This window comes from Homo sapiens, chromosome 3, assembly GCF_000001405.40.
Source record: "Homo sapiens chromosome 3, GRCh38.p14 Primary Assembly".
Taxonomy (NCBI): Eukaryota; Metazoa; Chordata; class Mammalia; order Primates; family Hominidae; genus Homo; species Homo sapiens.
In genome coordinates, this window is record NC_000003.12 from 197599397 (window position 1) to 198167388 (window position 567992).

Below are 567992 nucleotides of genomic sequence, written 5' to 3' on the forward strand. Positions count from 1 at the left end.
GAGCTGGGCTGGAGGCAGGGACAGGCCCATCTTCAGAGTCCTTTCTCCTGCCCAGCCATCCCCGTGGAGAGAACGCTGTGCTCCAGGGGAAGCCAAGTGCCTTGGGATCTGAGGAGCTGCCTGGCGCTGGGCTGGGAAAGACCGAATCGTTTCCAGGAGCGATGAACATCTGGGAGCGACAGAAGCCTGTGCAGCCTGCAGAGTGACTAATGTGTGTGTAAACTGTGAGGGGCTATGCATGCAGAGGCAAGCACATTCATTCGTAATTGGCCGCTCATTCTCTGCAAATAGAGACCCTGTCTAAAGAAGGCTCAGGTGCCCGGTAAGAGCCATCGTAGCCGGGGCTGCCTGGCTTGTCTGTTGTTCTCGCTCCCTTGGGTTCCTGGGCAAGCTTTCCTCACCAAGCCCCGGCTGTCTGTGTAAAAAGGAAGGGAGGGTACTTCCAAAAGGCAATTCTACACTATTTTTTTTTGTTTTTTTTTGAGACGGAGTCTCGCTCTGTCTCCCAGGCTGGAGTGCGGTGGTGCGATCTCGGCTCACTGCAAGCTCCACCTCCCGTGTTCACGTCATTCTCCTGCCTCAGCCTCCTGAGTAACTGGGATCACAGGCGCCCGCCACCAGGCCCGGCTAATTTTTTGTATTTTTAGTAGAGACGGGGTTTCACCGTGTTAGCTAGGATGGTCTGGATCTTCTGACCTAAGGTGATCTGCCCGCCTTGGCCTCCCAAAGTGCTGGGATTACAGGCGTGAGCCACCGCGCCCGGCCCAATTCAACATTCTTTACTTTTCTAGTCATAACCTATTTTCAGCTGGAAACCAGAAAGGCTGGTTCTATGTGCAGATGGCAATGCTGAGGTTTAGAGGTAAAACACCCACCTGAAGTGAATAGAGGCTGGACTGGAACCCAGGATGGCTCACCTGGAGGCGGCGCTCCCATACGGCACCCGGCAGCCTGTTTTGTACAGGAACAATACTTGCCTTCCTCCGCAAAAAACAAACAAACAAACAAAAAATGCAGGGGTTGAAAAGAAAACTGCCTGAGCTGAAAAGTTTTGTTGTTGTTGTTCTGAGACAGGGTTTCCCTGTCGCCCAGGCTGGAGTACAGTGGTGTGATCTTGGCTTACTGCAGCCTCCGCCTCCCGGGAGTAGCTGGGACCACAGGAGTGTGCCACAGCTAATTTTTGTATTTTTGTAGGATATGGTTTTGCCATGTTGCCCAGGCTGGTCTCGAACTCCTGAGCTCAAGCAATCTGCCAGCCTTGTCCTCCCAAAGTGCTGGGGTTACAGGTATGAGCCAGCGTGCCCCACCTGAAAAGTTTTAAATGAGGCAAGGGTGTCAAAACAAACAAAAAACAACAACCAGGAGAAGTGAGCATTGCCTCTGAGCCCCATGTGCGATCCCTCAGATGCCGAGGCAGGTTGCACTATCACCCACCATGAGCCCTCCGACCCTGGCCTGTGGAGTGGAGAAAAGACGCCAACTGCTCCCCTGCAGCACCCTGCGCTTTTCTTCCTCCAGGCCCGATGGTGGGTCTCAGCCAGCTGGTTACACACGAGCGCGCGACATGTCCAAAGCGAAGCACAGCCCTTTGTGTCGTCAGCAGGGGAAGAGATAGCAGTTGCTCCCACATGAAGCCCAGGGTACCTGGCAGAGTGCAGCCCCTCCTCTTCCCACTGGGAGGAAATAGGGTAACTAACCCATTTCCCAGATGCAAAGTGATCTGGAGGTCCTCCCTCAACAGACCCTTCAAGCCGAGCGTCATCGGGAGCTGAGTCATCCAGACACTATGGTACTAGGTCTGTGCCATCACAGAACTAAAGTCACTCTCTCTTCAGCTAGAGGAGAGCCTCTCACGGACAGGCGCCATGGCTGATTCATCCTAGCATTGCCCACAAACCTGGACTCACGGGGTACGGTGGGTGCTTAGTAACTACTCATCCATCAAATTGTCCAAATTAACCTCACTGCTGAATGGAATTAAGCCAAGGCCACCTCTCTTGGGAGAAGCGTGTTTTTCTGGAACACAGGGAGGATCCTTAGCTCTAACAAGTTGACATTTTGAAACATAATAACCCTTAAAAGGCATCTGTTTGTTTTTTTTTTAAATAACTCCGGAAAAAAGGACCTTTCATAGCAGTACTGAGTATCTACCCAAAAGTACGCGTGATCGTATTTCTTCTTTGTTTCTTCTCAGGAAGGAATGGTTTTCCCAAGCCAGTGCCTTCCTGGGTGTTTCACTGCCCTTGAGAAGCTGGATGCTGCCAGAAGGGAGTGAAGCCATGAGAACAGTCTGTTATTCATGTTCGATTCCTCTTGACCTTGAAGATCTTTTTTTTTTTTTAATTATTTATTTTTTTTATTGATCATTCTTGGGTGTTTCTCGCAGAGGGGGATTTGGCAGGGTCACAGGACAATAGTGGAGGGAAGGTCAGCAGACAAACAAGTGAACAAAGGTCTCTGATTTTCCTAGGCAGAGGACCCTGCGGCCTTCCGCAGTGTTTGTGTCCCTGGGTACTTGAGATTAGGGATTGGTGATGACTCTTAACGAGCATGCTGCCTTCAAGCATCTGTTTAACAAAGCACATCTTGCCCCGCCCTTAATCCATTTAACCCTGAGTGGACACAGCACATGTTTCAGAGAGCACAGGGTTGGGGGTAAGGTCACAGATCAACAGGATCCCAAGGCAGAAGAATTTTTCTTAGTACAGAACAAAATGAAAAGTCTCCCATGTCTACCTCTTTCTACACAGACACGGCAACCATCCGATTTTTCAATCTTTTCCCCACCTTTCCCCCATTTCTATTCCACAAAACCGCCATTGTCATCATGGCCCGTTCTCAATGAGCTGTTGAGTACACCTCCCAGACGGGGTGGTGGCCGGGCAGAGGGGCTCCTCACTTCCCAGTAGGGGCAGCCAGGCAGAGGCGCCCCTCACCTTCCGGACGGGGCGGCTGGCCGGGCGGGGGGCTGACCCCCCACCTCCCTCCCGGACGGGGCGGCTGGCCGGGCAGGGGGCTGACCCCCACCTCCCTCCCGGACGGGGTGGCTGCCGGGCGGAGACGCTCCTCACTTGCCAGACGGGGTGGCTGCCGGGCGGAGGGTCTCCTCACTTCTCAGATGGGGTGGCTGGGCAGAGACGCTCCTCACCTCCCAGACGGGGTCGCGGCTGGGAAGAGGCGCTCCTCACATCCCAGACGGGGCGGCGGGGCAGAGGCGCTCCGCACATCTCAGACGATGGGCGGCCGGGCAGAGACGCTCCTCACTTCCTAGATGAGATGGTGGCCAGGCAGAGACGCTCCTCACTTTCCAGACTGGGCAGCCGGGCAGAGGGGCTCCTCACATCCCAGACGATGGGCGGCCAGGCAGAGACGCTCCTCACTTCCCAGACGGGGTGGCGGCCGGGCAGAGGCTGCAATCTCGGCACTTTGGGCGGCCAAGGTAGGCGGCTGGGAGGTGGAGGTTGTAGCGAGCCGAGATCACGCCACCGCACTCCAGCCTGGGCACCATTGAGCACTGAGTGAACGAGACTCCGTCTGCAATCCCGGCACCTCGGGAGGCCGAGGCTGGCAGATCACTCGCGGTTAGGAGCTGGAAACCAGCCCGGCCAACACAGCGAAACCCCGTCTCCACCAAAAAAAATACGAAAACCAGTCAGGCGTGGCGGCGCACGCCTGCAATCGCAGGCACTCGGCAGGCTGAGGCAGGAGAATCAGGCAGGGAGGTTGCAGTGAGCAGAGATGGCAGCAGTACAGTCCAGCTTCGGCTCGGCATCAGAGGGAGACCATGGAAAGAGAGGGAGAGGGAGACCGTGGGGAGAGGGAGCGGGAGAGGGAGAGGGACTCTCAGATAACTTTCTAAAACCTCCGAAGATCTTTTTTCATGTGTGAGATAATAATAGAAGATATTCCTGAGAGTTTTGTGTATTTTTGTGTATTTTCCTTGCTTGTGGATGGAAGCGCGATGTCTTCTATTACCAAATGTGCCTAAGCCCCAGCCTGTGGCTCTAAAGAAGGTTACATCAACATAAAAGTCACATTTTAATTTTCTGTCTCCCTGCACCTGCCTGCTGACTCAGGATCTCAGCCCAGCCACGTGGCATCTCCCACCACCTCCACTTGTTTCTGGGACTACCTGGAGCAGCTTGGATGCACTGTGGCTCAGCTCCCTCACAGTCTTCAGTCCAGCCGCTGTCAGGCTCCTTGTGGGGAGGCCTCTCGCTGCTGTCCCTTCAGCCGGGGGTCTCCAGGGGCGCTGCTGTGGCTGTCTCCAGAGCTCCCCAAGGGGCAAGTCTGTTGAAGGTGCCAGAGCGTTCTGCGTTCCCTGCCGGCCAACACATCATCAGAGGTGGGGCGATGCTCCTCCTCAAGCAGTTCACTCTCTGCCCCGCGCCAGCTGGGCCTGACCACACTGCCCTTGGCCTTTTCCTGTCTTTCTCTCCACCACGCTTGCTGCACCTCAATATGCATCCACCACCCCCCACCCAGAAAAAAAAAAAGCTTCTTCTTCAGGACCCTTTCCGGACCACTCAGTCACCAGCGCCAAGCAGAATGTGCTCAAAGGGCATCTCCACGCTGCTAAATCCATTCTACACCAAAATGAACACAACAAAAAAGTAACCCCTTTCTCAGGACTGCACCTGGAAAAGGGAGTTTAAACTTTACCTTTGCGACCTGGCTTCTTATGGGCAGCATTGTGCAAGAGCCGGGTCAGCACTCAAGAGTGATGCCACCTGAAAGGTCACACACTCAGTGCCCAGCTTGCCTTCCCCAGCCCTGGCCTGGCATCTCAGAGCCCTTTTCTTGCTGTGTGAAGCTTCCCCTTCTATCATCCCGGGCCCTCATTGCTTTCAAAACCTGCTCCCAGGAAAGGCACTGCGGAAGCCACGTGTACCGTGGCTAAGTACCTGCGTGCCCTCTCTCAGACGGGCAGTGACCGCATCGCCCGGACCACAGAACAGTGAGGTTCGATGTAAAAAATGCCACACCTACGGGCTGGTGGACTTTGGGAAAGTGAAAGTCTGAGGCTTTGCTTTCTCATCAGCTAAATGAGAGTTGTGAAAACGACGTTTGTCACAAGGTGATTGTGACAATGAGATGAGATGTTGCTGGAAAGCACTCAATAAAAATGATTTCTTATTTAAGATGTAGGTAGGTGGGAGATATTTTCAGGGAAAGTGGTGGGAGTGAGGATGGACATGACAGGCACAAAACGTTTTTGAAAGAAACTGCTGTATGTACTTTGTTTTTTGAGTTTTTTTGTTTGTTTGTTTTTGAGATAGAGTCTCCCTCTGTCACCCTGGCTGGAGCGCAGTGGCGCAATCTTAGCTCACTGCAACCTCTGCCTCCCAGATTCAAGCGATTCTCCTGCCTCAGTCTCCCAAGTAGCTGGGACTACAGGCGTGTGCCACCACACCTGGCTAATTTTTGTATTTTTAGTAGAGACGGGGTTTCACCTTGCTGACCAGGCTGGTCTGGAATTCCTGACCTCAGGTGATGCCTACCCCTGAGGAGGTAGGAATCCTCCTACCTGAGGGCCTACTGAGGAGGCCCACCTCGGCCTCCCAAAGTGCTGGGATTACAGACGTGAGCCACCATGCCTGGCCTATATTGCTAAATTTTAAAATTCTTCAATATCATGGCTCTCAATAGAGAATGTTAAATCATTTTTAGGTAAGCAAAAGTAGAATATAATAATATAGCTATATGCTATAAGCTTAATTGGGTAAAATGATATATGGGGAACCCAGAAAATGAGTTGAATTTGGGGGACACAGAATCTAGGGTGACTTTTTTTTCTTTCTTTCCTTCTGCTATTAAAGTTGACTGAATTTTTTATTTTCTTCCAAGATCTATTAGGATAGGAGGATTATTTGATGGTGAAGCGATTAATTCAAATACATGATCACATACATGAGGTCAGCATGGTAACCTGACATTGTTCCCAGAACTTATTTCCTTGGAACATTCTTCTCTTGAGAACAGGTCCTTGTTCCAGGCCACTTTCAGTATCCTTGAATCACACAACCTTCTGGTGCTACTTTTCAAAACTCTCATTCTGGTCACATTATTATTATTATTGAGACAGAGTCTCGCTCTGTCACCCAGGCTGGAGTGCAGTGGCGTGATATTGGCTCACTGCAAACTTCACCTCCCGGGTTCAAGTGATTCTCCTGCCTCAGCCTCCCAAGTAGTTAGGATTACAGGCACCTGCCACCATGACCAGCTAATTTTTGTATTTTTAGTAGAGACAGGGTTTTGCCATGTTGGCCAGGCTGGTCTCAAACTCCTGACCTCAGGTGATCCACTCGCCTTGGCCTCCAAAAGTGCTGGGATTACAGGCGTGAGCCACTGCGCCCGGCCTAGAGTTCACTCTTTATGTTGTACAGTTCTGTGGATACTCACAAGTGCGTAATGCCATGTATCCACCATACAGTGTCATACCAAATATTTTCATTGCCCTAAAAATCCCGTGTACTCCAATACACATTCCTTTCCTCAGCACGAGTCATTCTGAAGGATAGACCATATGTTAAGTCACAAAATAAGTCTTAAAACTAGAAATCAATAATGAGGAATTTTGCAAAAAATAAAAACACATGGAAATTAAACAAAATGCTTCTGAATGATCAGTGGGTCCGTGGTTTTAATGTCATAAACTTTTGTTGATAATATGTCTTTCAGCCTGATATAAGGGCAAACAGAGAGCCCCCATGGGGTTTTCCAGCTATGGGGAGTCAGTGGTATACTGGGAAGGCATTGATTTTGAGTCACAAGACCTGAGTTCTAATAATACCCTATCAAAATGCTGTCAGTAATAAACCAATTAAAAAATGATATAAACTTTCTCTAATTCCTTCAACATTTCTATAAAATACTTTAGGTGTCATGCTTAAATGTCCATGCTTACACCACTACAGGCCACCTGCACAAGTTAAGTGATCACTATGAACACCCTCTAGGGGTGAATTCTTCGGAGGCCATATGTATGGCTAGATATCCCTTGAAGAATTCCTAGTGTTCTTGTCACACAAAGTTCTAGAAACTGCTTTGCAAGTGTGCATTTCCATCCTGAATGTTTGCTGAGTTCCAGCTAGATTTTCACAGCAATATTGTCTCCTTTCCTTCTGATCTAGTTTGATCTTTGCACAGGTGTCCAGGTTTTGCTACAAAATGAACTACGTTTGGTAACTCACAGGGCACCTCCTGCTGTCCCTTCTTCTGGAAAGACCCATCTCCAGGTCAGGACACAGAGCTTGCATTTCAGGCCCATTCGCTGGCTCTGCAGGGCCTTTTTGTGCAGTGCCTGAACTGCCCCACTGCATACTGCGGCCCTGGACACAATCCTCCCTTCTGCCAATAAACAGTGGAGCTGCTACCAATGAGTTGTTCTTCCAAGATTGAGGGCAAGAACTGTTCTAGCTCATCTGTAGAGTCAGTTTCTAGCACACAGTTTGGCATATAGTAAGTCATTAATTTGGGATGAAGGGGTCAAACGGTGGCTTGAAGGATGGATGTCTCAAAGGACGGATGGATGGATGAATAATGAATGGATTTATGGAAGGACAGATGGAAGACAGAAAAGGAGAAAAACATGGTAGTAAAGCAAGGCTGAAGGCAAAAACACCTGGAATGAAGGACTGTGGCCCTCACCTGACAGGCGGCACCCGATGTGAAGAGAGAAGGTGTAAGCAAGAAGTTATAGCCTGCTCATAGTGCCAGCCCTTGTTTCTAAAGCTGCAACTTGGAGCCTTTCCATTAGGGCAGCCAAGAGACCAGGGCAGGCCATCTCCCATTCTCCCTTTCTCAGATCTTCTGTTTTCTCCTCAAGAAATGGGAGTGGAAAAAGTCATGAGGGATTTCTAAATAAGTGTTCAATGTATGAAGACACCAAGGAGATCCTGCAGCCTTTGTTTCTTGGGTAGATCTGGAGGTAATTTCCTAAGAAATAAGCTGAAGGAAGAAAGCATTCCTTTGTAATCTTCTCCAAAGCTCTGGGCAAAGCCTTCCGATAACAAATACTTTTTAAGGGCTTCATGCAATAAACATGGAGCTTTGAGCTAAGCCTGCTTGGGCTCCTGCTATGGTGCACACTGGTGAGTCCAGGTTGTTCCAGGCCGTGGACAGAGTCCAAGGTAGAAGCCACATCACAGGTACATCCTAGCGCTGGAGGCAGGACCTCAGGTTGTCATTTCTCCAGTGGGAAGGCTACACGGGGCTGACTTTATTGATGACTCTTAGCGTGTTTTCCATTCGGTAATGCTACACAGGAGTGAAGATTCTGACTTGCTTTCTGAGCAAGAGCTTTAGATGAGGTGACTTTGGAGTAAGCATTTACATATGCATACATTTTTCCTCCTTTTACTTGAATTTCCTTGACTTCTTTTGCTCAGATGATCCGTGACAGGCAATTTGCTTTATGTCAGGTGAAGGCCATTAACAACCAGGTGCGCGAACTGTGACAAAGTCACACTGGAGGCTGTTTAGGTCCTTGCTGACTTGGCCCTACTGTAAGGCCATGGAAGGCCATTGCATTGTTGTTGAAGGTGATAGTTGGGCCTTTTGCATGGGTCTGTGTTTGTAAAGACCTTTATAACGGAAATCTGTGAAATGTTTGGTACTAAGTCCTTCTGGGGTAAATGAACCACAAAAACTCTGGGCATGCTGACCCATGAAGGGAGTGTCAGGTTCCAGGACCAGTCACTAACTTGCAAATAACAATTGTAGCCTGGATTTCTCTTCCTGTGTTTTCTTCGTAACCTTTCAATCAGCATGCGGGCAGCTAGCTAAAGGAGCTTAAAGCAAACCTGGAGAAGTTGATGAACAACACTGGGATCTTATTTGCTGAAATTTCCCTGAGAGCAAAACAGTAAAAGGAGAACTTGGATTTCCAAAACACAGTGGTCATCCCTGTCTTGAAAACAATGTCCTCATTTGAGAAGCAAGTGGCTTTAATCTGTTCCTCACCCCACTGGCTTGTCTCCTAGCTTTTCGTTTGGGTTCTTCCTCTAAAGTGTAGAATTCCAAAAGTGAGGAGCGTGTCTCCTCTGGATCCCCGACCAATGACTGGGCCTGGAACCATCACGAGAGCCCTGAGAAGACCTGCTAGCACCTTGCTGGGGTCTGTGTCCTGAGTGGACATGTCAGTTGCCTACCTTTAAAAGCGCTAAGGGCCGACCTCGTGCAGCTGGAAGCTTTTGTGAAAAGGCACTCACAGGATTCCCTGCTGGATGCATGGTGCATGGCTCGGCACAATGAAGGGACACAAAAGCAATAAAGTGATGGTCCTTACAGTCTAATGACAAATGTGAATTATTCCACAGCCACTAGGAACCCCTGACTAAGGAATGGGCCCTATCTAGGGAGCAGTTTCAAATCACGTTCTCAGGTAATACCTGGTACTCACATCCAGTCGGAGTGGATTCATCCCAGGTTCCAGGGCAAAGCCAGAGAAAATGCAGAGCCATCACATCTCTCACTTCCCCCAGGATGGGCTAGACTAGTATGTAGGTCTTCTGGGCAGGAAAAAGACTATACCATATGCGTAAAAACCCTCGCATGCACACTCCCACACACATCTGAGTTGTTTGCCCTGAGCACCTCCAGCATATTATCCTCTCAGGGTCCATCCTGTATCCCATGCCTTTACCCTACTCCTATCTTTTTTTTTTTTTTTTAAGATGGAGTGTTGCCCTGTCACCCAGGCTGGAGTGCAGTGGCGCAAGCTCGGCTCACTGCAACTTCTGCCTCCCGAGTTCAAGTGATTCTCCTGCCTCAGACTCCCGAGTAGCTGAGATTGCAGGCGCCCACCACCACACCTGGCTAATTTTTTAATTTTTAGTAGAGAAGTGGTTTCACCATGTTGGCCAGGCTGTTCTTGAACTTCTGACCTCAGGTGATCCACCCGCCTCGGCCTCCCAAAGTGCTGGGATTACAGGCATGAGCACCATGCCCAGCTAAGGATGCCCATTTTCATCACTGTTATTCAACATAGTACTGGAAGTCCTACCCAGAGCAATCAAGACAAGAGAAGGAAGTAAACGGAATCCAAGTTAGAATGGAAGAAGTCAAATTATCTTTGTTTGCAGATGATATGATCTTATATTTGGAAAAAGCTGAAGACTCCACCAAAGAACTATTAGAACTGGTAAACAAATTTCAGCAAAGTTGCAGGATACAAAATCAACATACAAAAATCTCTAGCATTTGTATATGCCAACAGCAAACAATCTGAAAAAGAAATTTAAAAAGTCATCCCATTTACAATAGCTACTTAGGATTCTATTTAATCTTTTATTACTTTGGTTAAGTTCATTAACCATTTAATTAATTATTAGTTAACTAATTATAGAGATCTTGCATTTCTTTGGTTAAGTTTATTAACCAAAATGTGTATACCTTTATTATACATTTTATCAAAGAAATGAAAGATCTCTATAATTAAAACTATAAAACTTTGATGAAAAAATTTGAAGACCACACACACACACACACACACACACACACACACACACAAATGGCAAGATATTCCATGTTCATGAAGGCATCAATATTGTTAAAATGCCCATACTACCCAAAGAAATCTGATGATCCAATGCAATCCCTATCAAACACCAATGACATTCTTCACAGAAATAGAAAAAAAAACAACAACTAAAATTTATGTGGAACCACAAAAGACCAAGAATAGCCAAAGCTATCCTAAGCAAAAAGAATGAAACTGGAGGAACCACATTAGCTGACCTCAAACTATACTACAGAGCTATAGTAATCAAAACAGCTTGGTATTGGCATAAAAACAGACACATAGACCAATGGAACAGAATAGAGAACATAGAAATAAATCCATACATCTATAATGAACTCATTTTCTACAAAAGTGTCAAACACATACACCGGGGAAAGGACAGTCTCGTTAATAAATGGAGCTGGGACAACTGGATATCCATATGCAGAAGAATAAAGCTAGAACCCTACCTCTTGCCATAAAAAAAATGGATTAAAGACTTAGATCTCACTTTGGGAGGCTGAGGCAGGTGGATCACCTGAGGTCAAGAGTTTGAGACCAGCCTGGCCAACATGGTGAAACCCGTCTCTACCAAAAATACAAAAATTAGCTGTGCATGGTGGGGCACCCCATAATCCCAGCTATTTGGGAAGCTAAGGCAGAAGAATTGCTTGAATCTGGGAGGCAGAAGTTGCAGTGAGCTGAGATCATACCATCACACTCCAGCCTGGGCAACAGAGTGAGATTCCGTCTCAAAAAAAAAAAAAAAAAAAAAAAGACTTAAATCTAAGATCTCAAACTATGAAACCACTAAAAGAAAACATTGGAGGAACTCTCCAGGACATTGGACTGGGCAGTTATTTCTTGAGTAATACCCCATAAGCATAGGCAACCAAAGTAAAAATGGACAAATGGAATCACATCAAATTTAAAAAGCTTCAACAAAGTGAAGAGACAGCCCACAGAATGGGAGAAAATATTTGCAAACTGCCCATCTGACAAGGTATAAATAACCAGAATATATAAGGATCTCAAACAACTCGACAAGAAAAATTCTAATAATCCAATTTAAAAATGGGCAAAAGATCCAAATAGACATTTCTCAAAAGAAGATATAAAATGGCAAACATACATATGAAAAGGTGCGCAACATCATTGATCATCAGAGAAATGCAAACCAAAACTGCAAGAAGATACCATCTCACCCCGGTTAAAATGGCTTATATCCAAAAGATAGGCAATAATAAACACCGGCGAGGATGTGGAGAAAAGGAAATCCTCATACACTGTTGGTGGGAATATAAATTAGCACAACCACTATGCATAACAGTTTCCTCAAAAAAGCTAAACTACCATATGATCCAGAAATCCCACTGCTAGGTATATGCCCAGAAGAAAGGAAATTGTATGGCAAAGGTATATTTGCACTCCCATGTTTGTTGCAGCTCTGTTCACAATAGCCAGGATTTGGAAGCAACCTAAGTGTCCATCAACAGATGAATGGATACAGAAAATATGGTACATATACACAATGAAGTACTACTGAGCCATGAAAAAGAATGAATCATTTGCAACAACATGGATGGAACTGGAGGAAATTATGTTACATGAAATAAGCCAGGCACAGAAAGACAAGCTTCACATGTTCTCGTTTATTTGTGGGATCTAAAACTCAAAACAATTGAGCCCGTGGAGATAGAGTAGAATGATGGCTACCAGAGTCTGGAAAGGGTAGTTGGGGGTGGAGAAAATGAGCGATGGTTAATGGGTACAAAAATATAGTTAGATAGAATTAATAAAATCTAATATTTGATAGGACAATGGAGTGACTACAATTTATTATACATTTAAAAATAACTAAAAGAGTATAACTGGATTGTTTGAAACATGAAGAAAGCATCAGTGCTTGAGCTGACGGATACTCCATTTACCCTGACATGATTGTTACACATTGTATGTCTCTATCAAAATATCTTATGTACCCCATTAATATATACATCTAATAGGTACCCATAAAAATAAAAAATAGGCTGGGCACAGTGGCTCGCGCCTGTAATCCTAGCACTTTGGGAGGCCAAGGTGGGCAGATGACCTGAGGTCAGGACTTCAAGACCAGCCTGGCCAACATGGTGAAACGCCATCTCCACTAAAAATACAAGTTAGCCGGGCATAGTGGCACATGCCTGTAATCCCAGCTACTCGGGAAGCTGAGGCAAGAGAAATGCTTGAACCTGGGAGGCGGAGGTTGCAGTGAGCCGAGATTGTGCACCACTAAACTCTGGCCTAGGCGACAGAATGAGACTCTGTCTCAAAAATAAAAATAAAAATAAATTAAAAATAAAAATAAATTTAAAATTAAAAATTAAGACCAGGCTGTACCCTGAGGTAGTTTAGAAGGCTAAACTCCTATAACTTAGTCTTGGGAGGTCTCAAGGCTTAGCCAGCTCAAATTTTCCATTTCTCCAATAGAAGTTCTCTTATGAACTCTGAAGAAATTGCAGCATTTCTTTTGCTTTTAAATCTATCTACTTCTCCATGATTTTAGGAATACCCACTGGAGTTTCTTCTAATGTAGTGATTAATTCTGGTAAATTCAATATAATACAATTTAATTTAATAAAATCCAGGGAAGTGGGGTGGATGGGGAAAGCGGAGAAGTTCATCAAAGAGTACAAAGTTTCAGTTAGACAGGAAAAATAAGCTTTAGTGATTTATTGCATAGAATAATGACTGTATTAAATAATAATGCATTGTATATTTTATTTTGTTTTGTTATTTATTATTTTTGAGACAGAGTCTCACAATGTTGTCTAGGCTGGTGTCAAACACCTAGGCTCAAGCGATCCTCTGGCCCCATCCTCTTGAGTAGCTGGGACTACAGGCATGTACCACCATACCACACCATTTGTATATTTTAAAATTGCTTGTGTACGATGCTCACGATCTGGCTGACAGGATCATTCATACCCCAAACCTCAGCATCACACAATATACCCATATAGCAAGCCTGCACATATACCCCATTAATCTAAAGTAAAAGTTAAAAATACTTTTTCAAAATAACAAAATAAATAAATAAAATTGCTAAAAGAGTGGTGCATGCCTGTAATCCCAGCTACTCAGGAGGCTGAGGCAACAGAATCACTTGAACCCAGCAGGTTGTGGTGAGCCAAGATCATGCCATTGCACTCCAGCCTGGGCAACAGAGTGAGACGCCATTTCAAAAAAAAAAAAAAAAAAAAGAAAGAAAAGGGTAGATTTTAAATGTTCTCACAACAACAAAAAATGATAAGTATGTAAGATTCTTAACCACAGTTGATGTACCTCACAGGAAGAGCTTCTCTTTCAAGATGTGTAGCTGCCCGATGGGTTCTTCCTGCCCACTGCACAAAAAAATCAGTTCATGGAGACCATGGCACTGCAGTAAAGAAAGAGGTTAATTGACATGATGCCAGCCACACCATGTGGGAGGCAGAGTTATTACTCAAATCAAACTCATCTAAGGCTTGGAGGTTAGGGATTTTTCAAAGGTAATTTGGTAGGTAGCAGGCTAGGGTATGGGGAGTGCTGATTGGTTGGGTCAGAGATGAAATCATAGGGTGTCGAAGCTGTCCTCTTTCTCTGAGTCGCTTCTGGGTGGGGACACAGAAGCCGTTGGCTGGTCCCGGTGGAGCCATCGGTCATCAGACATGCAAAATCCTGAGAAGATATCTCAGAAGGCCAATCCTAGGTTCTACAAAAGTAACATTATCTGCAGGGGTAACTGAGGAAGTTGCATATCTTGTGGCTTCTGGAATAACGCCTCACAATTGTTTTTGTCTACACCTTAGCAGAATTTAGGCTCCTCTCCTCCTCCTAGCCTGGTGGTCTCTCAGTATTACAAGGGTGGTTGAGTTTCGGGGAAGGGTTATTATAATTTAAACTATCAACTAAATGACTCCCACATGTAGCTTGGCTTAAACCCAGGAATAAGTAAAAGCAGCTTGAAAGCTAAAGGCAAGAGGGAGGTTGGCTAGATCAGCTTTCTTTCACTGCCATTATTTTCTCACTGTGATAATTTTTGCAAAGGCGGTTTCAGATGTGATTGGATTTTTGGATACTGTGAACCCTGAATATCTGAGACTGGTCTCAGTCAATTTAGAAAGTTTATTTTGCCAAGGTTGAGGCTGCATGCCTGTGGCACAGCCTCAGGAGGTCCTGACGACATGTGCCCAAGGTGGTCAGGGCACAGCTTGGTTTTATACATTTTAGGGAGACATGAGACATCAATCAATATATGTAAGATGAACATTGGTTCCATCCAGAAAAGCAGGACAACTCAAGCAGAGAGGGATCTTCCAGGTCACAGGTAGGTGAGAGTCAAATGGTTGCATTATTTTGAGTTTCTGATGAGCCTCTCCAAAGGAGGCAATTAGATAAGCATTTATCTCAGTGCACGGAGGGATGACTTTGCATAGAATGGGAGGCAGGTTTGCCCTAAGCCATTCCCAGCTTGACTTTTCCTTTTAGCTTAGTGATTTTGGGGGCCTCAAGTTTTCTTTTCCTTTCACATTTCCCCCTTTTTCTGTTTAAAAATCTTTTGGAGAAAGCATTTTAGAAGAAAACGAGTCTCTGGTCTCAGGTTTCGTCTGGTCTCTCACAGCTGGGATGGTTTATTCCTAGGCAGATGGGTCTTGAGTTATTAGGAAAGCTCATTTTTATCAGGTTGAGAATCCTCATGTCCTATGAAGAGAAAATAGGTGGAGGAAGGGAGAAAAACAACAAACAAAATAATGATCCTAGAAAATCGATATAGGCCACACTACTCTGAAGTCCATACATCAGTAGGCAGGTATGAAAGTAGCTTATATATGTAAACAGGTTGCTGTTATTTTCTTCTGAAGTTTAAGTTGTCTAGCTTCAGTTCACAGGGCTTCACAAAGCACAGCTTAGCTTTCAGTGACTCCAAATTAGGAAAAATAGAAAAAAGAAAGGGAAAAAATTGAAAACGTTATATTGAAGACTTGTAGCCAAGAAAAACTAGAATTTGGTCCAAACTGTAGAAAATAATAAAAATTGAAAAACATTGGGCAAGACTAGAATCTAACAACAGGTGTACTATAGTTTTTAAAACATAGTTTTTCTCTCTCCAGTTTCTCATTTTTACTAAAGACAAATCATGGTACGACTGATTTCCTTTATTATACTTGGCCTGATTATTTGTATACAGTGCAGCAAGAATAATTATTTTTTTACACAGGCTTTTAAATTGACTTTGATGGAACTTTATTCCATAGAAGGAATCTCAGAAAAGACTTGTTTAAAGCTGAGCCCTGCCATGGATTTGTACCATCAAATACCTATGAGTTGCATGAATTCCTCTCCTTTTGAGGTCCCGAGGTAAAACTTGGGGCTCCTGGGCCTGTCAGAAAGTGACATTCTTTATTTACCACAGATCAGGAACCCTGTTCAGGGACTGTGTAGACAGGGTATTTGGCCAGCTTTCCCAAGGGGCTTTTACTGGCTTCATAAAACAAGTTTAATTCCTTAAAGGAAAGCACACCATTCCAGTCAAAGCCATGGTAGAATAACCAGTTTCTTCAATTGTGTCCTGTTACAAATAAAAACAGATTATTATTGCACTTATGCAAATAACTATATTACGATAAGTTAAGAATACTCACAAATAGTTTCCAAATTCAGGAGAAATCAGGCAGAGAGAAACAAATATGCTCCAAATTTTGTTCATAGGAGTATAATAACTTGTTAAAAGCTGTCAATAGCTCAAAAGAAAAGTTTCTTGACTCTGAAAAAAACAAAACAAAGGATCAACAACGTTTTAAGCAAAAAGTCAAAAAGATTACTTTAGTCTTCTATAAGTTCAGTCCATGTAGTTCATTCCTGTTCTGCTTGATATTCATGAACATTTCAGCTCTCCATGAGTCCCGAAAGTTTTTCCTCTATTCTGATGTCACAATCTCCAAAGTTACCAGAAACCTGCATTCAAGAGCACCTTTTAAAGTTTTATAGCTGATTATAAAACCACTTTCTTTCTTTTTATTTTTTTGAGATGGAGTCTCACTCTGTCACACAGGCTGGAGTGCAGTGGTATGATCTCAGTGCACTGCCACCTCTGCCACCCTGGTTCAAGTGATTCTCCTGCCTCAGCCTCCTGAGTACCTGGGATTACAGGCACCTGCCACCATGCCTTGCTAATTTTTGTAGTTTTAGTAGAGACAGGGTTTCACCATTTTGGCCAGGCTGGTCTTGAACTCTTGACCTCATGATCCACCCACCTCAGCCTCCCAAAGTGCTGAAATTACAGGCATGAGCCACCGCACCCAGCTATAAAACCACCTTCTAAAGAGGACCAAAACAAGACAATTGTCTGTGGATAACAAAAAGTTTAGGGCAGCCATAGTCAAAGATACAATTGACAAGGAAATTTGTTACCTCTGTGGCACAAAATAATGTAACATAACATTATTACTGATAATGTACAGTAAGTCATATCAGAATTATAGGAGTTTCCCATAATTTTAGAACACATACCAATAACATATTTATACAAATACAGTCCAAAGAAAACCAAACACAATTTCATACTTGACAATGCTTTCTGTATAATTTTTATACCAAATAAGCCAAATTATGTCATTTTTGGACTTTAGGGAACCTAGTATCTTAAATGATTAGGACAGAAAAATACATAATTTATAATTTGATTTTGGAAAGTTTGTCAGATATCAAAGGTTTAAAACACTTGATATCACAGGTCATTGTAAAATAAGTCACTCATTTGACCAAAGTGATAGCTGAAGGATTTCAAAAAACAGGCAAAAGCTTTCATTGTTTTGGAGAGGAGACTTAATTTTTCAAACAATAAACCCTCATTTAAAAAAACAGCAGGAAGCTAATTAAATTTGTTTTTCAAAATTTTATAAACAAGCTATAAAATTTTAATCTTAACCATAACGTATAACTTCCATAAGCCTTTTATAACCTTTATTAAGGAGTCAGTTAATGCTTCAAGAAAATGTTGTTAATCTGACACAGGGGCCCATGTGCTGGTCTTGTGTCAGTGTGCCTTTGACATTAGTGATTAATTTACAGAGAAACTCAACTTATTTTCTCTCTCAAAATTGGCCCTTAGAATCTCACATGCCCATGCTAGTCCCCGGGCCTTGAGGAGTTGAACAGCTTTAATTCTGTGTGTCAGGATGCAGTTCATTTTGATTGGCATCTTCTACTGGGCCTGAGGATGAGGCTTGAATCGCTGTCAGTGTTTAAGATTTTCTACTGGGCCTGAAGATGAGGCTTTAATTACTGTCAGTGTTTAATATTTAGCAGGACTTGGTGCCCTTTTTAGACCCAGGAGTCAAAGCCCTGTAACTCTATGTCGGAAGGACTTGAAAAGCGCATACAAAAAGATACATGGATGTACTAACCCTAATTTAAGAAAATTTTTTCAATCTCAGTTTTTTTCTTAAGTAAATCAAAATTTAATAATAATGGCAATTATTTCAGTAAACCATAAAATCTGTTAGGCCAGTTACCAAAAGGCAAAAGAAAAGACCTTCTGCACTGCACAGAATATGATGATGAAAGACGACATTTCCTTTAGGCCTTTAAGAGAATATTGTTAGCATCAGGTCACAAGAAACAGAACTGGAGGAAAAAGACTTTTAGGAGCTGACAATGAGTTGAGGGAGAGCATTACTATTGTGCACCCTTTCAAAGAGGAGAGAAAATAAAAAATGGTGAGATGCAATAAAAGTTGAACTTTGGATTAAAAAAATCAGAGTCTCTTATAATTTATTAAGAGTAAATAAGTCCCTCAAGAAAATTCATTGTTTTAACCAATTATTTAGTGTGTAAGTTTTTTTTACATCAAAGCCCAATCTCTAGAAAGATCTTCCGCCTCAGCCTCCCAAGTACCTGGGATTACAGGTGTGCACCACCACATCCAATTGATTTTTGTATTTTTAGTAGAGACTGGGTTTCGCCATGTTGGCCACGCTGCTCTTGAACTCCTGACCTCAGGTGATCCACCCACTTCGGCCTCCCAAAGTGCTGGGATTACAGGCATGAGCCACTATGCGTCTGGCCCTATTTGTATTTTAGATTTGTGCTGTTCAAAAGGTTTCCCCAGTAAGCATATACTACTTTTATAATGAAAATTTTAAAATTTTTATGGATTTTGTTTTTTTCCCCCAGATTTACTGAGGTATGATTGATGAATTAAACAAAAAACAATACTGTATATATTTAAGGTGTACAGCGTGATGATTTATTTTGTGAACTGATGACACAATCAACTTAATACACATCTATCACCTCATACAATTATCCTTTTTTTTTGGAGATACAGACACCTAAGGTCTACTCTCTTCGCAAATTTCAAGTTATATTAATGAGAGCCACCGTACTGTATGATTTTAACTGTAGCCACCATGCTGTATAATGTTAACTCTGGCCACCATGCTGTATAACATTAACTCTAGCCACCATGCTGTTTATCAGACCTTCAGAACTTCACCTTGTGACGGGAAGTTACACCTTTAATCAGCATCGCCACAGTCTGCATTCCCCCAGCCCCTGGCAACCACTGTCCTATTCTGTTTCTGTGAGTTGTGACAGTTTTAGATCCACATATGAGTGACATGCAGTATCTGTCTTTCTGTGCCTGGGACGTTTCACTTAACATAATGACTTTGGGTTCATCCACATTGTCACACATGACAGGATTTCCTTTGTTTTCATAGCTGAATAATATTCAGTTGTGTATACACACCACATTGTCATTAAACACCAAAAATTTTTAGGTTGTTTCCATATCTCGGGTATTGTGAATAACGCTGCAATGAACATGGGGGTCCAGGTGTCTCTTTGAGCTTCTGATTTCATGCCCTTTGGATATACACCCAGAAATGAGGTTGCTGGAGCACATGGTAGTCCTGTGACTTTTGAGGAACCTCCAGAGTTTTCCACAATAGTTGTACTAATTTACATTCCCACCAACAGCACACAGGGTTCCCTTTTCTCCACATCCTCACCAACACTCACTATCTTTTGTCCTCTTGGTAACAGCCATTCTAACTGGAGCGAGATGAGATGATACTCATTGGGGTTTTAATTTGCATTTCTCTGGTGCTTAGTGATGTTGAGCATTTTTTCATACATCAACTGGCCATTTGTATGTCTTCTCTGGAAAAATATCTATTCAAGTCCTTTGCCCATTTTTAGCAGGGTTGTTTTTTAGTAGGGTTTAGTAGGTTGGTTTTAGTAGGGCTTTTTTTTTTTTTTTTTTCTATTTTAGATACTAAGATATCATTAGATATATGGTTTGGAAAATATTTTTTCCCAACCTGTAGTTTTGCTGATTTTTTTTCTTGGCTGTACTGACACTTCTTAACTTTTAAAGTGACTAAAGTAACTGCCACTGTATAAAATTAAAGTTTTTCATTTTCATTATGCGGAGAAGACAGACTTATCTATCCCAGGAATCAGTATAAACACAGAACCCACTAAAACAAGAGAGATTTTGCCAGAAAACCCCATGTGACTCTTTGGGCCGCAGGTGCCTCATCTAAAATCGGGAGAGGTAAGCTGTGAAGCTGACGGCAGCCACTACCGACTACTGAGGGCCATGCTTTCTCACCCCGAGGCAGGTGCTGCTGTCCTCACTCTTTACAGGTGAGGAACCACGGCTGGGAAAGGCCATCACCCTCACATGGTTATATCAAGGCCTGTGTCTGAACTGCTATTCTACAATGCCTCTATTTTCCTTAAAATAAAGACACTCTAAAAGAAATTTATTCATTTTTACAAAGGAAATAAAGTAGAAATTAGATTCCTACCCTGTGGCAACAACAGTGTTCTTTGCTCTTATGTGATGGATGGACCCGTCCTCTATGCACAGTGCAATGACACCACGGCACTCCCTGTTCTCTATCAGGAGATCCAAGGCAAAATACTCCACAAAACAGCTGGTATCATATCTCAGAGACTAAAAGAAAGAAAAAAAAAGGGCAAGAAGTGTTAAGCCAACCTTTAAGGTTTTAAGGTGATATCTGCTCATGTGAATAGGTGAAAGAACTTGATCCAAATGGACCAGGTAAATCCAAGGAGATCAGCAACAGTGTCAATGACACTGTCAGAGCCCGAGAGGCATTCCACGCCCAGCAGTACAAACAAGGCAGGTGTGCTAGAGAACGCAGCAGCAACAGCTCCTATGTTGGTGACATACTTCCTACTTCTACACAACCCGAAGAGGCACTCCACACTGTCCGGTGGCCGCATGCAGCTCCACTCGGAGTCTGGTGCCAGAGTGAGGTCCGCAGACCATGGGGTCACAGCCCAGATGGGAGCTACTGGCAACACATAACCACTTAATTAATTAAAATAAATCAAAGCGTTCAGCTCTTCAGCTACACCTGCCACATTAGCAACAGCCCCATGTGGCTGGCAGCTACCAAAGTGGACGGTTGCAGACGAGCAGATTCCGGCACCGCAGAAAGGTAGGCGCCGGACAGCGCTGCCCGCCTGGACCTGCCGTTCCCTCAGCCAGCACAAGTCGCTCTCGTGAGCCTGGGCCAGCTCCCCACATGACAGCTCCTGCTCCGGACAGAGCCGCCATCTCCTCCCACCACACACTTGTCGATGCACTCAGCCACAGAGAAGTCACTGGTGTTCTAACAACCTGCACATTACTGATCCGTCCCCATGCATCAGAAAACAACAAAGCTCAGAACATGGATTACTCTGAATCAATACTGTTCAGAATATTATTTGGTCATGCCAAAGTTGACCCTGATTACCCAGTAACTATTGTCACCTCAAGTCTTTGTCCAATGGTAACAGTTAATATTAAAACAATCCATGGCCGGGTGTGGTGGCTCACGCCTGTAATCCCAGCACTTTGGGAGGCCGAGACGGGTGGACTGCCTGAGCTCAGGAGTTCGGGAGCAGCCTGGGCAACATGGGAAACCCTGTCTCTACTAAAATACAAAAAATCAGCAAGGCGTGGCGGCGTGCACCTGTAGTCCCAGCTACTCTGGAGGCTGAGGCAGGAGAATCGCTTGAACCCGGGAGGCAGAGGTTGCAGTGAGCAGAGATCGCGCCACTGCACTCCAGCCTGGGTGAGAGTGAGACTCCGTCTCAAAAACAAAGCAAAACAAAACAAACAAACCAAACCAATCCATTCAGGAACTCAGAGGTGGTAAAAGAGCCTTAAAATACTTGTTCTTTGTCTTTTTTTGAGACAGGTCTCCTGTTGCTCAGGCTGGAGTGCAGTGGTATGAACATGGCTCACTGTCTCAAGTGATCCTCCTGCCTCAGCCTCCTGAGTAACTGGGATTACAAGCATGTACCACCATGCTCAGCTACTTTTTAAACTTTCTGTAGAGACAGGGTCTCGCTATGTTCTCCAGACTGGTCTCAAACTTCTGGTCTCAAGTGATCCTCCTGCCTTGGCCTCCTAAAGTGCTGGGATTACAGACGTGGGCCACTGTGCCTGGCCTGCTTGCTCTGTTCTTACATGCTGAGTGTCACATATCCCAAGTGAAAACCTGGTATATAAGATTATCAATTCAACTTTCCAACATAGAGGCAATAACTCACACATTGCCTTAGGGGCAGCTTCTCAAGGCACACGTCTGCTCCTGTCACCTCCACAGTCACTGCATGTGCCCCACACCGCTGTTCTCTGTTGCTTTTTACGTAATCTCTGGCTGACTCACTGGGCACGCTAACCCATTCCCCGCTGTCACCATAAGCCCCAGCACTACGTGTCCTGTCTCAGGTGGACGGAGGGCGGCCTTACCCTCCCATATGAGGTGTGCAATATTGAGTGGCCGGTCCGATCAGCCACACAGCAGCACCGATGGGCCTGCCTGCCCTTTCCAAACTTGAGGCTCTGTCCACCAAATGCACGCTGATAAATCTTCCCATCTTCAGTTCTGCTAAACGGCATGCCATAATTTTCTAGCTGTGAAAGATAAAAACAAACAAAAGCCTTATTACCTTAAAGGAGTCAAGATATTCACAGCTAATCTACACTAAACAACCTTAGTAAAAATCTGCAAACCCAAAGTAACCTATTTTATGAAAATGTCAACACTTCATCAAAGAGAAGTTTTTCTTATTACATGTAATACATAGTTCATGACGGACAAAGACTTCTCTTGTGAGCTTTGCTAATCACCATTCTTTCGGCTGCCACATCTGCCTCAACTGCTTACATTTTTTCCAGGACTCTTGTACTAGAAACAGACCACGAGAGCACCCAGAGCCTCCCGCCCATCACCTCGACCATGGCAGTGGGGGCCTGCTCCGTCACGTAGTGGATGGCATCCTGGTCCCCCAGCCAGTCGGAGCCCTTCACGGTGTCATAGAAATGCCACCTCCAGTTGTCCTCCTCCATGTTCCCCAGAGCAGCATTGATTCCAACCTGGAAACACCAACCACTCCTTACAAGCCACAAACAGGAGCCCCAGCTTTGTCTTCCAGGCCCAAATCCACCCGCTGGGGGATTCAGAGAAAGCCAACTACTCACATGGTGACTCCCAGTGAGGGCTGACCTCAGCAGAGGAGCAGCCAGGCCTGACAGATTCCAGATCACAACCCCTCCCAGACTCACCCAGTGATTCCATCCCTTAGCCTCAGTCTCCTCATCTGTGTGGTGGAGACAGAGGGAACTCCAGGAAGGGCTGACTGGAGCAGTGAGTGAAAGGCTACCTGTAATATGCTTATTACCTAACGTATCTGGCACAGAAAAGGTACTCCATGAATCTCTCCACATAATTGTATTAACAAATCTTCCCAACGGCATTTACGGGCATGTGTTAAAGATCAGAAGTGCTTCCTGCCAAGTAATAGACTCCATACTCAGAGTCGCACTCCCCTGTACCCCTACTTCCTTTGGCTGTGTGTGCCCACCACCGTCTTACCCCTCAGAGAGTCCCAGAAGACAGCAGCACAGGGACAAATGAAACCCTTGCCCTTTTCTTCCCCAACCTAAATTCTGAATCCTCCTCTTTAGATGATCTCCTTTTCTTAAGGTGTTGGGGTGGCAGGGGTGGGTGGGGAGGGTAGATGGTCAGAGAAAACCCAAGTGTGACTGGAGTCTGAATTAAGAGTGACAACAAGGCTCCCGCCCTTCAAAGTCCCCAGGGAAGAGGCTCCAGGGAGAGACCCCTGAATGGGTGAGCTGAGTAAGGCACAGCAAGAGGCCGAGTGGCTGGAGCACGGGGAGGAGGCAGGAGGCTGCCCAGGTAGAAAGTGCGAGGCTGCGCGGGACCTGCACGGAGTGGGAGCACAGTGGGGCACCTTTCTCTTACCTGCGCTGCAACAGTGTGTGACCTGGTAGGAAACAGCTTGGTAACACATGCTGTATCAAACTCTGCCTCGGAAAGGCCAAATGCAGCTCGCAAAGCCTGCCCCTCCAGCGCCTACCACCACTGCATCAAATTCATGATCCACTACTGGATACTGAGCAGAAATCTGGAAAAGAAAAATTCACCTGTCAATCACAGGTTCCACTATGCCAAACATGAAGACTCTTGTGCCAGTGAAAGAGCTTGACAAAGATAAAAGGAGCAACTGCTGGGCACACAGGGCCTCCATCCTGTCCTGGGGCTGAGCCCTGAACAGTGCGGGGAGAAGTAGGCACATTCGCACCTGGAGAAGGGACTGATAATCAGATTCTATGAATGGTAGAGGGTCTATTCCATGGGATCAGACTGAGGACCACAACTCTACTTCAGGGCCGTGCCTATGCTTATGCCTGAGAAGGTGCCAAGGAGCATTCAGTCGCTATTGTGAGCTTATGAGAAAAGAACTTCTCAGCACGTTTCAGTTTTCCAACAGAGAGAGAACAGGCACACTCAATACCAAGGAACCCACACCGGAAGGGCCCCACGGTCCTCTTTTCAGTAGGATTTTATCATCTATCACAGCAGATACTGTTCATTTTAATTTATTGCTTTACTTGACCTAAATTTAAATCTAATTTATAGATACATAACAGATACAAGTAAAAATGTTAACATCTATGTTTATATTGGTACTTGCAATTAAGTATTATTACACTGAAAATAATTTCAGCATGCATTGGATACCTATGAGAAATTTTTCCCTTATGTCTATGACTCATATGAAAACAAACTGGTATAGATCCTTACCCCCAAGGCAAAAAATTCATTTATAATGGAACAAAAAGCATGAACTTACGGAATCTGAAACTTTAGCAGATGCCCTCTCGTTCCTTCAACAGTGAAGTGAACACCTCGGGTTCCTGTTTGCAACACTGTTGGCCACTGGAGACACAGAAGACACAGATCCAGAGGGTTAGTGTCCTGAAGGAACAAATGCTGCGGGGGATAGTAATTCAAACTTCCCCTTGCAAACTGTTCACCTTCTTATGTACCCAGGTGCTCCTGTGCATCCAGAGAGCTCAGCTGGGACCCTCTACTTAACCCTGAAGGGCAGCCCAAGGGGCAAGGAAGGACTGAGCCCCCAGGTCCTCCTTTCCACCCTGACTTGGCACTCTAGAAAACCAGGATGAAGCTTGTTTCCAAAAAGGATACTCACTGACTCAGATACGAGATGAAAAAGGCGCACTTCCTCTGGGAAGTCTTCACTTATGCTACTTAGTGGAGGAGGGGAAAGACATCCAGATCGTATTACTGTATGTGGTATTTTGCAAATAATGAAGCATTTTAACTGGCTCCATCAGAGCCCTTTCCACATTACAGTTCCAATCGTCCAGGAGGGCTTGCGTTCAGTTCAAAAGGCACTGGACACCTGAATCAGGAGATCTGTATCCTGGAACAGTAAAGGCTGACAGCCCAGAGGGAAGAGGTGTCATCCCTTCATCACACAGGAGGATGTCGGATGCACACTCTCCCCTGCCTGGTTGCTGCTGGCTTTTTCCCGGCCAACGTCTACAACTTGACATATCTCGCTGCTTAAATTTTCCATCTTAGAAACCTTTACTCAAGAAAACTGGTTTTAGTGTTTAGTTTTTAGTGGCTCTGTGTGAGAGAGGTCACACTGTCCCATATGCTAAGGTTGGCCAGCCATTTAGGGGATACGTTTTCCATTCTGCTGGCGGCATTTTAGAAGACCACTGAATAGTCTCAGAAATATCATCAAGAATAGTTTTAGGGGCTGGGCGCGGTGGCTCATGCCTGTAATCCCAGCATTTTGGGAGGCCAAGGTGGGCAGATCACCTGAAGTCAGGAGTTCGAGACCAGTCTGGCCAACATGGCAAAACCCCCTCTCTACTAAAAATTAGCTGGTCGTGGTGGCGGGCACCTGTAATCCCAGCTACTTGGGAAGCTGAGGCAGGAGAATCGCTTGAACCCAGGAGGCAGAGGTTGCAGTGAGCCGAGACTGTGCCACTGTACTCCGGCCTGGGTGACAGAGCGAGACAATGTCTCCAAAAAACAAAAGAAAAAAAAAGCTTTAGGAAATTATGCACTCAGCAATCAGAAGAGGGGATGTGAGGGATGTCTTCAAGTATTTAGAAATACTGGCAATTCACAAATTACTTATTATGTGGGATAAAAAATTATTCTTCATTTCTCCAATTTCTAGTCTGTTTTTATTGACATAAGCTAATTTAGTTTTTTCTTTTTTCAGAAAATGAGAAAACGAATATTCTTCTACCTTAGTATAATTTTTTACATGGTAAAATCATATTTTAAGAAAGAAGTCTTTGAAATAATTTTAATAAAAACGTTCTTGAAAATTTTGTAAAGTGCCCTATTAACATAGGTAATAGCACCAATAAAAACAGTACATTATACCAAATGTAAGTAGAAACAGTGAGATCACTAAATGTTTATTCGTTCTTTCTAGGATGTTGATGTGGAATACACACTGCCCACCCCCCACCACACACACACAGCTGGCTTAAAAGGGGCAGCTACTATAACACAATCTTGAACAAATCATCACGCCATCCCCCTGGGGAAAAGGACACTAACCCTCTGCATCTAAATCTCATCTGGGGCAGATTTTTGAATCTGGAAAGCCCAACTTCAAGCCAATGTCAGTCTTTAGATAAAACTCAAAACTACTTTTGACACAAAACTAGTCTTTTGTGCCAATTATTAATTTTTTAGGAGAAACTATCAAACATTTCCTCTAAGAAAAAAAATGGGGAACATATAACTAAAAGGAATACTTAGACCTTGCTTAACAATACAGAATTTCAGATGACTGAATCAGGAGGTGGAGGGGGAAAAGTAACAAGTGCAGAGACATTCATATCCGAAATCTAGCAAAGTAAGGGTCCCTCATCGAATAAAATGCACCTATAAATCATGAGCAAGAACGAATCTGCATGTACAACCTACACAATCACAAAAGCAGCCAACGAAGAACCCAAAAACGCACGACTTTCTGTAGGAAAAGCTACCTTCATCAAGATAAAAAGACTTTTACAAAACCCAAGACTAAATTTTGGTTCCATTTTGCTATCTTGCCATCTGGTCTGAGGTGCCTGGGGCCTTAGTCTGCAGAAGGAACACTGGGCACCATCTGGGTTGGGGACAAAGGCACTGGCTCTATCTAGCTTCTCTCCAACCACAAGCTACCACTGCCCCTAAAAAGTCCCACTGACCATGGGCTTCACCTCCTGCTTGTGGACGCCCTCCCAGCAGCTCCTAAGAGCCCAAGATGCGGCGGGGGTCTCTGCTCAGTCAGCACCAACCACAGCAACACGCTAGAACGGTTTACACGCTTTCCGATGTTGACAGGATGGCTGTATGACTAATCCTCACATTTAATTCAAAGAGATTTTCAATAACTATTTCAAAAAGGAGAGAATTGCACAATCACAGGCATAATTCAAATCAATATTGCTGAATGCCTTGGTTCCTATTGAGATTTTTACTCTGCAATTTAAAATTACTTTGTAATTAAGAGGTGGGTGGCTAAGTTCATTTAAAAGAACCAAACAACTAAACCTATCCAATTTCGCTTGATTAAATAAAATCCTAGAAGGCCGATTCTGAAGATGCAATCGTAGAGGGCACACTCAGACACTCAGAGAGCAAGGGCTCAGGGAAGTATAACCCTGACCATCATCCTGGACTAAGCCGAGCCCGGCCCTCGAGGTACTCAGCGCACAGGCAAGCACAGGTCCTGGAGTCCTCGCTCGGTCAGTGCCCTGAGCTCTCCGTCTGATTTTTAAAAACTGGCACAGCTGCTTTTAAACACCGGCACATTTTTGGTGGCACAAGGGCCACCAAACAGGACCCAAAGTACAGGTCCTTAACTTCCAAGATCCCGAAGTGGACATGCACAGATTTGCGCTCTCTGGAAAGGGGAACTGCAAGCCCAAGCTCGGGCGCGCCGCGCTTCCCACCGGACACCCACCCGGCCGAGCCCGGCCACTCCTCGCACCCACCCGGGCGGTTTCACCCGCCCCGCCAGCCCCACCCACGGGCTGCGGGCGGCCCCGCAGGACAACCCTCACAGAGGGCGGCAGAGGCCCGGCCCAGCCAGGACTCCACCCCGGTGACCTTGGGCAGACACGACTCCTCCCCGAGTCCACCCGCCAGGCAGAGGCGAGGGGCTACCTCAGCCCGCGAGGTCGCCGGACCCCAGGCCCGGACCAAAGCGGCGGAGGGGACGCCCAGCAAGCCCGCGGGGTCGCGACCTTCACCGGGACGCGGCCTACCTGCTAAGGACCGAGCTCCCCAGGCCCCCGAGTACACTCCGCGGCTCCCCCTCGCACCGGCCCAGGGCTCTCCCAGCCCCTTCCCGATCCCCGGGCAGGGGGCGCGGGGACCCGGCGCCCGCTCCGCTCGGACCCGCTGGGGACCGTCCCGCTCCTACCGCCGCCTCGTCCCCCGCCTGCCCTGCCCCGGTCCGCGGCAGGGACTCACAGCCTTGGCCAGCGCCAGCGCCAGGCGCCGAGCGCTTAGCAGCCGCGACAGGCTCCGGACCCCCGATACGTCTGCAGTCGCCTCCGCGCAGTCCCGCCAGTCCCTGCGCAGACTGCGCCTGCGCACCACGGCCGGGTCAAGGCGGGGCGCTAGTGGGGGACATTGCGCCTGCGCACCACGCCACGCCCGGGCCGGGGTCTAAGGGGCGGGGACGCCGCGCCTGCGCAAAGCGGACCCGCGGACGGTGGCGCTGGGTGGCCACGGAGGTCCCGCGCTCCCCGACCGAGATAGGGCGGGCCCTATTTCGGAGAGGTGTTTGGCACCAACATTTTTTAAAGCCCCGTGGGTGGTTCTCCGGGATCTCCCAGACCGAGAGGGCCTGAACGTCCAGACCTCAGGGAATGGGGTCGAAGGGGCGGCGCTCGTCCGCGGAGGTGGGCGGGAGCGGCCCGGGGCCTCGGGCCTCTAGAGAGCGGGAGTGACCCTCGGTTTCTGGCCTCCGAGGGGCGGGAGCGATCCTCAGCCATGTCCCTAGTCTCTGGCTTGCGGCTGATTTTTAAATTTTTTGTAGAGGCCGGATCTTGCTCTGTTGCCCAGGCTGGTCTCGAACTTGTGGCCTCAAGCGATCCTCCCTCCTGGGTCTCCCGAAGTGCGGGGATTACAGACAGAGCCACTGCGCACGGCCGTGGTCAGCTTTGAAAGCTGGGTAGATCCCTTTGGCTTATACGCCTTTCTGCTAGCTTACCCTGATTCTGCTTCTGGTTCAGATAGTATTTTAATATTTCTAGTGTGTCTTTTTGTAAGATACCTGAAATCTTTTTGTGGAATGAAGTGGCATGAAAAATAAACCAATAATCATTAGTAAGTATGTTTCCTGTCTTTTCACTTTATTAAAATCTTCGTCTTGTGCATCATGTTTAACAATTTTATTTTAATAAATTTGCAAGGGTTCAGTCCCATTTTATTGATATTTGGGTTGTTTCCCATTTTTGCTCTTAATAACACCGTACAGAACATATTTGTGACCATAACTTTCTCTTTAGGATTATTTTTTTAGATGTATGCCCCAGACGTGGCCTTTATTGGCTTGCAGGGAATGAACATCATACCTCCTAGACTTATTTTTTTAAAGTTACGCTGTTTTAGTCCTGGGTTAGTTACCTAATTTTGTTTGGTTTGAGACGGAGTTTCGCTCTTGTTGCCCAGGCTGGAGTGGAATGGCGGGATCTCGGCTCACCGCAACCTCTGCCTCCAGGGATCAAGACATTCTCCCGCCGAGCTTACAGTGAGCAGAGAGGGCACCACTTCACTCCAGCCTGGGCAACAGAGCAAGACTATATTGCTTTAATTTACTCTGCCGGCTATCTGGAGAGATGCAACCTCATCAGCAGAAATTATTTCCACTTGCTGCTTTTTAAATGTTATTTCCTATAGCCAGGTACTGAGCCCTTCAATTGAGGTCTAAACCCTCCACCCTCTCCCTCCGGGATTGCCAAGCCTGTGGTTTCAGTTCCATGCTCCCAGGTAGATTATGTCAACTCAAAGTCAATGCGCTTATGAAATACTTTTTGTGGTTTTTTTCTTAATTTTAAGAGGTTTTTTTTTTAAATATGTTTTTGTTTCATGGAGGCGACACCCTCTGTCTCTGAGTTGTGGGAGCCTTCCTCCTTCAGTCTGCATGTACTGAAGCCAGTGTTTGCCGTACAGCCCCTCAGCCGCAGCAGCCCACAGTGAGGTGCAGGTGCTCACGCCATCGCCCCAGAGAGCTCCTCCATTCGCCCCTCCACCCGTAGCCCCTCGAAACCACTGCCCTGCTCCCCGACACGGTACACTGTCTTCTCCAAGATGTCATGTGTTGGCATCCTTCGGCCTGTGGCCACCGAAACTAGCTTCCTTCACCGGGCATGTAGCCTGGGAGACCTGGCGCATTTGGGTGCATCTTTCCACCGCTGGTTGGTGTCCCCTATGTGGAAGCATCCGCGTTGGTTCACGCCTTCTCCTGCTCCTGCCGACGGACATTTTGTTTTCTTCCAGTTATTGGCAATGAGGAATGAGGCCTAAACACTTGTGTGCAGGTTTGTGTGTGCACGTTTAAGTTTTCCCTTGGGGGACATTTCAGCAGTGGGGTTGCTGGATGACATGGTAAGGATGTGCTTAACTTCGTAAGAAACTCCCGGACCACTTTCCAGCATGGCGGGACCCCTCCCATTCCCACTGCAGCTTATGAGGGTCCCAGTTCCTCTGCATCATCACTAGAACCTGGGTTGGCCCATGGGTTTTGTCTGTTTTTAGCCATTTTAATGGATTTGCAGAGGTACTGCTGACTGGCATTTCTCCAGCATCTCTATGATGTTGAGCCTCTTTCTCGGGCAATATGCCCTCCTTATACCTTCTTTGATGAGGCCTCCGTTCCAATATTGGCCCTCTCTTTAATACTGGGGTTTTTACTTTCTTATGGTTAAGTTTTGATGGTTCTTCATATATCCTGCGTGCCAGTAGGTTGTGAGATGTGTGATTCACAAATGTTTATTTCTAGACCATAGTTTGTGTTTCATTCTCTTTGGATTTTTATATTGCTTTATAGAATTATAATTTTAAATTTATGACTACATTTAATTTGTCAATCTTATGAATCATGCTTTTGGTGTCATGTCTAAGAACTTTTCGCCTAACCCCAGGCCATACGAATTTTCCCCTGTGTTTTTAGCTAAGGGTTTGATAGCGTTAGGTTCTCCATTTAGGCCTTTAATAAATGTTGAGTAACATTTTGTGACCGCCATGGCCATACCTTTCTCCATCTCTTACGGTATCGGGGGCATTTGCAGCTCCCAGTGCGCCGTGCTGTTCCCGTCTTCTTGGTCCGCTCCACCTGTCATACCTTTCTCCGTCTCTCACAGTATCGTGGGCGTTTGCAGCTCCCAGTGCCCCGTGCTGTTCCCGGCTTCTTGGTCCGCTCTTCCTGTGAGTTCCAGGGCACGTCTTAGTGCTGGCGCTGTCCTGGTCCATCAGGGGGTCCCATGAGCTTGTCCGTGTGGGAAGGTTGGGACTGTGATGTTGACGGGATGCCCTGTGAGTCAGGAGGAGGTGCTGACGGGGGTTTCCATGTAGGAGAGAGAGGTGTTTGGTTTTCCGGATGGGGCAGACTTGAGAGGGGACAAACTTGAGAAATGCCACCAATGAGAAGGGCAGGCACAGCAGGTCTCGGGGCCGCCCAGCCGTGTGGGAGCCAAACGTGGATGTGTCAGTGGCCACGCCAGGAGGTAAACCCTCAACCAAGGGCCTCTGGGTGTCCAAGACCAAGTCTTGCTCAAGAGGTGCGTTCAGCTGAGCCAACCATGGCAGAAATGCATAAGGGAGATCCCACGGTTCCTCTGTTTAAATCCCCTGCTAATCCCACCAGTCTCAGAGAAGCAGCCAAGTCCTCACAGCAGCCTGCAACCCCCGCCTGACTCAGCCTCCTCTTGGCTCTGATTCTCTGTACCCTTCTATCCCTGTCTCTTCTTCCATCAGAGAGGAGATCCGGCACGTTTATCCTGGTGGATTCAAACCCATCTTTGCCCCACATATAGTCACCGGAATGAATAGGTATAATCTAGAAACAGGCCTTTTGAAAAAGAAAAAAGCAGGCCGGGCATGGTGGCTCATGCCTATAACCCTGCAGGGACCAGCCCCACAGGGTCGGTGGGTCTCTCCCTGTGTGCGGCGACGAGAGAGTGTTGTAGAAATAAAGACACAAGACAAAGAGATAAGAGAAAGGGCAGCTGGGCCTGGGGGACCACTACCACCAATGCGCGGAGAACAGTAGTGCCCCGAATGTCTGGCTGCGCTGTTATTTATTGGATACAAGGCAGAAGGGGCAGGGTAAAGAATGTGAGTCACCTCCAATGATAGGTAAGGTCACGTGGGTCACGTGTCCACTGGACAGGGGGCCCTTCCCTGCCTGGCAGCCGAGGCAGAGAGGGAGAGGAGACAGAGAGAAAGACAGCTTATGCCATTATTTCCGCATATCAGGGACTATTAGTATTTTTACTAATTTACTACTGCTATCTAGAAGGCAGAGCCAGGTGTACAGGATGAAACATGAAGGCGGACTAGGAGCGTGACCACTGAAGCACAGCATCACAGGGAGACGGTTAGGCCTCCGGATAACTGCAGGCGAGCCTGACTGATGTCAGGCCCTCCACAAGAGGTGGAGGAGCAGAGTCTTCTCTAAACTCCCCCGGGGAAAGGGAGACCCCCCCCCCCCCCGCCCTTTCCTGGTCTGCTAAGTATCGGGTGTTGTTCCTTGACACCTTTTGCTACTGCTGGACCACGATCCGCCTGGTAACAGGCATCTTCCCAGACGCTGGCATCACCGCTAGACCAAGGAGCCCTCTGGTGGCCCGGTCCGGGCATAACAGAAGGCTCGCACTCTTGTCTTCTGGTCACACCTCACTATGTCCCCTCAGCTCCTATCTCTGTATGGCCTGGTTTTTCCTACACTATGATTATAGAGCGAGGATTATCATAATATTGGAATAAAAAGCAATTGCTACAAACTAATGATTAATGATATTCATATATAATCATATCTAAGATCTATATCTGGCATAACTATTCTTGTTTTATATTTTATTATACTGGAACAGCTCGTGTCCTCTGTCTCTTGCCTCGGTGCCTGGGTGGCTTGCCACCCACATAATCCCAGCACTTTGGGAGGCTGAGGTGGGAGAATCACCTGAGGTCAGGAGTTTCAGACCAGCCTGGACAACATAGTGAAAACCCATCTGTAGTAAACATATAAAAATTAGCTGGGCATGGTGGTGTGTGCCTGTAATCCCAGCCACTTGGGAGGCTGAGGCAGGAGAATCATTTGAACCCAGAAGATGGAGGTTGCAGTGAGCTGAGATCACATCCAGCCTGGGTGACAGAGTGATATTCTGTCTCAAAAACATAGTAATAGGAATAATAAAGGAAAAGTGCAAAAATTCAAACAACTTAACAGAAACTGGGCAAAAGAGCTGAACCGGCCCTCCACAGAAGAGGAAATGTGGAGGAATGGCTAATGAAAACATGAAGAGGGGCTCAGCCTAACAGGGGGAGATATCACGTGACAACCACCAGACGGGCAAAAATCCCACAACCCAATCCATGCCAGCGTTGGGGAGAATGGAGAGAAGCAGGAACAACAGGCACTGCTAACGCTTGTGAAGTATATTTCTGCTATGCTTGTATATGAAAGAGTGTGTGTTGTGGGTTATGAGGAAAATTACATTTTTACCTGGGATGAAATTTTAAAATTTGAAAGCTACTGACCAGAAGAAACTTGCGCTGTGTACAAAAGAAATGCCCAAGAACGTTCCCAACAAAACACAGTCCTAAGGGCCCCAACCTGGCCAAACACTCATCCACGGGAAGATGAAGACATTTCCCATGCTCCCCTCAGACGACGGGAGACCATGCAGCAATGAAAATGAGCCATGTCAGTGTGGGTGGGTCTCAGGGAGAGAATGGAGGACAAAAATAGACACAGAGCAGGTGCTCAGAGCCATGCAGTGCAGGAGCAGCCACGCAGGAGAATTCCCTCACGTCAAAGTTCAAAACTACAGCCGAGGCAACAGAGCAAGACCCTGCCTCAAAAAGAAAACAGAAAGTTCAAAAACTAAATGGCATATCTTTTAGGGATGTACACACACGGTGAAAGAAACATACTATGAAGGAAAGTGTGCAAATAATAAAGACTAAAGCAGGAAATGATTCCCTCCGTAGGAGAAGGGAAGGGACTGGGACTCAGGCAGGGCCTCCAGGGAGCATCCAAAGCTATGTCTCTTCAGATTCTACTCCCTAAACTTGGTGGAGGTCCTCTGTGTCCAATGTGTCAATATTCTTTATACCTTAACCATACTGTACAAATGCTTTATTTCTATTCAATATTTAGAAGACAGTTATAAACAAGATGCATTCAATAGCATGGTGGCAGATGAACATCAGGAAGGAACATCCATGAGCTTCCATCCACGGAACCTCACCATGGATACGCTTGTGATCAAGGGCCTGGTCTCCCCTCAAGACACGGTCACAGATCAGAGGCCACACCATCCTAGCAGTGGAGCAGGACCAGCTGGGACAGGGTCCTTCTGTGACACCTGCTGCATCACCAGGCTGGGTGAACGGACACAATTGCCAGAACTCACAGAATAGAAGTATCAGCACCGAAACCTCACAGGAAAAATGGTAAGTTCTAAGTTTCTCCATTAATAGTAACTCTCAGATTAATCTCTGTCATCCATCGCTTCTCCAAGAAATGACTTTTTAGGGTGATGTGCCAGGCGCCATGTTGGAGGGCTGGTGGTAGCGGCTTGGGGAGGTGCTCACTCTGTCGGTCTCACTCTCTCACACGCTTCCCCTGGCTCCCTTCGTTCCCCCCCACCCCACTTGGCCTGCGTGCTGGAGGGTGTGCGAGGGAGTGGGAGGATGTCGGGGGGTGGGGGGAGGCGTTCCGGTCCCCAAGAGACCCGCGGAGGGAGACGGAGGCTGTGAGGGACTCTGGGAAGCCATGGACGTCGACAGGCTCCAGGAGGCGCTGGAAGATTTTGAGAAGAGGCAAAAAAGAAAGTCTGTCCTGTCCTGGATCAGTTCCTTTGTCATGTAGCCAAGACTGGAGAAACAGATTCAGTGGTCCCAATTTAAAGGCTATTTTATTTTCAAACTGGAGAAAGTGATAGATGATTTCAGAACTTCAGCTCCTGCGCCAAGAGGTCCTCCCAACCCTAAAGTCGAATATATTCCCTTTGATGAAACAAAGGGAAGAATACTGAAAACTGTCACTGGATTTAACCGTATCCCTTTTACTATTCAGCGACTATGTGAATTGTTAACAGATCCAAGGAGAAACTATACAGGAACAGACAAATTTCTCAGAGGAGTAGAAAAGAACGTGATGGTTGTTAGCTGTGTTTATCCTTCTTCAGAGAAAAACAATTCCAATAGTTTAAATCGAATGAATGGTGTGATGTTTCCTGGAAATGCACCAAGCTATACTGAGAGGTCTAATATAAATGGGCCTGGGACACCCAGGCCACGTAATCGACCAAAGGTTTCTCTGTCAGCCCCCATGACAACAAATGGGTGGCCTGAGAGCACAGACAGCAAAGAGGCAAATTTGCAGCAAAATGAAGAGAAAACTCACAGTGACTCTTCGACATCTGAATCAGAAGTTTCCTCAGTGAGCCCTTTGAGAAATAAACATCCAGATGAAGATGCTGTGGAAGCTGAGGGGCATGAGGTAAAAAGACTCACGTTTGACAAAAAGGCGAAGTCGGAGAAACAGCCAGTCAAGAGACTTGCAGCGAAATTTCTTCAGTTATGGTAGAAGAAACAGAAGCATCACCTTCATCTCACGATAAAGACAAAGAAAGCCGTGGTACCCGGCAGCGCGTTCAGAAGAAGATGAAGATGAAGAGGAAGAAGAAGGGATTGAGAGACCATCTGTAAAAGGGAGGAGTAAGGAGATCCTCAAATTCTTGCATTCATTGTTTTCGTGAAAGAATTGTACATCATGGAACTCCTTGTAATGTCGACGCTGGGCTTTTCTCCCACCTGTATGCAGTTGCTGCTGAATTTCAGGGGATGTGATTTGAACTACAGAACATCAGAATTCACAAAACTTAACTGTGGAGGTATTTTGAATATAAAATTTAAGTACAACAACATTTGCTTATTTTTAGAGTCTTTTATGACATCAAGAGAAATGGTCCCAGAAAGAAAAAACCAAGAAAAAGAATCTGATGATGCCTCAACTGTGAATGAAGAGACTTCTGAGGAAAATAATGAAATGGAGGAATCTGATGTGTCTCAAGCTGAGAAAGATTTACTACATTCTGAAGGTAGTGAAAACGAAGGCCCTGAAAGTAGTGGTTCTTCTGACTGCCGTGAAACAGAAGAATTAGTAGGATCCAATTCCAGTAAAACTGGAGAGATTCTTTCAGAATCATCCATGGATAATGATGACGAAGCCACAGAAGTCACCGATGAACCACTGGAACAAGACTATTTAGAAACATTTACATGCAGTATTTTACACACAGTTCTGGTTTTAACACTGTATAAAACTTTTATGTAAAAAAGTGCACCTTTAGTTTTACAAGTAAAGCAGGTTGTAAAATAAAGTACTTTATGGATAATTCCTGAAAGAGTTGTACATGTAAGAACTGTGAATATCAGCTCCTCTGGGTCCTGCTTACCTTACCGCTGATTTCTCTTTCTTTCTTTCTTTCTTTCTTTCTTTCTTTCTTTGCTCTGGGCAAATCAGTGGTTTGTGTATAGATTTTTTTTTTTTAATTTAGGATTAAAGTTTTTAAACTGGAAAGTAATTATAATTTTGAACAGTTTTTTGAGATTATCACATTTAGTTTATACATATGCAAGAAGCTTTTTGTCTTGTGTCTTTCTGATAGCTCCAGCAGTTTTCATATTTTGGTCATAGTTTCAACATTTTAACATGTGAATAATAGAGTTTCATGCTGGTTTCCAGATTTTGTTGTTCGGATACATACAATAGAACCTTAAGTTTTATATATATATATATATTATTCTAAGGGGGAAAATGTTATATTTTTCTGTTTGTATAAGAGATAAATACAGTGGATACTTTTTCTATTGGTAATGACTGAGTTCACCTCTTTCAGAAGACATTTTCTTTCTCTTCTCAGTAACTGAAATAAAATCTGGCCTTTGTGAAACCCTGGAAATACCACAACCCTCAACTAGAAACACCAATACCAGCTCCTCCACGAGTTTCCAGCTCCACAACCTAAGACATCAGAGGCAGCATTGGTTCCTCACGTAGAGTCCAGCTCCGGGACCCTCATATTTGAACTGCAGGGCCATCTCATCCCTGGATCTCCAGCTGCACCACACTCAAATTAGAACAACATCAGCTCCTCCCCAGGTCTCCACCTGCACAGCCCTCGAATGGGAACGTCAGCTCCTCCCCGGGTCTCCAGCTGCAGGGCCCTAAAACTAGAACATCAGCTCCCGCCTGGGTCGCCAGCAGCACCACCCTCAAACTGGAACATCAGATCCCCATGGGTCTCCAGCTGCAGGGCCCTCAAACTGGAACATCAGCTCCCCACCAGATCTCCAGCTGCACGGACCTCAAACTGGAACATCAGCTCCCCGCCGGGTCTCCAGCTGCACTGCCTGCAAACTGGAACATGAGCTCCCTGCCGGGTCTCCAGCTGCATGGCCCTCAAACTGGAACATCAGCTCCCCACCAGATTGCCAGCTGCACGGCCCTCAAACTGGAATATCAGCTCCACCCCGGGGCTCCAGGTGCACAGCCCTCAACCTGCAACATCAGCTCCCCACTGGGTCTCCAGATGAACGGCCCTCAACCTGCAACATCAGCTCCCCACCGGGTCTCCAGATGCATGGCCCTCAAACTGGAACATCGGCTCCCCACCGGGTCTCCAGCTGCATGGCCTTAAACTGGAACATCAGCTCCGAAACCCTCAAACAGGAACATCAGCTCCCCACAGGGTCTCCAGCTGCACAGCCCTCAAATTGCAACATCACTTCCCCCCTGCATGTCCAGCTGCACCGCCTCAAACTGCAACATCAGCTCCCCGCTGGATCTCCAGCAGCATGGCCCTCAACCTGGAACATCAGCTCCCCCCAACCCGGGTCTCCAGCTCCACAGCCCTCAACCTGCAACACTGGCTACCCACTGGGTCTCCAGATGCATGGCCCTCAAACTGGAACATCAGCTCCACCCCCGGTATCCAGCTGCACAGCCCTCAAACTGGAACATCAGCTCCCTGCCGGGTCTCCAGGTGCACGGCCCTCAAACTGGAACATCAGCTCCCTGCCGGGTATCCAGCTGCACGGCCCTCAAACTGGAACATCAGCTCCCCACCAGGTCTCCAGCTGCACGGCCCTCATACTGGAACATCAGCTCCCCACCAGATCTCCAGCTGCACGGCTCTCAAACAGGAACATCAGCTCCCCACAGGATCTCCAGCTGCACGGCTCTCAAACAGGAACATCAGCTCCCCACCAGATCTCCAGCTGCACGGCTCTCAAACAGGAACATCAGCTCCCCACAGGATCTCCAGCTGCACGGCTCTCAAACAGGAACATCAGCTCCCCACAGGGTCTCCAGCTGCACGGCCCTCAACCTGCAACACTGGCTCCCCACCGGGTCTCCAGATGCATGGCCCTCAAACTGCAACATCAGTTCCCCCCGGGCATACAGCTGCATGGCCTTAAACTGGAACATCAGCTCCCCGCCCAGGTCTCCAGATGCATGGCCCTCAAACTGGAACATCAGTTCCCTGCCGGGTCTCCAGCTGCACGGCCCTCAAACTGGAACATCAGCTCCCTGCCAGGTCTCCAGCTGCATGGCCCTCAAATTGCAACATCAGCTCCCATCAGAGCCTCCAGCTGCATGGCCATCAAACTGGAACATCAGCTCCCCCGCGGGTCTCCAGCTGCACAGACCTCAAACTTGAACATCAGCTCCCCGCCGGGTCATCAACTGCATGGCCCTCAAACTGGAACATCAGCTCCACCCCTGGGTCTCCAGTAGCACGGCCCTACAACTGGAACATCAGCTTCCCCCTGGGTCTCCGGCTGCACAGCCCTACAACCGGAACATCAGCTCCCTGCCGGGTCTCCAGCTGCACGGCCCTCAAACTGGAACATCAGCTCCCCGCTGAGTTCAAACTATTCCAGTTTGAGGGTCGTGCAGCTGGAGACCCGGCGGGGAGCTGATGTTCCAGTCTGAGGGCCGTGCAGCTGGAGACCCGGTGGGGAGCTGAACTTCCAGTTTGAGGGCCATGCAGCTGGATACCCGGTGGGGAGCTGAAGTTCCAGTTTGAGGGCCGTGAAGCTGGAGACCCGGTGGGGAGCTGAAGTTCCAGTTTGAGGGCCGTGAAGCTGGAGACCCGGTGGGGAGCTGATGTTCCAGTTTGAGGGCCATGCAGCTGGAGACCCGGTGGGGAGCTGATGTTCCAGTCTGAGGGCCGTGCAGCTGGAGACCCGATGGGGAGCTGAACTTCCAGTTTGAGGGCCATGCAGCTGGATACCCGGTGGGGAGCTGAAGTTCCAGTTTGAGGGCCGTGAAGCTGGAGACCCGGTGGGGAGCTGATGTTCCAGTTTGAGGCCCGTGCAGCTGGAGACTCGGGGGTAGCCGATGTTGCAGTTTGAGGGCCGTGCAGCTGGAGACCCGGGTGGGAACCGATGTTCCAGTTTGGGAGCCATGCAGCTGGAGGCACTGCGGGGAGCAGATGTTCCAGTTTGATGTTCCTCCCTGGGTCTCCAGCTGCACGGCCATCAAACTGGAACATCAGCTCCCCGGCCCTCAAACCGGAACATCAGCTCCCCGCCGGATCTCCAGCTGCACAGCTGTCAACATCAGCTCCTCCCCGAGTCCTCAGCTGCACGACCCTCAAGTTAGAACATCAGCTTCTCCCCAAGTCTTCAGCTGCGTGACCCTCAATCTAGAACATCAGTTCCTCTACAGGTCTGCAGCTGCAAGACCCTCAATCTAGAACGTCAGCTCCTCCCTGAGTCTCCAGCTGAAACACCCTCAAAACGAACAACATCAGCTCCTCCCCAAGTCTTCAGCTGCACGACGCTCAATCTAGAACATCAGCTCCTGTCTGGTTCTCCAGCTGCATGACCCTCAAACTACAACCTCAGCTCTTCCCCGAGTCTTCTGCTGCATGACCCTCAATCTAGAACATAAGCTCCTCTCTCGGTGTCCACCTGTAGTGACCTCAAATTAGAACGTCAGCTCCTCCCAGAGTCTTCAGCTGCATGACCCTCAATCTTTAACATCAGCTCCTCTCCGGGTCTGCAGCTGCATGACCCTAAAAATACACGAACAGCTCCTCCCTGAATCTTCAGCTGTACGACCCTCAAACTACAACATCAGCTCCTGTCTGCATCTCTAGCTGCAGGGCCCTCAAACTAGAATATCAGCTCCTCCCCGATTCTTCGCCTGCATGACCCTCAAACTAGAACATCAGCTCCTGTACAGATTTCCAACTGTAGGGCCCTCAAACTAGAACATCAGCTCCTCCCCAAGTCAGCAGCTGCAAGACCCTCAAATTACCACCTCAGCTCCTCCCGGAGTCTTCAGCTGCACGACCCTCAATCTCGAAGATCAGATACTCTCCGGGTCTTCAGCTGTAGGGCCCTCAAACTATAACATCAGCTCCTCTCCAAGTATTCAGCTGCACGACCCTCAATCTCGAACATCAGCTCCTCTTCAGGTCTGCAGCTGTAGGGCCCTCAATCTAGAACATCAGCTCCTCCCTGAGTCTTCTGCTGCACGACCCTCAAACTAGAATCTCAGCTCCTCCCGAGTCTTCAGCTGCACGACCCTCAAACTAGAACCTCAGCTCCTCCCTGAGTCTTCAGCTGCATGACCCTTAATCTAGAACATCAGCTCCTCCCCGAGTCTTCAGCTGCACGACCCTCAATCTAGAACATCAGCTCCTCTCCAGGTTTGCAGCTGCAAGACCATCAAACTACAACATCAGCTCCTCTCCAGGTCTGCAGCTGCAAGACCCTCAAACTAGAACATCAGTTCCTCCCCGAGTCTTCATCTGCATGACCCTCAAACTAGAACATCAGCTCCTCTCCAGGTCTCCAGCTGCACGACCCTCAAAGTAGAACATCAGCTCCTCTCCGGGTCTGCAGCTGCAAGATCCTCAAACTAGAACATCAGCTCCTCTCCAGGTCTGCAGCTGCAAGACCATCAATCTAGAACATCAGCTCCTCTCCAAGTGTGCAGCTGCACGACCCTCAATCTAGAACATCAGCTCCTCTCCAGGTCTGCAGCTGCAAGAACCTCAAACTAGAACATTAGCTCCTCTCCAGGTCTCCAGCTGCACGACCCTCAAACTAGAACATCAGCTCCTCTCCAGGTCTGCAGCTCCACGACCCTCAATCTAGAACATCAGCTCCTCCCCGGGTCTTCAGCTGCATGACCCTCAATCTAGAACATCAGCTCCTCTCTGACTCTGCAGCTGGAAGATCCACTAACTAGAACATCAGCTCCTGTCTGGGTCTCCAGCTCCATGACCCTTAATCAAGATTATCAGCTCCTCCCTGAGTCCCCAGCTGAAAGACCCTCAACACGAACAACATCAGCTCCTCCCAAAGTCCTCAACTGCATGACCCTCGAACTACAACATCAGCTCCTCCCCGAGTCTTCAGCTGCATGACCCTCTATCTAGAACATCAGCTCCTCTCCAGGTCTGCAGCTGCAAGAACCTAAAATTAGAACATCAGCTCCTCTCTTGGTCTGCAGCTGGAAGATCCACTAGCTAGAACATCAGCTCCTGCCTGAGTCTCCAGCTCCATGAACCTCAGTCAAGATTGTCAGCTCCTCCCTGAGTCTCCAGCTGAAAGACCCTCAACACGAACAACATCAGCTCCTCCCGAAGTCCTCAACTGCATGACCCTCAAACTACAACATCAGCTCCACCCCGAGTCTTCAGCTGCAGGACTCTCAATCTAGAACATCAGCTCCTCTCCAGGTCTGCAGCTGCACGACCCTCAGTCTAGAACATCAGCTCCTCCCCAGGTCTGCAGCTGCACGACCCTCAATCTAGAACATCAGCTCCTCTACAGGTCTGCAGTTGCAAGACCCTCAAACTAGAACATCAGCTCCTCTCCGGATCTGCAGCTGCTAGACACTCAAACTAGAACATCAACTTCTGTCCAGGTCTCCAGTTCCGTGACCCTAAATCTAGAACATCAGCTCCTCCGAGTCTCCAACTGAAAGACCCTCAACGCGAACAACTAAAGCTCCTCCCCAAGTCTTCAGCTGCACGACCCTCAATCTAGAACATCAGCTCCTCTACAGGTCTGCAGCTGCACGACCCTCAAACTAGAACATCAGCTCCTCTCCAAGTGTGAAGCTGCACGACCCTCAATCTAGAACATCAGCTCCTCTCCAGGTCTGCAGCTGCAAGAACCTCAAACTAGAACATTAGCTCCTCTCCAGGTCTCCAGCTGCACGACCCTCAAACTAGAACATCAGCTCCTCCCCGGGTCTGCAGCTGCACGACACTCAAACTAGAACATCAGCTCCTCTCCAGGTCTGCAGCTGGGAGACCCTCAAACTAGAACATCAGCTCCTCCCCGGGTCTGCAGGTGCAAGACCCTCAATCTAGAACATCAGCTCCTCTCCAGGTCTGCAGCTGCAAGAACCTAAAACTAGAACATTACCTTCTCTCCAGGTCTCCAGTTCTATCACCCTAATTCTAGAACATCAGCTCCTCCCTGAGTCTCCAACTGAAAGACCCTCAATGCAACAACATCAGCTCCTCCCCAAGTCTTCAGCTGCAAGACCCTCAAACTAGAACATCAGCTCCTCCCCGGGTCTGCAGCTGCAAGACCCTCAATCTAGAACATCAGCTCCTCTCCAGGTCTGCAGCTGCAAGACCCTCAATCTAGAACATCAGCTCCTCTCCGGGTCTGCAGCTGCATGACCCTCAATCTAGAATATCAGCTCCTCTCCAGGTCTGCAGCTGCACGACCCTCAATCTAGAACATCAGCTCCTCCCCGGGTCTTCAGCTGCATGACCCTCAAACTAGAACATCAGCTCCTCTCCGGGTCTGCAGCTGCACGACCCTCAATCTAGAACATCAGCTCCTCTCCGGGTCTGCAGCTGCATGACCCTCAATCTAGAACATCAGCTCCTCTCCGGGTCTGCAGCTGCATGACCCTCAATCTAGAACATCAGCTCCTCTCCGGGTCTGCAGCTGCATGACCCTCAATCTAGAACATCAGCTCCTCCCCGGGTCTTCAGCTGCATGACCCTCAAACTAGAACATCAGCTCCTCTCCAGGTCTGCAGCTGCACGACCCTCAATCTAGAACATCAGCTCCTCCCCGGGTCTTCAGCTGCATGACCCTCAAACTAGAACATCAGCTCCTCTCCAGGTCTGCAGCTGCACGACCCTCAATCTAGAACATCAGCTCCTCTCCGGGTCTGCAGCTGCATGACACTCAAACTAGAACATCAGCTCCTCCCCGGGTCTTCAGCTGCATGACCCTCAAACTAGAATATCAGCTCCTCTCCAGGTCTGCAGCTGCACGACCCTCAAACTAGAACATCAGCTCCTCTCCGGGTCTGCAGCTGCATGACACTCAATCTAGAACATCAGCTCCTCCCCGGGTCTGCAGGTGCAAGACCCTCAATCTAGAACATCAGCTCCTCTCCAGGTCTGCAGCTGCAAGAACCTAAAACTAGAACATTACCTTCTCTCCATGTCTCCAGTTCTATCACCCTAATTCTAGAACATCAGCTCCTCCCTGAGTCTCCAACTGAAAGACCCTCAACGCAACAACATCAGCTCCTCCCCAAGTCTTCAGCTGCAAGACCCTCAAACTAGAACATCAGCTCCTCCCCGGGTCTGCAGCTGCAAGACCCTTAATCTAGAACATCAGCTCCTCTCCAGGTCTGCAGCTGCAAGACCCTCAATCTAGAACATCAGCTCCTCTCCGGGTCTGCAGCTGCATGACCCTCAATCTAGAACATCGCTCCTCTCCAGGTCTGCAGCTGCACGACCCTCAATCTAGAACATCAGCGCCTCCCCGGGTCTTCAGCTGCATGACCCTCAAACTAGAACATCAGCTCCTCTCCAGGTCTGCAGCTGCACGACCCTCAATCTAGAACATCAGCTCCTCCCCGGGTCTTCAGCTGCATGACCCTCAAACTAGAACATCAGCTCCTCTCCAGGTCTGCAGCTGCACGACCCTCAATCTAGAACATCAGCTCCTCTCCGGGTCTGCAGCTGCATGACACTCAAACTAGAACATCAGCTCCTCCCCGGGTCTTCAGCTGCACGACCCTCAAACTAGAACATCAGCTCCTCTCCAGGTCTGCAGCTGCACGACCCTCAATCTAGAACATCAGCTCCTCCCCGGGTCTTCAGCTGCATGACCCTCAAACTAGAACATCAGCTCCTCTCCAGGTCTGCAGCTGCACGACCCTCAATCTAGAACATCAGCTCCTCCCCGGGTCTTCAGCTGCATGACCCTCAAACTAGAACATCAGCTCCTCTCCAGGTCTGCAGCTGCACGACACTCAAACTAGAACATCAGCTCCTCTCCAGGTCTGCAGCTGGGAGACCCTCAAACTAGAACATCAGCTCCTCCCCGGGTCTGCAGGTGCACAACCCTCAATCTAGAACATCAGCTCCTCTCCAGGTCTGCAGCTGCAAGAACCTAAAACTAGAACATTACCTTCTCTCCAGGTCTCCAGTTCTATCACCCTAATTCTAGAACATCAGCTCCTCCCTGAGTCTCCAACTGAAAGACCCTCAATGCAACAACATCAGCTCCTCCCCAAGTCTTCAGCTGCAAGACCCTCAAACTAGAACATCAGCTCCTCCCCGGGTCTGCAGCTGCACGACCCTCAATCTAGAACATCAGCTCCTCTCCAGGTCTGCAGCTGCAAGACCCTCAATCTAGAACATCAGCTCCTCTCCGGGTCTGCAGCTGCACGACCCTCAATCTAGAACATCAGCTCCTCTCCGGGTCTGCAGCTGCACGACCCTCAATCTAGAACATCAGCTCCTCCCCGGGTCTTCAGCTGCATGACCCTCAAACTAGAACATCAGCTCCTCTCCAGGTCTGCAGCTGCACGACCCTCAATCTAGAACATCAGCTCCTCCCCGGGTCTTCAGCTGCACGACCCTCAAACTAGAACATCAGCTCCTCTCCAGGTCTGCAGCTGCACGACCCTCAATCTAGAACATCAGCTCCTCCCCGGGTCTTCAGCTGCATGACCCTCAAACTAGAACATCAGCTCCTCTCCAGGTCTGCAGCTGCACGACCCTCAATCTAGAACATCAGCTCCTCTCCGGGTCTGCAGCTGCATGACCCTCAAACTAGAACATCAGCTCCTCCCCGGGTCTTCAGCTGCATGACCCTCAATCTAGAACATCAGCTCCTCTCCAGGTCTGCAGCTGCACGACCCTCAATCTAGAACATCAGCTCCTCTCCGGGTCTGCAGCTGCATGACCCTCAAACTAGAACATCAGCTCCTCCCCGGGTCTTCAGCTGCATGACCCTCAATCTAGAACATCAGCTCCTCTCCAGGTCTGCAGCTGCACGACCCTCAATCTAGAACATCAGCTCCTCTCCGGGTCTGCAGCTGCATGACCCTCAAACTAGAACATCAGCTCCTCCCCGGGTCTTCAGCTGCATGACCCTCAAACTAGAACATCAGCTCCTCTCCAGGTCTGCAGCTGCACGACCCTCAATCTAGAACATCAGCTCCTCTCCGGGTCTGCATCTGCACGACCCTCAAATGAGAACATCAGCTCCTCCCCGGGTTTGCAGGTGCACGACACTCAATCTAGAACATCAGCTCCTCTCCGGGTCTGCAGGTGCACGACCCTCAATCTAGAACATCAGCTCCTCTCCAGGTCTGCAGCTGCACGACCCTCAATCTAGAACATCAGCTCCTCTCCGGGTCTGCAGCTGCATGACCCTCAAACTAGAACATCAGCTCCTCCCCGGGTCTTCAGCTGCATGACCCTCAAACTAGAACATCAGCTCCTCTCCAGGTCTGCAGCTGCACGACCCTCAATCTAGAACATCAGCTCCTCCCCGGGTCTGCAGCTGCACGACCCTCAATCTAGAACATCAGCTCCTCTCCAGGTCTGCAGCTGCACGACCCTCAATCTAGAACATCAGCTCCTCCCCGGGTCTGCAGCTGCACGACCCTCAATCTAGAACATCAGCTCCTCTCCAGGTCTGCAGCTGCATGACACTCAAACTAGAACATCAGCTCCTCCCCGGGTCTGCAGCTGCATGACACTCAAACTAGAACATTAGCTCCTCCCCAGGTCTGCAGCTGCAGGACCCTCAAGGTAGAACATCAGCTCTTCCCCGAGCTAAAACACCTCTCCCACCTGGATCTCCAGCTCCACGAGTCTCACAGAACAGCCACACTGGCTCCTTCGTTGTCTTCAGCTCCACAACCTAAGACATCAGTGGGAGCACCGGCTCCTCCCTGGACCTCCAGCTCAACGACTCTCATAGACTTAAAAGGCAGCACCTGCTCCTCCCCAAGGCTCCATCTCCACCACCCTCAGATTTGAACAGCGGTAGCACCACCTCCTCTCCAGGTCTTCAGCCCCACGTCCCTCCCTGAACAATCCCTTCTCATGAAATTCAGCAGTCAAGAAATCTGCAGCGGAAGTAAATGAATAAATGTTTTGTTTTCAAATTGATATCTCTTTTATGTTCATGAGTTAACTTTTCTACTTTCCATTAGCCTTGCAATCTACTTATGTCCAAGGTGAAACAGAAACACACCATTTGAAATCACGTTTAAAAACTTAGTAATGTTTTTCAATAAAATCATCACACAGCTGTAGACACGATCTTATTTCTCTCTGCCTGTGCAGAAGTCTTATGAAAATTCAAACTATGAATTTACTTTGTTGAGATTCCCAGAATACACATTAATCCCAACTGTTACTCCCCTCCTTAAAATCTTTTAACACATTCCCATCACCTGAGCATAAATGCCAGCTCCCATCCACAGCCCAAAGTGCCCAGCACGGCCCTGCCCTTTGCCCTGGTCTATGGTCTCCCCTCTTAAATGCCAGCACCATCCACAGCCCACACTGCCCAGCACGGCCCTGCCCTCTGCCCTGCCCTCTGCTGTGGCCTAAGGTCTCTCCCCTGTGCCGTTCCCTTCCTGACGGACAGGCCTCTGTCCGTTCCTCAAACCACACAGGCTCAGGCCTGACTCCAGGCCTTTGCGCTTCTGTGCCCTCTGCCTAGGGTGCCTTTCCCGGGTTCTGCATCCTCCTCTCAACCCGCTGAGCTCCAGCCTGCTGGTCGCCCGTCAGGTGGATGAACACACGGTGTCCTCTCGCCCCACCAGCTTTTGCACAGGCTCTTCTCTGTGCCAGACACAAACCCTCTATCGGGGTTTACTCTCTAAATACCATTCATCCTTGGAGTCTCCACTGAAATATCGCTCCCTGCCCACCCCCCTCACTTGGACTTAACCTTGGTTAGGTTGCCAACCCCCGTCTCCTGACTCCGGGAAGCTAGATGCTCTCCTAGCACTCGGAACTTGCCCATCGCCACATTTGCACACCCGTGGTTACTGGGTTAGGTTGGCGCACAAGTCATCGCGGGTTTTGCCATTACTATTAATGAACTGCAGCAACGGCTCCTCCCCGTTTCTTTTTTTTTTTTTTTTGCCATCACTTTTAATGACTGCTGCACCAACCTATTAGAATCATTTATATTTATCCATCCATCATCTGCCTTCCCCTCTAGAAAGGAAGCTCCATGAGAATAGAGGCCAAATCTACTCAAATCACTCCACCTTCCCAGCACATTGTTTGTCAATAATCATTTACCAACTGACTGATAGAGAAATGCCTTCCCTGTTGCTGGGATGAGGCACATGACACGCCCCTTTGAAAGTCAATTCCATGGACAGTTAGCATTTGCTCTTCACTCCTGCACCCATGGCGTGGCTGGGCTTAGGCTGATCTAGTCTGGCCTTGACTCCAGGCTAAGCATGGGAACCATGCCTGCTCCACATGCCTCTCATCCCACAGCCAGAGCGGCCGTTCCCTGGGGCACGTGCATCTCATGGGGAAAATCAAGAACCTTAGAGGGCAGGCCTGGCAGTGCCCACACATTCCAGGCTTCTGCTTGTGCCGTGTCTGTGAAAATCTCGTTGGCAGAAGCAAGTCACCCAGCCACGAGCAACACCTATGGGATGGATAAGTCCATCCACCCTCCCTCGGGCCCTGGAAAGGTTGTGGCTATGTCATACTCTTACGGGGGGAGTGAAAAATTGAGGCCCAACATTAAATCACCCAGGCAAGAAATGTCAGCCTCTGTCCCCACGCTGGAATCATTCTTCACCAGCAGGTTTGCCTGAATTCCCTTTGCAATGGTGTCTGCAGGTTTAGCCCAATGCTGGTCCCCGTGGAGGACACAGAAGCCTCAATGGGCCTCCGTCTGTTGGGAAGAACAAGATATTAGCTTGGCGCAAAACCACCGCAAGCCCCAGGGGGCCCTTGTGCCATGAGACAGGAGAGGGGCAGAGAACTGTGGGAACTCAGGAAAGCTCACATCCCCAGCCCCTCCCGTGCATCCCCAGCCCCTCCGCTGTGACCCCATCACCAGCCCTCTCCCCTGCTTGCCCCATCTCTGCTTTCTTTTTTTCATTTTCTTTCTTTCCTTGTTTTTGAGACAGGGTCTGGCTGTGTCACTCAGGCTGGAGTGCAATGGCACGATCTCAGCTTACTGCAACCTTCACCTCCTGGGCTGAAGCAATTCTCCCTCCTCAGCCTCCCCAGTGGCTGGGACTACAGGTGCACGCCACCATACCCAGCTAATTTTTTTTTTTTTTTTTTGTAGAGACAGGATTTGCCATGTTGCCCAGGCTGGTCTCAAATTCCTGAGCTCAAGTAATCCTCCCACCTCAGCCTCCCAAAGTGCTGGGATTACAGGCATGAGCCACCGAGTCCAACCTACTTTATTTTTCTCTACAGTACTTGGAACCTTCTAATGTACTAAGGACACGTGTATTTTCTTTCTTTTTTGTCTTCCCTAGAACAGGAGCTTAATGTGGGCAGGTATTTTTGTTGATCTCATTTATCACCCTCTCCCCAGTGCCTGGAACAGGGTCTGGCACATGAATGGTGTGTTCTAAATAAATATTTTTAATAGATAAATAAATGAAATATCCTACAAAAGAAAGCTATATCTGGAACTCACCCATCAACAGAACCTAAAAGCCAAAGACCTTGAGCCTGTCTCTGCCTCTGAACACACCCAACCCCGGAGGAGCCAGCAGAGGAAAAAGAGGAACAAAGGCGGGGAAGGGAGCAGGTGGTGCCCACCAAGTAAGGAACCCTGAGGCTTAGGCCGAGCCTGAGCTGGAGAAGGGACTCATCTAGGAACTGGGTATGAGATTAAAGTTTAGATTTGTCTGGCCTGGATTCTGTAACACCTAAACAAGAGTTATTCTATTCTTTTTTTTTGAGATGGAGTCTCACTGTCCCCCAGGCTGCAGTGCAGTGGCGCAATCTCAGCTCACTGCAACCTCTGCCTCCCAGGTTCAAGTGATTCTCATGCCTCAGCCTCCCGAGTAGCTGGGATTACAGGCACACACCACCATTCCCGGCTAATTTTGTATTTTTAGTAGAGATAGAGTTTCACCATGTTGGCCCCCTGGCTCACGCCTGTAATCCCAGCACTTTTGGAGGCTGAGGTGGGTGGATCACGAGGTCAGGAGATTGAGACCATCCTGGCTAACACGGTGAAACCCCGTCTCTACTAAAAATACAAAAAATTAGCTGGGCGTGGTGGCAGGTGCCTGTAGTCCCAGCTACTCAGGAGGCTGAGGCAGGAGAATTGCTTGAACTCCAGATGCAGAGGTTGCAGTGAGCCAAGATCAATGCCACTGCACTCCAGCCTGGGTGACAGGGCAAGCCTTCATCTCAAAAACAAACAAACAAACAAACAAAAAACCTTCAAACGAATGTAAGAATTATTATTTTTTAAAGTACAACTTTAAAAATGCCCCTTACAAATACATCAGTGTTATATTAAGGGAAACCCACTTCAGAAGCACAAAGTTAATTTCTTATAATTCCAAGAAATATGTGAATGTTAAAAAAAACCCAAACACCCGAAAAGGGATCAATCTCAAGATAGTTTGTAACATTTTATTGCAAAAAGAAGGGCAGAGAACAGTCTTCTTCATACCTGTTCACCGCAGTAATTTTTAGCAGCTCTCCTGTGCAAAGAAGTCTCATCAATCAATCAGCATACGGGCCACAAATACCTTCTCAGTGCGGTTTCACCTACAATACAAGCACTCAGAAGCACAAATTTAACTGAAGTGAGAAACCAGGCCATTTTGTAGCTTCAGTTTTTCTACCAGTAATATATTAATTTCTTGAAATAGCCTAATAATTTAGTTCTACTATCAAAACAGAAGGCCAATCTGGGAGAACAATTATTATACAAGTCAAACTAATTTCAATCATATTAGTATAGGAATTCATATTAGTATAGGCTAATAATTCATATTAGTAGAGGCGGGAGGATCGCTTGAGCCTAGGAGTTTGAGACCAGCCTGGGCAAGACAGTGAGACTCCATCTCTAATTTTTTTTTTTAAATAAAGAACTTCAGAGAGGAGAAGGAAGCGGATTGATATGTGTCTATCCAAGGACAAATTTTGTGTGCCTGTACATACAACACAACTATGAACCTTCCTTCACGCAGCTCACAATCTAGTAGCGAGAGGAAAGTACAAAAACATGAGCCCCCACGATGAGGAAAAAGGCGCATATCAGAGAAAAGAAAAATGCTGCGATGATCCAATGGCAGGAGCAGCGTGCATCCACTTTCTTTGTTTTTTTGAGATGGGGTTTCGCTCTGTCTCCCAGGCTGGAGTGCCGTGGCTTGATCTCAGCTCAATGCAGCCTCAACCTCCCAGGCTGAAGTGATCTTCCCATCTCAGCCTCCCAAGTAGCTAGAACTACAGGCGTGCACCACTACACGTTTACTTTTTGTAGAAACAGGGTCTCACAATGTTGCCAAGGCTGGCATCCTGAAGGGCGGGTGGGGCTTCATCCTACAGAGATGAAAGGCAGAAGAAGCTCAGAGCCCAAAGCAAAGGGGTGGAGGACAAGGGCGTCTTCAGAACAGAGTGGCTCGGCTGAGACATCCAGTAGGATGCCACCAGGCAGAGGTGTGGTGGAAAAACACAGGGCCACAGGGTGAATGCTCACATGTGAGGAGCAAACCACCACAGAACACAACAGAAACACGGTGTACTAAATCAGGCTTCAAATCGCAGCCCTGCAACTTCAGAGCTACCACAGGTAACCCAGAAAGGGAGCACGGACAGCACCGCCCACTGCCTGAGGCTATGAGATGGACCAGAAACCTGTGCTTACTAACAACCTGCCTTATTCCAGAAGGAATTCAGGAAACACAAAGACACTCACAGTACAGCAAAATAAAGTAAATGTGAATCATGTTGGCTGAGGAGAAAGTGAAGAGTCTAAGACTATGTCATAAAGTTTACCTCTACTCTAAACTCTCATTACTGGTGAGCCACCAATCTGACTTTAAGTTTTCTAGCAGCTAAATTGAAGAGGAAAATGTAATCAGGTAAAGGTTTATAAGATGCAAACAAAACAGGACAGCCACCACAGTTGCTGAGAACACGCGCAGCTCCAGCTCCAGGAGAAACAGGGTGGCCATCTCCTGGGGCTGCCCCGCAGCAGGCATGTGAGCCCCAAAGCCAGCGTCTCTCAGGGTGAACGGTGACTATGGGCTTCATGGGGCCACACACCTCCAGTACAAGCTGAGGAAATCTCCCAGGGCAATTCAAGGAACAGGGTCTCACAATGTTGTCCAGGCTGGTCTCAAACGATGCCCCTGCCTCGGCCTCCCAAAGTGTTGGGAGGTCAGACGTGAGCCACTGCATCTGGCCCCGCACGCACTTTATAGAGGAGGGCTTTGCATCCTGTACAGCGGGTGGGGCTTCATCCTGCAGAGATGAAAGGCAGAGGAAGCTCAGAGCCCAAGGTAAAGGGGGGCGCCTAACAAAAGCGACTCCATTGGGACCACGGTGAGAGGGTCCCCATACACAGCTTGGGTTAAGTCAGACACTGATTTCAAAGTGTCTCAGGAATGGTGGACTCAGCACCTGTCAGGCAATTCTCTCTCTCAAGCAGGCTCCTGGTAGATATTTAGTAGCAGCTGAAATCAAGATTATGTTCTGACTGACACTTGCTGATGGTTAAAGAGCTATATACACTTTGAGGACCAGCTGAACTTGGGCAGAACTAACACCCTCTGGTGAAAATACGGGAACCCAAACACACGAGTCAGAGCAGGAGGTGTCTCCCCCACCCCCAAACAATAACGCTGACCTTGGATTTGGGTTAAGTGCCTAGCCCAGGGGTGTGAGTGTTCAGGAAGTGGAAACCATCATCACCATCATCAGGTAATGGAAAACTATCAAAGCTTTGAGCTGGCTTGTTAGCCAAGAATAGTAGTAGTGTATTAGCTACTACTAATACTCACAGCTGACAATTACTGAGCACTTGCTCTGTGCCAGGAATCACGGAAGCACCTCGCATGCATTTCCTCAATACTCCCTCCCAGTAACGGCGAGGACACAAAACTGGTAGAGCCAGGACTGGAATCCAGGCAGGCCCCAAGGCACTCCAGTGGAGCCTGCCAAGGAGGGCAGGCTACCATGCTAATGAGGTCCAGTATTTGACCACCACTCCTAGTTGAGCAAGTTTAACAGAAAACCTAAAACTAAACTTAAAATCTAAAAATTTGAGCAAATGCATAAAAAGCAGCTGTTAAAATGGATCATAAATCTTGCATCACTCGCTGGAAAACCACTCAAAATAAACGTCTCTGAGACATGGCCTCTGAGGAGGGCACTCCGTGTGGCTCGTGTCACCCTGGTGACAAACCACGTGAACCTGGGTGGTCACCTGACCATATTGAACAGACGATGCACAGAGCCATTTGCATCCACTGTGGTCAACATTTAGGAAGTTTTAAGCTAAGATTTGCCAAATTGTAGCCTACTGGATTCCGGTTCTCTTGACATCTCTTTCTAGTAGCCATGTCTTGCACTTCCCGAGTATAAACGAACTGAGATGCAAATTAAAAAAGGGAGGATTTAAGAATAATGAAAAGAGAAAAATCAAGAAAGCACAATCACTAGTGTAGAGATAACAGAATTTCTGAATTCCCTGAAAACAATCTATATAAATGCATGTGAAATAATACACCAGCATCTGTGGCCCATACGTCACATATTAGGAACTGATAACATAAGGTAAACATGTTACTCTGAAAACACAAATCCTCACAAATCATTAGGCAGTAAGACTGAATCCAGCACCTCCCCCACCCACAGCGCAGTGAGGCAGTGTCTAGCAGCCGTAGTGCTCCCCGCGCCCCAGTTCAGTCTCTGGCAACATCAGATACTTCCCACTAATAACGAGGAGCCTTTCAACATTTTCACAACATCTCAAAACTGACCCCTTTTCTAGCTTAAATGGCACGGATCTGGAAAGGCAAACTACACACAGAATCAGAAAAGATGACTGCCCCTGAGGGATTACAGAAAAAGCAGCAGTCAGGTGTTCAATGAAGTAAAATGTATCCAATGATAGCTCAGGGGAGGGGGATCAATTGAGCTGAAACTGGCAAGAACGTAACTCCAGGGAGCTCACAACACGCAAGGACCCGGATTTCCCGCTGCCTGAACGCCCAATATTCGCACACTGATAAGAACGCCTCCCCATAACTCCCCTGCCAGCGCCTCCAACACCCCCAATCCTTTCCCCAGGAACCCAGTCCCAGTTTCTGCAGTTCCTGTAACAGCCACGTTCCCACACAAGTGCTGCCTGAGCTCCCCAAGCCCTCCAACAATCACCCCCCAGTGCCCTCGAAGGTCTATTCAGAGAAGTCACCAAGATGCAGTCACCCAGGAAATTCAAGGACCCCCAACTTACCAAAAGGCTTTCGGCTGGACAGAGCTAACCTTCCTATTCCCCTCCTAAACCTACAACCTAGTTTTCATTTCTCAAGAAGCCTTTCCCTGTGCTCACGCACGCCGTTGTTAGCTGGCTCGGTGAGGCACTCCAAGCAGTAACAGCGGTAGCCACAGAATAAACCAGAAGCATCTCCACCATGAAGCAGTAATAATAATTTGCCCTAATGATTCCTTTGTCCTTGGAAAATCAACTTCAGAAAGAAAGTTATCCACTGTGAGCAGGGCAGGCTCGCGGCTTCTTGGTCCGGAGACCCAGGTCCCACTGGCCCACTCACCCTTGGAGAGAGCTTGCCGAAGCTGGGTGTCCGATATCACTCCACTCCTCTCTATCAACCCTATAACATCAAGAAGACCAAACAAGCTGGCGATCGAAAGTTCAGGAAAAGCAAAACAAACGTCTCCTGTCAACCCTGCACCGACTCTGGAAGGCTCCCTCCTGGAACCTCCGCCTCTCCGGTCCCGCTGACGAGTACAGCGGAATCAAGGAAGTGCCCCAGGAGCCACGTCCAAGTGTGTTCTTCCCCTAAGAGGCCAATCATCTTTCTCTCTCTTTTCCCACCTCAATCCTTCCCTTCCTTCCCCTCCTGACCTGTCTGAATTCCCATTTGCACCAGTTTCCCTTTTTCACAGACAAGACAAGATTCCCTCAGATAACTAAGCCATTCCCTGGCCATGAGTTACTACAGTTTCGGTCATTCATTCAGTGGAAAAGCGACCAGGGACAGAAGGCGCCGCCATAAAGGTCACCTGGCCCGAGCAGACGCCAGGTCGCTGCTTCTTCCTTGGCTGCTGACATTTTAACAGCGGCCCAGACAGTCTGTTTCCGCTTTCCCCAAACAAGCACCCTGGAGACCCTCCCCCGACGGCTCGAGGCGAGAAACAGGGCCTGGCCCAGGAGCCGGTGGCCGCGACCTCGGGTCTGCAGTGGCGCCCTCTGCACCTTGGGAAGGGCCCGACGCACAGGACAGGGACCGGGCAGGAGGCAGGGGCGGCCCCAGGAGACCGGGCAGCGGACGGGGGAGACCGCGGGGGACCCGGAAGGGGATGGGGGCGGCCGCGGGGGTCGGGGCAGGGGATGGGGGCGGCCGCGTCGGTCGGGGTAGGGTTCGGGGGCGCCCGCGGGGGTCCGGGCAGGGGCGGGGGAGACGGCGGAGGTCGGGGCAGGGGACGGGGGAGGCCGCTGGGGACCCGGCAGGTGACGGGGGAGGCCGCGGGGCAACCGGCAGGGAACGGGGTTGGCCGCGGGGGTCGGGACACGGGTCCGGGGCAGCTGCGGGGGAGGCGGGAGGTGCCGGGGCGGTGCCAGGTGGCAGCTCTGGAAGACGTTCCACAGGAAGCTCTGGTCGGGCAGCGCCGCGCCCGCAGCAGGCCCAGGGCCGCCCAAGGCCGGGGCGGTAGGAGTAGGCGGCCAAGGGCCAAGGCGCGCGGCTGGGCTGAGGCACCTGCGGCCACGGGCGACCTCAGAGCGACTGTGCTTCCGCCTCTGCCGGGGGCAGGGCCAGGCGTTACCGCCGCTTCCGGGGGCGCAGGAAATGCGCGTTGTCCGGGATCCTCCGGCGCAGGCCACCTGCGCGCGGGGCCGGGAAGGCGCTTGGAGGAAATGTCCCGCGCCGCGACCCGGGACAGGCAGTGATGGAGCAGGGATTTCGTTTGCCTTTTAGTTCTTGTATAAAAAGAAGTTTTGACGTGAATGTGATTCACGCTAACAGTCGGAAACTCTGGGCGGGGCGCGGTAGCTCACACCTGGGATCCCTGCGCTTTGTGAGGCGGAGGCGGGCGGAGCTCTTGAGCCCAGCAGTGCGGACCAGCCTGGGCAGCGGGGCTAGACCCCATCCCTACAAAAATTACAGCAAGTAGTCGGGCGTGGTGGCCTCCTGTGGTCCCATGTACTCCGTGGGCTGAGGCGGGAGGATCGCCTGAGCCCGGGAGGTCGAGGCCGCAGGGAGCCGAGATCACTGCAGCTCCAGCCCGGTGGACAGCGAGACTCTGCAAAAAAAAAAAAAAAAGCAAGCAGGCCGGGTGCGGTGGCTGACGCGTGTAATCCCAGCACTTTGGGAGGCCGAGGCCGGTGGATCACCTGAAGTCAGGAGTTCGAGACCAACCTGGCCAATATGGAGAAACCCAGTATCTACTAAAAATACAAAATTAGCCGGGCGTGGTGGCGCACGCCTGTAATCCCAGCTACTCGGGACGCTGAGGCAGGAGAATTGCTTGAACCCGGGAGGCGGAGGTTGCAGTGAGCCGAGATCAGGCCATTGCACTCCAGGCCTGGGCAACAAGAGCAAAACTCCGTCTCAAAAAAAAAAAAAAAAAAAAAAAAAAAAAGGCAAAGCACAATTCGGGTGGGAAGGGCAGTGTGCAGCGTTCTCCGTTGTCTGTTCCGCCCCCAAAAGCTTCCCTCCTTTAGGTTTAACCTGCGCCCCCGCGCTCTGCATCAGCGCGGTCCCCGACCCCGTGCAGTTGGAAACACTGGGCGCCTCCCTGCCGGGCCCCTTCCCGCCCCTGTGGTGGTGCAGCCCTGCCTCCCGCAAGACAGCACTGCCTTCGTGCTGGACACAGTTCTATGGTGGAGCCTGGAGTGCCTGTAGCACAAATCCCGGAGTTGGGAAGTGCCCACCTTTGGGCCAGTGTGATCCCTGGGTCTTTCCCGGGGTGGTCTCATGCGGCCTTCCACTCCAGTCCTGTGTCCTGTGCCCCGGTTCAGAATACTACAATTATTCTCGTTATTTCATGGGGTTATTCCAGCTTTTCAGTTTCGTCAGTGCCTCATTCCATGAATGCTAACTTTTTTCATCCTCATAGTTCCTAGGGTTGTCTCTGAATTTTCACCCAGTTGCCTACCAAGATGTTGTCTGTGTCTAATGCAGGGGACGGTGCAGGTCTGAATATCTTACCCACAGCTCACCTTTTTGGTGCCTTTGATCCGTGTTAGGAATTATCCACATCTTCTCTCTGGGCAGTATTCTACTTTCTTTTTCTATTGACCCAATTATTTTACTTCTTTGGTGTGTCCTTTCTCCTAACACATACAGGTTCACTTTGAAACCTTGAAACCCACATTTACAAAAACATTTTCAATATGAAACATTGTTCCATGACTCATTACTGGAGTACCATCAACATTTACATTTCCAGACCACCCACTGCCCAGTGGTTTTCTTGGTCTCAGTACTCATGAAAACGGTCTGAAGGTTTGTTTTGGGTTCCTAAGTAGTAGACACACGCACAACACTGCCTGTCAGTTATTTCTTGGAAACTAAATCAGCCCTTCTGTTGCCATCCTATCATGCTTCAGGGGTGCCTGTGCTAGTTTTTAATTCTTTGTTCTAACACTTAAATGTTTGCTCAAACACCCATATTAATACTTCCTCTTAGTTTACAAAAGGATTTACTTTCTTACTGGTTGGGATGAAGCTGCTTGAGGTTGCCACCTGTTATTTTTCCTTCATTTATTGGACCATGTCATCCCATTACATGTCAGCCGTGGAGGTTTTCAAACTGTGGTCCCTGGACATGTTAAAAATGCAAATTCTCAGGCTGAACCAGGACTGAATTGGAAGATCTGGGGTAGGGTCCCCCTAGGACTGAATCAGAAGATCTGGGAGGGTCTGGTGCTGTGCACCCCGACATTCCCTCACTACCCCACTGCCTCTCCCTGCCCTGTGGTCACCACAGCAGCCGCCTCTGCAACCTTGACTATCAGCATGCAGGTCCCAGGGCTCGGGGGTCTCCTAACCCGTGCACCCCGACATCCCCCTCACTACCCCACCGCCTCTGCCTGGCTCTGCCTCTGCGTGGCTCCTCTCCTGCTGCCCCCAGAAGGTTTTTGTAAAGCCCGACTCAGGGCGTGCATGGCCTCTCCCTCTCCCACACATGGTTTCCCCATCCCCTCCACCTCAGCAAACACACAGCACATCCAGGAGCCACGTGGGACCACAGTGTCCCATGGCCGGTCCCCGAGATCCCTTGGATGTCTCACTCTGGTGAGCCCCTCGCTCCAGTGCCCTCCAGGAAGCCCCCGTCTCCCCATACAGAAGGGATCTCTTCCCTCCTGAGCCATCGGTGCCCGACCCTCCCTCTCCTCTGTCGCCCCATTTGTGGCAGGTCAGCCACACCCGTGAGCCCCGGAGCTCCGTGAAGGCCGTCACGGCTCCTTATGACGGCGCCCAAACAGTGCAGGCAGCCGGAAGCTGTTCCCTGATGAAAGAAAGGAAGAGGAAAGGAGGAGGGAGGGAAGAAGGCCTTTTCTTGTCCCGAGAGACTTCTGTAGGAATTTTTGGGTGATACTGAGCATGGTAGACCCAGGTCATCTTTCCATGAGAGGGGCCAGAGTACCGCAGGCTCAGCCGCGGTCAGGGGCTCAGGGCGCCGGGGAAGCATTCGCGTGGGCTCCCCCCACGGGCCGCCTTTGCCACCAAGACCCACTCTTCCAGCCAGGCCTTGGGCCGGCCCTGCTTTCCCTTCGGACAAGGTCTTCAGTCCACCGAGAGGATGGCCCACCTCCTGCCCCTGGGTCAGTGCGCAGCCCCAGGGAGGAGCTGTGTGAACCTGGGAGGTGCTGGGGAGCAAGGGTGCTCCACCAAGGGAGGCAGGAGGCCGGAGACCAGCCCGGCCCAGGAGGAGCCTGGCCAGGAGTCCCACCAAAGCCACTGGACCCGGGGAGCCTCCAGTGACCCAGCCTTGTAGGGTCAGCACTGTCCCTAGGACAGAGTCTGCTTCGCACACAGGTCTCGCTGTCTGTGGAGGCTGCAGGCCCCGATGCCTGGGCACACGGACTGACGGCAACCCTCGGGGTGGGAGGCCCCAGATGGGACTTCCTGGCCTGCCCGGGGTGGCGGGGGGGCGGGTGGGAGAGGACGGAGCGTCTGTGTGCATGTGTGAGAGCCTCAAGGACGGCATGTCTGTGAAGATGGCTTCACCCAGCCGCGGCTGCCTTCCGTGTGTGGGCAGCGGTGACGGAGCCGTGACCTCACGGGACAGCCTTTGCCGTGTGGTTTTCCCGCCTCTGGTCCCTTTCCTGGGCTGAGGATCCTGGCTCTGGGGCTCAAGGTGTGGGGTTCGCCAGCACCGGCTCCTGCCATAGACATCCTGGTGGCCCTGGCACAGGCCTGTCCTCCAGCATGGTTCCTAGACCCACCACGCAGGACTCCTAGGCCCCTGAGGGTTGGCAGGAGTGAGGCAGGCAGTCACCAACTGCCCTTGGGTGAGGCTGGTGGCCAGGGGGGGACCCAGCAGGTGCAAGCCAGGCGATCCCCAGCAGCCGCCGGAGCCCATGTCTTTCCCACCGCACAGCACAGCCAGGACATGGGGGTCAGGCCATTACTTACGCTTCTAGTCCTTACATCACCCACAACTTACCCCTGACCTGTGCCTGGCTGTGGTGCCCGCAGCCTGGGCTCCACATAAACACAGGCCAAGAAGTCCCATCTGCAGCCTCCCACCCCAAAGGTTTCCGGCAGTCCGGGCTCCCTGGGCACCGGCCCTGCAGCCCCCACAGACAGAGAGACCCGTGTGTGAAGTCCGGGATCCTCAGGCACCAGCCCTGCAGCCCCCACAGACAGAGAGACCCGTGTGTGAAGTCCGGGCTCCCCGGGCACCGGCCCTGCAGCCCCCACAGACAGAGAGACCCGTGTGTGAAGTCCGGGCTCCTCAGGCACTGGCCCTGCAGCCCCCACAGACAGAGAGACCTGTGTGTGAAGAATCCGTTTGAGGGACAGTGCTGACCCTCCAGGGCTGGGTCACGGAGGCTCCAGTGGCTTTGGTGGGACTCCTGGCCAGGCTCCTCCTGGACTGGGCCTGGGCTGGTCTCCGGCCTCCTGCCTCCCTTGGTGCAGGATCCTTGCTCCCCAGCTTCCCTGGGAAATCCGACGCCTTCTGATCCTGCATGCATCCGGCACCCCTGACGCTGGCGGAGTTGCCTTTCTGCGTGTATAGCTCCTAACAGGGCAGCACAGCCGTTCTGAAACCTCACACATCATCACTGGGGTGGCTGAGGCTGGGCCACCTGGTGTTCACCTCCTGACCCTGGAACTGTGCAGAGAACCTCTCTTCAAATAGGAGGCAGGTCTTTGTGGCTGTGTTTAAGTTAAAGATCTTGAGATAAGGAGGTCATTCTGGATTAACTCGTTGGCCCTACATGCACGGCAAGTGTCCTTACACAGAGGCAGAGGGAGGTTAGACGCAGACAGAGGAGGAGGCCTCCTGGAGACCGAGGCAGAGGTGCAGCATTGTGGCCGCGGCCCAGGGACGCCTGGAGCCACAGAAGCTGGTGGAGGTGGCAGGGTCCTCCCCTGGAGCCTCTGGAGGGAGCACGGCCCATGGACTCGATTTCAGACCCCTCCCTGCTGAGCGGGGAGAGAATGAGTCCCTGTTGTTTTGAGCTGCCCAGACTGTGGGGATCTGCCATGGCAGCTCCAGGACCCTCAGACCTTCGGCTCAGAGCCCCTCCAGCACTGAGCAAGACGACCACTCAGGGCCGCCCCTCCCCGCCCAGCCAGCATGTGCCTCGCTGCTCACCCGACCATGCAGCCCTCAGTTACAGATGCCTGCCCGGGATACGTGGGACGGGGGCTGCGGCTTCCCTGGGGACGGGGTGCGTGGAGCCTGCCTGCAGCCGTGTTCCTGTTTACGTGCTGAGTGAAGCTGGACCTGGGTGGGATGGGGCATTCTGCCCAAGGGTCTCTTGGGGGGTCCATGAGGACTGTGTTCTGACGATACTGCCCTCCTTCCTGAGGCTGCCGTGGGGCTCCATGGAGGCCATGGGGTGGTGAGGACGGAAGAACACCTAGGCTGGGCTCCTGGGACCCCAGCAGCAGCTGAAGGCACTTGGAGCACCACAATTCCCACCCACGGGCCAGGCAAGGCCAGAACCGTCCCCAAAGAAGGGAGCAAGGAGACACGGCCTTTTAGTGATAATATCATAACCAAAAAGTTCTTTAACATTTTTTCATTTTTTTCTGTCACTCAATATTTTTAAAATTATATGTCCATTTTTTAAATTATTTCACCCATCTAATCATTGCCATCTATACCAAACAAAAAAATCTATGCACCGGTGTTCACAAAGCATTTAAGATGCCTGTGAAATGTAATAAGAACTAACTGCAGCTGCACAATATTCCCTCGTATGTATGTTATCACCATGCTGACGCTGGGCACTCAGAGCATTTAAAGGTTTTTATTATAATGAATTCTGCAATGAACATCTTTCTATATAAATTTTTGTGAGTACTTTGCATTATTTCCTAAAATAAATTAGAAGAAGGAATGATGAATCGGAGAATGTAAACACTTGGAGCTTTTGAAACACACAGTTTTTATAAATTAGAGTCTGTAGTTTTAATTCAGGGAGATTGTTGTGTCTCAGAAGATATTTCACGGTGAAGTCTCACCTGACGGCACTTCCTCGTCCTCCACAGAGCCGTGTGTCTAGGGCCCGGGGTGCGGAACGGGCAGTTCTTCAACACAGTGAGCGGCAGCGGGCGTCCCGAAGGTTCTCAGGCCTTGTCTCCGTGGAGGGCATTTTGTGGCCTCTCCCAGGGCAGCCGGCAGGAGCCAGGCGAGAACAGATGCGTCTGTAGCAGGAGGGCGTTGATGCCTCTGAGGTTGTAGCGAGGTTGGTATTTACCTTTTCCTCCTGGTCCATTCTGAAGCTCCAAAGAACGGTCAGTTTAATACAGAGACACAATTACAGCAAGCATCTAGTGTGAGGCGAGTCACGCATTTTGGCTAGAATTACTCAGGGCGTTGGAAAATCACAAACCTTTTCAAGTAACTTGCAAATTGCTAGCATTCTCTCTGCAAGACAAGAGGTGCTGTCTGTGCCCTGACCCCTGACTCCACACCCCAGCTTGTTCTGCCCCTTTCTGATTGTTCTAAGTAACTGACATACTTAGAGCAGTTTAGAGCCACGTCGTGGCCTTTCGAGGCCGGCGTGCTGTGATATTTTCCTACAGAGCGCGGTCACTTCCAGAGGCGAGAGAGGCACAGAATTCTATTCTGAGAATCCCTGGGACGCACGCCGCGGTGGCTGTGAGTATGAAGGCAGATGCTGTGGAACAGCCTGGAAAGGAGGCGGGGTCCGTGGCCCCTGGCAGTGCCCGGAGCTGAGCAGCCACCTTCCTGGAGGAGAAGCCCTGGGCCAGATGCCTGAGAATGACACACGCAGGCCCAGCTGTTCTTCAGAGATACAGAGCGACCCACCGTCTGCTTTGCTGGGACTGTCCAGTGTTCGCAGGGAAAGTCCTGCATCCGGTACGCTGGGGCGGTGGCTGCACCAGCTGAGAACCAGTCTCTGATTTTCGGGGTGAGAAAAGTAGAGGTGGGTGCTCTACCTGAATGCTCACCAGCTCAGGGGTGCAGCTGAGCAGTGGACATCAGTCAGACATCTCTGTGAAGTGTTAGCTGGAAGAGTATCATGGAACCATTAGCAGCCACTTGAGGTTAGGCCCAAACCAGTGGGGCCCACCGCATCCAAACACTTGGGGCCACCTGCCGTCATCAGGGGTGGCCCACCTTTCTTCTGAGCGGGGATTCTCTTCCTGCCTGGAGGCAGCAGTTTGGCTACAGAGCTGCCTTTGAGAGCGAGACCCCGTCTCCCCTCCCTGCGTTCCCAGGACTTTGTGAAGAAGAGAAAGTGAGTGGCTCTTCCTTTCTCCTGAATCTCGGCTGTGGGGCTGCCCGCCGCCCTCCTCCTCCCACCCTAGGCTGCCTGACCCATGGAGGCCGGCCTGAGACAGACGCATCCCCGAACACCAAGTGCCCCGTCTTCTAGGCCATTCCAGGGACGGATGAGTCAACATGGGCTTCTTATCCTAATGTTTTAATCTGGAACTCCGCTATTGATCTGATGTTTACAAAGGAACCCACGCGTGACATTAAACTGTCAAAAGAGAAGCCTGCACCCTGCGAGAATTCCTGCCTGAGATACTTTTTGTGAGTGTAAGTGCAGAGAGAGCCCACGCAAACCACAGGACACCAGAGCCACCGCCCTGCCCCTCCAAGCTGCTGGCACTCAAGCTCACCCTCTCTGGAGGAGCCATCATTCTGGCCTCAGATTCTCCTTCCAAAACACTGCAAACAGAATGTCAGGCAAAGAAAGAAAGAGCCAGGCACACATGGAGAGATGGCAATGTGAGTATAAGCGGTGAGAAACCCAGCAAATGAAAACATCTACATGAGAATGCAGACGCAGCACCCTCAGACGCCGGCTGCAGAGAGCGCTGGAGACATTGTCCATGAGAAGAAAAAGAGAAGGTCAAGAACTTCAGTGGAGAAATAAAAATTACACAAAAAGGAAAGATTTGGGTTTTTTTTCTTTGCTGATTGTATTCTTCCTATTCTCCCTCCACTTTCTTTTTAGAACTCCAACTTTTCTCATTGCGTTCTCTATTTTCTTATTGCAGTCTCTATTTCTATGCCTATTTGTAAATGCAATACAAAGATGATTGCCTGGGAAAAATACAAGCAACATTTCAGAACTCAATAAGTGGGTTTAAAAATAGTTTAGATATCACTGAACAATAATGAATAACTAGAAAGTAGGTCAGAAGAAGATTCTCAGAATGAAGGACAGAAGCATAAGGAGGAAAATAGAGAGAGCAAGTGTGAGGGACTGAACCGCGTCCTCCCAGAATGCCCATGCGGAAGCCTGGCTTAGTTCTGGCTGCCATAACAAAATGCCATAGACTGGGGGCTCAGAAACAACAATGCATTTCTCACAGCTTTGAAGACTGGGGAGTCTCAGATCAAGGTACCGGCAGATTCCGTGTGTGGTGAGGACCGGCTTCCCTGGTGTGTCACTGCGTCCTCACATGGGGGATGGGGGAGGGGCGCTCTGGGGCCTCTTTTATGAGGACACCGATCCCATGATCAGCGGTCCACCTTCAGGACCCCGTCCCTACCACAGGCCCCATCTCCTAACACCATCGCCTTGGGGGTGAGGATTTCAACAGATGAATTTCGGGGAACACGGACATTCAAACCCTCACAAAGCCCCACCCACCAAGGAGAGTCTGTCTGGAGAGAAGACATTAGGGAGGTAATTAAGGTGAAGTGCAGCCAGCAGGGTGGGGCCCTGATCCGATAGGACTGGAGTCCTTATGAGAAGAGGAAGAGACACCAGATTGCGTGCGTGTGTGTGCATGTGTGCGTGTGTGTGCACGTGTGTGTGCATGTGTGTGCGTGTGTGTGCATGTGTGCGTGTGTGTGCACGTGTGTGTGCACGTGTGTGCGTGTGTGTGCACGTGTGTGCGCGTGCACATGCGTGTGCACAGAGAAAAGGCCTTGTGCACACAGGGAGCAGGTGGCCCTCCACAAGCCAGGAAGAGAGGCCTCACTAGACTAACCCTGTCCCTGTGTTGATCTTGAACTTGCAGCCACCAGGGTTGTGGAGCCCCTGGTCTGTGGTGCTGGCTTATGGCAGCCCTACTGCCCCAGTGAGATGGGAAGAGACAGCAGACACAATGAGAAGACACCACACGTGAGTAACTGGAGTTCTGGGAAGGAGAGAAAGAATAGGCAAAATCAGTATTTAAAGTGGTAATGGCTTAAAATGTTCCCAAACTGACGCAAGCCACCCCGGCCCCGGTGGGCTGCTTCTGACCCTGTGACCCGGGGCTGTCACCGCAGGAGCCTCCCTGGCCGCCTGGCTATTTGCTGTCACCACGGCAGGCCTGCTGTGGCTGCCTCCCCTCTGCAGATGCCACCGGGTGCCCTGGGGAGCGGCAGGCACTTCCTTTCCCGCACTCAAGATGCCCACATTTTGAAAACCCGAGGGGGCACATTGGATTCTCCAACTACACACTTTCAAAAGCCAAATGGAATCAACCTGGGTGCCTATCAATGGATGAATGGATACAGAACACGTGGTATCTTACGCAATGGAATACTCCGCAGCCATAAACAAGAATGAAATCATGTCGTTTGCAACAACATGGATGGAATTGAAGGCTGTCATGTTAAGGGAAGTAAGCCGGGGTAGAAAGACAAATGTACCATGTTCTCACTCATTTGTGGGCACTGAAAGAGTGGCTCTTACAGAGGCAGAGAGTTGGCTGGTGGTTCCCAGAGGCTAGGCAGGGTGTGTGGGTGAGAGGCAGACAGAAAGTGAGGCTGGTTATGGGGCACAAACATGCAGTCAGGTGAAGGAGTAAGTTCCAGTGTTCCATAGTACAGTTCACAGACCAAAGGCAACAATCAGTTACTGTATATTTCTGCCTCCTCCTCCCCGGGAAGCAGCTGGCCAGTGCATCAGGGAACACAGGTCTCTTTCCTCTGTCTTCCTCCATCAGGCTCCGGAAAGCTTTCCCCAGAGAAGACGCCAGACAGCAGGGGCTGCCTCCCGGGGCTTTTGTGACCCAGCCTGTTTCTCCATCCGAGCTGCAACCTCTGGGTGGGGGTGTCTGCACCTGGGGTGTGTGAGAGTGAGTGAGGGAGCGTGCCTGTGCCTGTGTGCGTGCATCTGTGTTCCTGCGGGCTGTGCCTCTCTGTGCACGTGTGTGCAGCCATGCGTGCGTGTTCACACGTGTGGAGTGTGTGCGTGCGTCCGTGCCTGGGTGTGGCGGGTGGTGAGGCTGGCAGAGCGTCCTGACCCCTCGGGCCCCAGGCCTTGTCCCTCTTCTCCGTGTCCCAATCTTCCTTCAACCGCCCGCCCCGCCCCTGCCTTTGGTGGCCTGGAGTCCCCACCGGCTCTGGGTACTAGGGCGCCGGGCAGCGCGGGAACTAACGGGCAGAGTCTGTGGGGTCGGGATGACTGAAAACAGGCCCTGTCTTCGGTTTAGGCTCAGGCGGAAACCCCCCGGGGGCCTCTGGGGGCTGCGGTCGGTGCCAGGGGTCCCGGGCAGCTGCCTGAACGCGCACAGCGGCTCCTGCCCCGCAGCCTCCGCCCCGCGCCCGCGTCCTCGGGCCGGCAGCGCCCCCTGGTGCCGCCTCGGGTCTGTGCAGGGCCGGGCGGGCTGCGCGGAGCACCTGCAGGCGCCTCCATGGGTGACGGAAGACAGAGGGGCTGACCAGGTCTTCTACAGGTCAGTGGGCGATCAACAGCTGGACGCGTAGCAGGGGGCAGCCAGGTGGCCTAAGAGAATTCAGCAAGGCCGACTGCAGGCCGAGAGTCACCGGGAACTCACCTGGAAGGAGTGGATGTGGCCGCCCCAGGACCACCCTGTTCCAGGTGCCCGGCCCCGGCCGTGGAGCCCTTGGACGTATCTGTTTCTTTAGCTGCAGCGAGCGGGGTCCCGGTGCTGAGCAGAAGACCCTGTGCTGCGGTCCCTGTGCTCCCTGGCAGCTGTGCGAGGAACTCTGACCTTTGGGGCCCCTGGGCACCTACCCTGTTGGTTCCTGCTCTGGGCTGCCGAGGGCTGGGTGCTGTGCTGTGTAAAAGGCCGTATGGACGGGGCTTCTGTGTCCCCTGAGTCAGGCACTGCACCCTTATGCTCCCCTCAGGGGCCACACCACCTGCAGTGGTCCCTGGAGAGCAGAGGAAAGGTCCCCCTGGGCCAGATGGGGGCAACTGGTGGGCATCCTGCCCACCGACTGGTTGGGGGGCCTGGCTCTGCAGGAACGGAGGGGGGGCGGGCCAGGGGCTTTCCCTCCAGGTGTGGTAACAGATCAAAGAACATCTACCCCAAACCAGACCGGACTCAGCACACACCTTACCCAGGGCTCCAAAGACACCAGAATGGGGAGTAGAGAGGGAAAGAGACCAACAGAGACAGAGAGAGGGAGAGATTCAGAGCAAGGCGGGGTGGGGTGCGGAGGAGAGGAGGAGAGACCCCGGCCCTTCTCACCTCACAGACCGCTCGGGCTAACTTGGCCCCACCCCCACCATCCACCCTCCAACCCCACCCCCACCGGCCCCCAGGGCTGAGCAGAGACCTCTGGGACATGGTCGCGCACACACAGAACCTGTCCCAGAAGGCAGGACCCCGTCCCTGCCCCAGCTTCCGGCTGGCAGGGCTGTGTCAATGACTTCTGGCCAAGCGACACCAGGAAATGGCATTCCGTGGGGTCAGGTGGCTCCTCAGTGCCTTTTCCCGGCTTTTCATGTAAAATCATGGCAGGCAGCATCGGGAAGTGTCCCACACCCCTACAAGCTCAGGGGGTGGCCACCTTTACCCACAGAGCCAAAACGTGGGCGCAGGCTCCCCTCTGCAGTGGACGCGCTGAGGGCACACCCAGGCCCCGGCCCCCTCAGCGGCATCAGAGCAGCACACAGGGCCCGGTGAGGGTGGCCTCCACCCCTCCACCACACCAGGCATGGCTCGGAGCCAGGCCGGAGGGAGGGCGTCAGCTCTGCAATGCATCCAGTAGTTTCCACCCTTGGCTGTGAAGAGCGGCGTTTCCTGACAGAAGTTTCTAGCACATGTGTGCTGGCGAGGATGCGGTCGTCTACTTGCTGGGCACACACTGTGCCAGGCTGAGTGGAGGCCCCCAAAGATGTGCAGCCCCGCAAACCTGTGAGTGCCGCCTCAGATGGCAACATGATGACAGGTCTGGAGCGGGGAGAGTCTCCCGGGTCACCCACCTGCACCCTGTGCTGGGCCAGGTAGTGCCCCCCACCCCACCAAGATTCACATCCCTTCTCCGGGGAAGATGTGCGCGATGTGACAGCCCGTGAGTCCGTCCATTCCGGGGACACTATGGGGGTCACTGCGGGGGGCGGGCAAACAGAGGTGCTTCAGCCCACACAAACAAGCTAATTGAGTTTTTCTGTTTGTTTGGTTTTGAGCGAAAACGTGAACATTTTGTCCAGCTGCTTTTTAGATTCGAGAGCAGGAGCAGCCAGCACTGCTGAGGCAGTCACACGTATACAGCTTCACGGAGCAAGCACCCAGCCAGGGCCTTGCTGACTGTGGCTGCTAATAAAACAGCAGCAATTTAGTTTCATAAAATTGCTAATAGTTTTCTTAAAATGCCATTGCACTTAAGCATACACAGGGACACCCCCATCGTCTCTGCTCTCCAGCGGGAGGATATGAAGCTGGAGACTGGAGACTGGCCAGGGACAGAGGCAACTACTCCCTGAAATGATGTCACCCTGTGCAAGCACCTTCCCCAGGCCAGGCCAGGCCTCAACACCCCCAAGCACCTTCCCCAGGCCAGGCCAGGCCTCAACACCCCCAAGCACCTTCCCCAGGCCAGGCCACACACCCAGGGTCCAGGAGGCGGGAGTGGCAGTCTCATCACCATGCTGGAACAAGCAAGTGCCAGCCCATCTTTTCACTCATTGTCTTATTTCCTCAAGGTCCAAATTCTAGGGAATGAATTCAGACAATCCAGCTTGATCCATATGCCCAACCCTTGGTGATAGGTTTTAACAAAACAATTGTTGGCCAGACAAGCGGCTCACACCTGTAATCCCAGCACTTTGGGAGGCTGAGGTGGGCAGATCACCTGAGGTCAGGAGTTCAAGACCATCCTGGCCAACATGGTGAAATCCCATCTCCATCACCTGAGGTCAGGAGTTCAAGACCATCCTGGCCAACATGGTGAAATCCCATCTCCACTAAAAATACAAAAATTAGCCGGGTGTGATGGCGTGCACCTGGGGTCCCAGCTACTCAGGAAGGTGAGGCACGAGAATCACTTGAACCCAGGAGGCGGAGGCTGCAGTGAGCCAAGATTGCTCCACTGTACTCCAGCCTGGGTGACAGAGCAAGACTGCGTTTCAAAAAAAAAAAGTTTCTGATAAAGTGTTTCTGGGGAAAAATGCTATCTAAGGAGTAAAGAGAGGGCTTACTCTGTTCTCTGAGACTCGTGAGTTGACTGGGCACATTGTGGAAAGAATGCAGGCTAGGTAAATATTTGTTTGGCTGGTCACCTCTGCCTTTTCGGTTGTAAGACTTTACTTGTACTTGGGTTTGAAGAAGGGTGGCCATGGCCAGTACATGCTACTGAAGGAGTGACTCTGCTTACAGGTGCTTATGGCGGGAGCTCCAGGCCAGTCCATTAGTGCTGTTTGTAGTGTTTGGAATAGTCTGGGAACCTTCTGCAAAAGTGTTCAGGTGGCCATTGGCTGAACCTTCCACTCTAAAACCTGACCTTCAAGAAGGCTTTTCCTGAGTCCTATGAGCCCTCTGCCTCCTACTCTTACTCCTGCCCCAGCCTTCCCGGAGACCCTGATGAGTATGAGCCTACCTTGGAAGCCACAGTTCCTCCAGGACTAAGGTAATGCTGAGAACCCTACAAATCAGGGACGAAAACCAAGGTCGCGAAGCCTGGATTTTCAGGTTTTATAGAAATTCTTAGGTGCCTTCTCCCTGTGTGCTGTCAGGGCATTGGGGCTGACAGAGGCACCCATTTGCAGCAGAACTGGGGTGAGGCTGAGGGGATCAGAAAGGGAGGAGCAAGGGGTATTTTCTGGGTCAACACAGGCCAGCTTATCTTGTGCAGAAGGATGTCTCAGGGGTATTTTAAAGCAGCCTTTATCTTGACTACCCTTCAATACAGATATACTTTTGTACATTCCCTCTGTATTTCAAGGAAAAGAATCTCTAAAATTAACTCTTTAATTTATGGAAAATGACTCATTTACAGCTAATTCAGTAAGCAGATAAGAGGAAAAAATACTCCACAATGCCACCATTCTAACAGAACCACACTAATTTTTACGTATGTTTTCCTTATGTATTTTTTCTAACCATATTTTTGCATAACTGTAATTATGATGTACATATGCTTTTTATATAGGTAAACTTCTTAATCTGGAATAATTTTAGATCCACAGTAAAGTTGCAAAGATAGTACAAATTCGTCACATAGCCCTCACCCGATTTCAGCTCTCCCTAATGTTACCATCTTACATTACTGTAGTACTGGACATTTCCCAAAACTAAGGAACCAACATTGGTATGTTACTTTTAACTAAACTCCAAATTGTATTCAGATTTTGCCAGTTTTTTCACTAATATCCTTTCTCCATTTCGGGATCCCACCCGGGATCCCACATGGCATTCAGTCATCGTATCTGCTTAGTCTCCTCTCGTCCGTGACGGCATCTCTTTCCTTGTTTTCGAGACCTTGGCAATTTTGAGTAGGGTCAAGTGTTTTGTAGAAAGTTCCTCGAATTTTGCTCCTGTGTTTATGTTGTTTGTTGTTTTTCTCATGATTAGACTGAGGTTATGGGTTTCTGAATGAATGTCAGGGAAGATGTACCCCTTTCATTGTATTAGTAGGTACATGACATCCAATGACATCTTTGGAGATGTTAACGTTGATTACTTGGTTAAGGTCGTGTTAGCTCTCTCTACTCTAAAGTTGCTATTTTCCTCTTTCTATATCCTTTTATTTAAAAAAGTGAATCACTAATTCCAGTCCACCCTCAATGGGAGAAGGAATTAAACTCCACCTCCTGGGAGAATTTACGTATTTTGTTTAGAATTCTTCTGTGAGAATTTATTTATTTGGTCATTTATTTATGTATGTATGGACTAATAAATATATATTTGACATACACTTTTTCTAACTTCTTCTCACATAACATTGTATTACAAGACTTTTTCCCCATGTTACTATCATAATTTATTTTTTTGTTTGAGACAGAGTCCCACTCTGTTGCCCAGGGTGGAGTGCAGTGGCGTGATCTCGGCTCACTGCAACCTCCGCCACCCGGGTTCAAGCAATTCTCCTGTCTCAACCTCGCGAGTAGCTGGGATTACAGGCGCCCGCCATCATGCCCAACTAGCTTTTGTATTTTTAGTAGAGACAAGGTTTCACCATGTTGGCCAGGATGGTCCCAATCTCTTGACCTCGTGATCCGCCCGCCTCGGCCTCCCAAAGTGCTGGGATTACAGGCGTGAGCCACTGTGTGCGGCTCACTATCATAATTTTTATAACTGTCATTTTGATGGTTGCATCAATTTTTTTATTTTCCATTAACTTTTTACTTTCATAAATTATGCTGCAGTAAACATCTTTAAACAATATTCTGTGATTCTTTGTACTCTCAGCTCTGGCATGGTGTCTGGAACACGGAGGCATCTATAGATGTTTGGGATTGACGGATGATTGAATGAATAAATAAATGCTGGGCTGCCATTGTGAATCAATGGTCCTTGTTTTCCTCTTCAACAGTCTTTCCAATTTTGGAATATGATCATCTAAAATCTAAGTTAAATGTTGAGAACAGAAGTTTGGGAACTTACTGGAAATCAAGCTTTGGCTTCCTGTGAACTACACCAGTTTGTAACAATGAACAAAAGGGCCTTAGAACAAAGTGAAGGTTTTGTACTGTAAGCTATTTTCCTATCTCTAGTTGAAAAACATTTGAACATTTTATCAACTTCAGCAGTCTTTCACATGGCTTTTTCATTCTCCTCTCAGTTTAATTTGTAAATATGAAGATTTTTAAATATGTAGGGTGTGTTTACAGCATATAAATATCATCTTATCTCCTGGTTTAGTCCCTGGCAAGGAAAGAGCTGGCAGTTTAATAATAAAGTGACTGAAGGACATTTGGGATGTGTGTCCTCTGATGATGACTGCTGGACAAACACAACAGGAGCAGTTGCAGACAAAGTAGCTGAGGGAGAAGACAGGAGATGAGGACACGCTCACTACTGCAGAGACTTGGTGAGCACTAAGAGGGGAGGTAGAGGTGGTCACAATCCCGCCCCTCATGCCACAGTGTGCTGGTGCTTTTTTTGTTTTGTTTTGTTTTTTTGAGACAGGGTCTCGCTCTTCATCCAGGATGGAGTGCAATGGAGCAAGCTTGGCTCACTGCAGCCCTCGCCTTCCAGGTTCAAGTGATTCTCATGATTCAGCCTCCCGAGTAGCTGGGATTACAAGCACATGCCACCATGCCTGGCTAATTTTTATATTTTTGTAGAGATGAGGTTTTGTGATGTTAGCCAGGCTGGTCTTGAATTCCTGACCTCAGGTGATCCCCCTGCCTTGGTCTCTCAAAGTACTGGATGACACTCGTGAGCCACCGCGCCCGGCTCCTCATCCCACAAGGTGCTTCTAATCATTGTTCCACTGAGGCGCAGGGAGGAAAATAATGTATGATCAAGAACACCTGAATTTGTGTGCTAGTGGCAGAAAAGTAATGAGAGATTTATTTTAGAGGAAAACATCCACAGAACTTGATGACAGGGAGTAGGAATGAGACGATGCGTGATGAGCTCAGTGTGCCACTTACAGAGGAAGTTGAAGACAATTAATTTTCAAACCTGGGTGACTAATGGTTAGGTTTTTGGAAATACGGAATTTATGCTGGTTTTAGACACACTGGTTGGAGATGACAAGGGGACATTTAAGGGGAAATGTTGAGAGAGTTGCAGCGTAGAGCTGGAGCTCCAGTGGGCCAGGAGCAGAAGAGAAAGATGCTAGCTGCTCACAGAAGTGGGAACTGAAGCATCTAAGGCAAGTCAGATGTTGCGGAGAGGAAGACACCTCATTTTAAGTGACAGTTACACCATGCACCAGAAACCCAGAGAAGTGAAGTGGTTCGCTCGAGGTCTCATGGCAAGTTAGAGACACAGCCACTCCACCTCACTTTCCTTGATGTGTGTGGTCCAGTTTGCTTTACATTATAACACAGAAACCTTCTCAATGTTCAGATATACCTGCTTTACAGTGGACACATGCCATTTCTTGACAGTCAAGGCAGGCTGACGAAAGACAGAATTTTATTTCCTTAGTTTATTAAAGATGACAATGAACTGCCAGGCTGCACAAGCACCACAGCAGGTGGAAACGCAGTTCAGAGCACGGGCGGCACACACGGAACATCTCTACTAAGACTCGCACTCCTTTTATGTTAGTTCAACGAAAGCTCTAAATCCTTGGCAGAGAACGTCAAAAACAGCCTCATTTAAGTGGAAAATATTTGTCTTCCACTCTTCTGCTATGTCTTGAATCTTGTCTCCACCTGGTAAGCAAACTATGTTTTTTTTCTTTCCCTTTACTTACAGAAAGAACACTATCACCTGCCTTCATTTAGAAGGAATTCTCTTCAGTGCATTCAAAGCTTCTCCCCGCAACAGCAGGGGATTTTCAGATAGTGGTAACTTGCAAAGTGCTTCCAAAACATCCCATCCTCTACCCACTTCCCCCCTCTTGAATAAATAACTGGGTATTTGGAAGGTGAGGACGGCATCGTGTCAGAGTCACTAAAACAGACGCACGATCTAAAGGGATGGGGTGCGGTTGAGGGAGCTAGGGAAAAATAAGTGACAAGTGAGGAGCCTATGAGACTGTTGAGTTCGGCTTCAGAAGCTGTCAGCATTGTCATCCTTTGATCCTATGCTGATGTGAAACAGGCAGGACAAGACGGCACATCTGTCCTCCAGCGCAGTGACCTGGAGAAAGAGCTGGATGTGTCACCTTTTTGTTTTTTGAGACGGAGTCTCACTCTGTCACCCAGGCTGGAGTGCGGTGGCGCAATCTCGGCTCACTGCAACCTCTGCCTCCCAGGTTCAAGCGATTCTCCTGCCTCAGCCTCCCAAGTAGCTGGGATTACAGGCGTGTGCCACCACGCCCAGCTAATTTTTGTATTTTTGGAAGAGACAGGGTTTCACCACATTGGCCAGGCTGGTCTCAAACTCCTGACCTCATGATCCGCCCGCACTGGCCTCCCAAAGTGCTGGGATTACAGGTGTGAGCCACTGTGCCTGGCCTGGATGTGTAATTTAAACCAAAACTGGAAGTAGAGCTCATTTTTATAAACTCCTGGGTCTGAATCTGGGACCTAACCCCTAGTTAAACTTGAGTTCTGTGGGGTCATTCTTAAAGCTCCCTGAAGGACCTGGGCACTTCTAGTCACAGCCCTTCAGAACTTCTGGGACTTGGCTTTTTGAGTCTCACTATGAACAGAAGGGAGAACAGCCTCAGGGTCTTCTAGCCCTACATGGCTTTCAGATCCCAACTTTGAGGCAGAGGAATCAAGGGCAGGGGCCAGTTCCCACATGTTCCCTCTCACGCTGGTGGAGCCTCAGCCCTGGCCATCACCTTAATGCCTCTCCCACTTCCCTGGGAGACTCCTTCTTACCGCCAGCTCAAGCTCTCATCAGCTTCCACCAACCACAGGCAACTTTCCGCTCAGCTTCCAGGGCAGCACCCACGCCCATTTCTTTCCTACCAGCAAGCAACTATGAGAAGACATGCCCATGGGCAGAATTCAATCCCAGAACAAAAATGATGCAGGCTTTAGTTCACAGAGCTGCCAGCTCTTGGAGAAGCCACTCTGACCAGTGTTTTCACAGAGGTTAGAAGCTGCATCAACTTAAGGAACATCACAAACACACACATGGCCCCACCCAAGGACTTCACTGTCAACACACACATTAACGGGGGGGAAGGGGGAGGCAGCACACCAAAATCAGCATTATCAAAAGGACTTCACCATCAACACACATTAACGGGGGGAGGGGGGCAGCACACTAAAATCAGCATTATCAAATGAACAGATAAACATTACCAGGCTACACAGAGTTAAGTGCATAATTGGCATAAAGGCTCTTGTTATCCCAAGAACACAGGGACATTCACACTCACATCCACAAACCGTCAAGTTCTGTAACAGCACTAATAGCAGGAAGCTTTTCTCCAACTTTGACCAAAGAAGCTAAGGCAAGAGAGACTCGGCCACCAGGGAAGGACCCAGCTCTGCTGCAGGAAGGGGAGAGAACGGAGTCGGGTTGTACTTTTACTCAGAAGCACAACGACCATCTAACAGAGGACAGAGTCATCAGGGACACGCTAAGAAGATGGTGGGTGAGGTTCCTGTCCTCACCTTAGGATGGCATCAGGGACCTGCCTGAGCTTCAAAGATCACACCTGCACCAAAAAGCCAGGTTAACTAAGAGACCTTAACACCAAGAGGGGGCCGACCGCTCCTCTGAGTAAGCGCTCCTTCAGCGACAGAGCTGGCGCCTCACGTATGCTTGCGGCGTAAGGCTACAGGTGAGCCTGGCCTGAGCATCAGTTCTGTTCTTTGCTTCAAGATCACCAAGGTAGATGAAGAAAGTCAGCTTGTGGCATCCTCTATGCTTCAAATATTTCAAACAGGAACTCCCGGCAACATAGGGACATTCACAGCTGCCTCTGAGGTCTCTGAGGAGTCTAGGATAGTCAGGATTGTTCTGTGGCCCCCAAAATACCCAAATAAGTGGACGAAATGCCCATGACGTAGTCCTATTCTCTGCTGCTTCTCCTCGGGGCACAGTCTGACCCCAGTCCAGGACAGGGAGAGGGAAAACGCCATCCCCGTTTCAGCAGCAGGAGAGGTGGTTGAGAAAGGCCTGGCTCAGAAGCTCCAGAACTGAAACAAAGGAAAATTGGAAATGATACCTGACATGCAGGTGAAACCTAGAGGAGAAGGCCACAGACGCTGGAAGAACTTGGTCTTGCTGTCTCTTCCACTGACAGAGGCACTAGAAGCTTCACTGAAGGACCCGCATGTCAGTTCTGATGGAAACACCTGGTGTTTACAAATTATCTGTCACCACAGACTCTGGACCCATCAACCTGCCGACGGCTGACTGCACACAGACGTCAGACAAGTCAGTAAAAAAAAAAAAAAAGATGATGATAATTAAAAAAAAAAAAAAAAAAAGAAGCCCCAGGTGGGGCGAGTCCTTCAAAGAGTGGCTCAGTTCTGCAACAGGTGTGACCCGGCCCGGAGGGAGGGCTGCACGTGCTTTCTTCAGGTGGCCTCCAGGACGGCGGCTTCCAGGGCCAGCGCTTCCGCGGGCTCCTCCTCGTAGTCTGACAGGTAAGACTCCAGGCTCTGCCTGGCCAGTGCCTCCCGCCGGGCCTGCAGCCGCTCGCAGCGCGGACAGCTTCCAGACTTGAAGCAGGCTTTATGGTAACACGCTTTACACTCTACTCAGGTTGGGAAGGTGGGGGAGAGAAGAAAACAATTTGTATTATCTCCAGCTAGAGGTCAGTTGCTGCCACAGCCCCTTCTCGCCACCAAGGCGTGGTGTCCCCTGGGGAGGCCCCGCGAGGTGCTGAGTGGCACCGAACTCTTGCTAACAGGGGTGGCTCTGGGGAATCAAGGAGCCCTGTGTTCAGGCTCACTTGCCCGATGCCTGCACCTGCCCTCACCTTCACAGGTCCGGCACTTATGGAGCTCAAAGGGAAAGATGATGTCATCCTCATTCTGACAGAACTCACAGATGAAGCCTTTGGCTTGGCAGAGCTGGGGAGGAAAAACACAGATGGCAAAATGAGGAGCGGCACATCAGGAACTGGCACGGGAGGGTGAACACCGAGGAGGGGAGTGGTCTACAGGGTTCTGCTGCCCACAGGGAGGAGGCCTGGGCTGGACTCAGAAGCATGAAAGCTAAACTAGGACCAGGGCCGGGCAGCGTTAGACAAAGCTTTAGGCAGAAGATCAGACAGGCACCAGCCGGAGAAGCTCCGACCCCCAGCGCGGCTCTCCATGAAGAGAGGAGAAGGAGGAAATGGCACCACAAAGGGCTTCCTAAGCCGACAGTCCCATCTGGGTCATGATTTTATTTCAGAATAGGAACCACAAGCAATTAAGATAAAATGTGGAGACGAGGCTGTTCCTCAAACACAGCTCCAAGCCTGGAGTCAGGTTGTAGTGAAGGATTTCCAGTTCCTCCCAGACACACAGGGTTTCCTACCTGTGCCCAGCTCGAATTATGGGACGGTCACAGGAACATAAACTGGGCATAGGCTAAGACAGGAAGTTCTAAAAGTGTAATTTCTGCATTTTCAACATGTTGAGTAGATGACGACAATAACGACGTGCGTTTGAGGAATACATAAAGTATACAAAACGCTGTCATACAAATTACCCCATCAACCCTCAAAAATACTGAGAAGAAAGTAAATTATTCTCTTCATCTTAGAGCCAAGAAAATCGAGGCCTCAGAGGGGACAAAGTATTTATTTTGGTCATAATGACTGAGAACAACAAATGACGGCCGAGGGTAGACTCCCTCTCGATTCCAATCCAGAGCTCTCCTCTCACATCATGACAACTGCCTTTTTTTTTTCCACTCTTGTCGCTCAGGCTGGAGTGCAGTGGCATGATCTCGGCTCACTGCAACCTCCGCCTCCTGGATTCAAGCAATTCTCCTGCCTCAGCCTCCCGAGTAGCTGGGATTACAGGCACCCGCCATCATGCCCGGCTAATTTCTGTATTTTAGTAGAGATGGGGTTTCATCATGTTCGTCAGGCTGGTCTTGAACTCCTGACCTCAGGTGACCCGCCCACCTCGGCCTCCCAAATTGCTGGGATGAGAGGCCTAAGCCACCGTGCCTGGCCAACACTTCTTGAGTGAAAGTCTACTCGGTCTTGCCCGGAGCTACCCAGGACCACAGCCAGCACCAGCTCCTCCCCTCACTCGAGGTTCTTTAGATCAGGATGATTTGGCTGCTCTCCAGGCTAAGGAACAGCAGCCCTTTCCAGTTCCTCTCCCAGTGCTGACTGGCCATTTCAACTTCCTCAAGCTAAGTGGCAAGAACCCCAGGTCCACCCCCCTCCCTGTATCCCTAAAAGCAAGGGCTCAGCTGCATGCTACAGTGAGACTTTCTCACCATGCATCTCTCCACATGGGTAGCCCCTGCCCTGGTGAGCTCAGCAAGCCGGGGCCCCAGCTCCCCCTTCCTGGTCGCAGTCAGGTCATTCAGTGAGTACAGGTGGAGGTCCTCTGTCAGGTGGCCTGGGACTGTGTCAAAGGAATCCAGAAGCCTACAGGGAGTGACAGGAGGCAGGTGAGGGAATGAACAGTGCATGTGCCACATCGTAGTAGAAGGATCCCTATCCAGAAACTGCAGAAAGTAATGAGGGTGGGCACCCATCAGCCAGCCCAAGGTTCCAGGCCGCCGCAGCCGTTCCACGCTATTAGGTGTCTGGATGGCAGGAGTGACTGATTTATAGGCTCCTGCAGAGTGGCCCATGTGAGACCCAGCCTGGGAAGAGAGGTGGCCTGTCCTGGATGGAATGACCACAGATCCCCTTCCAGAGAGAAGGACACAGATACAGTTACTGCTGTGGCCTCCTGTTTACCACTTTACAGTTCTGCAAAATCTCTCTACTCTCCTTCGTTACATAACAAGAGCCAAGCGCGGGGATGTGTCCCTTTCGGAGACAGCAACGTGGCCAGAGGGCTCTAGCTCCAAAAGGACTTACTCCTTGGCCAGTCGGCAAGTCTTGAACATGTTCTTCATGTGACACAGCTGGACCCGCAGCAGCTGAAAAGAAAGAGAGGGGGGCAGGAGTGGGAGGGAGATGTGAGAAGAGGAATCCAGTGTGGGAAGCCCAGGGCCTTTAAACCCTGGGGTTCTAGAAGCCTTGCATGCTGCACCCAGAGCAGACTGTCCTACGCTCTGACAACTGGCTCCAGACTGTCCTATGCTCTGACTCGACACCTGGCTTCAGATTGTCCCACACTCTGACTGACAACTGGCTTCAGACTGTCCTACGCTCTAACTCGACACCTGGCTTCAGACTGTCCCACACTCTGACTGACAGCTGGCTTCAGACTGTCCCACGCTCTAACTCGACAACTGGTTCCAGACTGTCCTATGCTCTAACTCGACACCTGGCTTCAGACTGTCCCACACTCTGACTGACAACTGGCTTCAGACTGTCCTACGCTCTAACTCGACACCTGGCTTCAGACTGTCCCACACTCTGACTGACAGCTGGCTTCAGACTGTCCCACGCTCTAACTCGACAACTGGTTCCAGACTGTCCTATGCTCTAACTCGACACCTGGCTTCTGACTGTCCCACACTCTGACTGACAACTGGCTTCAGACTGTCCTACGCTCTAACTCGACACCTGGCTTCAGACTGTCCCACACTCTGACAGCTGGCTTCAGACTGTCCCACGCTCTAACTCGACAACTGGCTTCAGACTGTTGTATGCTCTAACTCGATACCTGGCTTCAGACTGTCCCACACTCTGACTGACAACTGGCTCCAGACTGTCCTATGCTCTGACAACTGGCTTCAGACTGTCCTATGCTCTAACTCGACAACTGGCTTCAGACTGTCCTATGCTCTAACAACTGGCTTCAGACTGTCCTACACTCTGACAACTGGCTTCAGACTGTCCTACGCTCTAACTCGTCAACTGGCTTCAGACTGTCCTATGCTCTAACTGACAACTGGCTTCAGACTGTCCTACGCTCTAACTGACAACTGGCTCCAGACTGTCCTACGCTCTAACAACTGGCTTCAGACTGTCCTACGCTCTGACTGACAACTGGCTTCAGACTGTCCTACACTCTGACAACTGGCTCCAGACTGTCCTACGCTCTGACAACTGGCTCCAGACTGTCCTACGCTCTAACTGACAACTGGCTTCAGATTGTCCTACGCTCTGACAACTGGCTCCAGACTGTCGTATGCTCTAACTGACAACTGGCTTCAGACTGTCCTACGCTCTAACTGACAACTGGCTCCAGACTGTCCTACGCTCTAACAACTGGCTTCAGACTGTCCTACGCTCTGACAACTGGCTCCAGACTGTCGTACGCTCTAACTGACAACTGGCTTCAGACTGTCCTACGCTCTAACTGACAACTGGCTCCAGACTGTCCTACGCTCTAACAACTGGCTTCAGACTGTCCTACGCTCTGACAACTGGCTCCAGACTGTCGTATGCTCTAACTGACAACTGGCTTCAGACTGTCCTACGCTCTAACTCGTCAACTGGCTTCAGACTGTCCTACGCTCTGACAACTGGCTCCAGACTGTCCTACGCTCTGACAACTGGCTTCAGACTGTCCTGTGCTCTAACTGACAACTGGCTTCAGACTGTCCTATGCTCTGACAACTGGCTTCAGACTGTCCTATGCTCTAACTCGACAAGTGGCTTCAGACTGTCCTACGCTCTGACAACTGGCTTCAGACTGTCCTACGCTCTAACTCGACAAGTGGCTTCAGACTGTCCTACGCTCTGACAACTGGCTCCAGACTGTCCTATGCTCTGACAACTGGCTTCAGACTGTCCTACGCTCTGACTGACAACTGGCTTCAGCCTGTCCTACGCTCTGACTGACAACTGGCTTTAGACTGTCCTACGCTCTAACTTGTCAACTGGCTTCAGACTGTCCTACGCTCTAACTGACAACTGGCTTCAGACTGTCCTACGCTCTGACAACTGGCTCCAGACTGTCCTACGCTCTGACAACTGGCTCCAGACTGTCCTACGCTCTAACTGACAACTGGCTCCAGACTGTCCTACGCTCTGACAACTGGCTCCAGACTGTCCTATGCTCTGACCACTGGCTCCAGACTGTCCTACGCTCTGACAACTGGCTTCAGACTGTCCTACGCTCTAACTGACAACTGGCTTCAGACTGTCCTACGCTCTGACAACTGGCTCCAGACTGTCCTATGCTCTAACTGACAACTGGCTCCAGACTGTCCTACGCTCTGACAACTGGCTCCAGACTGTCCTACGCTCTGACAACTGGCTTCAGACTGTCCTACGCTCTAACTGACAACTGGCTCCAGACTGTCCTACGCTCTGACAACTGGCTCCAGACTGTCCTACGCTCTGACAACTGGCTCCAGACTGTCCTGTGCTCTGACAACTGGCTTCAGACTGTCCTACGCTCTGACAACTGGCTCCAGACTGTCCTACGCTCTGACAACTGGCTCCAGACTGTCCTACGCTCTAACTGACAACTGGCTTCAGATTGTCCTGTGCTCTGACAACTGGCTTCAGACTGTCCTACGCTCTGACAACTGGCTTCAGACTGTCCTACGCTCTAACTGACAACTGGCTTCAGACTGTCCTGTGCTCTGACAACTGGCTTCAGACTGTCCTACGCTCTGACAACTGGCTCCAGACTGTCCTACGCTCTGACAACTGGCTCCAGACTGTCCTACGCTCTAACTGACAACTGGCTCCAGACTGTCCTGTGCTCTAACTGACAACTGGCTTCAGACTGTCCTGTGCTCTGACAACTGGCTTCAGACTGTCCTACGCTCTGACAACTGGCTCCAGACTGTCCTACGCTCTGACAACTGGCTCCAGACTGTCCTACGCTCTAACTGACAACTGGCTCCAGACTGTCCTGTGCTCTAACTGACAACTGGCTTCAGACTGTCCTACGCTCTAACTCGACAAGTGGCTTCAGACTGTCCTACGCTCTAACTGACAACTGGCTCCAGACTGTCCTACGCTCTAACTCGACAAGTGGCTTCAGACTGTCCTACGCTCTAACTGACAACTGGCTTCAGACTGTCTTACGCTCTAACTGACAACTGGCTTCAGACTGTCCTATGCTCTAACTTGCTCTAACTCACTCTGACAACTGGCTTCAGAGTGCCCTCTAGTCAGGGAAGGCCCCTCCGCCAGGTCTGTCTGCCCGAGTCACATAAGCAGTCTGGGCAGAGGAGTGCTCCGAAATTCCAATTTCTTACTCGATACCCGATTCCTCATTCATTCACTAATGTTTTTAGTGAAGGAAGAAATTCTGCTTTTGCCCTCAAGTGCTATCTACAGCTTCCTAGCTGCCATTGCCACGTTTGAGGCTCCAACTAGACAGATAACCTGGGAAATGGGAAGAGATTAAGAAAGTACATAGTGAGGGCATGAACGGAGAGACGGTTATAGCTTTGACACTGCGATAACAAGAAGTGTGGTAATTGTGGGAAGCCCTATATAACCAGGGGAGGGGACAAGGAGAGGAGACGAGGGGAGGGGATGGGGGGAGGGGACAAGAGGAGGGGATGGGGGGAGGGGACGGGGGAGGGACGAGGGGAGGGGATGAGGGGAGGAGAAGGGCAAGACTCTAAGGTGGCCTTTTCCAAGGTCTTACCCGGACTTGATTGAGCAGCTTGACCTTCCTATAGAGGGCACTGTTTATGTCCTGCACGTTGAAGAGAGGATCATTCCAGATCTTAATGAGCAGGTCCTTGGAGAAGTTGCTGACGTAGTACTTGCTGAAGTCCCACTTGCGCAGAACCCGGCTGGGGATGGCCATCTGGGCATTCTCGTGGCAGCACTGGCAGAAGTACTTGCCCAGGTACTCACAGTACCGCAGTCGCTTGATGTAATCTGGAAAAACCGGAAAGCCAGAAAGCCAGATGTAACTTTCCCATCTACAAGCTGGGAAGGCAGCTCTGCTTTTCCCTTGAAAGGGCAGAGAGGGACAGCCAATGGCCTCCAGCAACCTCTGTCTGAGTTCCCCAAAGCTTGCAGAAATCCACATAGTGGATCCTGGGGTGATAATGTCCTACCTTGGAGGCCCTGAGGAAATAAAACCAGCTGGAGATAGTAAGATCCCGCCTTACCAGCTAGCTGGAACTACCCAACTTTCCACAGGATACAATCCTGGCCATGTGCTCCCAGAAATCATTTCCCTCCGATTGCCAGCACTCTTGCCTACTACGAACCTTTCTTTCTCCTTCCCTACTTCTGCCACGCCACCTCCTGCTACCGCCTTTGACACGCCACCTCTCCCTACGTGTCGGGGAGGGTACAGAGCCTCTGGAGGCAGCATGGTGGGAAGGGAAGGCACTCACCAGGGTCAGTCCGGATGCCACATCCTGCACAGCGGTAATTCTGCTTGGCCACGGCAATTTTCCTCCTGAGGAAGGGTAAGGACAGGGCATTGGCACAGAGCAGCTGCGTGAGACCTTGGAGGTGTGAAGGAGTGAGCACACATACATACAGCTCCAGTTAAGTATGGGAAGAGAGGGGAATTCACCTACATTTTAGTTGGACAAAAATGAACCTATTGGGAGAGCTAACTCCATATAAGATTTAGGTCTAGGCAGTCACTCTGCCCAGTAAGGAACCACACATTCTGTACAAATATAAGGAATGAGATGTGGTAAAGGAGAGAGAATGACAGGAGAGAAGAGCATCCATCTATCTTAGAAAGAGAAGAAAAACCAGCAAGCCCACACAACTACTGGGAGGAAAGCTACAGGTTGGGAATGCCAGCAAAACAAAACCCGCCTCGTTTCCAATTAGCTCCAGGAATTAAGAGTAAGAAACGAAGGACCAAATGGACGACGCCCCCCCTCTGCCTTTAAATGAAGAGAACGGTGTGGGAAGGACAGCTGGAGGCAGGGACAAGTGGGTGAGACGAAAACCCTGACAATCCAAAGAGGACGGATCTGTGCTCCAAAGGGCACAGACACTGGCCACTCACGTTGGGGCTGGATGAACATTAAAAATTATCTGAGGCCGGGGCGGGGCCCACTCCAAGTTGCCACGAACACGAATCCGCAGCTTGTAGATGTCAGCGTGCTGCCCGTCATCCGGTGAGATGGGCAGTGAGTCAGGAATGGGCAGGAGCTGCAGGAGGAAAGCACAGTTGGGGTAAGCTCGTGTCAGTGTGCTGCCCGTCATCTGGTGAGATGGGCAGTGAGTCAGGGATGGGCAGGAGAAAAACACAGTTGGGGTAAGTTCACACGGACGGGCTTGAGAAACAGAAATGCGGGACCCTTTTGGCCATGACAGAGCATAATGAGTGAAAGACATTTCAGGAACACCACAGGATAAGGGCTTCAGGGAACCTCAGAAACAACCAGGAGGCGCCAAGGTACTACAAGTGAGGGCCGTGGGTTCCAAGAAGCAAACAGAAACAGCCTACCAGGGCAGTGGCCCCACGGCTCATGCTGTCCCTGCACCCATCCCAGGACCCTTGCTGTGCCAGTGTGTTTCATGCCTTAAAGACAACTGCAGAGCAAAGAATCCAAGCGATTTACTTTTGCGTAGTGTCTCCGAGGTGGTCACAAACCAAACATGACTGAGTCTGGCGAGCAGTCACGTGAATAAGGACCGCGAACGCGCCGTCATCTCTGCTCTGACAAGGTGAGCAAGCATTCACTCGTTCATTTATCACTTGACACATTGTAATGAATGGCTTCCACGAGTAAGGGGGGAACACCCAGGCTCATTCCAGACTAGGGACATGTGACGAAGGAAAACAAGGTCACAGAGGCTCACGATGGCCCCTGGGTAGGAAGAAGAGCTAAGGACCTACCTTCTGAGGGGCATCATGCTCCGGGACAAGCCACTCCAGCTCCGAGGCGGCTGGAAGCTGCATCCCCTCAAACTGCTTCAGGAGCCCCATGGCCACCGCCTCAGCAGACGTGGAGTGCAGGAAGCAGTGGGAGCTGGAAAGGGGAGAATCAAGGACGGCTGAACACAGGGAAAGGATGGGCGATGCGAGGCTTCCCTTCATGATCTCATCCCCCACGCAGCAACTTCTGGGCTGGAAGAACACCCGCAGCACCCTGGCCTGCTCATCACCCTCACACATGGGACAGTCAAAGTCCACTAGTCTCACGGTCCTAAGACTTCGGTTCAAGCCCCACTTCCTGCCACTGCACGGCACTGCTAATGAAGGACTCTGTCACTTCCTTTCTCTGAACTTCAGCTCCTCTAACAGCAAAATGGAGATTATAATGCCTGCTTACAAAACAAAGTGAGTAAAATTGCTTTGTGGACTACAAAGCGATTTTTCCTCCCAAATGAGCTACTGTGTCCCCTGGTTGGGTCTATGATGTGGAATCTGTTCAATTTGATTTCATAACCAAAAACCATCATCACTGCTCTCTTTTGAGACCTTCTGGGGCCTCTGGTTATGATGAGAGTCAGCAGAGAAGGAATAACTCACTTCCAGCTTTGCCTCCACGAGAGCCCATCCCACTGGGACCAAAGAGCTTCTGCTTTCTTCCCGTGGGCTCGGCACCATCAGCAAGCCCCTCCCTTTAACCTCGCCTCCTCTTACATCTGGATGGCTTTGCCCAGCCATACACCAAGAACTGGGTTTGTTTCTCTACATATCCTAAGGTTTTCTTTTCTTTTTTTTGGTAAAAAAAAGTACTCACAAGGACTGGGAGGAAACGAAGGATTTGCTGCTTGAGGCTGTGTTCCTTCTGATGTCAGCATCTACATGGAAACCAGAGATAAGGGGAGCGCAATGGAAACGGGGTGGGTAAGGGAACCTGGAATCTATTACAAGGTGCTCCCAGCTAAGCTCTCAGGGTAACAGCCAGGTGCCACACTCTATGCAGGAGAAAGGAGCAGGTGAAGCTCTAAACACAGGTTATAATTTGCCTCTATCCAAATCAAAACCAGGCTGAATTAGTAACATTATGCATAGCACTGAAAAGGTCAAAGTGTTACAAACTCAGGCAGAAAGACAAACTCAGCTTTGGTGTAAAACAGTGAATGAGAAGACGAGCATCCTAAGGCACACAGGGACACAACCCCTCATATGCACAAACACAAAACAAAGGACTCAAATCTCTCCCTCACTCTCCACATCTTAACCTTTCTCAAATGGTAAGCTCCCTTAGGCAGTAACTCTGTCTGGCTTATATATATATACATATATATATACACACACACATATATACACATATATATACATATATACGCACACACATATATGTGTGTGTATATATATACACACACGTATATATATACATATATAAAAAACATTTAGTGCCTAACACATAACTGGGATCATAGAGGTTCTCATGAAATATATGTGAAATTGGAACTTTGCTTCTAATATTTCACCACTGTTGCCATTACCCCGAATGTTAGAAGTGTCTGCAGTTTTGCCTCTAACATGTCATCACTGTTGCCATTTTACCCCTGAATGTTAGAAGTCTTCTATATCCTTAGAAAAGCTTCATGGAGGAAAAGGAACTTCTCTACAGCTTTGCAGCTCTCTGGAGATGCCTGGTTACCAACACGTTTTGACAAAGATGGTCAACATGACCTCTGAGGCTAGCTATACAGGAAACTGTGGCAGACTTTCCATAGCCTATTTCTGACAAAGGATTTAGAAGACGATTTCTAATAATGATATGCTGAACCTCCAGAGACCTCAGAGACCTCATCTACCCAAATACTTTTGATGGGGGGGATGTGAAATACAGCAGTTATGTTCAAGCCAGGCAGACACAGCCTATCCAGGTCATGAAAACAAGACTGTTCTGATAAATACTCTCTCTCATGTCCTTCACTGCCCAGTGAAAAGACCTTTCTTTCCTAATGAAGCCGACACAATGACCAATCTACCATGAGCACTCAGAAGGACACCAATCTTGTATGGCATCTCTGTGCACTGGGCTGTGAGCAGCTCTACTGTTCCTCACGTTTCCTCTGTATGCAGATTTTTGTCTGGACAACTAGATTATAAAATCACCCTAACAAGAAATAAGATTGTGTCTTATTCTTCCCTTGGCTCTAAAATACTTAACACAGGGCTCATATACAAACATATACTCAAATAACATTGTTGACAAACTAATGTCTTCAAAGCTACATGTATGAGTAAGGTAACAGAAGTCAAATCTGTTGGTTTTCCTATGTTCTCTGAGCACAGGACAAGACATCGACACATTTTTGCTCGTAATTAGCATAGCCTATTTCACAACAAAGATGTTCAAGTATATCATGTTTTCTGGCGGAATCTGTGCCACAAAACCCAGATCCCAGTGCACTGCTAGCTGTCTTATTTCTGGCTAGTTAGTGCTGGTAGAGAAAAGAAAAACAGTAGAGGCAACAGTAGGCCAGACTTTCACAGACTGTTTGGTTTGCAACATTTATTTGGGTAACACTTACACTGCCTTGGGCTGTACCTAAGTCTTGCCTTGAGCTAGGAGCCCTCAGAGTGCTTTGTACATAAAGGTTTTCAGAAAACATTTTCTGAATAAATGATTAATTGGCTAAAAGCAATTAACAGCTATTTCAAATTCCATCCTGTTTGGGAGTAACACAAAAGAAAAAAAAAAATCTTAGCTATCCCTGAATAAGGAGCTAACCAATTTTCTTATTTTCGTGCCAGGCTATTAAAGAAAATACTACATGCCAGAAAGAACAGACAGGTGGTAATTCATGGTTTCTAAGGAAACCATTGCCTTCATAAAACTATTTAGCAGTTCTGTATCCTCACAGAGAAGAAACCTTTTTTTTTTCCTTTGAGAGAAAAAATCATTCTCTCTTCAGAAAATACAATTGAGTCACACTGTAACGTGTTTCTTCCTTTTACTAGAGGTAAAGTGAGGTCGGAGGTACATGCAGGGGCTTCCTAGGCAATCATGAATACGTCCAAGAGTGGGGAGGGGCCACCCAGCTTCGGAGGCAAGGCTCTGACCCCGGACTGGAGGGAGAGAAGCACACTCGTCAAAGGGGCCATGACCCCTGACCCCGGCCAAGGACCACGCAGCTCTGCGGGTCCTGGGCCTGCGCTGCAGCCCTCATCACTCTCTGGTCGGTTCAAGCAGACAACTAAGTTGACACGGGTGAAACCCTACTGAAGATCTGGATAAAAGCAGACCAAGGTCTAAGCCAGAGAACTGAGGAGTGAAGAGAGGGGGAGCTGCCCATCTGGATGGATTCAACGTGTCCCAAGTGAGAGCACTTAAGAAGGAGGTCCGAGACACTCAGCATCCAAGTGGAATTTAACACAATTCTGAAACTTTTTATTGATTTTTTTGTACAAAAACAAGTATTGTTTTGCAAAAGAACTGATTTCAGGTGCTTCTGATGCATCAGATATTAGGTTGAGTCATCGCAGTTTTTGCCATTACTTTTGCACCAACTTCATAGAATAAGGCCATTATTACTGACTGAAAAAAGTTTAAAAATATAAAAACAAGTAACAACAAAAACAATGACAAGTTATAAGGAGAAGAATTTGCTGCGTGTCCAGACACTGGTATTGAACGATCAGAGAAGAGCTGGTTAAAACCTTGGTACCTTAGCAAACTATGCAAATTTTTAAACAAAGTAAGTGAGTCACAAGAAGAGTCAACTTCAGAATGTACTGGCCAGTTTGATGCCGGTTTCCATCCTGCTTTCTTTCTAGAAGATAAGGTGATACCCAACGTATCTGGGAATCCAACTTCAACACATTTTCTGTAATTGCTGACTCAAAAGGAAACACTTCAAAATGGAGAACCCAAAGTATTCTTGTTTTATAAAGAGGAAAAAAAGTAATTAAAAAAGGGATGGGGGAGAAGGAACTGATTACCTTGACCTTGAATTGGATATAATTTTGAAACTTGTCAGAAAGTATAGCTCATCAACGTTCCTTTTTATCTGTTATGCCAGCTATCAATTTATTGTCTTTCAACTCCAAATCTGCCCTTGTTTTTGCCTGCTCTGCAATAACGGAGCTGGACACAGAAACATTTCTCCTTTGCCAGCTGGCATGATGTGAGGTTTTGTGGTAGGGGGCACTGGAGGGGTGCTGGAGGCAGAAGGGGTTTCTCCGGCTGGCTCTGGTTGCTCCTCTAAGCTGACTCCGGGGGAAGCACACCTTGGGCAGCTTTGCAGCAGAGTGCCATGAGTGACGCCCTCATAAACAGCTCCCTCGGCACCTGCCGGAAGAGCTTCCCTGGAGAGCTTTACAGTGAGTGCCACTGGCCTACCACCTTCCCACAGAGGGCTTTCACCAGTACCCTTGGGTTCTGAGATAGCACCTCCCATGGACACCCTCCCTCAGCACCCCAGAGAACAGTTTCCTGGTGACAGCTGCTGGCATGCCACCTCCCTGTGGAGAGCGTCCCCTGGCACCATCTCAGGGCAGCTCTGTGTTTCAGGGAACCCCACCATCCAGCAAGCCAGGACGTCTGGATCTCAGCCTTGGGGATGTATCACTCCTTCACATTTATTCCTACCCCAGATGCTCCATCTCAGCCCCAGGGATAGTGACTGCTCCTCTATCTGCTCCTCCTGTGCACCCCCTTTTTCTTTTGAGGTGAAGTTTCACTCTTGTCACCCAGGCTGGAGTGCAGTGGCATGATCTCGGCTCACTGCAACCTCCACCTCCCAGGTTCAAGCAATTCTCCTGCCTCAGCCTCCAGAGTGGCTGGGATTACAGGTGCACACCACCACACCCGACTAATTTTTATATTTTTAGCAGAGACAGGGTTTCACCATGTTGGCCATGTCGGTCTCAAACTCCTGACCTCAGGTGATCTGCCCGCCTCGGCCTCCCAAAGTTCTGGGATGACAGGTGTGAGCCACCGCTGGTCTCAAACTCCTGACCTCAGGTGAGCTGCCCGCCTCGGCCTCCCAAAGTTCCGGGATGACAGGCTGAGCCACCACGTGAGGCTTCTCCTGTGTACTCTTGAGAGTCTTCTTTACTCCTCATGAGCCAGTTTCCCATTCCATGATTCCCACATTATAGTAGAAATAATTCTTTATATTAAACTTTCCCTATTCAAATTACTGTGTAGTTTCTGTCTCCTGATCGGACCCTGACTAGATACATCTATGCACAAGATGAAAATTCAAGAAGAATCTACAAAGGAAGATAAAGAAAAATTGATGCAGCTATAATAGAAGAAGATGGAGATGGGGAAAAAAATAGCAACAACAAAACTCTAAATCCAAAGAAGCTGAAAAGACTGTCTGAGATTGGGAGCCTATGAAAGATATCAAACCAACTTGGCAGACACCATCAGCAGAAGTAGATGACGTGAAAGACACAAAAGATGACGCATCACACATTGGATAATTCCATTTATACGAAGTGTCCAGAAAAGGCAAATCTACAGAGACAGAAAGACGAGCAGCTGAGTGGGGCTGCGAGTGGAGACAGGAATTCACTGTAAACTGACACAAGGGATACTACTGGGGCGATGACAATGTTTTCAGGCTGGATTATGGTGATGGCTGCACAACTTGGTAAATTTACCAAAAATCGTTGAGTTGTACACTTGAAGTGGGTGAATTCTTTTTTTTTTTTTTTTGAGACAGGGTCTTGCTCTGTCACCCAGGATGAAGTGCAGTGGCATGATCATGGCTCACTGTAGCCTCAACCTCCCCAGATCAAGCAATCCTCCCACCTCAGCCTCCAGAGTGCTGGGATTACAGGCACGCACCACCACACACAGCTAATTCTAAAATATGTTTTTGTAGAGATGGGGTCTCACTATGTTTCCCAGGCTGGTCTCCAACTCTTGGCCTCAAGAAATCCTCCTACCTCAAGCCTCCCAGAGTGCTGGGATTACTGACATAAACAGTCAGTATGCCCAGCCTAAAAAGCAGCTTTTTAATTGAAAAACATTTCACATTCTTAGTGTAAAACCTGTCATGTGTATAAAAATTTTAAAGCCCCCAAAATGGGGAAAGGAAGCATGCTAGAAAGACCAAATCAAGGCCTGCCTGGTGGTGAGTGCAGATTGGACATGCTCTGAGGGAGAAGTGGCTGACACTCAACACATGCCCCCACAGAGGACTGGGACTAAACACACCGGAAACCAGTTAGAAAGGGAGTCAGGATAACTCCTCCTCAGGCAGGGAAGACTCATGTTAGAATCAATGACAGTCGTTCAGGAGTAGGAAAAAAAGGAACCTAATTACTTTTATTTCTCTAATCTTAAAAAAATTAAGTTGATACCATAATATTTGTACATATTGACAGGGCACAAGTGATATTTTGATACATGCATACAATGTGTAATGGTCAAAGCAGGGTATTTAGAATATCCATTGATTGAACATTTATCATTTCTCTGTGTTGGGAATACTTCGAATCTCTTCTAGCTATTTTGAAATACAGAATATGTCAACTACAGCCACGCTACTGTGCTACTGAACACTAGAACTCATCCCTTCTAACTGTATGGTTGAACCCACTAACCAACCTCTCTTTACGCCCCAACCCACCTCCTCCCCAGCCTCTGTAACTATCACTCTCTTCTCTACCTCCATGAGATCAACTTTTTTAGCTCCCACATATGAGTGAGAACACGGGAGCTCCTGTAATATTTGTCTTTATTTCTCTAAATCTTGATCTAATCTTACACAATTATTTCAAATTCTAATGCCCAACAATATTAAAAGTTTTAATAAAAAGTTCTGGGCCTGGCGTGGTGGCTCACTCCTGTAATTCCAACACGTTGGGAGGCCGAGGCAGGCAGATGACGAGGTCACGAGTTTGAGACCAGCCTGGCCAACATGGTGAAACCCTGTCTTTACTAAAAATACAAAAATTAGCCAGGTGTGGTGGCAGCTGCCTGTAGTCCCAGCTACTTGGGAGGCTGAGGCAGGAGAATTGCTTGAAACCGGAAGGCAGAGGTTGCAGTGAGCCGAGATTGCGCCATTGCACTCCAGCATGGGCAACAAGAGCGAAACTCCGTCTCAAAAAAAATACAAAAGTTCTGAGTTTTGTTGTTGTTTTTGTGTTTTAAAGCCATTCTGAGTAGAAAACTGCTACTTTCTTTCAATTAACCTCACCTACAGGAAACCTACTTATTTGGATCACAAAGCAAGAACAAACATCTACAGCAGTAAATCCTACTTGTACACAAAGTACCCAGAAGAGATGGCTTTCTAAAAGTTGGCTCTGCAAATTCAAAGTTCTAAAGAGACAGTAAGCTTCATACCATTCTATCCTACTTTTGCTGTCTGAATGTGTGGCAGGAGCTTAGGTATAGGTTTGAACTAAAATTCTTCATCTAACTATTCCTTTCTAAACTGTCCACTACCTCCATCAGTCACAATGGCCACTAAATCTAAATTTATCACCATAGGGAAGGATCACCAAGGACAAACTTGTGAGGAAGATTGTTGGGGTCACATGAGGAAGAATCAGTGAGTATCTGAATTGTTCCTGGCTTGTTGTTCTGGCTTAGCTCCAGTTTCTTCCAACTAGTTCTCCAGCCCCTACAGTCCTCGTAACCTTGACAGTTATCACATGATTAAGTATATACGAAAGCTGGTGCAACATTCTCACACATGCATCTACAAGCACATCCACGCTTGCAAAGTAGGCTACCTGAGAACATCGAGGCCAGTGACACTGACAGTCCGTTCTTTGATATGTGAGTCAGGTTAGATCCTTCGCTACCATCTGTGTAATAATGATGATAAAAGGGGGCCCTTAGTATTCCAGCAGGAAATAAACTAATATTCTATACCATATGTTCCTGGAATCAAAACTTGCCATTTGCTCCCAAACATGAAATGGCGTTTAGGAACTTGCATCCTTGGGTAGGTGCTCACTCTAGCTTGGAGGAGAGTTACTGCTACTTCCTACGCCAAGCCCAGCCTCAAGGACCTCCTACGACAGTGGTTCTCAGCCACGGGTGATTATGGCAATGACGGAGGCATTTCTGATTGTCTTGATACTGGGGAGGGGTTACCACTGGCATCTAGTAGGTAGAGGCTAGGAATGACACTAAACATCTTACAGTCCACAGCCCAATCCGTCACAGCAAAGAATGATCTGGCCCACGTGTTGGGAAACCCCGGCCTAAGGTCTTTTCCTTTAAGGATTTCTGTTCTGAAACGACTAGAGAATTACTGATTGAACATCTCCTCAGGGCCTACAACCGCAGCAACAGTTTCTAACAGGAGTGTGCTTTGGGCCTCTCTCTCGGCAGGCTCCTTACAGACTGCACAGCTTCCCGGATCCCTGCTTTGCTGCAGGAAACAGATGTGGTAGTCAAGTGGACGGATCTGAATTTACCTCACTATTCTCCTCCTGAAATTCTGACTGCTGATCCTGGGAGTGAGGTCAGACCCTCTTTCTTTTTTTTTAATTAGGAGATGAAGTCAATCACAGACTATGGTATAACAGTAAATAGATATTTTGTCTTTGTCTCCAGTTCCTGGTGAGAATTCCTAAAATTCTTGGAATTTCTTGAATCATTCAAGAAATTATTCAAAATACGCCCCTTTCAATCATACCTGAGTTTATGCTAATGAGGAGACTCCTGGCAGGCCCCTAGATAGACAGCTTCACAATTGGGGCAATTGGGGGCTATCGAAAGAACCAACCACGTCATTAGAGGGTTAGAGCTTTTACTCCCCCATCGCCTCCAGGGAGGGGAGAGGGATCGAAGACTCAGCCCAGTCACCAGTGGCCGATGACTTAATCGATGGTGCCTATATAATGAAACTTCAATAAAAACTTGAACAATGATGTCCAGGCTTCCTGGTTGGCGAACACATCAATGCACCTGGGAGGGTGGTGCCCCAGACACCACGGGGGCAGGACGAGTTCCTGTGCTCGTGATCTCTTCCTTAGTCCCTGTGTACTTCTTCATGTGGCTGCTCATTTGGATCCTTTACAACAGACTATAAGCATAAGCTTTCCCAAGTTCTGGGCATCATTCAAGCAAATTATCCTGCCTTGGGGAAGGGGGTCGTGGGAATCTCTGAATTTGTAGTCAGCCTACAAGCAGAAGGGCAGGTAGCTTGGTGACCTGTGTCTGGCATCTGAAGCGGAATTAATTTCACAGGACTGTAGCTGCAGGATCCGTGCTAACTCCAGGTAGTTAGTGTCAGAGCTAAATTGTAAGTCACCCAGCTGATGGTAGAGAATTGGAGAGGAGTTGGAAAATCACATACAAACAACCAAACAAACAAAAGGAGTTTTAAATGACTACCTATTGTTGTCATACATAGAAATCAGAGACATTAAGGAGAACATAGAAGGAAGACTTCCTGAATACCTCGAAAATGTGTGAAAAAACGGAGTTTCTGAATGGGAAGAAACATGTGGTTCCTCCATCTGGAGGCCTGTGCAGGCGAATGGGCTCTCTAGATTGTGTAAACAGGAAATCAAAGCCTCTTGCAACACAAGACCTATCTGTCATCACATTATGTTATAATGGAGAATTATAGATACAGTTCACCTCTGTCTACATACACAATGTTGTAACAGAGAATTATAGATACCATTCACTTCAGTAAGGAAACTACTCTTAGTTTCACCCATGAAGGAAGAGCGTTTGTCCCTGAACTGTTTTTTTGTTTGTGTGTTTGTTTTGCTGATGGGAACTTGAAGAGATCTATGATTTGCAGGAGTGGGACATTAACCTGATTTAACATAACTGCCTTCCCAGACTGGAACCCCACTGTTCCTCTATGCTGATACTCCTACCACCACCACCACCACCAATAAAAACAGAGTCTGTGACTGTGCTGAGCAGTGAGCACCGACCGCAAGGGCAGAAATTCAAGCTCTACTTTGTAAACCTGATGTTTTTCCTCTTTTGTCCCCCTGCCCCCAATGATTCTTTTTGTCCTTTTCTCTTTTGAACACTCTGAAACAATTTCAGTTGTGTTATGGAACCCAAGAGAATAGGATTCTAATTTCAAGTGGTATGGACCAGCCCTACAAGCTGAAAGGAGGAGTCAGAGTGGGAACCCAGGAGAAAGACACCACTGAGGAGGACGCGTCAGGGTGACATCAACGAGCAGCCACTCCATCCACCTGGAACACCTGCTTCCAGTGTTCTTCCCTACTGAAACTGTGAAGGGGTTTTGTTTTTAGCAGAAGGCTGTCCCTTACAATAGCTAACAACAATCCATAATGAAGATCTTCTACTTAGGAAACACTTCGCAGCTTATCATTCTAAATGGAAAGAAACAGAATAAAAGTTCCCTTGTAACAAAGTGTCACTTCTTACCTTGGATTTCAAATTCATCAACCTCATCAGCAGAGCCAGAGTCAGAGAGCTGTGCCGAATCACGTGAGCTGAACTGGGAGCTGCTGGAGGTGACCCGAAAGCCTGTTATGTTTAAAAACAAAAAGGAATAAACAGGGCAGAAAGAGGTCTTCTTGTCCTTCCAGTGTCACAATATAAGGGATCTGATATGACCTCAACAGAGAGAAATGGAAACTTTCCCTTTAGAAAGTTTCAAGTAAATAGAAGGTACTACTATCTGGGAAGCAAATCTGGGAGCAGTGTTCTTAGGTCTCCTCATATCAGGAAGCTATTTGGGAAGGGAGCTATTCCTTTATTTATATATATACATATATATATTTAGAGCTGGGGTTTCACCATGTTGGCCAGGCAGGTCTCAAACTCCTGGCCTCAAGTGATCCACCCGCCTCGGCCTCCCAAAGTGCTGGGATTCCAGGCGTGAGCCACTCTGCCTGGCCTGGAAGGCAGGTATTTCTGATGCAGGAAACGGAGCGACTCTAGGATGAGTATTCCTAGCATGATAGAAAAAAAGTAGGACTACATAGAAACATCTGACAGCAGAGGAACCACTGGTTTGGGCACCAGGCCTTATGCTGAAGTTGGGAAAATGTGGGAACAGAAGCATCCACAGGCTCCACTGACTTCCGTGCTCAGCCTCCTGGTACATGGGGAGCAGGTTCTTGGTGCGGATTTGCTGGCGCCGAAGGCGGATCTTCTGCTTCAGCTCCTGGATCTCTCTATCACTGTCTTCCTCTTCCACTTCCTCCTCCTCTAGGCACTGGCTCATCATGTTGCACTTCATTAGCTCGATGGCAGCAATTAAGGACTCTGAGATGCTGAAGTGGGCATTCTCCTGGCGGAAGGAGAGCACCAAACAGGCAAAGGGTTAGAAGTATTGAATGACATACTCATTATAATGTGGAAAAGGGAGTTTCCAAGATAGGAACTGTTCCTGCCAAAAACACCCTGGAGAAATGGACATTTCTACTACGAGGAAAGCTGATGGCTGGAAAACCTATTCTAGGTTTTCTTCACTCTCTTACTTTGCCAAGCCTGTCCCTTCCTGTCTCATTTCTACATAAAAATATGATAGAGAAGAGGCCCAGGATTTCAATCAGGTTCTTTCCCAAAATCATACACCTGTACACAAAATATTAAGATAAATGCTATGTCTCAAGATAAAAGTGCTTTGTAGTCTATAAAATGCTACACAGATGTCATTTATTGCTTATCTGAGCCTTAGAACAAAAGATAGAATTTGATTCTGGAAACAGTATTTACCTAAGGTGCCAGAGTCAAGGGAACCGCAATCATGCAGCAAAAACAATGCTGCCAGACGCAGCGGCTCACACCTGTGAATCCCAGCACTCTGGGAGGCCAAGCCCAGGAGTTCAAGACCCCAGACGCAGCGGCTCACACCTGTGAATCCCAGCACTCTGGGAGGCCAAGCCCAGGAGTTCAAGACCCCAGACGCAGCGGCTCACACCTGTGAATCCCAGCACTCTGGGAGGCCAAGCCCAGGAGTTCAAGACCCCAGACGCAGTGGCTCACACCTGTGAATCCCAGCACTCTGGGAGGCCAAGCCAAGGAGTTCAAGACCCCAGACACATGGGCTCACACCTGTTAATCCCAGCACTTAGGGAGGCCAAGCCCAGGAGTTCAAGACCAGCTTGGGCAACACAGGGAGACCTCCCCCATCTCTACAAAAAAATAAAAAAAATAGCCAGGTGTGGTGGTGCATGTTTGTAGTCCCAGCTACTCGGGAGGCTGAGGCGGGAGGATTGCTCGAGCCCAGGAATTTGAGGCTGTAGTGAGCCATGACCGTGACACTGCACTCCAGCTTAGGTGACAGAGCAAGACTCTTGTCTCAAAAAAACAAAAACACACACACAAACTTGATGCTTCTCTGCCCAGGTTGGCTTCTAAGATAAAATCGCTAATAATTTGGACTCAGTGAGGGGCACATGCTCCCTGCAGAGTTCCTCAGAAACAGAACTTGCTGAGCTTCCCTTTACCGTGAACTTATCTTTACTGTAATCTATACCCAAAACCTCATCAGAACAAATGGCACCACAGACCTTCAGACCCAATCTCCCAACTCATGAGCTCTTCATGAGGCCCTCGATTTCCCACCTTTTCCAGGTCGGCACAGCTGCCGAAGTCTTGCTCAGAGAGGTAGCTGATGAGGGACTGTCCTTCTGATGGTCTTCGGAACATGCCTTCCCCTGAGCACAGGTACCGACCACCTTCTGTGGGAAATGGAATGTGGATGAAACAGCCAGGCTTCTTCAGGAAGTCTTAAGCTTTTGTCATTAAAGATGCTCCCAAGTCTTCCCAGGTAACTGGGAATTAGAGGTTGGAAGAAGATGTCCACCTTCTAAAAGAATTTCTTGCACTTTGGGAGGGCAAGGCAGGCGGATCACAAGGTCAGGAGTTTGAGACCAGCCTGGCCAACATGGTGAAACCCCATCTCTACTAAAAATACAAAAATTAGCTGGGCATGGTGGCACATGCCTGTAATCCCAGCTACTCAGGAGGCTGAGGCAGGAGAATCATCTGAACCTGGGAGGCGGAGGTTGCAGTGAGCCAAGATCGCACCACTGCACTCCAGCCTGGGCAACAAGAGCAAAACTCTGTCTCAAAAAAAAAAAAACAAAACAAAAAAGAATTTCTTGGACTCTTAGAATCCCAGAGCACTAAGCCTCTTGGTTGGAAAACGGTAGAATAAACAGAGAGAATCCTTCTGCCATCTAAAATTAAAGAGAACATGCTCTCCCTCGTACCATACAGTAAAGAAAAAACAAAATAAAAATGTAGAACTTTGGGCTGGGAGGCAGAAAAGGACACAAATGGCTTCCTCCTCTGCATGATTTCCACATAGAGTCTGTCTGCTGGTTACTAAGCCCAGATACTCCAAGGCCTCTTTTCAAGGTCCATCTCATCCACTCAGAGAGCCATCCCATCTGGACCAGCCGACGTACCCGGTGCGAACACCCAGCACGTAAGAGAGGGTGGGACCCCCAAGTCAGAGAGAAGCAAGAGAAATGGCAGAGCAGTGTGATTTCTAGCACGGGGGTTAAAAATGACAAAAGAGTGACTGAGACTGTAACAGTGTGTACCCTCCAGAGAGCTGAGATGAACCCCAAAACTCAGAACTTAGCAGGCACAAGGGGTGAGCAGAGAAAATATACAATTTTAGCCCTGGCCTTCCTAGTACTCACCATATTCCATGTACAGAGAGCTGGGTGTGCTGACTTCACTGCTTTGACCAGAGTAGGGCAAAGGGCCTCTCAACTTCGCCTTATCATTGCAGGATTCTAATGACGATGACCACCAGCGAGTAAAAACACATACGAAATGAGCAACAGGTACATTCCCAACTCTGGAGTTTCAACACTTAACTGCACCCCTTCCCAAAGCCCTCCCAAGCAGGAGAGAGGCGGCACACCAACGGAACAGCCCAAGGGTACAGAAACACAGGGAGGGAAGGAGATGGCAGGTCAGTACATTCTAAGTGGAAAAGAAGAAACGTGATCCAGAATGGGGCAACATAAAGGAAAGAATCAAATCAAAATGGATTCATGGAATTTGCTTCTCTTTCCTTACATCTTTTAACCAAACATTACAGGAATATCAGCTGATTCCTATCCTCTTGACAAACCAATTTAGAAAAGTCTTTAGATGGTAAAACAAAGACAAGTGCATTGAAACTTTTCTGACATCTTGACATTAGGTTTTAAAGTAACATCAGAAGATTTACATTCACTAAGGAAATAAAATTCAGCAGCATCCTAAAAAGAAGCATCAAGGCAGTGCTGGAGAAGCCCAGGGAGAGGGCCCTGTAAGCAAAGGGCTCCGTTACGGGGCTCGGCCCGGCCTTACTGAAGAAGGGAGGGAGGGAAGGCTGGCGAGACAGACAATGCCTGGGACAGGAAGAGCGAGAGCTGGGAGGGAGAACAGTAGCAGGCAGGGTTTGCAGGAATGAGAAACTGATATTCTTCACAAGGAAACACAACATTTCCAGGACCACAGAAGGAAGAACAGGTGGAAAAGCAGGTGGGTGCTTGAAAATGAGCAGGATGCTGTGGGAGAGTGAATGACTGAGCTGCATCTAACCCATTTCCCTGACAGATGTTACCAACTTGCTCCTCTCACAAAAAATGCTACTCTGTGCAAGAGACAATTTTGTGTTCTTCTTGGGCCTCAAAGACTTCTGGTAGCCCTGGCTGTGGGCTCTGTTCCTTCCTACTGAACTGAGGACAAACTAGTAGTCGCCACGATGCCTTGGTAAAAAACCATGATATGACTTGGAAGGGACCTTCAAGATTCCCAAACAGCACACAACACAAACTCCAACACGACCTTAACCTCTTTACAACATGTGGCCATTCAGCCTTTACTTACTGAGTTCACTACCTCCTAATGCCACCATTTAACTAATTCTTAGAATTCCCTTACACTCGTTATCTGCCTTCTTCCAATTTCTTATCTCCTTAAGAAGAACGCTATTCTAAATGATGGTCCTACAGACTTTATTCCTCTTTAACCATCTGTTTTCCAAGCTAACATACCCAATGGCCTCACCCACTTCCAGGAGGCCACGGCTTTCAGCCCTCTCTCAATACTCTGCCTTGCAGACACATTCCAGTGTTCATGTCCATGAATTATGGTACCCAGGATGGAACACAAATCTCAGTTTGAACACCACCATGAACACCAAGGAAACAGACTGAAATAACTAGAAGAATCCTATGCAATAGCTGGAATGGGGTGCAGGGATTTATAGGGAAATGAAAACAGGTGAAAGAAAAAGGAAACGGAACTGCAGGAGAGGGAAAAAAAACAAAAAAACAAAAAACAAAAAAACCAAACATGCAAGTATATCTAAGACCACAGAAAGGGGATAAAATACATTCTGGTGTTAATTCAAGGAAAATAAAGTAATCCATAGGAAGTATTCAGTTATAAGAAAAATTCTGGGCCAGGTGTGGTGGATCACGCCTGTAATCCCAGCACTCGGGAGGCCAAGACAGGAGGATCACTTGAAGCCAGGAGTTCAAGACCAACCTGGGCAATGCGGTGAAACCCTGTCTCTACAAAAAAAAAAAAAAAAAAAAAGTAAAAAAAATTTAAAAAAAGAAAAAAAAGTCTGCTACTGATTCATCATGATGCCTCAGACAAATAGCAGGCCTCAGTTTCACCTTTGGGCAAAACTGAATTGATAAGTCTTGACTCTGCCTCCCAGAAGCTGTTGAGAGACTGAACGAGGCATTTGGAATTGTGTATAGAAAACACATCATATGAAATACTGGTATCATTTTATAGACAGTTCCAAGCATCACAACAAGACCAGGCTAGCCAGACTTGATTTGACACCAGACTGAAGGAGGTTCTGAACTAAGAAAGGTGGTCACAAAACAGAACAAAGAGGAGGTGGAGGACCGATTCCCAAACCTGCAATGGGATCTTCAACTATAATGGTGATATTCCTGGGGCCTCCTGCCGGTAGACAGACAGGTGCAGAGGAGAGTCCAGATAGAGCAATGAGAATACAGAGAGAGAAAAAAAGTGTCCTAAATTTTACCCAGCAGAAGTGGGGATGGAACTCCCAAGAGGAAACCCCAGTTGTGAAGGACGGATGGCTTGTCCAAGAAGCTGTGCGTGACCCATATTTCCTCAGATCCTTCCGCACACATTTTCGCGGGCTCCCTTTTTCCAAGGCAGGATTCCACTGGAATCCATATGGATTCAAGAATGGGGCGGGAAAGTTTTACATGCTCAAAGGCCAGTGGCTTGGAGTATGGCAGACATCAGGCCTGCAGCAGGAGATGTGAAGTGAGGGTCCAGCCCAGTCATCTTCACATCTAAGAAAGCTCATGGGAAGACAGGCTTTGATTTGGAGATTCTTCTCCTCAAGATTTCCAACAAGTTAAATCACATTCTTGAGGGAAAACAAAGACAAAAGTTTGTAATTCTGAAGGTTTCAGATGAGGGCCTTAGCTCTCACCTTTCCAGAAATTACAAAGAGAAAGCAACGCTATCTCCAGTTGCTAAAGAAACCGCCCCCTCTTTTTTTTAGGTCCTTGAATTTTTCACATTTTATTTTTATATTTTATTTCTGGGGCTTTCCTGACCCAGAATGGCTTTGAGCACAAAGCTCCATGCTATACTTCCTCTTATGGAGATCCTACTACAAACAAAACCCAACCAAAGCCTGCCGGATACCACAAGCCGGGAAGGATGATGGCAGGGAGATGGCAAAAGCAAGGAGCCCCACCTTCCCCACGAGTAGGCTGCCCCTGCTATCAGCTGGTGTTTGGTGAGGGAGGTCCCAGCTGCCAGGGCCTCCTTATCTGACGGCCTCTCACCCTGAATCAGTGATGCGGCCGTCAGCCCCACCGACTCAGTTGCTGGATCGCATCACCCTGCACTCACTATAGCCTTCGTTTTAATTAGAAACCCCAGTATCTCTCTGCCTCTCTCACATTGGTATTATTACACCCTGGGCAAACTTCTAAGACGTCACAGGAAATGACAGAACTTAATGGGATTATTTTTAAAGCTCAATAATACTTTCCCCAATCCAAGAGATACTTTGAAAACTCGCACTATGAGTCACGCTATCCTCTGATGTTACCAAACTAGTAAAGAATCCAGGAAAACATTTAATATTAGCAATGTATAAAGAAACAAACATAAATAGACTTAGAGATTTTGAGTCTCAGTATTTCGTTATAAACTTCTTTCATTACAAAATAAGATGTTGTATCACCAGAAACAGAACATCTCTTTCTGCCACCTGAAAAGTCCCCATAACAAGCCCTCTCTTACTCTCAATTCAGGGTCATCTTGCTAACTAGCAGCCGGTGTTCCTCATTACCTGGAGCTCCCCTGGAGGCAATGCTGGTATCCGAATGGGAGCGAATGTGGCTTTTCTTTGCCCCACTGGTGACAGTGAGTGTCTGCCCCTCTGAGAAGCTGGACCTGCGGAGGACACTGGACAGCTGGCTCTCCCCACCTCCTTCCTGGTCCCCTAAGGAAGAGGCAGCAGAATCTGGCTTCTGGGAGCTGCTGGAGGAGAACAAATTGGAACTGCTGCTCTCGGCATTGCTGCTGTGACTCTGACAGCTGGCAGTCCGGCCTCGGGGGTCCAAGTTGCCAATGGCCAGGTACTCAGGCCCCTCACTGGCATCACCTGGGGAATCATTCTGGCTGCTGACCCAGGATGCCTCTATGGGGCTGGTCAGAGTACTGGAGCTCATTTCATTTGGGGTCAAAGGGGAATCCCTGGCTAGTGCAGAGACTGAAACTGGGGGGGCTTGGATGGTTTGATCCTCTGCTGGTGAGACGTGCCCTCTGCTTTCTTGAGGTTTCCGGGGAGGGCCAGAGAGTGGAAAGGAAGTAGATCTTCTCTCTAGAATATAAAAGGAAATGGTAAGGGGAGCAAGGGTGAGGTGGAATCCTGCAGTATGTATGAAGGACTGGGTGACCAGGACATACGATGTCACCTCAGAAACGGCAAGCCAAATAAAGTACAAAATTATTTAGAAGCAGCTAAGTCAAGAGTATGGGCTCCTGAGACAGTGCTTTATTGCTTATTAGTATGCATTCCTCATCTGAAAAATGAGCAGTAAGAGGACTGTTTGAAGGCTCAAATGGGATAACACATACAAACTGAACACAACAGAGCCTAGTACATGATTGGCAATCATTCGGTGTTAGCTAGTATTGAAATGCCTTCTTGGCAATGTGGATTAGAAACCCAGGGGAATCTACAAACATCTCTCTCTTCTGTTACTTCATGATTCTACTGAATTATTTCAAGCTAGTCACTATATAACTTGTAAAGATGTCCCTTATTAAGAAAAACTACCAACCCAAGTCTCAATTTTCCAAGCCTATGAGCAACCACAAAGTCTTCTTACTTTCCAGGGCTGGGGATAAATGTAATGACCACTTTTTCCTGTCCCCATACCTGAGCCATTGTTGGGCACGGATTGGTGGAGGCTAGAGAAGGACCCAAAGTAGGAATGCTGAGCATAGCTGTTTGGAGGGGTGTATGTGGAACTGGGCAGGGCTGTCAGGCTCTGGCTCTTTGTCACCAGGAGCGGGCTCTCGTGCTTTCTGGCAAACTAAAAAGCAAAACAAAACCAAAAAATGTGTCAGAGTTAAGGACAAAGGGCCTCAGAGTGGGGGCAACGCAGTACTGCAGAAATGCCATAGAAGCTACCTTTGCAGTAGGCCTGGACTTTAGCCAGAGCCTGTAGATACAGCAAGGCTACCTTCTACTACAGTATGTAATTTACAACTGTGAAACCACAGCATCTGCACTGGAATCCTTCCAGGTGTTAAACCAGGAGTACTTTATTACAGAGGCAGCACAACAAAGTGCTGATGTATGTGGAATCAGAAGTCAGACAGACTAGGGTTCAAATCCAGGCCCTGACACTTATCAGCTATTTGATCCAAACTTTGGACCACGTATCTACTCTGTGCCTCAGCAGCCTCCTTTATAAAATGAGATCAATGCCCACTTCACAGGGTTATGAAGAGTCAATGACATGATACATTTATCATACATAGCACCGTGCCTGGCACATACAAAGTATTAAATGGATAGTAACCAACAATCAAAATTAAACGAATCAGGCCGGGCACAGTGCCTCACACCTGTAATCCCAGCACTTTGGGAGGCCAAGGCGGGCAAATCACTTGAGGTCAGGAGATCGAGACCAGCCTGGCCAACATGGTGAAACCCCGTCTCTACTAAAAATACAAAAATTAGCTGGGCGTGGTGGCGTGCACCTGTAATCCCAGCTACTCGGGAGGCTGAGACAGGAGAATCACTTGAACCCGGGAGGCGGAGGCTGCAGTGAGCCAAGATCATGCCACTGCATTCCAGCCCAGCCTGGACAACAAAGTAAAGACTCTGTCTCAAAATAATAATAATGATAATAATTAATTAAAAGAATCTGGAGAGATAGGGGATCTGCTTCTCTAAGAAGTGGGGACTCTGATTCCATTCTAGCTAAGGCACTGACTGGAGTATTAGTGATGGGATAAGTTAATTTTAGGCAACAAATTTTCTTTGTACTATAAAATTTTCTTTACATCAAAGAAAAAAACATGAAAAAACTGACCCCGTGTAACATTAAGCTATGCCAGGTCTGACACTAAACTCTATCCGATTCAAAACCATCCCTCTTTTCCCCAGATCTTTGTCAAGGCTTGGTATCCTTTGTCAAAAGATACCACAGGTTTAACAAAATCTACCTCCCCACTCCCCAGCTTAGGTCTACTAAGCACACGACCTAAGCCTAGACTTTCTACTTCAATAGGTACTTAACAGTACCTCCCCTCCTCCAAGCATTTTAAATGAAAGCTGGCCGGGCGCGGTGGCTCAGGCCTCTAATCCCAGCACTTTGGGAGGCCGAGGCGGGAGGATCACGAGGTCAGGAGATCGAGACCGTCCTGGCCAACATGGTGAAACTCTGTCTCTGCTAAAAATACAAAAAAATAGCTGGGTGTGGTGGCGGGCGCCTGTAATCCCAGCTACTCGGGAGGCTGAGGCACAAGAATCGCCTGAACCCAGGAGATAGAGGTTGCAGTGAGCTGAGATTGCACCACTGCACTCCAGCCTGGGAAACAGAGCGAGACTCTGTCTCAAAAAAAAAAAAAAAAAAAAAAAAAAAAAAAAAAATGCAAGCCTTTCAGCTCACAAAAATGGCTAAGTGAAAAAGTTTGCTGTAGAGGGCTACATCCTGCTGAGCTCCAGGGACCCAGCATAGACGTGGATAATTCCTTGTCCCCTGTACCATGGACGCATCGATCTGAGCCAGGAGGCGGGGGTTGTTCTGTTCCACTGCTTCCAGGCACTGCAGCATGGCCGTGACATGAGCGTCACTTAGCAGGAAGGCAGCATCTGGGGAGAGAAAAGCTGCCACAGTGATAGAGCCCATCAGGGAGGCCTTGAGAGAAGCTTGAGGAAGCAGAAAGGGAGAGGTAAGGATGAATGAGGAGGAGGGTGAAGGCAGATCAGAAACAAAGTAGAGGAGAAGCTGAAGAACGCGAGGTGCAGCAAAATGGCCAGGGCAAGAGGCTTCAACGTCAGAAAAATCCAGATTTGAATCCTGGCTCTGAGTGACTTTGGCCAAGTCGCCTAACCTCCTGGAGCCCTGTGGATTGGAAACAGTAGCACCAATGCCCAACTCTCGGGGCTGCTGTGAAGATACTGGACAGCAGTGACGGGCACACAGGAAACTCGTGGTAAATGGTGGCTATTCTTACGGTTTGTGTGTGTGGCCGTAGGGGACGACCTTAACATAAAGCTGGATTGTGTCTTACTTGGGAGGTGAGAGGTAAGTCTGGATATATGTTTCTGAGTAGAATCCCTATGGCATCAAGTGAAAAACAGGAGGCCCTGCCGGGCACGGTAGTCACGCCTGTAATCCCAGCACTTTGGGAGGCCAAAGCGGGCAGATCACCTGAGGTTGGGAGTTCGAGACCTGCCTGACCAACATGGAGAAACCCCATTTCTACTAAAATTACAAAATTAGCTGGGCATGGTGGCACATGCCTGTAATCCCAGCTACTCAGGAGGCTGAGCCGGGAGAATTGCTTGAACCCAGGAGGCGGAGGTTGCAGTGAGCCGAGATCACGCCATTGCACTCCAGCCTGGGTGACAAGAGCGTAAGTCCATCTCAAAGAAAAAAAGAAAAATAGGAGGCCCTGGTACCAGAGGGGTAGAGGATAGTGAGGTGGGTGACAACGAGGAAGCACAGATGACAGTCCTAAGTGGCCTCTACCTACCTGTGTAGAATTTTCTGATATACTGTCTATCCCCGAGCAGGGGCCGGAGCTGGGCTGAGAGGCAGTGGTACTGCAGGCTGTGCTGCAGCCACAGCTCGGCAACAGCACGTTCACTGGCACCATCAGCACTGCTCTGGTCGTTCTCGTGCACGCTGATGAACTGGGAAGCAAAGGGGCATGAGTCAAAACACACATCCTGGTAGATACGGCAAGATTGAGGCCTAATGACCTGAGAACTAAATTGAGACAGGTAAGGGAAATGCTTTGAAAGGCTTCACCCTGGGTCCCATGTAGGCAGGCTTTTTTGAAAATAGCAAAACTTTTTTTCCCTTCCCCAGAGGAGAAAAAGTGGCCTGGACCAATGGGTTTGCATGTTTTTTTTTTTTAAGCAAATAAAGTCAGTCCCTACAGGGATAATTAATTTCCTTTCCTCAGCTGATAGGCAACTGGACATATTCCCTCCTTGGAGCCTAGAAGATTCTTCTGACAGAGCCTCAAACAGTGAAGACCCACAGCTCTGCCAGCACAGCCGCTCTGCTCTCACTCTTACCTTCTCCACGTGAAGGGCTGAGTGGGGACTGAGCCACCGGATGTCTTTCACGAACTGCCAGTAATCCGTCTGGCGGCGGCACGCCTGCAAAGGGAACACATACAATGAGCAAATCACGACCATTCTGGACCAGATCTAGTTCTAGGGTTGGCATTCAAAGATAGGAAAAGGACCACAACCTTCCCTTGCCTCATCAAAGGTTCTTAGCAGCAATCAAAGGATACACACAGAGGCCAGGGGTGGTGGCTCACACCTGTAAACCCAGCACTTCAGGAGGACTGCTTGAGTCCAGGTAGACTGGCCCATCTCTACAAACAATTTAAAGCTTACCCCGAGTGGTGGGACATGCCTTAGTCCCAGCTACTCAGGAGGCTGAGGTGGGAGAATCACTTGAACCTGGGAGGTCAAAGCTGCAGTGAGCCATGATTGTGCCACTGCACTCCTGCCCAGGCAACAGAGTGAGACCCTAACTCAGAAAAAAAAAAAAAAAAAAGAAAAGGAATTAAAAAAAAAAAAGGAATACTACACTTGACATATGTTTACCCTTTTAAAGAATAATTGTTAAAGATTATTTTAACCATTCTTTTGAACAGGTAACATATGCATATGACATACAAGGTATACAGTAAAAATAATGTTTTCTTTTTCTTTTTGTTTGAGACAGAGTCACTCTGTCACCCAGGCTGGAGTGCAGTGGCGTGATCCAGCTCACTGCAACCTCCACCTCCCATGCTGAGGCGATTCTCATGCCTCAGCCTCCCGAACAGCTAGAACTACAGGCACATGACATCACGCCTGGCTAATTTTTGTATTTTTAGTAGAGATGGGGTTTTACCATGTTGGCCAGGCTGGTCTCAAACTCCGAGCCTCAAGTGATCTGCCCGCCTTGGGTCACTTGTGTTGGGATTACAGGCATGAGCCACCGTACCCGGCTGAAAATAATGGTTTCTACTCCTTTCTCTCTACCGTTCTGTTTTCTAAAAAATAATTCTTAAAACTGGTAAAGAGCTATTGTTAAAAGCCAGAGCTGGATGTCTTTAGCCCCTACTGCAAAAGCAAAATCAAATAAGGAAACATCTACTTTTCCACGCCACCCAGGTCAGGGAAGAGCTGTGGAGGCAAAGAAATGCCCAGACCAGATGAAATGGTCTCACGCTGGGACAGGCCTCAACATGCAAAATGTTTGTACCATAACAACCCAATTGTTGTTTTTCGATAACCTTTTCTGAGACTACTGGGTAGGGATTAAAACTAAAATCTAAATAATTAAAAATATATAGAGCTAGCACAAGTATCAAGAGACAGACCAGGCCAGGCACGATGGTTCATGCCTGTAATCTCAGCACTTTGGGGGGCTGAGGTGAGCGGATCACTTGAGCCCAGAGTTTGAGACCAGCCTGGGCAACATAGCGAGACCCCATCTCTACTAAAAAATCCAAAAAGTTAGCCAGGTGTGGTGGCACATGCCTGTAGTCCCAGCTGCTTGGGAGGCTGAGGTGGGAGGATCACAAGAGCCCAGGAGGCAGAGGTTGCAGTAAGCCGAGATCGTGCTACTACACTCCAGCCTGGATGACAGAGAGAGATCCTGTCTTAAAAAAACAAACAAAAAAAGAGACAAAGACCAATCAATGGTACAAAATAAATAGCCTGAAAGAGACCTTAAGATATATCAGAACTTAATACACGATCTAAAACCACCTCAACAGTCAGAGGTGCTTCTTTGTAAAAAGTCTTTCTTCTCGCCTCTATACTGCGAGGGTAGAAGTGAGAACCGGAAATGTCAGATGTGCAGGCTCTTTTGACAATAAACATCATGAAGACCTTCAGTATTCTGGTGGTAGTGCGGCAGGGACTCTGGTATCTGGTTGAGTGGATTTTAAGTGGCCAGCCAGGGCTGGGCAGCCGTGGGACATCAACTCCAGCATGTCTCTTGGTTACATCATTTTTAAGTGAAAAGCGTGTAAAATTGTGGCCGGGCGCGGTGGCTCACGCCTGTAATCCCAGCACTTTGGGAGGCCGAGGCAGGCAGATCACGAGGTCAGGAGGTCAAGACCACAGTGAAACCCCGTCTCTACTAAAAATACAAAAAAATTAGCTGGGCGTGGTGGTGGGCGCCTGTAGTCCCAGCTACTCGGGGGGCTGAGGCAGGAGAATGGCATGAACCCGGGAGGCAGAGCTTGCAATGAGCCGAGATGGCGCCACTGCACTCCAGCCTGGGTGACAGAGCGAGACTCCGGTCTCAAAAAAAAAGAAAAGCATGTAAAATTGGTTTCTTTTCTTCAGACAAAATTTTAAACTAACTTAAACCCTTAAATAAACTACTTTTTTGTTTGGGAAAAAAAATGGAAAAAATTGATTATTCAAGAAATATTGTTGAGAAAATTGGCTGGCTAGAAGTAGACCAATTTAGGCATTCTCCTCAAATCATAGAAAATAAATATGATTTATTTTATAAATTCCAGAATAAATTCCACCTGTATTGAAGAGTTAAAAAGGAAAAAGGAAACTACAAATCCACTAAGAAAAGTAAGGATATTGGATTTCTATGCAGATAAAAGTTACAATGTTTAAAAGCAGAAGTGCAAATCAAGCCGGGTACAGGGGCTCACGCCTGTAATCCCAACAATTTGGGAGGCTGAGGTGGGAGGGTCACCTGAGTCAGGAGAAGTTCGAGACCAGCCTGGTCAACATGGTGAAACCCTGTCTCTACTAAAGATACAAAAATTAGCCGGGCATGGGGCACATGCCTGTAGTCCCAGCTACTCGGGAGGCTGAGGCAGGAGAATCACTTGAGCCTGGGAAGTGAAGGTTGCAGTGAGCTGAGATCAAGCCACTGCCCTCCAGCTTGGGCAATAGTGCAATACTCTGTCTCAAAAAAAAAAAAATAATAATAATGCAAGTTCTGATTCAGCAGGTCTTTCCTTGCTACAAAAGTGCAAATCATAAAGGAACAGAGAGAGGGATAAATTTTATGAATAAATTTCTTTACATAAAAAAAGAATGTTTAGCATTTTTTATGATAGCAAATAAAGAAAAATATGTAAACAATTTTTTTTTTTTCCAAGACGGAGTCTTGCTCTGTCACCCAGGCTGGAGTGCAATGGTGCAATCTCGGCTCACTGAAACCTCTGCCTCCCAGGTTCAAGCGATTCTCCTGCCTCAGCCTCCCGAGTCGCGGGGATTACAGGTGTCTGCCACCACGCCTGGCTAATTTTTGTATTTTTAGTAGAGATGGGGTTTCACCATGTTGGCCAAGCTGGTCTCGAACTCCTGAACTCAGGTGATCCACCCACCTCAGCCTCCCAAGGTGCTGGGATTACAGGCGTAAGCCACCACACCCGGCCTATATGTAAACAACTTGAACATTTATCAGTAGAGTACTGGTTAAATTAGGGTACACTTGTAATATATACACATTAAAAGCAATGCTACGAAGAAAAAAAAAGACTACAGTGGTAGACTCAAAAAAAAAAAAAAAAAAAAAGAGCAATGCTATATTCTTTGCTGAAAGAATGGCTTTCCAATTCTCCCAACGTTGCCAAAGAAGCACTCAAGTTGGGTATAGATAATTCTCTAGAATAAACATGCACTTTTACTCCCACCAATTGAGTTGTGGCTTACCAAGAATCAGTTATTTTTGTTCCCAAACCTATTCCTGTCAGTTGTACTTGTTATAATTTCACATTTAAAGTAATGATTATGCACTTTGAGGAAATGACTGTATTTATAAACACTAGTATGCTCTGAAAAGCCTTTTCAGTAAAGGTAAGTCACTATAAAGAGTTGATACTGAATTAGGTGGAGGCAAGACAATTTTCAGAAGTTAGGGGAAAAATGAAAAATGAAAATTTTATATTCATACTACAGGATTTTTTAAATTGCTGGCTCAGTATAAAAGAAATTGAAACTGGAAATTCTATCGCATAGTTTATATAAGAAAGATGATACAGACTCCATCAGTGGGCCCATACTCACAGAATAGGCTTTGACCCAATATCCTAAGATTGTTGAATAGATATAAATTTATGTTTTAAATTAAAATAAAATGTTTGAGTTACATATATTATCACTACTTGATTTCCCTCACTTCGTCAATCAGTTAATGATCCAGGTCATGTTGCATAAGCAGTTTTTTCCTGTTCTTATCGAAAAATGGTGTGGAGTTCACAGAGTAAATAAAAGAACAAATGTTTGCATGTTGAGGGAAAAACCACCACCATCACCACCACCACCACCAACAGATGCTGTAAGAATGAGGAACTACCCGCTACCATAATGAAAAGCTACTATGGGTTTTTTTTTTCTTTGAGACGGAGTTTCTCTCTGTTGCCCAAGCTGGAGTGCAATGGCGCGATCTCGGCTCACCGCAACCTCCACCTACCAGATTCAAGCAATTCTCCTGCCTCAGCCTCCTGAGTAGCTGGGATTACAGGCTTGCGCCACCATGCCCGGCTAGTTTTGTATTTTTAGTAGAGACGGGGTTTCTCCATGTTGGTCAGGCTGGTCTCAAACTCCCCACCTCAGGTGATCCGCCTGCCTCGGCCTCCCAAAGTGCTGGGATTACAGGGGTGAGCCACCGCGCCCGGCCTGAAAAGCTACTATATTAAAACTGAGTGGTGATGGCAAATAAACAGAGAACAACACACCAGAATAGAAATTGAGAAGTTGATACAAATGCATAGGAAATTAAATACATTCCAAATAAATTACAGATGGAACAATTTGAATGTAAAAAACTAAGCCATAAAAGTAATAGACAAAACCATGGGAAAACACTCTTAATAACTGCAGAGTAGGCTGGGTGTGGTGGCGCACACCCGTTTAATCCCAGCATTTTGGGAGGCAGAGGCAGGCGGATCACTTGAAGTCAGGAGTTCGAGGCCAGCCTGGCCAATATGTGAAACCCTGTCTCTACTAAAAATACAAAAATTAGCCAGGCGTGGTGGCATGCACCTGTAATCCCAGCTCCTCGAGAAGCTGAGACGGGAGAATTGCTTGAACCCAGGAGGCGGAGGTTGCAGTGAGCTGAGATCGTGCCACTGCACTCCAGCCTGGGCAACAGAGTGAGACTCTGTCTCAAAAAAAAAAAAAAATCACACAGTAGAAAAGCCCTTTCTAAGCACCACACAAAGCCCTAAGAGAAGTCATAAAAGAACTGATTAATTTGACTTACTAAAAGTCAGATATTTTGGCACAGTAAAAGCCACCATAAGAAATGTCAAAAGACGGCCGGGCGCGGTGGCTCATGCCTATAATCCCAGCACTTTGGGAGGCTGAGGCGGGTGGATCACCTGAGGTCAGGAGTTCAAGACCAGCCTGACCAACATGGTGAAACCCCATCTCTACTAAAAATACAAAATTAGCTGGGCATGGTGGCACATGCCTGTAATCCCAGCTATTTGGGAGGCTGAGGCAGGAGAATCGCTTGAACCCCAGAGTCAGAGGCTGCGGTGAGCTGGGATTGTGCCATTGCACTCCAGCCTGGGTAACGAGTGAAACTCCATCTCAAAAAAAAAAAAAAAGAAAGAAATGTCAACAGACAAACTAGGAAAAAATATTTGCAACTCCCATTACAAAGGACTAATTTCCTCAATAAATAAAGAATATCTATAAATCAGTAGGAAAAGACTAAATCTACTGAAAATAGGAATAAAATAGGAAAAAGTTCACAGGGAAAAAAATTCAATGACACTTATAATATCTTTTCATGCTAAGAGAAGTGTAATCTTTTACTTTTTTTTTTTTGAGATGGAGTCTTGCTCTGTCGCCCAGGCTGGAATGCAGTTGTGTGATCTTGGCTCACTGCAAACTCTGCCTCCTGCCTCCTGGGTTCAAGTGATTCTCCTGCCTCAGCCTCCCAAGCAGCTGGGACTACAGGCACATGCCACTAAGCCCAGCTAATTTTTGTATTGTTAGTAGAGACAGGGTTTCACCATATTGGCCAGGCTGGTCTCAAACTCCTGACCTCGTGATCCACCTGCCTTGGCCTCCCAAAGTACTGGGATTACAGGCGTGAGCCACCACGCCTGGCCTCTGGTGAGGATATTTATATACATAACTTCCTGGAGAGTAATTTAGCAATAGCTATCAAAATATCAAATGCACATGCCCTTTAAGAATTCTAGGAATTTATCCTACGGTAAAGGGCAAAATTATTTATACACAAGCACTGTTACTAATAGCAAATGATTGGAAACAATCTAAATATCCATTCACCAGGGGACTGGCTAAATAAGTGATGGTACATACGTACAATGGAATATTATAAAATGACAGCTGTAAGAAAGAATGAAGAAGCTCTCTATGTAATGATTTCGGATGAATTACAAAACATATTAAGTGAAAAAGGCAAGATACAGAATAGTTACTACAGTATGCTATTATTTATATTTAAAAACTTGCAGGTATAGCAAAGAAAATCATTGGTAATTGCTTTTATAAGCATAAAAATTCTCTGGAAGGGCTGGGCATGGTGGCTCATGCCTGTAATCCCAGCACCTTGGGAGCCAAGCTGGGAGGCTGCCTGAGGCCAGGAGCTTGAGACCAGCCTGGGCAACATAGTGAGACCCTGTCTTTAAAAAAAATTTTTAATTAAAAAAAAAAATTCTCTGTAAGGAAACTAGTAAATGGTAGTTTTTTATGTGATCAGAAGGGAGCAAGACTTTTCACTGTATAGTTTTATACTTTTTTGATTATCTAGCTACGTAAAATACAGTGTTCAAAAATTAAATATTTTTCAAGTTATAGAGTGATATATATAGTACAACCTTAATGTTTTTTTTAAAACACATAAATACATAGAAAAAAGCAGAAAATATACCTCAATGTTAGAGTGGTGACTATCGCTTGGTGTTGGGATTATGGGTGATATTTACTTTCTTCTAAAGTCTTTTAGGTATTTTCTGAATTTTCAACAAAGAAAATATATTACCTACATTACATATTCAGAAAAAAACCACAGAGGTCTTTTTTTCATTATTGATTTTTTTTTAATTGGACCATCTATGCTGCCAAGAACTAGTTTCTTCTTGATTGTGGCAAAAGGAGGAATCCTTTCACTTCTCCTATTCAGCTGAGCAATCTCAGGGGCTAAATGTCTCCACATTTCTAAGCAACAGAAAAGAGGCTATCAAATATGCCTTGCCTTCTGGAAGGACTAAAAAGGTAGCCCAGATGCAGCTGTCAAGAAAAATGAGATCCCTCTAAGAATACGATCATGATGTTACAGCTTTCCTAAGGCCCTGAGTGAATTTTTAAAAATACAATTCACATTCCATAACGCATCCTCCTGAGAGCCCAGAGGGGACATGAGCAGCATGAATCACTGTATCAGCCCCTCCTCCTGACGAGGGCACAACACCCAGAATAGCTCGGTGATGACGCAGCAGCCTGAAACCTTTGAAAGCCCTCATCTTTCAGAGGGAGGAAATGAAAGCGAAAAACAAGTTCTTGACGCAGACTTTAATTCTCAGATCTTTACCAGGCAGAACAGAGCAGCAAGGAAACCGGCACGGATCTTTTGATTCTTCCCACTAGAGCCTGCAGTTGCTAAATGTGTGTGTGTCCATATGACAAATCTGCCTGATTAGCTCTGCTTCTGATTACTAACACTACTGGGGTTCTCAGGATAGGAGGCATGTAAAAAAGGAGAGAGAAAAGATAAAATAAAAACAAATAAAAAAATTAAAAATACTACTGCTATTTTGCAGATGATCATATGCTTTGATATTTTTCATTCTGATGACCAGATACTTTCACAGATATTATCACTTTTTTTTTTTTTCTGAGATGGAGTTTCGCTCTTGTCACCCAGGCTGGAGTGCAATGGTGCAATCTCAGCTCACTGCAACCTCCACCTCCCAGGTTCAAGCGATTCTCCTGCCTCAGCCTCCCGAGTAGCTGGGATTACAGGCATGCACCACCACGCCCGGCTAATTTTGTATTTTCAGTAGAGATGGGGTTTCACCATGTTGGTCAGGCTGGTCGTAAACTTCTGACCTCAGGTGATCTGCCCGCCTCAGTCTCCCAAAGCGCTGGGATTACAGGCATGAGCCACTGTGCCTAGCCAGATATTATCACTCTTAATAACTATAACAAGATATGTGAATAGTGTTTTGCATTTATCAAGCAGCTTTCATTTGAGATTCTCATTGATTTGACTTCCATTTCTCTTTCAGGCACAGATAGTGAAACTGTCTTGTAATATGGTTAAGTGATTACTCTAGATGACAGTTTAATATTAGTAACAGGGCCAAGAGAAGAACCCATTTGCTATTAGGACACAAGTACCTGACCCATTGAGTGGCAGTGCCACTCATCTGGTAGCTATTTTGGTCAGCAGCCTGGGAAACTTGCACTGAGTTTCTGTAAAACACACTGGCAGGATTCCCAAGTTTCTGACTTGGGAGACTGAGCAGGTCAATGCCACAAATAGGAAGAAGGGCAATCTCATGAGAGAACATAAGTTTAGTTTTGGTAATGTTGTGCTCGGGCCTGAAAGACAGCCAGACAGTAAGGTACAGGAGACAGCTAATCTTCTGGATTTAGAGTTCAGCAGAGAGGTGAACCTGCTGAACCCTGAGGTGGGGGTCATCAATGGGTGAGTGATCGTGCAATGTGAGCAGATGAAACTGCTTCAGGAAAATACACAGAGTAAGAAGAGAGAAGGGCATACGGCAGAACTGCATTAAAAAAAATTCCAGGCCAGGCACGGTGGCTCATGCCTGTAATCCCAGCACTTTGGGAGGCTGAGGTGGGCGAATCATGAGCTCAGGAGTTCAAGACCATCCTGGCTAACACGGTGAAACCCTGTCTCTACTAAAAATACAAAAAAAAATTAGCCGGGCGTGGTGGCGGGCGCTGTAGTCCCAGCTACTCGGGAGGCTGAGGCAGGAGAATGGCGTAAACCCGGGAGGCAGAGCTTGCAGTGAGCTGAGATCACGCCACTGCACTCCAGCCTGGGCGACAGAGCGAGACTCTGTATCAAAAAAAAAAGAGAATACAAAGACAAAAGAGTTATATAATTTGCCCAGCACCACTCAGTTAATGGTGAAGCTGAGATTAAAATGTGAGCAGTCTGATTCAAAAGTCCGTAATTTTAACTGCTACGTCACTTTATTTCCCATGGATGTGAGCAATGAGTCTAGATTCTGATCTAGGTTCTAACTGACTCCAAAGACTTTTGTCAGTCTATGATACAATGTTGCCTCCTCAGTCCTAGGATGGTGCTTTTTGCTGTTTTGGGTTTGCTTTTTTTGTTGAGACAGGGTCTCCCTCTAGGCTGCAGTGGCACAATCATAGCTCACTGGAGCCTCAACCTCCCAGGCTTAAGCAATCTTCCCAGCTCAGCCTCCGGAGTAGCTGAGTCTACAGGCATGCACCACCATGGCTGGCTAAGTTTTTAAATTTTTTACAGAGATAGGGATCTTGCTGTGTTGCCCAGGCTGGTCTTGTATTCCTGGCCTCAAATTTCTAGTGATCTTCCTGCCTCAACTTCCCGAAGTGCTAGAATTATAGGCATGAACCACCACGCGCAGCCAAGTATACACACTTTAATACCAATTAGTTGATTAGCTCTTTTCCAATGTGATTACTGGCTGAGAATAAATTCTGATAAAAAAGCAAGATGAGCTTAGAGTTCCAGGTAGTTATACGAGGCCCTGACAGGGGATGACATGAGCGAGAACACACAATTATGCCTGTATTTGTGAGGTCTGATTTTTTTTTTAAATAGGAGGATACTAAACCCCAGTGACTCACTTGACAACTTTATCCAGAACCAAAATGTATTTAAAACACTGCAAATGGAGTAACTGCCAAAGAGAAAGCAGAAACCTTTAAGAATTATTGGATTCTACTCATTTCAAAACTCAAAGCTGATTATAGAGTTTTTGAGGATATAAAGAAAAAGAAACTCGGCTAGGCGCAGTGGCTCACGCCTGTCATCCCAGCACTTTGGGAGGTCGAGGCAGGCGGATCATCTGAGGTCAGGAGTTCGAGACCAGCCTGACCAACATGGAGAAACCCTATCTCTACTAAAAACACAAAACTGGCTGGGCGTGGTGGTGCATGACTGTAATCCCAGCTACTCGGGAGGCTGAGGCAGGAGAATCGCTTGAACCCGGGAGGCAGAGGCTGTGGTGAGCCGAGATCGTGCCACTGCAACACAGCCTGGGCAACAAGAGCGAAACTCTATCTTGAAAAAAAAAAAAAAAGAAAAAGAAAAAGAAACTCAACATTAATAAAGTTTATATTTTAAAAATTTAAGCTACAATCAAACTACCATTCATAAGCGTCAACAAGGTATCTATAAAGTAAAACTCAAAGGGTATTCTAAATATGACAATATTTTATAAATAGTTCTCGGATTGTCCTAGGATGCTAGGAGGAAAATTTAATGAGTCATTGTGTCCTCCTCCTCTTCCTCCTCATCATAGCACATACTAGGAGAGCTCTTCCTATTCTCTTAATGCTTTACATACCACACCAACCCTAGAGGTAGACAGATGCTACCTCATTTCACTGGTGAGGAAACTAAGGCACAAAGAGGTTAAGTATTTTGCCCAAGGTTACACAGCTAACACATGAAGGAGCTGAAAACTGAATCCAGGCAGTCTGGCTCTACCCTGAGCCACAGTACCTATTAACTACTCGTGTCGTAGCTAACATGAGTTAACTACTAACTCTTCTTTTCCCTAGTCACTTTTATGCCTGCTAGTTTTCACAGATACTTTGAGGATAAAGTCTCACTATCCTTACAAAGAAAGCACATTAATTCTTTCTTCCCATTATTAATTTGAAGTAAAGATAGTAATAACAAAAGTCTAAATTTAGGGAACAAGATGAAAATTCTAATTCAAAAAGAATCACAGGAAGAGCTGATTATTTTGTCTCAGGAAAGAGACGTTGATTCTAATTACACGAATCTTATCAAGCCTAAGCAATTAATTATCACTAGAACACACTGGCTTCTAGACAAAAGGATTTCCCACAGGGAAGTACTTTTAATGTCACTGAGCACATGGAGTTTCATCTTTTCATTCTTTTGTTGTTGTGAGATACAGTCTCACCCTGTCGCTCAGGCTGGAGCGCGGTGGCACGGTCTCAGCTCACTGCAGCCTCCGCCTCCCAGGTTCAAGTGATTCTCCTGCCTCAGCCACCTGAGTAGCTGGGATTACAGGTGCGCGCCACCACGCCCGGCTAATTTTTGTAATTTTAGTAGATACAGAGTTTCACCATGTTGGCCAGGCTGGTCTTAAACTGATCTCAAGTGATCTGCCCCACTTGGTCTACCAAAGTGCTGGGATTACAGGCGTGAGCCACTGTGCCTGGCCACCTTCTCATTCTGTAGAAACATTTCATGCATGAAAGTCAGAAATAAGTGAACATATTTTTGCCTTGGCTGTTTTTCTTCCTTTATCCTACCTACTTCTGAAAAAAACCAGCATGGTTTTAAAACCAAAACTAAGATTCAGAAGGAAAAGCTTCCTGGCTGTGGTTGGCTAAGACTGGTCCTCCAAGATGTCTACATTCTAATTCCTAGAACCTGGGAATGTTGCCTTTTATGACAAAAGTGACTTTGCAGGTGTGATTAAATTAAGGATTTTGAGATGGGGCGATTATACTGGATTGTCCATGTGGGCCCAGTATAATTGTAAGAGTCCTTAAGAGGGAGGTAGGAATGGTCATAAGGAGGGGGGTAGGCAGGAATGGTCCATAAGGAGAGAAAGGGATGTGAAAGCAGAGAGGGCTGGGCACGGTGGCTCATGTCTATAATCTCAGCACTTTGGGAGGCTAAGGCAGGAGGGTCACTTGAGACCAAGAATTCAATACCAGCCTGGGCAACATGGTGAAATCCTGTCTCTACAAAAAACACAAAAATTAGCCAGGTGTGGTTGCATGTGCCCGTAGCCCTAGCTACTTGGGAGGCTGAGGTGGAAGGATTGCTTGAACCCGGGAGGTCGAGGCTGCAGCGAGCCATGATTTTGTCATTGCATTCCAGCCTGGGTGACAGAGCGAGACCCCGTCTCAAAACACAAACAAACAAACAAAGGGGGCAGAGAGCTGGGTGCGGTGGCTCACGCCTGTAATCCCAGCACTTTGGGAGGCCAAGGTGGGCAGATCACAAGGTCAGGAGATTGAGACCACTGAGACCATCCTGGCTAACACGGTGAAACCCCGTCTCTACTAAAAAATAGAAAAAATTAGCCGGGCCTGGTGGCGGGCGCCTGTAGTCCCAGCTACTCGGGAGGCTGAGCCAGGAGAATGCTGTGAACCCGGGAGGCGGAGCTTGCAGTGAGCCAAGATCGCACCACCGCACTCCAGCCTGGGTGACAGAGCGAGACTCCGTCTCAAAAAAAAAAAGGGGGGGGCAGAGAGAGATTTGAAGGTGCTATGCTGTTGGCTCTCAAGATGGAGGAAGTGGCCAAGAGCCAAAGAATGCAGGAAACCTAGAGAAGCTGGAAAAGGCAAGGAAGTAGATTCTCTGTGGAGCGTCCAGAGGGTGTGTGGCCCTGCAGACACCTTGGTTTCAGCCCCGTGAAACTCATTTTGGACTTCGATCTCAAGAACTGTAAGATGATAAATCTGTGTTGTTTTAAGCCATTTAGTTTGTAGTTACTTGTTACAGCAACAATAGGAAAGTTTTAAGTTGACCTAATCTTTTGTTGCTGATTTGCTGTCCTACCCAGTGATTTATTCATTCCATTAACATCTATGGTCCATCAGACACGATGTGAAACGTTCTGTATATTAAAAAAATGAATTAAGTCACAGCTGCTCTCAGGAGTCCACAGACCAGTGGCCTTCATCTCCTCCCTGCCAATGCGACTGTTTCTTTTCAACAAGCGAGTCAGCCAATCTGGCAAAAAAAGGAGTTCTGCATACCTGGTCACGGATAAGCCCGTGATAGAGGATGCTCTGCATGTCCCTGCAAAGCCGCTCCAAGCCACCATACTTAGACCAGACGTTGGGGCTGTTGGTTGATACCAAACCCTCCACCGTCGTCTTCAAATTACCCAGCAACTGCCAGTGCTCCCTCCTGCAAGGGCATCAGTTACACCAATCGTTAGTTACCTTTGCTGTACTTGATCCTGATCATATCAAAGAAAGTCTAAGCCGAGGAGCCTCCTGCCCCACATCCTAACATTCTCTCCCCTCTTAATTTTTACTTGGGCACAAAACTCAACTCTGAGAGAATTAAAGTTGTGAACAATACTAATTTAAAGACAAAAAACAAACAGCAAAAACCCTCACATTCAAATGGTAGATTATGCTTTGTAAAGGGATTTTCATCTACTATCTCACTCAATCCTCACATAAGCAGCTTATAACCCTAACTTTATAGGGGTATAACCCATTCAGATCCATTTTTATTTTTTGAGACACTTAACTCTGTCACCCAGGCTGAAGTGTGGTGGCATGATCACAGCTCACTGTAGCCTCAACCTCCCAGGTAGAGGTGATCCTCCCACCTCAACCTCCCGAGTAGCTGGGAACTACAGATGTGCACCAACACACCCAGATAATTTTTAAATTTTTTGTAGAGATGGGGTCTCACTATGCTGCCCAACTCCTGGCCTCAAGTGATCCTCCCACCTCGGCCTCCCAGAGAGCTGGGATTACAGATGTAATCCACTGCACTCAGCCTAAGATCCATTTCTTAACAATGACAGTACCTGCACAATATACAAAAAGATGAAGGCATCCACACAGAACCAGACATCTTTTGCCAAACAAAAAAGGCCAAAAACAACTTCTTATTTCCTATATTTCCAAGCGCTAACTACAGCATCGTGAAGGACAGAAACTGTAGGACTAAGGCGGTCACTAAAATGTCATTTATGATTATACCGTAAGAAACGGCCATCGCAGAGGCCAATGGACTGCCAACTTTTGCCCAGTGACTCTGCATATCCTATGCCTCTTCCTCAGAGCAAACTAGCCTCTGATTTCTTAGTGACACAGTTTTCCCATGTGCCAACAGGTTACAATCCGGTCTCATAGGCCTGAGAATCAGTCTGACTCATGACGTGACTCTGCATACCTGTGTTCTGATTCATTCTGTACTGATCTTACAAGGTTAACTGTTAAAGAACATCATGAGGCTGGACGCAGTGGCTCACACCTGTAATCCCAGCAATTTGGGAGGCTGAGGCGGGTGGATCACCTGAGGTCAGGAGCTAGAAACCAGCCTGGCCAACATGGTGAAAACCCATCTCTACCAAAAAATACAAAAATTAGCCAGGCGTGGTGGCACATGCCTGTAATCCCAGCTACTCGGGAGACTGAGACAGGAGAATCGCTTGAACCTGGGAAGTGGAGGTTGCAGTGAGCTGAGATCATGCCATTGCACTCCAGCCTGGGCAACAAGTGTGAGATTGTCTCAAAAAAAAAAAAAAAAAAAAAAGAACATGATAAATCCCAAAAGCAAACATTAAGTACTCTATCATCCTAGGGCTTTGATTCCAAAATTACACAAAGAGCATTGACATCTTAGAAACTTTGAGCATTCAGATCTACCTATAATTTCCTCTGGACAAAGCTGAAGAATTTCCCTTCCTCACAATGAAGTGTCCCTAAGGTGCCAAAGCTACAAAAGAATGTGGCTTTTATTCTAAGATACACCAAACAATCTATATTTGGTATCTGCTCATGTAGAAGAAAACTTCTGTAAAAAATTGATTTACATAGCTACCGTATTTAGTGTCACCTTTTTAAAAAATTTTGATTGATACATAATTGTACATATTGATAGTATACAATGGATATATTGTGCATTGATCGCAACAAAGTAATTAGCATATCCATCACCTTAAATATTTATCATTTCCCTGTGATGAGAACATTCAAAAACCTCTCTTCCAGCTATTCTGAACTACACCATACACTGCTGTTAACCCTCGTCATCTTACTGTGCACCAGAATGTACTCCTTCTGTCTAACTGTCTGTCCCCTTGGCCCTGTTGACCGATCTCTCTCCATGCCCTTCTCCCGCCTTACTGTGCAACAGAGCACCAGAACGTACTCCTCCTGCCTAACTACAACCATGTACCTGTTGACCAATCTCTCTCCATGCCCTTCTCCCTCCTACCCTCCTCATCCTCTGGCAACCACTATTCCACTCTCTACCTCCATGAGAACAACTTTTTAGATTACCGAGTAATAGCATGTGACAGCTGTCTTTCTGTGCCTGGCTTATTGCCCTTAAGGTAACATCCTCCAGGTTCACCCATGTTGCCAAAACTGAAAGAATTAAGGTTGAAGTGTATTCCATAGTGTATACACACCCCATTATCTTTAGCCATTAATCTGTTGACGGACATTTTTTTTTTTTAAGACAGACTCTCACTCTGTCGCCCAGGCTGGAGTGCAGTGGCATAATCTTGGCTCACTGCAACCTCTGCCTCCCAGGTTCAAGCGATTCTCCTGCCTCAGCCTCCCGTGTAGCTGGGACTACAGGCGCAGGCTACCATGTCTGGCTAATTTTTGTATTTTTAGTTAGATGGGGTTTCTCCATGATGGCCAGACTGGTCTCAAACTCCTGGGCTCACATGATCTGTGCACCTCGGCCTCCCAAAGTGCTGGGATTACAGGAGTGAGCCACCGCGCCTGGCTGTTGATGGACATTTAAGTTGATTTCATACCTTGGCTATCATGAATAGCACTGCAATAAATAGAGGAGTGCAGGTATCGCTTTGATACACCGATTGTGTTTCCCCTGGATATATACTCAGTATTGGGATTGCTTGATCACACAGTAGTTCTATTTTTAACTTTTTGAGGAACCTCCAGACTGTGTCGCATAATGGCTGTACTAACTTACATTCCCACCAGCAGCGTGTAAGGGTTCCCTTTTCTCCCCATCCTCACCGACACCGGCTATCTTCTGATTTTTTTTTAATGTGCAGCGATTAGATTTGGTTTGCTAGTATTTTGTGAAGGATTTCTGTAGCTATACTCATCGGGGGTACTAGCCTGTAGTTTTTCCTCTTGTGCCCCTCTGTAGCTTTGGTATCATGATAATGTTGGCCTTGTAGAATGAGTTTGGAGGAATTCTCTCTCCTTCGATTTTGTGGAATAATTTGGGAAGAATTGGTATTAGTTCTTCCTTGAAGTTGTGGTAGAATTCGGCAGTGACAACATCGGGCCCTGGGCTTCTCTTTGATAGGAGACTCATTACCGATTCCATCTCATTACTCATTATTGGTGTGTCCAGGTTTTCTGTTTTGTCATGATTCAGTGTCGGTAAGCTGTATGTGTCCACAAATTTCTTCACTTCTTCTAGGTTTTCCAATTTGTTGGCACAGTTACCCATAACAGCCTCTAGTGATTCTTCATAGTTCTGTGCTGTCAGTTGCAATGTCTCCTTTTTCTCTCTGATTTTATTTATTTGAGTCTTTTTTCCCCCTTGGTCTAGCTAAAGGTTTGTTAATTTTATCTTCTGAAACAAACAACTCTTTTGTTAATCTTTTATATATATATTTTTTCATTCTCTATTTCATTTATTTCTGCTCTGATCTTTATTATTTCTTTCCTTCTACTAATTCTGGGTTTGGTTTGTCCTGGTTTTCTAGTTTCTTGAGGTGCAACATTAGGTTGAGCTCTTTCTACTTTTTGATATAGATGTTAATTGCTATTTTCTTCCCTCTTAGTACTACTTTTGCAGTATCCCACTGTTTTTGGTATGTTGTGTTTCCACTGTCATTTGTCTCAATAAATTTTCTAATTCCTTCTTAATTCTTCATTGACCAACTGGTTGTTCAGGAGCATGTTGTTTAATTTCCACATATTTGTATAGTTTCCTAAGTTGTTCTTGTTATTGATTTCTAGTTGTATTGCACTGTAGTCACAAAAGATACTTGAATGGCCGGGTGCGGTGGCTCATGCCTGTAATCCCAGCACTTTGGGAGTCCGAGGTGGGCGGATCACTTGAGGTCAGGAGGTCAAGACCAGCCTGGTCAACATGGCGAAACCCCATCTCTACTAAAAATACAAAAAAAAATTAGCCAGGTGTGGTGGTGCGTGCATGTAATCCCAGCTACACAGGAGGCTGAGGCAGGAGAATTGCTTGAACCCAGGAGGCAAAGGTGGAGCTGGGATTGCACCACTGCACTCCAGCCTGGGTGACAGAGTGAGACCCCATTTCAAAAAAAAAAAGAAAGAAAAAAGAAAAAATACTTGGTATGATTTCAGTTTTTAAAAGTTTGTTGAGACCTGTTTTGTGGCCTACCATATGATATCATATATCCTGGAGATGGTTCCATGTGCTGCTGAGAAGAATGTGTATCCTGCAGCTATTGAGTAGAATGTTCTGTAGATGTCTGTTAGGTCCATTTAGTCTAGGATATAGTTTAACACTGCTGTTTCTTTGTTGATTTTCTGTCTGCATGATCTGTCCATTGCTGAAAGTGGGGTATCAGAGTTTTCGACTGTTACTGTATCAGACTTTCTCTCCCCATCTAGGTCTACTAATATTCACTTTACATATTTAAGGTGCTCCCATGTTGGATGCATGCATGCATATATACAGGCATCCAACATGGGAGCACCTTAATATATAAACACACACACACACACAACTGTTATATCCTTTTGCTGAATTGACTCTTTATCATTACATAATGATATTGACTCTTTTCACAACTTTGGATTTGAAGTCTATTTTCTCTGATATAAGTATAGCTACTCCTGCTGTCTTTTGGTTTCCATTTGCATAGAGCATCTTTTTCCATCCCTTTAAGTCTATGTATGTCCTCACATGTGAAGTGAGATTCTTGGAAGCAGCATACGGTTGGGGCTTATTTGGAAGGTTTTTAAAAATTCATTGAGTCACTGTCTTTTATTTGGAGAATTTAACCCATTTACATTTAAGGTAATTATCGATAAGTAAGGTCTGTTACTTGTTTTCTAGTTTTTTTACAGTTCCTTTCTTTCTGTTACTGTCTTCTGTTGTGGCACTTGATTTTCTCTAGTAGTGTGCTTTGATTCCTTGCTTTTCAATTTTGGTGTGTCATAGGTTTTTGCTTTGTAGTCAGCATGAGGCTTACAAAACACATTTTGTAGTTATAAAAAGTTATTTTATTTATTTTTAATTTTCTTTTTTTTCTTGAGACATAGTCTCACTCTCACCCAGGCAGGACTGCAGTAGCATGATCTCAGCTCACTGCAACCACCATCTCCTGGGTTCACCCGATTCTCGTGCCTCAGCCTCCTGAGTAGTTGGAATTAGAGTTACAGGCACCTGCCACCACACCCAGCTAATATTTGTATTTTTAGTAGAGACGGGGTTTCACTATGTTGGCCAGGCCAGTCTCAAACTCTTGACCTCAAGTGACCTGCCCACCTCAGCCTCCCAAAGTGCTGGGATTACAGGTGTGAGCCACCATGCCAGGCCCATAAAAAGTTATTTTAAACTGACAGTGACTTAAGTTTGATCATAAAGATAGGAAAAGGAAGAAACAAACAAAACCTATACTTTAACTCCATTCCTCCCCAAATCTGGAATTTTTGAAGTCCCATTTTACATATTTTTATATTGCCTATCTCTTTAGTGTCTTCATCTTTTTAGGATCGTTTATCCTAATGATATAATTATCAATATCAGAGAGTTGAAATACTAAATTCAACTGAAGCTCATACACACTGGTTTGATTAAACCATTATGCCTGAATCTTAGATGCAAGTAAACAGATCACAATGGAGAAATAAAATATCCTTTCCCAGCCAGGCGCAGTGGCTCACGCCTGTAATCCCAGCACTTTGAGGGGCTGAGGCAGGCAGATCACCTGAGGTCAGGAGTTCGAGACCAACCTGACCAACATGGAAAAACCCCGTTCTCTACTAAAAAAATATAAAAATTAGCCAGGCGTGGTGGCACATGCCTGTAATCCCAGCTACTCGAGAGGCTGAGGCAGGAGAATTGCTTGAACCTGGGGGGCGGCCTAAGTGGCAAGGGAGAGTATAACCCATCCCTACATAAATCATTTTCATCAACTCACAACGAAGCCAATCTCAGAATAAAATACCAACTACCTTCTTCTGGGAGGATCTTGACCACATCCCTCCTTTAAAGAGGAACAGAAATTGCTTAAGTGACCCAAATAAGTATATCTGGGGAAAACCAGTTTTCCTAGATGCCAACTCAGTCTTAAGCTCACCATGTTATAATAAGTATGTTATAATAAGTAACACTCAAGATTAAAGTAAAAAGCTACAAAACTCTGTAAAGTATTACACTATATAACTAATACATAACTAAAACATAATCACTAAAAACATGACATGTGAGTATCTTATATGTGATATATATGAAATATATAATAAATAGTAAATAAGTGAAAGTACTATGCAATTGCAAAGTGTGATTCAAGGTAAGAAATAGATACTGGTCTATCTTCAATCCCCAAATACTCTTTTTAGTGGTAAAGGAAACAGCTTCAGCTTACTGGCATGTCCCTTCCACAGTGAGCTCTTTATCTGGGACAGGCCCATGGATCACAGCTGAAAGTCAGGTTGTCCCAAGTCAGGTAATGATTTGATCCCCAAAGTGGAGGAAGAAAGATGTGACATCCACATGATGGAATACCATGAAGAATGAAAACTTTTGACCAAAAAGTTTCTAAAGCTAATTATAGCATATTAAAGTATAAAAAGCAGAATGTAAAATTAGATTTACGATCTCAACATAAAAATATGAAAAGAAATAATACGTTAATAGTGGTTACCTTTAGTAATATGGGGGAACTGTAGAGAAGAGCAGAATTGTTTAGGGCTTTCCTGAGACTAGCGATTAATAGAGGATCAGTAGACTGGGTGTGGTGGCTCACGCCTGTAACCCCAGCACTTTGGGAGGCTGAGGCAGGTGCATTGCTTGAGCTCAGGAGTTCAAGACCAGCCTGGCCAACATGCAAAATCTCGTCTCTACAAAAAAACTAAAAAAATCCCTCCCCACAAAGAAAGGATCAATAATCTGAACAAACCAGAAGCTGGAAAGTACCATAAAGGATTTTTAAAATACTCAGTATCAAGGGCTTCGAAGTTGGAAGACTGTGGTCAGGCAAGTGTCCCTGGGACTTTTAATGCCAGAAAGTACTTCCTGGAAAGAGGTAATGGGTTCCTCCTTCAGGTAGAAAAAATATAATTAAGTGAAATAATTATTGGTAACACTGAGGTAGCGAGAGACTATCACATGTGTGTTTAATGTTTCTTCTTATCTGGCCATATATTTGCTGTTTTTAATTATCTAGTATTTAACTTGCAGGCTGTGTAGTTGAATGTGCTCCTTTTTACATAAATAATATGCTTTAAATAAATAACATGCTTATAGGAAAAACATACTTGACTCTCTTATATAGTCTCTCAGCTCTGGGGCACCTGGGAGAATGTAACCATCGGCCAGTCCCATACATTTCATGGCTGACAGGAGAATCTTTTTTTTTTTTTTTTTTTTTTTGTAGAGACCAGAGTCTTACTATGTTGCTGAGATTGGTCTCAAACTCTTGGGCTCAAGCAACCATCTGCCTCGGCCTCCTAAAGTGCTAGGATTACAGACGTGAGCCACTGCACGCAGCCAAAGGAGAATCTTAATGTACAGGAGGGAATAAGCAGTACCTGTAGGTATGCTTTGTAATTCGACACCTATTTAACACCTGAGTAACATCAAATGCATTGAATTTCAACAATCAGTGGATTTAACATACGGATGAAAAATCCCTTATGTCAGAAACCTAACCACCAACAAACTCCTTAGCATGGAGGTGAAAAATTCTCCATCATTGGCCCCAATCTAAATACCAACTTTGCTGCCCAGTACTCCTCAGGTTAGGTACGGGGACCTCATCACACACTATTACAAACATGCCAACCTCACTCTACTGCCATGATCTTATTCATGCAGAGCTCTCCACCTGGAATGCCTGTTCTCACCCCATTCAGGGATTCAGGTCCAGCTCTAATTCAACTTTCTCTAAAAAGGTTCTAAATAATCTGACCCACTATAGCTCCTTTATTAGAACTCCAAAAGCGTATGATGTCGCTATACCATTCCTTCTAAAAATACTTTAAGACTGTTGTTTAATATTACATAGCTTGTTTCCTGAAGGAAAGGGACTATGTATCTTCTATTTCTTTTGTATTTTATTTTATTTTATTTTTTATTTTTATTTTTATTTTTTGAGACGGAGTCTCGCTCTGTCGCCCAGGCTGGAGTGCAGTGGCGTGATCTCGGTTCACTGCAAGCTCTGCCTCCTGGGTTCACACCATTCTCCTGCCTCAGCCTCCCAGGTAGCTGGGACTACAGGTGCCCGCCACCATGCCTGGCTAATTTTTTGTATTTTTAGTAGAGACGGGGTTTCACTGTGTTAGCCAGGATGGTCTCGATCTCCTGACCTCGTGATCCACCCGCCTCGACCTCCCAAAGTGCTGGGATTACAGGCGTGAGCCACCGCGTCCAGCCTATTTTATTTCTGAGACAGAGTCTCGCTCTGTCACCCAGGCTGGAGGGCAGTGGTGCGATCTTGGCTCACTGCAACCTCTGCCTCCTGGGTTCAAGCGATTCTCCTGCCTCAGCCTCCTGAGTAGCTGGGGATTACAGGCACCCACCACCAAACCCAGCTAATTTTTGTATTTTTTAGTAGAGACGGGGTTTCACCATGTTGGTCAGGCTGGTCTCAAACTCCTGACCTCATGATCCGCCCGCCTCAGCCTCCCAAAGTGCTGGGATTACAGATCTTTTGTATTTTAATAAGCAGGAAGAAAATGTCACCCAGTAGAAAGAAAATAGACATCATAGTCATTTAAACTGAATTTGAATTTGAATCTTAGCTGCTCACAAACTAGATGCACATTCTATTTTTTTTTTTTTTTTTGAGACTGAGTTTTGCTCTGTCGCCCAGGCTGGAGGGCAGTGGTGCGATCTCAGCTCACTGCAACCTCCGCCTCCCGGGTTCAAATGATTCTCCTGCCTCAGCCTCCCAAGTAGCTGAGATTACAGGTGCCTGACACCATGCCCAGCTAATTTTTGTATTTTTAGTAGAAATGGGGTTTCACCATGTTGGCCAGGCTGGTCTCGAACTCTTGACTTCAAGTGATCTGCCTGCCTCAGCCTCCCAAAGTGCTGGGATTACAGGCGTGAGCCACCTCACCTGGCCTAGATCCACATTCTTGACCAAGCCATTTAAACTCTTGAAGCTTCAATTCCCTCACTGTAAAATGGAGACAACAATTGCTTCACAGAGGAGGGTGTAACTGACAATCTAGGGGAAGCATTATCATAGAGCAGAGAATAATATTCTCTTTTCTCTGCCATTTTCCCCCTGTGAACTTCCATTGCATAAATCTAATAAATCCAACAAAATCAGGAAGGGTACCTAGAATAAAGCCTTCTTACCCATTCTGCTTAAAAAGAAAATTCTGCCAAAAATTGTAAAGGATTGGACAGTCTGCAGCATAATGAAGTTTGGTTACAGTGTTCCACATCCAAACAGTATCTCCACTGCGTTTAAACCAAGGTCAGGTCTGCAGGTAAGCATGGATTGCAAGGCCCTGTTGATGCTGTTGGTCCTCTCACTGAAGTAGGAAAGCTAGGAAGGACTTCCTCAAATACTGGATATGACTTTTATATGGTAAAGACTTAAATCTGCTTGACGGAATGGAAGAAACTGTCAAGGTGTTACTGCGGCACAATAAGGCTGATTTCATGAGACATATAAGAAAGACAATCTTATTACTTCACCAGGCTCATGTTATACTGTCTAGGTAGCAGAATGCTTTACAAACAAGGTAAAGCAGGCACACAACACCACTTTAATAGCAATGGCACGGGAGGAAAGACAAAGTGTTTCAGTCTTTTCAGTTTCAGGTAGATGATTTAAAGGTAAAAGGCACGCTGGGCACAGCGGTACATGCCTGTAGTCCCAGCTCCTCAGGAGGCTGAAGCAGGAGGACTGCCTGACCTATGCTGGGCACAGTGGCACATGCCTGTAGTCCCAGCTCCTCAGGAGGCTGAAGCAGGAGGACTGCCTGACCTATGCTGGGCACAGTGGCACATGCCTGTAGTCCCAGCTCCTCAGGAGGCTGAGGCAGGAGGATTGCCTGACTTCAAAAGTTCAAGTCTAGCCTGGGCAACAATGTGAGAACCCTTCAAAAAACAAAAACAGCTGTGGGGAGAGGAAAAGCTTCAGGCTTAGAGTCCTTGCAGTCCCCTCCTGGGTTCTGACAACAGCAGCTTCCCCAAAAGCTTCAAGGGTATGTTTCTGTAATTTTTGTACTAAAAATCGAACTAGCAATTGCTAGTTTCCTTTAAAATCATGTGATCATCCTGCTTTGCTACTAGCTCTATGTAAACTGTTAACTCCTAGAATAATCAAACAGGGACGGGAAAGAAAGAAAACAGGAAATATAAAAACGTGAAAAAGTGAAAATGAATAGGAGAAATGCGAAGAAAGTGGCACTTCCAATGACAACAGTTCCACTAGCATCTGCCCATCTGTAAGAGGGATGACCACAACGTTAATGTCTTCATTCCTCAAACAAATATTCACTGAACACCAACTATATGTCAGGCACTGGGCTAGGCACTGGTGCTTAAAGAAGCGTTATAGCGGTTAAAGAGGAAGAGTCCCATCTGTCAGAGAATTCAGAACGTAATGGGGGAAATGGACACTTACATAACCATGCTATGAAGGGAGATGTCAGATGTGCTCTAACAGAGAGGGGTGCCTTCTAAAGGAGCGTCATTTAAGGGACGACTAAGAGCTCTCCAGGCAAAGAGGGAGGTATTGCAGTGAGTGTAGAAAAGCAAGAATGAGAATGGCAAGAAAGATGTGAGAGTGGGTGAGTGTGCCATGGTTTTGTAATTGGAAACTTCATTAAGTACTAACAGAAAGATTCAGGCCGGGCGCGGTGGCTCACGCCTGTAATCCCAGCACTTTGGGAGGCCGAGGCGGGCGGATCACGAGGTCAGGAGAATGGCGTGAACCCGGGAGGCGGAGCTTGCAGTGAGCCGAGATTGTGCTACTGCTTTCTGGCCTGGGCAACAGAGCGAGACTCCGTCTCAAAAAAAAAAAAAAAAGATTCAATACCAGGGTGAGGAGTTTTGACATGGAAAATATTCTGTTTTCAATGGGAAAACCACTGAACATTGCTTTTGTTTTTTTTGTTTTGTTTTGTTTGTTGTTTTTGAGACGGAGTCTCGCTCTGTCGCCCAGCCTGGAGTGCAGCGGCGCGATCTCGGCTCACTACAAGTTCTGCCTCCCGGGCTCACGCCATTCTCCTGCCTCAGCCTCCCAAGTAGCTGGGACTACAGGCGCCCGCCACCACGCCCGGCTAATTTTTTTGTATTTTTAGTAGAGACGGGGTTTCACCATGTTGGCCAGGATGGTCTCGATCTCCTGACCTTGTGATCCGCCTGCCTCGGCCTCCCAAAGTGCTGGGATTACAGGCGTGAGCCACCGCGTCCGGCCCCTGCTTTTGTTTTGTTCTGTTTTTTGAGACAGTCTCGATCTGTTGCCCAGGGTGGAGTGCAGTGGCATCACCTGGGCTCACTGCAACCTCCGCCTACCAGGTTCAAGCAATTCTCCTGCCTAGCCTCCTGAGTAGCTGGGATTACAGGGGTGCACAACCACATCTGGCTAATTTTTTGTATTTTTAGTAGAGACAGCATTTTGCCATGTTGACCAGGCTGGTCTTGAGCTCCTGACCTCAGGTGACCCACCCACCTCAGCCTCCCAAAGTGCTGGGATGACAGGCATGAGCCACCAAATCCAGCCAATCACTGAACATCCCTGAGTAAAATATTATAGTAGCTTTGTTTCTGAAAAATTAAACTAGTAGCAGGGTGAGCTGGGATGACAGGCATGAGCCACCAAATCCAGCCAATCACTGAACATCCCTGAGTAAAATATTATAGTAGCTTTGTTTCTGAAAAATTAAACTAGTAGCAGGGTGAGGCTATCTGGAATTGGGACTAAATTCAGGTTGGAAGATTAGTTAAGAAGCTACTGAGGTAATCCCCAAGAAGAGATTATATGGGTCTACAGTGAATAAACTTTATATCTGCCCAGAATTTGTCCCTTTATTTTGGTAAGAGAACCCTGATTTTCCACTGAGGAACCACCTCTCTACTACTTACTCTGGTCCATGAGGTTCCAAGATCTCACCCTCCCTTAGGATCCAGGGTTGGGCACATAACTTAGGCCTGACTAAGCAGAATAGCCCATACCCCGACCACAAGAACAGAAACATAACTCAAGTCAGTCCAAAAAGAGTCAGCCCCGGGATTTTTGCTTTTGCTGGAGCTGCTGGGACTGCATCTTTCTTGTTGCTGGTATTGCTAAGCTTGGAGTTGCTATGGTAACCTGTAGAATAGTCTACCTGAGAATGAAAACAACACATCTGGAAGCAGAGCCCAGAGACAGAGACAAATTCTTAATTTGAACACCCATATTTGGGCATTTCTGAAGCAACAGTACACCCTAGATTTTTTTTTTTTTTTTTTGAGAGAGAAAGTGGGACCAGGGGGCCATCACGAGTGTGGATGCTGTGCCAAGGCCCGGAGCTCTGGGAGCCCACACCATTTATTGATGATCAAACAAAGAAACAGGTGGTGAGGATGTGGGGGTTGAAAGGAAACAGTGTATCAAGTGAATGAGAAACATATGGCTGCTTGAGATAATGGGAGTGCTAGAAGCAAGGAGCCAGCAAGTCTAGCAGACATGCAAGCCCTGCATCAGCTTCTCTCCCAACACTCAGCTTTTCTCATTAAAATATCTTTTTTTTTCATATTTTAAAAGCATCTTTTTTTTTTTTTTTTTTTTTTTTTTTTTTACAGTTTCAACTATTTATTCAACACCTTAGTGAACATCTGCTCAGTGCGGGCATTATTATGTGTTAACTAGAGGTTTTTTGTTTTTGTTTTTGTTTTTATTGATCATTCTTGGGTGTTTCTCGCAGAGGGGGATTTGGCAGGGTCACAGGACAATAGTGGAGGGAAGGTCAGCAGATAAACAAGTGAACAAAGGTCTCCGGTTTTCCTAGGCAGAGGACCCTGCGGCCTTCCGCAGTGTTTGTGTCCCTGGGTACTTGAGATTAGGGAGTGGTGATGACTCTTAAGGAGCATGCTGCCTTCAAGCATCTGTTTAACAAAGCACATCTTGCACCACCCTCAATCCATTCAACCCTGAGTGGATACAGCACATGTTTCAGAGAGCACAGGGTTGGGGGTAACGTCACCGATCAACAGGATCCCAAGGCAGAAGAATTTTTCTTAGTACAGAACAAAATGAAAAGTCTCCCATGTCTACCTCTTTCCACACAGACACGGCAACCATCCGATTTCTCAATCTTTTCCCCACCTTTCCCCCGTTTCTATTCTACAAAACCGCCATTGTCATCATGGCCCGTTCTCAATGAGCTGTTGGGTACACCTCCCAGACGGGGTGGTGGCTGGGCAGAGGGGCTCCTCACTTCCCAGTAGGCGCGACCGGGCAGAGGCGCCCCTCACCTCCCGGATGGGGCGGCTGGCCGGGCGGGGCCTGACCCCCCCACCTCCCTCCCGGACGGGGCGGCTGGCCGGGCAGAGGGGCTCCTCACTTCCCAGTAGGGGCAGCCGGGCAGAGGCGCCCCTCACTTCCCGGATGGGGCGACTGGCCGGGCGGGGGGCTGACCCCCCCACCTCCCTCCCGGATGGGGCGGCTGGCCGGGCGGGGGGCTGACCCCCCCACCTCCCTCCGGGACAGGGCGGCTGGCCGGGCAGAGTGGCTCCTCACTTCCCAGTCACCCTAGATTTTTTAGTACTATAAGCCATTATATTTGGAAATGGAGAGAAAAAGAAGGCTTCAAAAGAAAAATTAGGAACAGAATTTTAGACCCTGGTGACTGCTTACATATGGGAAATAGAGAAGAGCGAAATGTCAAATGTCACTCTGACGCTCTGGCATGTTGAGTGAGTGGAAAATGCTATTAACAGAGATCAGAGGAGGGGCAGGTTTTGGTCAGTGGAATAAGCTTAGTTTGGAGATGCTAAAACGGATCTTACTCCTTGAATTCTGACTGTACCTGGATCACGGTGCCAGGAGCACTGAGCAGTACATGTACCTGAGCTGCAAGCTCAGCAGTAGACTGCATGGCCAAGGCAGTCTAGGGAGACAGTACACTGCATGGCCAAGGCGGTCTAGGGAGACAGAGCAATGCCAGAAAGACCATTCCTTTAGCAGTTTACCAGTCTAGTAGTTTGGGTATTTTTGAGACGAGTCTCACTCTGTCTCCCAGGCTGGAGTGCAGTGGCGTGATCTCGGCTCACTGCAAGCTCCGCCTCCCGGGTTCACGCCATTCTCCTGCCTCAACCTCCCCAGTAGCTGGGACTACAGGCGCCTGCCACCACGCCTGGCTAATTTTTTGTATTTTTAGTAGAGACGGGGTTTCACTGTGTTAGCCAGGATGGTCTCGATCTCCTGACCTCGTGATCCACCCACCTTGGCCTCCCAAAGTGTTGGGATTACAGGCGTGAGCCACCGTGCCCAGTGTAGTGTAGTAGTTTTACCAGGCAACCTCAAAATAACTGGCATTTAGGAAACGGAGGGAAAGTGAAGTATCATCCCTAAGCCCCAGAGCATCTGGCTGGAGTGATAGCTAGACGGAAAACAATAGGGAAGCCCATCACCTAAGCACACTACCGGGGAAGTGGGAAGCTAAGCCAACACTCTAGGTCCCAATGTGTTCAACTCGGATGAAGGAGCCACTGAAAGAGGAAGAACAAGTGATACCCTTGCAAACAGTCACTTGTGGGGGAGACCCTCGCCTTATTTCAAAAAAACTAGCAAGGGGTGGATTCGACATTTTTCCTACTTCCTACGTATCAGGCTCTCAGGAGCTTTATGCACATTGTTTTATTGAATCCTCAGAACTTCTCAGGCAGGAAAGCATTATTCTTCCTACTCAGGCAGGTTACGTAAAGTAACTTGATCAAGTTAAGCCAAATTAATCCGTGAACTAGGATTCAAATGCAGGTCTGACTTTAAAGCTTATTCACGTTTCATTATATCAACTACTTAAGGAAAATACACTGAAAAGTTTCATCCTTCATTTTTAAAATGACACTACCGGCTGGGCACAGTGGCTCATGCTTGTAATCCCAGTGCTCTGGGAGGCCAAGGCAGCAAGATCCCTTGAGGCCAGGAGTTTGAGACTGGCCTAGGCAACATGGTGAGACTCTGTCACTACAAAAAATCTGAAAAAATTAAAAATTAGCTGGGAGTGGTGGCACACACCTGTAGTCCTAGCTACTGAGGAGGCTGAGGTGGGAAGATCACCTGAGCCCAGGAGTTTGAGGCTGCAGTGAGCTACGATTGCACTATTGTACTCCAGCCTGAGTGACACAGTGAGACCCTATCTTTAAAATATATAAATAAATAAATAAAAATGATGCTATCTCATCAAGAAGACTGTTTCTGAACTGGGTATTTCATTGGCCATAGAAAGGTTATGTTTGCAGTAACCCAGTCACAAAGCCTCAATTAATAGGCACAAGGAATGTGTATTTACCAGTTGTGTATCTGGAGCTAAGGAGGCCATCAGTACCATGAAGCCTCATTAAACAACGCATTCTGAATTAATCAGCCGCCAACACAGTATGCCTATAACAATGACGGGAGTGACTTTGTGAGGATAACCCCACTACTAAAATTAAGTTTTGATTAAAGTTTTTTGGTTAAGAGGCAATCATAAAAAGAATAAAAGACGGGAAAAGATTCTGCAAAGGAGCTATCCTACTGGCCTGAATGACAGGCACAGAATGCTGTGAAATTTATTCACTATCTTATACTTCCGTTGTTACTATTAGCATAGTGAGAGGCAGCATAGGGTGAGTATTAAAAGTACAGACTCGGGCCGGGCACGGTGGTTCACGCTTGTAATCCCAGCACTTTGGGAGGCGGAGGCTGGTAGATCCTCTGAGGTCAGGAGTTTGAGACCAGCCTGGCCAACATGGCGAAACCCCGTCTCTACTAAAAATACAAAAAATTAGCTGGGCGTGGTGGCGGGCACCTGTAATCCCAGCTACTTGGGAGGCTGAGGCAGGAGAATTGTTTGAACCTGGGAGGCAGAGGTTGTAGTGAAGCAAGACGGTGCCACTGCACTCCAGCCTTGGCGACAGAGCAAGACTCTATCTCAAAAAAAAAAAAAAAAAAGTGCAGTCTCTTGGGCCGGCATGGTCGCTCATGCCTGTAACCTCAGCACTTTTGAGAGGCCGAGGCTGGAGAATATCTTGAGCCCAGGAGTTTGAGACCAGCCTAGGCAACATAGTGAGACCCTGTCTAAAAAAAGAAAAAAAAAAAAAAGCGCAGACTCTGGTGCCGAACTGCCTGGGTTTGAATCCAGTTCTGCCAGGGATTCGCTGTACAACCTTGGCAAGTTACTTACCCTGTCCATTTCTCAGCTTTCTCATCTGTGACACAGCAATAACAGTAGTACCGACCACATACAATAGTTATAGGGATTAAAGAAGTTAACGCAGTATTCATATCTTAATACCTTAAAACAATTCCTGGCATGTGGTAAATAGCATTTGTTACATACATTAAAAAAATAACTAACCCAGCCTCCCTCACATGAAGTGGTAGAGGGAAATCAAAACAATCCTAAAACGTGTTTAGAATTTACATGGGACCTTTCACACGAAGCACGTCACAGACATCTGCAGGAAGAATAAATAGTCAAATAGGCAAAGCAGAAACTGAAACATGGAAAAGGGAAGTAAGATGTTCAGTTTCACTTAGCACAAATCATTCTCAGATCTCAGGCAGGAGCCCCAAAGTCCTGTCAGTCCAGGTTTTGTTCAACAGGCCACTTTGCACATAAAAGTAGAGTCACCCTTAAAAATAGCAAGTCTTCACCCAGGAACATCTCATAAATCTTCCCTTGTTGATATTTTCTCAGAGGTAAATATTCTGCTTCTAGTTTTTGGATCCCAGCTGCTCCTGAGACCATCATTATATCTGAAACTGTTTCTAAATGTCAAGTGAGGTCAGGCCTGGTGGCTCACACCTGTTAATTCCAGCACTTTGGGAGGCCGACGTGGCGGGGGAGAATTGCTTGAGCCCAGGAGTTAGAGACCAGCCTGGGCAATATGGTGAGACCCTGTCTCTACAAAAAAGTTTTTTAAAGTAGCCAGATGTGGTAGCTGGCACCTATATCCCCAGCTACTTGGGAAGCTGAGCTAGTATAATCGCTTGAGCCCAAGAGTTGGAGGCTGCAGTGAGCCGTGTTCACGGCACTGCGCTCAGCCTGGGGGACAGGGTGAGGCTGTGTCTCAAAAAATAAAATAAAAATAAAATAATAAATGTCAAGTATGACTCCCTTAAGCCACATTCCTGCTCTCGCCTGTCAGCATTCCAGCCTCTTTAAAAAAGATTAAGACCAGAGTTATTAATGAAGCAAACCCTAAATATGGAAGGCATCTCTACAGACTCCGATTCATCATTTAGTCAAAGTAGTTCGGGGTTTCTTTGGCTTTTTGTTTTTTGAAGACAGGGTCTTCCTCTGTCACCCAGGCTGGAGTGTAGTGGTGCGATCTCGGCTCAATGCAGCCTCGACTTATTGGACTCAAGTGATCCTCTCGCCTCAGCCTCCCGAGTAGCTGGCACCACAGGTGAGCACCACCACGCCGAGCTAATTTTTGTATTTTTGTAGAGACGGGGATCTCCCTAGGTTACCCAGGCTGGTCTCAAACTCCTGGACTCAAGCGACCCGCCTCAGCCTCCCCCAAGGTGCTGGAATTACAGGTGTGAGGCACCGCACCCGGTCCAAAGTAGTTTTTATATTTTAAATCCCCCAATTTCTAGAAGATATGAGCTTTCTGACATGGTTCCATATAAATAAATGTGAACTTGCTTAGTTTGCATTGTGAGGAAAAAGGGACAGGTTTGAAGACGAAAAGGAAATGGCACAGAGGTCCTGCCACTCTCTGACAGGGATTCGGCAATGACAAAGTGCAGAGTTTCTGGTCTCATTAGCAGTCCCCGCCCCACCGCACTGCCATGACACTCGCTCACTTTCTCCCCAGGCTCTCCTCGCCTTCATCCCCATGCTCATCTCTGCCTAAGCTTCTTCCGAGGCCACTCATAACGCTTCACCTCTGCTCCCAGGAATTCTCACATCCTCTTCGCGTTGGCCCCACTTGCTGTCACGGCAAGTTTCAGTCCGGGTGGTGCCCTGCCCCTGTCTATAGACTCTGGCCTGTAAAACCTCACTGCACCCCTCTGGCCTCTTCGCCCAGTCTCTCAGCTGCCACCTCCTCTCCAGCAGTCTTGGATCTGAGCTTCACCCTCCTCTGCTGCCCTTGCCCTCCGCAAATCCCACCCACCCTCCTCACCCTAAGCCGGTTCCTTCGTCCCATCCCCGCCCCGCCCGTCCTTCCTCTGCGAAATGCTTCCCAAACAAGTCCTCCGCAGCCGTCGTCCTCAAGACTCGTCGCGCCCGGCCCTTCTCTCCGTGACCCCGCGCCCTCCCAAGCCTCCCGGGGCTCCGGCGCCTGTCGCTGCCCCGACTCCGCGGCGGCTCCCAGCCCACCTGCTCTCCTCAGGCAGGCGCTCCTCGCCGCCTCCGAGCTCCATTCCCGCGCCCTCCGGCCGCATCCGGGGCGGTGAGGCCGCCTCTTCGCCCAAGAGAGGCGTCCCTGCCGCTTCGCCCTTCAGGGCTCCCGGGGCCCCCTGGGGCCGGAGGAGGCACCTGCGGCCGGTGGGCTCCGGGTGATGCGCTACACCCGGGCGGCGACAGCGGGAGGGACCGCCGCCTGGGCTGCGGCTTCTATCCCGGCCACCCCCACTTCCGGCTCCGGGGACTACAGCCCCCGGCGAGCACTCCGAGGCTAGGCCGCTCCCGCAGGACGCGTCCTCCAATCCCAGGCCGCGCTCGCAGACCGCGCCCCTCCAACGGCAGGCCGCTCCCGCAAGCCGCGCCCTCCAATCCCAGGCCGCTCCCGCAGGCCGCGCCCTCCAATCCCAGGCCGCGCTCGTGGATTACTACGCACCCGGTGGTTGGCTGGGCCGGCTTGCAAGCGGCGGGGGACCTTGGTCTCAGGAATCCGTGCCGGGGCGTATCCTTATTCACCCCCGTGACATTACACGCTGGGGACCGAACTCAGTCCGAGATGTAGACTAGGCAATAACGCTAATCTAATCCCGGTACGATTAACCCCACTCAGCCCGCCCTGGCTTAATGTCCGCTGGTGGTGTTTGGAGACCTCGAGCATTTAAATGAAGCGCTCACAAACAAGAGCACAGGTTGCTTTGGGATCATAAAAGAGCAGGAGAGAAAGGCTTCTGGGGGCTCTCGGAAGATGGATGTCAACGCAGAGTTTTCAAGGCTGAGTACGGGTTAGCCAGGAGAAAGAAGAGAAGGTGGAGAGAGCAACACGGCAGATACAAGGAAGGAAGTGCTGGCTTGGGAACTGCAGGTGCTGGGTAGCCAGAGCTGGGAAGGAGTGAGCAGCAGCATGGTGTGGGCATTCTGGTGTGGGGAAACCAGATCATGAAATGCCATTTTAAGGAGTTTGGATTTTATCCTGAAAACAATCAGCAAATCAAGCATATGCAAATCAAGAAGTGATTTGATCGAATCTGATGAGAAAGCCACTTTTGACAATGTGGACAGGAGATGGGGCAGATATAATACTATATTGAGGTAACGGTGGAAGGCTAGATAGGAGACTGGTCATCCTTATGGGGGATAACCAAGTAATGCTAAGAAGTGAAGCGAACCAGTTGAAAGAAACGTGGGCCTAGGGTTGCCAGATACTCTGGTTTCTCTTTTTTCTTTTTCAAAGACGGGGTCTCTCTCTGTCGCCCAGGCTGGGGTGCAGTGGCGCAATCATAGCTCCCTGCAGCCTGGAACTCCTGGGCTCAAGCAGTCCTCCTTCCTCAGCCTCCTGAATAGCTGGGACTACAGGTGCGAGCCACCACACCTAGCTATGATATTTTGATTTTTTAAAAGAAGCTAGGATCTGCATTTTTAAGCACTACTTCCAAATTTTTAAACGTTGGCAACAAATTTTTTAAACTTTCAACTTTGCACAGGCCAAACACAGCTTGTCTGTAGGCTGAAGGTGGCCCTTGAGTTGCTAGTTTGCAAACCCAGGCTTAAACTACAGCAGCGGTTGAAGAGAACAAGGAGGCTCAGATTACAGCAATGTGAAGGCAACAGAATCAGCACTACTCTATAAAGGACTGACTGTGGCAAGTGAGGGAGAAAGAGCGATCAAGAATAACTCCGTGAAAAACTAATGACTCTATATTAAAATAATATATGGCTTTTAGGTATTTTCAAACTTGACAAAAGTGTTTTGGCAATTAAAAATGAAATGAAAGAGCCTCTTGAAGCCATTTATGATTTCATTTAGGTTAAAAAAATACTCTCTTTCAAACTTTCTCATTTTCCTACTAAACGATTATACTTCTTTAAGAAAGGGGCAATATTACTCATTGGGATTTCTCTTCCTTCTGTGACTTTCTTCTCTTTTGGAGACGCAGTCTTGCTCTGTCACCCAGGCTGGGGTGCAGTAGCGCTGCCACAGTTCACTGCAGCCTCAACCTCCTCAAGCGGATCCTCTCACCTCAGCTTCCCAAGTAGCTGGGACCACAGGCAGTGCCACTATGCCCAGCTAATTTGTTTTTTTTTTTTTAATTTTTGGTAGAGACAGGGTCTCACTGTGCTGCCTAAGCTGGTCTCAAATTCCTGGGCTCAAGCAGTCCTCCTGCCTCAGTCACCCAAAAAGTATTGGGATTACAGGCATGAGGCACCATACCTGGCCTTACTTCTAGTTCTATAAATGTATGAACTTTATTTTTTGGCATACAGTATAATCCCAAATTAACACTATATTATTTATTTATTTATTTTTGAGACAGAGTTTCACTCTTGTTGGCTAGACTGGAGTGCAATGGCGCGATCGGGTTCAAGCGATTCTCCTGCCTCAGCCTCCTGAGCAGCTGGGATTACAGGCATCCGCCACCACGCCCGGCTAATTTTGTATTTTTTAGTAGGGACAAGGTTTCTCCATGTTGGTCAGGCCGGTCTTGAACTCCCGACCTCAGGTGATCCGCCGGCTTCGGCCTCCCAAAGTGCTGGGATTACAGGCGTACTAAAAAATACAAAAAAATTAGCCGGGCATGGTGGCAGACGCCTGTAATCCCAGCTACTCAGGAGGCTGAGGCAGGAGAATGGCTTGAACCCAGGAGGCAGGGCTTGCAGTGAGCCGAGATCGTGCTACTGCACTCCAGCCTGGGCGATAAGAGCAAGACTTCGTCTGAAAAAAGAAAAAAAAAAAAAGGCCGGGCGTGGTGGCTCATGCCTGTAATCCCAGCACTTTGGGAGGTCAAGGCGGGCAGATCACGAGGTCAGGAGATGGAGACTATCCTGGCTGACACGGTGAAACCCCGTCTCTACTAAAAATACAACAAAAAATTAGCCGGGCGTGGTGGCGGGCGCCTGTAGTCCCAGCTACTCCGGAGGCTGAGGCAGGAGAATGGCGTGATGAACCCGGGAGGCGGAGCTTGCAGTGAGCAGAGATCACGCCACTGCACTCCAGCCTGGAAGACAGAGCTAGACCTGGGCGACAGAGGGAGACTCCGTTTCAAAAAAAAAGGCAATCAGCTTTATCAGGAAATCCTAGGGGCCAGAAGCGGTGGCTCACGCCTGTAATCTCAACACTGGGAGGCCCAGGCAGGCGGGTCACTTGACACCAGGAGTTCGAAACCAGCCTGGCCAACATAGTGAAACTCTGTCTCTACTAAAAATACAAAGAAAAAATAGTCGGGTGTAGTGGCACACGCCTGTAATCCCAGCTACTTGGGTGGCTGAGGCATGAGAATCGTTTGAACCCGTGAGGTAGAGGTTGCAGTGAGCTGAGATTGTACCACTGCACTCCACCCTGGGTGACAGAGTGAGACTGTCTTGGGGAGAAAAAAAAGAAATCCAAAAACTAAAATTGTAGCAAAAAGGCTGGAAAACAGGCTTTTTCTCATATGTCCAAGTTCAAGTTACATGTACTGGATTTTCTTTAAAGCCATTAATAAACATGACAATAATCTGCACTAGCCATGCGTTACCTATCCCATCCCTCTACTTTCCCTCATAATCCTGAACCCCTTCTTTTGTTTTTTTTTCTTTTGAGATGGAGTCTCGCTCTGTCACTCAGGCTGGATCATGGATCCACTGAAAATACAAAATACAAAAAATTAGCTGGGAATGGTGGCAGACGCCTGTAATCCCAGCTACTCGGGAGGCTGAGCCAGGAGAATCTCTTTAACCTGGGAGGCGGAGGTTGCAGTGAGCTGAGGTCATGCCATTGCACTCCATCCTGGGCAACAAGGCAAGACTCCATCTTAAAAAAAAAGAAAAAGAAAAAGAAATTTTGTAGTATAATTGGCAAAATTTGAACATGAACCATAATTGGATAATAGTACAGCATCAATGTTAAATTTTCTAAACTTGGTAATTTTAGCATGGTTATGTTAAGGAATATCCCTAGAAATATATTCTCTTTCTTTTTTTTTTGAGACAGAGTCTTGCTGTGTTGCCCAGGCTGGAGTGCAGTGGCACAATCTCAGCTCACTGCAACCTGTGCCTCCTGGGTTCAAGCAATTCTCCTGCCTCAGCCTCCCGAGTAGCTGGGATTACAGGTGCCCAACACCACGCCCAGTTAGTTTTTATATTTTTAGTAGAGACGGGGTTTCATCATGTTGGCCAGGCTGGTCTCGAACTTCTGACCTCAAGTGACCTGCCCACCTCAGCCTCCCAAAGTGCTGGGATTACACGTGTGAGCCACTGCACACAGCCCTTAGAAATAGATTCTAAAGAGTCATAATTCCTGCAACTTTCTCTCAAATTGTCTAACAACAACTAATACCTCTATACAGAGAGAAAGCAAATGTGGCAAAACATTAATTGGCGAAGTAGAGGATATATGGGTATTCATTGCACTATTTTTGCAACTTTTCTCTACATTTGCAAGTTTAAAAAATAGTCAAGGTTCTGCTTTCATGGGGACCTAAAAAAATAGTCAATGATCTTAGTATGGTTTTGTTTTCTTATGACTGTATCCTGCTAAATATAACAAAAATTTTAGTGTTTCACATGGAAATTTTTAATCTTGTAATGATTAACTTTAAAGACAGTTTAAAATTAATTTATGTTTTCCCCATAGGTAGCATTTCTAAAAGTCTTTTAAGCCAATTTTGCCAAATGACCAATTCACTGACTTTACCAAATTTACTGATTTACCAAAATTCTTTTTCTGTTAGGCATATATAAAGCTTATAGTAGTTCATCTGATGAGATGATTTTAAAAGCTTTTGAAGAATTTTGCCAAGTTTTAATTACTTAGCTTTTATTCTGTCTTTATAGCAACATTTCCATCCCCTCTAAGCACTTAGTAGTGGTTCATTTATTCAATTATATAGGAACTGGCTGGGCACAGTGGCTCATGCCTGTAATCCCAGCACCTTGGGAGGCCGAGGTGGGAGGATCACTTGAGGTCAGGAGTTCAAGAACAGCCTGGCTAACATGGTGAAATCCTGTCTCTACTAAAAATTCGCCAGGCATGGTGGTGGGCGCCTGTAATCCCAGCTACCTGGGAGGCTGAGGCAGGAGAATCCCTTGAACCCAGGAGGTGGACATTGCAGTGAGCTGAGATCGCACCACTGCACTCCAGAGATTGCACCACTGCAACAGAGCAAGACTCCATCTCAAAAAAAAAAAACCCCAAAAAACTATATAGGAACACTTGCCAGCCACGAACGGTGGATAAAAATGTGTGCTTTTTCTTTTTTTTTGAGACGGAGTCTCGCTTTGTCACCCAGGCTGGAGTGCAGTGGCGCAATCTTGGCTCACTGCAACCTCTGCCTCCCAGGTTCAAGCGATTCTCCTGCCTCAGCCTCCTGAGTAGCTAAAATTACGGGCGCCCGCTGCCGCCTGGCTAATTTTTTGTATTTTTAGTAGAGACGGGGTTTCACTGTGTTAGCCAGGATGGTTTCGATCTCCTGACCTCATGATCTGCCCACCTCGGCCTCCCAAAGAAAATGTGCAATTTTTAATGTTAAAATGAAAATTTTAAAAATCTTATTTCTAAGCTGAGTGCAGTGGCTCACGCCTGTAATAGCAGCACTTTAGGAGGCCGAGGTGGGCGGATCGCTTGAGGTCAGAAGTTCGAGGCCAGCCTGGCCAGCATGGTGAAACCCCATCTCTACTAAAAATACAAAAATCAGCTGGGCTTGGTGGCGGACGCCTGTAATCCCAGCCACTTGGGAGGCTGAGGCAGGAGAATCACCTGAACCTGGGAAGCGGAGGTTTCAGTGAGCCGAGATCCCACCACTGCACTCCAGCCTGGGTGACAAAGTGAGACTGTCTCAAAAAAAAAAAATCTTATTTCTAGACTGAGCAAATCCTTAACATAGTTGACGAATGTTCGTTTTGTCCCTGCCCCAGCTTCCTGCAACTCTCGCTGAGTAAAGCTGCACAGAAGGGACCCTCCACTGCATGAAGAGGGTCAGAGCTTGAGTGGCTGCTATGTGCAAGACGCTGTGCTTTAGTTAGTCTCCCCCAGCCTGGGCTCCTCATCCCAGAGCAGGGAACCTGCGGGGCACAGAGAGAAGAAGCCTGGGAGAAGGAGGAATGCCTGAAGACCCGCGACCCAAGAATCCTGGCTCCCTGAGCCTTCCTGGACTACAAATCCATCCAGTACAAATTGAGGATATCTTCGAAAAACAAACAGTTTTATGTAAATGGGTGGAATTTTGCACTTTATGTAAATTTGTTTAGCTTTGGAAAATGCCACAGTTGGTCATTCAGTGAGTCAATCTAGAACCCCTGGTGGTCAAGACTCCTGCCTTCCCTAGGGAGGGCAAGGCCTAATAAGCTGAGAGGTCCCACCCCTGAGTCCAGGAAGAATTCCCCTTCAAGTTCCCTTGTCCACCCAGAGCAGATTCCCTAGTCACACAGAACTGATGCTCAGGGACTTAGTGGCCAGTAGTGCTCCTTTAAACTTGCTAGCTGAGGCGGGCAGGCTCCTCCGGAGCTCTTGAGTTTCTTAAGGGCAGCAGCTATGCCTGCAACCCCGTCTGTCATGTTCTCTGCAGTATCCCCAGCCTCTAGCACAGTGTCTTGAGTTTCTTAAGGGCAGCAGCTATGCCTGCCACCCCGTCTGTCATGTTCTCTGCGGTATCCCCAGCCTCTAGCACAGTGTCTTGAGTTTCTTAAGGGCAGCAGCTATGCCTGCAACCCCGTCTGTCATGTTCTCTGCGGTATCCCCAGCCTCTAGCACAGTGTCTTGCACATAGGAGGACCTCGAACTCTGTTGAATGAACGAATAAATGAACAAACAAATTTTGAGATTAAAAGGCAGAAGACTAGAACAGGAAAAGTTTACAACAAAGGAAAAGGGCAACACAGAAGAGGGACAGAAAGCTACAGCAAAGTGGCAAAGAAAAGCTACTGCAGCAGAAGACAGCAGCAGACAGGTAGAATGGAAAAAATTGAACAGAAAAGAGAAGAAAACCTGTAGTGTATATATAAGTAGTTTAAGGGTGCTACGAATTAGCTATTGTTTATTAATAACTAATATTGGCCAGGCGCGGTGGCTCACGCCTGTAATCCCAAAACTTTGGGAGGCCGAGGTGGGTGGATCACGAGGTCAGGAGTTCAAGACCAGCCTGACCAACATGGTGAAACCCCGTCTCTACTAAAAATACAAAAATTAGCCGGGCGTGGTGGCGAGCGCCTGTAATCCCAGCTACTTGGGAGGCTGAGGCAGGAGAATTGCTTGAACCCGGGAGGCGGAGGTTGCAGTGAGTCAAGATTGCGCCACTGGACTCCAGCCTGGGTGACAGAGTGAGACTCTGTCTAAAAAATAAATAAATAAAAAATAACTAATATTAGCTAATAATTAGTTATTATACCTAATACATATTATCTATATATCATATAATATAAATTATACCATACTTCTTTAATATACCAGTATAATACATATTACATCAATATGATTTCTAGATATCCTCTTTTGAAAAGCAAAAGAGTTAACATAAGAAACAGACAAATGAATTACAAGAAAAGGAAATTACATACCAGTGTCACTCATGAAAAGACAAAATTCTTGGCAAAATATTAGCAAGTCAAATCCAACAACATGTAAAAAGGATAATATACCATGACCAAGTAGGTTTATCCCAAAAATGCAATATTTGGAACATCAACATTCAAAAACAAAATCAACATTCAAAATTTGATAGCCAATGTAATTCGCCATATTAATACATTTTGCAAGAAAAACCTTTTGATAATCTCTAGATACAGAAAAAGCATCAGATAAAACTCAGCATTTATTCATGATTAACTCTCAGCAAATCAGGAGTAGAAGGGAACTTCCTCAACCTAAAAAAAGGCATTTTTAAAAATTAGCATCATACTTAATGTTGAAAGACTGAACGCTTTCCCTCTGGGGTTGGGAACAAGGCAAAGATGTTCACTTTCACTACTCCAATTAAACATGATACTAGAGTCCCTAGTCAGTGCAATAAGGCAAGAAAAAGAAAAGGCATACAAATAAAAAACAGTTATGCTATGTGAAATAATCCAGTTAAAAAGTATATACTGTATGATTCCATTTATTAAAAATACTAGAAAATGCAAATTAATCTACAGCAACAGAAAACAGATCAGTAGTTGCCTAGATAGTAGGTGGGGGGTAAGGATTACAAAGGTGAGCAAGAAAACTTTAGAAAATAATGAATATATAATAATATTTATTCAGATTATCGTAGTGTTTTCACAGGTATATATCCTGTACACCTGTATAAACTGCATACTTTCAGTATGTGTCTTTTATTATCAAATATATCTCAAAACTAAGAAAAGGGGGATTTAGGCTGGGCACGGTGGCTTCACACCTGTAATCCCAGCACTTTGGGAGGCCGAGGTGGGCAGATCACAAAGTCAAGAGATCGAGACCATCCTGGCCAACATGGTGAAACCCCATCTCTATTAAAAATATAAAATTTAGCCAGGCGTGGTGGCACGCACCTGTAGTCCCAGCTACTCAGGAGGCTGAGGCAGGAGAATTGCTTGAACCCGGGAGGCGGAGGTTGCAGTGAGCCGAGATCACGCCATTGCACTCCAGCCTGGGCAACAGAGAGAGATGCTGTCTCAAAAAAAAAAAAAGAAAGAAAAGAAAAGGGGGATTTAAAAGGCAAATCAAGCCAGGTGCAGTGGCTCACACCTGTAATCCCAGCACTTTGGGAGGCTGAGGCGGGCGGATTACCTGAGGTCGGGAGTTCGAGACCAGCCTGACCAACATGGTGAAACACTGTCTCTACTAAAAATACAAAATTAGCTCAGCATGGTGGCGCATGCCTGAAATCCCAGCTACTTGGGAGGCTAAGGCAGGAGAATTTCTTGAATCCGGGAGGCAGAGGTTGTGGTGAGGTGAGATCATGCCACTGCACTCCAGCCTGGGCAAAAAGAGTGAAAATCCATCTCAAAAAAAAAAAGGCAAATCAAACTGATAAAAAGTTAAGGGGTGAAGTGTGTAAGAGTTTACTACCTTTGAAGAAACATAGATTTCTGTGCACATTATGAAAAAGGAGCCAGAAAGTGTTAACAGAAAACTATGAGGTTGAGCTGGGCGCGGTGGCTCACACCTGTAATGCCAGCACTTTGGGAGTCTGAGTCGGGTGGATCACCTGAGGTCAGGAGTTCGAGACCAGCCTGGCCAACATAGTGAAATGCTGTCTCCACTAAAAATACAAAAATTAGCTGGGCGTGGTGCCATGCACCTGTAATCTCAGCTATAGGGGAGGTTGAGGAAAAGAATAGCTTAAACCCGGGAGGCGGAGGTTGCAGTGAGATCATGCCACTGCACTCCAGCCTGGGCAACAGAGTGAGACTCTGTCTCAAAAAAGGAAAGAAAGAAAGAAAAGTATGAGGTTGAGAAGGTTGCCAGATTTAGCAAATAAAATAAAAGACTCCCAGTTAAACCTGAATTTCAGTTAAACAAATGTCAACCTTCAATAATGAGATTCAGAAAATATGACTAAGTATAAAGTTTACTGCAGCACAAAGCTTGAGGATAGCCATCGCGAAACATGATTCCAAAGGAATGGGGTCAGTGCTCCAAAGTGAGGAGGCCAAGATTTCACTTATATAGGCAGAAACAGTTGTAACAATTTGATTAGTTTAACTTGCTACATTCCAAGGAAGATTCCTTTAATATTCTGTGAGGAGGTGTAATGTTCTCAGGGGTCTTATCTCTGGCACGCCTCAATCATTCCAGATCACTTACAGGAAAAAGCAGAAGTTACAACTACATGCTGCTTGACTCATGCCATATAGCCATGTCCCTCTCAAAGCTCAGAATAATTTAAAGTTTCAACAGCTTTAAGTTTGAATTATTTTATTTCACACAATGAAATGATTCTCTGTTGTAAATATATCCTAAATATTACATGAAACTTACTGTAGTTAAAAAAAAATCACTGTTTATCTGAAACGTGGGACATATTTGTACTAAACAATTGTCCGTTGTTTATCTGAAATTCAAATTTAGCTGGCCCTGCATTTTATCTGGCAATCCTGGAGGTTGTTTTATCTACATTGTGTGAAACGAAGTCTTTTAAAAGGGCAACTGCTTGGATCCCATGTTTATTTTGACTTAGGCGAAGCTGTGGAACTGCTGTACACCAACAAAGGCTGAATGCCCACGTCCAGTCCAGGGCCTTGTTCACAGCAGGTGCTGAGATATTCTTTGCTCTTCAAGCTGTGTGAAGATAGGGTGTGCATCCGTCTTGCTCACTTTTTTTTTTTTTAATCCCCAGGGCCTATTACAGTGCCTGATGCTCAATGAATATATGATTAAATGAATAGCTACCTCTCCTGCCCCAGAAAATTGCAGGGTTGACCTTTTAACCCTGGCCCTTGTGGTTGGCTGATGGACTTCTTGGACAGGACCCAGTTCCGATTTCTTGGCTTGTCTTCCTCTTTATTTTTACTGTGTGTGTCTCGGGTTGCTATTTTCTGTTTTGTGTATGAAAAGACCTGCCATTACCCACAATGCTTCACTCTTGCTTTCTTGCCTTTCCCTCTGGAATCTGGGGATGGCTCCTAGGCCCCAAGACTCTCAGCCCTTGGGGAAACCTGAAAGTCTGAAACACAACAGCTAGGACTGTTTAATCAAATACTGCAGCATGGCCTTTTGCACTATAGAGACTGGGGATAAGGCTTTGGTTTGGGGGAGAAGATCAGGATAAAAGAGAATCTTTTTTTTTTTTTTAAGACAGGGTCTCACGATGTCGCCCAGGCTGGTCTCGTACTCCTGGGCTCAAGTGATCCACCTGCCTCGGCCTCCCAAAGTGCTGGGATTACAAGCGTGAGCCACTGCACCAGGTCGAGAATCTTTATTATATTAGTGGTAGGGAGGATTTTATACATTTGGGATTTTTATCTGTCCTATAAATACCTGAAGTACAAAATGCCTCCAAACTCTAATTGCATTAATTTTCTTCCATAAAATTAAGAACTTAACCTAAGGATCCTCTCTGTAGTTTACTCTCACAAATGAGCAGAGATGGTAGAAGTTATTTCTAGTGACAGAAGGTGAATGTGGAGAAAAATGACTTGTGCTTAGAGGATTTTAAATATACTTTTCATACTCACTATTCTTACTCCTTTTTCTGGTTTTGAAGATGGGTATGAGGTCCAGAGACTCTCCCAAAATCATACAGTGAATAACTAAAGTCAGTGAAAAAGTTATCACTCAATAAAACTCAGGTCTGGGCCCACAACCCAGTTTCTGTAGTTTTTTTTTTTTTTTTATTTGAGATGGAGTCTTGCTGTGTCACCCAGGCTGGAGTGCAATGGCACGATCTCAGCTCACTGCAACCTCCGCCTCCCGGGTTCAAGCGATTCTCCTGCCTCAGCCTCCCAAGTAGCTGAGATTACAGGTGCCCACCATCATGCCCGGCTAATTTTTTTATTTTTTTATTTATTTTTATTTTTTAGTAGGGGTTTCACCATGTTGGTCAGGCTGGTCTCAAACTCCTGACCTCAGGTGATCCGCCTGCCTCGGCCTCCCAAAGTGCTGGGATGACAGGCGTGAGCCAGTTTCTCTAGTTTTTAGCAGTCCAGACAAATGAAGGGGCTTCAGGGTGAGAGAGTAGTAAAATCAAGCACATTATGCTAAGGACATACATGATATTCTCCTTGACATGCCAAATATTGTTCTTGAGTTTCCGAGTCCAAACTTTCCTCCACTATTAAAGTTTCTTGTGCCCCTTGATAGGTGTGTGGTTCACTCTTCCTATATTGTTATGTCCTTGTCATGATAAAAAAAAAGAGACATCTTAACCTTTGAGAATAAGAAGTTATTTAGAATATTCCCAAAAGCCTAACAAAAATCATACATTTCCCCAAGATAAGACTACTAGGCTTACAAAAAAGTCATGGTTCTTTGAGTTCAGCTGGAAACATAATCTGTGTGAAGACTCCTGGTTTTATCCATGCTACATATACAGGAAACGTTCACATTTACTTTTATTGTTAAGGTGACCGCAAAATTGTCACTGCAAGCTTTGCTTTAAATTCAGGCCTGGAAAGGGGAGCTGGAACAGCTGGCTTTAATTTTTAAGTGTGACATGCATAAGAAATATTTTAAAACATGGGATCCCCAAGCAAAAAATAGTAAATGTGTCATTGGTGTTGAAGTTGGAAGCCACATGACATTGTGACATGACTAAATTAAGCAAAGGCTACTGTGGTTTTGAGATGGCTGGTTTCCATGCTAAAGGAATTTTTGCATTTTATGAATTGGAGAGGAGAAAGGCGACAGAGATTTCTAGGTGGACAGAATGCATCTGGTATTGTCCTTAGATGTAAATATCCGAGATAGTTTTAAGCTGTATGAGGGTGATATAACCTAAACGCTTCCACATAAACGCAGTTACTTCAGGGAAGGAGAATGAGGTAAGAAGAGAGGTAAATACCGTATGTTGTAAACGGAAAAAAGTTATCATGCAGGAATTCATCAAATATTAAACTGTTTTCCCGTAGGGATGATTAAAAAGTAAACGAACCCTTCTATCCATTCCCAATGCAAATGAATTAGAAGAAAATGCAGCTACATCAACAGAGGTACTTACCCCTCCCGAGGGAAGCTGAGGTCTTATTAGGGTAGTGAACACCGTGCCAGATGTTTTGAGAGTGCCGATTGAGAGAAGGTACAGACACGGGAAACGTTAGCATTTACTTTGGAGTTAAGGTGACGCAGGAACCGTCACTGCAGCGTTTGCTTTGCGTTCAGATGCGGCAGCTCAGCGCAGCTGTAGGTGGAGGAGCGTGCCAGGGAGGGGGGAGCTGGGATGCAGCTGCAATCTACACTCGCAGGGGTCTGTCCTGCCTCCCGAGGCTGCGTTGCGGTGGGCGCGAAAGGCTCGTGTGTACCGAAGTATAGGGGACCTGTCTGCAGCAGGAGGGACTCGAAGGACACGGAGGATTATATCACTGAAGGCATAAGATTCAGAGGTGCCCGCGGTCTAGCATCCCCCAGTTTGGGCGGAAAGTCGAACTGCTCACAACGGCGGTCCTCGCGAGCGCCTAGCACAGCGGCTGCAATGCCTCGTCCGATCCTGCGAGGGCCGCTAGGAGCGAGTCACGGCGCGGGGCCGCTCTGGTCGCCCGCGAGTGTCGGTGGCCCCGCCCCGCCCGCAGCCGCGGGTGGAGACCGAGGACGGCGCCGGCGCGTGCGCGCTCCCTCGGTGCGGCGGGCTGCGTGCGCGAGTGGGAGGTGGCAGGCCTGCGACTCCGGCCTTGTCCGCGCCCGCTCTCGGCGCGACGTCTCCAGCCATGAACCGGTTTGGTACCCGGTTGGTGGGAGCCACGGCGACTTCTTCGCCGCCGCCGAAGGCCCGCAGCAATGAAAACCTCGACAAAATAGATATGTCTTTGGGTGAGGGGCCGAGTTGGACCGAGTTGGAGTGCGGGGGAGGGCGCGGGTGGAAGCCGGCGGCGCGGTTTGTGGGGGCAGGGGCGGTCGGCAGCAGTTGCCGGCGGAGTTTTCTCGCTGGTGGGCGGACCCGAGCGGAGGCCCGGAGGACAGCCGGGAGCGCAGGCTCGACGCCAGGTGCCCGGCTGGACCGCGAGGGACCCGGGCGTCCCCTCGGCCGCGGCAGTCGGAGGAGGGGCTGTGGAGGCGGGGGCAGGGGCGCTGCGGGCCCGAAGGTTCGCAGGGTCGCGGGGGGCGTCTCTTCTCCCCGGAGGGGCTACGGCTCGCCGCTCGCCGGCTCTTTGTGAGGAAAGATCTGCCGGTTTCCCCGGAGCGCGTTCGCGGTGGGCGTTATCGGGGAGCGAGGGGAATGGTCCGACCGAGCCGTTCTCTCTGAAGAAAGGTCTTGGAGAGCCCGGCCGGGGCTGCGGTCGGTTAAACCAGCGCTTCCGGAGCTTTCCCTGGTCGCCGGGCGTTCCAGGCCGGCGCCGGCCATGGCTGCCGGGCGCGACTCTCGGGGCCACCTCCGGCCGCGGCCCCGGAGCGTCTGTCAGAAAGGAAGCAGCGCTCGGCCGCCTGTGGGATGTGGTTGTGTATTGAGCGCTGCCTAGAAAAGCACAGTCTCCCTCTCCAGGCCTCAGAGCTAGCTAATGGGGGAGAAAGCAAACATCTTTGAAGGAGAGATGATTGCTGTGGCTCGCTGAGAAGCCAGGTAAAGCGTGGGGTTCTTGAGCGCATCTGAGAGGGTGGCGTGGTTTCTTGCCGATTATATAAAAACCGGGAGGTTGGTGATTCCATTAAAATCCAGCCCTGACACTACCGAGGCACCAGCCGCTGTGGTTAGCTTAGGTGGGCTAAAAGTACGAATATTTTTGTCGGGATTCAAGTGATGGCGTTGGGTGTAAGTCAGCTCTGCCAGGTGTTTGGCTGGCAGTTTTTCGGATATTTGAAAAGTACCTGACTAGTGGATTCCGAGGCGTACCCTTTCCCAGGACGGTCTTTAGAGTGATAACTGTCTTGGAAACCTTCTTTCGGTTTTCATTTCTTCCCATTTGTCTTGTGTGTCTTTTGTTGTGGTTTATCTGGAACGTTTTTGGTTCCAGGTGAGATGGGAACTATTGATTTCTACGATTGCCACAGTCAGAATCCAGTATGTGAACTAAGCAAATGATCAGAAATAATAGGTTTGGCCTCAAGTCTTGCCTTGCTGCTGGTTAGTAGTGAGCTTGTAAGAAATGAGAAAGCTGGGGCTGGGCGCGGTGGCTCACGCCTGCAATCCCAGCCCTTTGAAGGCGGAGGCGGAGGCAGGCAGATGGCTTGAGCCCAGGAGTTCGAGACCAGCCCGGGCAGCAAGGTGAAATCCCATGTCTACTAAAAATACTAAAATTAGCCGGGCGTGGTGGCCGCGCGCCTGTAATCCCAGCTAAGACATGAGAATAGCTGGAACCCGCGGGCGGATGTTGCAGTGAGCCGATTGCGCCACTGCACTCCAGCCTGGGCGGCAGAGCGAGACCCTGTCTCCCCCCGCTCTCCCCCCCCGCAAAAAAGAGAGAGAAACCTTTTGAGGTAAGGCCAACAAATAATGTAATAATGAATATTTATTGAGTGCTTACTACCTACCAGGTCCTGTACTAAGCATTTTATATGTTAACTCAGTTTATCCTCGTCATAACTCTGTGAGGATTCTAGCGATGGAGAGCACGGAACCCAGAACCACATTGTCTCAGTTCAGGTCCTGGACTAAGCATTAAATTAAATTAATTAATTAATTAATTATTTGAGACGGAGTCTGGCTCTGTCGCCCAGGTTGGAGTGCAGTGGTGTGATCTCGGGTCGCTGCAACCTCCGCCTCCCGGGTTCCAGCAGTTCTCCTGCCTCAGCCTCCCGAGTAGCTGTGATTACAGGCACACGCCAGCGCTGGTGGCCGGCTAATTTTCATATTTTTAGTAGAGACAGGGTTTCACCATGTTGGCCAGGCTGGTCTCGAACTCCTGACCTCAGGTGATCTGTCTGCCTTGGCCTCCCCTACAGGCGTGAGCCGCCGCACCCGGCCAGCATTTTATATATTAACTCAGTTTATCCTCATGATAAGTCTGTGAGGGTTGTACTCCTAGTGATTGACAGCATGGAATCCAGATCCACACTGTCTCCTTTCAGGTCCTGCCTCTGCCACTTTGTAACCATGTAACCGTGGGCAGATGATTTCCCAGTGCCTCATCTGTAGAAAGGTGACAGTAAGTAGTGTTTACCACATAGGGTTGCTGAAAACATTAAATGAGTCAGAAGGCATATGTGAACTGCTTAGAACAGGACCTGGTACACAGCACTGTATTTTTCCACATACACTATATATATGTGTGTATGTCTGTATGTATGCTTTTATTTTTATACATACACTATATGTAGTATGTCTGTATATATGCCTTTATTTTTATACATACACTGTATGTGTGTATGTATATATGGCTTTATTTTTCTACATACACTACATATATGTGTATGTATGTCTATGGCTTGGTTATTTTTATACATACACTATATATATGTGTATGTATATATGGCTTTGTTATTTTTATACATACACTACATATATGTGTGTATGTCTATATATGGCTTGGTTGTTTTTATACATACACTATATATATGTGTGTATGTCTGTATATATGCTTTTGTTATTTGTTGTTATTTCCATTTTACAGAAATCAGAGGCATAGAGAAATTAAGTAACTTGCTCGAAGTCATACAAGGTAGTTAAGTGGTGGTGCCAGGATTTCAGTCTGATTCTAGAGCCTCAAGTTGTTTTACACCTAGATTTCTTACGTTTCTAGGTTTTCTGTTTTCTTTTTTGTATGTGTTTTGTTTGATGATTAGTACGTTCAAGTGAAGAAAACTGAGGGGTAGTTCTCTTGGAGGTAGCAATGAAGTGCTGTGGAGAGCTGAAACAGCTTGATATCTTTCTTTCCCCCAGGAACATACAGCAGTCCCTCTATTGCCTTTCTTTTGGTGAGAATTTTACAGAAATGGGATGAAGAGATCATCCCATTTCTATCCTAGACATCATCTATCCTAGGCAGTTACTATGCTTTGTGAATGTTTAATCTTACCAGGTTTGCAGAGGTTTTTTTGTTTTAAATCATGGCTTTGCCAGGTGTATATGAATTTCACATAGAGTACCAAGTTTACCAATAGCTGGCCTCATGGTTCAATTCCTTAATTTGAAAATCGGTGTTATGGTGATACTTATTTCATAGGATTGTTGTGAATTAAGTGAATACATGTCAGAACTGTTGGTACTAACATTGCTGGTGCCTGTGCTGTAGTACTTACCACCACCACTGCTGCTACTGCTGCTATTACTATTACCATGTATATTCCTCTAGTGCTATGGAAGAAACTTAAAATAGCTCATTGTAAGGAATTTTTTTTTTTTTTTAATTCTGATACCTGTGTATCTATTCATTGGGCAGGAGAAAGCCGTTTTCTTTTTTTAGATTGAAAGAATCCTCTCGGCCATGGTAGCTCATTTGACTTATTTGAAGATATAGGTAGTAAAATGTTGAAATGTGAAATGTAATTTTATATTTAATATGCTCTGCTACTTCTGATTTTTAGTTATATTTAGACTTTATATGCTGTATTTTATTTTATTTATTTATTTATTTTGAGACGGAGTCTTGCTCTGTCGCCCAGGCTGGAGTGCAGTGGCACGATCTCGGCTTCCCAGGTTCACAACATTCTCCTGCCTCAGCCTCCCAAGTAGCTGGGACTACAGGCGCCCACCGCCACACCCGGCTAATTTTTTGTATTTTTTAGTAGACACAGGGTTTCACCATATTAGCCAGGATGGTCTCGATCTCCTGACCTCATGATCCGCCCACTTCGGCCTCCCAAAGTGCTGGGATTACAGGCGTGAGCTACCGCACCCGGCCTATATGCTATATTTTAAGATGAACTTTGTTAGTCAGAATTGTACTTTGCCTCTTTTTTTTAATGCTCCCCAGACAAAATTCATTTTTTTGGTTTACTCTCAAGGCTTGAGATTTTAGACTTTTGATGAAGAGTAAGTAGCACTTTGTGAAAGGAAAGTGGTGTCTCATAAATAGTGTCTTCCTTGGTATTCCCTTTATGCTTATTGAGATACATGTTTATATATCTGATGTTGACCTTTTAATTTTTTACAAAAGTTTTTGAGTGCCCTTAACTTTGATGAACTTTTTCGTAGTTGGACATTAATTTCAAGAAGACAACTAAATATTTTGGGGAGATTTGAGATATTTTGTGTGAATATTTGAGTGTAATTAAGAGTCTTAAAGATTAGAGATTGGTTAGGTAGAACAGTAATATATTACAAAGGACCTTCAAGTTATATTTCCTTCTCTGACTTCTGGAAAGACTAATTATAGTGACAAAAAAATTGAGTTTAATTAGTTTCATAGAGTTTTATTAAGAATTTGTTGACTGTATGCAATTTCTTTGTTTTATTTGCTTTCTCAATTATGAAATAATACTGGAATTAGGACTATGGAGGAAATGTTTGTGGGTTTTTTTTTTTCTTTCTTTTTTTTTTTTTTTGAAAGACAGTCTTGCTCTGTTGCCTAGGCTGGAGTGCAGTGGCGTGATTGTGGCTCACTGCAGCCTTGACCACTTGAGCTCAAGGAATTCTCCCACCTCAGCCTCCTGGGTAGCTGGGACCACGGGCACGCACCACCATGCCTGGCTAATTTTTAAAAATTATTTGTGGAGATGAGGTTTTGCTGTGTTGCCCAGGTTGGTCTCGAACTCTTGGGCTGAAGCATTCTCCCATCTCACCTCTAAAAGTGCTGAGGTTACAGGCATGTGCCCAGCTGGATATTTCTTAAATGAGTATTTTTGGCTTCTAGTAACCTCTTTTAACAGATATAAATGGGAATCTGGAGTACATTTAGTTTTCTGGTCTTCACCTTGTTCTGTTGTGTATTTTTGTTTGTGAATTACCTTGGGGCAGTTTGGAAGTATGTTTGGAAGTAATGAGGCTTAGATCAGTGTAGAAAGAAAAATAAGGTAACTTGAAGTACTTTGCTAGAGGTGAGTCATTAGTATTTTTTGTACTATACCTTTATTATGGCACTTGTTTAATTTTGTATTTGCTATTTGCATGTCTGTTTCCATCAGTACTTTTAAACTTATTTAGAAAAGGGACCGTATTTTACTTTTGTTTCAGTTACAGCACAACCTGACACATATATTTGTTGCATGTAGTATATGCTCAGTAAATATTTGCTGAATTTCAACATTTAGTATTTTAGTTGAATGGTTTAATTTTTGATTACCTATATATTGGAAGGTGGTCATCTTTTTTTACTTTTTCTTTTTTTTTATGGAGTCTCGCTCTGTCACCCAGGCTGGAGTGCAGTGGTGCGATCTTGGCTCACTGCAACCTCTGCCTCCCGAGTTCAACCAATTCTTCTGCCTCAGCCTCCCGAGTAGCTGGGATTACAGGCATGCACCGCCATACCCGGCTAATTTATTTATTTATTTATTTATTTATTTATTTATTTATTTATTTATTTGTATTTTTAGTAGAGACGGGATTTCACCATGTTGGTCAGGCCAGTCCCGAACTCCTGACCTCAAATGATCCGCCCACCTCAGCCTCCCAAAGTGCTGGGATTATAGGTGTGAGTCACCATGCCTGGCCGGAAGGGGGTCATCTTTAAAAAATGGAGCCTTCTGTGATTATGGGAAGTAAGTAGGAAAATGGAGGCTTCTGTGTTTTTGGGAAGTAAGTAGGAAAATGGACGCTTCTGCGATTATGGGAAGTAGGTAGGAAAATGGAGGCTTCTGTGATTATGGGAAGTAGGTAGGAAAATGGAGGCTTCTGTGATTATGGGAAGTAGGTAGGAAAATGGAGGCTTCTGTGATTATGGGAAGTAGGTAGGAAAATGGAGGCTTCTGTGATTATGGGAAGTAGGTAGGAAATTGGAGGCTTCTGTGATTACGGGAAGTAGGTAGGAAATTAGAGGCTTCTGTGATTATGGGAAGTAAGTAGGAAATTGGAGGCTTCTGTGATTATGGGAAGTAAGTAGGAATAACTTGTAAACAGGCTTCTGCTTGATTCATCAGGTAAAGAAATACTATGGCCAATAGCACTCTTCATTAATTGGTAGATCTGCTTTGGGCTATTGTAAAATGGCTGATTCTTGTTATTATCCTCTTATGGAAGTGCTTTCAAAGTAGAAAAGAAGTTAGGAACGTAGGACATCTATCAGCTAGAAAACGAAACTGAGTAATTGAGTTAAGTTAAAATGAAAATAATTGACATTTCCTCTATCATAGATGATATCATCAAGTTGAATCGAAAGGAAGGGAAGAAGCAGAATTTTCCAAGACTAAATAGAAGACTCCTCCAGCAAAGTGGTGCCCAGCAATTCAGGATGAGAGTGCGATGGGGAATCCAACAGAATTCTGGTAAGTTTTGAAAGTAAGCTTTAATGGAAAGCTGTTATTTGTGTGTTCATAGTGTACTGTCTTTAGCATATGCTTAACGTGGAGGAATGCGTCAGTACTCTTTGTGTTTTGTGTTTCCTCTATGCCTAGGTTTTTGTTTAGATCTAAAACCTGGTAAAAATTTCAGTAGCCTTCAATAGACGTAACACTGTCTCTTAAACGTTGTAAGTCATTTAAAAGTAACTTCAGTTTATACACAGTCTAAATTATATTCAGAGTTTAGAATTGCAAAGGATCTTATATATCATGAGCTCCTATCTTCATCCAAGTGAGATGTTCCTTTAACAGTCTGTCTAATGGATGACTAACTCCAGCTTAAATATATTCAGTGAAAGAGCATACTACCTCACAAGCATGAGCCACTGTGCCTGGCCTCTTAATTTGGATTAAAGCATGCCTATCACTTCGGTAAAGTTATAGAAAGCAAATTCTCTTTTGTATATGAGAACTCTTTAAGTATGTGGAGACTACTGTTACATTCTGCATAGAAAATGACCTCCAGACTCCTTATCTTATCATCCAAGAACTTTAGGATTTGTTAAATCTTCCAAAGTTGACACTCAGAAATGAATGCTTTAGATATAATGTGGAACTCTACACATTTAGTTATTTTTGATAATCTGGAAGCTTATTTATAACCATCTTGATTGAAGGCAGTAATTGAACACTAATATATATGGCTTGTTAACTTCTTTATCAGCAATATCAGAATTTTAGAATAAATATTTGTTGAAATAAAAGAACTAAATCTTTTTCAGATATGTAAAAATATGTTTGACAAACTAACTTCCAAATTGATTTTTATTCTATATGTTGAAAAACATAAAAATAATCTCCAGTAGGTTGAACATAATTAGTTCTGTGTTTACAGCTAATATCCCATTATATCCTCAAAATATGTATAACTGAAGCTGAGCACAGTGGCTTATGCCTGTAATCCCAGAACTTTGGGAGGATCAGTTGAATCCAGGAATCTGAGACCAGCTTGGGCAACACAGGGAGACCCTGTCTCCACAAAAAATTTAAAAATTAGCCAGGCGTGGTGGTACCTCTTTCTGGTCCCAGCCACTCAGGAGTTTGAGGTGGGAAGATGGCTTGAGCCTGGGAGATCAAGACCACAGTGAGCCATGATGGCACCACAGCACTCCAGCATGAGACTCTGTCTCAAGAAAAGTACATATAACTGAGATTGGGCCCTTAAAAAAAATTATTCATCTCTAATAATTTTTTGAATAGTTGAACCTAAGGGAGTAAATTTCATGACAGGTATTTAACTGTAGCAAATGAAGTTTAGTTCCAGTGATTTATATTTAAATTTTTTTTTGAGACGGAGTTTTGCTCTTGTTGCCCAGGCTGGAGTGCAAAGGCACGATCTTGGCTCACTGCAGCCTCTGCCTCCCGGGTTCAAGCGATTCTCCTGCCTCAGCCTCCCAAGTAGCTGGGATTACAGGCATGCGCCACCATGCCCAGCTAATTTTGTATTTTTAGGAGAGACAGGGTTTCTCCACGTTGGTCAGGCTGGTCTCGAACTCCCAGCCTCAGGTGATCCACCTGCCTCGGCCTCCTGCCTCAGCCCCACAAAGTGCTGGGATTACAGGCGTGAGCCACTGCGCCTGGCCTAAATATTTCTTATAAATGTTATTGAACATACTATATATTTTTGTATTATTTGTTTTTAAAATAACTGTTGAGAGTTCATAGAACCAGAAATATATTTATTAATTAATGTTTATCAAATATTTAACATGAATATATTTCAGTGTTAAATACTTGATAGATACCCTAAACTGATTGGGTCCTAGGGGGTACATAAAGATGTGGTCTTCTACTTCAAGGAATTAATTTCCGGTGTTAGAGATAAGATGGAAAAGGTAGTGTGGGAGAAATGTTGTAAGAGAAATTCAAATAGTATTATAGGACTTTAGAGATTTTGTACTAAGAAGATCAGGAGTGATTTAATGGATAAGGTGAAATATGATCTGGTCCATGAAGTGTCAGAAAAGCTTTCCTTTTATGGATGTTATGATCTGAGCCTTGAAATAAATGATATCTAGGGGCAGCTTAGGATCTCCTAAGATTGAGCTTGCCCTTGTATGTTTATTGCTTACATGTGACACGGGCTAAAATAGAACAGCTGCCACTGTTACTGAATGTACAGAGATAGAGGATTGTCTTAAACTCTGATTGGCTAGGAAAAAGTTCAGATTTCCACGTTGTAATGTCAATGAGGATGTTAGCTTGAGGTAAGAGAAATAAGTAGGACAGAGGAGCTCTTTGCAGATCCGCGGTATGATTTCTGATGGCTGAACAAGTCAATGAATGAAATCTTTAACTTCGTGTGTGAAAAATAATTTAGGCACTCAGTAAATACTTGGAGAAACAACCCAAATGTTCTTCAGTGGTAGAGCGTATAGAGTTGTTCTTCAGTGGTAGAATGTATAGAGTTGTTCTTCAGTGGTAGAAAGTATAGAGTTGTTCTTCAGTGGTAGAAAGTATAGAGTTGTTCTTCAGTGGTAGAATGTATAGAGTGTTCTTCAGTGGTAGAATGTATAGAGTTGTTCCTCAGTGGTAGAATGTATAGAGTTGTTCCTCAGTGGTAGAATGTATAGAGTGTTCTTCAGTGGTAGAATGTATAGAATTGTTCTTCAGTGGTAGAAAGTATAGAGTTGTTCTTCAGTGGTAGAACATATAGAGTGTTCTTCAGTGGTAGAATGTATAGAATTGTTCTTCAGTGGTAGAATGTATACAGTTGTTCCTCAGTGGTAGAATGTATAGAGTGTTCTTCAGTGGTAGAACGTATAGAGTTGTTCTTCAGTGGTAGAATGTATGGAGTTGTTCTTCAGTGGTAGAATGTATAGAGTGTTCTTCAGTGGTAGAATGTGTGGAGTTGTTCCTCAGTGGTAGAATGTATGGAGTTGTTCCTCAGTGGTAGAACGTATGGAGTTGTTCCTCAGTGGTAGAACGTATAGAGTGTTCTTCAGTGGTAGAGCGTATAGAGTTGTTCTTCAGTGGTAGAACGTATAGAGTTGTTCTTCAGTGGTAGAACGTATAGAGTTGTTCTTCAGTGGTAGAACGTATAGAGTTGTTCCTCAGTGGTAGAACGTATAGAGTTGTTCCTCAGTGGTAGAACGTATAGCGTGTTCTTCAGTGGTAGAACATATAGAGTTGTTCTTCAGTGGTAGAATGTATAGAGTGTTCTTCAGTGGTAGAACGTATAGAGTTGTTCTTCAGTGGTAGAACGTATAGAGTGTTCTTCAGTGGTAGAACGAATAGGGTGTTCTTCAGTGGTAGAATGTATAGGGTGTTCCTCAGTGGTAGAATGTATAGAGTGTTCTTCAGTGGTAGAATGTATAGAGTTGTTCCTCAGTGGTCGAATGTATGGAGTTCTTCAGTGGTAGAACATACGGAGTTGTTCTTCAGTGGTAGAATGTATGGAGTTGTTCTTCCGTGGTAGAACGTATAGAGTTGTTCTTCAGTGGTAGAACGTATAGAATGTTCCTCAGTGGTAGAACGTATAGAATGTTCCTCAGTGGTAGAACTTATAGAGTGTTCCTCTGTGGTAGAACGTATTGAGTTGTTCCTCAGTGGTAGAACATATCGAGTTGTTCCTCAGTGGTAGAACGTATAGAATTGTTCTTCAGTGGTAGAACGTATAGAGTGTTCTTCAGTGGTAGAAGGTACAGAGTTGTTCTTTAGCGGTAGAATGTATGGAGTGTTCTTCAGTGGTAGAATGTATAGAGTTGTTTTTCAGTGGTAGAATGTATAGAGTGTTCTTCAGTGGTAGAATGTATAGAGTTGTTCTTCAGTGGTAGAATGTATAGAGTTGTTCTTCAGGGGTAGAATGTATGAGTTCTTCAGGGGTCTTCACGGGTAGAATGTATAGAGTTCTTCAGGGGTAGAATGTATAGAGTTGTTCTTCAGGGGTAGAATGTATAGAGTTGTTCTTCAGGGGTAGAATTTATAGAGTGTTTTTCAATGGTAGAATATATAGGGTTGTTCTTCTGTGGTAGAATGTATAGAGTTGTTCCTCAGTGGTAGAATGTATACAGTTGTTCTTCAGTGGTAGAACATATAGAGTTGTTCTTCAGTGGTATAATGTATGGAGTTGTTCTTCAGTGGTAGAATGTATAGAGTGTTCTTCAGTGGTAGAATGTGTGGAGTTGTTCCTCAGTGGTAGAATGTATGGAGTTGTTCCTCAGTGGTAGAATGTATAGATTTGTTCCTCAGTGGCAGAATGTGTAGAGTGTTCTTCAGTGGTAGAATGTATAGAATTGTTCTTCAGTGGTAGAATGTATAGAGTTGTTCCTCAGTGGTAGAACTTATGGAGTGTTCTTCAGTGGTAGAATGTATAGAGTGTTCTTCAGTGGTAGAATGTATAGACTTGTTCTTCAGTGGTAGAATGTATAGAGTTGTTCCTCAGTGGTAGAATGTATAGACTTGTTCTTCAGTGGTAGAATGTATAGAGTTGTTCCTCAGTGGTAGAATGTATAGAGTTGTTCTTCAGTGGTAGACTGTATAGAGTGTTCTTCAGTGGTAGAATGTATAGAGTTGTTCTTCAATAGTAGGATGTATAGAGTTGTTTCTCAGTGGTAGAATGTATAGAGTGTTCTTCAGTGGTAGAATGTATATACTTGTTCTTCAGTGGTAGAATGTATAGAGTTGTTCTTCAATAGTAGAATGTATAGAGTTGTTCCTCAGTGGTGGAATGTATAGAGTTGTTCCTCAGTGATAGAGTGTATAGCATGTTCTTCAGTGGTAGAATGTATAGAATTGTTCTTCAGTGGTAGAATGTATAGAATTGTTCTTCAGTGGTAGAATGTATAGAGTTGTTCCTCAGTGGTAGAACGTATAGAGTGTTCTTCAGTGGTAGAATGTATAAAGTGTTCTTCAGTGGTAGAATGTATAGAATTGTTCTTCAGTGGTAGAATGTGTAGAGTTGTTCCTCAGTGGTAGAATGTATAGAGTGTTCTTCAGTGGTAGAATGTATAGAATTGTTCTTCAGTGTTAGAATGTATAGAGTTGTTCTTCAGTGGTGGAATGGTATAGAGTTCTCAAAATGTCGTCAGGTACCCTTGGGGATCCCTAAGACATGGGGGATCCACAAGATCAAAACTAATTTCATGTTAGTACTAAGGCGTTAATTGTATTTTGACTCTTACTCTCTCAGGAATGTACAGTAGCCTTTTCCAGAGTCTACATGATGTCTGATAATTAAAGTAGATTGAATGCAAAAGCAGGATCTTAGTTCAGTGGGCTGTAACAAAGTACCATAGACTAGGTAGCTTATAAACAACAGAAGTTTATTTTGCACAGTTTTGGAGATTAGCAGTTCAAGGTCAGGATGTCAGCAAGGTCAGGTTCTGGTGAGAGTTCTCTTCCAGGTTGCAGACTTTGGACTTCTTTTGATGTCCTTGTGTGGCAGAAAGAAGGCTAGAGAGCTCTCCAGGGTCACTTTTGTAAGGACACTAATCCCATTCATGGTGGCTCCATCCTCATGACTTTACCTCCCAAAGCCCTCTCCTGTTAATACCATCACATTAAGTGTTAGTATTTCAACATGTGAATTTTGGAGAGTTACAAACATTCAGTCCTTAACAAGCAGTTGTGAGAATCTAGTTGTCTTCTATTAAGGCAGACACCAAAGAGATCCAAAAACAATATACCACTGTTCTTACTAAATATTTTTATTTGTTTTGGAAAATAAAAATAATGAGGCCAGGCGCGGTGCTCACGCCTGTAATCCCAGCACTTTGGGAGGCCGAGACAGGCAGATCACAAGGTCAGGAGTTCGAGAGCAGCCTGGCCAATATGGTGAAAGCTTGTCTCTACTAAAAATATAAAAATTAGCCGGGCATGGTGGCGGGCACCTGTAGTCCCAGCTACTCGGGAGGCTGAGGCAGGAGAATCGCTTGAACCTGGGAGGTGGAGATTGTAGTGAGCCGAGATCGCGTCACTGCACTCCACCCTGGGTGACAGAGCGAGACTCTGTCTCAAACATAAAAAAGGCCGGGCGCGGTGGCTCATGCCTGTAATCCCAGCACTTTGGGAGGCCGAGGCAGGCAGATCATGAGATCGGGAGATCGAGACCGTCCTGGCTAACACAGTGAAACCCTGTCTCTACTAAAAATACAAAAAATTAGCTGGGCGTGGTAGCGGGCACCTGTAGTCCCAGCTGCTCAGGAGGCTGAGGCAGGAGAAAGGTGTGAACCTGGCAGGCGGAGCTTGCAGTGAGCCGAGATCGCGGCCACTGCACTCCAGCCTGGGCGACAGAGTGAGACTCCGTCTCCAAAAAAAAAACTAGTGGATACTAGGCTTAATACCTCAGCGATGGAATAATCTGTACAGCAAACCCCCGTGATACATGTTTACCTGTGTAACAAACCTGCACATCCTGCACGTGTACCCCAACCTTAAAATAAAAGTTAAAATTTGTTCTTTTTCATTTAAAAAGAGATGTTTACCCTATGTGTAATGAGTTTATTATTATTTTTTAAGTGAAATGGTTTTTAACTATCTTACTAATAGTTTTTATTTTGGCCGGGCGTGGTGGCTCACCCAGGTAATCCCAGCACTTTGGGAGCCCGAGGTGGGTGGATCACCTGAGGTCAGGAGTTTGAGACCAGCCTGGCCAACATGGCAAAACCCTATCTCTACTAAAAATACAACAATTAGCCGGGTGTGGTGGCACATAGCTGTAATCCCAGCTCCTCGGGAGCCTGAGGCAGGAGAATCGCTTGAACTGGGGAGGCGGAGGTTGCGGTGAGCCGAGATCGCACCATTGCACTCCAGCCTGGGCGACAGAGTGAGACTCTTGTCTCAAAAAAAAAAAAAAAAGTTTTTATTTTAATTGCAGTAAATATAACCCACAGACACAAAAACTTTGGAGTCCTCAATTGTTAAGCATATGAAGAGGTTCGTGCTTGTAATCCCAGCACTTTGGGAGGTGAGAGCAAGAGGATTGCTTAAGCCAAGGACTTCAGGACCAGCGTGGGCAACATAGGGAGACCCCGTCTCTACAAAAAAAAAGAAAGAGTATAAAGAGGTACTGAGACTAAAAAGTTTGAGAATGCTGTTCTTACTAGAGGTAGAAGAGTTGGGAATATTTGTATGTTGCTTTGGAAAGGAGCCAATAATATGATTACATATACTGTAGAATGTGACATTTCCCAGAAAATCCCTCAAATCTTTATTTAGATGATAAGGCTCCTGAAATTATTGGGACATATGATGTATGTGGAAAGAAATTCATGAATAGATTAGTCTTGGGATTCAAGAGAAAGATGAAAATGTCTTTCTCTAGTTTCAGCTGTTGTCAACCTTAGTTGCACCTGCGGAGCTTTGTGAACTAGACGCTCTGGCGGTACTTTATTTCTACTGAACCAGGACCTGTAGAGGTAGGGCTTGGAGGATTTTTTTTAAGCTCCATGGATGATTCTGATACCTAACTGGTTTTAAACTACTGCTCTGGTGGAGCTGAAAATGTAAAAGGGTCTTCATAAAGGGTGGTAGTTGAAGTACATGGAGAATGTGGGTACTCTGGAACTCTGCAGAGAGGCTCAATGAATGAAAACTAAGAAAAGACTGTTGCATTGGATGAAGTCTTTAGTACCCCTTCATAGTGCTTTTTAGAATGTAAGACAGTTACAGAGCATAAGAGGGAAGGGGAGATAATTGGGGCAGTATGTATACATTTTTCTTACTTTATGTAATGTGACAATGAAAGGGTAAAGAATATAATCATTGCTAAAACAGATACAGCTAATGAAGTTTGTTCAAAGGTAGAAAGGTGGGAGAACGAATCATATAGGCCTGATTAGAAAGCAGAGGAGGAGGCGGGGCCAAGTGGCTCACGCCAGTAATCCCAGCACTTTGGGAGGCCGAGGTGGGCAGATTACGAGGTCAGGAGTTCAAGACCAGCCTGGCCAACATAGTGAAACCCCATCTCTACTAAAAATGCAAAAAATTAGCTGGGCATGGTGGTGGGCGCCTGTAGTCCCAGCTACTCAGGAGGCTGAGGCAGGAGAATGGTGTGAACCCGGGAGGCGGAGCTTGCAGTGAGCCGAGATCGCGCCGCTACACTCCAGCCCGGGTGACAGAGCGAGAGTCCGTCCCAAAAAAAAAAAAAAAAGCAGAGGAGGCAACACCTTGGATAAGAGAAAAAAAAAACAGCAGAAAGATTGATAAGTATGGGACCAATGTACTGTACTATCAATAGAAATAGAAAGCGCCAAGGGATGGAGTTCTATTCCATACTTTTTTTTTTTGGGGGGGGAGGATGGAGTCTTGCCCTGTCACCCAGGCTGGAGTGTGGTAGTGCGATCTTGGCTCGTTGCAACCTCCGCCTCCCAGGTCAAGCGATTCTCATGCCTCAGCCTCCCCAGTAGCTGGGATTACAGGTGTGCACCACCACGCCTGGTGGCTAATTTTTATATTTTTAGTAGAGACGAGGTTTCACCATGTTGGTCAGGCTGGTCTCGAACTCCTGACCTCAAATGATCCACCCGCCTCAGCCTCACTAAATGTTGGAATTACAGGCGTGAGCCACGGTACCCAACCTTATTTCATACTTAAGATCTTGTTTTAATCCATTTGATTCCTATTTATGAGAGTTTCTTGTCAGTCTTTCTCATCTAGTCCTGAAATTTTGGTATAATAATGGGTTCGTCCTCCTTTTAATCGTTTCTTTTTTGCCCTACAAACTCACTTATTCTTTTGGAATATTTTCCAGTTTCTTCCTTTCTCAAGGAAGATTGTTAGCATCAGTCTTATCAGATTATCATACAAATTATAGTACTCAGCACAGTGCCTAGCACAGTGAAGGGTAGCTGTTACATTATTTAACACAAATAGCAAGTCATTGTATATTGGAATTAATTTTAATGTACAGTTTTTCCCAATATGGTTTAATCTTCATCTAGTTGCAATTTTAGAAGGAAACCACACATAGGGCAGCAATAATTTGATTTAAAAACTAAAGACTTTAAGCCAGCCGTGGTGGCTCACGCCTGTAACCCCAGCACTTTGGGAAGTTGAGGCAGGCAGATCACCTGAGGTCAGGAGTTTGAGACCAGCCTGGCCAACATGGTGAAACCCTGTCTGTACTAAAAATACAAAAATAGTCCGGGCGCAGTGGCTCACACCTGTAATCCAAGCACTCTCGGAGGCTGAGGCGGGCGGATCACAAGGTCAGGAGATCAAGACTATCCTGGCTAACACAGCGAAACCCTGTCTCTACTAAAAATATAAAAAATTAGCCGGGCATCGTATTGGGCACCTGTAGTACCAGCTACTTGGGAGACTGAGGCAGGAGAATGGCATGAACCTGGGAGGCGGAGGTTGCATTGAGCCGAGATCACACCACTGCACTCCAGCCTGGGCAACAGAGCAAGACTCTGTCTCAAAAAAATATGTATATGTATAACTGGGTGTGGTGGCAGGCACCTGTAATCCCAGCTACTCGGGAGGCTGAGGCAGGAGAATTCTTTGAACCCAGGAGGTGGAGGTTGCAGTGAGCTGAGATCATGCCATTGCACTCCAGCCTGGGCAACAGAGCGAGACTCTGTCTCAAAAAAAAAAAAAAAAAGAGTTTGCTTTACTGTTTAACCTAGCATTTCACCTTCTAGAAACTCACATCTTCAGAAAATAATCATGGATGTGTTTAAAAATATATCTGTGGTTCTATTGTGATATTATTTATAATTAGAACTAACTGAAATGATTAGTATAAAGTTGGTTTGGATCAAGTATGGCATATTAAAAAGTAATGCGATAAAAGGATGTCAAAAACATGGGATAATATTTTTGCAATATAGGTGTGTGTCGTGTTTGAGACTGGTGTGTGTGTGTGTGTGTGTGTGTGTGTGTTTGAGACAGGGTCTTGCTCTGTCACCCCAGCCTGGAGTACAGTGTGATCTTGGCTCACTGTAACCTCTGCTTCCCAGGCTCAAATGATCCTCCTGCCTCAGCCTCCCTATTATCTGGGACTACAGGTACGCGCCACTGCACCTGGCTAATTTTTGTATTTTTTCTAGAGATGGGGTGTCGCCATGTTGCCCAGGCTGGTCTCGAACTCCTGGGCTCAAGCAATCCATCCTTCTCAGTCTCCCAAAGTGCTGGGATTATAGGCATCAGCCACCATGCCCAGCCTGCAGTACAGGATTAGTGTAGGGCTACAAAATAGTATGTAGAGTTGTGTAGTTGCCGAAAGATTGACTCAGTTCACCTTCTACTATAAAATTGAGGCACTACTATAAAATTGAGAATTACTACAGATGATAGTCTTGAGTTGCTTAAAAATAGTTAAAACCAAAAATGTTAACTTTTAAAATATATGTATACAAGTAAAAGAAAGACTAGAAAGACAGAATGTCAGTGGTCATCTCTAGGTGGTAGGCTGATGGGTGATGTTTATTTTCTTATTTGTACTTTATGTGTTTCTAGGAATTCTGCAGTGAACATGTCTATTTTTTAATTTACCCCCTTTTTTTTTTTAACGGGCAGCCCCTGAACCAGAATAGGTTCAGAGACACTCCCAATTTATTTTTTATTTATTTACTTTTTTTGAGACGGAGTCTCGCTCTTCGCCCAGGCTGAAGTGCAGTGGCACGATCTCGGCTCACTGCAAGCTCCGCCTCCCAGTTCACGCCATTCTCCTGCCTCAGCCTCCCGAGTAGCTGGGACTACAGGCACCCGCCACCACGCCTGGCTAATTTTTTGTATTTTTAGTACAGATGGGGTTTCACTGTGTTTGCCAGGATGGTCTCGATCTCCTGACCTTGTGATCCACCTGCCTCGGCCTTCCAGAGTGCTGGGATTACAGGTGTGAGCCACTGCACCTGGCTGCTATTTTTTTTTTTTTAACTAGAAAAAAGTATTTACTTATTTATTTATATATTTATTTATTTTTTAATCTATTTATTTTTTGGAGACAGGGTCTCACTCTGTTGCAGCCTAGAACTCCTGGGCTCAAGCAATCCTCTCACCCCAGCCTCCTGAGTAGCTGGGACTACAGGCATGTGCTACTATGCCCAACTAATTTTTAGAGGCGAGGCCTCACTATGTTGCCCAGGCTGGTCTTAAACTCCTGAGCTCAAGGGATCTTCTTCCCTTGGCCTCCCAAGTGCCGGGATTACAGGCGTGAGCCACTGTGCCCAGCCTTAAAAAAGTATTTAAATAGGTAAGATATGTAATGGAAAACCAAAGTTGGTAATGTCACATGCCACAGATTAAAATGTGTCTATTGGCACTCACTGGCAACTTTAGCAAAAGCAATTTGAATGGAGTAGGGTTGAAAATGAAGCCAGATTGCAGTGTGCTGTCATAAGTAAATTGGAGATGAGATAGTGATTCCACTCTAGATCAGCACTGTTCAATAAAGATTGAGCACATATGAATATATTTTACTTAGCCCAATATCTTTAAAATATTTCACTATATAATTTATATAAAATCATCAGTGAAATATTTTACCTTGAAATACCTCGATTCAGACTAGTGCTTAACTTCAAGTACTCAGTAGCCACATATGGTTAGTATCTACCATAATGCACAGGTAAAGACTCGACAGACTGTCCTGTTTGTTGAGAAACTAATGACAAAAGAGTATGGCCAGAGGCAACATGTGAGAATCCTCTAGTTATTTAGAGTCCAGTATAGCCACAGAACCCTTCCCAATGCAGCAGATTGCCTTTTTAAAATGAAGTATTTTATGTAATTTAAAAAACATAAATAATAACATAATAAATGTTCATAAGTTCCCCCTTCCTTGGGAAATAGAATATCCTGTGACCGTCCCAATTGAATTGTTAAATTGACATTTTCTTCTGTTTTTGCCCTCCTATAGGTTTTGGTAAGACTAGTCTGAATCGTAGAGGAAGAGTAATGCCTGGAAAGAGACGTCCTAATGGAGTTATCACTGGCCTTGCAGCTAGGAAAACGACTGGAATTCGAAAAGGAATTAGTCCTATGAATCGTCCACCTCTAAGTGACAAGGTAGGATGATGGCTTAATCCTGGATTAGATATCCTTTTCCTTTATTTGTACTAACATTTCTGTGAATAAGCTTAAGAGAGAATTTTATTTGTTTTTATGTAGTACTTTGGGACTGATATAAAAAAATTTAATATCTAAATAAAAATCATTGCCATTCATAAAGAATACCTAAATTTCCACATTCTCAAATATAAGTAAGTTGTTTGTTTGTTTTTGTTTTTTATATATAGAGTCTTGCTCTGTTACCCAGGCTGGAGTGCAGTGATGTGATCTTGGCTCACTGCAATGTCCACCTCCCAGGTTCAAGCAGTTCTCCTGCCTCAGCCTCCCGAGTAGCTGGGATTACAGGTGTGTGCCACCACTCCCAGCTAATTTTCATGTTGGCCAGGCTGGTCTCGAACTCCTGACCTCAAGTGATCTGCCCACCTTGGCCTCCCAAAGTGCTGGTATTACAGGCGTGAGCCACCGTGCCTGGCCGAAAATGAAGAGTTTTTTTGTTTGTTTGTTTTTGTTTTTTCAAGACAGAGTCTTGCTCTGTCGCCCAGGCTGGAGTGCAGTGGTGCAATCTCGGCTCACTGCAACCTCCACCTCCTGGTTTCAAGCAATTCTTCTGCCTCAGCCTCCCTAGTAGCTGGGACTACAGGTGCGTGCCACCATGCCTGGCTAATTTTTGTATTTTTAGTAGAGACGGGGTTTCACCATGCTGGCCAGGCTGGTCTCGAACTCCTGACCTCATGATCCATCCGCCTCACCCTCCCAAAGTGTGGGGATTAAAGGCGTAAGCCACGGTGCCTGGCCAGATTCAGAATTTTTAATGTGATTTAGTCAATGGATATTTATAAAGTACTTCTCATATACTTAATAGAAGAATCCAGATAAAGTATAAGATAAGGTGCATATTTGTCAAGAACTTTAGAGAAGTCTTTATGGACAATATGGATATCTGATTAGGCTTTAATGATGGATTTAATTTATGCATGTGGAGGAAGAAAAAGAGGATGTCTCATGTGCTTTTGTTTTTTATGATACTTTTCGCCTCTAACCACGTCTACTCCAGCGTCTTTGCTGTCATAACTTCCCCACTTTTTCTTTTTTTTTGGCATGCATTTGTTTTGGAACTTGGCTTTTTTAAATCTATTAGTATCAAAAATCATGTTTATAGAAATTATTCCCTGATTTATATCTATGGCTCTCTGATTCTTCTCTTGAGTTCCAGAGCCGCGATTCCCCATCACCTGTGGGTCCCCTGAGCACCTCACATATTTTAAATATCTCTGGCTCTCTGATTCTCTTGAGTTCCAGAGCCACGATTCCCCATCACCTGTGGGTCCCCCGAGTACCTCACATATTTTAAATATAATGTGGGGTTTTCATCTTTTCAGTCATGTAGACTGTACAGTTTCAAGTTGTTTGTTTCTCCGTCTCCCTTATCTGCACATTCAAGCAGTTGTCAATCCTTGTTCATTCTGCATCTGAAATGTTTATTGTAGTAGAGTATATAGAAAAATGCAATTTGATTAACATAATTTCTTGCCTTCTGATAGAATATAGAACAATATTTTCCAGTGTTAAAAAGGAAGGCAAACCTTCTGAGACAAAATGAAGGGCAGAGGAAACCAGTAGCAGTTCTCAAGAGACCTAGCCAGCTAAGCAGAAAGTAAGTGCTCAAAAATAATAATGTGTTATTTTGCATTAAAAACACTTCCTGCATTAAGTGGTGTGAAGAATGGATTTGCAGTGATTTTTTTAGTTATCTGGTCATTTTCAAGACAGATATTTGGGATGTCTATCTGAACATCCACATGGATGTATCCAGTAATAGCTTGTTTATTAGATGAATTCTTACTGATGAAGTTAACCGATATAAGCTTTTTAAAAAGCATCACTCTGCTTCTTTACCTCTTTGACATATGGAATAAAATTGCAAAAGCTGATCACTTTAGTAGAACTCTCTTTTTTTTCTCCCTGTTTTTTGAGACAGGGCTTCTCGATCTGTTGCTGAGGCTGGAGTGCAGTGGCGCCATCACTGCTCCCTGGAGCCTTGGCCTGCCCTGGGCTCAAGCGATCCTCCCACATCAGCCTCCTGAGTAGCTGGGACTGCAGATACATGCCACCATGCCCTGCTAATTTTTTTTTTTTTTTAATAGAGACAGGGTCTCACCATGTTGTCCAGGCTGGTCTCAATTCCTGGCCTCAAGTGATCCTCCCACCTCAGCCTCCTAAAGTGCTGGGATTACGGGCATGCGCCCCTGTGCCCAGCCCTGGTAGAACTCTTAACATCTTAGTGGGAATTATTCAAAATTGAGAATTCTGAAATCTCAATTTGTTACTCAGTCTGGATGGCTCTTACTAGAACACTGAATCACAATGTATGTTATTTGTGGAAAAATCAAACTAGAAAGGGAGAATTCTTCATGAACACTTGTTAAACTGAAATTATTTTTATACTAAATTGAATAATAAAAACCAAAAATTATGGCCTGTGAGCTGGGTGCAGTGGCATGTGCCTGTGGTCCCAGCTACTTACGAGGCTGAGGCAGGAGGATCACATGAGCCCAGGATTCAGGGCTAACCTGCTGGGCAACATAGTGAGACCCCCATCTCTGAAAAAGAAAGAAAAGAAAAATTATGATCTGTTGTTATGGCATTCTGTTCTCTGTAAGGACAAAGTAGATGAAGTTGATGAGGTGTGAAGTTTCCTTATTCAGTTTCAAGTATTATTTATTTATCTTTCGTGGAAGATAAGTCAGCAAAAAAAACCTGGAATGAGGTTTTTAAAAAATGCAGTGGCTGGGCACAGTGGCTCATGCCTGTATTCCCAGCACTTTGGGGGGCTAAAGCAGGCAGATCACCTGAGGTCAGGAGTTATGTGGCAAAACCCCATCTCTACTGAAAATGCAAAAATTAGGCCGGGTGCGGTGGCTCACGCCTGTAATCCCAGCACTTTGGGAGGCCGAGGCGGGCGGATCACGAGGTCAGGAGATCGAGACCATCCCGGCTAAAAACGGTGAAACCCCGTCTCTACTAAAAATACAAAAAATTAGCCGGGCGTGGTGGCGGGCGCCTGTAGTCCCAGCTACTTGGGAGGCTGAGGCAGGAGAATGGCGTGAACCCGGGAGGCGGAGCTTGCAGTGAGCCGAGATCCCGCCACTGCACTCCAGCCTGGGCGACAGAGCGAGACTCCGTCTCAAAAAAAAAAAAAAAAAAAAATGCAAAAATTAGCCCGATGTGGTGACCGGTGCATGCCAGCAATCCCAGCACTTTGGGAGGCCGCTGCGTGTGGATCACCTGAGGCCAGGAGTTCGAGACCAGCCTGGCCAACATGGTGAAACCCCATCTCTACTAAAAATACAAAAATTAGCTGGACGTGGTGGTTCATGCCTGTAGTTCCAGCTATTTGGGAGGCTGAGGCAGGAGAATCGCTTAAACCTGGGGGGCGGAAGTTGCAGTGAGTCAAGATGGTGCCACTGCACTCCAGCCTGGGTGACAGTGAGACTCTGTCTCAAAAAAATAAAAATAAAAAAACAAAAAATGGAATGGCTGGAATTGCAGTTTTAACCATCATCTTTTGGGAATCACTTGATAGTACCTTTTGTGAAAGGGGACCTTCTCAAATAAGAACCCATCATTTACGTGAGACTTACATGTTAATTGGGTTAGCTAGGGCAGTTTTGAACTTGAATCTCTGAAAGATTGGAGGTAAGACTAGGGAATCTGTTAAACACTCGTTTATATAGTGTTTCATATTTATCAATACATCAGTTGAAGACATGGAATGTTAGAGGATTGAATATTTCATAGATAAATATGAAATTTTAATTTTTCGTACTTCACTAACTTCCTATAGAAAACAAAAGAAATTAGGTGCCGCAAACCACCATGGCACATGTATAGCTACATAAGAAACTTGCACGTTCAGCACGTGTCTCAGAACTTAAAATTAAAAAAAAGAATTGGTGACAGTCATAATTAAGAGCATTGTTCTGTGCATGAAAGAACAAGAAATAGAAGAGTATAAGTTTTTCTGTGGTTTGTATATTTTTTGAGATGAAGTCTGTGTCGCTGGGCTGGAGTGCAGTGGCGTGATCTCGGCCCACAGCAACCTCTGCTTCCCTGATTGAAGCAATTCTCATGCTTCAGCCTCCTGAGTAGCTGGGACTACAGGCGTGTGCCACCAAGGCTGGCTAATTTTTGTGTTTTTAGTAGAGACGGGGTTTTACCATGTTACCCAGGCTGGTCTCAAACTCCTGACCTCAAGTGATCCACTCACCTCAACCTCCCAAAGTGCTGGGATTACAGGTGTGAGCCATAATGCCTGGCCTCTATGGTTTATGTTAATACATAATGGTTTCTGAGTGAGGAAGGAAGAGAAAGCTGGAGGAGGAGATGTTATTTTTCAAACCTTTCTCTTTATTTTTGGTCTTCAGTTTATTTTACGTCTTCAGTTTGGCCTATGTGTGGTTTTTCTTTGTACTAATCCTATAAATTGTAAAGTTATGTTTTCACCAAATATAGGAAATAGCACTAAAAATGTGATTATTAATGTCTTCAGAAGATATATGGGATATTAGAGGATTGAATATTTGGAAGATAAAGTGGTTTGAAATTAACACGTGGTTATGTGCTATGCTTCGGAGGGAGGTATTTGTTAATCAAATCTCAGTAGCTTCATGTTAATAAGCAAATAATTCAGAGTTGTTTGTTTCTTGCACCTCATGTTTGCAGCCTATGAATTTAACTATTTTTGCTTATTTTTCCTCAAGATGTTTGAAAGTAGTTAAATGGCTTAGCATGGCCTATGTGTTTTTGTTGCAGAAATAACATTCCAGCTAATTTTACCAGGAGTGGAAATAAATTAAATCATCAGAAAGATACTCGTCAGGCAACTTTTCTTTTCAGAAGAGGCCTGAAGGTATTTAAAAACTTTGGCAGTGTTTTTGTTTGTTTGTTTGTTTTTTCCCAAAGAGGATCCTGAGCAGCCACCTTTAGTAAGCCTCAGTCATAGGCAGCATTGGGTTCAGGATGTGAGGCACGTGGTAGTAGATTAGTTCTTCCTGTTGTATGTTTTTTATTTCCCATCTTTTCTTACCCTCAATAGCAATGTCTTATAAGAATTTAACTCGTTATTTGGGAATAAACCTGTATTTGCCACTCGTTCTCATGTAGGAATTCCAACAGGGAACTGTTGCCAGAATAGCGTGGGCCCCTCTGCTGCACTCACGCACACACCCCACTGGGTTAGGAAGTTCTAGAATAGCACGGGCCCCTCCGCTGCACTCACGCACACGCCCCACTGGGTTAGGAAGTTCTAGAATAGCGCGGGCCCCTCCGCAGCACTCACGCACACGCCCCACTGGGTTAGGAATTTCTAGAATAGCGCGGGCCCCTCCGCTGCACTCACGCACACGCCCCACTGGGTTAGGAAGTTGTAGAATAGCGCAGGCACCTCCGCTGCACTCATGTACACGCACCACTGGGTTAGGAAGTTCCAGAGCAGGATCGCTCTTTGGATTCAAATCCTCTGCTTTCTGTGGTACCTACTGCTTTTTTTTTCCCTTCAGGTGCAGGCCCAGTTGAATACAGAACAACTGCTAGACGATGTAGTAGCAAAGAGAACTCGTCAGTAAGTTTCCATTTGTTTTTTAAGATGTTATTTCAAAACTCCCAGAATACTAACTACCCAAATTATCATGTACCTCAGTCCAGAAGAAATTAATTGAAACCCAAAATAAAATTCAGTCTGAAAGCTGGGCATAGTGGTGCTACACACCTGTAATCCCAGCTAGTTGGGAGACTGAAGCAAGAGAATTGATGGAGCCCAAGAGTTCAAGGCTGTGAAGTGCCATAATGTCACCTGTGTATCGCCACTGCACACCAGCCTGAGCAGCATAGCTCGATGCCACTGCACACCAGCCTGAGCAGCATAACTTGATTGCCACTGCACACCAGCCTGAGCAGCATAGCTCGATGACCAGTGCACACCATCCTGAGCAGCATAGCTCGATGACCAGTGCACACCAGCCTGAGCAGCATAGCTCGATGACCAGTGCACACCATCCTGAGCAGCATAGCTCGATCGCCAGTGCATACCATCCTGAGCAGCATAGCTCGATCGCCAGTGCACACCAGCCTGAGCAGCATAGCTCGATCGCCAGTGCACACCAGCCTGAGCAGCATAGCTCGATGGCCAGTGCACACCATCCTGAGCAGCATAGCTCGATCGCCAGTGCATACCATCCTGAGCAGCATAGCTCGATGGCCAGTGCACACCAGCCTGAGCAGCATAGCTCGGGCTATGGAGACTGTCTCCAAAAAAATTTTTAAACATTGAGGCTAAAATAAATAAATCTTGTTTTGTCCTTTGTTAATTTTCCCCAAAAACCTTTTGAGTTTTCATGTGTCGATATTGTAACAGTTTTAGTGCCACGTAGATTACTTCATTTTTATTATTTTTATTTTTTATTGGCTATACCATTTTAATGAAACAGCTTTTTCTTTTTCTTTTTTTTGCTATAACTGCTTTCATACAAATGAACCTATTTAGGGAATGAATAGAATAAAATTCAGTGGAGCTTTTAGAACATTTGTACAACTTTAAAAACAATAGTTTTCCTTTTCACAGTCTTTTTTTCTTAGCCCTATAAAAAATCTTTTGAAAACCTATTTTATCCTGTTATAATCACACCTCCTAAGTGTGAGTTGTAACATACTAATTCCATCAGTGTGATTAGGTTTTGAGATTAAACTATTTAAAATTATGACTACTTTTTGGAAAATAAAATATATACACTTGGCCCTCTGTGTCTCAAGGGAATTGTTGCCAGGCCCATTGAAGAGATTAAAATCCTCAGATACTCAAGTCCCTTTCAGTCGGCCCTCCATATCCGCGGATTGTCTCTGTGTCTCAGGGGAATTGGTTCCAGGCCCACTGAAGAGATTAAAATCCTCAGATACTCAAGTCCCTTACAATCGGCCCTCCATATCCGTGGATTGTTTTCATTCTGCGGTTGCAACTGATTGAATACATGGACGTAGAACCTGTGGATACAGAGAGCTGGCTGTAAAACATGGTCAGGGCCCAGATATGGTGCCAACTGTGGTGCATGATTTTTAGCAATTGGAGTGTTAGGAAACTGTGAAACTGATACAGGTGGTATTCTTTAGCACAGGGGTCATGACATTAGAAACCATGGGGAAAGAAATAATAATTGTAGCCTTTTTGCTTCTGCAGTGAACAATATTTACATAATTGTGATCATATAAATGTTATTTGTTTTGAACTTTGAGAATCAACCTGTTAGACAAAGCACAAAATAGTTAATTTGAGAACAATATAATGTAAATGTCCGATTTTGACTAATGTGAATATAAAGGAAGAGCTGACAGAAAGTGAGAGGTACAAACAAAGGAGCAGAGGTGGAGGGAAGGAATAGAGGCACTATTATCCTTTCACATAAAGCTGGGGGTGGGTTCAAGAGATTCTGCTGAAAGAAACAGAGATTTAAGTATTTTCAGTTACAAAGGCCTGGAAATAGTGATACAGCCATCAAAATGTTTCATGGTGGGTAAGGAAACTGGAGGATAGTTTGACGAACTAAATCTTTATTCATCATAGCAATTTTTTTTTTTTTTTTTTGAGATGGAGTCTCGCTCTGTTGCCCAGGCTGGAGCGCAGTGGCACAATCTCAGTTCACTGCAACCTCCCCCTCCCGGGTTCAAGCAGTTCTCTGCCTCAGCCTCCTGAGTAGCTGGGATTACAAATACCCACCACCACACCCCACGCCCAGCTTAAATTTGTTTTTTTTTTTTTTTTTTTTGGTAGAGATGGGGTTTCACTATCTTAGCCAGGCTGGTCTTGAACTCCTGACCTCATGATCCACCTGCCTCTGCCTCCCAAAGTGCTGGGATTACAGGTGTGAGCCAGTGCCCGGCTGCAGCAAGGTTTTTTTTTTACTATGTAAGCATCTTGTTTAGTGAATTGGAAGTAACCAGAAAGCAGTAAAAACAGGTTAAAAGTGCTGCCTCTGGAGAGTAGGAATAGAAAGCAGGAGAATAGTGGGGTGAGGGACTGTTGCTTTTTATTAGAAGTTCTTTTGTACTATTTGATTTTTTTAAATTTGTATACATTTATTACACTGAAAAATATTTAATAAATTAATTCAGATGCCCAGTTCCGCACCCAAGATGTTGATTTATTATATCATGGTGGGGTTCAGGTACTTATTTCTTACAAGCTAAGAAAAAGTAATGGCTACTTTTAATGTTCATTTTTATTTTGAATATACATAGGGTTTATCAACTTACATTTAATGAATTTTTTTTATTTTTTTTGAAACTAGATGGCGGACTTCCACCACAAATGGAGGGATTTTGACTGTATCTATTGACAATCCTGGAGCAGTGCAATGCCCAGTGTAAGTTGTTTCTTTCTTTTTGCAAAAATTATAACCTCTCATTACATGAGATCATAAGAAAGTATTGGACTTCTGCTCAGAGAATGATGTCCAAGTTGGGATGAACCAGGAAGACAGTAATACCTGTGATACAATATGGAAACAGTATATGGTGTAAAGTAAAGTAAGAGCTTTCTTGATTCCTGATTCTGCAGCCCTAAATGACCACGTTGGAACAGTGTTTTTTATGTTTTAAAAATTATGTGCATGTATACTCTGTGTACCCTTTTTTTGGAGGCAAGGTCTGGCTCTGTTACCCAGGCTGGAGTGCAGTGCCATGATCATGGCTTATTGCAGTCTTGACCTCCCAAGCTCAAGCGATCCTCCTGCCTCAGCCTCCCGAGTCCTGAGGAGCTGCAGCGACAGTTGCCCACCACCATGTCTGGCTTTTTTGTTTGTTTGTGCCCAGACTGGTCTTGAACTCCTAGACTTAAGCAGTCCTCTTGCCTTGGCCTCCCAAAATGCTAAGGTTACAGGTGTGAGCCACTGCACCTGACCCAATATATATATTTTTGTGTACAATAATAAACGAGATGATGGTATACATGCTACTTCTCCTAATCCCTGTAATGTTTTCGATGTCTTTATTTTTCAGACCATACAGACCTACGTTCTCTTTAAATTTATTGCTTTATAAACTTTGTCAATTTATGGAGCTTATGTTCTATTCAACCATCTCTTGATTTTTTTAAGAGATAACGTCTCACTCTGATGCCCAGGCTAGAGTGCAGTGGTGCCACCATAGCTCACTGCTGCCTCGAACTCCTGGGCTCCAATAATTCTCCTGCCTCAGCCTCCTGAGTAGCTGGGAACATAGGCATGCACCACCACACCCAGCTAATTTTTTTTTTGTACAGATGGGGGTCTTGCTGTGTTCCTTAGGCTGGTCTCTAACCCCTGGCCTCAAGCGATCCTTGTGCCTTGGCCTCCCAAAGTACCGGGATTATAGGCCCGAGCCACAGTGCCTAGCCCTCCAGCCATCTTAATGATTGAAATGAAAAGCATGTAGGATGGGTACCTAGGACTTTAGAGGTTGCTTTATTTTAATGGAAGATCAAGAGTTAGGAATCACCAAACATTCCAACTTGTTGAAAAGTTTGTAGTTCTATTTAAAGAGATATTCTCTGAACAATTATATATTTTAGTCTAGAGTAGCCAGTGAAACTTTTTTTTTGAGAACACAAATAAAATGGCCCTAATACATTTGAACATGTGTACAAGATGTCTTAAGTACCAAGTGAATTTATTTTTCTTTTCATTGTTAAGCTGCTCTGATATTTTAATATTTTTCTAATAGAACTCAGAAACCACGATTAACTCGTACTGCTGTACCTTCATTTTTAACAAAGCGGGAGCAAAGTGACGTCAAGAAAGTTCCTAAAGGTGTTCCCCTGCAGTTTGACATAAACAGTGTCGGAAAACAGGTAAAAAAACGTTTTCTGTATTTTCTTGGGTCATTTGCTGAGTATTTTAATTAACAAAGTATTTATTATAATAGTGAATTATAAACAAGGTATCCTAACTGCCCCCTGAAACCTAGGGAACCACTAATCTGCTTTTGTCTGCCATTTGCCTATTTTGACATTTCATATAAATCAGCTCATACGGTATACATTTGTGACTGAATTCTTTCACTTAGCATAATGTTTTAAAGGTTCATCTATATTGTATGCGTGTTTAATTTTGTTTTCCTGCTGAACAGTGTTCATCATATGTATATACCACATCTTATTTATTCCTTCATTACTGGATGGGTATTTGGGGTGTTTTCAGTCCTCGGATATTAGGAATAATACTGCTCTGAGCATTTGTGCAGAAGTTTTTGTGTGAGCATCTGTTTTCATTTCTCCCTGGTAAATACCTAGGAGTAGAATTGCTAGGTTTATAGTAACTCTGTATCTAACCTTTTGAGGAACTGCTGGACTGCTTTTTTCCTAGAAGAGTCTGTGCTACAGCTTAATATTCCCACCAGCATCTATGAGGGTTCTGAATTTCTCTACATCCTCACCAACACTCACTATTATCTGCTGTTCGACTATAGCCATCTAGCAAGATTACAGGATACAAGGTTAATAACAAAATTGTCAAAACCAACCAGGTGCGGTGGCTCACGCCTGTAATCCCAGCACTTTGGGAGGCCGAGGTGGGGAGATCACCTGAAGTCAGGAGTTCGAGACCAGCCTGGCCAACGTGGTGAAATCCTGTCTCTACTAAAAATACAAAAATTAGCCTGGTGTGGTGGCTCATGCCTGTAATCCCAGCTACTAAGGAGGCTGAGGCAGGAGAATTGCTTGAACCCAGGAGGCAGAGTTGGCAGGGAGCTGAGATCGTGCCACTCACTCCAGCCTGGGCAACAGAGCAATACTACATCTCAAAAAAAAAAAGGTCAAAACCACATTGACAATTTTGTATTAACCATATTAAGCTTGTATCCTATAATTTTGCTAAATTCACTTACTTTTGTATTGACTTTGTGGATTCCTTAGGACTTTTTTTTTTTTTTTTTTTGTGAAACAGTCTCACTCTGTCACCAGGACTGGAATGCAGTGGCATAATCATAGCTCACTGTAGCTTTGACCTCCCAGACTCAAACGATCCTTCCTCCCACCTCAGCCTCCTGGGTAGCTGGGGATACAGGCACACACCACCACACCCAGGGATTCAGGCACACACACCACCACACCTGAGGATACAGGCACACACACCACACCTGGGGATACAGGCACACACCACCACACCTGGGGATACAGGCAAACACCACCACACCTGGGTATGCAGGCACACACCATACCTGGGGATGCAGGCACACACACTACACCTGGAGATACAGGCACACACTGCCACACCTGGGGATACAGGCACACACCACCACACCTGGGGATGCAGGCACACACACCACACCTGGGGATACAGGCACACACCATACCTGGGGATGCAGGCACACACACTACACCTGGAGATACAGGCACACACTGCCACACCTGGGGATGCAGGCACACACCACCACACCTGGGGATGCAGGCACACACACCACACCTGGGGATACAGGCACACACACCACCACACCTGGGGATATAGGCACACACATCAGCACACCTGGGGATACAGGCACACACCCACACCTGGGGATACAGGCACACACACCACACCTGGGGATACAGGCACACACACCATACTTGGCTAATTCTTATATTTTTTGTAGAGACAGGGTTTCAGATAGGGTTTCGCTACATTGCCCAGGCTGGTCTTGAACTCCTAAGCTCAAGCCACCGCCTGCCTTCTGTGGCTGGCCAGCTTAGGATTTTCTGTGTAAACAATCATTTCATTCTCCTAATTCCTTTCCAATCTTTAAACCTTTTCTTTTTCTTGCTTTGTTACAAAGGCTAGGACCTCCAGTCCAATGTTGAGTAGAAGTGGTAAGATGTATACTTGTATGCATGCCTTGTTCCAAAGCCTGAAGAGAAAGCACTAAATATGTCACCATTTAGTATGATATTAGGCATAGATTTTTTTTTTTTTTGAGATGGAGTCTTGCTCTGTAGCCCAGGCTGGAGTGCAGTGGCATGATCTTGGCTGACTGCAACCTCTGCCTCCTGGGTTCAAGCAATTCTCCTGCCTTAGCCTCCTGAGTAGCTGGGATTACAGGCATGTGCCACCACACCCGGCTAATTTTACTGTATTTTTAGTAGAGACAGGGTTTCACCATATTGGCCAGGCTGGTCTCAAACTCCTGAACTTTTGATCCGCCTGCCTTGGCCTCCCAAAGTGCTGGGATTACAGGCGTGAGCCACCATGCCTGGCCCAGTTTCTTTTTTTTTATTTTTTATTTTTATAGATTCTCTTTGTCAGATTGAGGAAGCTCCCTTCTATTCCTGATATGCTGAGAATTTTTATCAAGAATGGGTATTCAATTTTGTCAAATGCTTTTTTGGTATCCTTGAAATAATGTGAAATTGAAGATACAAAGGATGGATAGAAATTTGACCAAATTGGCCTGGTGCGGTGGCTCACGCCTGTAATCCCAGCACTTTGGGAGGCCGACACAGGTGGATCACTTGGGGTCAGGAGTTTGAGACCAGCCTGGTCAACATGGAAAAACCCTGTCTCCACTAAAAATAAAAAAATTAGCCGGGTGTGGTAGCACGTGCCTGTAATCCCAGCTACTCGGGAGGCTGAGGTGGGAGAATTGCTTGAACCCAGGAGGCGGAAGTTGCAATGAGCTGAGATTGTGCCACTGCACTCCAGCCTGGATGACAGCCAGACTGTCTCAATAAAAAAAAAAAAAAAATTTTGACCAAATTTGTTTTGCTTATTTTTATTTTGTTGCTATTATTGTTTTCCAGAAATGGTATAGTTTGTAGATGCTGTTGTTAATAAAAAAAAAAACAGATTTTCATTTGAATTTGATTTGAATTTCTGTGTTGAACTCACCGTAATTCAAGAAAATTTGCTATAAAATATTTACAGGTCTGAAGAGTTCTTACTTTTATCAGTGACATCATGAGTTGGTGGCAGTGTTTACAGAGCCTGAAAATAATTCAGATAGGGGCTTTGGGTGTATGACTTCTAGGCATTATAGCATATGTGTGTTTTATATAGTATATAATGTAGGCTTTATATGAGGTCATACATGTAAATATTTAGGAAATTTTAGCTGTCATTACTTGTAATTAATCATAAGATCACATTATTGTTCCAAAGCAAATATGGCCTTCAGTAAAGTTGTTAATTGTTGCTTTGTTGTTGTTTTTGTTTTTTTCTTTTCTCTAGACAGGGATGACGTTGAATGAGCGGTTTGGGATCCTGAAGGAACAAAGAGCCACTCTCACATACAACAAAGGGGGAAGCCGCTTTGTCACCGTGGGATAGGTCCCATGTCAAAGGAACTTTTGAGTGATGACTCTGAGAAGTTGAATTGCTTGAAGAGTTCATCACGGAAATTCAAGAAACTTTACTTCAAAATATTCACAAGGCTAAATAACTCTTATTTTTATTTTTGAAGGTTTTTTTTTTTAAAAAAAAAAACGTATAAAATAATGCCCTGAAAGAATAATAGGGATTATACCTGTCTGTTCTTAAAGATTTCATGGTTGGCTCAGACAGAACAATCATCTGTTTGACTTCTTTGGTTCCTCATGCAGCAGAAGGAAGACAGAAAGATAGAAATTGATTATTTTTATGATAGCAGTATTCAGGATCTCATCACCTTTGCCCGTGTTTTAGACTTTGTCATGGTAAATCCTGGTCTTCATAAACATGAGTAGGTCCCTTGGTTGCTGTCACTTGCCCTTTAATAGTGTTGATGTAGTCAGTGCCGTTGCCTTTTCTTCATTAGAGACACAGAACAATGTATTAGAATTTCCAGCTGTGGGTTTGAAGACTTAGGGGGACATCCAGAACGTGCTTCCTCTTTCAGACGGTGTAAAGTCCCCTGGAATTACACAGCTTTAGTGCTGAGCTTTTAACAGGAAATGTGGCCCTAGGTATTAGTCTTAGTTTAAAATGTTGGTGTTTAGAGACTGTAAATGCATATTCACAAAGTTATCTGATAGGGCCTTGGAGGAGAAGGTCCAGTTTTAAAAAATGACAGTTTGTGTTTAATAAATGAAGGCATGAGAGGAAGTAAGTAGCAAGTTGAAGGACAGGTAGTTGAGATGAAACACTTCAAAACCCTGGTTATAGATGTACTGTTTGGATGTAGCATAGTCTTGAGTCTAGCGTCCACAAAGAATTATTCAAATGATATTTAGAAGAATTATAACTATTACATTGAATGGAGTCCCTTGGATATTTTGATAGTAAAATTAATAGCCATAAAGTCCTAGACTTCTTATTTGAAGTTAAAATTTCTTATTTGAAAAGTTGAAATTTATGAGCTTTGAAGATTGCTAAATTAAATAATTTATAGCTCCAAAAACAAAAATATACTTGTATATGTCACAGAGAAAAAAAATGCAAAATTTATAATAGAGTTACATTAACCTTGTTGTTTACCTTTCACTGATTTCTTATATGGTATAAATTAAAGTTCAGGCATTTATGGGGAGAAAAGGCCCTCCCCACCGACCCGCCACCTGCCACCTCTGACGGAGTGGGAGAAGTTAGTCTGTGCTAAGATAGTACTGAGTCCCCAGATGTTGTATACTGTAAATTACAGTATAATGCCAAATGCAGCAAAATCTTCCAGCTGTACGTTACAAGTTTGGTCATTTTGAAGCTTGACATTTTAGTTTGCCATTATGTTAAAAACATCTAAATAGGTGTTAGTTTCTCAGGAGTAGATTGTTAGTGTTGACTTTTCCTGTAAAGCAGACATCGTTCTTGGCCTGCCCTGCATTGTATACTAGATTTCATTGTTGTCTCTCATGCTTCTTGAGTTGCTTCATGGTTTATGCTCGCCATGGAAAGCTATCAGTAACAGTTTCATGCTTATACCAAAGAATTAAATCTGATCTTTAATATCTGATATTTTCCTGGTACTCGTACTGATAAGGGATTATTGGAAGTCAGTCACAGAATTTGGAAATAAATTCTAGTCTCTCCTTAGCTATTTGATGCTTTTCATATAGGCCAAGAACTCATTGCAAAACATTTTTGCAAGGATGAATGCCTGTATTTGGTCTAGGAACAGTACATTTTAGTCTGATTTAGAATTACTGGTAGCTTATTTTAAAGCAAGGAAAAGCAGCTGAGCTCAAGTTTGCTGTCTTTAGAATGGTTTGTGAAAATATGGTATAAAGGTGTTTTCATTTTCCTGTTCTTACCTATTATTGTATAGAGCTATTCATGCCATTTTTTGGGAAAACTTTAAAAATTGCCCCAAATACTGACATTGAGTGCATTAAATAACAAATTATCTTTGATACATTAAACTTTTATTCTTCATGCATCTGTAATTTAATTTTAAGTATAATGTTTTGCCTTTGGTACAACTAAATTAAAACTCTTGGTGGTCACATATTGTATATAAACAAAACAATATGCTTTGTTGAAGGAAAATTTTCTTTATTGGAATGTGGTTGTAATCCTTGTTCAGTTCTTAAGTTTCGGTTTTTTTTAAAAACAGGATGCAACTTAAACTTTTCTTTGCATCAAGGTATATGCAAAACATTGGTGCCGTGCATCACCAAATGAAAGTTTGTATTTAACGAGGAGGTGCTTTACACTGTACTTTTTGGTGTTTTTTGGAAAAGTTACATTTAGATCTATTCTGAAGCTGTTCATTTTTAACAAATAAAATGTTACAGGTTTCACATGATTTATTCTCAGCTCTAAAGATTGAGTTGTGGTTTTTAGATTGTTCTATGTTACGAAGAACTTTGTAGTGGTTATCTATATTTGTAGTTTTTAGGGTGTGAAACCTTATCTACTAGCAAAATTGGTAAATCACTGTAGACTCTTCTATTAGCATCCCTCTCTCTTTTGATGATTTCATTTGTAGCTCCAACAAATGAATCTAAAAAGAAGAATCCAGGCTGGGCACGGTGGCTCATGCCTGTAATCCCAGAACTTGGGGAGGCCAAGGCGGGCGGATCATGAGGCCAGGAGCAAGACCAGCCTGGCTAACATAGGGAGACTCTATCTTTACTAAAAATACAGACATTAGCTGGTGTGGTGACATGTGCCTGTGGTCCCAGCTACTTGGGAGGCTGAGGCGGGAGAATTGCTTGAATCCAGGAAGCAGAGATTGCAGTGAGCCGAGACCACGCCATTGCACTCCAGCCTGGGTGACAGAGTGACACTCTGTCTTAAAAAAACAAAAAAAAAGAATCCAGTATACTTTGCAATGCAGAATATTGGGTTAGATGAGCCTTTAGAGACTAATCCAGTTTAACCCCTCCTTTTTACACCTTAGTAAAGTGAGTCCTAGTGTTTTCAAGACTTGCATGTGGCAGAGTTATTTTTTGAGCTCAGATCTTCTAATTCTTAATTGATAATAAACTGCTTTGGTGAATTAACACCCACAGAAAATAGTGGAATGGTGTGTGGTTTTCAAATACCTAAGAATTGGTAATAGCCATGCTTTAGCATTTTTAGCATGGTAAGTAAATCTATTCTACCAGTGATGGTTATACTTTATTACTTTGCTATTTGGGTTAGGTAGACCTGTTAGAAAAGTCCAGTGTTCCTAATCAGATATGCATTTTTTAAAAACAGGCATAAACTCTTCACCACAATTTTAATTACAGTCATCCCTCAGTATACACGGAGGATTGGTTCCAGGACCCTTGTATATACCCAACCCTGCGCAATACTGAAGTCCCACATCTGTGTAAACGAAAAGTTGGCCCACTGTGTACATGGATTTTCCATTCCAAGATGTTTTTTTGGTTCAAAACAATTTGCTTATAAGTAGACCCAGGTAATTCAAAGCCATGTTGTTGAAGGGCCAACTGTTTAAGCCAATCGTAAAATACTGTGTCTGAGGAAACAGGCCTCATTGCTCAGCAGTGAGTTTTTATTAGACTAGGTATGTATATCATTATTAATATTTTACTGTAAATAGCTTTGTAATTCACACAAAGTATACGGGCCCAGCAGGCCTCATTGCTCAGCAGTGAGTTTTTATTAGACTAGGTATGTATATCATTATTAATATTTTACTGTAAATAGCTTTGTAATTCACACAAAGTATACGGGCCCAGAATAATTTTTGTTGATTTATTTTTACTATAAGGAGATAAGAGAAAAAATAGCTCACTTGGCAGCACAGAAAATGAATACCATATTGGCAATATTAAAGCAGAAAATAATTCATTTCTGATCAGTAGTGCTTTCAGTTTTCATCAGAATTATTATTATTATTATTATTTTGCCACTGTGAAAAAGCAGTTAAGCATGTAAAACTTCCCTTTAGAGAGGGTTCTTTTTGGATAGATCAATTTGGAACTAGCTTCTTTTTTTTTTTTTTAAATGATACTTCAGTAAACACAGCATTTACAACAAGAATTGTGGACTATGGTGGACCATTAATAGGGATTTAAAGATTTACTTAGAAATTGTAGACTTCTAATATCTTTTATTTCCCTTCTCACCACAGTTTATTTTCTTTTTTCTTTTTCTTTTTTTTTTTTTCTTTTTTTTCTTTTTTTGAGATGGAGTTTCACTCTTGTTGCCCAGGTTGGAGTGCAATGGTGCGATCTCGGCTCACCCCAACCTCCGCCTCCCGGGTTCAAGCAATTCTCCTGCCTCAGCCTCCCAAGTGGCTGGGATTACAGGTGCCCACCACCATGCCCAGTTAATTTTGCATTTTTAGTAGAGACGGGGTTTCTCCATGTTGGTCAGGCTGGTCTCAAACTCCTGACTTCAGGTGATCTGCCTGCCTCGGCCTCCCAAAGTGCTGGGATTACAGGTGTGAGCCACCGCACCCAGCCTACAGCTTATTTTCTACCTATGTTTAACAGGAAGCTTGATAACACAAGCAAATGTGATGCCATTCTGGGACTGAAATGTCGTCTTATGAGTGTATTCAGATGAGGTATACCAGTGTTTAAAGATTAGTTGGAAGTTATTCTCCTAGTGTGCATATTTAATTTCTACTTACTCCATTTCCCTTTAATGAGAAAAGAATCATATTGTCTGAATTTTCCTGTATAAAGTTTAAAAAAGTTAATTATTAGGACTTGTTTTTAAAGGAGTAAGCAATGGAAGGATCAAACATTTATTAAATATATTCAGCAAATATTTAGAATTAAATGTATTCAGCAAGGAAGAGAATGGGATTCATACTGCTTGGAGTTTATAAAAGCGGAGTTTTTTTATTTTTTGAGACGGAATACTCTGTCACCCAGGCTGCAGTGCAGTGGCACAATCTCGGCTCACTGCAGCCTCTGCCTCCCAGGATCCTTTCCGGGTTCAAGCAATTCTTGTCCCTCAGCCTCGTAAGTAGGTGGGATTACAAGCTTGAGCCACCACAGCCAACTAATTTTTGTGTTTTTAGTAGAAATGAGTTTTCACCATGTTGGCCAGGCTGGTCTCGAACTCCTACCCTCAGGAGATCTGCCTGCCTCAGCTTCCCAAAGTGCTGGGATTACAGGTGTGAGCCACCACGCCCGCCCTAAAAGTGGATTCTTTTTTTTTTTTTTTTTTTTGGAGACAGTCTTGCTCTGTTGCCCAGGCTGGAGTGCAGTAGTGATCTTGGCTCACTGCAGCCTCTGCCTCCCGGGTTCAAGCGATTTTCCTGTCTCAACCTTCCAAGTATCTGGGATTACAGGCACGTGCCACTACACCCAGCTAATTTTTGTACTAAGACGAGGTTTCACCATATTGGCCAGTCTAGTCTCAAACTCCTGACCTCAGGTGATATGCCCGCCTCTGACTCCCAAAGTGCTGGGATTACAGGCATGAGCTACGGAGCCCGGCCTAGAAGTGGAGTCTTAGAAGGAGTGACCATGATATGTTTCTACTGAGTAGAAGGGGGAAGGGAGGACATAACCTTTGCATGATATAGTGAAATGCAGAGCTGGAAAGAACTATTAAGATTTGAGTGAAACTTTTGCCCCCTGTGTTGAATGAGTTAACTTTCAGTCTGTAAAATAAACAGGAAGAACTGGGAAGTACACTGTATCAATTGCTAACACTGAATAACCTGCGCTGCCTGTTTTTTCAGCTTCTGCTCCCAGACCACAGACCAGTGGTGGAAGAAGTTACAGATCCCTGTAAGCCACTTTGCTCCTGGCCTTTGTACAACTATCTTTCATCATTTCTTTTATTCATCATTAGACTCTTTGGTGAACTCCCCACAAAGACTCCATTTCCTATATCTCTTTCTCATAAGACGCTGTCACCTACTTTATGGAGATGACTGAGAGAGTAGGGTAAGAATTCCCTCATAGTCTACCTTTACTTTGTAGCTGAAGCCTCAACTCCTTAGAAGTCACAGCGTTAACTGCTCAATCTATCTTTCCTTCCATCCTTCCTTTACCTAGGACTTGTTCTCATGTAATAGTATATATAGCATCTTCAGTTTCCCCCATATGCACAGGTCTTTCTTTTGGCTTTTTAAATATCTACATTTCTTTTTTCTTTTTATTTTTTGAGACAGAGTCTTGTTCTGTCGCCCAGGCTGGAGTGCAGTGGTGCGATCTTGGCTCACTGCAGCCTCCGCCTCCCGGGTTCAAGCAATTGTTGTGCCTCAGACTCCCGAGTAGCTGGGATTACAGGTGCCTGCCACCATGCCTGGCTAACTTTTATATTTTTAATAAAGCAGGGATCTACTGACTTGGGAACCCTGTTTTCCTTAAAAATTGTAATTCTTTCTTTTTTTTTCCCTAGATGGAGTTTCCCTCTTGTTGCCCAGGCTGGAGTGCAATGGCATGATCTCGCCTCACTGCAACCTCCGCCTCCTGGGTTCAAGTGATTCTCCTGCCTCAGCCTCCTGAGTAGCTGGGATTACAGGCGTGCACCACCACACCCGGCTAATTTTGTATTTTTAGTAGAGAGGGGGTTTCTCCATGTTGGTCAGGGTGGTCTCGAACTCCCGACCTCAGGTGATCCGCCCACCTCGGACTCCCAAAGTGCTAGGATTACAGGTGTGAGCCACCACACCCAGCCCAAAAATTGTAATTCTTTTTCCTTTCCTCATAACCTCTCGTGTGTGTACATAATCTATTTTGGTTTCTACTGCTTTCCACTCATTTTTATTATTTTTTAAAATTATTTTTCATTTTTAGAGATGGGATGTCATTCTCTCCTAGGCTAGAGTGCAGTGGCACAATCATAGCTTGCTGCAGCCTCAACTCCTGGCATCAAGCAAACCTACCTCACCATCCCAAGTAGCTGGGACTACAGTCAGGCACCACCACACCTAGCTAATTATTTTAAAAAATTTTAGAGACCAGAGGGTGGGAGGTGGGGTGCCCTCACTATGTTGCTCAGGCTGGTCTCGAACTCCTGGCCTCAAGCAATCCTCCCACCTTACCCTCCCAAGTAGCTGGGATTACAGGCACAAGCAAGGGTTGACTAATTTTTTAACTCCTAAAAATATACTCAGTCCTATGATAGCATAGAGTTTAATATATTAAGGACCTTAAAATCTTGTTGAATATTCAAGCATCAATCTATAAGCTTGGTCAGTTCAGGGCTAGCATAGTATGTTGCTATTACAATGGGATGTATTCATACATATAGATAGGAATGAGGCCTATTACAGAGAACTTGACAGAATTTAGTGTAGATGTGGAAGGTAATAAGCAATCAGATGACAATGGTGCATTTGAAAAGGTACATCTGGCAACTAATTCTACAGCATTGTAGCATTAGTGTGGAGTATATGAATAGATAATCAGTCATTGTAGTTGAAATCTCCCTAAAAAGTAAAAAAACTGCCCTTAAATAGCTTAATATCTTTCGAAGAATAACAGTTTTAGGAAGCCCAGGATAACAAAAAGCTATATATGCATTGGATAAATGTTATTTGCTGGGGATGACAAATACGTCACCTGCCATTGTGACCCACGCTCATAACATGTATGAGCTCATAACATATGTATGGTTATGTATCATGGAACTTGTTGCTGAAGTAACTAGAATGTATTGAGAGTTTATAGAACAGCTCTCTGGGCAGCTGTTACTAATCAACTTTGGCACTGGGATTAAACATTTTTATACCTTCTAGCATTTAGCAATTCATGCCAATTGAGGTGTCATTGAAGAGTTGGGGCTTGAATGAGAGGATCTCTCCATCCTTATTTTTCTTTTGCTCTCTGACACGAACTTTCTGATCTGTGGCCTTCGTATCCTCCACATGTTACCACTTTAAGTCGTATCTGGATGTGTTCATGCTGATCCATCTTCTAGTCTCACCTTCCAGTTTGTCCTACTTTATAATCCTTCAGGTTTAATTCAAAACCGAATTTATCCATGATATAGCTTTCTTTTCTCTGGACTCATAAGTAAGCCCCATCACTCTTAGCCCTTTTTTGTGGGCCTGTCTGGGTTCCATAATTAGATTGTGATCCTCTAGGAAAGGATTGTACCTGACAGCCTCTTCTATTTCCCATAGTAAAACTAGTTGATTAATTGTTGGTAAAATTTACATCATATAGCAGAAATGGCTTCTTCAGTAAAACAGACTGAAGAATATGCTAGAGACTGGCTGCAATATAAGTGAGGTCTAATTGGTTTTAAATGAAGTATTTTCCACTCTTTCATTTCTTGAGTGGTTTCAATTTAGAGCATCTCTTCGGTTCTACCTTTAATTCCCACATTTAGATTACAGTGAGATCATTTTCTGTTCCTCAATTTTGGTTCCAGACCAACATTTTAGATTTTAATACTACTATAATCTTGCTTTATCCAACAATAAAATCTTGCCAAAAGTACAAGTACTATTGAAGATATTTGTTGTATTTTCATTAAGAAAAGCTATTTTATAAAAGGGATGGATGATATAAAATAATACGTTTTTAATGAGAATTTTGAGCCCAATTAGCACGTTTGTTTGTTTGTTTTCTCTCCAGCAACCATAGTAAGTCCACCAAACCTTGATTTAGATCATCTGGTAATACAATGAAGTTGGGAAACGGTTTAGGTCGTATCTCAGAGGGTCCGCTCCTCTCACCATCCAAGTTTCTGCAGCAGCAGTGTTAAGAAAGATTCCTTGCCGGGCGCGGTAGGTCACGCCTGTAATCCCAGCACTTTGGGAGGCAGAGGCGGGCGGATCACTTGAGGTCAGGAGATCGAGACCATCCTGGCCAACATGGTGAAACCCCGTCTCTACTAAAAATACAAAAATTAACCGGGTGTGGTGGTGCGTGCCTGTAGTCCCAGCTACTCGGGAGCCTGAGGCAGGAGAATAGCTTGAACCCAGGAAGCAGAGGTTGCAGTGAGCCGAGATCGCGCCACTGCACTCCAGCCTGGGCGACAGAGCGAGACTCTGTCTCAAAAAAAAAAAATTCTTAATTTAATGCTTAGTCGACTCCTCCACTACTGAGGGAGCAAGGCGGAGAAGTTTTGATGCGGAGCGTTGCCTGAAAGATGTTTTTGTAGAGGCATTTTAGAAATGCCCCTGGGAGGTTAGAGTAGGGGGCTGCTCTGGATTTGTGAGGTCCGTTTTAACTTCCCTTGAAAAGCGCATCATGTGGGCGGGGGCAAGCGCCTGGCTGCGCCGGGGGGCACCACGGTGCTGCCCATCACGGGAACCGTCCGGGGTCGGTCCGTGAGCCCCTTTCTCCGCCCACCCAGCGGTCCGGCCGCGCATGCGCTGAGCTGGCGGGCCCGAGTGTTGTCGGCTGGGAAATGGCGGCCGCGGGCTTGGTCGCTGTGGCAGCGGCTGCCGAGTACTCTGGCACGGTAGCGTCGGGAGGTAACCTCCCTGGTGTTCACTGCGGCCCAAGCTCCGGGGCAGGCCCTGGTTTTGGCCCGGGCTCGTGGAGCCGCTCTCTCGATCGAGCCCTGGAGGAGGCGGCGGTCACTGGGGTGCTGAGCCTGAGCGGCCGGAAACTGAGGGAGTTTCCCCGGGGAGCGGCCAACCACGACCTGACGGACACCACCCGGGCGGGTGAGCGGGGCGGGGGGCGTCTCTGCCCGTCGGAGACCCGGCGCCGGGAGCCGCCCCGGCCGGGGGAGGCGGATGCGGGGGAGTTACAGCAGCTCGTCCCGTAGGCGCCGGGTCCGGACCCGGGTAACGGGGAGAAGCCGACGGCGCCAGCCCTCCGGGCCTGCGCCAGACCCAGAGCCTGGGGAGAGGCGGCGGGCGGCGGCATCTCTCGGGGAAGGGGGCCGGAGTGATTGATGGATGATTTTTTAGGCTTTCTGAGGAAAATCAGTTTCTGCCACGGCGGAGGTAGACCCTTGCCCCGCCCCGGTTTCTGCAGGCCCTTTCGGATTTGGGGTGCCGAATGGACCTGCTAAGACGGGAACGTTAGCGCGAGCTCTTCACAGATCAGAGTAGCAGGGGTGTCTGGACGAGCTGCATTGTCAGGAAGGGTCGGTCTCAGCCCTGGAGTTTTTTCGAAAGAAGTGTTGGGGAGCGTGTGTTTAAAGTGGACCCGAAAGAAGTGTTGGGGTGTGTGTGTGTTTAAAGTGAACCCGAGAGAAGTGTTGGGGTGTGTGTGTGTTTAAAGTGAACCCCAAAGAAGTGCTGGGGTGTGTGTGAAGTGAACCCGAACGCTGGAACGTCTTTCTTCGCCTCCATCTAGTTGACTTACAAAATAAATACGCTTGTAAAAATAACTAGAGCCCACTTTCCGACTCCCATTAGTTTCCTCTTCCACTCCTCATGTCCTCCAAAAAAAAGTTGAAGCAAACTACTTAGAAAAGATAGTCTAACATATTTGTACTTGCTATTCCTTTTTAAAGCATTACTTCGTGTTATGTATGTTTTCGAACACAGGAAAGAGAATAAGAAAGTAGGTATTATTTGGCTTTCTTAGTTGTGGCGAACAGTGTCTGGTGCCCGAGTTGTTCATCATCATGTTTGCAGTGCCGTCATCACTGCTCACTGCAGCCTCGACCTCCCGGGCTCAGGTGATCCTCCCACCTCAGCCTCCTGAGTAGCTGGGACTACAGGCAGCCGCCACCACGCCCAGCTAATTTTATATATATATATATATATATATATATAAAATATACATATATATATAATATACATATAAATATTATATATAAAATATATATATATTTTTTCGAGACGGTATCTCGCTCTTGTCTCCCAGGCTGGAGTGGAATGACACAATCTCTGCTCATTGCAACCTCTGCCTCCCAGGCTCAGGTGATCCTCCCACCTCAGCCTCCCGAGTAGCTGGGACTACAGGCGCCCGCCACCACACCCGGCTAATTTTTGGATTTTTATTAGAGACGGGATTTCACCATGTTGGCCAGGCAGGTCTCGAACTCCTGACCTCAGGTGATTCGCCCGCCTCGGCCTCCCAAAGTGCTGGGATTACAGGCGTGAGCCACCGCGTCCGGCCAATATTTTGTATTTTTTTGTAGAGACGGGGTTTTGCTATGTTGCCCAGGCTGGTCTCCAACTCCTGGGCTCAAGCTATCCGCCGACCTCGGCCTTACAAAAGGTTGAGATTACAGGCGTGAGCCACTGCGGCTGGCAGTACTTGGTGTCTTATTTTATTTTAAAATCTTAGATTGAGCACATTTTCTATGCTTTGCAGTCATTAAAAATTTATAAGTATTACATATGATTCACTCATTTTGGAAAAATAAACAGAACTGTTAAACTAAAGAAGCGATTCTTTCCAAAGAAACTTTTGCTGTAGTTTAAAATAGAAGAAATTAAATGCCTGCTTATTTAATCTCTTTTTGGAAACAGTTGAACTGAATATTTTTTAGTGATTTAAAGTTTCTTGCTAAGGTAAATATGAGCAGCCACTTTCCTTTTGTGTGTGTTCTGGTAGACGGCATGTAAAATTATCATTCACACCTCAGATTTCCTGCTTCTGTTTAGGAGATGGCTATATGGTATAGTGATTTCATATTGGTGTGAGTCATTTCATTGTTACTACATCAAGCCTGAAGCTAAAGAACAAGTTGATTACAGGAGTCTGTCTAGCTCATTTTCTCACCTGCTTTTCAGTAGGTCTAGGAGCACCGTGTTGAGTCCTTAAATATTTTATTGACTAAGAAAATCCAAGTGCATTTATGAAGAATAATAAGTAATACCAAAGAGGTTTTTCCTTACTGTGCTCTGAGTTTTTAAGTATGGTGTTGCCTACACTTTAATAGTTTTGTATAGAAACCACATTTTTTGTTGGTTGATTTTTCATCTGGTCAAAACGTGTAAAAAGAAAATAAAAAGATTACAAGGTATTTTATAAGCTATTAGACTAGATTCATTTCTAACATGTAGTAATATCACTTATGAAATATAAAAAAAAATCTTTGGCAGACCTTGCTCGTTACCCAGTCTCTGTTTTAAACAGATAATTTAATGCCAATGACATCATTTATTGAGTGTTCACTATTTGTAATTCACCGTGTTAGATATTTTGAAATATACTGCCTTGTTAAATGCACACAATAATTTGTGGATTAAATACTATCCCCACTTTACATGTGAGGGATCACCTAGAGAAAGTCATATGGCTATCACCACTATATAGTATCACTGGTAGGATTTTGGCCCAGGTTATAGCTATCACCACTATATAGTATCACTGGTAGGATTTTGGCCCAGGTTATAGCTATCACCACTATGTAGTATCAGTGGTAGGATTTTGGCCCAGGTTCATCTAACTCTGTTCTTTCCACTGTACCATGCAACCTCTTCATATAGAAATAGGTGTTGCTGTTCCTGTTTTTACAGATGGTGGAAACCAGCATTTAGAGATGTTCACTAATTTGCTCAAAGATCTGTGGCTAAAGGACAGAGGAGACGGTATTAGCCAGGAGTTTAGTCTAGTTTGAGGTGACTCCAAAAGCCATAGTCTGTTTTTATGGCAGGTACTTTGATTAATTTGGAACCAACTTATGGTAGTTATTAGGTATGCTTAGACCTTATAGAAAATTTAAAGCCAAGTAAAATTAGTTGAATGCTAATATATAAAAGTTGCCTTGCATACTGTTTTTTCATAATGTGTAGCATGTACATGGTAGAGCTGTTGTCCTTCAAATTCGTATCCTAGGGAACAGCATATATTGCCCATATTTATAATTAGACATGATTTTGAACTTATTGGGAACGTTTTCTTGGGACTTTCTGTGCTGTTTATTTTGAAAGGTTAATCTGGCTGGGCCTGGTGGCTCTCGCCTATAATCCCAGCACTTTGGGAGGCCAGGGCGGGCAGATCACCTGAGATCGGAAGTTCCAGACCAGCTTGGCTAACATGGTGAAACCCGGTCTCAACTAAAAATACAAAAATTAGCCAGGTGTAATGGCGGGTGCCTGTAATCCCAACTACTTGAGAGGGTGAGGCACGAGACTCGCTTGAACCCAGGAGGCGGAGGTTGCAGTGAGCTGAGATTGTGCCACTGCACTCCAGCCTGGGTGACAGAGTAAGTGCTGTCTTAAAAAAAAAAGAAAAAAAAATATTAATCTTTTGGAAAAGGGGAATATTTATTTGGGAATGGGTGACTTGATCCAGTGGACAAGGAAAGTCTTAGAAGACATCACAGAAGACTTCTTGAAGCAGAAAGGATATAACTTGGATTTGGGCAAGCAGAAACAAGAAGGAAAGCTATTTTAGGCAGTGGTGGACAGCACGCAAAAAATGTTAAGAGTATAAGGGACATCAGTTAATTTTGCCAGTCCATTATTCAGTCCCTTCTGGTAATAGTACTCCAATTTTCCTAGGGAACCACCCCTCTCAGTTATATGAACCCCACCCTGGCATAGGGTATGCCAGTGACTCAGGCCTAGCTAATGGTCAGTCAGTATATAGTCCATTGCTCTGGCCATAGTGATTGTTCAGAGGTGGGCCCATTTTGCAATCAGCACACATGAGTAACTGAATTTTTTGTTGAACTATTGAGAAAGAGGCATGCTTTGAGCCCTGGGGTTGCTGAGACAATAGGATGTTAGCCTGGAAGTTACCAATAAGTGGGAAGCAGAGCCAAAAGATGGAAGTTCTGATGGCAGTGTTTGTACCTTTGGGTCAGCCGCCATGCCTAAAGTCAGTGCTATCTCTGTACTTTCAAATTATGTGAGCTAATAAATTCTTCTTTCTGCTTAAGGTGAGTAAAAAAGTTGTTGTTTTTTTTTTTTTTTTTTTTTTTTGAGATGGAGTCTCGCTCTGTCACCCAGGCTGGAGTGCAGTGGCATGATCTCGGCTCACTGCAACTTCTTTCTCCTGGGTTCAAGTGATTTTCCTGCCTCAGCCTCCTGAGTAGCTGGGACTACAGGCGCCCACCACCACGCCTGGCTAATTTTTATATATTTAGTAGAGATGGGGTTTCACCATATTGGCCAGGCTGGTCTCAATCTCCTGACCTTGTGATCCGCCCGCCTTGGCTTCTCAAAGTGCTGGGATTACAGGTGTGACCCACCGCACCCGGCCAGAATTTTTTGATGATAAAAAGGTCCTGACTAATACAGTGAAACTACCCGTGATGATATTGTGGTGAGACAAATTTGGTCAAAATAAATTATTGGATTAGAGAATATAAGAGCTGCCTTTCGTATATGAGGAAGCTAGATAGCCAATAGCTTTAGAGGTCAGCATTCATTCAACAGACATTTATTGACTAAAGGACTTCGGCAGTTATTGGTGTATGAAGAGGACCAAGACACTCCCTGCCCTGACAGAACTCAAGGGATCTAATGGGGAGATAGACGGGTGGAAGGATTGTTTGAATTGTGCAATAATAGCACAACTACTATGTTTTAGGCATTATGCTGGGTAATGTAGAGGAAACAAAAATGAGGCCTTACGAATATTTTTAAATCTAGTAATCTGGTTGGGTAGCTGCATAACAGAAAGCTGTGAGGGAATGAAATCCTGGTACACTGAGATCATACTGGACAATGAAAATGTACAAATGCTGATTGAATTTATTTAAAAAAGGATAGGAGTCCAAGATCACTGTTAAACCTGTAAGACTAGAAAGATGGTAATGCTATTGCTTATAATAGTAGCTAACATTTATTGAGGTCTTAACATATTCCAGGTATTGTGCTAAGCTGTGTGTGTCTATATATAACATGAACAAAAACAACCATAGTAAGTTGTAAATACTATTTTTGACCCCATTTTACGTGTGAGAAAATTGAGGCTCAGGAGATTAAATAATTTGATCAAGGTCTCCCAGCTAATAAGTGACAAAACTAGGATTCAATTTCTGATACATTTGACCCTAAAATTTGTGTTATTGATCAATAATTATACCGACAAGTTGGTTTCCTGTAATTTCTTTGGTTTGCCCAATATCTTTGAAGGGTTGGTAGCACATCTAGTGAATCATGTGGGACAAATAGAAACAAATAGAAACTAGAGCTTTAGAATGTAGAGTGACACTTTAGGAGGCTGAGGTGGGTGGATCACGAGATCAGGAGTTCAAGACCAGCCTGGCCAACATGGTGAAACCCTGTCTCTACTAAAAATACAAAAAAATTTGCTGGGCATGGTAGCACACGCCTGTAATCGCAGCACTTTGGGGGGCCGAGGCGGGCAGATCACCCGATGTCAGGAGTTCAAGACCAGCCTGGCCAACATGGTGAAACCCCATCTCTATTAAAAATATAAAAAATTAGCTGGGCGTGGTGGTGCATGGCTGTAATCGCAGCTACTTGGGAGGCTGAGGCAGGAGAATTTCTTGAACCCTGGAAGTGGAGGTTGCAGTGAGCTGAGATCACGCCATTGCACTCCAGACTGGGCAACGAGCAAAACTCCATCTCAAAAAAAAAAAAAAAAAAAAGATGTAGAGTGAAGTTAATTAAGGCTATGGAATAAATTCAAGAGAGTCATAGTGAGAGTTTATAAGATTCTTGGAGGAAGGACGTAGAGAATGGAAAAGGTAGGCACTGTCAACTCAGGGAGATACCAGCATTTTAAAAGGTGGAAAGAGGAATCAGTCTGGGAAAAAACAGAAACAGAAAAAAGATTCAGTAACTAGGCCTGTACTAGAATTCATAGAATCCTAAAACTAGGCCGGGCGCAGTGGCTCACGCCTGTAATCCCAGCACTTTGGGAGGCCGAGGCAGGTGGATCACCTGAGGTGAGGAGTTTGAGACCAGTCTGCCCAACACGGTGAAACCCCGTCTCTACTAAAAATACAAAAAATAGCTGGGTGCCATTGGCAGGCGCCTATAATCCCAGCTACTCAGGAGACAGGCAGGGGAATCGCTTGTGCCGGGGAGGTGGAGGTTGCAGTGAGCTGAGATGGCGCCTCTGCACCCCAGCACTGGCAACAGAGCGAGACTCCATCTCAAAAAAAAAAAAAACAAAAAAAACAAAAAAAAAAACAAAACCAGAAAAATCCTAAAACCAGAAGGAACCATAGTGACCTTCTAAGTTATTTCACAAATGAGAAGCAATCTGAAGCTGGGTGCAGTGGCTCACGCCTGTAACCCTAGCACTTTAACACTTTAGGAGGCTGAGGCGAGTGGATCACTTGAGCCCAGGAGATGGAGACCAGCCTGGGCAACATCGCAAACCTCGTCTCTTAAAAAAATACAAAAATTAGACAGTTGTGGTGGAATGCATCTGTAGTCCCAGCTGCTTGGGAAGCTGAGGTGGGAGAATCGCTTGAGTCTGGGAGATTGAGGGTGCAGTGAGCGGAGGTCGCACCACTGCTCTCCAGTATGGGCAACAGAGTGAGACCCTGTCTCAAAAAAAATAAATAAATAAATAAATGAGAGAGAAGCAATCTCAGATTAAATGATATTCTTAACGTTGTATAGTGAGGTGATACTGTTTTACACAAGGCAAATAAGAGTCATAGCTGAAGCTTGAAGAAAACTCTTGAATGAAATACAGAAAATGAGAAAGCAAAGACTCACCATTGGTGTAAAGCCTACAGGTGAGAGCAGGATGCTGTGGGCAGGTGGACTACAATCACACACAGAAAAAGGAAACATTGACATGTGGCGGGTGAGCCAAAGTAATGCAGTGTCATTGGAGCTATGAGAATTAAAATTTTCAAGAAATGAATACTTTCTAGGTAAGAAGAATGAGGACTGCTAAAATGCCATTTAATTTTCCAAGGAGGCAGTCTGTAACTCACAAAATTATGGTTTCATTAGTCTTGGAAATACGGACTAGAGTACCAGGTCTTAATTTGAGATTGTGTTTTTCTTGGATCCTTGTTTATGTCTATTTTGTAACAGTCACAGTATATGCACTATGAATTTTTCTAGAACTGTACTGTGTAGTATGGTAGCAACTAGCCGTAAGTGGTTATTAAAATAGAAATTTAAAACTTGGTTCTTCATTTGCACTAGCCACATTTCAAGTGCTCAGTAGCCACATATGTCATTTTGGACAGCACCTTGGACCAACCTCCTCTCTGTCATACTGGACAGCACAGATAATAGAACTCTCTCATCACTGCAGGAAGTTAGGTTAGACAGTACGTTAGACTCCCCTGAGATTGGTCTTAGAAGGGAAGGGGAGGTAGTAGGATGGTTTCTTTAGGGGAGGTGAGAAGATGAACCATAGAGGACCACTGAACCAGTTTTGAGAGTACGGGAGTGACAGCAGTGCTGGGGCTGAGGAGTTCCCAGGTTCCAGTTCCTTTTACAGTGGCTATATTTGGGAGCTGGATGGTTAACGTTACTTCATGTTAGAACATCAAGTATGACTTTAAGTGGTGTGGTTATATACATGTTTCTTGTTCTTTCCAGTTCCTCTGTAAAATATCCCAGGTGCGCTTGGGAAAAATGTATGGTCAATGTGGTAATTCACACAAAGGAATATTATTTTGAATTCCTGAAGCAGCCAGCAATATCAAATGCAGTGTGACTAATTTTAGAATCAAACTAGTAGTAAAAATGTAAAGCATTTCCTTATTCACTTTTAACTTTCTTCTTTGCTCTTCACAATTTCTAAATTTTTATTGTTTGAAGGAAGTCTTAAACCTTGGATTTAAACTGGTTTAACTGATTTCTTATTTAAAAACTGGGTAATAGATTTTCCCATTAAAAACAGGTTTTTGGCTAGGCGCGGTGGCTCATGCCTGTAATCCCAGCACTTTGTGAGGTCAAGATGGGTGGATCACCTGAGATCAGGAGTTTGAGACCAACCTGACCAACATGGCGAAACCCCGTCTCTACTAAAAATACAAAAAATTAGCTGGCTGTGGTGGCACGCGCCTGTAATCCCAGCTTCAGCTACTCGGGAGGCTGAGGCAGGGGAATTGCTTATCCCGGGAGGCAGAAGTTGCAGTGAGCCGAGATCACGTCACTGCACTCCAGCCTGGGCAGCAGAGTGAGACTCGCTCTCAAAACAAAAACAAAAAACAAAAGAACAGGCCGGGTGCAGTGGCTCATGCCTGTAATCCCAGCACTTTGGGAGGCCGAGGCAGGTGGATCATGAGGTCAGGAGTTCAAGACGAGCCTGGCCATGATGGTGAAACCCTGTCTCTACTAAAACTACAAAAAAAAAAAAAATTAGCCAGGCGTGCTGGCAGGTGTTTGTAATCCCAGCTACTCGGGAGGCTGAGGCAGGAGAATTGCTTGAACCCCGGTGGTGGAGGTTGCAATGAGCCAAGATCACGCTGATCGCACCACTATACTCCACTCCAGCCTAGGCGACAGAGTGAGACTGTCTCAAAAAAAAAAACCCCACAGTTTTTTAAAAATGATTTTCATATCATAGAGAGTGGGAAGGTAAGCCACAGTCTTCTTAAGATTTCCAATAAATGCAACAGATTAGATCCAGAATATTTAAGAATGTCTATACACAAGTAAGAAAAAGACAACCCAGGAGAAAACTGAGAAAACACTTGAACTAGTACTTTACTAAAGAGGAATTCCAAGTGGCCAATAAATGTTTGAAAAGGTGCTGAACCTCATCAGTAATCAAGAGATTGAAAAATAAAACCACAGTGGGTACTACTTTACAAGTTGATGATTCCAAGTACTGGAAAGAACGTGGAGCAGTGGAGACACTCATACGATGCTGTGGGAGCTTGTGGGAGTGTGAATTGGTGCCTCAACTTTGAAAATGCTCTGGAACGATCCAGGAAGGTTTAAAATACACATATTCTGTGACTCAGAAATTCCACTCTTGAGATAAATCTCTCAGAGAAAGTTGTGTGTATGTATACCAGGATATATAGTATGATAAGACTGTCCATAGCATTATTCATATTTGACAAAATAGAAACAACTTAAGTGATGATCACCAGTAGAATGGATAAATCAATTGTGTGAAAATGAGCTGGCCAAGTGCGGTGGCTCACACCTATAATCCCAGCACTTTGGGAGTTTAAGGTGGGTGGATCACAAGGTCAGGAGTTCGAGACCAGCCTGACCAACATGGTGAAACCCCGTCTCTACTAAAAATACAAAAAATTAGCCGGGTGTGGTGGCGGGCGCCTGTAATTTTAGCTACTCAGGAGGCTGAGGCAGGAGAATCGCTTGAACTTGGGAGGCAGAGGTTGCAGTGAGCTGAGATCACACCACAGCACTCCAGCCTGGGCAACAGAGTGAGACTCCATCTCAAAAAAAAAAACAAGAAAATGGATGAGCTATAACTATATGCAGTTGCAGGAATGAACCTTAGAAACATAATGTCGAGAAAGTGAAGTGTGAAGCATAATATATACGGTGCAAATATATTTAGTAAAGTTCAAAAACAAAAAATATAAGTGCTAAAAGTACAAAGAAAAGGAAATAATTGCCATAAAAATCAGGATAATGGTTACCTCTAGGGGAGAAGGAAAAAGCTGTGATTAGGAAAGGGAGCTTTGGGTTGGGAGTCAGGGATATATTTCTGAAGTATTGGAAATACTCTGTTTCATGACCTTGGTGGTGATTATATGGTTGTTCATGTTATACTTTTAAAAAATTGAATTGTATGTTTATGATTTATTCACTTTTCTTCATTTATGTTCGACTTTTGTTGAGGCTAACTTCTTCATTGTTAACTCATGTATTTCTCATGGCACCTCTTCTTTTTGGCCATCTCTTTTTAAATTCTCTTCCTTTCTCTCTACCATCCCTCCTCCCCAGTTAGGCACTTATTGTTTTCTTAATACCCTGTGCACATTTTTTTATTGTCACAGTAAACAATATCATCTTTTCTTCTACTAGATTGGCAGCTTCTTGAAGGAGGTATATTAGTTTTCTGTTGCTAAATAGCAAATTATTACAAATTTAGCAGCTTAAAATAGCATCCATTTACTATAGTTCTATAGGTTAGGAGTCTGGACTCAGCTGAACTCAAGGTTTCACAAGACTGAAATTAACGTGTTGTCAGGATGGGCTTTTATCTGGAGGCTTTGGGGAACAGTTTGCTTACAAGTTCATTCGAGTTTTGGCAGAATTCAGTCTTTGTGGTTATAAAACTGAGGTTCTTATTTCCTTTCTGGTTGTCAGCCTCAGGCCACTCTCAGGTCCTGGATGCCACTTGTATTCTTACAACATGGCCCCCTCCATCCTCAAGCCAGCATTGGTGTGTCATCAAACACTTCTCGTGCTTCCAGTTTCTCAGACTTCCTCTGCTGCTGCTATCCAGAGGGTTGATGTGATGAGACTGGGTTTACCAAGATTGTGCCTCTTTTGATTAATTCTAAAGTCAACTGATTAGTAGACTTCATTACATCAGCAAAATCCCCTCTTCCACATAAGGAAGATACTCAGGGTATGAGATCCTGTATTCACAGTTCCAGGAATTAGAGTGGTGTCTTTGTCCATTTTGTGCTGCTATAACAGCATACCACACACAGACTGATTAATTTATGAGTAGAAATTTGTTGGCTCACAATTTTGGAGGTTGGAAAGACCAAGATCTAGGTGCTGCCATCTAGTGAGGGCCTTCTTGCTGTGTTATATTTTGTTGAAGATTTTTCCATGTATGTTCATCAGTGATAGTGGCTTGTAATTTTATTTTTTGTGTCCAGCTTTGGTATCAGGGTAATGCTGGCCTCGTAAAATGCGTTTGGAAGTATTCCCTTCTCTTTAGTTTTTTTAAGAGTTCGAGAAGGATTGTTATTAGTTCTTCATATGTTTGGTAGAATTCAGCAGTGAAACCATGGCTTTTCTTTGGTGAGAGACTTACTGATTCAATCCTTACTCATTAATCTGTTCAGATTTTCTGTTTCTTCATGATTCAATCTCGGGAGGTTCTATGTTCCTAGGAATTTATGCGTTTCTTCTGAGTTATCCAGTTTGTTGGCGTATAACTTTTGAGTATTTGTTGAATGAATGGATGGGTGAATGATAAAGCGAAAAGAAGTGATTGAGAGCCTGTTCACTTTCATAGCTTTGGAACAGTGACACCTGCCTGCTGTATAAAGTAACTGGTTTCAGTGGGGACCCTGGGAGTTTCAATCAGAACATTCTCAAGGATAATACTAGTGAGTATGCTTCTCTTTGGTGTGAAAAAGTCAAGCATTCAGAACTTTTAAAATTGGTGTCATAGAGGATAAGAGAAATGATGTTACATGTGCTAAGAGTTGTTTTCTCAAAATAAATGTCAACTTCTAGGTATTTGGGAACTTTCACAGTGGATTCATTGATTATAATAAAAGGAATAAAAATGTTAAACCTTATATGTAGTGAAGGAGGCTTTCTCTGTTTATCCAGTGTTTTCAACTTTGGTAGTTATATGTCTCACTTGTGTAAGGAAAATCTTAGTCAGATAATGTGGTCATGCTTCTTTTAGCCTATAAAATTTGTGGCTTCTGGCCATCTATTATCAAGTGACAAGCTGTAGCATATTGATTCTCAGGCTTTAGTGTTGTGCATAGAATCACCTGGGGCTCTTTTTAAAAAATACGCATCCCTGGGTGAGATTACTAGAGAGATTCAGGAGATCCGGGGTGGAGTCCATTAAACTACATTTTTAACAAGCACCCTGATGGTACTAGGTGCAGGTAGTTAAGAACCACCTGAAAAACATTTCCTTAGAATTTGCTACTTTAGCCAGGTGTGGTGATTTGCGCCTGTAATCCCAGCTACTTGGGAGGCTGAGGCATGAGAATCACTTGAACCTGGGAGGTGGAGGTTGCAGTGAGCTGAGATTGCACCACTGCACTCTAGCTTAGGCCACAGAGTGAGACTGTTTAAAAAAAAAAAAAGAATTTGCTCCTTTACTCTAAAAGTTATTTTGGAGGATAGTGGTTTTTCACATCTGGTTCTATGGCATGCCATAGAAGGTTCGCAGGACCTTGTGAGAAATGCAGAATTGCAGGCCTCATCTCGGAATAAGAATCTGCATTTGCATTTCAGTTTAAGAAGCACTGCTGTAACGTTAACCAGGTAATTCTTTTTCCAAAGGGTCTCAGTAAGTAAATAATTGGCCTTAGTTAATTTAACCCATATGATATGGGGCGACCAAATTGAATACTTTCAACATCAGTCTATTAAAAAATGAAAAGGGACCGGGTGTGGTGGCTCACGCCTGTAATCCCAGCACTTTGGGAGGCTGAGGCAGGTGGATCACTTGAGGTCAGGAGTTCGAGACCAGCCTGACCAACATGGTGAAACCCCATCTCTACCAAAAAATACAAAAATTAGCCAGGCGTGGTGGCGTGCACCTCTAGTTAGTTCTAGGTACTAGGGAGGCTGAGGTGGGAGAATTGCTCAAACCCCAGAGGTGGAGGTTGCAATGAGCCAAGATTGTGCCACTGCAGTGGGCGACAGCGTAAGACCCTGTCTCAAAAAAAGAAAAAAAAAAAGACCCACTTTGTGGGTGGCAATAAGCAAAGAAGAAAGTTATGACACCAGTTGCCTTGTTCCTAGGATATGATGTGCTGAACATATCATGGATATGTACATGGTTAGAGTTTGATGTTAGCAAGTCCTTTTAGACTGTGCCTTGCCTCAGCTGCACCCCTCCTTAAGTTATACTGGAAAATAAAAAAACCTTCGTATGTCATCCCAGTAGGTATGGTAAGGATCCAGAGTGCAGAAATCCCATCGTGTATCCAGAGCTCAATTATCTTGTCCTCACTCCTATCCTGAGGACTGGGGCTTTCCACCCAAAATTGTTATACCAGAAACAGGGCTCTACTACTCATTGGTGTATTTGTTTCTAGTACCTACTTTTAAAAGACTGTTACTTGCTCAGCTGCTTATCTTGCTTGTGAAGACAATGTTTAGTAACACGAGGAGAACTACAGACATTATCGTGGTCCAATCAACAGTGACCATCACAGGTTTGTTAATTTTGCTGTTTTATCATAATACTTGCAGTTAGTAAACACTTCCTTATTTTCTAATGTAAGAATGACAAATAGAACTTAAAGACATTTCCAATAGAATCTATCTGTACCTCGATTATCCACTCCTTTTTTTTTTTCTTTTTTATTTTTTTGAGACAGAGTCTCACTCTGTCGCCTAGGCTGGAGTGCAGTGGTGTGATCTTGGCTCACTGCAACCTCCACCTCCTGGATTCAAGCAATTCTCCTGCCTCAGCCTCCTGAGTAGCTGAGATTACAGGTGCGTGCCACCACACCTGGCTAATTTTGTATTTTTGGTAGAGCTGGGGTTTCACCGTGTTGGTCAGGCTGGTCTCGAACTCCCGACCTCAGTGATCTACCCGCCTTGGCCTCCCAAAGTGCTGGGATTACAGGCGTGAGCCACCGCGCCTGGCCAAGAAAGCCATTTTTTCAAGTCATTCAGAATATGTGATTGCTTTTCCTGAGGGGCAAACTGATAAAACATGACATGTTGGACTATCCTTGATAACTTTTCCAGTAAGACACTTTTTTCTTAAGGGTCTTACCTCTATCATATTTTTGAAGGAGAAGAACGTGCAACAGAAAAATCAAGGAGGCTTTTTCTTCAGAGGGCTGGGACTAAAACTGGGTCTGGATTTGGGTGTAGGCTTGCTAAAGAGGGGGACACGCCTCCAAACTGAAAACCTAATGACAGCCGACATGCAGAATGGTAAGATCTCTAGGCATCTCCCTGCTTGGCTGATATACTCCTCTGATTATTGGAGTTTTTAGAGGGGGACACGCCTCCAAACTGAAAACCTAATGACAGCCGACATGCAGAATGGTAAGATCTCTAGGCATCTCCCTGCTTGGCTGATATACTCCTCTGATTATTGGAGTTTTTAGAGGGGGACATGCCTCCAAATTGAAAACCTAATGACAGCCGACATGCAGAATGGTAAGATCTCTAGGCATCTCCCTGCTTGGCTGATATACTCCTCTGATTATTGGAGTTTTTGGAGAAAATCTAGGGGAAAAGAGAAAAGATTTTAAGGTATCGGTACTTACAGAACCCAAATGAAACAGCCAGGTCCCTACACTGTACCTTACAGGGAAGTGTACATACAGAGTTTCCACCCAGAATTTCAATGTTATGGGTTTTTTTTGTTTTTGTTTCTGTTTTTTTGAGACGGAATTTCACTCTTGTTGCCCAGGCTGGAGTGTAATGGTGCGATCTTGGCTCACTGCGACGTCTGCCTCCCGGGTTCAAGTGATTCTCCTGTCTCAGCCTCCCGAGTAGCTGGGATTACAGGCATGTGCCACCACACCCGGCTAATTTTGTATTTTTAGTAGAGACGGGGTTTCTCCATATTGGTCAGGCTGGTCATGAACTCCCGACCTCTGGTGATCCACCTGCCTCGGCCTCCCAAAGTGCTGGGATTACAGGTGTGAGTCACTGCGCCTGGCCTATGTTTTTAAATATGAAAAGAAAACTAAATACTACTAGATAGTTGAAGAACATTTCTCTTTTTTCTTTTTTCTAATTTTAGTAGAGACAGGGATCTTACTGTGTTGCCCAGGCTGGTCTCAAACTCCTGAGCTCAAATGATCCTCTCACCTCAGCCTCTCAAAGTGCTAGGATTACAGGCATGAGTGCCTGGCCTTGAAGAACATTTCTGACATCAAAGAGAAGAACATAACAAAAGGAACCCAGAGAAAACAGACAGTGCTGACAAAAGAAAAACTTCCAAAAATCTGGAATCAATATCCTAAAAGTCAGAAAAGAAGGTACTGCAGACATGAAATATAATAAGGGTCTCTAAGAAAAGGGCATAGGAATGCCGGACATGGTGGCTCACTCCTGTAATCCCAGCACTTTGGGAGACTGAGGCAGGTGGATCACCTGAGGTCAGGAGTTCAAGACCACCCTGGCTAACATGGTGAAACCCTGTCTCTACTAAAAATACAAAATTAGTTTGGTGTGGAGTTTCACCATGTTGTCCAGGCTGCCCTTGAACTCCTGACCTCAAGTGATCCACCCGCCTCAGCCTCCCAAAGTGCTGGGATTACAGGTGTGAGCCACTGCATCCGGCTCCTGAGACCCCATTTTTACAAAAGATTTAAAAGAAAAATTAGCCTGACATGGTTCCGCATTCCTGTGGTCCCAGCTACTCAGGAGGCTCAGGTCAGAGAATCACTTGAGCCCAGGAGTTCCAGGTTTCAGTGAGCTGTGATTGCACCACTGCACCCTAGCCTGGGCGACAGGGCGAGACCCTGTGTCAAAAAAAAAAAACAAACAAACATGCATACACACATACAAGAGTTAAAAGTGATTGCTTTAGGGGAGCAGGTATTGGGAGTTAATGAGGAATTAGACCTCTCCTGTTTGGGTGCTAATTTTTACTTTCAGCCTATATCCTTCTACTTGAAGTGAGTTTCTTGTAAATAACATAGAGTTGCATTTTTTTTTTTTTTTTGAGACGGAGTCTCGTTCTGTCGCCCAGGCTGGAGTGCAGTGGCGCGATCTCGGGTCACTGCCAGCTCCGCCTCTCGGGTTCACACCATTCTCCTGCCTCAGCCTCCCAAGTAGCTGGGAGTACAGGCGCCCGCCACCACGCCCAGCTCATTTTTTTGTATTTCTTTTTAGTAGAGACGGGGTTTCACCGGGTTAGCCAGGATAGTCTCGATCTCCTGACCCTGTGATCCGCCCGCCTTGGCCTCCCAAAGTGCTGAGATTACAGGTGTGAGCCACCATGCCCGGCCGCATCATGTTTTTAAATCCACTTTGCTAATCTCTGTATTTTGGTCATTTGATCTGTCTTTTAGATAATTTGTATTTCATATCATTGTTGATGTGTTAGGGCCTAAGTCTGCCATTTTATTTGTTGTTTCCTTTGTTTTCCTTTCTGTGTTCTTTTTCTTGCCTTCCTGTGGGGTTCGTGAACATTTTTTAGAATTCCATTTTTATTTCTCTGTAGTGTTTTTGAGTGTATCTCTTTGTGTAGCTCTCTTTGTTGCTGCCCTAGGTATTACATGAGAGAAGTCCAACTTGTCAGTCTATTGGTATCCTTATTTTATGAGTTTGAGTGACGTATAGAAACCTTACCCCCTTCATGTCCCTTTTCTTTCCCTGTTATAGTTGTCTTAAATATTTTCTCTATAAATATTTAGAATCACATCAAACAGTCTTATAATTTTTGCTTCCAATATAATTTGGAAAACTCAAGAGAAGGAAAGTCTTTTATATTTACCCATATTTTTGCTTAGTGTTATGTACTGAATTTTGTCCGTCACCCACAAATTCATACATTGAAGTCCTAACTCTCAGTATCTGCGATTGTGTTTGGAGGTAGTACTTTTAAAGAGGTAATTAAGTTCAGATGGCATCATTTGGCTGGGCTGTAAGTCAATACAAGTGATGTCCCTGTGAGAGGAGATTAGGACAAAGACAAAGAGGAAAGATGATATGAAGACTCAGAGAGAAGACAGCATCTGCAAGCCAGTGAGAGAGACCTCAGAAGAAAGCAACCCTGCTAACACCTTCATCTCAGACTTCTAGCCTCCAGAATTTGAGAAAATACATTTGTATCGTTTCAGCTGCCCACTGTGTGGTATTTTATTGTGGCAGCTCTAGCAAACTCATACGCTGTGTCCTTTCTTGGTGTTTTAAGATTCCTTTCTTTCACCACTTACTTTCTATTTAGAGAACTTCCATTACTCATTCTTTTAGATTACATCTGCTGCTACAGACTCTCTCAGTTTTCATTCATCTGAGAATGTGTTGATCTCCTCTTGATTCCTGAAGGACATTTTGCTGGATATATATACAATTCTGGGTGAACAGTCTTTCTTTTAGTGATTGGAAGATGTTGGGCCAGGCGCAGTGGCTCATGCCTGTAATTGAAACACTTTGGGAGGCCGAGATGAGCAGATCACTTGAGCCCAGGAGTTTCAAGACCAGCCTGGGCAATGTGGCGAAACCCCATCTCTCCAAAAATTAGCTGGGCATGGTGGCACATGCCTGTAGTCTCAGCTACCTGGAAGGCTGAGGTGGGAGGATCACTTGAGCCCAGGAGATCAGAGCTGCAGTGAGCTGTGATTGTGCCACTGCACTCCAACCTGGGTGACAGTGAGACTGTCTCAGAAAAAAAAAGGATGATGTTCTGCCACTTCTTTCTGGCTTCCATGGTTTCTGATATGAAATCTACTGTCATTTCAATTGTCTCTCTCTTACTGCTTTCAATATTTTTTTTTTCTTGGCCAGGCATGGTGGCTCATGCCTGTTATCCCAGCAGTTTGGGAGGCCATGGCAGGAGGATCACTTGAGGTCAGGAGTTCAGGACCAGCCTGGACAACATAGTGAGACGTCTTCTCTACCAAAAATACAAAAATTAGTCAGGAGTGGTGGTGTGTGCCTGTAGTCCCAGCTCCTCAGGAGACTGGGGTGGGAGGATCTCTCGAGCCCAAGAGGTAGAGGTTGCAGTGAGCCATGATTGTGCCACTGCACTCCAGCTGGGGTAACAGAGTGAGACCCTGTCTAAAAAAAAAAAAAGGACTTTTTTTCTCTGTCTTCCGTTTTCAGAAGTTTGGCTATAGTGTGTCTTGTGGATGTCTTTGGGTTTATCCTCTTTGGGGTTTGCTCAGCTTCTTGAATCTACAGGTTCATGACTCTTGCCAAACTTAGGAAGCTTTCACTTCAGTTCATTTTTCAGCCCTTAGAAATGCTGAAGTATTCAGCCCTGAGCTCCTTCTCTTTTGCCAGGATTCTGATGACATGAGTGTTAGATTATTGTTACAGTCCCATAAGTCCTTGCTCTGTTCAGTCTTTTTTTTTTTTTCCCCCAATCTGTTTTCTCTCTGTTGTTCAGGCTGGGTAATTTCTGTTCTGTCTTGCAGCTCACTGATTCTTTCCTCTCTGCCCTCCGCTCTGCTGTTGAACCCATCCATTGAGCTTTTTCTGTGTGTTTGTTTGTTTCCCCTTCATATCTTCTTTCTTGAGACCTTCTGTTTTTTGTTGTTGTTGTTGTTGAGGCTTTCTGGTTTTCATTTGTTACAAGAGAGTCTGTAATTGCTCTCTGAAGCATTCTTAGGATGGTCTAGCATCTCTGTCATCTTAGTGTTGGCATTTATTGTTTTTTATTTGGTTTGAGATCTTCCTGGTCCTTAGTATTGTAAATGTTTTCAGTTGTGCATTTTGGGGATTATAAGAGTCATTACAGTCTGGCAAGGATGGAAATTTAGGATCCCCACGTAACCTTTGAGTAGGGGTGAGGCTACTCAAAGGTTGCATGGGAAGCCTGTTTTTTTCCAGTTTTTTTCTGAGATATTTGGGTGGAATAGAGCAGTTATTATCTAAAAGTTTTCTGTCTTGCTAAGCTACCCTTTCCTGGTGCTTTATTATTATTTTGTTATTTTTATTTTTTGAGATGGAGTTTCACTCCCAGGTTGGAGTTCAGTGGCACGATCTTGGCTCACTGCAGCCTCCGCCTCCTGGGTTCAAAGGATTCTCCTGCCTCAGCCTCCTGAGTAGCTGAGATTACAGGTGCTCACGACCATGCCCAGCTTATTTTTGTATTTTAGAAATGGGGTTTCACCATGTTGGCCAGGCTGGTCTCGAACTGCTGACCTTAGGTGATTCACCAGCCTCTGCCTCTGGAAGTGCTGGGATTACAGGCATGAGCTACCGTGCCTGGCTATTTTATTTTTAAACTTGGAGAGGTCAGCTCCAAGTCTGGGATGCATGAGGCAAAAAGAAAACCCAGGGAATTCATTGCTATTGTTCCTTGAGTCCTGAGGTTCCTAGCCATCTTCTCTCAACCTTTTATCTGTTTTATGTATATTATCTCGGGTTTTTAGTTATAAATTAAAATTTTACATAATTTTAGAGATTTTTAAGGTACATGTCACTAACAAGAGGCAGATTACATTTCTACTTTGAGTATACACATTTAATTTTTTAAATTATTGTGGAGAAAAAAAACAGAAAAAGGAAAAAGTACATTTGTTTCATCTTCCCAGAAGCGGAAGTCACTAAAATGGCATTTAAAGTTATATAAATATACTATTTTGATAAAAATAAAAGTTAACAGTTTTTAAAAGATAACCTAAAGTCAGGTTAAAAAAAATAAGACTTTTGAATGAAAAGCATTAGAAAAACTATGTTTTGTGATCTCCCTGGGTTACATAATTAATATTAATAGCTAAAATGATTTTTATTGCATTATCTCAGTAAAATTTTCATGGGAATGGTAAGGTGGTTGAAAACGAAAAGGAAATACCTAAGCAAGGAGTGTTTTTAAATGTGACAGATGTAAACAGAAAGTCTGAAAAGCGTAACCCACTCTCATGACTCATCACGGGGTCTTCAGTGACTGCGCTGCCGTCTATGTTCTTGGTGTTTAAACTTTGGTCTGTGGGACGCACCATGAACAGTATCATTGTGATATGTTACATAGCTATCAAATAATATTTTAAATTATTACTTTTATATAATTCTTTAGGGACTTTTTGAAAATTACTTTTTAGTTTATTTCATACTGATTGTGTATTTCAGAAATTTTCATAGTTTGCATTTACCATTTCTTTATATGTTAAAGAATATTATTCCTATAATATTCTTTACAGTTTTACATTGCTCAGTGTTGAAAATCTCTTATACAGATTATTTGTCATCATCCCTGGCCATTTTCGCATTCATAGTAGTGTCTGTTCTCACAGAAAATGATGGTACTGTACATGTGGGTTTTGCATAATGGGCTGATTGGGTAAGGATGATGTCACTGCGTGGGACCGCCTGGAGGAGTTATTAGAAGAACACAAGACTTTTGACTGCTAGCATTTCTTAATAAATGCCATACTGTTGAAAACATTAATTTGTGTTTGGACTGGAATGAACCTTGGTTTTCCTGGCTTAGTTACTGAGATTTAAAGAAATAAGTCCTAATGTCATAATTACATAGCCAAATAGAATGAAATATGAAGCATTTTTCTCCCTGGCAGAGAGAAATGGGGTTAAGAAGGAAAGAAGTTACTAACTGCCAGTCTCTGTTACACAGTTGTGAGACTAATTTTTGAGATTTGAAGTTCAGGAATACTTTGAAATTTTGTTTCTGTAATTTGTGTATTATTCATTTTATTGCTGAGACATAAGATATGGTTATTAGAAAAGTCCATAATTTTAGAGATTTTTAAGGTACATGTCACTAAGAAGAGGCAGATTACATTTCTTTTCTACTTTGAGTACTACATGTTTGATTTTTTAAATTGTTGTGGTAAAATATGCCATTTTATCCATTTTTAAGCATCTGTTCAGTGGTATTAAGTACCTTCATACTGTTGTGCAGCTATCACCAACTAAATCCACTTCCAGAACTTTTTTCATTATCCCAGACTGCAACACTGTATGCGTTAAACACTAACTCCTCATTACTTCCTGGTAATCATTCTGCTTTATGTCTTTTATGAATTTGGCTGTTCTAGGGACTTCATATAAATGAAATCATATTTATCCTTTGATGTCTGGCATATTTCACTCCATAATGTTTGCAAACTTCATGTTGTACCATGTCAAAGAATTTTATTCCTTTTTGAATGTAGAATAATATTCCATTGTATGCATATAACACATTTATGGAAATATCTGTTCACCCATTGGTAGACATTTGGTTTGTTTCCATCTTTTGACTGTTGTGAATAATGCTGATGTAAATATTGGCCTACAAATATCTGTTCAAGTCTCTGCTTTCAGTTTTTTTTTTTTTTTTTTTTTTTTTTAGGTGGAGTCTCACTCTGTCGCCCAAGCTGGAGTGTAGTGGCGCCATCTCGGCTCACTGCAACCAAGCTGGATCATATGGTGGCTCTGTTTTTAGTTTTTTGAGAAACATTCAAACAGCCTCCTGGGTTCAAGTGATTCTCCTGTCTCAGCCTCCCAAGTAGCTGAGATTACAGGCACATGCCACCACGCCTGGCTAATTTTTGTATTTTTTGTGGAGACGGGGTTTCGCCATGTTGGCCAGGCTGGTCTCGAACTCCTGACCTCAAGTGATCCACCCACCTCGGCCTGTCAAAGTGCTGGGATTACAGGCGCAGGCCACCACACCCAACCAGTTCTTTTCATTCTATTCCCAGAAGTGGAATTGTTGGATTGTATGGATCATAAATATACTTCCGTGTTTGATTTTTTGAGGAACTGCCATATTCTTTTCCACAGTGGCTGTTTCCACCCAGCAAAGCGCAAAGGTTCCAATTTCTCCACATTCTTAACAACACCTGTTGTTTTTTCCTTTTTTAATAATAGTTATCTGAATGGGTATGAAGTGGTATCTTATAGTTTTTTAAATTTCTTTGAGTACGTAGTGGCTGCATATATTTATGGGGTCTGTGAGGTACTCTGATAGAGCCATACAATGTGTAATAATCACATCAGGGTAAATGAAGTATCCATTACCCCAAGCATTGATGCTTTGTGTTACAAACAATCCATTTATACTCTTTTAATTATTTCAAAATGTACAATAAATGATCGTTGACTGTAGTCATTCCCAAAAAGAGAAAACAGTGGTAAGCAAATGAATCTCACAGTAATTAATTAAATCAAAATGGGTAATGATAGAGGGGTGGTTTGTCATCATATTCCTTTGTCCTCTGCATTTTCTGAAAGTTTGCAAGTGATCCAGATGCTTAATCAGACTCAGGTTCTGTTCCTTTGGCAAGACCATAGGTAATGTTCCGTTCTTCTAATGGGAGGCATATAATTTTTTTTTTTTTTTTTTTTTTTTTTTTTTTTTTTTTTGAGATGGAATCTCGCTCTCTTGCCCAGGCTGGAGTACAGTGGCTCCATCTCTGCTCACTGCAACCTCTGCCTCCCAGGTTCAAGCGATTCTCCTGCCTCAGCCTCCCGAGTAGCTGGGATTACAGGTGTGTGCCACCATGCCCGGCTAACTTTTGTATTTTTAGTAGAGATGGGGTTTCACCATGTTGGGCAGGCTGGTCTCAAACTCCTGACCTCAAGTGATCCACCCGCCTCAGCCTCCCAAAGTGCTGGGATTACAGGCGTGAGCCACCGCGCCTGGCCTGAGGCATGTAATTTCTGATTATCTTTTGTAAAGATAACAGTCATTGATGTTCAATTCTAGATCCATTAATTCATAGGGGTTTTAAAATTGTGATATTCTATCGTTCTTTTTTATTCATAACTAGAATACTTTTATACAGAGATGCTCCCATCCATCTATTGTTTACTCAGTGATACCTTTATATAGGGAAGGCAGGATAAATGTTTGATTTTTTTCTCTTTATTTCCTCAAATGTTTGATTTTTCCTTCAGTTGCATTAGTTCGTTTTCATGCTGCTGATAAAGACAGACGTGAAACTGGGAACAAAAGGAGGTTTAATGGAACTTAAAAGTTCCACATGGCTGGGAAGCCTCAGAATCATGGCGGGAGGCAAAAGGCACTTACTTACACGGCAGCGGCAGGAGAAAATGAGGCAGGAACAAAAGTGGAAACCCCTGATAAACCCGTAAGATCTCGTGAGACTTAGTCACTATCACGAGAATAACACGGAAAAACCGGCCTCCATGATTGAATTACCTCTCCACTGGGTCCCTCCCACAGCGTGGGGGAATTCTGGGGAATACAATTCACGTTGAGACTTGAATGGGGACACAGGCAAACCGTATCACCAGTTTACAAGATAGTGTATTAGTTCTCTGTCATCTTTTTTGGGTGTGTGTCATAAACTCATGTAGTTCAATATATGTGATGAATTTCAGTCTACTGCAGTCATCTTTATCAAAGCTTAGATTGCCTCATCTTTGGCCATTGGGAACAAAGATGGTTCCTGAGTCTTTGTGACCTGACCTTGATCATCTTTGGTGAATAAAGGGACAGTGTTTTTTGTTTTGCTTTTCAAAAACCTCAGCATATTTTCTGTGCCTTTAGGAAGGTGGATTTTAGGGATCTATTTGTTTTAGGATATTTGGAACTGATTGATACGATCTTTGATATAATTTGTAAGCAGATATGCCTTAGAAGCTGTTTTACTTTTAAAGAATAATAGTTTTATTTTTTAGTTTATGTGGAAAATCAAAAGATTTCAATAAAATAAGTTCCAAGGACTGATTTTAAACCTAATTTAATTTTTCTTTTAGACCTGTCGCGAAATCGCCTTTCAGAAATTCCTATAGAAGCATGTCACTTTGTTTCTCTGGAAAATCTCAACTTGTACCAAAATTGTATTCGTTATATTCCAGAGGCAATTTTAAACCTACAAGCTCTAACATTCTTAAATATTAGGTAAGAATATTGTTTTCTTATTTTAAATTTTTGGTTTTATGTGATCTTTTCGATTTTCCCCTTTCCCTAAAATATTTACCTATATATATGCTATCTATTCATATCAGCAGTTTCTGTATGTGCTCTTGGATATATTAACAGTATTTCCTATGTCCCTCCAGTTTCTCTCTTTATCTTTGGCTTTGCAGTACAGATGCTCCCTGACTTACTACAGTGGGATTACATCCCAGTAAACCCATCTAAGTTGAAAATGCATTTCCCACATAATCCACCAAACATTATAGCCTAGCCTAGCCTACTTTAAATGTGCTCAAAACACTTATCTTAGGCTACAGTTGGGCAAAATCTTCTAACACAAGGCCTATTTTATAATAAAGTATTGAATAGCTGATACAATTTACTAGATAGTGTAGTAAAGTGTGGTTTCTACTGAATGTGTATTGCATTCCCACCATCATAAAGCCAAAAAATTTTAAGTCAGCTGTTGTTAGTTGGGGATGCCTGTAATTAACAAACCTTACTGAGCCATTTGCCTGAGGAGCTTGCAGCAGTCTTGTAGCAGTGCTTCTCCAATTACATTTTCTAATTAGCTTCATTAAATAAGAATAATAGATCTGAAATTACTTTGTTTCTTGTGACCATGTATTTTTGCATATTAAGTTCCGAATGTATGAATGCATTTATTCAACTAGTCTACTCCACTTTCACATCTTAAAATAACTCTTGTTGTTTTATTTCACTATAAAAGTTGCAAATGTTCATTGAATATAATGTGCAAATGTGGAAAAATATAAAGGAAATTCATCAAAATGTATCTTAATTTTATAAGTGATCTTTTCCTTCTGTTTTTCCAGGCTTTTAGTCAAATTTTTAAATGAGTTTTCCTCTTATCATGAAACATTCTTTAAAACTATTTTTGTATGTAATTATTTTGTTGTACAGTTTATATACTGTTGAAAATAAATTTTCCTCTGGGATCTTAGTTTCTTCCAGTTTTTCACCATGATAAAAATAATATTAGTAGAGAATTTTGTATGTAAATGTTTACTTTTCTCTTTCCTTAAGATAGATGTCTGGGAGTGGAATTGTTACTGGATTAAAAAGTGTGGCTTATCATCTCAGTAAAAGATCTTACAAATGGGGAGGGAATTGGTCCTAAGGAATAAGAGGTTAAATTTACATACGTAAAGATCTTATTTATTTTTATCTTGATAGATGTGGGTTGTTTTTTTTTCTTTTTCTTTTGAGACAGGGTTTTACTCTCGTTGCCCAGGCTGGAGTGCAATGGTGTGATCTTGGCTCGCCACAACCTCCATCTCCCGGGTTCAAGCCATTCTCCTGCCTCAGCCTCCCGAGTAGCTGGGATTACAGGCACATGCCTCCACGCCCGGCTAATTTTGTATTTTTAGTAGAGACGGGGTTTCGCCATGTTGGCCAGGCTGGTCTCGAACCCCTGACCTCCGGTGATCCACCTGCCTTGGCCTCCCAGAGTGCTGGGATTACAGACGTGAGCCACTGCGCCCAGCCGATAGATGTGTTTTATTATTTTACTTTTAGTTCTGATTTGCATGTTTTTGTATAAATAAAAATTCTTTACCTGTAACTTAGTTGGTGTGATCTATGAAATCACAACTTACTGCTTTTTTTTCCACAGAGCTACATTTTCACCATTTATGTGCATTTGATTATAATATTGTAATGATGAGGGAAGTAGATTATAAGTTTTGTTTATAATCTTCAGAAGTAAGGAGGATGATATTATCCACCTTTTAAAAAATCTTTTCCTACCTAAATGTTACTTTAATAAAATAATACTATGTTTATGTAGTACCTCATTATTTACAAAGGAGTTATATTCTGCAAGAGCCCTATAAGATAGGTAGGGAGATACTAAGATCTTCAGTTTACAGATGAGAAATCTCTGTAAGATGCAGATTAAGTTCAACACTGTGCCTGTAACCATAAAGCTGACCACCAGTAAAACGAAGGCTAGAACTCCAGTACCCTGTTTGTTTCTTGCAAGACTCATATTTGTTATTTTACTGAGTATAGCGTGAGAAAGAGAGAAAATTTTTCTTCAGTGGTGGACTCTGATTCTTCTCTCTTTCTACTTACCCATTTAGTCGGAACCAACTGTCAACATTGCCGGTACACTTGTGTAATTTGCCATTGAAAGTCTTAATTGCTAGTAATAACAAATTGGTGTCACTTCCAGAAGAAATTGGACACCTTAGACATTTGATGGAACTTGTAAGTTAATATTTTTGATTGTCCAACATGTGTGTGTGTGTGTCTGTGTGTGTGTGTGTATATATATATATATATATGAAACCTTGGAGAGAGAGATGTATACAAAGTCATACCATAGTCTTTTATATGGCAAAGATTTATTATTGATATATGTTTTTGACTTATTTTCCAGTATTGGTAATGAATCATATACTGAATTTTCCGTACTCAAGTGGTTGGCACACAGAATTAAGAACGGAAAGTACAAGCCTAATTGGCCCACACAGATGGGAAAAGGTCATTAGAATTAGGTTCTAACCAATATTAAATGATTTCTGTGTCATTAAATTTTTGAGATATGTTAATATAATTGAATTTTTCAAAATAAATTTGTTTGTATCATCAATATTCTGATTTTTGATTAGCTCCTGTAGGGGAATGGCACTACAAAGGTCAGGTTTATTTTTTGCCTTACATTATATCTTTAGACGCTATCTCCCACTCTATAAAGTAAAATATACTTCATTGCCATGTTTGTTTGTTTGTTTGTTTGTTTTGAGACAGAGTGTTGCTCTGTCACCTAGGCTGGAGTGCAGTGGCGCAATCTCGGCTTACTGCAAGCTTTGCCTCCCAGGTTCACGCCATTCTCCTGCCTCAGCCTCCTGAGTAGCTGGGACCACAGGCGCCCGCCACCATGCCTGGTTAATTTTTTTGTATTTTTAGTAGAGACAGGGTTTCACCGTGTTAGCCAGGATAGTCTTGATCTCCTGACCTTGTGATCTGCCCACCTCGGCCTCCCAAAGTGCTGGGATTACAGGCGTGAGCCACCGCGCACGGCCCTGTTGCCCTGTATTTTCTAAGACACTTAATTGAACTCCTTCACCAAATCACTTCTTGAGTATTTACCTTCTGAGCATGGGAATAACAATTTTCTCATTTAATCACCATAATAATATTATGAATTGATTACTAAAATTATTTTCATTTTATAGCTGAGGAAGCTAGCACTCAAATAGGTTAAATAACTTGCCTAAGGTTATATAACAGAAATAGTATTTGAAACCAGACTACCTTAACTCTTTCTGAAGTGGTCAAATACAATTATGTCCATTAGGATTTAGGGGTATGGTTTCGTGTAGGTTTATTAACAAAGATGGAAGATGGTTATCATAAATTAATACATATGTAATATAGTTGGATCACTTTTTCCAGGTAGATTATGAATATAAGAGGTTACGTGGGAGAATCCACAAATATATTTAAACTAGAGTCTACATTCTAGACCACTATTTTTGGAGCCAGTTAGAACTAGGACATAAAGATCAGAATGTATGTTTATCAGCATCTCTTCAGAACTTGGGTTAAAAACATGAACTAGAAGTAAACTATAATTCAAATTCTTATTTTCAAATCATTTAAACATTTTGTTTCTACTTATTCAATCCTAAATACTTAAAAGGTAGAGATGTGTTATAGAAGCTGCTTTTTGTTTTCTACAAAAGAGGTTAATTGATATCCTCAGTCATATAAGGAACTTGTGGCAGAATAAGAATTAGTGTCCCAGCCAGGCGCAGTGGCTCACACTTGTAATCCTAGCACTTTGGGAGGCCGAGAGGGGCAGATCACCTGAGGTCAGGAGTTCGAGACCAGCCTGACCAACATAGTGAAACCCCATCTCTGCTAAAAATACAAAAATTAGCCAGGCGTGGTGGCACGCACCTGTTATCCCAGCAACTTGGGAGGCTGAGGCAGGAGAATCGCTTGAACCTGGGAGGCAGAGGTTGCAGTGAGCCGAGATCACACCACTGCACTCCAGCCTGGGCAACAGAGTGAGATTCCGTCTGGGAAAAAAAAAAAAAAAGAAAAAAGAATGAGTGTCCCTAAAGCTCTCCATTCCCATCTGATGGTTGTTCAGCAACATCCTTGTTGGTTCGCTCTTTTTTTCCTCTTCATTAAGTGAAAGCAAACTGCTGTTTTCAACATACGTATTTTCTGAGAGATTATACATTGCTATTACCTTTTGGCTCAGACTCGATTTTTCTATGCTTTCAACTTTTTTTTTTTTTCTAGCTAGGATTTGAACCTATATCCTTTCAACTTCTTTTAGAACCATTTTAATGCCTAGAGCATTGGACTCAGAAGTCTAGCTTCTGGCCGGGCACGGTGGCTCATGCCTGTAATCGCAGCACTTTGGGAGGCTGAGGCAGGTGGATCACCTGAGGTCAGGAGTTCGAGACCAGCCTGGTCAACATGATGAAACCCCATCTCTACTAAAAATACAAAAATTAGCTGGGTGTGGTGGTGGGTGCCTGTAATCCCAGCTACTTGGGAGGCTGAGGCAGGAGAATTGCTGGAACCCGAGAGACGGAGGTTACAGTGAGCTGAGATCGTGCTATTGCACTCCAGCTCGGGTGACAACAGTGAGACTCCATCTCAAAAAAAAGAAAAAAAAAAGTCTAGCTTCTGATTCTACTTCAATTATTAATTGGTAGGAAAAGTAAAAATAGTATTTTCTCTAAGGATACTTTAAGGAAATTAACGTTTGAGGCTTATTGAAAAATTTGGCAAGAGGTCTCTTTTTATTCTTTTTTCTTTTTAAAAAAAAGAAAATAGAGACAAGGCCTTACCATGTTGCCCACGCTGGTCTGAAACTCCTGGGCTCACGTGATCCACCCACCTCGGCTTCCCAGAGTGCTGGGATTACAGGCATGAGCCACCATACTCCGCAGCAAGCGGCCTTTTCTAAATAGTAAATGTATTGTTTTCTTTTAGTCATATTGGAAGAATTTTAAGTGTTAATGTGGCAGCTTCCCTCTGTTCATATAATGATGGGTTTACAAATTATTTTGGCTGATCTCAGAATTATGGTATTCTGAATTTATTAATCTTCGAACCTGTAGGTAGTCTCTTTTCAGAACCATTGAATTAAGCTATTAAGTGAGATACCAGAAGGTCTCCCAAACATATCTAATTTTATAGACAGTTTAAAGCAGACAAGTTTGTAATGTTAGGACAATCTTTATTTTGTATCTTTTCGAAATAGGATGTGAGCTGCAATGAAATTCAAACTATACCTTCCCAAATTGGTAACCTGGAGGCCTTGAGAGACCTTAATGTAAGAAGAAATCACCTAGTACATTTGCCTGAAGGTAAGAAACTATGAAATAAGAAACCATGAAATAATTGTTTTATTATTTTAAAGCTCTCTCAGACCAATCAAGACAAAAATGTATAAGGGTTACATCTAGGCTGGGCGCTGTGGCTCCTGCCTGTAATGCCAACACTTTGGGAGGCCGATGAGGGAGGATTGCTTGAACCCAGGAATTCGAGACCAGCCTGGGCAATATAGGGAGTCTGTCTCTACAGAAAATTAACAAATTAGCCCAGGGGGCTGGCGCACTCTTGTAGTCCCAGCTACTCAGGAAGCTGAGGTGGGAGGAGTCCCTGAGCCCAGGAGGCCAAGGCTGCAGTGAGCTGTGGTGGGGTCACTGCACTCTAGCCTGAGCACCAGAAAGAGACCTTTTTTAAAAAAACGGGGTGGGGAGAGAGAGAGAGAGTGTGTGTGTGTCTGTGTGTGTTTGTGTGTGTGTGAGAGAGTATGTGTGTGTTACCTCCAGTGTTTGAAATCTAATGGTTTATTTAATAGTGTTATCTGTTCCATTGTGGATTTTAAAAGCCTCTTCAATGAAAAGGTTTGATAACTCTTGACCTTTGATTTTATTTTTAGATCTTGTCAACCGATGTAATTAATAACTCAGGGTAGGGTCCCTGGAAATTTCAGTAAGCATGACTGTTTGGGGGAAATGTAACATGTTTGGATAAGGGGATAGTGTAGTATAATGAAAAACATTTCTGCAGTTAGCACTCACTTAAAAATGGACTTTGACCTGAACTTAACCGGTCACTGGAGATGTTCAAACAGAGGCTAATGAACCATGTGGAGGTGATGTGTAGAGTGAATGATAAATGGGGTGAGAGACTGCGCTAAGAGACGGGTTATTTACTTAGGCTGACTACAAGCTCTGATATATGTATTTGATAAAAATGATTAAACATTAATGAAGTCTAGTTTATCAATCTTTCACAAATTAATGAAACAGAATGCTAGAAAGGAAGATGAAAATGAGAGCTATTATTTTATGAGATCCAGAATATATATTTCTTCCTATATGTTTCTGCTCATCACCCAGCAGTAAGAGTCATCAGCTCATGGCAAGTCTTGTCTCAACTGTGCTCTCATTTACTTTCCCCTGCACTATTCTCTAGATTAATTTGAATCAAATACAGAAATTTATTGGTAAACATTCCAGAAAAACAAGGAATCTTCTCAAGGTATTTTCATGACAGTGCTTTTCTGGGTTCTTTGACAAAATATGACTTACAGTGTACAATCAATATTTTGTTTGTTTTGAGACAGGGTCTCACTCCCATTACTCAGGCTAGAGTGCAGTGGCACGAACATGGCTCACTGCAGCCTCGACCTCTCAGGTTTAGGTGATCCTCTCACCTCAGCCTCCCAGGTAGCTTAGACTACAGGCACTTGCCACCATGTCACCTACTTTTTGTATTTTTAGTAGAGACGGGGTTTTGCCCTGTTGCCCAGGCTGGTCTCAAACTCCTGGGGTCAAGAGATCCACTTGCCTCAGCCTGTCAGAGTGCTGGGATTATAGGCGTGAGCCACTGCACCTGGCCACAATACATGTTGAATTAACTAATGATGTTTTCGCTTTCCCTGTGGAATTCAAATATTTATACCAATTTGATACAGCATAATATTTAGTTCTAACATACTAGTGGAGCTTTGACATTTTGGATTCCAAGTAAATGTGTAAGAACGTGACCTTTTCAGTCCACTTTTATATACTTACTGCAACCAAAACCTTGCGTGTCTTTCCTCTCACTTGGCTTGTCCAGGAACCTTCACACTTTTTATCCTCAGGGCCTTCCTTATTTTCTCCTGGTTCTGTTTGCTACCAACTCAGGAATGTAAATGAAGGTTAGCAAAACCAAAATCATGACCTCTAGGACCTTATAACCCCAAATTTCTCCCTAGGGTTACCTCTGTACTCAGGACTCGCCTACTGTGGTTGGTCTTCAAAGACTTACTCCTATAATAATATTTAGTGTGAAATCAATTAATGAGAATATTAGGGTTTTAATCAAAATGAAAATTGAGCATTTCAGATGACAATGGAAGCTTAATAGTTTTATCAACTAATTTATTTCTGTATCTTATTTTGATTGTAGACTGCTGACAAAATGGTTTATCACACAAATAGTTTCAATTTTTTTAACAGTTTATTTTATAATCTCAGCACATATAGTTGAACTGAGTTAGCAAGTGAAGCTTTATTCCAACAGCTACATTCGTTCGTGTGGAAGTTTGTGTTACTTAATTGGTAATTTCTAACATTGCAATTTGGTACATGTCATATATCTTTTGTTATATTGCCATTTTGATTTAAAATTAATTTTTACCAAATAATATGTTACATCATTCAAAAAATATTAAAAAATATTAAGAATCTTTTTTTTTTTTTTTTCTTGAGACGGAGTCTCACTCTGTCACGCAGGCTGGAGTGCAGTGGTGCGATCTCAGCTTACTGCAAGCTTCACCTCCTGGGTTCATGCCATTCTCCTGCCTCAGCCTCCCGAGTAGCTGGCATTACAGGCACACACCACCACACCCAGCTAATTTTTGTATTTTTACTTCTTTTTTTTTTTTTGAGACGGAGTCTCACACTGTCGCCCTGGCTGGAGTACAGTGGAGTGATCTTGGCTCACTGCAACCTCTGCCTCCCAAGTAGCTGGGATTACAGGTGCCCGCCACCATGCCCAGTTAATTTTTTTTTTTTTTTTTGTATTTTTAGTAGAGACGGGGTTTCATTATGTTGGCCAGGCTGGTCTCAAACTCCTGACCTCATGATCCGCCTGCCTCAGCCTCCCAAAGTGCTAGGATTACAGGCGTGAGCCACCGTGCCCGGCCTTTTTTGTATTTTTAGTAGAGACGGGGTTTCACCATGTTGCCCAGGATGGTCTTGATCTCCTGACCTCGTGATCCGCCTGCCTCAGCCTCCCAAAATGCTGGGATTACAGTCGTGAGCCACCGTGCCCAGCCAAGAATCTTAAATAGTGTCGTTCCCCTGCCTCAAACTTCCCTGCACACCAATTTCAATGGCCAAAAGTATGTACCTTCATTAAACTCCTTTGACTCTTTTTTTTTTTGAGATAGGGTCTCACTCTGTTGCCCAGGCTGGAGTGCATGGCGTGACCAGAGCTCACCGTAGCCTCGAACTCTGTGGGCTGAAGCCATCCTCCCATCTGAGCCTTCCAAGTAGCTGGGACTGCAGACATGCACCATCACACCCAGAAAATTTTGTATTGTTTTGTAGAGACAAGGGTCTCACCATGTTCCCCTGGCTGGTCTCCTGGACTCAAGCAATCCACCCACCTCAGCCTCCCAAAGTGCTGAGATTACAGGCATGAGCCACAGTGCCCAGACTGCTGACATATTTCTAACTGATATGTTTTTATAGCTATTGCTGGTTTGGGCAACTTTGACACTTATGTCAGCTTCCTATTGTGATGATAGATGAGGATTTAGTTTCCTTACACTGTCACCATACCATGCCTTTACTGCTTTCCTCCCATCTTCCCAGTGTAGTTTTAGCACAACTTCTGATTAAATTGTTACTCAGTGTTCACATTACTGTAATTATGTAAACATTGTTCCCTGCCAATTCAAGTGATGTACTCTGATTTTATTTCCTTTCTTGTACATGTTTTTTTCTTTTTTTTTTTGAGACAGAGTCTTGCTCTGTCGCCCAGGCTGGAGTGCAGTGGCATGATCTTGGCTCACTGCAGCCTCCGCCTCTCGGGTTCAAGCAATTCTCCTGCCTCAGCCTCCTGAGTAGCTGGAATTACAGGCGCCCGCCACCATGCCCAGCTAATTTTTGTATTTTTAGTAGAGATGGGGTTTCACCATGTTGGTCAGGCTGGTCTCGAACCCCTGACCTCGTGATCCACCCGCCTTGGCCTCCCAAAGTGCTGGGATTACAGGCGTGAGCCACCACGCCCGGCTTTTTTTTTTTTTTTCCCCTGGAGGTAATAGTTTCTTATCTTTTTATATGCTTATTTTTATGTGTGTCTATGGCTAATTCCACCCTCTTTTTCCAGCAGGCTTTCTGGTCAGACCAGATTCTCTATCCCTTTTTTCCCTGCACTTCCACCTCACTGAGCCCTTTTTTTCTCTTCTGATGTGGACTGGCTGTTCTCTAGTATTGCTGCCCAGCTTTTTTTTTTTTTGAGACAGTCTCACTCTGTCACCCAGGCTGGAGTACAGTGGCGCGATCTCGGCTCACGGTAACCTCTGCCCCCCCGTCCCGGGTTCAAGTGATTCTCTGCCTCAGCCTCCCAAGTAGCTGGGATTATAGGAGCCCGCCACCACGCCTGGCTAACTTTTGTATTTTTAGTAGAGATGGGGTTTTACCATCTTGGCCAGGCTGGTCTTGAACTTCTGACCTCGTGATTCACCCGCCTTGGCCTCCCAAAGTGCTGGGATTACAGGCGTGAGCCACTGCACCTGGCCTGCTGCCCAGCTTTCTTTCTTCTGTGTTAAATACTCTGAGTCCTAGACTCTGGATCTTCCTCAGTTACTCCCTGTTTTGCTGGAGGACATCTCCTAGTAGCTTCCCAAGAACACGTCATGGGAGAACATATTTTTGAGACTTCACTGGAAAATAAATGTCTTTATTCTATGTTCCCCCTTGATTGTTTGATTATAAATCCAGGTTGAAAACTATTTTCTTTCAAGACTTTTAAGTGTTTTTTCACTTTCCACTTTCAGTGTTTAAAATTGATGGTTGAAAATCTGATGCCATTCATTCTTAATCCCAGTATTTTGTGACCAGCTTTTGCTCTCTGGAAGATTTTAAGATGGTCCCTGTTTATCTGCTGCTCTGAAATTTTATGTTAATGTGCCATAGCATGAGTTGTTTTAATTTAATGTGCTGGATACTTGGTGGGCCCCTTTCCAAACCAGAGATCCATATCTTCCGTTTTGGGAAATTGTTTTATATCTTTTTTTTTTTTTTTAAATAATTTTCTTTCTTCTGGTTTCTCTGTCCCCTTTTTGAATTATTTTGAATTGGATGTTATTAGACCTCTTTGTTGATCCTCTTTGATTTTTTTTTTTTTTTTTTTTTTTTTTTTTTTTTGAGACAGAGTCTTGCTCTGTCTCCCAGGCTGGAGTGCAGTGGCTCAATCTCGGCTCACTGCAAGCTCCGCCTCCCGGGTTCACGCCATTCTCCTGTCTCAGCCTCCCGAGTAGCTGGGACTACAGGCGCCCGCCACCACGCCCAGCTAATTTTTTGTATTTTTAGTAGAGACGGGGTCTCACCGTGTTAGCCAGGATGGTCTCGATCTCCTGACCTCGTGATCCGCCTGCCTCGGCCTCCCAAAGTACTGGGATTACAGGCTTGAGCCACCGCGCCCAGCTGATTTTTCTTATATTTTTTATTATTCATTTCTGTGTCATTTTGTGTTACCTTATGGTAAAATAGTTCCAACCATTCTTATGAATTTTTAATTGCTACCATTATATTTTTTCATTTCTACAAACTCATTCTGTGATTTTTAAAAAATATTCCTTTTATGTTTCAGTGATTAAAGACCTTCTCTTTCTGAAACTAAAGATAGTCTAGCTTTTCAAAATTTTCTTCTGCTTTCTATAAAATACCTGTTTCTTCTGAGTTCCTTTTTTTGGTTAGTTAGTTGGTTTTGATGTTGGAGATGTCTAAATGTCTGTGGATCATATACTATCTTTATATGGCTGATTAGAAGTTCTCAGTATACTGGGCAGAAATTGTATAATGGTAATTAAACAACAAGCTGTGTATTTTATTAGAAGAAATTCTGTATCATTATATAAAGGCCTTTTATATGGGACTGTGAAGTTTATCCAGAGAAAGAAGCTCCATTTCTTCTTCGTTATTGTGTATATTCTTAAGTACAGCCATTCCTGGGATGAAGTAGGATAGGGTGGGGTGAGAAGGTGCTGAGGTCTTAATGTTAAGTGTGTAGACTTTGACTTAACTCCTCCATTTTTAGCTGGCAACTCCTCCTGACTTTTGTCATCCTATTGTGCCTGGGATCCCTTAGTTCCGAGCATTTTTGATTCAATTTCACTAGAAAATAACTTGCTGATTCCTGGGAACATTGGAGAAGGATAGTGCCCCAGCTGTGTTAGTGGGGGCTGTTGACCCAGGCATTTAACTGTTCTTTATGTAGAGTGTTATCTAATCCTTTTGTTATCCTCACCTTCTTGTGGTATCAGGGCCTCCAGCTTCTGAGACTTTCTGTAGTTCTGAGCGGGTCAAAGCTGCTTTTTATTAGTAATCCTGTCTATAGGCAACTGGATCTCATTTTTACCACTTTGCTACCACTTTTCTCATTTTTACCACTTTGCTACCAGTTAATCACTAAAAGAGAATGGGAGTAAATATCTATGTTAAAATCACATTTAACTAGAAGCTTTGTAAAAATTCTCTAGTTGTAAAACATCATTAATTGTTCATTTCCATTTTACCTTCTTGCAGAGCTGGCGGAGTTGCCTTTGATACGGTTAGACTTCTCATGCAATAAAATTACCACAATCCCTGTTTGTTATCGGAACCTCAGGCACCTACAGACGATCACCCTAGATAACAATCCACTACAATCACCTCCTGCACAGGTAAACCATAGTGGAAGCATCAGGTAAACCATGGTGGAAGCATCAGGTAAACCACGGTGGAAGCATCTGGTGAACCATAGTGGAAGCATCAGGTAAATCATAGTGGAAGCATCAGGTAAACCACAGTGGAAGCATCAGGTAAACCATAGTGGAAGCATCAGGTAAACCATAGTGGAAGCATCAGGTAGACCATGGTGGAAGCATCAGGTAAACCATGGTGGAAGCATCAGATAAATCATGGTGGAAGCATCAGGTAAACCATAGTGGAAGCATCAGGTAAACCATAATGGAAGCATCAGGTAAACCATAGTGGAAGCATCAGGTAAACCATAGTGGAAGCATCAGGTAAACCATAGTGGAAGCATCAGGTAAACCATAGTGGAAGCATCAGGTAAATCATAGTGGAAGCATCAGGCAAATCATAGTGGAAGCATCAGGTAAACCATAGTGGAAGCATCGCATGGACTTTTTTTGGACAAAGGATGAAATTTAAAATTTCATGTACATTTATCATTCGGTTAGAAAATAATTTCTTTTAAAATGGATTCACATACATATGTATTTTTGAGAAGCCTTGAATTAATGGATTAGAAGATAATGTTTCCAGAAGTATTTTTCCTTTCTCTAAATTGGTATTTCTTTTTAAATTGAAGAATTCTTCCCTAAATTTTTTTCTAATAAAATTTTAGTTAATTTCTTAATTTTTTCTTGTAAAATTTTAGTTAATTTCTTTATTTTTTTCTAGTAAAATTTGAGTGTAGACACCATAAATGCTAGAGACAGGCCAGGTGTGGTGGCTCATGCCTGTAATTCCAGCACTTTGGGAGGCCGAGGTGGGCAGATCATGAGGTCAGGAGATCGAGATCATCCTGGCCAACATGGTGAAACCTTGTCTCTACTAAAAATACAAAAATTAGCCGGGTGCGGTGGTGGGCGCCTGTAGTCCCAGCTACTCAGGAGGCTGAGGCAGGAAAATCACTTGAACCCAGGAGGTGGAGGCTGCAGTGAGCTGAGATGGCGCCACTGCACTCCAGCCTGGGCGACAGGGTGAGACTCCGTCTCAAAAAAAAAAAAAAAATGCTAGAGACAGATAAAAATACTCAGCTTTCAGAGCTAAAAACTATCAGTAGATTTCTTTTTCTGATCATTGTTATTATAACCTTCCTAATTCTAAAGTCACAAATTCCTACTTTAGACAGTTTGGTCATTTGTTTACCAGTGACTGAAGTGAAGCTATACAGTAATAATTATAAAGTAGCTTTACATGTAGATGCTGGACATCCTACAACCTAGAAATTTTTGCCAACTCATTATTTTCCCTCAGCTCTTTTATTTTTTTATTTTTTTGTGAGAAGGAGTCTCGCTCTGTTGCCCAGGCTGGAGTGCAGTGGCGCGATCTCGGCTCTCTGCAAGCTCCGCCTCCCGGGTTCACACTATTCTTCTGCCTCAGCTTCCCAAGTAGCTGGGAGTACAGGTGCCTGCCACCATGCCTGGCTAATTTTTTGTATTTTTAGTAGAGACGGGGTTTCACCGTGTTAGCCAGAATGGTCTCAATCTCCTGACCTCATGATCCACCTGCCTCGGCCTCCCAAAGTGCTGGGATTACAGGTGTGAGCCACCGCGCCCGGCCCCCTTAGCTCTTTTTAACTCTGCAGTTTATTGACGATTTTGTACAAGCATATGTTACTCTTTTTTTTTTTTTTTTTTTTTGAGATGAAGTTTTGCTCTTGTTGCCCAGGCCGGAGTGCAATGGTGCGATCTCGGCTTACTGCAGCCTCCGCCTCCTGGGTTCAAGCGATTCTCCTGCCTCAGCCTCCCGAGTAGCTGGGATTACAAGCGCCTGCCACCATGCCCGGCTAATTTTTTGTATTTGTAGTACAGACGGGATTTCACCGTGTTGGTCAGGCTGGTCTTGAACTCCTGACCTCAGGTGATCCACCCACCTCAGACTCCCAAAGTGCTGCAATTACAGGTGTGAGCCACTGTGCCCGGCGGCATATGCTACTCTTTATGGCAACTATAAAACTTTATGAGTAAACTTCCTAACAATAGAAGGGTCTTATAAGCCTCAAGAATTTGTGTTTTGACTTCTGGGACAAGTAGCAACAGAAATATATGTAATGTTTCATGATTTCCTGCTCTTCTCTCTCAAAGCAGAATCAAAAACATAGTTGTATATGATTGTTGGATTCCTAAAAGTAAAAGTTGCTTCATGTAATCTAATGAGGAGAAATGCTTTAAATCTCTGACTATGCAAACTAGTCAGTGTGATAAGTTTACTTGGTATTTGAACAGTATAATCAAAAGTTATTTATTTATATATTACTGAAATGTATTAGTGACTAGAAAATGAAAACATATTTACCAGTTAAACACCTAAAATAACACTTAACCAAATAATATAATTTATTAGTTTTTAAATATTACTGTATGTACTTGATAGAAATGCCTCCCTTTCCCAATGTATGTTACATAAAATGTTGATATGATAAAAAGGAGCATACTTCAGATGAGTAATAATTTGGCTACATCTGTGTGACTTTATTTAGATATGTATAAAAGGCAAAGTCCACATATTTAAATACCTGAACATACAAGCTTGTAAGATTGCTCCAGATCTGCCGGATTATGATAGGAGACCGTTGGGTTTTGGCTCCTGGTAAGTATATTCTGTCCCTTTATCTATCATATTTTTTGTACAGAGAATCAAATAAAATGGATACTTAAATTTGCCTGAATGTTTGACTAAAGGGAAATAACCTGTTTTAACACTGTTATTCTCAGAATGCTTGTATTGTAAAGTTGATTACCTAGATCTGGCAAAGTCTAGTTCTAAGGGTTTCTCAACCTTGGCACTGTTGACATTTTAGATCAGATAATTCTTTGTTGTGATGGGCTGTCCTGTACATTGTAAGACATTTACCAGCATCCTTGGTGTCTGCCCATTAGATAGATGCCAGTAGTACCCTCGCAAAGTCTCCAAATGTCACCTTGGGGCCCTCCAGTTGAAAACTACTGGTCTGAGTGACTTGAACGCTAACTTTAGCTCTGCTGCTGAGGTAACTAGCCGAAGGCAAGTCATTCCTACTTTTTGAGTTTCATTTTTTCTACAAGGAGTCAAGAGTTGGATTTGTTGACCATTAACATCACTTCAGGATCTTTTAATCTATGAGTCCCTCAGCTACACAGCCTGTGACTTATAAGGTCATCTGCTTGGCAGTCCCAACCATCTGGAACAATCTCTTTTTTTTGAAACAAGGTCTTACTATGTTGCCCAGCCTGGTCTCAAACTCCTGAGCTCAAGCATTCCTCCCACCTCAGCCTCCTGAGTATGGAGCAGTCTTAAGTAGCAAGAATTAAATTCTTAGGCCTTTAAACAAGCAGGATAGATGTTTCAGTCAAAGTGAAGTAATGTTTATGGACTTTACTCAAAAGAGAACCTCTCAGGCCTTCTCTTGAACCTCTCAAATTTTGCTTAAAAGCACAGTCCTAGTAAACTCGCCTCATTGGACGAACAAGAATTGCAGAGGTGTGATTGTTTTGAAGCTGGATAATAATGAGTACATGAGGTCTCATGCTATTCTGTTTGCTTTGTTTCTATTTGGAATTTTTCATATTAAAAAATTAAAGCCCATTTAGTTCTAATAGTTAAGTGACTGCCACATTTCTTGTTTTTTAGAAAATTGATCTGTTTAATTTCAAATTTTAATTGTTAAAATAACAAACTTTGCAGTAACAGAGTCTCTTTTCGGCAGCCATGAAGAACTGTACTCAAGTCGCCCTTATGGAGCCCTTGATTCAGGCTTCAATAGTGTGGACAGTGGTGATAAGAGATGGTCAGGGAATGAAGTAAGTGTTTTTTATGTTCCGTGTGTTATAACACCTGATTAAGAGAAAACAGAATGATGAAAATGAAAAGCGTCTTAACTGGATTCAGTTTCTCACTACATAAAATACAGAAAAGTCAAGGTGGAGGCAAGATTCCCACCCTCTCCAGCAGAATTGGCATTCTGCGTCCTTACCGGCTTTCTGTCACGTGGATTTCCGCCTGTTTCCTCATTGCCTCATGGAAATAGTTTCATATCATAGAAAGGCAAACAGGAGCTGAGCCAGTTGAAACTGAAGCCTACAATCTGAGGTGGGGGGTAATCTCGAGCAGAGGTGCTAGATGGTGAGAAAACAAGTAGGACTTTCGGCTGATGGGTAGAGACAAGGACCTTAGTAAAGAGTATTCATGTGCTCAAGAGGAATAACTTCCTGGCTAATTCTGTCGTTTTTCTCGTTTTTAAATTATTGATATTATGTTTTCTGCTCTTAAAAATTACTGTGTCCACAGAGGTCTACAGAAGAAAAAAAGTAAAAAAATAAATAAAAATTACTAATGTGTAATATTTTAGCTATGCATTAAGTTATTAAGTAAACTTTTGTTAGCAAGACTGATAACCTACTATTTATAACATTGTTTTACTGTGAATTGAAACCAAATTAATTTTAGACCACATCCCATTTGAAATTTGGAATTACTTGTGTTTGTATGTCTTGGTGGGTGGGTTCATAAATGTGGCTGTATCAATACAGATATATATGTAGATATTTTAAATCTATATATATATAATTTATGGAGTCATGAATCTTTTATATTTTTTGAGACAGAGTCTTGCTCTTTCACCCAGGCTGGAGTGCAGTGGCACGACCATGGCTCAAGCAGTCCTCCCACCTAAACCTCCTGAGTAGCTGGGACTACAGGCTTATGCCACCATGCCTGGCTAATTAAAAAAAATTTTTTTTTAGAGACATGCTCTCCCTATATTGCCCAGGCTAGTCTCAAACTCCTGGGCTTGTCATTCCCATCTTGGTCTCCCAAAGTGTTGGGATTATAGGCATCAGCCACCACTCCAGACCAGATTTTTATTTTTTTGAAATAGGATCTCGCTTTGTCGCACAGGCTGGAGTGCAGTGGTGGAATCCTGTCTCATTGCAGCCTCGAACTCCTGGGCTGAAGCGATCGTCTCGCCTCAACATCCCAAGTATTAGGATTACAGGCATGTGTGAGCACATCTAGCTAATTTACTCCTGGCCTCAAGTGATCCTCCTGCTTTGGTCTCCCAAAGCGCATGGATTACAGGCATGATCTGCCAGGCTCTAAAATGATTGTTTTTAATGTTTCTGCTTCTTTTTTAAGCCTACAGATGAATTTTCAGATCTGCCTCTTCGAGTAGCAGAGATTACTAAAGAACAAAGACTACGAAGAGAAAGCCAGTACCAAGAGAACCGCGGCAGTTTGGTAGTAACAAACGGCGGAGGTAAACATAATTCCGGTGACAGCTAAAGTGTTTGCAACCATTTAACTTTTTAAAGTTGTCTTTTTCATACCCACTCCTTTTGTTGGTGTATCTATAGCTTCTTCACTCTTCTTTTAAAGACTTCTTTTCATATATGATTGAAAAATACTATTTTCCATTGGGATGAAACTATGATTTCTGGTTTCAGTCAGAGTTAAAATACACTATTTCTCCCTTGTTTTTATTTTGGGAGGAAACTTTATTAGAGACAGTACACCTGGAGCAGATCTTTGTTAATCTGGATTTAATCACGACCTTTTGAAGTAACATTCTCCCTTTTTAAGATTCTTGCTGTGGTCATTATTTGATCTCTTTTAGGAATTTAGTCCTTTTTTTTTTTTTTTTCAGTGTTTACCTTTTCTTCACCTGGAATTGTCAGATGCTCTTCAAAGTCATCTGAATCACAGTTTTCCTTATTCTGACATTAAAAAATTTGTAGTTCATTAGCAAGCAGCACTCTCTCTACTTGCTTATACTTCCGAAGCAGACTCTTGATTTTCGCATTCAATTCTGTATTGCTTGAATTGGTTTGAATTTAATGTTTAATGTTTAATTTCATATTTAAATTTTGAGGGCCAGTTATAATGGAAAATAACTTTGATTTTCCAGAAACCTATTGCTTATCCGAGGAGAGCTTTCATTTCTCAGTGACGATTTCAATTAAATGGTTTGCTGTCCTTTTCCTTACCATCTTAGATTCTTTACTCCTGTCGTTACCATTTCATTTACATTTCAGTAGTTGTCTTTTAAGTGTTTCTCTCATATGAGGTATCTTTCTCCATCAGTTTATTTAAGACTTAAAATAATGTTGAGATCTGTGCCGGTATGATAGCCACTAGCCACATGTGATAATTATTGAGTATTTGAAATGTGTTTTTTTAGGCTGGGCGTGGTGGCTCACGCCTGTAATCCCAACACTTTGGGAGGTTGAGGCGGGTGGATCACTTGAGGTCAAGAGTTTGAGACCAGCCTGGCCAACATGGTGAAACCCCATCTCTACTAAAAACCGAAAAAAAAAAAAAAAAAAAAAAAAAAGCAGGGCATAGTGGCATATGCCTGTAATCCCAGCTACTCGGGAGGCTGAGGCAGGAGAATCACTTGAACTCGGGAGGTGGAGGTTGCAGTGAGCCAAGATCACGCCACTGCACTCCAGCCTGGGTGACAGAATGAGACTGTATCTCGAAAAAAAATCAGAAATGTGGTTTTTCCAAATTGATATGTATTGTAAGTATAAAATACACATCAGATTTTGAAGACTTCCTTTGAAAAAAAGCGTGTAAAATAGTAATATTTTGCATTGATTATATGTTGAAGTGATATTTAGACATATTAGACAATGTAAAATATTAAAGTTAATGCTGCCTCTTTTACTTTAAAAAATATGGCTACTAGAAAATTTCAAACGACATATGTGGTTCACCTTCATGGCTTGTGTTATTTTTCTCTTTGGCCACACTGGTCTAGATTGGATGAAGAAGTAAAGTTACTTTCTTCAGAAATCGTCTTAATATAAACCATTAATTTAGTCAGAAAAGTTTTAGCACATTTAAAAAATGCATTTATGTACCTGGTTTCTAATGTGGATGTAAACTTAGAACCTTTTCATCTTTTTTAGCTATTAATAAAACTCTAATAACTCAAAATTCAATTTTATATTAATTGTAGTCACAGAATTATTTGTCAATAATTGAGTCAGAAGACTAAATTGAGAAATAGGCTTCCCCAAGTTCACTGTTCCAGCAACTGCGATTTTTAGGCAGCCTGTAGAACGTCATGAAGTAACAGGTTGTGGTTTAATGCATCTCTGGAAAAACTATCTTAGTAGGAAGTTTTTTTTTCTAGTGTGCCATTTTAAGTAGTTGTTTCATTACTTTTAAACTTAAAAATAATGGGGGATTCCCAAACTTAGCAGATGAACAAGATGTGGCTAAAAATAATTTATATACGTCTCCTCACCCTAAAGCATTTTGAGAAGAAGAAACTCCTCAAATGAATCCCTTCCCATCCATAAACTATTATAAAATATCTACATTGCTGACCTCTAGCAGATAGTTTTCCAAATAGGACAATCTTTGTTCTGATCTTTTTTGTTTCTGCTTAATTGACAACAATTACAGGAAGGGAGATAGTAGTCAGAAACTCTTTCTTTCTCGAGTCCAGTTTACTCCTACCTTTTCTCTTTTTTGTGTGTGGCCTTTGACTTTCTCTTGAGTTGACTGTGTTCGGTTTTCCACCTGCCATCTCCTCACGGAGATATTAAGCCCCAGACCTAAAACACGAAAACACAAAGATGCACCTTTCAGTCTTTAAAAATTGGTCTTCGCTCTTTGTCTCACAAACTGAAACTACTGTGTTTAAAACAGTAAGGAGCTGTCCAAAGAAAAATGGTAGAGGTCTCTATTTCAATAATTATCATCAATTGCTACATTCTTTAGTGAACTAGGACTAAGGTTTTCTGGAGCCTATTTTTGTGAGTGGCCATGAACTAAATAATAAACACTTGTGTGCCAGGCACGTTGGCTGATGCCTGTAATCCCAGCACTTTGGGTGGCCACAGTGGGCGGATCGCTTGAGCCCAGGAGTTGGAGACCAGCCTGGCCAACATGGTGAAACCCCGTCTCTACTAAAAATACAAAAGTTAGCCGGGCGTGGTGGTGCACACCTGTAATCCCAGCTACTTGGGAGGCTGAGGCAGGAGAATCGCTTGAACGTGAGAAGCAGAGGTTGCAGTGAGCCAAGATTGCACCACTGCACTGCAGCCTGGATGACAAAGGGAGACCCTGTCTCAAAAAAACAAAACAAAATAAAATATAAGTAAAATTAATTTAATTTTTTTTTTGTTTTTGAGACGGAGTCTTGCTATGTCACCCAAGCTGGAGTGCAGTGGTACGGTCTTGGCTCACCGTAACTTCTGTCTCCCGGGTTCAAGCAATTCTCTTGTCTCAGCCTCCCGAGTAGCTGGGACTACAGGCGTGTGCCACTAAGCCCAGCTAATTTTTGTATTTTTAGTAGAGACGGGATTTCAGCATATTGGTCAGGCTTGCCTTGAACTCCTGACTTCAGGTGATCCACTCACCACCTCCACCTCCCAAAGTGCTGGGATTACAGGCGTGAGCCACCAACCTTGGACATAAAATGGGTAAAAAAAAAAAAAAAAAAAAAGACTTAAGTAATTTAAAGTTTTTATCATCCCTCCCACTTTCAAAATAGAAAATCATGGGGAAAAGGAAATAAGTAAATGTCTTTTATTGGCTATCTAATTTGAATGTTTTTTTCTGGTGTGTGTGTGTGTGTGGGTGTGTGTGTGGTGTATACAGTGGAACATGATCTGGATCAGATTGACTACATAGACAGCTGCACCGCAGAGGAAGAGGAGGCCGAGGTGAGACAGCCCAAGGGACCAGACCCAGACAGCCTTAGTTCACAGTTTATGGCGTATATTGAACAGCGGCGAATCTCTCATGAGGTAGTACACAGATTGAAGCCTAAATATGTTGCTATCCCTTCATAAAAATAATTCATAATAGTATAAAGTTTTGTTATATCAGTGATTTGTTGACTGAAGCCTAATTGTTTTCATTATGTTCACTTCTGATTTCAGTCCTGAGTTTTTCAGATTTATTCAGAAAACTCAGACAGCAGCCTCAAGTAGGCTTTAGGTTTATTTTTCAAACAAGAAGAAAGATTTCAGAATTTTGCAGGAGGAATAAAAGAAGTCTAGGTACTGTTAAGGCCTTGGAAGAAAGTACAAAGAAAAATACAGTGATGCTTTTCATTGTTGTTTTTATTGCTTTTTTATTGTTACTAACTGATAAATCATAGTTTGGTCAGTAGTTAATTAACAGTTAAACCAAAAAGTTGACTTTTGTGGCAACATGCAGACTTAACCATAGAATTTTTATAATATGCTGAATTATATTGGAGCTTTTGTGCTAAGTCACACAGAATGTAAATTGTTTGCTATTAAAGTTCTTGGGTATCTCTTAAGTGGAGCATTGAATTGCCTTAGAAAACAAATGTGCATTCAGCCCACTACAGAATCTCTGCCAATTCCCCAAGGGTCTCAGATAGAATAGCATTCTTCAGTCTATCTTGTCAGCATAATAAAATGGCTTCACTTTAGTGGATGTGATGTTGATGTCTGGAGCTGGTTTCAGGCTCTGAGCAGTGATTATTTGAGAAACACTTGGGCCCTTTTAGAGAATGATGTATTATCCTTTTAGAAATAGAGAAGAATCTCTTTGGTCTGAGACAGCTAAAAGGAAAGAAAAAAAAAGAAATAGAGAATAATCATTTCAAGTGGGACATGTTGTAGAGTGATATTATCATTCTTTATTTAATGAAGCAGAGTCACTCTGTCGCCCAGGCTGGTGTGCCTTGGCACGATCTCGGCTTACTGCAGCCTCTGCCTCCCAGGTTCAAGTGATTGTCCTTCCTCAGCCTCCCGAGTAGCTGGGATTACAGGCACCTGCCACCATGCCCGGCTAATTTTTATATTTTTAGTAGAGACGGGGTTTCACCATGTTGGCCAGGCTGGTCTCAAACTCCTGACCTCGGGTGATCTGCCCGCCTCAGCCTCCCAAAGTGCTGGGATTACAGGTGTGAGCCACCGCACCCAGCCAGTATTATCATTCTTTTTTTTAAAAAAAGGGCCTTGGTTTTTCCTATCTGAATACTTTTGAACACCGTATTTTTTGTTGGTAAAGAGACATACTTGTATTTAAAGTTGGATAAAATTAGATAAGTCAAAGTCCTACAGCCCAGAGATGGCAGTGTACTAGGTGACTGATGAAACTACTTGTTGAGGCTGCTGGAGCAAGGGGCAACTAACTATTTTGCAATAAAATTAAAAATGACACATTATAATCCTTAAAGGAATTCATTTTCTTTTTTCCTGGTCTTTCTCTTTGATCATGTTATGGTTACTTAGGCTGTATAAATGGAGTATCTCTACTAAAAGTGAAAATGCCTATTATACTACTATAAAAAAATAGTATTTCTTTAATTCATTGTATTGTTTTGTAATAATATTTTTAAAATTCTGGCTGCCTGTTACGTATGGTAGTCTTTATGACTTCTGTGTCATAAAGCTTTCGTAAAATTTAGCATCTGTGAAAATGTGATGAGGCAGCATTATTTTAGATGGTTTCACAACCAGTGAAGTATCTTTTTATTTTCCTGAACACTATCTAAAAATGGAATGTTAAAAACTAACCTATGTGAGGTGTTAAACACTCTACTATTATTTAATTTTATTATAATACTTGTCACATACATAGACCATTCCTGTCTGAACATGGTATGATTTTTTTTTTAATTAAACCAATGTCACATTCATTTTGTCATGAAAATTTCGTGTGCCTCTTAGAATAATTTTAGATAATTGCAGTATCATAAAACTAGGATGGGGCTGGACATGGTGGCTCACACCTGTAATCCCAGCACTGTGGGAGGCCAAGGCAGGTGGATCACTTGAGGTCAGGAGTTTGAGACCAGACTGGCCAACATGAAGAAACGCTGTCTCTACTAAAAATATATATTAAAAAAAAAAAACTTAGCTGGGTGTCATGGCAGGTGCCTGTAATCCCAGCCACTCGGGAGGCTGAGGCACGAGAGTCACTTGAACCTGGGCAGCGGACATTGCAGTGAGCCGAGATTGTGCTACTGCACTCCAGCCTAGGTGACAGAGCAAGATTCTGTATCCAAAAAAAAAAAACTAGGGTGGTAAGCCACTGGTACAGCGTCCTAGGAGAGATTTGTGTTTATTGTTTAAAGTGGTGTAGCTTGGCCTGGTGGCTCCTTCCTGTAGTCTCAGCCACTCGGGAGGCTGAAGTAGGAAGACTGCTTGAGCCCGGCAGTTTGAGGCCGGCCTGGGCCACATAGCGACACTCTGTCTCCAGATAAGCAAAAATTTTAAAATGGTGTCTTCACTAAAATTAGAGAAATTATTTTTGCATCAGAGTTGTAGAATTGTAGTTTATTATTTGGGATCTCATGTCCAGACTTTAAGACAGTCAGTTGTTAGCCCTTTGAAGTAACTCACCAAAAGTTTCTAATGATGTGTGATATACCTGTTTCTTGGAGGTAGATGCTATTTCTTGGAAGTAGATGGTAAGTAGTTTTATGTTTGATTTGTAGATATCCTTTTTGGGAAAGTTGTTTTCTTATTTTTCCCTTGATGAATAACCATTTTGATGATTATTTTTGGTGTTGAAACAAGATTGTATTGCTTCTATAGGTTTTCCTTTGATAACCTTTAATCCTCTACCTTTGATTTATAATTTTATTTTTCAGTGCGTGGTCTGTATTTTAAACCAGTTTAATTTTCCTCAGTAATACTTTTTGAAAATGACGTTTTACTCTTTGGTTTGTAGATAAGTAAAATTGCCAATAATATTTTCCTTTTAAATACGGTATTTTACCATAAATAGAAATTACTTTTTGTTTTGTCTTGATATTCACCGACACACTCAAGACTGTTTGTATGAGTATGATAAGAGACAATTTGTTGTGATGGATAAATAAAGAAATGTAACCTGCCCAGTGAACTCACTATTACCAGAAATATTCAAGAGAAACTGAGCAAATGTTAGGGTAGGGTAGGTGGGAATTTCTGTCCTAAATGGAAGTCTGTTAGTGACCTCTTCGGTTCCTTTCTAATTCTAACATCTTATTATTCAGTAAATATTACTGTGCTTGGTCACTGTAATGTATATAATACAGTGAGAAGGAAATCTACTTTCTTATAAAATAAAATAAATGTTTGTGGATTGTGAATGTTTTTGTTTATTAAAGCAGCAGTATAGCATATGATGCTTTTAAACTTAAAGTTTACATTTGAAGAGTCTATTAAAATGTTTTTTAGTGTAATATATAAATTAAATGACAAATTGGATGTGAACTGTGTAATCGCAGTGTTCTGGATTAATATACTAAATTTATTTATTTCTGTCCTCTGGCCTAGGGTTCACCAGTAAAGCCAGTAGCCATTAGGGAGTTTCAAAAAACAGAAGATATGAGAAGATATTTACATCAAAACAGGTTTGAAAAACCAATTCTACTTAATTTGTTTCTGTCTTAATCATGAGAGCATAAAGTAATTTTGGTTTTATGCAGATCTGTGTGTAATAAAGATGTTTACATGGCATGTATTTAGAACTGAGCGACGGTGTGCTTTTTTGTACTCATGCCATAGAAAAGGTAAAAACTGATTTGATTCTAAATTGAGACCATCTAAATCATTACCTACACAGTTAATCGATCTGAAGATACTTAGTAGCAATGAGATTTTGTGGTGAAGCTATATGGATTCATGCACAAAAAGGGCTAAAAGAATTTCAGGACTGGGCATAGTGGCTAACACTTGTAATCCCAACACTTTGGGAGGCCAAGACGGGAGGCTTGCTTGAGCCCAGGAGTTTGAGACCAGTCTGAGCATCATTCTACCCCTCTACAAAAAGAAAAAAAAATAGCCTGGCATGGTGGTGCATGCCTGTGGTCCCAGCAACTCAGAGGCTGAGGTGGGAGGATCGCTCGAACTGGGAGGGTGAGACTGCAGTGAACCCAGTTTGTGCCATTGCAGTCCAACCTGGGCAACAGAGTGAGACCCTGTCTCAAAAAAAAAAAAAAATACAAAATACAAAAAACGAATTTCGAGAGTTCTAATTTTTTTTAACTTACATTTTTGACTGGATAACAGAGAGAAATAGTCAGAGACAGTGATATGTATCACCAGTCCTGTCTCCGTTAATACACTCTTTCCACTGTACTTGGTGCCTCTCAGAATATTTTGAAAATTAGGCCCTGTGCGGTGGCTCATATCTGTAATGCCAGCACTTTGGGAGGCTGAGGCAGGTGGATCATTTGAGGTCAGGAGTTCGAGACCAGCCTGGCCAACGTGGTGAAACGCCGTCTCTACTAAAAATACAAAAAATAGCTGGGTGTGGTGGCACACGCCTGTAATTCCAGCTACAGGTGGCACATGCCTGTAGTCTCCAGGCTGAGGCAGGATAATCGCTTGAACCCAGGAGGCGGAGGTTGCAGTGAGCCGAGATCGCACCATTGCCCTCCAGCCTGGGTGACAGACTGAGACTCCATCTCAAAAAAACCAAAAAAAGAATATTTTGAAAATTAGCTTGATCGTTTAGAGCACTGCTTCTCATTCTTGAATTCCAGAATGTTTCTTGCCATGAAGAATTTCACAGTAGTTGGAAATTTCAGCCTTTAGTTCTTTGCCTTCTGGTTTTATGAAGTCTTGGTACACCTATTCTTAAGTGACGGTGAATTTACGTAGTTCTTATACTTGACAAGGTATTAAAGGTAACTCGGGGGACTGAGCTATAGATGGAATAAATGTGTAGGGAGAAAAAAGACAGACATCACTGTGACATTTATACTCTTATCACTTAACTCATGGAGATTTAATTAAATTTGATATGCTTTGAAATTTATTTCAGAATGTCTTTTCAGTTGCCACGTGTCCTTTTATTGAGAGTGTAGTCTTTTAAGATTCCAGTTTTATGCAGGAGTTTCCAGTTACATTCCCCACCTTGAGTGGGCCTGCATTTTATATCTCCTGCCCCTCTCACGTCCTGCATCCATCATAGGTGAAGCTCAAGAGCTCCAGGATTTAGTAGAAACCCTCAAGGTAAAAGCTGGCTCTTTCACTCAGTTACCTTATGTGTTAGTTTTCTGTTGCTTGTGTTACAAAGTTAGCAGTTTAGAACAACACCTCTTTATTATATTATACTTCTGGAGGATAGAGCCTGGGCAGGCCCCGCTGGGTTCTCTACTTAGAGGCCAAAGTCAGGGTATCGGCTGGCCTGGATTCTCATGTGGAGACTGTGGAGGAGAATTCATTTTCACGCTCCTACATCTTGGCAGAATTCAGTTTGATGCAGTTACCGGTCCCCATTACTGAGGTCCCCATTATTTTCCTGGCTGCCAGCTGGTGGCCATTCTTGGTGTTTAGAGCCCACTCACATTCCTTCTTCATGGCTCCCTCCATCTTCAAACCAGGAATGACAGGCCAAATCCTCCTTATGTTTGGAATCTTTCTTACTTCCCTTTCTGCCACATCTCGCAAATTCTTTTGCTTTTAAGGGCTCGTGATTATATTAGGTCAACCTGGATAATCTCCCCATTTTAAGGCCAGCTGATTAGTAACCTTAATTTCATCTGCAAAGCCTTTTTTAAATGTAATACAACAGCATTCACTAGAGTAAGGCCAGGGACCGAGATCGTGGAAGCCAAAAGTCTGCCTACCGCATCTTAGTCCAGAGTTCCTGTTTTTACTTCTTTTTGAAGGTCTGTGGATTCTTTATTTTCATGGCACCTTAGCAATACATTTTAAAAGCTTGTTTTATTTTATTCAGCATTTTGGTTATTTCCATTGGAAGAGTCATTCAGGGCGTTTAGTCTGCCACAGTGCTGGAAACTAAAGCTAGGATTACATGTTTTGTTTTGTTTTGTTTTGTTTTGTTTTGTTTTGTTTTGTGACAGGGTCTTGCTCTATTGCCTTAGGCTGGGGTGCAGTGTTGTGATCATGGTCACTGCAGCCTCTACCTCCCAGGCTCAAGCAATCCTCCCACCTCAGCCGCTGGAGTAGCTGCAACTTCAGGCGTGTGCTACATACTCAGCAAATTTTTTGTTATTTTTAGGAGAGACAGAAATCTCCCTATGTTGCCCAGGCCGGTCTCAGACTCCCAGATTGAAGTACTAACCCTCCTGCTTTGGCCTGCCAAAGCGCTGGGATTACAGGTGTGAGCCACTGCACCCAGCCATGATTACTGTTTAACTCGGGGTTCCATAGCACAGTCCTTGGATAAGAACTCCATACTTGATCCTAGTAACCAGTTAGGCTCTAGGATCAATATATACTTCATGTTTTTAATTAGCAGGTATTTGTGAAATATCTACTATGTGCCAAGTTCCTTTCCAGATGTTGGGATATAGCTATGAACTTAGTCAAAATTCCCGCACTCCTGGAGCTTACATTCAAGTGAAATGTTGAATTCGAACCTAAAAAGACACAGTCGCCTCAGAATGACTGACAGCTCTCAGACCAGCAAGACTTGTCTCTAATCTGAATAACATGTTAACAAAAAGACTCTACCTCAGCAGTCTGTCAGTTACAGCAACTCAAAAACATTGAGTGAGCATAAGGAATCCTCTGCTAGTGAGCTGAAAAGGAAAGCTTGCTTACCCGTTTTTTTCTTCCAGTTCTTTTCCCCTACCCTCATCCAACACATACATTTCTTCCCACCTACCACTCCCCTACCGCTACCCACATAGAGTCTACCCTACTGGGAGATCATAAACATAGGGAGATACAATAAATAAAAAGTGTGAATGTTTTGTAGTATTTGCCAAGATGGATTATGTAAATTTGAAATTGAAACTAGCAAAAATTATGTTTTAAAAAAATTGTTAAAATAATTTTTTATGGGCTGGGTGCAGTGGCTTATGTCTGTAATCCCAGCACTTTGGGAGCCCGAGGCCAGCAGATCACCTGAGCTCAGGAGTTCCAGACCAGCCTGGCCAACATGGTGAAACCTGATCTCTACTAAAAATACAAAAATTAGCCGGGTGTGGTAGCTTGCACCTATAGTCCTAGCTACTTGGGAGGCTGCGGCAGGAGAATCGCTTGAACCCTGGAGGTGGAGGTTGCAGTGAGCCGAGATTGCACCACTGCATTCCAGCCTGGGTGACAGAGCAAGACTCTGTCTTAAAAAAAAAAAAAAAAAAATTATAGGGCCTACTTATAATTTGAATAGCATTTTAGTTCAGGAGAGATGATAATACCAGACTAGGTTCTGTAAAGTGTGTTATAGCTTCTATAAGAAGCAATATAGAATTAACATTTAGATAAAACCTGGAAGTTTTTTTGTTTCATGTTATATAGACACAGCCAGAAAAGCTACTCACATTAATTATGTGATTTTGTAAATAAAGAAAAACAGAGAAGGCAGTTTAGTCTGCCTTATACTGGCCAGGTGTAATACACCTGTATTACCTGTATAGTGCTGGGTGTAATCCCAGCACTATACTGGCCGGGTGTAATACACCTGTAATCCCAGCACTTTGGGAGGCCAAGGCAGGTGGATCCCCTAAGGTCAGGAATTCAAGACCAGCCTGGCCAACATGGCAAAACCCTGTCTCTACTAAAAATACAAAAAATTAGTTGGGCGTGGTGGCATGCACCTGTAATCCCAGCTACTTGGGAGGCTGAGGCAGGAGAATTGCTTGAACTTAGAAGGCAGAGGCTGCAGTGAGCTGAGATTGTGCCCCTGCACGCCAGCCTGGGCAACAGATACGCCATCTCAAAAGAAAAAAAAAAAGTCTGCCTTATAGAGATAAAAGTCTGGTTTACTTAGCTCAAGTAAGTTCAAGATTTAAAGGAGATACATACATGTTACCTGCATTTTTGTTTTTTTATGTCTCAATATTCCACACTTTTTCGGGAGAGGGTGCTACTGTCATTCATTCAAGCAATATTTCTTAAGCACTATAGTGGTTCTGTCTCTGTTCCAAATCCCTGATATTTTAGAGTTACTTTTTAGTGGATGTAGACAAATATATGTAACAAGCATGTTTCAGGTACTGCTAGGTGCTATGAAGAAAAATAAAGCAGGATAAAAGAGATGGTAGGGTGAGGGAAGAGTGCAAGTAATGTTAGATGCCATGATAATATTTCAGTAGAAACCTGAAAAAGAGCAAACATTATGGATGTCTAGGGGTGAAACGTTCTAGGTAGAGGTTCTGAGGTAGGAACATGCTTTTGGTGTATTCAAGAAACACCCAGGAGTCTGAGTAAAGCAGGACAAATCTGGGATGTGAGATGAGAGTTCTGCTGTGGTTATGTTCTATTTCAGGTACCTACAAGACATCCAAGTGGAATTATCAAGTAAGCAGTTAGATTTATGAGTTTGGAGTAAGGTGGCAAGAATTAGGGCTTGAACAACCAGAAAAACAAACTGAGTGGGGTGGTCATGGGGATAGGAGAAAGAGGGTGGTGTCCTAGAGGCTAAATGAGAATGGTTGTTGTTTTTGTTTTTTTGAGACACGTCTCTGTCACCCAGGCTGGAGTGCAGTGGTGTCATCATAGCTCATAAGCAGCCTTGATCTCCTGGACTCAAGATCCTCCCGCCTTGGCCTCCCAAAATGCTGGGATTAAAAGCATGAGCCACTGTGCCTAGCCTTGAAAACAGTGTTTGAAGAAGTATAGAGAGGAATGAATAACATCACTTACTGCTCATAGGTTTTTTGTTTTTTTTTTTCCCAGATGGAGCCTCACTCTGTCGCCAGGCTGGAGTGCAGTGGCGCGATCTTGACTCACTGCAACCTCCACCTCCCAGGTTCAAGCGATTCCCCTGCCTCAGCCTTCTGAGTAGCTGGGACTACAGGCGCGCACCACCACACCTGGCCAGTTTTTCGTATTTTTTTAGTAGAGACGGAGTTTCACCATGTTGACCAGGATGGCCTCTTATCTCCTGACTTTGTGATCCGCCCGCCTCGGCCTCCCAAAGAAGTGCTGGGATTACAGGCGGGAGCCACTGCACCCGGCCCTGCTGATAGGTTTAATAAGGGGAGGACTAAGAAATAGCTATTGGATTTGGGGATGTCAAGATCATTGACAGACTTGTGAGGTGAAAGAAAGTTTTAGTGAAACTGAAAGGACGGGACGCAGATTGGATTGGGTGCAAAATACAGTAATGAGATAAAGTGGAAACAATGGGTTTGACTGGCTTTTTAGAGAAGTATTGTAAAAAGAGGGTAAATGAATCTATGTACTTGTAATCCCAGCACTTTGAGAGGCTAAGGTGGGTGGTTTGCTTGAGCCCAGGAGTTCAAGACCAGCCTGGGCAACATGGCGAAACCCCATCTCTACCAAAAATAGATGAAAATTAGCCAGGCATGGTGGTGCACACCTGTAGTTCCAGCTGCTTGGGAAGCTGAGGTAGGATTGCTTAACTCTGGGAGGTGGAGGTCTCAGCTGAGATCGCACCACTGCATTCAAGCCTGGACAACAGAGTGAGATGAGACTCTGTCAAAAAAAAAAAAAAAAGAAAGAAAGAAAGAAACATAGGTAGAAAGAAGATTTAAAGGAGATACATACATGTTATCTGCATTTTTGTTTTTTATGTCTCAGTATTCCATGCTTTTTCGGGGGAGGGTGCTACTGTCATTCATTCAAGCAATATTTCTTAAGCACTAGAAAGTGCTTAAGAAAGTAGAAAGAAAGTGTGTATTAAAAAATTGAAAAGCGGCTGGGCATGGTGGCTCACACCTGTAATCCCAGCACTTTGGGAGGCTGAGGTGAGTGGATCACCTGAGGTCAGGAGTTCAAGACCAGCCTGGCCAGCATGGTGAAACCCCGTCTCTACTAAAAATACAAAAATTAGCCGAGTGTGGTGGCGCATGCCTGTAATCCCAGCTACTCAGGAGGCTGACGCAGAAGAATCTCTTGAACCTGGGAGGTGGAGGTTGTGGTGAGCGAGATCGTGCCACTGCACTCCAGCCTGGGTGACAGGGCAAGACTCTGTCTCAAAACAAAACAAAACAAAAATTGAAAAGCATTTTTAAAGTTTAGTGTTCAGGTTAGGGCACATAAACACACTTGAGTTGGTTTATTTGGTCCTTTCTATGTTTTGTTTCAGTTCATCTACAGATGGCCGCTAAAAGCTATGGGAAATTTTAACAGTGAAATTAGTAATCTAGGGAGAAAGTTGCAGTTAATTCCTGTTACTCTAAATGTGTAATCAGGGCGTGGCGTGGTGGCCCACACCCGTAATCCCAGCACTCGGAGGCCTCGGTGGGTGGATCACTTGAAAGCTCAGGAGTTTGAGAGCGACCTGGGTTAACCTAGCAAAACCCGGTCTCTACAAAAACTGCAGAAATAAGCCTGGGTTGGTTGACACACACCTGTAGGCCAGCTGTTCGAAAGGCTGAGGCGATATTATCGCTTGAGGCCAGGAGGTCGAATCTGCAGTGAGCCATGATCACGGCATTGCACTCCACCTTGGGCCACAAAAAAAAAAAAAAACAAAAAAAAAACGGCTGGGCGCAGTGGCTCACACGCCTGTAATCCAATTACTTTAGGAGGCTGAGGTGGGAGGATGGCTTGAGGGGCAGGAGTTTGAGACCAGCCTGGGCAACATAATAAGACCCTCATTGCCACAGAAAAATTAAAAAAAAAAAAACAAAAAAAACAAAGACAGCTGGGCGTGATGGCTGGAGCCCAGGAGGTCAAGACTGCAGTGAGCCATGATGATGGGTTTTTTTTGGTTGCCCTAATTAGCACACTGATTTCAGTGCCTGTAGATCAGCCTGATAGGCTAATCATCATAGTTTTGGAGGCCACGTCCTAAACGTCAGACAGTAACTAATCTTGCCAGTTTTAGTTTCAGACACAAAGATGAGTTACAGAGACTTGAGCAATGAAATCTGTTTCAGGAAAAGGATAAATAGTAAACTATAAGAATTAACACTGATAGCAGTGAGAAGGAAGTACTACTTTTTTTTTGTTTTTTTAAGCATTAAAAAGGGCTTTGTATTTTTCTTAAAAATAAAAAAACCAGAATCTTTATTTCTGTGTTAAAATTGCTTCATCGATTGAAAATAAGAGCAGGTGTGCTTTATAAGTACAGTTACGAGGTTCTGTAGTTGATAAAAATGACTGTATGTAAAAGGATCTCAGTTTACATGTATCGTGTTTTAATCATGGTGGTAACGAAGATAATAGTTATTTGTGTTATAAAGAAATGATGCTGTTTGCAAGGTGATCTCAATTAACTGTATTGTTGGTATTGGCTGACATAGACAGTTGATACCACATGAAACGTGAGTTGGAGGCATCAGATTTTCCTCTGGTTTCACTTAATGACTTGGACTTAGGTTTACAAAATGCAGCTACTCCTTCAATGCTAACTAGGCAGTTTGCTACTGATTAATAGAAAGCTACATTTACAATAAAAATTTCATTTGTTTTTTATGTATCTGTTTGTCTTTTTATCAAAGAGTTTTTTTCTTTCTTTTTTCTTTTTTGGGTCAGGGTTCCAGCTGAGCCATCTTCCCTCCTGTCACTATCAGCAAGTCACAATCAGGTAATGTTTAGTAGTTGTGTTTATTTTTGCTTTTTAAACTAAGATGATTTTTTTTCTTTTATAATACTTAAATTGCCATTAATTGCCAGGTATATTTAAGCATTACTAGCTGTCTCAATCGATTAATATAACATATGTACGTGATACTTGCTAACAGTGTTTTTAGACACTAGATAGAAAATCTTTACCTTCATGATGGCTTTATAGTATTAGTTTGGTGCACCAACCTAATACATATAAGAACCGTGCAAAGACGGGAAAAGATTAGCCAATAAACACATTTCAAGCAATGCTAGGTGACTTCAAAGCAAAAGTTGCATGGGTCAACAGTAGTTCCCTAAATTGATAGGGAATATTGGTAACGTGATCCTCATTTTTACTTTTGTATGCACAATAACGCTTTGGTTCCAGCTGTCACACACAGACCTGGAACTTCATCAGAGAAGGGAGCAGTTAGTAGAGCGCACTCGGAGAGAGGCTCAGCTTGCTGCCCTGCAGTATGAGGAGGAGAAAATAAGGACCAAGCAGATCCAGAGAGATGCTGTCCTGGACTTTGTCAAAGTGAGTCGTTTGAATGATGCTGTTCAAGCTGCTGACTGGCTAAGTGCTTATTTGTTTGGTCAGGCCCGTTGGTTTTTATTGTCCATTAAAATGTCGACCATTTTTCTCTCTGTAAGGAATCTTGACTAAATAGAGTGTCTCTTTTACTTGTGTCTATCTGCATGAGGACAGAACAAGTGATTATCTTGTTAACGGTAAATCTGTCATTGGACATGTCACTTTACTATCCAGCTGCCATTTCCTCAATTTCTAGTGTCATAGTAAAGATCAGTAAGATGAAAGTGAAAGTGCTGTGTGAACCATAAAAGGCCCGTGCAGATGCAAACTGTTACTCAGACCTCTCTCCAGCTTCCTCGCTTTTGTAAATAACAAAAGTTTGCTAGCCTCACAGGCTTAATCCTTTGCAGGAACTTTGATTTGTTCCTTTCTGCTCTCCACACACATCCAATTAACAACGCCATTAATATTTCTTAACGTTTTGCAGCCTCTATAGTAGTGCCTGAAATGTTGTCATTTTATTTTACCTGTATTGCTTATCTTTTTGTTCTGAAATCGTCATTTTTTCTTCATAATTAATTATTTGTAATTTTGTTTACTTAATATCTGTCTCTCATTTATCTGTAAACTCCATGAAGGTAAGAACCATGTCTGTTTTACTTACTGCTGTGTCCCTAGACCTTAGCAGGTCTTAGCTCATAGTAATGGTCAATAAGTATTTGTTGAATGATTAAATGAATTTTTCTTGTCCACTAAAGACTTTCCTGTATTTCATACTTTAACTAGAGACCATCTCCTTTAAGTACGATGCGTATGTCTGTTTTACTGTTTTACCTGATAAACTCTTTTTTTCTGAATGTACCAGACCCTTGGCAATGACGTTTAACTCTCTTTCTCACCTGATTCCTCTTCATCCAACAAGTTCCCTTGTCTCTTGTTTTCTATAAAAATGCAGGCAAATCTGGCCGGGTGTGGTGGCTCACGCCTGTAGTCCCGGCACTTTGAGAGGCCAAGGTGGGTGGATCACCTGAGGTCAGGAGTTTGAGACCAGCCTGGCCAACATGGCAAAACCCTGTCTCAAGTAAAAATAAAAAAATTAGCTGGGCGTGGTGGTGCATGCCTGTAATCCCAGCTAACCAGGAGGCTGAAGTGGAGGAATTGTCTGAGCCTAGGAAACGGAGGTTGCAGTGAGCTGAGATCGTACCACTGCACTTCATGCAGCCTGGTTGACAGAGTGAGACTCCACCTCAAAAAAAAAAAAAAAAAAAAAAAAAGTAGGCAAATCTTTTGACCAATAGCAAAAATACTAAAATTAATATTCCTACAAGCAGAAGTTCACAAAGGTACCTCCCTCCCTCAAAACCTTGTCTGCCCTGAGATGTTTCTTCTTTTTGTGCCTTTTCAACCCTCATAAGAATTGTTAATGTACTAATGGCCATGTTCTCTTGTCCTCCTTTATCTCTGTCATTGTATTTTCACACAAGTCATCTAATACTATACATACTATATCTCCTAATTTGTCTAACCATTTCTCTTTCCCTTAAGTCCCTGCTTGATTTGTTACTACATACAAACTTTTTTATATAGTTCTCTTGAAACTAACGGAAATACTTTATTGGTTTATTCTTAATAGGTCATTTGGAGGTGTTCAGGTTTCACAGATGAGGAAGCTGTAGGTCTAGGAAGATTAAGCAATGTGGTCATTTATAGTACATTTGTTTTCTTAATCAGGAGGCAAACCTAGACTTCTGAAAGCCTAACTTGGTTCGTCCATTTGACTTGATAGACCTTTATGGAATGCTGGTTGTACAAGGAATATAAAGATGCATAAAATACAAGCCCTGCCCACCAGGCACAGCTTAGACCTTATCAGGGAAATAAACACAAATAAAACAGAAAATAAGGCAGCTTATAATGAAAGTGCTAGTTTTATATTCAAGACAGTAGAAGACTTAGAGAACAAGTATCATCAGAATTGACCTCAAAAAGAAATTATAGGGACCCTGAAGAGTGAGTAGGTAGGATTTAGCCAGGAAGAAAAGACTGGATGATGGTGTAAAGGGGGGTTCGTTTTAGGCTGAGGAAATCTAAACAGGATGGGAGCTGGGAATGGCCTTGTGTGATTTGTAGATTTAAAATAATGGCACTTGCAGGAAACACCAGCTGGCCTGGAGAGTTTGTATTGAAGACTTATGGGAAAAATGAATTATTGAGATGATGATAATCGTACTTAAAACTTATTGAATGCTTATTATGTAGTAGGCACTATTTTAAGTACATTATATATATTTACTCATTTAATTCTCCCAACTCTCTTTAGGTACCATTTTTTCTTTTTTTTTTTTTTTTTCCTTTTAATTACATTTATTTTAATGCTGAATTTACTCCCGTGCCGTAAGTTTTTGTTTCTTCAGTTTCTTCTGGGATATCTTTTTCTTCTGGGCAACCTCCTCTTCTGGTTTAGGAACAATCTGTTCCTTTTCCATAAGGATCATCTCAATGTGGCAGGGAGAGCTCATGTATGGGTTAATCCGACCATGAGCTCTGTAGGTCCGGCGGCACATCTCAGGTGCTTTGTTCACTTGGATATGCTCAATGACCAGAGAATCTACATCTGAACCCTTAAGTTCAGCATCACTCTCTGCATTTTTAAGCACGTGCAGCAAAAATTCAGCACTCTTTCTGGGCCACCGACCTTGTGTCCAGCCCCACTGCTTGGCCTGCGCACACCTGCCAACTCCATCATTGTAACGTCGGAATGGTACACGCTGTTTCTGTAAAGTGACATCTTTCAGATACTTCGTGGCTTTTCGTATATGCATACCCTTGGTGGCCTGAGCAGTTCCACGAGTGTTCTTAAAGTGAACACGAAGATTGGAACCTCTTGATTTGCATGATTTCGTGGGGTTCTCCGGGTCAAGTGAATAGCGAACCATTTTTCACAGATTACCTCAGGCTGCTTAGGGAAAGAGCCCATTTTTTCTTTTTATGAACAAGGAAACACGCTCAGAGAGAATAACAGTTTACTAAGATTAAATACTCAGGAAGTGGCAGGATTAAAATCCTGTGATTAGAACAAGGCAGGTTGGCTCTGAAGCCTATTCTGTGAGCACAGTCTATGCTGCCTCTCGGTAATAATGGTTAACACTGAATCTTAAGTGCTGTTCTATGTGTTTTGCATAAATTAACTTACTCAGTTTGCCTTCCGTAGAAGTCACACAGCCAGTAAGAGATAGTCAACTTGTAGAGAGTCTTGATTAAATGTCAAATTAGTGTTGGATCTTGATCTATTAAGTAAAAGAGAACACTTGAGTTTCAAAGCAGGAAAAAACATGAGAAGAGAGAGACTTCTGAAAAACTAATTGACTTGCGTTAGAACTGGTTAGGAAGAAAGACTAGAAAGAGGAAAATGAAGAAGGAAATTGCAATAGTTAGACTAGGGTGCAAAATAAGGCATAAAAACCAGATGGTTTCTAAAGGTCCTAAGGGTTGGCAGTATTGCAGTGACAAGAGCCTAAATTCAGAAATCTCTGCATTTGAATCCAGCTTTGCCACTTGCCGTGCGCTTGACTTTCAGAAAGCTACTGAGCCATTTTATGCTGTTAGGTTCCTCCTGTGTGTGATATTTAACTATTAAATATTAACTATCTCAGAATTATTATGGATATACCTAATGCTTAATACTAGTATGGTAGATGCTATATCCCCTATTACTATAATAAAATGGATTTGCTGAATTACCTATAAGAGAGATGGTGAATAAATCACAGATGGTGAATAAATCACTGAAGAGGGTGAAAAAAAAGAAGCTCCCAAAGCAAGGTTTGGAGGCTGAAAGATGGTTTCAAATGAGGGTCTAGCATTGTGGAAAGAACACAGGCTTTGCAGTCGGAAGGCAGGCCCAAACCAGTTATGCTGCTGACGAACTTGGAGACCTTGCACGTGCCGCATAACCTCTCTTCTCGATTTTCTCATCTCTAAATGAATATGATGATGATATTTTATCTCACACAGTAGAAGAATCACTGAAATACTGTGTACACAGTGACATACAGTAGAGCACGTTGTAAAGCAGGGACCACACCAATGCTATAATGTTATTATTAGATTATTAGACATCACACGTTGGAGAAAATAGCCAGTTAGTATGGGACATTGTGAGTTTGTTTTTGAATGTGTCAGATATGAGGTGGAGTGGGGTTTCCAAGTAGAGAGTTTCCATAGACAGTTGAAAACACAAACCTGAGATTTGCTTCTAGCTAAGGTTATTAGCATTCGAGTGATACTAAAGCCATTAGAGGGAGAGAATAAGTTCATCGAGTAAGAGGTCAATATTCTGATTATAAATGTGTTTGTGTAGATATATGTATAGTTTTTAAAATTTCTAGCTAAACATTTTCTAACTAGTAAATCTAGAAAAATGCTATAAACAAGAGGTAAAAAAATTAATTTGAGTGATTATTTTAGTAAATAGAATTTGTTATTTGCAGTGTTCCAGGCTCTAACCAACTTCCTTTTTTGGGGGGTTTTGGGATTATACAGCAAAAAGCATCACAAAGTCCACAAAAACAGCACCCGCTCCTAGATGGCGTAGATGGTGAGGTAAGTTGATGTAATCTCCTTTTCTTTGGAGTTGATTATTTTTGCAATGGAAATGAAATGTTTACATGTAATTGTCATGTTTTCAGTGCTCGGAATATTGCCATTTTTCTTTTTCCACCTCACAATATTCTCCTTATGAGGGAGATGATACAAGCCAAGGAGTTTACTAGAATCTATAGATCAAGGCTTTTTTCAGCTATACACATCCATCTAGAGATGATATTTCCCTCCCTGACCCCCACCAGAGGCACCGTCCCCGTCTCCTCCACTTTTGAAGCGTTGTGTGTAGAGTCCTGGGAGCTTTACCTGGTACAGGTAAATGGAGTGGCTACTAAACAAAAAAAGACTCTTACATAGGATTTCAGATTCAGTGCTATCAATGATAACACTTATTTTATAATATCAAATAGTACATTTTTCTTACAGATTAACAGAAAATAAATCACTTAACCTTTTAAAAATCTACACACCTCTTTTGATCTGTTAAAATGAAGCTTACTAAATGTTTTTCTTGTAGTTGGCTTTCTCATTAACCATTTTCCCTTTAAAAACCTACCAGTTTTTTCTTTTTCTTTTTCTTTTTTTTTGAGACAGAGTCTCACTTTGTCACCCAGGCTGGAGTGCAGTGGCGCGATACTGGCTCGCTGCAACCTCCGACTCCCGGGTCCAACTGATTCTTCTGCCTCAGCCTCCCGAGTAGCTGGGACTACAGGTGTGCACCACCACGCCTGGCTAATTTTTGTATTTTCAGTAGAGACGGGGTTTCACTGTGTTGGTCAGGCTGGTCTCGAACTCCTGACCTCATAATCCACCTGCCTCGGCCTCCCAAACTGCTGGAATTACAGGCACTTAATTCCACTGCGCCTGACCCAGTTTGTTTTAATTTATGATCATTACCTCCTTGAAAAATGCATAAAAGCGTTGTTTCATGTGAATTTTGACTTTGCTTTTCATAAAATAAGTTATTTGAAAACCTAACACGTGGGGCTTTACAAGCAACAATTTTCAGTGTTTTTAAAGCACAGGAGTTTCTGGTATGGAAAAGTGTATTGTTTGAAATGTTTTCAATTGTCCATTAGAAAGGTTTTTAAAAAGTTTTATCAGACATAGAACTACTTCTGTTTTTTTATGTTAGAACATTATATATTTGTATAATACCTCAAAGATTGGCTCCAGCATGTTCACTTGTCTTTTCTTCACCTGGTAATAATACTAACACATTTTCGACAACCAAAGTTTGATAAATTTAATGTGTGTTTTCTTTTTTACCCCAATATTTCCTTCTTGATGATTGTTTTCAAGTAATTCATTCTCAAGAAAACTAAAGCTCCACAGGAAAATAACATAAACAGTTCTAAAAATTGTAATTGTACTTTTCATTTTGCTTAAGAAAGAAAATGAAGAGATACTTAGACTAGAAATTATGACTCTGGGCTTCTTGTTTGTTACTGGCTCACTAAATGACCATAGGTTCTTTATGTTATTGTTACATCTCTCTCCAGCTTTCTGTTCCCTCCTTGCTTTGTAAGGTTTTAGGCAATAAGATCGTATTTGAAGTTGTTTAAACTCTGGGAGAAGATCAGTACTCAGAACCAACTTACTGACTATTATAATGCATGAATTCCAGATGATTGTGAATGTGGTCCTCTATGTCAACGTCTTCAAAAGTATGTCTTAATATGTCTCTTCCCTTGTGTGTGTATTCGTGAAATACGTCACACGTGTGCGTAGTTTGTTTCTGACATGGCTTCATTTTTCTCCATCTCTCCAGTGCCCCTTCCCATCCAGAAGGTCTCAGCACACTGATGATAGTGCCTTGTGCATGGTAAGAGTTTTGCACAAAACGGAGTTTCGCATTTCTGTGTTTAGAGATTGTACTTTTTATTCAGAAACTATCTAAATACCATAAAACATGATGAACATCATTACTAAATGCTTTATGAAGAACTAAACCATTTTCCCACATGACCATTTGTGATTGACCCAGTGTTTCAAAGTTCTGCAGCTCATATCTTTGTCAGTGCCACCGAAAGGAAAACATTTGCCTTGAGAACCATATTGGCTTTGTGTGTGCTGGGAATGGAGGCATAACATAATATTCATGTTTTAAATGTGTCTAATTCCAGGAGCACTTACTTTATTAATCATTAATTTGGCTCATGGGTCACCTATATGTTAAGGTGACTCATGACACTGATTGCACAGCTGTATATTTGGCATCCAATTTTATGATGTATTTTCAGCTACTGAAAATCCTTCACTTTGGTTTTAAATACTTACAGCTCAAGATTATTCCTTCATGTTCACTTTTTAAACCCAAGGAAACATTAACTGCTGATCGTGTTGAACACTGGCTTACTTTTATTGCCTGTTTCATCAGCTCAAAATGAGTATAAGATGGAAGGTTTATTTAACATCTTATTAGCCTTGCGAAAGAATTCTAACCATTTCTAGAATTTCTTTCCCCATCATGTTTTATGTGATTGTTTTCATAGTAGTACGTTCAGAGGTCTAGTGCCTACAGTGCTAGTAACTGCTGCCAGGGTGCATCCTGCTGCGTGAGCTGCATGCCTCAGCATGACATTCCTGTTACATCAGCTTCCGTGGTCTGTTCGCATTGCTGTGTATTCCACAACCTTCATTTCCTTTGAGATGGATAAAGCACCTTTTAACTGGGCGGTCTTATAGGTGAATACAATCATCACACTCTAGAGTTTTAGTTTAAGTGAATTGGCCTAAGAAGCGAATAATAAGTTAAAAATGTAGACAAATATTGAGAGCCTCCGACGATCCAAACACTTACCAAAATTATCTCATTTACTCCTCGCAGCAACCTTAAGAGTGAAGGTTAAACTTATCACCTTTTTACAAATGATTACTGAGGCCCAGAATGTGACTTGTCCAATGTCGCATAGACAGTAAGTGCAAGGCTGGGAATCCACATCTGTCTGGCTGATGGGAGAACCTGCATTAAACACCATACTGAAACTGAAAACCGTTTAGGAAACCGAAGGTTTAATAACACATGGAATAAGTGGTATAAGTCTGAGTGCCAAGACTTTTTTGTCAACAAAACAGTGGAATTTAGAAAAACAACAACAGCAAAATCCCCTTAGTGCGTAACTTGAAATTCCCTTCGGCCGTTTGTCAAAACACACTCACTTAAGTCTTAGTTCTCAGTATTCATATCTGATCCTCCAAATTAGACGGCCTTTAAAACACATCTCACATTTCTTTGTCTGCCAAATAGTGTCCAACCAACACTGTGCAAAAAGAGTCGTATTTTAAATAAAACCTCATATTATCAAAACTGTGCTTCAGAAGGCTCCCGTTGCTTAGAGTGAAGTCCGAACGTGGCCTCGAAGCTCCCTCGTGCTCTACTGCCTCCCTCTCCAGTCTCCTCTCTGGGCTTGTGCCATACCAGCATTGTTTCCAGCTCTTCAAATATCATAAGCCCTTTCCCATCTCAGACCTTTGCAAATGCTGTTTCTTTTACATAGAATGCCTTTCCCTCCCTGCATGTACCCCTTGATTAATTCCTACTCACCTATCAGGTATTTGTTTAAATGTTCCATCTTTAACATGACTTTTCGGCAGCCCACCACCCTTAAATCAGCCCACAGTTTGACAGTTAAATAAACTGACAGGAGCTCCAGTGCGTTTGATGAAAAGGAGGCCCGGGAAGTATACATAGTGTATTACTGTTGTCACGGTAATTTTTTTATCATGGTAGTTTTATTTGGGTGTTTATTATTTTATTTTGTATTTTTAAATTTAATTTTATTCTTTATTTTTATTTATTTATTTAATTATTTTGAGACAGAGTCTCCCTCTGTTGCCGAGGCTGGAGTGCAGTGGCATGAACATGGTTCCTTGAAGCATCAGCCTCTTGAGTAGCTGGGACTACGGGTGCATGCACCACACGTGGCTAATTTTTTTATTTTTTTGTAGAGTCAGGGTCTCACTGTGTTGCCCAGGCTGGTCTCTAACTCCAGGGCTCAAGCAATCCTCCTGCCCCAGCCTCCCAAAGTGCTGAGATTACAGGCATGAGCCACCGTGCCCAGCTTGTTTATTCTTTTATTATCTCTTTTCTGTTGGACTACTAGACTATAAGCTTCATGAACACAAGGATATTCTATTTTGTCTTAATGTACCTTAATACACTCCATCCCTACCACAGTTCCTGGGATATATTAGGTGCTCAGTAAATATTTCCTGAATGAACATATAAATTCTGTGCATCTACTGATTATTAAATTGTTTTGTGATGAAAAGGTCTGATGAACGATATCATAAGGTAAATGCTGAATTTGATTTAAAGACCTTGAAACTTACGATTTGAAATGAAGATTTATAACAGCTAATATCAGTTTACACTGACATTGTCTTCGGGCTGCCCCTCAAGCTTCTATTAATATCAGTTTACACTGACATTCTCTTCGGGCTACCCCTCAAGCTCCTGTTAATATCAGTTACACTGACATTATCTTTGGGCTACCCCTCAAGCTCCTGTTAACATCAGTTTACACTGACATTGTCTTCGGGCTACCTCTCAAGCTCCTGTTAATATCAGTTTACACTGACATTGTCTTCGGGCTACCCCTCAAGCCCCTGTTAATATCAGTTACACTGACATTCTCTTCCGGCTACCCCTCAAGCTCCTGTTAATATCAGTTTACACTGACATTGTCTTCGGGCTACCCCTCAAGCTCCTGTTAATATCAGTTTACACTGACATTGTCTTCGGGCTACCCCTCAAGCTCCTGTTAATATCAGTCACACTGACATTCTCTTCCGGCTACCCCTCAAGCTCCTGTTAATATCAGTTTACACTGACATTGTCTTCGTTCTGCCCCTCAAGCTCCTGCTAGTATCAGTTACACTGAGATTCTCTTCAGGCTACCCCTCAAGCTCCTGCTAGTATCAGTTACACTGACATTCTCTTCGGGCTACCCCTCAAACTCCTGTTGCTTTCGTCTATATCAGGTCTCATTTTAAAAGAATATGAGGCTCATTTTACCTCTTCTTCCTCCACTCCTAGTTTTCCTTTTTATATTTGACATTGGCAGTAGTTCCAGTACCTTTGATTAAAAAGCAGGCCCAGGAAATCTAAACCCCAGAAGTATACACAGTGTATTACCATTGTCACAGTTTTGCTCTTTGGTATATTTTTATCTTCATTATTTGCTGCCTTAAGATAGATTTTGTGATACATATAATACATTGTGTGTTACATGCTGCTTTTGTTAAATAAAAATATGTTAATTCTCATTAAAAATACAGTTGTATTTATTTCATTGACCATATACATACCTTTTCCTAAACACCTGTTTGTTTTCTTGTTCATTTATCTCATAGTTTAGAAATTTATGGTCCTAGTTTAAATTTTTAAAAATTACTTATAAAGACTTCACTATTTTTAAGCTCTTGGCATTTTGTTGTTTTAATAGGTAAAACCTTATCCAGGGCTCTTTGTGAAAGTATTGTCTTCTCTGATTTCCACTCTCCATGTGGCAAATGAGAAAAATTGTCATGTTTTGAGCACCTCTTACCTGTAATCAAAATTCTATGTAATACTTTAAATTTTTGTCTTTTTAATTGACAATAATTATATAGATACAATCTATCTCTAATACAGCTAACCAGTTGTTATGTTGGTTGGTGAAAGATAAAGGATTCGAAGAAAAGGGAAATTCCACCTTCCCCTCTTATAGTCATTAGGAGTTTCACAGAGGCAGAGATGAAATGCCGGTTCCTCCTTTAGGTTGATGCAGAATCCTCATGTCCTAATTATAATATATATAATTTGGATTAATGTTGAAAAGATATTGTTTTTATTGATGCCAGTTCTGCTTGGTTAAAACCCCTCATCGTAGGAACAGGACTCACTAGTTTCAAGGCTACTATGCTAACAATGTTGATGTTCTGTTTTATTTCTGCATAAAATCATTTTTCAGAAATCATGCCTCTCATTTCTTGATTAATGTGGCATGAGGTATTGAGACTATCCTGAATTATACAAGTGGAAAAACTGTGTCCATGGGTTTTTGTCCCCCAAATATTCTCTTCCTGCCCTGTCAGTAGCTTAGTAAACCATTTGAAAGATCGTCAGTGACCTTTCCTTTTCTCATTTCACTAGTCAGATCTGCCTGCCTGACATTTGCTAACATAAATGCTGCCTTCTGTTTCTTCTCTTTCTCATTTGAAATGTAGTCGCTGTCAGGGTTGAATCAAGTGGGCTGTGCTGCTACCCTGCCTCATTCTTCTGCCTTCACGCCTCTTAAGGTATCTCTTGTTATTGTAATTCACCAGGAAGTTTGGGGAGGAGGTGGATATAAGGTCTTGAATTTTTTGGTGAATTGATCTAACAATCTGAAATATAGGATCGCATAAATATACCTGTTTATGGAACTATTTGTTTAACATTGATTTCCCTTGAAATTTTTTGAAAGTTTTATGATGCTAGAGATAGTCATAGAGCTCACATTAATTCTTCGTATTCAGATTGTTTGATGTGTCATTCTGATTTTTTTATCAAAGGTGTTTTTCTTGTGAGTTATTATTTCACTTTGGTTAGTATATAATATTGAATTAACTCTGTTGTCTAATGTGCATGCAAAATAATTTGAGTCCAAAAAAACTATCACTACCAAAACCTTCTACAGTAGGGGTCAACCAACTATGGCCCCTAGGCCACCTGTTTATAAGTAAAGCTTTATTTTTACATAGCCAGTCCCTTTTGTTTATGCATTGCCTATGGCTGCTTGCACAGTAAACAGCTGAGGTGGAATAATTGTGACCAACATCATATACCTACAAGCCTAAAATATGTACAGTCTGGCCCTATAAGAAAAAAAATCGCAAACCCCTGCTTTTTATCAGCAATAATGTCATAAGAGATGATACATTCCACCTTCTGGAAAAATTTAATCTAAACTCTAAAAATTAAGAACCTGTAGTATTTTATTTTTTGAAGGCCTCTAGGAGTGGTAATTCCATATTTGTTATCACTGGATATGTACAAAATGATCAATAATTCTCACTGTCAAGAAGACCTTTGTCTAACTTACAACTGTCCTGCTGTGGTTTATACTTCTTTTCTTTCCAGAGTGGAGATTTTCTAGTTATTTAGCATTTTTTAATGTAAGAATCCTTTTTTTTTTTACACAAAATACAATATTTTTTTAATGTAAGAATTTAAAAACAATTACGATGCCATCCTTAGCTTCTTCCTAAATAAACTCAGATTCTTTTACATGCCTTTCCCAGACTGTTCATCTTTAATGAATTTTCACAAGTTCTGTGCCCTCCATTCTGGCTTCATGGTCCAAACTAGAAATACATCCCTCGTTAGAGCTTGCTCATTTAGGGTGATTTTTAAATTTTTGGTCTTCATTTTGCTCAGTATCCACTGGAATTCTCAAATATTTTAGTTATACCTCTTCTATGTGTTGAGACAGGGTCCTGCTCTGTCTCCCAGGCTGGATCCTCCCTCCCTAGCCTCCTGAGTAGCTGGGAATACAGATGCGCACCACCATGCCTGGCTGACTTTTTAAGTTTTTGTAGAAACAAGGTCTCACTGTATTGCCCAGGCGGGTCTCAAACTCCTGGGCTCAAGAGATCATCCTGCCTCGGCCTCCCAAAGTGCTAGGTGTCAGCCACTGCGCCCAACCTCCTTCAACTTCTAAATGACAGTTACTTTCCACGTGTTGTATTCTTTATTTTTTCTTGAATATTTAATTTTGCTGTTTGAATATTTTTACTTGTCTCATGTACCAGAATACTTTCAAATTGTTGCATTGAGCCAGGTACACTGGCTCACACCTGTAATCCCAGTGTTGGTAGCCCGAGGGGGAATACAATTGAGGCCAGGAACTCAAGACTGCAGTGAGCTGTGATCACACCACTGTACCCCAGCCTGGGACAGTGCAAGACTGTGTCTCTAAAAACATTAAAACCGAATTCTTGTATCATGTCCTTTTTTTTTTTACTTTTTAATTTTTGTGGGTACATAGTAAGTGTGTATATGGGGTTCATGAGGTATTTTGATATAGGTATACAGTGCATAATAATTATATCAGGTAAATGGGCTATCCATCACCTCAAGCATTTATCCTTTGTGTTACAAACAATCCAGTTATACTCCTTTAGTTATTTTTAAATGTACAATTAAATTATTGACTGTGATGACCATTTTGTACTATCAAATGCTGGATCTTATTCTTTTTATTTTTTTTGGACCCATTAACTGTCCCCATTTCCTTCCCCCACCCTCCCACTACCCTTCCCAGCCTCCGGTAACCCTCAGTTTAGTCTGTCTGCATTGTGCTTTTTTAAATGCTGACCCCAACTTTTTTTTTTTTTTTTTGAGACGGAGTTTTGCTCTTGTTGCCCAGGTTAGAGTGCAATGGCACAATCTCGGCTCACTGCAACCTCTGCCTCCTGGGTTTAAAGCGATTCTCATGCCTCAGGCTTCCGAGTAGCTGGGATTACAGGTGCCCACCACCAAGCCCGGCTAATAACCTCAACTTTATAACAACTGTAAATCTGAGAAACCTCCTCTGGTTATTGTTGAGCATGCCCTACATACCTGGATGCCTCCTGAAAAAACTTCATAATTCTCTTCCATGTGAACCCTTTGCTAGCCGTTCTCAACTGGGATCCTTACTGGAACAACACAGAAAATTATTTCAGCAACTTTTTTTCAAAATGATCTCAAGGAAGGTCCATAACTGGCACCATTCTAGATGTATGGGAGAGAAGTTAATTTGTTGTACTCCATGAACACCTTCGGGCATTGTGGCTTATTCAGAGTCATAACTGAGAGTTGTTTTGACTGTGCCAAAAGTTGTGTGGTCCAGACAGACCACAGTGTCTTGTTCTACAGTGACTGTCATATGAGATTAAAAATAAAACTTCACTAGATTTAAGATAGATAAGTCTTTTTTTTCTATCCGACCTGCTGTACTGTCAAATTATTATTTTAAAAGATTTATTCTTTATTTTTTTAGTATCTCTATTACTTTCACAGCAATTATACATTATACTTATGAATTTATTTCTTTTATTGCTTAGCTAGGCTTAAAAGTTGAGTTTATATCAGTTCTGGGTTTTTTTTTCTTTCCATTGCCTCAATTCTCTAGTGAGAGATTATTTCTTAACCTTTTTTTTGCTCTCCAGTTTTCCAAGAGTTCCCAAATGTAGTTAATGGCCTCACAGTGATTTAAGCTAATGATTTTTAGTATCCTAGAATGCAAGTCACTTAGATTTATAGCTTTAATAAAAATACATTTCAGAAACCATTTTTACACGTCTCCTCTCCTCTGGCTTTGTTTTCATCACGCCCAGTAGTATATTATCTGTTGCTGTTTCTTTCTTTTTTGTTTTCCTTTGAGACGGACTCTTGCTCTGTCGCTCAGGCTGGAGTGCAGTGGTGAGATCTCAGCTCACTACAAACCTCTGCCTCCCAGTTTCAAGTGATTCTCCTGCCTCAGCCTCCCGAGTAGCTGCGATTACAGGCGCATGCCACCACGCCCAGCTAATTTTTGTATTTTTAGTAGAGATGGGATTTTACCGTGTTGGCCAGGCTGGTTTCAAACTCCTGACCTCAGGCAATCTGCCCACCTCTGCCTCCCGAAGTGCTGGGATTACAGGCGTGAGCCTACTGCGCCCGGCCTGTTGCTGTTTCAAACCGAAGGAGAGAACATTCGCTGCCCTTCATTGTTGTTTCAGCTCTTCTCATCTCATAAAGTTGCCTGTTAACTTTCTCCTTTTATTCCTTAATACTTTTAAATTTCTAGTCTATGTCCTGTTAATAGGAAGTGTTTTTTAAATTTCTAGTCTATGTCCTGTTAATAAGTGTTTTTTAAATTTCTAGTCTATGTCCTGTTAATAAGTGTTTTTTAAATTTTTGAAAATATTTTTTCCTCCATTGTCTAGAATAATCTCTACCTTGAATGTTTCTCTTTTTGTATTATTGGTCCTTGAACATGTCTTTGTTTAACCAATTTTCTACTTATTCACAACCCTGGAAAATAAACATAGTCTTTTACTTCCTTGTAAAGATATCTGGCTTTTGCCTCATTTACCTGTTCATTCCTTTTACCAGTTTCTGTTACTCTTGTTTGAATTAAATTTCTTATTTAAATTTCCATTTTTTCTCAACACCCAGAACTTAGTTTACTTGCATCTATAAACCCGATGAACGTGTCTTTTCCACTTAAGATGTGAACACACTGCCTTACGAGCTCAGCTCACTGTTTAAATCTTAGTTCTCCACCTGTGATATCAAACTAAGGAATTGTTACCAGAAAATTGTCTCCAAGTGAGTCTTGAGAATTTTCTCAACATATGGCCTTGGTTTATTTATTTATTATTTATTTATTTATTTTTAGCAGTTAAAATTATTTGTCCTCATTTATCTGACCCAACTGTAAGTAGCGATGTAAGAGTTCTGAAAATATTGAAACCAATGGTAGGGAAAGTATGGGAGCAGATTTGTATGTTTGTGTTAATTTTAGAGTCATTATGTCCAGAAATGTGCCTTAGTCGTATCATAAAGTTATAATATATTTAGATTATATTTCAAGGCAATTAGATGTCAAGGCCTAAAAAACTATTAATGTTATTCTAGCTTTTCTTTTATTTATTTATTTATTTTGAGATGGAGTCTCACTCTGTTGCCCAGGCTGGAATGCAGTGGCGCCATCTCGGCTCACTGCAACCTCCGCCTCCATGTTCAAGCGATTCTCCTGCCTCAGCCTCCCAAGTAGCTGGGACTACAGGCGCCACCACCATGCCCACCTAATTTTTGTATTTTTAGTAGAGACGGGGTTTCACCATGTTGGCCAGGATGGTCTCAATCTCTTGACCACGTGATCCACCCACCTCAGCCTCCCAAAGTGTTGGGATTACAGATGTGGCCCATCGCGCTCGGCCTATTCTAGCTTTTCTTAACTGTACTCCCCTGCCAAGTCTTCAGCAGCTTTAACCTAGTCAACCTACATTTCTTTGTAAATTAGCTTAACTACATTTCCCTTTCTTTAGGTAAGCTTTGTAACTGTTTGGCTAGTTCTTCCTCCTTTTTACAGTTCTTTTGGTCAATGAATTGAAAATGTCTTGGACTCAAATACTAGTGTAGAAAATATATCTATCATCTCTTAAACATCTTCTCTCCTAACCGAAATTAGGAAACCTATATTACTTTTTAAAAATATTAAATTTTATTCTCCAGAGAAAAAAGTACTTTAGAAACTATTATGGAGAAATACTATTAGAAAATAAAATGTTGCTTTTTCTTTCTCATATATTTCCCAGTAACATTTTCTGTCTTAGGATGATCATTTTTCATAGTCTTAGGAAGAGCTTGTTAAATAATGGACTGTCTTTATATAAACACAACTAGGCCGGGCGTGGTGGCTCATGCCTATAATCCCAGCACTTTGGGAGGTCGAGGCAGGTGGATCACCTGAGGGTCGGGAGTTTGAGACCAGCCTGACCAACATGGAGAAACCCTGTCTCTACTAAAAATACAAAATTAGCCAGGTGTGGTGGCACATGCCTATAATCCCAGCTACTCGGGAGGCTGAGGCAGGAGAATCACTTGAACCCGAAAGGCAGAGGTTGTGGTGAGCTGAGAGTGCTCTATTGCACTCTAGCCTGGGCAACAAGAGCGAGACTCCATCTCAAAAATAAAAAATAAAAACAGCTGGGCGTGGTGGCTCATGCCTGTAATCCCAGCACTTTGGGAGGCCGAGGCAGGCGAATCACCTGAGGTTGGGAGTTCGAGAACGGCCTGACTAACATGGAGAAACCCCGTATCTACTAAAAATACAAAAAAATTAGCTGGGTATGGTGGTGCATGCCTGTAATCCCAGCTACTTGGGAGGCTGAGGCAGGAGAATTGCTTGAACCCGGGAGGCGGAGGTTGTGGTGAGCTGAGATCGTGCCATTGCACTCCAGCCTGGGCAATAAGAGCTAAACTCCATCTCAAAAAAAAAAAAACAAAAAACAAAAAAACAAAAACTTGGCTTTTAAAAATACAGAATTAATTCATTTCACCAAATCCTCATTTCTTTTTCTTCTTCTTCTTTTTTTTTTTTTTTTTCCAAAGGGGGTCAGGCCAGGCACGGTAACTCATGCCTATAATCCAGCACTTTGGGAGGCTGAGGCGGGTGCATCGCTTGAGCTCAGGAGGTTGAGACTAACCTGGCTAACATGGCAAGACACTGTCTCTACAAAAAATGCAAAAATTAACTGGGCATGGTGATGTGTCCCTGTAGTCTCAACTACTTGGGAGGCTGAGGTAGAAGGATCACCTGAGCCTGGGAGATCATGGCATTGCAATCTAGCCTGGGCAACAAGAGTGAGACCTTGTCTCAAAAAAAGAGAGAGAGAGGGAGAGAGAGAGTCTCCCTCTGTCACCCAGGCTGGAGTGCAGTGGCACAATCATTACTCACTGCAGTCTTTAATTCCTAGGCTCAAGCAACCCTCCCTCCTCAGCCTCTACAGGAGCACACCACAATGCCTGACCAATTTTTTAGACGTTTTGTAGAGACAGGGTCTCACTATGTTGCCTAGGCTGGTCTCAACTCCTGCTCTCAAGTAATCCTCGCACCTCAGCCTCCCAAAGTACTGGGATTACAGGCATGAGCCACTGCACCTGACCCAAATTCTCACCTCTAGACTTAATCGTGAAGGAGAGTTACCTGTTTTTTGTCTTTTATAATTTCAAAATTACCATAAAAGTAGAAAGTATTTCTTCTTGAATAACAATTATTGATATATGTCTGTTTCTCCACAGAGTGATGACAGACCTAATGCTCTATTAAGTTCACCTGCAACAGAAACAGGTAATAGACACAAAGGTGCAATTAACCACATCAAGATTATAATTCTTTATTTTTTTATTTAAAAAATAATAATAAATAGAGACGAGGCCTTTCTGTGTTGACCAGGGTGGTCTCAAACTCCTGGGCTCAAGGGATCCTCCTGCCTTGTTCTCCCAAAGTGGTGGGATTACAGATGTAAGCCACAGCACCCGGCTAAGATTATAATTTTTTACCAAGATTTTCCTAAATTACTTGTTAGAGAGCTGTGGCTGCTTTTTCTGAGATAGAAATCAGATACAGAATTGGAAACCACTGGGTTTTTTTTTTTTTTTCCCATTTTTAAATTAAATTGGTTGCTCAGCTAGTCAGCCATTTGATATGAATAAGTGAACAACAGCCGTAGGTCTGCGGGAGACTGTTCAATATGATAACATTCATTCTGCCTTTATTGATAACACCAAAAATAACATGACAATGTAAAATACATACAAGCGGTCCTCCTGGTTTCATGATTATTTTCTGTACCAGACTTTTCATCATTAAATAGAATTATTTTATATCATTGCCATGTTTATTTTTTACTTGTTACTTTTGTAACTTGTATGTCTGCTATTATATTTTCATCTCCTTTAATCTCATTTTATTTTTCATGCTAATTTAGTTCATCATTCCCCTGCATATTCTTTTCCTGCTGCTATCCAGAGAAATCAGCCTCAGCGCCCTGAAAGCTTCCTTTTCCGAGCAGGTGTCAGGGCAGAAACCAACAAAGGTAGGTGGTGGTGATTTTAAAAGCCAGGAGCGAGGGGAGGTTTACACAACGACGCTAGCTGTTAGATGGATGCTTTTAAACTTCTGCATATAGTATAAGACAAAGCTATCAGCTCGGCAAAAGCATGTGTCTGTGATCTCACTGATACTAAAGCAGGAAAATCTTATCTGAATTTGTTTGGATGAGAAAGTTTCTTAGTGCCACCTAAAAGCAGGTTATAGAGTGTTTGAACAAATAAAATGCGCTTTCGAGGCTTTAGAGAATGTTCTTTGTCTTGGTAATGAACTCTTTTTCACATTTTTCTATTGATAAAAGCTGTTTTCTTAAAACAATAATTGTTTTAAAATCTACTTTAAGTCTCATGTTCTTTTAGTTAATAATGACAAATTTCTCCCTGGTCCCCAAAGAAGTTACCTGGGAGTGGAAACAAACATTTCAAGTCAAAAATAACAACTTTTATCATGGTGGTGTGTGCCTGTGGTCCCAGCTACTTGGGAAGCTGGCGGGGAGGATTGCTTGAGCCCAGGACTTCAGGGTTACAATGAGTTATAATTAAAAGCACCACTGTTCTCCAGCTTGGCCAACAGAGCAAGACTCTGTCTCTTAAAACAAACAAACAAACAAACAAACAAAAATAAGGTCAGGCGTGGTGGCTCACGCCTGTGATCCCAGTGCTTTGGGAGGCCAAGGCAGGCAGATCACTTGAGGTCGGGAGTTTGAGATCAGCCTGGCTAACGTGGTGAAACCCTGTCTCTATTAAAAATACAAAAAATGGCTGGGCACGGTGGCTCACACTTGTAATCCCAGCACTTTGGGAGGCCAAGGCGAGCAGATCACGTCATTTGAGGAGTTCATGACCAGCCTGGCCAACATGGCGAAACCCCGTCTCTACTGAAAAAATACAAAAATTAGCCGGGTGTGGCAGCAGGCGCCTGTAATTCCTGCTACTCAGGAGGCTGAGGCAGGAGAATTGCTTGAACTTGGGAGGCAGAAGTTGCAGTGAGCCAAGATGGCGCCACTATACTCCAGTCTGGGCGGTAGAGTAACAAACTGGCCAGGCATGGTGGCAGGCGCCTGTAATCCCAGCTACTCGGGAGGCTGAGGCAGAGTCGCTTGAACCCAGGAGGTGGAGGCTGTAGTGAGCTGAGATTGCGCCACTGCACTCCAGCATGGATGACAGTGTGAAACTTATGTCTCAAAAAAAATTAAAAAATAGGCCAGGCGTGGTGGCACGTGCCTGTAATCCTCGCACTTTGGGAGGCCGAGGTAGATGGGATCACTTGAGCTCAGGAGTTCGAGACCATCCTGTGCAACATGGCAAAACCCCATCTCTTAAAAAAATACAAAAAATTGGCTGGGTGCGGTGGCTCACACTTGTAATCCCAGCACTTTGGGAGGCTGAGGCGGGCAGATCACGAGGTCAGGAGATCGAGACCATCCTGGCTAACACGGTGAAACCCCATCTCTACTAAAAATACAAAAAAAATTAGCCAGGCATGGTGGCAGGTGCCTGTAGTCCCAGCTACTCGGGAGGCTGAGGCAGGAGAATGGTGTGAACCCGGGAGGCAGAGCTTGCAGTGAGCCGAGATCGCACCACCGCACTCCAGCCTGGGTGACAGAGCGAGACTCCGTTTCAAAAACAAAAACAAACAAACAAAAAAAGGCATGGTGGTGCAGGCCTGTAGTCACAGCTACTTGTGGGGCTGAGGCGGGAGGATGGATTGAGCCCAGGAGGTTGAGGCTGAAGTGAGTCAAGATTGCGCGATTGCACTCCAGCTTGGGTAACAAAGTGAAACCCTGTCTCAAAAAAACAAAAAAAACACAACTTACCTTCAATGTTACCAACAGATGCATTCACAGTAAGATTTAAAAGTCAAACTACAGATGCACTGCTGGTGAGAGTGTAAGAAAGCATGGAAGACTGTTATCAGTCAGCCTCTGTACCCACAGATTCTGTATTTATGGATTCAACCAGTCATGGACAGAAAAATCTTCAGAAACAAGACAACGATAATAAACAATGCCACAATAAAGAAATAATACTAATTTTGAAATACAGTATAGTAACAATTTATATAGCATTTACATTGTATTAAGTATTGTAAGTAACAGAGATGATTTAAAGTATAGTATAAAGGAGGATATGCATAGTTTGTATGCAAATAATACTACATTTTATATGAGTGACTTGAGCGTCCACAAAGTTTGGTATGAGAGAGGTGGTTTCTGGAACTAATTTCCCCTGGATACTGACGGATGACTGTGTACCCTATGACCAGCAGTTTTACTTTTGAGAAATATGTACACACGTGTACCAACAACGTGTACAAAAATATTCATAGCAGCATTATTCATAATAGCCTGAAACTGAATGTCCATCAAGAGAATGGATAAATGAATTGTGGTATATTTGTACAATGGAATACCATATAAGCAATGAAAATGAACCAATTCCTATATACAGCAACATGGATAAATCTCATAAACTTACCATTGATCAAAGGAAGCCAGAAGCAAAAGAATACATACAATACAGCATAATTTATACAAAGTTCAAAAATGAACCAGACCAGCCTACAGTGTTAGAAGTCAGGGTGCGGTTTTGAGCACGTTGGGTACTTATGGGCAAGGAGCATGGAAGGGGCTCCTGGGATTGGTAAGATTGCATTAAAAACCTGATTGTGTTCACTTGGTGAGGAGAATTTTTTGAGCACTGTGCTTACGATTTGTGTATTTTTCTGTGTATTAATTTTCAATAAAAACATTTTTAAGTGGATGTAATCAAACAAAAGTAGTTGAGTCAACTGGGTAATGAACATTACATATTTTTCTATACTATTCTCTGTTGTGTATATTTGAAAATCTCCATAATAAAAACCCTTTTAAAAAGTCAATCCAGAAAGTGGAAAGCAATATACTGTACTTGCAGGAAGTAGAAACCAATATACTGTACTTGCAGGAAGTAGAAAGCGATGCACTGTACCTGCAGGAAGTAGAAAGCGATGCACTGTACCTGCAGGAAGTAGAAAGCGATACACTGTACCTGCAGGAGGTAGAAAGCGATGCACTGTACCTGCAGGAGGTAGAAAGCCATGCACTGTACCTGCAGGAAGTAGAAAGCGGTGCACTGTACCTGCAGGAAGTAGAAAGCGGTGCACTGTACCTGCAGGAAGTAGAAAGCGGTGCACTGTACCTGCAGGAGGTAGAAAGCCGTGCACTGTACCTGCAGGAGGTAGAAAGCGGTGCACTGTACCTGCAGGAAGTAGAAAGCGGTGCACTGTACCTGCAGGAGGTAGAAAGCCGTGCACTGTACCTGCAGGAGGTAGAAAGCGATGCACTGTACCTGCAGGAGGTAGAAAGCGATGCACTGTACCTGCAGGAAGTAGAAAGCGATACACTGTACCTGCAGGAGGTAGAAAGCCATGCAGTGTACCTGCAGGAGGTAGAAAGCCATGCAGTGTACCTGCAGGAGGTAGAAAGCGATGCACTGTACCTGCAGGAGGTAGAAAGCGATGCACTGTACCTGCAGGAGGTAGAAAGCGATGCACTGTACCTGCAGGAGGTAGAAAGCGATGCACTGTACCTGCAGGAGGTAGAAAGCGATGCACTGTACCTGCAGGAGGTAGAAAGCGATACACTGTACCTGCAGGAGGTAGAAAGCCATGCAGTGTACCTGCAGGAGGTAGAAAGCCATGCACTGTACCTGCAGGAGGTAGAAAGCGATGCACTGTACCCGCAGGAGGTAGAAAGCGATGCACTGTACCCGCAGGAGGTAGAAAGCCATGCACTGTACCTGCAGGAGGTAGAAAGCGATGCACTGTACCTGCAGGAGGTAGAAAGCCATGCACTGCACTTGCAGGGAAACTGTGATGAGGCAGAGCCGGATGTTCTCCTAGCACTGCCAGTTGCCTTTCTGTCTTACATATTAATATTTTTATAGGTCATGCTTCACCCCTTCCTCCATCTGCTGCACCTACCACTGATTCTACAGATTCCATAACAGGACAGAATTCAAGACAGAGAGAAGAAGAGCTGGAATTAATAGACCAACTGCGTAAAGTATGTACATTACCTTTGATTTACACTTTTTCAGTATTACTGCTATAGATCATAATCCTGTGATCACGTCTTCATTTGACACATCATTTTTATTTATTTTTTTTTTAGACGGAGTCTCACTCTGTCACCCAGGCTGGAGTTCAGTGGCATGATCCTGGCTCACTGCAGCCTATGCCTCGTGGGTTCAAGCAATTCTTCTGCCTCAGCCTCCTGAGTCGCTGGGATTACAGGCGCCCATCACTGCACCCAGCTAGTTTTTGTATTTTTAGTAGAGAAGGAGTTTCACCATGTTGGCCGGGCTGGTCTCGAACTCCTGACCTCAGGTGATCCACTGGCCTCGACCTCCCACAGTGCTGGGATGGCAGGCGTGAGCTTCCGCGCCCGGCTGTAATTTTTAACAGATTAGTGCTGGGATTGCAGGCGTGAGCTTCCGCGCCCGGCTGTAATTTTTAACAGATTAGTGCTGGGATGGCAGGCGTGAGCTTCCGCGCCCGGCTGTAATTTTTAACAGATTAAATGAGTGCCCATTGTGTGCCATGTTTTGTGATGAATGTAAACATTTTGCTATTAAGGAAATTCTTTTCAGCTATTTACTTAGAAAATGAGATAGATGGCTTATTCTATAAAGCTCAATTCCTAGCTCTACTCATTTAAATTTTTTCCTTTTTTCTACTTCCTGTTATAAAGAAATATTGTCAGTAATAATTTATATGTGTGTGCACACATATATAAATATCACACTTACACATATATAGTGAGTGATTGCCTCTTTATTTTATGTTGGAATTGAAGGAGAATCTAGGTTTTTTTTTTTAATCAGAAAGTTGTAAATGAATTTTTGTTGTACTTTGTACCACTATGCCCTGGCTGCCGTCCATATATATTAGATCTCCTTAAGTTAAACTTAGGATAGAGGGATAAAATGGATATTGTGGTACTTATTTCCTTTTTATCTTGATTTTTAATTAGATTTCATTATAACTCCCTTATGTCCTATATGTCAGTCTTTCTTCAATTAATCTATTACATGTTTTTTGTTCTTTCAGCATATTGAGTACCGGTTGAAAGTGTCTCTACCTTGTGATCTCGGAGCAGCTCTAACTGACGGTGTTGTTCTTTGCCATTTGGCCAATCATGTGCGACCTCGATCTGTCCCAAGCATTCATGTTCCCTCACCAGCTGTAGTAAGTTGATAATCCTAAAAAGCCTTGGCTATTCATCAGACATTTGTTAAGCACAGTGGACAGACATTTCTTAAGCATTGTGCTAGATATTAAGGATACAGATATAAAGAGTCCAGTCTCTACCTTCCTGGTCTCACTTCTACTCGAGAAGAAATAGACATGTATACAGCTACTTACAGCAGTGCGATAAATGTAAGAAAGGCATGTACAGTGTGTGTTATAGGGATATAAAAAGGGGCCACTTAACTCCACCTGGAGAGTTCAGGGAAGCCTTCCCAGAACGGGCAAAATTTGAACTAATTCTTGAAGTTTAAGAAGGAATTTTCCAGCAGTACAGAGAGGGGAGGGGGCCTTCCAGGCATAGGATTTCTAGATTCAGAAGCTAAGGAAAGTTTGGCTTTTACTTAAGGAATTGGTAAATTGTTCAGAATGGATCGTGCACAGGGTTGTAATACAAATGGTAAGGGGTAAGGCTAGAGACGTGAGCTGGGGCCGTGGTACAAAGGCCTTATGAACCGTGTGAAGGACGTTTACCCTAGTACAGACAATGAGGATACACTGAATTAAAGAGGGAATACCATGATTCTAACTGCAGTTTAGAATGACGAATCTAGGCTGGGCGCGGTGGCTCATGCTTATAATCTTTGCAATTTGGGAGGCCGAGGCAGACGATTGCTTGAGCCCAGGAGTTTGAGACCAGCCAGGACAATATGGCAAAACCCCGTCTCTACCAAAAATACAAAAATCAGCTGGGTATGGTGGCATGTGCCTATAGTCCCAGCTACTCAGGAGGCTGATGTGGGAGGATCACTTGAGCCCAGGAGTTCGAGGCTGCAGTGAGCCGTGATTGTGCCAGTGCACTCCAGCCTAGGTGAGAGAGCAAGACCCTGTCTCAAAGAAAAAAAAAAAAAAAAAAAAGGAATGATGAATCTAGGTGCTAAGTGAGAAATGGAAAAATTAAAGGTGGTACACTACAAAGATGCCCAAGCCAGGCTCAGTGGCTTGTGCCTGTAGTCCCAGCTACTTGGGAGCCTGAGGCATGAGGATCCTATGAGCCCAGGAGTTTGAGACCAGCTTGGGTGATCTTGTTTCTTAAAAGAAAAAGGAAAAGAGACTGGGTGCACTGGCTTACGCCTATAATCCCAGCGTTTTGGGAGCCCGAGGCTGGTGGATCACCTGAGGTCAGGAGTTCGAGACCAGCCTGGCCAACATGGTGAAACCCCAACTCTACTAAAAATACAAAATTAGCCAGGAGTGGTTCATACATCTGTAATCCCAGCTACTTGGGAGGCTGAGCCAGGAGAATCACTTGAACCCAGGAGGCGGAGCTTGCAGTGAGCTGAGATCGCACCACTGCACTCCAGCCTGGGCAAGACAGAGCGAGACTCTGTCTCAAAAGAAAAAAAGGGAAAAGAAAAGAAAGATGCCCAATTAAAAGGCTGTTGTATTAGTCCAGGCCAGGAAGATAACAAGCCGGGACTAAAGCCTGGACTAACTGGGCAGTGAGAGGGAAGATGGTTCAAAGGTAAAACTGACATGATCTGTGACCGACCTCAGGTGGAAGATGAGGGAGAAAATGCATTCAGGATAACTGGCAGGTTCTCTTTGCACTGCTGGTCAGGTCTGGGCATCAGTTTCAGGATGGCAGTCCACAAAAGAACAGGCTTTGGGTTGACACACCCCTCCTCTGTTTTCCTCACATTTTTATCATGAAAAATTTCAACCTTCAGAAAAGTGGAAAGAATCCTACAACGAACACTATTAAAGTCTGCACCTAGATCTGACGTTTCTTGCATTTTGCCGCACTTGCTTTATGTATCTATATTTGTATGTGTATTTTAACTACACCATCCAAAACTTACAGATGTAATATACTTTTCCCCCAGTGTGTTTCAGGGACCTGTCCTAGGCCACCTTGCTCTTCCCTTAAGCCCATAGCCAGTGACGGACAAGCATGGGGCTGAGCCCTCCTACCTCAAGGAGGGAGTGTCGTGTGGTTCACACTTGTGAGCTCCCTGTGGGATCAAGCTGAAGCTGAGAAGGAGACAAGCAGGAGGATCACCTGTGGCTGGGAGTTTAAGACCAGCCTGGGCAATATAGTGAGATCCCATCTCTACAAAAATACTTAAAAAAATTAGGCGTGCACCTGCTACTCAGGAAGCTGTGGCGGGAGGATCACTTGGGCCCAGGAGTTTGAGGCTGCAGTGAGCCACGATCATGCCACTGCACAACAACCTGGGCAACAGAGCGAGACCCTGACCCTAAAAAAGAAAGAAAGGGCCAGGCACAGTGGCTCTTGCCTGTAATCCCAGCACTTTGGGAGGCCCAGGTGGGCAGATCACGAGGTCAGGAGTTCGAGACCATCCTGGCCAACATGATGAAACCCCATCTCTACTAAAAATACAAAAATTAGCTGTGCATGGTGGTGCACACCTGTAGTCCCAGCTACTTGGGAGGCAGAAGCAGGAGAATCACTTGAGTCCAAGAGACGGAGGTTGCAGTGAGCCAAGATAGCACCACCACACTCCAGCCTGGCGACAGAGTGAGACTCTGTCTCAAAAGAAAAAAAAAAAAAAAAAAGACTGAAAGGAAATGAATCAAGTGTTGTAGTTACATTTAAATGATGAACTATGGGTAATTAATTTTTTTGGCTGTTCCTCCAAGTTTTCTTTAGTGCAGGGGTCCCCAACCCCTGGGCCACAAATGGGTACCAGTCTGTGGCCTGTTAGGAACTGGGCTGCACAGCAGGAGGTGAACAGGCCAGTGAGCAAAGCTTCATCTGTATTTACAGCCACTCCCCATTACTCACATCACCACCCGAGCTCTGCCTCCTGTCAGATCAGCAACAGTATTAGATCCTCAGAGGAGCATGAACGCTGGTGTGAACTGCGCATGCGAGGAAGGGATCTAGGCCACGGGCTCCTTATGAGAATCTAATGCCTGATGATCTGTCAGTGTCTCCCATCATCCCCAGATGGGACTGTCTAGTTGCAGGTAAACAAGCTCAGGGCTCCCACTGACTCTACATTACGGTAGATTTCATTATGTATGATTATTTCATTATATATTACAATGTAATAATAGAAATAAAATACACAATAAATGTAATGTGCCTGAATCAGCCTGAAACCATCCCCCCCAGCTCCAGCCCTGTCCATGGAAAAATTGTCTTCTGTGAAACCAGTCCCTGGTGCCAAAAAGGTTGAGGACTGCTGCCTTAGTGTTACACTGTTTTAAAATGGAAAAAAAAAGTTTGTAACTATTCGTTCAAAGTTTTTCTATTTAGTACTTGCCTTCCAAAATCAAAGCCAATGTCTCAAGTGTGGGGTGACAAAGTACTGCCCACAGGCCAGCACTTCTTCTTGTAAATCAAGTTTCACTGGAACCCAGTCACACTTTCTTGTTTGCATATTGTCTATAGTTGCTTTCAAGCTCCTGGCAGACTCGAGTGGTTGCAACAGTTCTTTTTTTTTTTTTGAAATGGAGCTTTGTTCTTGTTGCCCAGGCAGGAGTGCAATGGTGCGATCTCAGCTCCCCACAACCTCTGCCTCCCGGGTTCCCGGGTTCAAGTGATTCTCGTGCCTCAGCCTCCCGAGTAGCTGGGATTACAGGTGCCCGCCACCACACCTGGCTAATTTTTGTATTATTAGTAGAGACGGGGTTTCTCCATGTTCGTCAGGCTGGTCTCGAACTCCCGACCTGAGGTGATCCGCCCACCTCAGCCTCCCAAAGTGCTGGGATTATGGCGTGAGCCACCGCACCTGGCATTGCAACAGTTCTTATGGCCCTCAGAACTAACATTTATTATCTGATCCTTTAAAAAAAAGTTCGCTGACCCCCTAGTCTACAGCATTGAGAGTTATGAAGCGATTGCCAGGAGTATTTCTAAAGTTAGCAAATATTTTTTAATGTTGCTAGTAGGCTGGGCATTTAGCTGATGCCTCTGATCCCAGCACTTTGGGAGGCTGAGGCAGGCAGATTGCTTGAACTCAGGAATTCAAGACCAGCCTGGGCAACGTGGCGAACCCTGTCTCTACAAAAATTGCCCAGGTGTGATGGCATGCAACTATAGTCCCAGCTACTTGGGAGGCTGAGGTGGGAGGATCACCTGAGCCTGGGAGGTCAATGATACAGCGAGCCAGGCTTGCGCCACTGCACTCCAGCCTGGGTGGCAGTGAGACCCTGTCCCAGAAACAAAACTTCTCTAGTAACACATTTTCTTTTCCTCATTTCAGCCTAAATTAACAATGGCGAAATGCAGGCGAAATGTGGAAAATTTCCTAGAAGCTTGCAGAAAAATTGGTGTACCTCAGGTAATAAATTTATCATTTTTTATGTTGCCTAAATAGACTTGGTTGTCCTAAAATTTTAGAAATGTAAATCTCTAAAATCTTACAGGACTAGCTCTGAGCTAAGTCGATCATAATTAACATGACTTTGTGTTACAAGAGTCAGTGTACTTTTGAACAGTTTTCCTTGATTATTTCCAAGGACCACACAAAGAAATTATAAATATATAGATTGAAATAAGTATAAGTAATTTGAAATAATTATTCTATTTTCCTAAACTTTCCCACTTGCTATTTGACAACTAAATATATCCTTCAAAAACTAAGTATATCTCAGATTGAGAATGCTGCAGTTGGCTTCAGTGTTCTAACACTTGCTTTGATACTTTTTAAAATGTTTTAGACTTCCAGAAATGTTGAAAAAATAGCCTAGAGTTCCTTTTGTATACTTCAGTCAATTTCTTCTAATGTTAACTAACGTCTAATACAAACATAGGACAGTAATTCAAACTAAGTAACATGAGAACAATACGATTAACTGAATTACAGGCTTTATTTGGATTTCATCAGTTTTTCCATGAAGCTCTGGTTCTTTGGAGTCTGGCATGCAACAGGCCATTTCTAAGCTGTTGTCCTGCTATGAGGATTTATTGCCTCCAGCTCAGTTATAACTTTATTGCCCTTTAATATTACAAATAGTTAAATTTATTTATAGATGCGATTAAGGGAAATGAACTTGATACAGTCTTATCCAATAACCCCTTTAAAAAGCAATTATATTAAACCAACTAAGTATTATACTATTAAGGAATATTATGTGGTATAAAGACAAATTTAAAGAAATAAATGACTTGGTGCCATGTGATACTTTTTCATTAACCACGACCATTACAAGTCTTGTTAACATATTTTGTCTATAGCCTGCAAGGAGGAAAACATGATTCTTCTCTATCACCTTCTAATTAGGTATCAGTAACTCAGGGGTGGCCCTGGGGCTCATCAACAGCTCCACCATTGCTCTCAGAGTTTGGTTCCTGTTCCTGTAGCTTCCATGACAGTGATTCTCTTTACCCAACTCACCGCACCCATGGCAGTGATTCTCTTTACCCAACTCACCGCACCCATGACAGTGATTCTCTTTACCCAACTCACCGCACCCATGGCAGTGATTCTCTTTACCCAACTCACCGCACCCATGGCAGTGATTCTCTTTACCCAACTCACCGCACCCATGGCAGTGATTCTCTTTACCCAACTCACCGCACCCATGGCAGTGATTCTCTTTACCCAACTCACCGCACCCATGGCAGTGATTCTCTTTACCCAACTCACCGCACCCATGGCAGTGATTCTCTTTACCCAACTCACCGCACCCATGGCAGTGATTCTCTTTACCCAACTCACCGCACCCATGGCAGTGATTCTCTTTACCCAGTTCACCGCACCCATGGCAGTGATTCTCTTTACCCAACTCACCGCACCCATGGCAGTGATTCTCTTTACCCAACTCACCGCACCCATGGCAGTGATTCTCTTTACCCAGTTCACCGCACCCATGGCAGTGATTCTCTTTACCCAACTCACCGCACCCATGGCAGTGATTCTCTTTACCCAACTCACCGCACCCATGGCAGTGATTCTCTTTACCCAGTTCACCGCACCCATGGCAGTGATTCTCTTTACCCAACTCACCGCACCCATGGCAGTGATTCTCTTTACCCAACTCACCGCACCCATGGCAGTGATTCTCTTTACCCAACTCACCGCACCCATGGCAGTGATTCTCTTTACCCAACTCACCGCACCCATGACAGTGATTCTCTTTACCCAGTTCACCGCACCTCTTTCTAACTAGCCAGGAGTTGACTAGGCCACAGCATCACATGTTACAAAGTGAAAGAGAGAGCGCCCAGCTCCACAGATCATCTGTGTCAGCCAGCAGGATTCCCAGGATTGTTTTTCTCTTATGAAAGTAGATCATCATTCTATTATTTATTTTTTACTTTTTTCTTTTGCTGTTTTTTTTTTAACTGAATTATACAAGAATGGAAATTTACATAAAGTGGTAGTTAGCAAACACCTTTTTGATTCCTATGGACAAATTGAAAGCAAAATTTTCGTTTTTATATTATGTTGTTTTATAAAGGGTCATCTTTTAGAACAGACCTTTTTAAATATTTTGAGAGCACTGAATATGGTTTCTGAAGAAATAACATACATTCTTTTAAACAAGTTTATTCTAATAGTGCACATTAGCCTCCAGTTCTTCCCTTCTGCTTCCTAAAGAGGTTCTTGCTACACAAACATCCAGTGTCTGCTCTAGTTCCCTGCCACAGTGTCTTTAAACAAAGAGAGTATGGCATGGGTTGGTGCAGAGAATGGGAAATGCAAAATAGACAGGAGAGTGCTGAAAATGGCCCCACTCAAGCAAGTCATGTTGACTTACCAGATGTCAAAACCTGTTGAAAGGTCTAAGCCTGTCCGCGGGGCTTTCGGAAGCATCCTCTGAGGGTCTCTGAGATTTAAAGTCCGTACCTTGGAATTATTTCAGGATGTTCCCACCATCAGCCAACAAAGTACAAAACAGTGTGCCTTAAAATACACATTTAAGTTGGTATTTGCATGCAGTGGTTGACCATGTTTGTTATGGGCCAGCCTGCCCCTGTTCCTACCAGAGCTGTGCTGTTGGAAGGCAAGTACGAAGAAAAAAAAAATACAGTTTTAAAAGACTGGGTCTTTTTCCAGAGTGGTTAGGCTGAGGTTTTGATGCATCCTCCCTCCTTCTCCGTCACCAGAAAGAGGAAATGGACGTTCCCATAGGCTGCCCCTTCCTTCTCCCCTTCCACCTCCCACCCACGTCCCCACCACAACCACTGCCAGTTTTACACGGCTTCCTAGCAAGCTGCTACTTCTGCTGAAAAATTAGTCATCTGTCTAGAACAAAGTGAAAGAAAATGAATAAACGCACAAACTCGTAGGTTCAAACTAGCCTTCTGAGGTCCCTCTGCCAGAGGAAGAGAAGAAACTTCTACCTCCTCGTCTTCCTTTTTCTCCTGGTCTCCAGGTCATTCTGGCCTTTACTTAAACATCCCCACTTTGCTCTGTGTGACTTGAACATTGGGAATGTAATAATGACCACTTTTGAAAATGTAAAACAGAAAACAATATTACAAATATTTTTGTCAGATTCTATACCCAGGTAAGATAGATAAAGACAAATAATTTCCCTTCTCTGTGTAACTTTTAAAGTGTTGTACAAGTTAAAGTATGAGTGAAATACTGAAGAACAAGGCAGTTATTAAAAACCTCTGATGACATTGGGCATGTGGGTATTTGCTTTATTTTTATGCTTCTATTCAATATGCTACATTCAAAAAAACTGTAATGGGTGATTAAAAACTTGTATCTGAGTCCAGTATCTTTTGTCCCAGAGTCGTTATGTTATGTGTTAAAGGATGTCTGTCTCCCTGTTGTCAAGTCCATTCTTGTATTTATTTAATGAATTTTGCAATCTGTAAAATGGAGGGTTTGGATGATCTCTGAGGCCCTTAACAGCTCTGCCTTCATTTTGAACACATTCTCGAGCTGGACTTGGTTAAAATAGACACCCCCTGGCCGGGCGCGGTGGCTCACGCCTGTAATCCCAGCACTTTGGGAGGCCGAGGTGGGCGGATCACGAGGTCAGGAGATCGAGACCATCCTGGCTAACATGGTGAAACCCCGTCTCTACTAAAAATACAAAAAATTAGCCGGGCGTGGTGGCGGGCGCCTGTAGTCCCAGCTGCTCGGGAGGCTGAGGCGGGAGAATGGCGGGAACCCGGGAGGCGGAGCTTGCAGTGAGCCGAGATCAGCGAGACTCCGTCTCAAAAAAAATAAAAAATAAAAAAATAAAATAAAACAGACACCCTCTGATTTTTAGAGGAATGCCAAGTCATTGAATGCATTTGGCTTCTGGGTAGTAAATTACCCCCGGATCATGAGGCTTTCCTCAGTCTTTGAACCTTTTTGATGTACATGGCTTTCTCCAAAAACGTCCGTCTCCTCAGCCTCTGCAGTTTTCGTCCTTGCTTTCTGACCTACTTTTTTTTTTTTTTTAAATAGAGGAGAATGAGTCAGGAAAGAGGTTGCTTCACACACACCTCACTACATTCAGGCCTCACACGACCCTAAACCAACATCCACTTCTGTGTATTGTATTTTTTTTTTTTTTTTGAGACGGAGTCTCGCTCTGTCACCCAGGCTGGAGTGCGGTGGCGCGATCTCGGCTCACTGCAAGCTCCGCCTCCCGGGTTCCCGCCATTCTCCTGCCTCAGCCTCCCGAGTAGCTGGGACTACAGGCGCCCGCCACCACGCCCGGCTAATTTTTTGTATTTTTAGTAAAGACGGGGTTTCACCGTGTTAGCCGGGATGGTCTCGATCTCCTGACCTCGTGATCCACCCGCCTCGGCCTCCCAAAGTGCTGGGATTACAGGTGTGAGCCACCGCGCCCGGCCTGTGTATTGTATTCTTAATGTTCAGACCAGTCACCAACAAACGAATTTTATTCTGCTATTTAGTAGTAAGATCAGGCTCAGCATGGAGAAGATTCTTTGTAGTTTGGGTTTTCAGCGTTTTATTTTTGTTCCTCAATGTAAAAATGTTACAGGATGTGTATATGTGAATATGACTGAGATGATCATATGAATTCTATACTCAAATCTGCATTTCTGATCCACTGACTTTGTTTTTCTGTTTTCCTTTCCTGCTTACACTTTGGACAGGACAATCTTTGTTCCCCTTCCGACATCCTTCAGCTAAACCTCAGCGTTAAAAGAACTGTTGAAACGCTCCTTTCTCTTGGGGCACACTCAGAAGAATCCAGTTTTGTCTGTCTCTCTCTGCAGCTTCTGGGTTTTGTGGCATTTTACTGTACTGTGATGTTAACTCTCTGTGTGCTTTATTACTGGCTCTTCCCCGCTCGCTGAAAGATTGCACTCCGGTGACTTTCTGCCTCATTCCTGTGCTTGGTAAAGGAGGTTTGTTTCTCATCCAGAATTATTTACATAAGTGCTTTTTCTCCCTGCTGGCCCTCAAAGAGCTAACCCATAAAGGAGGTAAATCCTTTCTTTATATTTGCAGATGAGCACCCCCTCACATTAGTAAACATTTACGATTGCTAACAAAGAGTAAAAGACCAGCATTTTTTCTCCTGGTCATCCGTCCATTCTCCTGGCCTGTGGCCTTGTTTCTCTTACCATAAATGCTGAAGCATTTTTACTAATACAATTCTGAACTTGTACTTCGAATATGACATGTAGAGCTTTATTTCCAAGTCACACAATACAACTCCCATCTGGCCATTTTTCCGTGCCTCAGCACAAGTGTTGAATTGTGGAGTGACTGAACCTTTGCAGCAGCTGCTCACGAGGAGAACCGTCGTGCCTTTTCTGGTTTTGGCCGCACCCGGTTACTTAGATTTCTGCTTTGAACTGTGTCCTGAGATCCTGAATCCCCGCTTTGTCGGTAGGCACAGGTCCATATAAGCATTTGCGGTCTGGACGTTTCAAAGGTATTGGCCATAATTTTAATAATTTTAGTTTGGTCAGAATGTTCAGTTTGAAGATCACCCACATTCCCTAGACTGCTCTTCTGAGCCCAGTCTATACGCTGTATGTGCTGCACACGAGCAGATGGGCTGGAGCTGGCCTCTCAGGGTGGGCACCTTCCAGATTGTGTTTGTTATGTGTGACTGAGGTTCACTCCCAGCATTCTGTTTAAATTTGGAATTTATGTGATTTCTAACATATTCAAACCTTCTTAATAGTGAAACAGTAGCAGGAGAAGTATTAGGGCAGCAGTCCCTGTTCTGTGCTCAAGGCAGTGAATATTGTCTAGCTCTTTCAGAATGCGTAGCACTTAGCTGCTAGACGTTAATGCTGGAAACTATAATTGCGGTTAGATTCTAGTTTCATAAGTGGTGTTTCTGAATATTCAGGAACCTTCTGAACTCTGTTAACAAAATTGGGATAAAGGATGAACTCAAGTGTGAAGAGAGATTGTGAGGAGCATAATATCCGGTTTAGAATTCAGCCTGAGGGAGGAGCATAACATCTGGGTGTAGAATTCAGCCTGAGGGGCTCACTGGTTTGGTTTTCTTCCATATGAAATGGGACAGCTATTTTCACAGGTCAAAAGACTGTTCACTATTAATGCTGAAACACTCAACACTGTGATGATGAAAACTTCAGTTTTCTGTGTCAGTAGGTGCCTTTCAGACTTTGGGGAATTGGGTTGGTTATATTTTTAAGATGTCTCAGAGTTGAAACACCTGTTAAAAAACACACACAGGCTCTCATGTGGTTTAGGGGTTGTAATTGTACATTCTCTTGAGAACACACGGCACTCCCTCTAGTCCAGCTGGGAGGTGAGGGTGCCCCAGAAAGCACAGGCTTCTGAGTGTGAACACCGGCCGCGCAGGTCCTAGGGCGCTGCTGAGAGGAAGAGACCAGGGAATCAGCCTTGGAGAAAGCACGTCTCTTCCGACAGCAAAACACTGGGCAGGTTCATTTTAAGTATCATTTATCTAGACTTGCAGTTGCACTCAAAGTATTTCTACAAAGTTGCTAGTTTTTTTAGATCAAAAGATTACAGTTACCTCATTTTATCAAAATAAGTATTAAATAAAAAGTAAGCACAAGTACCAATAACTGCCTCAAAAATACTTGTTATATATTTTATTGTAACTGGTTTTATAAAATTTCCTAGTAATATCGTCTCAATGAAAAGCAAAACAAAAAACAAAAAACAAAAAAACCCAACTAGTTGTTTTAACAAACATATATAATCTTTTTTTAGTGGCACCAGAATTCTATATTCTGTTCTTTGTAAGAGCAATCTCTTTTCTTTTTGGAATATTTAATCTTAACAGAAAGCTAGTGATAAATGCTGTTCTTAAGATTTGCCTTTTTCTCTCACAAGAAAGGGTTAACCTAACAAATTAACGATGCACACATTAAGGAAGCGTTTAACTTCCTCAAGCAAACAGTGTCAACACTTCTCACATGTTGGTAATCAACATGTTCCTGCCTAAGCTTACATAGTAGTTCCCTGGAATAATTCAGGCTGTTAAATACCAGGATATTAAATCCTTTACATTTTCAAATACTGCTTTTAATTCTGTAATTCAGATTTTTAATTCAGACAGGCCCTTCCATGAATTATTCAAATTAGGGGGAAGTTTCTCAAGAGCTCAGGATACACTGAGTTTCTTGCCCTATCTGGTCTGGAAACCCTGGTTTTCACAGTCAGGATTATAATGCAGATAGCGTAGAACTCATGCAGGCTGAGTTATGTTTTCAAACTATCTTTCATTCTTGTGGTAGGGAACTTACCCTCAAGTGTAGTATCTTTTACTCTTGAGCCATCTGGTAGCGTGGAATTGTTTTTCTATTTTTCACCTGCCTATTTTATAGACCTGTATTGACCTTTTATTCATCAGGGATAAAGGATGTTGCTTTCACCCTGCGGTATTGTTTTCCCTCTGTTGTATGTATAGATATATGCTACTTGTCAATTTTCCAATTTTGAAAATGATCTGTATGTACTTTTAGTTGTATTAATAAAGTGACAGTGAGTGTCAGACACCATCTCTCTAACTCATATTTACACTGAGGTCAGTTTCCCAGGTACTAATTTTCATATCTAAGTTGATGATTGTGAAGGGGAGAAGTGCTTATTTTTTCCTTTCAGTTCTATGATATTCATCCGATTTTCTTTTTTGTTTGTTTTCATGTTACGTTGTCCCTTTCAGGAGCAATTATGTTTGCCTCTCCACATTTTAGAAGAGAAAGGTTTGAGCCAGGTTGCAGTGACGGTCCAGGCTCTCCTGGAACTTGCCCCACCCAAGCAACAGCAGCACCAGTTATCTGCTGTTTGAGGATCCCCAGGACGGTGGGCACTGGCCTGGCCAAAACAAGGAACAGGACACCGTGATTGCTGCTGCCAGCTGTCTGCTTAAACAAAGCTCTTGTGTGTTCTCAGAAGGGACCGTTCCCATGATTCCTAACAGGAATATTTTGCTTCATTTCTCCATTTTAGGGGAGGTTATTTCCATTTCCATTGAATTTTTTTACGAAGACACCATTGGTTTTCTCAGATGAAACTTCTCTTACTGAAAACCCAGCACCTAACTTGGCTGTGTTTTCCTGGAGAGCAGGCGTGTTTCACGTGCCAGAAAGCACATCTTCTGTGTTAGGCACAAGCATGCTGTGCCATTGTTTTTACCTGGTCTCAAGACAACTGGTCTGCTGGTTTCTAAACTTGGTTGTTCATTAGACTCTCCTGGAGTATTTGTTAAAATACAGATTCACATTCAGTAGAGCTGGGGTAAGGCCTAGGAATCTGCATTTTCAACAACCATTGCACATGTTTTTGTTTTTGTTGGAGAAGGAGTTCTGCTCAGTCGCCCAGGCTAGAGTGCAGTGGCATAATCTCAGCTCACTGCAACCTCCGCCTCCCGGGCTCAAGCGATTCTCCTGCCTCAGCCTCCCGAGTAGCTGGGACAACAGGTGCCCGCCACCATGCCTGGCTAATTTTCTTGTATTTTTAGTAGAGATGGGATTTTGTCATGTTGGCCAGGCTGGTCTCAAACTCCTGACTTCAAGTGATCCACCTGCCTCGGCCTCCCAAAATGCTGGGATTACAGGCGTGAGCCACTGTGCCCGGCCTCCCAGAGTGCTGGGATGACAGGCGTGAGCCCCCGCGCCCGGCCTCCGAGAGTGCTGGGATTACAGGCGTGAGCCACTGTGCCCGGCCTCTGAGGGTGCTGGGATTACAGGCGTGAGCCACTGCGCCCGGCGCCCGGCCCATTGCACGTGTTTTTCATGTAGTGGAACCACTGTTCAAAGCTAGATATTTGTATGTTTGCGGGGGAGGGTAATGGCCCCCTGCATTTTTCACCCACATTTAAAATCAAAAGCTATATTATGAGGAGTTGGACTGTTCTGTCAAAGGCAAAACAAAAATAATATAGAAGGCCTAGGTTTTGCATAGTCTTCTTTTTTTTAAGAGTTGGGGTCTTGCCGTATTGCCCAGGCTGGTCTGAAACTCCTGGGCTCAACTGATCCTCCCGCCTCAGCCTCCCAAAGTGCTGGGATTACTGGAGTGAGCCATCGGGCCTGGCCCAGATTTTGCATAGTAAAACAGTGAAACAGATAGAGTTGTATTTAAGGTCAGTATTCTAGGCCTCCCTTCAACTGCAGTCATACCATCATAGAAGATAGTTCTATGTCATCCTGTTATCTGGACATTATAATAAACAACAAGCCCTCTATACACAGGTTCCAAACCCCGTTATCTAGACATTATCAACAACAAGCCCTCTCTCTATACAGAGTTTCCAAATTCTGAAGCTGATAGCGCACTTGGTCTCACTGAGCCTCCCTCCCCGCCCTCCTGCTGCTCCTCAGACATCTGGGCCTGCAGACACATTGCAGTTACAGCACATACACTTCTAGCTCGGAAAAGCCTAGTTTCTTGTATTTCTTTCAGGTAACTGCCAGTTTCTGTGGCTGAATTTAAGCACTTACAGCATCTTCCTAGCTGGGTGTGGTGGCTCACACCTGTAATCTCAGCACTTTGGGAGGCTGAGGCGGGCAGATCACCTGAAGTTGGGAGTTTGAGACCAGCCTGACCAACATGGAGAAACCCCGTCTCTACTAAAAATACAAAATTAGCTGGGCGTGGTGGTGCATGCCTGTAATCCCAGCTACTCGGGAGGCTGAGGCAGGAGAATTGCTTGAACCCAGGAGGCGGAGGTTGTGGTGAGCCAAGATCGTGCCATTGCACCCCAGCCTGGGCAACAAAAGCGAAATTCCATCTCAAAAAAAGAAAACGCGCCCCATCTCGCTCCACCACAAGCGCCTTTATATACTCAATGATGGGTGGAGGAAAAGGGCCCAAGGGCTCACACCGCACAGGAGCCTTTACTCAAGTTTCAGCTAGTTTTCCTTCCCCTGCATTTTGAACTCCTTTTAGTTGTTGGTGATATCCTTTGGTGTTCACTGCCTTTGTAAAACAAGTAAATAAAGTAAGCGGAAGATATCTCTTTTGTTTCTGTAGTTGTTAACTGTTCTGGATTTTCTTTACAATGCATCCATTTGGGCATAATGTTATCCCTCTTTTTATCAGGTAAATGTAGCATCTAAAAGTAGCTTTGGATCAAATCATGTTGAATACCTGGTCAAAGTAATGTTTTCTTCCTTGTTCTTGCAGAGAAACAAATTCATCAGAACATTACCACTTGACCAGGTTTAAAATTGTATAACAGGCTGGGCATGGTGGCTCATGCCTATAATCCCAGCACTTTGGGAGGCCGAGGCAAGAGGATCACTTGAGCCCAGGAGTTTGAGAGCAGCCTGGGCAACATAGCAAGACCCTGTCTCCCAAAAATTAAAAAAAAAAAAAAAAAACCAGGTGTGGTGGCACCTGCCTGTACTCCCAGCTACTCAGGAGGCTGGGGTGGGAGGATCACTTGAGCCTGGGAGGTTGAGGCTACAGTGAGCCATGGCTGCACCACTGCACTCCAGCCTGGGCAACAGAGTGAGACCCCATCTCTAAAAATAAATTGTACAACATCTAACTTCAATGCCCAATCTTATAGAACAAAAGTAAAATGTCTTTATGTAAGACCCCATTATATTTACAGTTCCCAACAGACCCACCAACTCTTATATACCCTTATATAACTTGTTTAGAATTTAGCCATGTGCATTTTTAAACTGTGTTTGTCAACATTAAGCCTCAGTACAGTCTCCAAATTATATGCCACCAGAAATGAAATTCAGCAAAGGACAGGATTGTTTTTAACATACGCAAGCCAGCCTGGCCAACATGGTGAAACCTTGTCTCTACTAAAAATACAAAAATTAGCTGGGCGTGGTGGTGGGCACCTGTAATCCCAGCTACTTGGGTGGCTGAGGCACAAGAATCGCTTCAACCTGGAAGCCGAAGGTTGCAGTGGGCTGAGATTGTGCCACTGCACTCCAGCCTGGGCAACAGAGCGAGACTCTGTCTCAAAAAAAAAAAAAAAAAAAAACCCACCAAACCAAAAATATACTATGCAAGGAATAATTCTAGAAGACATTACATAATGCAATACTTGCAACATTTGCAACTAATTTTCCCATAGGGATAAATGGAAATTTCAACTTATTTCAAATTTTGCACATATTATGAAACCTTATTAATGTATTTTTATCAAACTAAATCAGATTTGTATTTGAATTGTTAGGAAAAACCATGTGCAGTTTTGGCTGATAATTGAAGGAAAAATATCAAATGCTTTGAATTTTTTTTCTCTTTTTTCAAACCCTCTGCAGAGGTAGGAAGGTATGAATTTCTTTTTTATGTCAAGATGCAAAAACAAATCATGATGCTTTTGTTGGGAGAATTTTTGTATTCAGTATTTTGTATGTACCTTTTTTTTTTTAAATTGGAAAGCACAATTCGGTTTAACATTTAGCTTTGCTTGACTCCAGTGTAAGATGAAGATGACCTTGTCACAGCTCCCCTGACCTGAAGCAGAGCCCTTCCCATCACTGACAGTGTTGGGGGTTGAGAGCCCCCCAGCAGAGCCCTTCCCATCACTGACAGTGTGTCGGCAGCTGAGAGCTCCCCCAGCAGAGCCCTTCCCATCACTGAACAGTGTTGGCGGCTGAGAGCCCCCCAGCAGAGCCCTTCCCATCACTGACAGTGTTGGGGGCTGAGAGCCCCCCAGCAGAGCCCTTCCCATCACTGAACAGTGTTGGCGGCTGAGAGCCCCCCAGCAGAGCCCTTCCCATCACTGACAGTGTTGGGGGCTGAGAGCCCCCCTAGCAGAGCCCTTCCCATCACTGACAGTGTCTGGGGCTGAGAGCCCCCCCTAGCAGAGCCCTTCCCATCACTGACAGTGTTGGGGGCTGAGAGCCCCCCAGCAGAGCCCTTCCCATCACTGACAGTGTCTGGGGCTGAGAGCCCCCCAGCAGAGCCCTTCCCATCACTGACAGTGTCTGGGGCTGAGAGCCCCCCCTAGCAGAGCCCTTCCCATCACTGACAGTGTCGGGTTGAGAGCCACCCCCAGCAGAGCCCTTGCCACGTACAGAGATTTTCTGTCAGCAGTTTCCCAGTATTTCAGACTCATAATCTGTGTTTAGCACTCCAGTGTTCTCTTGTAATAGCCAGGTCTGGAAACGACCCATGGAAAGAGGGGCCTTTGTATTCTGCTAGAACACAGAGCATAGTAGTAGATCACTTTTCTGAAGAGCTTTTTAAAATACAGCTAATCAAGGAGTTTGCGATTTCTCTTACTTTCTACAGCTCAGCAGTGACTAATGATGTGTGACTATGCGAATGAGTTTGATGAATTCGTAAAAACTAAGCGCTTAAATGGTTATAGAAATGAAAACATGGATATTTAGAAGCCTTTCTATATACACAGTGCAGTTGAGATGGTTTACAGCAAATTTCGTTTTATTTCTGAAAATGTTGTAAACATGTAATTAGTGAAAGATTTTGTAAAACATTGTCCTGTATTTTTGTCTGTAAATATATTGCATAAGTTCTAAGTATAAATATGTCAGTATCATGTATGTTATTTTAAATTGCCTGTACGCCACTTTACACATTGACATTCAAATAAAAGCCAACACTTCAGTGGCGTGTAATAAAAGCTGATTGGAGCGTGTTCATACCTGAGGTGTGGTTCCCTTGGCAAAGGTGAATCAAGGAAAGAGCATCTCATTTCCAGAGGGAATGTCAGTGGAAATGGGGGCTTCGGGACAAACTTTTGAGATCAAATTCATTTTTTAAGGAAGTACAGATATCAAGACTGAGCTTTATTTGGAGTTAGATAGAAGGCTTAATTCATGAAATGTATGTGACACATTAGGACAACTTTGCTCTTGGAAACCTTTAGCATCCCAAGGCATTGTTTTGACTCATCAAGGCAAGCATGATCTGGTGGGTGCATTTTTTTTCTAGGAGAAGAGGGAGAGTGACAGCTTTCCTATTTGCCAGGCACAAGTTAGATATTTTCACACACCTGATTTCTTTTCATCTTAACACTCCATAAAGTGGGGATTGGTGGCTCTAGTGTTTCACTTGTCAAAAATATCTCCAAACTAGCCTTCCAGAGAACCTGTGTCCCCATCTTTATAGTTTGTAAAGTTGTATATCCTAACATCCTATTTCTAGCTTGTATTTATAATTTGTATCCCTGTTTCCTAGAAAAGTTGCTGAAGCAGCTTACAACTGGATATGTATTCCATGCCATTTTCACCTGAATAAAAACACCAAAGTGACGATAAATCTAAAAGGCAGGCAGGAACCAACATTTATTAAAACTTTGCTGTGTATATATTATGCTGGACAGCTAATAACATCATATTGTAATTCCTACTGAATACTTTTGCTCATAAGAGTTTTTTCACTACAGACAAATTGGGTAAAATCAAAATCTGACATTACAGGAATTACTCAAGTTTCAATGCGTCACTGTAGCTAAGCCAGTGAACTCCTTTGTTCTGCTGAGAAAGAGCAAGAAGAATGAATCTTCACAGGACTACTAGAAACTTCTTCCCAGCAAGGTATGAGGAAGCCCTAAGTCAATGGTGTAATCCTAAATCAGGGTTTGAAAACCCACCTAACAGGCAGAGTGAAATTAACAGGCAAAGTGAAATCAGGCTTCCCTGGGAAAGTCTCAATAGGAAACAACCTGTAGATGAGTCATCTTTGAGGTACCAGGTGTTTCTTAACTCTCTCCAAGTCCTTCCCACCTCCAGAATACCAGCAGAAAACACAAAAGAGAACTTGGTCACTTCTTCTTGCCTCTCCTCTTATCCTTGCCTTTACCTTTGCCTTTTGAATCCTTGCTATCAACTTTGTCTTTAGGCATCTTGAAACCACCAATTTCTCTCCGTATCATAGTGCCTCGCCACCAGGCCTGGAGCTGGAAGAGAAAAGGGGAGTGAGTACGACGTATGCTATGCCTGACAAGCTGCATTCTTTCCACATAAAGGGACTGTTGAATAAAGTAACTTCTGTCTGACAAACAGTCTCTCTCCAGGACATGGAAGTAGCCAGGCACGTAATCACTTCAGCGATGCTCTCCTGTCGTGCAGGACCCGGAGCTTAAGCCATGGACTCAAGAGTGAAGTTCTCAAGTAAAAATAAAGAAAAGGAATCTGATTTGACCTATTTTTTCTTCACCCGTAGAAATCTGACTTCCTTATACTGCTTTCCTTGAGGAAAGTCCAGGTTCCCCATACTTAACAGCTATTTGAACCAAAAAGAATGTTAGTTACCTGGGCCAAGGGCAAAAGCACTCGGCCAAAAATGCACAGATAATGCCAGGTGCGGTGGCTCATGCCTGTAGTCCCAGCACTTTGGGAGGCTGAGGTGGGCAGATCACTTTGAGCTCAAGGGTTTGAGACCAGCCTGGGCAACATGGCAAGACCCTGTCTCTACAAAAATACAAAAAAGAAAAAAAATTAGTCAGGCCTGGTGGCTTGTGCCTATAGTCCCAGCTGTTTGGGAGGCTGAGGCAGGAGGATCTCTTGAGCCCGGGAAGCAGAGGTTGCAGTGAGCAGAGATTGCGCCACTGCACTCCAGCCTGAGTGACAAAGTGAGATGCTGTCTCAAAAAAAAAAAAAAGAAAAGCACAGATAAGTCTAGATGACTTTCATAGGCTTGCTTGTGCATTTCATATCTTTAGTGATTGCTTAAAAGATCAGTTGTCCTAGTACTTTTAAAAAAGATTTAGTTAGCTTTCTTGAATATCTTGGTTTTAGATAACAGTTGTTCTCAATACGGTCTCTACTGCTTTAAAGTCAGACTAAACCCTAAAGACTGGAAGCAAATCCACTAGTGAAAAGAAAGCAAACGTGCTCTTCAGCTCGTTCTTAACATGTTTGTTGTAAATTCAGGAATACTGACAAGTTTTATGGGGAAACACCATTGAAACTTGATAAATACTTGCTACTTACACATCTGACTCCTTATGGGAAGCCCAACTTTGGGTCTGGATACCTGGTCCAGAATGTGGTATAAAACTTAACTATTTTAGATCACCCTAATATACAACCCAAACTACAGTGTACCCACTAGGGCCTCGACCTTCAGAGAGAAGGGCCAGCTCCAGACAGGTGCCGTCCAGCTTTCAGTTTTTGCTTGCGAGTATTTCACGTGATCTGTGACCTGCCAGTTTCATCATCACTGAGACACACAAGTTCACATAAAACTAAAATATCTCTATTTTTTTCTAACTTGCTGCTTATCCTTCCCACCTAAGCAGCTTGTATCAGAACCCAGCAGATAGTCTGGGCTGATGTATAAGCAGGATTTTAAGAAGTAGAAGGATATTAAAAAGAATCATTCTGTCAAGAGCTGGTTTTGGTTAGACATAGTAATCTGATATTTCGTCTCTTGGCCTAGGTTTTGCTTCCGCTGCTAACCACCTCTTTTTCCCCAGATGAAGAGCTGGGGGCACGTCCTTTTCTATGTTAACTGTCTCCCTGCACCATGGACTGTTGGCAAATTCTAATAATAACAAAAGTCCATGCTTCTTCTCAGATCTGCAGTTCCTTGATATACTGAGATGTGTTTGATAATGAATTGGAAATGCTTTTGTGTTCCTCAGTGTTAAGCCAGCTGTGGCGAGATACTGATTATGGTTCTTTACCTTTATAACGCTCTTTAATTCCAAGAGATCCTGTTTTACCTTCTTCTTGCTCCTCTCCTTTTCTATACGATCTTCAATGATGACCTGTTCATACTCTCTTATCTGCAAAGATAGACATTCATCATTTATTATAGTACTCTCTTGGCTAAGCTGTAGCCCAGCCAGCCCTGCACTTTTAATATAAAATTTCAAAATAAAACATGCTCAATCTAAAGATAAACCAAAGAAAAAAATGTAATAGATTCCTAGATGGTAAATATTCACATATTAACTTTATAATTGTTCCCAAAACTTTTTCAGTTTTAATAATTCAAATTTAAATTCTATCTTTTATAAAAAATGAAATATGAATTAATGTGTGATCAATGATCTCAAAATAATATGGATTGTTTTTTAAACTTTGGGAGAATGTACATACACAAGTAGTCAGCTGTCTTTTTTGTTTGTTTGTTTGTTTTGAGACAGAGTCTCACTCTGTCTGTCACCCAGGCTGGAGTGCAGTGGCGCAGTGTTGGCTCACTGCAACCTCCGCCTTCTGGGTTCAAGTGATTCTTGTGCCTCAGCCTCCTGAATAGCTGGAATTACAGCCACGTGCCACCATGCATGGCTAATTTTTGTATTTTTAGTAGAGATAGGGTTTTGCCATGTTACCCAGGCTGGTCTCAAACTCCTGATCTCTACTGATCTGCTCGCCTCGGCCTCCCAAAGTGCTGGGATTATAGGCGTTAGCCACCATGCCCAGCAGTAGCTGACTTTTGAAAGAAATTTAGGAAGTTCTGCATTTATTCCATAATGAAACCATAATCACAAGCTTGTTAGAAATCATCACTGACTCTCTCCAGAGGTCATAAACTAAGAATAATCACAGTATCTGTCTCAAGGGGCTGTGTGGGTAGCACCTTGGACAGAGTAGGCACTACGTAAGTTAGCTACTGCAGCTGTCCCCGTCAGCAGCAGCAGCATCTAAAAAGAATCCTGGTGGCTTATAAGCGCACCTCTACTTTTGACCCCAAATAGCAATACCCAGCTACTGTGGCCTATTTGCCACTCCTTCCTCGGTGAGCACCCTGATTCCTTCCACTCCCTCCTCAGTGAGTGCCCTAATTCCTTCCACTCCCTCCTCAGTGAGCACCCTAATTCCTTTCACTCTGTCCTCAGTGAGCGCCCTAATTCCTTCCTTACCATCTTTGCCAGGTCTTGAAGGTGTGCTAAGTCACTGGCCTTTGTGGCTTTGAGAGCATTTAGTTCATTCTGTTTCATTTCTGTGTCCTTATCGTATTTCTCCATCCAGAACTCCAGCCTCTCCTCAAGTTTCTATTTGGAAAGAACATGAAAACATGGCATTCAGCAGACACAAAACGCTGTATACTGTATGATTCCACTTATACGAGTTTCAAGATTAAGCAGAACATTCCATAGTGAGAGAAGGCAGAACAGTAGTTACTTACCTGGGTGGAGAGTTGGATTTCTGATTGGGAATGGGGGTGAGGGGGACTTTGGGATGCTGTAAATGTTCTCTGTATCTTTATCCAGGTGGTGGTTACATGAATGTGTATACATAACTGTTCATCAAACTATACACTAAGTACTTACACATTTTACTTGTATGTTAGTGAATTTTAAAATAGGGGGCCAGGCGCGGTGGCTCACGCCTGTAATCCCAGCACTTTGGGAGGCTGAAGTGGGCGGATCACCTGTGGTCAGGAGTTCGAGACCAGTCTGACCAACGTGGAGAAGCCCCGTCTCTACTAAAAATACAAAATTAGCTGGGCATGGTGGCGCATACCTGTAATCCCAGCTACTAGGGAGGCTGAGGCAGGAGAATCACTTGAACCCAGGAGGCGGAGGTTGCGGTAAGCCCAGATCGCGCCATTGCACTCCAGCCTGGGCAATAATAGCAAAACTCCGTCTCAAAAAAAAAAAAAAAAAAAAAAATAGGGGGAGGAGGGTAATCTAGATGTCTGGATAAGGGAAGTTGCAATGAAGAGGAAACAAAAGGTATGTAGAAAAGTCTGAAGGATAAGGAATAGCATCGGATCTCTCTTTGATTGACAGCACTAAATCCTAGTCAAGAAGGATACAATGTATTCAAAATTCTAAAAGAAAATGAATGTAGGGCCGGGCGCAGTGGCTCACGTCTGGAATCCCAGCACTTTGGGAGGCCGAGGTGGGCAGATCACAGAGTCAGGAGATCGAGACCATCCTGGCTAACACGGTGAAACCCTGCCTCTACTAAAACTACAAAAAAAAAAAAAAGCCAGGCATGGTAGCCGGCACCTGTAATCCCAGCTACTCGGGAGGCTGAGGCAGGAGAATCTCTTGAACCCGGGAGACAGAGGTTGCGGTGAGCCAAGATTGCGCCACAGCACTCTAGCCTGGGTGACAGAGTGAGACTCCGTCTCAAAAAAAAAGAAAAAGAAAGAAAAGCAAGTGAATGTGAATCAAAGATTCTACACATAGCCAACCCAGCATTCAAATGTAAAGGAAAGAAAGACTATACTCAATATTTCTGAGAGAGTTATTCAAGGATGTACTACTGTAGCAAAATAAAATGAAAGAGATATATTAAGAAATGGAAGAGAACCAGTAAAACATGTATTTAAGCTATGTGATAGTTTTTAATCATAAATCATAATTCAGAATTAAAATCCCAAAGTAGGCAGGATAGTCTAGTTGAAAGAGCACAACTCTGGCACTGAAAGAAAGTTTACTTAAATTCTCTAAGCTTCTGGTTCCCTCATATATAAAATTCTATACCTAGCCAATAATACAGTATTACTATTACAGTCATAGTACAAACCTCAGAGGGTTGTTGTGATGCTGAAATAATCCTTGTGAAGTCCACCCACAATGCGCATATATATACATAATATCTGCATATATATTATCACTATATATATTTACATATAAAGTGAATGACTTCAACATGGGATGAAGAGCGAGAGAAGAGGTAAGTGAAGTCTCTTTGCCTTAATAAAGGCAAAAGAAGGTATAAACATTGACTAACTCTCGACAGAGAAATTCTAAAAGTATAAAAATATATGTTAACATTTTAAGAGTTGTGCTCACTTCAGTAACATATATACCAAAATTGGAACAATACAGAGATGATTAGCATGGCTCCTGCGCAAGAGTGACACACAGATTCGTGAAGCATTCCATATTTGTGTACTTTCTAGAAACAAAAAATTTAAAGGTTACCCCTAAAAGAACAGAAATGTGTAACTTTCAGACTCGGGGACGATGCACCTCAAGAGTGAAACATTGAGAAGTTCCTTAGGTGGCACATAGCATAGAATTTTTTAAAAACATGGCTATAGTCAATCATTGCGATTACACTGAGCGGGGTGGCTTGTGCCTGTAATCCCAGCAGTTTGGAAGGCAGAGGTGGGAGGACTGCTTGAGGCCAGGAGTTTGAGGCCACCCTGAGCAACATAGTGAGACCCCATCTCTACAAAAATGTTTTTAATTAGCCAGGTGTGGTGGCGCCTGTGGTCCCAGCTACTCAGAGCCGAGGCAGGGTGATTACTTCAGCCCAGGATTTGAGGGTGCAGTGAGCTATGATTACGCCACTGCACTCCAGCCTGGGCAATGGAATGAAACCCAGTCTCTTAAAAAAAAAAATCTGATTATGTTAGAACAACATGTCAGTTTGGTGCTGTCACATCTCTTACATCTTCTCTTTCTTCCTCTTGTTAACACTTAAAAACAAAAACAAACAAACAAAAAAAACAAAGAGGGAACAGGCTCCAGACAGGCAAAAAGGTCTGGCTACAAGGTAATAACATCATTTGGTATTTTTTGCAATTCTATTTACATTATTTTATTTATTTATTTACTTTGAGATAAGGTCTGGATCTGTCACCCAGGCTGGAGTACAATGGCACAATCTTAGTTCACTGCAGCCTCCACCTCCAGGGCTCAAGTCATCCTCCCATCTCAGCCTTCTCAGCAGCTGGGACTACAGGTGTGCAACACCATGTCCGGCTACTTTCTTGTATTTTTTGGTAGTGATGGGGTCTCATTATGTTGCCCAGGCTGATCTCAAACTCCCAAGCGATCCACCCACTTCAGCCTCCCAAATTGCTGGGATTACAAGTGTGAGGCACCATGCCCAGCCTATTTATACTAATTTCTATTTATGGAAGGTGATACTGGTTTTTCCTTTTATAGTAATGATATAAAAATCTTAATTTAAAATGAATTGATTTATCTGTTTAGGTGAGTATTTAGGTAGAAAATATTGACCGGGTGCCGTGGCTCACACTATAATCCCAGCCAGCACTTTGGGAGGCCGAGCAGGTGGATTACTTGAGTCCAGGAGTTTGAGATCAGCCTTGGCAACATGGCAAAACCCCATCGCTACAAAACATAGGAAAATTAGCCAGGCACGGTAGCATGCATTTGTAGTTCCAGCTACTTGGGAGGCTGAGGCAAGAGGATCACTTGAGCCCAGGATGCGGAGGTTGCAGTGAACTGAGATTGCACCATTGCACTCCAGCCTGGGCAACAGAACAAGACCCTGTCTCAAAAAAAAAAAAAAAAAAATTAAGTAATTACTGCAACTGGGATGCATTGTCAGAAAAAAAATGAAAAGTTAAAAAAAAAAAAAAAAGGCTGGGCGCAGTGGCTCACACCTGTAATGCCAGCACTTTGGGAGGCCAAGGCGGGCAGATCACCTGAGGTTGGGAGTTTGAGACCAGCCTGACCAACATGGAGAAACCCCGTCTCTACTAAAATACAAAAAACTAGCTGGGCGTGGCAGCACATGCCTATAATCCCAGCTACTTTGGAGGCTGAGGCAGGAGAAATGCTTGAACCCAGGAGGCGGAGGTTGTGGTGAGCCAAGATCGCACCATTGCACTCCAGCCTGGGCAACAAGAGCAAAACTCCGTTAAAAAAAAAAAATTAATAAGTAACAGGTGGTATACAGATATTACAAAACTATGAGAATGGCATGCAAATAACTAGAGTTTGGCAAAAAATTGAACAACAAAAATTCTATCAATCCAAGAAAAGAAGGAAACAAAATAAAGTATATAAATTAATTACAAACAAATGAAAAATCACAATAAAAGTAAGCTGGGGTAAATCCTTTTGTCTTAGTCCATTCCAGCTGCTATAACAGAATGCCAGAGACTGGGCGGCTCATAAACAAATTGATTTGTCACAGTTCTGGAGGCTGGGAAGTCCCAAATGAAGGCACTGGCAAATCCCGTGTCTGGTGAGTGCCTGCTTCCTAGACTGCCATCTCTGTGCTGTAACTTCACTTGGCGGAATGGGAAAGGGATTTCTCTGAGGTCTCTTTTTTAAGGGCACTAATCTTATTCATTAGAGTTTCACCCTCTATCACCTTGGGAATTTGGATTTCAACATATGGATTTGGGTGATGTAAAAATTGAGCCCACTGTACTACCCTCTGAAAGAAAAACTTCTTTCCCCTTCAAAAAAAATCCAGCTATGAACTACTTAGAGAACTACATGCCCTTGACATGTGGGGATTATTGCAATTCAAGGTGAGATTTGGGTGGGGACACTGAACCGAACCATGTCAGATGGTGTTTTTGTAAAGATCAATAAAATGGTCAAACCTTTAATAAGTTTCAGTAAGAAAAAAGGAAAGAAGACACATCTTTTTAAAAAGTTAATGAAAAATATTTCATTACTACAGAAATAAAGGACTTTTTAAAATTGTAAAAAAAAAACTATACAGTATAGCTTTATGCTAATAAATTTGAAATCAGTGTTTAGATGAAATGGATTATCTTCTAGGAAGACGTAAGTTACAAAAAAGACTCAAAAAGAGATAAAACAACCAGAGCAAAAGGAAAGCAGGTTTGACAATTAATATCTGGCAAAATATAAATCAATCAAGCCAAATATAATTAAGAGAGACAAGGGATATTTTATACTAATAAAAGACAAATTCTAGATATTACAATTATGAACCGCTATATTCTTTTTTTGGTTCTGTTTATTTATATTTGCCTCAGGCCCAAGATAGCTGCTGATGGAACTTTTATGTTGTAATAACATATTTTAGAATATATATAAAGCAAACATTATTAGAAATAATTTCTGTACAAGATATTAACAGATCCACAATCATCTTAGGAAACTATCACACATCTCTGAAATTAATAGGTCAGGTAAGCCAAAATAAGTAACAAAATGAAAAATCTGACAGCTAGACTAATAGACATTTATAAAATATTGTCTGTAACAGAGATTGCACACTGTTTCAAGCACCCATGGAATATTTACATAGTCTGACCATAACCATAAATCCGAATAAGAGCTTGACAAATTCCAACAAGCATAAACCTTTTTTTTTTTTTTTTTTTGAGACAGAGTCTCGCTCTGTCGCCCAGGCTGGAGTGCGGTGGCCCAATCTCTGCTCACTGAAGCTCCGCCTCCCGGGTTCATGCCATTCTCCTGCCTCAGCCTCCCGAGTAGCTGGGACTACAGGCACCCGCCACCACGCCCAGCTAATTTTTTTTTTTTTTTTTGTATTTTTAGTAGAGACGAGCTTTCACCATATTAGCCAGGATGGTCTCGATCTCCTGACCTCGTGATCCACCTGCCTCGGCCTCCCAAAGTGCTGGGATCACAGGCATGAGCCACTGTGCCCAGCCAAGCATAAATCTTACATTTCACATTCTGAGACCACAATGCAAGACAGTAAGAATAGAACCTCCAGTGACGGGGCTGTTGTGAGGAATAGGAAGCCTACGCTCTTCCCTCACCTCCTCCAAGTACCCAGACATTTAAGAAACACCCTTTTAAATAATTCTTGAGTTACAAAGGAAATAACAAATTATAAACTAAAAATCATTTGGAAAGGAATGACAATGTAAGCATTATATATCAGATCCTGTAAATTACAGCCAAATAGTACTCAGAAAATATATTGGTTTACATGCATTTACTAGAAAATAAAAAAGTGAAAATAAATGAATTGAACATTTAGGAAACTAGACAGATTAGCAACATAAACTCAAAGAAAGTGCAAGAAAATTACTCAAAACAAAAACCAGTGTGGTAGAGAAAAAGCAGATTTGCTCAAGAAAAGCAAAAGATGGTGTATTAGTCTGTTCTCATACTGCTGATAAAGGCATATCGGAGACTGGGTAATTTATAAAGGAAAGAGCTTTAACTGACTCACAGTTCAGCATGCCTGGAGAGGCCTCAGGAAACTTACAATCATGGCAGGAGAGAGAACGAGTGCCGAGCGAAGGAGGAAGCCCCTTATAAAACCATCAGATCTTGTGAGAACTCACTCACTATCACGAGAACAGCATGAGGGAAACCAACCCATGATTCAATGATCTCCACCTGGTCTCGCCCTTGACATGTGGGGATCATTACAATTCAAGGTGAGATTTGGGTGGGGACACAGAACCAAACCATATCAGATGGTGTTTTTGTAAAGATCAATAAAATGGTCAAACCTTCAACAAGTTTCAGTAAGAAAAAAGGAAAGAAGGCACATCTTTTTAAAAAGTTAATGAAAATGATTTCATTACTACAGAAATAAAGGACTTTTTAAAATTGTAAAAAAAACTATAGGGCATAGCTTTATGCTAATAAATTTGAAATCAGTGTTTAGATGAAACAGATTATTTTCTAGGGAGACGTAAGTTACAAAAAAGACTCATAAAGAGATAAAAGATCAATAATCCTTTTTTTACAGTTGAAAAGGTAGCCAAATAGCTCCAATTAAATATAACCAGACAAAATTGTTTATGATTGAATTTTATCAAGCTTCAAGGAATAGATAATGTTTTCACTGAAGAAGGCATTAGCTAAAAAATAAAATCATAATAATAATCTGGTTTGTTTTCTGTTTTTATGTTTCAGAGCATAAAAAGATGGAAAGCTTCCAATTCACGCTGCCAAGCATAACTCTGACAGCAATTCAACAAAGCAGCACCAAAAAATACACCTACAGGTTAATCTCACTTGTGGAATATATAAACACAAAGTAAAAGTCTAGGCTGGCTGTGGCGGCAGGTACCTAGAATCCCAGCTCCTTGGAGGCTGAGGTGGGAGGATTGCTTGAGCCCAGGAGTTTAAGACCAGCCTGGGCAACACAGTGAGAACCCCTGTCTCAAAGAAAAATTTTAAAAATCCATGGTATTGATCTTGTGTTTACCCAAGAATGCCACAAGACAACACAAAATAAGGGAGAGATAAGATATCAAAAGGAAAAAAAGAAAAATGAAAATCAGTAGAAAGAAAATGCAGCAGAGGCTGTGCAGAGTGAGAGGGCGAAATAGAAGCCTCCACTGATAGTTCCCCCCACCACCCAGAAACACTAAATTTGACAACTATCTGTACAAAAAAGCACCTTCATAAGAACCAAAAATCAGGTAAGCAATCGCAGTACCTGGTTTTAACTTCGTTTTGCTGAAAGAGGCACTGAAGAGGGTAGGAAAGACGGCTTTGAATTGCTGACGACACTCTCCACCCCCTGGCAGCAGCCACACGGCACGGGTAGGATCTGAGCAGCTGTGGGAGGGCGGGCGCGGCACCTGAGATGTGCATTGAACTCAGTGCTGCCGTCACAGTGGAAAAAGCAAAACCGGGTTGAACTCGGGTGACGCCCACCCATGGAGGGAGCACTGAGACCAGCCCCAGCCAGAGGAGAACCGCCCAGCCTAGCAGTGGGACCCGAGTCCCAGCAAGCCTCAGCATCTCGGGCTACGCCGCTCTGGGGTCCTCAATACACTTGAAAGGCGGTCTAGGCCAGGAGGACTACGACCCTCTACAACCCTTACGCAAGCCCTGGTCCTGGTGCCTGTGGACTTGGGGGACTTGGACCTAGTGAGACACCAGCCATGGTGGTTAAGGGAGTGCTTGTGTCACCCATCCCCCAACCTCAGGCAGTGCAGCCTCTAAAAGAGATTTCCCCTTCTTCTGTTTGAGGAGAGGGAAGAGTACAGAGGACTTTGTCTTGCATCTTGGATACCAGCTCAGCCACAGCAGAATAGAGCACTGGGCAGAGGACACCAGCTCAGCCACAGCAGAACAAGGCACTGGGCAGAGGATAGCAGCTCAGCCACAGCAGAACAGGGCACTCAGCAGAGGACACCAGCTCAGCCACAGCAGAACAAGGCTCTGGGCAGAGGATACCAGCTCAGCCACAGCAGAACAGGGCACTCGGCAGAGGATACCAGCTCAGCCACAGTAGAATAGGGCACTGGGCAGAGGATACCAGCTCAGCCACAGCAGAACAAGGCTCTGGGCAGAGGATACCAGCTCAGCCGCAGTAGAATAGGGCACTGGGCAGAGGATACCAGCTCAGCCACAGCAGAATAGGGCTCTGGGCAGAGTCATGAGGCCCCCACTCCAGGCCTTAGCTCCTGGGTGGCCTTCCTAGACACACCTTGGGCCAGAAGGGAACCCACTGCCTTGTAGGGGAGGGCCCAGTCCTGGCAGGATTCATCATCTACTGACGAAAGAGCCCCCGGGCCCTGAATAACCAGCAGGGGTCCACAGGGGTACACCATGGGCCTTGGGTGAGACTCTTGAGATGTGCTGCCTTCGAAGACATGGTAGTGGCTATGGTGAGAGACTCCTGCTTGAGAAAAGCAGAGGAAAAAGTAAAAGGGGACTCTGTCTTACACCCTAGGTACCACCTCAACTATAATGGGGTAGAGTACCAAGAGGCTCTTGGAGTCCCCAGTTCAGGCCTTGACTCTTTTTTTTGAGATGGAGTCTCACTCTGTTACCCAGGCTGGAGTGCAGTGGCACGATCTTGGCTCACTGCAACCTCCACCTCTGGGGTTCAAGCGAGTCTCCTGCCTCAGCCTCCAAGTAGCTGGCATTACAGGCACTTGCCACCATGCCCGGCTAATGTCTGTATTTTTAGTAGAGACCAGGTTTCACCATGTTAGCCAGGTTGGTCTCAAACTCACGACCCCAGGTGATCCACCCCTCTCAGCCTCTCAAAGCGCTGGGATTATAGGCATGAGCCACCGCCCCCGGCCCAAGGCCTTGACTCTTGGATGGCATTTCTGGTCCTGTTCTGGGCAAGAGGGTAGCCCACTCCCCTGAAGAGTAAGTCCCAGGCCTGGCAGCATTCACCACAAACTGACTGGAGAGTCCTTGGGCCTTAGCTGAACATCAGCAGTAGCCTGGCGGCACTCTCCATGGGCCTGTGGTAGTAGTGGCCATGAGCAGCGGCTCCTCCGCATGTGGAAAGCAGATGGAAGAGGAGGAAGGACTTTGTCTTGTGGCTTGAAGGCCAGCTTAGCTGCAGGAGTTTAGAGCATAAGGTAGACTTCTAAGGTTTTTGACTCCAGCTCTTGGCTCCCAGACAGCATCTCTGGACCCGCCCAGGGCCTGGGGGGACTGGCCACTCTGAAGGGAAGGATACAAGCCTGGCTGATTTCGCCACCTGCTGATTGTAGAGTCCTAGGGCCTTGAGTGAACATAGGTGGTAGCCAGGTAGTGGTTACAGCCTTGGGTGAGACCAGGTGCTGTGCTGGCTTCAGGTATGACCTAGCACAGTCCCAGTGGTGGTGGTCACCAGGGGGCTTGTGTCACCCCATTCTCAGCTCCAGGTAGCTCAGCAAAGAGTTAGAGACTCTGGGAGAAAGTAAGGAAAAAGAACAAGAGTCTCTCCCTGGCAATCCAGAAAATTCTTCTGGATCTTATTTAAGACCACCAAGGTGATACCTCTACATGTCTGCATGAACCACAGAATTAGGGGCTTGGAGTGTTCCCTAATGAGGTACGGCTTAGACCACAACACTCAAGTCCCTTCGTATGCCTAGAAAGCCTTTGCAAGAAGGATGAGTACAAATAAACCCAGACTGCAAGGACTACAATGAATACGTAATTCGTCAATGCCCATATACCGATGAACATCCAGAAGCATCAAGACCATTCAGGAAAACATGACCTCACCAAACAAATGAAATAAAGCACCAGGGACTAATCGTGGAGAAACAAAGATATGTGACGTTTTAGACAGAGAATTCAAAATAGCCATTTTGAGGAAACTCAAAGAAATTCAAGATAACACAGAGAAACAATTCAGAAATCTATCAGATAAACTTAACAGAGATTGAAATAATTAAAAAGAAGCAGAAACTCTTGAGTTGAAAAATGCAATTGACATATTGAAGAAGGCATCAGAGTCTCAAGAGCAGAAGTGATCAAGCAGAAGAAGGACTTCGTGAGCCTGAAGACAGGCTATTTGAAAATACACAGGAAAGACAAAAGAAAAAAGGATAAAAGAAATGGAAAGATATTCCATGTTCATGGATTGGAAGAATCAATATTGTTAAAATGTACATTACTACCCAAAGCAATCCACAGATTCAATGCACTCCCTATCAAAATACCAATGACATTCTTCACAGCAATAGAAAAACAATCCTAAAATTTATATGGAACCACAAAAGACCCAGAATAGCCAAAGCTATCCTGAGTAAAAATAAACTGGAAGAATCACATTACCTGATTTGAAATTATACTATAGAGCTATAGTAACCAAAACAGCATGGTACTGGAATAAAAACAGACACATAGACCAATGGAACAGAATAGAGAACCCAGAAGCAAATCAATAAATCTACACTGAATTCATTTTTGACAAAGGTACCAAGAACAAACACTGGGGAAAGGATAGTCCTTTCAATGAATGGTGCTGGGAAAACTGAATATCCATATGCAGAAGAATGAAACTAGACTAGACAGCTATCTCTCACCATTTACAAAAATCAAATCAAAATTGGTTAAAGAGTTAAACTTAAGACCTCAAACTATGAAACTACTAAAAGAAAACACTGGGGAAACTCTCCAGGACATTGGACTGGGCAAAGATTTCTTGAGTAATACCCCACAAGCACGAGCAACCAAAGCAAAAATGAACAAATGGATCATATCAAGTTAAAAAGCTTCTGCACAGGCCAGGTGTGGTGGCTCACACCTGTAATCCCAGCACTATGGGAGGCTGAGGCAGGTGGATCACTTGAGGCCAGGACTTCAAGGCCAGAGGTGAAACCCCACCTCTACTAAAAATACAAAAATTAGCCGGGCATGGCAGTGCACTCCTGTAGTCCCAGCTACTTGGGAGGCTGAGGCACGAGAATCTCTTGAACCCAGGAGGCGGAGGTCGCAGTGAGCCAAGATTGTGCCACTACACTCCAGCTTGGGCGAGAGAGCAAGACTCTGTCTCAATAAATAAATATATAAAATATAAAAGGCTTCTGCATAGCAAACAAAACAATTAAAGTGAAAAGACAACCCAAAGAACTGGAGAAAATATTTGCAAACTACCTATATGACAAGGGTTTAATAAACAGAATATATGAAGAGCTCAAACAAGTCTATAGGAAAAAATCTAATAATGTGAAAAATGGGCCAAAAGGGCCGAGTGTAGTCACTCACACCTATAATCCCAGCACTTTGGGAGGCCTAGGCTGGAGGAATGCTTGAGCTCGGAGTTCAAGGCCCGCCTGGGCAACAATAGTGAGATCTTGTCTCTCTCTCTCTCTATGTGTATAACATATACATACATACATACACACACACATATATATATACATACATATATATATACATACATATATATATACATACATATATATACATACATATATATATATACATACATATATATATACATACATATATATATATATATATATATATTTTTTTTTTTAAAGGGCCAAAGATCTGAATAGGCATTTCTGAAAAGAAGACACACAAACACCAAACAGACATATAGAAAGGTGCTCAGCATCACAGATCATCGGAGAAATGCAAATCAAAACTACGAGACATCATCTCGCCCCAGTTAAAATGGTGTGTATCTAAAAGACAGGCAATAATGAATGCTAGCAAGGCTGTGGAGAAAAAGGAATCCTGGTACGGTATTGGTTGGTGGAAATGTAAATTAGCACAACCACTATGGAGAACAGTTTGGAGGATCTTCAAAAAACTAAAAATAGAGCTACCATATGATCCAGCAATTCCACTGCTAGGTATATACCCAAAAGAAAGGAAATTAGATGTGGAAGAGATGTCTGCACTCCTATGTTTATTGCAGCACTGTTCACAATAGCCAAGATTTGGAAGCAATGTAAGTGTCTACCAACAGACGAACGGATAAAGAAAAGGTGGGGCCGGGCGTGGTGGCTCATGCCTGTAATCCCAGCACTTTGGGAGGCCGAGGCAGATCACCTGAGGTCAGAAGTTTGAGAACAGCCTGGCCAATATGGAGAAACCCCATCTTTACTAAAATACAAAAATTAGCTGGGCGTGGTGGCGCACACCTGTAGTCCCAGCTACTCGGGAGGCTGAGGCAGGAGAATTGCTTGAACCTGGGAGGCAGAGATTGCAGTGAGCCAAGATTGTGGGCAACAGAGCAAGACTCCCTCTCAAAAAGGAGTAAATAAATAAATAAATTTAAAAAGGTGGGACATATAAACAATGGCGTACTATTCGGCCCAGAATGAGATTGTGTCATTTGCAACAATATAGATGGAACTGAGGTCATTATGTTAAGTGAAATAAACCAGGCAGGGGAAGACAAACTTCACATGTTCTTCTTTGTGAGAGCTAAAAATTAAAACAATTGAACTCATGGAGGTCGAGAGTAGAAGGGTGGTTACCAGAAGCTGGGAAGGTAGTGGGGGATGCGGAGGGTGTGGGGATGGTTAATGTGTACAAAAAAGTAGAAAGAATGAATAAGACCCAGCATTTGGTAGCAAAACAGGGCGACCATAGTCAATAATTTAATTGTAAATTTAAAAAGAACCAAACGCGTGTAATGAGATCATTTGTAGCACAAAGGATAAAGGCTCAAGGTGATGGAGACCCCAATTCCCCTGATGTGACTCCCACGTGTCACACGCCTGTATCAAAGTACGTCATGCACTCCATAAGTATATACACCTACTATGTGCCCACAAAAATTAAAAATTAGAAAAAGAAAAGAGTTTAAAATAGAAACAATTTTAAGTCTATAAATCAGTTTTTCAGCAGTCTATTAAAGGAATAACAGGCCGGGTGTGATGGCTCACACCTGTAATCTCAGCACTTCGGGAGGCTGAGGCGGGTGGATCACCTGAGGTCAGGAGTTTGAGACCAGCCTGACCAACATAAGAAACCCTGTCTCCACTAAAAAAAATACAAAATTACCCAGGCATGGTGGCAGGCGCCTGTAATCCCAGCTACTCGGGAGGCTGAGGCAGGAGAATCACTTGAACTCGGGAGGCGGAGGCTGCGGTGAGCTGAGATCGTGCCACTGGGCAACAAGAACAAAATTCCAATCTCAGAAGAAAAAAAAAAGGAATAACACATTATGATCGAGTAAGGTTTATCCCAAGAATTTGAAGATGACTCAACATCAGCAAGTCTATTAATGTATTTCCCTTTATTAACATATTAAAGAAGAGAAAACAATATCATCTCAATTAATGAAAAAAAAATCCATCTCAAAATTGAGTACTCATCCTGATGAGAAGAAAAACTTTTAACAAGAAAAAAAGATACTTCCTGAAGTTGATAAAGCTTGTCTACCAGAAACCTACAGAGTAAATCTCACAGTTGATGATTAAAAAAAAAAAAACTCATTTGTGGCAGTTACCAATTTACTGCCTGTCAGCTCCAAATCCACCTCTTTGCTTTGTGAAAGTGGATGCTTGCTGTGAACGTTTTTCTTGCCAGCTGACAAAATGCTAAGCTGTGTCAGTAGAGGGCGCTGGAGGCACACGACAGGAGGGCGTCTCACTGTCCGGTCACCAGAGTGCGGCTGCCAGCGGTATGTGGGTGGGACACCCGGCCGCACTTGTCCACCCACACGTTTTACTGAGACCGCGCAGGAGGATTCCTGCTGGCCAAACACGTTATGACCTAGTAGGGTTTATCCCAGGAATTTAAAGATGACTCAAATCAGCAACTCTCTCAATGTATTCTACTTTATTAACATATTAAAGGAGAAAAAATAACTCAATGGACAAAAAAACTGTTTTTCTTTTTTTTTTTTCCCTAATTGAGTACGCATCCAGATTAGGAAAACAAAACAAAACAACAAAAAAAACTTTTAGTAAGGTATCTGTCACCTAACCACCATTAATCTCCCATTTTGACTAGTGGCCACGCTGTCACTTTGGGTCCCCGTGCATGAACATCAATTCAGAGCCAATGCTTCAGTCATCTCAGAAGGCCTGGGTAGTTTGCTTTCCCCAGTGCACAGTCACTCTGTAAATAGCACAGGTCTTCTGAGTAGGGCCTAGAGGGAGACTTACAGTAGGTACTTGCAGCAGGGCTGCAGAGTTCATTCTTTGGGGGAAATCCCCCCACACCCTCACACCCCAGTTCATAAAGGGGCCCTGGGGCTGTGAACTGACTCAGTCCTAAGAGCTAGGGGAGAGGCCGTGACTCTCTGCTGTGGTGATTCAAATCAGGTTTCTGGCTACCAGACCCAGAATTTTTTTCTGTTATACTTGAGTAGGCAGCCCAACAATTTTGTTCCTAGAGATACCATCATTCATTAGCCATTGCCAAGAATCCCAGTGGCCAAAGGCATTCTGATTACATCTCTGCCGCCCTTCGTGGTAAATGTGCCCACCTTATCTCTGACAATTAAGTGCTCCCAATTATCCGGAGGCACTTCAGGATCCCATCACCCCACTGATACCAGGAAGCTCATCTCAATGACAACATCCTTAGGGTCACACCTGCCTATGTAGGAAAGCAAGCACAGAGCTTTTAGAGAGGCAGATGCTCCCCTCACTATTCTATTTCTCAATGTCTTAGTAAAGAAGTGTCTTCTGGGCCTTCTCATGGTTAGGAATGGGTGCTTGGTGGTAGACGTGTAAGTCACACATGATAAATCCACTGTGACATTCCTGTCTCCCTACATCTTTGGATTCTCTCCCCCAAATCATAGCAGGGAAGCTCTGACATCTCCACCTCATCAAATGTAGGCAAATGTTGAGTCACCTCCTGCTGCTCAAGCTAAACCATGAAATCCAGACTCTCTGGTAAGTGCATCTATATCAATGAATTAAACAAATGGAGTGTGATAGCCTACCCTGTTGGATCTAACACTCTTAGAATCAACTCGACATGTTTCCCAGGTTTCTTCCAATATTTATTAGCAAAATCTTACCATTCTTTTGGTGTGTAAGTGATTTCCTTCTGAGTTAGTTATCTGAGTTTTATGTCCCACTGTAACATGCTAAGATTTGACCCTAGTTATGGATCCAGTGACAACAGGGGTGACTGTACCAGGTCTGAAGAGTGAGCCGTTTCCAAGGCATCCTCCCAGATGAAGTTATCACAGGGGTGACTGTACCAGGTCTGAAGAGCAACCCTTTCCAAGGCATCCTCCCAGATGAAGTTATCACAGGGGTGACTGTACCAGGTCTGAAGAGCAACCCTTTCCAAGGCACCCTCCCAGATGAAGTTATCACAGGGGTGACTGTACCACGTCTGAAGAGTGACCCCTTTCCCAGGCATCCTCCCAGATGAAGTTATCACAGGGGTGACTGTACCAGGTCTGAAGAGCAACCCTTTCCCAGGCATCCTCCCAGATGAAGTTATCACAGGGGTGGTGACTGTACCAGGTGTGAAGAGCGAGCAACCCTTTCCAAGGCATCCTCCCAGATGAAGTTATCACAGGGGTGACTGTACCAGGTCTGAACAGTGAGCCCTTTCCAAGGCATCCTCCCAGATGAAGTTATCACAGGGGTGACTGTACCAGGTCTGAAGAGCGATCCCTTTCCAAGGCACCCTCCCAGATGAAGTTATCACAGGGGTGAATGTACCAGGTCTGAAGAGTGACCCCTTTCCCAGGCATCCTCCCAGATGAAGTTATCACAGGGGTGACTGTACCAGGTCTGAAGAGCAACCCTTTCCAAGGCATCCTCCCAGATGAAGTTATCACAGGGGTGACTGTACCACGTCTGAAGAGTGACCCCTTTCCCAGGCATCCTCCCAGATGAAGTTATCACAGGGGTGACTGTACCAGGTCTGAAGAGCAACCCTTTCCAAGGCACCCTCCCAGATGAAGTTATCACAGGGGTGACTGTACCACGTCTGAAGAGTGACCCCTTTCCCAGGCATCCTCCCAGATGAAGTTATCACAGGGGTGACTGTACCAGGTCTGAAGAGCAAGCAACCCTTTCCAAGGCACCCTCCCAGATGAAGTTATCACAGGGGTGGTGACTGTACCAGGTCTGAAGAGCAACCCTTTCCAAGGCACCCTCCCAGATGAAGTTATCACAGGGGTGGTGACTGTACCAGGTCTGAAGAGCGAGCAACCCTTTCCCAGGCATCCTCCCAGATGAAGTCATCACAGGGGTGGTGACTGTACCAGGTCTGAAGAGTGACCCCTTTCCCAGGCATCCTCCCAGATGAAGTTATCACAGGGGTGACTGTACCAGGTCTGAAGAGCAAGCAACCCTTTCCAAGGCACCCTCCCAGATGAAGTTATCACAGGGGTGACTGTACCAGGTCTGAAGAGCGAGCAACCCTTTCCAAGGCATCCTCCCAGATGAAGTTATCACAGGATCTTCAGGCAAAGGAAGTGCGGTGTCCTCAGACACAGGAGGGCAGGGTACTTCCGCTGCCAAGGGAGCTTTAAAGTGATTTGCCAGTTTCATCCGAATCTGAGCAGGTGTTCTCATTCCAAGTTTCAGGGTCCTGTTCTTTCCCTGTGAGTGCTCTAACTTGCATATCAGTAACTTGGCATGACTATGACAAACTCATGTGTAATCCTGACTAAAACACCAGAACAGTGGTGTTGTATTAACAACCAATAATAGAAAAAGGATTCCCCATTGTCACTACTACAACCAACAAGTACACTGGACTTTCTAGCTAGACAACAAGCCATGAAATGAAAACAGACATATAAATAATAAAAAGGATAATATAAAATTGTTATTTGCATGCAGTAAGATTTTCCACCTAGGAAATCCAAATGAATCCACTGAAAAACCATTAGAGGGTTTAACAAATCCACAGCAATACACAAAAGAAATACCTTTCCACATACCATACACTTAGAGACAGAACCAAGAAGGTTTCGCAATGTTATCACAGAAAAACCTGGAAACAACCTAAATCTACTGACAGAATGGTTCACTAAATTTCAGTATATTCTGAGTGTGAGATATATTCTATCAATCAGCTGTACTGCTACAGAAAACATTAAAAACAAAGTAAATGTAAGAAGAAAACAACAGGCTCTGGAACACTATATATAGCATGATCCAATTTACTTAAGAAACAAATACTAGGCCGGGTGCAGTGGCTCATGCCTGTAATCCCAGCACTTTGGGAGGCTGAGGCCAGCAGATCACTTGAGGGCAGGAGTTCAAGACCAGCCTGACCAACATGGTGAAACCCCATCTCTACCAAAAATACAAAAATTAGCCAGGTGTGGTGGCAGGTGCATGTAATCCCAGCTACTCGGGAGGCTGGCAGGAGAATCACTTGAACCTGGAGGCAGAGGTTGCAGTGAGCCGAGATCGCGCCATTGCACTCCAGCCTGGGCAACAGAGCAAGACTCCTCTCAAAAACAAAACAAAACAAAAAACCACCACTGAGAATAGGTATGTTTTTAGGTATAAGTATGTATATGAAAAGAAATACATGTGGAAGAAACTTCCCTTCAGAAAGGGGAGTAATTTAAGAGGGCTTTCACTTTCTTTAACCTATGTATTTCTGTCTGAAATTGTAGCTGGACGTGGTGGTGCACACCTGTAGTCCCAGCTACTCAGGAGGCTGAGGTGGGAGGATCACTTGGGCCCAGGAGTTTGAGGCTGCAGTGAGCTATGGTGGCACCACTGCACTGAAGCCTGGGAAACAGAGAGAGACCCTGTCCCTAAAAAATAAAAAATAAAAAAATATATACTTATGTATTGCTTGTGTTATTGGGCTGAAGATCTGGGAAACTCTGGCGTCATCCCTTCGTGATCCATTTATCTACCAACTCACTGATAAATATCCAACACCTGCCAGGTATCTCACACTTGAAACAGGTAACATGATACATAATTCTTAAAGTGCAGGGCTACAGAACCCTAATTCTAATAGCCTACCAGGTATTTTTTTCAGTAAAGACCTGCAAGAGAGCATCTACAAATTCTCCTCTTTAACCACACATTTGGAATCCTTGACTGAAAACTCATTAGCTTTTTCCAAAGGCAAGCTGTATTATAACTAAGCTGGAAAATTTTCTCTTTATTCATCCAATAGGGTTATTTTGAAAGACTCCAGCTGGGGCTGGGCACGGTGGCTCACGCCTGTAATCCCAGCACTTTGGGAGGCCGAGGCAGGTGGATTACCTGAGGTCAGGAGTTCTAGACCAGCCTGGTCAACACAGTGAAACCCCATCTCTACTAAAAATACAAAAATTAGCTGGACGTGCGCCTGTAATCCCAGCTACTCAGGAGGCTGAGGCAGGCGAATCGCTTGAGCCCAGGAGGCCGAGGTTGCAGTGAGCCAAGATCACGCCACTGCACTCCAGCCTGGGCAGTAAAGCAAGACTGCATCTCAAAAACAAAACAAAAAAAAAAAAAAAAAGAAAGAAAGACTCCAGGTAGACTTAGACATAATTCTAACCTTAGATATATTATAGACCCAGCTTGGTTATTAGTATTGAAAATGCTCTTAAAACCACCGTGTCATATATATTTCACACAAGAAGAAATAAATTGAGTAAACATGTGGAAAAATGTTATGTTCACCTGTTAATAAGCAAAAATAAAAAATAAAACAACTCATTAAATTAGCAGACTTTGAAAAATATTGAAAATGGCTACTAATATTGAAGAGACCTTGAAATTACTGCCTGCAACACTGCTAACGGCAGCACAGATTCGAGAGTATTAGCAATGTTTATTAAAAGTCACAAAATACTAGTCTCTGAAACAAAAATCTCATGACTGAGATTGGCTTTTAGTAAATAGTTGCCATGAAGAAAAACAGTTCTTTGGGCAAAGCTTTAATGAGTGCATTATTTATAATAACAAACTTTAGAAACAACCTAAATATAAAAAAAAAGTGTAACAAATAAACTGTGGCACAACCATTCAATGGAACGTTAAACACAATTTTCAATTATTTTATAAAGAAACTGTAATAACATAAAAAATGAAAAGCAATGAGTAATTTTAAAAATCTTCACTCAACTGGGAATGTTATTTTTATAGTGTAAAAGATTAGTAAATTTTTTTTTTTTTGAGACAGATTCTTGCTCTGTTGCCCAGGCTGGAGTGAGTGGCATGATCTCGGCTCACTGTAACCTCTGCCTCCTGGGTTCAAGCGATTCTATTGCCTCAGCCTTCTGAGTAGCTGGGATTACAGGCGCCCGCCACCATGCCTGGCTAATTTTTGTATTTTTAGTAGAGACGGGGTTTCTCCATGTTGGCCAGGCTGGTCTCGAACTCCTGACCTCAGGTGATCCGCTGGCCTCTGCCTCCCAAAGTGCTGGGATTACAGGCGTGAGCCACCATGTCCGGCCTTTATTTATTTTTCTTTTTTATTTATTGGCCACTATACTATTGGGAAAAATTTTTAAATATAGTCATAATTTAAAAATAATTAATTTAAAAATTATGTCTTTTTTTGGTTTTTGTTTTTGAGACGGGGTCTCGCTCTGTTGCCTAGGCTGGAGTACGGTGGCGTGATCTCAGCTCACTGCATCCTCTGCCTCCCAGGTTCAAGCAATTCTCCCACCTCAGCCTCCTGAATAGCTGGGATTACAGGCGCACCACCATGCCCGGCTAATTTTTGTATTTTTTAATAGAAACAGGGTTTCACCATATTGGTCAGGCTGGTCCCAAACTCCTGAACTCAGGTGATCCACCCTCCCCGGCCTCCCAAAGTGCTGGGATGACAGGCGTGAGCCACTGTGCCCAGCCCATAAATTTGTAGGTCATAATTTGACTTAATAAATTTTAAGTCATAAATTAAGTCATAATTTGAAAATTATGAGTATACAGCAATATAGAAATCGAAAAATTTCTTATGTAAGCTCAATGATAAAAGCAGAAAACAAAATTTTACCTGCACTCTCTCAAATTACAGCTATATAAGATATCTATTCAGATGCATAACCCTGAAAGAAAACATGAGCTAAAGTTCATTAGGCTGAAAGAATGATGGTTGGTTTTCCTTCAAAATATTCTTTTTGTTTCCTCAGTATAAGCAGAGTACAAAAAAAAAGTCAAAGCATAGAAAAGCTGTGGGGACCCACCTGCTGCTCCTTTCTAAGGAACATTTCAATCTCTGTATGAGTCCGGGCCTCTTCTTCGGTTTTCATCCTGAGTTTCTGTAAGAACAATCAGATACCAGTACGTCTTCCCCGCAGGGCTGGGAATCAGAAGTTCTCAAGATGAGAGCAGCAGCTCGGTCGGTAGCTGAGGCTCCCTTTACCAGCTGGGATCCCGGGCTTTCAGTTCCCTGCAACTCCTGTTCACCAACACTGCAGAGCCACGTGGCGCGGCACTGTGTGGACTGCGTGTGTCCCTAACGAGACGAGCACAATCCCGTGAGCTGAACAGAGGTGCCCACTGAAGGACAGAAACGGCGCTCCAAGGGCACAAGGCTGTGGGGCTTAAAAAGGGGGATTCCGGAGTGCCAGGAAGAGTGTTGACGTGGCCTTGAGCCACGTCAGTCTCAGAGCGAGGAGTCCTCCCACACACAGATTCCACGGCCCAAGGACGTTTGTTCCTGCTTCCCTCTTCCCATCTGCCTGCTGCTCTTTCTTGTTTTCTTTTCTTTTTTGTGAGAAGGGAGTCTCCCTAGTTGAAGTCTGAAGTTGCCCAGGCTGGCTTCAAACTCAAGGATCCTCCTGCCTCACTGCCTCACCTCCGATTAGCTGGGACTAGTGCCTGGCTTTGCGTGTGTGCGTGCGTGCGTGCGTGCGTGTGTGCGTGCGTGCGTGTGTGCCATTTAGCATTCCCCTCAAAGAAGATCTACCACTTCTTTCTTCCTCCTGGCATTTTTCACCGTGACTTCTCATCCTATAAACTCAGGTTTGAACGAAGTTCAGCGCTCTCGATGCTGTATTTCTTACTGGAGGAGTGAAAGGTACTGGTTAGATGAAAGAAACAGCAGCAAAATCCTGCCATAACTAAGCACCTCGTTTTGCCCTCTCCCTATAATTAGTCAGAAAAATGGTGATTGGTTTGCCAAAATAAGAAGTGACCAAGGAGAGAAAGTGCAGCCAATTTTCAAAGTCATTATGAGGCGGGAGATGGAGGCTACAGCCCACTGGAATCTCTGCTTGCGAACACGCATATCCTCATTTAGGCTTTTATTTTCAACCTCAAGTGGAGGGGCTGTTGCCGATAGAGATGGAGGGAAATCTTTGTCTCCCTCCTTTGTTAGCTGAGAGGGGATCAGGAGTGACAGCTCAATTGCCATCTCCTGGGTTCTTGGCTAATGTCCCAGGGATTACCTCAATCTCTTCCACCAAGAGTTCCTCTGTTCTGTTACACTTTTTCTGGGTCTGGGCAATCTGCAGCTCGGTATTGGTTTTCATGTAGCGATTCTCCAAGTTGGATTTTGCCTTCATCTCTTGCAGTTGGTCCTTGAGGTTAGCAATATACTCATTCTGACTCTGTAGTGGAAAGACCAGGTTTCTAAATTGAAAATACATTCTACCTCCATTCAGTTCAGTCAGCGGCTTACGGTTCCCTTTTATGCGTATAAATCAATAAGGAACTGGAACTATTTTTCCGCTGTCACACAATGGGAAATTTAGCCAACAATCATGAAGTGTATAGATGAAAGTGAGTAACACAGCATTTCTAAGAATCAGGGCGCATCAGGGCTGTGAGATTAGTTCCCAGGCACATTATTGCTGTACTCCGTATGTCCCACACAGCTTTCTCATTTTGGTAGGAAGAACACTGGTCAAAATGATCAAAAGAACTGACTTCCCACCCAGGCCTCCAGCTGTGTGAACTTGGCCAAGTCAAATCTCCAACTTTTTACTTTCTATAAAACAAACACACAAACATACAAACACCCAACCTGCCTGAAGTATCTCAGAGAGTGATTATTAGGTTTCCTTGAGAACACGTGTGAAAACGCTTTCTTTTTGCAGGTCACCAAGTGCTTGGCAATTGTGAGGACTCAATAGTCATTAAGAAAAATATTTATTCAGCACCAGGCACTGAGCTAGGAAAATTGTGGAGATCTAAACAGACATATTCCCTTCCCTCATAGAGCTTACAGTCTAATAGAAGAGAGGTGGTTAAAAAGAGACAAACACATGTGTAAACTTCCAAAAATTGTGCAAAATGATAGAAAAGGAAGGCTCGAGAGGCTGTGGGAGGAAATAACAAGGGAGGAGTACATTAGACTCTGGAAGGTCTGAGAAGGACTCTCTCGGGAAAGCGATGGCTCATTCGATACCTGAAGGACAGGTAAGCCCACCACATGAAAAATAGGCTTGGCCAGGCACGGGGGCTCACGCCTGTAATCCCAGCACTTTGGGAGGCTGAGGCATGGCGACCAGCTGAGGTCAGCAGTTTGAGACCAGCCTGGCCAACATGGTGAAACCCCGTCTCTACTAAAAATACGAAAAATAGCTGGGAGTGGTGGCGGGCGCCTGTAATCCCAGCTACTCGGGAGGCTGAGGCAGAAGAATCACTTGAACCCGGGAGGTGGAGGTTGAAGTGAGCTGAGATCATGCCACTGCAGTCCAGCCTGGGTGATAGAGCGAGATTCTGTCTCAAAAAAAAAAAAAAAAAAGAAAAGAAAAAGAAAAAAAGGAAAGAAAAAGAAAAGAAAAATAGGGTTAAGGGAACTCTAAAAAAAAAAAAAAGAATAAGTATATGCCCAAATCCTGAAGCAATCAAGACCTGGATACATTCCAGGAACTGAAAGAAAGCTCCGGAGGCTCTAGCCTAGTGAGGGTTGAGGGGAGGACAGGATGAGGTTGGAGGTCGGTAAGGGCACCACACAGGACCCCGGAGACCCAACTGAGAAATTCAGATTTTATTCCAACTGTCATGGGAATCCTTGGAAAGCTTTTAGTCAGGGAGGTAACATTTGTTTGAAAAGAACTGTTTGGGCGGAATCAGTGTGTGAGTAAGTCCACAGGGAGGGGACCTGACGGCACAGCAAACAAGCACACGACTAGCAACAAAAGTGCTTCAACCCGAGACCTGCTCCTCTAGATACCAACCGCCTTTCTTCTCTTTTTACATTTTTTTTGAGATGGAGGCTCGCTCTTGTTGCCCAGGCTGGAGTGTAGTGGCATGATCTTGGCTTACTGCAAGCTCCACCTCCCAGGTTCAAGTGATCCTCCTGCCTCAGCCTTCTGAGTAGCTGGGATTACAGGTGCTCACCACCACACCCAGCTAATTTTGTATTTTTAGTAGAGATGGGGTTTCTCTACATTGGTCAGGATGGTCTTGATCTCCCGACCTCAGGTGATCCACCTGCCTCGGTCTCCCAAAGTGCTGGGATTACAGGCGTGAGCCACCACGCCTGGCCTCCAATTGCCTTTCGTCTTAACCATGTAAGTAGGGTAGAATTAGTTCTTTTGTATTAAAAAAATTTTTTTGTTTAGAGACAGGATCTCCCTCTGTCACTCAGGCTGGAGTGTAGTGGCTCGATCACAGCTCACTATAACCTCCAATTCCTGGGCTCAAGCCATCTTCCCAAGTAGCTAGTACTACAGGTGCATGTCACCATGCCTGGCTAACTTTTTAATATTTTTAGAGATGGGGGTCTCACTCTGTTGCCCAGGCTGGTCTCAAACTCTTGGCTTCAAGGGATCCTCCTGCCTTGGTCTCTCAAAGTGCTGGGATCACAGACATGAGCCACTGCGCCCGGCTTTGTTGTTGTTGTTGTTGTTGTTGTTTTTGAGACGGTCTTGTTCTGTCACTCAGGCTGAAGTGCAGTGGCATGATCACGGCTCACTGTAACTTTGACCTCCCAGGCTCAAGAAATCCTCCTGCCTCAGCCTACAGAGTAGTTGGGACTACAGGTGCATGACATCACACTCAGCTAATTATTATTATTATTGTAGAAACAGAGTCTCACTGTGTTGCCCAGGCTGGCCTCGAAACCCTGGGCTCAAATGATCCTCCCACCTCAGCCTCCCAACATGCTAGGATTACAGGCAGGAGCCACTGCTGCAGCCAGCCTCTTTTCTTTCTTGAGATAGGGTCCACCGTGTCCCCCAGGCTGTAGTGCAGTGTCACCAGCATAGCTCACTGTAGTCTTGAACTCCTAGACTCAAGGAATCCCCTCTCTCCAGCCTCCCAAGTACCTAGGGAATTAATTCTAAGTAACCATTGGAAGAAAAAACAAAGTGGTAATTGGACAAATCCTCCGTTAAGGAAAGCAAGCATAGGCAGCGGTGTCCAATCTTTTGGCTTCCCTGGGCCGCACTGGAAGAAGAATTGTGTTGGGCCACACACAAAATACACCAATGATGAACTAAAAAAAAAAAAAAATCACACAAAAAAATCTCTCATAATGTTTTAAGAAAGTTTACGAATTTGTGTTGGGCCCCAGTCAAAGCCATCCTGGGCCGCATGTGGCCTGCGGGCTACAGGTTGGACAAGCTTGACTTAAAGTATCATTAGGCCCCAACCTGGTGGGGTGGCTCACGCCTGTAATTCCAATGCTTTGGGAAACCAAGGCAGGAGGCTCGCTTGAACCCAGGAGTTCAAGAGCAGCCTGGGCAACACAGTGAAAACCTGTCTCTACAAAAAAATTTAAAAATTAGCTGGGCCTGGTGGCATGCGCCTGTAGTCCCAGCTACTAGGGAGGCTGAAGTGGTAGACTCCCTTGAGCCCCGGAGGCCGAGGCTGCAGTGAGCTATGCTCATGCCATTGCACTTTAGCCTGGGCAACAGAGCAAGACCCTGTCTCAAAAAGGTCCCTAAGATGAATCAGAACGGAATTCTTCAAGTTATTTTGTCTACTAGCTTCTTGATATAACTCTGCAGAATCATTCTAATTGTATGACAGTTATTCCAACTAGATCGGAATCATTCCTAAGAGACGGAGCATCTCTGGCACAGAATATGCTATAGGCCCTTTGAAAATATGTCTTAATATTTCATATTCTCTTACAAGTTGTAGGATTGCAGGCAAATTACTGGACCTCACTAAGCCTATTTTCTCATCTGTAAAATCCTGCCCAGGCTGGAGTGCCTGGCACAACTTATATGCTCAATAAATGTTGATGAAATGAATTTTAAGAGATGTCTGCTTTTGGCTCACTGTTTTTCTTCCATTCTTTCTATACGCACTTCCCTTCTCCCCTGTCTTCCCCATTTCTCTTTTCTCTTTTTTTTTTTTGAGACAGAGTCTCGCTGTGTTGCCCAGGCTGGAGTGCAGTGGTGCGATCTTGGCTCACTGCAACCTCTGCCTCCCGGGTTCAAGCGATTCTCCTGCCTCAGCCTCCCAAGTAGCTGGGATTACAGGCATGTGCCACCATGCCTGGCTAATTTTTTAATTTCTTTTTAGTAGAGATGGGGTTTCACCATGTTGGCCAGGCTGGTCTCCAGCTCCTGACCTCAGGGGATCTGCCCGCCTCAGCCTCCCAAAGTGCTGGGATTACAGGCATGAGCCACCATGCCCAGCCCATTTCTCCTCCTTCTTCCTCTTCCCTCCCTTCTATTTCCAAATTGTATGGCAGTCAGTGAATCTTTTTTTTTTTTTTTTGAGACAAGATCTCTCTGTTGCCCAGGCTGGAGTGCAATGGTGCGATCTTGGCTCACTGCAATCTCCGCCTCCCACCTCAACCTCCCGAGTAGCTGGGCCTACATGTACGTGCTACCACGCCACCACACCCAGCTAATTTTTTGCTTTTTTTTTTTTTTTTTTTTTTTTTGGTAGAGATGGGGTTTTGCCATGTTGCCCAGGCTGGTCTCAAACTCCTGGTCTCAAACAATCTACCTGCCTCGGCCTCCCAATGTGCTGGGATTACAGGCATGAGCCACTGTGCCTGGTATAGGTTTGAATCTTTAGGAAGACTAGAGTTAAAGCAAAAATGTGATGGTTTTACTTCTTCATCAACTGGAATCCTTTTACCTATATAATCCCTTAGATTTCCTTCAAGGTCCACCTTATATATCACTCAAGTAAATAAAGCCTTTTGCAGAAAACCTCAGCCCACATTGATAACTGTAGTTTTGTTTCTCACAGAATCTAAATAGTGTTAGACAGGGATTTATTGAATAGTGTCCGTACATACAAAAATATACTTTTGAAAACTCAAGAGCATGTTCTGGTAATTTTTCTTTCTCAAATGGAATATTAAGACTTCAGAGTAACAGTCTGAAGATCAGAAATGCAGAGTTAAAAGTCTTTAGCTTCTGCCCATGGTAAACAGAAGGTACTGCATCATGGAAGTGTTTTTTATTGTTGTTGTTTTAGACCGAGTTTTGCTCTTGTCGTCCAGGCTGGAGTGCAGTGATGCAATCTTGGCTCATTGCAACTTCGGTCTCCCAGGTTCAAGCGATTCTCCTGCCTCGGCCTCCCAAGTAGCTGGGATTACAGGCACCTGCCACTACGCTGGGCTAATTTTGTATTTTTAGTAGAGACAGGGTTTCTCCATGTTAGTCAGGCTGGTCTCAAACTCCTGACCTCAGGTGATCCACCTGCCTCGGCCTCCCAAAGTGCTGGGATTATAGACATGAGCCACCATGCCCGGCCAATGTAAGTGTTTATAAGGACGTACAACATTGGCTGTGCCAAGCCAAAGGCATCTGGTTTTAATGCCGTTGCCATGGGCCTCTGAGTACCCTGAGTTCCTTCCTGGATTGGTATTTTGCACAAACATTTTAATGGCCCTCCACGGTGACCGTGTGGAAACACAGAGAAAGATATAAAATCCTGACAGGCTATGATGGTAAAACCAAGATCGAGGCATACTAACAAGCGAGCGGAAGTGCTATTCCGTGTCCTCTTCTTCCCAGTGTGTGAGAACAGCCAGCCTAGAAGCAGTGGGGTACAGGCTCCTTTTCAGAGTTTCACTAAGAAAAGATTTGCCTTCACTACAACCTCGAATCCGAGTTGTCCATGGTGTCGGGAACCTTCCTCGTGGTCAGGTCCATGGACTGATGCATCACAGTTTTGGGTTTTCATGGCAGACCAAACATTACTTCCAAATCCCAAAATTGCCTTCAGATCGGGACCTCTGGACTTGTTATTCGAATTCAGAGAAGCATGATTTACTAATAAAAAGAGGCAGTCTACCAACTCGAGTTAATAAGGCTGTGATGGCTGCCATAATAACGTGAGCCAAGGGCTTTAATGGTAGTGTCTGCTTTCATAACTGTACATAAAGTACAGAACGGAGTACTGGTTCCTGGAAGTTTGGAAGCTACTATCTGGGAAGTTGGCACTTGTCTTAGACCTCAGGCTTCCCCTCTGGTTGGGTAGCAAAAGGAAAATGGTAATGTTGTCTATTAAAGAGACAAAAGCCACAGGAAAAAAATAGTTCTCTATTAAATTAACATTTACAGCCAGGCTCGGTGGCTCACGCCTGTAAACCCAGCACTTTGGGAGGCTGAGGCGGGTGGATCACTTGAGGTCAAGAGTTCGAGACCAGCCTGGCTAACATGGTGAAACCCCATCTCTACTAAAAAAAAAAAAAATACAAAAATTAGCCAAGTGTGGTGGCGTGCACCTGTAATCTCAGCTACTTGGGAGGGTGAGGCAGGAGAATCACTTGAACCTGGGAGGCAGAGGTTGTAGTGAGCTGAGATCGCGGCACTGCACTCCAGCCTAGGAGACAGAGTGAGATCACATCTCAAAAATAAAATAAAATAAAATAAATTAACATTTCTATTTGCTGTCTATGACTTAGAATACCGGCTGATACTATACGAGTCCATAGACTCAGAATAAACTCTGAGCTCCAGTAATCCTAGTTACTTGGGAAGCTGAGGTAGGACTAGTTACTTGGGAAGCTTGAGGCCAGGAGTTCAAAACAAGCCTGGGCAACAAAGAGAGAACCCCCCCATCTCAATTAAAAAAAAAAAAAAAAAGGCCAGTCGTGATGGCTCATGCCTGTAATCCCAGCAGTTTGGGAGACTGAGGCAGGTGGATCACCTGAGGCCAGGAGTTTGCGGCCAGCCTGGACAACATGGCAAAACTCCGTCTCTACTAAAAACACAAACATAAGCTGGGCCTGGTGGCATGTGTTTTACTATTGTTTTTGTTGCTGCTGTTAGAGTCAATGCTAGGCATTGATAGTTTTGATGCTATTGTAAATAATATATATAAATTTTCAATTTTCTATTCTAAATCTGTTGCTGATGTATAAAAGATAGATTTTTATATATGAATCTTGGTTCTTTTTTTCCCAGGAGTTTCATGGAAGTGCTGATCCATTGTTATCTTGCTTTGGATGTTGATGTTCAGAAGTCTGAAACTTTTTTTGCTTTGTGACTCTTTCTTTTTGCTGAGTATCTAAGGCAATTAATCCTACACATCTAAGCTACCACCAACACTTTCATATACAAAAACCTGCCATTCTTGTTGGCATCATTTTCTGACCCACAGTTCCCTAATGTGCATATACTTCCTATCTTCTTGTTTTCCAACCTTGACCTGACTACTGGTTTTCAGTAACTCCGGGGATTTAACCTGATTTCATCTTGGTCGACCCGACTACTGGTTTTCAGTAACTCCGGGGATTTCACCTGATTTCATCTTGGTCGACCCGACTACTGGTTTTCAGTAACTCCGGGGATGTAACCTGATTTCATCTTGGTCGACCCGACTACTGGTTTTCAGTAACTCCGGGGATGTAACCTGATTTCGTCTTGGTCGACCCGACTACTGGTTTTCAGTAACTCCGGGGATTTAACCTGATTTCGTCTTGGTCGACCCGACTACTGGTTTTCAGTAACTCCGGGGATTTAACTTGGTTTCTTCTTGGTCGACCCGACTACTGGTTTTCAGTAACTCCGGGGATTTAACTTGGTTTCTTCTTGGTCGACCCGACTACTGGTTTTCAGTAACTCCGGGGATTTAACTTGGTTTCTTCTTGGTCGACCCGACTACTGGTTTTCAGTAACTCCGGGGATTTAACTTGGTTTCTTCTTGGTCGACCCGACTACTGGTTTTCAGTAACTCCGGGGATTTAACTTGGTTTCGTCTTGGTCGACCCGACTACTAGTTTTCAGTAACTCTGCGGATTTAACCTGGTTTCATCTTGGTCGACCCGACTACTGGTTTTCAGTAACTCTGGGGATTTCACCTGGTTTCATCTTGGTCGACCCGACTACTGGTTTTCAGTAACTCTGGGGATTTCACCTGGTTTCATCTTGGTCGACCCGACTACTGGTTTTCAGTAACTCTGGGGATTTAACCTGGTTTCATCTTGGTCGACCCGACTACTGGTTTTCAGTAACTCTGGGGATTTCACCTGATTTCATCTTGATTGACCCGACTACTGGTTTTCAGTAACTCTGGGGATTTCACCTGATTTCATCTTGGTTGACCCGACTACTGGTTTTCAGTAACTCTGGGGATTTCACCTGGTTTCATCTTGGTTGACCTGACTACTGGTTTTCAGTAACTCTGGCGATTTAACTTGGTTTCATCTTGGTCGACCCGACTACTGGTTTTCAGTAACTCTGGGGATTTCACCTGGTTTCATCTTGGTAGTTCTTTTTTGTTCCAAGGCTTGCCTTGGATCTTCTAGTCTTGGTTTCTTTCTTTCTTTTTTTAAGACCCACTACGAAGCAGAATCTTGGTTTCTTAACCTATTTTTTTTGCTGATGATCACAATATCTGAATGATATTCTACTTTAATTTTACTTTGGCTGAATGTAATGGCTGAGAATATAATTAAGAGGATACATCTCAGGAGCAAGTGTTGTTGCTGTTAGGAAAATTCTACCATCAACAGGTGTGGTCCTTATGGTAGAATGGGAGTTAACTGGCAAAGTGCTAAATCTGAGGTTTCTTTTGACATTGCTTTGGAGGGCTTAAAAGGAGACTAATATAAATATCTTCTGGCCAGGCACAGTGGCTCACATCTGTAATCTCAGCACTTTGGGAGGCCGAGGCGGGTGGATCACCTGAGGTCAGAAGTTCAAGACCAGCCTGGCCAATATGGTGAAACCCCATCTCTACTAAAAACACATAAATTAGCCAGGTGTGGTGGCCTACACCTGTAATCCCAGCTACTTGGGAGGCTGAAGCAGGAGAATCGCTTGAACTCGAGAGACGGAGGTCGCAGTGAGCCAAGATCGAGCTGCTGCACTCCAGCCTGGGCGACAGAGCTAGACTCCATCTCAAAAATAAAAATAAATAAATAAATAAATAAATAAATAAATATCTTCTATTTTAAAACATACTTAAAAGATACTTATCTTCTATAAGATAATGTCAAAAGATTCATGACTTTTAAAATAGAAGATATTTATATTAGTCTTTTTAAATTATGAGAGTTTTTCAGGGAAAAGAGTTAGGAAACCTCTGAAAAAGTCTATTCATTACAGAGAAAACTTAAACACAAACTAGTTTTCATGAAGTTTCCCAGAGAAGAAAAGTAGTTTTTAAAAAATATAAGCTACATGCAGAGGGTTAAGAGGGATAATGACATCAAGACCTAGAGCTACCTAAGGTGCTTTGTAATTGGCAAATACAAAATAAGAGAAGGTGTTAGGCAATTTGCTTGGAAGACTTACAGATAATATCTTAAAAAAAAGTCTAGTGACTTTGTTTTTGAGACGGTCTCACTCTGTTGCCCAGGCTGCAGTGCAGTGGGGAGACCACAGCTCACTGCAGCCTCAACCTCCTAGGCTCACGCAGTCCTCCTACCTTAGCCTCCCACGCAGTTAGGACTACAGATGTGTACTACCACATCCAGATAATTTTTTTACTTTTCCAGTTATTTTTATAAGTTATTTATTTATAGAGACAGAGTCTTGCTATGTTGCCCAAGCTGGTCTTAAACCCCAGGCCTCAAATGATCCTTCCACCTCCTAGTGACCTTTTAAAAACAATTCTTCCATATAAACTTACAATATTCTCAGGCCCAGTGCAGTGGTTCACACCTATCATCCTAGCGTTATGGGGGGGCCAAGGCAGACAGATCACTTGAGCTCAGGAGTTCGAGATCAGCCTGGACAACATAGTGAAACCCTGTCTGTATCAAAAATTTAAGAAATTATCTGGGTGTGGTGGCAGGTGCCTGTAGTCCCAGCTATCTGGGGGCTGAGGCAGGAGAATCATTTGAGCCTGGGAGGCAGAGGTTGCAGTGAGCTGAGATCACTCCACTGCACTCCAGCCTAGGTGACAAAGTGAGACCGTGTCTCAAAAACAAAACAAAACAAAAAACAGTAAAAAATAAATAAATAAAAATATTCTCTCAGCTGGGCATGGCAGCTCATGCCTGTAATCCCAATGCTTTGAGAGGCCAAGGAGGGAGAAACACTCGAGGCCAGGAGGCTGAGACCAGCCTGGACAACAAAGCAAGACCCCACCTCTACGAACAATTAAACCGCAGCCTGGCGTGGTGGCACGTGCCTGTAGTCCCAGCTACTCAGGAGGCTGAGGTGGGAGAATTGCTTGAGCGCAGGATTGCAATGAACTATAATTGTGCCATTGCACTCCAGCCTGAGTGACAGAGTGAAGATCCTGTGTCTACAACAAATAAATAGGCTGGGCACGGTGGCTCACACCTGTAATCTCAACATTTTGGGAGGACGAGATGGGCAGATCACCTGAGGTCAGGAGTTTGAGACCAGCCTGGTCAACATGGTGAAACCCCGTCTGTACTAAAAATATTTTAAAAATTAGCTGGGCATGGTGGTGCATGCCTGTAGTCCCAGCTACTCGGGAGGCTGAGGCAGGAGAATCGCTTAAACCCAGGAGGCAGAGGTTTCAGTGAGCCGAAATTGTGCCATTGCACTCCAGCCTGGGTGATGGAGTGGACAGGGTGAGACTCCATCTCACTCCACCAAAAAATAAAAATAAAAATGAAATATATAAATAAAATAGTTTTCCAACGTCTATGTAGGGAATAACGAAAATTCCCTTCTGTGAAGCATAAACTTGTCCAAACAGCTGGTCAGTGAAAAGCTGATAACGGGCCATCCTCTGTAACTTTCTCTTTTCTTTTTTTGAGACGGAGTCTCGCTCTGTCACCAGGCTGGAGTGCAGTGGCACTGTCTTGGCTCACTGCAACCTCCGCCTCCCAGGTTCAAGCGATTCTCCTGCCTCAGCCTCCTGAATAGCTGGGACTACAGGTGCGCACCACCACACCCGGCTAATTTTTGTATTTTGAGTAGAAACGGGGTTTCAGCATGTTGGCCAGGATGGTCTCGATCTCTTAACCTCGTGATCCGCCCGTCTTGGCTTCCCAAAGTGCTGGGATTATAGGCGTGAGCCACCGCGCCCGGCCATCCTCTGTAACTTTCTAAACTGCTCCTAGAAAAGTTGTCAGTCATCCTAATACAGCTGGTTTCTAACTGCTTAGGTTGTAGCCCCAACTTTGTTTTGCAAGTCAATTCCTTAAAACTTGGGATGCATTTTCTTATAAAAGTAAACTAGATACGAGGTTAGGTCCTAATGACCACAAAAGCTCGCAAATCCACTTTGTCCTCAAAATACAATACAAATAACATAATGAAGCCCAACCACTATGTATGAGAAGGTTCATAATGTGCTGAATGTCTTCTTTAGGAATATACTTTTCCATCTGGGATGTGAGAGTACAAGAGACTGCCTGAGACAAGGCCCCCTGTGGGGGAGGGTGGGGGTGTATGTGGGGTGGGATATGACGATGGGATGAGGTCATCTGTGGGGGAGGGTGGTGGTGTATGTGGGGTGGGATATGAGGATGGGATGAGGTCATCTGTGGGGGAGGGTGGGGGTGTATGTGGGGTGGGATATGAGGATGGGACGAGGTCATCTGTGGGGGAGGGTGGGGGTGTTTGTGAGGTGGGATATGAGGATGGGACGAGGTCATCTGTGGGGGAGGGTGGGGGTGTTTGTGGGGTGGGATATGAGGATGGGATGAGGTCATCTGTGGGGGAGGGTGGGGGTGTATGTGGTGGGATACGAAGATGGGAACTAAGGGCTCCAGGGGGTTGGGGTCTCGCAGGGCTCTATATTCCAGACACACCTGTACGACCCAGGCCAGCTCTCTACTTGCTATCTTTATATCTTCTGTTTTTTTTTTTTTTTTTCTGAGACGGAATCTCGCTCTGTCACCCAGGCTGGAGTTCAATGGTGCAATCTTGACTCACTGTAACCTCCCAGGGTTCAAGTGAGTCTCCTGCCTCAGCCTCCCAAGTAGCTGGGATTACGGGCACCTGCCACCATACCCGGCTAATTTTTGTATTTTTAGTAGAGATGGGGTTTCACCATGTTGGCCAGGCTGGTCTCAAATTCCTGACTTCAGGAGATCCGCCCGCCTCAGCCTCCCAAAGTGCTGGGACTACAGGCGTGAGCCACCGTGCCCGGCTATGTTTTCAATAGTAAAGGAATGCCGGAGGAAACAACAATCTTTTACATGTAACTCTTCTCTGCTTGAGAAAGATGGCTTCCATATATTTAATAGCTGTGTTAGCTCGGTCACTTTTGGTGTTAAGCAGGTAATTCTTACCTGGACTTCAAATTGCCATTCCTTTTTGACATTAATTAGCTGTTTTTGAAGTGATATTATCTGTTTTCTTCCTTTTTCCTCCCTAGAAGATATAAGAATGATTTGTGTTTAGAGCAGTGCTTCTCAAAACTTACGTGCACAAGGACCACCCCGCACATAAGAAAACCAGATTCCTGGCCTCTTCCCCCAGAGAATCTGACTCAGCAGGTCTGGGAGGGGCCTGAAGTGTGCATCTCTATCGAGTTCCCAAGCAATGCTAACAGGGCTGGTCCACGTCACATTTTCAATAACACGTTTTAAAAGACAGATTTGTTTTAATAGATTGGAGGAAGATTCTCTGGCTTGTCAGTGTCGAATCTAAAAATAGCTGCTGCTGAGAAAAAGTGAAGAAGAGAAGGACAGCAAGAGGAGAAAGAAGAATCCTTTCTACTTTGGGCACTTCAATTACATATTCTAACCCTCACAATAGCCTGATTTCTATTTTACCGATGAGAAAATGCGGTGTAGACAGCTAAGGTGAGTTGATGTGCTGGATGTGAGAATGTGCCTCACCGATCTCCAACTACAGGGGGCGTAAGTCAGCAAGGGTCCCGGCTTCTAGGCTCTGCAATCCTTCTCTGTGTGTTCTGAGGCCACACTGCCCACAGACTGCTCCCATCCCATTATTAAGTGTGGCAGGAATCACATGGGATGGGCCTTTCCTGGGGAGTCAGGGCGTCTCTGATGGTTGACTTTGGCTCAAGGACTCTTGATGACCTTGCCAAACACAGCCGTGTCTTCCAGCCTCTCCTTCACTGGGGGTCAGCCTTGCACTGGTTCTGAAGGTTCCCTCCCCATTTTCTCTCACGCAGATCTTTCCCCTGATAAAATCTTTGCATGAATAATTCCATCTCAGCATCCATTTTTCAGAAGACCTGGACTAACACACTTGCCATGGTCACACAAACAGTAAATGGCAGAAAGGGGTTCAAACTCAGGACTGTCGGACACCGGAGCCTGTGAACTTAACTACTTTGTATGACTGTTTCTCAATCTACTCTGAGAAACAGCCTTCTGCTTCTCTCCAGCAATCCCATTATTTAGGTTTAAAACAAACAAAAAATAGCAAAACAATACCAGAATAAACAAAACAAAACAAAAGAAGACTTCTCACTAAACTGCAGCTAGGTAAAGATTTTTACTCAAGAATTTCTATTTTTATGTATTTATTTTTCTTTTTTTGAGACAGAGTCTCACTCTGTTCTCCAGGCTGGAGTGCAGTGGCACGATCTCGACTCATTGCAACCTCCGCCTCCCGGGTTCAAGCAATTCTTCTGCCTCGGCCTCCTGAGTAGCTGGGATTACAGGCATGTGCCACCACACTGGCTAATTTTTGTATTTTTAGTAGAGATGGGTTTTTACCATGTTGGCCAGGCTGGTCTCGAATTCCTGACGTCAGGTGATCCACCCGCCTTGGCCTCCCAAAGTGCTGGGATTACAGGTGTGAGCCACTGCACCCAGCCAGGAATTTTTAGAAAGCACATAGTTAATTAACTAGAATCTTGAGATTGTCATTGCCAAAACAAACTATAGATTATGTACTTCCCACTCATAGATCACAAAAAATAGATAAGAAAGCTACAGAATGAGTACTTTCCGTCTACTATTAATTCAATATCCCAAGGAAAGGTTTATTGAAACAAACAAATATCATTTACATGAGATTATAAAAGTGCCCATTTTACACATATACACCATGGAATACTATGCAGCCATAAAAAAGGATGAGTTCATGTCCTTTGCAGGGACGTGGATGAAGCTGGAAACCATCATTCTCAGCAAACTGTCACAAGGACAGAAAACCAAACACCGCATGTTCTCATTCATAGGTGGGAGTTGAACAATGAGAACATATGGACACAGGGAGGGGAACATCACACACTGGGGCCTGTTGTGGGGTGGGGGGCTGGGGGAGGGAGAGCATTAGGAGAAATACCTAATGTTGATGACAGGCTGATGGGTGCAGAAAACCACCATGGCACATGTATACCTATGTATCAAACCTGCACGTTTTGCACACGTGCCCTAGAACTTAAAGTATCAAATGCAAAGAAAGTATGAAGAGAAATAAAAATCACCCATAATCCCACTATCTGGAGTTAACTATCATTGAAATTTTATTATATTTCCTTCCAGTCAATACACACTATAATTTTTTCTTACAAAACTAAGTTATATTATGGGTATTATTTTTATCCTAACTTTTTCACTTGACATAACCATGTGCTCTTTCTCATTTTATTTAGCAGGTGAACACATGCATTTATTTCTGTTCCCTCTTTTTTTTTTTTTTTTTGTTTTTTTGAGGCAGAGTCTTGTTGTGTCGCCCAGCCTAGAGTGCAGTGGCGCAATCTCGGCTCACTGCAACCTCCACCTCTCGGGTTCAAGCGATTCTCCTGCCTCAGCTTCCTGAGTAGCTGGGGACTACAGGTGCGCATCACCATGCCTCGCTAATTTTTGCATTTTTAGTAGAGGTGGGGTGTCACCATGTTGGCCAGGCTGGTCTCAAACTCCTGACCTCAAATGATCCATCCACATCGTCTTCCCAAAGTGCTGGGATTACAGGCGTGAGCCACCATGCCTAGCCCTCTGTTCACTCTTGAAACAATACTAAAATAACAGGCAAGAAATAATGAAAGGTGTAAACCTATAAACACAAAGAGATTGGGAGAAGAAATGATGCAGCTGACAGACATCAGCAAAATTAAAGAAGATATAAAGCAGACAAGAGAAAAATGAGATCTAAATGTGTACAGAATGAGAAGCTAAGAAGAAGAAAACAGAATAAAGCTACAGGCCCCCCAGAAAAGCTCAGCACATGAAGGCACTACACATCTTCGAAGGCACAACTGTGCCACAGGGCTAAATCCAGGTGGAGCGATCAAAAGTCTGGCAAAGGAGCAGGATGACCTGATTCCCTTCCCCAGCCCTGTGGCCAGGCAGCTGCCTTTTCTCCTCTCGGGAGATCATGGGTGTTTGGTTAGTTTTGGCCAGGTTGCCTGGAATGGTTGAACCAAGGATTTGGACTTGCAGACGGACACCAGACACAGCTGGAGGTGGAGATGAAGGACCATGCTAAAAACAGGGGGACCAAAAAACATTCTGCTTAATGGATGGTGAGTTTCCCCAGCCTTTCCCTGGCTAGCTCTCAACACATGGGTAGTCAGAGAATAACCACTGACAATAACCATTACTTCTTCACTGCTCCTCACCCCTCCCAGCAAAGATTGGTAGATTCTTCGAGAATGCTGACTACACCAAGGGAAAAGATGTACTTTTCTTTTCTGCCCAGCCATGCTACAGTGCAGTGTTGCCCACATGCACAGAGCAGAGCATCCATCAGCTTCTTGGCACTTCACTCTTAAATACAAACGGACAGCCAAAGATGACCAAACACAATTCCCCTAACATTAAAAACAGAGACTAGAGCCAGGTGCGGTGGCTCACACCTATAAGCCCAACACTTTGGGAGGCCAAGGTGGAAGGATCACTTGAGGCCAGGAGTTGGAGACTGGCCTGGGCAACATAGTGAGACTTCATCTCTAAAAAAACAAACAAAAAAAATTAGCTGGGCATAGTGGCAAATGTCTTCCAGCTACTCAGGAGGCTGAGGCAGAAGGATAGCATGAGCTCAGGAGTTCGAGGCTGCAGTGGGCTATGATCATGCCACTGCACTCCAGCCTGGGTGACAGAGTAACATTTGCTCTAAAAAATTTAGATGTAAATTAAAAAACAAAACAAAACAAAACAGAAAAACAGAAGGCTGGGCATGGTGGCTCATGCCTATAACCCCAGCACTTTGGGAGGCCGAGGCAGGCGAGGCAGGCGGATGAACTCTAGCATGGGCAACAAGAGTGAAACTCTGTCTCAAAAACAAAACAAAACAAAACAGAAACTAAAACAAATGGGAGAAAAAGTAACTCGGAGAGAAGAAAGACAATACAAGAAACAGAAGACAACTTAAACAAAAAAAGACAACTATAATTAATGTTCTTAGAAATATATGAGAAGGCCAGGCACGGTGGTTCAAACCTGTAATCCTAGCACTTTGGGAGGCCAAGACGGGCAGATCACTTGAGCTCAGGAGTTCGAGACCAGCCTGGGCAACATGGCAAAACCCCATCTCTACAAAAAAATACATAAAATTAGCTGGGCATGCCTGGGTCCCCAGCGACTTGAGGGGGCTGAGGCAGGAGGATTGCTTGAGCCCAGGAAGTCGAGGCTGCCATGAGCCAAGATCATGCCACTGCACTCTAGCCTGAGTGACAAAAAAGAATACTATAAAAAATGAAAAACTCAGGGAAGAGCTCTTAGAAATCAATGTTAGCATAACATTTTGAAAAATTAAACACAAGGGTTAGAAGATAAGGCCAGTTGTGGTTGGGGTTACAGGCGTGATCCTAGCACTTTGATTACAGGCATGATCCCAGCACTTTGGGAGGCCGAGGCGGGTGGGTTGTTTGAGCCCACGATTTTGAGACCAGCCTGGTTAACATGGTGAGACTCTGACTTTACAAAAATAAAACAATTAGCCAGGCATGGTGGCACACACCTGTGGTCCCAGCTACTCGGGAGGCTACTCACTTGAGCCTGGGACCCAGGATGAGGCTGCAGTGAGCTGTGGATCGTGCCACTGCACTTTGGCCCGGGAGGCAGAGCGAGACTCAGTCTCAGAAAAAAAAAAAAAAAAAGAAAGAAAAGAAAAGGAAGAGCCTGTGTTCCCAGCACTTTGGGAGGCCGAGGTGGGCGGATTACGAGGTCAAGAGATCAAGACCATCCTGGCCAACGTGGTGAAACACTGTCTCTACTAAAAATACAAAAATTAGCCAGGCGCAGTGGTGGGTGCCTGTAATCCCAGCTACTAGGGAGGTGGAGGCAGGAGAATCACTTGAACCCGGGAGGCGGAGGTTGCAGTGAGCCAAGATTGTGCCACTGCACTCCAGTCTGGTGACAGAGCGAGACTCCATCTCAAAAAAAGAAAAAAAAAAGAAAAGAAAAGAAAGAAAGAGTTGGAAGACAAAGTTAAGGAAATCTCTCTAAGAATAGAATAAAAACAATGCAGATGGTAAATGAGCAAAAAAGGACAAGAAAAATGCAGGATCAATCATTACAGGATCAACATCCAAAGAGAGTTCCAGGCCGAGCGCGGTGGCTCATGCCTGTAATCCCAGCACTTTGGGAGGCTGAGATGGGTGGACCACTTGCAGTCAGGAGATTGAGACCAGCCTGGCCAACATGGTGAAACCCCATCTCTACTAAAAATACAAACATTAGCCAGGCGTGGTGGCAGGCGCCTGTAATCCCAGCTACTTCGGAGGCTGAGGCAGGGGAATCGCTTGAACCTGGGAAGCGGAAGTTGCAGTGAACTGAGATCGTGCCACTGTACTGCAACCTGGGTGACAGAGCAAGACTCCATCTCAAAAAAACAAAACAAACAAACAAACAAAAAAAGAGTTCTAGACAGAATTCATAAATTGAAAGGTTCTGGAAAAGAAAAACTTTCCTTGGCATTCATTTGTTATTGTTCAGTGATTTTCAATGAATTAAATCTATTTTTTTTTTTGAGATGGAGTCTTGCTCTGTCGCCCAGGCTGGAGTGCAGTGGTGCGATCTCGGCTCACTACAAGCTCTGCCTCACTACAAGCTCTGCCTCCCGGGTTCAGGCCATTCTCCTGCCTTGGCCTCCCAAGTAGCTGGGACTACAGGCGCCCGCCACCACGCCCGGCTAATTTTTTGTATTTTTTAGTAGAGATGGGGTTTCACCGTGTTAGCCAGGATGGTCTTGATCTCCTGACCTCGTGATCCGCCCGCCTCAGCCTCCCAAAGTGCTGGGATTACAAGCGTGAGCCACCGCGCCCGGCCGAATTCAATCTTAAGAAAGGTTACTAGAGAAGGAAGAATGGTCTTGATATATTGTAAATACAGATAATGAAGTCCTAGAAATCTGACTTATTGTCCCAGCAGAACTAGGAAGAAAACCCAAATTCTGACTTCTAGTTATCTTCCCTGGAAAGCACACGGTTGGTTTGCTTTAAAATTCAAGGATTTCCAGTAAGAGTGTTTTAGCACTTTAAAATACAGCAAAGCAAGTAAACCTAACATGACTCTGACCTGGCAATGATGTCATAGAAATGCATTTTGTTTTCCCTCTCTTTGCTCAAAGCTTGCAGGAGACTGTTGTAAGTGGCCGAATCTTGCAACTCCTTAATGGTATCTGCAATCACATCGCTGAAAAACTGCCTGTAAGGAGAAACAGACCAACAAAAAATGAGTTAATAAATTCTATTTTCAGCCGGGCATGGTGGCTCACCCCTGTAATCCCAGCACTTTGGGAGGCTGAGGCAGGCGGATCACGAGGTCAGGAGATCAAGACCATCCTGGCCAACATGGTAAAACCCCATCCCTACTAAAAATACAAAAAAATTAGCCAGGCGCGGTGGCAGGTGTCTGTAATCCCAGCTACTCGGAAGGCTGAGGCAGGAGAATTGCTGGAACCCGGGAGGTGGAGGTTGCGGTGAGCAGAGATCACCAATGCACTCCAGTCTGGCAACAGAGTGAGACTCCGTCTCAATAAATAAATAAATAAATAAATAAATAAATAAATAAATAATATTTTCAGGCCAGGTGCAGTGGCATGTGCCCTAATTCCAGCTACTTGGGAGGCTGAGGTGGAAGAATTGCTTGAGCCCAGGAGTTTGAGATCAGCTGGGACTACACAGCAAGACCTGGTCTCAAAAAATATATATATGTATTATATATATATGTATTTATATATGTATTATATATAATATACATTATATATGTATAATATATATTATATATGTATAATATATGTATTATATATGTATTATATGCATATTATGTATTATATATATGTATAATATATATTATATATTATTATATATTATATTATATTGTATTATATATTACATATTATATATGTATAATATATATTAATATAAAATATTATATATTATACATATATATAAAATACATATATTATACATATATATATAAAATACATATATTATACATATATATATATAAAATACATATATTATACATACGCATTTCCCTACATTCACAAAGGGCTACAGAAGTCACACAAGTTAAGACCCAGGCCAGGTGCAGTGGCTCACGCCTGTAATCCCAGCACTTTGGGAGGCCAAGGTGGGTGGATCACTTGAGGTCAACATAGTGAAACCTCGTCTCTACTAAAAATACAAAAATTAGCCAGGTGTGGTGGTGCCCACCTGTAATCCCAGCTACTCGGGAGGCTGAGGCAGGAGAATTGCTTGAATCCAGAAGGCAGAGGTTACAGTGAGCTGAGATTGTGCCACTGCACTCCAGCCTGGGCAACACAGCCAGACTCTTGTCTCAAAAAAACACAAAAAACAAAAAAACCGCAAAAGTTTGATTAGGTCTTTAAAAAAATTTTTTTAAATGATTTAACTTTTTCAAAATTATGAAGTATTTCAAAAATTCAGAAAGTATAAAGAATAAAATAATGAATATTTATGTACGTAACACCAAATTTAAATATTTTACCATGGTAGAGACTTGGTTTTTTTTAAAGATTACATGTGTCAGATATATCTGAAGTCTCTAGTCCCAGTCCCCTCAATCTTCCCCAGAGATAAACACTCTTCTGAATTTGGTGATTATTATTCTCTAGCATGTTGTGATACTTTTATTATGTGTTTGTGTGTTTTATTTAAATAATACATGTAGTTTTACATGTTATTATTTTTATTTCATTTTTTTTTGAGATGGAGACTCGCTCTGTTACCCAGGCTGGAGTGTGGTGGTGTGATCTTGGCTCACTGCAACCTCTGCCTCCTGGGTTCAAGCGACTCTCCCGCCTTAGCCTCCTGAGTGGCTGGGAGTACAGGCATGGGCCACCTCACCCAGCTAAAAAAAAAAAAAAAAAAAGAAGTTTTCTTTAATTTCTAGTTTGCTAAGAGGTTTTTAGTGTTGATTTTTATATGTTGAATTTTGCCAAATGCCTTTTCTGCATCTATTGATCTTTCTATTTATTTATTTTTTTACATTTTCTAATGCTAAACTATTTTTGCATTCCTGGGATAATTCCAATTTTCATTATGATGTTCATTCTGGGTCTTTTTTTTTTTTTTTTTGAGACAAGAGTGTCGTTCTTGTTGCCCAGGCTGGAGTGCAGTGGCACGATCTCGGCTCACTGCAACCTGCACCTCCCAGGTTCAAGCGATTCTCCTGTCTCAGCCTCCCGAGGAGCTGGGATTACAGGCACGTGCCACCACACCCAGCTAACTTCTGTATTTTTAGTAGAGACAGGGTTTCACCATGTTGACCAGGCTGGTGTGAAACTCCTGACCTCAAGTGATCTGCCCACCTCGGCCTCCCAAAGTGCTGGGATTACAGGCGTGAGCCACGGCGCCCGGCCAAACGTTCACATTTTCGAGATGAGTAAACCAGGTTCAGGAAACATTCACATTTTTGAGATGAGTAAACCAGGTTCAGGAAAGTTAAGTGACTTGCCCGTGGTCACATACCTAGTTTGAGAAAGAGCTGGAGACATATAGCCCAGGTTTCCTAACGCGTAGTCCGCTGTTCTTCATGATCCTCTCCTAAGTGGAGCTGTTTAGGCCGGGCACAAGAGCTCACACCTGTAATCCCAGCATTTTGAGGGGCCGAGGCAGGAGGATCGCTTGAGTCCAGGATTTCAAGACCAGTCTGGGCAACATAGTGAGACCCCCTCCCCCCACCCCATCTCACAAAAATTAAAAAAAAAAAAAAGGCTGGTCATGGTGGCACGTGCCTGTAGTCCCTGCCACTTGGGAGGCTGAGGTGGGAGGGTCGTTTGAGGCTGTAGTGAGTCATGTTTGTGCCACTGCACTCCTGCCTGAGTGACAGAGTGAGACCCTGTCTCAAAATAATGATAATAATAAAATAAAAATTAAAAATGGCTATTTAATGTCTTGACACAGTTGGCAAGAATTATAGTTACTATTTTACATAACAACTCAAGGGAGAGGGAGATTTAGAGAATAGCCAGTTTTAGCTGGTATGGTAAGGAAGTCCCCTTTGCTTTAATCTTTCCAAGAAAAGTAATTTTGTGGCCGGGCGCAGTGGCTCATGCCTGTAATCCCAGCACTTTGGGAGACTGAGGCGGGCGGATCACCTGAGGTCGGGAGTTCGAGATCAGCCTGGCTAACATGGTGAAACCCTGTCTCTACTAAAAATACAAAATTAACCAGGCGTGGTGACGCACGCCAGTAATCCCAGCTACTCGGGAGGCTCAGGCAAGAGAATCGCTTGAACCCAGGAGGCGGAGGTTGCGTGAGCCGGGATTGCGCCACTGCACTCCAGTATGGGCGACAGAACGAGACTCTGTCTCCAAAAAAAAAAAAAGAAAAGAAAAGTAAATTTGTGATTTTTAAAATTGTTAATTAATTAATTAGAGACAGGGTCTCGCCCTGTCACTCAGGCTGGAATGCAGTGGCATGATCGTAACTCACTGTAACCTCAACCTCCCCGGCTTGAGTGGTCCTCCCCCGCCTCAGCCTCCTCAGTAGCTAGGACTAAAGCACGCCACCACGCCCAGCTAATTTTTTTCATTTTTGTGGAGATGAGGTCTCGCTATGTTGCCCAGGCTGGTCTTGAACTCCTAGCTTCAAGCACTCCTCCCACTTCAGCCTCCCAAAGTGCTGGGATCACAGGTGTGAGCCACCGCCTGCAGCCAGGAAAGTAACTTCAACATGACCATTCACGTTATAGTCTCTGTTTCTGCTTTCTTCAGCCCTTTCTGCCTGTAAAGCCAACCTCCTCTGCCCAGGTCATCAGAACAGTACTTCTACTTCATAGAATGAGGTGTTGCCTGATTTAGAATTGCAAATAAAAGCCAATTAAGATGTTTAGATTTGTGGCCTGGCGCGGTGGCTCACGTCTGTAATCCCAGCACTTTGGGAGGCTGAGACGGGCGGATCACCTGAGGTCAGGAGTTCAAGACCTGCTCGGGAGGCTGAAGCAGGAGAATCACTTGAACTCAGGAGGCGGAGGTTGCAGTGAGCCAGGATTGTACCATTGTACTCCAGCCTGGGCGACAGAGTAAGACTCTGTCTCAAAAAAAGAAAAAAAAAGATATTTAGATTTGTTGTAATTTTGTCTTTTGACAGTAGTATGTTATGATAAAATAATTATTAATTCAATGCAATAAGACAATAATGCATAAAGATGAGTACAGCAAGGAAAGCATACACAAGCTTCCTACAAATTCCCATTTTAAATTCATAAAGAGTTGTAGTTTTTTTGTTGTTGCTGTTTTGCTTTTTAAGTTTTTTTTTGAGATGGGGCCTCACTGTCACACACGCTGGAGTGCAGTGGCACAATCACGGCTCACTGCAGCCTCAATTTCCTAGGCTCGGGTGATCCTCCCACCTCAGCCTCCAGAGTAGCTGGGACCACAGGCCCACCACCATGCCCAGCTACTTTTCTTGATTTTTAGTAGAGATGAGATTTCACTATGTTACCCAGCTGGTTTCAAACTCTTGGGCTCAAGCAATCCTCCCACCTTGGCCTCCCAAAGCATTAGGATCACAGGTGTGAGCTGCCACGCCTGGCCTGTTGTAGTTTTTATGTCCTTGATATTTTGATTTCCACTTGATTCTGGATAACTGGTGGAGATGTACATTTTGTGAATATACCCTGGGTTTCAGATGGAATATAAATCTAAAACTAATCCCCTACAAATAATTGCGACTGGTATTTTGGGTCTTTCAGGAAAAGATACGAGCCACACACTGAGAATGAAAAGGACATGAAGCGGGCAATTTATAAGCAGGTTGCCTTTCTGTCCGATGCAGATCTGGGCCAGGCTGACTTTAGCAAGATCTTACTCTTGGTTAGGGTCGAATACCGAGGTCAGCAAACTCTTTCTGTAAAGAGGCACGTAGTAAATATTCGGCTTTGCAGGGCGTAAGTTCTCTTTGGCAACGACTCAACTCTGCATTGTGGCATGAAAGCAGTCACAGGCAACGTATAAACAAATGGGCGATGCCGTATTCCAATAAAGCTTTTCAAAAACAGACTTCAGACTGGATTTAGCTAGTGGTCCTGCGTAATTGCAGTAAAAACTCTCATTTACCAAAAGTTCTTAACGTAATGTTACACCCTCTTAACAGGCTTATTTGTCATCGAGCCAGCTGACAACAAAACATTATGAGACAATGGGAATTTAGACTGCCTTTAAGAAACCCTCAGGATTAAAACACAGTTTGGAATTTGGCTATGTAGAATAATAATAGCTATATAGTAGCTATTAATGGATAAAGCATCACAATAGCTACCAAGCTGTGCCAGGTACTAAAGCCTTATTTCTAACCCTTACACTAAGGTTGCAAGGTTGCTATCACGGTCTTTTTCTTTTCTCTTTTTTTTTTTTCAAGACAGAGTCTTGCTCTGTCACCCAGGCTGGAGTGCAGTGGTGCCATCTCAGCTCACTGTAACCTCTGCCTCCCAGGTTCAAGCAATTCTCCTGCCTCAGCCTCCTGAGTAGCTGGTGCCGAGGCACCTGAGATTACAGGTGTCCACCACCACGCCTGGCTAATTTTTGTATTTTTAGTAGAGACAGGGTTTCACTTTATTGGCCAGGCTGGTCTTGAACTCCTGACCTCGTGATCCACCAGCCTCTACCTCCCAAAGTGCCGGGATTACAGGTTGAGCCCCCGCGCCCAGCCCATTCTCATTTTTAATAATTGAAAACAGCCAGTGTGGCTGTAGTCCCAGCTATGTGAGAGGCTCACTGGAAGCCAGAAGCTTGAGGGCGGCAGTGCTCTATGATCTCTCCAGTCAATAGCACTGGCTTCCAGCCTGGGCTACAGAGTGACCTCGTCTCTAAAAAATAAACAATCTGCAGGTATACAGCTGAAGGAAAAAAAGAAAAAGAAAAAAATTTAAAAAATAAATAAAATAAAAATTGGAAACAAAGACAAAGGGCCGGGCGCGGTGGCTCACGCCTGTAATCCCAGCACTTTGGGAGGCCGAGGCGGGTGGATCACCTGAGGTCAGGAGTTCAAGACTAGCCTGGCCAACATGGTGAAACCCGTTGTCTACTAAAAAATACAAAAATTAGCCGGGCATGGTGGCGTGCACCTGTAATCCCAGCTCTTCAGGAGGCTGAGGCAGGAGAATTGCTTGAACCCGGGAGGCGGAGGCTGCACTGCGCCGAGATCAGACCATTGCACTCCAGCCTTGGTGACAAGAGCGAAACTCCATCTCAAAAAAAAAAAAAAAAGACTTAATAACTTATGCAATATCATATAGCTGCCTTGCTTTCCATTCATATCACCCTGCCTCTAGGCAGTCTTTAGCTAATTCTATTCTCAGCAGTCATTTTGCATACACAGTAATGACTAACCTGTAGACGATAGCAGTCAGCCACCTGGGCGCCCCTTCGCTCATCTATGTGTAAATACGTTATTTCACTGCCAAATGTCTTCCTTCCTTACCTATCAATCTGAATTTTCTTCAGTGTCTCCGTAGTCATGATGGTCTGCCTTGTAGGTTTTTTGAAGACAAGATCCTGCATTTTGTTAAACTCCACAGCGAACCGGCCTCTGTGTCTGATTTCTGGCAAGTTGGGTCCTTCCTCAGTTATTAACGGACTGGGTATTTTTGTGATTGTTGAGGCCATTGGAAGTTTGTCTAGATTCGTTCCTTCTAGATTCATTTCTCTGCTTTTCTTTTAAAACAATAAACAATTAGAAAGAATTTTTTTAAAGAGACAATACAACAAGAAAGAGGCCTTTGTGTACATTTTTCAACATTATCTTCTCTGACTTCTACTCTATACTCCAAGAAAATGTGCCCCTTTCTTCAGCCACACCAAACCACACGCGCCCTGCTGCTAACTTCACACAACATTCTTCTTCTCCGTCATTCCCCAACTTACCACCTGGTACACTCTGCTCAAAAGTAAAGTTCTTTGTGAAATATCTCTGTTAGCAGGCATTTCTCATGTTGTAATTTTTTATAAAGTATCTCCATCAGGTCGTGGTTTCTAGGGTCGGGGGGACAGTGTCTTAGAGATCTTGGTTCCACTTCAAGAAAAACTTTTTTTGAAGACTAGTCTCAAGTTATTTTTGGAACAAGATTGGATATTCAATAAATGTGGCCATCTTTGTAGTCCCATTGCTTAGAACAATGACTAGCATATAGCAGAGACGCAAATGTTCCTTGAACATATGAACTTGAAATACAAATAAAAAAAGGAGAATCATACTAAAAGCAGAGGTTGATAGTACATTTAGTGGTGTGGTGTAGACTTTGAGGATCATGGAGGGAAAAGCCAAAATAATTTTTTTCAGAACCAAACTTGAATATTAAGGGACCGCAGGAACGGCGTATGCCTTTCAGCTGATGGTGCTGACTATTAAGGGACCGCAGGAACGGCCTATGCCTTTCAGCTGATGGTGTAAACTAAACTGTGGCTAAAAGCTTGAGCCACTGAGGCACACGATGCAGCGACTACACATACGGATTCTGAAGCCATGTTTGAATCCTGCTGTCTCTCAACTCTATTGACCTTGGGCAACTAGTTAACATCTCTGTGTCCCCATTTTCCCACTGGTAAAATAAATGGTTATTATTTTAGATTTTGCCTAAGGCAATAAGGGGAAATGTAAGGTCTAGGAGGCTCCACTGTCTTTTTTTTTTTTGAGACAGGGTCTTGCTCCGCCGCCCAGGCTGGAGTGCAGTGGCGCGATCTCGGCTCACTGTGACCTCTGGGATGCCCCATTTTCTGAGTTCCCTAACCACTATTCCTCTACCTTTATACTTGGACATCTGGAAAAGGAACCAAATGTGTCTCATGGCCTGATTTACTGATTACTAGAAAGAAATGTGAATTTTTAGAATAGAATTAAAGAAACGAGCTAAGTGTTCTAGTTGACGCACTAAAAAAAATTTTTTTTGAGACAGAGTCTCACTGTGTCGCTCAGGCTGGATTATAGTGGCACCATCTCCACTCACTGCAACCTCTGCCTCCCGGGTTCAAGCGATTCTCCTGCCTCAGCCTTCCAAGTAGCTGGGATTACAGGCCCACACCATCATGCCCGGCTAATTTTTTTGTATTTTTAGTAGAGATGAGGTTTCGCCATTTTGGCCAGGCTGGTCTCAAACTCCTGACCTCAGGTGATCCACCTGCCTCGGCCTCCCAAAGTGCTGGGATGACAGGCGTGAGCCACCGTGCCTGGCCTCTAAAAATTTACATATATATATATATATAATAATATATTTTATATTGCACATGCTATGTACAAGATAGGGTTTTTTACCGTAAGGAAAAAGAGAAGAAAAACAGTATTCCCTGCAAGAAAACTCTTTCCAAACTTTGGTCAAATCACTCTCATTTCTGGCAGAACCACGTATATTAATATATTTTTCATCCTTTCATTTCATAATTCTAATACATGAAAATGTATCTGGAGATGGCCTTAGCCATAAAAACGGCTTTAAAAGAGGGAAAATGCTAATCTTTCCTCTCAACGTTGTTAAAAGGCTCAAGGATGTCAAGCCTTTGGGAAAGGAAACATCCATATACTAACATTTAAAAATATACAGCCTAGGCCCTACAGGGCAGCGGCATCTTCAAATTCATGAGTCAGAACAACTATAGTACCATGAAATACAAACCAAAAAATATTTTAAGAGATTCACAATTTTTAAAAGATATGAAGCTAACATATTGAGAAATGGGCTTTTAAATTGCTATTAATCAACATGATTAAAGTTACTATAATTATACATATTATATATTACTATTTACACTACAGTAAAATCACAAGGAGGGTTTCTGTTGAGTCAGAAAATTTTGTGGGTAAAAGATCACTATGATAAACCAGAAAAAAACAGTGCAAAAGTTTCATTCATTTACTGGAGTAGTGACCACTGCTGAACACTGTCGATTAATTTAGAACACTGTCATTCTTGATATTCCATGATGGCAAATTACTCTTTTCAAAGGCTGACAGCAGGTAGCATTGAAAAGACTTCATTTATTAACTGAATGCCTTCCCATTTGTTTGTCCTTCCTTCCTTCCTTCCTTCCCTCCCTCCCTCCTTCCTCTCTCTCCTCTCTCTCTCCCCTCTCTCCTCTGTCTCTTTCTTTCCCTTCCTTCCTCCCTCCCTTCCCTTCCCTCTCCCTGCCCTCCCTTCCCCCTCCCTCCCTTCCTACCTTCCTCTCTTCCTTTCTTTCTTTTCCTCCCTCCTTCCCTTTCTTCCTTCCTTCCTCTCTCTCTCCCCTCTGTCTCTTTCTTTCCCTTCCTTCCTTCCTCCCTCTCTCCCCTCCCTTCCCCCTCCCTCCTCTCCCATCCCCCTCCCTCCTCTCCCATCCCCCTCCCTCCTCTCCCATCCCCCTCCCTCCTCACCCTTCCCCCTCCCCCTTCCCCTCCCTCCCTCCCTTCCTCCCTTCCTTCCTTCCTTTCTCTCTTTCTCTTTCTTTCTTTCCCTCCCTCCCTCCCTTCCTTCTTTCTTTCTCTTTCAACAAGGTCTCACTCTGTCACCCAGGTTGGCATGCAGTGGTGTGACCTTGGCTTGCTGCAGCCTCAGTCTCATGGGCTCAAATGATCCTCCCATATCAGCCTCCTGAGTAGCTGGGACTACAGGCGTACGCCACAATTCCTGGCTAATTTTTGTATTTTCTTGGTAGAGACAGGGTCTTCTATGCTGCCCAGGCTGGTCTCAAACTTCTGGCCTCAAGTATTTCTCCCACCTTGGCCTCCCAAAGCACCCATTTTATTTTTTATTCTTGCTGAAGGAGATAATAAATAGGAAGAATACACCAGTCTCTTCTGTACTATTTGTTAGCCAGCTTAAATTGTTAAGATTAGCCTCTTATTTTAAATGCAGTGGAAGATTTTGTTCTTAGATCCTTATCTGTTTGCCCTTCATAAGTTAACAAGGAAGTTAACTTACATTATACAATTCCTGTGATACTTACAGCATTTTAAAACTACCCCAAAACTCGCAGAATGCCAGCTCTGGAAGGGATCTATGGGTCATTTAGGTAAAACTCCATTACAACTTACAAATGAGAAAACTTAGACCAAAAAAGTGAAATGATTGCTAACAGCACGTAACTATATCCCAAACGTCTCCTGACTCCAAATCCATTGTTTTGTAAAATCTTATCTAAACTTTTTAAACTTTAATGAAAGCTTTAAGAACCCGGGCTGCTCGGGAGGCTGAGGCAGGAGAATGGCATGAACCCGGGAGGCGGAGCTTGCAGTGAGCCAAGATCGCGCCACTGCACTCCAGCCTGGGCAACAGAGCGAGACTCCGTCTCACAAAAAAAAAAAAAAAAAAAAAAAAAAAAAAGAGCCCAGGCTGTATATATAACAATAATAATTTAGAAAATTTGAAATTTTAATGGAAAATTAAAGGGAAATTTAATTTTCTTCTCTTGATAAATATGGACTTTACTGTTAGAAATGAAAAGCAAAAACAAAACAAACAAAATGAAAAAAAAAGCAATTTACCCTCTTATTTATATAGCAATTTTCAATGGTCATAGAATCAGACATAAGAATATCTTCTGGGCTGGGTGTGGTGGCTCACGCCTGTAATCCCAGCACTTTGGGAGGCCGAGGTGGGCAGATCACCTGAGGTCGGGAGTTCAAGACCAGCCTGACCAACATGGAGAAACTCCGTCTCTACTAAAAGTACAAAATTAGCTGGGCGTGGTGGCGTAATCCCAGCACTTGGGAGACTGAGGCAGGAGAACTGCTTGAACCCGGGAGGCGGAGGTTGCGGTGAGCCTAGACACTCCTGGGCAACAAGAGCGAAACTCCATCTCAAAAAAAAAAAAAAAAAAGTATCTTCTGAACAAGTTATATAATGTTATTATTTATAACTTGATAAATGTGTACTTCTATTTATAAATTGTTTCCATTTTATACCTACAACCTAAGTTACTGAAATGTACAAGAGCTTAAAAATGCATAAAGACTTTGCTCACTACTAAGTTAATTTTCTGATAACTCAGTGCTGCTTCACAGAGGATTCATCAATGACAACAAAGTCATTTTAGATTAAAGCGTTAAGAGTGGAGTTGAATTTCCTCCCCCTAGTGTTCAGTTAGGTTGCAGCAGCTGAGAAATACAAGTTGGGTGGGACAACTCAGTAATTCCATCTCTTCAGTATATAGATTGTATTCATACTGATTTCAGTAGAGGCCTTTTTGGGTAAAACCAATATACTAGAAAAGGATATTCTGTCTGGTAATATACCTTGAGTTATGGCAATTTCACTCCATCAGTTGAGAGTGCATATCTCAGATAGTTATTGTAGCCCCTTTATCTGAAATAAAGGTGCTATTTCCCACGTGATATTTAATGGCACCAGCCTGGACAACATAGTGAGATCCCATCTCTATAGAATTTTTATAAAAAATTAGCTGGGTGTGGTAGTGCAGGCCTGTAGTCCCAGCTACCCAGGAGGCTGAGGTGGGAGGATCACTTGAGCCTGGGAGGTAGAGGCTGCAGTCAGCCATGATGGCACCACTACACTCCAGCTTAGGCCACAGAGCGAGACCCTGTCAAAAAAAAAAAGAAAAGAAACAAAGAAGGAAAGAGAGAGAGAGAAAGAAAGAAAAATAAGTACATTTAATGGGATAGGTACTATAAATGAGGGAGAAATAAAAAATAAAGCAAAATTAACTCATGGTGAGTGGGTCTATACCACGCAGATGCTCTGTCTCCCTTCGTACTGAACGGGCATGATGTAGTTCAGAATAGAGAGCTGGTCTGTGGTGTCCTCCAGAACTGCCGAGATCCTCAGCACATCTGGAAGGGACAGTGGCTCTAGAGTTTCCGGGATTTCTGGGATGATTTCTATGTCTGTTTCTTTAGGTATTCCTTCTTCTTCTACGGTACTAGGTGGTTCGCCTGTCACTGACACCGTCATCTCAGAATGCCAAACTTTTGGAGGAAGGTTTGAGTCTTCCAGGCTGTCTCTAAGGAAAGAATAAAGAAAAAATAAGTCAGCAACCAATATTTAAACATTACTTTAACTCAAAAGCACAGGCAGCAACGTGCTGGGCTCCTGTGATATTCACATCGTCGTATAATAGAACCTAGATGAAAAAAAAGGAGGATTTGGCGTGTGATTCTGCTAAGTATCTTCCATTTTGACCAACCAAAGGCAAACAACTTACTCTTTTTTTTTTTTTCTTTTTTTCAGATGGAGTTTCGCTCTTGTTGCCCAGGCTGGAGTGCAATGGTGCTATCTCAGCTCACCGCAACCTCTGCCTCCCAGGTTCAAGCGATTCTCCTGCCTCACCCTCCCGAGTAGCTGGGATTACAGGCATGTGCTACCACACCTGGCTAAGTTTGTGTTTTTATTTTATTTTATTTTATTTTATTTTTTTTGAGACAGAGTCTCACTATGTTGCCCAGGCTGGAGTGCAGTAGCGCGATCTTGGCTCACTGCAAGCTCTGCCTCCTGGGTTCACACCATTCTCCTGCCTCAGCCTCCCAAGTAGCTGGGACTACAGGCGTCCACCAACACACCTGGCTAATTTTTTGTATTTTTAGTAGAGACGTGGTTTCACCGTGTTAGCCAGGATGGTCTCGATCTCCTGACCTCGTGATCCGCCCACCTCGGCCTCCCAAAGTGCTGGGATTACAGGTGTGAGCCACCGCGCCCGGCCAGTTTGTGTTTTTAGTAGAGATTGGGTTTCTCCATGTTGGTCAGACTGGCCTTGAACTCCTGACCTCAGGTGATCTGCCCAACTCAGCCTCCCAAAGTGCTGGGATTACAGGCGTGAGCCACCGCGCCTGGCCTACTGTTTAATAAAGGTATGTAGTTCATGCAATTTGGCTATTCTGATCAATTTGAATTTGAGCCAAAATTAACTTTTTTTTCCCTAGGAGTATCTTTGGATGCTAACCAAAAGTGTCTCATGATGAGTGAAAAACAGAATGTGGTATCCAGCCTCCAAGGTGGCCCAAATGATTCTCACTTTCTAGTGTTAACGCCTCTGTGTAGTCTACACCACACCGAGCAGGACTAGCCTATGTAACCAGAAGGTTACGGTGGGGATGACGGAGTGTGACTTGCAAGGCTAGGTGATAAAAGACATTGCAGCTTCTGCCTCACTCTCTCAAATCTCTCACTGTGAGGGAAGACAGCTGCCTTGGTATGAGGACACTTCAGCAGCACTGTGGACACATCCATGAAGGTAAGGAACTAAGGCCTCTTGCCGGCAGCCTGCACCAACTTGCCAGCTCTGTCAATGAACCACCTTGGAAGTGGATACTGCAGCCCCCATCAAGTGTTCAGATCATTGCCACCCCTGGCCAACTTCAAGTTCAGGAGAGACCTCAAGCCAGCACCATCCAGCTAACCTGCTCCTAACCTTGGGACCCACAGAAACTGTGGGAAAGAATAAATGTTTATATTTTAAGTCACTAAGTTCTGGGGTAATCTGTTACGCAGCAATAGATAAGGTATACACAGAAATTTAACAGAAGGCATAATTTAAATACATGTATACAAAAAACATTGGAATTTTAAACATACTCTTCCATTCTTCTGTAGCTTCGTTACCCTCCGTGGTATATTTATAATCTCACAAAAGTGCAGTTACCTAAAATGGGAAAGAAACACTGAGATTAGTTTATGGGCGTCTTGAATGATGTTTCAGTTATTTCTATACCATTTCATTAAGAGAAAATTAAATGATTACGGGAGCTGTGACTATCGCCTCTTTGTGCGGAGTGGAGCAGTCCCAGAGGCGAAAGAGCCTCCGACATCATGGAGTGCAGGTCTATGAAGAAGTCAACTGAGTTATTACTGCTCTACCAAACTCAAGACACATGCACTCTGTGAGCCTCTTCTTTAGGTAAATTAATGTTCAACGTGGTTTTAGTATGTTCTATTATATCACCGATTTTTAATTGGTAATCTCTATATACTTGATTTTTTCTATCATTCTGATTACTGTAATATTTAATTAGGTCACTCAATTCATCTTCTCTGCCAGATAACAGAATTTGCTCCACATGGACTTAGAGGAATAAGTGAGATGACACTTAGAAAAACTGTATTAATTGGGGCCGGGCGCGGGGGCTCACGCCTGTAATCCCAGCACTCTGGGAGGCCGAGGCAGGCGGATCACAAGGTCAGGAGATCGAGACCATCCTGGCTAACACGGTGAAACCCCGTCTCTACTAAAAATACAAAAAATTAGCCGGGCGTGGTGGCGGGTGCCTGTAGTCCCAGCTACTCGGGAGGCTGAGGCAGGAGAATGGCGTGAACCTGGGAGGCAGAGCTTGCAGTGAGCCGAGATCGCGCCACTGCACTCCAGCCTGGGCGACAGAGCGAGACTCCGTCTCAAAAAAAAAAAAAAAAAAAAAGGAAAACTGTATTAATCCTGGAAATCAGTTTAACATTGCTATCAAGATGTTACCCCTCCTCAGTAAACCAAAATCCTTTCTGCTTAAATGAGCTTTACAGTGAAAACCCCTATGGAGAAGTTTGCGTTGTACTGAATGGACAGTGAGTGGTGAGTTTCCAATGTAAATTTGTCCACAATAAAGCAACTCTGAGAGACGTGGTGCAAATATGACTCTTGCAACAAAAATCTTACATGCAAAAATTCAAACACACAAAACAGAATCTTCACATAAATTTGAAAAAGTACTTCAGACTAGCCAAATGTCCTGATGCAGGGGCAGTTTTAGGAGGAAGTAGCATGGTATTAAGCAGAATACCTTTCTTTTTTTCTTTTCTTTTTTTTTGAGATGGAGTTTTTCTCTTCTTGCCTAGGCTGCAGTACGATGGCGCGATCTTGGCTCACTGCAACCTCTGCCTCCCAGGTTCAAGTGATTTCCCTGCCTCAGCCTCCCGAGTAACTGGGATTACAGGCTCACACCACCATTTTGTATTTTTAGTAGAGACGGGGTTTCACCATGTTGGCCAGGCTGGTCTCGAACTCTTGACCTCAGGTGATCCACCTGCCTCAGTCTCCCAAAGTGTTGAGATTACAGGCGTGAGCCAAGGCGCCCAGGCGGATTTTACTTTCTATTTCCATATCTCCTAAGCTGGACCTAGTTGTTGCTGTGTTTGTTTGTTTCCTTGTTTTCTTTTTTGCTTGAACTACTCCAACAACCTCTAAATTGGAAGTGATCTTTTAATTTTTAAATTTTTTTTTTCTGATATCCTGACAGAAGGTTCAGGAAGTGAGCTTTTTAAAATGAAAGGGTGATCTTTTAAAATGGAAAATCTCATCATGTCCTTCCCTAGAACCCTTCAATGGTTTCCCGTTGCCTTAGGACAAAGAAGAAAATTCTTGACTTGGTCCACAAGGTCTGTATGATCTGGGCCCCTCTGTTCCTCTCTAGACCCAACTACAACTGCACTTTCCTTGCTCTCTGGGCTCCAGCCACAGTGGGCTTCTTTCAGTTCTTCTCTGGACTCATGCTCCCTTGCAACTCAGGGTCTTTGCACCTGCTATTCCTTCCAGTGGAGCCACTCTTCCCTCACCTTTTCACCGTGTAAAGTCCCACTGACCCATCACCAGCTTAAGACAGTGTCATTTTTCTAGGTGAAATCTCTAACATTTTCTGTGCTCTGAGAGATGGACCCGTATGGAGTATATCCAGGGGAGATTCCAGAAAGAGATTCAGTGTAGAGAAGTGAGATCAGACATTTATTCTCCCTGCTCCTTCTCTGCCAGAATATAATTGGTTGGTTATGTTCCTCTATCAAAGGTCATGGCTCCTGTCAGGCAATTCTCTCCAAACGTCTCTCTCTGGGCTTAGGTAACTATTTCTTTCCTAGGTCCCGGGAGACTCCATCATCCCTTGTAGTTTCACTCCTGCTTTACCTTTTTTTTTTTTTTTTTTTTTTTTGAGACGGTCTCACTCTGTCACCAAGGCTGGAGTGCAGTGGCAGGATCTCAGCTCACTGAAACCTCCCCCTACCAGGTTGAAGCGATTCTTGTACCTCAGCCTCCCAAGTAGCTGGGATGACAGGCACACACCAACACCCCTGGCTGATTTTTGTATTTTTAGTAGAGACAGGGTTTCACTATGTTGGCCAGGCTGGTCTCAAACTCCTGACCTCAAGTGATCCACCCACCTCAGCCTCCCAAAGTGCTGGGATGACAGGCGTGAGCCACTGCGCCCGGCCCATACTTTGTTTTAAAAAGTATTCTTATCATGCTCTACTAATGGTCATCACCTGCAGTTTGAAAAATGCCTTAACTGACACTTGTCCAAGTGATCCTTTCGCTGACTCGTCAGGCCAGATCAGGCTTCTGGGCACTCATGCCACTACTTTCCCGCAGAGCTGTGTTCACAATTTGTTACGTTAGTGTCAGTTTCCCCCCACTAGACAACTGTTCCATGAAAGCAGCAACATGACAACGATGCTCACAGTTGTATCAGGTGCTAAGTCTCAGTGCTCAATAAGTATTTGTGGAACGAATAATACACGAGCAAACGAATGAAACTCACACTTAATGTGTTATTCCTCCCAGGAGGACTTCCATATAGAACTTTGACAAATCAATATCTAATAGTGAAATTTCTAGCACATTTCTTTCTGGGACAGGGAACACTGGGTGGGGTAGTAGGCTACAAGGTACAAGTTCTATCCTGTTGTATTTAAGAGAGGATCTGATTTTAAAAGTGACTTATATACATCTATTTCATACAACTTCGGAGTCATACTTTACTCTCTCTCATTCCTCATCCACCAGCAAATCTTGCCAGAATTTAAATATATTCAGAATTCCAGTACTCAATATCCTCTGTTTACACACCATCACCTCTCATCATAGTCACTACAGGAACCTATAATTATCTTCCTGCTGATACCCTTGCCTCCCTTCACTTTCAACACAGTGACTTTGTCAATATAGAAGTCAGATAGAGTCACCCTTCTGTTCAGGACCCTTAAATAGTTCCCATCTCAAAGCAGGGGAAGCCTCTTTTACATACTTCCCATCTCAAAGTGGGGAAAGCCTCTTTTACAGTGGCCTCTCTGCTTAATTTTCTTCACAGAAATTATCATCTTCTAACGTGTCATCTATTTTTACTTGCTCATTGTGTTGCTCCGCCTCGTAGGATATAAGCTCCACGAGGGCATAGATTTGTTTACTGCCGTGTCATCTTACACAAACCTTGGTACAGGGTAGTCATTCATTAAACTATGTGTTAAATAAATGAATGAATCCATAGGATAACCCAAATAAATATGCAATAATTCGGAAATGTGAATCTCTGGCGTCCACTAATCCACCTCTACAAGTATCTACGGAGGACCTACTAGGTGCGGACACGAGGCAGCTAAACGAGTTCTCCTAAAAGGGCGATAAAGCCTCCTGCAGGCAGTCCTCCTCATACCTCGGATCCAAAAAGAAGAATGGAGGTAAGAACTTAAGTCATTTCATTCATTTTTTTTTTCTTTTGTAGAGGTTGGGGGAGGTGGTCTCACTATGTTGCCCAGGCTGGTCTCGAACTCCTGGCCTCAAGCGATCCTCCCGCCTCGGCTTCCCAAAGAGCTGGGTTTACAGGCGTGAGCCACTGTGCCCAGTCTCATTTCTTGAAAGAGATAAATAAGTAGAGGGGAGAAAAGAAGTATAGAAAAAGAAAAAAGAGAAGGAAGAGGTCCTGCTGCCTTCGTGCTCCCGGCCTTTCTCTTCCATGCTAGATTAGGATCCCAGAATTTCCGTTCTGTCTATTGCTGTGTGTATCGAGAGAAAAGCACCCCACTGTTGGCAAATCAATCTTACAGTCAATCATTCTTTAGGCAGCGGGAACATCCTCCACTCAGGGTTCGCCTTTCCACCTACGGCGTCCGGGGACGCAGGAAGTAAACTAAGTTGTTTCTATGGCAACGCACAGCTTTGGCGGATTTAGCTGGCTACCATTTTGCCTTCCCTTGTTCCCAAGTAGTACATTTTGCAGCCTACCAAGATGAAAGGACTTAGGAAAATAATTGTAAGAGTGCTATTGAATGTGGCTTATTTCAGTGCGAAGCCGATTTCCGAGGATTGTTTTTCTGGCGTTTGGAGAAGATGCCTAAATTGAGGGCGGAGTCGAAAGATGTTTAATCCCACAAGGCCACGCGGCGGGGCCTCGTCCTTCTCTTACCGCCATCTTGGCTCCTGTGGAGGTGAGTGAAGGGTCTGCTGCTGAAATTTGGGGGCAAATAACCGGAGTAGGTTTGTTCCTGTGCCTTGGCGAGTCGCCGGTGCGTATCGGAGTCTCTGCCAGCCATTGATTTCTACGGGTTTCAAGAAGAGGGAGAACAGGATGGAGGAGATGTTGGGCTGATGGTGTTTGGTCCCCTGACACCCGGAGAACGGCTGCCCGGGTTATCCCAGTTAAATTCCTGGGCCTGAACGGAGTGAAACGATGTTTTTGTTCGTGTGCAGTTGTCCATGAGGCAGTGCTTCCTTCATCCGTTTCCTCCCAGTCCATACCTTCCTTGGCTTGTCTGACCAGTCTCTTTCCTCAGCTTTTCTCCCCCAGCCATTGCATAAAAGTCTTACGTGTGTGTTTCTCTTTAAGGCTTCATTTCTTTTCCTGAGTGTTGCCTACTGATAACGGCATGCATTTTCTCAGGCTTTTCTGAGAGTCATTTTTGTGACTCCTGTCCCTTAGTTTTGTCTTCATTCTGAAGTTTGCTTAGATACCAGCTGTTCTCTGAGGTTTGAATGTCTTGCCGGACCCTGCGTTTCATATGGATGTTCTGGCATTGTTGTCCCCGAACTCCTACATGAAACTCCCATCCAAAAGGAATTTGCTTTAGGGGCTTAAACGAGAGGGGACGAGGTGGGAAACTTGTGTGGCTTGGTTTTAAACTAATCTTTTTGTTTGTTTTAAGGCCTGCTGGGAACGGGACTTCTAAAAGGAACTATGTCTGGAAGGTACGCGTTTTAAATATAGTTCTTTATTTTTGTGTGTTAGACGTGAACGTAAATGCGAGCTTAAAATTGGCAAGAAAAAACTTAGATGTTTGCTCTGAGTAACTTTTGGGTGGGGGTGATTACAAGTCAGATTGGTTTTTTGAAGCTTATGTTTCATGTTGTGTATCTTTTGTGTCTTAGGCTGTGGTCCAAGGCCATTTTTGCTGGCTATAAGCGGGGTCTCCGGAACCAAAGGGAGCACACAGCTCTTCTTAAAATTGAAGGTGTTTACGCCCGAGATGAAACAGAATTCTATTTGGGCAAGAGATGCGCTTATGTATATAAAGCAAAGAAGTAAGTTTATGACACTGGTAGGTTTTGGGTTTTTGAGATCTGCCTCATTTTCTTTTTTATATAACGGAGTCTTGCTCTGTTGCCGAGGCTGGAATGCAGTGACTTGGTCTCCCTCACCGAAACCTCCGCCTCCCGGGTTCAAGCAAGTGTCCTGTCTCAGCCTCCCGAGTAGCTGGGATTACAGGCGCCGGCCACCACGCCCGGCTAGTTTTTGTATTATTAGTAGAGACAGGGTATTGCCATGTTGGCCAGGCTGGTCCCAAACTCCTGACCTTAGGTGATCCGCCCACCTCGGCCTCCCAAAGTGCTGAGATTACAGGCTTGAGCCACCGCGCCTGGCCTCATTATCCTATTGAAATAATAAACAAAAGATTTAGCTGAAGTACTTGGTATTGTTTTTTTGTTTTTGTGACAAGAGTCTCTGTTGCCCAGGTTGGAGGGCAGTAGCGCGATCTTGGCTCGCTGCAGCCTCTGCCTCCTGGCTCAAGCGATTCTCCTGCCTCAGCCTCCTGAGTAGCTGGGCTTACAGGGGTGTGCCACCACGCCCGGCTAATTTTTGTATTTTTACTAGAGAATGGGTTTCCCCATGTTGGCCAGGCTGGATTGGTATTGCTGTGGCTTCTATTTTGCGTCATTAAGGAACTTAATGGGGAGTTTTAGAAGGACGTTACTTCTGAGGGTGGTGTTGGATTTAGGTACCTTTTGCACTTGTAAGCAATAAAGGAGGTAATTCCTTATATTGTGATCCTTTTAAGGTTTCTAATTTTTTTTCTCGGCTCCTTTTGCCAGAATTTAAGGATTTTTAGAACACTTGTGCTTAATGCATTTTGTTAATGCCTTAAAATTATGGGTTTTTTTTTTTTTTTTTTTTTTTTTTGGAGACGGAGTCTCACTGTCACCTAGGCTGGAGTGCAGTAGCACAATATCGGCTCACCGCAACCTCCGCCTCCCGGGTTCAAGGGATTCTCCTGCCTTAGCCTCCTGAGTAGCTGGGATTACAGGCGGCCGCCACCATGCCTGTCTAATTTTTGTATATTTAGTAGAGATGGGGTTTCACCATTTTGGCCAGGCTGGTCTTAAACTCCTGAACTTGTGATCCACCCACCTCAGCCTCCCAAAGTGCTGGGATTACAGGCAGGAGCCACGGTGCCCCGCCCCTTGTTTTTTCTTTTCTTTCTTTTCTTTTTTTCTTTCTTTTTTGAGACAGAGTTTTGCTCTTGTTATCCAGGCTAAAGTGCAATGGCACAATCTCAGCTCACTGTAATCTCTGCTTCCCGGGTTCAAGCGATTATCCTGCCTCAGCCTCCGAGTGAGGTGGGATTACAGGCGTGTGCCACCACACCCAGCTAATTTTATGTTTTTAGTAGAAACGGGGTTTCACAGTGTTGGTCACTCTGGTCTTGAACTCCTGACCTCAAGTAATCCACCTGCCTCGGCCTCCCAGAGTGCTGGGATTATAGCGCAAGTCACTGCACCAGGCCAAAATTAGTTTTTATGCATGCCTAAAGATGTTTATGCTGTAGACTTTTTTTTTTTTTTGAGACAAAGTGTTGCTCTGTTGCCCAGGCTGGAGTGCAGTGGTGTGATCTCAGCTCACTGCAACCTCAGCTTCCCCAGTAGCTGGGATTACAGGCGCGCACCACCACACCCGGCTAACTTTTGTATTTTTAGTAGAGACAGGGTTTCACCATGTTGGCCAGGCTGGTCTCGAACTCCTGACCTCGTGATCCACCCGCCCCAGCCTCCCAAAGTGCTGGGATTACAGGCGTGAGCCATCGTGCCATTGCACCTTAGCCTGGACAACAAGAGCAAATCCTATTGTCTTCACCCACTCCAAGCCAATTAAAATCTCTGGGAAAGTGTTTTAATCATTGCCCCACCTTTTCTTCTACAGCCAATGTGTTCCTTTAAAATTTTAAGTCAGGTGCAGTGGCTCACACTTGTAGCCCCAGCATTTGAGAGCCCTAGGTGGGAGGATTGCTTGATGCCAGGAGATAGAGGCTGCAGTGAGCTATGATTGGGCCACTGTACTGCAGCCTGGGTGACAAGACAACCCCGTGGTCTTTAAAGGAAATATATATAAAGTCATATCCTTTGTACATTGCTCGAACCACAGTAGTTTCTCTCATTCAGTAAAAGCCCGTCATTAAGAGCTCCATAATTCTCTTTATCTCAGCTGGGATTAACCCCTTGGTGTCTTCAGTCTTTCTTCCGGCCAGGACACACACTCCTTGGCCCCAGTGCCTGCGCTAGTCATCCCGTGATCACTTCATGGCATTTCCCCTCCCTTTCCAGTCTTTGTTCCATGGTCACCTCAGTGAGACCTTCCTTGGCTATTTAAAATGGCAGGTAATTCCTCCTTTCTGTACACACAAATATCCTCACACTTGTCCTTTTTTGCTATTTTTTCAATATTGCCTCTGTTATCATCTGACCTATGTATTTTCCTTAAACTTACTTGGTTATCATGTGAAAGATTTTTGTTTTATAGCTGCTGTATTTTACAGAAGGGCCTGGCATACAATAGTTACTCGATAAGTATCTGTTGAATGAATGGTGTTCTAGGCATTTAAAGTTTCTCAGGTGATGAAGTGGGTAACCAGGGTTGAGAGCCACTCGTGTAGAGGTCACCTTGAATTTGTATCCAACTATATCAGCTTGTATTCCTCTTCTTTCCCTTTTTAAAATCAGCAACACAGTCACTCCTGGCGGCAAACCAAACAAAACCAGAGTCATCTGGGGAAAAGTAACTCGGGCCCATGGAAACAGTGGCATGGTTCGTGCCAAATTCCGAAGCAATCTTCCTGCTAAGGCCATTGGACACAGAATCCGAGTGGTGAGTATGGTTTTTAGCAAAATGGACGTCTGATGAATCAGACTAGGTTCAAGGTGTTGTGCTTTGACTTCTGAGGACTTCTGTGGTTGTGAAATTGACACCAGTAAATTATGCTGCAAAATTTGTGTATTGCAGAACACTGGAGAGATAGTAATTGAAAGAATTAGGTGTTTGGTTGTTTGTTTTTTGTTTTTTTTTTGGGGGGAGACAGGGTCTCACTTTGTCACCCAGGCTGGGGTGCAGTGGCATAATCACAGCTTATTGCAGCCTCGACCTCCTGGGTTCAAGCAATCCTTCCACCTCAGCCCCCCAAGTAGCTGGGACCATAGGCGTGTGCCACCACACCCAGCTAATTTTTGGGGTTTTTGTTGTGTTTTTTTGAGACAAGGTCTCACTTTGTCACGCAGGCTGGAGTGCAGTGGCATGATCTCAGCTTGCTGCTACCTTTGCCTCCAAAGTTCATGTGATTCTTGTGCCTCAGCCTCCCGAGTAGCTGGAATTACAGGCGTATATACCACCATGCCCAGATAATTTTTTGTATTTTTGTATTTTGTTTCTCCATGTTGCCCAGGCTGGTCTTGAACTCCTGAGCCCAAGTGATCTGCCCACCTTGGCCTCCCAGAGTGCTGGGATTATATGCTTGAGCCACCACAGCCAGCCTTGAATAAATAGTTTTCTGGTGAAGATATTTATTGGGCACTGAAGTAATTGTTAGAAAGCAACAATTCAACAGTTACGCCTGGCATAATTGTTAATATTTTGCCATTTCCATCATGTCAGTCTTGTTAGAACAGGTGTTAGTAGCTTTATTTTGTACATGAAGAAAACAGACTCTCATGTTCCTAGGTCTCAGGTCTTTGGTGCCAGCCTTGGACTCTAAATTTTTCTCAATTTTCTCCTGTAATTTTTCTCAAATAGTTCGTACTTTTTCTTTAGGGTCCATTTTGGAATGTAGACTGTATATTCTTGGGACCAAGAATATATGCATACCATGTATTCTTGGGGCCAGGGGGTACTGTTGAACCCTGCTAAGTGGTTCATTAGGGTTTATCAACAGAGGAGGCTTTTACTCTGTCTTTAGAAGAAGCAAAATTAAATGTACCTTCAGTACATGTTTTTCTTTTTCTTTTTTTTTTTTTGAGACCAGAGTCTCATTCTGTCACCAGGCTGGAGTGCAGTGGTGGGATCTTGCCTCACTGCAAGCTCCCAGGTTCAAGCGATTCTCCTGCCTCAGCCTCCTGCGTAGCTGGGACTATAGGCACGTACCACCATGCCCAGCTGATTTTTGTATTTTTTAGTAGAGACAGGGTTTTACCATGTTGGCCAGGATGGTCTCTATCTCTTGACCTTAGGATCTGCCCGCCTAGGCCTCCCAAAGTGATGGGATTACAGGTGTGAGCCACAGCACCTGGCCAGTACATGTTTTTTATGAGTGCCGGTTCTTACGGTATGTTCACGTAGAGACTGAAGGCTATAAAAACTTTCCTTACCACTAGAACATGTAATTGGTAGCCTTTCAGAGATTTATCCGTATTACGGTTCTTGATTTGTAGACGTATATATAACATTCACCTAATGTTTTGTGTTCTTTTTTCCCTGCAGATGCTGTACCCCTCAAGGATTTAAACTAACGAAAAATCAATAAATAAATGTGGATTTGTGCTCTTGTATTTTTAAGTGGATTAAAAAACTTACTACCTTAAATTGATTTGCTACATGCTTAAAATGATAGAGGTTGCTCAGCATTTTTGGAGTACAAGGGGGTCAGAGAGACATGTGATGAAAATTACAGGGCGAGTACAGAGATTTAGAAGGGAACGGGTTTTAATGCGAGTATCTTTGACAGAGTCTTGCTCTGTTGCCCATGCTGGAGTGTAGTGGTGCTCGCTGCAGCCTCACATTCAAAGGCTCAAGCAATCCTCCCTTGGCCTTTGAAGTAGCTGGGACCACAGGCTCATGCCACCATCCCTGGGTCATTTTTAAATTTTTTGTAGAGAGGGTCTGACTCTTGCCTATGCTGGCTTCAAACTCCTGGGCTCAAGCAATCCTCCTTCCTTGGCCTCTCCTGAAGTGCTGGGATACAGTTATGAGCCACCACACCTGCCAAGTGCTTTGTGATACTATGCATTTGTTCAATGCAGATTGGGAAACTTAAAATTTGAATGGAGATTATGTTGATGGGCTTTGGCAGTTCATTTGGATAGACTGGGATGAGAAGCTCTTGGGACTTGTGACTGGACAAAGCATTCCAGTATATTAAAATAAAATTAAGCCATATTACTCCACTCATAAAAAGCAATCCTATGGTAGGTACATGGAGGTTGGGAATAGTGCACGGAAAGGTGGCAGCTTTCTTTGGCTTCATGTTTTAATCTGGTAAAGTTCAAGATTGCACTTTAAGCAGGCCTCCTAAATATTTTAGATTTCTTGGGGATATGCTAAAATAAAACAACTAAGGCATCAGTTTTGCTGTATGGTTTTTTTTTTTTTTTTGAAGACAAGGTCTTGTTTTGTTGCTTGGGCTGGAGTGCAGTGGCGTGATTACAGCTTACTGCAACCTCAACCTCAACCTCCTCGGCTCAGGCAAACCTCCTGCCTCAGCCTCCTAAATAGCTGGGGCCACAGGCATGTGCAGCCACAACCAGTTAACTTTTTAGTTATTTGTGGAGATGGGCCTCACTATGTTGCCCAGGTAGTACTACATTTCTAACTGATGCAGTAACAGTCTTTTTGTCTGCCCCCTGAGGGTTACTGATCTCTACAGCACAGGTAGTTTTTTAAATTAACATCTTTAAATTGCACTGAAAATGTCAACAAGAAACTGGGAGTTTGCCACCTAAGCCCTTTTGCAGTTTTGCAGCGTGTATGGGTTCTCTTGTCTATGCTGCAAAAGAATTAACATGCTGGAAATGTATTAGGATAAGAGGGTGAAAGAAAGGATTGGGTAGGAAAAGCACACTGGCTGTTGTGTTATTTGGTCTTCCATCTCCTGGAGACAGGACTGAGAAGGAAAGTTTTTGTAGTAAGGGAAAAGAGTGGGAATACTGTCCAGCTTTCCCACTTCCCCTTCCTCCAGTAACATCCTGTTACAAATCTGCTAACCTACAAAGAGGGTAGTGAGATATACTGACCCAAGAGAAAGCAAGACGCCCTCCCCCAGAGGTCCCTCTGTCACACTGGCAGTTCTAAGAAAGGTTTGGTCAGTCCAATGGTGGTATGCAAGCCAAAGCTGCCATTGTTGGAGTCCCGTGCTTCGTGGACATGGGCTTGTGTTAGTACTCTGCCAGGCTCATTTATTAGGATTGTGGTGGTTTTTTTTTTTTTTTTTTTGAGACAGTCTTGCTCTGTCGTCTAGGCTGGAGTGCAGTGGCGCAATCTTGGCTCACTGCACGCTCCGCCTCCCGGGTTCACGCCATTCTGTCTCAGCCTCCCAGGATTGTGGTTTTAAGGCAAACAAAGTGCACTGATGCTGTATTCACCAGAAGTGAGCAGTACTTCAAGGCCGGAAGTTGGAAGTTGTATATTAGAATGCTAATGAAATTGAACTTGGGAATTACGCAGTCAGCGCGAGGAAGTGCTGATCTTGGACACCCACTCCAAAAGGCCAACATAAGCTAAAAGTACCTACTGTGTTCATTGTGCCAGTTAAGTAGATGTGATCAGTAGTACTCGGGGTATTCAGGGATAGAGGCATGTAGGTATACTGGCTGCGTAACATAAAACCGTAAAGTGTAGAGGAAGAAATAGGGCGGCATCTCAAAGAGGAAATGGCAGGAAGATTTTAGGAACACAAGTGGCTGACTGGAAAGTCCAGAAAACTAAAATGCCACATGAGAGGTCTCCTGTACTGAACTGAGGATCTTAGGCTTAAGATTGTTCTTGAGTGTAATACAACGTCACTGAAGAACTTGATTCACAGGAAATTTTAAAATTTACTCATTTGAGACAGGGTTTCTGTTGCCCAGCCTGTAGTGCAGTGGTGTGATCATAGCTCACTGCACCTTTGAACTTCTAGGCTCAGACAATCCCCTGCCCACAACCTCCAGAGAATCTGGTGCATGCCAGGCACGTCCAGCCAATTAAAATGTTTTTTCGGGGTCCCAGGCTGGTCTCGATTCCTGGCCTCAAGTGATCCCCCTGCCTTGTTCTCCTAAAGTACTGGGATTACAGATATGAGCCACCAGCTCAGATTATTTCAAATCCCAATGGCATCCCAGCATAAACAAGGGAAAATTAGGTGGGCTTTTCAGTCTCAAATGGAGAATTCTAACATGTTTCTGGCTTTGGGGGCTGGATGGATAATGGTGCATTTACAAAGTTGGGGAATCAGGAGATGGTTTTGTGGGAGGAGCTAAAGTTGAATTTGAGGAAGCTGTAAGATGTTAACCTGTGGACATATCCATGAAGACAGATGGGTATTTCAGGTCTGGGTTAGGCATATGGAGAAGTGGATGGTATTCTGAGTGGAACAGACACACGGTAAGTGGTAGGCATCTGAGCAAAGCGGGGGAAAACAAACGGTTGAGACTTTAACTCGAGTAACTTACATGTGCAATGGCAAATGAGACTCAAAAGCAAATACATGCTCTTCCTTACTGAGATGATGCAGCATTTGTAAATAATAAATGTATGTTTTTATGTTTTTCTCCTCCCATATGGAAATTAAGTCAAAAGTACTCAAGTCACCGTTGCCAAAGGAGGAGTCCTGTGGTTTACAGGAAAGGGCTTGCGTGGCTGGTAACTTGTCCACTACACCATTGAAACAGCTTTGCCTCCTGGCTGGGCGCGGTGGCTCACGCCTGTAATCCCAACACTTTGGGAGGCGGAGGCGGGCGGATCACCTGAGGTCATGAGGTTGAGACCAGCCTGGCCAACGTGGTGAAACTACGTCTCTACTAAAAACATAAAAATTGGCCGGGCGTGGTGGCGGGTGCCTGTAATCCCGGCTACTCGGGAGGCTGAGGCAGGGGAATAGCTTGATCCCGGGAGGCAGAGGTTGCATTGAGCCGAGATTGTGTCACTGCACTCCAGCCTGGGCGACGAGTGAAACTCCGTCTCAAAAAAAAAAGAAACAGCCTTTCCTCAGCATAACACTATTGTTACAGCCAGGAGCTTAGGATGACTGGTTCCATTCTTTATTCACAATAGCAATTTATTTGTGGTATTGTAGTGGAAAGGGCACGTTTCCTAAGTTACAAATGTGGTTTGGAATCCCACCTTCCACTAGTTGTGGGATGATACACACATTTAGTGAGTATTTACTTGTAAAATGGTAATACTTAAAACACCACCCCATCCTCGTAGCTGAATCTCCACCCATAGTTTGTAACTTGAGGTTTTCCTTCTTTCCTACTCCTTCATTTCCCAGTATAGTAGCTTACCTATTCAATTCCCGTTGAATGACTTCCAGCTCAGTGAGTTCGTAATTTTACTTCTTAGTGTCATGAGCCACTGGGATTTGTCCCAATTTCCCATTTTGTATAGTTCCTCACGGCTCAGTTTCGAAGGCAAGGTTTCCTTAATGGCCAGGATCCCCCTTATCTCAGGTGCAGTGGCAATTCTTGGCTGGAAACTAAAAGATGGAGTTGAGTAAAACAGTAAACGGTGTATCATAGATTTTTATAGGAAATGGCGTTAGTTAAGTAATGGGCCTAAAGTTGGTGACTCAGGATAAGTAAATGAAAGTATTCCACTCACCTTTTCATACAGAGGACTACACTGAAAGATTTTGCAGAGGGTTGTATGTACGTCTAAACACCTGGCACCTAGTAGGTGCATGTCACTTTGGTAAATGAAAGAACTGAAAAACTGCCTCAAGACACCCACATACGGCCAACGCCCGCTAGCCTTTCTTCCTCCCACAGCCCCACTCACGTGGGCCTCCAAACAGCATTTATTGGCCGGCTTCGCGCCACGAGACGCGATGGACGTGATCGCCGCCCTCATCTTCTGCGGCGAACTTCTAGCGGGTGACGCTGTCCAATCGGAAAGCGCCTTTCCGCCGGCTGGGCCCTCCGTCTACCCCCAGCGGCGAGGGGCGGGGCCGGCGCGGGCGCAGAGGCGTCACGCACTCCATGGTAACGACGCTCGGCCCGAAGATGGCGGCCGAATGGGGCGGAGGAGTGGGTTACTCGGGCTCAGGCCCGGGCCGGAGCCGGTGGCGCTGGAGCGGGTCTGTGTGGGTCCGAAGCGTTTTACTCCTGTTGGGCGGGCTCCGGGCCAGCGCCACATCTACTCCCGTCTCCTTGGGCAGTTCCCCTCCCTGCCGGCACCACGTCCCCTCTGACACTGAGGTAGGGCGACATGGGCGGGAGCGGGCCCTCTCAGGGTAAAGTCACCCAGAAGGAGCAGGCGTAGGAGATAGTGACTGGGAGAAGGTGTCCTGGATGAGAAAGCGAAATTGGGGCAGAGCCTGACTCTTACAGGCCTGGGACCCGCTCTCAGCTCCCTACACCCTGCAAGTTGGCTGTTAGGCGCTCAGAACAGTATCACTTCTGTGCGGAGGGTTGTGCTTAGCAGTAGCCCTCGAGGAGTGGTTTTCAAACTTGAGCGTGCATCACAGTCACCCGACGCACATGGTACAACACGGATTGCCGCCCTCAGTCCCCCACTTAGTGACTCAGTAGGTCTGGGATGAGTCCCCAGAGTTGACAGTTTACGTTCCCAGCTGGTTGGTGAGATATGCTTGTCCGGGGACCACTTTAGGAACCGCTGACCTGAAGTTTCGGGAAGACATTGAACGGAGAGCCAGATAGAGGCGTTGGTGGGACGTTGGGGGCTCACTGGAGACAAAATTCAGGTTTCTTTTCACGTTATGTCGTCACTTTGTTTGCTTTACCCGGTTCCTCTGCTCTGGAAGTGCCTGCCCGCCTCCCATCCCATTTTTCTCTCTGCTTAAATTCTTTGTCTCATTTCAAATTCCCTAACCTCAAGGCAGCCTGCTGAAACCACCACAGCGCAATATTCTTTTCATTAAAAAGTACATCGTGTCTGTACTCCCTCCTGGCATTTAACCAAGTACTGCTATGGGATAATGGCTTATTTTTTAGGCGTATCTTGCCTTTGCAGTTAGATTATAAGGTTCCGTGGGATAAGGTTTGTGTTTCATACTTTGATTCCTTCACAGTATTTAGGTCAGAGGTGGGTCCACGATAATCCATATTCTTTGAGAAAGGGAGAGTACCTGGGGCAGGGCTGCATGCTGATACACCTACACATGTTCAATTCAGCCCAGAAATCTAAAGACACTCATTTTTATGGTAATTTCCCAAAATGTTACATGCATACTCTTCATAACCAAGTGAGCCAAAATATTAACTTCGGAGTTTATAGCTTTTTTGCAGCTTTTATCATGCTGCATTTTCGCTGAATTCTTTAAAAAAAATTTCCCACAAAACCCTGCACTTCTCTCTTTTAATTTGGATTAAAATAAGAGAAAGAGTCCTGGTCCCTAATACGTTTCGCTAGTTCCTCATAGAGTATATAAATACCCTGTCGTCCTCACTATTCTCCTTGTTTTAACCTGGACACGGAGTATAGCCAGGAGCTACAGTGTTCACTGTAGTTACGCTAATGACTATACCTCTGTTCAATGCTACAGGAAATTACATAACTTTTTTGGTTTTGGTGGTGTTGGGGAGCTACAAAACAGTTTTACTTTTTAACTGGTTCTCAACTAAAGCCTGTAAGTTTTGTTTTTACCTTTTATTACGCCGGTACAAACAACATCAGAATAATTTAATGAACCCGCATGGACCCATCACCTAGCTTTAACACCTAGCTTTAAGGTTCCGCCATTCTTGTTTCATATACTTTCAGCCATTCCGCAGCCCCCTACTTGAGTTACTGTTCTTTTGAAGTTTTTTGGTAAAATTTACATATATTGAAATGCCACAAATGTATCCATGCACATCCACATAAAGCATACAACCCATCACAACATAGAACGTTCCCACATCTCCAGACGTTCCCTCCTGTCCTGTGCCAGTCTCCTGCCCACCCCAGGCAACTAGTTTTCTAATTGTTTTTTTTTTAAATACTAGATTAGTTTGGCCAATTCTAGAGCTTCGTGTATTGAATGGAATTATATGGTATGTACTCCTCTGTATTTGGCATCTGCTCAGCATTATGTCTGTGAGATTCGTGTTGTATGTGATAGTAATTTATTCCTTTGAATTGCTGAGTATTCCATTGAATACTTATATCACAATTTGTTTTTCCGTTATCTTGTTCAAAGATGGGTATTTTGGTTTCTTCCAGATTTTAGCTATTATAAATAAAGCTGCTGTCAATATTCTTGTACAGTAATTTTTGTGGATATATGTTTTCATTGTTCTTGGATAAATACCTAGGGGTGAAATTACTGGGTCAAGGGTAGGTGAATGTTTATAAAAAATACTAACCCTTTCTCCAAAATACTCTACCATTTTACACCCCCATCAACAAAATATTAGTTATGGTTGCTGCATATCCTCACCAACAGATGTCCTTTCTAAGAAATCTTTAAATACCCCCTAGGTCATAAAAATATTCTCCTGTGTTCTAGAAGCCTTCACTTTTAGGATTATGATTCATCTGAAATTAATTTTTATATATGATGTGAGATAGGGGATCAATATCCTTTTTTTTTTTTTTTGCCCCATATGGGTATTCAGTTGCCTGGATTATGTACCTCTGTAATAAATATTGAAATCAGACAGTATTGTTATTGTAAGCATTCCTGCTTTGTTCTTCCTTTTCAAAATGATTTTGGCTATTTTAAGGCTTTTATATTTCCATATAAATTTATTTATTTTTTGGCAGGGGGAGGCTCAAAGACAGATCCATATAAATTTTAGAGTCAGCTTCTCAGTTTCTTCAAAAAAGCCTGATGGGTTTATGATTGGGATTGCATTTACTCTATAGATGATTTGGAGATAATTGACATCTAACAGTATCAAGTCTTTCAATCCATGAACATAATGTATGTTTCTCCATTTATTGAGGTGATGCATAATTTTTCTCAGCAAAAATGTATAGATCTTGCATTTTTTCTTCTGTTTTCTTTTCTCTCTCTTTTTTTTTTTTGTTTTGTTTTGAGACAGTCTTGCTCTGTCACTCAGGCTGGAGTGCAGTGGCAGAATCATAGCTCACAGCAGGCTTGAACTCCTGGGCTCAAATGATCCTTCTGCCTTAATCTCCCAAGTAGCTGGGACTCCCAAGTATGCGCCACTACACTTGGCTAATTTTTTATTTTTTGTTGAGACAGAGTCCAGGTGGGTTTTGAACTCCTGGCCTTAGGCGATCCTCCTGCCTCGACCTCCCAAAGTGCCAGGATTACAGGCATGAGCCGCCGTGCCCAGCCAGATCTTGCATGTTTTTTGTTAAATGTTTTCCTAAGTCTTTTATTTTTTGATGCCATTGTCAGTGGAATTATGGTTAAAGTTTTCCAGTTGTTTGCTGCTAGTATGTAAAAATACACTGCTAGTAGGTAGAAATAATTTTTGTATATTAACCTTGTCTTCTGAGACCTAGCTAAACTTATTTATTCTACTAGGGTTTCCTCCCTTACAATTTTTGATGTTAGCAATGTATTAACTATAAATAGGAACAATTTTTGTTGTTGTAGTTTTGTATCATTTATGTATTTTTTCCCCCTTATTGCTCTGGTGAGGACAGGCAGTTCCAGGCTGAGCAAAAGTGAGATAGCACGCCTCCTTGCCATTTGTTCCTGATCTTAGGACCAGTCTCTGACCATTAAGTATGATGTTAACTTTACATTTTTTTGTAGTTCCCTTTATCAGATTGAGAAAGCTCCCTTTGGTTTCTGGTTTCCCGAGGGTTTTTATCCTGAATGGGGACAAATTTTGTCAAATGCTTTTTGTTTTTTCTGGTAATTATTGAGATAATCATATAGTTTCTCACTTTATGAACTGTTATGTGGTAGATTACATTGCATTTTCCAATAGTAAATCAACGTTGCTTTTTTGGGATAAACCTTACTTGGTCATGTTGGCTTTGGTAATTTTCTTTAATGTTTGTTTCTATTTCATTGTTTTCTGTTCTTTGTTATTTCCTTTTTCTACTTATTGTGGATTTAGTTTGCTCATATTGTTAGGCGGAAACTTAGATGACTGTTTTTTAACCTTTTTTTCCTTCTAATGTAAACATTCAAAGATATAAATTTCTAAGTACAACTTTAGCTGCTCTTCACAAATTTTGACACTTTGCATTTTAATTATCATTTAGGTTAAAATTTTTTTTTTGTTTTTTGTTTTTTGTTTTTTTTTTTTGAGACAGAGTCTTGCTCTGTTGCCCAGGCTGGAGTGCAGTGGCGCAATCTCAGCAGAGCAACCTCGGCTTCCTGGGTTCAAGCTATTACCCTGCCTCAGCCTCCTGAGTAGTTGGGACTACAGGTGCACGCCACCACACCCAGCTAATTTTTGTATTTTTAGTGGAGATGGGGTTTCACCATGTTGGCCAGGATGGTTTTGATCTCTTGACCTTGTAATCTGCCTGCCCTGGCCTCCCAAAGTGCTGGGATTACAGGCGTGAGCCACCACGCCCGGCCTAAAAAAGTTTTTTAAGAGACAGGGTCTTGGTCGGGTGCAGTGGCTCATGCCTGTAATCCCAGCACTTTGGGAGGCCGAGGTGGGTGGATCACCTTAGGTCAGGAGTTTGAGACCACCCTGGCCAACATGGCGAGACCTGTCTCTACTAAAAATACAAAAATTAACCAGGTATGGTGGCGGGCACTTTTAATCCCAGCTACTCTGGAGGCTGAGGCAGGAGAATTGCTTGAATTCAGGAGGTGGAGTTTGTAGTGAGCTGAGATTGTGCCACTGCATTCCAGCCTGGGCGACAAGAGCGAAACTCTGTCTCAAAAAAAAAAAAAAAAAGAAAGAAAGAGACAAGGTGTCCCTCTGTCACCCAGGCTGGAGTGCAGTGATATGATCATAGCTCACTGCCACCTCGAACTCCTGTGTTCAAGCAGTCTCCCCGCCTCAACCTTATGAGGAGCTAGGACTTCAGCCACATGCCACCACACCTGGCACATTTTTTATTTTTATTTTTGTAGAGACAGAGTCTTGCTGTGTTGCCCAGATTGGTCTTGAACTCCCAGTTTCAAGCAATCCTCCTGCTTCAGCCTCCCAAAGTGCTGGGATTACAAGCGTGAGCCACTGCACCTGGCTGAGATTATTTTATTTATGGTTTAGAATATGATCTATCCTGTTTAATTTTTCACGTGTACTTGTGAAGAATATATATTCTATAGTTTTTTTTTATTTTATTGTTTTAGAGATGGGATCTCAGTATGTTGCCCGGGCTGGTCTTGAGCTCCTGGACTCAAGCAATCCTCCTGCCTTGGCCTCCCAAAGTGCTGGGATTATAGACATGAGTCACTGTACCTGGCCTATTCTGTAGTTATTGAATATAGATTTCTATACATGTTAATAAGCTGAGGTGATTGATACTTTACTTCAGATTTTCTCTATTAAAAACTATTGGCCAAGTACAGTCACTCATGCCTATAAGTCTAGCTCTTTTGGAGGCCGGGATGGCAAATCGCTTGAGCTCAGGAGTTCAAGACCAGCCTGGGCAACTTAGTGAAACCCCGTGTCTACAAAAAATACAAAAATTAGTTGGGTGTGGTGTTGTACACCTGTAGTCCCACCTACTTGGTGGGGCTGAGGTGGGGGAATCACTTGAGCCCAGGAGGTGAAGGCTGCAGTGAGCCAGGTTGGCACCACTGTGTTCTAGCCTAATAAAGACTGTATTAATACAGGAGAAAATAGGTGTATTTAGCTTGCTTGTGGTTCAAGCTTACATGTGTATCTTTTCAGTTGCCTACATTTACCTGTGTGTATGTGTGTGTGCTTGTGCATTTTAGGCATTACAACATATATCTTTTGTTTATTGCATGTTTTTATTTTTGAGACAGAGTCTCTCTCCGTTGCCCAGGCTGGAGTGCAGTGACACAATCTTGGCTCACTGCAACCTCTGCCTCCTGGGTTCAAGCAATTCTCCTGCCTCAGCCTCCAGAGTAGCTGGGATTACAGGCACCTGCCATCATGCCCGGCTAATTTTTGTATTTTTAGTAGAGACAAGTTTCGCCATGTTAGCCAGGCTAGTCTCAAACTCCTGACCTCAAGTGATCCACCCGCCTCAGCCTCCCAAAGTGTTGGGATTACAGGCATGAGCCACTGCACCTGGCCTATTACATCTTTAATGTTAATATTATCACACTGTCTGGGGCATGATGTTGAATAAGAGTGGTGAGAGTAGACATCCTTGTCTTGTTTCTGATCTTAGAGGGAAAACATTGTCTTCCACTGTTAAAAATATTAATTGTGGAGTTTTTGGGTAGGTATGCTTTATAAAATTAAGAAAATTCCCTTCTATACCTAGTTTTCTAAGAGTTTTTTTTTTTTTTAATCATGGATGGATGTTGAATTTTGTTAACTGTCTTTCCTGCACCAGTTGATACAATCATGTGGCTTTTCTTCTTTACTCTGTTGATATTATGAGTTACATTGATTGATTTTTTTTGAATGTCAAATCAGCCTTGCATTCTTGAGATGAACCTCACTTGGTGATGATTTATTACCCTTTTTACATTTTGCTGGGTTTGAGTTGCTCATATTTTGTTGATGATTTTACATCTATGTATTTTTATTTTTTTAGAGACAGGGTGTTACTCTGTCATCCAGGCTGGAGTATAGTGGCACAATCATAGCTCACTATACAGCCTTAAATGACTTGGCTTAAGCAGTCCTCCTGCCTCAGCCTCCCAGTTAGCTAGGATTACAGGTGAGAGCCACCACACCTGGTTCATTTATTTTCATGTTTAGTGGATATGGGCTCTTGCTGTGTTTCCCAGTCTCGTCTGGAGCCACTGGGCCCAAGGAGTCTTCCTACCTTGGCCTCCCAAAGCTCTGGGATTGTAAGTGTGAGCCACTGCACATTTACATCTATATTAATAAGGGATATTGGTCTGTAGTTTTTTTAATTTTATTTTTTAAATTTTATATTTATGGTTTTTTACCAACTACCTGCAAGGATACTGGTCTGTAGTTTTCTTTTCCTCTCTAATAATAACTTCAGGTTTATCGGGGGAACCCGCCCCCAATATTTCAAAGTAGGTTCTTTCTATTTTCCCTAAGTGTCAGCCAGCTGAGAAATACAGAGAAAGAGTACAAAGAGTGGAATTTTACAGCTGGGCCTCCAGGGATGACATCACCTATCAGTAGGACCGTGATGCCCGCCTGAGCCGCAAAAGCAGCAGGTTTTTATTAAGGACTTTAAAAGGGGAGGGGGTGTACGAAGAGGGAGTAGGTCACAAAGATCACATGCTTCAAACAGCAAAAAGGAGAACAAAGATCACATGCTTCTGAGGCCAGTAAAGACCACAAGGCAAAGGGCAAAGCAAAGATCACAAGGCCAAGGGCGAAATCAAAAACTCCTGATAAGGGTCTGTGTTCAGCAGTGCACGTATTGTCTTGATAAACATCTTAAACAACAGAAAACAGGGTTTGAGAGCAGAGAACCGGTCTGACCTCAAATTCACCAGGGTGGGGTTTTTTCCCCACCCTAATAACCCTGAGGGTACTGCAGGAGACCAGGGCATATTTCAGTCCTTATCTCAACCACATAAGACAGACACTTCCAGAGTGGCCATTTATAGACCTCCCCCAAGGAATGCATTCCTTTCCCAGGGTCTTAAATATTCATTGCTGGGAAAAGAATTTAGCGATATCTTCCCTACTTGCACATCCATTTATAGACTCTCTGCAACAAGAAAAATATGGCTGTATTCTGCCCAACTCCTTAGGCAGTCACACCTTATGGTTGTCTTCCCTTGTTCCCTAAAATTGCTGTTATTCTGTTCTTTTTCAAGGTGCACTGATTTCATATTGTTCAAACACACATGTTTTACAATCAATTTATACAGTTAGATACAATTATCACAGTGGTCCTGAGGTGATGTACATCCTCAGCTTAGGAAGATAACAAGATTAAGAGATTAAAGTAAGACAGGCGTAAGAAGTTATAAGAGTACACTGGGCGTGGTGGCTTATGCCTGTAATCCCAGCAATTTGGGAGGCCGAGGCGGGCGGATCACGAGGTCAGGAGATCGAAACCATCCTGGCTAACACGGTGAAACCCCGTCTGTACTAAAAATAAAAAAAAAAAATTAGCTGGGTGTGGTGGCAGGCACCTGTAGTCCCAGCTACTTGGGAGGCTGAGGCAGGAGAATGGTGTGAGCTTGCAGTGAGCTGAGATTGCACCACTGTACTCCAGCCTGGGTAACAGAGCAAGACTCTGTCTCAAAAAAAAAAAGAAAAGAAATTGTAAGAGTATTATTTGGGAACTGATAAATGTCCATGAAATCTTCACAATTTATGTTCAGAGATTGCAGTAAAGACAGGCATACGAAATTATAAAAGTATTAATTTTGGGAACTGTATGTGTCCATATTAAAATGAAATCTTCACAATTTATGTTCCTCTGCCGCGCCTCCAGCCGGTCCCTCCGTTCAGGGTCCCTGACTTCCTGCAACACAGGTTTGGTATCAGGATAATGCTGGTCTCATAGCATGAGTTGGGACATGTCCCATTTTCTTCTATATTCAGGAAGAGTCTCTGTAGAATCAATGTTGTTTCTTCCTTAAATGTTTAGTAGAATTCACTAATTAAGCCATCTCAGTCTGGAATTTTCTTTTTTGAAAGTCATAAACTATGAACTCATAAACTTTGATATTGGACTATTCAGGTTATTTATTTCTTAACAGTGTTTTATTAAGTTATGTCTCTCAAAGAATTTCACTTCATTTAAGTTGTCAAATTTATGGACATGAAGTTTTTCATAACATTCCTTTATGATCATCTCTAAATTGCTGGAAAGTCTGTAGTGATATCTTCTGTGTAGTTTCTGACATTGGTAGTTTGTATTCTCTCTGTCTTTTTTTTTTTTGAGATAGGGTCTCACTCTGTTGCCTAGTTTGAAGTGCAATAGCACGATCACTGCTCACTGCAGCCTTGAACTCCTGAGCTCAAGCAATCCTCCCACCTTAGCCTCCCAAAGTGCTGGGATTATAGGTATGAGCCACCATGCCAGCCTTAGTGCTTTCTTTGAGTTTAATATATATATATTTTTTTTAGTATCTTAAGGTGGAACCTTAGATCATGAATTTGAGATCTTTTTTCTAAAATAGGCATTTAAAGCTATCAGTTTCCTCTAAATACTCCTTTAGCTGTATCCCACAAATATTAACTTGTAATTTTATTTTCATTTACTTCTATTTTCTAATTTCCCTTGTAATTTTCTCTACTAACTAAGGGTTATTTAGAAGTTTGTTGTTTGATTTTTTCAAAAGTATTTGGGGATTTTCCCAGATATTGTTCTGAAATTGCATTCTAGTCGAATTTTGTTATTGATAGAGAGCATCCTTTTTACCAGTTCTTTTATGTCTTAAAGTTTGTTTTATGGCCCAAAATATGATCTAGCTAGGTGAATGTCCCACACGCACTGAAGCAGAATGTACAACACAAAATATTGAGTGTTTGCTCCAGTGACTACAATATATGTAGTGTACTTATGGTATCTATTTAAAATAGTCATGTTAAATATGGGACATTTTCAACAGCATAATTTCATTCATTTTGCTGTTGTTGTAATATAATATTGTAAATATATTAATATATGACTTCTTTATATATTTTAAACCTCACAATTAGGCCAGCACAGTGGCTCATGCTTGTAATCCCAGCACTTTGGGAGGCCGAGGCTGGCGGATCACCTGAGGTCAGGAATTCAAGACCAGCCTGGCCAACGTGGTGAAACCCTGTCTCTACTAAAATTACAAAAGTACAAAAATTAGCTGGGCATGGTGGCAGGTGTCTGTAATCCCTGCTACTCAGGAGGCTGAGGCAGGAGAATTGCTTGAACCCAGGAGGCGGAGGTTGCAGTGAGCCAAGATTGTACCACTGCACTCCAGCCTGGGCAATAGAGAGAGACTGTCTCAAAAAAACCCAAAATAAATAAATAAAATAAATAAAAAAAATAAACTTCACAATTAAAAATTTTACAATTTTTGCTTTAAATATTTATTTGTCTCCAAAGAAATTAACAGAAGAAAAGAAGTGTGTATAATTGTGTTGAGGATTCCCAAGACCACTCCAGGTTTGGTGATTGCTAGGTGGCCTCGCTAGATTCAGCTTGTCGTCATACTCACAGCTGAGATTTATTACAGTGAAGGCATACAAAGTAAAATCAGCAAAGGGAAAAGGATCATGGGACAAAGACTAGAGGAAATTAGGCAAAAACTTCCAAGAGTCCTCTCCTAGTAGAGTCACTTAGGACCTGCTTAATTCCTTCAGCAGTGAGTTGTGACAGCGTGCACAAAGTGTGGTCTACCAGGGAAGATTACCTGATTCTTAGAGTCCAGGGTTTTTATTGGAGGCTGGTCACGTAGACAAAATTTCAGCCACTGAAATTTCAGACTCCAGAAGCAAGCAAATGTTCAACATAAACCATATTGTTTCTGCAAATAGTTTAGACACAATGAGCCATCCTTATAACCTAGTGAAGTTTTAAATTACACTTCTAGATGCCAGCAAAAGGTCAACCTTGCAAGCAGGACTTCCTACAGAGAGCAGCAATCTCTGACCTGCTGTGTTGACTCTTCTGCACAATAGTCTTTCATATCTATTCACGTATTTACCATTTCCAATAGCTTTTATTTCTTCCTACAGAAACAGGTTACCCTTTTGTGTTATTTCCATTCCCACGAATAACTTCTTTTAGCATTTCCTGTAGTGTAGGTCTGCTGGTGATCAGTTTTCTCAGATGTATGTGAAATGTCTTTATTTCCTCTTCATTTTTGAAGGGTACTTTCATTGGATATAGACTTCTGTGTTGAATTTCTTTATTTTAGCCCTTTCCTGTTTATTTCATTGTCTTCTGTTCTTTATTGTTCTTCACAGAAAGTCAATGCCATTCGTACTTCTCTTCCCTTCCTATGTATAATGTTGTATTAGTTCTCACACTGCTATAAAGATACTACCTGAGACTGGGTAATTTATAAAGGAAAGTGGTTTACAGTTCCACATGGCTGGGGAGGCCTCAGGAAACTTACAATCATGGTGGAAGATGAAGGAGAAGCAAGGACCTTCTTTACATGGTGGCAGGAGAGAGAAGTACAAGCAGGGGAAATGCCAGAGGCTTGCTTATAAAACCATCAGATCTTGTGAGAACTCACTATCATGAGAACAGCATGGGGAAACACCCCCATGATCCAGTCACCTCCTTCCCTTGACATGTGGGATTACAATTTAAGATGCAATTTGGCTGGGGATGCAGAGCCAAACCATATAAAATGTGTTGTTTTTCTCTCATTGCTTTCAATATTTTATCTTTATTTTTAGATGTCACAAGTTTGCCTATGATGTACCTGGTTGTTGTTTGTTTGTTTTTGGGGACAAAGTCTCACTCTGTTGCCCAGGCTGGAGTGCAGTGGCACGATCTTGGCTCACTGAAACCTCCGCCTCCCGGGTTCAAGTGATTCTCATGCCTCAGCTTCCTGAGGAGCTGGGATTACAGGCATGAACCACCACGCCCAGCCTTGTTTGTTTTTTATCCTGCTTGAGGTTTAGTGAACTTCTTGGATCTGTAAGTTGATGTCTTTCACCAAATTTGAAATTTTTTAGCTGTTATTTCTTTCAAATATATATTCTGTCTCATATTTTCTCCTGTCCTTATAGGACTCTAATTACCTATCTGCTAGACTGCTTGGTACCCATTCTCTGAGTCTCTGTTCTTTTTTTTTTTTTTTTTTTTTTTTAGTCTTTTTCATTTCTCTTCTTCGGATTGGATAATGTCTAGATCTATCTTCAAGTTCACTGATGCTTCTGCCATCTCCAATCTTCTTTTAATTCTTTCTAGTGAATTTTTTTTTTTGAGACTGTCTTGCTCTGTCACCCAGGCTGTAGGGTGATGGTGCAGTCTTGGCTCACTGCAACCACCGTCTCCCGAGTTCAAGCAGTTCTCCTGCCTCAGCCTCTGGAGTGCTGGGATTACAGGTGTGCACCACCACGCCTGGCTAATTTTTGTATTTTTAGTGGAGACAGGGTCTCACCATGTTGGCCAGGCTGGTCTGGAACTCCTGACCTCAAGTGATCCACCCACCTCAGCCTCCCAAAGTGCTGGGATTACAGGCATGAGCCACCGTGTCCGGCCCCAATGAATTTTTCATTTTAATTGTTATACTTTTAAGCTCTAGAATTTCCATTTGGCTCTTTTTTCTTTGGTTCTTTTCATAGTGTCTCTTCTGAGGTTCACTATCTGCTTACTCATTATGTGTATGTTTTCTTTTAAGTTCCTGAACACATTTCAGCTGCATTAAACTAGTTGTTTAAATTCAGGTCCTCTTAGGGTCTGTTTCTATTCCCTGCTTTTTCCCCCATTGTGGATCTCATTTTCCCATTTTGTTCTCATTGCTGCTGATTTTTTATTAAATAATGGACACCATAGATAATATATTGTAAAGTCTGGATTCTGTTGTATTTCTCTGAATAATTTTTTTTTTTTTGTAGCTGGCGTTTAACTTAACTGTATTCAAAATTCCAAACTCTTATCTCCTGTTGTTGGCAACATTTATTCTTTGCTGGGTTTTATCGCATACATATGTAATTTCGTTGTCAGCCAAGGAATTTAGTGGTCAGTCAAATATTTGACTGGGTTTCATATGCAGATTTTGGGGTACCTTCTGTGGCTTCTTCTCTTGCAAGATTTCCTCTCTAACTTCTAATTTTCTGGTGATACAAGTTCTGAACATTTTGCTGTAGCTCCTCAAGCCAGTGAGGCTCTGACTTCCTGCCACTCCAAGAGACACAGATTAGGTAGTGCTCTCAAGCCAAAGTTAGACTTGCAAATCTCAGAGATACAATTCCTGTATTCCAAGAGTAGATTCTTCCAGATTCTGTCTTTCTCCCTCCCCAAAATACTGTCAGACAGTATATTTTGTCCGGACTTTGTAATGTGTTATCTGTGGGGAGGTTAGTCATGTAATGGATTGCTAAAATGTACCATATCCATTTGCTGTGCTCAGACATTTCTGATTTTTTTTTTTTTTTGAGACGGAGTCTTGCTCTGTTGCCCAGGCTGGAGTGCAGTGACAAAATCTCGGCTCACTGCAAGCTCCACCTCCTGGGTTCTAGCAATTCTCCTGCCTCACCCTCCCAAGTAGCTGGGACTACAGGCGCCTGCCACCATGCCCGGCTAATTTTTTTGTATTTTTAGTAGAGATGGGGTTTCACCATGTTAGCCAGGATGGTCTCAGTCTCCTGACCTTGTGATCTGCCTGCCTCGGCCTCCCAAAGTCCCAAAGTGCTGGGATTACAGGCGTGAGCCACCGTGTCTGGCCTCTGATGGTTTTTTAAGGGCCATAAAATAATCTGTTACCTGGAGATAGGTTGGAATGGAATGAGTAAAATACTGGAAGTAGGGTGTCAGGCCATCATAGCAGAGCAGGCAATACGTATTGTGAAAATCTGTGACTGTTACTATGTTATATTAATAGATCAAACGTAGTTTTCTACAAAATATAGAATTCTGTTTTCTTGTATACATCTGCAGAAATAGTATAAAAATAAAAATGTGGTTGTCCATTGCTGGAATTATATGAGTGAGATAGTATACAGCTTACTTTTAGTTAAGCTAACACAATTTTTTCTTTTGTACATCAAGAGTTTCCTAAAGTGTTGATACTGCTGAGACCTTTCTTGACTTCTTTTATTCATCCCTGAAAAAATCATGTAAATAGTAAATGAGAACTGGAGAAAAAATTCAAAATGGAAACCTCTTTCATAAATAAATTTTTGTCCTCTTTTAAAGTAATTGAAGATACTTTTGGTCTCTTCCTGTCATTTTCTCAAGACTCAAAATTGGCTAAACTAGAAATTATGTAAGATCACTACAAATAAGTGACAGAGAACCCTAAAAGCTTTTTGGCAGCTACTGTATCCATAATGATTTAGTCATGTGACTTGAATTTATGGTTCTTGCCTTCCAAATGGCAGCCCTTGCTTGGGAGAGCTTTGAGGTTCAAGAATGCTGACACAGTGGAATATGGGTCACAGAACTTTTTCTCTGGGTATTACACTTGAAATTTAGTTCATTAATTTTAAGTTTGGATTGCAGTGGGTTAATCTGTATGTCTTAAACAGTTTTCAAATCCGTTCCTTTTTTCAGGTCATAAATAAAGTTCATCTTAAGGCAAATCATGTGGTCAAGAGAGATGTTGATGAGCATTTAAGAATCAAGACTGTCTATGATAAAAGTGTTGAAGAGTAAGTACACCATTGTATTGTCATCTTTTTCATTATTAATCTAAATGTTAAAGATATTTTTGTCTGTTACCTGAAGTTCTAAGAATCCATAGATAAAACTTAAGGACTAGTGTAGCTTCAAAATGGAATTAAGCTGAAAATGCATTTTAGTCTGAAAATATGAAAGCCATGGGATATGATTAAAGTCTTTATGAATAATTTTCTTTTACCATCTTCCTTTCCTGGTCAATCATGAATAATTTAAACAGAACAAATGTGGATCTACTTGGATGTGGACAGTAACAGACCTGGAAGGTACTCTTCAATAAGTACTAGTGTTACCAGAAAGAGGTCTGGCCCAGATTCCAGGAGAGGGTTCTTGGATCTCTCATGAGAAAGAATTAGAAGCAAATCCATAGAGTAAAGTGAAAGCAAGGTTATTAGAAAAGTAAAGGAATAAAAGAATGGCTGCTCCATAGGCAGAGCAGGCCCAAGGCCTGCTGGTTGCCCATTTTTATGGTTATTTCTTGATTACATGTGCTATGCCTCTGAGAGATAATCCTTATGTTTTTATGTCATTATTTTCAGGTTGCTCCCTGAGAAAAAGAATCTTGTAAAGGTATGTAATAAATACTCATAACTTGAATTGGACACTTAAAATTTTATTGCATGGAAATTCTACTTCAGTAAAGAAAAATATATACATGACTTTTGTGACTGAATGAAAGGTGTTGGTAGTGAAAGTGCTGATCATTTCACAAAAGGTGTCTTTGTGATGCTCTCATGAAAACTTTGTTGGTATTGGGCATTAAATTAGTCTTTTTTTGTAATTTGATAATCAGTTTTCTCATTTTTCTGCTTGCTTTCTCAAGTTTTTGGGGAGCAAATCATGCAGAGAATAGGGTGAAAAACAATTTTTGAAACACATTGACAACACTGTTCTCTTGGTGGAAATGTTTATTTTCCTGAGGATTGATTTACCTGATAACCACATCAGATTTTTAACTGTGTGGAGACACACACACATGCACGCATGCACACACACGCGCACGTGCACGCACACACATGCGCACATGCACGCACACATGCACACACACAAAGCCAGTTCACTATGGGCGACAGAAATTGATGACTTTAATTAAAGGTAAGATTTTCTTAACATAAACTATCTTAGTGTTGGAATCATCTAAGTTAGTCCATCATTCATAGTAATCTAGATTAATAGTTGAGATATATCACAGTTTTGTTAAAGGTGTAGTATCGAAGGAAATTAATATTTAATTAAAAATAAAAAATAGTTGAGATATATGTTTTCTGGCTTTCTATTTAAATGGGGCTAGGGAAGGAAATTTCTGCCTAATGCTGTTTTCCCAAGCTGAACTAGAAAATGGGGGAAATTCTTTTCCTCCTAGACTTACTCTCTTCCTACCCCTTGCCATACAACCTTGACTAACTAATATCTGTATTCCAGAATTATAAAGCTTTTTTTCATTACTATCCTGTGTTTGCTTCTTTTAAATATAATTTATCTCTTCCTTATAATTCTGTTTCTTTTTTTTTTTAACTTTTATTTAGAACAAGCTTTTCCCACAAGCGATTTCTTATTTAGAGAAGACTTTTCAGGTCCGTCGACCTGCGGGCACTATCTTACTTAGCAGGTATGTCACATGAAACACAGATCATTTTCTTCAGCCGTTTAGTACTCTGCCTTTCTCGTTCTATGAACATGGCAAGGTATGAAACTTATACTAGAATTTTATTATGCTTGTTCTTAGGGACCTAACTGCAAGGTATTTAAAAAGAATAAAAAAGCACCTGCTGGATAATCATTCTTTCCCTGACCTTTCATTGTGAGATGGTCTACTGAATTTTTTCTGGGTGTAGTTGTCCCCTGTTCTCCAGATCACCTTTTTCCCTCTTTCATGTGGATACAGTGTTGGCTTTATGAAGTATTTGGGTGTTTAAAAACCCAAATCAAGAGGATTTCCTATAGAACCCAAATTCTTTCTTAGCTACTTTCCTGACTAAAATAGTAACATTATTAATGAAGTAATATAGCAGCTACCAGTTGGTTTCCATGTTTTTAACTGCTATAAAATATTCTCTTTTTTGTATTTAAACTTTGATGTACAAATGGACTGAAGACAATGTGCAACAAACCAATACCTCCGGAAGGAAAACGATCCTCACAGGTACTGCACCGGGGAGTGTGCCGCACACACAAAGTGCGGCCCCGTTATTGTTCCTGAGGAACATCTCCAGGTATTTCACCCTGCTCTTGGCAGTGCTTTTACACCTGAGGAGATTTTGAATTTGTGAGTGTCACAGAATTTTTACAGATTCAAGTTCAAAGGCTTAGTAGCTTCCTTGGTCTACAAAAAGTAACCACAGATATGCTGATTTTATTCTTTCATTAGCTTTCAAGTGAGTTTAATGGTATTTTCTTTCTTCACTCCTCCCCACAGGCCTCCTTGCCCCTGTTTATCTTGGTCTGCTGAATCACTTTAGCTTAGAACATTATCTTGTCTTCCAAAATATCTTTTAGCAAGGCATATATCTCAGTTTGTTAAAGGACAGTCTGACATCTCTTAAGATAAAAAATATGTATGCCTCAACCCAACCTAGAAATTTATTCCACAAAATACTAATGGCTACGTAATATATGTTTAAAGGTGTTCTTTGCAAAACTATAAATATGCCTATTTAGGGTATATTTATGTTAAGTTATGGTATAACCACGTAGTAGAATACTGTGCAGTTGTTAAAAAGTGAAGGAGATCTCTATGTACTGACTTGGAAAGATGTTTAACCTCTTACATGAAAAAAATGTTGCGAATCAGTATGCAGTTAGCCCATTTTATTTGAAAGTATAGAAACACAGACAATAAAAAAATGATCAAACAATCTGGAAGTACACACGTTAAATCTGGGTACATATAAAATCATCAAACAATCTGGAAGTACACACATGTTAAACCTGGATACATAAAAAATTATCAAACAATCTGGAAGTACACACACGTTAAATCTGGATACATATAAAAATGATCAAACAATCTGGAAGTATACACACGTTAAATCTGGATACATATAAAAATCATCAAACCATCTGGAAGTATACACACGTTAAATCTGGATACATATAAAAATTATCAAACAATCTGGAAGCACACACTTGTTAAATCTGGATACATATAAAAATCATCAAACAATCTGGAAGTATACACACGTTAAATCTGGATACATATAAAAAATCACCAAACAATCTGGAAGTATACACACGTTAATTCTGGATACATATAAAAATCATCAAACAGTCTGGAAGTATACACACGTTAAATCTGGATACATACAAAAATCATCAAACAGTCTGGAAGTACACACACGTTAAATCTGGATACATATAAAAATCATCAAACAATCTGGAAGTATACACACGTTAATTCTGGATACATATAAAAATCATCAAACAATCTGGAAGTATACACACGTTAAATCTGGATACATATAAAAATTATCAAACAATCTGGAAGTACACACACGTTAAATCTGGATACATATAAAAATCATCAAACCATCTGGAAGTATACACACGTTAAATCTGGATACATATAAAAATTATCAAACAATCTGGAAGCACACACACGTTAAATATGGATACATATAAAAATCATCAAACAATCTGGAAGTATACACACGTTAAATCTGGATACATATAAAAATCATCAAACATCTGGAAGTATACACACGTTAATTCTGGATACATATAAAAATGTTAATCATTTCTTTAAGAGATTGTTGGGGAAAGTGCTTTTCTTTCATAAGTTATGGAGATTTTTGTGATGTTCTGAGTTTTCTTATTGAACATCTATTACTTATATCAAAAAAATAAAAAATTTAGGCCGGGCACAGTAGCTTACACCTGTAGTCCCAGTACTTTGGGAGGCCAAGGCAGGCAGATTGCTTGACTCCGGGAGTTTAAGACTAGCCTTGGCAACATTGTGAAACCCTGTCTCTACAAAAAATACAAAAAGTTAGCCAGGATTGGTGGTGTGCACCTGTGGTCCCAGCCACTTGGGAGGCTGTGGTGGGAGGATTGCCTGAGCTGGGGACGTGGAGGTTGCAGTGAGCTATGATCTTCCCACTGTACTCCAACCTGGGTGACAGAGTGAGACCCTGTCTCAAAAATAATTAGATAAATAATAATATCTCAGACTATGCCTAAGCTAAGCTAGTGCTTAATAAAAAACTACAAGGTCAGGCACGGTGGCTTATGCTTATAATCCCAGCACTTTAGGGGGCTGAGGTGGGCGGATCACCTGAGGTCAGGAGTTCAAGACCAGCCTGGCCAACACGGTGAAACCTTCTGTCTACTAAAGATACAAAAGTTAGCTGGGCATGGTGGTGGGTGCCTGTAGACCCAGTTCCTCAGGAGGCTGAGGCAGGAGAAGCTTGAACCCTGGAGGCGGAAGTTGCAGTGAGCCCAGGTCACATACCACTGCACTCCAGCCTGGGCAACAGAGCAAGACTCCAACTCTGGCTCAAAACAAAACTAAACTAAACTAAATAAATAAATAAGAATACAGCATATTGTCATTAACCATAGTCACTGTGCTTTACAACAGAACTCTTGAACTTATTCCTTCTAACTATAAACATGTATTCTTTGACCAACATCTCCTCAGCTCCCACTCCCTAAAGTAATTGATTTTAAAAATTATAAATGCATGTGTTAGAGAAGGAAGAATAAACAATGTGTATTTTCTATTAAATGAAATGAGAATTTGTTTTTTTTCCCTCTACAAGTATTGCTTACACCTTAAAAATAATAATTTACTGATTTTTCTGTTTCTAATTTGGAGATTATGATTACTTGGGAATTCTGATAGAAGTAGCTTTCAAAAAAGTGACCATTACAGAGGCAAATAAGATTTGCTGGGCAAGGTGCGGTGACTCACGCCTGTAATCCCTAATCCCTGCACTTTGGGAGGCCAAGATGGGGGTATTGCTTGAGGCCAGGAGTTTGAGACCAGCCTGGTCAATATAGTGAGACCCCGTCTATATATATTTAAAAAATTTTTAGGCTGGGTGCAGTGGCTCATGCCTGTAATCCCAGCACTTTGGGAGGCCGAGACAGGCCGATCACAAGTTCAGGAGTTCGAGACCAGCCTGGCCTATATGGTGAAACCCTGTCTCTACTAAAAATATAAAAATTAGCTGGGCATGGTGGCAGGCACCTGTAATCCCAGCTACTTGGGGGGCTGAGGCAGGAGAGAGCCGAGATCACGCCACTGCATTCCAGCCTGGGTGACAGAGTGACTCCACCTCAAAAAAAATTTTGTTTTTAATAATAAAAGATTTGCTTAGAAGATTAGAAACAAGGGGAGATGACTCATACCTTTATATTGTTTGAATTTTTAACAAGATGTGGATTGCATTATAATAGGAAATATATTTCCATTAGGTAAGATTTTTTTTACCACTTAGTTTAGAATTAATTGTAGATTCAAAGAAAGTTGAAAAAAAAGCTACTTTTAGGGAAATCCCTTCATCTAGTTTCAGAGTTTTAAAACCTTTTATATTTCTGTCTTTTCAGCGTCCTGTTTGGTTGGCCTTCCTTTGTAAATAGGAATTATTTAATTGAGATTATAGGTTTATGATCATTTTATGTAAAGTGGACATTTCATTAAAATAAATTCAGAATTAGAGCTAGGTATTGAGTAGACAGGGAGGTATGGATTTTGATAAAAGTTTAGGGATAATAAAGATTAAATTGTACTGTGTTTATAGTGTAGATTTTACTATAAGATTAAATGCCACTACAGCTAACTTTGTCTCTGTTCTGGCTTTCTGATGTCTCCCGTGGGTGCAGCAATGCCGGGTCTACCGTGGGGGTAAGTGGCCTCATGGAGCAGTGGGTGTGCCAGACCAAGAAGGCATCTCAGATGCAGACTTTGTTCTTTACGTTGGTGCTCTGGCCACCGAGAGATGCAGCCATGAAAACATCATCTCTTATGCAGCCTATTGTCAGCAGGAAGCAAACATGGACAGGTAATCTTTCCTCCGGGACTTAGTTTCCAAGATCTAATGTGGGAACTCTTAAAGCAAACTGTATTTTTAGTGTTAAGATTACAGGAATCTTGCATTTGCCAGATTGCCTCTGGTAGACAGGAATAGCATGCTGCCTGGGTTTGGAGTGGGGTTAGGAGACCGTGATTAGACTGTTATTAATGTGATAACCCAAGTTTTTAGTCAAAGTGAAAGAGAGAAAAGTGAAGCACTTCGTTTGACTTTTCTGCCTGCCGTTCCTCTTCCATTTTGATCCTATCGTTTTTGCCTAAATTCCAAAGAAAAAGTCTGCTGTCAAGTGGGCCAAGTGTGGTGGCTCACGCCTGTAATCCTAGCTCTTTGGGAGGCTGAGGTGGGAGGATCACGTCAGCCCAGGAGCTCGAGACCCGCTTGGGCAACATAGTGAGAACTCATCTTGACAAAAAATAAAATTGGCCAGGTGTGGTGGCATGCACCCGTGGTCCCAGCTACTCAGGGGGCTGAGGTGGGAGGATTGCTTGAGCCTGAGAGGTTGAGGCTACAGTGAGCTGTGATCATGCCACTGCACTCCAGCCTGGGCACCAGAGTGAAACCTTGTCCCTCACAAAAAAGAAAAAACAAAATGGCTGGGCGCGGTGGCTCACACCTGTAATCCCAGCTCTTTGTGAGGCTGAGGCGGGTGGATCATGGTGAAACTCTGTCTCTACAAAAAATGCAAAAATTAGCCAGGAGTGGTGGTGTGTGCCGGTAGTCCCAGCTGCTCAGGAGGCTGAGGTGGGAGGATTGCTTAAGCCTGGGAGGTGGAGCTTGCAGAGAGCTGTGATTACACCACTGCACTCCAGCCTGGACCACAGAGCCAGACCCTGTGTCCAAAAAACAACAATAATAATGATAAGTCCACTGTCAAGAGAATTTTCTTTCCAGGTGACTCCTGCTCTAAGGCAACAATTTGAACTTTAATTTTAGGACTTCTGTGCTAAAACTGTGAAGAAAGGTGTTAATAATGACTGTTCATCTAATTGTCATGTAATTTGTTATATGTGATTCACTTAGCTAAACATCACTTAGACATTCAGAGTTCTCTTCATTTACAAAAGATTTCAAACATTTTTCCTGTGAAGCAGCTTAGCTTTGAAATGAAAAGTTATATATGCAGAAGATTGCCTGTCACACACTAGACAAATCAAGTAAAGGCAGTAGAAATTGCCATATGTCTCAGAATAGATTGTATATAACATTCTCAGATCTAGGTGAGATTAGATTTGAGATTAGCGATTAGCTGACTTCAAAGGGAGTCAGCTAGTCTTTTTTTTTTTTTTTGGAGACATAGTCTCGCTCTGTCACCCAGGCTGGAGTGCAGTGGCGTGATCTTGGCCCACTGCAACCTCTGCCTCCCGGGTTCAAGCGATTCTCCTGCCTCAGCTTCCCAAGTAGCTGGAACTACAGGTGTGCGCCACTGCGCCCAACTAATTTTTGTATTTTTAATAGAGACAGGGCTTTCACTATGTTGGCCAGGCTGGTCTTGAACCCCTGACCTCAGGTGATCTGCCTTCCTTGGCCTCCCAGAGTGTTAGGATTACAGGTGTGAGCCACTGTGCCTGGCCTCAGCTCGTGTTTTGACCGATAGATGGATGTTTAACACCTCAGCAGTGGTCCTTTTATGCACAGGAATTAGTTAACTAACTTCTCCTAGATTTGTTAAAAGAAAAAGCAGTTACCTTCTTTTTTTTTTTTTTTTTTTTGAGACGGTGTCTCACTCTGTTGCCCAGGCTGGAGTGCAATGGCATGATCTCGGCTCACTGCAGCCTCGACCTCCTGGGTTCAAGTGATTCTCCTGCCTTAGCCTCCTGAGTAGCGGCGACTACAGGTGCGCACCACCACGCCTGGCTAATTTTTGTATTTTTAGTAGAGACAAGGTTTTGCCATGTTGGTCAGGCTGGTCTTGAACTCCTGACCTCTGGTGATCCACCTGCCTTGGCCTCCCAAAGTGCTGGGATGACAGGCATGAGCCACCACGCCCGGCCTTAAGTTCTTCTTTTTCAAGGAAGTGAAACCTTCCTTCACAATTGCTATATTGCATTAATTCATTTCATGAATATTTGAGCGGCCAACAGATGAGGTAAACAAAGTATAGATGTGTATCTGCCTCATGGAACTTATGAATTGCAGAGGGAGACAGGTATTAAATATTCCTGCAAATAAATATGTGATTTCAAAGTATGATAAATACTTCATAGAAAATAAATAGAATGTTGTAACATAGAGGAGAATAAAAGAGGAAACACCTTGTAGATCAATTGAACAAGGAAGACCTCTTTGAGAAAGTGAAACGTTAGCTGCAACCTGAACATTGATAGGCTGTAGCCAAATAGAGAGATGTGGGGAGAGCTTGTGAAGGCAGAAGCCATGTACACCTGTTGCTTCAGGAGCCCCTCAGTGGACACTGTCGGAGGACAGGTGCTTTGACAGGCAGACAGGATTGTTTTCTTCCAAGTGCTGCAGGAAGCCCCTGAAGAGTTTTAAGCCTGGAAGTGAAATCCATTTTATATTTTAGAGGTCACTGTGGCAATTTTTAAATAAAAGAATTGTATTCATACTTTTTCTAATTCTGTGTCTGTTGCTATTACCTATGAAGAAAATATAAAGTATTTAACAATTTAAATAAGATAAATGTACTTTATAAATAGTCAGTTATACTTTGATGAGGTTTGTGGTGTTTCTATGTAAGATGTTAAGATAGTGGTAGGAGAACTGAGCTTGGGGTTCCTCAGCATTGTTCATTGGCTGCAGCTTTTGAAAGACAGGGAGGCGCATGGTGGAACTGAATTACTCTGGACTCTTGAGTCCTAGTCTGCCTTTGGACTTGCAGGTTCTAGGCACAGAGAGAGATGTAGAAGTGTGTAGATTCTAAAGGGTGTAGAATTTGGAAGAAGATGATGGGATGGTAGAAATATTTATGTGAATGTAGGCAGTGTTGGAGCAGGAGAAAGGGAATAGCAAACAGATAAGAAGGGCCAGCGACTTTCAGCAATCTGAACCACTCATTTATTGCCCCATTTGATAACTGCTTTCCTCTCTACCTGCTTGTCTCTGTGCCCGTAGATATACTGAAATGCTGAAGTTAAATATGGATTTTGCAACTAAAATAGTGTTAGAATTTGAGCCTTTCAGTTCGTTCTTTTTTGGGTATTATATTGATATATTTCAAAAATTCATATTAAAGTATAATCAAGTATGTCCTTTTGTGGAAACAGGGGTTGATTTGCCATGCCATAGGAAAGCAGAGGATACATGTCTTAAAAGTAAGATAGTGATGGTACAAAATTGCATTGGATACTTTGCAAAGATTTTTCTGTCCTTGAGCAGTATTTGATGGAGAAGTAAATGTTAATAAATATTGTTCTGGAATGTAATTTAAAAATTCAATGTCTGTTTTGACAGGCCAATAGCAGGATATGCTAACCTGTGTCCAAATATGATCTCTACCCAGCCTCAGGAGTTTGTTGGGATGCTGTCCACAGTGAAACATGAGGTTATTCATGCCCTGGTAAATTCTAGCCTTACTGTTCTTTCCTTCATGCCTTGATTTTCTGCTTAGTATGTTCTCATTTTTATACATATATTCCACTTTAAGATGATGTGGATTCCTAGACTCATGTTCGTGCACATGTACCCTAAAACTTAAAGTATAATAATAATAATAAAAAATTCAAAAATTAGCGGGGCATGGTGGTGTGCACCTGTCGTACCAGCTACTTGGGAGGCTGAGGTGGGAGGATGGCTTGAGCCCAGGGAGGTTGAGGCTGCAGTGAGCCGAGATTGTGCCACTGCACTCCAGCCTGGTGGTAGAGGCCGACTTTGTATCAAACAAACAAACAGAAAGATTTATAAAGCTTTTTCCTCTTTTAAAATTCTAAGATTGAAAAATGAACAATACTGAAAGGCCTTTGGAAGTATATAGATACGGCAGAGCCCTGGGCTGCTGCTGCTGCTGTTTGTTTGTTTTTTGAGGCCCCATGATGGCCCACTGCAGCCTCAGCCTCCTGGGCTCAAGTGATCCCACCTTAGCCTCCCAAGTAGCTGGGACTACAGACATGTGCCACTACACTTGGCTAATTTTTTTTTTTGATAGAGATAAGGTCTCGCTATGTTGCCCAGGCTGGTCTCAAACTCCTAGGCTCAAGTGATCCTCCTGTCTCAGACTCCTAAAGTGTTGAGATGAGAGGGGTGAGCCACTATATCCAGCCCTCTGCTGCTGCAACCTCCTGGGCTCAAATGATCCTCCCACCTCAACCTCCAGAGTAGCTGGGACCACAGGCACGCACCACCATGCCCTGCTAATTTTTGTATTTTTAGTAGAGATGGGGGTCTCGCCATGTTGCCCAGGCAGGTCTTGAACTCCCGGGCTCAAGTGATCCCCCCCGCCTCAGCCTCCCAAAGTGCTGGGATTACAGGCATGAGCCACCGCGCCCAGCCCTTCTGCTGCCGCTTCTGATAACCATGTGAAAATCCTTATAGGGAGAAAGTAGTAATGACTTGCCACTTCCTCAAATTAAAGGAAAGGAAAGTGTCAGCTAAATATTTTTTTACATGTTTATTTGAACACATACGAATGTTTATCTTCCCAGTAATTTTTAAGTAAATTTATTGTAAGCAAGTGTCAGTCTTGGCCACGTATCTCAGTGTCCAGCTTCCATCTTTTCAGCTCTGGTCCAGCTCTTGTTCAGAAGTGATACCTGATAGCTGATAGCTTCTCAAAAAAGGAAGAAGGGCCGGGCGCGGTGGCTCTCGCCTGTAATCCCAGAACTTTGGGAGGATTCTTCTATATATATAAGAAGGCCAAAATAACTTTAAAACGCAGACAGACTTTCAAAACCATTTCATAATGTACACACACACACACACACACACACACACACACACACAGAGCAAACAGGAATTAAAAACACAACAGCTGGTGTTCTTTATGGTTTTAAAATTCTAGTCGTGCTTGGAAATATAATTATACGACAGTAATTAATGTTTGTAGTATTTCTACTGAATATAAATTTAAAATATATAATACATTTTAGAAAATTTCTCGTTAGAAATATTTACCTCAAGTAATCAGAATTTAAAATTTATAAATATGGAACACTTAATTGTTGTTCAATTCCAGCGTAGGAGAAGTTCCTACAGAAGCACTGGCGTGGTGCTTCTACGTTCCCGTTAGTATCAGTGCTCTCTTTTGATCGCAGGCCTGTAATCAGCCTTGATGTTTTTCACTTGAAGACATTTTGAACTTTTTCTTACAGGGTTTCTCTGCTGGGCTGTTTGCATTCTACCATGATAAAGATGGAAATCCTCTCACTTCAAGATTTGCAGATGGCCTCCCACCTTTTAATTATAGGTATTTTTGTTGTTGTTGCTCTTGTTCTCCTCTTTTAGGAGGGTGCTAAGACTAGAATCTGAGAATCACAGTATATTAGATGCCATAAATAATAATGTCTTCATGGCAAACCTAAGGAAATTGTAGATATTAAAACAAAATGGGATATAAGAGGCCATTTTATGAAAACATAACTTGTGAGATGTAAGTGAGGAGGAGAGAGATACCCACACACAAGAACCATTCTTAAGCTGATAATTTGCAGTGCTTCCTTGCATTGAGGATATTCCTCAAAAGCATCAAACCTTCCGGCCAGGCACAATGGCTCATGCCTGTAATCCTGCACTTTGGGAGGCCAAGGTGGGCTGATTGCTTGAGCCCATGAGTTCAAAACCTGCCGGGCAGCGTGGCAAAACCCTGTCTCTACAAAAAAATACAAAAATTAGCCAGGCATGGTTGCATGCGCCTGTAGTCCCAGCTACTTGGGGTGCTGAGCAGAAGGATCAATTCAGCTCAGGAGGCTGAGGCTACAGTGAGCTGTGATGACGCATCTGCACTCCAGCCTGGGTGACAGAGTGACTGTCTCAAGAAAAAAAAGAGAAGCCTTCCAGTAAAAACGAAGATAATAGAGTAATAAATTCAGTTGTTACAGATATAAAGAATTGGATTTTGCTTTAACTGTATTTGGGGAAACTGTTAATCTTGAAGTATGAATGATAAAGAGAGATTGGAGTGATTAATAAGGTAAAAACTTTATTTTCTGGCTGGCTTTGTTCACTACTTATGTGTAAACGTTGCCTTGCCATGGAAAAACAGGAATTAAAAACAACCTCTCTAAGGCATGGTTAGATGAACAGATAACGTGATAACAAATACAACAAAATGTTAATTACAGAATCTAGGTGAGCTGGTTGATTATAAGGGTGTTTAGTAAACAATTCTTTTAATGTTCTGTATGTTTGAAAATTTTTTTTCTTTTTTTTTTTTTTTGAGACAGTCTCGCTCTGTCGTTCAGGCTGGAGTGCAGTGGTGTGATCTCGGCTCACTGCAAGCTCCGCCTCCAGGGTTCACGCCATTCTCCTGCCTCAGCCTCCCTAGTAGCTGGGACTACAGGCACCTGCAACCATGCCCGGCTAATTTTTGTATTTTTAGTAGAGACGGGGTTTCACCATGTTGGCCAGGCTGGTCTCGAACTCCTGACCTCAGGTGATCTGCCCGCCTCGGCCTCCCAAAGTGTTGGGATTACAGGCATGAGCCACCGCACCCGGCCTATGTTTAATATGTTTGAATTTTTTTTTTTTTTTTTTTGAGACGGAGTCTCGCTCTGTCGCCCAGGCTGGAGTGCAGTGGTGCAATCTCGGCTCAGTGCCAGCTCCGCCTCCTGGGTTCACGCCATTCTTCTGCCTCAGCCTCCCAAGTAGCTGGGACTACAGGCGCCTGCCAACACGCCCGGCTGATTTTTTGTATTTTTAGTAGAGACAGGGTTTCACCATGTTAGCCAGGATGATCTCGATCTGCTGACCTCGTGATCCACCCCTCTCGGCCTCCCAAAGTGCTGGGATTACAGGCGTGAGCCACCGCGCCCGGCCAAAATTTTTACAAAACAGTATTGGAAAAGAAAACCCTCTTTATATTTTCTGTTCTTTTACTGAGAATGAAAGATTTATAGGGAAAATGGTAGAAGTAGTCTAGGGAATAAGCCAGAAAAAAAATGACTTAGGTTACAGGGAAAAATAAAAATTGATATCCATCGTAATTTTCTATAATAGATAAATGTGTTACTTTTGTAGTAGTGCTTTTATTTATGCAGGGTAGATTTCCCAAACTGGGATTGCTGATTTAAAATCTGTTTACACTATAAATTTTAATAGAAACTGCCATGTTACATTTTTTTTAAAAGGTATAGCAAAGCACATTCCCACCAGGTGTGTATGAGTGCTTTTGTTACCACTTTATCAGTATCGGATATTATAGATCTTTTTTATTTTTAAGCCCAATTTGATGGATTAAAAGATGGTATCTCATTGTTGTATTTCCAGGACTATAGTGAGGTTTTAGCCATTTGCATTTTCTCTTTGTACACTGCCTATTTATTTTCCTTGTCCAGTCTTTTAGGTTAATTTTCCCTTTCTAATCACGTTGTAGGAGTTCTTTATAAATTAGAGATATTACTCCTTTTTCATGCTTATTATAAATATTTCTCCTAGTTTATCTTTTTATTTCATTTATCATGCTTTTGCCATGTATAGAAAAGTTTTTAAGTTTTTTATCATTAAATTCATCTATCTTTTTTTTTTTGAGATGGAGTCTCACTATATTGCCCAGGTGGGTCTCGAACTCCTGGGCTCAGGCAAGCTTCCTGCCTCCGTCTCTCAAGCAGCTGGGACTACGGTCACATGCCACTGTACCCCGATGTTTTTTTCTTTGTTGCTTAAGGCCTCAAAAGATTATAAAAATATTCTCCTACATTTATTCTAGTAAATTATTATTCGATTTCTTTACATTTATAGCTTCAATGCATTTGAAATTTTTTTTGATTTATGTATTTTGGGATTCTTTTGTAAGGTGCATATATGTTTATAATTGTTATATCTTTATGCTGGATTTACCCCTTTTTTTTTTTTTTTTTTTTTTTTGAGGCAGGGTCTCACTCTGTTGCCCAGGCTGCAGTGCAGTGGCACAATCATGATCACGGCTTACTGCAGTGTTGATCTTCCCAGGCTCAGGTGATCTTCCCACCTCAGCCTCCTGAGTAGCTGGGACTACAGGAGTGTGCCACCATGCTCATCTAGTTTTTTATTTTTATTTTAAATTTATTTTATTATTTTTTGAGATGGAGTCTCACTCTGTTACCCAGGCTGGAGTGCTGTGGCGCGATCTCGGCTCACTGCAACCTCCATTTCCCAGGTTCAAGTGATTCTCCTGCCTCAGCCTCCCGAGTAGCTGGGATTACAGGCATGTGCCACCACACCTGGCTAATTTTTGTGTTTTTAGTAGAGACGGAATTTCACCATGTTTGCCAGGTTTGGTCTCATACTCCTGACCTCTAGTGATTCGCCCATCTCGGCCTCCCAAAGTGCTGGGATTACAGGTGTGAGCCACTGCACCTGGCCTATGTAGTATATCTTTTTATCCTTTTACTTTCCACCTATTTGTGTTATTTAGTCTAAACTATGTCTCTTGTAGATATATAGTTAGAGCATGTTTTTAAATTCATTTTTCCAATTAACCCTGTTCTGTCTGCTACAGTGTCTGTCAGGTTACTGGTTTTCACCATGATTGTGGGCTGTCGGTTTTCAAGGCTGCCCAAAAGCTGGAGAGAGGGCATGGAAACGCACCACACCGCTCCTGTTTCTACGGAGATTCATCAATTTTTCATGAATAAATGCTTTCTGCATTGCTATAAATCTTTGATTAATTTCCAAAGTTTAAGAAGTTGATTTCACCAAGTTGGGTGGTTTTTTTCATTGCTTTTTTCATAGAGGAGAGAATTTTGAGAGATTTTTACGCTGTCATTTTTGCTTCTGACTTTCTGGAATTTATTTTTGTATGTGGTGAAAAAGGGATTTAACCTTTTTTTTCTAAATGGATAATCAGCACAGTTGTTAGATAAATTCTACTTTCCCACTAAATTAATATGGCATTTTGTTGGTTATGTTTCCTTATATACTTGGATATCTGTGAACTTGCTTTCATTTTATCCTGTACACTTGTCAAAAGGAAGTAATTCATCGTCATCTTAGCCAAGTGCTAGCTATGTGAACTTGAACAAGTTACTTCATCTCCCTGAACTTTTGTCTCTTTATCTGCAAAATAGTGATGATAATCTCATAGGGTTGTTGAAAAGATGAAATTTAAAACACTTATCAGGGCTAGGCCCAGTGGCTCACGCCTGTAATCCCAGAGCTTTGAAAGGCTGAGGTGGAAAGATGGCTTGAGGCCAGGAATTCGAGGCCAGTTTTGGCAAAACATAGCAGATCTTGTCCCAACAAAAAATAAAAAATAAATTGAAAAAAATTTTTCTGGACTGGATTTCATTCTGTCACCCAGGCTGGAGTGCGGCTGTGTGAACATAGCTCACTGCAGCCTTGAACTCCTGGGCTCAAGTGATCCTCTTGCCTCAGCCTCACGAGTAGCTGGGACTACAGGCACACACTACCATGCCTGGCTTATTTTATTTTATTTTATTTTATTTTATTTATTTTGTTTTTGAGACAGGGTTTTGCTCTGTCACCCAGTCTGGAGTGCAGTGGCACGAACATGGCTTACTGCAGCGTCAACCTCCTGGGCTCAAGTGATTCTCCTGCCTCAGCCGCCTGTGTAGCTGGGACCACAGGCCTGCACTACTGCGCCCAGCTAATTTTTAAATTTTTTGTGGAGACAAGGTCTTCCTGTATTGCCTAGGCTGGTATCAAACTCCTGGGCTCAAGCAGTCTTCCCACCTCGGCCTGCTGAGGTGCTGGGATTACAGGTGTGAGCCACTGCACCCAACCAAAAAATTAAATTTAAAAAAATGTAGAAAGGAAAATACTTATCAAGTACTTTGTTTGGACTTGATACATAGGAGGTTCTCAAATATTTTAATTTCATATTGATATTTATAAAGACTTTTTACAGTAAATGTAAATATTTTTATATTTAAAATGGTGAATTTTCAGTAATAATTGTGTTTTAATTCTATAATTACAGTCTGGGATTATATCAATGGAGTGATAAAGTAGTTCGAAAAGTGGAGAGATTATGGGATGTTCGAGATAATAAGATAGTTCGTCACACTGTGTATCTCCTGGTAACGCCTCGTGTTGTTGTAAGTATTATCAGACTTCATGTCTCATGAGCCATCTGTTCTTTTCCTTTACTGTGGTCCTTTCTTTACTCATCATTATTGTTTAAGAACTTATAATTAGAGCCTATAGTAGGAAAAGTCATATAAAGGGAATGCAATGAAGCTACGGGCCACGAGAAATCTGAGGAAATGGAAACTTGGCAATGGCTCTCACAGCTCCTATCCCACCCAGTGCTTTAGGCCAGTGCCTCCTCTGTTGTGATGCCTCTTAGGACCACTGGTACTATTTCTATAATGACTGATCATTTTCTTTGGTGTCTGTATTAGTCAAGGTTCTCCAGAGAAACAGAACCAATAGGATGTGTGTATATATCTATACATCTGTATACACAAAGAAAGAATACGAGAGAGGAGGGGAGGAAGAGATTTCTTTTTTTCTTTTATTTTCTTTCTTTCTTTTTTTTTTTTTTTGATACAGGGTCTCACTCTGTCACCCAGGCTGGAGTGTAGTGTTTTCGGCTCACTGCAACCTCTGTCTCCTGCGCCAAAGTGATCCTCCTACTTCTGCCTCCCGAGTGGCTGAGACTACAGGCACGCACCACCACGCCCAGCTAATTTTGTTTATTTTTTTGTAGTGATGAGGTCTCGCTATGTTGCCCAGGCTGGTCTCGATCTCCTGGGCTCAAGCAGTCCTCCTGCCTCAGCCTCCCAAAGTGCTGGGATTACAGACATGAGTCACCACACTTGGCCAAGAGGTAACTTTTGAGGATTTGGCTCACATGACTGTGGAAGTTGGGCGAGTTCAAATCCGATGGGATAGGCCAGCAGGCTGGAGACTCAGGGGATTGTTGCCCTTGGAGTCCAAAGGCAGAATGACTTCTTATTCAGGGGAGGTCAGTCTTTGTTCTCTTCCGGCCTTCTCCTGATTGGGTGATGCCTACCCACATTATGGAAGGTGATCTTTACTTCAGAGTCCACTCATTGCAATGTTACTCTCATTCCAGAAAACACCTTCACAGAAACATCCAGAATATCTGGGCCAAATATTTGGGTACCATGGCTATTCTCCTTTCCCCTTTTCCTTGACTTTGTACAGCTCTCTGACTTCTAAAGTTCTGCACTGCTCTTGGGCTATTTCCCATCTCTGAAAATCTCTAACTAAAGGACAGATAGAACCCAATGAGCAAGGTTTTATTCTACTGAGCAACTTTTTTTTTTTTTTTTTGAGACAGTTTGCCTCTTGTTGCCCAGGCTGGAGTGCAATGGCACGAGCTCAGCTCAATGTAACCTCTGCCTGCTGGGTTCAAGTGATTCTCCTGCCTCAGCCTCCCAAGTAGCTGGAATTACAGGCTCCCACCACGATGCCTGGCTAATTTTTGTATTTTTAGTAGAGACGGGGGTTTCACCATGTTGGTCAGGGTGAGACCCTGTCTCAAAAAAAAAAAAAAAAAGAAAAAAGGAAATTTCTTCCTCCCCTCATCTCATATTCTTTCTCTGTGTGTACATATATATAGATGTATACACACATCCTATTGGTTCTGTTTCTCCGGAGAACCTTGACTAATACAGACACCAAATGATCAGTCATTATAGAAATAGTACCACGGATCCTGAGGTATCACAACAGAGGGGGCACTGGTGACCTCAGGTGATCCGTGCGCCTTGGCCTCCTGAAGTGCTGGGATTACAGGCGTGAGCCACTGTGTCTGGCCAGAATAGATTTTTTTGGACAGCTAAAAGTGACCAACCTTTAGTTAGACTAAGAAGATGCAAATAACATAAGAAATGAAAGAGGAGACATTACAGCTGATACCACAGAAACACAAAGGATCATGAGAGACTGTTATAAACAATTATATACCAACAAACTGGATAACCTAGAAGAAATGAACAAATTCCTAGACAAATACAACTTATGAAGACTGAATCATGAAGAAATAAAAAATCTGAACAGGTTAATAACGAGTAATGAGATTGAATCAGTAATAAAAGTCTGCCATCAAAGAGAAGCCCAGGACCAGGTTCACTGCTGAATTTCACCAAATGTTTAAAGAAGAACTAATAATCCAGTCCTTCTCAAACTTTTCCAAAAAATTGAAGAGGAGGGATTACTTCCAGACTTTTTTTTTACCAGGGCAGCAATACTCTAATAACAAATTTAGACAAGGCCATAAGAAAAGAAAATTACAGGCTAATATTCTTGGTGAGCATAAGTACAAAAATTTTCCAACAAGATACTAACAAGCTGAATTCTATAACATGTTAAATAGGTCATCCATCATGATCAAGTGAGATTTATCCCCAGGATGCAAGGATGGCTGAACATAGCAAATCAGTAAATGTGATCCATCTCACTGACAGAATGAAGGACAAAAACCATACGATCATCTCAATAGATGCAAAAAAATCATTTAGCAAAATTCAACATCTTTTTATGATAAAAAACTGACCAAATTAGGTACAAAAGGAAGATACCTCAGCACAATAAAGGCCATATAAGAGACACCCACAACCAATCTTATACTCATTAGTGAAAAATGGAAAGCCTTTCCTCCAAGATCTGGAACACTCTTACCACTTGTACATAGTATTGGAAGTCATCGCAAGAGCAGTCAGGCCATAGAAATAAATAAAAGGCATCCAAATAGGACCAGAAGAAGTGAGATAGTTGCTGTTTGCTGATGATCTTATACATAGAAAACCCTAGAGACTCCATCAAAAATTATGAGGATTAATAAATACAGTAAAAGTTGCAGGATACAAAATCAACACACAAAAATTAGTAGTTTTCTATATACTAACAGAAAACTACCTGAAAAAGAAATCAAGAAAACAATCTCTTTTACAATAGCTACCAAAAAAAAAATTCTTAGGAATAAATTTAACCAGGGAAGTAAAAGACCTGTACACTGAAAACTAGGTGAAAGAAATTGACACAATAAATATAAAGGTATCCCGTGTTCATGGAGTAGAAGAATTAGTATTGTTAAAATGTCCATACTACCCAAAACAGTCTACAGATTCAGTGCTATCCCTATCAAAATTCCAATGTCATTTTTCACAGAAGTAGAAAAAAAATCCTCAAGTTCATATGGAACCACAAACACACCAAAAAAAAGAAAAAATAGCCAAAACAATCATGAGCAAAAAGAACAAAGCTGTTCAGGCAGTGTGATGCCTCCAGCTTTGCAGTATTTCAAACTGTACTGCAAAAGCATAGTAATTAAAATGTCATGGTCCTGGCATAAAAATAGGCACATTGATGAATGGAACAGAATAAATTATGATTAATTTATTGACTTGATTATGATTAACCAATTATGGTTAATTGATTTTTAATAAAGGTGCTAAGAATACACAATGGGAAAAAGTCTCTTCAATAAATGGTGTTGGGAGAACTGGATATCCATATGCAGAAGAATGAAATTTGACCCTTATCTCACACCATATATACAAAAACCAACTCCAAACATATTAAGTAAACTTAAGACCAGAAACTGTAAAACTACTAGAAGAAAACATAAGGGGACAACTACATGACATTGGTTTGGGCAATGAGTTTTTGGATTGGACCCTCAAAGTGCAGGCAACAAAAATAAAAACAGACAAATGGGATTACATCAGACGCAGAAGCCTCTGCACAGCAAAGGAAACAAAAGTGTGAAGAGACAGCCTAGAAACAGAGAGAAAATATTTGCAAGCCATACATCAGAAAAGGCGTTAATATCCAAAATATGCAAGAAATGCAAACAGCTGTGTACAAACAGCCCATTTAAAAAAATGGGCCAAGGACCTGAATAGACATTTCTCAAAAGAAGACATGCAAATTGTGAACAGGTACGTGAAAAAATGCTCAACATTACTAATCCTTAGGGAAATGAAAATTAAAAGCACAATGAGATGTCATTTTATGCCTATCAGATGACTGTTAGCAAAAAGACAAAAGAGCTCTCGCTTTGGCAGCACAAAGACTAAAATTGGAATGATACAGAGAAGATTAGCATGGCCCCAGTGCAAGGATGACATGCAAATTCATGAAGCATTCCATATTTTAAAAAGAAAAGAAAAGAAACAAAAGATAAGAAGTGTTGGTGAGGATGTGGAGATAGTATAAATTAGTACAGCCATTATGGAAAACTGGAAGTTCTTCAAAAAACTAAAAATAGAATTACCATATGCTCCAACAATCCTTGTTCCATGTTTACACAACAGATTTGAAATCAGTTTGTCAAAGAGATGTTTGCACTCCTGTGTTGACTGCAGCGCTATTTACAACAGCCACATTACAGAATCAGCCTAAGTGTCCATCAGCAGATGAGTGGGTAAAGAAAGTGTGTTATACACAATTGACCCTTGAACAACATAGGTTGGAACTGCTCAGGTCCACTTATTTGTGGACTTTCTGTCACCTCTGCCACCCCTTAGCAAGACCACCCCCTCCTCTTCCTCCTGCTCAATGTGAAGACAAGGATGAAGACCTTTATGAGGACCCACTTCCACTTGATGAATAGTGAATATCTTTTCTTACTGATGATATTTTTATAACATTTTATTTTCTCTAGCTTCATTGTAAGAATACATCACATAATACATACAATATACAATATATGTGAGAATTGACTGTGCAGTTACTGGTAAGGCTTCTAGTCCATGGTAGGCTATTAATAGTTAAGTTATGGGGAAATCAACAGTTATACACAGATATTGGACTGAACAGGAAGTTGACGCCACTAACACAATGGAATACTATTCAGCCTTAAAAAGGCGGGAAATTTTGTCATTTGTAAGAACATGGGTGAAACTGGAGAACTGATGCTAAAAAAGGAACAGAAAGACAAATACCTAATGTTTTCACATTTCACATGTGACATCTAAAACTATTGAACCCCGAAGCAGAGGGTAGTGGTTATAGAGGCTGGGGTGGGGGGAGATGGTAAGGTGATGGCCAAAGGGTACAAAATCACAGATGGGTGTAACACTTTTTTTTTCTTTTTTTTTGAGATCTATTGCACAGTGTGGTGAATATGGTCAATAGTAGTGTATTGCACAGATTTAAATTACTGAGAGTAAATTTAAAATATTCTCACAAAAAAAGTATTTGAAATGATGGCTATATTAGCTCGATATAATTATTTCACATTGTATTCATAAATCATAACATCACTCTGTACTCCATAAATATATATGGTTATAACTTAAATAAAAAATTTTAAATTGTTATTGACATGAGTTACAACTGTCAATCATCCTAGTCTATAACATTTTTTAGCTATATGTTGCAAAAGTGAAAATCTTCAGAGAGAAGAAAAGATACTAAGTAGTAATTTCCTAGCAAAGAAGAGTGTGACTGCATTAAAATATTTAGTTATATTAAAAACCATATTTTAAAAAGAAATTCTCCTTTCTCAACAAAGTAATTCTTTAATGTTAACTTATTATATTCATGTGATGAAAAGTTTGCTGTTATCTTACGGTACTTTTGTACCATATTTGTTTCTGATTTTTTTTCTGGTTCTTAGGAGGAAGCACGAAAACATTTTGATTGTCCAGTTCTAGAGGGAATGGAACTTGAAAATCAAGGTGGTGTGGGCACTGAGCTCAACCATTGGGAAAAAAGGTTATTAGAGGTCAGTTTGTTTTTAAATTTTCCTAGACTTTATTTAATGAAAATAATTCATAATTATGGTAAAACTTATTCAAGCAGGTTATAAACTGAAAAATGTTTACGTCCCTTTACCCCTTCAGCTCTCCAGATGCACTTTCCAGATACAGTCACTCCTTACTTTTTTTGTATATACTTTCATAAATGTTATATATGTATGTGTGTGCAAACACACGCTGAATTGTCTATTTTTTCATGGGTTCACATATTTATGCAACTTTTTTCACTTTTTCCAAGGCACTATAGGTGCTTCTGCTATAATGCAATGTATGCTTTCCTGAAAAACCTTTTTCTTCACAATTGGACACTAAAAATAACAAGACTTGTGGGAAAAACAAGTAAACAGATCACTAACAGAAACAAATAAGTCATATAGAACTATGAGCTCCGTTTTAAAAAGACATCAGATTTTCAATAAATGAAGTCCTGTATCTACTCTAGTATTTTATTAAAATTTTTATGTTTTTTAGAGACAGGGCCTCACTGTGTCATCCAGGCTGGAGTGCTGCAGCTATTCACATGCATGATCATAGCACACTACAGCCTCGAATTCTTTTGGGCTCAAGCAGTCCTCCTGCCTCAGCCTCCGAAGTAGCTGGGACCACAGGCAAACACCACTGCACCCAGCCTACTCTAGTCTGTGTGTTCGTTCGTTTGTTCGTTCTTTTCTTTTGTTTTTTTTCTTTTCTTTTCTTTTCCTTTCTTTTCTTTTCTTTTCTTTTCTTTCTTTCTTTCCTTCTTTCTTTCTCTCTTTCTTTCCTTTTCTTTTTCCTTTTCCTTTCCTTTTACTTTTCTTTTTCTTTTTCCTTTTCTTTTAACTTTCTTTTCTTTCTTTCTGTCTCACTCCACTTGGTCAGGCTAGAGTACAGTGGCATGATTTCAGTTCACTGCAGCCTCAATCTCCTGGGCTCAAATGCTTCTCTCACCTCAGCCTACTGAGTAGCTAGGAATACAGGCAAGTGCCACCACACCCAGCTAATTTTCTTTTTGTTCTTTCAGTAGAGATGGGTTTCACCATGTTGCCCAGGCTGACCTCAAACTCATGGACTCAAGCAATTCACCCGCCTCAGCCTCCCAAAGTGTGGGGTTACGGGCATGCATTCCGCACCTGGCTACTCTAGCATTTCTTTACCTTCAACATCAGCAGCAATAATAACCCATGGTAGCTGGATGAGGGATTGTAAATCTGAGTATTGAGGACAGGGGTAAAGTGTACATAGACTTGTGAGAACCATACAGTAAACACTTGCACGCAGAGCCGCTGGCTACACCGAGCAGCACATTATGCACTGTACAGCATTTTTGTATTGCTGTGTTTGGCTGTCTTAGTATACTTGGTGTTTAGGCCTCATCACAAAATAGTCACATGCAGGGAAAAATCAATGAACCAACGTGATTCCTTGTTATACTGATGCCATTCCCTTATTTATGAATTTCACATGAGTTCATTCACATCGCAGAAACACATGCTTTCACAGAATAAACTGTATACTTGGATCTACCCATTTTTTTCTATATGAATGTAGCATAACAGTTCTGTGTTAATGAACACAGTTCATGGTTTAAATTTTGTGTTTTAGAAAATGTAATGAGCAACTTATTTATATCTGTGATACCCAGGATGGGGTTTCAGGTGGTGTTTTTAGATTCAACTAAGCAGTCAAACTCACAGGACCTAATCAAGCCATGTTGAGAAAAGATTCCCTTCGAGAAGGATATTAGAAGGAATACACAGCGTGCCAGCGCAGTAGAGCCAGGCATTCCTCTTGGGCTCCACATAGCAGTGGAAGGGCTGTCATCTGTGCCTCTCTCCCTCCCCATGCAGCTCAAGTACCAGAGCACAAGACCACAATAGACAGATGGGAGGACCAGCCTGGCTTAGAAAGATCATGTCCCAAATAGGAACCAGTATCTTTTTATTTTTAGAGATCTGCTTAAATAGATAGTTGCAGCTCATATACATCATGCCTAAAGTTAATACAATTCTGGAAAGAATGAAATTAGTGCTTGTGATTACTGTTCTTGTCTAGGTGACCACAAAGTAACAATGATGGAAACTTACGGAAGGGACGTACATTTATTCCTCCCATGGGAAGTGTGGTTTTTTTTTCCTTAAGAAATTTTCTTAAGTGACTCCCTTTAGAAAGCTGTACATTGGCCAGAAATGAAAATGTTTGTGCTTTTCAGCAGAAGCGCTGACAGTAGTAATTTCATTAACTTCTCTCAAATCAACTTTGTGTCCTTGAACTATTTTTTTTTTAAAGCGTGGTATCACAGTACTTGAGATGGCCATCTGGTGTTCAATGGAAAGATTTAAAGAACACTCAGAACTGTCCAAAGATGAAATAAGCTCTGTAAGAGGCAGTGAAGTCCTCATCATTAGGTGACCTCCTGATAGGAATTGTATGGTGTGAATTAAAATATTGGGTAGATGGTAGAGCATGATGATATTTTAGACCTTTCAAGGAAGTCCTTTTACCCCATGATTCTGTCCCACTTGTTTTGCATGTTACACATGTTTCTGTGATCACAGAGTTGAAGGTGAGGAAAACATTTTCAGTGTAATTCAGACAGCTATTCTCCCTGACCCCAAATTATCTGTGCATTTGCCTCAATCACCCACTTTGCTTTACCTGGAGAGTATAATATTTCTGTAGCATTTCTGTTTCCATATAGATTTATCTTCATTCATCACAGAGTTCTAAATGCCAGCTGCCTGCCATTCCAAGGGAATTGAACACAATGGAAGCACTTAGGGCAGAAAATAGATTTCACTTCAAGGTTCAGTCTAGTCATCTTAAAGGTTTATGTATTTCACCACTTTTAAGTGAATGTCTTGTCAGCCTCTCACAGTTGAAACATTTTAAATATGTATATCAGAGGAATTGCAGAAAATATTAGGAGTTGCAGAGAATCTAGTCTAATTAAACCCTGTTGGTGATTTTCAGAATGAAGCGATGACTGGTTCTCACACTCAGAATCGAGTACTCTCTCGAATCACTCTGGCATTAATGGAGGACACTGGGTAAGACAGCTGTGACAAGAGGATATGAATTGCTTATGAAAATGAAATTAATACTGAGCTTATAGCTTAAGAAAATGCTGACATTTTATGCTGAAGCAAAATATACTTATTAATTATTTGAATCTTGTACAGTTAGCTGTCCGTTATTCATACCAACTCCATTCATTCATTCGTTCATTCAATAAATACTTTTGTTGTTGGTTTTAAAATAGGGTCTCACTCCTTCTGCGCAGGCTGGAGTGCAGTGGCAATCTGGACTCACTAATCCTGGACTTCCCGGGCTCAAGCAGTCCTCTCACCTCAGCTTCCTGCGTGGCTGGGACTACAGGCACGTGCCACCATGCCTGGCTAACTGTGTATTTTTAATAGAGTCGGGGTTTTGTCATGTTACCCAGGTTCACAAACTTCTGGGCTCAAATGATCCACCCACCTTGGCCTCCCAAAGTGCTGGGATTACAGGCCTGAGCCACCTCACCTGGCCTCAACAAATATTTGAGGCCCCGAGACATAGTAATAATTAGGACATACCCCTGATATGATTTGTTTTCGAATAAGCAGGGGCTGAGCCCATATGAAGGAAAGAGTAAACAATTTTTAAATTATAAAGGAAAGACTAAACAATGTTTAAATTATGAAGGAAAGACTAAACAATTTTTAAATGACTGGTTTTTTATAAAACAATGGAACTTTCAGGTAAAGCCATGAAATACTGTTTTGTTTATTTTTTTAAGTAGAGACAAGGTCTCACTCTATTGCCCAGGCTGGTCCCAAACGCCTGGGCTCAAGCAAGCCTCCTGCCTTGGCCTCCCAAAGTGCTGGGATTACAGGCATGAGCCACCACGCCTGGCAGAAATACTGCTTTTAAATGAAATCTTTTATACAACCCCTACATATAAAAAAAATGAAAGCTGCTTTAGTGGAAGCGTTGTTACCTCTTACTCTTTCTAAGACAGTCTGAGAGAAAATTAGAAAATTGAATCAAATTTGAAAATTAATGGTAGAGGTGCTATTAAAACCATGAAAATTGTTGACACTACCTTCACTGTTGAGAGGTGAAAGAGGTAAAAGCATTTAAACATATAGAGGTTATTCTTTCTTTTTTTGAGACGGAGTGTTGCTCTGTCACCCAGGCTGGAGTGCAGTGGTGTGATCTTGGCTCACTGCAACCTCCACCTCTCAGGGTCAAGCGACTCTCCTGCCTCAGCCTCCTGAGTAGCTGGGACTACAGGCGTGCATCACCACACCCAGCTAATTTTTGTATTTTTAGTGTAGATGGGGTTTCGCCATGTCGGCCAGGCTGGTCTGGAACTCGTGACCTCAGGTGGTCTGCCCACCTCGGCCTCCCAAAGTGCTGGGATTACAGGCGTGAGCCACCGTGCCCAGCATATCTCATCGAGTTTTATGAGACTTAAATGAGTAAATATCTGTAAAGCTCTTAGTACAGCGCTTGGCACACTGTGAGTGCCAACTAAGTATGAGCATCATATAAAAACCTGAGCTAAGGCTTCATGAAACAATACTTACCCTGACCACCTACAGTGCAGTCCTTTATTGTATTGAGTTTTTATTTTTATTATTTTTTTTTATTTTTAGTTTTTAGTTTTTAAAGAGAGAGAAAGAAATGTTAATCAAGATCCACTACGTTGGTTTGACAACTCACTAATACTCAGAAACTCTCTGTTTCTAATGCCCCCTCTACTCCCTCACTAGTGCTCATCCTTCTGAGTTGAGCTAAAGTTGCTTCCTCAGAAAAACCTTCCCGAATTCTTCAGACTAATGTAGGTGTTTCTGTTACTGTGTTCCTGTTAGCATCATATACTTCTCCTTTGGAATATTCATCACACTTCAAATGTTTTGTTTTAGTATCTGTCTTCCCTACTAGATTATGATCTTCATGAGAGCAGGTTCTGTTTATTGATTTACTACTGTAGCCTTCATTTAACAAAGTGCCTACCATGCGACAAATGCTTAGGAACTGTTGACTGCTAATACAGAAAGAGCTGCAAAGAAACGGTTATCAGGAAGGTCTCATGATGTGTAGCTGGAGTGCCCACCTGAGGATGGAATAACAGCGCTGATAAGATATTCTGCGCTCATCGACATGTACCTTCACAAAGGAGTCTACTTACTCCACATTTTATTCATAGGGCTAAGGGCTTCTGAACCTGAGCACTGCTAAAATAATTGCTAGTGCACAACATTAGGGGCACCTGTCACTATCTGGACAGTTTGACCTTGCTGCGATACCAAGTTAGCTAGTAACGTAACTCACATTGTAGTTGCAGAAGTTGCAGGCATTTTGGCATTGGAGCACCGCGACTCCTTCAGTTTCTGTCTGAGTGAGAGTTTTGTTCGTTGACAGGAGAGAAGTTTTGGAAGATGCTACATTACACATTTGTTTGATTTTGTAGCAAGGTGGTACAAGTGGAGGGGATAATTCTTATCTCCCCAACTTTCAAGCCTATTTTTTTCAATATTATTATTTTTTATTATAGAGATGGGGTTTCGCCACGTTGCCCAGGCTGGTCTCAAACTCCTGAGCTAAAGTGATCCACCCACCTTGGCCTCACTAAGTACTGAGATTTCAGGCGTGAGCCACTGCGCCCAGCCCTGAGCCTATGTTTTTATTTACTGTTTTGATAATGCTAAAGGAACAAAATATAATACACACAGGTAAGAGACTATTTTGTATAATTTTATAACTTTTGCAAGCAAATCTTGTCTCTAAAAATAAATAAAAACTAAAACAAATTGATTGCTTTCAATTAAATTTGTCTGGAAACTCCATCAGTGCTTTCTTTTTTCTCTTACTAGAACTTTTTTTTTTGAGACAAGGTCTCACTCTATTTCCCAGGCTGGAGTGCAGTGGCATGATCCTGGGCTGAGGTGATCCTGCCACTTCAGCCTCTCAGGTAACTGAGACTATAAGTACACACCACTGCACACCTGGCTAACTTTTTGTATTTTTAGTAGAGACAGGGTCTCACCATGTTGGCCAGGCTGGTCTCGAACTCCCAACCTCAAATGGTCAACCGCCTCAGCCTCCCAGAGTGCTGGGGTTACAAATGTGAGTCACTGCGCCCAGCTAGGACATTTAAAAACTAATGGACATAGGCTGGGCACAGTGGCTCATACCTGCAATCCCAGCACTTTGGCAGGCCAAGGCGGGTGGATCACCTGAGATCAGGAGTTTGAGACCAGTGTGGCAAACATAGTGAAACCCCGTCTCTACTAAAAATGCAAAAATTAGTCAGACATGGTGGTGCATGCCTGTAGTCCCAGCTAGTTGGGAGGCTGAGGAAGGAGAATCACTTGAACCCATGAGGCAGAGCTTGTAGTGAGCTGGGATCGTGCCACTGCACTCCAGCCTGGGTGACAGAGCAAGACCCTGTCTCAAAATAAAATAAAGTGAAAATTACAATAGAAATTTTATACTTATGTCAAAGTATAAAAGTATTTAATACCTCCATCATAAGCCTGGTTATGGAATCCCTGTGTAGCAGTCCCTGTGCGGCAAGAACGTTGTGAGTGATCACTTACAGTGATGGCCTCTGGCCTCCAAAATCTTTCTTAAGGTCCTAATGTGCTCATTGTTGAGATTCTCAATTGTTATGCTAGAGTTGTTTTTGAAAGGACAGCAGTAAAAATTGCTTTGTTTGAATTATTCCACAGCTGGTATAAAGCAAATTACAGCATGGCTGAGAAGTTAGACTGGGGCCGAGGAATGGGCTGTGACTTTGTCAGGAAGAGCTGTAAATTCTGGATTGATCAGCAGAGACAAAAGTAAGAATGCATTTCCTCACAGTGTCACTGATTACACAGTTCCTTTCTGACTTTATTCTTTATCCTGAGCCTAAAATGCTATTTTCAAAATGTAGTCTGAGCAGTTCAATTTTAAAATATATAGAAAACCATCTATAGATGGTTGGTAATAATATAGTGAGAAGTTAGCTGTAAGTAGTTTTTAATCATATACTAAAGGAATCCACAGTGAAGGGCCCACAGCCATGAACATTTCTATTCAGCTTATTAGAACTCATAAATATATATATTTTACAAACCTTTTGTTTCCTCTGTCATTTGTGGTGTTTTCTTCAGAGAATGCACCTGTAAACATAGATGCAAATATTGATTCAGTATCAAAAAAAAGGCACTTTTGAATAGGGGTTTCCAAATCCAGATGCATATTATAATCACCTAGCAAGCTTTTAAAAAATACAGAGTAAGTTTGATATCTATCTATATATCATCTATACAGATACATATCATACATAGTAAGTTTGACATTATCTATATATCATCTATACAGATACATATCATACGTAGTAAGTTTGACATCTATCTATATATCATCTATACAGATACATATCATACGTAGTAAGTTTGACATCTATCTATATATCATCTATACAGATACATATCATACGTAGTAAGTTTGCCATCTATCTATATATCATCTATACAGATACATATCATACGTAGTAAGTTTGCCATCTATCTATATATCATCTATACAGATACATATCATACGTAGTAAGTTTGCCATCTATCTATATATCATCTATACAGATACATATCATACGTAGTAAGTTTGCCATCTATCTATATATCATCTATACAGATACATATCATACGTAGTAAGTTTGCCATCTATCTATATATCATCTATACAGATACATATCATACGTAGTAAGTTTGACATCTATCTATATATCATCTATACAGATACATATCATACGTAGTAAGTTTGCCATCTATCTATATATCATCTATACAGATACATATCATACGTAGTAAGTTTGCCATCTATCTATATATCATCTATACAGATACATATCATACGTAGTAAGTTTGCCATCTATCTATATATCATCTATACAGATACATATCATACGTAGTAAGTTTGCCATCTATCTATATATCATCTATACAGATACATATCATACGTAGTAAGTTTGCCATCTATCTATATATCATCTATACAGATACATATCATACGTAGTAAGTTTGCCATCTATCTATATATCATCTATACAGATACATATCATACGTAGTAAGTTTGCCATCTATCTATATATCATCTATACAGATACATATCATACGTAGTAAGTTTGCCATCTATCTATATATCATCTATACAGATACATATCATACGTAGTAAGTTTGCCATCTATCTATATATCATCTATACAGATACATATCATACGTAGTAAGTTTGACATCTATATATCATCTATACAGATACATATCATACGTAGTAAGTTTGACATCTATCTATATATCATCTATACAGATACATATCATACGTAGTAAGTTTGACATCTATCTATATATCATCTATACAGATACATATCATACGTAGTAAGTTTGACATCTATCTATATATCATCTATACAGATACATATCATACGTAGTAAGTTTGACATCTATCTATATATCATCTATACAGATACATATCATACGTAGTAAGTTTGACATCTATCTATATATCATCTATACAGATACATATCATACGTAGTAAGTTTGACATCTATCTATATATCATCTATACAGATACATATCATACGTAGTAAGTTTGACATCTATCTATATATCATCTATACAGATACATATCATACGTAGTAAGTTTGACATCTATCTATATATCATCTATACAGATACATATCATACGTAGTAAGTTTGCCATCTATCTATATATCATCTATACAGATACATATCATACGTAGTAAGTTTGACATCTATCTATATATCATCTATACAGATACATATCATACGTAGTAAGTTTGACATCTATCTATATATCATCTATACAGATACATATCATACGTAGTAAGTTTGACATCTATCTATATATCATCTATACAGATACATATCATACGTAGTAAGTTTGACATCTATCTATATATCATCTATACAGATACATATCATACGTAGTAAGTTTGACATCTATCTATATATCATCTATACAGATACATATCATACATGTATATATACAGTTGTTCTTTAACCATGGAGGATTGCTTCCAGGACCCCCCTGGATAACAAAATCCATAGATGCTTATGTAAAAGTTTCTTATATAAAATGGAATAGTATTTGCATATAACCTATGTATATCCTCCTGTATACTTTAAATTACTTCTGGGTTATTTATAATACATAATACAATATAAATGCTATGGAAATAGTTGTTATACTATATTGTTTAGGGAAAAATGACAAAGAAGAAAAGTGCCCATGTTCAGTACAGATGCAACCATCATTTTTTCCCTGAATTTTTCTTTTCTTTTTCTTTTTCTTTTTTTTTTTTTTGAGACAGAGTCTCACTCTGTTGCCCAGGCTGGAGTGCAGTGGCGCAGTCTCAGCTCACTGCAACCTCTACCTACTAGGTTCAAGCAATTCTCATGCCTCAGCCTCCTGAATAGCTGTGATTATAGGCGTGCGCCACCACTCCCGGCTAATTTTGTAATTTTAATAGAGATGGGATTTTTCCTTGTTGGCCAGGCTGGCTCACACCTGTAATCCCAGCACTTTGGGAGGCCGAGGCGGGTGGGTCACTTGAGGTCAGGAGTTCAAGACCAGCCTGGCCAACATAGTGAAACCCCATCTCTACTAAAAATATAAAAATTAGCCAGGCGTGGTGGTGGGCGCCTGTAACCCTAGCTACTCAGGAGGCTGAGGCAAGGAAACAGCTTGAATCCAGGAGGCAGGGGTTGCAGTGAGCCAAGATCGCACCACTGTATTCCAGCCTGGGTGACAGAGTGAGGCTCTGTCTCAAAAAAGAGAAAGCAACAGCAACAACAAAAATGTTACATGAATGAATTCATATTGTATGTGAACTTTTGAGCGTGGCTTTTTTTACTCAGCATAATTCTCTGGAAATTCATCCAGGTTGTTGTATGTATCAATAATTTCACTTTTCATGGCTGGTTAATATTCCGCAGTATGATACACCACAGTTTGTTTAAACATTCACACTTTGAAGGACATCTGGATTGTTTCCAGTTTTGGGCTATTATGAATGAAGTTGCTGTGAACATTTATGTACAGGTTTGTGTGTGAACATATATCTTTATTTCTCCAGAAAAAGTGCCAGGAATGCAGTTACTGGCTCATTAAGTAATTACAGGTTTAGTTTTGTAAGAAAATGCCAAACTTTTTAATTCCTGACAGTGACGTGTAAGTGATATAGTTTCTCCACATCTTTGCCAGCATTTGGCGTTGTCACAATTTTTTGTTTAATCGATTCTGATAGGAGCGTAGTGATATTTTATTTTGGTTTTAATTTGTGTTTCCCTAACGGCTAATGATGTTGAACCTCTTTTCATGTGCTTACTCACTGATAATATATCCTCTTTGGCAAATTGTCTCTTTGTCTTTTTTTTTTTCTGAGATGGAGTTTTGCTCCGTCACCCAGGCTGGAGTGCAGTGGCGCGATCTTGGCTCACTGTAACCTCTGCCTCCCAGGTTCAAGCAATTCTTTTGCCTCAGCCTCCAGAGTAGCTGGGACTACAGGCACGTACCACTATGTCTGGCTAATTTTTGAATTTTTAGTAGAGATGGGGTTTTACCATGTTGGCCAGGCTGGTCTCGAACTCCTGACCTCGTGATCCACCTGCCTCAGCCTCCCAAAGTGCTGGGATTATAGGCGTGAGCCACTCTTAAGCCAATTTTTTAATTGGATTGTTTTTTACTGTTGAGTTTTGAGAGTTCTTCATGTATTTTGGGTATTTTGGGTAGTAGTAGTCCTTTGTCAGATATGTGGTTTGCAAATATTTTCTCCCAGTACATAGCTTGTCTTTTTGTCCTTTTAACAGGGGCTTTTGTAGGGCAAATGTTTTTAGTTTTGACGGAGTCCAGAATATCAGTTTGTCCTCTTACTGTGTCTTTGATGTCAAGTCTAAGAAGTGTTTGCCAAGCTCTAGATCTTGAAAGTTTTCTTATGTTTTTTTCAAAAGTTTTGTAGTTTACACTTTACATTTAAGTCCATGATTCATTTGAGTTAAGTTTTGTATAAGGTGGGAGACTTAGATCAAGGTTTGTTTCTTTGTGTACAGATAGGCAATGGCTTTAGCACCATTTGTTGAAAAGGCTATCTTTCCTTCATGGAATTGCTTTTGTGCCTTTGGCAGAAACCATCAGTTGGGTGTATTTGTGGTGATCTGTTTCTATCTGTTTCTGTGTTTTCCGTTCTGTTCTAGTGATCCATGTGTCCATGCCTTCACCAATAACACACAGTCCTTAATTACTGTAATTATTTAATAAGTCTTGAAATTGGGTAGACTGATTCTTTCCACTATTTTAAAATTGTTCTGGCTGTTTTGGTTCCTTTGCATTTCCATCTACGTTTTACAATTATCTCGTCTGTATCTGCCAAAAGACTTGCAGGGATTTTGCTAGGAGCTGCATTAACCCTGTGTGTCAGTTTGAGGAGAATTGACATTTTTACTGTGTTGAGTTTTCCAATCCATAAACATGGGAGAAAACATTCAGTCTTTCATTATTAAATATAATGTTAGCTGCAGATTTTTTATACATGTTCTTTATCAAGTTGAGAAAGTAGCTGTCTATTCCTGTGTTTCTGAGAGCTTTAATCATGAATGGATATTGCCTTCTGTCAAATGCTCTTTCTACTTTAGTTGCTATGCATAATCAAGTGATTTTTTTCGCCTGTTAATATGGTGGACTTCATTGGTTGATTTTCAAATATTAAATCACCCTTGCATTCCTGGAGTAAACCCCACTTGGTGATGGCTTATAATTATTTCTGTATGTTGCTGAATTCTATGTACTATTATTTTGTTGTGGATTTTTGTTTCTATATTTGTGACGAATATAGATCTGGAGTTTTCTCTTTTTTCCCCAATTATTTTACCTTTAATTAATCAGTATGGCTCTCAGAACAATTATATTATGTCAGTTAAACTTGATCTTTTTCAAATCTGACACATTTTGAAAAACAGGTATATCCTTCCAGTAAGAGAGATTTAAAAAATAATAGTAAGAAGAAAATTTATGAAATACATAATAATTATTACTAAATGAGCAAATAATGGGCTCTCCTGTCATACTTAATATTGACTTGATTTAAATTATTATTTATGGCCAGACATGGTGGCTTACACTTGTAATCCTAGCACTTTGGGAGGCTGAGGCAGGCTGATTGCTTGAGCCCAGGAGTTCAAGACTAGCCTGGACAACATGGCGAAAGCCCATCTCTACAACAAAATACAAAAATGAGGTGGGCATGGTGGCCCATGCCTGTAGTCCCAGCTACTCAGAAGGCTGAAGCAGGAGGATCACTTGAGCCCAGAAGCTCAAGGCTGCAGTGAGCTATGACTGCACCACTGCACTCCATCCTGGGCATCTCTACATAAATAAATGATTTATATAATACTCTGAAGAATAAATCCCAGTATATGATGAGGTGTTTATCATGCTTTATTTTTATTTTGATTCAGTTCAAAATATTTTTCTCTTTTAATTCAAAACTCTTGTGTCACTTTGAGTTCAAAATATTTTTAACTTTCTCTTGAGATTTCTTCTTTGACCACTGTATAATTTAGAAGTGCTTTGTTTAATTTCCAGCTATTTTGAGATGTTCCAGCTATCTTTCTGTTACTGATTTCTAGTTTAATTCCATTGTTGCAAGAGAGCAGAACATGGTATGATTTCTCTTTTACATTTGTTAAGGTGTGTTTCATGGCCCAGAATGTGGTCTGTCTTGGTGAATGCACCATGTAAGCTTGAAAAAAATCTGTTGTCTGCTGTTTTTGGTTGAAGTAGTCTGTAGAGTCTGCTATATCCAGTTTGTTAATGGTGCTGTTGAACTCAACTGTGTCCTTACTGATTTTCTGCCTGCTGCATCTGTCCATTTCTGAGAAATGGATATTCAAATCTGCAGTGATAATAATGGATTCATCTATTTCATCTTGCAGTTCTATCCATTTTGACTTACATATTTTGACACTTTATAGTTAGGTGCACACATGTTTAGGATTGTTATATTTTCATAGAGTACTGATTCCTTTATCATTTTGTAATTCCTCTCTTTATCTCTGATCATTTTCTTTGAAAAGAAAAAAGTTCTTTTTTGTACCATCTTTGTCTAGTTTCTGTATCAGAGTAATACTAGCTTTATAAAATGAACTAGGAAGTTTTTCCTCCTCTTCTATTTTTCTGGAAGAGATTGTATAAAATTGGTGTTAATTCTTCTCTAAGTGTTTGGTAGCATTCTCCAGTGAAACATCTGGGCCTGGAGATTTCTCTTTTGGAAGTCTTAAAATTGTGAATTATTGTGAATTAAACTTCTTTAGTAGTTACAGGGCTATTCTTATCATCTGTTTCATAGTGCATGAATTGTGGTAACATGTTTTTTAAGGAATTGGTTCATTTTGTCTAAGTTATCAAGTTTATGTGTATAGGGTTTTTTGTAGTATTCCATTATTATTCTTTTGACATCTGTAGGGTCTGTTTTAATTTGTAATTTTTGTTGGTACATACTAGGTGTATATATTAATGGGGTAAATGAGATATTTTGATATAGGCATACACTGTGAAATAATCTCATCATGGAGGATGGGATATCCATCCTATGGGGTCTGTTGTGATATCTCTTTTCAGTCCTGATATTGGTAATTTTGCATGTTCTCTTTATCTTTTTCTAGAGGTTTGCCAATTTTACTGATCTTAAAGAACCAGCTTTTTGTATTGTTGATGTCTTCTATTGTTTTTTTGTTTTCAAATTCATTGATTTCTGCTCCCTGCTATATCTTTCCCACTGCTTGTTTTTGGTTTATTTATTTAATTATTATGATGATGATTATTTTTTGAGATGGAGTCTCACTCTGTCGCCCAGGCTGGAGTGCAGTGGCACAGTCTTGGCTCACTGCAGCCTCCGCCTCCCGGGTTCAAACAATTCTCCCGACTCAGCCTCCCAAGTAGCTGGGACTACAGGTGCACACCACCACACCCCGCTAATTTTGTATTTTTTAGTAGGGATTTCACCATGTTGGCCAGGCTGGTCTTGAACTCCTGACCTCAAGTGATCTGCATGCCTTGGCCTCCCAAAGTGCTGGGATGACAGGTGTGAGTCACCACGCCCAGCGTTTTCTGTTTTGTTTTATTTTTAAAGACAAGGTCTGTTGCCCAGGCTTGAGTACAATGGGTGCGATCATGAGGCTCACTGCAGCCTTGACCTCCTGGGCTCAAGCAAACCTTTCTCCTCAGCCTTTCAAGTAGCTGGGACTACAGGCACACACCCCCACACCCAGCTAAATTTTTGTATTTTTGTAGAGACAGGGTTTCACTGTATTGCTCAGGCTAGTCTTGAACTCCTGGGCTCTAGCAATCGGCCCACCTCGGCCTCCCAAAGTGCTGGGATTATAGTCGTGAGCCACTGTGCCTGGCCTATTTTTCTCTTCTTAATCTTGATTTTTGAGATTATTGATTTGAGATATTTCCTGTTTCTAATGTAGCTATTTGTTGCTATAAATTTTCCTCTTAGCATTTCTTTAGCTTTATCTCACAAATTCCAATATGTTATATTTTTATTTTCATTCAGTTCAATGTATTTTTAAAAATTTTTCTTTGAGATTCTTCTTTGACCCATCGATTATTTAGAAGTGTGTTGTTTAGTATACAAATATTTGGAAATTTTTCTGTTATTTTTTGTTGTTGAATTGTATTTGGAGAATATATGCTGTATGATTTGAGTTCTTTTAAATTTGTTCAGGTTTGTTTTATGGCCCAAGATATGGTCTTATCTTGATATAAGTTTTTTATTTTTTTTTATTATTATACTTTAAGTTTTAGGGTACATGTGCACAACGTGCAGGTTTGTTACATATGTATACATGTGCCATGTTGGTGTGCTGCACCCATTAACTTGTCATTTAGTATTAGGTATATCTCCTAATGCTATCCCTCCTCACTCCCCCCACCCCACAACAGGTCCTGGTGTGTGATGTTCCCCTTCCTGTGTCCATGTGTTCTCATTGTTCAATTCCCACCTATGAGTGAGAACATGCGGTGTTTGTTTTTTTGTCCTTGTGATAGTTTGCTGAGAATGATGGTTTCCAGCTTCATCCATGTCCCTACAAAGGACATGAACTCATCCTTTTTTATGGCTGCATAGTATTCCATGGTGTATATGTGCCACATTTTCTTAATCCAGTCTATCATTGTTGGACATTTGGGTTGGTTCCAAGTCTTTGCTATTGTGAATAGTGCCGCAATAAACATACGTGTGCATGTGTCTTTATAGCAGCATGATTTATAGTCCTTTGGGTATATACCCAGTAATGGGATGGCTGGGTCAAATGGTATTTCTAGTTCTAGATCCCTGAGGAATCGCCACACTGACTTCCACAATGGTTGAACTAGTTTACAGTCCCACCAACAATGTAAAAGTGTTCCTATTTCTCCACATCCTCTCCAGCACCTGTTGTTTCCTGACTTTTTAATGATCGCCATTCTAACTGGTGTGAGATGGTACACCAAAAGCAATGGCAACAAAAGCCAAAATTGACAAATGGGATCTAATTAAACTAAAGAGCTTCTGCACAGAAAAAGAAACTACCATCAGAGTGAACAGGCAACCTACAGAATGGGAGAAAATTTTTGCAATCTACTCATCTGACAAAGGGCTAATATCGAGAATCTACAATGAACTCAAACAAATTTACAAGAAAAAAACAAACAACCCCATCAAAAAGTGTTTTTTTTATTTTTTAAATTTTTTTGAGACGGAGTTTCACTCTGCCACCCAGGCTGGAGTGCAGTGGTGCAATCTCGGCTCACTGCAGCCTCTGGTGCCGAGTTCAAGCTCTTCTCCTGCCCCAGCCTTCCAGGTAGCTGGGACTACAGGCGCCCACCACCATGCCCGGCTAATTTTTTTATTTGTAGTAGAGACGGGGTTTCATTCTGTTGACCAGGCTGGTCTTGAACTGCTGACCTCAGCTGATCTGCCCGCCCTGGCTTCCCAATGTGTTGGGATTACAGGCGGGAGCCACCGTGTACATTCGGACGCTGGGTGAAGCGTTGCACAAATGTCAGTTAAGTCCTGTTGGTTGATGATGTTGGGTTCTTCTATATCCTTGCTAATTTCCTGCCTAGTTGGTCTATCAGTTGTTGAGAGAATTCACCACCATATCAGTCTTTGAGTCCTGAAGTCCCTAACTAGTCTGACTTCTCTCCACCCTTCAGAGCCCCCTAACTAGTCTGACTTCTCTGTACCGTTCAGAGCCTCCTAACGAGTCTGACTTCTCTCCACCCTTCAGAGTCCCCTAACTAGTCTGACTTCTCTCCACCCTTCAGAGTCCCCTAACTAGTCTGACTTCTCTGTACCCTTCAGAGTCCCCTAACTAGTCTGCCTTCTCTGTACCCTTCAGAGCCCCCTAACTAGTCTGACTTCTCTGTACCTTTCAGAGCCTCCTAACTAGTCTGACTTCTCTGTACCCTTCAGAGCCCCCTAACTAGTCTGACTTCTCTCCACCCTTCAGAGTCCCCTAACTAGTCTGACTTCTCTGTACCCTTCAGAGTCCCCTAACTAGTCTGACTTCTCTGTACCCTTCAGAGTCCCCTAACTAGTCTGACTTCTCTGTACCCTTCAGAGCCCCCTAACTAGTCTGACTTCTCTGTACCCTTCAGAGTCCCCTAACTAGTCTGACTTCTCTGTACCCTTCAGAGTCCCCTAACTAGTCTGACTTCTCTGTACCCTTCAGAGCCCCCTAACTAGTCTGACTTCTCTCCACCCTTCAGAGCCCCCTAACTAGTCTGACTTCTCTCCACCCCTCAGAGCCCCCTAACTAGTCTGACTTCTCTCCACCCTTTAGAGCCCCCTAACTAGTCTGACTTCTCTGTACCCTTCAGAGCCCCTTAACTAGTCTGACTTCTCTGTACCCTTCAGAGTCCCCTAACTAGTCTGACTTCTCTGTACCCTTCAGAGCCCCCTAACTAGTCTGACTTCTCTCCACCCTTCAGAGCCCCCCAACTAGTCTGACTTCTCTCCACCCCTCAGAGCCCCCTAACTAGTCTGACTTCTCTCCACCCTTTAGAGCCCCCTAACTAGTCTGACTTCTCTCCACCCTTCAGAGCCCCCTAACTAGTCTGACTTCTCTCCACCCATCAGAGCCCCCTAACTAGTCTGACTTCTCTCCACCCTTCAGAGCCTCCTAACTAGTCTGACTTCTCTGTACCCTTCAAAGCCTCCTAACTAGTCTGACTTCTCTGTACCCTTCAGAGCCCCTTAACTAGTCTGACTTCTCTGTACCCTTCAGAGCCTCCTAACTAGTCTGACTTCTCTCCACCCTTCAGAGCCCCCTAACTAGTCTGACTTCTCTCCACCCTTCAGAGCCCCCTAACTAGTCTGACTTCTCTCCACCCTTCAGAGTCCCCTAACTAGTCTGACTTCTCTCCACCCTTCAGAGCCCCCTAACTAGTCTGACTTCTCTCCACCCTTCAGAGCCTCCTAACTAGTCGGACTTCTCTGTACCCTTCAGAGCCCCTTAACTAGTCTGACTTCTCTGTACCCTTCAGAGCCCCCTAACTAGTCTGACTTCTCTGTACCCTTCAGAGCCCCCTAACTAGTCTGACTTCTCTCCACCCCTCAGAGCCCCCTAACTAGTCTGACTTCTCTCCACCCTTTAGAGCCCCCTAACTAGTCTGACTTCTCTCCACCCTTTAGAGCCCTCTAACTAGTCTGACTTCTCTGTACCCTTCAGAGCCTCCTAACTAGTCTGACTTCTCTGTACCCTTCAGAGTCCCCTAACTAGTCTGACTTCTCTGTACCCTTCAGAGTCCCCTAACTAGTCTGACTTCTCTGTACCCTTCAGAGCCTCCTAACTAGTCTGACTTCTCTGTACCCTTCAGAGCCCCTTAACTAGTCTGACTTCTCTGTATCCTTCAGAGCCCCCTAACTAGTCTGACTTCTCTCCACCCTTCAGAGTCCCCTAACTAGTCTGACTTCTCTCCACCCTTCAGAGCCCCCTAACTAGTCTGACTTCTCTCCACCCATCAGAGCCCCCTAACTAGTCTAACTTCTCTGTATCCTTCAGAGCCCCCTAACTAGTCTGACTTCTCTCCACCCTTCAGAGCCCCCTAACTAGTCTGACTTCTCTCCACCCTTCAGAGCCCCCTAACTAGTCTGACTTCTCTCCACCCTTCAGAGCCCCCTAACTAGTCTGACTTCTCTCCACCCATCAGAGCCCCCTAACTAGTCTAACTTCTCTGTATCCTTCAGAGCCCCCTAACTAGTCTGACTTCTCTCCACCCTTCAGAGCCCCCTAACTAGTCTGACTTCTCTCCACCCTTCAGAGTCCCCTTAACTAGTCTGACTTCTCTGTATCCTTCAGAGCCCCCTAACTAGTCTGACTTCTCTCCACTCTTCAGAGCCCCCTAACTAGTCTGACTTCTCTCCACCCTTCAGAGCCCCCTAACTAGTCTGACTTCTCTCCACCGTTCAGAGCCCGCTAACTAGTCTGACTTCTCTCCACCCTTCAGAGCCCCCTAACTAGTCTGACTTCTCTCCACCCATCAGAGCCCCCTACCTAGTCTGACTTCTCTCCACCCATCAGAGCCCCCTAAGTAGTCTGACTTCTCTCCACCCTTCAGAGCCCCCTAACTAGTCTGACTTCTCTCCACCGTTCAGAGCCCGCTAACTAGTCTGACTTCTCTCCACCCTTCAGAGCCCCCTAACTAGTCTGACTTCTCTCCACCCTTCAGAGCCTCCTAACTAGTCTGACTTCTCTGTACCCTTCAGAGTCCCCTAACTAGTCTGACTTCTCTGTACCTTTCAGAGCCTCCTAACTAGTCTGACTTCTCTCCACCCTTCAGAGCCCCCTAACTAGTCTGACTTCTCTGTACCTTTCAGAGCCTCCTAACTAGTCTGACTTCTCTCCACCCTTCAGAGCCCCCTAACTAGTCTGACTTCTCTCCACCCTTCAGAGCCCCCTAACTAGTCTGACTTCTCTCCACCCTTCAGAGCCCCCTAACTAGTCTGACTTCTCTCCACCCTTCAGAGCCCCCTAACTAGTCTGACTTCTCTCCACCCTTCAGAGCCCCCTAACTAGTCTGACTTCTCTCCACCCTTCAGAGTCCCCTAACTAGTCTGACTTCTCTCCACCCTTCAGAGTCCCCTAACTAGTCTGACTTCTCTCCACCCCTCAGAGCCCCCTAAGTAGTTTGACTTCTCTCCACTCTTCAGAGCCCCCTAACTAGTCTGACTTCTCTCCACCCTTCAGAGCCCCCTAACTAGTCTGACTTCTCTCCACCCTTCAGAGCCCCCTAACTAGTCTGACTTCTCTCCACCCTTCAGAGCCCCCTAACTAGTCTGACTTCCCTCCACCCTTCAGAGTCCCCTAACTAGTCTGACTTCTCTGTACCCTTCAGAGTCCCCTAACTAGTCTGACTTCTCTCCACCCTTCAGAGTCTTCTTTTGTTTCTTTAATTTACAGTGTCTGGGTTTTTAGTTGTACTTAGAAGGGGGAATAGAGAAAAGCACATCTAGTCCATCTTCCAGGAATTAGAAGTGGTACTGATATTTCTATTGTTATATTTAAAAAAAAATTCCCCTGGTGGGCCGGGTGTGGTGTGGTGGCTCATACCTGTAATCCCAGCAGTTTGGGAAGAGGGAAGATGGCTTGAGCCCAGGAGTTTGAGACCAGACTGGGCAACATGACCCCATCTCTACAAAGTAAAAAAATTAGGCTGGCATGGTGGCGTGGCCCTGTAGTCCCAGCTACTTGGAGGCTGTGGTGAGAGGATCCCTTGAGCCCAGGAGGTCACAGCTGTGGTGAGCTGTGAGCATGCCACTGCACTCCAGTGTGGGTGACAGCAAGACCCTGTTGCAAAAACAAAAAAAAAAAAAAAAAAAGGAAAAGAAAATACTATTCTCATCTTTTCTCACCTAGGTTAGGTCATAAAGCAATTTAAATCACTTGTAGTTTCTACTAAGGAGTCTGACCTCTGAGTTGTAACCCTAATGTGAAGATAATAGGCAGTAGCCGGAAGCACCGGCAACCACTCTGGGTGTCCCCAGCTTGTTACCCCTGCACTACAGGTTGACCTGCCAGTTCTCAAATTTTGCTGCTTATGAAAATCGTCTACAGAACTGGAAAAACTCTCCATACCCCAGTTACTAATTAAGTCATGACTGTGCTGAGAGCCGGGCACTAGCATTGTGTGAGTTTGTTTTAATAAATTCCCAAGTGATTTTATGTGTAATGGAGTTTGGGAACCACTGTTCCGGTGTGTCAAAGGAAGTATGTAACTCACACTGCAGCTGCAAGAGCTTAGGGAGGTTTTTGTTTGTTCACTTTTCTGTTAACAGTTGCAACTCTGTTTATTCCCCTTTTGGTCCCAATTATAACATCACCTAAGACCAGAAACAGAAGGGACTTCTACTTCTTTATTCTTAAAAACTAAAACTGTGGGTCCCCTGAATTCTCTCCTGTCCTTTGATTCTTAAGCCACTGTCAGCAAGGTTTTTTTTTGAAGTCCAAATAGTAAATATTTTAGGTTTTGAGGGTTATTACAGTCTCTGTCACAACTACTTACCTCTACTTTTATACAGCAAGAGGCAAAACAAATGGGCATGGCCATGTTCCTGTCATCTTCCCCATCTCTACAGAAAGTAAATGAGCATGGTGGCACATGCTTGTAGTCCCACTTGCTTGGGAGGCTGAGGTGGGAGGATTGCTTGAGCCGAGAAGATCAAGGCTGCAGTGAGCAATGGTTGTGCCACTGCACTCCAGCCTGGGCAACGAAACCCTGTCTCAAAAACAAAAAATCGACAAGGAAAAAAAAAACAGGTTGTGGTCAGGATTTGACCCAAGAGTTGAGTTTGCTGACCCCTGTCACAGTCATTCAAATGTCCCACTTGTGAGGCATTGAAATTCAGAATCATTTACAGGATAGAAGCCATCTTCTGACATCACAGACCCAGTCTGCCTGTATGTATGTTAGAGATTCCAGTGTGGCTGTTCTCAAGCACTTCTGGGCTTCGTCATTTGTGACTCTTCTCCATTGTTGGGAAACCAGGGTGAGAAGGGATTGGTTGAGTGAGCGTAGGCAGAGCCATACTTCTTTGAATCACTTGAATCTACACCTACTTAAAGTAAGGTTCTTTCTATGTTCGAAGCAACTAAAACTGATAAATCGCCCAACTCCTCTGCCTAGCTCATTTGGTGTTAATATTGGCTCTAGAGCTATACTGTCTAATATGGTACCATTAGCCACATGTAGTTAAACTTATATTTAAATTAAAGTTAAATACCATTTAAAATTTAGTTCCTCAGGGCCAGGCATGGTGGCCCATGACCGTAATCCCAGCACTTTGGGAGGCAGAGGTGGGCAGATCACGAGGTCCAGAGATTGAGACCATCCTGGCCAAGATGATGAAACCTGGTCTCTACTAAAAATACAAAAATTAGCTGGGTGTAGTGGGACACACCTGTAGTCCGAGCTACTTGGGAGGCTGAGGGAGGAGAATTGCTTGAACCCGGGAGGTGGAGCTTGCAGTGAGCCGAGATCGCACTACTGCACTCCAGCCTGGCGACAGAGCAAGACTCTGTCTCAAAATAAATAAATAAATAAGTTCCTCAGTTAACTAGCCACCTTTGAAGTGACATACATGATTAGTGGCTACCATATTGGGCAGCACAGATGTACACCTTTTCCCGCTCTCTTGACAGTGCTTCTCTGGAATTTGTAAGCCATGAATCTTAGACAGCTCTAACTTTGGAATGTTTAAAATCACTAAGTTTTAACTTCTTTTTTCCTCTTTATTCATTTAGCCAAAACTCATTTTATATAATTTAAAGTAAATATAATATGCCTTTTGGTTTTAGACAAAAAACAGAAATGACTTTCATGGTATCAAGAAAGTAACTGATTAACAACTATTGGAACATGAGCTTCCATATTCATTGGAAGCTTTATCATGGGAAGTTAAAATATTGCCTTATATGAAGATTTTACGAAAATGGTATAAACAGCGGAAATCACATTTATTGAGTAGCCTGCATGTGCCAGGCACTGAGTGCTTTGCGGTTGAAGCTCAGGAAAGTTAAGTAAATTCCACAGAAGTGTGGCTGGTGCTGGTGTTTGAACCCAGACCTGTGTGACGACTTCAAAGCCTTTGCTTTCCTGTTAGGCTGTGCTGCTTCCCATTTGCTGAAGACTGTGGCAAGTATTTTACGTGTTTCATCTTAGGAAGCTGTAACTCCCTAAAGATGTATGCTGAGACACCATGTTCATTTAAATAAGACAAGTCATCAATTTTCCTTAAAATAAGAAATATTTAATACAGGCTTTTTTTTCCTTAAGAAATATGTGGAAGAAGAGGAAAATTGTCAATAATTCGATTACAATTTGTTAGACCAGTATTAATAGGATTTCTATTATTTAGGAATACTGAGATTTTATCTATGAAGCTGCTATTGTGATATTAATATAATTTTTATATCGTCAACTGTCAGTTTGATGACTGCTAAGAATTACAGGTTTGTTTGAAGGTTATTTTTGCAAGACAGTGCAACAGATTCTGATATCTTTTGATAATTTACATGCCCTTTTTTCAAATTATACTTTCAAGATTACATTTAATGGAACAGAACAAGTTGATAACAATTAGGAATATTCACACAATCTTTATTTTGCACAGGAAAATAAGATTGTCTGGTGAAGGTGGTCAGTTAAACAAACTGTCAGATTATTGAGCAGAGAAAATTCCACTCTTTGTAGCTGCAGGGCAGAGGGGACATTGCCTCCATCTCTTTCCAAGAATCCCATTTGTTAATTATGAAGGTTTGTATTTTTAGGCCAGGATCTGGAATTCCATTTGTTGGCTGTATAATGGACTTGCAGTATTTTCTTTAAAGTTTGATACCATGGTACTTCTCTTTGTTTGCAGGAGACAGATGCTGAGCCCTTACTGTGACACGCTCAGAAGTAACCCACTGCAGCTAACTTGCAGACAGGACCAGAGAGCAGTTGCCGTGTGTAATTTGCAGAAGTTCCCTAAGCCTTTACCACAGGAATACCAGGTAGAACAGGGCTGGGGCACAGTTTCAGGAATCAGCTTTTCAAAAGTAGTCTCCATTTTAACTAAAAGAGTAAATTCTCTTAAGATTCTTAATTTATAAGGCCTTGTTTGTTTTCTGTAAGTTAGAAAAAAATGGAATAATGCTTCCATTTCTTTAAAACTAATGTCCTAATTGATAGCACTTAGTTAAAATCTAGCAGTGTCTTATAATAATGGCAAGAATAATTTGAATATTTGATCTGTTTTTACCTGTTTATGTTTTCTAATTGTTTCCAAAGCCTTGCTATTTAAATTCCTCTAATTTACACAGAAAAAGAAATCTTTAAAGAAAATAACTTAAGTACTCCAATCCAGTTAATTAGAAGACTTGGAAACCCTGCTTTGGAAAAGATTTGATTCATGGGATCTGAAAGATTAAGGAAATGGTCCCACATATCTTGTCTGGATCTCTGATTTGACCTTTATGTTTCTTTTTATCTTTTATCTTTTTTTCCGAGACCGAGTCTCACTCTGTCGCCCAGGCTGGAGTGCAGTGGTGAGATCTCAGCTCACTGCAGCCTCCCCTTACCAGATTCAAGCGATTCTTGTGCCTCAGCCTCCCGAGTAGCTGGGTTTACAGCTGCAAGCCACCATGCCTGGCTAATTTTCATATTTTTAGTAGAGTTGGGGTTTCGCCATGTTGCCCAAGCTGGTCTTGAACTCCTGGCCTCAAGTGATCCATCTGCCTCGGCCTCCCAAAGCGCTGGGATTACAGGTGTGAGCCAACATGTCTGGCTACTTTTTGTATTTCTAATAGAGACAGGGCTTCACCATGTTGGCCAGGCTGGTCTCAAACTCCTGACCTCATGTGATCTGCCCGCCTCAGCCTCCCAAAGTGTTGGGATTACAGGCGTGAGCCACCATATGCCTGGCCATGACCTTTAAGTTTCTTGTTGCCAAAGCTATCTTTAAAAAGCCTCAACTTTACCTGCCATTTATAAAGGAACCTTTTGTCAGAAATGATGTCTCAGAAGCTAATTTAAAATAAAGCTGCTGAATTTTAAGCTTCCTACACATATTTGTGAGCTCACTGAATGCTTCAGATACCATAAAATAGTAACTATATTCATAGGCATAGTGATATAACTCAATAAGTTGGTGGAAAACGTGACATCTTTAAAAATTTATCTGGTGCATCCAGGGGTGTGAAAACACATACAATTATTTTATTTTTATTTATTTATTTTTGGAGATGGAGTCTTGCTGTGTCACCAGGCTGGAGTGCAGTGGTGCAATCTCGGCTCACTTCAACCTCTGCCTCCCAGGTTCAAACTATTCTCCTGCCGCAGCTTCTCAAGTAGCTGGGACTACAGGTGTGCGCCACCACACCCAGCTAATTTTTGTATTTTTTTTTTTTTTTTTTTTTTTTTTTTTTTTAGTAGAGACGGGGTTTCACTATATGTTGGCCGGGCTGGTCTTGAACTCCTGACCTCAGGTGATCCGCCCACCTCAGCCTCCCAAAGTGCTGGGATTACAGGCGTGATCCACCATGCCCGGCCATAAAATTAATTTTAAAAAAAAGGAACAATAAAATTTATCTGGTGCCTTGTACCTTTGGTATTCAAAGTATATTATATATATGATCTCATTTATTTTCTCAGATTTTAATTTTTTCAAGTTTGTCAAAACAACGTATAAACTGCCTCCTAAAAACTCTTGAAAAATTTATTTAAAATGTTGTAACTTTATGCATTAGTTCTGTGTTTTGTCAGCTCTTAAAACTTCTTTTTGCTCAGTGTAATTAAAACTACATGCTGTTAAAACATTAGTCTAATTTAACATTATGATATATAACTTAAGACTCATTTACTTACCTTGCTTATTTGTAAAACTGTAGCAACCTTTAACTACTCCTCTGGTGGTTTATTACTGTGTTCTTTATTTGGTGCCATTGATGAAGAAAGGTACATTAGTATCTTGTGTTATGTGGCATTAAAGGGTTGCGAGAAATTGCCTGTGCACTTCCTCAATTTTATACAGAATGTTTCTTACTTTCTTGTCTTCCCAATATTTTTTCTGCAGTACTTTGATGAACTCAGTGGAATACCTGCAGAAGATTTGCCTTATTATGGTGGCTCCGTGGAAATTGCTGACTACTGCCCTTTCAGTCAGGAATTCAGTTGGCATTTAAGTGGTGAATATCAGCGCAGCTCAGATTGTAGAATATTGGAAAATCAACCAGGTTAGTCGGCTAGTGAAATGAAGTATTATATACATATTAAAATTATGTATTAGCAATATAGAATCGTGGTTAAGGGCACAGACCCTAGAGCAGGACTGTCTGAATTTGCTTTATAGTTCAGCTGCTATCCATATGTAAGAAGTGACTTAACTTTTCCCTGCCTGTTTCTTCATCTGTACGATGGAGGCAATACTTAGAGAGTTGTGAGAATTAAATGAATTAATGTAGTAAGTGCTTACAATTGTGCCTGACCCATCGAAGGGATTATTCGCGTATGCATGCACACACGCTATATTTTGGTCATACCTTCTAGCTGCACGGCACTTTCCATTTGCAAAGCACTTTCATTCTTAACATTTTATTCTTCTGAAAACATGATGAGAAACATAAGGAAGATATTACTGTATTTCCCAGATAGGCGGATAGATACTAAGTGATATAGTTAAATTTGTGTCAGTGCAAGATCCTCCAATGCCATCCTCTTTTTATTAAAATACCTCAGATAAGCTGCTTTTTCCTCTTGTGGGGAATGTGCATTTTATGTAAGATAGAAGCAACATGTCACTCTTCAGATAGCAAAACAATGTTCTTGTCTCATGGCCAGTAAGATATACCACCATATTATTTGTTTCTTCTTAATACATATAAATGAACAAGATATCAAAGGAATAAACAGTATGGCAATTGGGTATTCTGCAATAATAGTTACAGCTCATACTAATTACCTTTGTAAACAGAAATGTTCTCACATCTGATGTAAGAAAGAGCAGTAAGTAGTTTTTCTCTCTGTGTTCATCAGAAGTTTTAACCTAGTCTCCAAACCCCCACCCCATTCCATACTTTATTACAGACTAAGGCATTTACATTCTAAATTTTTGTATTCTTACCTTTTACTCTTAAACTTGGCAGATGTAACTGGATTCCTGCAGTCATTTTTCCCCATCATTCATCTATTCAATAAATGTCCTGGCCAGGCGCAGTGGCTCACGCCTGTAATCGCAGCACTTTGGGAGGCCAAGGCAGGTGAATTGCTTGAGCTCAGAAGTTTGAGGCCAGCTGAGCAACATGGTGAAACCCTGTCTGTATCAAAAATCCAAAAAATTAGCCAGGTGTGATGGTGCACACCTGTGGTCCCAGCTATGGAGGAGGACGAAGCCAGAGGATTGCTTGAGCAGCCCAGGAGGCGGAGTTTGCAGTGAGTCGAGATCATGCCCCTGCACTCCAGCCTGGGCAACACAGTGAGACCCCATGTCACATAAAAATAATAAATAAATAAATATCCTAACAACTTATAACCACTCAGCAGTTCCATATTAAAGCAAAAGAAATGCACAGATCTGTCAGTTATGGATTTGCCAGAGATGTACTATCACATGTTATTGTTTTAGAGCTGGAGCTGGCAAACGTTTTTTGTTAACGGGGAAAATTATAAATATCTGGGGCTTTGTGGGTCATAAGGTCTCTAGCTTTCTGATTCAGCTCAGCCGTTACCGTCTGAAAGCAGTTACAGACAGTATGTACGTGAATGAATGTGCCAGGATTTGGCCTGAGGGTTGCAGTTTGCTGAATTCTGTTTTATTATTATTATTATTATTATTTTTAGAGACAAGGTCTCACTCTGTCACCCAAGTTGGAGTGCAGTGGCACCATCATAGCTCACTGTAACCTGTAACTCCTGGGCTCAAGTGATTCTCCTGCCTCAGACTCCCCAGAGCCAGGACTACAGGCATGCACCTCCACACCTGACTAATTTTTAAAAATTTTTGTAGAGATGAGGCTTGCTATGTTACCCAGACTGGCCTCAAACTCCTGGCCTCAAGCGGTCCTTCCTCCTTGGCCTCCCAAAGTGTTGAAATTATAGGCTTGAGCCACCACATCCAGCCCTGAACCCCATTTTAGACACTGATCACTATAGTTTTGAAAGACTCTGATACTCAAAAGAAGTAAAGAATTCTGTTTTATTCTAATTTGCATTTTTTAGCTTATATAATTCAGATTTATCAAAACTGGCATAAAACACTTATCTTTATAATATTTTAAAATGGGCTAATTGAACTCTCTACTTCCCCAAAGACAACTTATTGTAAAGAGTCTAAAGAGAGCAAATTACTGCTCGGGTTTAAGAGCTTTGTCCCTTTGTCCATTAGAGGCCTTTCATTCCTCTGCAGGTTTGTGCATACTGTGAGATTAGATCAGCATCTTACTAGGTTGGTGGAAGAGTAATTGTGGTTTTGCCGTTAAAGTAATGCGAAAACCGCAATTACTTCTGCACCAGCCTAATATTTGTGGACTTCCAGGAGGTGGCACAAGTTGAAGATATAAGAAAGTTTTCAAATGTTGCAACACCCCCCAAAAGTCTGCATTATATAAATCACTTGGCCTCATCCTATCATGAGTAATTTGGAGGTGCCTCCTATTTAGACCACCAGTGAAGATGATTTTATCTTGGTGTCTAGTGATCTAACGATTCTTAGTGCTAGTTCTTCTATATATTTAACCTAGAAAACGTTGGGCCCAGTTTTATTCCCTTGTGTCTGATGCAGTAATTTTCTCCCATTAATTCCTTTATTAAGAACCTAGTGTGAGTTTGGAACCCTGTGGATCCTAATTTTTTTTTTTTTTTTTTTTGAGACGGAGTCTCTCTCTGTCGCCCAGGCTGGAGTGCAGTGGTACAATCTCGGCTCACTGCAAGCTCCGCCTCCCGGGTTCACGCCATTCTCCTGCCTCAGCCTCCCGAGTAGCTGGGACTACAGGCGCCCGCCACCGCGCCCGGCTAATTTTTTGTGTTTTTAATAGAGACGGGGTTTCACCACGTTAGCCAGGATGGTCTCCATCTTCTGACCTCGTGATCTGCCCACCTCAGCCTCACAAAACCCTGGGATTACAGGCGTGAGCCACCGTGCCCAGCCTACCCTAATTTTTTAAATTTAAAATTTCCATGAAACATGTCTGATTTTTAAAGCAACTTTTAATCATAAAAATGGAATGGTTCAGTTTCTTGTTCTTTGAGCCAAAAGTCAATTTTTAAGGAGACTTTTCTTCTTTGCCTCAGAAATTTTTAAGAACTATGGCGCTGAAAAGTATGGACCTCATTCCGTTTGTCTAATTCAGAAATCAGCATTCGTTATGGAGAAGTGTGAGAGGAAGCTGAGTTACCCAGACTGGGGAAGCGGATGCTATCAGGTAAGCTTATGTTTGTTATTAGTTGTGCCAAATATTATGTGATTTTATCTCTTTTATGGTTTTGTATTTTAAATTATATTTTCATATTTTATGTCATTAATTTACTGATCAATACTGTATCTTGTTTATGTAAATATTAGTTTGGATGCTTATGTTTTATGAAAATATTGTCATTTCTTTAGAAAAAGTGCCTCTTAAAAATATATATGTAATTACTGTAATGTTACTTCTGGGCATATATTCTGAGGAAGTAATGGTAAATAGGTAATTTTGTTCTTGAGCAAATATTACTTTGTAATGGAAAACATGTCAATTTTATTTCAAAAGGTCTGAGGACCTCATGGGTTATAAGAATTAGTAAATCAGGCTGGACGTGGTGGCTCACGCCTGTAATCCCAGCACTTTGGGAGGCTGAGCCAGGAGGATTGCTTGAGCCCAGGATTCGAGACCATCCTAGGCAACAAAGCGAGACCCTGTCTCCAAAAAATAAAGGAAAAAGAATAAATCAGTTGCTGATTAATAATAGAGTGTTTTTTCCTTTGTAATTAGAAATCCAAAAAGGGCAAACTACAATTTTTTTTCCTTTTTCTTTTTCTTTTTTTTGAGACAAGGTCTTGCTCTGTCAGCTAGGCTGGAGTGCTGCTGCAGTCACGGCTCATTATATCCTCTACCTCCTGGGTTCAAGCGACCTTCCCACCTCAGCCTCCTGAGGAGCTGGGACTACAGTGTGCACCACACACCCGACTAAGTGTTTGATTTTTTGTAGAGAAGAGGTCTCACTATGTTGCCCAGGCTAGATTAGAACTTCGGGGCCCAAGCAATCCTCTTGCCTTGGCCTCCCAAAGTACTGGGATTATAGATGGCGGCCACCATGCCTCGCCTACTATTTCCTTAATTATCTTATTTGCACATCTGATATTATATGACATCACCTTATTAAGGACTTATAAAGATGTAGCCATTCTGTGACTTAGGAGCATCCAATGGAATGAATCTTCTGCACCCTACAAATGGATGTCAGGGAGGACAGCGTAAGCCTGAGAAATGCAGAATCAGCATTCCTGTGCCATTTCAGCTGCAAGAGCTAAACGGACCTTTAGAACTGGAAATTTAACTCTTATCATTAGTTACTTATCAAATTAACGTTTTTTTTGGTAACTGCTTTTCTTCTTTTCTGTTTTTTTTTGAGACAGGGTTTTGCTCTGTCACCCAGGCTAGAGACAATGGTGCGATCACGCTCACTGCAGCCACGAACTCCCAGGCTCAGGCGATTCTCCCACCTCAGCCATCTGAGAAGCTGGGACTACAGGTGCACACCACCACACCTGGCTGATTTTTCTTATTTTTTGTAGAGACAGGCTTTTGCCATGCTACTCAGGCTGGTCTTGAACTCCTGGGTTCATGTGATTCACCTGCCTCAGCCTCCCAAAGTGCTGGGACTACAGACATGAGCCACTTTGCCTGACCTGGTAATAGCACTATCAAGATATATTTTACATACCATACAATTTATGTAAAATTAACTTTTTTTTTCATTTTTCCTCTTTTGAGACAGGGTCTTACTCTGTCACCCAGGCTGGAGTGCAGTGGTGCGATCTCAGCTCTCTGCAACCTCCACCTCCCGGTTCCAGAGATTCTTGTGCCTCAGCCTCCTGCACAGCTGGAATCACAGGCATGCGCCACCATACCCAGCTAATTTTTGTATTTTTAGTACAAAAATTGACCAGGCTGGTCTCAAACTCCTGGCCTAAACTGATCCTCCTGCCTCAGCCTCCCAAAGTGCTGGGATTATAAGCATGAGCCACCAGTCCTGGCCGAATATTTCTTTTCTTTCTGTAACAAGATATTCTAAGCTCACTTTGTTCTTTGTCTACCCCTGACGTGGAATTAACCGTTTCTCCAGAGGCCCCTAGTTACTTTTAATGGAGTATGGTGTTTAGAGACTAAGATCTGGGCGGTAATTATACTGTTGATTGCTTTTGGTGGAGTGTTTGGTGTTAGAGACTAAGATCTGGGCGCTAATTATACTGTTCATTGCTTTTAGTGGAGTGTGGTGTTAGAGACTAAGATCTGGGTGGTAATTATACTGTTGATTGTCATTGATAATAACATTTGGGAATTGGGAATACCAGCTCATCAGGCCCTCTTAGTAAGGTAGGAAATGTATGTATATGTATCAGTACACTCTCCTGTGAGTGCGTGTGTGTGTGTGTAAGTAATCATGAGTTTGCATCAGTAAGGTTGGTTTGATTCCATCGGTTGGAGACCTTGTCTGATACCAAAGCATTTATTTTAGTTTTCCACCTTTTCACATATGTACTTCCTTCACCAACAGTGAGAAGTCCAGCTGCTGTCATCTCAGCATGTTTACTCATCTGATCTATCCACATCCCGTCCACTTTCTCCCACTCCCATTACCCTCGTCACCCGGCCAACTCTGCGTGACCTCCCGGTCACACACCTCCCCCACCCCTCCAAACAGATCACCTACCTTGCCTCACTTAACGGCTTTAGACGTAATTGCTTTTGAGGAAGGGGAAAGGAGAAAGGGAGGGATCACTGGGCTTTTTTTTCTTAAAATTGTGGCAAAATATATATAACATAAACATTTCCATTTTAACTGTTTTTACGTGTATAGTTAAGTGGCACTAAATACATTCACGTTGTCATGCACATTGCCACCGAGCGTCTCAGAAACTCTGTACTCACTAAACAATCCCTCCCTCTTCCTCCTCCCCCAGCCCTGACAGCCTCTATTCTACGTCCTCTCTCTGTGGATTTGCCTAATCTAGATAGTCCTTATAAGTAGAATCATACCATGTTTGTCCTTTTGTACCTGACTCCTTTTACTTAGCGTGGCATTCTCAGGGTTCATCCACATTGTGCCATGTATCAGAACAGTATTCCTTACGGTGTTCCTTTATGTCTCAATAACACTCCATTGTATGGATCTGTCACGTTTTGAATCAGTTGATGGACACTTAGGTCGTTTGTGTCCACCTCTTGGCTATTGGAGTCTTGCTGCAGCGAACACTGGCTTCCGCGTATCTGTCTGAGTCCCTATTTTCAGTCTACTCAGCAGTAGAATTGCTGTATCATATGGCAATTCTATGTTTAGCTTTTTTAGGAACTACCAAACTAGGTTTTTTGTTGTTGTTGTTGAGGGGTTTTTGGTGTTATTTTGAGGTTTCTTTTTTATTATTATTAATAGACTTTATTTTTTAGAGCAATTTTAGGTTCACAACAAATTTAAGTGGAAGGTACAGAGAGTTCCCATATACCCCTGCTCCACACACTCGTGGCCTTCCGCACCGTCAGCATCCTGTACCACAGAGGCATTTTTGGTACAATCGATGAACCCACATCATCATCCAAAGTCCATGTTCACATTAGGGTTCACTCTGGGTGTTTTCAATGAACCGACATCATCATCCGAAGTCCATGTTCACATTAGGGTTCACTCTGGGTGTTTCGATGAACCGACATCATCATCCGAAGTCCATGTTCACATTAGGGTTCACTCTGGGTGTTCTACATTCTGTGGGCTTTGACACCTGTAGGATATTCGTCCATAAGATAAATGAGTTGTTGAAATGGACTTTGTTATAAGTTAAAGATTGGCTATCTGTGGCTAAATAATTGCTGAGACTAACATAAATAAGAATAAATGAAATAAAAAGTGGGATGAAATACTTCAGGTGAAAGTTCAAAGGGAAACTGTATTATCTCTGTACAAAAGAGACCTTTAAGCGTGTGTTTTCATGTCAACCCTTTGTGTTCTTAACATGTTTTTCCCTGATGAAACTGAGATCATGGACCTTATCATATCACCTTTTGTGCTGATGGCACCTTTTAATATAAATTTTTAAGTAATTTATATATTGATTAAATAAGTCAGCAATTCACATGGTGAAAAATTCAAAAGATGCAAAAGAATGTACAGGGTACAGGAAAAGCCTTTCCCAGCCCCGTCTTTTAGTCACTCACTTCTCCCTTCGGAGGGAAGTAATATTACCAGTTTCTTGCATCCTTCTAAAGATAAACTCTGTGCAGGCACAAATTTATATTTTTGTTTCATTTTTTACACCAATAGTATCAAGTTACACATACTGTTCTGTGGTGTGTATTAAAGAGTCGTTCTTAGTATCATCTTACATCATTCCAGCCCCATGTCTGAACTGGCTGTGGACGTCTCAAGTACATTTGGTTGTACTTTGATCATTCTGAATTCAGTTCCTCCAAAATCCAGTTTAGGAGCCCTCTCTCAACAACGCTGCATTTCGGCTGTGTTGCTTCCAGCACTGGTCCCAGTCTCTCTAATTAGAAACCAGAATGATCATTTTCTACTCTCTGTTCTATAAAGACGGTCAATACAGACTAAGTCTTTAGATTACTCTCCTATTGAAATCTCTTATATCTATTTTATTTTAGGTTTACCTTCATAGTTCAAGCCATTATCACTTCACAGTTTCCTAACTAATTTCCCTCCTCTCATCTTACTTCCATGACCACGTTGATCCTTTTAAAATTTTAGTTTTGATCAAACTTTTACATGCAAATAGTTTGAAACAAATTTGTTGTCTGCTTCCAAAAAACTACAGCCTCAGGCCAGGCGCTGTGACTCATGCCTGTAATCCCAGCACTTTGGTTGGCTGAGGCTAACACTTGAGGTCAGGAGTTCGAGATCAGCCCAGGCAACATGGTGAAACCCTGTCTCTACTAAAAATACAAAAATTAGCCGGGCATGGTGGCCGCCTGCCTGTGATCCCAGATATTCAGGTGGCTGAGGCATGAGAATCGCTTGAACCTGGGAGATGGAGGTTGCAGTGAGCCAAGATCGCACCACTGCACTCCAGCCCGGGCAATGGAGTGAGACTACATGTAAAAACAAACAAACAAACAGAAAAACACACAAAAAACTAGAGCCTCTGTTATTACTTCCCTAATGTTTATTACTTCTTCCCAGAGTCTTCACTTTCAATTCTTAGTTGTTGTTTTGTTGGGGGTGGAGGAGTCAGGGGAGACTTACTATTTGCTTTCTTATTTTTTTTTATTATTATTACTTTTTTGAGATAGATTCTTGTTCTGTCTCCCAGGCTGGAGTGCAGGTGGCATGATCCCTCGGCTCACTGCAACCTCCGCTTCCCAGGTTCAAGTGATTCTCCTGCCTCAGCCTCCCAAGTAGCTGGGATTATAGGCGCCCGCCACCATGCCTAGCTGTTTTTTTTTATTTTTAGTAGAGACAGGGTTTCACCATGTTGGCCAGGCTGGTCTCAAAATCCTGACCTCAAGTGATCTGCCTGCCTGGGCCTCCCAAAGTGCTGGGATTACAGGCGTGAGCCACTGCACCTGGCCTGCTTTTTTATTTTTAAAAAGCTTATATTATTCTTTCATAAGGTTTGAATTTCAAATGTTAGCTGTTGACTTTGGAAAATAAGAATTTAGTTGGTTCGCCTCGTCCTCTTGCTGTGTTCACTTCCTCTTTCCCCATCGTACACTTCTTGTTTCCCATCCTCCCAGTGGTGATTATGGATAAATACGTATTCACTGTTTACATTACCAGGACTATGCAGACGTGGCGCCTGGTAGCATGCAATCATTACTTCCCCGTTCTCCCCAGTATTTCGTTTTCTCTGGATTTAAGACCTTGTTTTTTTGCAATTAGTTTTCTTTGTATTTAGCACTAATTCAATTCTAAGCTCTTCTCCCAGTTGGGCTCATCTCCTTTCAGTAGAACCAGATACCTGAGGTATTCTATCCATTTCATCTTGAGGAAATCTCTTCTGGACATTTCTGGCCTGTGCTAATCTCGACTATATAATCCTTATGTTGGCAGCACAGCTGGCATCTTGGGATCTCGAGTCAGGATCATCCTGGAGGTCCCTCTGGTCCCTCTGTCTCTCTCATATTGGATCCCCTCCTTCATGGATTTTGTGTCATATTCTTTTTTGGATTTTTTTTATTTTAATGGAACATATCTTCTAGTGGAGATTTGAGGAGTATGTGACGGAGAACAATGTTGAGACTTGCATGTCTGAAAGCATCACTGTTCCACTGTGACGCCTGCTGACAGCGTGGGAAGGCGGGACTTCATCTCTGCCCTCAGGGTCTTCAGCTAGTTTCCACCGTGATGTGACGCCTGCTGACAGCGTGGGAAGGCGGGACCTCACCTCTGCCCTCAGGGTCCTCAGCTAGTTTCCACCGTGACGCCTGCTGACAGCGTGGGAAGGCGGGACCTCACCTCTGCCCTCAGGGTCCTCAGCTAGGCCTGAGAATGAAATAGGCATAAGCCCGATGAACAGGAGGAAAACATACACATTTATTTAATCTAAGTTTTACATGACACAGGAGCCCACATGAGTAAATGAAAACTCAAAGAAGTGTGAAACCTATATACTTTTATACTACATTGAACAAAGGGAGACAGTTACAGAAAAGTAAAATGTATGCGGAGGCTAAAGGAAGATAAGAATTATTTTAAGAAGGTCTGTTTGTACCAAATTCTTTGGCTTTGACTCCCCATATTGGTGATAAAAATGTTTGTTTTCTCCTGGAAAAGGAAGGGTATTATTCATGTGGGAGTTGTGTCTTCTGCTTTCAGGAGGAAGGGGGATGTCAGAACAGTCTTGCTGGGTCTGCTGTGTTGAAGTCCCTTTAGCTGGAAACCTTTGTGCCAAAACAGCACATTTTGGGGTGGCGTGTTCTGCCGTCCTTCAATAGCTTGGGTGGGTATAGCTTTATTTTTGAAAATTATTTTCCTAATGGATGATTGGGTGCAGGAAAAAAAGAAAGAAAATTATTTTCCATCAGAATTCTGAAAGCATTTTTCCTTTGTGTGCTGACTGTCAGTGTCATTCTGAGTTTCAATTGCCAGAATCTTTTTTCTTTCTTCTCTGGAAGCTGTAAATTCTTAATTTTAACTTCGCATACCACATCCTCATCTGCCACAAGCCCCAGTATTCCAAAATTTAATGGGTTGATTCTATTTTTGGTGATCATTAACAGCCTGTTCATATTCAAGAAGTGACTGGAGCCTGGCACAGTGGCTCACACCTGTAATCACAGCACTTTGGGAGCCCGAGACAGGCGGATCACTTGAGGTCAAGAGTTTGAAAGCAGCCTGGCCAACATGATGAAACCCCTCATCTACTAAAAATACAAAAATTAGCCCGGTGTGGTGGTGGGCGCCTGTAATTCCAGCTACACAGGAGGCTGAGGCATGAGAATCACTTGAACCCAGGAGGTGGAGGTTGCAGTGAGCTGAGATGACACTATTGTACCACAGCCTGGGCGACAGAGTGAGACTCTGACTCAAAAAAAAAAAAAAAAGAAAAGAAAAGTGCCTGGAAGCCAGTTTGGAAGCTCTGAGCACACACATAGGGCTTGTTGACTGTGGTCTCCCTATGGGGCTCCTTTCTTACAAAACCTTTGATGTCCGTCCTTTTGACGGGTCAGATTGGTCAGAGAAACTGCCAGTGACCCGCCTAAGTTTATATGCTGTCAGAGTTCTAGGAAGGAAGTCGATTTTGAATGCTTTAACCTGTAAACTTCGAGTCCTTATTTTCATGATGGCATCCCAGCTCTCTGCTGTACTTAGTTTTCCCCAGAACAGAAAAACTCTGTTTTACCCTTTCCAAAAAATAAATCTCCAGTATGCTGGTGTATTAGTCCATTTTGCGTTGCTGTAAAGGAGTATCTGAGGCTGGGTAATTTATAAAGAAAAGAGGTTAATTTTGGCTTACAGTTCTGCAGACTACAGGAAGCATAAGTGCTGTCATCGGCTTCTGGTGACGGCTCAGGAAGCTTACAGTCATGGCGGAAGGCAGAGTGGGGGCAGGCTTATCACATAGAGCGGGAACGAGAGAGGAGGGAGCTCCCGACCTCTTGAACAAGCAGATCTCTGGGGAACTTATTCCTGTGGGGAGGGCACCAAGCTATTCATGAGGGATCCATCCCCATGACCCAGACACCTCTCACTAGGCCCCACATCCAACACTGGGAATCATATTTCAACAGAAGATTTGGACAAATACCCAAACTATATCAGCTGGGTTCGGAACGAACTGGTCCAGCTGGTCGCAGTGAGGGAGAGGAATGCTGGCGTCTGTCTCTGAAACAGACGTTTGTCTAATCCTTTTGATTGTAGCTCTTACTTCTTGGTACCAGGTGTGGCTGTGGCAGTCCTGAGCCCTCTTGTGTTCTGCAGATCAGTTTCTTCCTGGCTCTTCCTGTTGCTGGATTTTGATCCAGCTTTCCTGAGTCTGTTATGTCTGCTGCTACCTGTACATCTACCCTCCTGCCCACACTTAATTCCCAGAATTCCACAATGAGAATACTTCAACTTCAGCAAGGGAGTTTTCCTCTTGTCCTATCAACACTCTCATATAATTCTCATCTCTAAGCCATGTGCATTCTGCTTCCCAACCTGTAACATCTGCCCGGCAGTAGTCCAAATCCTGTGTACATCCTTAGGATGCAAATGCTGTCTTCCATGAAAGTTTCTAATATTTGTTCTTGTTTCTACCATTTATTGACTCTTAATCATAAAATAGTCTGGTACTGTTCATTTTTTGCTTTTTCTTCTAATTTCAAAATACAGTTAGTATTTTATAAAAAAAATTATTATTTTTATTATCTTTTTTTTTTGAGATGGAGTCTCACTCTGTCACCCAGGCTGGAGTGCAGTGATGGGATCTCAGCTCACTGCAACCTCGGCCTCCTGGGTTCAAGTGATTCTTATGCCTCAGCCACTCGAGTAGCCCACCATTACGCCTGGCTAATTTTTGTATTTTTAGTAGAGACGGGGTTTCACCAGGTTGGCCAGGCTGGTCTCGAACTCCTGACCTCAGGTGATCCACCTGCCTTGGTGTCCCACAGTGCTGGGATTACAGGCATGAGCCGCTGTGCCCGGCTGAAAAAAATTTTTATATCCTACTCCTCTTTCCTCAATTGAAACTGCTAGAGGGCAGGCACTGTATTGTGTACTTTTTTAGTGTCCTTTTCAGCGCCAAGCACGGCGCTTGATCAAGTCTCGCTTTAAAGAATAATGATGTTGCACTGTAGCTGTGGTGATGCTTACTTGATGTGGATCACGGAGTGACAGAGAAGAGGTCACACTTCATTGTTTGTTTTTGTGATATCTTAAAACAAATGTTCAAAAGAGTGATATATTTCAACTTAACTGATGATAGAGTTATTTCAAAATGACTTCAAATATACTTTTGAAATTATCTTTGGTAGTTTAATAGTCACCTAAGGAAATCAATCTTAGTAATTTTGTGTCACACGTTGTCTTAACCAGGTTAGTCAACTACCTTTGCTGGACTTGCTTCTGGGCAACCTTGGGCTATTTCCAAAAATTATATCTACTTGCTACTTAAAAATTTGCTACCATCAGACAGGTTCAGAAGCATGCACTGACTTTGAAGATAGGTCCAAGAGAGAAGTTTCAGAAGTGTTTAAAGGGAAGTAGCATAATTGAATGTGAAGTCTTTGTAGAAAACAACTTTGAGGTTTTTTTTAAAATAGTTAAAATTTTTGGCTGGGTGCGGTGGCTCACGCCTGTAATCCTAGCACTTTGGGAGGCCGAGGCGGGCAGATCACCTGAGGTCAGGAGTTCAAGACCAGCCTGGCCAACATGGTGAAACCCCATCTCTACTAAAAATACAAAAATTTAGCTGGGTGTGGTAGCACAGGCCTGTAGTCCCAGCTACTTGGGAGGCTTAGGCACGAGAATTGCTTGAACCCATGAGGCAGAGGTTGCAGTGAGCCAAGATCATGCCACTGCACTCCAGCCTGGGCAACAGAGTGAGACTTGGTCTAAAAAAAATAAATAAATTAAAATTTTAAAAAATTACTATTTCTAAATGTTTTAAAAGTTAGCATTAATGTGTTTTCTTTTGCTTTTAAAAACTGATTTCATTAGCTATCACGTGCAAATGAGCTATGAGTCTTGCCTTTAAAGATAAGGTCTGGATAAAATTCCTGTGACTGAGCAGAGCATTTAGGGTTAGGGAGAAAGAATGAAGAACTTGTGCTGTGTGGCGTTTCTATGCTGTATAAATTCTTGTTTGTTTATAATAAACATTTTTATAATTTCAAACCCCAATTAAAATTTGACTTATGGCCAGGTGCAGTGGCTCAAACCTTTAATCCCAACACTTTGGGAGGCCAGGGTGGGTGGATAACTTGAGTCCGGGAGTTCGAGACCAGCCTAGGCAACATGACAAAACCCAAACCCCATCTCTACAAGAAAATACAAAAATTAGCCAGGCATAGTGGCACATGCCTGTAGTCCCAGCTACTCAGGAGGCTGAGGTGGGGGGATCATCTGAGCCCAAGGTACTCAAAGCTGCAGTGAGCCAAGATCGCCACTGTATTCCAGCCTGGGCAACAGAGCAAGACCCCATCTCAAAAAAAAAAAAAAAAAGCTGTATGTGTGTGCCCCCTTGTAATTTTTGGGAAAAGTGTCCATAGCTTCCATCAGATTCTTAAAAAGGTGCTAGATTCAAAGTTTAAGAACTCCTGCCACACAGAGTGTAATTCTTTTAGGACCTAAATAACCCTCTTTTGGTTTTTTTTTTTTTTTTTTTTGACACGGAGTCTCGCTCTGTTGGCAGGCTGGAGCGCAGTGGCATGATCTCGGCTCACTGCAACCTCTGCCTCCCAGGATCAAGCGATTCTCCTGCCTCAGCCTCCTGAGTAGCTGGGACTACAGGTGCATGACACCACGCCCAGCTAGTTTTTGTATTTTTAGTAGAGACAGGGTTTCACCATGTTGGCCAGGATGATCTCGATCTCTTGACCTCATGATCTGCCCGCCTCAGCCTCCCAAAGAGTGGGATTACAGGTGTGAGCCACCGCGCCCGGCCAACTTAACTCTTTATATGAGGTTAAAGTTATGCCCACACTGCAAATTGTGCTTTATAGCCAATGTTTTTAGTAAGTTTTAATATATTTTCCTGTAGTTGAAGGAGAAATCTCTTAGAATCTTACTGACCTGATATTTATTATTTTTATATATCTATTTTTTTCCTGTTTGAAGGTTTCTTGTTCTCCTCAAGGTCTGAAAGTTTGGGTCCAAGATACTTCATATTTGTGTAGTCGGGCTGGGCAGGTCCTCCCTGTCAGTATCCAGATGAATGGCTGGATTCACGATGGAAACCTGCTCTGCCCATCATGTTGGGACTTCTGTGAGCTCTGTCCTCCAGAAACAGATCCTCCAGCCACTAACCTGACCCGAGCTCTGCCACTTGGTGAGTGCTCTCTATGGTTGGAATAAAGAGGGAAAAGTGAAGGAGGTGAACTTCTCTTATAAAATGTTGGCATTTCCCTTCAAGGAAGCTCTAAAACAAGTTGAGTTTCTTCTCTGCTGATTGCATTTTTATGGGAAGTTCCTCCTTCCCACCATTATCGGAAATCTAAGGTAGGTCAACTTGACACTTTTGAGTAAGAGCAAGGGTGAGGAACCTTTCTGGTGAAGAACCTCTGAGTTGCACAGAATTATTCATCAAAGATCACAAAAAGTGAACGTTGTATCCATTCATTTGGAAATTAAGGGTAAACAAAATTCTGCTCATTAAATACAAAAAGTAATTAAATATATTTTAGTCATATCATAATCAGCTGAAGTGAAAGTGAGGGAAAGACCTGGAAAAGATACCGAAAAAAGGAATTGGCATACCCACAAAGAGGAGAAAGATGCAATAACACACATGCGAAATGAGACAGAGAGATGTGGGCTGGCAAAGACCGGGGGGTTCATTGAGGAATAGGACCGAGTGCTCGTTCTGTGAGACTCCAGAGAATGGAACTGGCACCAAGAGATTGAAGTTATGAGGAGACAGATGCCAATTAAACCCTTTAGAAGCAGGAGGGGAATGCAGAAAACACCCTTGAGAAGAACGCCTTCCCCATGAAATTGACGGTGTTCAAACTGAGGCTGATAATGCATTGCTGAGAGTATAAAAGCAGAATTCATCAATTCACAATTAAAATTTTGATTTAAATGACCTATGAGATTTTTATGGCAGTTTGACATTTCAGATTATGAACAATAAAAATCTTATGCAATGTTTCATTTTCTCAACTAGAGGTGTTTTTTAGGTGGAACTGCATTGCCCTTTGCCTAGTCCATGGTGTGATGTGATTGAAAATAGAGGGCCACACTCAGTTTTCAAGTCAAAGTTTCTCCACCTCTAAGATTAACTTCCCTTCTTTTCCAAATCCTGAGGACCTCATCCCCTAGGGGCTGTAGGCAGAGGATGAGTTTTGGAAGATGAGTACTTGTGTTGGGGGTCCCCAGGAGCACCTTAAATTTGTTGGTTCACCAGAAGGACTCACAGGACTCAGCTGCTCATCATAGTACTCATGGCTAAGATTTGTTAAAGTGAAATGATGCAGAGCAAAATCAGCAATGGGAAGAGGTGCGTGGGGCAAAGTTGTGAGGAAACCAGTTCCCAGCCACCAGCAAAGGCCCTCCTTGCATGCAGAACTTTCTAAAGATAGCAGTTTCAGGCCTGCTGTATTAACTCTGCTCTACACAGTACTCCAAGTGAGGCAGCTGAGTTTTCTGCAGTTACAATCATAATGACACAATTAATTTTATTTGATATAAAATCTTAGGTCAAGGCAGGTGGATCACTTGAGGTCAGGAGTTCAAGATCAACCTGGCCAACATGGTGAAAACTCATCTCTACTAAAAACACAAAAATCAGCCACATGTGGTGGTATGCATCTGTAATCCCAGCTACTCAGGAGGCTGAGGCAGGAGAATCACTTGAACCCGGGAGGCGGAGCCAAGATCACACCACTGCACTTCAGCCTGGGCAATAGAATGAGACTCTGTCTCAAAATAAATAAATAAAAGCTCATCTTTATTGTTTAAAATATTTAAAAGGGCAACTCATCCTAAAATAAGGTCAGGTTGGCCTCATCTCCCTACTGCTATAAAAATATTTCCATTATGAGAACTGTTTTAACCTATGAGGACACCTCATGGCTGAATTAAAATATACCTCTAGTGCCCAAAATCTGTAGAATCTTCTGCTGTTTCAAAATCAAGTCTGATTGATTGGTGATATGAATGTATGGGTAGATATTTAGAAATAGGGGACCATATGTTCTGGTCTGCCTGAGACCATCCATATGCCTGTTGTCATTATTAATAGTCCTCTCGCTTGCATCCTCACAGTCCGTCTGCCTATTGTCGTTATTGCTGGTCCTGTCCCTTGCCTCCTCACAGTCTGTCTGCCTGTTGTCGTTATTGATGCTCCTCTCCCTTGCCTCCTCACAGTCCGTCTGCCTGTTGTCATTATTGATGGTCCTCTCCCTTGCATCCTCACAGTCCGTCTGCCTGTTGTCATTATTAATAGTACTCACCCTTGCATTCTCAAAATGTACTAGTTTGTGTTGATAAATTATATGGTCACCCTACTTAGAAGGTACAAAGAAAGAATAAAAGAAGAAAGTTCTTCACCCCATCTCAGAATAACCAAGATCTTTATCTTTGCTGGGGTACTACCCCAAGGCAATTTTTTTTGGATACCATTTTTTAACCTTGACATAGTGGATACATCATTTCTTCCTCCATATATATTTTTCCTCCATTAAAAAAGAAACAAAAACTTTTTTATACCTGGGTTTTGCTCTTGATTTAGCTCTCAAGGTGGTCCTTGTTTACTTTTTAATAATCACTGCTCTTCATCTGTCAATATTTAATTGGTATGATTTATCCCAAAATTGTTTATAGAAAGTCAGTTTTTTGTTTTCAACTCTAGATCTTTGTTCCTGTTCCTCGAGCCTGGTGGTCACCCTCTGGCTTCTGCTAGGCAATCTGTTTCCTCTGCTGGCTGGATTTCTTCTGTGTATATGGCACTAGGAATGGAAAAGTGGATCTTCAAGATATTCTTTTATGTTATGTTCTTGTGAACAAAGCACAAAGTTTGAGTGAGTGCCAACCTATGCAGATGGTAGAAGTGGCATTCCTGGCTTTGGCTTGGAAGAATTGACGACCATCAGACCTTGAAGCAGAACTTCACAGCAGCCTGTCCTCATCAGCAACCCAACCACCTTCATCAGCAACCCAACCACCTTCATCAGCAACCCAACCACCTCGTCAGCAACCCAACCACCTCGTCAGCAACCCAACCACCTCGTCAGCAACCCAGCCACCTTCATCAGCAACCCAACCACCTCATCAGCAACCCAGCCACCTTCATCAGCAACCCAACCACCTCATCAGCAAACCAACCACTTTCATCTGCAACCCAACCACTTTCATCAGCAACTCAACACCTTCATCTGCAACCCAACCACCTTCATCAGCAAACCAACCACCTTCTTCAGCAACCCAACCACCTCATCTTGGAGAAGGAGAAGGAACTGCAAGCCACCAAGTCTTCATTTTTCAGGGTTTGTAATCTTCCCAAAGTTTTCCTTTGAAAATAGGATAATGGGTGGAATTTTCAGAGTGATTACATACCTCAACATTTTTATTAACATACAACAATGGGAAAGTTCATCATCCATATACTGCAGTCACTTAAACAACAGCCAATTATTGCAAGATTAGAATTGGAGATCTTGTCCTCAAAAGTATAAATTGTCCTTTGAGTTATAGAAAATAATGGAATTGGGATTTCTACATATCATTATTATACCTATTTTAAATTTAATGGCAGCCAGGCATGGTTCCAGCTACTTGGGAGGCTGAGGCAGGAGGATCGCTTGAGCCCAGGAGTTCAAGGCTGCAGTGAGCTATGATTGCACCACTGTATTCCAGCCTGCACGATAGAGTTAGACCCTGTATCTTAAAAAAAAAAAAATTAATGGCTGGTATATAGTAAACTTAATTCACTGTTCCCATTGTTCTAAAGAATTTTTTTAAATAATGTTTCATTAAATCTTATGATTTAACCGTGCTTGCCCTTTTTGCCAGCTATGTGGCAGTTTACGGCAGAACTGCTGTCAGTGTGCTGGTAGCCCTCTATTCATCCCTCCTCAGAGCCCAGCTTCCAGAACTGCTATCACTGTGCTGGTAGCCCTCTGTATTCATCCCTCTTCAGAGCTCAGCTTCTGGTTGTATTCTCCATGAGTTTAATAATGACATGAAAAAATGTGGAAGCCGAGAGAGTAAAATACTCTGCCCTGTAAAAACATGGAAGACATGCAAACAGAAAAAAAATAATTGTATTGTTTTAGATAATACTTAAGACAACTGTGAAACAACAAAAACACAACTATTCCTTTGTGACCGATGAAGATAAAAAGAAATTCTGGTAAAGACGGGTATGCAGTTTTTTAAAATGGGTTAAGAAATTGTTGCAGAAGAATTTCTAACATCTGAAAATGGTTTTATGTTTAAGAAGGATGGTCTGAATTGTGTACTAATAGCAAGGTATAAGTTTGGTGTAGAGCCTATCCAGTAGCGTCCACTGTACCACTTTTAAGTAAGACTCAGTCCACAGAAGCTGGAAGATTGCCTTCGCTTTAAATATCCTTTACCTTCTGCATTTGACACTCCTCCTGTTACTACATAGATTCCGGTCCCCAGAAGCAATTTTACACTGGTACTAGAGCTTACCAGCCCCATTTAGTAATTTTTAATGGCTAGATGAGGTTTAACAAGAATATGAAAAGAAAAAAGAAAAAATATATTCATGAATGATAGGCGATGCCCATTCTTTCTCTCAAGCTAATGAAGTCCTATGGCATTCTAACCACAACCCTCGGACAGACTCCTCCTATTCCTCCATGGCATTGTAACCACAACCCTCGGACAGACTCCTCCTATTCCTCCATGGCATTGTAACCACAACCCTCGGACAGACTCCTCCTACTCCTCCATGGCATTGTAACCACAACCCTCGGACAGACTCCTCCTACTCCTCCATGGCATTGTAACCACAACCCTCGGACAGACTCCTCCTACTCCTCCATGGCATTGTAACCACAACCCTCGGACAGACTCCTCCTATTCCTCCATGGCATTGTAACCACAACCCTCGGACAGACTCCTCCTATTCCTCCATGGCATTGTAACCACAACCCTCGGACAGACTCCTCCTATTCCTCCATGGCATTGTAACCACAACCCTCGGACAGACTCCTATTCCTCCATGGCATTGTAACCACAACCCTCGGACAGACTCCTCCTATTCCTCCATGGCATTGTAACCACAACCCTCGGACAGACTCCTTCTGTTCCTCCTTTCCTCGTCCTTCCCTGCTTTTCGTCCATTCAGCATATAGCTATTCAGTACTCCATTGAAGAAATTATGCTAAGTGAGCAAAGCAACATAATTACTAAGAATTAATTCTGATTATTTGGCACTAGAGCCAACAGCAACCCCAGCACAGAGGAAAGTCGCTTTTTTTTCAAATGCATAAATTTAAAGTATGTATTTGCATGCAGTTTTAAATGGGAGGTATTTGTCATTGTGAAAAGCTGGGAATCTCAAACATAGTCAACTTAACTAAAAAGAAGCTAATACAGGTTGAGCATTCCTAATCCAAAAATCCAGAATCCAAATTGCTCCAAAATCTGAAACTTTCTGAATGCTGACCTGATACTACAAGTAGAAAATTCCACATACAAGTACTTAACACAAACTTTGTTTCATGCACAAACTACTAAAAATATTGTATAAAATTACCTTCAGGCAGTGTGTGTAGTTATATATGAAACATGAATTTCATGTTTAGACTTGGGTCCATGCCCAAGATACCTCATTAGGTATCTGTAAATATCCGAAATCCAAAAAAAAGTCTGAAATCTGAAACACTTCTGGTCCCAAGCATTTCAGTAAGTGATGCTCAACCTGCGTAATGGTCTGCGGGCCAGTGCTCATTTTCTGCCTATGTTGTACATACTTTAAATTGTGTAAATTAAAAGTCAAAGCAAAGAGTCTATTTTTAAAGAAACTTACAATAATCTAAACATATACTTCTTATGATTATGAATCATCCTGCAAAGCTGAATGAAGAATTTTACCAAAAATACAATGAATTAATCATATATTTGAGAGTCACAGTGATAGGTTCGACTATATTTTGACTGTTGTGTAGTGGCACCGTTTAGGTAGTATTGTTTCTGAGCATGGTGCTTTTTATACTTGAAATATATTTTTGCTTTATTTTTTATTGATATAATTATATTTGCACTAATGGCTTTCTGAAGAAAATATTATAGATGACATTTTTTGTATATATATTTATTAAGCTTGGGAACCTGGTCGCCCAGTGTTTTCTCTGGACAAATGTGAAACTGGATAAAGTATGGATAAAGTCTTGAGTTCCTCAGGGTAACTGTGTTGATGTCTCCCGTCCTCTTCAGTAAGGCTTGAATATGATTTTACTCATCATTGATTCTGCATAGTGTACCCAGCAAGACTTAGAAGGACACTGAACCTGTCAGAGATTTTAAGAGGCACATTTTAGTCACTTTGAATATGGTAGTGGTGGGCGCGGTGACTGAAGCCTGTAATCTCAGCACTTCGGGAGGCCAAGGCAAGCAGATCACGAGATCAGGAGTTTGAGGTTACAGTGAGCTGATCGCACCACTGCACTGCAGCCTGGATGACAGAGTGAGACTTTCTTGGGAAAAAAAAAAATGACAGTGAAGCAGACTTTTAGAATCCGAGATGTCATTGCAGAATTATTGGTATAAAATTCAGCTGCAAAGTGAAGAAATTGAAATGGCCCACACGTTGATATCCTGTGGCAGGTTATACCCTTCATGTTAGCAAAGACGAAGCCACGTCGCTGTGTTAAGAGGGACAGGCTGGGCCGGCTGCAGCTGTAGTGGAAGTGAGGGACACAGGGAAGGAATGGGGAGCAGCAATTTGGGGACAGTAGACTGGAGTCACTTTCTGACTCAAAAAGGGTCAAGTACTTATTAAAAACTATCTTGGTTTTCTGTTCAGACTTAGGCTCATTTTGATCATTTTAAGGTCCCAGTTGTCAAAAATATCAAGTGAATTTGTCTCAGGTTTTCAGAAACAAAATTTACAGGAAGGAAGCAAAAGCCATGTCAGTAGCCTTGAGCTGACAGCTTTAAAGAAACTGGCAAACAGGTAGGTTGTCCTCATATAGATCCTTCCAGTATTCTGAAAAACATCCTTTTATTTCTTAAAACCAGTAACCCTTACATTTTTCCTATAGGATAGTTATTTTTGTTGAGATCAAATAGACATTCTATAAATGTTATAAATTATGCTTGCAGTTACTCAGCCTATCTAGGCTTAAGGTTTATCAATATTTGAAGTTGAAACATCATCTTATGAGGTTTAGTTTTAGGAAGATAAATAAATATATCAAAGTATTTCATAAAGTTGTATCAATGTTCCTTCTAACATTAGAAGACTTACTGACTGAGGCCATCTGTGAACGACTAGGTGATCTCAGAATCCTTCCAGCTCTAATACCCTCTGACTAACACTCACCCAGAATTGCTGTCTGTGCTGGCTGTGATCTGCCTCCAGGAGCATACGCCATCCTGCGTGCTGTGTCCATCACAGTGTCTGTGCTCGGTGCCTTACCACTGTCCGTGTCCTTGGACGCTGACTGGACAGAGAGGAGCCTGTCTCTCAGGGCACATGAGTCGTCGTGGCAGGAGGAGACGGGCCTCAGTCACAGTGTCACAGACCCTTGTCACAGTGGACACTAGTCATTCCTGCCATGTCCTTGCAGCCCAGGAGGACTAAAAAGATTTTAATGAAGTCTGTGTTACTCATTCTGAAGAAAAGAACTTACCTGAGAGGAGTAATATTTTTTTAATATATATTGGGTCAGGGACAGGGATGGAGTGGTTGTTTTATGTTTACATTTTTAATAAGTAAAATAGAAGATTTAAGAACTAATATTTATGGTATTGAACTTTAAGTGTGATATATTCCTTAGAAAAACACAACTTTAATAAAAATGGAAACTAATTTGCATCCTGTCTTTATTTAACACCATCAGTTTTTTAAAAACCTGGATGAGGGCTGGTCACTGTGGCTCATGCCTGTAATCCCAGCACTTTGGGAGGCCAAGGTGGAAGGATCGCTTGAGCCCAGGAATTTGAGACCAGCATCTCAAATTCAAATAGGGAGGCCGTGTCTCTACAAAAAATAAAAATAAAAAATTAGTCAGGTGTGGTAGAGCACACCTGTAGTCCCAGCCACTCGGGAGGCTGAGATGGGAGGATCACTTGAGCCGGGGAGTTAGAGGCTGCAGTGAGCCAAGATCACACCACTGCATTCCAGCGTGGATGACAGAGCAAGATCCTGTCTCTAAAACAGTCATGGACTCTCTTTGGGGAAGACAAGGTGTTTATTACGAAATATAATCAGTTTCTACTTAAAGGTGAGTAAAATTGTCCTACTTAAAGAGTGGAGACAGGTCTAGTTAAGCAGGAAAGAGCAGACTAAAGCAATTCATAGACAATTTGGTCTATGCTGTGGGCCAGAAGGTTCGTTGCATGACCACCCTGGCACATTCAAGCACCACACTTGACACAGTGGCATCAAATAGGCTGTGGCTGTAGTCCTGGAGTGTGGTTTCTTCCCATAACCTGCATGTAGCACAAGAGAATGTCCCAGGAGGTCCCTTCCTCATGTGCATTTAGAGCCGTTCTGCCTGTGACTTGGAGCCAAGTGCTTTGTGAAATTGATCCAGTATCGTGTGCGTGACTTAATTGCTGGACTGAGATCTTTGTGGGGATTTTCTGATATGTTGTGTTTTTAAAGTTTTACAGATTGCATATAAGTAGCTAAAACTATATACAATAAATTACCTCAGATAAATACAATATTATTTGCCCAGCATACTGAAGATAAAGCTATATCTCATATATTACTTTGTTTACACTACCTTTGGATATGTTCATAGAATATACTATTTTAGGGGGCATTATTACATAAGTCTTTTGTTCACAACCTCACCAGTATATATGCAGAAATGGAGGAGTTTATTTAAATCACCTTTGTTGGGATCCCATTAGAAGTTCATTTTTTTAAATGTTTAAAATGAATTAGGGAGATGGGTCCAAATACGTGACCCAAATATTTGTCCAAATATTCTGATAGTCGATGCTTTTTCCATTTTATATTATAGAAATATTTTAATGCCTATAGATGTTATGTCTTAGATACAAAATCATTTTAATTCTCAGTGCCACTCAATTTTTTCAATTTCAGTAGAGACATTAGCGACTCAACAACTTTCTGACATTGCCTTATTCGGAAATACTCCAATCACAGTATCTGAACATCTGGCTTTCCCCCACATCAGGTGTCTCCTAGTGACATTTCAGGAGTGTACAGGCAGATGAGAAGAGGGTTGCCATGTGTTCACACTCATGAGTGTTCATAAGTGGAGATTTGGATGTATTTGGTTGAAGATAGAATGTAAGTGAGGTTGCCACAAAGAACACAAAGAATAGAGTAATTGCTTCTTCAGCACAGCTTGCCTGCTGTATGAGTCTGTTTTCATGCTGCTGATAAAGACACCCAAGACTGGGCAGTTTACAAGAGCAAGCGGTTTAATGGACTTTACATGTCTACATGGCTGGGGAGGCCTCACCGTCATGGCAGGAGGTGAAAGGCACGTTTCACAGGGAAGCAGACAAGAGCAGAGAGCTTGTGTAGGGAAACTCCCCATTTTAAACCCATCGGATCTCATGAGACTTATTCACTATCACAAGAACAGCACAGGAAACACCTGCCCCCCCCCAATTCAATTGCCCCCCACTGGGTCCCTCCTGCAAACATGGGAATTCAAGATGAGATTTGGGTGGAGATGAAACCGCCTTCTCAAAATGATGACTGAGCCAGTGAAAGAGATCTAACTTAGCCGACTCCATCTTGCGTCTAACCTCCAAGCTGTCCTTGTTCATTCCTGGGCGAAGGCTGAACTAACTTGGGGGGAAACTTAGTTTATAGTCTCAGGTTCCATGGCCCTGATAGGACTGAACCAGAAGGATCCAGGGAAGGACAAACCCTGGGGCTGAGGCCCTATGACCCAATGGCCATTGGTGGCCTAGCCTTATGGCCCCAAGACACCCTGTCCTCAGGCCACAGACACCATGGGCTTTGGTCAGGTCCCAACTTCCCAGTAGTGTCCTGACACTAGCGGGTGCTGACTGCTGAGCCACAACCACAGTTCTGGGTTTTGGGTTTGGTAAAACCACCTCAGGGACAGAGTTCTGGAGTTGGGTTTGGCAGAAACCATGGCACCTCCCAGGGATGGTGTGTCACTCCTGCTTGCCACCAAATGTGCACATAGGCTGTCCCCCTTGTCCAGCCCATCCTGCTGGACAGGATGGAGGAAGTCAGGGAACATACACGGTGGACAGCTGGGGTGCAGGGAGAGGCAGGTGCATGCTGGGAGGTCAGACCCTGTGAGGGCTGTGGGGGCATCAGGTGGAGTGGACTCAGGTGCACCCTCAGTGCACTGGGCAGGTCTTAGGCCAGGCTCCGTGGACCCCAGCTGTGTGATGTGGTCACTCCCTGAGGGACTGCCGTCAGGCCCCAGTCACCCACCCTGGGCAGCACCGTCCCATCTCAGGGCTGGGCTTTCTGAGTCCTGAGACAGAACAGTACTGCCCAGGCCTGACAGACCGGGGGGCCCTGCCAAGTCCTCCATCCCTAGACCAGCCTCGCACACAGCACGGACAGTCTCTCACCTTCAACTTCAGGGCACTGACTGATACTTCTCATTCTAAGGCAACCAAGGCAGAGCTGAGGACCTGCGCCAGGCTAGGAGCCAGTCCCCTCCCTAAGTGGGCCTGATGGAAGCACCATCCTTGTCCCAATCCACTACAAGTTTCAGCCCAGGAGACACACAGGGAAGGGAGGATGGGGTCTCCCTGCTGGCTGTCACTGGAAAAGCAGGACCTGGGAGCAGAGGGAGCTCAGGGCTGGCAGGGGATGCTCAGGCCCATGGAGAGCTTGGGCTGCATCCTGGGGCTGCCCCTCCTGGGCTAGAGGCTGTGCCCTCTGCAGGATCTGAGAAAGTCCAGTCCTGAGATGGGACAGTGCTGCCCAGGGTGGGTGGCTGGGGCCTGACAGCAGTCCCCCAGGGAACGATCACATCACCCGGCCTGGGTCTAGGGAACCTGGGCTGAGACCTGCCCAGTGCACTGAGGGTTCACCTGGAGCCCACCCCACCTGATGCCCCCACAGCCCTCTCAGGGTCTGACTTCCCAGCATGCACCTGCCTCTCCCTGCACCCCAACTGCCCACGTGCCTATTCCCTGGCTTCCTCCATCCTGTGCAGCACATAGACTGTGACCGTCTCTCCAGCCACTCTGGCCTTTCCTTTAACTTTGTCCTGTCAGGATCTCTGAGCAAGATCCTCCAGGTCCATCCAAACACCTGCTTTGTCCACTTTTGACTGGGCTGTTGGGTGCCACTGGGCCGTCCCAGCTGTCCACAGGGCCCTCAATAACATGCATTGCACCTGTGATCTCCCAGCAGCGCTCATCACCCCCCAATGACCAAGTCCCTGCTGGCCAGACCCCACACACCAGGTCCTCCCCGACCAAACCCTCACCGATTAGACCTCCATCAGGAGGTCCCACTAACCAGGCCTCCGCTGCCAGGCCCACAGTGACCAGGACTTCACTGACCAGGACCTTACTGACAAGGCCTCACTGACCAGGTTCCACTGATCATGACCCCATTGCCTGGCCCCACAGATGAGGCCCCACTGACCAGGCCTCCAGGGAACAGGCTGCCACTGACCAGGCCCCTGCTAACCAGGACTGAGGTGACCAGATGCCCCTGACCACGACCCTAGTGAGTAGACCCCACTGAACAGGCACCCGCTGCTGAGATCCCTGCTGACCAGGTCACCCCACAGACCAGTGCTACAAAAGCCACAACTGACCCAGTCTTCTCTGACCAGGCCCCCGTTGATTCGGTTCCACTGACCAGGCTGCCCTGACCAGGACCCCACTGACAAGGGCCTCGCTGATGAGGACACGCCCACCAGGCCATGCTGACTAGGTCCCTTGTGGTCAGGCCTCCACTGAATAGCACCCCTTGACCTGGTCACCAGTGCCCCAGCTCATGCTGACCAGGCCACCACTAAGCCCCAGTTGACCACTAAGCTCCACTGACCAAGCCCCACAGCCCAAGTTTGCACTGACCAGACACCAAACAACTGGCTGCCACTAGGTCTCCACTCACTAAGACCCCACTACTAGATCCCCCTAATGAGACCCTCTCTAAACAGACCCCTGCTGACCATGCCCCCATTAAACAGGCCTCGCTGACTAGGTCAGTCCCAACTGACTGGGTCCACTGACCAGGCCCACGCTGATCAGGCCCCTCCTAACCATACCAGAAGGCCAAGCGGCAATGAGACATTTCATATGGCAGGAGTAGGAGCAAGACAGAGAGAGGAAAGAAGAGCCACATCTTGTTATAAGACCAGATCTCAGGATAACTCACTATCAGGAGATCAGCATCAAGAAGATTAACCATTGGTGAAGGATCCGCCACCCACACCACCGCCCACTGTTTCCAGGCAGAAGCCTCCTGCAGAGGCAGAACCTCTTGGAAAACCTCTGCTAGGGCAGTGCAGAAGGAAACTATGGGCTTGGAGCCCCCACACAGGAGGCCACCATCCTCCAGAGCCCAGATTCATAGACAAACCAACGGCTCACACCCTCAGTATGGAAAAGCTACAGGCACTCCACACCAACCCAGCCCATGAGAGCAGCCATGGGGGCTAAAGCCTGCAAAGCCACAGGTGCACTGCCCTAGTAGAGGTTTCCCATGAGCCTCTGCCTCTGCAGCAGGTTACCCCCCTTCCTGCTACCCCTACCCTCTCACCACCCTACTGCCAACATACTCCTCCCTACCCTACCCACTCCTTTTTCTTCCACCCCAACACCCTCCTGTCATGATTAAATCACCTCCCACCAGGCCCCACCTCCAACATTCAGGATTACAATTCACTTGAGTTTTTCTAGGGAAACACAGACAAACCATATTATTCAAACCCTGAGCCCACTGAATCTCATGTCCTTCTCACAGAGCAAAATACAATCAAGCCTTTACAAAAGTTCCCAAAAGTCTTCAATCATTCCAGCATTAATGCAAATGTAACAATTCCACATCTCATCTGAGACAAGGCTACAGTCCCTTTGCCTATGAGTCCCTGAATGTAAAAGGGAGTTCTTTTCTTTCAAGGTACGGTGATGGTAAAGGCATTGGGTAAGCTTTCTCAATCCAAAGGGAAGAAATTTCCTGGGAAAATAACACAAATGGGACCACAGGCCCAATGCAAGTCCAAACCCAGAAGCCCAGTATCCATTCAATCTCACAGCTCCAAAATCATGAAGATAACTCACTATCACAAGGACAGCAATAAGGAGATGGTGTTTAATCATTTGTGAAGGGTCCACCCCCTCGCCACTTTTCACCCCTCACCCCCACCATAGTCCCCCATTTTCCCTATGCCCCCACCTTCCAACCCCCACTCCCCACCATGATTAAATCACCTTCCACCATGCCCCACCTTTAACAATCCCGACTACAATTCCACATGAGTTTTGGCAGGGACACAGAGCTAAATTTTATTATTCTGTCCCTGACTCCTAAAATCTCATGTCCTTCTCACATTGCAAAATACAATGATGCCTTCCCTACAGTCCCCTAAAGTCTTACATCGTTCCAGCATTTATACAAATGTCCAAAGCTTAAAGTGTCATCTGACACAAGGCTACAGTCCCTTAGGCCCATGAGCCTCTGAAATATAAAGCAAGTTAACTACTTCCAAAGCACAGTACTTGCACAGGCAATGGGTAAGCATTACCAGCCAAAAGGGAGGATTTTGCCAGAAAGAACAAAGCACAGATAGGACTTACAGTCTCCAAACCCAGAAGGCCAGTCATTCAATCCTAAAGCTCCAAAATCACCCTTTTTGAAACCTTGTCCCACATCCAGGGCACAAGGGTGTGAGGGCTGGGCTCCCAAGGCCTTGGGCAGCTCTGCACCTGTGGCTTTGCAGAGTTTACACCCCACGGCTGCCCTCATGGGCTGGGCTGGCATTGAGTGCCTGTAGCTTTTCCCCACTGATGGTACAAGCTGTTGGGAGGGGGGTGTTCTATAAATCTGGGGTCTGCATGATGGTAGCCTCCAGTGTGGGGGCTCCAACCCCATATTTTCCTTTGGCACTGCTCTAGTAGAGGTTTCTTATGAGGCTCTGCCTTTTGGGGATGCTTTTGCCTGGACACCCAGGCATTTCCATACATCTTCCAAAATCTATACAGAGGCTCCCAAGCCTCTAGTCTCATGCTCTGTCCACCTAGTGGCTTAACACTATGAGGAAGTTACCAAGGCTTCTAGCTCACATCCTCTGAAGCAGTGACACAGGCTGTATCTGTGCATCTTTCAGCCATGGCTGGAGCTGCAGCTGGAGCTGCAGGGATGCAGGCAGCAGTGTCCTGAGGCTGCACATAGAGGGAGATCATGGGACTGGCCCAGGAAACCATACTTCTCTCCTAGGCCCCAGGGCCTGTGACAGCAAGGGCTGCTGTAAATGTCTCTGAAATGCCTTCAAGGCCTTTTTCCTATTGTCTTGGCTACTAGCACTGGACTCCTTTTTATGCAAATTTCTGAACCCTTCCAGAATTTTTCCCCTGAAAATCAGCTTTTCTTTTTGACCAATTGGCCAGGCTGCAAATTTTCCAAACTTTTGAGTTTGCTTCTCATTTAATATAAGAGTTGGGACTCATTTAATATAAGTCCGAATCAGAGGTCACTGCCTCAGTCACACATAAAAGCACAGGCTGTTTGATGCAGACAGGACACATCTTGAGCTTTGCTGCCTAGAAGTTCATTCCACCAGACATGCACTAAGTCATCACCCTCAAGTTCAAAGTTTCACAGTGCGGACGGCAAGTCATCCAGGTGCCGAGGCAAGAGACTGAGGGCACGAGCTGTTCCAGTATAATAAAATATATAAAACAACAAGAGTTATACTAGATCTAGATCATAGACATGATTATCTATGAATATCATTCATCATTAGTTTGTAGCAATGACTCTTTATTCCAATATTATAATAATCCTCGCTCTATAATCATAACCTAGGAAAAGCCAGGCCATACAGAGACAGGAGCTGAGGGCACATAGTGAGAAGTGACCGAAGACGAGTGCGAGCTTTTCTGTCATGCCCGGACAGGGCCACCAGAGGGCTCCTTGGTCTAGCGGTGACGCCAGCGTCTGGGAAGACGCCCGTTGCCAAGCGGACTGTGGTCTAGCAGTAGCATCAGTGTCAAGGAAAAACACCCACTACTTAGCAGACCAGGAAAGGGAGTCTCCCTTTCCCCTGGGGAGTTTAGAGAAGATTCTACTCCTCCACTTCTTGTGGAGGGCCTGACTGATGTCAGGCCCACCCGCAGTTATCCGGAGGCCTAACCGTCTCCCTGTGATGCTATGCTTCAGTGGTCACGCTCCTAGTCCGCTTTCATTTTCCACCCTGTACACCTAGCTCTGCCTTTTAGATAACAGTAGCAAAATTAGTGAAAGTACTAAAAGTCTCTAATACGCAGAAATAATGGTGTAAGCTGTCTCTCTCTCTCCCCCCTCTCTCTGCCTTGGCTGCCAGGCAGGGAAGGGCCCCCTGTCCAGTGGACACATGACCCACGTGACCTTACCTATCATTGGAGATGGCTCACACTCATTATCCTGCCCCTTTTGCTTTGTATCCCATAAATAACAGTGCAGCCAGGCATTCAGGGCCACTACCAGTCTCCGCATCTTGGTGGTAGTGGTCCCCTGGACCCAGCTGTCTTTTCTTTTATCTCTTTGTCTTGTGTCTTCATTTCTACACTTTCTTGTCTCCACATATGGGAGAAAACCCACCGACCCTGTAGGCTGGAGCCTATATCACAGATCTCCAGGGCAGGGTCGCCGTGAAGCCATGTTCTCTGCTACAGCAAATCAAAAGTACCCTTGGCTTCTGTTCCTAGTAAGTTCCTCATTTTCATCTGAGACCTTCTAAGTCTGGCCTTTACTGTCCATTTTCCTGTCAGGCTTTTGATCACGAGTATTTAACAATTCTTTACAAAGATCCAAACTTTCCCTCATCTTCCTGTCTTCAAAGCCCTCCAAACTCTCCTGACCTCTGTTTGCTAGCCCCTTCTGAACTTGCTTCTGCATTATCAGCTATCTTTGTTGCAGCCTGGCAATGTGGTAAAGGAAGACAAGTCCATTTTGAGGGGAAAAATTCAAGAAGGCTTCAGATACTTGAATGAAAAGAAGCTGAGTGCTGATTGTCAAGACAACAGGGAAAAGGCCTTGAAGACATCTGATAGCTCCACTTTGCAGTACTAATATTCTCTATGATCATAAAGAAAAGAGCTTTAATCGGCCCATGATTCTGCAGGACTCAGGAAGCCACCCAATCATACCAGAATATCAAGGGGCAATGAGACGAAGGAGGTGGCACACCCTATTATACAACCAGATCTCCTGAGAAAAAGGAAACAGGCAGTTTTAGAAAAAAAGGAAAGGGACAGAGATATGTGTTGACGTAAAGACTTTGAAGAAGAGATCTAGAGATCTTTCCTGACAAAATGTCAACAAAATGAAAGATATGCAGAACCATGTAGAGAAAGGCAATGACAGAAAAATGTTCATTAGAATCAGAAAACCAACTTAAGTGCTCAGTAAATAAATAGAAAAGTAGCTGTGTTCAGGGCTTCAAAGACACATTCCATTTAAAAAAAAACTGTGATCAAAACATGAATGCTCATTTTACTCTTTTTAAGTTATGCATATATTTATATATATATAAAATTTATTTCTGTAAGACAGAAGTTTAATAGCATGTATACTTCATGTATACAACAGAAGGGCCCATGTAAAATGAGTAAATTTCCATGATATGTTTTATATTTAAAAGAAAAAGAGGCAGAAACAAAATACAAGCTACATATCAAGATAAATTTTGATGTTAAAGAATGACACGAATAGGTCTCCTTTAAAGAATTTGAATGCAGCAGAGAAGGATACTGCAAAAGAAAGTTGACCAAAGACAGCAAAAATATCTTCAGAAATTATAATTGAAACTAGATAATGAAGAGTGCAGTTGACATTACATGTTCAAGGCTTTCTCATTATTGTTTTCAAAATCATTAAAGAATAAATGGCTGGGTGCAGTGGCTCACACCAACTTTTTGAGACCCAGGTGGGCAGATCACAAGGTCAGGAGTTCGAGACCAGCCTGACCAACATGGTGAAACTCCGTCTCTACTAAAAATACAAAAATTAGCCAGGTGTGGTGGTGCATGCCTGTAATCCCAGCTACTCAGGAGGCTGAGGCCAGAGAAATGCTTGAACCTGGGAGGTGGAGGTCGCAGTGAGCAGAGAATGCACCATTGCACTCCAGCCTGGATGACAGACTCAGACTCTGTCTCCAAAAAAAAAAAAAAAAAAAAAGAAGTGTAGCATTTTGGCATTCAAAAAAATTTCAGATTGTGTTGTTTCTTTTTTTATATGTTTTTAATATAAATTTTTTCATCCCAACCTTGCCCCAGCAGCTCAGCTGACTCCCGCCCCCATGACGCACATGCCTATAATGTTGTGAGTTTCCAAAATACATTTTAAAATAGATTTCGTTTAATTATGAAAATGCAGACATAAAATGAATTTGTATCTAGGTTTTAATCAAGTAATATTAGAGTTAAGTCAATTAATAAATGATTAAAATGTTCTACAATATGAAAACCATACCCAGATGCCTCTTCCTCTAATTCATGATTTTTCTTCCTTATTTGATCCACATTATACTCCAGTGATGATATTAACTCAAAAAAAGTTTTCTTAATTCTTCATTTTCTTCTTCAGGCTTGAAAAAGAAAGTGTTGCAATAAACATGCACACCTATGTTTATTGCAACACTTTCTTTTTCAAGCCTGAAGAAGAAAATGAAGAATTAAGAAAACTTTTTGAGTTAATATCTTATTCACAGTAGCAAAGACTTGGAACCAACCCAAATGTCCAACAATGACAGACTGGATTAAGAAAATGTGGCACATATACACCATGGAATACTATGTAGCCATAAAAAGTGATGAGTTCATGTCCTTTGTAGGGACATGGATGAAGCTGGAAACCATCATCTCAGCAAACTATTGCAAGAACAAAAAACCAAACACCACATGTTCTCACTCATAGGTGGGAATTGAACAATGAGAATACATGGACACAGGAAGGGGAACATCACACTCTGGGGACTGTTGTGGGGTGGGGGAGGGGGGAGGGATAGCATTAGGAGATATACCTAATGCTAAATGATGAGTTAATGGGTACAGCACACCAACATGGCACATGTATACATATGTAACAAACCTGCACGTTGTGCACATGTACCCTAAAACTTAAAGTATAATAACAAAAAAATTTAAAAAAGGCTTTTATTTGGCAATAGTTTTAGATTATTCTAGGTTGCAGATAGTACAGAGAGTTCTTGTATAACCCTCACCTGGTTTCCTCTAATGTTAACATTTTACATAACAATGGTACATTTGTTGAAATTAACATTGGTACATTACTATTAACTAAACTCCAGACTTTATTCTTAAAAAAAAAAAAAAAGAAAAAAAGAAAGTGTTTAAAATTATTTTTGTAAAATCTAGAGACCCTGTTCTATCTTAAAAATGTTATTTCTCATAAGTTGATGAATAATATGTATTTAGGCAGGTGTATAAAGCACATTTTATAAACCTGACGCCAATAAGGACAGATTTCAAAAATAGACACTTTTCTTAAAACAGCTAAAAATGATTTATACTTTCATCATTATCTTTTCTGAAATTTAAGCTGCCAAAAATGAGGGTTAAAAGTGGGGGTTTTTACACATAAAATACTAAGGGTTAGTAAAAAAAAAAAAAAGAGTAGTTATATTTACATTTTAGTTTTTAAAGATGCTTTAGAAACATTGTCATTAATAGTTAAAGATATTCCAAGTTTTGTTAAATTACATCTTACTAAGATGATTTTTAGAAAACTCTTATCTAGTTCCCATTACATTTTTGATCCTCATCTGTCTTCAGGCTGATCTAAATATTCTCTGTTAGTATTCACCCATAGATTTCAGTTTTTTCCCTTTCTCTTAATCATTTCTCTTTAAATAAAGATTTTTTCTATAATAAAAACATAACTTTTGTCTACTTTTTGTAGATTTTCTATTATCCTGCTTCTCCCCTTCCATTGGACTCTATGACACATGGTCTCATCCAGAGATCTATTTTTCATCACTTATTGTGTTTTTTATACCGCAATCTGATTTTTAAATAATTCCAATAAAAAAGTGCAAGGGTCATGAAGGACTTTATCCTGCTTTACTCAGCAGCAACTGCGAGTAGACCAAATGCTCCCTCTGCTCCTCTGAACCCACTTTATTTCTAAATGCAGCAACCTCTGATGTTCAGTCCTATTCCTTTCTATTCCTGTTTTTTTGTTTGTTTTTTGTTTTTTTGTTTTTGTTTTTTTTTTGAGACGGAGTCTTGCACTGTTGTCCAGGCTGGAGTGCAGTGGCGTGATCTCCGCTCACTGCAACCTCTGCCTCCCAGGTTCAAGCGATTCTCCTGCCTCGGCCTCCCACGTAGCTGGGATTACAGGTGCCCACCACCATGCCTGGCTAATTTTTTGTATTTTTAGTAGAGACGGGGTTTCACCATGTTGGCCAGGTTGGTCTTGAACTCCTGACCTCATGATCTGCCCACCTCGGCCTCCCAAAGTGCTGGGATTACAGGCATGAGCCATCACGCCCAGCCACTATTCCTCTTTTAAATTCTCTCAGGACTCCTAAAATCTCAAAATTTTGACCCAGATTCCCTAATCTACATTTCCAGCTCTGACCTTCTTCTTGAGGCCTCTTCTTTCTAGTACACATATTATAGACAATATTCTCAACCACACACTCAGACATTGCCACTTGGTGCAGGTTACTTTTGTAGATAGTGAATCATGTCTATTTTATGTTGATTCTTATTGATGTTACTGTGCATATAGTGTTATTTTCTAATCTCGAAGGGGGATCGTCTCACCCTTAGGATATTGACCAGCATACTTTGTCCTTTTTTTTTCTTTTCTTTTTTTTGAGATGGAATCACACTCTGTCATCCAGGCTGGAGTGCAGTGGCAACATCTTAGCTCACTACAACTTCCACCTCTTGGGTTCAAGTAATTCTCCTGCCTCAGCCTCCCAAGTAGCTGGGACAGAGGTGCACACCACCATTCCTGGCTAATTTTTATATTTTTAGTAGAGACAGGGTTTCACCATATTGGCCAGGATGATCTCGATCTCTTGACCTCATAATAATGGCAATAAGGAAATTATCTAAAAATACTATTTAACAGGAAAAAAGCCAATTTTCTGTGAGGAATGATGTATACTTCTCAACTTTCCCAAGAGAAAATATTGTAAAACGTATGCAATTATTTTTCAAAATGGCAGAATAAAAGCCAGAGTTTAAGAAATAAGTACATTATAAAGGTAATAAAATGGTAATAATTAATTATAATAAAAATAAAAAATCAAGCTGTCCACTGAAATTAGTATCCTAAAACAGTTTATATTATTCAACCAGCTACAGATTAACTGTCGACATGTTAAATTCCATACATATTTGACTTCCTACTTGAAATATAATTTCTTCTCTGAAGCCCATGTCTCATCCAAATTAATATGACAATGTGATGTACCTTCCAGTGGAGACTCTGACATAGGAAATTTTTTAAGATGACTGGCCAGTTGTTCTTGAGGTTACCTTACAGTCTCCTGATAAAATATTTTTGTTATTAATTTTATAAATTGCCTTATTATTAAATTATGTTAATATTTAACTCTAACATGCATACTTTGAAAATTATTACCACACACATAGATTAGCTTTCTTTTTCTCATATGTATACATTCTCCTTTATTACTGAATTCAGTGAGGAACATAGAAGGTGTTGTCTTCGGCCGGGCGCGGTGGCTCACGCCTGTAATCCCAGCACTTTGGGAGGCCGAGGCGGGCGGATCACGAGGTCAGGAGATCGAGACCATCCCGGCTAAAACGGTGAAACCCCGTCTCTACTAAAAATACAAAAAAATTAGCCGGGCATGGTGGCGGGCGCCTGTAGTTCCAGCTACTCGGGAGGCTGAGGCAGGAGAACGGCGGGAACCCGGGAGGCGGAGCTTGCAGTGAGCCGAGATCGCGCCACTGCACTCCAGCCTGGGCGACAGAGCGAGACTCCGTCTCAAAAAAAAAAAAAAAAAAAAAGAAGGTGTTGTCTTCCTGCCAAATTGGTATTCTCTTACATGACAGATTGATTCAGCCCACTATTCATTCATCTCAGACCCTCAACTCAACCTGAGTTCCTCACACATTCAGTCACCTGTTCAAATCCTTCCAACAGATTCCTATCTCAGAGTAAAAGTAAAATTCCAACGGCCTTCAAGTCCCTAGATAACATGGCCTCTACCTCCCTCCCTGAGCTCAGCTCCTACAACTCTGTCCCATACTCACTTCATTCCCACTCTACATGAACTCTGCCACCCCTCATTAGTCTGAAAATGGGGATTCAATGTCAAACTCACAAATCACAGACAGCTACAAGTATCTTTGTACTGGACAAAGTTATATCCAAATGACAGTCATGGAGACTTGAAATGTAAATTATGAGCTAATTATTAATAAAAATATTCAAAGTAAATTATAAATACCTACCAGTGGGAACATTAAATCAAATATTTTTTGCTAAAATTTACCACATTTATTCCAAATTGTGATTTTATAACAAGTAGATGTCTTTAAAATATTAAGTGGTCAGAAAAATACATAATGTGAGACTGACATATTTTCAGACTTAAGTCACATTGATATGAATCAAAATAAAGTTATGCCAACTAAAATACATAAAAGAGCCACTGAAGGAAAAGCACCACAAGACAGAGCAACACACTTCAGTTCATCTGGGAAATCTAGAATTAAGTGTCAAAGTGGCTCACTTAATTGAATCTTAATTTCAAAATACTTATTTCAGGTACAAGATATCAATTTATCTGCTTCATTATGGTCTTAAAATGTGACAACATAAAGACATTAAATTTATTATTTCAGCAGTATAAGACTACATACTGTATGAACATTACTCTGTAGCTACTAAAATTTCATAGGTGACATAATGTGTTTACTCAAAGGAAAGCATCTGTCAGCTCTACCTTTTATTTCCTGGAAACAAGGTATGTTTCCAAGCTGATACAGTAAACATATTTTTTTTGTTTTTTTATTAAAACAGCTTTGCTAAAATATGATTTACATACTACAGAATTTATCTGTTTTAACATACAGTTCAAAGATTTTTAGTAAATTTACCAGTCGTGCAGTCATCTTTACAATCCAGCTTTAGAACATTTTCATCACTCCAGGATGATCCCTCATGCCCATCAGCAGTCACGACCCATTTCCAGCCCCAGCCCTACAGAAACATTCATCTTCTTTCTGTCCCTATACATGTCTTTTCTGGATGTTTCATGTTAATGGAATTATACAGTATGGTAAATACATTTTCATCTATTTATTATTATATTGAACTAGATTCAACATATAGCCACAATGAAATGTTTAAATTTTCTTTCTGGAAGGTTAAATATATTTATCTTTCTTCATACTTACTTCTCCTTCTTCTTTTACATACTGAAACAGTTTTTCTTTTATAGAATTATATTCATTCATTAGTTTCTTATTTTTCTCTTCTAGAAGATCTTTCCACTCTCAAGACAGCCTCCTTGGATATTAATTACTATCTCTTTATCATTGCCTTCCTTATGAGCACCCTCTAGTTGTCGTTGAAGCAAGAGACTGTCACATTCTAGTTGACATAGTCTCTCCTCTACACAGTTGTGCTTTCCGGTGGATCGACTCCTTTAGTTTCCTCATTTGGATGAATCTGCTCCATTTCCTTTATTCGATGCTGTGCTTGCCTTTGGTCCATCTGTACACTTTCTAAAGCCAATGTCTTTTCCCTGAGAGCATCTCTTATCTCATGGAGCTTACCTTTTAAGGTATTGAACTTCATCTGAGCTTTAGAAAATTGTTCAGTAAGCAACTCATTTTTATCTTTTAGTTGAGAAACAGTAGAACTTATTTTTTTATGTACGGAAAAATTATGTGCTCTCTGTAAAACAAGTTCTAGGTCTTTCGTTTCTAAACTTTCATTGTGCTCATTTATAGCAGCAGCCAGCCTAGAATGGAAGAATTCAACTTCAGCTTCCAGTCCATCTGTGTGGTGTTCTTCCTTCTCCAATTTTGAATTCAGCCTTGTATTCTCAGCTTTGAGGCCATTAAGCTGTTGACAATACTGGGACATCGTTTTTGTTGTCATTTCCTCATTGAGTCTTGCACTTTTTTCAAAGTTAGCATTTATTTCTCTAATACTCTTAATTTCCTGAATATATTCCTTTTCCTTTTTGACACTGTCATTTTTTATTGTGTATTATTCCTGTTTGAGTGTGGCAATATCTCCCTTCAATATGCAATTTGTATATATCACATCCTTCTTTTTTCTATAACTTTGAAAATCTTAAATAAAACAAAAGAAATTTTCAGCTAGCACTCAATAAAATAACATATCATGTTTATCTCTGAAGTGAAAGAACAACCTGTACATTCATGCAATTAAAAGTTGCTGTAAGTGGATATCCAACTGGAGAAAAAGTTGAAGCAAAACCTTGAACCTTAAAGAGCATAAATTTCAAAAAGTTCAAAACTTTATTTGAAGTCAATGAATCCATAAAACTAAAAACACACACATACACACTAGAGAACTGTTAAGAATATCAGAATTGGAAAAGCCTTTCTCTGAATTACAACAAACTCAAAGCATAAAGTAAAATATTAACAAATTTGACTAAATTAAAATATTGGAAAAAGGAAATTGCATTTATACTCTGATATCTAACCCAGATACCACCCTGTAGTAAGAGCTTTACCTCCACGTGTATTTGGACCGATAAAATTTCTCAAAGTTTTAGAAGTTCTGTTTCCCTGATAATATTCTATTGTGATTTGACTCAACATTTTTAGTCAGTTATAAGAATTTCATTTACTAAATCATAAATCTAGACATTGTACTAAGCACTTCTACGTACATACATTGATGAATTTCTTATCACAATTCTTAAAAAGAGAGGTTAAAAATATAAGCAAGCTGCAGGATGTTCCCAGGGCTTCTGACTCTACTTCTAGTTCTCCACCAGATCACAGTTACTTCTGTGGTGTAAATATATCAACACAAAAACAGAGAAACAAAAAGACACAGACATAAAATGTGTCTTCTGTCTTTGTCACCTGGATTCTCCATGAAATAGCCAGATTGAGAGGAGGTGACCTTGTGGGGCTTCAGAAACAGAAAAGAAGCTTTCCCTGTTCTGCACTAAGCTGTTATTTTCCCCACTGTCTTTTATCCTTATTTTTTCACTTGGATCCTGGGATATCAAAAAAGTGAAGGTGCTCACTGAAATAGAGGAACCAAAGTTTACCACAACTCAAGGAGCAGAGTGACACTGCTGAGTTGCTAGTGCAGAATCCTAGAAAATGAGATGTTCCCCAAGTTTACATTCAATCACCACAAAAGTTTATAGCTGGAAGATATACAGAATAGTTGTCTACTCTAGCCCCATTATCTACTTGATAATAGAAGTAAAACCAATAAATATTAAATAATTCACCCAAAGCTCCTAAGGTGGCATTACCTAGCACTTCATGGCACCAAAAGGGAAGATACAATTACATATTGCTGCATTACATAAATTACCAGATAAATATATCAAATTAGTCAAATAAATTAAAAGCGTGACTTTGGCAAAGCAATTTAATGCCTCAGAGGATGGCAGGAGGCCTCATCTGCTTTTAAGAAAATCTCTAGATTTTTGTCTATCTTTAGAACACAATGTACAGAACTCAGCTTTCCACTATAGAGTCAAATGATAAATATTTGGCTGAGAAGTTATGCTACTTACATGATAAAATCATACATGTCAAAACTTACCATATTTTATTAAACAACATAATGTAAAAGTGTGATTCAACAGAAACATTGGAGAGTGGTGATTTTTTTTAAATATGCAAAAGTATATGTATTTGTTTCCAAAAATATTTAAAATGGCCATTATGGAATTATAAGTTTAAACAGCTTGAGTCAGACAAATAAACTTGCATGCATGAAAGCACATTAAACAGACGCCTTTGGCTGATAATATTTGTTACAAGTCTCCAGGCTAGATACATTTTCATGTCTCTTCTCAGTCATTGTTTCCCTCCCATCGTGTTACCATTTTATCATTTAAATAAATGTAAGTCATCTTTAAATGAATACAGTAAGAAGAATCTAGAGCTTATTTCTTTAGCAATTTTCTTTATGTTTAGCTGATTCAGAAGGTCACATGGCATATGGCTAAATTATTTTCCCAGCCCATGTGCCACTTGGAAGACTGATAGTGAGACTCAGGTTGACTAATGAACAAAGATTATGAGAGTGTTTTCCAGAACTGTCATTTAGATAGCAGCACTGATCTACTTAGACACATAATTATGCATTTAGATAACCACACTGTAACTAGACACATGAGATTTTCTTGAGTAGAAAACCAGAATGAATCAGATAATTTATAAAAAGAGAAGCAGCAAGTGAACCTCTTTCTTTTTATAGTTAAGCTTTCTTTCTTCAAAGCCAGGAACTCTACTTGTAACATGCCCACCTCATTCTTAAGCCTTTGCATATCTTGCTGTAAGTCTTCTTCTAGATATGCTTTTGATGTTCTGTCACTATGGGGTGGAGAATAACTCACATTTTCTCATGCAGGTTTCATGCTTTTATAGCTATTAGCAGTGGAACTGTCTTATGTGGCTCCCTGAAACATACTTGCCAGTCATCTTCTAAGCTTTAGAAGAGCTTCTAAGTTCCATATGGCTTGTGGAACAAGTGCTTACTGGATTTTTGTTTTTGTAAGTGTCTGTAACAGCAGAAATACTGTGGCTTTCTATCTGTATCACATGCTTCATTTCTTTAGAGTAAACAAACCACAAATCAAACAGACTTTTTGGATCTCTAGACTGAGGCCAATGTCTAATGTCTAATTTCCAATTAACGGTATTTTGGTTTATATTTTTTTGTCATTTGCATATCAAACTCTTGGTCCTCTTTCATTTCAACCATAACTACTGGGTTCCCTAATTTTTCTATTTCTGTATCATTACAACAATTCTCTTCATCTCTGAGAAACAGGCTACATGTCTGGATAGTTACAAGTTTTACAGTCTGATTTATTTTCATTTGAATAAAGCTTAGAAGATGACTGGCAGGTGTGTTTGAGGGACCCAGAGTATAAATACAATGAAAAGACAGGTTTGTGATGTTCTCCTCCTGTTCAGGCAATGCCTGGGATACTACAGAGTTCGACACTCCAAGATGCATCTGCTTCCTTGCAGTCAGGGACATGATTCATTGGGTTAGAGGGCACTTCCTTTAATTTTGTCCCTCTTTAGAGTAACTATGTAAGAGCTCTTCCTCAGGACAAACAGTAATTTTGGATTTTTCAAAACTTTCACCAATTTTCAGTTGAACTTTCTTGTAATTAATTTTAAAGGAAGCCCTGAATATACAGATAAACACTCTTTATCACAATTCTTACTCAGTTCTGGTTCTTGAGACATTTTTTTGCAGGTGCAAAAGTGGAAAATTAATTTGCTTGTTTTGTTTCTCAGATGTCTTTTCTGTTAGGGTGCATGTTTTAAAATTAACTTTATTCTGAATTAAGTATGAATAAAAAAATAGAAAATAATTAAAATGTAACTGTAAAACTTAATCTATGTTTTGCTATCCCTAAGTTACTGGATTATAACTAAGAAGTAAAAAATAGTTTGCCTTGGCTTAACATAGGAGAAAAACATGAACCAGCAAGCTTAACTCTCACTGTTAGTTTGGACTAAACTTAATTCATTATGAATTAAATCTGCCAGAAATGGGCTCACAGATGATATGTAGTATTCTAAAGGCTTTCTCTCTTAAAAGGATTTTGACCTCAGGATACCATAAATAGTGAACCCCTACAGTAAATTCATATTTCTGAAGATTAACTGGAGAGTAGGCAAATGCTAAACTATTAGAAGCCAAAATGAACACCAATCAGAAAGAGAATAAAATTTTTAGATTCTACTTCAAATGCTATACTGTAATATGAGTGTTATCTAGATAGATTATCCACTTATATCCAGTTCTAATATACTCTAAGTCCCACTAGTGACAATGGATTAAAAGATTTTAATAACATTTACTATTTATACTAAAATAAGAAGGTTATTGTTTGTACCCTGATACCAAAGTCCCATTCTGGAAGTCATAATTCTCTTAATAGGCAGCTGGGTTGATTTTATGACCCCATTCTCTCCCTGAACAAAGACACTGAAGGCAACCAGAAACCAAAAAACAGAAGAAGTCTTTAACCTCAGCACTGGTGACCAGCAACATAAAACTGCAGAGTCTGAACCACTAGCAACGATGACTCCTTTAACACGAGTTGAACTCAGTGGCCATCACTGTTAAATTGTTCATAATTTCTCTTGCTTAGTAATACAACTCAATTTTTGATGTTACTTTCTTTGTCATGAAGAAGCTTATAAAAGTAAAAGAGCAAAGAGACTTCTGGAAATTTCTGGCCTCAATTCCAAGGGTACAGATAGCTATGAGTTACTGCAGACTGTAAGGATATTTTAAATTTTATAACTGGCTAAAATGTTTTAAAATTAAGTAAGAAATTATGATCTGTCTGTTGGATTCTAAAAGGACAGTCTAAAAGGTCACTTCTTTTGGACTATGCTGTGTTATTAAAGAAAAACCAACCAACCAATATTAAACCAGAAATTTAAATTGTTACATACCTCTGGCTGTTTATTTTCACTTCTTTCAAGCGTTTCTTGCTTTTCCTCTGAAGCCACTTTTAAGTCGTGTTCTGCAGACAAATCCATATGTTTAGTTAAAATGAATGACTTAGAACACTTAGATAAAGACTATAATCTTTATAAAAATGGATACAAAATAACATATACTTTTATTTTATAAATGGAGAGTTTAAATGAAGCTTAATGTTTACTGGAATATTTACATTTTAAAGAAATACTTCTAATTATCTAAAACCTCAACAAACCACTTAAGGAGACACTAGATATCAGCAGGTTCAAGCCATGCAAAAGTCTCAGGGTCACCCACAAATTATTCCACGCAAAATAAATAAGCAAAACTGCTGGAAACAAAGTAAAATTTAAAAATATAGTAAAAACATATAAAGTAATACTTTATTCTCTACTTCATAATAGTATCTTTTCAACAACATGCTAAGTGAGTTGTTATTTACTAATAATTTGCAAAATTTTGTTACCATTATACCTTTATTAGTGTATATCCTGATTTTTACATCTGAAATGTTTTCCTCTACTATTCTGACAAATTTATTTTCGTGTTTTAAGACTCTGAATGTAGGCTGGGCACAGTAGCTCACACCTGTAATCTCAGCACTTTGGAAGGCCCAGGAAGGAGAACTGCTCCAAGCCAAGAGTTTAAGAGCAGCCTGGAGACCATAGTGAAGCCCTGACTCTACAGAAAATTTGCCACGCATGGTGGTGTGTGCCTGTAGTCCCAGCTACTCAAAAGGTTGAGGTGAGAGGATCCCTTAAGCCCAGGAGTTTGAGTTTGCAGTGAATCTCGATCATGCCATTGCACTCCACCCTGGGTGACAGAGTAAGAACTTGTTTCTAAAAACAGAAAAAGAAAAAAGAAAAAATGACTCAGAATGCTATGTGAAGTCCTCCTTGAATCTGGCTGTATTTCTCCACGTACACAGGCGTCTCCTTCCTTGGGGCTCCCTTAGTACTTTGTCAAGTTTTCTAGTGTCACTCCACCATCTGAACTGCACATCATGTCTTTGCATGTCTATCCCCTTTGCTGCTAGACTGTAGCAATCATCTTCGTATAAACAGTCTTGATTTTACTAGATATTCATGGAGTTCCTGCTAAGTGGTAGGCACTGGGGTTTCAATAACGGGAATAAAAGCCATCGGGGATGGCTTTTCTAGAGACCATGCCTGAGCTGAGACTTAGACAGAGAGGCTTACCAGATTAAAGGAGGCAGAGGGCAGGAAAGGTAGCACATGCCAGGCAGCGGCAAGAGAGGGAGAGAAGCTTCCCAGAGTATATTTTTCTACATGAGAGGGATGGTGATGGGGGCATTACCAGCAGCTCAGTAATGCCAGAAAAAAGAGCAGACAGAGAAGGGGCTGCAGATGGAGATTTGGGCAGAAGCCAGTTTCTGAAAGCCTTATATAAACCAACTATTATTGTCATTTCTTAAATTTTTTTTAAAAGCAAAATAAATTTAAAAAGCATAATTCCAAGAAAAAGACCAACATTTTATTTTATCTTATCTTATTTGATTTTATTTTTTATCAGAGATGGGGTCTTACTCTGCCACCCAGGCTACAGTGTAATGTTGCTATCATAGCTAACTGCAGCCTCAAACTTCGAGGCTCAAGCAGTTCTCCTGCTTCAGCCTCCCAAGTAGCTGGGATTACAGGTGCAGAACACCACACCCAGCAACATTAAAAAAAAAATTGACATGGGGTCTCGCTATGTTGCCCAGGCTGCTGGACCTCCTGGCCTCAAGGGATCCTTCTGTCTCAGCCTCTAACACTGCTGGGATTACAGGCAGGAGCCACCATTCCCGGCAACACCAATATTTTCAAATGAATAAACTGGAGCTCCATCATTTTATTTTATCATGGATGGGTGAAAACCTTGTAATAAGACATATGTACTCCATGGATTTGTGACAAGGCAACTATAGCATTAATTATGGCTGAAGCTTCCCTTGTCTCCCAGTCGCTTTACATGGTTAAGAGTAGAGACACATAAGTGTCTTACCTTTTGCACCTTCTTCTCCTTTTTACAAATTTGCAGGCTTCATAGCTGTTGTTTCTGTCAAACGTGCAAGTTGTTAGATATTCCTTCTGCAAAACATCACCCCTCTGCCTCCTTACATGGCAAAGTTTCACTCGCTCTGCATGCTTACCCTAAATCCCATCCATGTTTCAGAAGCTTGTGCTCATCACCACAAATTTAAAGGTGGATGGCATCTCACGAACATAATAAATACCTAGTAAATAATAACTACACGCTCCCAGGTGACATCTATCCTCCATCAATCCTCTACATAAGGGGTCAGCACACTGCAGACCACAGGCCAAATCCTGCCTACCATATGTTTTTTCTCAATAAAGTTTTATGAGAGTACAGTTGGGCCTACTCACTGACATGCTACCTGTGACTGCTTTCACACACAATGGCAGGGTTGAGTAGCTACAACAGAGACCACATGGCCTTCAGCTGCTTAAATCTTTCTTGAAAAGAGACAGAGAGAGACCACATGGTCTAAAATATTTCCTACTTGGCCCTTTACAGAAAAAGCATGCCAATCCCTGAACAGAATGCCCTAATTCTCAAATCTAATCTAATGCCTCCCCGGCTCACGATTTTCCAATGAATTTCTAGACCAAACACTGCTGGCTCCCTATCCAAGAGCAGTTCCTTATTGTTTCTTGCTGGAGAAACACAAATCTATTTGGATATTTATTATCCCAATACCCCTCCCCAGCTTTAAAAGAGAAATGATTATTCTAAGCTAATCACATTTGCTTTCCCAGTGCCTGGTTTAGGAATGAGCATGTGGTGTGACCCAGCCAATAAAATATTACAAAAAGGGCCAGGCACGGTGGCTCATGCCTGTAATCCCAGCACTTTGGGAGGCTGAGGTGGGCAGATCACAACATCAAGAGCTCAAGACCATCCTGGTCAACATGGTGAAACCCCATCTCTACTAAAAATACAAAAATTAGCTGGGTGTGGTGGCACGCACCTGTAGTCCCAGCTACTTGGGAGGTTGAGCCAGGAGAATCGCTTGAACCTCGGAGGTGGAGGGTGCAGTGGGCCAAGATCATGCCATTGCACTCCAGCCTGGTGACAGAGCGAGACTCTGTCTCCAAAAAAAAAAAAAAAAAAAAAAAAAAAAAAAAAATTACAAAAAGTCCCCTGCATACTTCTGGGTTTTCTCCCAATTTAATAGACACATGTGAAGAAAAGCAGCCCTTGTGAGAACACGATGTTTGGAGCTGTTGCTAAGTAGCCAACCATGAAAGGGGAAATGAACAAGATACTGCCAACATTGTAGCTGAAAGAGGAACAAGTGGGACCCAATTATATCACTGGACAATCAAAACAAGTCTGGTTCTTATGGTTTTGGCCACGGTTAGTTAGGTCTTCTAGTATTTACAGCCAAAAGCATTCTACCTGAGAAGTTTCCCCTGGCCTACAGGATAAGATCTACTCATTTCTATACTATTAAAAGTCTTTTATTAAACTTGTTTCTAGACACAGGTCAAACAACAACAACAACAAAGTCTTTGCTAAGCTTGCCTTCACTGGCACATACTGAACATAATAAATAATAACTGTAAACTATTTCCACCTCATTGCCAACCACTCCTATACACTTTTTTTGCACTAGTAAATTTGAACTGCTCACAAACGCTACAAAGCTCACTCAGGTGTCTTACATTTTGAAATTGCTCCTCCTTTTCTAAAACTTTCGTTCTTCATGGCTGCTGCTTCTGTCAAACATGCAACTTGTTAGATATTCCTTCTGCCAAGCATCATCCCTCTGCCTCCTTATTGGCAAAGTTCCACTCACTCTGCATGCTTACCCTAAATCTGACCCAGATTTTAGAAGCTTGCATTCATCACCACAAATGTAAAAGTGCCTGGCACATACTGAACATAACGCATACATAATAAATTATAACAATAAGCTCCCAGATGACATTGGACACACAGTAAGCACTACATAATGTAGTAAATAAAATAAATGACAATGGTATTCACAATCTCCTAAGTGTATTTTTAAAATGTATTTTGTAACATTGGAAAAATGCTTAGTCCACTAAAGACACATGATAGTTATTTTTTAAGTGGAAAAATGTATGAATGAATTAAAATATTTTTTCTTAAAAATTCTGGTTAAAAAACACAAAAATTAAATAGTTATCTGTATTCTATTATGAGCACCTTAAAGACAAAAACTATTCAATTCCATCTTTGTCTGCTGCAATTTGCCAAACCTAACTTATAGAAGTAGTTTGATAAATATGTACTAAATTAATGGTGCCTTTATACAGTTTAGATTGTACAATGCATTAGGCGTTATATTTTTGTTACTGTGAACCATTTTTTTTTTTTTTTTTTTTTTGAGACGGAGTCTCGCTCTGTCGCCCAGGCTGGAGTGCAGTGACGGGATCTCGGCTCACTGCAAGCTCCGCCTCCCGGTACTGTGAACCATTTTTATAATTTTATTATAATTTTTTGAGCCTAGAGTTTGGCTAATGGAATATTTATTAAGATCATCTTTTGCCTAATGGTAACAGAGCATTTTTTTTTTTTTGAGATGGAGTCTTGAGTCTTGCTCTGTCACCCAGGCTGGAGTGCAGTGGCACAATCTTAGCTCACTGCAATCTCCACCTCCTGGGTTCAAGCAATTCTCTTGGCTTAGCCTCCCAAGTAGTTGGGATTACAGGTGCCTGCCCTCATGCCTGGCTAATTTTTGTATTTTTAGTAGAGATGGAGTTTCACCATGTTGGTTAGGCTGGTCTCAAACTCCTGACCTCAAGTGATATACCTGCCTCAGCCTCCCAAAGTGCTGGGATTACAGGCATGAGCCACCATACCCAGCCTGGTAACAGAGTCTCTTGTTCTAACAAAATTAATATTATTATGATAATTGTCCAGCACATTTTTAAAAACAGCTTGTTCTAAGAAGTGAATATATCTCATGAGGTTCCAACCTATGGAGAATGAGGAAAAAAATAGACCTTGTTTGTAGAAGAATATGTAACATAACTTCTGCTTCTTGTAAAGGAATTACTTTCCCATCTTCTGCATTCAATAGGTATCTTCAAAAATAATCTCCTATTTGTATGGGTGCACACTGGCTCAGTTTTATGGTCCTTATTGCCATTTGTTTATGGTATCAGAAAGGGATTTTTGAGTTCCCAGTTCTAAAGATAGTTACTTTCTTAGTGACACAAATTCCTGTGTAATACAGTTGACTCTTGAACAACAAGAGTTTGAACTGCAGGGGCCCACTTATATGTAGATTTTTCTTCTGCCTCTGCAACCCAGAGACAGCAAAACCAACCTTTTTTCTTCTTCCTCAGCCTAATCAACCTGAAGATGATGAAGATGAAGACCTTTGGGAAGACTCACTTCTGCCTTATGAATAGTAAGTACGTTTTTTTCTTTTCTATGACTTTCTTTATAACAGCTTCATTTCTCTAGCTTACTTTATTGTACAAACATAGTATATAACAATGCAGCACATACCAAATATGCGTTCATGGACTGCTTGTGTTATCAGCAAGGCTTCCAGTCAATGGTAGGCTATTAGTTAAGTTTAGAAGGAGTCAAAGTTATACTCAGATTTTCAACTGCACAGGGATCAGAGCCCCTAACTGCCACATTATTCAAGAATCAACTATAATTAATATTTATTTACTAAATACAAACCATTTATTATAAAAATTAAATAGAAGATCCATTTGCATCAAAAGTCCAATTTGTAATAATGTGATTATAGAGGAAAATACAACATACTAACTTAAAAATCTAATTTCTTATTTATATTAATACAAAAATATCACGTCGAATTTCAGGGAACATAAGTAGGTAAATGCATTGTTTTCAGACAATACTGTGAGATTATGAATTAGCTACAACTAACTTCTTAACTCTGAATTCTAAACTAAATAAATTAAATTTAAAAAATGTATATACATATATATTTTAAACTGCTCTTTTATGATTAAAACTATGTAATCTTACTTTTTTTTTTTTTCGGAGATAGAGTCTTGTTTTTTTATCCAGGCTGGAGTGCAGTGGTGTGATCTCAGCTCACTGCAACCTCCACCTCCTGGGTTCAAGTGATTCTCCTGCCTCAGCCTCCTGAGTAGCTGGGATTACAGGTGCCTGCCACCATGCCCAGCTAATTTTTGTATTTTTAGTAGAGATGGGTTTTGCCATGTTAGCCAGGCTGGTCTCAAACTCCTGACCTCAGGTGATCCACCTGCCTTGGCCTCCCAAAGTGCTGGGATTACAGGCATGACCCATCATGCCTGGCCTGTAATCTTACTTTTTAAAATCAATAAGACCACCAAGAGAAATGAGAAATTTACTAAAAGAAGTCCTACCTTAATTGTCATTTTGAAGATGATTTTAAAGTACTTATTTTTAGGTTCCAAAATTTGTTGTTGAATGCTATGCATAATAAATGTAATAAATAAAATTACTATTTTAATAGTGACATGAAAAATATTTACCAACTATGTTAAATTCTTAAAGCATTTCAGACAATATCAGAGCTAATATCAGAACTCTAATGTCCTATACACTTTAAAATTTTAAGCTCTATAAACTTACTAAGCTTCTAATTAAAGAAGAAAAACATGAAGTACTCATAAACTGAGAGAAGCATAGCTCAGTAAATTAATTCTAGTTAGCTTAACATCCTGGAAAGTGTCCTGCACTCAGAATAAGTCCTCACTTTGTAACCAATAGGTATTTTGTTTTCAGACCAGTTGCTTCTCTTAGGCTCCATGGCTTTTTCTAAAAAATAAGGATTTTACTACCTTACTTCACTAGGCTGTTAGGAGGATGTAATGAGATAACATGTTTAAATATTCAGAGAAATAGTAAAGCAATGGAATAATTTATTCTTGAACTGTATTGCTGAAACAATTTTGGAATCTCAAAACCTGATGGGTGTTTTTTCATAGGTTCTAATATTTGAATGTCACAGTTTTCAGAAAATGTTATTAAGTGCTAATTTTGGTTATTAGTTCTATTCATTGTGGCTTGTAGTTCAGAGCATTTTAGCTAATTCATAACTTGTAACTAAATTTATATATAAATATATTATTATCTCATTAAAATAGATTACCTAATTGTTCCCTATTACTGAGCTCATCAATCACACCAAGGGCAGAAAACTAATAAATATCAAAACCTGGCTTGGACAACTACCATTCCTTCTCTACCTCCTCAAACTCAGAGCCAGCAGGTCTGTGTTAGAGGCTGCGTCTTCTTGGTCCTCTCCAACTGACATACAAGACAAAACCTGCTTGTCTTGTTTTTCGGTTCCATGAAAGAGATGCAAGTTGACGTTTCCTCATTTCCAAGTCATGGACTAACAACATGTTTGCATGTAACATCCCATATGTTACTCAGCGCTGTTCTCATTTCACAGATCACCTTACGTGAATACTTTTATAATAACAGTAACAACAATTTCAATATTGGATGTCTCCTGTTTTGGTCTGACTTGCACTGTTTCCTTGGAGCTAGTTAACAAATAGTCAAATGACCTTCTGGGGACTGTGCAAAATGTGGAATGCTTGCTGAATTTGTGTGCCATCCTTAGGCAGCAGCCATGCTTATCTGCTCTGTGTTGATCCAATCTTAGAATATACGCTGCTGAAACAAGCATAAAGCCCTGTTTTATACATGGATACTCATGAGTCATGGATGAGGCTTAGCTCTGTTAAATCCAAATTACCTAGTTTATATACGATAATTCTATTGAATGACTTCCTGTGAGGTAGAATTTTTAAATATTTTAAAAACTTGGGGTAGAGATGCAAGTAGCCTGAGAGATTTTCGTTGTTATGGAAACATGTTACTTGAGGGGCCAACTGCAAGTTGGTGCCCACTACTCTATTGCAGGATAATGTGGAACCTTCTGCTATCTAACAAAAGCTGCTACACAGGACAGAAAAAAGCCTCAAGGTACAGACGTGATAACAAAAGGGAAAGGGACCTCTGATCTCTTCCTGCCACATTATTTGAATGTCCCTGACTGCTGAAGACAATCCCAACTAACATTTGCTAGAGAAAAGATGAATACAGGTCTCAAAGGATAACTTACCATCAAGGTCTAGGCTAAGCCTAGCTAAGAGGTGGGCAACAAATAAGGTTTTTAGTGTTAGGGGAGGGTCAATTTACTCACTATGTGTGTGGGTAAAGCCAGGAGGCCTCGCTGCCAGAGCAGTGTGCTGGGAACAACGGCTGAGCATATGTACATGAACTAAAAAACACTGTAGCTGTGAGCTTTGTGTGTGAGTCACCACAAAGACTGAAGGGTCTGAATCAGTAAAGGCATCACTGTAGCTGTGAACTCTGTGTGTGAGTCACCACAAAGAGTGAGAGGTCTGAATCAGTAAAGGCATCCTGGTGGCAAAGGTTAGTCATTACCAGATCGCAGGACCAGTTACAATGGCAGCAATACAAGTGAATCAATGGAAACAGAATATTTAGAATGGCCTTTTCCCCCTATCTTCTGACTTGTAAAGCAAGATTGTCTTCCTTGGACTTAGGGAACCCCTTAGCTTTTTGAAAAATTCAAAGGATGAAGGCATAGGAGATAGCCCCAGGGGACAATCCAAGACTTTCTGCTAAACTGGACATTTCAAGACCCAATAACTAATTAGAAAAGTCAGGCCAGGCATGGTGTCTAGCAGTTTGGGAGGCTGAGGCAGGAGAATCAGTTGAGCTCAGGAATGTGGGCAACATAGTGAGACCTTGTCTAAAAAAAAAAGAAAGAAAGAAAGAAAGAAAAACAAGTAAAAATGTGACGTTATTTATATCTCACATATAAGGTTATATATAAGGTTATACTTGGAATAAAATGAACACTGAGATCCCTGGGGATAAAGGTCTTTAAAAGTCCTGAAAGAATCTTGCACTCATTGCTACTTCTAACTAGTCTAGCTTTCTGTGTGATTTCTGGCTAAACAATGGACTAATCACCAACAGCAGGTGCACTTGCCTGGTTCTTCACTAAAAATGCCACCATTTACTGTCTCTTACAAATTACAGCAAGCAAAAGTGGTGTATTTCCCTCCTGTAAGAAAGCAAAAACAATGTGCAATTCACAAAATTACATATTTCTCAATTGAACTAAAAATCTCCTATATGATGCTATGAACTTAAACTTACAATATAGCAAGTAAATGCGGAGCAGTCCCTTCCTTTTCACTCCTCTGTGCTTTCCCACACACTGCCTTGCAAACACCCCTCCTCTCCCTCCCCACGTTAACTTTGATCATCTCCAAAACTGACTTTATTTACCAGTCCTGAAAATCCTTGCTTCTATCACAGCATTTAGCACAATATGTTGTAATTATTTCACTGTTTCCCACTGAAACCAAGAGTTTCTTGAGGGCAAGGGCTGTGTCCTTTTTCTCTACAACCCTAAAACCTAATACATAGTAGCAAATGCTTTAGGTTTTTAAAATAAATTAATGATGAAAATTATTATCTTTAGAGCAGTGTTTCTTAAACTATCTTCCAAGGAATATTTGTTTTACCAGAAGAACTGTACCCCAACAGAAAGATGCCATGATCACCTGCATTTGAGAAGTATTACAAAACTGTATTATATGGTCAACAATCAAGAAATCCCTTCAACTTTGCCTAATTCCAATTTGACAATACTTTTTGTGGCAAACGTTAACATTTTAGGAACTAGAGTTTCAGGGATACAGTTGCCAGAACTTCCCAGTTCAGGTGGAGGTTTCCTCTGGGTGGTACAAACTTGCTTGATTTACTTCTGTAAATGGTGTCAGGATCCAATGTCAATGTCAGGCACTCCTGATCCGAATGGGTCACTAAGGAAATGAGCTCTGAATTAAGAGAGACTGGCTTCAATGCACTTATTTTCATTATTATTAAATAGTCCATGGGATTTCTCCTAATACAAGAGGATAGATTTTTATCTTAACTGTTAGAAAGCTCAGTATATTCTGTGTAAGAGAGACAGGTTAAAAGTGTTTGAAAATAAATATTAAAAAAGCAAAGCTCAGTAAGAAATTTTATTCTCAATTATAATGATAACCCTGGGATGCTAATGCAACTTTACTTTTTAAATCCATTTGTATTGGTTTCCATTCAAATTGCTATTTAACATTTTTTTTTTACTTTAGGCAAAATGTAAATCAGAAATAAAATTACAATGGCTTATCAATAAAAGTTTTAATATTGATGTATATGGCTTATTTCTAGCATAATAAAAGCCAATAAGTCACTTGCATTTTTAAGGGACATTGTTGAGAAGCATGACATAATGTTTGCAATATTCATAAACTAGCCAACTCTCACCAGGAATAACCTAAAAAGGCTTCCAGGCATTCTTATGAGCAGATGACTACTTGTGGTATACATATAAAAAAGAGCTAAAAAAAACTTTTGAATTCTAAACTTGAACCCCATAATTGAGGGATTTATAAACTATAGACTATATATTATAAACCAATATACACTGTCTTGAAAATCTTGAAATCTTTATGAAAATATACTATAAAACAGGAGTTGTAAACTCAAATACTTATAAGGATGAGGAGATGACCTAAGTAAGTGAAGTACTCAGGTGGGCACAGAAGCCAACTGGAGAATCTGTGCCTCCTACACAGGGCAACCTCTGCACAGCAGACCAAGCAGTGATGCGGTTCCGGGGACACCAGATTTGATTCTTAAGACAGGCCTGAGGTCCAGATTTCTGCATGAGTCTACTAAATTTCACATGCTAACTCAACTTAAAGAGGCAAATGAACAAATCTATGTGCCACAGTTAGACTATAGCCCTTGTGTATTTATAGTTTCCATGAATGTGTACTAAATGATTTTGTATAAACCAAGTATTTGCATGTGAAACTTTTTCTGTCTCTAGTATCATGTGTTTTATATAAAAATCAGCCCCTGATATATATATAATAAAAATTGCTGTTAAGACTCATAATACCCACCTGAAGAATTTTCCCAAAATTTATTCATTTGAAATCTGTTTGTATATTATTTTCCCAGATTGTTAACCAAATAGATAATTAGATCATAAGACTGCCGAAACTAACTTATTAAAAGAATTCCTATAGTATTCTCACCGACTTCATGGATTTCAGTGTTTAAAACTGACATCCTGATTGTGCCAAAGCTCTATAAACTTAACAGACATACTGACATAGTCCATAATACAATTTCAACTGAAAAAAAAAAAACGGTTCAGGATTTGCTACTAATCTAATTGAGAAAATTTCACTTGTAATGAACATTTGTTGACACATAATCACTTGAATGGTGACAAAGGAACATGAAATTGTGAAAGGGTCAGGCTTTACCTATTGAAAGATTACCCACAAGCAAATTGCTAAAGGCTCTCTGAATGGCAGTGAATGATTCCTGGTGGGAAGGAAAAGGTGTGTTTCTGTAAGCTGAGATATATTGCCAGCAATATTTCCTTTTACTTTCCAGTCACAAATGTAGAGAAAGATAAGTCAGGCTAACATTATTGGAAAGGAGAACTTTGAAGAAAGTAGCACCTATCAAATGCCAACTCTTTTAGAGATTTCTTATGTTTTTGAGATACGGGAATTTATATACTGCACTTACCTACTCTGTGGTTCTCAATCAGGAGTGTATTCAAACCCTGAGGTGTTTTTTTTTTCTGTTGTTGTTGTAAGAGACAAGAGTCTTACTATGTTTCTCAGGCTGGACTCAAACTCCTAGGCTCAAACAATCCTCCCACCTCAGCCTCCTGAGTAGCTGGGACTACAGAAACAAACCACTGTGTGCGGCTTCAAGAAAATATTTTTAACCATACCTGTTCAGACCTTATTAGCTCAGTTACATCAAAATCTTCAGGGGAAAGCCTACATTTGTACACTTTTAACAAAATTCCCCCAGGTCACTGTAATGCACAATTCTAGCTGAGAATTACTGCAGAGAATTACTACTGCTGAGAATTACTACAATCACTTCACTTTCATCACTCACCCACACCACCAATATCCTTTATCAGCTTGGGATGTGGCCAAAAAGAGAAAAGAGTATGAGATAGAGTTATTTATTAACACTCCAGTTAATTTTCCTGGCTATGGGTAGAACAGGGACAAGTAAACTCGAAATCCCACTTGATTTTGCTATTTATAAGCTCCTTATCTCCTACCTTCCCACCAAGACATTCTAGATTTGAGAGGAGAGTTTGGACTCTTGGCTAAGTGGCTGTTTTTGCCAGGATGGGTAATAAGTCAGTCACTAATTCGTTCGATCATTTGCTGAAGTGTTTCTCACTGCATCACCAGCTATTCACAGCCAATCTGGTTTCCTCAGAGTCCTCTAAAAATTAATCTTTAAGCAAGTTTCAATCACTTTGTTTACCAAACCAAAAATAATTACCCCAAAGCTGAAGAGCACTTTGTCTCAATACATAAACTGGAAAAACAACAAACTAAAAAACAAAACCTCTTATTAGCATTTTTCCTCATTACCTAATTTCCAAGTGACCTACATGTTTTTGATTGCTCTCCTTTTCCTTCCCCATTTTTCCCTCTTAAACTTTGCCACTGAAAGGCACATCAGTTTTTTTTTTTTTTTGAGAAAACTGTCAGCAGCAGCAAGATTTCCATTTATTGCAAGTTGCTTCAGTTTTGTTTTGAGTTTTAAGATAAAGCCTATTTCCAGGGTAAATTCTTTTCCTGTGTCTGCGTGTGTGTGTGTGTGTGTGTGTGTGTGTGTGTGTGTGTGTGTGTGTGTTTTACGTAATTAGAAAAAAAAATACACCTGGGGTAGGAAACAAATACTTGAAGAAGTTTTACCTTAACAAATTCACAAATACTTCCCATAAGTGCACTAAACAAGCTGTGCCCTCTAATGCTTCTTTAAAAGTATCAATATTTAAAGTAAAACCTGAGACAATTAAGCTATTTCAAAATATTTTCATTCAGGAATGCCTGATCATCCAAATATGAAAAATTGACTCTTACCTATGTCAATGTTAAAACAAATATTTTGAAAAGAAAGTTGATTGATCTATACCTTGTTTAGTGCTTCAGTATTTGCATGGTGGGAAAGCAGGCTTCCTGCCAGTGAAGTCCCCTTATCATAGACAGCATCATGAAGAGCAGTGTTGCCGTAGACATCCTCAATGTTTACCATCATGAAGAGCAGTGTTGCTGTAGACGTCCTTAATGTTTGGACTGGTGCCATGTTCCAGCAGAATAATGGAACACGTCTCTTCCTGGCAATATACAGCCTGTCAGTGTTAGATGAAAACTTAGACTATAAATTCTAAGAATTCAAAATACATATTCCACAGGTTTCACCAACTAGTTATATTTAAATGAGATACATTCATTTTAATTCTATGTATTTAGTGAAATCTTTTTCGTGCTGAGAGAGTTGGCTGCTGTATACCTTCATTAAAGGCGTCCTGTTTAGTCTGTCACAGATGTCGATCTGACATTTTCTGCTCAGCAAGAGAGTGACCACTTGCACACGGCCGTGGGCACAGGCCAAATGTAGAACAGTCCTAGGAGAGTGAGAGGGGTTTTCAGGAAATTGTAGTGCAGTATCTCAAAACCTACAATGGTTCATGTCATTGTAAACATTGAAGAGCATTCCTCTGCCTTCAAAACAAATAATTTTCTTTTGAAGAAAGTACATTTATTAGCTCTTACTGCTCACTCCCTTAATGAAACAGCAGCCTATTTGGACAGAATGAGCTTGGTGTTTGGATTCAGTTCAGCTGGGGCTTGAGTTCTACTTTGAACTCAGCCACGTACCAGGTATTGCTTAGCCTTTCTGTGCCTCATTTTCCTCATTAATAAAATAAAGATGACAATAGCAGCTAGTTCACAGGACACCATTGTGATGCTTAAATGGGAATCTATGTAAAGTATTTAGAACCATTTCTAGAACAAGCAACAACTCAATAATTGTTAGATTGTTGGTTTTTTTTTTTTTGAGACAGGGTCTTGCTCTGTTGCCCAGGCTGGAGTGTAATGGTGTATTACATATATTTCATATATTAATGGTGTATTACATATATTTCATATATTAATGGTGTATTACATATATTTCATATATTAATGGTGTATTACATATATTTCATATATTAATGGTGTATTACATATACTTCATATATTAATGGTGTATTACATATATTTCATATATTAATGGTGTATTACATATATTTCATATGTTAATGGTGTATTACATATACTTCATATATTAATGGTGTATTACATATACTTCATATATTAATGGTGTATTACATATATTTCATATATTAATGGTGTATTACATATATTTCATATATTAATGGTGTATTACATATATTTCATATATTAATGGTATATTACATATATTTCATATATTTCCTCACTGCAGCCTGGAACTCCTAGGCTCAAGTGATCCTCCTGCCTCAGCCTCCTGAGTAGCTGGGACCACAAGAGTACACCAGCATGCTCAGCTAATTATAAAAAAAACCTGTAGAAGGAATCTTGCTTTGTTGCCCAGGCTGGTCTCAAACTCCTGGCATCAAGGGAACCTCCCATACTTCTATATCTATTGTCACTTTCAATGGTCACATATTATTCCATCCTATGGATGCAACTGAAACTTATTTATAGGACACATTCTGAGGGTTCTTTTTAACATAAATGCTGAGAAAAACAAAGTACACGTATCTCTATTTTCTAAAGGTATTTTAATACAATGGAATTGATAGGTAAATGGCATATACATTTTTAAAATGTGGTAATTACCACCAAATTATCTATTTGAAAAGTCATCAGCAACTTAAACTTTAGGCAGCAGTGTAAGTACCACTGCTGTTTATTCTCACAAACATTGTGGATAGAAAAGAGTCTCATTCCTCTTTTAACTTAAATTCTTTTACGAGAAACACTAAGGACTTTTTCCTATGTACATAAGTAACTTGTGGATCTGCAGAAAAGTACGTTGCTCACTTTTAGAGTTCTTTTCTTGTGGATTTGATTTGAAAGAATTCCCTATAAAATAAAGATGTGCTTTTTATCTGTATATAAATAACTGATATATATAACATTATGTCACTATTATATACAATTTTTTATATGTATAATCAGTTATATATCATAATATATATAATAAAAAGTAAATTCCCTGTAGGATGAAGATACACTTTTCATCTGAATATCTATTTATATATATATTAGTAAAAACATATACATAGTAAATATTTTTCAAGTATGTTATCGTTTGTTAATTTTTTTCTTATACACAGGGGGGTTTTAATTTTTTTTTTTTTTTTTGAGACAGAGTCTCGCTCTGTCACCCAGGCTGAAGTGCAGTGGCGCGATCTCGGCTCACTGCAACCTCCACCTCCCAGGTTCAAGTGATTCTCCTGCCTCAGCCTCCCGACTAGCTGGGACTACAGGCGCGTGCCACCATGCCAGGTTCATTTTTTGTATTTTTAGTAGAGATGGGGTTTCACTGTGTTAGCCAGGATGGTCTCGATCTCCTGACCTCATGATCCGCCCACCTCAGCCTCTCAAAGTGCTGGGATTACAGGCGTGAGCTACTGCGCCTGGCCTGGGGGTTTTAATTTTTAGTTTGCTAAATCAACCTTCAGAATGCCTGCTTGTGAGGTCATTCTTAGGAAGGCCTTTGGCAATGTAAAATGTACCTGTATAAATAAGCATTTGTGTTTTCTTCTGGTACTTTTCTCATTTTGCATATGTAAAAAATTCAATCTGTATTCCATCAGGAACTCATTTTTGTGACATAAAATTTCATTAGTTTTCTTCAAAGAGCAGGCATTTTATTAACAACTCAACCCTTCCTACTCATCTGAAATGTTACCATTATCAGTCCTTACATCTATATCTTACATATATTTCAGTGTTTCTGGGTTTCCATTCTGTTCCATGTATTTATGTCTTTTCAGCTGATAGTAAATAATTGTGGGAATTAATAGCACATTTTGATATCTAGAGGAGCAAGTCTTTTTTTCACTCCATTATAAAAATTTTTAAATGTCATCACAATATTAAGACAGCAGATGTCGTGCAAAAATGATAAATCCTTGATATTTTCATTCGGTTTATGTAAAACTGATAAACATGGAAAGAGCTCATGTTTTGAGAAAACCGAGTCTTCCCATTCAAGGAACCCGCCTCCCACTTCCAAGTGTCCCTCTAAGAAGCTCCAGTAAAGAACCTGTCTACCTGGGTGGATTCGGATGTAAAACCGACACAGGCTTTTATCTGAGAACTTTCCGCCTACTGAACATGACTCATGGTATTTTTGACATGGGAATGAGTTCTCATTAAGCACCTCCATGACCCCACGTTTTAAACGAGTATATGCTTAACTTTGTGAGTTGAATCACTCAACTTCTCCACCAAGTGCTCCAGGCGGGGAATTGCCAGCGATGGAACGCAGCTGAGGCTCCGTTTGGCTCCGCCGCTCTGAGGGTGCCCAGCGCCCTCCAAGGCCCCCGTCCCAGGGGCTGCGGGGCTGCGGGGAAGCCGGGCCTGGGGACCCCCTCCCACCCCGGCTGAGCCCCCGCTACCTGTCCTGGGCATCCACGTCCCGGCACCTGCGCGCCAGGCGGCGCTCCACCTCCGCGGCGTCGCCCTTGAGGGCCGCCCTGTGGATCTTCCGCAGTTCCGCGTCCCTGGTGTGGTACGCGGGACCCGGGTACTCGTGGTCGATGGAGCCCAGGACCGCCCGGCCCGGGCGTCTCCCGAAGCTGAAGAGCTTCCTCATGGGGCGACTTCTCCTCAGACGCCCACCACCGGCTCCTGAGCCCCCGCGGCTCCTCGTGGCCTTTCCACTAACCCTAACCCCAAACCCGAGATGTAGCTCAGAATCCGCGACCCGGCCGGGTCCACCACAGCCTTCAGCAGCGACACTCGCAGCCTCTGACCTCTCAGCCCGCGAAGCCGTTAGGCGCGCGCCTGCAGCTCAGCGCCCGCGCGGACTCCGGAAGCCGCTCCCAAGCCCGCGCTGCCGGCAGGGGGCGGCTGCGGCTCGGGCGCAGGCGCCGCTGGCTTGCGGGTTCTCCTGGGCTCGCCCGGGACGTCCCGTAGTCGCAGGCGCGCAACCCGCCCGGCCTGAGGGCCCGCCTGGCCGTGACCCCCGCCCCGCTCCTCCTCCGAAGAGAGATCGGGGCCGCTGGCAGGGGCCCTCCGCAGCCACCAGGGATGGGGCTGTGGGGCAGTTCCCGCCCCGGTGCAGCCGCCGCCGGGCAGACCGCCTGGCTTGGCTGCAGCCGCGGCATCTGGCTCCGGTTCTGCGAGGCTGGGAGCTCCAGCGAGCTTGGGAGCTGCCAGGCGGCTGCTGCGAGCAGGCAGAGGGCGCCTGGAGCTTGGGCCCTCAGGCGGCGGAGCATGGCCTGGGCGGCCTCTGGATCGCGAGTGCACCTGGCCTGAGAGCCTGCCAGGCCCTGCCCCCGCTCGGCTCCTCCTCTGCCGGAGCTCCGGACCGCTAGCCAGGGGCCCTCTGCAGCCACCGGGAATGGGGCTGAGGGCGGGTTCCCGCCCCTGTGCAGCCGCCCCAGGGCCGACTGCCTGGCTCGGCCGCAGCCACTGGTACATCTGGCTCCGGTTCTGAGATGTTGGGAGTGCGGGCGGGCTCGGGGGTTGCCTGGAGGCTGCTGCCTGCACACAGAAGGCGGCTGCAGCTTGGGTGCCCAGGCGGGCTGGAGGGGCATGGCCTGGGCGGCCCCGGGATCGCCAGCGCGCCCAACTGAGGGTCCCCAGGACGTACCTCCCGCCCCACTCCTCCACCGCAGGGAGTTCGAGGCCGCTGGCATGGGCACTCGGCATTCACCCCGATGGGGTTGAGCGGCTGGTTCTCAGTTCTCGCCCCTGTGCAGCCGCCGCCGGGCAGAATGCCTGGCTTGGCCGCAGCCCTCGGGACACCTGGCCCTGGTTCTGCGATGCTGGGAGCGCGAGCAGGCTCGGGAGTTACCAGGCAGTTGTTGCCTGCACACAGAGGGCGACTGCAGCTTGGGCGCCCAGGCGGCGGAGCATGGTCTGGGTGGGCTCCAGAACGCGTGCGCGCCAGGCCTGTGGGCCCCCCTGGTGGTGCCACCCGCCCCGCTCTTCCTCTGCCGGAGCCTGGAGCAGCTGGAATGGCCACTCTGCAGTCACTGGGGATGGAGTTAAGTTTTCTTATCCCATGCATGCACACGAAAAGGTAACTATTATGTGAGGTAATTAACATGTTAATTGACTTCATTTTGGTAATCATTTCAGAATGTGCATATATAAACATATCACACTGTCCACCTTGAATATGTGCAATTTTTATTTCTCTATTAAACCTCAGTAAAGCTGAAAAAATTAACAAGATCAAAAGGATAACCCCGCAGTTTTATAGTAGTAGTTGGACACTTCAATACCTCATTTATGGGCAAGGACTTCATGTCTAAAACACCAAAAGCAATGGCAACAAAAGCCAAAATTGACAAATGGGATTAATTAAACTAAAGAGCTTCTGCACAGCAAAAGAAACTACCATCAGAGTGAACAGGCAACCTACAAAATGGAAGAAAATTTTCGCAACCTACTCATCGGACAAAGGGCTAATATTCAGAATCTACAATGAACTCAAACAAATTTACAAGAAAAAAAAAACAACCCCATCAAAAAGTGGGCGAAGGACATGAACAGACACTTCTCAAAAGAAGACATTTATGCAGCCAAAAAACACATGAAAACATGCTTACCATCACTGGCCATCAGAGAAATGCAAATCAAAACCACAATGAGATACCATCTCACACCAGTTAGAATGGCGATCATTAAAAAGTCAGGAAACAACAGGTGCTGGAGAGGATGTGGAGTAATAGGAACACTTTTACACTGTTGGTGGGACTGTAAACTAGTTCAACCCTTGTGGAAGTCAGTGTGGCGATTCCTCAGGGATCTAGAACTAGAAATACCATTTGACCCAGCCATCCCATTACTGGGTATATACCCAAAGGACTATAAATCATGCTGCTATAAAGACACATGCACACGTATGTTTATTGCAGCACTATTCACAATAGCAAAGACTTGGAAGCAACCCAAATGTCCAACGATGATAGACTGGATTAAGAAAATGTGGCACATATACACCATGGAATGCTATGCAGCCATAAAAAATGATGAGTTCATGTCCTTTGTAGGACATGGATGAAATTGGAAATCATCATTCTCAGTAAACTATTGCAAGAACAAAAAACCAAACACCACATATTCTCACTCATAGGTGGGAATTGAACAATGAGAACACATGGACACAGGAAGGGGAATATCACACTCTGGAGACTGTGGTGGGGTGGGGGGAGGGGGGAGGGATAGCATTAGGAGATATACCTAATGCTAAATGACGAGTTAATGGGTGCAGCACACCAGCATGACACATGTATACATATGTAACTAACCTGCACATTGTGCACATGTACCCTAAAACTTAAAGTATAATAATAATAAAATAAATTAAAAAATTAATGGATAGAAAAACCAGATAGAAGCTTGATGAGAAATGGAAGACCTGAACAACAGTATAAGCCATTTAGAGCTAATACACATATGGAGAACAGTCCACCCAACAACAGCAGAATACACATTCTTTTCAAGCGGATATGGAACTTTCTCTAGGATAGGCCATATCTTCGTCCACAAAATATGTCCTAATCATTTTTAAAACCTTGAAATAATACAAAATATAATTTACAATCACAATGGAAGAAACAACAGATACATAAAAAATGAAAACTGGAAAATTCACAAATATGTGGGAATTACAGAATACACTCTTAAACTAACAGTGAGTGAAGGAATAAATCACAAGCAAAATTATAAAACATCTTGAGACAAATTAAAATAAAAACAAAACATACCAAAACTTATTGCATACAGTGAAAGTAGAATTCAAAGGAAAATGTATGGCTATAAACAACTACATTTAAGAAAAAATCTCAAATCAGTAACTTCACTCTATACCTACGGGCAGTAGAAAAAACAAAAAAAGACTAAATCCAAAGCTGGAAGAACGAAAGAAATAATAAAGATTAGAGCATAAATAAATAAAATAGAAGGTTGAAAAGCAGTGGAAGAAATAAACATAGCTAGAAGTTGATTCTTTGAAAGATCAAACCTTTCACTATATTTACTGAGCAAAAGATGGAAGACTCAGTATTAAAATCATAAATGAAAGTGGCACCATTACTACCAACTTTACAGAAATAAAAAAGGATTATAGGACTATACTGTGAACAACTGTATAACAACAAATTAGGTGCCCTGGATGAAATGGATGAATTGCTAGAAAGACACAAACTACCAAAATGGCTCAAGAAGAAAGAGAAAATCTGAATAGACAAGGAGATTGAATTAGTAATCGAAAGCGATATAACAAAGAAAGATTTATGACCAAATAGCTTCATTAACTGGTGAGTCTACCTAACATTTGAAGAATTAACACCATTTCTTCCCAAACTTTTCCGACAAAATGTGTGAAGAAGGAATACTTGCTAATTCACTTTTTGATAACAGCATTATCCTGATACCAAAGCCGAGATCGCGCCATTGCACTCCAGTCTGGGCAACAAGAGCGAAACTCCGTCTCAAAAAAAAAAAAAAAAAAAAAAAAAAAAAATCAGTGTAATATACTATAATAGTAAAATGAATAAGCACATGATTATTTCAGTTGATGCAGAAAAAACATTGATGAAATACAACACCCGTTTATGATAAAAATACTCAATAAACTAGGCATAGAAAGGAACTTCTGCAATATGACACTAGGATATATAAAAAACTGACAGTTAATATCATGCTCAATGATGAAACACTGAAAGCTGTTTCCCTAACATCTAGAACAAGGCAAGGATGGTGACTTTGCCCCTTCTATTCAACATAGCACTGGCAGTTCTAGCCAGAGAAATTAGGCAAGACAAAGAAATAAAAGGCATCTAAATTAGAAATAAAAAAAGAAGTAAAATTATATCTACACATTATCATATATCTATGAATCTCCAAAGAAAACACAAAACCCATTAGAACTAATAAAATAGGCAGGATGCAAGACAAACATATGCAAATTAGTTTTATTTCTATATAGTTGTAATGAACTATCAAAACATTTTTAAAATCCCATTTATAATAGCATCCAGAAATAAGATATTCAGGCATCAATCTAACTATGGTGGTATACACAAAACTTTGCTGAAAGAAACTAAAGAGAGTTGAAATAACTGGAAAGATATTCTGTGTTCATGGATTGTAAGACAATATTGTTAATATGTCAATACCATCTATAGTAATCTATAGATTCAATGCAATACCATCAAAACCCCAAAGACATTTTTTGCAGAAACAGAGAAACTCATTCTAAAATTCATACAAAAACTCAAAGGATCTGACATAGATGAAACGATCTTGAAAAAGAACATTGGAAAACTCACATTTTCCAGATTCACAACGTGCTACAAATCTACAGTAATCAAGAGAGTGTTTTACTGGCATAAGACCAATTGACATTTAGACCAATAGAATAGAATTGAGATCCTAGAAATTAGTCTTCACATATATGGTCGACGACTGTTCAACAAGGGGGCCAAGACCAGTCAATGGAGGAATGAACAGTCTGTTCAACAGCTGGGTATCAGTGCACAGGAGAGAAGTTAGACCCTTGCCTTGCACTATATACAAAAATTAACTCTAAATTAACAGAAGACTTAAATATAAGGACTAAAATGTGTAACTCTTGGACGAAAACACACAGGAAACCTTCATGACCTTTGAGTCTTAAGTGTTTTTTGAAATATGACAGAAAAGCACAGATAACAAAAGAAAAAATACATAAGTTAGATTTAATCAAAAACTTTCATGCATCAAAGGACACTATCAAGGAAATGAAAAGACAACCCATAGTATGTGAGAAAATATGTATCTGATAAAAGAAAAATGTGTATCTGATAAAAGCTTAATATCTCAAAACTCAACAACAGAATTTCTAACATCCCAATTAAAAAATAGGCAAAGGACCTGAATAGACGTTTCTCCAAAGAAGATAAACAAATGTCTAATAAGAACAAGAAAAGATGCTCAACACCATTATTCATTGATAAAATGGAAAACCAAACCAAAATGAGATGCCACTTTGCTTCCACTAGTATGGCTTTCATAACAACGACACAGAAAATAAATGTTGCTAAGGAGGTGGAGAAATTGGAGCCCTCATGAACTGGCTGCTAGGAATAGAAAATGATGCACTTGCTGTGAAAAACAATTTGGTACTTCCTCACAGAATCACACAGAGAACCAGAAATTCCACTCCTAGGTATGATACACAAAAAAGTTGACAGCAGGGTCTTGAACAGATATTTTTACACCAAAGTTAATTGCAGCATTATTCGCCATAGCCAGAGACAACCCTTGTCCATCAACGAATGGATACACAAAATATAATACATAAATAATAGAATATTATTCAGCCATTAAAGGGGATGAAGTTCTGATACATGCAACATGGGTGAAACTTGGAAACATGATGCTGAGTGAAGTAAACCAGACATGAAATGACAAATGTTGTATGATTCTGCTGATATGAAATATCTAGAACAGGCAAATCTGTGAAGACAGAATGAAGATTAGTGTTTACCAGAGACTGGGGAGAGGAAGTAATGGTGAGTTACTGTTTAAGGGTACTTTATTTCTTTTTGTGATGGAAATGGAGATGCTGGTTGTACAACACTGGGAATGTACTTAATGCTATGAATTATGTACTTAAAATTGTTAAAATTTTAACACAATTAAAAAATTTAAATACAGATCTGATAATTATTTCTATATCCATTGTTATTTAAAAGTTATTTGCTCAGTTGCCAAATATTAAGGTTTTTCTGAACATATTTTTGTTATTGATTTTTAATTTAGTCCTGTTTTGCTCAGAGCACAAACTGTCTATGATTTAATTTCTTTTATATTTAGTGAGAATTATTTGATGGTCCAGTACTTGATCTATCTTGATTAATGTTCCACAGACATTTGAAAAGTAGATCTGATTATCATCACCTTTACTCTGTTGATGTCTGTTTCACATTTTGAAGTTTCATTAGGTTCATCCATTTAAGATTGTTAATTTTATGAACTGGCCTTTTTTGATTATGACCTGACACCTTTATCTTTGGCAGTACTCCTGTTTTGAAGACCACTTTATCTAATATTAATATGGGCACACCATGTAGGGTTAGTATTTGCATGGCACATTTACATCCATACCTTTGCCTAAATGATGTAATAATTACTTTCCAAAACCACCTCCAAAGATGTTCTAAAACTATTATAATTAGGGATAGTTTCACCAGATCTTTCAAGAACTTTTAAATACCAGGGCTTAGATGACACTGATACCAGGGTACACAAAAATGCCATTAAGATACCTATTATAATTGGAATTTTCAGGGATCAGCTGATAAATGGCTTTCTGGTCCGCCTTTCTCTCACATTAGTCTAATGGGTTTGTTAAACTACCCTGTGTTCATTGCCCTGGTCATCGAGGACATAATTGAAATGGATGTACACAGCAACTTACAGAAATTGCATTGGTTTGTTGAAATGTAGAATAAGATCAATTATGGTAGGGAAGACCAAGCAAAAGTTCCGGTATTAGGCAGCGCTTTTCATAGAAACAGAATCAATAGGACACACACACACACACACACACACACACACACACACACACACAAACACACAGAGAGACAGAAGGATAGAGACAGAGAGAGAGAGAGAGACAAAAAGAGATAAATAAAGAAAATTTATTGTGGAAATTGGCTCACACAATTATGGAAGACAAAAAGTCCCATGCTATGCCATCTGCAAGCTGGAGAACCAGGAAAGCCAGTGATGTAATTCAATGAGTCTGAAGACTAAGAACCAGAAGAGTCAATGGTGTAAGTCCTGGCATCCAAACGCTCAAAAACTGGAGCTCCTCAGGGGAAGAGAAGATGGATATTGCTGTTATAGAAGAGGAAGCAAATGTGCCTTTCCTCTGCCGTTTTGTTGTATTCTGGCCTTCAAAGCTTGCGTGATGCTTGCCCACACTGCTAAGGGCAGGTCATCTTTACTCAGTTTACTGATTCAAATGCCAAGTTCCTCCAAAATCAGTCTCACAGTTTTCTGGGTACCCCATAAGCCAGTAAAAAAATAAAAGTAATAAAACATAAAATGGAATAGGAAATGGTAAAATAAAACATAAATGGTTAACATAAAATTCACCATCACATTCTCTCATGAAAACAGAAAATCAGCAACGAATAAGATGGCAGTAATAATAGCATTCTCAAAGATAAAAGGGGTGCAGGTGTCGAAGTCCCTAGCACATCCCCATTTAATGTACTGGAATGACCCATGCAAAATTTTGAATCTGGAGGATGATGGGGGAATCATGTAAATGTCAGCAACTGATAATTCCAAATGCATCTGCTGTGTATTGATATTATGTAGTATCTGTATTTTAACAGCTCAACCCAGCTTCTACTCTTGGTTTTGCATCTATGATCTGACAAATATCACTTTCTATCCCCTTCATGAAAACAGATAAAAGGTATTTTCATTCACCAGGGTAGACCACAGAACATATTTGCTGTCTTGCCCAGGGCTATGATTGTGTTTTGTTATAATATGACCTGAAGTAACCTTAATAGTCTTAAAATTACAAAGACCAAAATATTGATCACTATATTGATGATATCAGATTTATCAGCCCTAGTGAGCAAGAAATGTCATTTTCTGATACTCTTGTACAGGAATGTGAACAATAAACCATAATCTGAAACATAAAACCTACAGTCTTGAGACTGGCCTTTCACTGGTAAATATTTTAGGTTTGCGGTTGCCCTCAGTAATTCAGGATACCTTCCATGTAGAGGACAAGATGGTAAATTATTGCATTTTGTACCAGCTGACATATAAAAGCATCGCAGTGTTGGTTATGGTTCTCTGGATTTTGGGCACTATGTAAACACCCCACTTGGGAATACTGCATCAACCCATGTCTCCAATTTGTAATGGCTTTCAGCACAAGCAAGTCTTTTGTTCTCGTGAATTGGCAGAATTAAGAGAGCTCTTCATGACTGAGGTTAAACAGAAGCTCTGGCAAGCCCCCATGAGAAAGTTTTAAGTTATGTTTATATATGTATATGTAATAAAAAGTAATAGAACGCAAAAGGGAAAAGTGTCTCAAAGTTTCTTACTCTGTGTAAAAATAAGTACTATTAATAGCTTTCATGCAGCGTTTAATTATAATAAATATTATAAAAATTGTAAATAATACATATGCATATTCTTCCTTTCCCATAAGGTACTTTTATCTTACATATAAAATACATCTATTTTCATTTTCCTATTTGTGACTACAGGACAATTTAAAAATTACGATCTGTATTTATTTTACTTCAGTGATCTTCGCTGAAAAAGTTTCAACTGATTTTATAACGAATTAGATATAATCTGATTAGATATATTAGATATAACCTGAAATAATCATATAATTTAAGAAGTGGAAGAGAACTTGGGTATTACTGTTTTATGGCATAAAAAAGGGCTGAAGTCAAATAATAATAACGAACGTTTCTTGATCATTTACTATTTGTTAGGAACTTTGTTACAATTAATTTTCACAACAACCCCATGACCCACGTAATAGTTTAACCTTGTTTATTTTTTGCAATAAATCTATGGTATAGGTACTATTAATATTAGCAACTTCCTGGCTAACACGGTGAAACCCCGTCTCTACTAAAAATACAAAAAATTAGCCGGGCATGTTGGCACGCGCCTGTAGTCCCAGCTACTCGGGAGGCTGAGGCCGGAGAATGATGTGAACCCGGGAGGCGGAGCTTGCAGTGAGCCGAGATCGCGCCACCGCACTCCAGCCTGGGAGACAGAGCGAGACTCTGTCCCAAAAAAAAAAAAAAAAAAAAAAAAAAAAAAATATATATATATATATATATATATATATATATATATATATATATATATTCAGCTAGCAGTTTTCCACAGGGATGATTTTGTCCCCCGAGGTAAACCTGGACATTTTTGGTTGTCACGACGATGGGGTAGGAGACAGTGGCATCTAGTGGGTAAAGACCCGAGACGCAGATAAACAAAAAATGGGACAACGTCTGGGAGCAAAGAAATGTCCAGGCCAGATCTCAATGTATCAAGGCTGAGGAAGATTATCATAGAAGAAGAAACTGGATCTTTGAAAATTTATGTTTGCCTAAGACTCTTAAGTAAACAATGACAACCCAATAGTTTGTGGGGAAAACTTTGAAGCTACATAATAATAATGATAATAATAATAATAATAATCTAGATACTAATTTTCAAGTGACTCATAAAAAAACCCTTAAATATCTAAAGTAAGGTTTATTCTATTTTTCTGACCCCCTTTCTTTGCTCTATGATATTTTGGTTCAGATATATATTCTTTTTATTTAAACTTAAATAATGAATTTTCTTAATCTTTTCCAAATTAGATTCCATGAAAGCCTTCTCATATTGGAATTAGCAAATATTTGAAGACTCTTCTTACATGTTTGATTTGAGCACTGCTTAAGCATAGTGTATATTTTCATGTTATCATACTTCACTCTTTCTTATTTGAAAGTACATTATTTTTTAAATAACCTAAATTAGGCATATTTTTATATTTAGTACCTATGTGCTATGTCATTGATTTTTATTTTGATCTATCTTCTCTACTAATATTGCTGTCTTGATTTTAATATCCCAACATATATTACATTTCATATCATAAATACTTTGTGTTCTAGGATTATTGCTCCTCCTATAGCAAAGCAATAGTCTATTAAGGATATGAACTATCTGTTAAATCTTACACGTATTTCAACTTTGTTGAACATTTGAAGACATTTCTATATTTATTTTTCATTAATGACTCTTCATGATTGAGAGTAAATGTCAGTATCCAGGTGCTCAATGAGTATCAGTAGTTGGAGACTGATCTAGAGCTCATGGGATTTAGCTCATAAGTTACTTTTGTCCAGAGATTCTAAGACTGAGGGAAGGGTACAAATTGCTGTCTGCTGTAATACAGAGTAAAATATTAGGTGTGTAGTAAAATAGTCCTGCCAGACTTGTCCAATCTTACTATAGAATGTTGAGACTTTGTAAAGAAATGTTTAAATTAACATAACTTCAGATGACATATCTAGTAGTATAATGAGCTTATAATTTAATGGAAGTAAAACATTAACATTAAAAGATTATAAGGTAGATTGCACTCAGGGTGTTACCAGAGAGAATCATTCTAATGCACTAGATAGAGGTGGATAGGATTGTAGTACAGTCATCCCTCAGTATCTGTAGGAATCAGTTCCAGAAGCTCCCAGAGTCACTGAAACCCTGTAACATTTACATATAACCTATGCACATACTTCTGTGCACTTTAAATCATCCCTAGACTATTTGTAATACCTAGTAAAAGGAAAATGTTATGTAAATATTTGTTATCATGTATTGTTTAAGTAAGGGAATAAAGTCTGTACATATTAAGTATGAACACAATTTTTAAAAAATGTTTTTTATCTGTGGTTGGCTAAATAGATGGATGTGAAACCCACAGATATGAAGGGGATTTGAAACTGGTAAAGTTTTATTGTTTATTTTAAATTTAAAATATAACTGTTACTTCATATTAGGAGTATATTAATAATAAATGTTTACTGCAGAATAAAATAAAGACAAAAAAGTAGTTATTTATATAGCTATATCAATATTTTTCCAAACATACTTGTATTATTTTGTTTGCAAAAAATGGAGAGCATACAGAATAATTGGATTTAATTCTTATTAATTCATTTATAATTTTATGAGAAAGATACTTTTGTTCACTCAACATTTTTCAAAATACATTTTAATGGTTACATAACATTTGATGCAATTCTACCATATTAATGTACTATATATTTAGCCATTTCTTCATTATTAGGCATTTACATTATTTTAATTATATTCTTCTAAAATTTTATAAATATCTTCACTCAGAAGTATTTGTTTTTTTAAAATTTATGTAGATTGGCATTACTGGGCAAATGTCTTGAAACTTTCTTATTTATTAAGTATTTTTCCACCATGAGATTTTAACAGGTATTTGTCTTTGAGTTATTTGATTTTTATTTGATTACAGTTAACTGTTGTGTCCATCTGGAAATTATTTTTATATTAAATGTAAGTTCAAATTATAATGATATATTTCAAATATATAATTGAATTTTTAAAAGTAATATTTAATAATTCTTCATTCACTGATCCAAATGACACTTAAAAAATAAGTTTAACAAAAGCTTACTCTATTATCATGATTTTTAATTAATACAGTTTTTTAAATCAGATTTTCATTTCCTATAAGGGCACTCATTATTTTTTGTTACCTCTGTTCCCCTCTAGTTTTTCATTCTTTTCTTTTTAAATTTCAACTTTTATTTTATATTCCAGGGGTAGATGTGCAGGTTTGTTACAAAGATATATGATGTGATGCTCAGGTTTGGAGTATGACTGAACCCACCACCCAGAAATAAGTAGTTTCTCAGTCTCTCCTCTGGTATCCCCAGCGTCAGTTGTCCCCATCTTTATAACCATGTGTACCCAACGTTTAGTTCCCACTTATCAGTGAGAACACATGGTATTTGGTTTTCTGTTTCTGCTTTAGTTCACTTAAGGTAATGGCCTCTGGCTGTATCCATGTTGCTACAAATAACAGTTTCGTTCTTCTTTATGGCTGTGTAGTATTACATGTTGCATATGTACCACATTTTCTTTATCCAATCCACTGCTGATGGGCACTTGGTTTGGTTGCATGTCTTTGCTATTGTGACTAGTGTTGCAATGAATGTATGGGTGTGTGTAGTGTATGTATCTTTTCGGTGGAACAATGTATTTTCCTTTGGGTGTATATCCAGTAATGGGGTTGCTGGGTAACTTGGTAGTTCAGCTCTGAGTTCTTTAAGAAATCTGCAAACTGCTTTCTACAGTGACTGAACTAATTCACATTCCCACCAACAGTGTACAAGAACTCCCTTTTCTCCGCAGCCCCACCAGCAGCTGTTATTTTTTGACTATTTAACCAAAAGCCATTCTGACTGGTATGAGACTGTATCTCACTATGGTTTTGATTTGCGTTTCTCTGATGATTAGTGATGATTAGCATCTTTTCATATGTTTGATGGTTGTTTGTCTTCTTTTCAATAGTGTCTGTTCATGTTCTTTGACCATTTTTTAATGGGGTTATTGGTTTTTTGCTTGTTTGCTTAAGTTTCTTGTAAATTGTGGATATTAGTCCTTTGTTGGATGAATAGTTTGTGAATATTTCTCCCATTCTGTAGGTTGTCTGTTGTATTAGTCCATTCTCACACTGTTAATAAGTACGTACCAAGACTGGGTAATTTATAAAGGAAACAGTTTTAATTGACTCATGGTTCCACATGGCTGGGGAGACCTCACCATCATGTCACGAGGCAAAGGAGAAGCAAAGTCATGTCTTACATAGAAGCAGGCAAGAGAGCTTGTGCAGGGGAACTGCCCATTATAAAACCATCAGCTCTCCTGAGACTTACTCACTGTCATGAGAACAGCATGGGAAAAACCCACCCCCATGATTCAGTTACCTCCCACCAGGTCCCTCCCATGATACATGGGCATTATGGGAGCTACAATTCAAGATGAGATTTGGGTGGGGACACAGACAACGACATCATTTTGCCCTGGCCCCTCCCAAATCTCATGTCCTCACATTTTGAAACACAGTCATGCCCTTCCAACAGTCCCCTAAAGTCTTAACTCGTTTCAGCATTGACTTGAAAGTCCACAGTCCAAAGTCTAATCTGAGACAAGGCAAATTTCTTCTGCCTATGAGCTTGTAAAATTAAAAGCAAGTTATTTACTTCCCAGATACAATGGGGGTATAGGCATTAGATAAATACACCCATTCCAAATGGGAGAAATTGGCCAAAGCAAAGAGGTCACAGGCCTCATGCAAGTCTGAAATCCAGCAGGGCAGTCAGTTCTTGAAGCTCCAAAGTGATCTTCTTTGACCCCATGTCTCACATCCAGGTCACTCTGATGTAAGAGGTGGGCTCCCAGGACCTTGGGCAACTCTGTCCCTGTGGCTTTGCAGGATACAGACCCCCCCCTGGGTTGAGTTTCTGCAGCTTTTCCAGGAACACAGTGCAAGCTGTCAGTAGATCTACCATTCCAGGGTCTGGAGGAGGGTGGCTTTCTTCCCACAGCTCCACTAGGCAGTACCACAGTGGGGACTGTGTGGGGGCCCCGACCCCACATTTCCCTTCTGTGTGCACATAAGCAACTTCTTACCAGTTCTGCATGAGTTGTTTTAGGTAATATAAATACAAGACCAACAATCTCTTATCTCCAAATTCATATTTCATTTTCCTCCAAGATATCAGGACCTTAGATACAAGATGGTGATTACACCACGTAAATACAATAAATCCAGAATGTGTGCGTGTGTACAATCTGTTTAGCTGTAATCTGTTCTCAACATGCAAACTGGTTATGTTTGAAAATGAAGTTTTGAGCTAAAAATATATTTCCTTAAAAAATAGTGATTAGATTTCCAAGTGAGTTCATAAGACTCCATTTATCATATAAAGTATATAAAAGGAAAACGATTAAAGGAATGGTAAGGATGAGAATGTGGATCCTGGGAAATTAAGGAGCAGTGGTTAGAAGAGGTTTTTTCTCTCAGCCCTTCTGTTTGCATTCTCTTCATTTTTGCCGCTCAGGTTATCAAGGACTGCAATTACAGAAGATGAATAAAGACGTTTAAGAATAAATTGAGAAATACAAGTCAAGACCTTTACATGTTCATTATATTTCATAATTCTAAGTTGGCAACAGACAGATGTATATCCAAAAATAATGATGTGCTTTTTAAAATTTTTCTTTTCTTCCTCATTTCTTTCATATCACATCAGATCAAAATTCTAGTTCACTGGGATTATAGCAAGGTAAGAAGTAACCACCAGGCTAATGTGTGTGTGATAGTGTAGAGTGAGAAACTGCATCTTGCCAGGGAGAGGATTTACAGTAATTTGGAGAAAAGTGAGCAAAAAACAGAGAGTTTGAAAAGCAGAGAGGAGGAACTGGAATGGGCTCTTTCTCTGTAGTGCATAAAAGCAAGTGTTTACAAAGTCTTACAACTTAGAACTTTAAAAGTAGCTGTAAGTCTATCTTGTACAATATTTTACTAAATTCAAGAATTTCTTCCGAAATTTTCTTAAAAGTTAGTCTTAAAAGTGTCATAAGACACTTTCTCAGTAGGAGTTATTCTCTCAGTAGCAACAAGGGAGGGAGGGAAGTAAGTGGTTGAGCACATGGGCTCTGGAGGAGATTGTTTTGTTCGAACTCCTGATCCCATTGCCAACAGGACCCTAGTCAAGGCTTTGAATTTCTTTGTATTTCAATCTCCTCATTCCCAATCCCCACCCAAAATGGACAAAATAATAAAGTATGTTAAGTAGCAAACCTATAAATTTATGTAAAGTGATTAGAAAATACTGAACAGATCAAAATCATTGAAGAAAAAATTAAAATTTATTATCTTCCATTAAAAATAATAACAGAAGAATATGGTAACTTTGACATATTTATTTCATACTGCCCCAAAACCTTCACTTAGCTAATAGAAAATGAATAATATAACAATAACAACAATAGCCATAATAGCAACAATTAAAAAATACAAACCCATACAGACAAAGAAAACAGGAGAAAAATTAGTAGGTAAGAGACGGCTACATTTTGGAAATAACATTTGTGAATGAAAAATTAAAAAAGATGATTGCCTACAATGCAGATATCTCAAAAATTATATTTATCCTGGCAAAAATCTCTATAAAGAAGTGCTATTAGCCAGGTGTGGTGGTGCGTGCCTGTGGTCCCAGCTACTCGGGAAGCTGAAGTGGGGGATCGCTGGAACCCGGGAGGCGGAGGTTGCAGTGAGCAGAGATCGCACCACTGCACTCCAGCCTCAGTGACAGAACAAGAATTTGTCTAAAAAAAATAAATTTTTTAAAAATTAAAATAAATAATACATAAATAAATAAAGTAGTGCCATGGGAGGTGATGCAAATAGGAAAAAAAAATGTTTTAAGAAACTGGAATCCTGTATACACATCCTCAATCTAATATTGCCAGGCTTCTACCTCTCTGAAATCAGACAGCTGGTGGTTGTTATCCTGGAAAACATCTTATGTCCTATAAGAAGAGTTCTCTGAGACAGCAACCACAGCTGAGTAACATACAGAAATCAGGGAAGTTAAGGGTAGAAATTCTACATACTAATGGGAGACACTTTATTAATCACCTGTTACTGCTAGGTTCCTACAAGGAACAGTGACAGTGGTACCCTCAGAAGGAGATCAGAAGATTGCACTGTAGTTGCCTGAACCACTCAAGAGAAAAGGCTTGGAGATACTGATATTTGCATGCCATCCCTCAAAGTCATGATCTATCTATAGTCAATACTTAAAATTCACTCAGGAATTAAAATGAATAAAACAGAAATAAATGAAACAAGATGGATAAAATTTCATAAGCATTATGTTGAGATAAACAATGTTTCAGGATATATTCAATTTACAAACATTTTTCTCATACAAAACAATAATATATATTTGAGGAATATGCATATGTGTATGAATGTATGAAAACATGAATGGGAATGTATCAAACCATCTTAAGAGGCTATCGTTAAAAGGTGATCTCTAAGAGGAAAGAATGGAATGTGTAAGTCCTATCTGTATCTCTATCATTTTGTTATAAAAGAAAACTGAAGCAAATCTGGAAAAATCATTTTTTGTATTTTAGGTTTTTTTAATATATAAAAAAAAATTTTTTTAAATAAAGATATTTCTTCTGCTTAAGGATAGAGTAAATAACAGCATCTGGCTATTTCAGGACACTAAATTGCTGAAAGAGAAATGGGTGCTAGGTAAAGATAGGACACCAAAAGGCCATTTCCTGAAGCATTCTCAATGATGGTTGAGCAAGATGACAGTGTCCTCTTTCAGGACACCTGACATCCAAGAAGGCACCTTTTATATTACTTAAAAGTATCAGGATCAGGATGTCAAGAACATGGGAAGATACTGAGAGCACTAAAGCATCAACGCAGAGTTTTGCACAAGTAGATGAAAAGACCAAAAGACAATGATAATAAAACAGTGAAGAAGAATTTAAGTAAAAGGAAGAAAATGCTAATTCTGATTTGATGGCTAACTTAATACAACTGTTAAGTTTAACCTAACGCTGCCTCCTTACATATTTTAAATTCGGCTTAATGATTTCTTTGTACATAGTGAACTATATCTAACTGAATGTGTAAACAGACTGTAATCTACTGTTGTGCCAATCACCGAGTTTCAGCCAATCAAAGATGGCCAACTGTTACAACTGTTAAAGTAAGGCAAAAGCCAAATTGTCTGTTTTGGTACTTCACTTCCGTTTTCTCTATGTCACTTTCCTTTTTCTATCCATGAATCTTCTTTGACCAAGAGACAGCACTGGATCATCTCTGAACGTATTTTGGTTCAGCGGCTGCCCAATTTGTGAATCGTTCTTTGCTTGATTAAATTCTGTTAAATTTAAGATTTTTCTTTTAACACAACTCTACATAGGCTAAAGCGTGGGTATTCTTTTCATTCAGTAACAAAGAACCATCAGTCTTGATAAGAAAATGGTTCAGAAAGAGGCATATAAAGAAATGGGTACAGTTCAGAAACAACAATAGGATGGTGGGTTTTGTACTGTTCTAAGGAACAATGACATTCTGTAGAGGTTTTGCAGGATCAGTCAAGTTATATGAGAAGGAAACTGGGGAAGTGTCTTTCAAGTTGCCTCTTCTGTGTTCATCAGAAAAACTCCATTTTTTATTTGTTTTACATATTAGATATATATATATAATGTTTGTAGGAAAAAGGCTATAATACTTAAATACATATTTGAAATAATAGACAAAAGGACACATAAATTATAGGATAGCTTTATAAGTCTGCCTGACTTCATCATTTTTCATTTTTATTTTTATTTATTTATTTATTTATCTATTTATCTATTTATTTATTTTTGAGATGGAGTCGCGCTCTGTCGCCCAGGCTGGAGTGCAGCGGCCCGATCTCGGCTCACTGCAAGCTCTGCCTCCCGGGTTCACGCCATTCTCCTGCCTCAGCCTCCCGAGTAGCTGGGACTACAGGTGCCCGCCACCACGCCCCGCTAATTTTTTTTGCATTTTCAGTAGAGACAGGGTTTCACCGTGTTAGCCGGGATGGTCTCGATCTGCTGACCTCGTGATCCGCCCGCGTTGGCCTCCCAAAGTGCTGGGATTTACAGGCATGAGCCACCGCTCCCGGCCCAACATTTTTTAATTTTAATGATTTAATTTTAATTTTAATGAAAGTCTTACAGATACTGCATTTAATTAATCTAGCCAAAACTGATTATTAATTCCACATAAAGTAAAATTCTGCTTTGTTTCTAGATCGTCAATCTTTTTAAAAAATGAATTTGCAGAAGAGATAATAACTTTAAGTAGTAGCAAATTAAACAATATGGTGAAAATTCAGTGTCTCAATGATGACAGCCATTGAGTTTGAAAACACACGTATTTGCATGTGTCTCCCCTCCCACTGTCCACATCGTGTAGCAGAATCTAAATTTGCTAGATTCTGACACAAGAAAAACTAGTTAGAATAACTCTTATGTATTAAAGAAATACTATCAATAATTAATAACTTCCTAAATATAAAGTACCAGTCCCAGATGGGTCCACTGGTAGAATCTACCAAACATTTATGAAAAATATTATAACAACTCCTTACAATCTTTTTCAGAAGACAGAATCAGAGGGAATATTTCCTAACTCATTCAATGAGGCTAATATTAAAACAGCACAATGATATTACAGTAAAAGAAAACTGCATACCAATGTTTCACATGAGTGTGTATGAAAAATCCCCAACAAGACAAGACTAGTCATTGTAGTTTCACTGATTGGAACAAATTTAGATTCCCCTGCAGGATGTGGACAGTGGGAGGGGAGACGCGTGCAAATTTAGATTCCGCTGCAGGATGTGGACAGTGGGAGGGGAGACGCGTGCAAATTTAGATTCTGCTATGCGATGTGGACAGTGGGAGGGGAGACGCGTGCAAATTTAGATTCTGCTACAGGATGTGGACAGTGGGAGGGGAGACGCATGCAAATTTAGATTCTGCTACAGGATGTGGACAGTGGGAGGGGAGACGCATGCAAATTTAGATTCTGCTACAGGATGTGGACAGTGGGAGGGGAGACGCCTGCAAATTTAGGTTCTGCTACAAGATGTGGACAGTGGGAGGGGAGACGCGTGCAAATTTAGATTCTGCTACAGGATGTGGACAGTGGGAGGGGAGACGCGTGCAAATTTAGATTCTGCTACGGGATGTGGACAGTGGGAGGGTAGACGCTTGCAAATTTAGGTTCTGCTACGCGATGTGGACAGTGGGAGGGGAGACGCGTGCAAATTTAGGTTCTGCTACGCGATGTGGACAGTGGGAGGGGAGACGCGTGCAAATTTAGATTCTGCTACGCGATGTGGACAGTGGGAGGAGAGACGCATGCAAATTTAGATTCTGCTACAGGATGTGGACAGTGGGAGGGGAGACGCGTGCAAATTTAGATTCTGCTATGCGATGTGGACAGTGGGAGGAGAGACGCGTGCAAATTTAGATTCTGCTACAGGTTGTGGACAGTGGGAGGGGAGACGCGTGCAAATTTAGATTCTGCTATGCGATGTGGACAGTGGGAGGAGAGACGCGTGCAAATTTAGATTCTGCTACAGGATGTGGACAGTGGGGAGAGAGACGCATGCAAATTTAGATTCTGCTACAGATGTGACAGTGGGAGGGGAGACGCATGCAAATTTAGATTCCGCTGCAGGATGTGGACAGTGGGAGGGGAGACGCGTGCAAATTTAGATTCCCCTGCAGGATGTGGACAGTGGGAGGGGAGACGCGTGCAAATTTAGATTCCGCTGCAGGATGTGGACAGTGGGAGGGGAGACGCATGCAAATTTAGATTCTGCTACAGGATGTGGACAGTGGGAGGGGAGACGCGTGCAAATTTAGATTCCGCTGCAGGATGTGGACAGTGGGAGGGGAGACGCGTGCAAATTTAGATTTAGCTGCAGGATGTGGACAGTGGGAGGGGAGACGCGTGCAAATTTAGATTCTGCTACAGGATGTGGACAGTGGGAGGGGAGACGCGTGCAAATTTAGATTCTGCTACGCGATGTGGACAGTGGGAGGGGAGACGCGTGCAAATTTAGATTCTGCTACAGGATGTGGACAGTGGGAGGGGAGACGCATGCAAATTTAGATTCTGCTACAGGATGTGGACAGTGGGAGGGGAGACGCGTGCAAATTTAGATTCTGCTACAGGATGTGGACAGTGGGAGGGGAGACGCCTGCAAATTTAGGTTCTGCTACAGGATGTGGACAGTGGGAGGGGAGACGCGTGCAAATTTAGATTCTGCTACAGGATGTGGACAGTGGGAGGGGAGACGCGTGCAAATTTAGATTCTGCTACGGGATGTGGACAGTGGGAGGGGAGACGCGTGCAAATTTAGGTTCTGCTACGCGATGTGGACAGTGGGAGGGGAGACGCGTGCAAATTTAGGTTCTGCTACGCGATGTGGACAGTGGGAGGGGAGACGCGTGCAAATTTAGATTCTGCTACAGGATGTGGACAGTGGGAGGGGAGACGCGTGCAAATTTAGATTCTGCTATGCGATGTGGACAGTGGGAGGAGAGACGCGTGCAAATTTAGATTCTGCTACAGGTTGTGGACAGTGGGAGGGGAGACGCGTGCAAATTTAGATTCTGCTATGCGATGTGGACAGTGGGAGGAGAGACGCGTGCAAATTTAGATTCTGCTACAGGATGTGGACAGTGGGAGAGGAGACGCATGCAAATTTAGATTCTGCTACAGGATGTGGACAGTGGGAGGGGAGACGCGTGCAAATTTAGATTCTGCTATGCGATGTGGACAGTGGGAGGAGAGACGCGTGCAAATTTAGATTCTGCTACAGGATGTGGACAGTGGGAGGAGAGACGCGTGCAAATTTAGATTCCCCTGCAGGATGTGGACAGTGGGAGGGGAGACGCGTGCAAATTTAGATTCCGCTGCAGGATGTGGACAGTGGGAGGGGAGACGCATGCAAATTTAGATTCTGCTACAGGATGTGGACAGTGGGAGGGGAGACGCATGCAAATTTAGATTCCGCTGCAGGATGTGGACAGTGGGAGGGGAGACGCGTGCAAATTTAGATTTAGCTGCAGGATGTGGACAGTGGGAGGGGAGACGCGTGCAAATTTAGATTCCGCTGCAGGATGTGGACAGTGGGAGGGGAGACGCGTGCAAATTTAGATTTAGCTGCAGGATGTGGACAGTGGGAGGGGAGACGCGTGCAAATTTAGATTCTGCTACAGGATGTGGACAGTGGGAGGGGAGACGCGTGCAAATTTAGATTCTGCTACAGGATGTGGACAGTGGGAGGGGAGACGCATGCAAATTTAGATTCCGCTGCAGGATGTGGACAGTGGGAGGGGAGACGCGTGCAAATTTAGATTTAGCTGCAGGATGTGGACAGTGGGAGGGGAGACGCGTGCAAATTTAGATTCTGCTACAGGATGTGGACAGTGGGAGGGGAGACGCGTGCAAATTTAGATTCTGCTACGCGATGTGGACAGTGGGAGGGGAGACGCGTGCAAATTTAGATTCTGCTACAGGATGTGGACAGTGGGAGGGGAGACGCATGCAAATTTAGATTCTGCTACAGGATGTGGACAGTGGGAGGGGAGACGCGTGCAAATTTAGATTCTGCTACAGGATGTGGACAGTGGGAGGGGAGACGCCTGCAAATTTAGGTTCTGCTACAGGATGTGGACAGTGGGAGGGGAGACGCGTGCAAATTTAGATTCTGCTACAGGATGTGGACAGTGGGAGGGGAGACGCGTGCAAATTTAGATTCTGCTACGGGATGTGGACAGTGGGAGGGTAGACGCTTGCAAATTTAGGTTCTGCTACGCGATGTGGACAGTGGGAGGGGAGACGCATGCAAATTTAGATTCCGCTGCAGGATGTGGACAGTGGGAGGGGAGACGCGTGCAAATTTAGATTCCGCTGCAGGATGTGGACAGTGGGAGGGGAGACGCATGCAAATTTAGATTCCGCTGCAGGATGTGGACAGTGGGAGGGGAGACGCGTGCAAATTTAGATTCCGCTGCAGGATGTGGACAGTGGGAGGGGAGACGCGTGCAAATTTAGATTCTGCTACAGGATGTGGACAGTGGGAGGGGAGACGCATGCAAATTTAGATTCCGCTGCAGGATGTGGACAGTGGGAGGGGAGACGCGTGCAAATTTAGATTCCGCTGCAGGATGTGGACAGTGGGAGGGGAGACGCATGCAAATTTAGATTCCGCTGCAGGATGTGGACAGTGGGAGGGGAGACGCGTGCAAATTTAGATTTAGCTGCAGGATGTGGACAGTGGGAGGGGAGACGCGTGCAAATTTAGATTCTGCTACAGGATGTGGACAGTGGGAGGGGAGACGCGTGCAAATTTAGATTCTGCTACGCGATGTGGACAGTGGGAGGGGAGACGCGTGCAAATTTAGATTCTGCTACAGGATGTGGACAGTGGGAGGGGAGACGCGTGCAAATTTAGATTCTGCTACAGGATGTGGACAGTGGGAGGGGAGACGCGTGCAAATTTAGATTCTGCTACAGGATGTGGACAGTGGGAGGGGAGACGCCTGCAAATTTAGGTTCTGCTACAGGATGTGGACAGTGGGAGGGGAGACGCGTGCAAATTTAGATTCTGCTACAGGATGTGGACAGTGGGAGGGGAGACGCGTGCAAATTTAGATTCTGCTACGGGATGTGGACAGTGGGAGGGTAGACGCTTGCAAATTTCGGTTCTGCTACGCGATGTGGACAGTGGGAGGGGAGACGCGTGCAAATTTAGATTCTGCTACGCGATGTGGACAGTGGGAGGAGAGACGCATGCAAATTTAGATTCTGCTACAGGATGTGGACAGTGGGAGGGGAGACGCGTGCAAATTTAGATTCTGCTATGCGATGTGGACAGTGGGAGGAGAGACGCGTGCAAATTTAGATTCTGCTACAGGATGTGGACAGTGGGAGGGGAGACGCGTGCAAATTTAGATTCTGCTACAGGATGTGGACAGTGGGAGGAGAGACGCGTGCAAATTTAGATTCTGCTACAGGATGTGGACAGTGGGAGAGGAGACGCATGCAAATTTAGATTCTGCTACAGGATGTGGACAGTGGGAGGGGAGACCTGTGCAAATTTAGATTCTGCTACAGGATGTGGACAGTGGGAGAGGAGACGCATGCAAATTTAGATTCTGCTGCAGGATGTGGACAGTGGGAGGGGAGACCTGTGCAAATTTAGATTCTGCTACAGGATGTGGACAGTGGGAGGAGAGACGCGTGCAAATTTAGATTCTGCTACAGGATGTGGACAGTGGGAGAGGAGACGCATGCAAATTTAGATTTTGCTACAGGATGTGGACAGTGGGAGGGGAGACGCGTGCAAATTTAGATTCTGCTATGCGATGTGGACAGTGGGAGGAGAGACGCGTGCAAATTTAGATTCTGCTACAGGATGTGGACAGTGGGAGGGGAGACGCGTGCAAATTTAGATTCTGCTACGGGATGTGGACAGTGGGAGGGTAGACGCGTGCAAATTTAGATTCTGCTACGCGATGTGGACAGTGGGAGAGGAGACGCATGCAAATTTAGGTTCTGCTACGCGATGTGGACAGTGGGAGGGGAGACGCGTGCAAATTTAGATTCTGCTACGGGATGTGGACAGTGGGAGGGGAGACGCGTGCAAATTTAGGTTCTGCTACGCGATGTGGACAGTGGGAGGGGAGACGCGTGCAAATTTAGGTTCTGCTACGCGATGTGGACAGTGGGAGGGGAGACGCGTGCAAATTTAGATTCTGCTACGCGATGTGGACAGTGGGAGGAGAGACGCATGCAAATTTAGATTCTGCTACAGGATGTGGACAGTGGGAGGGGAGACGCGTGCAAATTTAGATTCTGCTATGCGATGTGGACAGTGGGAGGAGAGACGCGTGCAAATTTAGATTCTGCTACAGGATGTGGACAGTGGGAGGGGAGACGCGTGCAAATTTAGATTCCGCTGCAGGATGTGGACAGTGGGAGGGGAGACGCGTGCAAATTTAGATTGCGCTGCAGGATGTGGACCGTGGGAGAGGAGACGCATGCAAATTTAGATTCCGCTGCAGGATGTGGACAGTGGGAGGGGAGACGCATGCAAATTTAGATTCTGCTACAGGATGTGGACAGTGGGAGGGGAGACGCTTGCAAATTTAGATTCTGCTATGCGATGTGGACAGTGGGAGGAGAGACGCGTGCAAATTTAGATTCTGCTACAGGATGTGGACAGTGGGAGGGGAGACGCGTGCAAATTTAGATTCTGCTACGGGATGTGGACAGTGGGAGGGTAGACGCTTGCAAATTTCGGTTCTGCTACGCGATGTGGACAGTGGGAGGGGAGACGCGTGCAAATTTAGATTCTGCTACGCGATGTGGACAGTGGGAGGAGAGACGCGTGCAAATTTAGATTCTGCTACAGGATGTGGACAGTGGGAGGGGAGACGCGTGCAAATTTAGATTCTGCTATGCGATGTGGACAGTGGGAGGAGAGACGCGTGCAAATTTAGATTCTGCTACAGGATGTGGACAGTGGGAGGGGAGACGCGTGCAAATTTAGATTCCGCTGCAGGATGTGGACAGTGGGAGGGCAGACGCGTGCAAATTTAGATTCGCTGCAGGATGTGGACCGTGGGAGAGGAGACGCATGCAAATTTAGATTCCGCTGCAGGATGTGGACAGTGGGAGGGGAGACGCATGCAAATTTAGATTCTGCTACAGGATGTGGACAGTGGGAGGGGAGACGCTTGCAAATTTAGATTCTGCTATGCGATGTGGACAGTGGGAGGAGAGACGCGTGCAAATTTAGATTCTGCTACAGGATGTGGACAGTGGGAGGGGAGACGCGTGCAAATTTAGATTCTGCTACGGGATGTGGACAGTGGGAGGGTAGACGCTTGCAAATTTCGGTTCTGCTACGCGATGTGGACAGTGGGAGGGGAGACGCGTGCAAATTTAGATTCTGCTACGCGATGTGGACAGTGGGAGGAGAGACGCGTGCAAATTTAGATTCTGCTACAGGATGTGGACAGTGGGAGGGGAGACGCGTGCAAATTTAGATTCTGCTATGCGATGTGGACAGTGGGAGGAGAGACGCGTGCAAATTTAGATTCCGCTGCAGGATGTGGACAGTGGGAGGGGAGACGCGTGCAAATTTAGATTCTGCTACGCGATGTGGACAGTGGGAGGGGAGACGCGTGCAAATTTAGATTCTGCTACGCGATGTGGACAGTGGGAGGAGAGACGCGTGCAAATTTAGATTCTGCTACAGGATGTGGACAGTGGGAGGGGAGACGCGTGCAAATTTAGATTCTGCTATGCGATGTGGACAGTGGGAGGAGAGACGCGTGCAAATTTAGATTCCGCTGCAGGATGTGGACAGTGGGAGGGGAGACGCGTGCAAATTTAGATTCTGCTACAGGATGTGGACAGTGGGAGGGGAGACGCGTGCAAATTTAGATTCTGCTACAGGATGTGGACCGTGGGAGGGGAGACGCGTGCAAATTTAGATTCCGCTGCAGGATGTGGACAGTGGGAGGGGAGACGCGTGCAAATTTAGATTGCGCTGCAGGATGTGGACCGTGGGAGAGGAGACGCATGCAAATTTAGATTCCGCTGCAGGATGTGGACAGTGGGAGGGGAGACGCGTGCAAATTTAGATTCCGCTGCAGGATGTGGACCGTGGGAGAGGAGACGCGTGCAAATTTAGATTCCGCTGCAGGATGTGGACAGTGGGAGGGGAGACGCGTGCAAATTTAGATTCTGCTACAGGATGTGGACAGTCGGAGGGGAGACGCGTGCAAATTTAGATTCTGCTACGCGATGTGGACCGTGGGAGGGGAGATGCATGGACGTGGATGGGGATTTGTGGAAACTCTCTGGATTTTGTGTTCAATTTTACTGTGAACCTAAAACTGCTCTAAAAAATAAAGTTTATTTAAAATATCTTGAAGACTATTTTTATTCATTTCAAAGTTTTATAACGAGTGTGTTCAAAATTACTGGTGTAATTAAAATAAATCTGTATCTCCATGTTTTAATCTTACATTGTCATTCCCTTTGACGGATCCTCCAGATACTCTAATATCCCATCTTACCTGCTTACAGCCACTGTCTCCCTCTCCCTGCCTCCATCTTTCTCCCTCTTCCTTTTATTTTTTCTCCTTCCTTCTCTACCCCTCAGTTTTCCTTCTTTTGGATTCTTATGCTGTGAACAGTAGACATTTTTTAAATTACCGTAAGTATTGAGGGCATATGACACAAACTTATGGTGGAATTAGGGCAGCCGAGCACAGTGTCTCTGCATTCACAGAACTGGGTCTTAGTTCGGGCCTCAGGCAGGACTGGGTCTGAGTTCAGGAAACTATCGTCAGATAAAACCAAGTGTCTGGCTCTGTGATTGCCAGTCTGGTGACTCAACTTTCTGTCTCTATCTGCTCTTATAATCACAAGACCCACTACTTCTCTTTGCTTGCCTGACATTTAGACTAGTTTTAATAAAGTCCATTTGACCCTACTAATTACCAGGAAAATAAAACATGCCTTTGGGCACACACACCTCACATGAGCCCCTGTACTAGCCAATTAATGTGTAAAAGCTCTACCAAATGGTGTCTTTTCTTGGTCTATTAACCAATTATACAAATATCCCTCCTCTAACAGTCTTGATAGAGATTCAATCTAGATCCAAATTCTATGAAGTTCACGTGTATTAGTTTACCAGTCCACTTCAGTTATCTGCTAAAGCCTTTGCGTTGTCCAGTTTTCTAGTTTTAAACGATCAGAGGAGACCGTCCGGTAGATGAGACACTTTGGTAATATGTGGTAGTAGCACCAAAGGCCATCTGTAGAGAAAAATCATGAAATTCTTTAATTACTTTGAATTCTGTATAAAAAATAGAAATATAAAAATAGTTTCTGTGATTTAAAATTGCTATTAAATAAAGACTTGTCATATGCTTTTTAAAAAATTGTCCTTTTTAGGCAGAGAAGTAGTGCATGAGTTGGCAATTATTTAACTTATTGGTATAGATACATCTATATTTATACTTATATGTATTTGTGTAGTGTGTGTACTTGTATGTGTATACATAAAAGAACACTAATGACTAAATATTGAACTTGATGACTTACATTGGAAACCCCGAGAAAGAAGGATGTCTTATTTGCGTCACGTACTACGCCATAGCACACACTTAGTACTCAGAAAGTTAAATAATAATAATAACCATTGTGTAATAAAAATGGTCACGGGGACAAACTGGTAGAGGGAGAATGAAGTCCAGTAATAATAACTGATACAATACTAGTCTCCAGAAGAACATGTAATTTTTCATCTCTTTTACCCCCAAGATACTCTTAGAATTATTCAGGTGAAGTCTGACTCACAGAACTCCCAGCATATACAAATGCAAGAATTTATAGTCCAAGTTTGTTGTAAGTAATGGATCAGTGCACATCTGGGAGAAAAGCATAAAAGAACAGTCAGATTGAGGTGTTTTATTTTTCATTCAATCTCATTTATTTGAACATTTATTAAATCTGCAGTGGGTGGTTAACTCATACTGTGGATGTCTCCAAGCCCTCAGGAGAGTGTTCATCCAAGAGACAGAGAGAGCCCCTGAGGGTCTATTTGGCAGAGACTGACAAAGAGACGAAAATATTTGAAAACATGCTATCTTCTCCAGACATTTGTCTGTACATTTGTATAACAGCTGTGGGTGAGACTTTTTCCCACTACTCAATGTTCTTTTCTCCCAAGCTGAGTGTAATTTTAAATATCTACACACACTGTGAATAGACATAGGGCATCACCTAAATTCAAATAACAGTCTCTAGTCAGTGATGGTTTATGTGTAACCTAAACACTTTCTGGCCAAACTGGGGAGGGAGGGAAGGAAGGAAGGAAGGCAAGCTGTTAAAATGATGGTTTATGTGTAACCTAACACTTTCTGGCCAAACTGGGGAAGGAGGGAGGGAGGGCGGGCAGCCAGGCTGGCTGGCTGTTACAATGATGGTTTATGTGTAACCTAAACACTTCCTGGCCAAACTGTGGGGGCGGGGGTAGGGAGGGAGGGAGGGAGGGACGGAAGGAAGGAAGGAAGGAAGGAAGGAAGGAAGGAAGGAAGGAAGGAAGGAAGGAAGGAAGGAAGGAAGGAAGGAAGATTGTTACAGTGATGGTTTATGTGTAACCTAAACACTTTCTGGCTAAACTGGGGAGGGAGGGAGGGACGGAGGGAGGGAAGGAAGGAAGGAAGACTGTTACACTAGAGATTTCAAAATAAAATTTAGGGGAGAGTAGTAGTACATAAACTATTAATAACCAATATGTTATAATAATTTAACTAAAATGAACAAAATTCCTATTATGGTATCTATGAACATGCTTTCTTAGAGTAAAATATTCTCATATCTTGGTAGGGCACTGGTTAAAAACAGCAAGGATTTAGAAGTCGAAGTCTTATCAAGTAAGTAGCAGACCCGTCTTCAGACCCTTTACAGAGTTATCCAAAAAGCAGTCATTGAAACAAGAGCAGATAATTTTTCTAGCTTTCTATTAAGTTTAGATGTTAATGTTACTACACAATTTAACTTTCTTATAAAATTACCTGATAAAGTTTTATACAATATTATGATATAGTATATCAAAATTTATTTATATGTCAAATTTTACATGATATTGGAGACGCATGGATTGATGATGCGTATATGATGATTTTATGATAAGTTCCACTTAAATTCAGACAATTTCATTAGGCAGTGTCTGTCGACCACTAATTTTTTTTTTTGGTTCCACTATTTGCACAGACAGCACAGCTGGGAAAACAGATTCACCCGACACAGTATCTTCCCCGCGTCTTTCTCCTCCTCAGGGAATCAGTTCATCAGTCAATCAAGTCATTTGGGACTGGAGGCTGAGTACTCCCTAACGTAGAAGGTCTCATTCCTGCATGCTTTCTTCAGCAGAGGGGGAGACGAGAAGGTCCTTTTAGGGGACACTTGCTGGGACATGCACTAACCCTTCTACAGTTGGAGGGCTCCCACCTGCAGAGGCAGACTCTGCCGCAGTAGGAAGGGATGAGGCAGCTATTCTGAACCTGGAGCTCCACCACACCTTGCCCCGTCTCACTGAGGCAGTTTTGAGAGGCTGCCCTGGAATACGTCTTGCTGGTGGATGTTGGGAAACAACGTGGGCTTTGATGGGATTCAGGTGGTGTCCGCAGTGTGAAGACAGGAGCTGATGCTCAGCATTTAGGCTGTTTTTCTTGTGATCAGTTGGGTTACCTGTTTGGGACCAAGTCCATCTTTACTAGGGAGGCTGGGTAAATTCCACAGAACACAGTGGCGCTCCCAGGATGACTGAGGCAGGGTGAGAAAGGGGGAAAGTTTTTCCACCTACACTTTTTGCTACCTCAGGAAATAGGGGCTGATTAGGTTACATCTGGCTCTTATCTAATCAATTCGATTTTGGTGCATTTGATCTAATTATCTTCCCCATTTTTTAGGTAGGAAGGGCCATTTTATTTGGTATTTACTTTTTCTCTGCAGTTTTATTTCATCATATATGTATGGATCTAATACAGTCAACCATATCTTGATATTTGTTGTTTCCAAGCATTTGAGAAATTATAATATCTATGTATATAATTTTAACCCTATAATAAATTATCTTCTGTGCAAAATATGTAACATATATCAATATAGGTATGTTTAATTCTGCATCTTGAAAGGTGAACAGGATCATAAATCCTTCCAGGTAGGAACTGGGACAGAAATCGGAAGAAATAATTCCCCAATCTTCTGATCCCTGTGCTCCCAGTTCTTTGTTTCTTGTCACTATGACAGGATCCTGAAAATGTCTCCCCTTAACTGTGTCTAGGTCCCCAGTAGAACTACAGCAAGAAACTTTTCTTATTGGGGCTCTAATGAGTGGCAGGAAAGAGAAACCTGTTCAGCCAATAAGAGTAAGCCACGCCCAGCCAAGGGACCTATAAAAGGCAGGTCCAGCCGATAAACCCACACTCTGCATTTGGACGTGTAAGATAGTAGAGAAGGGTCTCTACAATTTAAGTAGCAGAGGGATAAGACAGCGCACCTTTCACTTGAGCTTCAACATGGGAAAGGGAAACGAAGACCCCTATCTCCACTGCTCCTCCATCCAATGTTCCACTGACCAGCCCCCTTTCCAACAGATCTCCTTTACAGGAAAGGGCTCAGATGAGAAGAAACCGTTCAAAGGAAAAGGCAAGACCGCCTCTTCCCATTCCAGTGAGAAGCACATACAAAGGCAAGGTAAGGCCTTGGGCTGCTCCTATGGAGGCTGGAAGGAGGGTTGGAATCAGGGATACTGAGCTATGTGTCTTTGGTAGGGTTTTGTTTTGAGATTGGGGATGGGAAATGGCTTAGCGCCCTCAGGGGACTTTGAGAAACGTGTTCACTCATGACGCTGGCAAAAGAGCTTCACTTGAAAGACAGATCCGCAAAAATGCATCAGAGATAGAATATGGGACCCTGCCTAGGGAGAGGTGAGTCACCTAAGCTTTCTTTTGCAGTAGGATTAGAGCCAAATCCAAAAATCCAAAAGAGGAGGAGAAGTCCCAGGAGACCAAGCCCAAAGCCAGAAACAGCACTGCTAGATTAGGTAAGATTTGACTCTTTGAAGGTGAGAAGGGACAGGGCAACAACACAGGCTTTCCTGGCAAGGAAACTGGGAGCTCCTTGGCAGCCAGGGCCATACAGATCCTGGACACTGCAGAACAGAAGAGAGCTGGGGTTTGGTGGCAACCTGAGCTCCTGCGTGTCCAGGATGGACTAGGAATTTCAGGGTATTCAGTTGGAGGCACTATTTCAAACTCTCATTGGATTCAAAGAACCAGAGTCCAGCTCATATTGGGGAAACTTCACGAAAAGAAAAATCAGTTCCAAGGACAGCTGCCAAGACAGAGCAGGTATAATCTTGGTGTTTTTTCTTGGTAATGGTGGTGTTTTTGTTGTTTGTTTGTTTTTTTTTTGTGGCCCCAAAGGGCAAATAATCAGGAAACTTTTATACATGTCTTCAGCAGGAAGGGAGTTTCTTAGTGACAAGTAAATTTTTGAGATCTTAGCTCTGAGAATATTTGGGGACTCACAAGGGGTTCAGCCTCACTTCATTCCAGTGCTGAGATGGTCAGGAAGGAGTGGGAGAGACAAGTGGGGTTCACCTGGGTGCACAAGAGGTTCTGGAAATGAGGGTCTGTGGGGACTGCTCTGACGAGTCTCTCACATGCATTCTCTGCAGGGAACTGTCCAGAAGAGGAACGCAGCTTGATGTTAAAAAAAAAAAAAAAATCAAAGTCCTCCACTGCTGTGCACTACAGTGAAATCCAGGAGATCTGTGATGCCCACCATAAGGGACATTCGAGGGCTTGCACTGGGCACAGCCAGTGGCACAGGTCTGGGGCCCTAGGATTCCAATGACCGGCACTTGGAAAAAGCTTGGTGACCTCTGTTGGAGCTATGCTGGAGGCTACTTATCAAGACCTAGCCCAGGTGTGGGCACAGCAGGTCCATTTTCCACTGACCTGAGAGCAGCTCACATTGCTGACTTGGATCTGGGGGCCTCTGTGTGCCCAGGTGCAGACCTTCTATGCCATTGCCACCCAGGGAGCTTAAGTCTTACCTGCTGAGGGTTGGCTTGTCTCAGCCACACTGTCTGGTCCTGGGGATAGAGGCCTGAATAGAGAAGCTCACCCTTTTTTGGGCATGATGTAACTGAGCATGTCAGTGGATCAGATGAGGCTTGAGCTGAGAGGACCCTGGCCCTATTCAGCAGAGGATGCAGCTCTGGGAATGAGAACAAGGACCTGCTACTGCTCAGATTTTTCTAGATGACCAGCAGTGACAATATTAGATGCACTGTGTTAATAAATGACAGAACATGAAGAAATCATAGGAAATAAATTTGAACAATATAATCAGAATGGTAAGCTTTTTTGTAAAAGGCCGATGCTATAGACAAATTTTATATTTCATGTTAGATATGGAGGTCTGGTGACAGTCATGCATTTCTATGTAATCAGGAAAATATTAGAATGTGATCATATGAGTTTGCATATTTTAGATTGTAGAAAAGAAATGTTACCCAGGCTGGAATGCAGTGACACAATCTTAGCTCACTGCAACCTCCGCTTCCTGGGTTCAAACAATTCTCATGCCTCAGCCTCTCAAGTAGCTGGGACTACAGGCATATACCACCATGCCTGGCTATTTTTGTTTTTTTTTTTTTTTTGTATTATTAGTACAGACAGAGTTTTGTCACGTTGGCCAGGTTGGTCTCGAACTCAAGTGATACGCCAGCCTTGACCTCCTAAAGTGCTGGGATTACAGGCATGAACCGCCTTACCAAGAAATTGCTCCTCTTTTATTTCAGAATAGGTTGTAGGCTCTCACTCTTCTAGCCTGAACCCGTGAAGTACTAATATCCAAAAAACATTAATAGCACTTGCTGTGGAAAAATGATTACACATTTTAAAGTTTGATATAATTATAGTAAAATTACCATGCAAGGTGTTTACTTTTAATATTTTTACAAAAAAATTAAGTAACGATATATTAAATGGTAAATGAGTGTACTCATTTATTCACCTGCCTCATGTTTTCATTATAAACATCCTAAATTAAATCCTATTGTATCTTACACATTTCAATTGATTGTATTGTATTGCAGGATATGGAGATTTCATAATATACTACAATAAAGTGTATTTTGTTATATTTAACATATATTCTACTTGTATTTTATATTGAGGTCATACAATCTTTCATTATTTGTTTTAATTATTTGGTTGCTTTATAATTTTCATTATATGTAATAATGTACATTGATGTTGTTTGGAATTTTAAATTTCAAGATAATTTTGTCTTACTTTCATATGGAATTAGTGTTTACTATAGATGTGAAAAAGAGAATGACTTATCTTTATTTCTGTGTCATCCTAACCCTGACCTCCCCACTGCCCATAGCTCTTGTCGTAGTCGGGAAATCGTGTTCTGTCACTCCAGTAAACGGGGCGATTCGATGATACCACACAGATATAAATTGCAGATGTAGAGCTTTTGTTCAAGACCAGTGCAACGGAAAAAAATCACAGGCATGTGAGTCACACAATTTTCGGGTTGTCAGTGCTTATAAAAATTATGCTTAAACTGTGCTGTAGAATAAGTCTGAAACACCCTTACGTCTATTAAACAAATGCACATACCTAAATAACGTGTCTAAATGGGAATGTAAATATCTTCACGAAACGTACTTTGTTGCAAAGTACACTTGCAACAAATAACAGTAACACAGAGATACAGTAGCATCATATAAGGTTGAAGAAATAGAGATGAGAAGAAAAACAGAGACAGCGAGAAAGGGAGAGACGGAGAGAGGAAAAGACAGACGGCGGCGGGGACATTGGAGAGGAGAAAAGAGAGGGAGGAAGAGAGGCGGGAAAGACAGAAGAAAGGCAGGGGAGGCGCGACGGGGCGAGGGACGGGGAGGAAAGCGGTCTCCCGCCTCCAGGGCGGGCCGAGGGCTGGGCCCGCGGGGCGCTCACGTCCCTCCGGATCGCCCGCCTGGGTCCGCTCGCCGCGGAGAGAGTCTCAGCAGTTCCGACTCCCGAGGAACGGGCGACTTCCCGAAACACCCAAGGGCCGCAGCGCAGGCGGCCGCCCGCTTTCCGCCCGCGCGGTTCACGGACCGCACATCGCCGGGCCGGGCCCTGCCACGGAGCCAGAGCCGGATGCCCCGAACACGCAGGAGTCACAGGGCGACCGGAGCGTGACTTCGGATTCCACGTTGCTTTGCCCTCTGCAAGGGGCCTGCTGGCCACTATCAAGGTATAGCAATTGAAGCAGCATGACACTAGAATAAAAACAGACATAAATACAAATGGAATGAAATGGAGAACTTAGAAACAAACTCATACAGCTAAACTAAACCTATTTTCAACAAAAGTGTCAAGAACATACAACAAAAAATAAGACAGTTTCTGTAACAAACGGGGCTGGGAAAACTGGCAAGCCATGGGCAGAAGAATGAAACTAGAACCCTACTTCTTGCCACATACAAAAATGAAAATGAATTAAAGACTTAAACCTAACGCCTCAGACTGTCAAACTTTTACAAGAAAACATTGGGGAAACTCTTTAGGGCATTGGTTTGGGCAAAAATCTCTTAAACTATGCCCCATAAGCACAGACAACCAAAGCAAACATGGACAAATGGAATTACAGCAAGTAAGAAAGCTTTTTTAAAGTGAAGGAAACAATAAAGTGAAGAGAAAACCCACAGAATGGGAGAAAATATTTGTAAATTACCCATCTGAAAAGCAATTAATAGCTACATGATATGGTTAGGCTTTGTGTGCCCACCCAAATCTCATACTGAATTGTAATCCCCAGGTGCTGAGGGAGAGACCTGGCAGAAAGTGATTGGATCATGGGGGTGGTTCCCCCCAGGCTGTTCTTCTGATAATGAGTGAGTTCTCATGAGATCTGATGGTTTTATAAGGGGCTCTTCCCCCTTTGCTTCACATACATGCTCTCTCGCCTGCTGTCGTGGAAGAGGTGCCTGCTTCCCCATCTGCCATGATTGTGAGTTTCCTGAGGCCTCTCCAGCCATGTGGAACTGTGACTCAGTTAAACCATTTCCTTTATAAATTACCCAGTCTCGCCAGGCGCAGTGGCGCATGCCTGTAATCCCAGCACTTTAGGAGGCTGAGGCAGGTGGATCACGAGGTCAAGAGTTCAAGACCAGCCTCGCCAAGATGGTGAAACCCCATTTCTACTGAAAATACAAAACTTATCTGGGCATGGTGGTGGGTGCCTGTAATCTCAGCTACTCAAGAGGCTGAGGCAGAGAATTGCTTGAACCTGGGAGTTGGAGGTTGCAGTGAACCAAGATCATGCCAGTGCACTCCAGCCTGGGTGACAGAGCAAGACTTCATCTCAATACATAAATAGATAAATAGATAAATAACCCAGTCTCAGTTTTTTTTATAGCAGTGCAGAAACAGACTAATACACTACAATATATTGAGTTCAAAATATTCTATAGAAAAATTCTAGTAATCCAGTTAAAGAGTGGACAAAAACTTAAATGAACAGTTATGAAAAGAAGACATACAAATGGCAAACAGACAAGTGAAAAGGTGCTCCACATTACTATCATCATAGAAATGCAAATCAAACCCAAAATGAGATACCATTTCACCCCAATTAAGGTGGCTTTTATTTCCAGAAGTCAGTCAAAAACAAATGTTGCTAATAGCCAAGATTTGTAAGAGACCTAAATGTCCATCAGCAGATGACTGGATAGAGAAAATGTGGTACATATACACAGTGGAGTACTATTCAGCTATAAGAAAGAATAAGAGTCTGTCATTTACTGTAACATAAATGGAACTGAAAGTCTTTATATTAAGTGAAATAAGTCAGGCACAGAAAGACAAATGTCAGATGTTCTCACTTATTTGTGGGTGCTAAAATTAGAAACAATCGATGTCATAGAGATAGTATAAGGATGGATACTGGAGCTGGGAAGGGCAGTGTGGGAAATGGGGGATAGTGGGGATGCTAAATGGGTACAAAAAATTTTTAGAAAGAATGAATAAGACAGTATTTGATAGCATAACAGGGTGATTATAGTCAAAAATAATTTAATTATACATTTTATAAAAACTAAAATACTATTTTAATTGGATTGTTTATAACACAAGCTATAAATGCTTGAGGGGACAGATACCCTGTTTTTTATTATGTATTACTCATTACATGCCTGTATCAAAGTATGTCATGTACCCCCATAAATATATACACCAAGTATGTACCCACAAAAATAAATTAAAAATTAAAATTAAAATTAAAACCAAAGCGAGGAGAGTATAATGAGGCATATGTGACCCATGGCTTGAACTAGCTTTTCAGGTTAACTTTGGAATGTCCTTACCCAAGAAGAGGGTTCCATTTAGTCAATAGGGGTTTAGAAATTAATTTTTAGTTTATAAGTGGAAAAAAGAAGGATTTTTAATCCTGAGCCATAGCTCTCAATCAATCCCTGCAGGGAACCCTGTTCTTTACTCTGGAGATAAACACTAGTTTTCTTTCCCACTGAATAACACCACGTTTCAAAATGAGGGGAAACATCTTGAGACTAAGATGTACAGCCTTGTTAAATTTGATTTGATTTCAATTGTAATTAATTTAATCATGTATGTTCTAGAGTTTGTCTTCAGTCTTCTCCTACTTTAGGCCCATGATCTGTTGAATTTGCTCAGCTCCCTGCTCAATAGCAGGAAATCAGAATTATCTAAAAACCTCATTGTGGCTGTCAGCGGTGGCTCATGCCTGTAATCCCAGCAATTTGGGAGGCCAAGGTGGGCAGATCACTTGTTGTCAGGGGTTTGAGACCAGCCGGCCAACAGAGTGAAACCCCGTCTCTACTAAAGATACAAAAATTAGCTGGGTGTGGTGATTCATGCCTGTAATCCCAGCTACTTGGGAGGCTGAGGCAGGAGAATCACTTGAACCTGGGAGGCGGAGGTTTCAGTGAGCCAGGATGGTGCACCGCACTCCAGCCCGGCAGCAGAGCAAGACTCTGTCTCAAAATGATAATAACAATAATTAATAAATAAAAATCTCATTGTGTTCCAGACAAAATTTCTTTTGCATATCAACTGTGTCAACTTGCATATTAACTATAATCATTTGTTACTTTATATCCAATCCTGAGAAATCTCTGAGGACTAATTTCACTCTTTTCTGCCATTTTGGTAAACATACCAAATGCCATCAAACAAAATGCACAAAATTCCTGAGAAATACATTTTCTCCTTGAGGAGTAGACTTGCTGTATTAGAGGAACTCATGGTTACCAAGCTTCTAGTTTAATACACATGACTAGAATACTCTATCTTAATATGAGTAGCTAGGTACTCACCAGGCATCTAGAAGGTTAATACCTATAGTCTGAAAATAGTCACATTTTTTAGCTGGCCACAAATTACAATTGCAGAATATTTATGGCCACACAAGACATCTTCCACCAAGCCTAAAAAATGTATAAATGTCCTAGGAGTGCAGCATTTTTTCTTAAAGATAATATTAATGAGCTAGCTTAGGTCAACGGGTTAATGGTCATTGTTAAAACCAATAGCCCCGACTTTAGTGAGTACATCTGCACCTTCCAAGTTTAATTATAACTCTTTCTCTTTATAGTTACTTATAAGTACAGACACTAACAAAAGACAATGCATTCCTGCTCTTGTTTTCTGAGGATGTCCAACTCCGTAATGGAGTCATTTCTAATAAACTTGCTTCTTTCACCTCAAATTTCTTCCTGCACAAGATCTAAGAATCCTACTTTGTGGTCTGTATCAGGACCCTCTTTTCCAGCAACATCTTTCAGCAATGCCATGAAGGGACACCAAGACAAGACCCCCACTCCAAGGAAAACAGTCCACACAGAATCAATCAGCTGGCAAGTGGGCTGTCTTTTAGAGTCGTGAAGCCATTCAGGTGGGCAAGAATGATTATCCACTATTACTTAAGTGAGAGGCCCTAGGGTATAATGTTAGGGTGAGAGACTCAGCCCAAAGTTAGAGACCTGGGGGTGTCATACTCAGATTAGAGGCCAAGCTCACAAGGTTAGAGGCCCTGGGGTATATTGAGAAGAATGGATTTGGCTAAACAAGATGTTTGCCACTTTCTCTTTTTGGACTGTCCACCTTGTGCTCTCTGTCCCTCACCTGAGTGCTCTGCATCTTGTCACCTTTCTGCTCACCACCTCTGTTTTCTAGTAGCCTGGAGGCTGCCCCAGGAAAGAGGCCCCAAACAGTTTAGCTTTTACTTTTCTCAGTGATCCTCTGACTTTTAGCTGACTGCTTATTTAATTTGCCACTGGTCCAAGTGACACAAAAAAAGAGATGTCTTGGAACCTAGACAGAAAAGATCAGCAGTAACCTCTCCATCATTATGACTAGAAGTTGAAATGTATTTAACAGCCCTACATGATAAGATCAGATACGCCTGTTTAGTGAGAGCCTGTTTTATGACAACCCTTTGCAAACAGTTAGCCTCAAGATGGAGAACATGAGACTTTTTCTTAACAGTTTTCTCTCATTTCTTAACCATAAGGCCATCTTTGATGAGCTGGTATAGGGCAGCTGGACCCTACTTTCTAAACCCAGCATGTCACTTTTTTCCCGAAAGAGTTTTGTCAGTTTTGTCATAGCAGTTTTGTCATAGCATAGTCCATTTTGAAAATGGACTAATACATTACAATATACAAGTTACAGCCTTCCCATTTCCCCTGTTTGGCCTGACTTCTTTTTTTGCAGCTTAATTTGTTTTATAGAAGAGAAACTAAGTGGGAGGAAATACATTATATACAGGCTTCTCTGATGCTTGATCAGGATAAAAAATTAAATTGGGCTTCTATATGTTTGATGGAGGAAAAGACAAAATAGGGATGGCACATAATTGATTACCCTTTTAATGCAAGTGCCTCTTAATATCAGGCTTTTCTTAGCTGGGGCTGAACTCCCCCTGCCAGTCTGAGCACCCCATAAGAACACTGTCAGACTCCTTCCAGTTCTGGTGAGGTGTGCAACATGTTATTAATTCCTTCTAGTTTTCCAGGGTTATCTAGTGTCTGGTCATCCTCTTCTCCCTGCCCTTCGAGTCCTGTCTTACATACACACCCCACTCTCGAAACACCCGAGCTTCACCAGAATAACATGCAGTGGGGCCTCTTATCAGCTGGCAAACTTGAATGTTTGCCCTCTCTGGGAAGTGACAGATGATAATAAGGACACTATATAGGTATATGTACCCTTTTCTATGTCTGAATTAGCCATATGCAAGGAGAAACTAAAACAGTTTTCAGAGGTTCTGGGAAAACTCATAGACTAATTTAAGAGGCCAACCTGGATGTATGATTTGCCCAGGCAGGATTTGCATATATTTATGTTTACCTGCTGCATGGTAGAAAAGCAGTGCATTATAGGAGTGGCTAGAGTACATGCTAATAGGGTGGCAGCCTGCAACCAGGGACATGACACCTATCAAGTAGGAGGCACAGCAGTGCCTGACTAGGACCCAAAAGAGAACTAGAATCTAGAAAAGACAAATGAATTAGGAAGAAAGTGGGATATAGAGAGATATAGAAATTGGGATAAAAAATTATGATCATTTGACTCCTTGAAGGAATAAAACCTAGCCTTATTACAAGGGTGGATAATTTAGACTTTGAGGAAATACACCAACACTGACCCTGACTCCAAGAAGGGACAGGTATTGCTAGCAGTTTATTTTATAGCCCAGTCTGCTTCTGATATCTGCAGGAAGCCACCAAAAGCAGCCTTAGACTTCCAGACTCCCATGGATCAGATTTTAGATTTGGATTGTGCAGTTTTCCATCACAGGAATAGGGCAGAGACAACATAAAATAAAGCAAATCTCGCAAGAGGCCCAGCTTCTAGCTGCAGCCTTGTGCTCTCCACCACTTCAGAGGCAGCCCCTTAACCCCTGGCCCTTTCTGCATTATGGTGGTGACCACTGATGACCGTATACCTGGCCGTCGAGTGACCGGCTGTGCTGTCTTACAGGTCAGTGTGGGGCCGGAAACAACTGGGCCAAGGGACGCTACACCGAAGACACGGAGCTGATGGAGTCAGTGATGGACGTTGTCAGAAAGGAGGCTGAGAGCTGTGACTGCCTGCAGGGTTTCCAGCTGACCCACTCCCTGGGTGGGGGGACTGGGTCTGGGATGGGTACCCTTCTCATTAGTAAGATCCGGGAGGAGTACCCAGACAGGATCATAAACACATTCAGCATCCTGCCCTCGCCCAAGGTGTCAGACACCGTGGTGGAGCCCTACAACGCCACCCTCTCAGCCCACCAGCTCATAGAAAACACAGATGAGACCTTCTGCATAGATAACGAAGCGCTGTATGACATATGTTCCAGGACCCTAAAACTGCCCACACCCACCTATGGTGACCTGAACCACCTGGTGTCTGCTACCATGAGTGGGGTCACCACGTGCCTGCGCTTCCCGGGCCAGCTGAATGCTGACCTGCGGAAGCTGGCCGTGAACATGGTCCCGTTTCCCCGGCTGCATTTCTTCATGCCCGGCTTTGCCCCACTGACCAGCCGGGGCAGCCAGCAGTACCGGGCCTTGACTGTGGCTGAGCTCACCCAGCAGATGTTTGATGCTAAGAACATGATGGCTGCCTGTGACCCCCGTCACGGCCGCTACCTAATGGCGGCTGCCATTTTCCAGGGTCGCATGCCCATGAGGGAGGTGGATGAACAGATGTTCAACATTCAAGATAAGAACAGCAGCTACTTTGCTGACTGGCTCCCCGACAACGTAAAAACAGCCGTCTGTGACATCCCACCCTGGGGGCTAAAAATGTCGCCACCTTCGTTGGGAATAATGCGGCCATCCAGGAACTCTTCAAGCGTGTCTCAGAGCAGTTTACAGCAATGTTCAGGTGCAAGGCCTTCCTCTACTGGTACACGGGCGAGGGCATGGATGAGATGGAATTCACCGAGGCCGAGAGCAACATGAACGACCTGGTGTCTGAATATCAGCAATATCAGGATGCCACGGCCGAGGAGGAGGAGGATGAGGAGTATGCCGAGGAGGAGGTGGCCTAGAACTCTCCTTTTCTAGGTAAAGGGGGGAGGCAGTGTGGGTTCTTCACTGTGTTCTGACAGCCATGTGTCACTATGCGCTTGTTCATTTGTGTCTTCACATCTCCTGCTGCGTTTTAAAGCATTTTTATAGTATGCGGTTTTGCCTAATAAAGCATTTTCACAGCATCTGGTTTCACCTCCATCTTCTTTCTATGGGCCCTCTGGCTACTGCTGCCAGATGCGCATAGTTGTCCTGCAAGGCAGAAGCTGTCTGGGCTTATCACATGCCCAGGAACAAGCATTCCAGTGGCTCCAGGAGGGCTCGGCATGGGCTGTGGACATGGCAGGCAGGCTTCACATGAACTTGGGGATGCCCTGGGCCTTGGGCAGCGACGTGGTGGAAAACCTGTTCCTGAAGGCAAGCCTTGGCTTATCCCATGTGCCAAACTTCTAGGGGACCAGCTGGCCATGTTTCTGGAACTTTAAAAGGGGTCAGCGAACCCTGCTGGACAATGTCCCCAGAGTCCCATCTCGGGGTAGGAATGTGGTCAGACAGCTGGCTCTGAACCAGCAATGAAGGGTGGGCAAGTGGGACCCCAGCGACTCCATCACCACGATGGCCTGGGTGTGATTGTGTGGCCTCATTCTCTTCACGAGGTGGGCATGGGATATCTGGCAGGGACTAGGCAGGGATCAAGCCCAGTGTCTGCTAACATGCACTGAACCCCAAGTAGAAGGGGATTAGGTCCTGGGGGCCGTAGATGTGGTTGCTGGGCCTGTGACATGCACTGAACCTGATGTAGAAGGGGATTAGGTCCTGGGGGCCGTAGATGCGGTTGCTGGGCCTCTGTGCTCAGGGCAGTCCCTCCAAAGGCACAGATGGGGTTTCTGAACAGGACCTGGGGAGACAGGCAGGTGCTCACAAATGCTGCTTCCCCCAACTGGCAACCAGTGAGAAAAACGCCTGAGTGGAGGTCTGACCTGCCCCAGTCTGGAGGGCTGATGCTCTCTGGAAAGGTGGCTAATGCGTACTGTCTGCTGTCTCCCTGTCCCCCACTCCAAAACCTCAGGGCAAAAATAATCCAAGATTGCCAGGATGAGCCTGGTGAGGGTGGCACCTTTGGGGACAGGCCCTTCAGCCTGGCAGAGTCTCCTCCCCAGGCTTCTTGGGGAGCCTGGACTGCAAAAGCCTGCTTTGGGGAAGCTGTCAAATGAGAGCTGTGTGTGTGAGCTGGGCGCTGGGCAGCATGCACGGACAGTGTTCTTCTCCCTGGCTCTTGTAGAACTTGTCCACGGCCTGTGTGATGGTCTCTTGGTAATTCCCACCCCCACCCCCACCCCCAGCCCTATCGCACAGATAAGATGAAGCCAGCATAGCCTGGGGGTGGGCAGATGAACAGGTTCTACCCCAGGTCCCCTGGGAATGCCCACCTGCCTCCGACGTGTCAGGGAAAACAGGTGAGGCCCCTTCTTGTTCTCTGAATGTTGTCAATGGTCTATTGCAGCCAAATGGGAACAGGCAGGCAGGAGAGTGTCTCATCTCAAAAGAAGTGGCTCCTGGAAGCAGCTGGGAGGTGGGAGAGGTTCCCCACACTCGCCCACACTCGCCCACACTCGCCCACACTCGCCCAACCTGTTCTAAGAGCAGGAAAAGGGGCCTTTGTGACAGCCCCTCTCAGTGGCAGCCCCTCTCAGTGGCTCTCACTGTCTGAGGGGTGTCCTTGCCCAACCCAGGTGCGCACCCATCTGAGATGGTCTTGCATGGACCTGGTTAGGAAGGTTCAGCTGCAGCAACCACCGGAACCTGCCCACACCTGGTGTCTCCACTCACGTGTGGGGCTAGATGTTCCTCCCTCCTGTAGTGGTACAGCCAGACTGGCAGAGGGGGCAAGTCACCACTGCAGTTCCCACCTAGGTCTGATGGGGGGTCAGGCTTGGTGCCCATGTATTTCCCAACTACCTGGTTCCATGTGGGGGCTTCATGGACAGGAGTGGTGCTTTTCCAGGCCTCTTTTCCACATGCCAGCTACAGGCCCAGGTTTCCCAAGTTTCTGGAGCCCCTCTTCCAGCCTGGCAAGCAAGTCGTGTTGTAGGGGAAGGACATCAAGCCTACAGGCAGCAGAACCTGTCTGGGTATGTTCTCTCCACCTGGAGGCCCCTGGTTGTTTACCTCTTTGGGTGAGAGTCAGCTTAGGATCTCAACATTCTTGTAGGACTTCAGAACTGTACAGACAGGGGTCCAGGAGGGAACAGGGGCTGGGACTGGCAGCTAACCAGAGTGGTGGGTGTTGTAGGGCTGTTTGGTCTTGCGGGGAATTCAGGGAGGCTTGGATTTGCTGAAGCTGTAGACGAGCTTGGGCTTGGATACGGAAACAGCATAGAGCAGGGGCCCTTCTGCACACTGGACTCTGAGTAGTTGCACCCTGGTGTATCCACAGGTGTTCCCCACCTGGAGCACAGCTGTGGATAGAAGCCGGGAGAGCTGTGGAGGGAAGAGGAGGTGGAGGGAGTCTCAGGGCAGCCCCAGCATCCAGGCAGGGCCTCTGCAAGTTAGATACAGATCCCGCCTGTTGGCCACTCAGCAGCTGCTCGGTCGGCTGCAGATCACCTGACCTCTGTTCACCAGTAAATGGGGGTTGCAGCAGCACTTACCTTCTGGGACTCCTGCAGATTGAAGGGGCAGCACACAACACGTGCTGAGAAAGCGCCAAACTCAAGCAAGCTTCTCCAAGAGCACCACATCAGATTAACACCCAACCTGTACAGGACACCATCAAATCTCCCCACCCCTCATTCCAATGGAAGAAAAGGGAGTCTCTGTCCTAGGGGAGCAAGCACAGGCCTATCTATGCAGTGGGCACATGGCCCAGGTGGTGGAAAGGCTCTTGGATACATGCTGGTTTCACCAACCATCTGTGGGTTGGGTTTGGCCTGGACACCTGTACCCCAGGAGGCCGGCAGCCCCCTGCATGGGAGAGGACTGGGAGGCGGGTGGGAGGGCTGAGCTTTGAGGGAAGCCATTATTTGGCCTCATGGGAAGTGGTGCAGGTGGTTGTTGGTGGCTCAGTTTTGCAGGACCTGGGTGATCACCCAAGGAGTGAAAATTGCCTTTTTATGAGAAATTGCCAAAATTGATGCAAGCTTATCAGTTGAAAAGGTGAGTAATGCTGACAGTTGGCTTCACCTGCCCCTTCCCCACAAGTAACTGGTGTTCAGAGGTGGATTTGGTTCCTTCCCAGCCTTTCCCGTTTGCATGTAGATGTGTGCATGTACTTTTGTGTGTACACACACGTTCCCTGGAGGGGTTACTTTTATTTTTTTATTTGGGGGGATAACTAGTGAGGCAGCCTGACACTTGCTGATCTTGTCTTTTAAGTGTGGAGTCCTCTATGGAGTGGGCATCGGGTACTTCCTAGCTGGCCTCTGCCAGCTGTTTGGCTGCCCCAGTTTCTGCCCTTCACAGACATGCTGGCCACCTGGTGTGACATTCAGTGGCCTTGTTTGCAGCTAGTGTGATGAGACAAGTGGATCAGGTACATTATAAACTGAAAAAGCACACAACATGCAGAGGGAAAGGATAAATGACCATGTGTGTCCTGCTCTGCTGAAGTCCACATCACATGACTGAGACGACAAACATTTTTTCGCCTAACATTTGGGCCCTGAGAAAAGGCATTTATGTTTTACTTTTTATTTATAACAGAGTTAGGAGAAATACTACCAGGCTTTCTTTTCCATTATCCCCAACTCCCACTTTACCCCCTCAAGTTTACCTACCTCAGAGAGAAAGCGGAGCTCGCCTGATGAATGAGAGCCTGAAATTATTCGAGCCAGGTCACTGTGTAAAAGGTCATACTGCTTCCATCTCCTTGTGCATCACTTGCGCAGCTCAGATATTTCATGGCTCCCTGTATACAGGTAGCTGTGTTACCCTCCTAGCCGCTTTCTTGGTTTGATACATGCCTGGGAGCATGTGGGAGCAGTTAAGGTCTAGGCTCATGGGAGGACAGTTCTGCCCACCCCAGCTCATCTCTCCAGCTCAGCCTGCATGTATGCCTTCCTCCAACTGATTCCAGAGTAGGGGATGGGAGGTCTCACGTTGACCTCAAGTTTATGTGACTTTTTCCATCTCTGCTTTCCCAGACAGCCCTTGCTGTGGGACTTGTAAGGAGATTTGTGAAGTCAGTATCTACTTTTCTTGTGTGGGTGTTTATAAATTATTCCCCTGGAGGGGAATAAATGTTAGAGGTACTCCAAACCCCTAACATGTAAACATCTAAGCCTGGCCCTTTTTTGGTGGTAAAATATACACAACATAAAACTTACCATTTTAACCATGTTTAAACGTACAGTTGAGTGGCATCCAGTATAATGTGTTGTACAACCATCTCCTTTATCCATATCTACAACTTCTTTATCAGCCTAAACTGAAACACCAAACCCATAAATAAGTCTTTGAATAGAAGACTGATGCATTTGACTCCATACAAATTAAAACTTTATAGGCGAGAAAAATGCCTCAAAGTCAAAAGTGAACAGACTGGGGAAATAGATCTGCAACATACATGACAGACAAAAAGCTAATTTGGGTAATATATATGTATATATATAGCTATATAGCTATCCTAAATTATTAAAAGACCAACAGCCAAATTGAAAAATGGACAAGGGATGTAAAGAAACAGTTCAAGGAAACAAGTAGATTTTTAAATATTTGCTAATTTTTTTACTGTGGTAAAATACGTATAACAGAAAAGTACATTAAGTATAAATACATTGTTGTGCAACTGTCACCACTATCCATTCCAACCCTGTCTTATCATCCCAAAGTGAAACTCTGTATCCACGGAACAATAGCTCCCCTTTCCCTTCCCCCCATCCCCTGGAAACCACATCCTACTTTCTGTGTCTATGAATTTAATTGCTCTAGGTATGCTATAAAAGTGGAAAGCATAGAGTATTTGCATTTTTTTGTTTTAATCTTTTCAAGGTTTATGTTGTAGCATGTATTAGAATTTCTTTTTAAGGCTGAATAATATATCATTGTGTGTATTGATCATATTTGTTTATCCATTCATCTGTAGATGGACATTTGGGCTTTTTCTACCCTCTGGCTCTTGTGAATGCTGCTATAAACAGGGATGTGCGAATTCCCACTTTCAGTTTTTTGGGGTATATACCCAGATGTGGAATTACTGTATCATATGGTGATTACTGTTTTCCACAGTGGCTGTGCCATCTTACTTTCCCACCAGCAGTGTGCAGGAGTCCTGACTTCTCCACATCAGCATTTGCTGTTCTCTGGGGCTTTGTTGTTTTGCTTTGCTGGTGGTGGTGCTTTTGATGGCAGCTATGCTTACATGTGTTAGTTGGTATTGCACTGTGGTTTGGATTTACTTTTTTCTCACGATTAGTGATGCTGAGCACCTTATCCTGTGTTTACTGGTCATTTGCATATCTTCGTAAGAGAAATGTGTATTCTAAAACCTTTGCTCATGTTTAAATTTGATTGTTTTGTTGTTGTTGCTGAGGTCTTTATATAGCCTAGATATTAATTACTTATCAAATATATAATGTGTGAATATTTTCTTTCCCTTCATGAATTTATTTTCAATCTATTGATCATATCTTCAGATACATAACAGCTTGTCACTTTGATGAAGTTCTTTTTATGTATTTTTGTTGTTGTTGTTGTCTGTGCTTTCACTGTCATATCCAAGAAATTATTGCCAGATTCTATGTTATGAAACATTTTTCCTATGTTTCTTCTAAGGGTTTTATAGTTTTAGCTCTTACAATTAGATGTTTAGTCCATTTTAAATTAAGTTTTTTATATGGTGTAAAGTAAGGGTCCAACTGTATTGTTTTCCATGTAAATATTCATTCTTAACACCATTTAAAAATATACTGTCCTTTCCCCATAGTTTTTACTCCCTTGTTAAAAATCATGACTGTGTTTTTTGGTTCTCTATTTCTATTGCATTGGTCTTTATGTCTGTCTCTATGGTGGTACAGCATTGTTTTGGGTACTGAAGCATTGCAGTAAGTTTGAAACCAGGAGGTGTTAGTCCTCTAACTTTGTTAGTTTTTAAGATTGATTTGGCTACTTGGGGTTTTTTGAGATTTCATCTGAATTTCAGAATAGGTTTTTCTATTTTTGCAAATATTGGAATTTTTATAGTGATTTTATTGAATCTGTAGATAACTATTGATAACAATGGCGTCTTGATGAGGTTTTGTCTTCCAGTCCATAAACACATGATGTCTTTTCATTTATTTGTGTCATCTTTAATACTTTCCTGCAATGTTTATAGTTTTGCTGTACAGGTTTTTCATTTCCTTGGTTAAGTGGGCTTCTAAGTATTTTATTCTTTTGATGCTATCATACATGATACTGTTGTCTTGATTTCTTCTTCAGATAGTTTGTTATTGTAGAAATACAACCGATTTTTGTGTCTTGATTTTGTATCCTGCAGTTTTGCTGAATGTTATTTATTGCATCTGATAGTTTATCTCACAGAAACTAAAAGATTTTTAATACATAAAGTTATGTCATCTGCGAACAGAAAATTTTACTTTTTTAAAAATTGGAATATCTTTTATTATTTTACTTGCCTTATTGTTTTAACTAACTAGAACCTTCAGTACTATATTAAATAGAAGTAGTAAAAGCAGGCATCCTTGATTTTGCTCTTAGGGTAAAAGCTTTCAGTCTTTCATTATAATGTTAGCTGTGTGTGTTTTTAAATATAACCTTATGTTGTTTTATTCCTTTTTATAGCTTATTAAGTGTATTTTATCATGAACGTGGGTTAAATTTTGACAAATGCTTTTTCTTTGATTAAGGTGATCACGAGGTTTTTTCCTTCTTTATGTTAATGTGATATTATGCTGATTTTCATGTGTTGGAACATTTATTTCAGGAGTCAATTATACTCATTCATAGTGTATAATCCTTTTAATGTACTGCTAAATTTGAATTGCTGGTATTTTGTTGAGGATTTTTGCATCAGCATTTGTAAGGGATGTTTGTTTGTAGTTTTCTTATGGTGCCTTTGTCTGGCTTGGTGTCAAGGTAATACTGGCCTCATAGAATAAGTTAGAAAACATTACCTCCTCTTCAACGTTTTGAAAAAGTTTGAGAAAAACTGGTGTTAATTCTGCTTTAAACGTTGGGTAGAATTCAACAGTGAAGCCATCTGGTCCAGGCTTTTCTTTGTTGCTGGGTTTTTGATTACTTATGCCATCTTCCTGCTGAATCTCCTTGCTGAATAGGTTTATTCAACTGTTCTGATTCAGTCTTAGTAGGTTTTTTGTTTCTAGGAATTTGTTCATTTTATTTAGGTTACTCAATTTTTTAGTGTATAGTTCCTTATGGTACTCTCGTGCATCCTTTTTTTACTCCAAAAATTTGTTAGTAATGTACCCATTTTATTTTTGAGTTTAGTAATTTGAGTATTCCCTTTTTTTCCTTAGTCAATCTATATAAAATTTTGTCAATTTTGATCTTTTTCAGAGAACAAACTTGGTTTTGTTGATTTTTGATATTGTTTTTCTGTTCTCTATTTCACTTATTTCCACTGCTATCTTTATCATTTTTAAAATTTTGCTAGCTTTTAGTTGTCCCTCTTTTAGTTGTCCCTCTTTTAGTAGTCCCCTTTTTTCCCTCTGTTTTTAGTTCCTTAGGAGTAAAGTTGTTGATTCGGTATCTTATTTTTTATTATCATTTATAGCTATACATTTTTCCCTTATGGTATTATTTTTGATGTATCTCTTAACTTTCGGTATTTCATATTTTTAATTTGTCTCTAGATATTTTCTGTTTTCTCTTGTGATTTCTTTTATCCATCCTTGAGTGTTTAATACCTATATTTTTAGACATAAAATGTGAAACCTACAAAATTTTCTTGATTTGTTACAGTTTTATTTGTTGTAAGTTTTTATTTAAGAATTAAATGTGTGTATCAACATTTGTTATGTTCTCATAAACTTTGTAATACATGGAGATTCCTGGTCCACATATATAAGCCTCTACATGAATATTATTTTGAAGCATTTAATTTTCTGTTTTAAGATTTCAAAGGTCTAAATGAAATTGAGATTTTGGTTTCTGAGATGAAATCATGGTAGGTGACTGATAAATGCTTAAAAATTAGCCAAAACTTATAATTAAGTTAAAGTTTACCTTCAAGATTCAACCTGAATGAGTTGCCCTGTATTGCTGGTAATAAAAAATAAGTCTTTAATGGTATAAAAGCAAACTTCAGAGAATGTCTTTTTTTCCCCCATTGACATCTAAATTAAAAGCTGTAAAAAATTTTGATGGCCTTATGCATTTTTTACTTTAGAATTCCAACTTTTTCTGGTTAAAATTTTTCCAAACAGATTCCTGTGTATTTGAAAGACAAATAATTTTTTAGTTAAAATGCTTAAGCAGTTAAATAAGGCCACGAAACTTTCTTGAACTTGTGGGAATCCATGAGAAAATCTGACATTATGTTCTGTTCTCTTGGAAGGTAGAAATATCGTTTGACTTCTGTTTTGCTGACAAGAAATGTGGTCCTGAGCAAGGCTGCCTGGGACAATGACCTCACACATGGATAATGCTGGAGCCCATCTGTCTCCAATCTGCTGTTTTCCAAAAATTAGGGAAGTTCAGTTTTCCCTTTGATACTCTCTGTTTCTACCAACCCCAACGCCAGGGCTGTCCTGCTTCTACAAGTGACAATGACAAATATAGGCCTGAAGGAAGATGAGCTGATGGCATTCCCAGCTTATTACCACTCCTTGGGGGCCTTATCTCACATACGTGGATTCAATTCATAGACTCAGGTGGGTGAGGATCTATTGTTCAGCTACATTAGAAGTGACTGCTTAAGACTCTGGTGTGTGGTGAAATGAGGCAGAATTTTCTCAATGGCGTGTTGGGAGAAGTTTCTCCTCATAATTACCATCTTACTATCACTAAATCATAGCTAAAATAAGGAAATTATTCAAGAAGAAATAGAAATGTAATCTTATGAAGACATAAATTTAGAGATTTGTGGAAAGCCCTTCATAATTTCATGGTGTTCTCTTTGAGCTGGGATTATAGTTGATATTTCATTATAATATATTAGCTGTTCTAGACTTTATGCATTTATGTAAAGTTTTCTTTGTTGTACTTTAAGTTCTGGGATACATGGGCAGAGCATGCAGGTTTGTTACATAGGTATACACGTGCCATGGTGGTTTGCTGCACCCGTCAACCTGTCATCTACATTAGGTATTTCTCCTAATGCTATTCCTCCCCCAGCCTCCCACCCCCGACAGGCCCCAGTGTGTGATGTTCCCCTCCCTGTGTCCATGTGTTCTCATTGTTCAACTCCCACTTATGAGTGAGAACATGCAGTGTTTGGTTTTCTTTTCTTCTTTTTCTTTTTCTTTCTTTTTTTTTTGAGACAAAATTTCACTCTTGTCGCCCAGGTTGGAGTGCAATGGCATGATCTTGGGTTACCACAACCTCTGCCTCCTGGGTTCAAGCGACTCTCCTGCCTCAGCCTCCCAAGTGGCTAGGATTACAGGCATGTGCCAACATGCCTGGCTAATTGTGTCTATTTTTAGTAGAGACGGGGTTTCTCCATGTTGGTCAGGCTGGTCTCAAACTCCTCACCTCAGGTGATCTGCCTACTTCAGCCTCCCAAAGTTCTGAGACTACAGGCATGAGCCACTGCTCCTGGCCTGGTTTTCTTTTCTTGTGTTAGTTTGCTGAGAATGATGGTTTCCAGCTTCATCCATGTCCCTGGAAAGGACATAAATGTGTAGTATTCCATGGTGTATATGTGCCACATTTTCTTTATCCACTTTATCATTGATGGGAATTTGGGTTGGTTCCAAGTCTTTGCTATTGTGAACAGTGCTGAAATAAACATACAGTGCATGTCTTTATAGTATAATAATTTATAATGCTTTGGGTATATACCCCGTAATGGGATTGCTGAACCTTGAGGAATTGTCACACTGTCTTCCATAATGACTGAACTAATTTACACTCCTACCAACAGTGTAAAAGCATTCCTATTTCTCCACAGCCTCATCAGCATCTGTTGTTTCCTTACTTTTTAATAATCGCCATTCTAACTGGTGTGAGATGGTATCTCACTGTGGTTTTGATTTGCATTTATCTAATGACCAGTGATGATGAGCTTTTTTTCATATGTTTGTTGGCCGCATAAATGTCTTCTTTTGAGAAGTGTCTGTTCGTTTCCTTTGCCCACTTTTTGATGGGGTTTTTTTTTTTCTTGTAAATTTGTTTAAGTTCTTTGTAGATTCTGGTTATTAGCCCTTTGTCAGACATATTGCAAACATTTTCTCCCAATCTGTAGGTTGTCTGTTCACTCTGATGAGTTTATTTTGCTGTGCAGAAGCTCTTTAGTTTAATTAGATCCCATTTGTCAATTTTGGCTTTTGTTGCCATTGCTTTTGGTGTTTTAGACATGAAGTCCTTGCCCATGCCTATGTCCTGAATGGTATTGCCTAGGTTTTCTTCCAGGGTTTTTATGGTTTTAGGTCTTATGTTTAAGTCTTTATTCCATCTTGAGTTATTTTTTTGTATAAGGTATAAGGAAGATGTCCAGTTTCAGTTTTCTGCATATGGCTAGCCAGTTTTCCCAATATGATTTATTAAATAAGGAATCCTTTCCCCATTGCTTGTGTTTGTCAGGTTTGTCAAAGATCAGATGGTTGTATGTGTATGGTCTTATTTCAGAGTTCTCTATTCTGTTTCATTGGTCTATGTATCTGTTTTTGTACGAGTACTATGCTGTTTTGGTTACTGTAGCCTTATAGTATAGTTCGAATTTGGGTAGTGTGATGCCTCCAGCTTTGTTCTTTTCGCTTAGAATTGTCTTGGCTATTTGGGCTCTTTTTTGGTTCATGAGAATTGTAAAATAGTTTCTTCTAATTCTGTGAAGAATGTCATTGGTAGTTTAATGGGAATAGCACTGAATTCTTTTATAAATTACTTTGGGCACTATGGCCATTTTCATGAATTAATTCTTCCGTATCCATGAGCATGGAATGCTTCTCCATTTGTTTGTGTCCTATCTGATTTCTCTGGGCAGTGGTTTGTAGTCCTCCTTGAAGAGGTTCTTCACTTCGCTTGTTAGCTGTATTCCTATGTATTTTATTCTCTTTGTAGTAATTGTGAATGAAGTTCATTCATGATTTGGGTCTCTACTTGCCTGTTGTTGGTGTATAGGAATACTAGCGATTTTTGCACATTGATTTTGTATCCTGAGATTCTCTTGATGTGGTTCATCAGCTTAAGAAGCTTTTGGGCTGAGATGATGGGGTTTTCTAGATACAGGATCATGTCATCTGCTAACAACCATAATTTGACTTCCTCTCTTCCTATTTAAATACCTTTATTTCTTTCTCCTGCCTGATTGCCCTGGCCAGAAATTCCAGTACTATGTTGAATAGGAGTGGTGAGAGAGGCCATCCTTGTCTTGTGCCAGTTTTCAAGGGGAATGCTTCCAGCTTTTGCTCATTCAGTATGATATTGGCTGTGGGTTTGTCATATATGGCTCTTATTATTTTGAGGTGTGATCCTTCAATAGCTAGTTTATTGAGAGTTTTTGACATGAAGGGATGTTGAATTTTATTGAAGGCCTTTTCTGCATCTGTTGAGATAATCGTGTTGTTTTTGTGTTTAGTTCTGTGTATGTGAGGAATTACATTTATAGATTTGCCTGTGTTGAACCAATTTTGTATCCCAGGGATGAAGCCATCTTGATCGTGGTGGGTCAAGGTACCCTTATCAGTCTTAGGTTCAGTCTTTTTACATAATCCCATATTTCTTGAAGGTTTTGTTCATTCTTTTTTGGTCTTTTTTCTGTATTCTCTCTTCCTGTCTTAGACAGATGGTTTTGAAGCTCTGAGATTCTTTCCTCCACTTGGCCTATTCTGCTAGTGATACTTGTGGTTGCATTGTGAAGTTCTCGTGTTGTGTTTCTCACCTCCATCAGGTCAGTTATGTTCCTCTCTAAACTGAATAATTCTGGTTATCACCTTCTGTAATTTCTTTTATGATTTTTAGCTTCTTTGCATTAAGTTAGAATGTGCTCCTTTAGCTCAGTGTGGTTTGTTATTACCCACCTCCTAAAGCCTACTTTTGTCAATTCAGCCATCTCAGCCTTGGGTCAGTTCTGTGCCCTTGCTGGGGAGGTGGTGTTGTCATTTAGAGGAGAAGAGGCATTCTGCCTCTTTGAGTTTTCAGCGTTTTTGTGTTATGTTTTCTCATCTTTGTGGGCTTATCTACCTTTGATTTTTGACATTGCTGACCTTTGAATGGGGTTTTTGTGGGGTCTTTTTTGTTGATGGTGTTGCTTTCTGTTTGTTTTTAACAGACCACTCTTCCCTAGGTCTGCTGTGGTTTTCTGGGGGTCCACTCTGGACCCTGGTCACCTCAGTCTCTCCTGCACCTGGAGGTATCACCAGTGAAGGCTGCGAAACAGCAAAGATCGCAGCCTGTTCCTTCCTCTGGGAGCACCAGTCCAAGGAGGTACCGACTTGATGCCAGCTGGAACGCTCCTGTAGGAGGTGTCTGGAGACCCCTGTTGGGAGGTCTTGCCCAGTCAGGAGGAACAGGATCAGGGACTGCTTAAAGAAGCAGTGTGGCTGCCCTTTGGCAGAGCAGGTGTGCTGTGGTGACTGCCAGGAGTCTCCAGAGCCAGCAGGCTGGAAAGGCTCAGTCGGCTGAACTGGGGAGACAGCAGCTACCCCTCTCCCTGGGGACTTCATCCCAGGGAGAAATCAGAGTTCTGTCCATAGAACTCTGGCTGGAGTTCCTAAATTCCGATGGGCAGGCCCTGTTCGGTGAGGAGGGATGGATTTCGGTCTCACTTAAAGAAGCAGCCCGGCCACGATCAGTCACAGCAGCTGTGCTGTGTTATGGGGGACTCCTCCTGGTCCCTGGTGCCAGCAGGCTAGAGCGGCCAACTCAAACCACAGATAGAGTGGCTGCCCTACCCCGGGAACCCGGTCCATCTCCGGCTGCCTCCAGCCTGCTGCCGCTGGCCAGCTGGAATTCCAAGCCAATGGGACTTGTGAGGTGCTGTGGGAGTGGGGCCTCAGAATGATGTCACTTGGCTCCCTGGATTCAGCCCCCTTCCTAGGGGAATGCACGGATGTATCTTCCGCTTTGCTGGAATTCTCGGGGCAGAGGATGCAAAACTCCTGGGCTTTCACGCATGCCCCAGTGAGCCAGCGAGCATTCCGCCCAGACTCCACACAGCTCCGTGCTTCAGACCCAAGGCCATGGCTGAGCTTACCAGGGGACCTCCTGATCTGCAGGTTGCAAAGATCCGTGGGAGAAGCATGGTTTCCCGGGCAGAGTCGCACAATCACTCACCGCCTCCCTTGGCTGTGAGTGGGGTCGCCCCTAGCTCCGTGCCACACCTGGGTGGGCCATCGCCCCACTTGCTTTTCCTCACTCCCTGTGGGTCGAGCTGTCTGGCTAGTCAGTCCCAATGCAAGAACCTGGATACCTCAACTGAAGGTGCAGAATTCACTCGCAGTTTTTACTGCTCTCCGTGAGAGCCGCAGGCCACAGCTGCTTCTAATAGGCCAGCTTGGCCCCATCTAAAGTATGATTTCTTAATACATGAGATGTTTTAAATATGTAACAATATTTATCACAAATAATATTTTGTCTCAATGTGATATAAAAATTACTAATAAATCAATTCTGTGTTGGTTACCACAAAGCTATCTGGAAATGTAACATCTGCCATTTAGAAAATTTTTGTAGAGTTAATAGAACTTTACCTGAAGGGAGGCTGGCAATATGCATCATGATTTCAAATATTGTATTAATTGTTTTGTAATTTTGTGTTTTTTAAAACTAAACTTATTAAATTGGTTGTATATTACTTTAGGTAGCATTATTTGGTGATGAGAGAATAATATGCAAAATATAAGAGTTCCTTATTATAAAAATATCCTGTTTTATATTACTACCACTTCCTCTGAAAGTTTAAAATTTTAATTTTCTAATTAAAATATATGTGAAACCCCCTCTCTACTAAAAATACAAAAATTAGCCAGGCACGGTGGCAGCAACCTGTAATCCCAGTTACTCGGGAGGCTGAGGCAGAGGAATCGCTTGAACCGGGGTGGTGGAGGTTGCAGTGAGCCGAGATCTAGCCACTGCATTCCAGCCTGGGTGACAGAGTGAGAATCTGTCTAAAAAAAAAAAAAAAGTTATATTATGTTGAGATTAAAAAAATAAATGACATGATTTGTCTACAGATCTTTATTACTCTACCTCATTTACATTAAATTTATGAACAACTTAAATAATAACACACAGGGCTTTTATTATTATTATTGTGATAATTTCTTTGTCAACATCATTTTTACCATGTTGTATAAACAGCATTGTAAGACCTGTGACTGGTCATTGACAATATATACAATATGTGTATATTTGTACGCAGGATCTAGCTCTGTCATTCTTGCTGGAGTGCAGTGGCACAATCACAGATGACTCCAGATTCAAACACCTAAGGTCAAGCCAGTCTCCCACCTCATCCTCCCTAGTGGCTGGGACTACAGGCATATGCCGCCACAGTCGGCTAGTTTAAAAAGAAATTGTAGAGACAGGGTCTTGCTATGTTGCCCAGGCTAGTCTTGAGCTCCTGGCCTCGAGTGTTCCTCCAACACTGGCCTCCCAAAGTGCTGGGATTACAGATTTGAGCCACCATGCTCTGCCTGCTCATATATTCTTCAATAATGAGTTAAGAAAAACCTATCACCAGGCAGGATTTTTAGAGGTTTCCAAAACTGGAACATATGACTTGTGATCAAGCCCTTCCACTGTTTTCTGTCTTTTATCTCTGCAATAACAGTTCCGCTACTGTTTTCCTCAATGAGCTAAGAATTAAACGTCTTGAGATCATAAATGCCTATGTTTGTAAACATTGTGATTCTGCCTGCACCCCACGTTAAGTTAAATTGTCAGAGAAATTGAGATGCATTTTAGTTATTTGGTTATTATCTTATAATTATTCTTTTGGCATTTCTGCATTTCACAAGGTTCTTTTCATGGAAATATCTAGTTAGAAAGAATAATACTTTTCTAAAATTGTGAGCTCAGTTTCTCAGGTTGCCAACTATTGCCACTGCACTAACCAACCTTCCTTCATCTGTCACATGAAACTCTCATAATCACTTTATGTTGTTGATAACCAGTCACAGGTCTTACAGTGCCGTTTATAGAATATGATCAAAGTAGTGTTGACTAAGAAATTATCAATATAATAATAAAACAGCCCAGTATTTTATTATATAAGTTGTATATATATTTAATTTAAGCCAGACAGAGTACAAAGATCTGTAGACAAATCGTGCCATTTAAAAAAAATCTCAACAAATTTGACATTATTATGAAGATGAAGAAACAGATTTATCAAGCTCTATTTTCTTTAAATTATTTTTTTATTATACTCTCTTTTATTATATTATTTATACTCTTTTATTAGACTCACGTCCTCAGGTGCAGGTGCCGGGCCCTCCTCCAACAGTGATCTCCGGCTCCCTCCCCGCTCAGGGGCCACTCTGCTCTGATACGGGCTCTGATGCCGGCCTGCAGCTCCCCTGCTCTTGGTTTCTGCCTGGTGTCACCTTCTTCCACGACACCCAGTCCCAGGATGACTGACGCCCAGGGAGATCTGTCGCCTCTCCGCAGAGACCACGTGTGTTCACCCTCGGCAGCAACACGCTGCTCCTTCCTCAAGGTGTCCTGAGGCATTGTGCATTTTCACCATTTCTGGGATGTAAAGAAGGAGGAATATTTGTCAGATAGAGAGAATACCGGTTCAGATGGTTGGTGGCTCAGATAGAGGTGGGGTTTGTTCCAGCCAGCAGCCCGTCCTGAGAACCAGGCTGGAAGAAACACCCTTCCCTGTGGCACCACAACACCTACACCGAGGTGTCTGTGCTGCCTGGAAAGCACAGCGGGTCTCCCCAGTGCTGGGGTCATCCGGAGAGCCAAGCACCTTCCAGGGGGGCCTCGAAGTGGGGGCACAGGCCCCCCAGGGTGCCCAGGCCAGACCGCCTCCTCTCAGGTGGTTCAGCAAGAGCTTCCTTCTGCCTCAGATCCTTCCAGGGTGTGGACTTTCTTTTCTTATGATTCTTTTCTGACTTCACCTTACGTTACTCCTCTCCATACCTAGATGGTAAGCCCGGTGAAGGCAGGGACCCAGCCTCCCTCATTTGCAAAGCAACCACAGTCCCTGCCTTTGAGCTGGGCTGTGGGTGCCAAGCTGGAGAGCATTTCGCCCTCTCCCACTGCTGCTGAACAGAAACCACAAATTTAGTGGTTTAAAATAGCACAGATTCCTTCTCTTGCAGAGCTGGAGGTCAGAAGTCCGAAATGAGTTTCACTGAGCCAAAGCCAGGGAGTCAGCAGGGCTGGTCCCTCTGGAGGCTGCAGAACACCTGCTCTGCACCTCCTCTGACCTCTGCAGCTACTCGGCACCCAGGACAGCTGTGCGGCCTCTGCTGTGTCTGAGCTGCTGTTGTTCCATGGCCCTCTCTGTGAGCTTGCTGCCTCCCTCTCATAAGGGCCCTCTCATAAGTCGTCTGGATGACCCAGAACAACCTCCCAATCTCTAGACACTTATCCCGACTCCATCCATAGAGTGCCTGTTGCATGTAAGGTAACGTGCCCACGGGTTCGTGGGATTAGGATGTGCACACCTTTGGGGGCCTGATGTAGCTGACCATGCCCACATCTGGTGGGAACCCACCTTCAGGGTTTCTTCTCCTTGGTCACAGGCTACAGCCCAAGACAAATGTCCCAGAGCCTGGAGCAGGGCCCCCCTCCCCCACTTTCCCCAAAGAGGCTGGCGTGGGAACAAAGCCCCTGTGTGGTCAGGAGCTGGGAGGGCAAGACAACAGAACAACAGGACAAGAGGACAACAGAACAACAGGGCAACAGCCATCCCAGCTGGAGAAGATTCTCAGGGCTGAGGTGGAGGAGGTCGGGCCTCAGCCGGGCTCAGAGTGGAACTGCTGGTCCTCCTGTCACAGGAGGGAGGGGCAGTGGGACGGGAAGAGAGGGCCTTGAGATCAAGCCATGCCCTGCTGAAGCCTGGCAGAGGGGCTGTGCCTCTGGGCAGCTGGTGTGAGCTGTCGTCTCGTGCAGCTGGTCTAGGATGGGGCAGAGGCTCTGCCTTGACCTCTCCCACCCCTGGTGCCATTTGCCCCTCCACTCCAGGTGAGCACAGCTGGAGCAGCAGCTACCTCGAGGACTGGTGGCCTTTGAGGTTTTCCCGATGGACTATTCAGCTTCTACCAGCGGGGCCCCGTGACTGCACTGCCTCCTGGGAGCTGCTACTGGGAGAGGCAGCGGTACAATCCCCCCTGCCTAGAGTCGACAAGGGGCTTCCCCCACTGAGCTGAGACAAGGCCTTCTGTCTGCATCATGAAGCTGCGATCGCAGCTTCCTACAGCTATGAAACTCCCAGCTCAACCCACCCAGACTCAGTTCTGTTCCCTGAGACCTTCAGTCACAATGGCACACCTCGCCTGGTGTGGAACCTCCTGCTGTTTACAGTGATGAGCCCAGGGTGAGCAGAGACAAAGCACCAAGACACGCTCGTCAGAGAAGGGCTGGGCAGGACAGACACAGGCGGACAGGGTGGCCAGAGAGGCCGTGAGAAACGGACAAAACAGAGGGGGTGCATTTATCATCCCTTCCTCAGCACCTGACGCCAGGCAGGCCCTGTGCCTCCCCAGTCCAACTCTTCCAGGCATGGCAGATGCTTGATAATTCCTGCGACTGACCCAAAGGCTTCACAGGTCAGATTCCAGCCAGGCCGAGCCTGTGAAAAGACTTTCTTCAGAAAGTCCAGACCATGGCGATCATGGCCATTAAGGCTGGAAATGTTGGAAGACCTGCAGGGCACTGGGCTTGTACCTTGGCCTCTTGGACATGCCCCCTCCTCCCTCGTCTCTCCCCAGGGAGAGTCAGTGATGGTTCACCTGGTGCCAGGCTGTTCCCCATCCAGCAGGAGCCATTAGGGAGGAGCAGGTGGGCTGGGCCCCACAGACTGAGAGAGTCAGGTCCCCAGCCCTGGAGAAGGGCATTTTAATGAGTGTATTTGGCCAATGGCCAGTCACTGAGGCTGTGATCCTCCCCTGTCTCCGAGAAGCCCCAACATGGAAGGCTCAGGATAGAATATCCCCACGACCCTGCTCACCACCCTTCCCATGAGGCTCTGTCATGGGAGGCTGGATGCAGTGTGTCTTTAAAATGGTCTGCCCATCTCAGTCTCAAACTTTGGAAAGGGTTAACATAGCATTCCATGACCAGGATGCTGGGACTTTGAAGTTTCCCCTGCTAAACTGGACAGAGCCTCAAAAGAGCTCTTCCTCAAGCTGATTTAACCAGTCATTGGGTGGCACAGGCCATCAGCACTGAAGGCCGGCAGCAGAGAGATAAAGGGATGCAGCATCACTTATGCAAAAGCAGAATAAGATATTACCCCTTGCAGATGGCTTCTGGCATTTACCTTGTTGGATCTCATGTTAGCAACGACCGCCAACACTTCTGAATGGCAACACTTAACGAGAGTCTTTTCATTCTCCATGAAAAGAGTTGTCACAGAAAAATTTAAAGGGAAAGTGGCTTTAAACTGCCCATATCAAGTAGGAGTCTCCGGGGCTTGGCTGAGCCAGCGTTCCTCCTTTTAACTCTTCCATGTCGTTAGAGAGCCAGAGTTTGAAAGCCCTGGGACAGAAGAGGAGGAAGAAAAGGAAGACGAGGAGGACAAGGGGGAGGGAGAGGACAAGGAGGAGGCAGAGGAGGAGAATTAGGAAGAGGAAGAGGGGGATGAGGAGGAGGAGAGGGAGGAGGACAAGGAGGAGGTGAAGGAGGAGGAGTCGGGGAGAAGGAGGAGGAGTTGGGGAGAAGGAGGAGGAATCGGGGAGAAGGAGGAGAATAAGGAGGGGGAGAAGGAGGAGGAGAAGGAGGACTAGGAGGAAGAGGAGAATGACAAGGAGGGGGATAAGGAGGACAAGGAGGACAATGGATGAGGAGGAGGGAGAGGAGGAGGAGGGGTGGGAGAAGGAGAAGGGGGACAAGGGGGAGAAGAAGGAGTGGGGGAGATGGAGGGGCCAGAGGAGGAGGCAGCCGTGGTGGCTTGGGCGAGGCGTTGGATCCAGGGCCTCCTTGGCTGTTGCCTCCCTCTAGACCTCAGTCTCCCGTCCTGTGAAATGGGCAGGCACTGAGGACCCTGTAGCATCCCCAGCCCATGAGTGCTCACCCCCTTGATGAGCAGCATCACTAGCATGTAGAAATACGTTGGATTTAAGATATTTCCAAGCCATGGTCCTAAGTGGTGGCCACATTCCAGGCTGTCCCCAGAGGCGATGAGGATCCGGTTGCTTGGCATAAGCCTCACTGTCGTGTTGCCAGCCTTTCCACCTGCACCCTGGCGGGCGTGCAGGGTGTCCCACTGAGATTTTTCAGTTGCACTTCCTGATCACTACGAGGCTGAGCAGCTTTTCTCAAACTCATCAGCTATTTGTGTATCTTCCAAAGTGTTTGCTCAAGTCTTTGCCCGTTTTTTAGAATTGGGCAGTAGTCTGTTGATTGCTGGGTCTCCAGAGTTGCTTACACATTCTTCATGGAGGTCTTTCATCAGGTGTCCCTGTTGTGTGTATTTTCACCCAATGACTTCCATTTTCTTGAAGTCCAATTTATCAATCTCCCTCCTTCCCCTGTGGCTGGTTTTTTAAAATGAAGTTTTTTTATTTTAGAGCCATTTCGAGTTTACAGAATTGTTATAAAGATAGTGCCGGGTTCCCATATACTTCACACAGTTTGCTTATTATTAATGCCTTACATTATAATGGTACATTTGTCAGAATTAGCAAACAAACGTTGCTACATAATCATTGACTAAAGCCCACAGTTCATTTGGTTTGTTCTCGGGTGGCCGTTTTGTGGGCCGGGATCCCATCCAGGATCCCATCCAGGATCCCGTGTGACATTTGCTTGTCACATCTCCCTAGGGTCCTCTGGGCCGTGACAGTTTCTCAGACCTTCCTTGTTTTCTGTGATCTTGAAAGTTCTGAGAAGCTGGGCTCAGGCATCTGGGGGAGTGTCTGTCTGCCGGGGTTCGTGTGAAGTCTTTTTTTCATGATCAGATTCCGGCTGTGGGCTCCTTGGAGGAAGAGCAGAGGTGAGGCGCTTCTCATGCCACCACATCAGGGGTCCTGCCTCGGCCCGGCTCACTGCTGATGTTGACCTCGGCTACCTGGCAGAGTGTGCTGGCCAGGTTTCTCCAGCATGAAGTCACTCTCGTTTCCCTCGTAAGTTATACTCTAGTTTATCAATCTTCTAGTTTATGGCTTGTGTCTTCTCTATGAAACCCTTGCCTAACCTCTCAGTTTCGAAGGTATGAGAAGGAGGAGTCAAGATTCTTTTTTCTTTTCATGTGGATATCCAGTTTTGTTTTATTTATTTATATATTTTATATTTTAGAGACAGGATCTCACTCTATCGCCCAAGCTGCGATCACAGCTTACTGCAGCCTGAAACCCCTGGGCTCAAGGGATCCTCCTGCCTCAGTGTGCACCTCCGTGCCTGGCCTACATCTCTGTGTAGAGACACAGAGTCTTATGACGTTGCCCACGCTGGTCTCAAACTTCTGGGCCCAAGCAATCCTCCCACCTTGGCATCCCAAAGTCCTGGGACTACAGGCATGAGCCCCACTACGCCTGGCCTGATATCCAGTTATTTCAGTACCATGTTTCCCCCTGTGGTTTTGGCCTGCTTGTTGAAAATCATGGGATGGTGCCTGTCAGCCTATTTCTGTAATCTCTGCTCTATGCCAGTGAGCTATTTCTTTATGGCCTTACTGGTGCAAGATTTGACAACTCTTCTGATGGTGCCGTTCCTTTCCAGATGGCTGTGGCTGCCCTTAGACCTTCACTTCTCTATGAACTTCTAAATCATCCTGTTAATTTAGAGGAAAAGTCCACAGGGACTCCAATTGAGATTTCATTGAATGATTAGATCAATTTGTGAAGAATTAGACATGGTATATTTAGAGATATATCTCTCAGATAATTTTTGGTGTAGAGGTTTTCACATATATTGTGAAATTTATCCCTAAGTATTTGATTTTACTATTATAGATAGTATTTTTGACTTCATTTTAAATTAGTCATCAGCAGTATATAGAAATACAGCCTATCTTTATATGTTGACCTGGTGTCCTGTGATGTTTTAAATTAGTCATCAGTAGTATATAGAAATACAACTGATCTTTACATATTGACTTGGTGTCCTGTGATGTTGCAGAATTCACTTATTGGTTCAAGTTGATTTTTTGTGGATCCCTTAGGATTTGCCACCTCATTTCACCTGTAAATGAGGATAGTTTTACTTATTTCTTTCCAATATTTATACTTTTCTTTTCCTCATCTCTTTGCACTGGCTGGAACCTCCCAGCCCAATGCTCACTAGAAGAGATGAAAACAAAAACAGAAACCCTTCCCTTTCTCCCCGTTTTAGGGGGAGTTATTGAGTATTTCATCATTTGTTATGATGTTGGCTATAGAAAAAAAAAAGTCTGTTTTTAACAGTGCTAGCCACTGGGAGAGTAAGCACCTGCCCTTATCTGAAGGCAGGGACTTCTGAAGGCCTCTGTGCTGAGTTCCAAATGACTTCCAGGTCACAATTAGCTCCTGGATGTTTACAGACAGAGTTGCAGAGACGTTCCTGGGTCCCATGACCCTCGTTGGACCCCAGGCATGCAGAGGGGAAAGCAGCATCCTCAGGCCCAGCCCAGGCGAGTGTCCTGCCTCTCTCACTGTCAGGGACACCAGGAGCTTGCAGCAATGGTCCTAACCGCTCCCTGCTCCTTCTCCACTTTATGGTCCTTACAACTAGGTGATCCCCTGCTCCAGGATCTCAATCATAAAGGGTAGAGAAGCATCTGCGTGAGGCAAAGGTGGACCTGAAAGCCAGGCCAGTGTTCGTCCCCACTCGGCCTTTGTTGCTCTGTCTCGTCCAGGCTAGGACCTGCATGTGTCAGGGAAGCAGCTGGCTGAGCTCATGGGGGCAGAGAACCACCAATGAGGTGGGGGAAGAAGGGTCACGCTTCATTTAGAGGGGCACACAGTGCAGAGGAGGCCAAGCCTAGCCAGGCAAGACGTGCATCCTGAGTGAGGCGGGTAAGACCACCTGCATTCAATGTGCCCCCTGTGTCTCCCCACTTCTCAACTCTTGTCACACACTGGACAAGCAGAGACAGGAAAGAATCACTCCGTGTCATTGAATAAACTGGTTTAGAGCTCTGTCTGATAAAACTACAGTGAACAGAGAAGAAAAGAGCCATCGCGTTTTCACGTGTGGCCGGCCTGGGTGCAGCCTTCTGAGGGATCCCTGGAAGCCTCAAAGCTGTTTCATCTCGGGCGAGGTTTGGGGTCCTCTGATATTTGTGGATTCTCTACCATATGGGAGACCTAAAGGCTCAGAACATGAAAAGTGTTGGGAGCTTTAAACTACTATCTTCTCTTTTCCTTTGGTATAATGCACGAGAGCAAAATGTACAAACGGATCTCCTTATATTCAAGGTACAGACCAAGGAATGAAACCCAGGGAGCAAAAGGCACGGCAGACAGCAGCAGGGCCAGGGCTGTGTCCAGTCCTCTGAAGACTGCGGGGTCTGCATAAAGGAGGCCCTGTCTCTTCCCCTTGGGCTGCTCGAACCACACAAGCTGATGTCAGGAGTGACTAAATCTACCCTAATTAATAGACCATTTGACTCAAGTCTGAGCTAGGAAGCAAACACACAAAAGGGGTTCCTATAAAAACACCAGCAGAGGCGTGGAGCCGTTTCGGCGTGCTGTGGAGAGAGCTAACTCCTGGCTGCTGATCTCTTGAGGCCACGTGAGGGCCCCCCTCCCTGGCTTGGCCACCCACACCTCCCCTGGGCCGGCACCTTCTTATCTGGATGAAAGCAATTCCCACCTCACGGGAAAGTTTTAGGCAACATTGTTTATTGCCTGCAAATCTCCCTGTGTGGTCTTGCTGAGGGACCAGCAAAAGCAAGTTGCTTCTGCTCTCTGTTGACTTTGGCCAGAGCATCTTTTGACTGAGATTTGACTGAATCACCACCGTCTGACAGTTATGAAGGATTTGATTTATTCTGGACACCGGCCTTCTCCAAGCTGGTGGCTAATAAGGTCCTATGAATGTTGTTAGCTGTTGACTGTGGACCACATAATTTCTCAGATTCTGCACCTCTTTGGAGCACTAGCTGGGCGCTGCCTGGAGGAACTTTCTCATGGTGGAAATGTCAACAGATGGTTAGCTGTTCAGGGGCACCCCATCCACCAGGCGAGCTCAAAGCAAATGTCCTTCTGGAGTGAGTGCATGAGTCCAGGAAGGCCAGGCATGTCGTTGTGTAGGGCCATGAGTCCACGAGGAAATGAGGTGCCAGTCCCCCTGCTCCTCACAGGGATAGACCGGGACTCACTTCCGACCAGTTAATTAATGGACTGGAGACTTGTGACCCACCTGAGGACCAAGTCCTCGCAGGACACTGGGTAGAATGATAAAGACAAGCAGTGGCATGACCTCTAATGCCAGAGTAGGAACGTGTGCCCCATGCCCACCCGGGTCGCTAGGCCTTTACTGCAGCCGAGGCACTGCCTCTGTCTGGTCTTGGGTGCTGAGAGGCCGGGACCTGCTGCGGCCTGTTGGATGCAGCTCATGCTCCCTCCCGAGTCTGTGGCAGAGAGCAGTAGGGGCTCAGGGCAGCAGAAGGCCCAGGGAGAGGAGGGGGTCCTCCCTGTCCAGGTGAGAGCCTTTGACCATCCCAAGAGCCGGGGTGCCCAGTCGTCCTTCAGCACTGGGCCTTCCAGCAGGCCAAGGGAGACACTATCAGAACCTCATCATAGGCTGTTTAAGGCTTAAGTGAGGTTGACAGGTGAAATGCTGAGAACAGTGGCCCCTTGCAAGCGTTTTATGGAGGTAGTGTATTCTCTGTGTGGATGCAGGTGGGGAGAAGTGGAAGGAAGGACGCACGAGAGCCAGCCTGCGACACCTAAGGACAGAAACACCTCCCTCAGCCCAGCCGGCTGCTGACTCCATGCGAAGAGGGACACCGACCCTTACAATCTCACAGTGTCCTGCCCCTGCCCCTGCCCCTGTGAGGTGGGAATCATTATGCTTATTTCACAGACGCAGAAACTCAGAGGGCTTAAGGGTGATTGAAGGTTGCTCCAGGCCTGGACTCGAATCTGTGTCTTTGCTTCCTAGGGCGATGCTCCTTCCATCAAAACCAGAGTGTCCCAGCTCTAGATTCCCCACCCAATCCCCATGGCCCCCACTCACCACCTCCTGTGGCTGTCTCAGCACCTCCATCGTGAATCCGTGCATCCCTTCAGACGACTGCCTTCCGATGCGGCCCCTGACCTGCACCCCCTCCCATCACTGAATAGGACTCCTTTTCTCCTGGATTTCCTGTAGGAAATTTCAAAATGCTCTCCAGGTTTTCTGTGGGTGGATTCTCTCTCTGGATCTTTCTAAGTGAGTCCTGTGTTTCACCACAGCTCCCCCCACACAGTTGAGCAGCTGTACCGTGGGGAGGCTTGGTCCTCTTGCCCCATTTGTGTGATGTCTATTGCAGTCATGCCAGGGTCCTGACGTCAGAGCTCCACCCTGACATGTGCTCATGCCGGTTTACAAACTCTCCCAGGACCAGGCCCCCATCCCTCTTCCAGGACAGGCTCTGGAGCTCCAGCTATTAACAGAAACATTCCAGCCAGCATCCCCAGCGACCCTCAGCCTCCCACGCCGCTGTGTCTTCATGACCACAGCCTGGCCACCACACAGCTCCCCCTCGAGGACTGTGACCACTTCCAGCCATTGTCTCTTTGGGCCATGCGGGATATATTCCCATTTCCCCATTCAGCTGGGAGATTTTACCAAGGGATTTTTCTCTCCTGGCTCCAATGCCAGCAAGACCATGAACAGCTGTGTCATTTTCACTTTCAAGCCTCAGCTTCTGTACATAAAAGAATACAGTTAATAATGATTTCCTCCTCCTGAGTTGCTATCGAATGAAATGAGGTTATGCACACACACGGCAAGGACCTGCGTCTGGCAGGAACAACATCTCGTTCATCGTCACGAGTGCTTCCCCTTGTGTCTTCCCTCCTGTGTGTGAGATGGGGGCTCCCAGGCCTCCCCAACAAAATACACTTTTCCAGCTTTTAGAGGCCAGCATTCCTAACTCCTTGCAATAAATCCCTATCATAGTACAAATGTAAACACATCACGGTATAACTCAAATCAACTGCCCCTGATTTTGCCATGTTTCAACCTTTTGTTGCCATCGGCCTCCTAAACAATGGCTTTAATGGAAACACAGGTATGTAAGCTTGGAAGCTGCTCAAACATCTGAGTCATTCAGAAATAAAACACTTGTTGAGCAGCTAGTCTGTGCCAGTTGTATTAGAGTTCTCCATAGAAACAGAACCAATAGGATGTACACAGAGAGAGGGATGAGCAGGAATTTTTCATGTGACTTGGCTCATGTGATTATGGAGGATGAGAAGTCCTGCTGCCATCTACAAGCTGGAGAACCAGGGAAGTTGCTGGTGTACGTCCCGGAGTCCAAAGGCCTGAGAACCCCGAGTTCTGATGTTTGGGGGCAGGAGAAGATGGATGTCTCAGATCCAGAATAAGGAAAGAATTCACCCTTCCTCTGCCTTTTTGTTCTATCTGGGCCCTCAGCCTTTGGGGAGCGTGGATTTTCCCACTCACTCCCCTGATTCAAATGCTGATCTCTTCTGGAAACGCCCTCTCAGGCGCACTTAGAAAGCATGTTTTATCAGCTATCTGGGTTTCCCTCAGCCTAGTCAAGTTGACACCTAAAATTAACCAACCACTAGGCAATGCACTACCTAGGAATACAGAGCCAAGGAGGGCGGGATCTTCCCAGGCCTCAAGGTCTCTCATCTGCTGAGCAGACAGGCATGAGGCAGACTCTCACAAGTAATGAGGTTGGTGGCAAGGACTACAAAAGAGAAAGACCTCTGCCAAATGCAAAGTTGCACTAAGTGCTAAGATAAACCCAAATCTGAACTGCAGAACTGTGGGCTGTGATGTTCACCCCCACCCAAGTGGCTATGTTGCCACATCGGCTGCAAACACACGTGAATTTGGGCTGGGTATCAGGAAATGAAGTCATTCTGGGAATGGAAATTGAAGTTTCTTTAGGGAACTGTGAAAATCTGCATTGGAAAACAGATACTGCGAGAGAACAGGTTCTGCAGACCAGCAAACAGTCCAGACACTGGATTTCTTCCCTGCTCGCTGTCTGGCCGCAGCAGGGGACAGACAGGCAGAGCGGGCGTGTGTCAGAAGGTGTTTTCTAGGGGAAAGAAGGAATAAAAGAAGACCCAGAGGAGATGCAGTGACATTGGGAGGTTCAATAATTTCCCTGCAGTTGAGGGCCCCTGGACCACTGTTTCCCCAGCAGAGACAAGGTGGTGGCTGGCATGGAGGGAGCTTCCTTAGAAGAACCCAGAACCCGTGTATTCCCCTGAGAAGCGTCATGAAACCTCTCAGATCTCTAATCCCTGCACTGCCCTGGAGCATCAAGGCCCAGCGCTGCTGTTGAATATTGTGAATGTGGTTTTTCCTGACTCACCATAGAGTCAATAATTTCCAGTTTAAAATTGTTAAATATCCTTCCAGATTATGCCATTATCCAAGAAAGTCTTAGCTGGCTAAACTGGAGCAAGCAATTCTTTTAGGAATCTGGAGAGCAAGTTTATTGTGAGAATCTTGCAGCTGTGACAGACAAATGTCCACAGAGAGAAGAGACGCCTTTGAGAGGTAGTGAGCCTGATAACTGAGCACCGGGAGGGCTGCAGAGCCCCTGGGGGTGGCACAGTCCAGGATCTCCCCACCTGCCATCCTCTGAGGTGGATGCTCCTGCCTCTGAGACAGGCAGCCCTCTGCTTGCTGGCTGCTCCCCAGCATCTGTTTCTGACTCTCTGCGCAAAACGGACAGGAAAGTTGAGGGTCCCTGCCCAGTGTCTGTCTCCAGGCACAGAGTCTCAGTACCAGCTCTCAAAACTCTGTCTGCTCACCTGGGCAGCTCCAGGAGGCTGGGGAGGAGTCAGGAGTGCAGCCGCCCCTTGAAACTTCCCAGGATGGCTGGTTTGGGGGTTTATCACATTATTTTTCTCCCTCTGGTTTTAGCCACTGTAGGCCAGTTTGTTCACAGATTTTTACCAACCTTGGCTCATTTCATTACCTTATCAGAGGTGGGAATTCTGAGGTCCCTAAGCCAGAGGCTTTCAGGGATGTGGCTCCCTCTGCCGCCCTGGCAGGGAGGGCGCAGGGGTCCCAGGTGGAGCCTCTGACCTAGAGCCTTTGGCTCTAGAGCCTGGAGCCTTACCGCAAGGCTGCCTGTGGGTTTGGCGTCGTCCTGGAGCCCAGGCTGCTGGTTGTCTGGAGACAGCCTCCCCGTAAGATTTCTCTGAGACAAGAAACAATTATGCAAATTATCCTAATTCTGTTTTAAAGAATAGAGAGATTGATTGCAGAGACAAACCATTTAGGCAGGCAATGTAGAAGGTGTTTCCATGGCTAATCTGCCTTCAAAGGAGAGGGATTTTGTTTGTAAACTTCAGACCCAGAAAATTGATTGTTCTGTCAACTTTAGATAATTATCTGTCCTCCCTGAGGCCCTAAGCTTAGCAGAAATGTTCTTTCTCTGAATCAGTACTCAGCTTTGGATCTCTGTTGGGTTCCCTGTAGAGTGCTAAATCAGATTCCCCCAAAGCAGTGGATCAGGAGCCTTCCTCCAGCCACAGTGCCCATCCTGCCTGCAGAAGAATGGACAGAGGGACGGGAGGGCTGCAGAGCTGGCACTGTGTCCCTGGAGGGGCTGGTGGGGACTCACTGTTCGGGGGACAGGGGAGGCAGAGTCCACACTCAACTGCTGCGTGGAGATGGGCATGAAGGGCAGGCAGGTCTGGCCTTGGCCTTGCGGTTTGTTTCCATTAAAGACCTTCAAGACCAGAAGGGACCAATAGGGCCGGACTATGCAGGGAGAGAAGAGGTTCTAGGGAACTGAGTTCCGAAGTCTTCGTCTTCTCACTGTGCAGTGGGGTTAGCCTATAAAGCAGGCTGCTTGTCCTCGGGAGAGCTCATTGTGGAGAAACATCACTGGACAGAGCCCCTCCTTATCTGCATCAGACTCCTCTGGTCTCCCCGGTTGCCTTTTTCTCTGCCCCTAAGGGCATCTGTCCCTGGAGAGGCTCTCAGGACAGTATCCTGGACACCCCCTGCCTGGACACCCCTTGCCTGGCACCCCTCCTCTCCACAATGTCGTCAGAGAGCTCCACCTGCCCTTCTAGCCCCCTGGTCCAGCACTGCTGGTCATGAGGTTTGGGCCCTGTGACCTGCCCAGATCCAAGCTGTGGGGAAAGTTTGCTGAGACCAGTTTGGGGAACAGAGGGCCTTGTTGTACCATTTGTTCTGGGCACAGGGGACCTCCTGCATCGTCTATCTCCTCCATGAGATGCTAGTTTCAGGGATTCCTTGGGGACACTGGAGAGCAGGGCTGGCTCAGGCAGGGGCCTGACCATAGTCCAGACAGTGCAGACCCTACCTGAGGTGCCACACGGGCCCTCATCAGTCTTCTCTTCACACAGTGGAGTCACTCCTGTGCCTCCCCTGTCTGCACTCCATTGAGCCGGGAAAGGCCTGCAGTAGCCAATGCCCACATTTGAGTTTCAAATGTGAATATACCCAGGGATTGCAATTTACCAAAAGATGAAGGAAAAGGCCTCTCCCAGTACTTGGTCAACATTATTCTGTGGTATTTTTCAGATGAAATTAGCATTTAAGCCAGTATACTTTTAGTAAAGCAGATTATGCTCCATAATGTGGGTGGGTCTCATCCAATCAGTTGAAGGCCTTAAAGGAAGAAATACTGACCTCCCAGGGGAAGAGGGAATTCTGCCCCTGGACTCAAGCCACTCTTCCTTGGATTCTAGCCTCTGTAATCACATGAGACAATTCTGGACATCTCCTTCTCTCTTTTCTGTTTCTCTGGAAAACCCTGACTAATGCAATTCTTGTTAAGCTGCTTTTAAGAAGTGTGAAGAAAATGTTAAAAAGATGTAACTAAGAATTTTGAGTGGATGATCTAATTATTTCACACTGGCTGAGATCTCCCTGATGTTGACATTGCAATGACACTGTGCACTTCTTGGCGTAAGAAAAAGTGCAGTCTCAGTATCCCTTCCACTAAATAGGAAGGCAAATTGCCATTTCCCGAAAAGTCCAGAATACTAAGTAGGTTGACGAGTAACTCTTGAAGTTACATAAGACAAATCAGTTGCAACAGAGGATCATAAACCCCTCGTGTACGGAAGGAAAACAAGTTTGTCAATGTGCAAACTGTAAGTCTAAGTTCCTACTTCTGTAAAAAGTAGAGTTTCCTCTTCAAAGACTTTCCTTCCCATCTCATTAGAAATAAATAGTAACTTCTCTTAGAAGCAAAATTTATTCAAAGACCTGTGCTAACATTCTTAAATATCTGCTAGCCCTAATAAAGAAATCAATGTACTTTATGTTCTTAGCTCCCACAATTTAGCCTAAATATTTGCCCTGGCATGCTTATACTAGTCCAAGCAAGCTTTAGGTCATTGCCTGTTCCTCTTCTTTATTCGAAGGTGTTTTTACTTTTTTCAGCATTCCACAAGTTATTTCCTCCTTCCTTCGTTCTCCTCTGCCTTTTCCTCTTTAAAAAAGTTCTAAATTGCTAGCCAATCGGGACAAATACAGAATGTGAGGTCCCGTTCCAGCCACTGGAAACTGGACACAGCAGTAGGGTGGATGCATCAGGTTATAAATGACCCTGTCTCCTTTGCTCAGTATACTGTTGTGGCAAAACTGCTGGCGAGTGTACACTTTCTGCAGAAATTAAAAAAAAATAAAAATGGCCTTGCTGAGGAAATTAAATTTACATTCAAGTGCTATTTCTTTACCGCACTGGGAACAAGCATTTCAAACAATTTCAACCCTGCTGGACCGCATCAAGTGAGGGCCGGCATGGAAAAGCGGCCATGCCGAGGTGCCCCGGAAGCAGCCTCCGGAGTGTGCCTCAGAGTTTCTGGCCATTTCAGCTAAGACTTTTCTTCTGACAGACTAGAAGTGAAAAAAAGAATTATTTATTTTGCTGGGAAATGTGACAAAAGGTTAAAATTCTACTAGTTCATAAAATATTTGAAGCTAACTTTGTTTTTATAAATAAAATTGTATTTACAATTTAAGTTTTAGTTCTCATCCTTGCTGTTATAAAAGTTATTCTAAGTTATGTCAGTCTTTGAGGGTAAATGTAGAGTATTTAAAATAGCTTATATTTGGAAAACTGAACAGTGTTTGTTGTCATGATTTTACTTTGTTCTTGACCACATTGGTCCCAGAGAAAGTCAAGGTCTTCACCCACGGATTCAAGATTCTTGTGGCAGCTGCTGAATTCTTTTCCAACAATGCTTGGGCCTCATCAGCATCATGTTTGTGCACTACCCCAGCCCCAACCACAGACATGGGCAGGAGGAACAGAGCTCTACCGTGTAGCGTCACTGCCAGTAAGAGTCTGACTCTCCCATGAAGCATTACTCTTCCTCTGCATGTATCTTAGAATTTCAAAAGCCATTTGGCCTCCATTTCTTTAGATTGTGGATAAGATCCATAAACTTGTACTGGGGTCACTGTTCCTCCAGCCTCTTTAGCACGTATCTGCAGTCTCATTTCCAGGCTGTTTCCTCTATGGGCCACTGCCTGCAGAATTCCCAGATGAATCCATTGCCCATTCCCTGTAGCCACATCTCCAAATCCACAGCCGTTCTCAGCAGCTGCCTGCACACTCACATCCCAGAGGTCAAGTTGCCACAGCTGGTGTGTGTTTCCAGCCACTAGGCAACCCCAGGTCTTCATCTGAGCACCCAGGGCCAGAAGTCTCACCCTGTCCCCCATACCATCCCTTCCCAGCCAGCCACAGTTTCCTTCCTTCTGTTGCTCACACAGTGCTCTCAGCCCCAGATGCCCTTCCTGACACTTCCTCCCAAGGAAACCCAAGTCCTCCGTCAGGGTCCATCCAAATGTCCACACCCTCTGGTAGCCTGCCCAGCCCCAGAGGCTCCCCTGAGCTCCCTTCCCCCATTAGAGCCTACAGAGGCAGTGCTGCCCAGCAGACATCTCGGCTGGGAGTCAAACAGAGCAAGGCTATTTTGGTCCCTCTCTCCACTCTATGTGACCCTGAAATGTGCCCTGGCCTTAGGAAACCTTCAGCTACATCAGAGAACGTGAGTATGCATGTGGTTTGTATAACACAGGCAAGACATGGTTTTTAGATACGTTCAGAATAGATAGTTACAGAGAACAGGTATGTTACATGTGGGAAGGAAGAGACACAAGGGCCAAGAGATACTTAATATGCATGAGGCTCCTGGGCACTAAATGTTCAATTCACAATGTGCCTTTATACAAGAGACACCTAAACATGCAGAACCATGGGGCCTTTGTTCACCACCATTCCTGGTGCCCATTCTGGTCCCATGCGTCCTCTGCCCAAGAAACACGTAGAACCCATGGCAGTGCGACAGCTGCTTCTTGGCAACTCCACCATGATCAGGCACACTTGTCCCATGTCTGTCCCGTTGAGCCGGTGTGTGTCATAAGCCCTTCAGCTGTGAGCACTCTTGCCCAGACCTCGGCTCTGGTCCTCGTGGTCACACCTGAGTGGGTGAGGTTGACTAGCAGAGAAAGAAGAGAACCGATGAATGTTGACAGCACAGGAATCAGGTCATACGGCCCTCCCATCTCCTTCCCTCAGCTTCTTGCTGTGTTTTACGAATGGATTTTATAAACCTGTGATTCGAGCATCCTCAGTTGCTTCTCGAGCCTTTCCGCTCCATGAACTCTGGGACAGCTTGCCTGGTACTGCAACTGGAGGACATCAATCATTGCATCCAGAGAGCTTCCCACATGACAGTCTGTGAGCAAGGGACTTCGCCTCCCTGGATGGTGGTTTTCTTTTATGTAAAAGATGTGATCGTAGTCTCTATTTCTCAAGGGTGCTGTGAGAAACACACAGAATAAGGCCACGTGAAAGTGTGTGGCAGGTAGCGGATGCTCAGTAACGTGAAGCCTGCCCTTCCCGTAGCCTTTCTCTTCCTCCACTGGGTCTAGACTTCACATTGTCCATGGTTCGAGATCCTTGGTTCATCCCGAGTCTTATCATCATCCCAGAAGCTTGGAGGGAGCTCCTGGGGAAATCCAGCTTCACGGTCCCACACTGATCACTTCCCCTGGGCATGGCCTGGTAAATGCAGCTCAGATCCGCTCCCCAGGCAAGTCAAGGAAGTTGCTGCCCAGAAACCAAGTGAGGACATTTACAAGAACTGGCAGCAGCAGCAGCAGCAGCAGCAGCAGCAGCAGCAGCAGCAACTGGATTTGCTTTTTCACCAGAGGATCCAGATTTCCCTGTGGCCTCGCAAACAAAAAAGAAGGAAGACGGAGCAGCACAGTCATCCCTTTGTGAAAAAGGCATTCAGGTAACTGAGTGACTCAGCAAGCCTGGGTCTTGGGGAAATTACGAATACCTGGTTGAAGGGCAGTCCTCAGGCAGAGCCCCTGAGACCCGTTGAACTCTAGAGTGTGGGAGCAGAGGAGATTCAGGGCCTGCCCAGGGGCAGAGTGCCCCCAGGACTCGCCCTGGCTCAGTTAAGGACTCCCCTCAGGATCTGCAGAGGTGCAAGGCAGGGTGCAGCTCTGCCTGGACTGAGCTGGAAATGCAGCCGTGTGGCTGAAGTGGCCACTTCCTGCTTTCTGTAAAGCAGCCACGGGGACCTGTGAACAGGTAAGACCCTTACTCTTGATTACTGAAGAACTAGAACCCAGGCTCCCTTGACCTTCTCTCCAAAAACCCAGATGACACGAGGACCCTCTCCCAGCTGAAGGGGCAGATTCATGCTTTAGAGTGTGGGGAGTCAGCGTGGGGGCACGTGAGTGTTTAGCTTAGGTGTGGGCCTCACAAAAGAGTCAAAACAAGCCAGCCAGGACTCCAGCAGCCTTCATTGTGTGAGAGATGCCAGCACTGTGGCCACAGCCTGACAGCTGCGCAGGCCACATAATGTGTGGGGCCGAGTGGAAAACGTGGGTTTTTTTTTGTTGTTGTTGTTCAAAATCATGAGCTTCCAGGGGCGGCAGCAGAGCTTTAAACTACTCTGGGGCCCTTCTGAGCACAGGACTTGGTATGACTGCACAGGGATACCTGGCAGGCCAGGTGCAGGGACAGAGCGGTCTGCCCAGAGGCCAGCAGGTCCCCAGTCAGTGTCTGGCACCAGCTCCCTTCATGACCTGGGCTGGCTCAGTTCCACGGGACTCCCAAGGCTGGAGGCTTCCCTGGAACATCATCCTCAGGGATTTCCCAACAGGAGCAGCCTCTGGCTTCAGATCTGTCCTTGTTTGACTCATAAATTATCACTCAGACTGAGAAAATTAACACTCAGTGATTCCTGAAAGGGTGCCCAGTGCAATAGATAATTTTCAAAGTGAGTTCATCGGGGGATTTAATAGCCAGGCAATGTCCATTAAAACAGCGACAAACATGGGGAGAAAAGGAATAGTTCCAACTGGAAACTCATGCTGGCTTGACAGTTGTTCTCAGGGAGCAGAACAGAAGTGGGCATTTTCATTCTGGTTACACCATCAGCGATACCTCCACGGAGCCTCTCAGCTGGTTCCTCCTGGGTCTGGGCCACAGGCCTCCCAGTATTGCCGGTCTCGGAAGACATCTGTGGGCAGGTTCTGTAGAGGGAATCTGAGGCTGTGTGGGATGAGCTGCAGGACCCCATGTGGGGAAAGGCAGGAGGCAGCACCAGCTCCTTCACCAGGACCTGAGGGTACTGTGGCTCATCAGGGGCCATCGAGGACATGGAGACCCTGCACAGTGTTTGAGGAGTCCTGCTACATCAGTTTATTCTGGTTTAGGTGGTTGAGGGGAGACTCAGTGAAGTCTTGGGGGTTCAGAGCTACACTGCCAGCCTCTGGGACAGCAGCCCCAGTGTCCCCCGACCCAGGCCTTTCTCCTCCCTGCTGATGAACGCCCACTCTGCTCCCAGATGCACACCTGTCCTGAAGACACCCGGTTCTCATGCTCTTCTCTGCAGCACCTGAATTGGGCATTCCTGGGTAAAGCTGTTTAAGTTACTTTCACTTTTATCCACTTGTTTCCGTTATTTCAACCATGCATGTCCCTTGTGTATGTAGGATAAAGGTGTCTAAGAATAAAGGTCCATGATTTAAAGTTTTTTCCTCTTCTTTCCCTGTCCTGACCACCTGATCATAAACTTGTAGAAATAAAGTGGATCTCATGTTGTGTATCTTTCGATGCATCTAGAGAGATGGTTATATTCATATAAATAAACGGGCACATCCAGCACACTATTTCTAGTTGTCGTCTGCTAATAAGTTTACATCTGGTAAATGCCAGTGTTTCATCAAATGGCTGCATTGCACATGAGTCAATCTGTGTGACAAAGAATATGGCAGGTTTTGTACAGCCTTTGTAAAGACGTTCTTCAATGCTGCCTTTTAAAATAGAAATGTTAAATCCTGTAACTAATCAACCTATGCCTTGTTAGAGGGCTGACATTTTCAATAATTCCTTTACAAAGGGTAGTGAGATGCATCAGATCCCCCAGTGGCCCCCAAGTAGGGACAGTGACAGTCAGCAGTTCTTTACGGACACCTGCTCCGTGGCAGGTTCTCCGCCGGCTCTGGCTGCGGGCGGCCCTCATCTAACAAGATGCTTCGGTCCATGGGTGGAGGACAAAGGCCTACGGGCTTGGGGAGCGAGTTCTTTCGTCTCCTACATGACCTTCATCTGCTCGCGTTTGCCATGAAGCGCATCTGGGTTGGAAGGAGATGGTGGTTTCCCACGGAAGTCTGGTCCCTAAGTGACGCCTCTGCTGCCTACATCAGAATCTCCCAGGCTTGCTCCACAGTGGTCCCGTCATGTGGTGCAGACTCAGGCGCTGTCTTGTGTGTGCAGAGGCAGGCTTGGTCTTGTGTGCTCTTGATCATGCACCTAGTCACATCTGTTCTACAGTGTTGCATTCTTCTAATTTCCATGCACATCTTTGCATAGGCGTGTTCCCATTGTTCCCATGCCAATAAGTGGTGTGCAAGGTTCCAGAGTGCGCCAGTATTTCTTTAGTCGGTGTCATGCTGTTGGATATTCAGGTTTTTTAACCTAGTGTAAATAACATTCACATTTCTAAAAACCAGAAGAGTGTTTGTGATTAAGATATCATCTTAGTGGATATTAAATTGCTGCATCTGATTTCATTTCTCTTTCCCAAATAGTCAGTTGTGTGGGCTAGTCTCATTCTGAAACTGCACACTCCCATCCCAGAGGTAGAAAGCGAGATCTCCTGCCTGCATTTCATGGAGCATGTGATTATGGAGGTGTCCAGTCCCAGCAAACAGACCCCACATTCTTTTCCTTCAGTGACTCAGACGCAATATGTGGAGAGTCCCAGACAGTATCGCTCCCTCACGTTCATTAACCTCCAGAGATTAAACGTCACCTGATACACAGAACTGTGGGTTCCCCGTTTGGCTAAGCATCAGGTGCAGCCAGGTTCTTACCTAGGTGCACGTGACAAGGTGCTGCCAGATGCCACCAGCGCGGACAGTCAGTGAGCCCACCTCATCAGAGGGCACATGAGATCCCCAAATGAGAAAGAACTCTAAGGAGCCAAAATCTGCCAAGATGGGTACATTAAAGCTTGCAACTTTGCACGTGAGTGCACCCTCAGACTCAGCCAGTTTATTCTCCTTTGCAGTCCATTCTGAAAAGTCCAGCCAGATGATGGCTAAAGAGTAGAGAATGGAAGGTGGAAGGCGGTTGCTGCTTGCAGAAGAGGCACGCTGGCAGCATTGGCAGGGAGGAGGAGACTGGAAACTGAGTAGCAGATCCGAGAAACCAAAATGCTCAGCAAATGAGGGCAGGTGGCATGGAGCTACTTCCCTGGGTCCAAGAGCCTAATTACGTTATTGTTCCATAAGTTCATGGCCTGCGGTCATCAGGGAAAATAAAACACTGACTAGGGGTCGGTCTTTTCTGTTTAGAGGAGGCTCCCTGAAACCTCCCCCTCCCGGGTTCAAGCGATTCTCCTGCCTTAGCCTCCCGAGTAGCTGGAACTATAGGCGCCCGCCACCACTCCCGGCTAATTTTTTTTTGTTTTTTTGTTTTTTGTAGAGACGGGGTTTCACCGTGTTAGCCAGGATGGTCTCGATCTCCTGACCTCGCGATCCGCCCGCCTCGGCCTCCCAAAGTGCTGGGATTACAGGCGTGAGCCACCGCGCCCGGCCTCAGCAGGTTTTTCAAAAGTCATGGCGTGTAATTGTCCGAACAGTGAACTTCGGAGATCCACCGGAGGGGCGAGGCCACAGCTCGACCGCGAGCACCTGAGCATCCTGCACCGCCTGCGACGGCCGTCAGGGGGCGCGATGCCGCCTCACAGAACCTCAAGCGGCGCCCGGGTTCCGGCACAGACGGCCTGCGGCTCCAGGGGGCGGAGCCGAGCCGTCTCCTCAGGACCTACGCAGGAGGCGCCGTCATCCCTACAGGGACACCTGAGAGGGCCCAGCCTCCTCCTCCTCAGGACCCACTCGGGAGACGCCGCTGGCTCTCTAGGAACACCTGGGGACCGTGGCCAGGGACGACCCAGCCTCCTTCTCCTCAGCTCCTCAGGAACGACTGGGGAAGCTGTGGCTTCATGGTCCCCGAGGCTGCCCGAGGAAAGGTGAGGAAAAAGCTTTCTGTCCCGGCTCAGTGCTGAGGAGGCCGCGCTGCCTCGCGCTCCACTTTCTCAAGTTGTATTTATTTTATTTTACAAAGTGGCCCATCATTAAGTGGCTTTGTTATTCATTATTACAGCATACCTGAGTTGTTTCATTTTTTAATTTTTGACCAATTTGGGTTTGTTTGGGGTGGATCCGGGACAGAGAAGGGAGAAACCCTGAGGGCAACATGGAGAGCCCCAGGGAGACGCGCACCCCACGACTTGCTTTTATTTGCGTTCCAGTGGCTCGTTTTTCTTAGAGTGTTAAAGTACTTGAAAAATATTGAAGAGCAGATGTAGATGTGAGTTTTCACAACCGTATTTTAAGTGTAAATACTGGACTTTGTTAAAAGGATTTGAGGTAAAATAAATTTAAGCGGAGTTTATTTCAGCAAAGGAATGGTTCATGAATCACGCGGGAAGCACCAGAACGGAAATCGGCTTGGGGCTTCGAGCTCTTAGGGTGGCCCCTAAGTGAGGCTCCTCAGTGGCTCCAGCTAGGCCACCGCCTGTTGTGGGGATGGTTCCCTCAGCGGCCCTAGTCATACAGCCAACTGGCTGCTGGGCTTTTTGGCATTGACTGTGGTTGGTTTGTTAATTTTTTTAAGTCAGTTCAAATGCCTCCAAGTTCGGTTTCTGTTTGCTTAGGGAAGGCCTCAGGCTAACCCCCGCCGTATTTGCTTTAACATGTCAAAACCATAATTTATTTTTCATTTTACTTTCCTGGCATTAATAGAAGTAAATTCACATTTGTGTGTTATTCAGAAAGTCGGTTTAATTGGCAACCTATTTGTGATGGTGCATAAAGTAATGTCTTTTAATCATTGGCATCTTAGATTAGATGAAATATGTTAACTCTCTTAAGCTTTGTTATTAACCCATAACAAGAGTTAAGTTTCTTTTTTTCTCCTAGGCTTTGACCATTTAAAATACACTCAGGCATCTCGTAACGATGTTATACTTTCTGAGAAATCTGTCCTTAGGTGATTTCATCTTTGTGTGAACACTGTAGAGTGTCCTTATAAAACTTAGATGGTGTAGCCCACTCCACACCTAAGTTACATAGTATAGCCTATTGCTCCCAGGCTACGAACCTGTACAGCATGTCTCTGTACTGAATGCTGTAGTCAACCATAACACCATGGTGATTGTAGATTGTGATCCCAGAATATCTGAGACAGGTCTCAGTCAATTTAGAAAGCTTATTTTGCCAAGATTAAGGACACGCCCATGACACAGCCTCAGGAGGTCCTGACGACGTGTGTCCAAGGTGGCCAGGGTAGAGCTTGCTTTTGTACATTTTAGGGATACATGAGACGTGTAAGATGTACAGTCATTTGGCCCAGTAAGGCGGGACAACTGGAAGCAGGAAGTGGGGGTGCTTCCAGGTCAGAAGTAGGTTAGAGACAAAAGGTTGCATTCTTTTGAATCCTTCATCAGCCTTCCACTGAATACACAATTTAGTCTGGCTCAATGAATCTGCATTTTTACATAAATAATAGGGCAGAGGAAGCAATCAGATATGCATCTGTCTCAGGTGAGGGATGACTTTGAGTGCTGTCTGTCCTTTGTCCAAAAGGAAATTCTTTGTGGGCAAATTGTGAGTGAGGTATGTAGCTTTTTATCTTTGTAGCTATCTTAGGAATAGAATGAGGGCAGGTTTGCCTGACATAGCTCCCAGCTTGACTTTTCCCTTGGCTTAGTGATTTGGGGGTCCTGAGATTTATTTTCCTTTCATGGTATCAGAACAGAGAAAAGGTAATGCGTTGAGCCATGAGCTTATGACAAGATGGCTAGGAAGGAATTTTTCAGCTCCATTTTTATCTCATGGGACCACCATCGTATGTATGCAATGCACGAGTGTAAAATCACATTTAGTTAAGTCAGCTTACACTAAGCTATGGACCCAGATGGTCCTGGGGCCTTTTTCCACTGGGAGATCTTTAAGGACCTTTCTTAGCTTTTCTATGCTAATTGGTATATTCATAGTTGCCTTATTTCAGTGCCCATTTTGTTAATGTGTATTTTTACTAGGAAATCACCCATTTTTTCTAGGTTTCCAGTTTGATGCAATTATTTGACTTTTAATTTCTCCTCTGTTTTTAGTTTTGTACATAATTTTCCTATCTACTTTTGCACTCTTTTTTCCATCAACAATGTTTTTAAAATATACTTTTTAGCTTTTTTTGAAGAATTGTTATGTTTGACAATTTTTTATGACCTAATCATGACCGTAAATGATTTTTAATTAATTTCAGCTTAATGTCTTTTGTAGGGCACAACTGTTAAAATACAAAATTACAACAAATGTGGGTTTGCAGATCTTAATTGGCTTTTTTTGTGGTTCTAGAATCAGGCAGCAGTCCAGACCAAAAATGGTTCAGAATGATCTGCCACACAACATGTGCGGGTTATATTTATAGCCAGAGAAAAAAAGTGACATACAGAAGACAGAAGTGAGGTATAGAGGTGGCTGGATTGGTTACAGACCTGGTTACAGCCCGGATTTGCCTTCTTGGAACTTGTTTTGAACAGCTGGCTGCCGGCCATTGACTGACACTCGGCTGATGTGATTGGCTGAACCGCCGCTATTTGTTACCATGATACATTCCCAAGTCAGATTTACAGTTTGTTTCTATACTAAATTAGGTTGCGATTCTTCTTGTTCTTCTTCTTTTTTCTTTTTTGAGGCGGAGTCTCGCTCTGTCGCCCAGGCTGGAGTGCAGTGGCGCGATCTCAGCTCACAGCAAGCTCCGCCTCCCGGGTTCATGTCATTCTCCTGTCCCGGCCTCCCGAGTAGCTGGGACTGCAGGCTGCCGCCACCAAGTCCGGCTAATTTTTTTGTATTTTTTTTTAGTAGAGACTGGGTTTCACCTTGTAAGCCATGATGGTCTCGATTTCCTGACCTCATGATCCACCCGTCTCGGCCTCCCAAAGTGCCGGGATTACAGGCGTGAGCCACGGCGCCCGGCCGCGACTCTTTACAAGGACTCCTTGGGAGGCTTCTAGAGCCCAAATGTTGTTTGATGTAAGAATTCCTCCCTTTTGGTCAGCCTCTCAATTTTGAGATATTGATCAAAACTTTGGGCATTGGTGTCACTCTTTGTTATCGTTGTAAATTGAGTTATTAGGACTTATTTGCTTTCAGTGTGGCATTTTCAAGTTTTATTTGGTCTCAGTGCCCTCTGGGCAATAGCAGAACACTGTGTTGTGTAAGGCGGAAATAGAGCAATAGAAAATAACAACTGATTTGTTAATAACAGATTACTTCAAGTTACTTGTTTTGGTAAGAATTAAAGCAGAGGGGACTTCTTTATGCTGACTCAGGTAGACTGGAATCTCTTCAGGGAAAAAGGGAGCTCTTTTGGGATCTATCTACTTCCTTAAAGTTTCAGCTTCGTTGTGTGTCATTCAGCGTGAGTGTCTCCATTCTGGTTTTGCCTGCTCAGTGTGGCCTAATGCGGGAGTGGTGACCGAAACAATGACCTCCCGTAGTTTGTTCCACAGTTCTCCCCTTTTGGTTGGGTTCCTGCCTAGGTGAGGGTGTGACTAAAACCTTAGGGCATTAGCAGTATTCTCAGTAACTATCATTTTAGGGTTCCGGTCTTAGGGCATTAGCACTATTCTCAGTAACTATCATTTTAGGTTTCCGGTCTTAGGGCATTAGCACTATTCTCAGTAACTATCATTTTAGGTTTCCGGTCTTAGGGCATTAGCACTATCCTCAGTAACTATCATTTTAGGGTTCCGGTCTCAACACGTCATTTAAGAAGTCAGTAAAGCTTTCTTCTATTGTGACAGCATATTTAATACTGAGAAGGAAAAGAAAATTTTTATCTTGCGAATGTGAGCTTCCTCTAAATTATCAGGTCCAGAGAGGCGTGGGAATGAGGCAGCAGTCACGTCCCATTTCCCGCTTAGCTAAGTAATCATATCTTGAAGCTGCTTGCTATGTAGACTAGACTGACTGTCATCAGCTATAGATTAACCTAAGAGTGTCTTTGAATATTTTTTCCAGTGGCAAATATTTGCTTCTGTTGTATCGTAGCTGAAAGGAATGCTGGGAAACAAAATAAAGGCAAGCATTCATTAGAATAAGTGATCCAGTCACAATGAATCAATTTGAACTTTTTTTTTTTTCGCAAAGTCATACTTTGAAAACGTCCAGCCGTAAATTGAAATAGTCTCCAAAATGTGAATTTTTTTCCCTGGTTCTAAGATGACCAGCTTTCTTAGAGAGTGAACTACACCATAAGGAAAATGATATGACCATGTTTACACATATATGTTATCTTAACATAAAACATGTAAAAGGGGCATTTCTTTGAAAGTATATATTAGTCTGTATAATTTACTTTGCAGTATCATGAATGCTCTTATTTTTAAAAGTAGTAGTAGTTACTGTCAATTACTAATTTTTAGTACAAATAATTTAGCAGATATCTGAAAAAATTACAATTTTTAAATAGAGGTTTTATTTTAAATTAGTTTTAGATTCATACAGAAATTGGGAAGAAAATGCAGATTTCCCATGTAGACGCAACCTAGTTTCCCCGCTTTTTAACATACCAACATGTATCAGATAGGTTTAACATCTTTTTTTTTTTTTTTTTTTTTTTTCAGACAGAGTCTCAACCAGGCTGGAGTGCAGTGGCGTGATCTCGGCTCACTGCAACCTCCGCCTCCCAGGTTCAAGCGATTCTCCTGCCTCAGCCTCCTGAGTAGCTGGTATTACAGGCGCCTGCCATCATGCCCGGCTAATTTTTGTATTTTTAGTAGAGATGAGGTTTCACCACGTTGGCCAGGCTGGTCTTGAACTCCTGATCTCAGGTGATCCGCCTGCCTCAGCCTCCCAAAGTGCTGGGATTACAGGCATGAGCCACCACTCCTGACCAACATCTTACATCATTTCTTGTCATACTTAATGACTGGATATTACTATATTATTAAATAAGCTCACATCTTATTTGGTTTCCCTTAGTTCTGCCTTTTTCTCTCCCAGGATCCTATCTAGGATCCCATAGGACATTTAGTCATCATGTCAGGCTCTTCTTGGCTGTGACAATCTCTCAGACTTTACTTCTGAGGACCTGGAACAGTGTTAGGAGGATCGGTCAGGTATTGTGTAGAATGTCCTCCATTGTGGTTTACTTGGGGTTTTTCTCATAATCAGCCTGGGTTTAGGGGTTTGGGGGAAGCAGAGCAGATGTGTAGTGTGTCCACAAAAAGAGTCAAAGACTGTAAAATATTTTAAGAGATGTATTCTGAGCCAAATATGAGTGACCATGGCCCTTGACACAGCCCTCAGGAGACCCTGAGAACATGTGCCCAAGGTCGTTGGGGTGCAGGTTGGTTCTATACATTTTAGGGAGATAGGAGACATCAATCAAGTGTATTTAAGATATATATTGGTTCGGTCCAGGAAGGTGGGACAACCCAATGGATTAGGGTGGGGGGGGGGCTTCCAGGTTATAGGTACATTTAAAATTTTTCTGATTGGCAGTTTGTTGAAAGACTTACTATCAATAGAAAGGAGTGTCTGGGTTATGTTAAGGGGTTATGGAGACCAAGGTTTTATCATGGAAATGAAGCTTCCAGGTAGCAGGCTTCAGAGAGAATAGATTGTAAATGTTTCTTATCAGATTTAAGGTTGTGTTGATGTTAAATGCTGATTGGCTTTTCCTGAATTCCAAAAGGGAGGAGGGCATAATGAGGCGTGTCTGACCACCTCTTTCCCATCATAGCCTGAACCAGTCTTCCAGGTTAACTTTGGTGTCCCCTGGTGGAGAGGTGGTTGGGGGAAAGATCTTTGAATTTTATTTTTGGTTTGCAAGTGCTAGTCTAGTCACTTCACGCTCTCAAGATGTGTTATCACCATTAATGTTAACTTTTATCACTTGGTTGAGGCAGTGTTTTCAGGTTTTTCACTGTGAAGTTACTTTTTTCCCATGTCTATATTGTATGTATGCTTTTGGAGGAAGTCATCATGCAGAGCTCATACTTAAAGGAGTGGGGAGTTAGCCCCACCTCCTTGATGGCTGTCTGTATCAGGTATTTGGAATTCTTCTGTATAAGAGATTTCTATTCAGCCCATTTGCATATCTGTTTAATCATTTATTTATACCAGTATGGGTCCACAGATAGTTACTTTAATCTTTTGGTTGTTATCTAATTGTACAGTATTTTGTTGCTCTTTGTTCATACCTGTGGCCATTGGTAGCTCTTTCCACTGGCTTCTTTTACATAATTTCATGTTTTTTTTTTATAATTTATTTCTGTTACTTCAAAAGTACCCTGGCTCATATATTTTCTGTCCCAGTCCTAGTTTCAGCTATTTCTTCTAATAGCCCTGATTTCTTTTGTTAGAGAATGGTATGAAAAACTTACATCTGGCCACTAAATGTGGTCATTGCATCATGACACTTACAGCTGACAGTGCAAAGAAATATATGTGTGTCTTCTAACTTATATGTACCCACTTAATTATAAAGGTTTCTATGTGGAACCATCTATGTATATGTTAAGCTAAATGTGAGTTTATACTTACGTTGTATATATATATTCTGACTCATGATGACAGAGACCACTCTAGGCTTCCCTATTTTTTATCTGTAACTTCTCACTGTAATAGTGAGGAACCTGGCTCCTACCATCTGCCGTATACATTCTGACTCCTGATGACAGAGACCACTCTAGGCTTCCCTGTTTTTTATCTGTAACTTCTCGCTGTAATAGTGAGGAACCTGGCTCCTACCATCTGCCGTATACATTCTGACTCCTGATGACAGAGACCACTCTAGGCTTCCCTGTTTTTTATCTGTAACTTCTCGCTGTAATAGTGAGGAACCTGGCTCCTACCATCTGCCGTATACATTCTGACTCCTGATGACAGAGACCACTCTAGGCTTCCCTGTTTTTTATCTGTAACTTCTCGCTGTAATAGTGAGGAACCTGGCTCCTACCATCTGCCGTATACATTCTGACTCATGATGACAGAGACCACTCTAGGCTTCCCTGTTTTTTATCTGTGACTTCTCACTGTAATAGTGAGGAACCTGGCTCCTACTATCTGCCATTCATTTCATCCCTTGTACCACTGGGAACAAGGAATTCATTCTTGATCAAGATTCCAGGTTGGGACTTAATAAGAAATATATGTTTGGTCTGTGTCTGCAGTTCCTGGTACAGAGCTTCTAAAACTATTATAATTTCCTGAACAGTAGGGGTGCTAGGAGCATCTTGTGTTCTAATATTTGGTCTTTGGCCCTGGTTCCTGACGCAGAGTTCCTAAATCTCTTGGAATCTCCTGGATAATAGGAATGGCTTCTGTTCTAATAAGGACACTCTGTGGGTTCCTGGGTGGTTTCAGGATGGGGATGGTCACCAGAAAGACCAAGCCATGATAAGAAGGTTGTAACTTTTAGCTTAACATGCAATCCTTTGAGGGTGTGAAGGGACTGGAAATTGAGTTAATAATCCGTCATGTCTACATGATGAAGCTTCCATAAAAATTCCTAAAATATGGAATTTGGAAAGTTCCAGATCAAGGCTGACAGATTTGATGTCTAGTGAGGGCTCATCTATCATAGATAGTGCCTTCTAGCATGTCGTGACATGGCAGAATGGGGAAACGGGCTCCTAGATGCTTTTATAAGGGCACTGGTTTCATTCATGAGGACAGCACTCTCATGATCCGATCACCTCTCGGTTACCTCTGAATACCATCCCTTTGGGGATTACATTTCAAAATAGGAATTTGGGGTGGGGGTGTACACACATTGAGACCATAATAACTAGTAAACATAAGTAAGTATTTCCTAGTTCCATAAGCCATCATAGCAAATTGTCAAACCTGAAGAGGGGGTGTAGGAATGCCTAGTTTCTAGCCAAGTCATATAGAAGTTTGGGTAAACTGGGGATTCACTACTTGTGATTGGCATCTGAGGTTGTGGACAGTCTGGTGTTACTAAGCCCTTAACCTGTAGGGTGTATACTAACTCCAGGTAATCAGTGTCACAGTTGAATTACAGGATACCCAATTGTTTTCCAGAGAGTTGGAATATTGGTTGGTATGGGAAACACCCCCCACCCCCCACAATTTGCTGTTAAAAGTGGAGTGTTGATAGTATAGAGGAAAATCATGGTTATTTTTCTTTTTACAGATATAGTAGTTTCAAAATTAACTATTATCCCTATGGGAAATAACTTTATAAAATAGAGTCCACTGTTCGTGTATATAGTACGTTTTGTTTTTAGTCTATGGATTCTACTCATTTCCAGCTCAGCACCTTTGGCCCACCACTTGCAACATACATTGGTAATACAGTTAGATTCTTGGTTGCACTCTGTATTTTGTCCTTAGATACTTCCACATCCTAAATAATTTAATTTGTGTAGGTTGTGATTTGTTCTTTGTGCATTAAAATTCTGTGGGTTTTATCAAATGCATAGTGTCAGATATCCACTACTGAAGTAGCATACAGAATACTTCAAATCCCCACCCCAGACAGTCACTGATCTGACTATCATCTCTTTGGTTGTGCTTTTTCCAGAATGTTATATGAATGGAGTCATATAATGTATAGCATCTTCATACTGCCACCCTTTACTTAGCAACATAGATGCAAGATTCATTCATTTGTTTTCATGGATTGACAGTTCATTCCTTTCTGTTGGTGAATGGTATTCCATTGCATGGTTGTACTTCAAATTGATTATGCATTCAGCTATTGAAGAACGTTCTGATTACTTCAAGTTTTGGCCATTATGAGTAGAGTGGCTCGTATATAATTACATGCTAGTTTTTGTTTGAACATAATTTTTCAAAGCAGCTGTCTAAACATACACAATTTAGGGGTGCATTTGTTGGATTGTAAGGTAAGACTTGTTTATCTTTGGGAAAAACTGTCAAACTATTTCCCAAAGTGGCTGTACCCATTCATGCATTCTGCCAGTAATGAATGGCCGTACCTATTGTTCTTCAACCTCCAATTTTTACTGTTGAGCTTTTTTAAGAGTCCCACAGTTGTACTAGGTGTGCAGTGATATCTCAGCATTATTTTAATTTGCAGTCTCCTAATGAGATATATTGAGCATCCTTTTGTGTGATTATGTGCTATCTGTATATTTTCTTTTTTTTCTTTTTTCTTTTTTTTTTATTGAGATAGAGTCTCGTTCTGTCACTCAGGCTGGAGTGCAGTGGCGTGATCTTGGGTCACTGCAACCTCTACCTCCAATGTTCAAGCAATTCTCTTGCATCAGCCTCCCAAGTAGCTGGGATTACAGGCACCCACCACCATGCCTGGCTAATTTTTTTGTATTTTTAGTAGAGAGGGGGTATCACTATGTTGGCCAGGCTGATCTCAAATTCCTGACCTCAGGTGACTCACCCGCCTCAGCCTCCCAAAGTGCTGGGGTTATAGGCATGAGCCACCACACCTGGCCTGCTATCTATATATTTTATTTGGCTGGATGTCTGTTCAGATATTTACCCAGTTTTATTTGGGTTTTTAGTTTTCTTAGTGTTCGTTTGAAGAGTTCTTTGTGTATTTTCAATACAGTTTTTAAAATCACGTTTGTATTTTGTAAATATCTTCTGACAGTGTGTCTTGTCTTTTTGTTCTCTGAATAGGGTTTTTCATAGTAGAAAATTTAGTTTTATAAAGTCTGTTCTCAGTATT

At 43.4% G+C, this 567992-nt stretch overlaps 7 protein-coding genes, 7 long non-coding RNA genes, 1 other non-coding gene and 10 pseudogenes across 61 annotated transcripts in view, besides 57 other annotated features; 12 read left to right on the plus strand and 13 right to left on the minus strand.

Annotated features, from left to right (window-relative positions):
- Window positions 1-14630: 14630 nt before the first annotated feature.
- On the minus strand, window positions 14631-28485 carry SDHAP4 (SDHA pseudogene 4; annotated as a pseudogene). The gene is made up of 8 exons (NR_003266.2): window positions 28384-28485; window positions 24716-24801; window positions 23824-23986; window positions 22791-22934; window positions 22308-22472; window positions 20344-20492; window positions 16168-16289; window positions 14631-15226 (listed from the first exon to the last, which is right to left on the minus strand). The product of NR_003266.2 is annotated as an SDHA pseudogene 4 (transcript).
- Window positions 28331-28670: a silencer, noted in NCBI's record as "silent region_15088". NCBI's record gives its function as "represses an Ori minimal core promoter by ATAC-STARR-seq in GM12878 lymphoblastoid cells {active_cell/tissue: GM12878}" and the evidence as "EXISTENCE:reporter gene assay evidence [ECO:0000049][PMID:35858748]".
- Window positions 32130-41055, minus strand: LOC124909481 (uncharacterized; annotated as a pseudogene). Its single transcript, XR_007096243.1, has one exon. The product of XR_007096243.1 is annotated as an uncharacterized LOC124909481 (transcript).
- On the minus strand, window positions 32130-58877 carry LOC112268458 (keratinocyte proline-rich protein). Its single transcript, XM_047449440.1, has 7 exons — window positions 58314-58877; window positions 57958-58175; window positions 54726-55641; window positions 51744-51941; window positions 50973-51017; window positions 50143-50240; window positions 32130-36411 (listed from the first exon to the last, which is right to left on the minus strand). Exons 1-6 carry the CDS (start codon window positions 58875-58877, stop codon window positions 50226-50228), a joined length of 1956 nt encoding a protein of 651 aa, XP_047305396.1. The 3' UTR covers window positions 32130-36411; window positions 50143-50225.
- Window positions 34691-35031, plus strand: PPP4R2P4 (PPP4R2 pseudogene 4; annotated as a pseudogene).
- Window positions 54325-54998: an enhancer, noted in NCBI's record as "H3K27ac hESC enhancer chr3:197380592-197381265 (GRCh37/hg19 assembly coordinates)". NCBI's record gives its function as "activates a minimal SCP1, AML or CMV promoter by ChIP-STARR-seq in primed H9 embryonic stem cells {active_cell/tissue: H9 hESC(primed)}" and the evidence as "EXISTENCE:reporter gene assay evidence [ECO:0000049][PMID:30033119]".
- Window positions 56357-56406: a silencer, noted in NCBI's record as "silent region_15089". NCBI's record gives its function as "represses an Ori minimal core promoter by ATAC-STARR-seq in GM12878 lymphoblastoid cells {active_cell/tissue: GM12878}" and the evidence as "EXISTENCE:reporter gene assay evidence [ECO:0000049][PMID:35858748]".
- Window positions 56888-57088: a silencer, noted in NCBI's record as "peak4995 fragment used in MPRA reporter construct". NCBI's record gives its function as "represses an SCP1 promoter by STARR-seq MPRAs in K562 erythroleukemia cells {active_cell/tissue: K562}" and the evidence as "EXISTENCE:reporter gene assay evidence [ECO:0000049][PMID:32103011]".
- A 2263-nt stretch (window positions 58878-61140) lies between the features above and the next one.
- LOC124906331 (uncharacterized) lies at window positions 61141-68325 on the minus strand. Its single transcript, XR_007096248.1, has 2 exons — window positions 66304-68325; window positions 61141-65386 (listed from the first exon to the last, which is right to left on the minus strand). It is a non-coding gene; the product is annotated as an uncharacterized LOC124906331 (long non-coding RNA).
- Window positions 64084-64597: an enhancer, noted in NCBI's record as "H3K4me1 hESC enhancer chr3:197390351-197390864 (GRCh37/hg19 assembly coordinates)". NCBI's record gives its function as "activates a minimal SCP1, AML or CMV promoter by ChIP-STARR-seq in naive H9 embryonic stem cells {active_cell/tissue: H9 hESC(naive)}" and the evidence as "EXISTENCE:reporter gene assay evidence [ECO:0000049][PMID:30033119]".
- Window positions 66140-66653: an enhancer, noted in NCBI's record as "H3K27ac-H3K4me1 hESC enhancer chr3:197392407-197392920 (GRCh37/hg19 assembly coordinates)". NCBI's record gives its function as "activates a minimal SCP1, AML or CMV promoter by ChIP-STARR-seq in naive H9 embryonic stem cells {active_cell/tissue: H9 hESC(naive)}" and the evidence as "EXISTENCE:reporter gene assay evidence [ECO:0000049][PMID:30033119]".
- RUBCN (rubicon autophagy regulator) lies at window positions 69471-150424 on the minus strand. Of its 9 annotated transcripts, XM_047449268.1 has the most exons (23): window positions 149873-150424; window positions 148926-149049; window positions 118581-118734; window positions 105696-105779; window positions 105146-105305; window positions 104152-104258; window positions 102312-102468; window positions 101217-101750; window positions 99791-99835; window positions 97558-97653; window positions 96470-96585; window positions 94979-95189; window positions 94319-94420; window positions 91678-91752; window positions 84761-84821; window positions 83911-84043; window positions 83074-83219; window positions 82439-82503; window positions 81733-81971; window positions 78084-78145; window positions 77489-77642; window positions 76026-76119; window positions 69471-75800 (listed from the first exon to the last, which is right to left on the minus strand). In XM_047449268.1, coding segments are annotated over exons 2-23 (2976 nt in total). In that variant the 5' UTR covers window positions 148928-149049; window positions 149873-150424; the 3' UTR covers window positions 69471-75621. The 9 variants fall into 9 exon arrangements, with proteins under 9 accessions (XP_047305224.1, NP_001333802.1, XP_006713890.1 ...); NM_001346873.2 differs by lacking the exons at window positions 148926-149049; window positions 149873-150424 and adding an exon at window positions 137259-137508 and having other exon boundaries at window positions 96470-96582; XM_006713827.4 differs by lacking the exons at window positions 148926-149049; window positions 149873-150424 and adding an exon at window positions 137259-137508.
- On the minus strand, window positions 75100-75180 carry MIR922 (microRNA 922). Its single transcript, NR_030627.1, has one exon. It is a non-coding gene; the product is annotated as a microRNA 922 (primary transcript).
- Window positions 109209-109409: a silencer, noted in NCBI's record as "peak4996 fragment used in MPRA reporter construct". NCBI's record gives its function as "represses an SCP1 promoter by STARR-seq MPRAs in K562 erythroleukemia cells {active_cell/tissue: K562}" and the evidence as "EXISTENCE:reporter gene assay evidence [ECO:0000049][PMID:32103011]".
- Window positions 109955-110064: an enhancer, noted in NCBI's record as "active region_21112". NCBI's record gives its function as "activates an Ori minimal core promoter by ATAC-STARR-seq in GM12878 lymphoblastoid cells {active_cell/tissue: GM12878}" and the evidence as "EXISTENCE:reporter gene assay evidence [ECO:0000049][PMID:35858748]".
- Window positions 112601-113221: an enhancer, noted in NCBI's record as "H3K27ac hESC enhancer chr3:197438868-197439488 (GRCh37/hg19 assembly coordinates)". NCBI's record gives its function as "activates a minimal SCP1, AML or CMV promoter by ChIP-STARR-seq in naive H9 embryonic stem cells {active_cell/tissue: H9 hESC(naive)}" and the evidence as "EXISTENCE:reporter gene assay evidence [ECO:0000049][PMID:30033119]".
- Window positions 112601-113314: a biological region, named in NCBI's record as "Sharpr-MPRA regulatory region 8415".
- Window positions 112942-113236: an enhancer, noted in NCBI's record as "tiled region #8415; HepG2 Activating non-DNase unmatched - State 16:ElonW, and K562 Activating DNase unmatched - State 5:Enh". NCBI's record gives its function as "activates a minimal TATA promoter and a strong SV40 promoter by Sharpr-MPRA in HepG2 and K562 cells {active_cell/tissue: HepG2 | K562}" and the evidence as "EXISTENCE:reporter gene assay evidence [ECO:0000049][PMID:27701403]".
- Window positions 112945-113314: an enhancer, noted in NCBI's record as "active region_21113". NCBI's record gives its function as "activates an Ori minimal core promoter by ATAC-STARR-seq in GM12878 lymphoblastoid cells {active_cell/tissue: GM12878}" and the evidence as "EXISTENCE:reporter gene assay evidence [ECO:0000049][PMID:35858748]".
- Window positions 119562-119856: an enhancer, noted in NCBI's record as "tiled region #6653; HepG2 Activating DNase unmatched - State 9:DNaseU". NCBI's record gives its function as "activates a minimal TATA promoter and a strong SV40 promoter by Sharpr-MPRA in HepG2 cells {active_cell/tissue: HepG2}" and the evidence as "EXISTENCE:reporter gene assay evidence [ECO:0000049][PMID:27701403]".
- Window positions 119562-119856: a silencer, noted in NCBI's record as "tiled region #6653; K562 Repressive non-DNase unmatched - State 16:ElonW". NCBI's record gives its function as "represses a minimal TATA promoter and a strong SV40 promoter by Sharpr-MPRA in K562 cells {active_cell/tissue: K562}" and the evidence as "EXISTENCE:reporter gene assay evidence [ECO:0000049][PMID:27701403]".
- Window positions 135806-135855: an enhancer, noted in NCBI's record as "active region_21114". NCBI's record gives its function as "activates an Ori minimal core promoter by ATAC-STARR-seq in GM12878 lymphoblastoid cells {active_cell/tissue: GM12878}" and the evidence as "EXISTENCE:reporter gene assay evidence [ECO:0000049][PMID:35858748]".
- Window positions 136786-137633: an enhancer, noted in NCBI's record as "H3K27ac hESC enhancer chr3:197463053-197463900 (GRCh37/hg19 assembly coordinates)". NCBI's record gives its function as "activates a minimal SCP1, AML or CMV promoter by ChIP-STARR-seq in primed H9 embryonic stem cells {active_cell/tissue: H9 hESC(primed)}" and the evidence as "EXISTENCE:reporter gene assay evidence [ECO:0000049][PMID:30033119]".
- Window positions 136786-137771: a biological region, named in NCBI's record as "H3K27ac hESC enhancer GRCh37_chr3:197463053-197463900".
- Window positions 137222-137771: a silencer, noted in NCBI's record as "silent region_15090". NCBI's record gives its function as "represses an Ori minimal core promoter by ATAC-STARR-seq in GM12878 lymphoblastoid cells {active_cell/tissue: GM12878}" and the evidence as "EXISTENCE:reporter gene assay evidence [ECO:0000049][PMID:35858748]".
- Window positions 140131-140263: a silencer, noted in NCBI's record as "fragment chr3:197466398-197466530 (GRCh37/hg19 assembly coordinates)". NCBI's record gives its function as "represses an EF-1alpha promoter that drives an FKBP-Casp9 reporter gene in an ReSE screen in K562 erythroleukemia cells {active_cell/tissue: K562}" and the evidence as "EXISTENCE:reporter gene assay evidence [ECO:0000049][PMID:32094911]".
- Window positions 147453-147552: an enhancer, noted in NCBI's record as "active region_21115". NCBI's record gives its function as "activates an Ori minimal core promoter by ATAC-STARR-seq in GM12878 lymphoblastoid cells {active_cell/tissue: GM12878}" and the evidence as "EXISTENCE:reporter gene assay evidence [ECO:0000049][PMID:35858748]".
- On the plus strand, window positions 150137-188200 carry FYTTD1 (forty-two-three domain containing 1). 3 transcript variants are annotated; one of them, NM_001011537.3, is made up of 10 exons: window positions 150137-150254; window positions 156274-156438; window positions 157030-157161; window positions 169043-169191; window positions 170736-170848; window positions 174007-174103; window positions 174753-174814; window positions 177531-177605; window positions 178942-179068; window positions 182415-188200. In NM_001011537.3, exons 2-10 carry the CDS (start codon window positions 156414-156416, stop codon window positions 182511-182513), a joined length of 879 nt encoding a protein of 292 aa, NP_001011537.2. In that variant the 5' UTR covers window positions 150137-150254; window positions 156274-156413; the 3' UTR covers window positions 182514-188200. The 3 variants fall into 3 exon arrangements, 2 of the variants coding, with proteins under 2 accessions (NP_001011537.2, NP_115664.2); NM_032288.7 differs by lacking the exons at window positions 150137-150254; window positions 156274-156438 and adding an exon at window positions 150487-150678; NR_027840.2 differs by lacking the exons at window positions 150137-150254; window positions 156274-156438 and adding an exon at window positions 150851-151426.
- Window positions 150284-150623: a silencer, noted in NCBI's record as "silent region_15091". NCBI's record gives its function as "represses an Ori minimal core promoter by ATAC-STARR-seq in GM12878 lymphoblastoid cells {active_cell/tissue: GM12878}" and the evidence as "EXISTENCE:reporter gene assay evidence [ECO:0000049][PMID:35858748]".
- Window positions 150724-150993: a silencer, noted in NCBI's record as "silent region_15092". NCBI's record gives its function as "represses an Ori minimal core promoter by ATAC-STARR-seq in GM12878 lymphoblastoid cells {active_cell/tissue: GM12878}" and the evidence as "EXISTENCE:reporter gene assay evidence [ECO:0000049][PMID:35858748]".
- Window positions 178259-178432: a silencer, noted in NCBI's record as "fragment chr3:197504526-197504699 (GRCh37/hg19 assembly coordinates)". NCBI's record gives its function as "represses an EF-1alpha promoter that drives an FKBP-Casp9 reporter gene in an ReSE screen in HepG2 liver carcinoma cells {active_cell/tissue: HepG2}" and the evidence as "EXISTENCE:reporter gene assay evidence [ECO:0000049][PMID:32094911]".
- Window positions 183043-183242: an enhancer, noted in NCBI's record as "active region_21116". NCBI's record gives its function as "activates an Ori minimal core promoter by ATAC-STARR-seq in GM12878 lymphoblastoid cells {active_cell/tissue: GM12878}" and the evidence as "EXISTENCE:reporter gene assay evidence [ECO:0000049][PMID:35858748]".
- Window positions 191518-192232: an enhancer, noted in NCBI's record as "H3K27ac hESC enhancer chr3:197517785-197518499 (GRCh37/hg19 assembly coordinates)". NCBI's record gives its function as "activates a minimal SCP1, AML or CMV promoter by ChIP-STARR-seq in primed H9 embryonic stem cells {active_cell/tissue: H9 hESC(primed)}" and the evidence as "EXISTENCE:reporter gene assay evidence [ECO:0000049][PMID:30033119]".
- Window positions 191518-192355: a biological region, named in NCBI's record as "H3K27ac hESC enhancer GRCh37_chr3:197517785-197518499".
- On the plus strand, window positions 191830-289040 carry LRCH3 (leucine rich repeats and calponin homology domain containing 3). Of its 18 annotated transcripts, none has more exons than XR_007095758.1 (21): window positions 191830-192144; window positions 215512-215656; window positions 217780-217906; window positions 220929-221034; window positions 227482-227618; window positions 230168-230277; window positions 231374-231467; window positions 232801-232921; window positions 236278-236426; window positions 239925-240001; window positions 248013-248064; window positions 248476-248625; window positions 253165-253224; window positions 254996-255049; window positions 259438-259509; window positions 266027-266075; window positions 266716-266823; window positions 270764-270882; window positions 271929-272066; window positions 273953-274165; window positions 276302-276412. XR_007095758.1 is itself a non-coding variant. In NM_001363887.1 (21 exons), exons 1-21 carry the CDS (start codon window positions 191883-191885, stop codon window positions 281317-281319), a joined length of 2412 nt encoding a protein of 803 aa, NP_001350816.1. In that variant the 5' UTR covers window positions 191830-191882; the 3' UTR covers window positions 281320-289040. The 18 variants fall into 18 exon arrangements, 14 of the variants coding, with proteins under 14 accessions (NP_001350816.1, XP_005269424.1, XP_047305038.1 ...); NM_001363887.1 differs by lacking the exon at window positions 273953-274165 and adding an exon at window positions 281116-289040 and having other exon boundaries at window positions 276302-276379; NR_158582.1 differs by lacking the exon at window positions 266716-266823 and adding an exon at window positions 281116-289040 and having other exon boundaries at window positions 191858-192144; window positions 276302-276379.
- Window positions 191846-192045: an enhancer, noted in NCBI's record as "active region_21117". NCBI's record gives its function as "activates an Ori minimal core promoter by ATAC-STARR-seq in GM12878 lymphoblastoid cells {active_cell/tissue: GM12878}" and the evidence as "EXISTENCE:reporter gene assay evidence [ECO:0000049][PMID:35858748]".
- Window positions 192086-192355: a silencer, noted in NCBI's record as "silent region_15093". NCBI's record gives its function as "represses an Ori minimal core promoter by ATAC-STARR-seq in GM12878 lymphoblastoid cells {active_cell/tissue: GM12878}" and the evidence as "EXISTENCE:reporter gene assay evidence [ECO:0000049][PMID:35858748]".
- Window positions 194686-194765: an enhancer, noted in NCBI's record as "active region_21118". NCBI's record gives its function as "activates an Ori minimal core promoter by ATAC-STARR-seq in GM12878 lymphoblastoid cells {active_cell/tissue: GM12878}" and the evidence as "EXISTENCE:reporter gene assay evidence [ECO:0000049][PMID:35858748]".
- Window positions 199648-199697: an enhancer, noted in NCBI's record as "active region_21119". NCBI's record gives its function as "activates an Ori minimal core promoter by ATAC-STARR-seq in GM12878 lymphoblastoid cells {active_cell/tissue: GM12878}" and the evidence as "EXISTENCE:reporter gene assay evidence [ECO:0000049][PMID:35858748]".
- Window positions 202784-202863: an enhancer, noted in NCBI's record as "active region_21120". NCBI's record gives its function as "activates an Ori minimal core promoter by ATAC-STARR-seq in GM12878 lymphoblastoid cells {active_cell/tissue: GM12878}" and the evidence as "EXISTENCE:reporter gene assay evidence [ECO:0000049][PMID:35858748]".
- Window positions 231369-231827, minus strand: LOC124909482 (uncharacterized). The gene is made up of 2 exons (XR_007096247.1): window positions 231641-231827; window positions 231369-231501 (listed from the first exon to the last, which is right to left on the minus strand). It is a non-coding gene; the product is annotated as an uncharacterized LOC124909482 (long non-coding RNA).
- On the minus strand, window positions 231879-253188 carry LOC105374310 (uncharacterized). Its single transcript, XR_001741090.2, has 3 exons — window positions 251816-253188; window positions 235132-235229; window positions 231879-231958 (listed from the first exon to the last, which is right to left on the minus strand). It is a non-coding gene; the product is annotated as an uncharacterized LOC105374310 (long non-coding RNA).
- Window positions 248807-248866: an enhancer, noted in NCBI's record as "active region_21121". NCBI's record gives its function as "activates an Ori minimal core promoter by ATAC-STARR-seq in GM12878 lymphoblastoid cells {active_cell/tissue: GM12878}" and the evidence as "EXISTENCE:reporter gene assay evidence [ECO:0000049][PMID:35858748]".
- Window positions 250966-251580, minus strand: RPL17P18 (ribosomal protein L17 pseudogene 18; annotated as a pseudogene).
- Window positions 255140-255795: an enhancer, noted in NCBI's record as "OCT4-NANOG-H3K27ac-H3K4me1 hESC enhancer chr3:197581407-197582062 (GRCh37/hg19 assembly coordinates)". NCBI's record gives its function as "activates a minimal SCP1, AML or CMV promoter by ChIP-STARR-seq in primed H9 embryonic stem cells {active_cell/tissue: H9 hESC(primed)}" and the evidence as "EXISTENCE:reporter gene assay evidence [ECO:0000049][PMID:30033119]".
- Window positions 255140-256485: a biological region, named in NCBI's record as "MED14-independent group 3 enhancer GRCh37_chr3:197581553-197582752".
- Window positions 255286-256485: an enhancer, noted in NCBI's record as "MED14-independent group 3 enhancer chr3:197581553-197582752 (GRCh37/hg19 assembly coordinates)". NCBI's record gives its function as "activates an origin of replication core promoter dependent on BRD2, BRD4, P300/CBP and CDK7 cofactors, and independent of MED14, by STARR-seq in HCT116 cells {active_cell/tissue: HCT116}" and the evidence as "EXISTENCE:reporter gene assay evidence [ECO:0000049][PMID:35650434]".
- Window positions 255796-256451: an enhancer, noted in NCBI's record as "OCT4-NANOG-H3K27ac hESC enhancer chr3:197582063-197582718 (GRCh37/hg19 assembly coordinates)". NCBI's record gives its function as "activates a minimal SCP1, AML or CMV promoter by ChIP-STARR-seq in primed H9 embryonic stem cells {active_cell/tissue: H9 hESC(primed)}" and the evidence as "EXISTENCE:reporter gene assay evidence [ECO:0000049][PMID:30033119]".
- Window positions 267759-268294: an enhancer, noted in NCBI's record as "H3K27ac-H3K4me1 hESC enhancer chr3:197594026-197594561 (GRCh37/hg19 assembly coordinates)". NCBI's record gives its function as "activates a minimal SCP1, AML or CMV promoter by ChIP-STARR-seq in primed H9 embryonic stem cells {active_cell/tissue: H9 hESC(primed)}" and the evidence as "EXISTENCE:reporter gene assay evidence [ECO:0000049][PMID:30033119]".
- Window positions 289681-360781, minus strand: DRC9 (dynein regulatory complex subunit 9). 9 transcript variants are annotated; one of them, XM_024453790.2, is made up of 12 exons: window positions 360626-360781; window positions 360133-360323; window positions 346224-346290; window positions 344382-344655; window positions 339152-339384; window positions 332778-332906; window positions 326628-326709; window positions 314485-314646; window positions 313279-313353; window positions 293232-293363; window positions 292050-292151; window positions 289681-290318 (listed from the first exon to the last, which is right to left on the minus strand). In XM_024453790.2, the coding sequence occupies exons 3-12, from the start codon at window positions 346229-346231 to the stop codon at window positions 290184-290186; spliced, it is 1332 nt and encodes a 443-aa protein (XP_024309558.1). In that variant the 5' UTR covers window positions 346232-346290; window positions 360133-360323; window positions 360626-360781; the 3' UTR covers window positions 289681-290183. The 9 variants fall into 9 exon arrangements, 7 of the variants coding, with proteins under 7 accessions (XP_024309558.1, NP_115639.1, NP_001309958.1 ...); NM_032263.5 differs by lacking the exon at window positions 360626-360781 and adding an exon at window positions 360449-360595; NM_001323029.2 differs by lacking the exon at window positions 360626-360781 and adding an exon at window positions 360449-360595 and having other exon boundaries at window positions 344361-344655.
- RNU6-858P (RNA, U6 small nuclear 858, pseudogene) lies at window positions 295111-295217 on the plus strand (annotated as a pseudogene).
- Window positions 298651-298657: a mitotic recombination region, noted in NCBI's record as "NUP98-IQCG recombination region recombines with a sequence within the NUP98 intron 13 (IQCG) recombination sub-region of the nucleoporin 98kDa recombination region". NCBI's record gives the evidence for it as "EXISTENCE:nucleotide sequencing assay evidence [ECO:0000219][PMID:18084320]".
- Window positions 300145-300917: an enhancer, noted in NCBI's record as "H3K27ac-H3K4me1 hESC enhancer chr3:197626412-197627184 (GRCh37/hg19 assembly coordinates)". NCBI's record gives its function as "activates a minimal SCP1, AML or CMV promoter by ChIP-STARR-seq in primed H9 embryonic stem cells {active_cell/tissue: H9 hESC(primed)}" and the evidence as "EXISTENCE:reporter gene assay evidence [ECO:0000049][PMID:30033119]".
- Window positions 301901-302401: an enhancer, noted in NCBI's record as "H3K27ac hESC enhancer chr3:197628168-197628668 (GRCh37/hg19 assembly coordinates)". NCBI's record gives its function as "activates a minimal SCP1, AML or CMV promoter by ChIP-STARR-seq in primed H9 embryonic stem cells {active_cell/tissue: H9 hESC(primed)}" and the evidence as "EXISTENCE:reporter gene assay evidence [ECO:0000049][PMID:30033119]".
- Window positions 306288-310935, plus strand: LOC124906330 (uncharacterized). The gene is made up of 2 exons (XR_007096246.1): window positions 306288-309042; window positions 309176-310935. It is a non-coding gene; the product is annotated as an uncharacterized LOC124906330 (long non-coding RNA).
- Window positions 306753-306802: a silencer, noted in NCBI's record as "silent region_15094". NCBI's record gives its function as "represses an Ori minimal core promoter by ATAC-STARR-seq in GM12878 lymphoblastoid cells {active_cell/tissue: GM12878}" and the evidence as "EXISTENCE:reporter gene assay evidence [ECO:0000049][PMID:35858748]".
- Window positions 313235-314434: an enhancer, noted in NCBI's record as "BRD4-independent group 4 enhancer chr3:197639502-197640701 (GRCh37/hg19 assembly coordinates)". NCBI's record gives its function as "activates an origin of replication core promoter dependent on BRD2, P300/CBP, MED14 and CDK7 cofactors, and independent of BRD4, by STARR-seq in HCT116 cells {active_cell/tissue: HCT116}" and the evidence as "EXISTENCE:reporter gene assay evidence [ECO:0000049][PMID:35650434]".
- Window positions 313235-314449: a biological region, named in NCBI's record as "BRD4-independent group 4 enhancer GRCh37_chr3:197639502-197640701".
- Window positions 313818-314449: an enhancer, noted in NCBI's record as "H3K27ac-H3K4me1 hESC enhancer chr3:197640085-197640716 (GRCh37/hg19 assembly coordinates)". NCBI's record gives its function as "activates a minimal SCP1, AML or CMV promoter by ChIP-STARR-seq in naive H9 embryonic stem cells {active_cell/tissue: H9 hESC(naive)}" and the evidence as "EXISTENCE:reporter gene assay evidence [ECO:0000049][PMID:30033119]".
- Window positions 350197-350416: an enhancer, noted in NCBI's record as "active region_21122". NCBI's record gives its function as "activates an Ori minimal core promoter by ATAC-STARR-seq in GM12878 lymphoblastoid cells {active_cell/tissue: GM12878}" and the evidence as "EXISTENCE:reporter gene assay evidence [ECO:0000049][PMID:35858748]".
- Window positions 350496-351278: an enhancer, noted in NCBI's record as "NANOG-H3K27ac-H3K4me1 hESC enhancer chr3:197676763-197677545 (GRCh37/hg19 assembly coordinates)". NCBI's record gives its function as "activates a minimal SCP1, AML or CMV promoter by ChIP-STARR-seq in primed H9 embryonic stem cells {active_cell/tissue: H9 hESC(primed)}" and the evidence as "EXISTENCE:reporter gene assay evidence [ECO:0000049][PMID:30033119]".
- On the plus strand, window positions 350794-357214 carry RPL35A (ribosomal protein L35a). Of its 2 annotated transcripts, none has more exons than NM_001316311.2 (5): window positions 350794-350903; window positions 351540-351582; window positions 351763-351915; window positions 354607-354751; window positions 356354-357214. In NM_001316311.2, the coding sequence occupies exons 2-5, from the start codon at window positions 351572-351574 to the stop codon at window positions 356375-356377; spliced, it is 333 nt and encodes a 110-aa protein (NP_001303240.1). In that variant the 5' UTR covers window positions 350794-350903; window positions 351540-351571; the 3' UTR covers window positions 356378-357214. The 2 variants fall into 2 exon arrangements, with proteins under 2 accessions (NP_001303240.1, NP_000987.2); NM_000996.4 differs by having other exon boundaries at window positions 350794-350825.
- Window positions 352062-352843: an enhancer, noted in NCBI's record as "H3K27ac-H3K4me1 hESC enhancer chr3:197678329-197679110 (GRCh37/hg19 assembly coordinates)". NCBI's record gives its function as "activates a minimal SCP1, AML or CMV promoter by ChIP-STARR-seq in primed H9 embryonic stem cells {active_cell/tissue: H9 hESC(primed)}" and the evidence as "EXISTENCE:reporter gene assay evidence [ECO:0000049][PMID:30033119]".
- Window positions 359598-360098: an enhancer, noted in NCBI's record as "H3K4me1 hESC enhancer chr3:197685865-197686365 (GRCh37/hg19 assembly coordinates)". NCBI's record gives its function as "activates a minimal SCP1, AML or CMV promoter by ChIP-STARR-seq in naive H9 embryonic stem cells {active_cell/tissue: H9 hESC(naive)}" and the evidence as "EXISTENCE:reporter gene assay evidence [ECO:0000049][PMID:30033119]".
- Window positions 360650-360879: a silencer, noted in NCBI's record as "silent region_15095". NCBI's record gives its function as "represses an Ori minimal core promoter by ATAC-STARR-seq in GM12878 lymphoblastoid cells {active_cell/tissue: GM12878}" and the evidence as "EXISTENCE:reporter gene assay evidence [ECO:0000049][PMID:35858748]".
- Window positions 360821-444324, plus strand: LMLN (leishmanolysin like peptidase). Of its 7 annotated transcripts, XR_007095764.1 has the most exons (18): window positions 360821-361044; window positions 374981-375078; window positions 375646-375676; window positions 376633-376715; window positions 377202-377319; window positions 380930-381108; window positions 384547-384652; window positions 386400-386494; window positions 391163-391280; window positions 396779-396886; window positions 399870-399946; window positions 403619-403729; window positions 419857-419989; window positions 422050-422209; window positions 425262-425392; window positions 436437-436647; window positions 439171-439804; window positions 440331-444324. XR_007095764.1 is itself a non-coding variant. In NM_001136049.3 (17 exons), exons 1-17 carry the CDS (start codon window positions 360850-360852, stop codon window positions 439269-439271), a joined length of 2055 nt encoding a protein of 684 aa, NP_001129521.3. In that variant the 5' UTR covers window positions 360821-360849; the 3' UTR covers window positions 439272-444324. The 7 variants fall into 7 exon arrangements, 4 of the variants coding, with proteins under 4 accessions (NP_001129521.3, XP_047305111.1, NP_149018.3 ...); NR_026786.2 differs by having other exon boundaries at window positions 360821-360923; window positions 439171-444324; NM_001136049.3 differs by having other exon boundaries at window positions 439171-444324.
- Window positions 368209-368409: a silencer, noted in NCBI's record as "peak4998 fragment used in MPRA reporter construct". NCBI's record gives its function as "represses an SCP1 promoter by STARR-seq MPRAs in K562 erythroleukemia cells {active_cell/tissue: K562}" and the evidence as "EXISTENCE:reporter gene assay evidence [ECO:0000049][PMID:32103011]".
- Window positions 385669-385869: a silencer, noted in NCBI's record as "peak4999 fragment used in MPRA reporter construct". NCBI's record gives its function as "represses an SCP1 promoter by STARR-seq MPRAs in K562 erythroleukemia cells {active_cell/tissue: K562}" and the evidence as "EXISTENCE:reporter gene assay evidence [ECO:0000049][PMID:32103011]".
- RNU6-621P (RNA, U6 small nuclear 621, pseudogene) lies at window positions 395205-395313 on the plus strand (annotated as a pseudogene).
- LMLN-AS1 (LMLN antisense RNA 1) lies at window positions 438925-440071 on the minus strand. The gene is made up of 4 exons (NR_046669.1): window positions 440053-440071; window positions 439751-439828; window positions 439352-439462; window positions 438925-439267 (listed from the first exon to the last, which is right to left on the minus strand). It is a non-coding gene; the product is annotated as an LMLN antisense RNA 1 (long non-coding RNA).
- Window positions 451516-451702: a silencer, noted in NCBI's record as "fragment chr3:197777783-197777969 (GRCh37/hg19 assembly coordinates)". NCBI's record gives its function as "represses an EF-1alpha promoter that drives an FKBP-Casp9 reporter gene in an ReSE screen in HepG2 liver carcinoma cells {active_cell/tissue: HepG2}" and the evidence as "EXISTENCE:reporter gene assay evidence [ECO:0000049][PMID:32094911]".
- On the minus strand, window positions 458135-481297 carry ANKRD18DP (ankyrin repeat domain 18D, pseudogene; annotated as a pseudogene). Its single transcript, NR_003291.2, has 10 exons — window positions 480920-481297; window positions 477778-477892; window positions 477400-477616; window positions 473360-473434; window positions 470727-470793; window positions 469864-469920; window positions 468045-468098; window positions 466357-466410; window positions 464322-464392; window positions 458135-459965 (listed from the first exon to the last, which is right to left on the minus strand). The product of NR_003291.2 is annotated as an ankyrin repeat domain 18D, pseudogene (transcript).
- Window positions 471915-472021, minus strand: RNU6-821P (RNA, U6 small nuclear 821, pseudogene; annotated as a pseudogene).
- Window positions 477402-477696: a silencer, noted in NCBI's record as "tiled region #12303; HepG2 Repressive non-DNase unmatched - State 21:Repr". NCBI's record gives its function as "represses a minimal TATA promoter and a strong SV40 promoter by Sharpr-MPRA in HepG2 cells {active_cell/tissue: HepG2}" and the evidence as "EXISTENCE:reporter gene assay evidence [ECO:0000049][PMID:27701403]".
- On the plus strand, window positions 510714-512761 carry FRG2FP (FSHD region gene 2 family member F, pseudogene; annotated as a pseudogene).
- TUBB8P8 (tubulin beta 8 class VIII pseudogene 8) lies at window positions 520325-521551 on the plus strand (annotated as a pseudogene).
- Window positions 521456-521957: an enhancer, noted in NCBI's record as "H3K4me1 hESC enhancer chr3:197847723-197848224 (GRCh37/hg19 assembly coordinates)". NCBI's record gives its function as "activates a minimal SCP1, AML or CMV promoter by ChIP-STARR-seq in naive H9 embryonic stem cells {active_cell/tissue: H9 hESC(naive)}" and the evidence as "EXISTENCE:reporter gene assay evidence [ECO:0000049][PMID:30033119]".
- Window positions 534001-534501: an enhancer, noted in NCBI's record as "H3K4me1 hESC enhancer chr3:197860268-197860768 (GRCh37/hg19 assembly coordinates)". NCBI's record gives its function as "activates a minimal SCP1, AML or CMV promoter by ChIP-STARR-seq in naive H9 embryonic stem cells {active_cell/tissue: H9 hESC(naive)}" and the evidence as "EXISTENCE:reporter gene assay evidence [ECO:0000049][PMID:30033119]".
- Window positions 548081-548963: an enhancer, noted in NCBI's record as "NANOG-H3K4me1 hESC enhancer chr3:197874348-197875230 (GRCh37/hg19 assembly coordinates)". NCBI's record gives its function as "activates a minimal SCP1, AML or CMV promoter by ChIP-STARR-seq in naive H9 embryonic stem cells {active_cell/tissue: H9 hESC(naive)}" and the evidence as "EXISTENCE:reporter gene assay evidence [ECO:0000049][PMID:30033119]".
- Window positions 553810-567992, plus strand: part of FAM157A (family with sequence similarity 157 member A) — a 69308-nt gene continuing 55125 nt past the window's right edge. The window contains exons 1-3 of the long non-coding RNA NR_146164.1: window positions 553810-554013; window positions 556226-556376; window positions 557896-558273. This is a non-coding gene — a long non-coding RNA (family with sequence similarity 157 member A). The remainder of the gene's footprint in view (window positions 554014-556225; window positions 556377-557895; window positions 558274-567992) is intronic.
- On the plus strand, window positions 554021-557763 carry LOC124905354 (uncharacterized). Of its 2 annotated transcripts, XR_007096244.1 has the most exons (3): window positions 554021-554318; window positions 555583-555652; window positions 557727-557763. It is a non-coding gene; the product is annotated as an uncharacterized LOC124905354 (long non-coding RNA). The 2 variants fall into 2 exon arrangements; XR_007096245.1 differs by lacking the exon at window positions 557727-557763 and having other exon boundaries at window positions 555583-555767.
- Window positions 558960-559892: an enhancer, noted in NCBI's record as "NANOG-H3K27ac hESC enhancer chr3:197885227-197886159 (GRCh37/hg19 assembly coordinates)". NCBI's record gives its function as "activates a minimal SCP1, AML or CMV promoter by ChIP-STARR-seq in naive H9 embryonic stem cells {active_cell/tissue: H9 hESC(naive)}" and the evidence as "EXISTENCE:reporter gene assay evidence [ECO:0000049][PMID:30033119]".

Bases quoted from the DNA above. Each gene is read 5' to 3' on its own strand.
- LOC112268458 (XM_047449440.1), bottom strand. From the start codon at position 58,877: ATGCCGTCCTTGAGGCTCTCACACATGCACACAGACGCTCCGTCCTCT. The intron at 58,176-58,313 runs GTACTCTGGCCC...TTCTTTCATCAG, and splicing joins TGACCGCGGCTGAGCCTGCG to GGAACAGCTTCCGGCTGCCT. The intron at 51,018-51,743 runs GTGTGTGGCCCC...TCATCTCTGTAG, and splicing joins TTCCTCAGCTTGTACTGGAG to GATGAAGCCCCACCCGCCCT.
- FYTTD1 (NM_032288.7), top strand. From the start codon at position 150,576: ATGAACCGGTTTGGTACCCGGTTGGTGGGAGCCACGGCGACTTCTTCG. The intron at 170,849-174,006 runs GTAAGTGCTCAA...TTTTTGTTGCAG, and splicing joins CCTAGCCAGCTAAGCAGAAA to AAATAACATTCCAGCTAATT. The intron at 174,815-177,530 runs GTAAGTTTCCAT...TTTTGAAACTAG, and splicing joins GTAGCAAAGAGAACTCGTCA to ATGGCGGACTTCCACCACAA.
- DRC9 (XM_024453790.2), bottom strand. The intron at 332,907-339,151 runs GTAAGGAAGGAA...TTCTCCTTACAG, and splicing joins AAGAAAATTCAGATTGATAG to GCAGTTTTTCAGCGATGTGA. The intron at 326,710-332,777 runs GTCAGAGTCATG...TATATCTTCTAG, and splicing joins TTCTATGACATCATTGCCAG to GGAGGAAAAAGGAAGAAAAC.
- LMLN (XM_047449155.1), top strand. From the start codon at position 360,826: ATGGTAACGACGCTCGGCCCGAAGATGGCGGCCGAATGGGGCGGAGGA. The intron at 375,677-376,632 runs GTATGTAATAAA...ACTTTTATTTAG, and splicing joins AGAAAAAGAATCTTGTAAAG to AACAAGCTTTTCCCACAAGC. The intron at 396,887-399,869 runs GTCAGTTTGTTT...GGTGATTTTCAG, and splicing joins GGGAAAAAAGGTTATTAGAG to AATGAAGCGATGACTGGTTC.
- RUBCN (XM_006713827.4), bottom strand. From the start codon at position 137,323: ATGCGGCCGGAGGGCGCGGGAATGGAGCTCGGAGGCGGCGAGGAGCGC. The intron at 105,780-118,580 runs GTATGCAGAACT...TTCCCTTTGCAG, and splicing joins ACGGGCTTATCCGTGACCAG to GCGTGCCGCCGCCAGACGGA. The intron at 91,753-94,318 runs GTAAGAAGTGAC...ATTATTACACAG, and splicing joins TGATGAATTTGAAATCCAAG to ATGGTAGCGAAGGATCTAAC.
- RPL35A (NM_001316311.2), top strand. The intron at 351,916-354,606 runs GTAAGTTTATGA...TTTTAAAATCAG, and splicing joins TATGTATATAAAGCAAAGAA to CAACACAGTCACTCCTGGCG. The intron at 354,752-356,353 runs GTGAGTATGGTT...TTTTCCCTGCAG, and splicing joins TTGGACACAGAATCCGAGTG to ATGCTGTACCCCTCAAGGAT.
- LRCH3 (NM_001363887.1), top strand. From the start codon at position 191,883: ATGGCGGCCGCGGGCTTGGTCGCTGTGGCAGCGGCTGCCGAGTACTCT. The intron at 253,225-254,995 runs GTAAGTTGATGT...CCATCTCTCCAG, and splicing joins TAGATGGCGTAGATGGTGAG to TGCCCCTTCCCATCCAGAAG. The intron at 255,050-259,437 runs GTAAGAGTTTTG...TTTGAAATGTAG, and splicing joins ATGATAGTGCCTTGTGCATG to TCGCTGTCAGGGTTGAATCA.